The following is a 576,716-nucleotide window of genomic DNA, read 5'->3' as shown; positions in this document are numbered from 1 at the left end:
TCATAGCCAGTTGTGGATAGTAGAAAGGCTCTCTAGAGCTGTAGCAGCATAGAGCGATCTGCACCCCCATTGGTGTTGCTCAGGCAACAGAGGACATTCATCTCCTGACAGCACTTCTGCTTAAGGTGACGAAGATGAGGAAGCAAACTCAATCGTGTGGCGGAAACGAGTTCTACGGAAGTATATGTCTCCTTTACAGTGAGTGGATCCTCATGAAGGTAGTGTTTGGGTCTGAATGAACAGTACAACGCTGGCCGCGGTGGCCGTGCGGTTCTAGGCACTCCAGTCCGGAGCCGCGCTGCTGCTATGGTCGCAGGTTCGAATCCTGCCTCGGGCATGGATGTGTGTGATGTCCTTAGGTTAGTTAGGTTTAAGTAGTTCTAAGTTCTAGGGGACTGATGACCACAGCAGTTGAGTCCCATACTGCTCAGAGCCACTTGAACCATTTGAACAGTACAACCATGACAGAAGTGCATGACACGACTTTGTAGATGAAAACTGGAAGCTGTGGGCTATAGCCCTTGCCTGCACTTTGTGAATGGCTCGCTGTAGGCAACGCTCAGCAACACGAGTACTGGAGCGGCGGCACAAAGTGCAAAAGCTGTCTGCATACAGAGAGACGGTGTGACGCCAGGAAGGGGGGGGGGGGGGGGAGCGACAGCTGCTGCTAGACCATTAATGGCCACTAAAAATAGAAATGCACTCAATACAGAGCCATGTGGGACTGAATTCTCCTCGATATGGGTGAACTGTGGGAGACACCAACTTGGACACGGTACGTTCAGAGTTACAGGAAATTTAGGATTAAACTCAGAGGGGCCCCAGATGCCCCACTCATACAATGTGGCAAGGATATGGTGTCGCCAGGTCTTGTCGTATGCCTTATGTAGGTCAAAAAACATGGCGTCTCGAAAGGGCTGTTCGGTTAGCAGACTCCAGGGAACCAGTAGGCTACGCGACTTCAGGACCCAACCCAACTGCCGACACACCATACATTCCAGCAGCTTACAAAGAACGTTGGTGACGCTGACGGGCCGACAGCTACTCATATCTAGCTGGTTTTTACCAAGTTTAGCACCGGAATGATGGTGCTCTCCCGTCATATCGATGGAAAGACGCCATCGCACCCGATCTGGTGGGAGGTGAGATAGATTCATCAGGTTCAGGAGCAGTGTCAGGGCAATGTGCATGGGGGTTGAGGAGCTTCCACTCTGCAAATGGGGCGTTATAGGATTCACTGCGGTGTGTAGTGAATAAGAGGACGTTCCCTTCCAGACGCCGTTTGTGAGTGGAAAATGCTGGAGGAGCGGGGGAATTTCTCTGAAGCAGAGGCTTGAGTAAGGTGCTCAGCATCAATGGCGCGTTACCTATCGACACAAACGGGATTGCTAACACTGGGAACACCTGTTGGGGTCTGGTACCCATAAAGACATTCGATCATTTCCCAGACTTAGGAGAGATACGTCTTGACCACTGGGTGCCATAATCACATTCGCAACACTTCTGTTTTTGTCGTTTGATAAGTTGGCCTTTAAGTTGTTCCGTGCCTGTGTACTCCACCAGATGCTCTAGGGAAGGGTGTCACTTATGTCGCTATAGAGCTCGCGGATGCTCTAATTCCTCAGCGACTTCTGGCGCCCACCAAGGATCTGTCTTTCGCCGGGGTACCCTATAGAGCGGAGGCTTTCTGCCGCAGAAACGATTGTGATGGTAACATTGATGTGATGGTTGATCAGATGACTATGTGGGAGAGAGTCAACGGTGACATCAGCGGTAAAAGTTCCCCAGCCTGCCTTGTTTAAAGCCCATCTGGGCTGGCATCTGTGGGCCTGACGCTGGGGCCGTGACAGGAGGATGGGGAAGTGGTCACTACCATACAGGTATTCATGTGCGCTTCACTGGAAAAATGCCTGAAGGCCATTGATTTATCGGTTTGCAGTGCAGGAAAAGTGCCTACCATGAGCCCCACTGAAATGTGTGGCGGCCCCTGTAAGAGGCAGAGGTCGAATTGCGACAGTAGTTCCCACATCTCTGCCTTGGAAAGTATGCACATTGACACTCCACAGGGAGTTTTGGGCATTAAAATCTCCCAGAAGTACTAAAGGTGTATGGAGTTGATCAATCATTGCAGCTAACATTCAGGGGTACTGCACCATCTGGAGAAAGATATACATTGCAGATAGTTATTTCCTGCGTCATTCTTATTCTGACAGCCAGAGCTTCAGAGAGTTGAAGGGACATATGTTCACTGCACACTGAGTTTAGACATGAAAGCAAACTCCTAATTACATCGGTTTATAGTCGTTACGGTATCTGTAATATCCCTTATAGCCGCTGAAGTCAGGGGTCCATATTACACCTGCTATCTGCATTGCCCTCCAGGAAACCTGGTTCACGGCAAAGCTTAACAGTTGCCATAGCTCAGCAAGGTGGTGGAAGAAACCGCCGCAAATCCACTGGAGGATGTCATCGTGAGACCGGGAAGGCATGGAACATTCAGGTAGGCAGTTTACGCCTCAGGGTCACCTGCTGCCACCGATTTATTGCCTGAGCAGGCTATATCGATTGAGGGTCTAGCGAGACCTAGGTCTTCAGCGGACGCCAGAGTCTCCACCCAATTCTCGGACGCCGAGCTTGTAGGTAGCGGTTGTGTGGATGCCACACAAACTTCCTTGGTCTAAGGGGTTTTCTTTTTGGATTTGTCTCGCCGCTCCTTGGATTCCTTGCCCGAGGCAGGATTAGAACCTGCGACCGTAGCAGCAGCGCGGCTCCGGACTGGAGTGCCTAGAACCGCACAGCCACCGCGCCCGGTGTTGTACTGTTCATTCAGACCCAAACACTACCTTCATGAGGATCCACTCACTGTAAAGGAGACATACACTTCCGTAGAACTCGTTTCCGCCACACGATTGAGTTTGCTTCCTCATCTTCGTCACCTTAAGCAGAAGTGCTGTCAGGAGATGAATGTCCTCTGTTGCCTGAGCAACACCAATGGGGGTGCAGATCGCTCTATGCTGCTACAGCTCTAGAGAGCCTTTCTACTATCCACAACTGGCTATGAGAGTGTGGTTTATGGTTTGGCAGCGCCCCCAGCGCTGCATTTACTCGACCCTGTGCACTACTGTGCGTTTCGATTAGCGACAGGAGCTTTCAGGAACAGTCCGGTGACCAGTGTACGGGTGGAGGCTGGGGTCATTCCATTGCATATCAGGTGTGCACAACTACACGCTAGTTACGCAGCACACATTTGTAGTTCTCCTGAGCTTCCGAATTACCGTATCCTTTCCCGATCAATGGCAGTCCATCTCACCACCGTCGGCTCAGGTCGGGGCTTACGACTGCTGCTCACTTGCGGTCTGTTCTCTCCGAGCTGGAGACCTTCCCTTTACCACGTCTACTTGAAGTTCGTTCACATGGCCCTAAGGACTCCATTAACCCTGGGGCTCTCTGCTGTCGCTTCCTCGCAGTTCTCGACGGGTTCCATGGCTGTGAAGTGGTTTACACCTACGGCTCGATGGCTGGCCGTCGTGTACGTAGGCAAAACTAACGCGACTATCATACTGAACAGCATTCCTTACCCGATTGCTGCAGCTCATTCACTGCAGAACTGCTGCCCATTCCTCGTGCAGTTCAGTATATTCGTTCATCCCCTGGGGAGTCATTTCTCATATTTAACGACTCCTTGAGCAGCCTGAAAACTATCGACCAGTGCTACCCTCGTCATGCTTTTGTGCAAGGAGGAGACCCCCAGGAGGGATCATTGGAAAAATTATTTAATAAAATTTTATCGGCATTCATAATGTACGGCTGTAGCCAGCTTGGGCATACTGTGGTAGAAGGTGCGAGCCAGAAGACCATGGTCGGCATATTCCTGCCACGTGCTCCTTGGTCACTCTAGTCCCACGGGTTGGTTGCGCTGACGAGGGTGCGCAACTAGCAGTAACTCACTGTGCATATACTGCCCAAAACCGCCTTTCTTAGGCAAGCTTCACCGAACACATCAAATGCTAAATATACCGTACCTGACCGGAGTTGCTTACATGTAACAGGAACCATCTACGTGAATCCCTGCAAAATGAACAAACAGGTAATGCTGAACGGACCGGGTGGGCAATGACCCACTCAATGGGATAACCAAAAGATATTCCAGTTAAGCAAATAAATTAGTACCAACAAATATCGTAACGTGCCACACACACACACACACACACACACACACACACACACACACACACACACACACACACACACACACACACTCTCTCTCTCTCTCTCTCTCTCTCTCTCTCTCTCTCTCTCTCTCTCTGACAAACGCCCGTCACAATCGCTGTATTGCAAGGGCAGCAGTGGCAGATGGCGCAACTATCGTGTCGCAGATAAGTGGTCTTGTGAGCACAGACTTGTCAACACGAATTGTTGTGAAACGGTTATTAGGGAGAAACGGACACGAGAACCTGTAGCCCATGTTTCACTCACGCCATAGCATCGACGTGCACAGCTTTGCTGATACCGCCAGAGGAACACGTTGAAGATGGAATGACTTACAGTAATCTTCTGCGATGAAAGTAGATGCCAGCACGCAAGTGATGGACGAATGCACCAGGTTTACAATGTACGTGCAAAGGATCAAGACCGACTGGCCCCACTTAAAGCATTGTTGTCTGGGTTGCGATAAGCTACTACCCTTGTCCCCCTCCAGAAACACGGAAGGTGAAGATATCCAGTGCTCCGTGTGTGCAAAATATTTTTTTTCCCGTTGTTCTGTTATTGCAACAGGAAGGTGACGTGTTGTTCCAACAAGATGTATCTCGCCCACACACTGCTCGGAAACTGAACGTGCTCTTCGAGCCACGCATCAACATCCCTGGCCATCAGGATCTCTGGACTTTCATCCTATCTAGCACGAGTGGGAAATGATGCGACGAGAAGTGACTTGTGCGACTTGTCAACAAACAACTCTTACAGAACTATGGCGACAGTATCGCAGGACAGTAGTCACGATCTGTATGATCGACTGGATACCAGGTTCAGCGTCTGCATTGCCGCCCATGGAGGCTACACCATATACTAATTTGGATGATTCAGCATTCGTCGATACCAGGTACCTCGAAACACTCTTGTGCTACTGGTCTGTAAATGTAATCATTCCGAACACTCCATATACACTGCTAGTTCACTCAAGATTTATTGTTGCAGCTATCTGTAAAGGGGTGTCTTTTTGTTTTGTTTTTTTGGTGGTGTATTTATTTCACACAATGCAGCAGCACAAATTCACCACACACCGCCGATACAGTTTACGGTATTGGCTTCAATACCAGGACGTAATCTGTGTATATTATTGCCTGGAAATATTCAGTAAGCAATCGCCTATTACTTACGTCAATGGTTATCATATGCCACGCTTGTACTGGATCTGTATTACTCCGTTTCTATAGACGTTTTATACTGGAGCAAGGTCTCCGCGTGCACGCGAAATTGCCACCACACGACGTGCCATGGTCTCGAAAAAAGTCTGATGAAGTGCTGGAGGGAACTGACACCATGAGTGCTTCAAAATGGTTGGCTCTGAGCACTATGGGACTCAACTGCTGAGGTCATTAGTCCCCTAGAACTTTGTAATGTCCTTAGGTTAGTTAGGTTTAACTAGTTCTAACATCCATGCCCGAGGCAGGATTCGAACCTGCGACCGTAGTGGTCTTGCGGTTCCAGACTGCAGCGCCTTTAACCGCACGGCCACTTCGGCCGGCTATGAGTGCTTCAGAACTGTTCATAAATGCGTGAGAGTACGACGGGGTGCAGGTTCTCCTGAACAGCACGTTGCAAGGTATCCCAGATATGCCAAATGATCTTCATACCTGGGAATTTTGGTGGACAGCAGATGTGTTTAAACTCAGAACAGTGTTCCTGATCGTGTGGGGTATCGCATTGTCCTGCAATTGCCGATGTCCGTCGGAATGCACAATGGACATGAATGGAAGCAGGTGATCAGACAGGATGCTAACGTATTTGTCACCTATAAGAGTCGTACCTACACGTATCAGAGGTCCTTTATCACTCCAACTGCACACGCCTCACAACATTACAGAGCCTTCACCAGCCTGAGCAGTACCCTGCTCACATGCAGGGTCCATGGATTCATGAGGTTGTCTCCATACCCGTACATTTCCATCCGCCGGATACTATCTGAAACGAGACCCGTCCGACCAGGCAACATGTATCCAGTCATCAACAGCCCCATGTCGGTGATGACGGGCCCAAGTGAGGTGTAAAGCTCTTTCTCGTGCAGGAGCTATCCACCAAGCGCTGTGTGGCGGAGGGCACAATTCGCGCCAAGGTCATATTCCCCCCCCCCCCCCCCCCTTCCAGTCTCGGATAGCGCGAGGGGAAAACGACTGCGTGTGGGGCTTCGGCTCCGAAGGCCCAAATCGATGATGTTTCACTGACTGGTTCGCACACTGACGTTGATGGACAAGCATTGAAACCTGCAGCTGTGTGGGGAAGGGTTGCACTTCTGTCACGTTGAACGATTCCATTCAGTCATCGTTGGTCCCGTTCTTACAGGATCTTTCTCCGGTAGCAGATCCATTTCACCACTACCTCGGAGATGCTGTATCCCATCTCTCGTGCGCCGACTGTAACACCATGTTCAGACTCACTCAAATCTTGATAACCTGCCATTGAAGCAGCAGTAACCGATCTAACAACTGCGCCAGACACTTTTTGTCTTACATAGGCGTTGCCGACCGCAGCGCCGTATTCTGTCTGTATTGGAACACGCACACTTATACCAGACAGAGATTTGGAGTTTCCTTGGCGCTTCACTATAAATGCAACACTACTTTAGGAATCCATAAGGGGGTTGAGAGTACGTGTCTGGACTGATACACCTTTGTCTGCATAGGATGTAATTCCTGAGTTTACAAAATTTCGCAACTGACGTGCTATGTATATGGCAAGCTTCTAAAGCAAAAGTTTCCGTCTGCATACCTATGGTAACACCAATAATGTATTCTTTTGTAAATACTTCAGCAAAATTATCAAAGGGTATCAATGTTTCTCCGGAACAATGCATAGAAGGTAACATGTCTAAAAACTACTTCTAATATACCATTGCATAGTGTATGAATTGCAGTAATTTAATAGGAAAATGCATTTTGCATGCTGCACATGAAGCTTTCGTAATTCAGTTTGTGCTTCCAGACGCGTTTCGCGTTATTTAACAGGTATCTTCAGTGGGCGTCATGAAATATTATCATTGTTTTTTTTCTTTTCAACATAATGATTATCGATTGCACATGTAGGCTACAGAATAAAAGGGTTTGGTTAAAGTTTTTACAGTGAAATTGAACGCTACTTACTGATAACTGTGTAATTTATTATTTGTAAGTCGAACAGCATTCTCTCATGTGGAAAACCTATTGAAACCGTGCAGTTTCCCTTATGGTCGCCATTTTCGAAAGATAGCACTGTCATTGATATTTTCTGTGTGTAGAATGTCATTCGTATTTTACATGCTGCAAAATTTCCTAGGTTTTGCTTACTGAAGTGCGGAATCTTTCCGAATGACCTATTAATTTTGATATTGGGGCGCTTGAGTCTAGTTGTTTCTTGCACCCTAAAATTCGAATAGAACACAAAGGCACAGAGAGCAGTTACAAACGACCACACATCAGTCACAACCAACAGAAGAGAAAACAGCTAAAAACAGTGACGTGGAGAAAGGTGTTTAAGATACGGCATAGGGAAACGCAGATCATATAATTTTTAGTTTTGGAACTTCGCAATATTGCTACGCCCGAAAAAGTAAATAACGCCCGTTTTAGCGAACGACGTGCCCACTGTAGAGCGCTAACTCAGTCGGCAAGCCCAAACGGGAACGTTAGCGGTTAGAAACAGGGTATACCGCCAGAAAATGGCGGACGGTCGGACGTTGAGCGCAATGTGCACAAAGAGGCAACACCACTTTCCAAATAGCGATGGCTAAAAGGACAATGCCCAATCAGCAAATTAGTTAAAAATGGTCTGGCGGCGAAAGGACCGAGAGGAGGTCGTCCAAGCCCAGGAAGCGGCTTAGTAACCCGGAGCTTGTTCCAATGAAGGGAGGAGCAGTGATGATGCCGAAGTGACACCACCTGCTGACAGATGGCTGCTCTGAGATAACCGGAGGTAATGTAAGAGCTAGCGTGCTGAGGTACGATAACTGCAGCATTGGCAACAGCGTCAGCGGCCTCGTTTCCACTCCGACAGACTTGATCGCTGTTGTTGGAGTCATTGTGATGTTGCTGTGGGTTCCTGGTCACGTGAAAGCTATCGCGGACCCGTTGCACTAAGGCACGGACAGTGTACAGCCGACACCGACTTTGAAGGGTGCTGACAGGGTCTGAACAGATGACGCTATTAAAAAGCCTGTGCCGACGGATGTAATGCGTGGCCTGTTACACGGCGAAGAGCTCCGTTGTAAATACTGTACAATATTCCGGAAGCCAATACCGTAAACCAGCGGCGTCAATGACGAAGCCACTCCAAAGACAATCGTCAGTTCTGGAGCCGTCAGTGCAGACTAAGTTATTATCGCCAAATTCCATGCGAAGGTCGTGAAACTGAAGGCAACAGAACGAGGCTGGGGTAGCGTACTTATAAAGCAAATGAAGGCCAAGGTGAACTAGAGCCGCCGCACGAAGCCATGGTGGTGATTGGTTCACAGCCGCCTGGAAAGTTACAGGCAGCGAGAAGTTTATCTGCCGGACCAAAACCCGAAAGCGAATTTCAGGATGTAATAGGGAAGAGCGTTGCCCCCTAACCTGGCGATCAAAGGAGTCATTTAAGAAAGATGCATGGGGTAGATGTCTACGCATGGCAAACAAACGGCATGAGTACCTGCTGATGAGAAAATCACGGCGGTAGGACAGCGGTAGTTCGACAGCTTCTGAATACACGATCTCAACCGGGCTGGTGAAAAAGGCACCAGGGGCCTAACGGATGGCACGATGGTAGATTATGTTGAGACGGAGTGAGAGCGTTGGACGTGCAGACGCATAAACAAAGCACCCATAGGAGGGTTTCGAACGGACAAGCGACCGTTACAAATGGTGTAGGGTTGTTCGATCTGCACCCCATGAAGTTCCATTGAGGACACTTAGGGACCAAATACAGATGGCTGTCCAGTAAGATACGTGTGAGGACCAAGAAACTTTCCTATCGAGCATGAGCCCCAGGAATTTCGAAGTTTCGACGAATAACTCTCGGGCCTGTTGCACTTCTAAAGACAGTGCAAGAAAGTAAGTGCGCCGCCACAAACTCACACAAACGATTTCCCAGTAGAAAAACAAGAGCCATTGTCAATGCTCCAGGAGTAAATAAGATCAAAACATCTCTGAAGCCGCCGCTCAATGTGACAAGTCGCTGCAGAATTGCCATAGATGGCAAAATCGTTAACGAAAAGGGAAACGGAGATGCCCGGAGGGAGATAGGCCATTATAGGGTTAATGACGACAGCAGCGAGGACGACGCTCAGGACGGAACACTGACACCTTTATCCAGAAACACGGCGTGTCCCAAACAATGCAGAACCCACACGAACTTTTAAAGCTCGGTCGGTCCTCGAGGGAACTGGACACTGGGCACACCACCATGGAAGCCCTACGATAGAGAGTGCAGAGGATACCAATCCTCCAACAGATGTCATCGACCTTCTCTAAAATACGCCACAGTGTGGGATTAGCGCAGAAAACCCTTCATGACATGGGGGGGGTGGGGTGGGGGGGGGGAAGAAATTGACGAAATAGTTAATGCAGAACGGCGTGCTCGAAATGTACAATGTGCATTTGGTAGTAAACTGCGAGACTCGAGTCATCATACCAGCCGAGAATGAATCGTATGGTCCACCACTTTGCAAACACAGTTGGTGAGAGAAATGGGGTGGCAGCTAGAACAGAGGTGTTTTTCCTTCGCGAGCTTAGATATAGGTATGACACTGGCTTCACACCAGCATCAGGGAAGCGTTCTCTCTGTCCAGATGTGATTTTACGTATTAAGCAGAAAGTGCCTGACTTAATATTCAGATGTTGCAGCACCTTTCTTGCAGTGTTTTGGCCCTAAGGTGGAGGACCTGGATGAAGTGAGAGCGTAATGCAGCTCTCTCATAGCAAAGGCGACATTGTAGCAATGACCCTTGTGAGAAGTGAAGGGTTTGCCCAAGCCTACCCCGCTCGTTTCCGATGGTGGAAGGCAGGGTGATAGAGGGAAGAGCTCAGAATCTCCGCAAAATAGCGGCCCAAGGTATTTGTTATCGTGGACCCAATTGCTATCTCAGAGTCTGTTATTGCAAAGCTAGAACTGCAGAATGGATCTTGGTCCCAGTGAGCCGTTGGATTTAATTCAGTAGTCCTTTTAACAGTTCCAATCCCTCTTCTGGCGTGTAGGCTAACCTCCAACTAGCTTCATAGCGACATTGGAATTTTCCATCGTAGGATAACGGTTAAAAACGCATTCATTAAAAATAGCTGTGCGCACAGAGACCACGTCTCTGCCCGCGAATTGTGTCGCAGCACGCTTCAGTCCACCAAGGGGCCACGCACGGTTTAGTAGCGAGGAAGTGCGATGTATGGAAGGTTCTGCGGCGATAAGGATATCGTTTCCAAGTTATACATCCTGGTCATGACAGCTCTGTAAATGTTCTTCGTCGAAGGTCGCCAGGGAACAGTAAAGTCCCCAGCTGGCCTTAGTAACCTGTCGTTTGCGTGTGCACGGAGGTGGGGCAGGAGTCACCAAACGGTTAGCACAGGGAAAATGTTCTTTCTGACACCTACTCGCGTGACCAGACACTCGAGACGATGGGCAAGCTGGGCAGTGCAGAAGGGTAGATCCATATGGGAATAGGTGTGCATGGTGTCTGGGAGAAATGAGGGTGTTCCTGTGTTAAGGCACAAGAGGGTAAGTTTGCAGAGAGGTGCCCTCTCGGCTAATCTTATCCATGTGCATCAGCTCCATTTGGGGTTCTACCAGAACCTCTTAGTCACCGAGCAGCAGAAAGGCGTGAGGTAACTGACCAATAATCTGGAGGATATCTCCCCTGGTGGCATCGAGTGATGGAGGGATGTAGGGATGTAAACAGTACAAAAGGAAAAAGTCATGTGAGGAAGGAAAAAGTGAACTACAACAGGTTGAAGGCGGGTGATTAGGGAGATGGGTTGACTATGCACTTCATCCTATATGTGCAGCGTGAATGACCCATGAGACGGAATGCCGACCCTGGGAAGATGTCGAAGTGTTTGTGAGGGCTTCATTTTGTTTCCTGAAGGCTGAGAGTACATGGACCGTGCAATTGTAAGAGCAGACGTAGATCCTCTTCGGTGGATCGAAGGCCACAAATGTTCAATCAGAGGGGAATCATGACAAGGAGAAAATGAAGGGGTGACATCTTGGCTGCTGCTGAGTGCCAGGTTTCGAAGAATCTCTACTATAGTATACAGAGGCAGGGGGATTCTGCTCCAAGAGGTCTACAAAAGAGTCAGCATTACTATCGTCAGAGCCCTCAGATTCCAAGACAGAGAAATGGTTCGTTGTACACAGAGGCGACATGGACGTCGGCTGAGGGACACAAAGGAGGGGGATCTTCAAGTCGACGAAGGAAAAGACAAAGTGAAACTGTTTACTTCCGCTGACGGGAAAGGCTCGAATACGTCAAAACTCAGATATTGGTTGGCTGGAGGGACTTAGCACGCAGGAAATGGTAACTGGAATACTCCAGCAAAGACTTACTGATTCTGTAGTTGGTAACATTGCCCCATGACGCGAAATTCTGGGGGCGTGTTGCGAAACAGGAGGAGGCGACGACAGGAATGCTATCATCATGCTAGGCGATTTCACGACCGCGATGGTACATTTGAGGCCGCATGTCTACATGGCCCTGTCTTTCGTGGAACGAGGTGTAGCAAGGAAAGTACTGAAGGTGCTAGTTGGTCGAACGCAGGGCTTCCCACTAGCCAAAAACTTGCCAGCCAACGGGCGTCGCACTTTTTGTCTTACCTGTATCTCCTGGACAGCCCACTTACCTAGATACACGTGACAGTCATGGGAAGAGGCAGCATGGTCGTCCCCGCAGTTGTTGCAGCAAGGAGAAGGAGGCGGATAATAGGCCTCGTGAGCATCCCTCACAAAGGTTACACATTTGGCTGATTGTCGACAAGAGTCTCGAGTGTGCTTGTAATGATAACACTGGTAGCAGCGCGTCGGGTTCAGGATATACAGTCTGACTGTGGTACCTTCATAACCTACTTCGATCTTTGACAGAAAAAACGCTCTACCAAAAGTGAGGAAGAGCGTGGGTGTGCGCACTAAGGAGGTATATACTTTTTCATCACCCGATGGACGGCAATAACACCCTGGTCAGAGAGGTATGTTTGTATGTCTGCCTCGACCAGACCATGGAATGTAAGTAACCCCACAGGAAGAATTCAGCTTTCGATGGGTCTCGACACGAATGGGACAGCAATGGAGGAGCGAAGCTGCAAGCATTTGTTGTGCTTGAGAATCCAAAGTAGTCTCCAGAAGCTAAGTGTCATTGTGTAAATGTTGATGCAGTTGCGGCCTTGTGAAATCACATTCTCACTTTTTCGTATTAATGAACGGATTTACCATAGCAAATGACTAATCACTCCAGTATGTGAAAACATGAGGAACCTTGGTGCAGCTGGGAGGATCTTCGAAATGTCAGCCTCATTCAAATTACGTTTCGTAGTAGTCGATTGTGAAGATGATTGGCCCACTGCGAGAAAATCCCCACGATTGCCAGGGTCTCCAATGGGTGGTCCCTTCAACCCCCACAAACCAGCCATACTGCAAAGGCCATTGGTCCCTTTTTCCACGACCATGAAATACCCACAAGGAATATAAACAAGCAACAGATATGACAAGGGACGACACAGAACAATAAAGACACAGTCAACCACTGTAACACTGTGTGTACTTTTATTTCCTTTTTTCTTGTCATTGTCTGTTTTAGATTGTGAATTTTAGTCTCTTGGTAGTTGGCTTTTCCTTTTTTTGTTTCCATGAATGAAAAAACCACCAAGTAACACTAAAAATCCGAATCCAAAACAGTAGGCCAAGGGCCAGACGCAACGCACCAAAGAGATGAACCCTCAGAACGAGCGATAACAGTTTAGAGTTTCATTCGAGCTGGGGGCTAAGCCTGCCATTGCAGCATCATCCGTCAAAAAACCAGGGAGCGTATCAGACAACGTAAACATCTGCCTGATCACAGTTGAAAGCTGACAGTCCAACAAAATGTAGGCCATTTTCAATGCTGAACCACAGCAACAGGTTCGCAGTCACAGCTGAGGCTCAGGGTGAACAATGCGACACCGGAAGAAATGCACGACACAAGTCTTGGTGGCTGAAAACTGGAAGCCGCGTGTTATGGCATAAGACTACACCTTGCGGGTAGCGCCCTGCAGCTGCCATTCGGAAATTGCAATTCAAGTGCAGCTGTAGTCCTCAGCAAACAAAGAAGTTGATACAAACGTTCCCATAGCTGTAGCGAGCCCATTCATAGTAACTAAAAAGAGGCAGTCACTTGAGACGGAGCCTTGCGGGACCCCATTCTCCAGGACTCGGGAGGAGCTATGGGAGGGATCAACTTGCATGTGGAAGGAACGAAGCGACAGAAAATTTTGAATAAAAATCGGGAGTGGCCCCTAAGACACCACCCATGAAGTGTGGTGAGTATGTGATGTCACATATTGTATCATATGCCTTCCACATGTCAAAAGGAGGGCAAACAGATGACGGCGGGCAGTTGCCGTAATGATGGCAGACTAGGCAGAGCATATTATCGGTGGCAGAGCAGCCCTTAAGGAACCCATCCCGAGACAGAGCCTGACAGCCCCAAGACTCAGGTAGACAACTCGACCTCTGGCTCACCATGTGTTCGAGCAACTAGCACTAAATGATGGTAAGGCTAATGGGGTGGTATCTGTCCACCTCCAGTGAGTTATTGTCAGGTTTCAACACTGCGAACCATGGATGAAGGGTATGAGACGGATGCCATATTCCTAGACTTCCGGAAAGCTTTTTACTCGGTGCCCCACTGCAGACTCTTAACTAAGGTACGAGCATATGGCATTGGTTCCCAATTATGTGAGTGGCTCGAAGACTTCTTAAGTAATAGAAAACAACAGCGGACCTGCCACACATCCCTGGGGCACTCCAGATGATACGCTCACCTCCGATGAACACTCACCATCGAGGACAACGTACTGGGTTCTATCTACATAAATGATCGTTTGGATAGGGTGGATAGCAATGTGCGGCTGTTTGGTGATGATGCTGTCGTGTACGGGAATGTGTCTTCGTTGGGTGACTGTAGGAGGATACAAGATGACGTGGACAGGATTTATGATTTATGCAAAGAATGGCAGCTGACTCTAATGCAGATGAATGGGAAAAAGAATACCGTAATTTACATTTATCTATATTTAATGTTTGAATACTCAATTAGCAGTGCAGCACTTGACACAGTCACATCGATTAAATAAATGGGCGTAACATTGAAGGGCGATATGAAGTGGGACAAGCATGTAATGGCAGTTGTGGGGTAGGCGGATAGTCGTCTTTGGTTCATTGGCAGAATTTTAGGAAGATGTGGTTCATCTGTAAAGGAGACCGCTTATAGAACGTTTGTGGGACCTATTGTTGAGTACTGCTCGAGCGTTTGGGATCCCTATCAGGTCGGATTGAGGGAGGACATAGAAGCAATTCAGAGGCGGGCTGCTAGATTTGTTACTGGTAGCTCTGATCATCACGCAAGTGCTTCAGGAACTGGGGTGGGAATCTGGAGGAAAGAAGGCGACCTTTTCGTTAATCGCTACTGAGGACATTTAGAGAACCAGCATTTGAGGCTGACTGCAGTACAATTTTACTGCCGCCAACTCATCTTTGTGGTCTTTCCGCGAAATATAAGAGAGATTAGGGCTCATACAGAGGCATATAGGCAGTCACTTTTCCCTCGTTCTGTTTGGGAGTGGAACAGGGAGAGAAGATGCTAGTTGTGGTACAAGGTACCCTCCACCACGCACCTTATGGTGGATTGCGGAGTATGTATGTAGATCTAGATGGTGTGATGATACTTTCCTGCTATTGTGATAGGAACTCACCCTCAACCCAGGTACAGTTGCGAAGATCTAGGAGGTGTCACTGCCAGTCCACCAAGAGGTGTTTGAGCGTCTGATAGCCTGATAAGATTCCCAGGCTGGATCGCATCCACTAAGCAGCTAGGGCACTTTTGAATCCCCCCTCACTGAATGGAGCATTGTACGATTCGGGGGTGGCGCATATGGAATGAAAGGCCCTGACATTCCAACCGCACTTTCAGGGACCAGAAGGCCAGCAGGTAATTTGAGCAAAATGCTCTCCAAAGAGTTCCGCTTCTACAGAGTTTCTGCAATTGTGTCTGATTCAGTACAGAATGTTCCATGCAGTGAAAGCCCAGGTATGCTGACGGAGGTGTGATAACCGTAGTCACCGACTCTTGTGATGGTAAGGATGCCAATGGTGGAGACATACCTTTCCCACCACTCCTGCTGCCGTTGGCGAATAAGGTGTTGGACTGGGGTACAGAGCTGCGTAAAGCTAAGGAGGTGTTCGAGTGATAGGTGCCACTTATGAAGTTGGAGGGCCCACCTGCGATCTGTAATTGCCTCAGCGATCTCTGGTGACTACCTAGGCACAGTACACCGCTGAGGGGACCTAGAAGGAAAGATAATAGCGGATTCTGCTGCAAAAACAAAGCCGATGGTTATCGTGTGAACCGCCACATCAATGGCATCGTGAGGAGGAGGCTCAATACTGGCAATAGAGGTAAACGAGTCCCAATCAGCTTTATTCAGAGCCCACCTGTGGAGGCGCTTAGAGGAGTGACGCTGTGACAGTGACAGAAAGATCGGAAAGTTGTCACTACTGTGCAAGTCGTCATGCACAGTCTGCAGTCCTGGCCTTCTACAGTTTGTCCAATAAACTGATGGTGCCTCCACACATTTCAGTGTGGTGCAGAGCATGTACTCAGCCATTGACCCATTATTTAAGAGGGAAAGGTCGAGCTGAGGCAACACTTGCTCAACGACAGTGCCTTGGCCTGTTGCCTTCAATCCACCCCAGAAAGGGTTATGGGCGTTAAAGTCGCCTAGTGACCGAAAAGGTGGCGGCATTTGGGCAATCAGCGTTGCCAGTACATGCTGCGGGACATCAACATCCAGTGGAAGACAGGCTGTTACTGTCTGCAGTATCTGAGGCGTCCCCATCCCAACAGCTACAGCCTATAAAGGTATTTCAAGAGATACACACTCGCTGTAATGAAAGTTGAGAACATATGCGACGATATCTGGTGGAGTCTGCATCTAAGCTGCCCAATTCTTACAGTAACACCAATAGCCACGGAGGGCAGGGGTTCGCTTCGCACGAAACCAAGTTTCCTGGAGAGCAATGCAGAAGAAAGGGTGAAGGCTGATAAGCTGTCGGAGTTCAGCCATGAGGTGGAAAAAACCGCTGCAGTTCCACTGGAGAATGACCTTGTCAGTGGCCGAAAATGGTGTGTAGGGATTGGGTAGGCAAATTACGCCACTGGGTCATCTACCACCATCGAAGGCATGCCATTGAACCATTGTGTCTGAGGTAGGGGGTGAAATTGAGGTAGCCAGTGGACACTGAAATCTGGAGATCATCCTCAGATGCAGAGCTGGTAAGAACAGATGGCACAGAGGCAACCTGAACGACTACTACTTCATCTCCTCCCCCTTCTGCTCTTTAGGAACAACCTGGAATGGAGTCGCATGAGTGGGGTCAGGGACAGACAAATAGTGGTAAACTCTTCGGTCACTTGCTCAAGGAGCCACAAGCAGTGCCTTCTCAGGCACCCTCCAGCTCGACATCAAAGGACCCTTTCCACGTGAAAGAAAGCTGGCGGAGGTTGGTGTACCTCCATGGGGAGACAGGGGGAGCGTGTGATTCGATAGACCTGTCAATTTTGGGAGGTTAGTCTCCCAAGGGAGATACCATGGTAGTACCAGAAGAAACATCCATCATCACAGATCTAGGAGATGAGCCAGAACTGCCCTGAGGGCCACCAGAGGCTGAACAACTGCAGGGACAGCCGTCACCACCTGGGGAAACCAAGTCGAAGCCCAAGCATACGATGTAGTCATCTGCTCAGGGTGAAGCTTCTCATATTGCCTCTTTGCATCGTTGTAAGATAGAGTGCCCAGGGCAGGGTTTTTCATTCCATGATTCGTCGCACCTGATGGAGAACAGGGAAGTCAGGTGAGCAGCGGCAGTGGTGCTTCCCACAGCTGACCTAAGTAGGAGGAGGCACACATGGAGTGCCTGGGTGCAGAGGACAACCACAATCCCTGCAGGTGGTGATGGAGTTACAGTGAGACGATATGTGGCCCAACGTCTAGCACTTCAAGCACCACATACGAGGAGATCCATAAGGTTTCATGTCGCAATGGTAAACCATCAACTTAACCTTTCCAAGTAACATGTCGCCCTCAAAAGCAAAGATGAAGGCACCAGTAACAACACTGTTATCTGTGGGCCCCCTATGCATGCGCTGGCTGAAGTGGACACCCCATCGCTCCAAGTTGTGGCATAGCTCCTTCTCGAGGTCACGATGGAAAATAATACTGTGGACAATGTTAAGGCTTCTATGGGGCGTAATCGAGACAGAGATGTTACAAAGCTTGTCAAAGGCGAGAAGCACCTATGACAGGACTGGTGAGGGCACCTGGATAAAGAAATGAAATGAAATGTCGTGTGACGAGGGTCTCCCGTCGGGTAGACCGTTCGCCTGGTGCAAGTCTTTCGATTTGACGCCACTTCGGCGACTTGCGCGTCGATGGGGATGAAATAATGATGATTAGGACGACAACACCCAGTCCCTGAGCGGAGAAAATCTCCGACCAAGCCAGGATTCGAACCCACGCCCTTTGGATTGACAGTCTGTCGCGCTGACCACTCAACTACCGGGGGCGGACTACCTGGATAAAAACCGACCTGCTACATATTTTAGACAATGCTACCAGTTCCATAAACCTATCTTCAAGATGGTCAACAAAAACCTGGGGATTCCTTGCCTAAAACGTCTCTTCATCAGCCCTGCTGCAAAGGAGGTACTGAGGTGAATATGGGTCTCGAGACCTACTCGCTTGATGGTCCTCCCGATGTGTAGCCAGGGAGCGGAACAAGCAATAATCGTAGGTCCCAGCATCGATATCATTACTGACACACTTTGACGCTGCTGGGGCCGAGTGACCACCATCATGATTCGATTTAAGCCGTTTCATTGCAGGTCATCGACCCTGATGCCACCCCCTCTTGCCAGAGGCTCTCCCCACAGGAACCACCCAGTCTCAGGAGGGTCACCTGGAGGGATGGCCATTGCCTTGAGTCCTGGTGCCCCAGAAGGATGGGCACCTACTTCTTAGCATACAAGAGGTCTCAGATCTGGCATCAGCAGTGCGATCCCTGTGTTGTCAGGGGGCTACCATGAAGAGGGTACATGACAACCCCACCACAAGAGACTGGCCACTGCTCCGGATTTCAGGTGCCAAAATGGTCCAGAATTGTCTTGGGCGTTAAGGATGGTACGCAGGAGATGAGAAGCAGTCAACCTAGAAGACGTTGGGTTCAAAGCCTGCCACGCGACAATTAGTAGGATGCAAGATCTAGGTGCTCGATGGACAAGCAAACAACACCATGTAAGGCGTCTTTCCTCAAATGGGACGCACTAGCAACAGCAATTTGTATGTTGGACCCCTCTTCGGGTTTCACCTCCTTTTTATCCAAAGACCGAAACGTGTGAGACTCCTTTTAGTCGCCTCTTACTACATGCAAGAATACTGCAGTCGAATTGTAACCCCAGAAGCCACAGACGGGGGGGAGGAGCGGTCTTCTCTGATAGATTGGATTGCTCCTTTCAACTGATGGCCTCGTCAGCAGGGTGTGCACCCACCTTAAGTGATTGTTCACACCTGCCGGACACCTGACAGAGAGACCACTCACAATCTGCGAATGTAGCAGCTCAGGCAATCACCCTTCCTCCCATGGCCTAGCATGTACCAGGGGGTTCGTGTGAACCGTACATGTCTACCTGGGACTGGGAATTATGGATTAACCAGTGAACTGTTACCTGTCAGATGCATGGACCAGCTTTCAGGAGCTCACAGGGAGGAAGAAGAAAAAGAGGAATCTCGAACTCCAGAGTGAATGAAGGATAAGAGAAGGTGAATGAAGAAAGAACGAAACAGTGGAGAGTGCATTTTCGTTAGTATCGGAACAGACTGCTTTCCCAATGACAGCCCATACATGATCCCCAAAGGAGTTGAAAAAGAATGGCAAAATGATAGAGATGCAGCATGGAAGGGAAAAGATGGTGCAATGCCTTGGGCCCCATTGTAGCCAAGCATGAACCAGCCAGAGAGCGTCAGGCCCCTGGTGAATGGGGGGAAGGAGAATGGAACAGTAAGTGGTATATGGTTCTTTAAAGCATCGGGTAACTTGTATCTCTTGCTCATACACAGAATTTCCCGTGAGTATAATAATAAATAATTAAGTCTGCAGTTTATTTGCGGTTAAAATGCTGGTTATTTGGTAATTCTAGTGAAACACATATTTTACTTGCAGTTTATCAAAAAGCTGTATCAACGTCTTGCCTTCCTTTTTTCTGAAGTAAATTTTCCTAACTGCAAGCAAAGGCTCTGCGAACTATGGTGCATCTGAGGTCATCAATTCCCTAGAACTTAGGTTAGTTAGAATTACTTAAACCTAAGGACATCACACACATCCATGCGCGAGGCAAGATTCCAACCTGCGGCCATAGCAGTAGCGCCATTCCGGACTGAAGCGCCTAGCACCGCTCGGCCACCGCGGCCGGCCTACAAGCAAAGATGAAAAAGGACAAAAGCAAAGTGATAAGTTTAGTTTCTCATGTTTTGAATCTGCATACACTGTAGTGAAGGTTACATATTAACAGTGGTCGAAAAAGGGTATCTCTAATGTTTCGATTGCTCACTCACTCACACTTAATGACTGCAGACTCACTCTCTCCCTTCATGGTACGTCGTGTTGCGGTACTTCTGCGAGCTCGCAACAGTCCTACACGGTATTAGGCATGTGTACCATTTTTGGCTCGTCACTGTAAAATTACCTTTAATAACAGGTCACTTTTAATTCTCCAGCTGAGCTGAATGTTACAACGGTGCTCTCTTCTTAGACTAAAACGAAATTTACACAGGAAGTATGTCCTGCCAGGGGAGGAAAGGTGGTGGCGTTGACACCCTTGCTGTAGAACTTGTTACTTAGGGATATGTTGGAAGACTAGTGATTAATGATATGTGAGATCATAATTGCAATAGGAACTCACGTACAAAAACTAAGAGCCGAGTGCCACTGCACAGGCGTGGGTTAATGTTACTAATCACCCTGCTTTGCGCCAATTCTCTAGGCTCAGTTGCAAACCTTCCTACAGGGTCTCTTGCAGTGAGCGAATGTTATTCGCATCCTATACGTAGATCACCATAAAGAAGGTGTTTAATTGGCAGTGGCTACCCCATGCCTCCTCTGATGACCATCCTGTAACACAATCGTCGCTCCACATTATACATCCATCTATTACACTAGCCTAACACACACACACACACACACACACACACACACACACACACACACACCTACGACTGAACTCTCCCATATCCACAAGAAAAAGTGACTGTTGTGGAAGGAGGTTGTTTCCTACTGGGCTGGACACACAGTCACCCACTGATGTTGTATGACTTATTTCGTCCGACTACAACAGCGGCTATGAGAAATTATCACACTCAAAAGTAGGCATGGGGGGCAGGGGGGTGGGGTTGCCTGTCATGCTCCAAGAATGCACTACACTCTCGTCTTCGATGGCAACGACCTTTCCTACGTAGAAGGTGGAACTGACAACGAGTAGTGGAAACACTGACCTGCGTGGTCCATGGGAAACCATGACAGAGATCGTTGTCCGTGCTGGGTGCATACGGTGAACTGGGACATTTGAGAGTGATCCGATCTTCAATCATATTTTATATCCAAATGGTGTGTTTCTTGACAAGTTTTACGTTTTGGGTCATCAGCGTTCTCATTCGTTTCGTGGTGCCCGCCACGAACTCCTCCTGCGCCAGCAATTTCATGTCAGAGATTCCAATACATCCAGAAAATAATTGACGTAGGCTGCAATGGCTCCTACGTCTTTCTGTACAGCTCCCACTGATACCATGGAAATTATATTCTTTGATATCTTGAGGAATGTCCTATTCCTTGTGTGTTTTCCATATATTTCTTTCCACACCAATTCTGCGAAGGACCTCCTCATTCTTTACCTTATCAGTCCCCTAATTTGCAACATCCTTCTATGAAACTACGTCAATTCTCTTCTGTTACGGTTTTCCCAGTCTGTGTCTCACTACCATCCAATGCTGTGCCCAACACATTCATTCTCAAAAATTTCTTCCTCTAAGAACTGTTTTTCAGACAAGTAGATTCACCTTTGACTGAAGTGCCATTTTTACTAGTGCTAGTCTGCGTTCTATGTACTCCTCACTCCATCGGTTATTGGTTATTTTATTGCCAAGGTCGCAGAATTCCTTAATTTCATGGTTACCAATTATGATACGTTTCTCACTGGTCTCATTTCTGCAAATTATCAGTACTGTCGTGTCTCTACGATAAACTCTCAATCCATATTCGGTACTCATTACGTTGTTCGATCCAGTCAACCCATCCTGTAATTCCTAATCACTGAGAATAGTAATGTCGTGAGTGATTGTTATCACCAATATCTGTTCATCCTGAGTTTTAAACCCGCTCTAGAACCTGTAACTCCATTGTTCTCTCGTAGCTCCTGTACACCTGACACGAAAAGGCAAAAAAAGTAAAAAGGGGGCCACTGCTGTGTGCAATCACGGTAATGTAACTGTGTCGCACGTCCTCTAAACGCAGAAACCCCGTGATTTAGAATCGAATAACTATATACAATGGTTACCGCAAGAGACCACTAGAGAGCGGTGCTGATCATGACAGTCAGTCCAGATGTAAACCTTTACTGAGATGTCAAAAATATTAGGAAACGTTATTAGAGATGTGACGGTACCGAACTATGTAAATTAAATTCATTACAGGAGGTGACAGATTAGAAGTCCTATCCCACTCATTAAATGACGTAACAGTGGGTTCAAATTTTCTTAACGAGTTGTTGTTCGTGATGCAAACAAAGCTTGCGTGTCTGATCTACATTTTACGCCTCTTTATTCGTAGCCGAGTATCTAAGTATTCACCAGCGTAAATTTACGAGGCCAAATATCCAAGCCTGAAAGTAAATGACGATATGCTTAGCACTGCAATGGGAACGCAATGTTGTTCATATTTCCACTGACAAGTAACCACGAATGGTGAAAAGCTTTGAGGTAAAGTTCTTCTGATAGACGGGGAGCAGAACCCAGCACTTTTGTGAAATGTTCACTTCATTATCAAATGTCAGATATTAAATATGGTAACTAATAGCATGATACCGGAAGTGAAAGAATATAAAAAATCATTTTTGCCTCGCAGGGATTCGAATGGCCATCTTTTGCTATTGGGCTACAGCTGTGATCAGACATGAAATATTACTTGTTTCTTCGCAAGTGGCGAGATGTGCACCTTTTCAGCTAGAGGTAACGCAACAAATACATCTGTGCTGCCTGGGACCCTAATCCCACACGTATGGTCGTTATTATCCCAACACGAAGAGGTATCAGCTGCCAATTTCCCTTTCGCTAGTAGTTAGGTTCGTGCTGTTCGTAGAGAGCTGGGGGTGTCTGGTTTCGTGAGGTAACAGCGAAATGATGGGACAGTGCCATCTGCAGGCAAGGGCTCAATTCCAGAAAGAATTTGAAGGTTTGGTAAGCTTCCCCAAATAACCCGACAGCGAGGTCATCGGTCTCATTGAAAGGGCACGGCCAACTTCCTTCCCCGTCCTTCCATAATCCAAAGGAACCATCCTGGAATTTGCCTGAAGCGATTTAGGGAAATCACGGAAAACCTAGATCAGGATGGCCAGACGCGGGATTGAACTGTCGTCCTCCCGAATGCGAGTCCAGTGTGCTAGCAACTGCGCCATCTCGCTCGGTCAGAAAAAAAATTTGATTTCTAGTTCAGTGGCAATACTTTCAAAATCTCACGATCACTTGAACCAATCGTCATGTAAGGTCCATTTTTAATTTCGATAACTACTATATCACTACCAGTGTAAGACCGTTACAGAGGCGGAAGTCGCTGCTTGCGAAAACTGCCTCTAGTAAGCTGAGTTGCCCATCTGCTACTGTCTGACAGCAAAAACTGATCATCTTTAATGTTGATTCTAACCACAGTACAGTCCTGCGTTCTTTACTTGGAGTTACTGAATGTGGAGAGGGTATGTTTGTGGCTGTTCAAAATGGCACCCCGAGCGGGAATCGAACACATACCTTAAACGTGACAGACATTACCAATGACCGAATTTCCCATGTGTGTCATCATGTCTTAGCCTTGATGGGATACGCAGCACACGGTACGAGAAGTGTTGAGTTCCACTTGAGCTGCTTCTATGAGTACATTATTCGTGGTCTAGCAGTCAACATCACGCAGTCCAAACACAGAGCAGTGATATCAATTCCATCCTTTTCCTTCTTTTTTAAGCCGTATTCCATGTATCTGAACGAAAGTGTGTCTGATTTTGTCAGACAGACGTTCTAAGCACTTTCTAATAAACCAGTAACAGAAGAATCTTGAAGAAACGTGTTAGTGGAAGGCCTCATGGGTGGCTGTCATGATGAGACCACCTTCAGTGTTATCAGCCAGTGGCCGCTTTAGAGAGACCGGCCACCACCGAACTGGTCGCGACGCATCGGGCATAGAGCCTCTAATCTTCAGCGCACTTTTCCGCGCTCAAATCCAGTACAGCGTTATGTAGCGTTGGGTACGATGTGTTATGTTTCAGCACGATCTATGGCGATTTTATGTAGCGTATTGCTATAGGCGTATTTTACTATGGTCTTATTTTGTTCAAGTTTGTCAAGGTACGAACTATACTACAAATTTAATGTTTTTCATTTTTGACGCTGTGAGAAGCGTTGTTTATACATTAGAAAGCGGCGTCTAAAAAGGAGAGAAGTCTAACATCCATGAAACTGTGTTCTGTTTGTGTTTAATAAATGGCTGAAAGCAATGGAGGGAATGCGGAACATACGTGCCCTGTATGGAGGGAGTGTCGTACTGAATGTGGTGTATTTGAAAGCGCTTATACTTGAAACGACACAAACAGGTACTGTTGACAAGCGTTTTTGCGTCTTACCACTACGGTCAATGGCAGTGTATCAAGTAACTGACTAGCCATTAACCTTCGTGTGACGAACTTGCCAATGGCCTTTCGTGGTCATATTGAGTTTAAAAGAAAGGAAGGAGGATTACGGTAAAGTGTCTCGTCGAAAGAGAGATGAAACACACACAGCAGAGTCTCGAACTTGGCACGATGACTTTCTTCCCCATACTTCCATTCGCTGTAATAGACTAAAGGAGACAACCGTATTGCTACATCAATGCGGCCTGATGGCGATTTGTAACTTACCCACTATTTTCTTCTTCCGAAGTTATCATATTGTACTTCAAACAAACATTATCTGAAACGATGGCCTGTATACGGTCACAAAATTTACCATTATTGACGTACATCTGGTGTGACAAATTGTTCAAATGGCTCTAAGCACTATGGGACTTAATTAGAAGTTGAGAAATACTTAGTTCTAGAGGACTAACCTGATGACCTCAGGTTTAAGGACATCACACACATCCATGCCAGAGGCAGGATTCGAACCCGCGACCTTAGCGGTCGCGCGGTTCCAGACCGTAACGCCTAGAACCGCTCGGCCACCCGGCCGGCTTAAGCGGCCCCGCTCAAAGATAGATAGGCAGAGAGGAGAGGAGCATAGAGAGAGTCGCTCACTAACCCGCTTCCAAGTAATAACATGCTGTAGGTTTCCGCGAAAATAGTATGTAAAACGAATAACTAGGGAGTTCATTGTGTTCGGAACGTGTCGTGACTAAAACGGCTTAAGTTACGAACATTTTGCTGAAAGTGTAAACCTTCCACTAATTAAATCAGAAATATCACGAGTGTGTGAAATTTTTGGTCGTAGCGACAACTACGCTTGGCATATCCAGTGTTCTTTATGTTAGAAGTGCTCGCCAAATTATTCCATAGACGACCACTGAAACGACCGAGTGTTCAATTCGCTAGTAGTGGTGGATCAGTGATTGTAAGATCCGACCCGATTAATTTTGCGGTAACAGAGATTCTGGCTGCTTTTGCGTGTGAAGTATGTTGTATAGACGGCGAACTTGAAATGATACGGCATTTGCATTATTAAATACGGACTTGATAGCAAATTCATTTGCTTCCTTATGAAGAAAAAGATGTTGATAGGATAATACAGTTTAATTGCATTAAGTATTTGAAAATTCTACCTCCCGAAATTTGTGAAAATTATGGGAACTGATTTGCAACGTGAGTTATGCGGCCTGTGTGTGGTAGGTATTAGGTATTGGTTTCGTCAACGCTGCTTTACAATGCCTAGCTTGCATCTACTACTGCAGTGTGAAGGGAAGTCGAAAGGATGAAATGTAGATGAACTGTTTGCTCTCTGTTGCTTTCTTCAAAGGAGACGAAAGAGAGACAGAACGACTCCGCCCCGCCGCAGCTCCTCATAACGTCGAGGTCAGAAATATTCAAGTTGTAATGGCACGAGCTATGTTACATACTTGAACGAAACAGGACCACAGTTAATACTGTTATAGCAGCATGCCATACAAAATCGCCACGGACCATGTTGATACGTAATGCTGTTCTTGCTGATTCGAGTGCAGAAAAATCTGATGGAGGTCATAAACTCTATTCTCGATTTGTCGCTATCACTTGGGCGGATGCCGGTCTGTATAAAGCTGCCACACGCTGATAACGCTGAAATTGGTATCATCGTGACAGAGGACTCTCACAAACGTATTTTTGAGAAGTGCTCGTGGGTGTCTACTACTGGCTGTTTAGAAAATGAACGAGACAGTCTCTGCCTGTCAGGCAGACAGACGGAATATGACTTCAAAAAGAAAAGGATGGGTTTGTCAACACAGCGTTGCCTTTGCACTGCCTGACGTTGACGGCTAGACCACGAACAGCTTATCACGGCTGCAGCTCAAGTGGACGTCAACACTTGTCGTACCGTGTGCTGCATACCCCACTACGACAACAACATGGTGCGAATCGACCTTAGCAGTTAAGTCCCATAGGATTTCACACGCACTTCATCAGTCCCTAAGCTTACACACTACTTAACCTAAATTACCTTAAGGACACACACACACGCCCATGCCCAAGCCCAAGGGAGGACTCGAATATCCGCCGGGACCAGCCGCACAGTCCATGAGTGCAGCGAATTGACATTTGGTGGTTAGTTTTACAGAGACTAGCTTGTAATCGCCAAGGTGTGGGTTCGATTCCCACTGGGTGTACCAGATTTTAACAGCAACAAATATACCCCCTAACCTACAGTAACGCCAAGTAAAGAACTCGGGACTGAGGTACGGTATGTAATGTACATTAAACATGCCCATTCGCTACTGATTGGGATCAAGTTGGATCAGTTTTGGCTGTCAGCGGTGCAGAAACTGCCTCTAAGAAGCTTCCCTGAACTGCTAATTCTGTTTTAGATCATGAACCAATCGTCATGTAATGTCATAGGACCTATATTTCTGATTTTACGTAACCATGACATTTTGAAAATATGGGCAGTGGAGTAGAATTCGTGTTTGGGTTTCAATTTTTTCTAGATTTGAAGCCTTGCTTGGAGATGACACTGTCCCATTTTTTGTTTCCTCATAACATCAGACTCCTCCAGGTCTGTACGAACAGCGCGATTGTAGCAACTAGTTAAAAAGGATTTGATAGCTGACACCTCTTCGTGTAGGGTTAACAACGACGATGTGTGTGGGGTTTGAGTCCCAGGCAGTACGGAACTATTTACAGCGTTACCTCTAGCTCAACATGTACCCATCTACCTGCTGGTGAAGAAACAAACGGTTCACTCTTACTAGTACCTAGAAGACAATAGCGGAACGTGCCAGGTCAAACCCCTGCCAGGCAAAAATCTTTGATAGGCAGAATATTGAGAAAGTATGAAATGAGTCATCTTTTGCCCTCCTTCCAAAATTTTATCACTGGTGGGATCCGTTGAAGACGACATGGGCCTGCGTAAATAATATGTTTATATGATTTGCCGCATTCACACGGAACCTTGTATAGAGCAAACAACACCAACTGTGCAGAAACGCATTGTGGAACACCAACGGCATACTCGCCTTCTCCAGCCCACCAAGTCCGCAATCGCTGAACATTGTATTTCCTGCTGGCCCGAGTGGCCGAGCGGTTCTAGGCGCTACAGTCTGGAACCACGCGACCGCTAGGGTCGTAGGTTCGAATCCTCCCTCGGGCATGGTTGTGTGTGATGTCCTTAGGTTAATCAGGTTTAAGTAGTTTTAAGTCTAGGGGACTGATGACCTCAGATGTTAAGTCCCATAGTGCTCAGCCGTTTTTATTACTAACTCACATTGCTTCCAGAACTCAGTTAGCCTTTCTACGTTCTCGATCCTAGTACCAAGCCCATGTTCTGCCACAACCCTTTCTTCTAATCCCTTCCCTGCGACTCCATTCCAGTTCATTATTAGATTTTCATCTCCCTTTACATTCTGAATTAGTCGACGAGGCCACTTGACGTGTATCTCCACCTCTTCATCATGTGCTTGCGACGTCAGGATGTATACCTTAAACATTGTTCCCATCAGAACTGACAGCAAACAAACACTGACAATCAACTTATCAGTGGACTATTGAAAGTGTCATACTCACTGCCCTGCTTTCCTATTCGTAACTAATCCTACTGCTATTATACTGTTATTACCCTATACTCTACTTTGGAGTGAAATCGACGGACGACATTGTCCCCCTTTTTGTCTACAATAAAAGCGAAATCCTAAGGCTCAAATTTTCTAGCTTCCTTACCACGTTCCAGTTTCTGACATTCCACAGCCCAGTTTGCAGAACCTTATTCTTTTGTTGGCAATTCTAACATTTTCTTACAAGGATTCATGATCGGAGATTTATCTACTAAGTCCCCTCTACAACCCCCTGTAAGTCCGTAATAGGAAATGAAATGTTGACCAACATTACTTTTCTACTCGCAGTTTAGCAAGAAATTATTACAACTGCCCATTACAGCTCAGGATCGCCTGCCTTCGGATAGTACTACATATTCCTTATTGTCTGACTGTTATCATCTTCACCAAAGTATGGTAATGGTTGGGAAACACAAATTGCAGTGAGACCCTGTGACGTTGGTAGCGCCTACTTGGAACGGCCATCCGCAGCGAGGTAGTCCGTGCACTCTGTCTGCTGATATTACAAAGTTTAAGATAGCTACTTCGTGAAGATACAGCTACGGTGAAAATCAAACATCTTGGACGCTTCGTAAATCGCTGCTCGTTTCGAATTGTTTCTTCCTCTCAGCTGATCGGCAATCCACTTTCATCTCCACATGATGATACATTTCGCGCGGATGAATACTAAAAGAAACCTTTGGAATCGATGGGAACAGCAAAGCGTGGTTTCTCTTATTTTAAGGTAAACATGGTTTTCGACGCTGTGTCCAGCGATGGCATCTAACACCAGAGATGCGACGACACTGCACGATGTGGGTACAATTATTCACTTAGACCAGTATCACTAGCAGCCATCCCTCTGTCCACAGTCCGGTATTATGAAATCCTTGCAGTGAGTCTTACGAATTCAGTACAACTCGTAAAACCGTGATTAACTTTTGTTAATGCTTTCGACCCGGGCAGCCTCCAACATCGCTGCATTTCTGCCATTAAATTTCCTAGTTTTTAGAAGTATTTGCCCATCCATTTTGAAACAATTACCGTCAGAATTTGCTATTTGAACATATTACCAGTCAAGTACTTTTTATTTTTTACAGGAGTGAGGAGATAAACTGCGATGTGGACTAGTTCGCATTTTTTGTCCGAAATTGTGTTGTAATTACTACGCACAACTGGCGTACTCTTATTCGCTCTTGGTATAGGCCAAATTTTACTCATAATACAGTAGTTAATTTGATAATTGAGTAGGTGTCGATTAACCGTTGAGGAATCAAACGAAGGCTTAGACAGTAAGAGGCCCAACTGTCTGTTACATGGAAGTGTCTTCTCTGTGTAGCCACTGCAACATGCAGACTAGCATGATTGTCCGCTGTATCATAGTCCGTGGAGTGACGAGCCCTGCTACATGGTGTGCCATTTAGCCGTTGTTGTGCATCAATGTTCTGACTTCAACATGTGTCAAATTCAGGCATTTCACTAATCACGTTTTAATTGAAATGGACAGGACTCATCTCAAATTCAGTCTTCATATCTCACTGCGGCGCTGAGGTGAAAATGAAATGCAAATTTATTTCTATGCCTTGTCGATTATGTATACAGTAATAAATGAGAGTAACAAAATTCGTAGCTTTCTTACTTGGTGAATATTGCGTTAATCCAATAGAACCACCCTAAATGAAACAATTAAACGCAGTTGACATTTCAAATTCCTTGCATTCCAACGGAAAATTACTGCCTCAACAGTGAGGCCACAGGGACACGTTATTTGCGTACCTCTCAGTGAGGGACTGGTTTTTTGAGTTTTGGTTGACTTCCATAAATACGCTATCCCGCTGTTTCTTTTGCCAAAACGCCTCCAAATGCAATGAATTCTGTTTATTTTTCGAACGAGTAAATCTGTAGGTAAATCGAGGATACAATACTTCCGCATTTTTCGTGACCAGTTCATAGGAGTTTCGATGCAGTCTGTATCCAGGACGTCACAGTATTATGATAATTATAAAGCGTAATTTCTTGTAACATGGAATCTGAAGTGAAATTTATTTTTATATTTCGTCGAAGATGGTTATTTTTCTACATGTCTGAATCAAAAAGTTGTTGATGCCTAGAATGCGTGTAGGGTGATTTCAGTTATAATTAAACCGAAGTGCCTAATATGTAGTGGAAATAGCTATACCTGGAGATGAAGTACCTGGGATCGCACTATTCTTCCTTGTCGTTATTTGGAACTAGCACAATTCGGCGTAAAATAACCGTTTGGATTTCAGTTACATGATGATCAAAAATGTTCTGCACAACTGTTTTTATAGCAAATGTTTCTGAACAAAATTGCCCCTTTCAGCTATCAATTGCTAACTTCACAGTCTACAACAGAAGTAAAAGAAGAAAGTTTTACTGTGTGCTGCAAGAAGAGGTAAAAGAAGCCATATTGAGGGAAATTGTTATATAAACGCGACCTTCCTCCAGACCTGCAGCATGTCGTAACTTGTAGAATTACCAGAAATGAAAGTTTCAACCAGCATATATGGAACGCTTTCCATTTATTTGTTTTTCTTACCACAGTAATAATACGAATACGTGAAATACTCAAAGAACATGTGTGTATGTTCACTTCCATCTGATTTCCTCATATACAATAATTTAGGGAATCACGGCCTATTGATTACAGAAAATATGGTGACATCGAAATTTTATTTTCTGAACCTTCTGCCAAATTCTCACCAGTTGTTAATTGTCTGAAGGCTGTTTCTTATACGTTAGGAAACATATCAATTATTTTTATTACTTTCATACAACTGCGGATATGTTTTTGAACTGCGTCTCTAAATGAATCTTGCATAGTTATCCTGAAAATTCCCTGATTCATAAATTATTTTGTATAACATTTGTACCCTGTATATACTGGTTGATGCACGCATTGCGACTTGGCTCGTGTTTACACGGTTATGACTTACTGCAGTGGAGCTGAGTGACACGTACACCGTGTTATAAAATAATGTTTGTTAATTTCGTAAAGGAGTATACAGCAATGCTTCCTTCTTTCACCTCTTTTCTAAATACCGCACATGCTTATTGCAAAAATGGAAACGGCAATCCTGTTCAAAAAAGTCTTTGCGATAGACACAGCGAAATAAAAAAAATAGGCTTTAATCGGTAGACTGCTTATAGGGTGTCTTTAGTGCACAATACTTTGAATTTACAGTCATTTACTTTCCGAAATTTTCTACCCTTTTTGGTAGTGTGATACGAGTTTGTATTGCGTGCAGCGTTTTTAATTATTATGAGTTCCACATACATAAGTATTGCGTTGTAAGAGGTCCATGGTTAAGGAATTTGTCTTATAGCTTACATATCGCAGGCAGCGCATGAGTAATCCATCGAAATTACATCTGCTTAAATGCGCTAGCAACAATCTCAGACCAGAGAGCAGTGTTGTATGCAGTAAGAGCAGTGTATGTAGCAGTACGAGGTAGTAGTAGCAAGCTGTAGCGGGGCTTATACCGTCGCAGCTGTATGCCCCCTCGACGGCAAATTGATATCTGAGGGAACGAGTGTAGCGTGGCGAAATTCAGAGAAAATACTACAATTGGAGCTCTTGTTTTGTTTTCCTTCCGCCTTTTGTCTCTTGAGAGCGGAAACTTAATGCAGACGTAAAACACTTATTAGCTAGTCTTGGTCTGATTAAGACGAAAACAAAACGTATTAATGTGTAGACATATTGTGGAAGTTGTCATGAAATTCGGAGCATGGAAGTAGCAACGTAAAATAAATTGAATTCAGTATCAAGACGATTCTGATTTGTATAAATTAGTGATTCCTGGACGGTTGCAAGATTTCGGAGCAGCTACTACGTTTCACGCTGAAACGAAGTAGGATATTTTTGAAGACCTGGACGCAGCACGAAAGAAGACATGTTAACGTGGTAAAGGATGAACTCTGATCTACGCCATTTCCCCCTGTTAATCACGTTTTGTTATTCACTGTTTTTTCCAAATAATTTTGTAGTGGAAATTGGTTTGACGTTTTCTCAGAAACGCCACAAGGACCACCCCAACAATAGCTTTTCCGAATCACGAAGTCAGATAACGTTTCTGTAATACGAAGTCCGATTTGCATTTCATTCTTTCCGTTTTTCAAGGTCATTAACAATTTTAAAACCCCCTTTTTATTCACCATTTCTTCCCACATTTTCAACCTTTTCTTTTCTTCTTTTCTTTCTTTTTTGTTAACCTGTACAAAGCAGTAGAACTTATGAAGTTGGCTGTGTCGGTCGTTGGGAGCGATGGCGGAGCCTGAGCGTTGTAGTGTAAGATAAAAGCAGCCTCGCGTGTATGTAGTATTGTTATATCAAGTCCCATGTAAGTGTTTTTAAACAATCTCTTAATAATAATCTTACCTACAAAAATTAAATTGAAATGAATGATAGATTTTTTACCTTCTGCCAAATTTTTCCAATCCATGGTCATCCTGATTATTGTAAAGAAACATCCGTTGTTTCTTTTGTCATGTATAAATCTATCGGCCAGCATTGCACTGGGCTGTGCCAGGAAAATTTCATATAGGAGCAGATATATATGCGTTATCCGGCGACCTTACTGAGGTAAGAATTTTCAATTTATTCAGAATGATCATTCAGGGCCATGACGCAGCACTGCTGACGTCCAAAATTTACCGGTTTAAATTCTCAGTCAATTATTGAAAGGTTATAAGTAATCTCTCAATAAAATAATTGTGGCTCAGTCACATTGTATTATTGGTAGATTACGGAATTTTTCTGTAGGGGTGGTTACAGTGTAATATATTAAAGTTATTTGAACGATATTGTTAATTATACAGAATTTTTACTCACTATAAAATAATTCTTAATATTTTCAAAACTGGTTACATAACATGTGGACAGTAAAGCTAATACTTCGTCGGCCGTGTGTCATCGCGCATGGCATTGTTTGTAATTTAAGAAATTTAAAATTCTACAAGGAAGTGTATATTAATTTTGTGTTACGAGACTGGAAAACTTTCCAAACATTCGCCTATTGTCAAAGTGCAATACTATAACGTGCCTGTACTATTCTCTTCAGAACACAAACAGGTAAAACGTCTTGAAAAGAGACCCTATACGAAGACAGCGGATTTAATAAATCAAGATATTTCTTCTTACTGAGCCATTCAAGCACAATGGAAGAGAACTACTCGCTAATTATTGCGTAACGGTTTTACTACTCCTGGTAACTGCCACTTGCACTGCACAACATTCGGGGTTCAGGAGGCTCTCAAATACTCCACGATAGCTGTCGCTACACAAACGCAGTGCAGGATGGCAAGGAACCCTGGATGTCTTCCTAAATTTCTTGAGGGATGCCTAGGCCGCACTATCTATTTCAGGCGAAACTACAATTTCTCAGATTTCGAGGCGATTCATTTCGTGTGTAATTTCTTCTCGCTTCGCGCCAGTCAGCTAGAACTTTTACAATACGCCAGTACCTACACAGTCTGGGATAGAAGGAGCTGACGGCATTATAATCACAAATGAAAGATGAACTGGTTCTTCTTGATGTCCAATTAATCAACTTCCAGCCTTTTAGTTTTCAAACCTATTTCATTTGGCTACCAGTTTCTGCAATTTACTATGCCATCTTCACGCTGCCGACCGAGGTATAGAAAGCAATACTGGCCTCCGTTTTAATCAGAAACGTGGTGAAATCTTCCTACACGTCGGTCAGGGGCCTGCAGATGGCGTAGTAAATCGCCGAAACTGCTAGCCAAATCAAATACATTTGGAAACTAGACGGCTGGAAGGAGTTTCATTTGACATCCTGTACCTAACAACCGAGTCCCGTAACAATCTTTGGACATAGAGGTACTGCTAGATACCCATCTTTTCAACTACAAGATTTTCCGTCCTCCTTTAACGTACCTAACAAACCAAAGGAAAATATTCATCTTAATTAAAAAGTATTGGCGGGTAACATACTTCTTACATAATCTCCCTGATGGAAGATTTCTATAGGATACGACGCCGCACCAGATAGCGTGTTAACAGCCGTATTTGTGACTGGACTTTGGCGTTTCGAAGTAACGTGCCTTTGGAACGCAGTTTTAATGTCGTTTCGCGAACTGTCAACGGTTTGTGTGTTCACGTGGCGCGAAGGGCTACACTAGCGGTAGCATGGCCTATGGCCGTGAATCCCAAGCGGGACATATACTAGCAGATGAAATGGACACGGTATGCTGTGGAACACACTATCACTCACATTTTCAAACCTTTACACTCTGCCCTGACACCCGAGCCGACTTCTGTTTTGGTACAACACGCAGAAATATCTGTTTCCAATCCGTTTCGCTGACTGCAGTCGTCTACTATCCACACAATGTATCCGACAGACCAGATCATTTATTACTGTACAAATATAAGTGAATAACAACTGATGAACAATAACAGGTCACTCCTTTATTTACAAGCAACCAATTATCGTTTTGAACATGTGCTGGAAAAGATGGACATTTACACAATCGGAAATGGACTGGACATTATGTTGGCCCCGATCGGCCATGGTTTAGCTCAATCTCTGCTTTCCGTTATAGGTTAAAATAGGCTAGTAAGACAGAGGAAAATAAAATCAACTGTGACATACAGATGCAATCACAAGATGTATTTTGCTGTCGAGAGAAAAGTGGAGGAGGGCGCTCAGGAGTGAGTTCAATGATTGTCACAGCACTGTGTCTATGTTTAACAAGGGAATTAGAGTGTCTGGAAACATTAAAAATAACAGACTCCTTTAATATAAACCAGACAGAGACAGACATAGATACAGACACACGATGTGGTTTACATTCTACTGACCTTTTATCCGAATACGGAAGCGGAAGATATAAGATGATACATTAATAGGTAAACAAACGAAATTCATTCTATAGAATGATAATGACCAACTCTAATGCTAATTAAGGACAAAATTGTAAACTTTCATTATATTTGGGAATTCAGAATACGATATGAAGAATGACAGAAGAGACGTGGTACTGGAATCCCCTGAACAGAACGGAATGTACATCGCAACACTTTTTTACGAACACTCGGTAAGAAAATGGACACAAAGGACGAAACGGGATTAAAAAGATGAGACTGAAATCGAGTTACCCGAGACGATATGAATGTTCCCTGCAGCACATTGACAGACGTGTTCTTATTCGCACAAAACTTGCTACTGCGGCAGAAAATAGTAGCCTACTGCATACAAGTATAGAGGTTCACTGATTGGTCCCATAAGCACTTTCAAACGGCAGGGTCATCAGTCCCACGATTCCGAAGTTAATCACAGAATCAAAACGGTCAGCTGGAAGTGGACGAAGCCAAACATTGGTGTCAAATTGTGTGTTTTAACATAATTATGTTAATACAGTAACAGGCATAAAGGGGGTCCCAGACCGGGAAGACATAAGGACAGGTCCCAACCACAATCACCTTGCCACTGCTCCAGGAGTAAAGCAATACCTTATATCTCGAATAAAAGCCACTTTCTCGTGGGAAAATGAGGACTAGTTCAATTATCCGTGAATCGTCTGCTAATATTAAATTTAAGGAATCCGGAAGACAATAATTTGCACCAAGGGTCAAAAGAAGGGGAAATTCCCCCAATATGTAGGTACCGTCAGTGTGGCATCACAACCACACTGTGGAGGTGGCTCGCTATTCAGGAGGAAGCAGCGAGTAAGCCTGGTATGACCATTGCGTAGACGGCAAAAAAAACACTATTGCAGTTTGGTGCTTTTCCTTCCGATCATCTCTGAAGGAGTCCAGACGCCTTGATTGTCCGGAATTACTACTGTGACCAGCAACGCATTAGGTGTCATTCCACTTTTGGGCAAATAGAAATTTGATGTAGATCCGCATATCCGCAGCTGGAATCATGAACGGCTAGAAAAGCATATACTCACCCCATTCCCTAACGGTCAACCAGTTCATTTTCTTGGATACCCACGTGTCTTGGGACCCAGATAAAGGCAACTGAGCAGGCAGCTCTGCATTTTAGGACCTTCTCTCGTCTCTGCCAAGGTCAAAGAGTAGGTCAAAAAGTGCAGCCAGCAGGCTATATTCTGATGCTACTGAGTCTGAACAAATTAAAACACTGTGAAGGGAGGAATGAGAAAATAAATAAAATGGCTATATCGATTGTCTTACAAACATCACTGTAGAAGATGGTAGTACCCTGGAACACTGTCACCCCAATGGTTCTCTGACGTCTTGTACATGCCATCCTTCCAGAGAAGGAGACTGTGGAATAGGGCAGTCCTACTCCTAGGCCTAGGCGCCAACCAAGGCAAGATGTGAGAGAAAATATAAGGGGTGCATTGTCTTTATCTCCATCTCCACTCACTGCAGAGGCAATTTAAGCGCATGTCAACCGGTAATCCCACCCGTGAGCGGTTGTCAAGAGGGAGACATCCCTCGTCTGCAAATAGGGCAGGGTACACGTGATGTTTAGGGAACTGGCGAATGGCTATTGCTTCAGAAAACTGTACAAATACGACGGAACCAACTAGAGGGGAATATCCACTTCTGTTAGGGAGGGAGTAGTGCGAAAGGCACTAAGTAGATGCATTAGGTAGATGCACTCACAATGGTGAACTGGGCGAAGTAGTTGAAGAGTGGGAGGAACCGCTGAGACACAATCCTGAGCAGCATAATCTGGTCAGGATGAGAGCGTGGTAAAGAAAGATAATAGTGGTACGGTCTGCACGCCGAGATGTGTGGGCCAGGAGGCAGAGAGCATTAAGCCCCCTCAAGATTGTAGTCTTTAGGTGGCGAGTATATGGCAGCCATATCAGTTTCTTATCGAAAGTAAGACCCAAGAAACGGGACTGTGCTACAACTTTGAGGAGCTCGTCTCTGATTTAAGTTCTATATCGCGGTTTACTGTGGCCCTGGATGCAATGGGAGGTAGCCCACGCAGGGGAACGTGAGAAGGCGACATGGAGCCAGCGCTTAGCAGATGCAACAGAATCGGAGCTACTCCAATTGTAAAAGTCGTCGCCGTACAACGCCGGGGTAATCACAGGCCCAAAAGATGGTACAAGCCCATTGATGGCTATGAGCAAGGGAGTGACACTTAGCACGAAACCCTGTGGAATACCGCTCTCCTGAAGCCGAGTGTCGCTAAGTGAAGTGCCACCTCCAACCCGGAAAAGCCGGTGAGAGAAAAACTCGCGGATAGAAATCGGTGGGGCCATGGAAGCCGCAGTTATGGAGGGTAACTAAAATGTGATTGCGCCGAACCGTGTCGTATACCTTTTGTAGGTCGAAGAAGACTGCGACAAGGTGCTGGCGATTGGAAACGGCACTTAGACCGGCATTTACTAATCAGAGTGAAAGGTCAGTTCGAGCCTTGTGTCCCTGTATAAGTGTGGCTTACGGGCAGGACGATCTCCGAGATGCGAGCACTCAAAATAATATGACGCTGAAGATTTCGTGAATAATCTATGCATTGCATCTGAGGAAGCGAATCCTCAGGTAACAGACAGTGTGGGAAGTAAAACGTGGAATGACCACTTCACATACGAGTAAATACCAGAAATCCCTGTGTAAGATGGGGTAACACTTTATCAACTCTCCTCCTACTTCCATCGCTTCTAAACTAAACTTTTCAGTTATTCAGAGAATTTTAGCCCAACATGACGAGCAAAAGCTATAAATGTTGTGATCAACTACAACGTTACCCAGAAAGGTGTAAGAAATACAGGAACATTAGCTTTTTGCCACTGGTAAAAAACATTCCTCACAAAACCCCTTAAGCCTTTGACTACTCTGGACATGTTTACACATACTTTTGATCCTTCCATCAGCTGCTCTACACGTGTACATGTGCACCGCCTTCCATCGCCTTTGTGCTCGGAAGGCATTAATGTGGCCAGCCTCACAGCTGTTTAACGCATCCGGAGCGCACAAAGTAGGAGACACTTAGTTGCTAGAGAAAGTGGCTCAGTACCTGCGTTTGCGTCCAGAGCACTTAGCAGCTTCCCATCGCTCGGGGTGTGTGTGTGTGTGCTGCTTTGGTGAGCCATTTTCTCTGTCAAAAACGAAGATGAAAGCAGCAACCTCAAATAAGATCACTCTCTTTGTACAGAGAAAGAGCACTGCCTGTTAGCGTCTTCCTGGTTTGATGTGATTGTTTTCTCACAAAGTAATCAATTTATGAAACTTAAGAGTTTGTCTGTGAAGAATGGTGGTCAGTGGGATGTTATCAGGCGCATTCATTCATACAAGAGGGTAATTCTACACTGACAATCGTTCTCCATTGTCAACCATTACCCTATTGTACTAATTTTGTTTGTTTCAGATGGGTAGAAAATGGACTGCTGGTGATTGCAAATGGTGAACGAAAGTACTACTGTATGATAAAATATATTACAGTTTTCAGCACCCCTTCTAGTGGATGAAGAAACTAGATCAGATTACAGGCTGGATATACATTGGGTGTGAGCTTAGAAAGGAAACGTAAACATCATGTTAGAGCACCTGAATCTACAGTGTGTCTGAAGTGGCGATTCGAGATAGAAGCTATATAATATTCCACTGAACTCACTTCTCAGAAATTGGGGCAACTATTCCGAAAAACGAAAACAGACCAAGATGAAGACGTTACAGCCAACGTCTCTATGAAATATACACGTGCTGTCCATGCTTTCAGGCATGTCCGACGATAATTATTTATGGCTGTAGGATCAATAATAATGATACACAGAAACACATTAGCTGCCATAGGGCACTGAAATATATCAATGGGGAAAATGACAACTTGTGCTGGACCGGGGGTCGAACCCGCACATTTTCGTTTCTTATGAACAGTAACCTTTACCACCACAGCCATCTGTGCGCAGCCCCTTGTCGACCCAGATTTCAAATTTAACGGGCAGGGACATTACGCCAGTAGTCTGTGGGTACTCCCATTACTGCTGCGAGTGCCCGGATGGACGAGGCACTCAAGGCGAGCATTAGCGAGAAAAGGAAAAATCTTATTTCAAACTGGAAATCGAATTTAATCCGTGCGGAGTGTTGAAAATTTGTGCCAGTGTGTAGTGGTAGCTAGTGTCTATTTCCTTTGTATCATGGATTTATGAAAACAGAAGAGGATGATTATGATGAGAATAATGATAATGACTAAGAGGAGGTTGAAGAAGAGGAAGGAGAAGATGTCTTGCAGTCGTGAACGTATCGTAAACATGTTCTGGCATTGGAAGAGTAATTTGTAGGTTCAGAAAATTTAGTTGCATTTGAAGAGACAAAGTAAATATTAACCGGTTCGTTACATTACTACACTTCGTTAAGGTAAACGTAGCTTTTAAAACTGTTAGCTGTGCAGTAACTGACCTCATAATGAAGTAATATCTATTGGAAGCGAACTCTGAGAAGCATCAAATACTGCGTGAAGTTTGTAACAATGGCTGTCTGAAATACTGACGTGAAAGACGGTGTGTTCTCCTGATCAGTTCACACGATCATTTGAATGAGTTCCACAGACGTATTAGTTTCCAATTTCAAGAGATCTGGAAACTGTTTACGTACTCATTGAATGGAGGTTTTGCATGTTCAGTAGCACCCATTGGGCCTTGGGAACAGATGGCGAGTGTAACATAAAATATGTAACTGCTCTGTAACAACGATCGCAAACAGGTAGTAGCAACCATTTAGGCATCAGCAAGTTACAACTCAGACTACACAATTTTATTAAGACGTACCTTTTTCCCGAGAAAAGCATACATACTTTTTAATTGAGTCGTTGATCCATGGGAGACTGCGAAAGCACTGATCCGCTGCCTAAGTACTTTTGTTAGTCGAAAGTGGCCAGCAGTTTATGTCGCAGACGAAAATAGTCGGCTCATATTAATAAACAAACAGTAGAACTAAGTCATTGGTGTTGTTCCTGCTGATGCTGTCCTCTGTCTGGGTCATCAAAAGGTTTTTTGTCCAGACATCCGTAATTATTACATAATCGTCTTTATATTCAAAATGTAGCATACTACCAATAGTACTTTGTTTTATTTATTATTTCATACGTGAGTGTTCTGACGAACTACTACTACTACTCATTCAGTGTTGCAGGTAGTTTCGTCACGATCAGGCACTTTTTCCGTGAAATTCAATGCTGTCGTCAATCTGAAGGTGTAAAAGAGACTTCAGACTGACTCGAGTGATTTTGTCAATTCTCATGTTGCTTTCACAAAGAAGACCGACCGAGGCTCAACGCCAAAAGAAACACGTATCGAAGCAGAAAACAACCCATCTGTTATTTTTCACTGAGGAAGTATGGAAAAAATGTATATACAATACGTTTCCTTCGAGAGTTCAATCCCCATTACAATATTCACACAATAACTGTATAACTGTGTATTAGCTGTAAAGGTAATTTTTAATTTTCTTGCTGTCAACCACGTGAGTCAACACGTAGAAGAGCGTTAAGGCCAATACATACATTAATAACTCAAGTGAGTGAAATCAGAATATCGTTTAAAGTCAGAGCCTTATCCAGCTATGCCAAATTTCAGATAGAGGGTTTCGACACTTTGCGCTATTTGTCCTCTAACATGGAAGTACGTGAATTCATTTTTCTTGATCTGAACAAACTTGCTTAATCTGCTTCTCTTTGAAAAATCGGAGTGATAATTTAAGTGCATCAGGCACGGATAGATTGTCAGAATCCGGGATGGTACGTCTTGCACAAAAGATGGCACTGCTTGCCAACTCAAATTGTAAATAGCAGTGCTGATATGCCTGAAGGACTGCTCGATTTAATTTATGTATTATCAAGACTGTCAGCGATGGACGAAGATGAGTGTAACTTTCTGGACAACAGCACCATGCACATGATATATCGTGGAACAGTGAACAGCAGGAGCACAGTTGATTTCGACAATACTTATATGAACAAATGTTTGTGTGTAGCATAAAACGTCAAGTGTATATAAAAATGTTAATTCCTATTCATACAGTATACCCAGTGAGAGCATTTTTGTTGCGTGAAACAAATATAACATCTTAAAATCCAAATGGTCCTTGCATGTAGATGTGCACTTACATACAAGTGTGCACCTGACATTAATCCAGGTATCGAATTTACTACATCCGAAAGAATGTTGTGTTTGTGTGATATACTGCAGAGAACACGGGAAAAGGAAAAACATCAGAGGGAGATGAAACTTCCTAGTGACTAGACAATACAGTTTTTGACCTGAGTTTTACTAACGATTGTACTCAATATCCTGACATAAGCGTTCATGGAATATGGTGTGGGTGCGTGAGTGTGTATTTTTAAATTTTTACCACCCAATTTGTACGATTTCCATTTCCTGCTAATTTTCAAGGTACATTTTTGTCAGTGATGTCAATGATCTTAAGCTTCACCTTGATCACATGACACCTGTCACCTTTTGGAAAGCCAATTGTCAAGCGCCAAGTCTGATCCGGAATGCCTACAGCTTTCCCAGTAATGGATTCCATGTTGTAGTTTGTAACTTAATGATCTGTGTCTACACCACTCCTCATGCGATAATTCAATTTAAACCCCCACAAATTTCCACAATCAGAAAGCATTTGTCACTGTCCGTTATTTTAATAATCACAACAGTGATGTAGTTTCTCGCACAAGTACGGCGTCCCCTGTTGAATAGTCTTGAAGGTAGTCTCATACAAATATCTTTTGTTTATGGTAACGAAATTCGCCTTGTTTTAGTAGTGACAGATGGCAAATGGCTGTCTTACTTTCAGTTCCTACGATTAAGAACAAAGAGTGATACAAAGTATAAAATCAGTTTGCACATCGATACTCTAAGCACAACAACGTCGAACTGTGTGTGTGTGTGAGTGTGTGTGGATGGACTGCTGGTACTGTTTTTTCGCCTGAAGTTCACAATTTCAGAAAGCAAACCGGCAAAAATTCACAACGTTTCTCGATGACGGAATAATAGCAATACTGGAGTGACTGCACATTGTTAAGTATGAATCTGGTGAAGAATCGAAACTCTAAGGAAAAACCGAACCTAGAGGCTGTATTACCAGTTACAACCCATGTCTAATTCGTTCAGAAGAGTCGGTGTTTCAGAGATATCAACACCTACTGTACCTACGCAGTAAAGGACACTGCCCGTGACAGAACTGTTTCAACTGACCTGTGTGTCATACCCTCAAGTTCCGAATCCTAACGCAGATAACGGATTAAATTATTGGAAGTGCCGGGTGTGGGAAGAAACAGCCAAAACGCCTGGAAGTTACTTAGTTTTGGCATTGCTTTCGTTTAATTGGAACTCCTCTTGGTTTGCGGCTCACTACGAGCTGACTTTCAACTTAGTTTGTCGAAATATTGCTATGTACTGATGACTCAGACACTCTAGTAGACTTCAGAGAGAAAACAAATAGAGAGTTGCTTTCGTGATAAATCTGTCTTCAAGGTTTCCATAACAAAATGGAGCTGAATAATCAAAGACACAAATTATGAGGCGGTAGCTCCTGACAATATCTGCATCAGTCACATCCGAAGATATTGTCCTGTTACTACGTAATGGGTCTTGGATATTTCTCAGCTACTGACGCCATTGTCGAATAAGTCCAACATTCGGAGAAAGCTAAAGTCTTTGCAGTACTGACGACTGTAAAGTACCCAAGTGATCCCAAGAGTCAGAGATCGAACGCTTTGCTTGTGTCACTTAGTCGATCTCATTCAAAATCTTAGATTTATATGTCTGGTGGAAAGCCAGCTTATTCGGGTACAAGAAATGGGTGTACCACATCAGAGAGAGGTTGTACTTCCCAATTACCACGCCTCACGCACTGTGTAGAAGACGGCTATGAAATCTAAATACTCACTGGGGTAGCTTTTATTCGCCTGATACCAGCCTATGACACAATTAACTACCTTACACTGCTTATTAAAGTGTCTGAACACCCAAGGAGTACAAACGCACTCGAATAATCGCTTTCTGCAGAACAGACGGTTTTTAGAAGCTTTCAGAGCCAGCGGAACAGACTCAGATATCTAACAAACGGTTGATCACAACGAAATGTGTTAGCTCCTTCACTGTTTAGTATCTTCAGTAATGATCAGCCACACCTGTAATGATCAAGGGTTTTATTTATGGAGATGATATCTTTCTTGCAGCTTAAGACACAAGTTATGAAGTCGTTGAAGAGAGACTACCTAGAGTTCGTAGAGCATAAGTTAGAATACATTGACGCAAATTTCCGGTGCTTTTCGTTTCCTCCGGTTCTTTTGGTAACTATCTCAGAGAGACGAGCAGCAAAATTGTAGGTGATCTGGGAAGGTAAGCTACTACAACACTGTTCCACTACCAATTGTGCAATCTGTAGGTGATTTCTCGGTCAGTAATTACTTCTAGACATCTTTAACACAATAGGGGAGAATATTGTTCCTTGCCGATATCTTCCTTTTTATCTGTGACATCATCGGGGGACGTACACTATCCTCTTCACAATTTGAGCTATAGTCCTTTGTTATTCAGCTGCATACGCCTGCCCTTTCCGATGCAAATCTAGTCACTTGAAAGACCTAAACGAGACGTGCCGGCCCATTCCAGAATGTCTGATATCAGTACCACTTACTGGAGGCATCTAAGGCAATGAATTTAAGAACCAATGCCTTATATGAGTATCAACTGACACCACAAATGTTCAAATCAAGAATGAGCTTCCTTCATGCTACGGAAGTTGTACTGAACCATCTGCACACTTCACAATAAATTCTTGGCGTTCCAGGTCATGCTACCTTGTAGGAAGTATGATGCCCATTGGAAGTCTTTACCTGTAGGCAGAGGAACGTTGGTCGGTATGGAAGACAATGGACAGGCTGCACTCGGAAGCTGGCAAGATGTAGCTCAACATGGGGGACCTATTGATTGGTCTGCGTCTCTGCGTTGTAACTGGTTCATTGTCTGTTTTTCGCCACAATCACATGTTTCCAGGTTGTGCGTATTTATTTACAGGGCCTTCCCACGACGTGACTGGTGCTACCAAGCAAGCAAGCATGTCCATTAGCTGCTTGTTAGTCTCATAATAATTGTTTCTTACAGTAGAAGGCATCAGCTAAATGTATGCTACACAATTACAAATATTACACGCAGAATGAGATTTTCACTCTGCAGTGGAAGGCAAAGGTCACGAGTTCGAGTCTCGGTCCGGCACACAGTTGTAATCTGCCAGGAAGTTTCAATTATTACATGTTAGTTTTATTTTGTACGCAGCATAATCACTTGAAAAGCACCAAACGTCAACAGGCCAGCGACTAAATTCTTTAGTCCCACCTTTCAAAATATGCCTGGTGATTGATATTTTGCAAAGAAGTAACAGTATCTATGACCAATGACGAAAAGAATGCCAGTTAATTATCAGGCTGTGATATCAGTTTGTATAAAAAAATACTATGAATTGAAACTATTAGATATAAATTATTTGTCAAAATAGACTGAGTAAGCCTTCATACCAGAAAAAGCGAAAAAGTCGAAAAATATTGGATTTTACATTTTTTTGCGAAAAGTAAAAGATTCATTGAGGAACTAACTATGGACACAGATGTATCTTTGCTTCATCTACATGAAGTAACCTCATTTGGGGCACATCGGATGACACGAAATTGCTCTTGCCACGTATATTACAAGTTTAGTGGAGTGACCAGCACTCTGCGTTTCGCCGGACAATACGAGATACATATGTGTCAGTGTCTTACCGCTGTCGTCCTAAAGTGAACCTTTTAAGTTGCATAAGCTGTGTTTCCACGCAGTCTGCAGGTTGCTTTTGTGTCTCAACCTGGGTCCCGTCGCGTGTTGTATTGCACCACAGATTGTGTTGCACCAGTGTGAGCCACGCCAAAATCGTAAAGAATCAACGCAATATTACGTAGGTTGGAACTTAAACAGTGGCAACACTGCTCTGGAGACGCTGTGCAGTGGAATCTATTATTGTCACTGATAGCACACGTTGTTGAAATACCTACCTTATCTCCAAGCAAATGGTCTTGCCCGTCCCCCGTCACCGGCGTGCGCACAATTGAGGGAAACACGTTAGACCGCTCGCTCACAAGTAACTGTAGCGGTGTCACTATTTTTTGTAAACAGGAACAACTGAGTTGGATTAAGATTGAATGTGCCAGAGGTCGTACAGCACGACAGTGACATCATCAAGGTCTTCAAGAGACGCGAGTGGAATCGGCATTGCCGTACAGAACGGTGGTACGTTGGGTAAAAGCCTTTAGCAAATGTCGGCAAACTGTGGCACACATGCACCCGTTAGATCGTCGTAGCGTCTCTGAAGAAGTGCATGCTGTTGCCGCGTTAGTGGACAGTGACCGATGCTATACTATTCGTGAGCTCGCGCACGAAACCGGTTTAGCGCATACGACTGTGCTTCGCATCCTGAAGGAACGCCTGGGCATGCGAAAAACAGCATCACGATGGGTTCCGTATGACTTGGCGGAAATGCAGAAAGTGATGCGTTACGACGCTGCTCAGACGCACTTTGGAGCGCTATGTGCGCGAAGGAGAGACGGCGTAAGAAAGCATCTTTGGCCCGTACGATGTGTCCTATGTCTCATCCAGTGTTAACTGAAACGCCAATCCAACGAATGGCGTCATTATGGGCCGCCGCAAAAGTAGAAAGATCATCAAAGCCCCAGTATGGTGAAAGTTGTGGTGATTCTCGTGTACGACTGTGACGGCTTTATCCTAACGCATTACGTTCCTCCACGGCGATGCACAATATTACTGTTTGCTTTTGGAGCACCACCTGCGACCAGGTGTGCGAAAGAGCGGTGACACTTTCTGCCCAACCCACCCATCATTTTGTACGGCAATGCCCGGGCGCATACAGCGCAAGCTGTGGCTGCTCTGTTCGGTCGACGGGACTGGGAAGCACTGTACCATGCACCATACTCCCCGGACATACGCCCTTGTGACTTTGATTTGACTCTGAAGATGAAGTCATCACTTCAAGCCATTGGCTTCTGAACTGTTCCAAAGATTCGACCGGCAGTAGACCGCTCCATTCGCACCATCGAACGAACAGGCTCTGCCAACGATATGCTACTACGCCTTCCACATCGCTGGCAACTGGTTCAAATGGCTCTGAGCACTATGGGACTTAACCGCTGAGGTCATCAGTCCCCTAGAACTTAGAACTACTTAAACCTAACCAACCTAAGGACACCACACACATCCATGCCCGAGGCAGGATTCGAACCTGCGACCGTAGCGGTCGCGCGGTTCCAACTGGTTCAGCACAGCGCTGGTGTCTACTTTGAAGGACAGTAACAGGGGCCAACATTTAACTCTTTTGTATCGGTTGTGAATAAATAGTTGTCACTAAGTTCCAACCCCCCTCTTTGCAATAATGTCTTTAGTTTTGGTTTTATTTCTAATGTTATTTGCGGTTTTTCCCTGTTTTTGGTTTTATATACTACATCAAAAAGAGGAACTACAGAAGAACCAAACAACTAGTGTCAAACGCATACTACTTTGGTGAATCCTGACTGCATTGTCAAGTGTAGTGTCTCGTTTCCAGAATGATATAACTATTGAATCTTAATTCAAAATACTATTGTATTTCAGTACTCGTATTGCGATGAGAATGCCTATTCTACCGACTGCTTTTCTTTAATAGGCCGAACTTCAAGGAATACTTTTAACATTTCGTTCCGTAAGGGATACAGCTGAAGCAAGTTGATATTTTACAACATAGTTGCATTCAGGTACCTGTTGGGACGCTACATTAGGACCTGAATGGTTCCTCCCCCCTCCCCATTTCATTCCTGCTTCCTTTCCTTTCCTTTTACAATACAGTTTCATGATGATGTATCCCATACACTGAATACGTCACCCTCAAGCTATTTCTCTTTGTTGGTTTTCAACACCTAGCTGTGGTACTGACATTCGAAGTGGGGCAAAAACCAACGTTTTGGAACGAAAACAATTCACATCTTCAATGTTCAAATGACTACGGAGTACATGTGTTAACAGGTGGAGACAAGGGTAAACACCAGAACTGAAAATCCACTGTAAAATATTTCCAGTTGAGTTCATTTGTGCCCTAGCACCAACCACCTCACTCTTCCACAGGTCGTTACTCCAACTCTTTCTTTTCTTACCTTTTGTCACAACAATTGAAGGTAAAACACTAACACAGCTAGAATAATTGCCGGTATCGTCTGTTCACCCTAGATGACCGTGTATTTCCCATTTTCAGTTTCGAATCAAACAGTTCCACCAGCATGTGTTTCTCTCTTACGTTCGTCAAACCACTACTTCGTTTAAGGAAGTGCTCTGACGTGGAGTAGATCGACAAAGGATAGACGTAATTCCAGCTATACATTAAACATTTCGCTAATAGAAATGATTTAGAGCCGTTCTATTCATTTCTACTTCTACGATAGTAAGTTCTGTTGTATGGAATAGTAACTAATGTGCGAAGCATATATATAATGTACACACCTCTCAAATTATCTCATTTTTCCTAAGGTTCCGTGTAGCGAGCATTTCGAGATTAATATTAATCTCATTAAACGTGATTTTCTTTCGCTTTACTATTTCTACAACATGCACTTCCTTTCATCTCCCCATCAATAATATTTTAGGAAGGTCGGATAAGTGACAATACGTGACAACGCCAGATTACTTTGTGACGTACTTTCTTCGTCGTCGTAGTCGTCGCTTCCGCCGCCGCCGTGCCGCTGCCCTCCCTCCCTCCCGCCCTCCCTCCCACCCTCTCCCCACCAGCCTCCTCCTCATCGCTCCACCCCTTCCTTCACCATGACGCTTATTAGTTCCGATTTGCATGTCACTATGGGCTGATCTGTTATCTATATTAACGGCCACAGACTGTCTTTGATCTCTGTCAAGCACTTGAGCCTACCCTAAGCAGGATTGTGCTGCGGTAAGGGGCTTATTATACACGGGACTTAATGATGATTACATGCTCGGCAAAATTAGCTACACCAGCCAATGAGGGAAGCAGGGTTCATGTCCTGTTGTAAGGGTGCTGTTTAACTTGGATTGGCCATTTCTTGGTGCCAGTTAACTCGTCCACCAAGTACATGCTACACAGCTTTTCATATTTATGGTACAAAGAAAATGGTCTCCATCCTTGGCGCAGTAAGGTGGTTTGGTTGCCTGAACTATACAGATATCCGTGCTGTAGGAGCATCCACATCGATGGGTATCCCTGAATGCCTCGCGAAAGTATCGTTTCTGAGTAGAGGGGAATGCCGTTTCCAACAGCTGCAGAAGTTAAGTACACATTATTATCATATTTGCCATTCCTGCCTTCCTTTGGTACTATTGCAGACGGCTGAAACAAGTAGACGCTCCCGTCGTTATACAGGCGGAATCAGGAGCAAAGGTGCGTGCTATGAGGTGTCTGATACGATTAAGAAAAAGGCATATATTCATTACAAGTATTTTGATCATACAACTGTTTCCAAATCACGGACGTCAATCGCATGTCCTCCACCATTACTCAGATGAGAAACCAACCAAAATGCATTAAGCTTTATGGTGTTGCCTCTACTGAATACAGGTTATTCTTCTGAAACCATCTATTTTTCCCCAAACACCCACTGACTTCGATCGACATCCTCCTCCTGGAAGGAGGGGGTGCATTCTCTTCATGGCAATTGAGAAGTACACCAGTTTGGGCTGGTGCTACTCCAAATACGGATATTTTGACGGAAACAACACGCAAGAGATCCCTTACTACATGAACTTCTCGCCCGTAGTTCACATGTGTGTGACCAAGTGAAGTACCGTAGGAATGAGCTCAGATCAGTAACACAGCAGCAGTCCACAAGAGCAACACAATGAAAAAGACCGTCAACTGCAATTAACTATCTTTGTGAGGAATTTGCACAATTAATCAAAACAGTATGTCACAATGTTTCATTTAAAATAATCTACCTTTGTTCTGTTCCCCACTGTTTTCGTTAGTTCCCCAAAAACGTAATAAGACATATGTCCATGCGACATTTTGTTCCAGTCACCTCTCACATTGTGAGTCAGGAGTAAAGTCACATGTTCTATTGACGAATGCATCTCTACTGAAGGGGTTGTAGGCCCTCTGCGACCTCAACGACTTATCTTACAAAATAGGCCGAAGCGAAGAAACCCTCATTTTAAGATAGGTATTTTACGTGTGACATCTTAGGAATTTCAATCTATTTTTCAGCTTTTTGATGCATCTATACTATCACTTCTACAGAAGTCAAACACCAGTGATGGAGACAAACAACCATCAAATAACACTCATGTTGTTGGAGACAAGTGTGCTACTAATCAGTTCGGATATAGTGTAGGTAGTAACAAAGCAAGGAAAAATTATATAAAGGAATTGGAGTACAGGAGAAAAGAAAAATTCTGTTTCCACTTCTTCCAGGTCTTTTGCAGTCAGTGATAGGATAATTGAATGGAATAAGAAACGCCGTAAGGTGAATATAAATAAACGCGAACAAAGGTATCGCATTCTAACCGAATTAAATCAGGACACATTGAGGGAATTAGATAAAGAAAGTAGACTCTGAAAGTAGCAGGTTAGTTAAGGAGTTTAGTAGCTTCGGAGTTAAATTACTGACGTTGTTCTAGGTAGAGAGGACACAGAAGGAGATCGTCAATAGCAGAAGGAGCACTTCTAAAAAAAAAGTAGATATTTGTTACGTCAGAATAGCCACAGAAGCCTACATACGTGGTCTGTGGTCTTCTGCGTGGGTGACACGTGAATAATAAATAGAAAAGATAGGAGGAGAATAGAAGCTTCCGAGCAGTGACGTTACAGATAAATGCAGGAAAATAAATTGGTGGATTCAGTATTAAATGAAGTGGTAGTGCATCGAACTATCGAGAAAGGAGCTTCATGCAACAGCCTGACTCTGCAGCGAGACACCGTGTTCAAGCCTACCACTTGTCAAAGTATATTATAGTTGTACAGGGGATGATGAAAATTTCCGTGTTGGAGAAATGCGTCATATCAATCATTGGGCTGAAGAGAACAACAACAACAACAGAAGAGAACACTATTACAGCAATTCGCATTCTGGAGAAACTGATTGCTGAGATACTAGACGCCGATCACTTGGTCTGCGTGAAAGAGTAGTTGGCGAGTCATGACGACGGATGTGACTGTGCAGTGTACTTCCCCAGTTACCCGCAGGTATACTGCGGACTTAGTTTACACACAGGTTATTCAGCATTAGCCCGGCAAGGCTTAATTCTCGTACTGGGGCACAAATCAACTTTCTGTAGAGCTATTCCGCACCATTCGGTAGTGCCGTTGCATCATTTAACAAAGGAAATACGATACGAGCACAGTATGTAGCTGAAGACAAATTACGACGTGCCCTTTACATACACGTACATGTACACTTCGTGAGGGAAGTGTTATTGGATAGTATCGTAAGGTGAAATGTGGTCACCAACCCATGACAGCATTTCTAATTTATTATATTATAACGGTTACGAACGGTTGCCTGATGAGCTGTAGAAACGATACAGCATTATAAAAAATTATGTAGTTAATCTGGAAGTAACTGTAACGTGTAAGAAAATACGTTTCGCTCTCTCTATTAGAAACAGTTAAGCAGTTTCAGGTTTTCCTGACTGGAAACTCAACCAGGAAGTTGGTAGTCGGAAATATTTGAGATCAATTCAAAACAAAATGGTGGGTAGTCGGAATAAATCATTAGTGCTTTAATACCTTTGTAATTACGTTTTGCAAGCAAACGTTCATGGGATTCAGCCAGTTAGAAACACTTTTTACATTAACTTTTTTGTTGAACGAATATGTCGTCAAAAGTTAAAAATAACCAAGTGATGGGAATCCATACAATCAAGAATGTGGCAAGTTTCTCATTGTGTACTACAAAACATGTACAAAACAGCGATACTTAAACCTGCAATCTGTTTGAACTGTACCCGAGTTTTTCCATCAGTGATGTATTGTAACTCTAAATCGATATTCGTAATGCCATTGAATCGTCATCCAAGAACCGTAGCAGTACACGAAGAGTTGATGTGTACAGATTTTGTGCTGTTAACAGAATAATCAGACAAGTCCTTCACCAATGGACAATACGAAATAGTATGAAACGGACATTAGAACTCTGGTGTGAGAAACTCTGGGACGAAAGTAACGTTTGCATGATGTATGACTGACAAGTAACATAGTTCTTTACATGTGTGGCCCATTTTTCATTAGGCTGCTCTCAAGTATCACAAAAGGTAATTTCATGAAATACGCAGTCAAACGAACACAAGTGAGTGATTTATTCAAATACAATATCCATGATTGTGAAACAGCCCTCATTCAGCTCTTCTAACACCAGAAGATACGATTCGATATCTCGAAACCGGTCGTGCTCCTGTAAAAGGTCACAGACGTCATTAAAACATTTGACCCTCATAGAGGAAGTAGGGAAACTCAACCTACATCTACATGGATACTCTGCAAATCACATTGTAGTGCCTGGAAGAGGATTCATCTCACCACCATCACAATTCTCCATTATTCCAATCTCGTATAGCCCGGAAACAACGGAGACCTATATCTTTCCGTACAAGCTCTGATTTCCCTTATTTTATCATCGTGATTGTTTCTTCCTGTGCAGTTCGGTGTCAAAAAATATTTTGGCATTCGGAGGAGACAGTTGGTGATTGAAATTTCGTGAGAAAATTCCACCGGAACGGAAAACACAGGATTTGTGGTGGACATCATTAAAACAAAGGTATCATTTGAGTGGCACTCCCCAATTTCGGTATAATACAAAACGTGCTGCCCTTCTTTGACCTTTTTCGGTGTACTGCGTCAATCCTATCTAGTAAGGATCCCACACCGCGCAGCAGTATTCTGAAAGATGACGGACAAGCGTACTGTAGGCAGTCTCCTTAGCAGTCTTAGGTTAGTCTTCCCCCACAAAAGTTTCTGCGTGTTCCTTCCAATTTAAGTTGTTCGTAATCTTAATTCCTAGGTATTAAAATGAATCTACGGCCTTTTGATTTGACTGATGGAATCCGTTAAACGTCGGTTACACGATCTTTTTAGCACTCATGTGGATGACTTCACACTTTCGTTTTTTTAGGGGCAACTGCCAATTTCGTACCACACATTTATCTTTCCTAAATCATTTTGAAATTTGTTTTTATCTTCTGATGACTTTATTGGTCGATAAACGACAGCGTCATCTTCAAACAACCTAGGACGACTACTCGGATTGCTGTTCCTTACCTATATAAACGAATCAGGAGGCAAAGGTCCTGTAACACTACCTTTGGAAATCTCTTCTGTTTGACGGAACGTCATCGTAAGTTAGTACGAACTGCGAACTCTCTGGCTGGATTCGTGATTTCCAGTGACACAACTCAACAATATTCAACATAGGCACTCAATTTCACTACATGCCGCCCGTGTGGTACGGTGTTAAAAGCCTTTCGGGTATCCGGAAATACGGAATCATTCTGAAAACCCTGGTCAATAGCACTGAACGCTTTATGCGGGTAAAGACACAGTTAACATGGATTTAGAAAATGTCGTTCTTGTGAAACACAACTAGATGTCAATAGGCCGTTTTCTTCGCGGTAATTTGTAATGTTACAAAATCCTGCTGCATATCGACGTTAATAATATGGGTCTGTAATAATAGTGGATTACTTCTACTATCTTTCTTGAATATTGGTGTGACCTGTGCATCTTTCCAGTCTTTGGGTAGGGATCTTTCGTCGAGTGAACGGTTGTGTACGTTCCTTTTTGAGTATGCTCTTACAATAGCTCCATACTTAATTACTATACGGTCTGTACCCGAAGTCCTGCTTTTATTAAGTGATTTCAGATACTTCACTACTAAGAGAATATTTACTTTTACGTTACTCATGACGGCAGCTGTTCTTGATTCGAATTCTGAAATATTTACTTCTTCTTTTGTGAATGCCAACAAAGCAGACTTCCAAAATGCAGAGTTACTAATCGCACTGTCTTCGGTAGTATCTCCAATGCTATATCGTAGAGAAGGCATTGATTGGATTTTCTGCCACGGTTTGAGACGAAGACATTCTCGTTGCATGTGAAGTATGCTAGCGGCAGAACACAAATGTTCGTTGTGGAAACTATTATACACATCTCGCTTTGACGTCAACGCTAAATTTCGAGCTTCTGTAAAAAATTGCCAATGTTGGTGTTTTGCGTCTGTTTCGTTTTTCTGTAACAAACATGCCAAATTTAAACAGTGTTCTGGCACGTTTTGTGTATGGAGGAGGATCAGCTCCATCGTTAATTTATTTATTATAATCTCTCAATTGCTACAGATACCGTTTCTGTAACTGTTATTGTACACCAGATTTTGCTTGAATTTAATTTGGATGGGACGGCCATTGTCTTTCAGGAAAGTGTTAAACGAAAAATATACCTATTCAAAAAAGCAAGAAAAATTCACTTATTTTTGGAAGATTTGGTTGTTACAATATTTACTGAACACAGGGTTGTCGTAGCGAGACTAAACGCAGGATTGGGTCAAGAAGATCATCAAAACGCATACAGAGTTCATAATGAGCAACTGTGTTTTCACAACCGTGGGCTCATGACGTAACTGCTCGAAATAATTATCAGAGAACACGTGTAGCACAATTTTGGATGTTGGGATGATGTTTTATGCGTATCTCCGGAATTAAACGTTGATTTACATTCTGTGTTGGCGAAAATAAAATTCGCCACCAACTACAATCCAAACCAAACCAAACCAAATCTTTCTTTGAACTTTTCGGCAATTGTATCATCTGAATTGGGAGGCTGGTAAAAGGATTCATTTATTATTTTATTCCGGTTGCCAACGACGAAATCTACCTTGTCGCAAAATTGAAGTAGTGTGGGCAGATTGTTGCTGTTCAAATACTTCTAACTCACAGGAACTAACACGCCACCGCCATCCGTGTTTAGCCTATCCTTTCGGAACACCTTTAGGTTCTTCACAAAAATTTCGGCTGAGTTTATCTCCGGCTTCAGCCAGCTTTCAGTGCCTGTAACGATTAGAGCATCAGTGTTTCGTATCAGCACTTGGGGGCTGTGTCACTTCCCCAACACAGCGACGACAATTTTCAACTGTTATACGGATGGTTCCTATATTTACGTTCTTCCTGTGTTCGGCCTGCACTCTTTGTGACTGAAGCCCTTTGTGCTTTCCCAGGACCATCTAATCTAATGTAATCTAATCTAATCTAATAAACCGCCCAGTCCACGCCACACATCCCCTGCTACACGTGTACCCGCCTCCTGCATACAGTGGACTCCTGATCACCAGAATGAACGCTCTGCAGCCGAGTGTGTACCGATATGACACTTCCTGGCAGATTAGAACTGTGTGCCGGACCCATACTCGAAAACGGACATTTGCCTTTCGCGGGCAAGTGCTCTACCATCTGAGCTACGCAAGCACGACTCACCACCTGCCCTCACAGCTTCAATTCTGCCAGTACCTCGTCTCCTACCTTCCCAACTACACAATAGCTCTTCTGCAAATAAAATGGTTCAAATGGCTCTGAGCACTACGGGACTTGACCTCAGATGTTAACAGTCCCCAAGACTTAAACCTAACTAACCTAAGTATTTGTAAGGACATCACACACACATCCATGCCAGAGGCAGGATTCGAACCTGCGACCGTAGCAGTCGCGCGGTTCCGGACTACAGCGCCTAGAACCGCATGGCCACCACGGCCGGCATATTTTATCTTCGTACCGTCACTTCCCTTTGCTGATGATGCTGTCGTGTACGGTAAGGTGTCAAACAAGAGCAGATTACTGTCCATCTTGTCCTCCGGATCATTTATATGTGTAAAGAACAGCGGCGGTCCTATCACAGTTCAGTGGAGCACATTCTGACGACGCCATTGTCTGTGATGAACATTCGCTGTCGAAAGCAACAAATTGGATTGCATTACTTAAGAATTCTTCTGTCCACGCACACGTCTGTGACCTTATTCCATATGCTAGTACCTTCGATAACAGCCTGCAATGCGGTACCATGTTGAAGGCCTTCCGGAAACCTAGAAATATGGCATCTGCCTGTAGCACTTGATCCATATTTCGCAGTGTATCATGAGAGAAAGGTATGTACTTCGGAATGGCAGCCACAGCCCTCCTCATCGCAGTATGTTGAATGCTAGTGAATACGAGTGGAGAGGTGGGGGCTTGTACCAAATGTGTTATGAAATCTTGTTCGAGAACACATGTCTCTTCGAGAGAAATAGCGCAGTAATTTGAGTACTGTACATAAAAAGTCAGCGTCACGAGCACTGTTAAACAACAGTATTCTCGTATTTACATTCGCAGCTACATAAATGCCACAGAAGCAAAATAGGTCATCCTAAGCATCTGAATTATTATTATGTAATGAAGTTACTTGTTTTCGATTTACAATTTGATCATACCTATGAAGTTGATGAATAGTGCATATCCTAGATATATGTTTCACAATGTCAACTTTAAAATCGGAAGTAAATAACGCACAACTGTGGCGTTAACAATGAAATAGTGCTCCGCTACGTCTTTAATGACGCAATTCACAAATGCAATGTAAAAGAATGCTTTCAACATTTTTATGTTACATTCGTTTCAAAGAGAACACTGCTCGTAAGTGGTTTCTAATGTGTGGCTTATGATAAAGCATGTTACTGATGCCACAACAATATTGCAAATCCTCTTACTCGGTCCGCTCCTACACTAGGAGGCTGCAGTGGAGTCGCGTGAGTGGAAAGCAACCAGAGCGTGCAAAATGTAAAAGCTTTACATTCCGAAGGTCTTAAGTCTTATGACCGAAACTTTTGTGTGAGATCGATTGCTGAAGGTGGTACGTTGAAACTGTGCTTTATTTCCCTGACAATATGAGGTCGGGATGAGATGCGTGCTTGGATGTATTATGCGCTAAGCATAAAACAGAAAAGCATGTGAACTGGACGAAGCCGCGGACTATACTCGGTCTATAGTTAACCTGGACGAGCAGGTTTGGAGTGAAACGAAGAAGACGACGTTTATCTCTCTATTAAGAGCGGAATGCTGAGGCACAATGTGCCTGGATTGCGCTTATGGAAGTCTGTGATGAGGTCTTGTCCTCTTTCATAGTGCGTTGCTTGGCCGGGAGCCGAAATTGGTTTTAGGGGTGCGGATAGCGGTCGGAATGGCAGCGCGCGAAGCCATACATATGGTAATGCGGGCGCACTACCATCGCCCTGCCCTGAGTGATGCGGTATCCGTTCTGACCTGACCTGACCTCCACCCTGTCTGAATACCGCGTTTCCTGCACCACGAGACTCTGGAAAGAAAGGTGTGTGTACACATTATTCGTCAATCAGGCTCTCTACACAAGCACTCCTCGATAATCAGATAAAAATCGTGGGCAAACGCAATTACTTACTTTAGGGAAATGCGTACCAAGATACGAATTATCCATGGAAAGCGTCCTAGGTAGAGTCCATTTTCGTAAGAAATCTTGGTGTAGTACGTCTGAGTCTGCTTTTATGCAGTTCTGCGTGCTGTTACATTTGCTGTCTTGTGCAGTGTTCATGTCTCAGTAAGTATTTCAGTACACAACCATCCGAATTTGCAAACTGCACTGTAACTTTTTTTTTCTCCTACATTTTTCCCCTCGACACGGTGAAACATTAGGAAATTATCAAGTTTGTAGTGACGAAGGTGTGCTCATTCAACGTATCCCTTCTTCTGGTCAGACCTCAGTTGTATCTTCAGTTTCTTGTTACCTCAATGCCCCCAGTCCCTCTTCATTGTTTAATTCTACAGAAGGATGCTGAAGACTACGTGGGTGGTAGGGGTACACTTGAAAAGCTTCTCTTACGTTCTGAACTGTTTTATTTTCTACATTTGTTTACCGTTCGAGGCCAGGATTTTGACAAATACATTTAGAAAAGACTTTCAACATCACATTGTTTCTAGAGGAAAGAAAGTTGTTCACTATAACCACAAATTTCTCGTTACTTCACTTCTGCATTTTGTACCATTTACTCTTCGGCCATGGTCAATTCCTTTTCTATCCAAATAATAAACATGTTATGCTTTTACTGTACGACCAGTACACCCTCCCGCCCCGCCCCGCCCCGCCCAATGATTCATCACTTTTATGTACAGAACAGCTGCTTTCAACAAAGTGTAAACATAGTTCGAAGCTAAGTGCTCTCATTTTGAAAGTCGGTATCTTTATATTTCGGATAATTTGAGCCCTAATTAGAAAAACATTTATGTTGTCATACACACTGAATATGAGACAGTTACGCCGACTTCATTCGTTCAGTGTTTGCTAAGTCACGCCAGTGAGACCATTTAGCGAATTTTCACAATCTAGAGCGAAACACATTGATGTCTGACATACGGTGTCAAAGTTTAAAGTTTAACATTCAACATCAGCTTGTACTTCTTACCGAGGAAAATAAATACCATCATAATTTTTTAAAACATCGGTCAATAATTGTATGAAATGTGAAGTACCCAATTTTTATTGCCCTGAAACCCGTTAGAAAGGCAAACTGCAGTTGTGTATGGGTCACAGTAAACGATAATAAACGGTTACCCTATTTCAAATTTCCTAATTTACTTTGCTCTGCATGGTCCAGTTAGATTTCCACTCCATTCCGTTCCGTTCCCTCGTTTTACATTTCTTTTTAAGGGATTTGAGTGGCAAATTATGTGGTAACATAATCCTTGAAGCTGCGGGGAGAGGAACCCTAAAATCACCCTAGTTGCAGGTCTAAAAAATGCATCATACATCGAAATTTTCTCCAACATAGTGCACAAAAATGATATGGAATAGGAAGACGATATTTAGGATGCGCCGACGTACTTGCAACGTTAGTCATCCTTGTAGACTTCAGGCTGACATACTAATGTCTTCAAAGACGTTTTGTCACTCTGGAAGAGCTCAGAGGAGCAGAAACACCAGAAAACTAATGTGAAACGTCACTACAAATAAGATATCAAAAATAAAATATATAGGTCAAATCTCTCGGCCGTTTGAAAAACATAAAATGTATAACAAAGGAATCGACTACCTTCCTTGCTGTACAACTTGCACAAAAAATTACAAATTTCCAATTGCCATGCAGTTAATTTCTGAGCCTCACCTAACACATACAAGGTGTCAGTCAACAGGTGCAGTTCGTTGTAACTCGAAAACATTTTCCAGAAAGTCGAATTTGAAATTTTCCAGCGTTTTTATTACACTACAATAATTTAGATTTTTCGACGCTGTGGTAGAATGTTCTCTTGTCACGTGTGAGGCGTAGGTTCGATTCCCAGCTGATCGACAATTTTGTAATGCGGGTGCTTGTTCTAAGAGCATTTTCCTGAAGCGTTGAGTTGATAACGATGCAAAAATCAGACGCACTCGGTACTGCTAAATGTTGAATCAGTGCTTTCACTCCCCTCATTCATTATTTTTTCTCTTTCTTTTTTCGTTCAGTTATAATACCCAGACCATTAAAGTAAAAAATTGAACGAACATTTACTAGTTAATAGGTACCTAATTGTTAATTTTATTACAAGTGCCCGTGTTGTTTACTAATCATTACATATTGAACACGAAACTCCTGTTTTTATTGCTAACAAATTCTTAATTACCGATTGTGGTGTGGCGGTTGTGGGTGGATGAATATCCCTATGATGCACGGGACCAAGTTTCGGGGACCGACAGAGTGAGTAACACCACCAGAACATCATTCAAATTAATTGAAAACGTGGACACTATAGTTCATTGGAAATGTCTCATTTAAAGGAATATTTCTAGCGATGACCCAATCAACCTTGAAACCAGTAAGTATCCTACTACTCAGACATGTGTTAACGGGTGGAAGGGTCTTCTAACTATGAATGGGAACAAATAGTTACATTAACAATTGGATTTATTCTTTTCAAATATGATCATTACCCATTGATAAACGAAGAATGGACTACAGCTCTCAAGTCTATACTGAAAGAAACCACTGACAACTTGGTGTTTCATCCTCCCTCCACCTGTGCCAGTTACCCAGTCAATGGTGGTGTCCTCGAAGTACTAAGTTAAGGAATGGAAAGTCGAGGACGGAATGTAACTACATTATGAAAAGGGAAGTTCCTACTCACCATGTAACGGAGGTGCTCAGTAGCAGACAGGCACAATAAAATGACTGTCACACACAAAGCTTTCGGCCATGAAGACCGTCAAGTCAACAATAGACAAAATACACACACACACACACACACACACACACACACACACACACACACACACACACACACACACACAAAACTGCTGTGTGTGTGTGTGTGTGTGTGTGTGTGTGTGTGTGTGTGTGTGTTTGTGTGTGTTTGTGTGTGTGTGTGTGTGTTTGTGTGTGTTTGTGTGTGTTTGTGTGTGTTTGTGTGTGTTTGTGTGTGTTTGTGTGTGTGTGTGTGTGTGTGTGTGTGTGTGTGTGTGTGTGTGTTTGTGTTTTGATGAAGGCCTTAACGGCCGAAACCTTTGTGACAGTCTTTCTGTTGTGCTTATCTGCAGCTGAGCACCCCCAATATATGGTAAAGAGGAACGAGGAAGGCTCTTTTTCATAATATTAATAACTAAAGTTGTGCTTCGCGTATTTAACTAACAGTGTGCAAACTCATCTTCCCATAAGATTGCCAAAATGCGCACTCAGAGCAACAAGTTTGATTGACACGTGACTGTTCCCTTCAGTAGTCAAACAATTTCAAATTAACTTCGCCTCCAAACTACATAGGCAGGTGCTATGAAAGACCACCTATCCAAATACGTGGAAGGTGAATGTGGCAGCAGTGTCTGTAGAATGTGATTTCAGCCTTCTCTTTATGCTTAAGTGAGGACATTATCCTAGCGACAGCACGGCCGTTCCCTGACGTTCTCTCTCCCGTCCTAACGTTACGTCCTAACTCTGTAATAGCTTAATGTGACGTGCACGCTCACAAATCTTACAGTGGAGTCTTATAGAAATCTATGCCGCCAAGTGTCGTTCTTCTGGTCGCTCTGGAGCTTTGCTGCATTCATCAGAGCAGGAACTCGCTCGTCAGTGGTTATAAAGGTTGTGAGAGGAACCAGTAAAATTAAAACCTGCAGGAATACAAGGTATAAAATAACCTTGATTTGGTCTCTTCAACCAGTAGCCGTTTTAGGCGTGGAGAACGGCAGGATCTCTCTCCTATTCCATGACACAATTCTGAAAAGGGCCTATATCAAACTTTGAGTCTAACTGGAAACCCTTCGCTTTTGCACTGTGTGTACCTTCAATCAGAAAGCTGTATTCTAGAAGCTCTGACTGAATTTTTCTTATGATACCTCGGAATGAATTTCACACACCCTGAGAGAATCCACTAATAGCTATAGATATCGTATCTTTCCAAAAGCCTTCTGTGAACAATTCCGTGTTTCTTTCGTTATAAAATAAAAACGGGTGTCTCATGTCCGACCTGGAGAATGAGCAGGAATATTTGAATGCCGCGAATGCAGGTCTATCTGCCTAAGGCTGCTCAATCTGTTTTATGATTGCCAACATGTCTTTGAAGATCCCATCTCTGCAGGCGGCTTTTAAGCTTTGAAATGTTAGAAATTTCCATAGGTGTACTTAGGGATGGTACAGCAACAGACAGTGATCAGTAATTGGCGGTGCTCATTCAGATCGGCAATGTCCATTTTAATTTCAAAGTGATCGGCGTATCATTCCCTGAAATCTGTTAGTGGATAGTCTGAGAGAGAAACAGCCATATTACGGAAATGATTAAGGTGAAATATTTTAGTAAAAATAGGATATTACATTTTATCCTATTTTCGTATTTTGCACTACACGTAAATGCCCACTGATTACGCACCTTAGTTAAAAAATTTGTGTCGACGTGGAGTCGACTGTAGTAGGTCCCGAGCGTGTCAAACAACCTTCAACAGTATCTTACACCACGTCCAATACGTGATCTTTATTTCTACAGTAGTTTGTTCGACTTAAGTTTTACAAGCACCTTCAACATCCAGAAACAAACGTAGATTTTCACGAGAATTATTCAAACGAAGTTACATTTGTGCAACGTGAACTTCGGAAAGCCGGCCGGGGTCGCCGTGGGGTTCTAGGCGCTACAGTCTGGAACCACGCGACCGCTACGGTCGTAGGTTCGAATCCTGCCTCGGGCATGGATGTATGTGATGTCCTTAGGTTAGTTAGAAGTACTTACACCTAAGTTCTAGAGGACAGATGACCTCAGCAGCTAAGTCCCGTAGTGCTCAGAGCCATTTGAACCATTTGAACTTCAGAAATCATATATCAATTGCCACATGCCAATCCCACAGTCGTGTTTCCTTATAACAGAATGGGAAAAAAGACGATATTTTTAACAACGCCAATTCGTGCTGCAACATCAAACAGTGTCGATGTGTACATTTCATTGATCACTAGTACTGAAGAAGGAACCAAATACACTACAGGAAACAGAATGCACAATCTTTCATCCCAGGTATGTCTCTTGATACTTTATGAGAAAACCGATCAGACACAAAATGTGCATCTAAATGCAGCGCTGTAGTTACCACTAAACTCGTGCAATTCTGAAGTCAGTATTACCTTTCCAAGTTATCTGGGGGACGATACTCAGAAAGAGCAATTAAATTTCACAATGTATTCAAAGATGAATCTGTTGTCCTACATTCTGTTGTCAACTCCCATGGAACCTCTGTCGGATACTAAAGCTTCAGAAGGGGTGAAACAAAAAGCAACAGTACACGATACAGTCTTTCGCATTGCCGTCCCAGCTTGAGTATCACTAGTGAAGATGCGTCAGACTTACTTGGGCTTCATATCACGGTCGCAGCTTGCTCTCTCAAATGCGGCGCTGGCTGTGACAGCAAACATGTCACTTGGAGGGGGGGTACGTTTCAAGAGACAGCCATGGTCCATGCTTACCAGTCATTTCCAGGTAGTCACTGGCTAATCACTGAACGGTAATACAGCCAAGGTCAAAATTCTACTGGTCAATGCGGTTTAGATTTCAAATTCGGATTGCTCCCTGGACTGTCTGTAGCATAGTCGCCTTAGTAGTATACACTGTGGGCTTGTTTGATCGTGGTGGAGTACATGAAGTGAACGGCCAACCAAAATCTCAGGTACCGTTTGCATTTTCTGCAGTTACTTCCCTATCCTACTCTGTGTTCGTAGAGCACAACTGATTATAGCTCACACTGACTGTAATATTGTATGTGCCTGGATAGCAGAGCATGTTAAAACATCATTTACGAGATGGGGGAGTTCTGCAACCGCAGAATCATCCAGCATCAATCTGCCCGTCAAATTCACAGAACCTCGTCGTTAGTGTGTTTTATATGGTTTCCTACACCAGACTGCTGGTACCTAAGTCCCACCTCAGTTACTCATGCGAATGTGGGCGAATATTCTCTGTGTGTTGGCGTAAGCTGTCGCCAGCATGCCGATCGGCAAAGATGAAGCGCGAAGATAGGTAAGTACACACTGACCTCCCTCGTGATGATGGTTACGCTTGATCCAGAGACACAGCAACAAACAACACACCGTGAACACAGCTGACTTGAGGGCCTTACGGAACTCACTCATTCCAGTTTGCCCGCCTGCGGGTGAAAGACCGACGCCATATTTCATTATGGGCTATGACAGTGCTTAGCGAACAATAATATTAGTTGAAAACAGTCTTGGTTGCAATTTTAGTTGTTTTTACTTATCAACTGTATTGGCATAATGCCCTGTGCTGGTATTGACGCCTAACTACTTTGGCCCCATCTTATTCTATTATGTGCTAATGTGAATTTGAATGCGTCAAGCAGGTCTTGGTATCACTCACGTCCATCTATGAAGTATTTACCGAGGTTAACGATGGCCATGTTGGCCTGATGTACTCGGCGATGCCCTTTAGCCACACTGTCTAAACGATCGTCCCAAGAAAGACCATCCCAAGAAAGACCAAATTAAGATCAGCCTGAAGATGCTTAAATAAGGTGAAATGCCTAATTGATAAATAAAAACCTAAAATTGCTACCAAGAGTTTTCAGCTAATACTCTTATTACTGGTTTGCTGAGTCATGCCACAAATGGATTGGAAGAATTTCTTTGCGACCAAAGTAGTGACTATAGCGAGACTATAGTTTGTAATAGCAGTATTAAAGATGTGGTCTGTAAGAGGACTATTACTGATGAGCTTGTACTGCAACATGTAGTCTCTCTTAAAGTTAAGTAAAAGTTAATATATATAACTCTATTAATCCTATTGTGCATTTGTGATGTAGAATGGGTGACCAGTTTCCCCTTAACATTTGCTTCCTTGCTTTCCTTACAGTAAAGGACACTACAGAGGCGACGAAAGCACTACATTGCTAATCGTGTAACACACATGCAGACAAACATTTACAGTGTAATATCCTCGTAGCCAGAGTCCACACCTTCTACACCAATGCCGAACGGAGTAACGATAGGAACGCTCTTCGCTCATCCTCAGATTAAGCACGCCAAATCTGTTAATTACCATGGCGACCCTTCACAGACGAAGGCCCAAGAAGGCAGCAAGAGTGAGGTAGAGAAGTGTCGACGAGAAGTTTCTCACTGTGCAGATATTTCAGTGAAGCATGGATACCGAGTTTCAAAAGTTGTGTCAGCAACAGTTGGAATTTTAGATGCTTTTGAAACTGTAACGACAGGAACATCTGTTACAACTGCTGAAAAACGAACAAAAGTCGACAGATGCAGCTTTCTCGCCTTATCCACCACCACTGGTCCGATGAGGCACCCAGGAGTTGGGAAATCTGTTTATGTCGTTTTATGCTTCCTGTGAGTGAAGTCATGTAAGTGATACTGAACATGTGCGCTCTTATTATCTCCTAGCACTAAGTGGAGACGAAACTATGTACACGTTTGGACTCCAGTAGTTTGTGGTTTTGTCGACAGAGCTTTTTCCGATGTTTGTGATTATTACACAGTGGCAATTATGTTCGAGTATCATCACTGTACTACATATCTACATCTAATTCTCTTGACTGAATAATATTTCATTGAGGCAACAAGTAGTACAGTAATTCCGAATTAATGTGACATCTTGGGTTAACAAAATAAATGTTTTCATTCGAAGAATGCCCTTTCATGCATTGGCTACCCCTACTCGTCTTTCACGTTGCGAACTTAGTACCTCAGCTACACTATTTCAATGCCTGCACAGTTAGAAAGTATCCACTTTGATTTCGAAAGTAGCTACTGGTTTACAGTTACGATTTGGTACCAAAGCCGTAACGTGTCACTTCCTTTCGCTACTACCTTAAGAGTTAAGGTTCCTCAGGTACTTTTGACTGTCAGGAGGTCTATTGTTTTATGTCTCCTGGCACAATTGCAGAGGTAGCTATAGTCATCTGCTTTGCGAAGACGAAAATATATATGCAAAAAAAAAAAAAAAAAAAAAAAGTTATCAAACGAGATGGGAAAAATTGCAGAAGCAGTAAACAAGCTTTCACTTGCTATGGTTAATCTGGAAGTGAAACAAACAAAACAGAAGAAATACGGAAATGCACAACTGCACATTTGCCTCAGCTGTCATACGTTCAAATTTTTCATTAGAATTCACAACTTGAATTTTTTTACACCGTGGCATCGACGTATTGGTCTGTTACCCATAATATATTCAGATGTTTGTGGCATTCACGACATTCTTGTTGTGTATGACAATACCGAACAGAGACATAGGTAACAGTATGCGCTCTTGTCCTCAAAGTGGTTCCAAAATGTCAGTCAGTTTAAGTTTTGTTAAAACAAGCTTTCACCCTAAGCCGAATAGGATAATTTATATTACATCTTCCTGATAGTGATATCTTTTAAATGACACTGATCCTTAAAATGATGTTTTCTGTCTTAGGAAGTGATTTCATATTGTGAACTACCTACTACTCCGTGGAGCCGTACTGATCTCGAGATCTAAGTCAAGGGTAATTGATTTTCAGATCTTTGACAACCGATGTTTATCACATTGGCTTTCTTTTTAATTTTATTTATCTGTAATCGACAGCCTTCTTCCTTACTAACAATAATAATGATCATTGTATTAACTTGGTATCAAATAGTTACAGATAAGCTCTTACGAGTGAACTAATAACGATGGACGTGACCAGTAATCCTCAAAGAATGCTATGTTGGCCGTTCCACTGTCGAGAATACGCGCATTTACATAGACGTCTCATTTCTGGGGCAATAGGAAACAAAAGCCACCAGGAGAAAAACTCGATCGGATGCCGTTCACATGAGACAGACTCTGCAACATTTCTGTTGATTGAACAGCGTGACGAGAGAGAAACTGATGCCGCAGTATGTTACTTCGCGGTCGAGTATGTAGTATCCACTCTCGCCACTGCTACAGACGGCTGCGAATTTGTGACCACGGCCAAGGTTTACCATTGGCTCAGCTGCTGGTTACAGAGTAGCAACTGTAAATGGAGAACAATGTTTAATAATTTTGTTCTACTGCTGCTCGTATGACATATGTCAGTGTACAAGTTAGGGTTTCGTCGTGCTTTTATTTACACGGCTGCGTAAACTGATATGGAAATTCCTGGCATTCACCTGCGTGTTTCGCTCGTAATATTCGATATACAATACAATTCGGAAGTCTTAAAACAACTCTACATGTACAGGTACACCTGTACGCAGTAAGCCGCTTCATGTTGTGCGGCGAAAGGTACTCAGGAATAGTTCACTGTTCCGAACTGTGCACTTGAATCACTGTTATACTTTCCGCCATAGAGAGATTCAGTACCACAGAGAGGATAACTGGAAATCCTTGTAAGGAGAAAGCAAGATACTGGTTGACTCTTCTAGGAACGTAAGCTCTCGGAATTTTAATAGTAAACCACACCGTTATGCATAAAGCCTCTATTTCAGCATCCGCAAATGGAGTTTATCATGTCAGAGACGATGATGCTATCACTGGGGGGAGCTTTTGCAGACTAAAAATACTTCTGGTGTCGACTTTCTTAATAGTAACAGCAACCATTGTTGACTGGATATCATCAGTTGATCGTACAACACGTGATAATCCGATTGACCGATCACCCGTTCATCCGCTATCCCTATGACAACGGATTCAATAGTTAGCGTGATAGTGATCCACCGTCTTCATCATTGGTAGACGTGCAAATCCAAATGCGCTTTGTGCGCCATCGTGAGTCTCATAGGGAGCAGAACTTCGTAAACGAAGGGGAGGCTAACGTTATACAAAGGTTCGCTACAGTGTTGGTCCCATCAAATCGAGCTCAGACTGCGCTGCGGCCCACGGCATCGTTGACGTCACTGATCTTTCAGTGTCATCTGTTTTCATTGCTGCGGACCGGGACATCCAGTAAGAGCCATTGCTGAGTAAGTTTTAGACCGGCCGAAAGCAGTCAACCCACCGAATGTTACTTTCTGCATCCCGTATACTGCTGTTATGGGCACCGTCAACGTCTTCTAGGTGGACATACATACAGCAACGGCAGACCTCCAGTTGCACACAGGCGCCCCTCTGTCTGATTAATGCGGACGTGTAATGGCGCTCAGGGCCAAGTGATAACTTACACGGCAACAGGATGGACTGGCCACTGTCAGATCGTAGTCCAAGCGTAGCATAACAATGCTGCTTAGCTTCTAACACTGCTCGACGACAACAATTTGCGGTGTAAATGGTTTGGTGTTCCTGATTTCCAAATCGGAACAAAATTGTTTTTTCTTCAAACGTTATTCCACTCACTAAAAATGCTACATAACGCGTACAGTACATACTACTGTTTCAATGTACATTAGGTTTTCCAGACCACGTATCATTATAGCAATCAACAGTGGCTTATCTTTTATAGAGCATGCCCAGTCCTTTCGCCATCAATGAGCAACGTCAGGCAGAACTGGACAGATAGGGAAATCACTCATATTAATTCCAGTGTCTTTTAGCCAGTAGGTAACGACCATGGTCGTAGTTAAGGAGCCAAAAGGACCACATAGTATTTATCATCTTGTAGAAATAGTAAACTGATCGGTTGTTTACTATGTATACAATAAGTTTACAGTTAAGGCTCAAGAAACTGTATCTATCTGTAACCAATACTTCGGTAAGACAAAGTATTGGAAAAATTGTTGTATTAATTATTTGGACGGAGTGAGGCCACGCCGGTGCAACATCGAGTTCAGTCTACACATGATGCTTTAGCAGCTCCAAGCCCATAGTCTGGTTGTTGCCTCACGTACATAGTTTCTTCGAATGTAAGCATAAGGATGCTCTGCAGTATATTAAGTGAAGAGGGACTCATGCCCAGTCAGGATCCTGCTAACATAATCACAAACTTAGTGGCTCGTAAGTACCTGAATGAACTACAGTTGCTCCTTGGCGAAATTAATTATTATGCTAACTTTGTTCCCAATGGAGCGCAGTTTTCGCACCTAACCATGTATTGCGTGAAAAAGGTGTTAAATTTTTGTGGTTAGAGGCGTGCCAAAATTCTTGCATTAGGTCACCCCTCCTTTTTGTAACAATCCAACATGGAAAACGCTTAACACTTTCCACTGGTACATTATATTGCGGCATTACACCCATGCTTTCCCTACACGTATTCTGATGGTATGGGACAGCAGACTCCATTTGCAACTAAAGCGTTAAATGCAGCTCTGAGGATTTATTCGGAAATCAAGGCAATGTTACAACAAAAATAGAGAGTCATGAAGTTTCACATCTATGATATGGCCACGTTTCGCCTGTTCCCCCTTCACACGCCACTCTTATTGGGACGTTTGAATGGGGACTAAATAGTAATAACAGCCTGCAGTAGGGAGCATTGCTACTACTACTACTACTACTACTACTACTACTACTACGTGATCAGGCCCAGTGGACCGCACCCATCTACAAGTTTCCTCCTCCACTGTCTTCTGTCCGTTGCTGCTATCCGCCATTCGTCCACATCTATTGACATTTCTTTTAAATCTTTATAGAGTCCATCCCTCCAACGCATCTTGGGTCTCCCTGGCGGTCTCTTTCCTGTAGGTGTGAAATCCAGGAGCTTCCGAGGCCATCTGTGATCCTCCATCCGGGCCACATGGCCGGCCCACTGCATTCGTTTGGCTTTGACAGCTCCTACTATGTTGGGCTGCTGGTATAGTTCCTCAAGCTCTTGGTTGTATCTGATCCTCCATTCCCCTGTATCTGCATCCAGAACCGGACCGAAGATCTTCCGAAGCACTTTTCTCTCAAAGACAAGGAGCTTATGGAAGTCTTGTTTCCGGATACTCCGTGTCTCACAGCCATATAGAACAACAGGCTGGACCTGGGTTTTGTACAGTCGAATCTTGAACTGTCTGGAGAGAGATTTGGATCGAAGCAGTTGGGCTAGGCTGTGGTAAGATCGGTTTTCTGCTTGTATTCTGGCATTGATCTCTGCTTCACATGAGTTCTCAGTGGAAAGTGCCCCTAGGTATTTGAATTTTTGCACTCTCTTGTAGGAATGGTCCCCAACCTGCAGTGATTGTAGATGATCAGTAGTCTGACAATGACCACGCGTCGTAACGAGGTACTCTGGGCTAAACAAACGAAGCTAAGACAAATTTACTGCAGCTTCCTTTAGTGCTTTGGTCCTTTGCTCCAACTCCTCTTCCGACCTAGAGAGTAAACCGAAGTCGTCTGCATAGGCTAAGTATGCCAGTCTCTCTCCTTCGATTTCAATCCCTTCGTTCTCTTGGGAGGTCTCTCGTACGATCTTCTCGAGGGCAAAGTTGAACAGGATAGGGGACAACCCATCTCCTTGCCTGAGTCCTGTCACAATTTCAAATTCCTCAGTTACGCGATTTCCCATCTTCACCTTTGCATGTGTTTCGTTCAAACAGATCTTTATAAGATTGATGAGTTTCTCTGCTATGCCAAACTCCCTTACACAGTTGAGCAGGCTCTTGCGATGTATGCAATCATAGGCTTTCTTAAAATCAACGAATAAAATATGCAAATCTTTACCATATTCACCCAGTTTCTCAGTGAGCTGCCAGAGACGGAAGATATGATCTACTGTTGACCGTCCTGGCCGGAAACCTCCCTGTTACTCCCCAATCACCGATTCTGCCACTGGCTGAATTCTATGTATGAGGCAATTGGACAGGATCTTATAGCAGACTTTAAGCAAGGTGATTCCTTGATAGTTGTCACATTTCAGTTTGTCGCCCTTCTTATGTACTGGACAAATCAGAGCTGTTTTCCATTCTCCTGGTAGTTCTTCTTTAGTCCATATTTCCTATATCAGTCGGTGTATTTTCTCCGCAAGTCTCTTTCCTCCTGCCAGAATCATTTCAGCCTGTATTCCATCTTCACCTGGACTCTCATTCTGTTCAAGGTGTCTGATTCTGGTTTTTATTTCTTCCAGGGTAGGTGGGGGATAGTCTGCATCGGCTGTAATTGGGTACTGGAAATCAAACTGCAGTTCAGGTTCATCACAATTTAGCAGCTGTCGAAAGTACTCTTTCCATCTCTCAGCTATGTCCCTACCGTTCGTCAGGATCTTATCACGGGAATCTTTGCAAAGGTCACCAGGCCAAGCAGAAATTTGTCAGAGGTACTTCACCCTCAGAAACATTTCCCTCGTCTTTTATCCTCTTTTTTTTTGGTGGGGTTTAAGGGCGCTCAACTGCTGAGGTCATTAGCGCCCAGTCACTGTTGTTAGAGCACATGGAATCTAGTAAAACGCAAGGGGATGGGGGACCTGACAAAGATGCAGATAAAATAAGTGTAACTGGCTTGTCCAAAGACATCTAACCTTTTAAGTTATAAAACGCAGAATACGAGCAGCTGCTCGAGCGTCATCAGCTAAAACATCTGGTAAAGGAGATGGCAGGGACAGGACAACACAAAATTGACTAAAACGGGGACACGCCAATAAAACATGGCGCACTGTTAATGCCTGACCACAAGGGCACTGCGGGGCTGGGTCACCGGAGAGCAGGTAGCGGTGGCTAAACCGGCAATGCCCAATCCGCAACCTGGTCAGAAGGACCTCCTCTCGCCGAAATGGTCGGGAGGAGGTTGTCCAAGCAGTTGGGAGCGGTTTTACTGCCCAGAGCTTGTTTCCTTGGAGGGATGACCAAGCATCCCACCACAACGACACATGCCTCTTACATACATCCCCACGAACGTCAGATGACGGGACACAATTGGGAGGCTGGCCGAGGCAGGAGGACTGCAGCCTTGGCTGCAGCATCCGCAGCCTCATTCCCAGGCACTCCTACATGTCCGGGAACCCACAGAAAGCTGACAGAACCACCATTATCAGCGAAAGAATGGAGGGACTGCTGTATCCGTTGAATCAAGGGATGGACCGGATAGGGAGCTCCAAGGCTCTGAAGAGCACTGAGTGAGTCAGAGCAGAGTACATACGATCAATGGCGGTGGCGGCGGGCATACTGAACGGCCTGATGGGGAGCAAAAAGCTCGGCCGTAAAGCTCGAACATTGGTCGAGGAGCCGGTATTTAAAGGTGGCGGCTCCGACGACAAAGGCACAGCCGACACCATCGTCAGTTTTGGAGCCATCAGTGTAAATAAAGGTGTGACCGGCAAGTCGAGCACGAAGTTCGACAAAACGTGAGCAATACACTGCAGCCGGAGTACCCTCCTTGGGGAGTAACCTGAGGTCGAGATAAATATGAACCGGAGCCTGGAGCCAAGGTGGTGTCGGGCTCTCACCCTCTCTGACGGTGGTAGGGAGGGCAAAATCCAATTGTTGAAGCAGGCGACGGAAGCGGACTCCGGGGGGCAGCAGGGCAGACACATACAACCCATACTGACGGTCGAGATAATCGGCAAAGAAGGACTGGTAAGAGGGGTGGTCGGGCATAGACCACAGCCGGCAGGCATACCAACACAGCAGTACGTCGCGCCGGTAGGTCAATGGTAATTCGGCAGCTTCAGCATAAAGGCTCTCCACAGTACTAGTGTAGAAGGCTCCGGTCGCAAGACAGATCCCCCGATGGTGGATGGAGTTGAGACGGCGTAAGAGGGATGGCCGAGCGGACGAGTAGACGAAGCTCCCATAATCCAGCTTCAATCGGACAATGGACCGATACAAGCGAAGCAGGACAGTGCGATCCGCTCCCCAAGATGAACCGCTAAGAACTCTGAGGACATTAAGGGAACGTGTACAATGAGCCGCCAAATAAGAGACTTGTGGAGACCAACACAGTTTCCTGTCCAACGTGAGCCCTAGAAACTTAGTTGTTTCCACGAATGGGAGAACAACGGGACCGAGATGTAAGGATGGCGGAAGGAACGCTTTATATCCCCAAAAGTTGATACAAACCGTCTTCTCTTCAGAGAACCGGAAGCCATTTGCCACGCTCCATGAGTAGAGGCTGTCTAGAAAATGCTGAAGGCAGCGCTCCAGGAGGCATGTTCTCTGGGCACTCCAGTATATCGCGAAGTCATCGACAAAGAGAGAGCCTGAGACATTAGGTGGAATGCAATCCATAATTGGATTGATCGCGATGGCAAAAAGGGCTACGCTCAAGACGGAGCCCTGAGGTACTCCGTTCTCCTGGAGGAAGATGTCGGACAATACGGAACCCACACGTACCCTAAACTTTCGATCCGTTAAAAAGGAATCAATAAAAAGGGGCAGACGACCGCGTAGGCCCCACTTGTGCATAGTGCGGAGGATACCTCCTCTCCAACAGGTATCATAAGCCTTCTTCAAGTCGAAGAACACGGCTACCGTTTGGCGCCTTCGCAAAAAGTTGTTCATGATGAATGCCGACAAGGTCACAAGATTGTCAACAGCGGAGCGGCGGCGACGAAAGCCGCATTGGACATTGGATTCTTGAATCTCGACGGCTACTTACCAAACTAACCGATCATAACCATGCGCTTTATCACCTTACAGACACAGCTTCTAAGAGAAATGGGGCAGTAACTAGAAGGAAGGTGTCTATCCTTCCCGGGTTTGGGTATAGGAACAACGACAGCGTCACACCAACGCATGGGGACCTGACCTTCGGTCCAGACGCGGTTATAGGTACGAAGAAGGAAGCTTTTGCCCGCTGGAGAAAGGTGTGCCAGCATCTGAACGTGAATGGCATCTGGCCCCGGAGCAGAGGACCGGGACAGTGCAAGCACACGTTCGAGTTCCCACATAGTAAAGGGGGCATTATAAGTTTCCAGATTCAGCGAGTGGAAGGAAAGTCGTCGAGTCTCTTCTGCCTCTTTCCTGGGAAGGAAGGCAGGGTGGTAATGGGCGGAGCTTGAAACTTCCGCGAAAAAGCGGCCAAAGGCGTTGGAGACAGCCACAGGATCAACAAGGACCTCATTACCTGAGGTCAGGCCAGGTACCGAGGAGTGGGCCTTAATGCCCGATAACCGGCGCAGGCCACCCCAAACGACGGAAGAGGGAGTAACACTGTTAAAGGAGCTGGTGAAAGAGGCCCAACAAGCTTTTTTGCTGTCTTTGATGACTCTACGGCATTGTTCTCGGAGTCGTTTGTATTCAATACAATTCGCCAACGTGGGATGGTGGCGAAAGGTGCATAAAGCACGTCGTCGAGCACGGATAGCATCCCTACAAGCCTCATTCCAACAGGGGACGGAAACGCGACGTGAAGAAGAGGTAGTACGAGGAATGGAACGTTCGGCAGCATTGATGATAACAGCCATGAGGTATTCGACCTGACTGTCACAACTGAGAAAATCGTGGTCCGGAAAGGTCGCCAGGGAGGAGTAAAGTCCCCAGTCAGCTTTCAGTAGGTTCCAGCGCGAAGGACGTGGGGATGGGGTGTGGTGCAGGAGACGAACGACACAGGGGAAATGGTCGCTCGAATAGGTGTCAGAAAGGACATACCACTCGAACCGACGGGCAAGAGTGGTAGAACAGATCGAGAGGTCCAAGTGGGAGTAGGTATGAGTAGAGTCCGAGAGGAAAGTCGGGGCGCCGGTATTGAGGCAGGCAAGATTGAGATGGTTGAAGACATCCGCCAAGAGTGAGCCTCTTTGACAGGATGCAGGAGAGCCCCAAAGATGATGGGCATTGATGTCGCCAAACAATAAGAACGGCGGGGGGAGCTGAACGATCAGGTGCATCATGTCAGCCCGACTAACAGCAGATGACGGTGGAGTGTACATGGTACAAACTGAAAAAGTAAAAGCAGAAAGAGTAATACGGACTGCTATTGCTTGGAGTGGGGTGGTCAATGGGATGGGATGGTAATAGACATCATCCCGAATGAGCAACTTGACCCCACCATGAGCTGGGATACCGTCCATGGGGGTGAGGTCATACCGCTCCGAGGTATAGTGAGGAAAGGCAATACGGTCAGTCGGGCGCAACTTGGTTTTCTGGAGACCAAGGACAAGCGGACAGTGCAGGCGGATGAGCAGTTGTAATTCCTCCCGATTAGATCGAATACCTCTTATGTTCCAATGTAACAAGGCCATCGCTAGTCAAAAAGTTGGGGGAATGAGATGGGGGAAGAGCTGGTCACCTCGACGGCCGCGGAGGGCCAGGTTGCGAGGCAACAACGCCTCAACCGGCGGGAGGAGGATCCGGTTCCATCGAGTCGTCGCCAGCTGCGGCCGCTGTCTCTGGTTGTGTAGGAGGGGCAGCATCATTTGCCGACGAAAGGCCAGCGGAGCGCCTGGCAGCAGAGCGTCCCGGCGAAACTGAGAATGGCCGGGAGCAGCGACTCACGGATGGAGCGTCAGACAAAACGCGCCAGGGTGGAGAAGGGGAGAGAGACTTCTTCTTGGAGGCCTTCTTGGAAAGCCGAGGAGGCACAGGGATGGTTGGCAGGACCCGAAGAAGGTCCTCACGCGCGGGGTCCGTTTTGGAACGCCGGACCTCGGAAGCTGGGGTCCGGGACATTTCCCCGATGGACGCCTGAGAAGAGGATCGCTTCTGAGGTGGCGGGGGGACAGGAGGAGGAAGGGTGGGTCTGGGGCAGAGGGGGTGGGGGCCACAGGGGAGGAGGATTTGGAAGGGAGGGATTTGGGAGGCGGAGGCAGAGCCCCCTAATGGGCGGAGGAGGTGGAGGGGGGACAGGATAGGGGTGAGGATACCGCGGAAGGAGTGGACAGAACTGAGGCAAACGAAGTGGTCAACGGCACGGGATGGAGGTGGTCATATTTCTTCCTGGCCTCAGAATAAGAGAGCCGATCCAAAGTTTTGAGTTCTTGTATCTTCTTCTCCTTCTGATATGCGGGGCAATCTGAGGATCTAGGCGAGTGGACGCCAGGACAATTAATGCACCGAGGTGGTGGGGTGCATGTATGTTCCTCATGAAGAGGACGTCCACAATCGCCACAAAGGGATTCAGCCTCACACCGTGACGACATGTGCCCGAAGCGCAAACACCGAAAACAGCGCATAGGAGGCAGGATGTAAGGTCGCACGTCGCACCGGTAGCACATCACCTTTACCTTCTCCGGGAGAACGTCCCGCTCGAAGGCGAGGACAAAGGCCGCGGTGTCGATGCGACGATCTTTGGGGCCGCGCTGGACTCGCCGGACGAAATGCACGCCTCAGCGCTCCAGGTTGGCCCTGAGCTCCTTATCAGATTGTAGCAGGAGGTCACGATGAAAAATAACCCCCTGCGTCCTATTTAGTGCCAGATGCGGGACAATGGATACTGGGATGTCCATTAGGTGGTCGCACGCCTGGAACGCCGCCGACTGTGTGGCGGAGGTGGTCTTGATAAGAACGGACCCTGAACGCATCTTGCTGAGAGCCTCGATTTCCCCGAAGATGTCCTCAATGTGCTGAAGAAAGAACATGCGCTTGGAGGTGGCGAACGTCCCCCTATCGGTTCGAGAACAGACCAAATAGCGGGGGAAGTACTTCGCCCCAAGCCGGCGGGCCTGTCCCTCCTCCCAGGGAGTGGCCAAGGGGGAAAGGGCAAGAGAACCAGAACTAGAAACGGTGCCTTTTCTTTTGAAAGACTCGGCCGCAGAGCGACCTGATACGTGTTGACGTTTCATCTGCTGAACATCCGCCCTGATACCACCCACTCCGACCGGGGGCTCTCCCCACGGGCGCCACCCAGCCTCAGCAAGGGCCACCTGGCAGGATGACCGTTGCCGGGAGTTCTGATGCCCCAAGGAGACGAGCATCTACTCCTTGGCCGACGTGGGGAGGGTGCAGCTCAGGTATCGGCAGTACGATCCTTGTGTTGTCAGGGGGGCTACAACCTAGAGGGTACATGACGACCCCACCACAACGGGCTGGCTACCGTGCTGGATTTCTGGTGCAATGGAAAGTCCATCATGATCGCTGGTGCAGATGGGGACGCACTATGGGCGTAACTTGTACAACCCATCAGGCGTTTAGGCCCAATTTGAGGAACAGTGGGTATGGTTACAACGCCGGTACAATGCTGAGTGCCAAGGTCTTAGTGCACTTAGGACCAGTGGTACACCACGTAAGGTGTCCTTTCCCAAAAGGCTCGTACTTCTGTAGAATTTTGAAAAATGGAGGTCAAACCCCAATGGGGACCATCACATGGTAGGCCAAAACGGTTGAATCTCCTTTTAGTCGCCTCTTACGACAGGCAGGAATACCTCGGGCCTATTCTTACCCCGGACCCGCAGGGGTGGGTCTCTTATCCTCTGAAGTCTGTTTCTGCTTCAGTGATGATATTCCTTATCTATTTCCTCTTTACTCTTCTCAGAATTGCTTGTGTAGTCTTTCCGACCACCTCAAATTGTGCTTCGGCCTGTACCAGATTTGTCCACTTCAGCCATTTGTTCCTGGCTTCCTTTCTCCTGTCCAGGGCATCTGCACATTCCTTTCTAAACCACATCATCTTGCCCACTGGGTTTTCCATGAGTGTTTCCTTTGCTGTATCCCTAACTGAGCTCTGGATGTTTCCCCACATTTGTTCAAGGTCCTGATTTGCGTCCATTTCACTGAGTGCTTCTAAGCGGTTACTAAGTTGCAACTGGTGTCCGGTCTTCGTTGCCTCATCTTTCAGTTTCTCCACATGGTACCTTTCCACTCTTTTTAACTTAGGTCCCGTTCTTCCTTTACGCTGTATGTTTAAACGGCCTCTGACCAGGAAATGATCACTCCCATCTTCGGCACCTCGTGCTGTCGTAACATCTGACACCCATCTCTTGGCTCTGAGATCAACGGCAACATGGTCTATTTGATTTACGGTTCTCCCATCTGGTGATACCCAGGTACCTTTATGTATGTTTTTCCTCTGGAAGTTTGTGCTGGAGATGAGCAACCCTAATGATGTAGCGAAGCTGATGAACCTAACTCCATTGTCATTGCTTAGGTTGTGTAGACTGTGCCTACCTGTTGTGTCTTGGACTATGTTCTTTCCCCACCTTGTCATTCATATCACCAAGGAGGCTCCTCAGGTGTCCATTTGGTATAGCGTCCATCGCTGCCTCTAGCTGTGCATAGAACTCGTCTGTCACTTCACATTCGCTCTCCTCCGTGGGAGCATGACAGTTCACAAAAGTCGCCTTAATATGCTTTACATCCAGTGTTAGAACAGATATTCTTGGGTTGACTGAAACGAATTCTGAAACATTAGTGGCCAACGTCTTACTGACGCAGAAACCAGTGCCTAACAGATGACCTCGTTCACAGGCTCGATACAGAATTGTACAGTTTTCAACATCAATGCTCCCAGCATCGTCCCACCGGATTTGTTGCAGTGCAACTAGGTCTAGTTCGCACCTCTGAATTTCCTTGACCACACTGATTGCAGCTCCTGTCTTGTACAGACTCCTTACATTCCACGTTCCAAATCGTATACCGTTTTTTTGCCATTGACGTCGTCTATTTTTGCCAGTAATGTTCCGAGGCTTACTTGTAGTACTGCGTAACTGAACTAACTATATCCGTTATCAGACCACCACACATCATTCCAACGCTGATGCACATTCCCCCAAAGCCGTGCAGCTCAAATGCAGTCTTCAACAGGCTAGAAGTGCTGTGTTTTTCCTAACACGCTATCTAGCGACACACCTTCAACTCCTGCTTACGGTGCGTGACGTAGAGCGTGAAGAAGGCCATGATTCGCTTCTTGAAAAGATGTTTGCTGTACCGTGGGGTTGACTGGAGCACCAGCCTAGGGGCACTGACCTAGGATGGTGCAGACTTTGTTTGAAGTACAACCATAATGACACTGAGTCGTCGATAGCATATAAATTGATACAGTCAATGTCAGGTGGTAGTTTCATCACCTCCCACATACTGAAACCCCTCCACAATGTACATTGGGGAATGTACAAAATGAAGCAGATAGCTCAGAATCATATGTATTGGCCTGGCGTTGACGTCACCATAGAACACACATTCCGGAACTGTAGGGTCCATGCCCCCAGGCAACCAGCCCCAGCACAGCACAGCACCTCGACAACTGACCATGCCTTGAGTTTCTCTGGCAAGAGTGCATGCTAATTTCGTCGGTCCATTCAAAGGGTTGCTATTTGTCGATGACTTCTACAATTTTCCTTAAATTACAGAAGCGGCTACCACTACCATAGCAACTGCTGTCCATTCCCACTCCATATTAGCAATAAAAGCACACATTGCACCCCCGATTTTGCTGTGACATACACCTGCAAACTGGGACTGACCTACACAGCCACTCAAATGACAAGCATGTCAAATAGCCCGTCTCCTACCGCTACAGTCTCAGCCAGTGTTAGGCTGCGACAGGAAGTCGACGAGGACCAAGAATGGGAGCTGACAGCAAGTAGAAGTGCCTTCACCTCTACACTTCCACAACATTTGAGGCTTTCACCAACATTAGTGACACCTTGCCACACAATGGACAGTCGGTGAGCACTTCCGGACTGAATTTTATACTACACAAATGATCTCTGCATAACGATTTGTTAAAATACTTGAAGACGTATTTGACTATCCTATGGACTAAGCATCCTGATTCTGTCTCTCACGAAATAACTTTTTCACTCAGGATATTATATACACACGTTGGTTTGTGACTACCTTGCAGGTATTTCATTGTGAGCGAGAAATAAGTAAACATGCACGTAAGACCATTAGCAGTTTGATCTTCGGCAACCTTACGTGTCTAAACGTAGAGCGGAAATCCTAATGGCCAAATGAGCAATCCTGTCAGCTTTACGGGGCATCCCAATCCCCAGCTCAGCACATGGTTATCAGTTTCCTATTTGATTTGCTTGTGTTCGCGGTAGGTTGGAATCTTTTGCTGACCTGTTCGGCCTTGAGAAATTTAAATTCTAATATTCTGAATATTTATGTTCTGCTTATGGTAAGGCCCTTGATACATAGACATTTCATTTCAGGATGGTCACTTCCGAAGTATAATGGTGAACACTGTGGCTAAGGCCAGTTGCCTCAGTCTGAAGAACGAACTCACGCTGAAAATCAGGAACAACCATGACAAGAGCGCTACTTAAAGCCATTTTGAATGCACCGAAGGCAGCTACCTGGGTGGCAATCGACTGGAACTTTGCCCCTTTCCGACGTAATGGATTCATTTCTGGTGTTGCCCAGTTGGCGGCATTTTTACGTTTTCCCAAAAATTACCGAGCCCTTAAATCCATCCACACCATTCTTACCCTAGGATGGAAGAATCATCTTACTGACAGAACAGGGCATCATGATTGATCAGGCTGAGACAATATGTGCCATAAGGGATATTTTCCAACAAGCAAAATGCACCTTAAGTTGTACAGCTAACCCAGCTTCCCAAAAACAGCGGGAAGGTCATTCAAGGCAATGAGGACGTTCAGAATAGGTTCTCCTGTACACAAGAACGTCGTCTAAATAACTGTATTTTAGGTGAATTTAAAATTTGGTGCCTTTACAATCTAGTTAATGCGACGAAACGACCATCGTGGCCCACAAACCGAATCAGACATGCCTTTACTATAACAAATTGCCGTCTTTACAACCTTCGTAACGATTCTTAACCTTTTCGGCTAGCGGCAGCTGCTGATATGCCTCATTATGGCCAAGAACAGAAAATCAAAAGCAACGGTTACAGAGGTCGATCAAGGGCCTGATCCCTAACTTTTCATTCAGGATTCTGTAATGCACTAGAGAAATAGGTGACACGATGAAACGGGAAGCCGTATCACCCCATCAGCCAAAAGCAGACAGAATGTCTCACGTATTTCATTTAAGGAGGCGATAACCGATAGACAGCTAGACGGGCAGGAATGTAATCAGTAAGCTCTATTTATCTCACTCTGCGTCCTTACCACCTACAAATTAGGGGGTCACGAACGAAACTATCAGAAGCCTAGCAGTTTGTTGAGTTAGTTGTTCAAACATTACCAACACCCTGAATATAGATGTTCCAGTGCAACAAATGTATTTACTTGTGCAACCTAGAGAGTATCCTGTCTGTATTAAAGCACAGCCTAGCAGTTCATGAGTGGACAAAATCTTCGGTAAAACTTACTGGTTGCGACAAACTAGGACTGCACCTGGTACTGAAAGTCTGTCAGTTACTGTCAGATACAGATTCCAGTGAGTAACGAGAGGTATTTATGCCTACACTGTGCTAGACGTTCCCTCTGCGGTCCGCGCCGCGTCTGGCGCTCTGTCCTCTGTGTCCGACGGCCAGCATTCCGAGCTGAGATGCCAAATCGTGCGGACCGCAGTGACGAAGCGCAGGGTGTGGCGGATGGTTGTCCGGTCGAGTTCACTCGGTCGGTGGCTCCATCCGGGCCCCCACCAACGACGACCACACAGACGAACGCATTTCCGTAGCCTTCTCGGAGTCCATTGTCGAGACGCCATTATGCGACCGCGGCTTCGGCCGCGGGAGCGAGTAGTGCGGTGGATCGGCAATCAGCAGAGCTGCCTTTGCTGGAGGCTTCTTCTTACCCACTACTTACGACTGACCGGCACGTAGAATCGGAGAACGGTAAGTATGCCACTATTGGGTCTGAGCGGCGTTATGCGGACGCAGCCTCGGCTGTGGAAGCGAGTGGTCCGGCTTTTTGCCCGCCGCCTACGACGTTACGACCCAGGAAGAAGAGCACAACGCAGCAGAGATGGCGCGCGCACTCTGCGGAGGGGGGTTCTCCTTGAACATTGTTGCACGTGCACTTGGTGTAGGAGGACCTCTTACCTTAAGCGTACGAGCCGTGCAGCAGACAAAGTTCCGACTCCGCACGCCACAGCGCCGGCATGCCGGCCCGCGGCCACGAAGAGCAACACGACATCGCAGTGCACGCCTTCAAAGACGGCCGTTGACACAGCACCTGAGGCAGAGGAGGGCCTTGCCCTACTGCTGGGCCTCATACCAGGGGCAAAACCGACAGCTGAGGAAATGGAAGAGGAGCAAGCGTCGCGGAAGCACCCATCTGACGCAAACGCAACCACAACCGACAAGAAACGAACTGCCACAGGCGCCGTCAGTGGCGCTCCCACACTCCACACGCAGCAGAAGGCATCCAGGAAGGGGAACAGGGCCCCACAAACGGCAGATGAAGACGGCTTCGTGAAGCCGAAACGCGAGCACCACCGCACTGGCGGTGTGCTTGCAACAGACGACAGCATCGGCATCAATAACTGATTCTCCGACCTCACCGAGGATGGTGCGGCGACTACGGAGAATCAGCAACAGAAGACGACGCCGACGCCGCCCCCGCCCCCGCCCCCGCCCCCGCTCCCGCCTATCGTCATCCAATACATGGGCGCCTTCAAAACCTTCGAAGAGAAGATAAAATCGGTCGTGAGGGGCAACTTCACAACTCGCGTGACAGGACGCGAGTTTATAAAGTTGTCACACGACTGATGACTACAAAGGGCTCATGGGCTTCGTAAAGGAGGAGGGCCTGCACTGCTTCACCTACTCTTCGGAGCCGGAGAAAATGCGGAAGACCACCTCCAGCGAAGTCCCCTTCAGCATGGACCCAGCTTACCTAAAAGAGCTGCTGGAAGACATGGGCTACAACATTCGTGCTACGTCGCGAATGAAGTCGCCAAAAGACAACTCCGACACACCAATCTTCCTGGCCATCCTCGACGACAACGTGGAAAATATGGAAAATCTTCCTATCAAGACAGTTGGCAGTGCCAGAGTTACGGTTGAAAAACTTCGCTATGTGGTCAAGGCCGTGGCAGTTAAAGCACGGCACAGGCCCTCGTTTTCTGCGAAGTTCTGCCAGATGCCCCTACGATGCGTGAAGTGTGCGGGAGCGCATCTCAGTCGGGATTGTACAATCCCGAAGACCCACCCACCACGCTGCTGCAACTACCGAGGCTGTAGCGCCCTCAAGCGCGCAGCCGCAAACTAGAAGTGACGGATGGCCCCTTCCAGACCAGTCAAGCAGGGAACCAGTTACGCCACAGCAACGAGAGCAACACCAGCCGGGCCAAGGCAACGACGTCCAGACGCAGCCACAGAAGGCCATGGCAGCGGACGACAGAGGGAGCACGCTACTGCTGCGGCAGACGCGACTGGGAGCGGATCCAACACAGAGTAACAGCAACAGACACCTGCCAGGACGGGCCAGGGACGCGGTAGGAGAGGTCAACGGCCGCCACCGACCCACAAACCGCCGAACAAGCCCAACGGACGACATCGCGCCAGGAGGAACCAGCTGCAACAACCAAGCAGTGGAACTCAAGGCGATGCTAAACAAGTTTAAACAGCTCGTTATCCAGATTCTGCAGCTTATAGTGGCTGCAGTGCAAGCGGCCACCCAGGCCAACACCATAACAACAACTCCAACGCCCAGACATGGATAACACGCCAATACTGGGACTGTTAGCCTGCATCTGGAACGCTAACAGCATCCGCAACAAGAAGGCGTGTTCCGGCAACTTCTGCGCGGCGAGGGAGTGGACGTTTGCCTCGTCACGGAAACTCACCTGAAACCCGGTGTCAAAGTGCGGGCAGCAAATTACCGCTGCTACCGCACAGACAGAGAAACGTACAGGGTGGTGTCAACGATGTTTTCACGTACACCGCCGTTCTACCTCTCGCCAACTTCACGAGCTGAATCGGAGGAAGCGACTGCCGTCGCTGCCAGTATGTTGGCGGGGATGATTACGTTCGTCGCAGCATACCGGCCACCGAGAGGGACACTACAACCAGCAGACTTCGAAGCGCTGCTGGCATTGTGCGGCAACCTCTTCATTGGCGGCGACTTCAACGCCAAACACTCGGAATGGAACTCCCGAGGAACGAACAACAGCGGACGGCGGCTTCTCCGGTTAGCTAGGCACCACGATGCGATTGTGGTAGGGCCTTACGACCCTACCATATACCCACGACGCGGCCTCCCCGACGTCCTCTTCGTCGCCATCATCAAGGGGGCCGCCTAAAACACAGTCGCGTCTACCGACTATGCCCTGTCGACGTAGACACAGATAGGGTAGGGTAGCACCACCGGAGAGCCACATGCCGCTGCACAACACCCACTGGGAGAACTTCCGAGTGCACCTGGCACAATCAGTCACCGCCACGTCCAACCCGGACGTAATGGGAGCAAACGGGGCCATCGCAGCATTCACGAGTCTCACGCTGGATGCAGCAGCTGCAGCCACACCGCTAGGCCCGAGGAAACCACGGCACTACTCCCGCCAGCTGCCTCCTGACATCATAGACTCTATCAGGCAGAAGAATGGCTTCGCGGCGGGGCCTCTGGCACCTCACAAGTCACGAAAGAGCCTAGAGTAGAACCAACGCATGGAAAACAACGAAGAGGTTCCTGCAGCGCCGCCAACGCATTCCGCCGCTGCAGATGCGGCGAGACGTCTGCGCGGAACCAGACGCCAAAGCCAGCGTAGCATACTAGCCGACACGTTTGCGACAAAATTCACTTTGCCACCAAACGGACGTATTCTTCGTCGACGACGTCTTCAAGCGGAGCGACGGCCCGCCTACCTGGCCACCAGAGCGAACGATGACGTCATAGAAGAAATAGCCGAAGGAGAGGTGCAACAGCAGTTCGCCCTCCTGCCAACCAGGAAGACGGGTAGTTGCGACGACGTGACGAATGCGCTGCTGAAGAAGTTGCTGCCTGACGCAGTCAGCGTTAAAAATAGCCGTCAGGACGCGATCTTTTGGAATGGCCACCACCTCAGCGTGTTCCACGCCGATGGGTAGCTGCAACTCTGAAGTGGAAGGCAGGAGGCTGATTGGCCTGTAGTTCTGCGCCAGCCGGTTGTCTTTCCCTGCTTTAAAAGGTGTTTGAACGCCTGTAGGCGAGAAAGTTGCGCCGCTACGTTAGGGAAGAAGTCCTGCTTCCCGACGAGCAATTCGGGTTCCGCCGATAACATACGACACAACAGCAGCTGCTGCGTCTCGTGGAGCAGGCGATGGGACCTCTGGAGCGTCGTGAGTACTTAGGGGCGCTGCTACTGGACGTCGCTGGCTCCTTCGACTGCGTGTGGCACAACGGCTTCCTGTAGATGCTACTTGTGCAGGGAGTGCCAAGGTAGCACATCCACCTACTCCAATCATACTTTGAAGAACGCACCTTCCACGTGCGAGCCGACGATGGGAAGTCTACAGCATGCCCCATCAGAGCGGGAGTACCACAGGGGTCCGGGCTCGGACCCCTACTGTACCGCCTCTTCACTGCAGGCGTCCCAAAAACGCCGAGGGTACACCCGGCGCTCTACGCGGACGACACCGCGCTGTTCGCGAGGAGTATGAACGCGCAACTGCTGCGACGCCACCTGCAGCTCGCCTGCGACAAGCTCTGAGCATGGGCCACCAAATGGCGGCTCAAATTCAACGCACGCAAGTGCCAGGCGGTGCCAGCGGACGTCAGGCCGGTGCAGATCATGGGTGGCCCCGTACCATGGTCACACTCTGGTTGGTACCCCGGCGTTACCCTCGACAGCCGCCTGATGTGGAAGGCGCATATTCGGGAGGTGCGGGCAAAGGCACTGTCCAGCATGCGCCTGCTGTACCCTCTGCTGAGCCCAGAGTCGACACTGCCTCTACACTGCGACAGAACACACTATCCAACACTGGCCTGATTAGTGTTGTGTCGGTTGCAACAGCAGCGTACATCAGTGAAGATGCTCCAGACCTTGCAGAATAGAGCCCTCAGGCTCGCACTGCACCTGCCGCGCGATTTCTCAACGAGGGGATTATACGAACTTGCCGGCATACCGCCGCTCAAACAGCGCTTTCGGCAATCAGCGGCAAGTTTTTAGGCGGCAACGAGTGAAACCGACAACCAACTCGTCAGGGGACTTGGAAATCAAGTTCACTGGCGACCGACCACACGCTGGCCGGACCGTCTGCGCGAGTAGCGACCACGCACCAGCAGCAAAAGAAGTGGACTGTCACTAGTGACAACGAGACAATTTAAGGAAGAGATGGAAGAAGAACACACAGGAAGCTGTACGAACAGTTGTGTAGGCGGATACGGCCTGCCCGCTACCTATGACGTCTCACCCCGGAAAGACGAAGGATGAAGCACGAAACCACGCGCATTCATCAGGTAGCTGTTATACGACTTCGACCTCTGTCGAGGAAGCTAGTTGCGGGTTTAGTCGCCGGCCGGGGGGGGGGGGGGGGGGGTGGGCGGGGGTAATACACTGCCGGTGGCCACACCCTGTCCGCAACCTATAGCAACCTGTTAGTAACCGTTCTCTTCTGCTTCTTCTTGTTCCCTTTCTAACGCAGAAAGCATGCCATCCTACGCAGTAACCCGCTCAGTCTACGTGGGCGGACCAAAGAACTCCACGGTCAAGATCAAGACACCCGAAAGGATAACATTGCCCACTGAAGACCCAGTCTCGTGGCCTGAAGTCGGGTCACGAAAGCAGATAAAAGAAGTCTTCGCGGACACCGTTCAACGGCCGGCCAGTTCATGCTGGGGAGCGACGGAGAGGAGACTGAAGACGCGGAGGATATGAAGGGGGAGGAAAGGCGCACTAGGAAGCGCCAGGCAGAAACTAGTCCGGAAAGGTGCCACTATCACCGCTCCCACCACTGCTCCGACGCTGGAAACACGAAGAAAGGCGTCGTCGAGAGGGTGCAAAGCCCCTAAGACGACCGCTACGTGGAGGGGTTTCAAACACCCAAACGTATGAAGACTGGAAGAGCTGTAAAGATGGCCACTGCTGCAGACGTGGTCGTTAAAAACCAGTTTCGCTGAGCTCGAAGGGGAGGAGAGGGGGACAGCAGACCAGCAGCAGAGAAGCAAGGGAACCCCGCCACCACCAATCATGGTGAAATGGCCAGAGGCTTATTTAAAGAAGTAGAACAGGTGATCCTCGCTGTCGTCAAGAACAACTTTACTGCAAATTACCAAGTCACGATGTGCCATTTCTCTGGCGCGTTGCGTATCGGGCACTATCGATAGCGACTTGTATTTCTGTTTCCGTCTGGTTCGGCCTGCGCAGGCGCTGAGGCGGCTGTTGCCCTCTGGAGCGTTTTTCGCGAGGGGCCGCGCGCGCTCGGCTCGGCAGTTGGATTCGCACCGAGCTGGCGGTATTTTGCCTTCCACCCCGGCACGGAGGTGTGGTCTCGTTGTTGGCGGGCCTCGTTGATTTGGCCGTTGCAGTGTGGCGTGTTGGTGACGTGCTGTAGTGGACAACTAATGGATCAGCGCACGCGATCGCTCTAGGTTCTCCGCCTCTGAAAAGGGTGCCACGATATCGCTTGGGTTTCCGCTCCCAGCAGTTGTTAGGACTGCAGGGCAGGTTTTTTGTGTTTGAAACGAACCCCGCGACGCAGACGACGGAGCACCTTACGTCAGCTGTTGTTTGTATTTTTTGCGTGATTCCGTTTTGGCCGGAGTCTAGGCGTAGAGTTTTCTGCTGGTGTTCACCCGGTCGTCGCCCCCGTTTTCCCGCCCGGGGGGGGCAGCCGTATCTGTTGATGGGAATTATTTGGCAGTGTGTGTTTTGCGTGGACGCGCCCTGATTCTGAGTTGAAATTACTGTGGTCAGGCTGGCTCGGTTGCTGGAGTGTGTGTTATTGGTTTTCTGGCTTGCTGGGGACTGCGCTCGCGCGTCTGTTCCGTTCTGTGATGTGGCAGCAGTCTGATATTTTTGTGTGTGCTTGTTAAGTTGCTACCAACTGATTTTAGTCTCATGTGTACTTAATCCTATTTAAAAGAACAAGCAAATGGGAATGCCCAAGAAGTTACTCTTATTTATTTGTTGTGCCAGTTAGCCCTGAGATGATGTCAGACCTTGCTATCTGTCAACCTTATTTTGGCTACTAGCGCTCAGGTGCAATATTACCGCGCCTATCCCGGATTTTCTCATTGAGATCTTTTTATACTCTATTCATTATGCCCGCCCCCCCCCACCTCCTCTTTCGTGTAAACTGGTTGTGGTAAGATTGCTAGGTGGCCTGTGTTCCTCTATTACCTATGTAAGTTTGCCCGCTGCCGCAGTCGTAACATGTTTTGACTGGCAAGCGGCCCATGTTGGTTCAAATGGGTCTGAGCACTATGCGACTTAACTTCTGAAGTCATCAGTCGCCTAGAACTTAGATCTAATTAAACCTAACTAACCTAAGGACATCACACATCCAAGCTCGAGGCAGGATGCGAAGTGACCGTAGCGGTCGCTCGGTTCCAGACTGTAGCGCCGAGAACCGCACGGCCACTCCAGCCGGAGGCCCATGTTGGCTAGAGTTTGAATGTAGTCTCCGCTGTCGAAATCAGCGAACTTTCTGTGTTTATTATTTGAGCTAGTCATGTACGTGTTGTTGTCTTAAGGGTCTTAGGTCATTTTTAAGTGAGATATCCTTCCTATACCTTATTTAAAAGAGTGATACCTTTTGAAAATTTTAACTTCGACTAAAAAGTTTTAGAATGTGAAGCACAAATGTATAATTACAATTAAATTAACTGTGCCAGGTGAAAGTACGTACTTTACAATTTAATTAATAATCATTGTGCATTAATGTATTAAACATTTGGGTCGTTTGAATCACTGTCAAAACTAAGTTTCTGTTCACCTGTGGCATATAACATTTTTGTTACTTCATATTTTAAGCAGCTTGATTTGTTTGCGTCGATGCAATCAGTAAGCCACAGTGTAATTTATTACAATTAATTAATGGTTTTGGGGAAATACAATTCAAGGTTTATGTCCTTTGTTCATTAACCGAATCCCATCCAAATCGTCCGCTCACACGATATGTACAGAATCGTGGCGCCAACCGCCAAAGACTACAAAAGCGTTACTGACCTCATTGACAGCCGTGGTCTGAACTGGTTCACGCATTTGTCGGAACATACAGAGATGCTCGAAGACTTCTTCCGCCACCTGCCCTTCAGTATGAACTCCCTGTACCTCAAAGAACTTCGAGGCCAAGGGGTACGCCGTAAGGACAGTATCCCGGAAGAAGTCGCCGAAAGACAACGCAGACACCACTCTTCCAGGTCATTCTGGGTGACACAGCGGAGCATAGGAAGATGTTTCAAGAAACGTGTGGGAAAGTGTCAATGGGGTCACAGTTGAAAAACTGAGGAGGCGGAGAGGCCCGTTTCGATGCTTCAACTGCCAGGAAATTGACCACCTGTCAAAATACTGCAAAATGTCCCCAAGCAGCGTAAAGTGTGCTGGGGAGCAATCGAGCCGGGAATGTCCATTCCTGATCAAGAAGACACCCACGTGCTGCCACTGCAATAAATAACATTTCTCCAGCTTTCGCTACTGCAAAGCTTTCAAAAAAGCTGCTGCAAAAAAGCTGCTGCAAAAAGCTGCTGCAAATAGGCGGCAGGCAAGAGCGAGGAGAGTTCAACCGGTAAGAAACTACGCTACTGCAGCAGCAGCGGCAGTGGCCACATGGGAAACGCCTGCATGACCGGCACAGCAACACGCCTAGCAGGCGCGGCAGGCGGAGCGGCCTATCCGTGCAGAGGAAGGCGTTCCCTGCTGACCACCACGAGCGGAGCAGAGACGCCGGGCAGGGTCGGCCGGATACGTGGGCGCGGTGGAGGGAGGCCGCCACAGCGCGACTCCCTCCTCCCCCCCGCCCCCCACCACCTACGCCCGACCCAACACCCTCGGCCACTGCAACCACCGAGGTCGCAGAACTACGGGAGATGCTACGGGAGTTTAAACAGCTGCTACTCCAACTACCGCAGATGATCGTGTCTGCACCGATGGCGGCCAACGAGCCTATCACCACAAGAGAAGCCAACCACACACGTATACCTAATCACATCGTAGGTCACACCGCCTCCGTACGGAACGCAAACAGGATAAGGCAGCAGAAGGGAGAATCGAGGCAGTTTTTCGGCGACGAGACCATGTATGTGTGCCTCGTGTGTGAGACATGGCTAGAACCCGGCGTAAAAGCGAGGGCACCTAACAACACGTACTGTCGTGGCGACAGACGAACAGCTTCCGGCCGAACTGTGGTCTCCTTAAGAGGAACACTGCGACACCACCTAATCCAACTACCAGAGCTGACGCATCAAGAAGCAACAGGCGTCGCAGTCAGCACTTCATTGTGTCAAGTTACCATCACCGCGTACCGGAATCCTAGAGAACTCCGCCGATAAAAAAGCCAACAGCGTCTCGGAATCCTGTTGTTGTAGGAGACTACAATGTTGCCGCTCATTGACAAGCACCTGGAGTGGAACTCCAGGGTCACCATAACGAGCGGTACGAGGCTTCTTAAGGTGGCCACAGATAATGACGCCATAGTGCTAGGGCCATACGACCCTACACACTATCCCAAGAGCGGCCGCCCGGATGTCCTGAACATCATGATCTTCGAAGGGGTGATCAATGACGCAGTCTGATGTGGCCCTGTCCTCCGATTACCTGCCAGTGATCTTCGATCTGAGCACAGGCGGGCCTGCACCACCTGAAGGACGCAAGACCTACTTTAACACCGACTGGAAACACTTCCGGGTGCACCTGTCAGAGACGCTCGCCGCGGTGCCGGATCCTGATGTTGATAGGGTGGAGGCAACACACGCAGCGTTCACCCATATCGCGGTCAGCGCGGCTGATGCGGCAACGCAGAACAGACGTCAGAAGCAGCAGGACTTTTCCAGCCAGCTACCGCCGGACGTTCTGCATATGATCCGGGAGAAGACTCAGCTGGTTGGAGAGTGGTACTTCAACCGCCAGGCGGCGACGAAAAATCGGCTCAACCGAATGCCCCGCGCCATATACTACGCGGTCGCGGAACACAAGAACAGGGACTGGGCTGGGAGAAAAGCGACCCTGAACGTAGCAGAAGGCACTGCTTGGCAAGCAACCAATCAGTTCCTTTGCAGAAGGCTCGTCCCGCTTCTACATGGCGGACAGCATGCAGTGGCCGAGCCTGACGCCAAAGCGGCAGTACTGGCCGATACCGTCGCGGCCAGCTTCCCGCTAGTTGAAGAAGAAGTAGGTAACGGCCATATCCGGAAGGTGGAAGATAGGCTCCGTGTATACCTCGCGGCAGAAGACCGTGAGGACTTCACTGAACTCAAGAGGTTCAACGGCAGCTACTGCACGTCGACCCACGCAAAGCGGGAGGGTGCGATAACGTCGCCGGCGCAGTCCTGGAGGAGGTGTCTTCCCACCACGAACCGGTATGTCATAATGGCATCATCAGAGGATAAATCCGATGTCGAAACAGCCTTTACATTTTTAATGCATTTTGGTGGTACACTGACTTTTTCCGTGAGCTTTAGACGACGGCGTCAGCTCTTTTCCAATCTTCTTAGATAGAAATAACGACATCGGCTGTACTTAGTTCTTTGCATTTGAATCACTGCTTGTTTATTGATACTGGATCTTGTGAATTCTGAAGAAGCGGCTTACATACTTCAAGCATCCTGGAGGAGGTCGAAATTATGAAATCCTTTTGTCGTTTTTCACACAAAATCCTGGATGGAAAATCAGAGATGTGACACCGTAGCATTTTGCTAATTTCGGCTGCATAATTTAGGTGACGTGGACCTCTGCCCTCCCTCCTCCCTCCTATCCATCGTCTTATTATCGTAAGGTCTTTAAACTTCGACTGTTGAAGGGATCCGAGACTTGAAAGACGCGGAAAACATAAGTACATCAAAATACTAAACTGTTTCGTAAAAGTGTTCTTAAAAGTGGTAAGGTTTATTCAGTGGACTCTGCCATGAGATCCGTTTCGTTACCATAAGATACGCATATCATGATCCTCCTTTACTCTCTATTAACGAAAAATATAGTAAGCTACGCTAAAGAGAAACTCGTAACTGTATCCCATTGCTATCGTACAGATCGTTTTTATATAGTTTCTGTACATTCTACCCCAACACTCCTTATCATTCACCATTTGAGTGTCCTCAAAAGACCACTCATTGTTCGAGATAGGCACGCTATCAGCGTATGCGTCCATAGGCAAGCGGTTTAGTTTCCTGCCTTCTGTAAGACACAGCACGTGGCCGCCTCCCCCGGTGGCGATGCCGTATGGATCGGAGAAGCGGTAAGTGCTGTTTTTTAGGTTCTGCTTTGCCGTGAGTAGCTGTTTCCTTGACGATTTTGCCCATGCGGATCACCCCTCCATTTTGTGGTAACCACTACTTGGTTTTTCGCTCCAGCCCAAAATTAGGTCTTAATAATTTTCATTATTTTTATATTCTCCTTACGAATGGAGCTAGTTGGCACAATTTTTCTTAGGCCCCATCCACAATATCGGAATCCAGCTGTTTTATTCTTTGACATATAGCTTTTTAGCGATGTTTCGTACTGACGTACAACAAATGTTGGGTAAAAATGTTCCGAGCTTTTCCGCTTAAATGTTTGTCATGTGGCTAAAATTTTGTATTATTTGTAAACAAACTTTAAAATCTTAATTATTTACCATACTACCATAATTTTATACATACATTGTATACACACACACACACACACACACACACACACACACACACACACACACACACACACACACACACACACACACACACACACACACACACACAGTGTGGTGTCACCGCCAGACACCACACTTGCTAGGTGGTAGCTTAAATCGGCCGCGGTCCATTTAGGACATGTCGGACCCGCGTGTCGCCACTGTGTGATCGCAGACCTAGCGCCACCACAAGGCAGGTCTCGATATACGATAGAGCACTCGCCCCAGTTGTACGACGACATTGCTAGCGACAATACGGACGAAGCCTTCCTCTCATTTGCCGAGAGACAGTTAGAATAGCCTTCTGCTAAGTCCATGGCTACTACCTAGCAAGGCGCCATTAGCCTTACCTAGTTTGAGAGTTATCGTATAAATGTCTCAAGAAGAACGCTGTATTCATCAAAGCATAAAAGTTAAGTATAAAGCAGCTACGTACTTTTCTTGCTACCATTCAATAGTTATCCTGTTCCAGACTTGACGCCAGTCGGCGTGTGTGTACGCGTGCCTTTCTTTCGGCTCCCTTTCCACTGTGGCGTAGCAAGCTTGTTACGCCACAACACAAAGTACATGGATCTTGCAGACCTCACAACCGACTATTTTTTTATTTACGTGACAAACCCTAATTCTAGGGCTATATTTTAGTTTTGACAAATGGCTCTATGCAGACAATTATAGAAACGGCGGTGGTACGTTAGTCCTTACTAATGTAAAATTTCTACCTTCTGAAGAAGATAAATCTATATTTGTCGAAACCTAGGTGAAGAATTTCTTTATTCATTGCAACTGGTCGGCTGTTTATAGCTCTAACGAAAAGCTTCTATCAGAGAACAACGGTTTTCTTGATCACCATTGGCACTGTAGTCATGTTATTTCAGATTACTGGCTGCTACAGTCTCTGACTGAGTTGTAATACTAGTAGCTCAGCATCCTGAAAGGAAAGGATTATCAACAAGAAGCGTGCCGACTAGGAAGACTTAGTTTCCCTCAGACCAGCAACAACGAAGACTAAGTCCGCAAATACGGTAGGCGTACTTTCCACATCCATTCATAACATGATGAATCGGACCTCAGTCGTCAGTGATCAAGTTCGGTTACTATGCAGGACAGCAAGCAAACATTGACAGGAGAAAACACCACGCTTGATATTGATCTAGTTCTGCGAATGTCCACCCCACCTTCAGAGGGACGCCAGAGAACCTTTCCCTGTGACGCTAAGTACAAAGAGATTTATGAATTTATATGTACAGGGTGTTACAAAAAGTTACGGCCAAACTTTCAGCAAACATTCCTCACACACAAAGAAAGAAAATATGTTATGTGAATATGTGTCCGGAAACGCTTACTTTCCATGTTAGAGCTCATTTTATTGCTTCTATTCAAATCGCATTACTCATGAAATGGAAACAAACAGTAACAGAGCGTAACAGCGTGACTTCAAACACTTTTTTTTACAGGAAATGTTCAAATTGTCCTCCGTTAGAGAGGATCCATGCGACGGAGGGAGGATGCATGTAATCGCTGATGCAGCCCTTGAGAAGGGCGTATTGCATCACAGCCGTCCACAATACGAGCACGAAGAGTCTCTACATTTGGTACCAGGGTTGCGTAGACAAGAGCTTTCAAATGCCCCATAAATGAAAGTCAACAGGGTTGAGGTCAGGAGAGCGTGGAGGCCTGGAATAGGTCCGCCTCTACCAATCCATCGCTCACCGAATCTGTTGTTGAGAAAGGTACGAACACTTCGACTGAAATGTGCAGGAGCTCCATCGTGCGTACGTGCGTAAACCACATGTAGTATCGCACTTGTAAATCCAAGCAGCCCAGGTTGAGTATCCCGTATGAAGTCATGATAACGTGCTCCATTGAGCGTAGGTGGAAGAATACGGGGCCCAATCAAGACATCACCAACAATGCCTGCCCAAACGTTCACAGAAAATCTGTGTTGATGACGTGATTGCACAATTGCGTGCAGATTCTCGTCAGCCCACAAATTTTGATTGTGAGATTTTACAATTTGATCACGTTGGAATGACGCCTCATCCGTAAAGAGAACATTAGCACCGAAATGAGGATTGACATATTGATGGATGAACCATTCGCAGAAGTGTACCCGTGGATTGGTTTGGGTTTTTTTTTTTTTTGGGTTTTAGGGCGCAAAACTGCTATTGTCATTAGCGCCCGGTCCGTTACTTAGGAAACAGTAAAAAACCGAAAAGGGAAACCAGCAGCAATGGGAACGAAACAAAAAATTGGAGAAACTGAAAGCAGGAGGCGGGCTTAAAAATCCACTACAAAAAGGGGTTGGTTGTCCCAAAAAAAAAATTAAATAAAATAAAAAAGCTTCAAATGGCTGACGTCATTTCACTGGCACTAATGAACTCGAGAACGCGATCGGCCGAGCGCGCGTCATCTGCTAAAATTGACGATGTATCAGGCGACAGCTGTATACGGGCGCGTAACGGGGTAAAATAGGGGCAATCAATTAAGTGGTGTCTTACCGCCCACAGCTGAGAGCAGTGGGGACAGAGTGGGGACAGAGTGGGGACAGAGTGGGGACAGAGTGGGGACAGAGTGGGGACAGAGTGGGGACAGAGTGGGGACAGAGTGGGGACAGAGTGGGGACAGAGTGGGGACAGAGTGGGGACAGAGTGGGGACAGAGTGGGGACAGAGTGGGGACAGAGTGGGGACAGAGTGGGGACAGAGTGGGGGAGGATCGCCGCTTAAAAGATGTCGATGGCTGAAAAGACAGTGACCTATCCGGAGTCGAGTTAAAATTACCTCCTCCCGACGACGCGTTCGGGAGGAAGAGGTCCAAGCACAAGGAAGAGCTTTCACGTCCCGCAATTTATTATGGGGAAGTGTCGACCAATGGGCGTGCCATAAAAGAACAACTCGACGACATAAAACGCTCCGTAGATCGGTGAAGGGAATCGATTGAATTGCTGGCCGAAGAAGAGAGACTGCAGCCTGGGCCGCTATATCGGCCGCCTCATTTCCACAGATATCAGCGTGTCCTGGGAGCCAGAGGAACGCCACCGAGACACCCTCCAGGTGGAGCAAGCGCAGACAGTCCTCAATCCAGTGGACCAGAGGGTGCACAGGGTAAAGAGCTTGGAGACTCAGGAGACAGCTGAGAGAATCTGAGCAGATAACATACCGTATCCGCTGATGGCGGCGGATGTAGTGGACAGCCTGGAGAACAGCGTAAAGCTCCGCAGTATAAACCGAACACTGGTCGGGAAGCCTAAATTTATTTAGGGTGTCGCCAACAATATAGGCACTCCCTACACCTAACGATGTTTTCGAGCCATCAGTGTAAATAAATGTGGCTTCCTTCATTTGTGCACATAGAGCAGCAAATGCCCGACGATAAACAAGTGAAGGGGGTACCATCCTTGGCAATTGACAAAGGTCACGGAGCAGGCAGATCCGGGGACGGAGCCAAGGCGGTGCTGTACCCCAAGTTGTCATGAAGGTTTTAGGAAAGCGAAAGGAAAGGAAAGAGAATGGAGAAGTTGACGGAAGCGGACTTCCGGTGGTAGTAGGGAGGAGGGGCGGCCTGCATACCCTACATCAAAGGAGGCGTCGAAAAAAATGTCAGGGGCCGGATTTGCAGGCATGGAAGACAGATCGCTAGCGTAACGACTCAGAAGGACTGCTCGCCGATTCGACAGCGGAGGTTCAGCAGTCTCAGCATAAAGGCCTTCCACAGGGATGGTGTAAAAAGCTCCAGACACTAAACGTAATCCACGGTGGTAGATAGAGTCGAGACGCCGAAGAATAGACGGGCGAGCAGAGGAGTAAACTATGCTTCCATAGTCCAATTTCGAGCGCACTAAGGCGCGATAGAGGCGGAGAAGGACCACTCGGTCCGCTGCCCAGGGGGTACCATTCAGGACAACGAGGGTGTTGAGGGATCGCAGACAGCGAGCCGAAAGGTAGGAAACGTTGGAGGACCAGCACAGTTTTCTGTCAAACATAAGACTCAAGAAATTAGCGATGTCTGAAAACGGAAGGTTGACAGGTCCTAGATGTAAGGAGGGTGGAAGAAACTCCTGACGTCGCCAAAAATTAACACAAACGGTCTTACTGGGTGAGAAACGGAAGCCGGTTTCGATGCTCCACGAGTGGAGGCGATCGAGACATCCTTGAAGACGTCTTTCAAGAAGGCTGGTCCGTTGAGAGCTGTAGTAGATCGCAAAATCGTCCACAAAGAGGGAGCCCGAGACAGCAGGAAGGAGACAATCCATAATTGGATTAATGGCGATGGCAAACAGTACAACACTCAGCACGGAGCCCTGGGATACCCCGTTTTCTTGGGAGAAAGTACGGGAGAGAGTAGTGTTCACCCGCACCCTAAATGTGCGCTCTGCCATAAATTCGCGAAGAAAAAGGAGCATCCGGCCTCTAAAGCCCCAAGAGAACAGTGTGCGGAGGATGCCTGTCCTCCAACAGGTATCGTACGCTCTCTCCAGATCAAAAAATATTGCTACCGTTTGGCGTTTCCGGAGAAAATTGTTCATGATATAAGTGGAGAGAGCAACAAGATGGTCAACAGCAGAACGATGCTTTCGGAATCCGCATTGGGCTGGTGTTAAAAGACTGCGGGACTCCAGCCACCAAGCTAAACGGTAATTCACCATACGCTCCAAAACCTTACAGACACTACTCGTGAGAGAAATGGGGCGATAGCTAGAGGGGAGATGTTTGTCCTTTCCAGGTTTCGGAACGGGAACGACAATAGCTTCCCGCCATCGCCTGGGAAAGGTACTGTCGGTCCAAATTCGATTATAAAGGCGAAGGAGGTAACGCAGGCTATGAGTTGATAAATGCAGCAACATTTGGACATGGATACCATCCGGTCCTGGGGCGGAGGAGCGAGAAGAAGAGTGCATGCTGGAGTTCGCGCATGGAGAAAACAGTATTGTAGCTTTCGCGATTTTGAGAGGAGAAAGCAGGATGTCGCACTTCCGCTGCACGTTTCTTCGGGAGAAACGTTGGCGGGTAATTTGAAGAGCTCGAAATCTCACCAAAGTGCTGACCCAATGAGTTAGAAATTGCGACGGGGTCCACTAAGGTATCATGCGCGACAGTGAGCCCAGAGACCGGGGAGAAACTAGGGCGCGCCTGAGAACCGTCGAAGCCGACTCCAAACTTCCGAGGAGGGAGTGAAGGTGTTAAATGAGCTAATAAAGTATTTCCAGCTTGCCTTCTTGCTATCGCGGATGACGCGACGGCATCGCGCACGGAGCTGCTTATATCGGATACAGTTGGCCAAAGTTGGATGGTGACGGAAAATGCGAAGAGCACGTCGCCGCTCACGTATTGCGTCACGGCATGCCTCGTTCCACCAAGGAACTGGAGGGCGCCGGACCAATTCGGAGGTGCGTGGTATTGAACGTTCCGCAGCTGTGAGAATAACGTCGGTAAAATGTGTGACCTCATCGTCGACGCTGGGAAAGCGACGGTCATCGAATGTCGCTAGAGACGAAAAAAGTGTCCAATCGGCTTGGGCAAACTTCCAGCGTCGCGAGCGCATATATGGCAGTTGAGGCTGCAGTCGAAGAACACATGGAAAGTGGTCACTCGAGTGTGTATCATCAAGGGCGAACCATTCGAAGCGCCGAGCTAGCGGAACAGTACCGACCGCAAGGTCCAAATGGGATAAATTTGCCGTGGAGGCAGACAAAAATGTGGGGACCCCAGTGTTGAGGCAGACTAGATCCGCTTGGTGGAAGACGTCTAGCAATAGTGAGCCACGTGGACAAGGATGTGGAGATCCCCAAAGCGGGTGGTGGGCATTGAAGTCCCCAACCAGCAAATAGGGGGGTGGAAGCTGATCAAGAAGATGAAGGAGATCAGCTCGTGCCATTGGTGTAGACGATGGAATGTATACCGTACAAAGAGAGAACGTGTATCCAGAAAGGGAAAGACGGACGGCGACAGCTTGGAAGGAAGTGTTTAAGGGGATTGGGTGATAATGGAGAGTAGCATGGAGCAGAATCATGAGTCCTCCATGGGCTGGAGTGCCTTCAACAGAGGGGAGGTCATATCGGACGGACTGAAAATGAGGGAGAACAAAGCGGTCATGGGGACGCAGCTTTGTTTCCTGAAGACAGAAGATGACCGGCGAGTAGGATCGTAAGAGGATCGACAATTCCTCCCGATTGGCGCGAATGCCGCGGATATTCCAGTGGATAATGGACATAGGGTGAACAGAAAATGGAGGAACGTGACCAAGGGTGCTGTCAACTCAACGACTGCTCAGAGCTTGCGACCGACAGCATGGAATGGCATTCAGTCGAAGGCAGAAGATCCTGATCCATAGGTTGGTCAGGAGCAGCTCCTGCCACCAACGATCGGCCAGTTGACCGGCCACCAACAGTGCGCCTCGGCGACACAGAAGATGGCCGAGGGCGATTTCCGCCAGGTGGTGCTGTAGATGGGACACGCCTTGGCGGAGAAGGAGAGGAACTGTGTTTCTTCGTAGCCTTCTTGGAGGTATGTTTAGATGAAGGAGGAATCGATGGTTGTGAAGTTGCAGTACGTAAAAACTCTTCACGAGAATGCTCTTTTTTTGAAGACTTGGCGTCTGACTTTTGGGCTCGAGATTTAGCAGAACCCGACGAAGGGTGAGCCATAGAGTGGGCAGGCGAAAGAGGTGAGGTTGAACGGGCGATCTTTGCGCTGGCCGATCTGACGACCGTGGTACTAAATGTGAGGTCGCAAGTCTGCATGGCCGCCTCCTTTGTTGGCCGAGGAGAAGCAAGTACAGTGCTGTATTTTCCTTTCTGAGGCACGGTGGGCTGTCGACTGGCGAGTGACTTTCGAGCAGCAAAGGTCGACACCTTTTCCTTCACTCTTATTTCCTGGATCAGCTTTTCGTCCTTAAAAACAGGGCAATCTCGAGAGGAAGCAGCGTGGTCACCCATACAGTTGATGCAGCGAGGGGATGGAGGTGGACAAGCAACCTCATGGGCATCCCTGTCACACGTAACACATTTGGCCGGATTGGAACAGGACTGGCTGGTGTGATTGAACCGCTGACATCGATAGCAACGCGTAGGGTTTGGGACATAAGGGCGAACGGAAATTATCTCATAGCCTGCTTTGATTTTTGATGGGAGTTGAACTTTGTCAAATGTCAAGAAGACAGTGCGGGTTGGAATGATGTTCGAGTCAACCCTTTTCATAACCCGATGAACAGCCGTGACGCCTTGGTCAGACAGATAGGGCTGAATTTCTTCGTCAGACAATCCATCGAGGGAGCGTGTATAAACGACTCCACGCGAGGAATTTAAGGTACGGTGCGGTTCCACCCGGACAGGGAAGGTGTGGAGCAGAGAAGTACGCAGCAATTTTTGAGCCTGGAGGGCACTGTGTGTTTCTAACAACAGGGTGCCATTCCGTAATCTAGAACAAGACTTTACAGGACCCGCAATTGCGTCGACACCTTTCTGAATAATGAAAGGGTTGACCGTGGAAAAGTCGTGACCTTCGTCAGACCGAGAAACAACAAGGAACTGTGGCAACGATGGTAGAACCGTCTGTGGCTGAGACTCAGTGAACTTACGTTTGTGAGCAGACATAGTGGAAGGTGAGGAAACCATTGCGGAAGAATCCCCCATGATTACCGGCGTCTCCGATGGCGCGCTCCTCCCTTGTGGGGGCCCTCACCGAGGGCACACCCGCCTTAGGTGATTGTTCACACCTCAGGTCACACCCCGCGACAAACGGACGGAGGGACCAATCGGCACTTTCAGAAGGTATCAGCTCGGGTAATCACCCCTCCCTGGGCCTGGCCGTTACCAGGGGGTACGTACGTGTCCTATCTGTCTACCCGGGGCGGGGAATTACGCGTTACCCCGTCACAGGCTACGTATGGAAGGCCGTGGGTCGGCCTTCAGACACGCACAGGGAGGAAAAAAGAGAAAGGGAAAGGAAAGAAAAGGGGGTCTCAAACGCCGCAGCGGAGAAAAGGGCAAGGAGAAGAGGGAAGGAAAAGAGAAGGACAGAGGAAGGACGAGGACTTGCAAGTGTAAAAGCAAGGAATTTGGAACAGTTTCGAGCGTCCGTCTCCAGACGTAGGCACAAACCATACTCCCAGAGGGGGAGAAAGGGAAGGAAAGAGCCAGAGGTGGGAGTGGGGGGCGAAGATGGGTGACGGGCAAGGATGTGGAAAGGGAAGGTATGCAGCCCGGAAAGGAAGGAGGGCCACATTAGCTCTTGGTCCCGTGCTCGCTACGCACGTATCCACAGAAGAGTTGTGGATCCCCTGGGGGGTGTACCCGTGGAGGCCCATCAGCTGCTGATAGTGCCTGCAAACGCTGTACATGGTACGGAAACAACTGGTTCTCCCTTAGCACTCTCCATACAGTGACGTGGTCAACGTTACCTTCTGCAGCAGCAACTTCTCTGACGCTGACATTAGGATTATCGTCCACTGTACGAAGAATTGCCTCGTACATTGCTGTTGCCCTCGTCGTCCCCAGTCGCGAGTCGCGAGTCATAGGGAGCACGGAACATTCCAGCCTAAGACGCCGATCAATTGCTTCGAACGTCTTCCTGTCGGGAGACCTTCGTTCTGGAATTCTGTCTCGATACAAACGTACCACGCCACGGCTATTGCCCAGTGCTAACCGTACATCAAATAGACATCCGCCAACTCCGCATTTGTAAACATTGAACTGACTGCAAAACCGCGTTCGTGATAAACACTATCCTGTTGATGCTACGTACTGATGTTGTCTTGCTCTACAGTACAAGCATCAAGCACATTACCTTCCTTCAATTGGGCCAACTGACGGTGAATCGAGGAAGTACAGTACATACTGACGAAACTAAAATGAGCTATAACATGGAAATTAAGCGTTTCCAGACACATGTCCACATAACATCTTTTCTTTATTTTTGTGTGAGGAATGTTTCCTGAAAGTTTGGCCGTACCTTTTTGTAATACCCTGTATATCGGTTGTAGAGCACACAATTGCTTAAGGTCGCTGTAGTGACTAGTTGAGGATGGGAGTAGATGTAGATCCACTTTGATTGCCCCCCTATGTGGATAATCTTTCTTACATTTGAGAGTTATCCTTGTTTCTTATTGTTAATTGCAGAAGCCATATTTATGGTTTTTCTGTTCTGCTGTAAGAGCCAAATATTGCTATCTTGTTGTTACGTGATTCAGTGTACTTGAGCAAAGCTAAATGGATCTGTTTCATTGAACTCGCTTTTTTGTGCTGATGGTACTTTGTTACTCTATTCTTCTGAAGCTGTACTGGGCTGCAAATTAGCTTCTGTTGTATAGAAAATTGTAACAACAATAAAACTGAGTATGTTTTGTATAATTAACTCCATGCCATCCGACCCTTCCCCACAGCTGGTAGGTTGGAATGGTTGTGTGTATGTCAGCATGGAGCCGTAGCCACGTATTACTAAAAGAAGAGAGTGCCCTTTGTGTGTGCTGTTTTAGTTATCGATGTTAGGCAAGTGATGGGTGTGGCCTAGCCTTGCTAAGGAGAGTGCTCTTATCAGGTGGCGGTACTTAGCCAGATGCTGGCAAGGACGATGGATGTTCAGTTTTCACCCCTTTGGTAGGGTATGGGCAGACAGAGAGACCTTACACTGTACCCTCTGTCAAATGCACCTGTCTCTCCGTTATCTTTTCGAGGGGTGGAGACCTGTTTTGTAGGGTGAGTTTGTCCTCGAATTTTTAACACCATTTCTGTCTTTCTTTGCCAAGGGCCAAGATTATCATTGCTTCTATCACGCTAGAGCTTGTCTGGTTGTGGTGGTAGTGGTGATGGTGGTGGTGGTATGGGAAGGGGGGCATGGTCGGTGGTGTTTCTGGTGCAGCTAATGCAATTTGCACACTATATAGTCAGAAATGCAGGTAACTGACGTTTTTGTTTCACACTGTCAGTGTGGACACACATCTCTGCAGAGCACTGCTCCACTGTGACAACACTCACTTCAGACATGTGGCATGGCTGGCGGTTGGTGAGGAGGAAGGGTGGGGGGACGGGTGGCCAGTAGTGGAGCAGTCTTCGTTCCGCGCCCACTCTTTGCGATTTAGCCATCTCTATCGCTGCAATGATGTCATGGTGGGAAATTTAAAGTTTGACGGGAGGATAGGTTAGTGGAGGTAGCCCAATTATCGTAAGTCATCTGACCACCACCTCTTCCTAGTCTGTGCTGGATATGATGTATGTGTTTTTTAAACAGTCTTAATTTGTTTAAACCTCATGGTGAACACACTGGATTGAGGCACTGCCTTTATTTAGAGTCCAACTAACCTAGTACACGGTACTGCCGCCAGTAGGTGCTTTGCCCCTCCTGTGACGTAATTCAAGATGGCGGCCTGGAGCGGAAAAATGATGGGAACCAATAGGAACCTGTGGTGTCACCGCCAGACAACACACTTGCTAGGTGGTAGCTTTAAATCGGCCGCGGTCCATTAGTACATGTCGGACCCGCGTGTCGCCACTTCAGTGATCACAGACAGAGCGCCACCACACGGCAGGTCTAGAGAGACGTACTAGCACTCGCCCCAGTTGTACGGACGACGTAGTTAGCGATGCACACTGACGAAGCCTCGCTCATTTGCAGAGCAGATAGTTAGAATAGCCTTCAGCTACGTCAATGGCTACGACCTAGCAAGGCGCCATTAGCAGTATATTGTCTGAAACTATAGTCTCATTTGTATAGTCAATAGCGATGTACCAAGGATGTATTCAAGTTAAGTATTCCAGTAGCTACGTACTTTTCTTCATAGCATTCATTACGTATCCTGTTTCAGACCTCACGCCATCCTGCCTGAGTTTATAGCATGTATTTCGGTCTCCTCAAACCACACTGTGTCGGCACTTCTGTCGACACATCAGACATCCAGTGAAGTGTTAGACTTCAGCTGCAACTGTGTCCCAGGCACCTCCTCCCCCTCCCCTTTCACTACCAGCCTCACCTCTAACCTGCCCTATTGACGGGAATTTCGGTATTTGGCAAGAGTTTTTTCTTCCTAGGACTCTGCTGACATCCCACCGCACATCCACCTTGGAATTGATGGGAGCTTAAAATTGGCAGTACCGTTTCTGGGACACGAAACCTGGCCCCCCTGGGCAGAAAGCCCAAACGTACTCCCCTAACCATTGAACCAGCAGAGGTGCTTGGAATTGGCAGGAAATTAAAAATGGTGGTGCCGATTCCTGGTCTCTAACACTGATGCTATTGAATGGATAGCCCAAATACACCCCCAGCACATGGAAACTGTCCAGATGCGGGAGAGTAAGGTTAGGTTAGTGTACTTTATATATTTTGGTCGGGAAACTGACGCAAATATCGATCCTAATTACGTATTCAATCACAAAGATCGGACCTAATTACACTACTATATGAATATTGCAACCCAAGGATGGCATAAAACCGTAATACAGCTCAAAAACTGACGATACCATAGAATTGGTGTTATCGTGCCCCCAAAAAAACATTCGCAGGACTACTTGAAACTAGCGACAGACGCACTCTAACCTACACCCACAAGCTGGCGGGAAAAAGTTTAAGGCGGTGGTGTAAGGTACTATCTTTACCCGTTTTGGTGGGAAATTGTTCAAGTGACGAGATGCAGGTGTTGGATAAAAGTGTATGACGTCAAACAAACGATAGATACTGTATGGTTCCAGGTAAGAGTTCGCTACAGGAGCCTACTAAAACTCACCCAACAGCCCAGGTAATCGAATCCAATACACGCTAATACAGCTGATGGAGAAATACGTCACAGCTCTAATTACATTTCGAAATTGTCACGAAAAAACCCAGCACCCAAAATGAATGGCTGATAATGCAGCACATATACTGGAGAAAATGGTCGTCCTGAAAGGCTGTGAAAGGGGTGGTATTTGTACGAGAGTTCTCGTCGATGTAAAATCAAAACCCGCTGAAAAATCTTGGCCATTTCCCTCACTTCCTCCATCAACGTACAGAGTGGATGGAGGGAAGGAGGGAGCTCTTCTCCAGCCGCCTCGTGGCATGTGCTGGCTGTTACTTGCTTTTCGGCAGTGGAGACAGACCATAGACTCAAGGCATAGTTAACTAAACAATAGGAGATTAGGTGAACAAGATGCATTCAGGACCGATGTTCTTTTAAGTACAGTGACAAAGCCATCCCTAATGGGTAGGGGGCGCACCTGCGGCGACGAGCTGACACAGACTAGGCAGGTCCCCCTCCATAGGCCTCTCGTTCTGCGATGGAAAGCGCTTATGTTTAAAGTCGACTTCTCATTCTAGCATTCTGTTAAAAGTATTTCTTGGAATGACAAGAGTCATTTGGAACAACAGCGAAATTCAAGAGAACGGTCCAACTGGGACTGACGGAGAGATGTAGGAAATTGCCTGCCGTTCTAAGCTGGACTATTTACAATCAACACTTCTCCTGTAAAAAAAAAAACTATTAAAGGCAGTAAAATAAACACATTCGGGACGATAATGATGTCCTCTTTAAATGAAAAAAGGATTTGGTTTATTTTCAATTAGTTTTATGATTAAAATCGGTGTAGCTCTTTACTGATCATATGTGATGGGTGGGGATACACTTCGCTGGACATCACAAAATAATGATGCCAGTGCAGTCGAAAGCAGAGATATAAGGCCACGAAAAAAAATTCTACTATTTTGATGCGAAAACTGATGGTCAATTTAATTCGAAATAATGAGGACATTCTGCGGGGATTAGTAGAGTCACTTTGCATTGCGCGTACATTTTGTTACTCTTCTTTTCTGTAGCCGGATTACGCTAAATAGGTAGGTCAAATGAGAATCCGTGGAAGGAACACAATGTTGTTCTTGAGGAACACTATTGAGAAATGTCAGAATCTGACCGCAGAAGGATTCTACAGCCCACAGCATACATTTAGAATAAGGACCGTGCTATCTAAAACACGATCGTTTCGACTACATTACCGTCACCCTGTATAAAAAGCGGTCTTGGATCTTCAGGTACACACACGAGCCACTGATAGTGTTACGGTTTATGGTAGAAATGCTGTCCGCGATTTGGAAGCAAGTCTATTCATTCAACCACTTACTTTCGTCAGACCCTGTACAGATATCTTAATGATTACAGTCACTGCTGAATCATATTCGTGACTCTCTCATATTTCGAAATGAGTTACAATTTTCGAACGTATCTGCTAAGGATCCTGTACAGCAGAAATTCCAGTGCTGTTTTTTTTAGACAGGAGCAGTTAAAAGACACAGAGGGACTAAGTCCATGACCCCGCCATCCATGCGGCTTAGATACAGCGCTCTTCGATGTCCATACAGTCTGTGTGATCACCCCAAATTTAAGTCTGACCTAAGACCTTCAGCATCCTGCAGGGGAACAGGACGAGCTGCGCGTGTTGACCACTCTATAGAAATGGGAAAATGATGTCATACCTCCGCCAACCGTGCACAGTGTGTAAGACCGGAGCCAAACAATGCCTTCCCCTGCAACACGAGGTCGTAGGAGAGAGAGAGAGAGAGAGAGAGAGAGAGAGAGAGAGTACGAACAGTTACTGTGGTGTCTCTTGATGGGAAAATTACGTAGACTACACATCGTACACGGCATGGAGGAAGGACGAAGATTTTGCGGCACATCTACTTTGGACTACCCCATACACCCCAACATCAAATTCACTATGGAGAGTGAAACAGAGGGTAAATTACCTTTCTTTGACGTCTTGGTCAAGAGAAGGGCTGACGGCACCCTAGGTCATGGGGTGTATTTTTTTTTTTTTTTTTTTTTTGGTAGGGTTAAAGGGCGCTCAACTGCTGAGGTTATTAGCGCCCAGTCACTGGTGTTAGAGCACATGGAACCTGCTAAAACTCAAGAGGATGGGGGGGACATCAGAAGGACCTGACAAGGATGCGGATAAAATAAGTAAAACGGTTAAATGTCTTTGGACAAGCCAGTTAATGTTATAAAACGCAGAATACGAGCAGCCGCTCGAGCGTCATCAGCTAAAACATCCGGTAAAGTAGATGGCAGGGACAGGATAACACGAAATTGACTAAAACGGGGACACGACAATAAAACATGGCACACTGTTAATTCCTGACCACAAGGGCACTGCGGGGCTGGGTCACCGGAGAGCAGGTACCGGTGGCTAAACCGGCAATGCCCAATGTGCAACCTGGTCAGAAGGACCTCCTCGCGCCGAGATGATCGGGAGGATGTTGTCCAAGCAGTTGGGAGCGGTTTAACTGCCCGGAGCTTGTTTCCTTGGAGGAATGACCAAGCATCCCACCACAACGACACAAGCCTCTTACAGACATCCCCACGAACGTCAGATGACGGGACACAATGGGAGGCTGGCCGAGGCAGGACTGCAGCCTTGGCTGCAGCATCCGCAGCCTCATTCCCAGGCACCCCTACATGTCCGGGAACCCACAGAAAGCTGACAGAACCACCATTATCTGCGAAAGAATGGAGGGACTGCTGTATCCGTTGAATCAAGGGATGGACCGGATAGGGATCTACAAGGCTCTGAAGAGCACTGAGGGAGTCAGAGCAAAGTACATACAATGAATGGCGGCGGGCATACTGAACGGCCTGATGGAGAGCAAGAAGCTCGGCTGTAAAACTGGAACATTGGTCGAGGAGCCGGTATTTAAAGGTGGCGGCCCCGACGACAAAGGCACAGCCGACACCGTCGTCAGTTTTGGAGCCATCGGTGTAAATAAAGGTGTGACCGGCAAGTCGAGCACGAAGTTCGACAAACCGTGAGCAATACACTGCAGCCGGAGTACCCTCCTACGGGAGTGAGCTGAGGTCGAGATAAATAGGGACCGGAGCCTGGAGCCATGGTGGTGTCGGGCTGTCACCCTCTCTGAAGGTGGTAGGGAGGGCAAGATCCAATTGTCGAAGCAGGCGACGGAAGCGGACTCCGAGGGGCAGCAGGACAGACACATACAACCTGTACTGACGGTCGAGAGAATCGGCGAAGAAGGACTCGTAAGAGGGGTGGTCGGGCATAGACAACAGCCGGCAGGCATACCGACACAGCAGTACGTCGCGCCGGTAGGTCAATGGTAACTCGGCAGCTTCAGCATAAAGACTCTCGACAGGACTAGTGTAGAAGGCTCCGGTCGCAAGACGTATCCCCCGATGGTGGATGGAGTTGAGCCGGCGTAAGAGGGATGGCCGAGCGGACGAGTGGACGAAGCTCCCATAATCCAGCTTCGATCGGACTATGGACCAGTACAAGCGAACCAGGACAGTGCGATCCGCTCCCCAAGATGAACCGCTAAGAACTCTGAGGACATTAAGGGAACGTGTACAACGGGCCGCCAAATAAGAGACATGTGGAGACCAACACTGTTTCTTGTCCAACGTGAGCCCTAGAAACTTAGTTGTGTCCACGAATGGGAGAACAACGGGACCGAGATGTAAGGATGGCGGAAGGAACGCTTTATATCGCCAAAAGTTGATACAAACCGTCTTCTCTTCAGAGAACCGGAAGCCATTTGCCACGCTCCATGAGTAGAGGCTGTCTAGACAACGCTGAAGGCAGCGCTCCAGGAGGCATGTTCTCTGGGCACTGCAGTAGATCGCGAAGTCATCGACGAAGAGAGAGCCCGAGACATTAGGTGGGATGCAATCCATAATTGGATTGATCGCGATGGCAAAAAGGGCTACACTCAAGACGGAGCCCTGAGGCACTCCGTTCTCCTGGAGGAAGATGTCGGACAATACGGAACCCACACGTACCCTAAACTTTCGATCCGTTAAAAAGGAATCAATAAAAAGGGGCAGGCGACCGCGTAGGCCCCACCTGTGCATAGTGCGGAGGATACCTCCTCTCCAACAGGTATCATAAGCCTTCTCCAAGTCGAAGAACACGGCTACCGTTTGGCGCCTTCGCAAAAAGTTGTTCATGATGAATGTCGACAAGGTCACAAGGTGGTCAACAGCGGAGCGGCGGCGACGAAAGCCACATTGGACATTAGTAAGTAGTCGTCGAGATTCAAGAATCCAGACTAACCGAGCATTAACCATGCGCTCCATCACCTTACAGACACAGCTTGTAAGGGAAATGGGGCGGTAACTAGAAGGAAGGTGTCTATCCTTCCCGGGTTTGGGTATAGGAACAACAATGGCATCACGCCAACGCATGGGGACGTGACCTTCGGTCCAGACGCGGTTGTATTTACGAAGAAGGAAGCTTTTGCCCGCCGGAGAAAGGTGTGCCAGCATCTGAACGTGAATGGCATCTGGCCCCGGAGCAGAGGTCTGGGACAGTGCAAGAGCACGTTCGAGTTCCCGCATAGTAAAGGGGGCATTATAAGTTTCCAGATTCAGCGAGTGGAAGGAAGGTCGCCGAGCCTCTTCTGCCTCTTTCCTGGGAAGGAAGGCAGGATGGTAATGGGCGGAGCTTGAAACCTCCGCGAAAAAGCTGCCAAAGGCGTTGGAGACAGCCACAGGATCAACAAGGACCTCATTACCCGAGGTCAGGCCAGGTACAGAGGAGTGGGCCTTAATGCCCGACAGCCGGCGCAGGCTACCCCATACGACAGAAGAGGGAGTAAAACTGTTAAAGGAGCTGGTGAAAGAGGCCCAACAAGCTTTTTTGCTGTCTTTGATGACTCTACGGCATTGCGCTCGGAGCCGTTTGTATTCAATTCAATTCGCCAACGTAGGATGGCGGCGAAAGGTGCGTAAAGCACGTCGTCGAGCACGGATAGCGTCCCTACAAGCCTCGTTCCACCAGAGGACGGAAACACGACGTGAAGAAGAAGTAGTATGAGGTATGGAACGTTCGGCAGCATTGATAATAACTGCCGTGAGGTATTCGACATCACTGTCACAACTGGGAAAATCGTGGTCCGGAAAGGTCGCCAGGGAGGAGGAGTAAAGTCCTCAGTCAGCTTTCAGTATGTTCCAGCTCGAAGGACGTGGGGATGGGGTGTGGTGCAGGAGACGAACGACACAGGGGAAGTGGTCGCTCGAATAGGTGTCAGAAAGGACATACCACTCGAACCGACAGGCAAGAGTGGTAGAACAGATCGAGAGGTCCAAGTGGGAGTAGGTATGAGTAGAGTCCGAGAGGAAAATCGGGGCGCCGGTTTTGAGGCAGACAAGATTGAGATGGTTGAAGACATCCGCCAAGAGTGAGCCTCTTGGACAGGATGCAGGAGAGCCCCAAAGGGGATGATGGGCATTGAATTCGCCAAACAATAAGAACGGCGGGGGAAGCTGCACGATCAGGTGCATAATGTCAGCCCGACTAACAGCAGATGATGGTGGAGTATAGATGGTACAAACTGAAAAAGTAAAAGCAGAAAGAGTAATGCGGACAGCTATTGCTTGGAGGGGGGTGGTCAATGCGATGGGATGGTAATAGACATCGTCTCGAACGAGCAACATGACCCCACTATGAGCTGGGATACCGTCCACAGGGGTGAGGTCATACCGCTCCGAGGTTTAGTGGGTAAAGGCAATATGGTCAGTCGGGCGCAACTTGGTTTCCTGGAGACCAAGGACGAGCGGACAGTGCAGGCGGAGGAGCAGTTTTAATTCCTCCCAATTAGATCGAATACCTCTTATGTTCCAATGAAACAACGCCATCGCTAGTCAAAAGGTTGGGGTAACGAGACGAGGGAAGAGCCGGTCACCTCGACGGCCGCGGAGGGCCAGGTTGCAAGGGAACAACGCTACAACCGACGGGAGGCGGATCCGGTTCCATCGACTCGTCGCCACCCGCGGCCGCTGCCCCTGGTTGTGTAGGAGGGGCCGCATCATTTTCCGACGAAAGGCCGGGGGAGCGCCTGGCAGCAGAGCGTCCCGGCGGAACTGAGGACGGCTGGGAGCAGCGACTCACGGATGGAGCGTCAGACGAAACGCGCCGGGGTGGAGAGGGGGATAGAGACTACTTCTTAGAGGCCTTCTTTGAAAGCCGAGGAGGCACAGGGATGGTGGGCTGGACCCGAAGAAGGTCCTCACGCGCGGGGTCCGTTTTGGAACGCCGGACCTCGGAAGCTGAGGTCCGGAACGTTGCCCCGATGGACGCCTGAGAAGAGGATCGCTTCTCAGGTGGCGTTGGGGGAGGAGGAGGAGGAGGAGGAGGAGGAGGAGGAGGAGGAGGAAGAGGAAGGGTGGCCCCTAGGGCAGAGGGGATGGGGGCCACGGGGGAGGAGGATTTGGAAGGAGGGATTTGGGAGGCGGAGGCAGAGCCCCCTGATGGGCGGAGGAGGCAGAGGGGGGACAGGAGAGGGGTGAGGATACCGCGGAAGGAGTGGACACAACTGAGGCGAACGACGTGGTCGATGACACGGGATGGAGGCGGTCGTACTTCTTCCGGGCCTCAGAATAAGAGAGCCGATCCAAAGTTTTGATTTCTTGTATTTTCTTCTCCTTCTGATAGGCGGGGCAGTCTGAGGATCTAGGCGAGTGGATGCCAGGACAATTTACGCACCGAGGTGGTGGGGTGCATGTATGTTCCTCACGAAGAGGACGTCCACAATCGCCACAAAGGGGCTCAGCCTCACACCGGGAAGACGTGCCCAAAGCGCAAACACCTGAAACAGCGCACAGGAGGCGGGACGTAAGGTCGCACGTCGTACCTGTAGCACATCAGCTTTACCTTCTCCGGGAGAACGTCCCCCTCGAAGGCGAGGATAAAGGCCCCGGTGTCGATGCGACGGTCTTTGGGGCCGCGCTGGACTCGCCGGACGAAATGCACGCCGCGGCGCTCCAGGTTGGCCCTGAGCTCCTCATCAGATTGTAGCAGGAGGTCACGATGAAAAATAACACCCTGTGTCCTATTTAGTGCCAGATGTGGGACAATGGATACTGGGATGTCCCCTAGGCAGTCGCAAGCCTGGAGTGCCGCCGACTGTGTGGCAGAGGTGGTCTTGATAAGAACGGACCCTGATCGCATCTTGCTGAGAGCCTCGATTTCCCCGAAGACGTCCTCAATGTGCTGAACAAAGAACATGGGCTTGGAGGTGGCGAACGTTACCCCATCGGTTCGAGAACAGACCAAATAGCGGGGGAAGTACTTCGCCCCAAGCCGGCGGGCCTGTCCCTCCTCCCATGGAGAGGCCAAGGGGGAAAGGGGGGAAAGGGGGGAAAGGGGGGAAAGGGGGGAAAGGGGGGAAAGGGGGGAAAGGGGGGAAAGGGGGGAAAGGGGGGAAAGGGGGGAAAGGGGGGAAAGGGGGGAAAGGGGGGAAAGGGGGGAAAGGGGGGAAAGGGGGGAAAGGGGGGAAAGGGGGGAAAGGGGGGAAAGGGGGGAAAGGGGGGGAAAGGGGGGAAAGGGGGGAAAGGGGGGAAAGGGGGGAAAGGGGGGAAAGGGGGGAAAGGGGGGAAAGGGGGGGAAAGGGGGGGAAAGGGGGGAAAGGGGGGAAAGGGGGGAAAGGGGGGAAAGGGGGGAAAGGGGGGGAAAGGGGGGAAAGGGGGGAAAGGGGGGAAAGGGGGGAAAGGGGGGAAAGGGGGGAAAGGGGGGAAAGGGGGGAAAGGGGGGAAAGGGGGGAAAGGGGGGAAAGGGGGGGAAAGGGGGGAAAGGGGGGAAAGGGGGGAAGGGGGGAAAGGGGGGAAAGGGGGAAAGGGGGGAAAGGGGGGGAAAGGGGGGAAGGGGGGAAAGGGGGAAAGGGGGAAAGGGGGAAAGGGGGAAAGGGGGAAAGGGGGAAAGGGGGAAAGGGGGAAAGGGGGAAAGGGGGAAAGGGGGGAAAGGGGGAAAGGGGGAAAGGGGGAAAGGGGGAAAGGGGGAAAGGGGGGAAAGGGGGAAAGGGGGGAAAGGGGGAAAGGGGGAAAGGGGGAAAGGGGGAAAGGGGGAAAGGGGGAAAGGGGGAAAGGGGGAAAGGGGGAAAGGGGGAAAGGGGGAAAGGGGGAAAGGGGGAAAGGGGGAAAGGGGGGAAAGGGGGAAAGGGGGAAAGGGGGAAAGGGGGAAAGGGGGAAAGGGGGAAAGGGGGAAAGGGGGAAAGGGGGAAAGGGGGAAAGGGGGAAAGGGGGAAAGGGGGAAAGGGGGAAAGGGGGAAAGGGGGAAAGGGGGAAAGGGGGAAAGGGGGAAAGGGGGAAAGGGGGGAAAGGGGGAAAGGGGGAAAGGGGGGAAAGGGGGAAAGGGGGAAAGGGGGAAAGGGGGGAAAGGGGGAAAGGGGGGAAAGGGGGAAAGGGGGAAAGGGGGAAAGGGGGAAAGGGGGAAAGGGGGAAAGGGGGAAAGGGGGAAAGGGGGGAAAGGGGGAAAGGGGGAAAGGGGGAAAGGGGGAAAGGGGGAAAGGGGGGAAAGGGGGAAAGGGGGAAAGGGGGAAAGGGGGAAAGGGGGAAAGGGGGAAAGGGGGAAAGGGGGAAAGGGCAGGAGAACCAGAACTAGAAACGGTACCTTTTCTTTTGAAAGACTCGGCCGCAGAGCGACCTGATACGTGTTGACGTTTCATCTGCGAAACGTCCGCCCCGATACCACCCACTCTGACCAGGGGCTCTCCCCACGGGCGCCACCCAGCCGCAGCAAGGGCCACCTGGCAGGATGACCATTGCCGGGAGTCCTGATGCCCCAAGGAGACGGGCATCTACTCCTTGGCCAACGTGGGGAGGGTGCAGCTCAGGTATCGGCAGTACGATCCCTGTGTTGTCAGGGGGCTACAACCTAGAGGGTACATGACGACCCCACCACAACGGGCTGGCTACCGTGCTGGATTTCTGGTGCCATGGAAAGTCCATCATGATCGCTGGTGCAGATGGAGATGCACTATGGGCGTAACTTTGACAACCCATCAGGCGTTTAGGCCCAATTTGAGGAATAGTGGGTATGGTTACAACGCCGGTGCAATGCTGAGTGCCAAGGTCTTAGTGCACTTAGGACCAGTGGTACACCATGTAAGGTGTCCTTCCCCAAAAGGCTCAAACTTCTGTAGAATTTTGAAAAATGGAGGTCAAACCCCAAGGGGGACCATCACATAGAAGGCCTTAACGGTTGAAACTCCTTTTAGTCGCCTCTTACGACAGGCAGGAATACCTCAGGCCTATTCTTACCCCGGACCCGCAGGGGGTATGAGGTGTATCTGAAGACTACGAACACTGATCTGTATTTGCACGCAGACAGCTGCCACCATCCTTCATAGAGGAATGGGGTACTTAAAACTCTAGTGCATAGGGCGCGCACTATCTCTGACGCAGTGTGTACCCCAGGAATTGGAACATCTGATAACTGTATTTCGAAAAAATGGGTACTCAGAGTGGCAGATTCAACGTGCTCTCCGCCCAACCACTGCAGCACAACCTGTTGAGATGGATGAAGTCACGACGGAGGAGGTAGGCACTGCATTTATTCCATACACAGGCGCACTCTCGGGGAAAATCACCCGCATTCTGAAGAAACACCGGGTCGGAATTGTGTTTTGTCCTCCAAATAAAACTAGTGCACTGGTGGGGAGCGCCAAAGATGACCTCGGTTTGAGGAAGGCCGGCGTGTACCAGATTCCGTGTCAATGTGGCAAGTCATGTATTGGTCAGACTATGCGTACCGTCGAGGATCGATGCCGTGAACACCAGAGGCACACTCGACTGATGTATCCGAGCAAGTCGGCGATCGCTGAACATTGTTTGTCGGAAAATCACGCCATGGAGTATGACAGCACGAGGATTCTGATACAGACGTCGAGATACTGGGACAGCGTTGTTAGAGAGCCCATCGAAATTCGCACCAATGACGACCTCATAAACCGTGACTGTGGCTATAATCTTAGCAAGGCTTGGGAACCAGCGATCGGGTTAATCAAGAGTAAATCGAGCAAACGTATAGTTGTGACGACCGCGGCGGACAGAGCCATCACACCGACGTCATCTCAGACGCCGTCGCAATCTGTTCCACCGCGCGACCGTGGCGCGGGGTGCGGACGGCGGAGGGAGCGCGCCGCGGGCGGAAGGTATTTAAATCGGCCGCCGCCGTGACCGAACCCAGTTCCCTCTGAGCAGCAATAGCGTACGGATCTCCGTGCCGGCACGTTCACAGGAGCTCAGTCCGTCAGTTCACCTGATGATGCCGACATGTATGATCGCCGAAATATTGTGCCCGTTGGACACTATAGACCGGCAGCATACCCGTGAATATTTTTATTATCAAATACGCCGGGAGAAACTCAAGAATCATACCTATATCTAGTTTGGAGATCTGTGTCTCTCAGGGTGCATTCATGTCTATCACCCAACCATATGTGGCGATCCTATTACCACGATCCACCTGCTCCAATGAACCAATAACTGTATATTTAATAGTCTCTTCCACAAACCGGTGTAGTCACTTTTTTCTGTTGACGCAGCATTCTGCTCTATGTCCTTCGACCATAAATATAATAGACTGGCCCTGACGTGATTTTCGTGGCTCCAACAGCTCTGGGCTGAAGTCAAGTGAATGTTGGCAAAACATGGTTGTTTCGTGTTGCGCTTATGGCTGTACTCAGCGTTTTGTCGCGGGAAATGGCATTACATTTCACGTGTAAGTTTTTCTATGGTAGTTCAGCAGATTTCAATAAACGCATCTGCACTGACTTTTATATGTTTTTTACACTTGAAATAGAGTAAAGTGTTGAAAGTGATGCCCGTAATTTACGTGATAAAGTCAGACTCGTATTACATTTTGGAAAGGGTCTGTGATAAATCGGAACGAGGAGAACGAGGAACAGTTATACTTACTTCTGTACCCTACTCATAGGTTCCCTAAGGATGAAAAAAAACCCGAAGGCAGCTTTGAAGTTTTTCCATTTCAGGGCCTGTATCCAAAATCTCACCTCTCATCTAAAATTTGTTTTTTAAACTGATAGTTTAAACTTTTGTAACAACAGTGGGAACTGAACCTTTGAAGTGCACCTAAAATTGATACTCTAAAGTGGACCTGATCCTAAAGTCGACAATTTTGGCACCTATAGTTAATATAATTCCCGTATCCCATTTTCTTTTGTGACTAGAGCTCAAAACGCGAGGAATCCAATGTTTAAAGTTTTGACACGAGCCCGCTCTTACTGTTTAAAAGAATTTTAACGACATCTTACTTCAATTGATGGTTTATAGTAATTTCGTCCCACTGCTCACCAGCGTGGCGTTCGATGTATTTGTTGGATTTTATAAATGGTACTGTGCGAAAAATTATGCCAGAACTACATTTTGATCTGGATTTGTTCAAATAAAAGCCGGCCGGTGTGGCCGTGCTGTTCTAAGCGCGTCAGTTTGGAACCACGTGACCGCTACGGTCGCAGGTTCGAATCCTGCCTCGGGCATGGATGTGTGTGATGTCCTTAGGTTAGTTAGGTTTAAGTAGTTCTAAGTTCTAGGGGACTGATGACCTCATTAGGTAAGTCCCATAGTGCTCAGAGCCAGTTTTTCAAATAAAAAAGTAATATTTGTTGTAAGCGTTTGTATCGTGTTTTCTCCACATTTCTCAATTGACTGCCAAACATAGGATGGCAGACTGCTGATTTGAAATCCCGCCACGTTTTGCCAACAGTCACGTGGTTTATGTTGGAGCCAACCAGCCCTATAGCTTCTGCACAGCAAAGCCAGTCTACTAGTATCTATAGTCGAAGTCTATGTCTATTGAGGTAACAGTGACACACGCGAATTGACGTTTTCCAGGGAAACTGAGAACCTTCTGACTCTAAACATACTTACATCTGCGTTGAAGGATAACAGAGAGTGGACGGGTAATGGATTGAGATGGAGCTGTAATGAGGTACAATTTAATGGCAGACTGATGATGCATTCTAATTGGAGGAACAGGTTAGCGTTGGTCATTTGATCCTTTTTTCCTATATTCGGTTAGGATGCATAAGTCACGTGACAGTGCGTTCGACTCGCATACAACCACGTGTTCTGCAACTGACTTGTAGTACTGCCTACTTGCGATCGTTAACAGTAAACCTCTCCATCGTCAGGGGACTTCCATCTTATATGGGACGAAACGTGACCATCCTGTTCGCAACAGATATTCGTTCGTTTAGAGGAATGTGTCTAAGTACTTCATTCCGTTGCTCCATATTGGCTATAAAATCTAAATGTCAGTACCCTCTTAGTTATGAAACTACATTAACGATAGGTGTTTGAGAGACACTGTAAACAGGACATCCGTCAAGCAGAAGTATACATGGGGATTGCAGAGTTAGTGGCGGACGGCGATGCTACGCGTTTCTCTCTTTCCTTTTAAGTATCAGTATGATAAAAGAGTGGTTGAAGAGAATTAATATTCTTAAGGCACAGTATCATAAGGAATGTGGTATGAATTTTTTCTTTAGAAGAGAAGATTATTGTGTACGTTTCGGTACTGATATAACAATGAATGCAAGAAAAGGCAAGTAACAAATTTTTTGTTAGAGAACGCGAAACTTTTACATAAAAGCGTATTCATTATTTTTAATTTTGTGTTAGTCAATTCTTTATCTTTGTGTTTGTAAAGTCAATGGACAAGAATAATTCAGTCATAGAAAAGAGAAAACCAAGGCTTTCTGTTTCATCTCATAAACTTCTATAATGTTCTATAGTTAAAGACGTTTTAAAACATTTATTACAAATATTACATTGCTTCTCTCTCCCGTGGTTTATTATTTCTATCAACAAAAAATTTAAAATTTACGTTCATCCAACACAGTAATATATATATTTCAAAGTTATTAAACTTTAATCTTTTTCATCAATATAAATGGAGGTTCTACTAAGAAGCTAAGTAACGCAAGCAATTCTAATTTGGTTAAAAAGAGTAATGAGCTTTAAGTAAATGAGGTATTACGTTGCTAACTGTGAGCGTTTAAAGACTGGATGTGGGGAGAAAATGTATATCGAGCTCGATAATAAATTTGAAATTATTTTGCCTGAACGGTCCCGTAACTCTAAATTTGTTACAGGTGGCGATATTTAAAGTCAAATGGCTCTGATAAGATCTCAGGTCAAGTCCCGTAGTGCTCAGTCCCCTAGGACTTAGAACTACTTATATCTAACCAATCTAAAGACATCACACACATCCATCCATGCCCAAGGCAGGATGCGAACCTGAGGCGGTAGCAGTCACGCGGTTCCGGACTGAAGCGCCTAGAACCGTTCGGCCACCACGGCCGGCTGCTATATTTAACTACAATATAAAGTAATGAAATTCAGATCACGAATAAAACTAAAAATAGTGATAAAGGAGTTCGTTGTGTGCTTTTGAAGTAGCTATTCGGCGGGCCTTACGGGGCTCATCGTGAGTCTTTTTTGAATTTCCATTTTGTGGGTGCGTTGTTTACTCTCTGAATTACATAACGGAAGATTGCCCACTAGTACGATCAACCTACGCACTTACTATTAACATACCTATCATTTGTCAGCAAGGGACTTCTTGTAATTGCGGGGCCATAGTTTCTTAATCCACACAATGATTCGAAATCTAAGTTCACCACTTTCAGAGAGCGACCAAACGTTGTGGCCGTGCACTGACCGATGATAGAGTGGAGCAAATATCTATTACAAATACAAGCCGGTCAGGAGAGGAGAAGAAATCCAAAATTTCAACAGTTGAAAGCAATGGAAAATTTCTGGCGAAAGGAAATTGAAGACTGCGTCCCACCTAAGGGTTCTGGTTCGACGCTGTATCACCACACACACTGGTGCGTCTCAAGGCGTGCGTCCTCGGCGTTGGACAGAGCATCGCCACCGGAGCTGGCGTCGAAAATAGAATTAGCCTTCCTATAGCAGCCTGGGAAGGCAGGTGAAAACAGAAGCTTCCACCTCAATTTGTCATCTTGCAGGCATTTGTTTCTACATCAAAACTCGTCCAAAATGAGAGATTGTCAATGTTTGTGATAGATGTAAGTACATTATGTTGTGCTCACTACCAGTTTCAGTCAAGACGAGAATGAAGACGGACAAATTCATCTTCCCATGGAGGTCTGTATCCTCCCATGCGTGGAAAAAATGATCTTATGCATGCAGAGAAAAGCTGCACAGACGAACTTAATAGGAACACTAAAATTCCATGACAGAGAGAATGAGTGACTTGTTTCCGCTTCCCTTTCTGTTACTTTATTCCAGATATTCTTTTCTACATCATTTCACTTCAATGTACAAGGGGTGTTCAAAAATTAAGCTCCGATCGGCCGCGAAATGGAAACCAATGTGAAAATAAAAAAATGTGCTGTTTCCAACAGTTAGCTACAACTTCCACATACGTATCTACGTTTTCCCCCGCAACGACGTATGTCGAACTTTCCATTACCCTGGACCTGAAAGGCACCCGCCATCGTTTCCGCCAATTCTCGACGGTAGTCTACACCTCGTTGTCTCTTCCACAATGTTGTCTTCATAGCCAGCGGTTCAAGTGAGCAGAGATGAAACGCAGAGGGAGCTAATAATTGGCTGTACAGTGGTTGTCAAACACTTCCCATCGAAAAGGATGCAAGAGCATCTGTATTTCCTCTGCAGAATGCGGCTGAAAATTGTCTTGAAGAAGGAAACGCATGACTAACGTTACATGGCCTGCATATCTTTCGGCAAAATTTCTCTGTAGGTCCTTGTACTTGGTGGGAGACACTATTTTCTAGGCGTCTCTACGTGCTCACTCTGCGCTCAGAACTGTGGGGAGCGACGAGGCGCCATCGGCGGGCTTACTAGATCCACTGCCCAAACACATCTGCGCGAGCGATCGGAAGTTAATTTCCGAATAGCCCATCTATTTCTTACTGTCATTTCTGAGCGTCTTCACGTAGAGTGTATCACTGTATTAGTTTTCTTTTAGCTCGTTGTTGTGTTTTGTTGAAACATATATACCTTTTCGCCAGTAATGCCAGTCTCCATCTCGGAATACGTCGATTTCCTCATTATCAATAAGCACAACAGTAACAATGCAGAACGCTGAATCGCCTGAACTCTTGATATTCTTTTCAGGTATAAGTGGAAAAGACGTCTTTAGTATTCGCTTTCCACAGTACATTATATTACTGACACTATTTCACATATTATCTTTCATGAATTCATTGATTAATGTCTACTTTGATCAAGAATAATTAGGATACTCAAAATCTGTGTTTCAGAAACAAAAGCAGTTGTTGTTACTTGTCCCCTCAATAAATATAATCGCAGAGAATAGAATTTTAGGAAATTACCAGATTTACAGATGATTCTCTTTACACGAATTGGCATCTGTTATTCGAATTTTGTCACCGTAATTTCTGTAGTACTACGCTCTCAACAGAATTTATTATGTTACTGTCACAGCTTTTATGAATACTATTGGGTGGGAACACGTTTAGGGTTTTTAATTGTGTAGGTGAGTTTTTCCGAAGTTACACGACAAGTAAACATAATCTAGTCGATTGATTGCGTCCATTAAAATTTTACTGGCCATTCTAAAAATTATTATTGATTTGTTAGTTATCGCAATGTTAATAATGAAACAAAGTTGCATACTTTAAGTAAATATTAATTTAATTTATTTACTTATTTATTTATTTATTATTCCGTGGGACCAAATTAAGGAGAAGTCTCCATGGTCATGGAACGAGTCAATACATGAAATTATAACACGATATTAGAAACAGATAAATGATATAAAATGAAATATAAAAAAACATTCAGGTGACAAGTCGTAAATTTAAATAAAGAAAATCAACAATGTAACACAGAAATTTGCTTAATTTTTTAGCTCTTCCGGGAGCTCTTCGACAGAATACAAGGAGTGATCCATGAGGAAACTCTTCAGTTTAGACTTAAAAGAGTTTGGGGTACTGCTAAGACTTTTGAGTTCTTGTGGTAGCTTATTGAAAAGGGATGCAGCAGAATACTGCACTACTTTCTGCACGGGAGTCAAGGAAGTGTATTCCACATGCGGATTGGATTTCTGCCTAGTATCAACTGAGTGAAAGCTGCGAACTCTTGGGAATAGGCTAATATTGCTAACAATAAAAGACATTAAAGAAAATATTTACTGTGAGGGCAATGTCAGAATTCCCAGACTATTGAGTAGGGGTAGACAAGAGGTTCTCGAACTTACACAAAATATAGCTCGAACAGCCCATTTTTGAGCCAAAAATACCCTTTTTGAATCCGAAGAATTACCCGAAAAAATAATACTATACGACATAAGCGTATGAAAATATGCGAAGTAGACTACCTTTCGTGTTGAAGTGTCACTTATTTCAGATACTGTTCTAATGGTAAATAAAGCAGCATTTGGTTTCAGAACAAGATACTGAACATGGGCTTTCCACAACAGCTTACTATCTATCCAAACGCCTAGGAACTTAGAATGGGCATATTATAAGCGAGACGGAACAGTTCGTCTGATCAGAATATCGGTTCTTCTTCAATTGTCAGTTAGAAACTGTACAAACTGAGTCTTACTGTGATTTTGTATCAAATTATTTTCCACAAGCCACGAACGTATTTCATGAACTACATTATTTGACACTGTTTCAGTATTACACACAAGATCCTTCACTACCAAGCTGGTGTCATCAGCAAACAGAAATATTTTTGAATCACCTGTAATAATAGAAGGCATATCATTTGTATAAATAAGAAACAGCAGTGGCCCCAGCACTGACCCTTGGGGAACGAACCACTTAACAGTGCCCCATTTGGACGGAACATCTCTACCACTCCCAATATTGCGGAGAATTACATTCTGTTTTCTGTTCTTAAAGTAAAAGGCGAACCAATTGTAAACTACTCCCCTTACTCCATAATGGTCCAACTTCTGCAGTAATATTTTGTGGTCAACACAGTCAAAAGCATTCGTTATATCAAAAAAAACACCTAGCGTTCGCAACCTTTAATTTAATCCGTCCTAAACCTCACAGAGAAAAGAGAACATAGCATTTTCTGTTGTTAAACCATTTCTAAAACCCAACTGAACATTTGACAGCAAATTATGTGAATTTCGGTGCTCCAGTAACCTTATATGTACAACCTTATAAATACATCCTTCTCGATAACTTTAGCAAACACCAAAGGCATAGAAATAGGTCTAAAATTGTCAACATTTTCCCTGTGTCTCTTTTTATGAAGTGGCTTCACTACCGAGTGCTTTAATCGGTCAGGAAACCGACCAACCCTAAAGGAAAAGTTACAGATATGGATAAGTACTGAGCTAATATACATAGAACTATACTTCAGTGTTCTGCTAGATACTGCGTCAAATGCATGAGAGTTTTAGGTCTTTAATGACTTGATTATTAACTCATTCTCCATCTTGTCAGTATCATGGAGGAGCATTTCAGGTAACAGTCTCGGAATACTTTTTTCTGAGAGCGCTATATGATTCCCTGTTGGGACTAAATGTCTATTTTGTTCACCTGCTGTATTCAGAAAGTGATTATTAAATGCTGTACATATATGTGACTCATCAGTAACACGAACATTCCCACTATATACTGACTCTATAGCCTCGACCTGTCTGCAGACCGGCCACTTCCCTTACGGCTGACCATATGGTTTTAATTTATACTGAGACTTAGCTATTGTATCTGCATACCGCATACTTCTTGCTGTGCTAATAAGTTTTTTTAAGCACCTTACAATACCGTTTGTAATGAGCTACTGGATTTAGATTTTGACTGTTTCTAACGTTTTGATACAATTGCCCTTTTGTTCTACAAGATATTCTTATCCCTCGAATCAACCACCCAGGCTGCTTGCTTGTGCTAGTACCATGCTTTGAACGTTCTAACGGAAAGCAACTTTCAAAGAGCACGAGGAAAGTCATGAGAAAAGCATTATATTTATCGTCTACTGTATCAGCGCTATAAACATCTTGCCACTCTTGTTCCTTGATAAGGTGTACAAATATGTCTACAGCAACTGGGTCAGCTTTCCTAAACAGTTAACTATAGTTAACATGTGTTGCAGACCAAAAATCTGAGTTAAAATGTGTGCATTATGATCAGAAAAGCCATTCACCTTTTTGCTAACAGTATGCCCTTCTAGTAATGAGGAATGAACAAAAATGTTTTCTATGGTTGTTCTACTGTTCCCTTGCACTCTAGTTGGAAAGAATACGGTTTGCATAAGATTATATGAATTAAGAATGTCTACCAGCATCCTCTTCCTTACACAATTAATATTGAAGTCACTATACATAAAGAACTTTTTGTATTTCCTATAAGTGAACCAAGAACCTCCTCTAGCTTTGGCAAAAATGTTGTGCTGGGAATCTATAAATAATCACAGTTAGAAGTTAAGCTCCATTAAATTTAACCACACCTGCACAACATTGAAACAACTTTTTAGTGCAGTACTTTGAAACATCAATTGACTCAAATGGGATGCCCTTTTTCACATAGATGGCTACTCCCCCACACCGCATAGAGCTCCTCGAAAGCTTCCAGCCAACCAGTATCCTGGTAAAGGAAGCCTCTGAATTATCTCCTTATTTAAGAAGTGTTCAGATATACCAATAATTTCAGAGTCAACATCTGTAAGTAGTTCACTAACTTTATCTCTAATACCTTGTATACTTAGAGTAATGAGGGATATAGTACATTTCATCAGATACCTAAGCTTTGTCGAAAGTGGATCCTTGTTAGAGAGACTTCCCTGAAGCAGGAATACCTATCAGCTGACTTCTATCTAAATAAAAGGTGCAGCTCTAACACCCACTACTGCAGGAATTTTCCAATGAGTGATCCCACCAACCCCACCTATGCTGTCACCTGTAAGCTTTGCCAACCTCCCCTTCCCATACCTTTTGAGGTCCAGGCCATGTCTAGAGAAACCCGTCCAGCTGATAGAAGGCATGGGTCATATTTCAATGGTGTCGGTGGAGTCGGTCATCAGCGCACCCCCAAGTCTCATGTTATTACGCCTAACCGCTGTATTAAGATGAGTACGATCGTGACGCTGGAACAGTTTCACGAAATGCACATTCGTGTTGCCAATCTGAGTGGCTACCTTTTCCAGGTCACTATCGATGTCATACTCCCGATCCCTATCAATACTATTACCAGCCCCACTCACAATCACTACCTGATCCTCTTTGTTAACATAGAAGGGTTATGTAGGGATTTTACTAGTCACCTGAGCCAATCCTGCATTAGGTTTCACAATGCTGGTGACCTGGTACTCACTCCCCAGCACTTCCTGCAATTGCTGGCCAACACCTCTGCAATGAGAACTACGTAACTGGAGAACCACCTCCTTCCTCTTCGACTTTGCAACTGTTATAGCCACCGTAACTACTGAGGTCTGCTGCATACTTCCTGCATCTACAGCTACTACAGGTTCCTCTCCACTAGACCCTTACTATTGGTGATTGCGATAGATATGACCAACTTTCAAACTATCTGAAAATCTCCTTCTCCTATCAGATATCTTGCCAACAGCCAGCTCCCATTCCCCAACCCCCTTCTCCCTCTTCATCCTATCTAGCTCCTCGTGTGCGTTTTTCAACTGCACATGAAGGGCACAGATCTTACGCTCCTGCTCCTCTATCAACTTACTCTTGCTACATAACCTGCAGTTCCAGGAGAGGATCTCACCAGAATGCCCACTGGCTTCCCCACTGCATTCCCCGCAATGAAAATACTTCGAACAAGTCTCTCACCGCAATCCACTACTGACGAACTTACGGCAAAGCCCACACTTTTCACTCAGAGAAAGTAAAATTTTACCGTAAGTTCCGCTACTACAGTAAGATGATGTTAAAAACCTGACAACAATAATCACAAACTTACTTTACAAGGGGAGTAACTACTATTATTAACAGTATTAATCAACAACAAATGTGAATATAACGAAAGACTAATACAGAAAGAGAATCAAACGTCTAATGACACAGTAACGATGCTGAAAACCGTTCCCAAAAGGTTCTTCTGAAATTATTTCACCAGAAAAACACAAAAACCTCTGGTTGAAGACTACTATAGTTCCTAAATAAACCACTGTACACAAACAATTAATTAGTACTTTGCTTTCGATGGGCCGCTACTGCTGCAACTGGTCAGCGCGGAATGTAAACACATGCATGAGGTTACGTTGCTCAATACGAAACACACACGAATATCAGGTCACAACACAAGAAAGGCAGAGGTGAATGAAGAAACCACTAATAAGTCACTTATATAGTAAATATTATCACAAAAACCGTTAAAATATGTATCTGAAACCTAAAAATATATAAAAACTTGGAGAGCGATCCCACATGCAGTCACTCGCTTATGACGTCACACCAAAGAACTTCCAAATGTGATCTTTATGTACAGACATGCACAGAGTACAGTCATCTAAACTACATAGCTGTAAATACAAGTTCAATGCTTACATTAAATTAAATGCTTGTAAGGCGACAGAGCAAATGAAAGTCAATTTCGCACCTTACATGCGAGTTTTTATACAAAGAATGGGAAGGTAAAAGTGACACATATGGTATTTCAGTGAAAATGAGCAGATTTGCCTACAAGTATGTAATGCAAAGGGATGACAATTTACAGTATTAACACAACAATCCTATATACTGCATGTCAATGAGCAAGAGGTGAAACAGGCAGCTAGAGGAAACGTTTCGTTTGGAAGCAGGTGTGAAGGGCGCACCATATGCAATACAATGGAAAGGACTTAGGAGGCGTCCTACGGCGAGAGTGAAGTAACGGGCGGCGGGTGACTCGTGCAGGAGCAAGTAACAGGCCACTGGAATGGGATAAAAAGAAGCTTTAGGAAATTGCGTTTCGGAATTTCTAAATAAATACGAACAAACCAGTGACACATATGTACAGCATGAGCATACAACCCACTGTTCAACTGTAACATTTAGGCGTCTGGATTAGGCACCTAATGTCCAATTGGCGGAACGCACTAGGAAGGACTAAAGTGTCGAGATTTCAACTCAGTGTAATTGTAAAGCCTTTGAGGTTGGTAGGGAGTGTTTCCACAAAAAAAGAGGAATGCTGCTATTGATCGGAAAAAGCAGTGACGTGGACTCAGGTGGGGTAGTGTTTTGCTACGAGAAAGACAAGACCGAAATTTCGAGGACTCTCCTGTGCACTGGCGTCAAGTGCAGAATGGAGTGCATAACGCTCTGTACGACGCAGAGGAGAAATTTGTGTGGACACGGCACTCACTGCGGCTGACATGGAGGTAAACGACGCTACAGGTAATATCTAGCTCAAACTGCGGAGAAACGAACCAGCCAGTTAGCTATTTGTTCTTGCGAGAACTGAGAGATCATTGTAACATGCAGGCTGCTCCAGCCATGCGCGTGCTTATCGCCATATTCCAAGCCTAGGTATGAGTGGATGTTCTGTGGTCTCATGAGAAATACAATAGTTTTTGCTGATAAACTCAGCAAACTTTTTGATTAGCTTTTATAGGAATTTCAGAGGACGAGAACAACCATGCACGTGACAGCTCATCACAGCTAAGGTAAATACCACGAGCAGAGATGTAACTTGTTGGTTCACCAGCTTGCGACCACTGTAAATTCTTGCAACCTTGGGTAATATTTTGCTAAGCTTGTCACAAAACTACAGAGGATGGTTAGACTTGATTGTCATCCTAAATAGTCCCAAACTTAGAACCGAAATCGGATGAGTGGTCTTAATATTGGCCAATTTCTTGACATAGTAGTAAGAATAAAGTCGCAAGGAACCAGCTAGTTAAAATTGGATATTGCTGTGTTTAGAGTTATTTCAGTTTCACAGACGAGATGCGGTATCTTCACAACTGTGTAAACGTTGGCATGATGCGAACTGTGGAGACTCGGGTTTTTAATGCTGAACTATTTTCACAGAAATACACATTTGTTCACAGATTAAACACTGTTGGGCTCTGGGGTAAGGAGTGGACCCTTACTCTATCACAGTCACTTATTCTAAAGACGTTCACGCACTCAACGAGTGTTTATGCCGAACCCTGACGAAAGAGAAAAGGAGTGAAGTGTCAGATGCTGATTATCTTGTATATTTGGTTTTTAGGTGTGTGATTAACAATAGCGACTTGTTGCGTATGGGAATACTGTCGAGGATGACAACTTTACCTCTGAGTACTACGAACACCGACAACCAAATTTAGCCTCAGTGTATCCTTCCGTTGTTTTACTGTCAGAATTTGTAAACAAACATTTCTCAAACCCTTCGCTACGATAGATTCATAGAAATCGTTGAACATTTATTGATCACTCATTTCTGAGGACTTCAGTATTACGAAATACTTTTGGGCCAATATATTTTGTGGACATTTTAAGTTGAAGTCCAAAAATTAATTTCCCGTAAGTAGCAAAGTTCATTGTCTTCTCGAAACATACCAGCAAAGCTCCGTTTCGCTTGCCGTTTGTGGAGTTAAGATCTTTCTGGCTGAGCGTATCAATCTACAAATGAAGTCTTTCACATTTTTTTTGTGGTTTCCACTTTAATATCTTCGTTATGTTTGGGCTTTCAGTTTTCCCAAAGTACGTGTCACTGGGTTTCCTGCAGTTGTTTCAGATTCCACGTTACTCTAGGTAACCAAAACATTAAGACATTTGTTTCCTTATCAGAAAGACGATTGAGGTAGTATGTTTATTGAAGGAGTATGAAGATGATGAGTAGTTTCATTGTGTTATCTATAAAAGATCCGTAGAGATTATTTGATGCCAAATGTTACAACTGGCTCAGTAACATTGCGCGATGCTTCTGCGGCAGGAGGGGGCGAGATTTTTTTTTTCCTCCTTCCTCAGCAATAACAGGGGTCGACCGGGAGCTCCAGCGCTGTGACAGGTGTCAGACACACTGCCTGCTCGTGACACACGTTGAGTTTCCCGTCTCCGCGAACGAAGGGGAAAAGAGAAAGTCAGGAGATCTTCAGTTTTCTGTCGGAAAGGTCAGCTGTACTGTTCTAGGTACCGGCGGAGGTTCGAGTCCTCCCTCGGGTGTGTGTGTGTGTGTGTGTGTGTGTGTGTGTGTGTGTGTGTGTGTGTGTTTTGCCTAGGGTAATTTAAGTTAAGTAGTGTGTAAGCTTAGGGACTGATGACCTTAGCAGTCAAGTCCTGTAAGATTTCACACACATTTCATTACATTGTACTGTTCAACGAAAAGCTGCGTTACCTTGAGACGGTAATGAGCGATATTGTGGTCAGCATTTGTATTTCAATGTGCTTATTCCCCAGAATAACTTACAGAAAGTGCTCTTGCAATTATACATGTGTCATTCAGAGGCTATTTAAGAAAGCAAAATGTGTGGAATACCATTCCATATCATACAGGTATGTGTGTGAAAGCCCACAATAGCACCTCCAATATAACGCAGAATGTTGTTGTATTCTTCATTTCATTCAAGTATTTTCTTACCTTGGGCATTATCTCCTCGATGTGCTAAAATTAAGTAACTTATGTATTGCTGAAGTTTACGCTACCTGCTGCCTGCGCGTGCATGTGAAACATAACATTTTCCTCGAGTGCCGTTCCTCCCCCCCCCCCCCCCCCCCCGCCAACTTTCGTCACCGGACATAGTCATCTCCCTTCAATGGAATTCTGCACGACGTTACGACCTACTTGCAACTTCTTGTGTCTAGACAAGACAGCCTAGACAAAATGAGAGGAAGCCGAAAGCACGCGTTTAAACTCACGCAGGCTGGCGTGGGGTCTGAAACAGGATACGTAATGAATGCTATAAAGAAAAGTACGTAGCTTCTGGAATACTTAACTTGAATCCATAATTGTAGAACATCGCTCTTGATGATACATGCTTCATATAATAAATATCAATTGAATACGGAGCCTTGCTAGGTCGTAGCAAATTTAGCTGAAGGCTATGCTAACTATCGTCTCGGCAAATGAGAGCGTATTTGTCAGTGAACCTTTCCTTGCAAAGTCGGCTGTACAACTGGGGCGAGTGCCAGTAAGTCTCTCTAGACCTGCCGTATGGTGGCGCTCTGTCTGCTATCACTGACAGTGGCGACACGCGGGTCCGACGTATACTACCGGACCGCGGCCGATTTAAAAGTCTACCACCTAGCAAGTGTGGTGTCTGGCGGTGACACCACACAACTAAAGCTGTGAAAGTACCAACTGAATCTCTGCCTTCAGCCCTGGACGTGATGGATTCTGTAAAAAATGCTGTTCTACACAGGCGGTTGTCGCCTTAACGTAACTGATCGCGTTGGGCAACCTGCAGTTGTCGATGGCAGATTGCATCACTAGCGGTGGAGGATACATACAGCGTGTTGGGAGGGCGCGGATAACACACTGCATTCCTTGTTGGAGTGCGGGAAAATCCGGAAGGGCCTAATCATTGACTCTCAGGCCACGGGTGAAAGCACTTCTGGAGCACCTAAACTAGTAAACCGCTCGCGTGCCGCCATAGTTGAAGTGTACCATGCACGGCAAAATGGAGCCAAGCAACTAATGCACCAGGGGCCATAGGTGACAGGTGTGAGCAACGTCTGCGGACGAAGATACGTGCTACTATTGAGCAACACCGCCCAGATGAACCAAGGCGCTACGAACTGTCTGCTCAACGACCATTCGCCGAACGTTGCTGCGAATGCGCGTCATCAGCCGGCACCTGGTTCATGAAGCCATACTGACTGTACGTTAGATGTATTTGCAGTTGCGAATATGGACAACCATCGGACCCTGCCGTTGGTGGGGAGGCTTGCGTGCCTCAGCGATACAGATAGCCGTACCGTAGGTGCAACCACAACGGAGGGTTATCTGTTGAGAGGCCAGACAAACATGTGGTTCCTGAAGAGGGGCAGCAGCCTTTTCAGTAGTTGCAAGGGCAACAGTCTGGATGATTGACTGATCTGGCCTTTTAACAATAACCGAAACGGCCTTGCTGTGCTGGTACTGCGAACGGCTGAAAGCAAGGGGAAACTACAGCCGTAATTTATCCCGAGGACATGCAGCTTTACTGTATGATTAAATGATGATGGCGTCCTCTTGAGTAAAATATTCCGGAGGTAAAATAGTCCCCCATTCGGATCTCCGGGCGGGGACTACTCAAGAGGATGTCGTTATCAGGAGAATGAAAACTGGCGTTCTACGGATCGGAGCGTGGAATGTCAGATCCCTTAATCGGGCAGGTAGGTTAGAAAATTTAAAAAGGGAAATGGATAGGTTGAAGTTAGATATAGTGGGAATTAGTGAAGTTCGGTGGCAGGAGGAACAAGACTTCTGGTCAGGTGACTACAGGGTTATAAACACAAAATCAAATAGGGGTAATGCAGGAGTAGGTTTAATAATGAATAGGAAAATAGGAATGCGGGTAAGCTATTACAAACAGCATAGTGAACGCATTATTGTGGCCAAGATAGATACGAAGCCCACACCTACTACAGTAGTACAAGTTTATATGCCAACTAGCTCTGCAGATGAAGAAATTGAAGAAATGTATGATGAAATAAAAGAAATTATTCAGATTGTGAAGGGAGACGAAAATTTAATAGTCATGGGTGACTGGAATTCGAGTGTAGGAAAAGGGAGAGAAGGAAACATAGTAGGTGAATATGGATTGGGGGACAGAAATGAAAGAGGAAGCCGCCTGGTAGAATTTTGCACAGAGCACAACATAATCATAACTAACACTTGGTTTAAGAATCATGAAAGAAGGTTGTATACATGGAAGAACCCTGGAGATACTAAAAGGTATCAGATAGATTATATAATGGTAAGACAGAGATTTAGGAACCAGGTTTTAAATTGTAAGACATTTCCAGGGGCAGATGTGGACTCTGACCACAATCTATTGGTTATGACCTGCAGATTAAAACTGAAGAAACTGCAAAAAGGTGGGAATTTAAGGAGATGGGACCTGGATAAACTAAAAGAACCAGAGGTTGTACAGACATTCAGGGAGAGCATAAGGGAGCAATGGACAGGAATGGGGGAAATAAAGACAGTAGAAGAAGAATGGGTAGCTCTGAGAGATGAAATAGTGAAGGCAGCAGAGGATCAAGTAGGTAAAAAGACGAGGGCTAGTAGAAACCCTTGGGTAACAGAAGAAATATTGAATTTAATTGATGAAAGGAGAAAATATAAAAATGCAGTAAGTGAAACAGGCAAAAAGGAATACAAACGTCTCAAAAATGAGATCGACAGGAAGTGCAAAATGGCTAAGCAGGGATGGCTAGAGGACAAATGTAAGGATGTAGAGGCCTATCTCACTAGTGGTAAGATAGATACCGCCTACAGGAAAATTAAAGAGACCTTTGGCGATAAGAGAACGACTTTTATGAATATCAAGAGCTCAGATGGAAACCCAGTTCTAAGCAAAGAAGGGAAAGCAGAAAGGTGGAAGGAGTATATAGAGGGTCTATACAAGGGTGATGTACTTGAGGACAATATTATGGAAATGGAAGAGTATTTAGATGAAGATGAAATGGGAGATACGATACTGCGTTAAGAGTTTGACAGAGCACTGAAAGACCTGAGTCGAAACAAGGCCCCCGGAGTAGACAATATTCCATTGGAACTACTGACGGCCGTGGGAGAGCCAGTCCTGACAAAACTCTACCATCTGGTGAGCAAGATGTATGAAACAGGCGAAATACCCTCGAACTTTAAGAAGAATGTAATAATTCCAATCCCAAAGAAAGCAGGTGTTGACAGATGTGAAAATTACCGAACTATCAGCTTAATAAGTCACAGCTGCAAAATACTAACACGAATTCTTTACAGACGAATGGAAATGCTAGTAGAAGCCAACCTCGGGGAAGATCAGTTTGGATTCCGTAGAAACACTGGAACACGTGAGGCAATACTGACCTTACGACTTATCTTAGAAGAAAGATTAAGGAAAGGCAAACCTACGTTTCTAGCATTTGTAGACTTAGAGAAAGCTTTTGACAATGTTGACTGGAATACCCTCTTTCAAATTCTAAAGGTGGCAGGGGTAAAATACAGGGAGCGAAAGGCAATTTACAATTTATACAGAAACTAGATGGCAGTTATAAGAGTCGAGGGACATGAAAGGGAAGCAGTGGTTGGGAAGGGAGTAAGACAGGGTTGTAGCCTCTCCCCGATGTTGTTCAATCTGTATATTGAGCAAGCAGTAAAGGAAACAAAAGAAAAATTCGGAGTAGATATTAAAATTCATGGAGAAGAAATAAAAACTTTGAGGTTCGCCGATGACATTGTAATTCTGTCAGAGACAGCAGAGGACTTGGAAGAGCAGTTGAATGGAATGGACAGTGTCTTGAAAGGAGGATATAAGATGAACATCAACAAAAGCAAAACAAGGATAATGGAATGTAGTCTAATTAAGTCGGGTGATGCTGAGGGCATTAGATTAGGAAAAGAGGCACTTAAAGTAGTAAAGGAGTTTTGCTATTTGGGGAGCAAAATAACTGATGATGGTCGAAGTAGAGAGGATATAAAATGTAGGCTGGCAATGGCAAGGAAAGCGTTTCTGAAGAGAAATTTGTTAACATCCAGTATTGATTTAAGTGTCAGGAAGTCATTTCTGAAAGTATTCGTATGGAGTGTAGCCATGTATGGAAGTGAAACATGGATGATAAATAGTTTGGACAAGAAGAGAATAGAAGCTTTCGAAATGTGGTGCTACGGAAGAATGCTGAAGATTAGATGGGTAGATCACATAACTAATGAGGAAGTATTGAATAGGATTGGGGAGAAGAGAAGTTTGTGGCACAACTTGACCAGAAGAAGGGATCGGTTGGTAGGACATGTTCTGAGGCATCAAGGGATCACCAATTTAGCATTGGAGGACAGCGTGGAGGGTAAAAATCGTAGAGGGAGACCAAGAGATGAATACACTAAGCAGATTCAGAAGGATGTAGGTTGCAGTAAGTACTGGGAGATGAAAAAGCTTGCACAGGATAGAGTAGCATGGAGAGCTGCATCAAACCAGTCTCAGGACTGAAGACCACAACAACAACAACAATCGGATGTATAATGGAATGACAAGGATAATTTCCCAGAGATCGGGACTACAATCCAAATTTCCCGCTTATCGCGAGACGTCGCCTTACCGTCTGGCCACCCAAGTGCGATTGAAAGCCAGTCCCACAGACACCGGTCAAGGGACTCTTATAACAACGTATGTATTCCCTTCCAGGGAGACATTTTACTTTAGAGTACAGGGTGTATACACATGGTTAGACCATAAGTTTCATATGTCGTCAACAGTCAGTTGTGAGCGGTCCACTTATTTATTAATCAGAGCACGACAAGCGAGCAATCTGGGTTCGAGTCCCTGGTCGGCACGAATTTTCGTTGTCCTCGTTCCATTATAAAGCTGATGGTTGTTCATATTCCCAACTGCGAATACATTTCTTGTATTTCTGAACGGCTGTAGTCGCCACAGAGTCTGTTCCTTCGGACATGCATGCGTGCGAGAAGAAATTTGGCGTTCCATTTCTGAGTAACATGAGCAGTGCAATATCCTGTAGTATCGTATCATACTGATGGTTGCTCATCAGCGACGACAGTAATGGGACATCCTCTTAGTGGCAGCACTTCGCCTTTTGAGATGACTCACGTTTTATGCTCCAACTAATGGATGACAGTTTGTTTAGACGTTTCAAGCCAGCACGTAAACACCCTGCAAACAAACGTCGGAAGGGTTGGGCCACAGAAGGGAGAGAGATGTTCTGAGGACTGTCCCCGTAGCATTCCCTTGGGTGTTTTCGTCAATCTGAAAGACCCAATGGATCAACAATGACATGGTTCCTACTGGAGCCGGTCTAGGCACTGGAGTCTGTGTGGCTCTGCATCCATGTCGGTACCATCCAGAATCTCATTGACTCTTCACGTCAGAGTATGAATAAACGCCGTTTGCAGCGCAAAGCACCATGCTACTAGAGAGAACCGGCCGTCACATCTTGTGATACACTGTTCAGTGACTTTAATGTGAACGCTAGCCAGTGTTGCGATTAATCAGTTGGCCAAGGAACCACTGTCAAAGAAGTTGACTGGTCTGGAGAAAATTGCGCAACCTGTTACAGTCAATCCATAACAAACCTGTTTAGCATTTATTTAATCCGATCCAGACAAGAGAAACACACTCGACAATTTGCAATTATGTTTTATATTAAATTTATTTGTTTTATGGGGCATCTTCCAAAAAGGACGGCCCAATTACGCCCTCCATTCACGTTCAACACAGTAGTCACCCGTTGCAGATGTTGTGACTTCTGAATAATTACTGGGGGGGATTTCTTTGCCCCAAACCTTGCAATTTTTCTGGTTCACGAACACATTCAACGGAAAATGTAATCGTCATTTAACTCGGGGCGGACCGTCTCCATAAACAGCGTTAAACACAAATAAGTAGTGTTTCTTTTTACTGTGCAGACTTGTTTTGGCATCATCAGTAGGGTAGTTTTATAATCTTTCTATAAACCAGGAAAGACAAATGTGTGTGTTTACACGCATTAGAGAGAGAGAGAGAGAGAGAGAGAGAGAGAGAGAGAGAGAGAGAGAGAGAGAGTGTTTGTTAGTTTTGATACAGCAGTTTACATACATATATATACATTCATACTTTAAACAATGGCGTTTTGTATAATATATATATGTATGTATCTGTTACAACATGCTGAGGATTTACTGATTTTTTATGTTATTTAATGTACCTGTTTCGTTTCACTATGTCATCTGCAACCATATAGCACTCAATGTATGGTGTGTTTATGGGTTGGTGTTTGCATTGGAACCGTTCTGTGACCTGACAGAACTATCAGAAGAGGACTGTGTACTAAATTATTACTTGTCTATTATCGATTACGACTGTTCTTATTTGATGATTTACTTCAGTTACTAAATTTTGTGGGGGACTGTTCCTATATTTGAGACTTTTCCTGTCAGTGTTGTTTACTAGACTTTGCTTCATGTCAGTAAGGAGTTCATCAAATGAATGACTTGTTACTCTATAAGAATCTGGTATTAAAGTTACTGCTTTTCTGTCCTATATGAATTGTAGACAACCTTGCAGGTACGGCAACGTCGGCTATGGGCGTTCCTACCGCTTTAGCTATTTTTAGCTCTTTATTATTGGATAACTACCGGTTTCGTGGCACAAGAAGCCACACCTTCAGTTGAACATATGACTAGAATATCAGAGCGTACAAGTTCTGAAACTTTTTACCTAACATTCGTTGTTCGTCAGATTACCGCTAAAAGGCGGCAAGTCATAGAATGAAACAGCCGGATTCCAGTACAGTGGATGGAACCTAAACAAAACGTACCATAGTGATCCCTTGATATGGAGAAAATGAGAACTATTAAGACCTTATTTTGGGCCACAATAAAAAAAGAAACAAGTGGTTTGGTGTGGCGTGGCAACCACTATATGAATTCTTTCCCAGCCATCTCTGAAAAGATGGAAATACATTTTCGGCTGTTCGATACAGAAAGTTAAATGGTTCAAATAGCTCTGAGCACTATGGGACCTAATAAAAGGAGAATGATCGATAAAATGCACTGATGCATTTTTATACACAGTATTACAATGAATCTCATTTAATAAAACATTTCTACTTAACCAGACTAGGATTCCAATGAAATACTCCCTAAGAGTTGCAACTAAGCAGAAAGTATTGAAATGTTTTTTCCATATAAAACCGTTATCACGAAACTGGTAAGTCCACCGGAAGGCAGCAGTGTGGCTAGGTAATATGCCATATCATAAACCGTGAAATAAGCCTAAAAGGAAATTAGTGTAGTGCATACGCACAGTATTAGGAAGACACTCATGGAGGTAAGGACATTAGGTTGTTCTGATCGTAATATGTTATGTAACCCTGAAGCAAGGGAAGAGGAAACATAGTACGACCCACGATCGAAAAATCACCAGTACGCATGCGTCGGGGTATACCATACAATGTGTAATATGTGAGTTAGTGACTTTATGATTAGATGGTTATTGATAATATGAAGCTCAAGGAATATATCATAATAGTGTGCCGGTTAATATCAAGGCGTTGGAGGTTCAGGTGTGCTATCAGAATAAACACCAACCTCAAGTAGTATCATTAGTAATCGCGTGTAAACTAACACTCATCAGGTAACATCAGAACAATGTAAAGAGGGAAAGAAGTCTCTACACTAACTATTTAGTGTAGCAACCGTCGTGGTTACACCTCGAAGAATGTGTTAAGCAATAAGTAGGAGGCGGCAACGTTAATCTACGTCACCCGAGGCATGTGTAAAAGTAGGTTAAAAAAAAAAAAAAAAAAAGGGGGGGGGGGGCAAAAAAAAAGGAAAACGATATCAGAATTATTTGACGAATAGTAATTGCATGTTTGTAGTGCAACCTAGAAACGTGACGTTACAAACCAAGTAACGGAAATGTTCATAGTAATGTTCAACATATACAGGAATGTCTCTTACACAACATCGTGTGTCATTACCTTTTTTTGTACGAAATTGATTAGCAGTCCTGGCATGTGAGTTGGTTGCCCATAGCAGGACTTCACCAATTAAAGCACAGACGAACAACACATCTGGTCAAGCAACTTAAAACAGAGAAAACTGTCAACATCCTAGAACAGAAATGGCGGACATACCTGAAGCTGCGTTCTTTACAGCCATCTTTATCTATTTCAGTGCTGCTCATGGGCCAATGTTACTACTGGCTCGATTAAGTTAATTATATCCCATGTTTGTGCCGTCAGTTCTTCCAGGGGGGCCTTAGAGACGCTCTGCATAACATTGCTGCACTTTTCCAGATGCCTCGTAGCACTCCAGCCAGTTTCTCACACTTGCGATCACTAGCCGTGTCCTGCCGTCTCCCCCAAGCAAAGGTGCTTCTGATGATAATAACTTACAAGTTTATAATAGCATCTGTGTTCCGCGGAATACCGTAATAGCGGTAAGTGAATAAATGGTCCGCGAAAAATTATTAATTACGTGGTGGAATTTTCAGCCCCAGTTCTTTAAATATATTGCATATTCTAGCCTGCCTTGTGCAAGTGAGCGTGTACCATTTGTTTGACAGCAAAGACCCGTAACAACAAAGTGCGCTTGTGTGTGCACGGATCACAAAATAATAAAGAAAATTAAGGGCACAGCAAGCGCACAAAAAAACAACCTGTCACTATCTCTCCCTCCCCCTCCCCCCCCCCCCCCCCCCACACACACACACACACACACACACACACACACACACACACACACACACACACACACACACACACACACACACACACACTTCCACATAGTATCAGTTCACGATATACATAAGCGTAACGTGATGGTCACATAGAATTTGGAAGTAAATATTTGAGCCAGAGAGAACTTAATGTAAGACAGACGAGACATAGAAAAGCCTCAGCATGTGATTTCTTTTTAAAATATGAAAATACTATCACAAAAACTCAAATTTATATGTGTACAAGTAAGAATGAACATTTTTCCTGTTTTGCGATAGTGTAAAATCCACTGAAGCTGGAACATCATTGAAACATGTCTGCGAAATAAAAATTTCGTTTTTGGAGAGGATCCGCATTAAACAAATGTATTACAAGGAAAAACAGAAGAGCTGCAACACCGTGGAACTTATTTATTCGATGAAACTGTGGTCTTCTCCTTGTTTCTGAAGCACCTGGTGTGTGTACGTTCTATGGTATTCGTGATCGTCTGGCTTCGTATCGTGTGTCAGTTGGATTTTATGAGCCCAGAGGTGCGTATCTTGTTTCAGAATTCCTTGCATGCTGGTTCCGATAATACCCAGTTGCTGCGAACATCGACGACATTTTTTCATGGTAGATATCACTCACTATGGCGATGCTTTCCGCACAACGAGTAACAGGATAATGCCCAAGGTTTCAATGCCTATCGAAACGGTTCTTTGACATTCTTCCACCAGCCTCTCATCAGTCCACTTATTGGGTGCATTACGCTGACCAAATAATGCGAATGTGGCAGATGTCGTGCAGATACTTTTCGCAAACATTGAGCAATAAGTTGGCAGTTTAACGATACAATGTTCCATCGTCAAGCTCCCCTTAATAACAACAAAACAGAAAACAGGCGAAACTCTGAACAGAGATGGCGGGCGTTTCTGAAGTACGTTCTTCACTGGGCACCTCTTATCCGGTTGAGTATTGTTCGCCGGCGAACGTTAGTACTGCATCAATTAAGTGAAGTAAGTCCCATATGTATGCTGTCAATTCTGCAAGGGGTGCTTTAGAGGTATTCTGCTTAACGTCATTTTACCTGTCCAAATGGCTCTTAACAGAGTTTCTCACACGTGAGCATTGTTTAGGTGTCGCGGCAGTGCACGGCTAATAAGCGCGAGCGTCAACGCTATTATCATACATGCATCTACTGTGTTTGGAGGAACATTGGTTCTGTAGGAAGTCAACAAGTGGTCAGCGAAGAACTATTTATTATATGGCGCTGTTTTAGGATGTTTTGACGATACTAATTACCTGTATAAAATTTTATCAGGATTTCTGTGTCGTTAGTTCTGGTTACAAATTTAAGTAGTCACAGAATAAAAATTCTCTCTTTTTTAATTGTACTGCCCTTCATAATAAAAAACATGTCATCAAAGTACCAGGATTCTCAATGCGTATAGTGAGATGAAAATCTTGGAAATCCCTGCCTTAGAGGAGGGGAAGGTAAGTTGCAGGAAGCAAGATGTTCCTAATGCTTGGAAAATTAGGGGTAAGGCCCAGGGAAATATGGGTAATGCACAATATGCAGAACATCCAAGAGGGAACATAAAGAGTGCAACATCACAAGATATGCACGAATGAAAAACCATCAAGACAGCGATGTAGCTATTCGTCCATACTATCCAGTCCATATTCGAAGCAGCAATGATGGGAATGAAGTAAAGGAAGTAAAGGATCAAGAAAGGAAGTAAAATTCAAGGTGAAAGGCTATGAACGTTAAGATTTGCTGTTGACATTTGCTGACTATATCAAAGTGAAGAACAGCAGGGTCTGCTGAATGGAATTATTTACCGTATCTAACAAGCGAGCATAGCTACAGCCGAAAAGAAAATCACTCAGATGCAATAGTTGTGGGGTCCTACTCACACGTCTCTTATAGGATGCCTAAGGGATGATGCTTTCTCTGATAGCTGTACAATAATTCAAGCAAATCACATTTGTGGTTTTTATTACAATAACGTAGATTCACATTACTTAACTTTCTATGTAGCGGAGAACATTGGTTTGCAACGAGTTGTTGTCAGCGGTGGGCGACATGCAAATTACCTGTGTCCATTCCAGTTAACACACGTCCGTCCCGGTAGCTGAGTGGTCAGTTCGATAGGACGTCAGTCCTAAGGATCCGGGTTCGATTCCCGGGTGGGTCAGAGGTTTTCTCCGCTGAGGGACTGGGTGTTGTGTTGTCCCGAACGTCATCAATTCATCCTCATCGACGCGCAAGTCGCCGAATTGGCGTCAAATCGAAAGTCTTGCACCCGCCGACCGGTCTACCCGGCGGGAGTGCATAGTACACGACATTAACATTTAGTTAACACATACGGGCCTATGAGGCACTAAAAACGGCTCTGCTGGTGCTTTTTTTGTTTTGGTTTGGTTTTAGGGTGCAAAACTGCTATGGTCATTAGCGCCCGGTCCGTGACTTAGGAAACAGTAAAAAACGGAATAGGGAAACCAGCAGCAATGGGAACGAAACTCAATAAATTGGAGAAACTAAAAGCAGGAGGGGGGCTTAAAAATCCACTGCAGAAAGGGGTTGGTTGTCCCGAAAAAAAAGCTTCAAATGACTGACGTCATTTCACTGGCACTAATAAACTCGAGAACGCGATCGGCCGAGCGCGTGTCATCTGCTAAAATTGACGATATATCAGGCGACAGCTGTAGACGGGCGCGTAACGGAGTAAAATAGGGGCACTCAATTAAAACGTGTCTTACCGTCCACAGCTGAGAGCAGTGGGAACAGATTGGGGGAGGATCGCCGCTTAAAAGATGTCGATCGCTAAAAAGACAGTGCTCTATCCGTAGTCTAGTTAAAATTACCTCCTCCGGACGACGCGTTCGGGAGGAAGAGGTCCAAGCACAGGAAGAGCTTTCACGCCCCGCAATCTATTATTGGGAAGTGTAGACCATTGTGTGTGCCATACAAAAGCATGGAAGACAGGTGGCTAGCATAACGACTTAGAAGGACAGCTCGCCGATTGGACAGCGGAGATTCAGCAGTCTCAGCATAAAGGCTTTCCGCAGGGCTGGTGTAAAAAGCTCCAGACACTAAAAGTAATCCACAGTGGTGGATGGAGTCAAGACGCCGAGGAATAGACGGCCGAGCAGAGGAGTAAACTATGCTTCCATAGTCCAATTTCGAGCGCACTAAGGCGCGATAGAAGCGAAGGAGGACCACTTGGTCCGCTCTCCAGGAGGTACCATCAAGGACACGGAGGGTGTTGAGGGATCGCAGACAGCGAGCCGAAAGATAGGAAACGTTGGAGGACCAGCACAGTTTTCTGTCAAACATAAGACCCAAGAATTTAGCGACGTCCGAAAACGGAAGGTTGACAGGTCCTAGATGTAAGGAGGGTGGAAGAAACTCCGTACGACGCCAAAAATTAACACAAACTGTCTTACTGGGAGAAAAACATAAGCCGGTTTCGATGCTCCAAGAGTGGAGGCGATCAAGACAGCCCTGAAGACGTCGTTCAAGAAGGCTGGTCCGTTGAGAGCTGTAGTAGATCGCAAAATCGTCCACAAAGAGGAAACCCGAGACATCAGGAAGGAGACAATCCATAATTGGATTTATGGCAATGGCAAACAGTACAACACTCAGCACGGAGCCCTGGGGTACTTCGCTCTCTTGGGAGAAAGTACGGGAGAGAGTAGTGTTCACCCGCACTAAATGTGCGCTCTGCCATAAATTTGCGTAGAAAAAGGAGCCGATCTCTAAAGCCCCAAGAGGTGTGCGGAGGATGCATGTCCTCCAACAGGTATCGTATTCTCTCTCCAGATCAAAAAATATATCTACTGTTTGGCGTTTCCGGAGAAAATTGTTCGTAATATATGTGGAGAGAGCAACTAGATGGTCAACTGCAGAACGATGCTTTCGGAAAACACATTGGGCAGGTGTTAAAAGACTGCTGGACTCCCACCACCAAGCAAAACGGCAATTCACCATAAGCTCCAAAACCTTACATACACTACTCATGAGAGAAATGGGGCGATAGCTAGAGGGGGATGTTTGTCCTTTCCAGGTTTCGGAACAGGAACGACGACAGCTTCCCACCATCTTCTGGGATTTTTATTTTGTTGGGGTTTAGGGGCGCTCAACTACTGAGGTCATTAGCGCCCAGTCACAATTGTTAGAGCACAGAGAATCTAGTAAAACTCAAGGGGAAGGGGGGGTAGGTACACCAGAAAATCCTTACAAAGATACAGATAAAATAAGTAAAAGATTTAGATGTCTTTGATGACGCTTGAGCAGCTGCTCGTGTTCTTCGTTGTATAACTTTGACTGGCTTGTCCGGCTAAAATATCCGGTAAAGTAGATGGCAGGGACAGGACAACATGAGATTGACTAAAGCGGGTACACGACAATAAAACATGGCGCACTGTTAATGCTTGACCACAAGGGCACTGCGGGGCTGGGTCACCGGAGAGCAGGTAGCGGTGGCTAAACCGGCAATGCTCAATCTGCAACCTGGTCAGAAGGACCTCTTCTCGCCGAGATGGTCGGGAGGAGGTTGTCCAAGCAGTTGGGATAGGTTTTACTGCCAGGAGCTTGTTTCCTTGAAGGGATGACCAAGTATCCCACCACAACAACACAAGCCTCTCACAAACAACCCCACTAACGTCAGATGACGGACACAATGGGAGGCTGGCCGAGGCAGGAGGACTGCAGCCTTGGCTGCAGCATCAGCAGCCTCATTCCCAGGCACTCCTACATGGCCGGGAACCCACAGAAAGCTGACAGGAGAGCCATCATCAGCGAAAGAATGGATGGACTGCTGGATCCGTTGCACCAAGGGATGGACCGGATAGGGAGCTCCAAGGCTCTGAAGAGCACTTAGTGAGTCACAGCAGAGTGCATACGATGAATGGCGGTGGCGGCGGGCATACTGAACGGCCTGATGGAGAGCAAAAAGCTCGGCCGTAAAGCTGGAACATTGGTCGAGGAGCCGGTATTTAAAAGTGACGGCCCCGACAACAAAGGCACAGCTGACGCCATCGTCAGTTTTGGAGCCATCGGTGTAAATAAAGGTGTGACTGGCAAGTCGCGCACGAAGTTCGACAAACCATGAACAATACACTGCAGCCGGAGTACCCTCCTTTGGGAGCGAGCTGAGGTCGAGATAAATATGAACTGGAGCCTGGAGCCAAGGTGGTGTCAGGCTCTCACCCCCTCTGAAGGTTGTAGGGAGGGCAAAATCCAATTGTCCAAGCAGGCGACAGAAGCGGACTCCAGGGGGCAGCAGGGCAGACACATACAGCCTGTACTGGCGGTCGAGAGAATCAGCGAAGAAGGACTGATAAGAGGGGTGGTCGGGCATTGACAACAGCCGGCACGCATACCGACACAGCAGTACGTCGCGACGGTAGGTCAATGGTAATTCTGCAGCTTCAGCATAAAGCCTCTCGACGGGACTAGTGTAGAAGCCTCCGGTCGCAAGACGTAACCTCGATGGTGGATGGAGTTGAGATGGCGTAAGAGGAATGGCCGATCAGACGAGTAGACGAAGCTCCCATAATCCAGCTTCGATCGGACTATGGACCGATACAAGCGAAGCAGGACAGTGCGATCCGCTCCCCAAGATGAACCGCTAAGAACTCTGAGGACATTAAGGGAACATGTACAATGGGCCGCCAAATAAGAGACATGTGGAGACCAACACAGTTTCCTGTCCGATGTGAGCCCCAGAAACTTAGTTTGTATCAACTTTTGGCGATATAAAGCGTTCCTTCCGCCATCCTTACATCTCAGACCCATTGTTCCTTCATTCGTGGAAACAACTGTCTTCTCTTCAGAAAACCGGAAGCCATTTGCCATGCTCCATGAGTAGAGGCTGTCTAGACAACGCTGAAGGCAGCACTCCAGGAGGCATGTGCTCTGGGCACTGCAGTAGATCGCCAAGTCATCGACAAAGAGAGAGCCTGAGACATTAGGTGGAATACAATCCATAATTGGATTGATCGCGATGGCAAAAAGCGCTACACTCAAGACAGAGCCCTGAGGCACTCCGTTCTCCCTGAGGAAGATGTCAGACAAAGGGAATCCACACGTACCCTAAACTTTCGATCTCTTAAAAAGGAATCAATAAAAAGGGGCAGGCGACCGCATAGACCCCACCTGGGCATAGTGCGGAGGATGCCTCCTCTCCGACCGGTATCATAAGCCTTCTCCAAATCGAAGAACACTGCTACCGTTTGGTGCTTTCGCAAAAAGTTGTTCATGATGAATGTCGACAAAGTCACAAGGTGGTCAAAAGCGGAGCGGCGGCGACGAAAGCCGCATTGGACATTAGTAAGTAGCTGTCGAGATTCAAGAATCCAGACTAACTGAGCGTTAACCATGCGCTCCATCACCTTACAGACACAGCTTGTAAGTGAAATGGGGCGGTAAATGGAAGGAAGGTGTCTATACTTCCCGGGTTTGGGTATAGGAACAAAGATGGCGTCACGCCAACACATGGGGACCTGACCTTCGGTCCAGACACGATTGTAGGTACAAAGAAGAAAGCTTTTGCCCGCCGGAGAAAGGTGTGCCAGCATCTGAACGTGAATGGCATCTGGCCCCGGAGCAGAGAACCGGGACAGTGCAAGCGCACGTTCGAGTTCCCACATAGTAAAGGGGGCATTATAAGTTTCCAGATTCAGCGAGACAAAGGAAGGTCGCTGAGCCTCTTCTGCCTCTTTCCTGGGAAGGAAGGCAGGGCGGTAATGGGCGGAGCTTGAAACCTCTACGAAAAAGCGGCCGAAGGCGTTGGAGACAGCCACAGGATCAACAGGGACCTCATTACCTGAGGTTGGGCCAGGTACCGAGGAGTGGGCCTTAATGCCCGACAGCCGGCGCAGGCCACCCCAGACGACAGAAGAGGGAGTAAGACTGTTAAAGGAGCTGGTGAAAGAGACCCAACAAGCTTTTTTTGCTGTCTTTGATGACTCTACAGCATTGTGCTTGGAGTCGTTTGTATCCAATACAATTCGCCAACGTAGGATGGGGGCGAAAGGTGCATTAAGCACGTCGTCGAGCACGGACAGCGTCTCTACAAGCCTCATTCCACCAGGGGACGGAAACGCAACGTGAAGAAGAGGTAGTACGAGGAATGGAACGTTCGGCAGCATTGATGATAACAGCCGTGAGGTATTCGACCTGACTGTCACAACTGAGAAAATCGTGGTCCGGAAAGGTCGCCAGGGAGGAGTAAAGTCCCCAGTCAGCTTTCGGTATGTTCCAGCTCGAAGGACGTGGGGATGGGGAGTGGTGCAGGAGACGAACGACACAGGGGAAGTGGTCGCTCGAATAGGTGTCAGAAAGGACATACCACTCGAACCGACGGGCAGGAGTGGTAGAACAGATCGAAAGGTCCAAGTGGGAGTAGGTATGAGTAGAGTCCAAGAGGAGAGTCGGGGCGCCAGTATTGAGGCAGACAAGATTGAGATGGTTGAAGACATCCACCAAGAGTGAGCCTCTTTGACAGGATGCAGGAGGGCCCCAAAGGGAATGATGGGCATTGAAGTCGCCAAACAATAAAAACGGCGGAGGAAGCTGAATAATCAGGTACATCATGTCAGCCCGACTAACTGCGGATGACGATTGAGTGTAGATGGTACAAACTGAAAAAGTAAAGGCAGAAAGAGTAATACCGACACCTATTGCTTGGAGTGGGGTGGTCAATGGGATGGGATGGTAATGGACATCGTCCCGAACGAGCAACATGACCCCACCATGAGCTGGAATACCGTCCACAGGGGTGAGGTCATACCGCTCCGAGGTATAGTGGGTAAAGGCAATACTGTCAGTTGGGTGCAACTTGGTTTCCTGGAGACCAAGGATGAGCGGACTGTGCAGGTGGAGGAGCAGTTGTAATTCCTCTCGATTAGATCGAATACCTCTTATGTTACAATGTAACAAGGCCATCGCTAGTAAGAAAAAAGGGGGGAACGAGACGGGGGAAGATCTGGTGGTCTCGACGGCCGCAGAGGGCCAGGTTTAGAGGGAACAACGCTACAACCAGCGGGAGGCGGATCCTGTTCCATCGAGTCGTCGCCAGCTGCGGCCGCTGTCCCGGGTTGTGTAGGAGGGGCAGCATCATTTGCCGACGAGAGGCCAGCTGAGCGCCTGGCAGCAGAGCGTCCCAGCAAAACTGAGGACATCCGGGAGCAGCGACTCATGGATGGAGCGTCAGACGAAACGCGCTGGGGTGGAGAGGGTGATAAAGACTTCCAAGAAGGCCTCCAAGAAGAAGTCCGAGGAGGCAGAGGGATGGTTGGCTGGACCCAAGGAAGGTCCTCACGCGCGAGGTCCGTTTTGGAACGCCGGACCTCAGAAGCCGGGGTCCGGAACGTTTCCCTGATGGACGCCTGAGAAGAGGATCGCTTCTCAGGAGGAGGAGGAGCAGGAGGAGGAGGAGGAGGAGGAGGAGGAGGAGGAGGAGGAGGAGGAGGAAGGGTGGCCCCTGTGGCAGAGGGGGCAGGGGACATGGGGGAGGAGGATTTGGAAGGGAGGTATTTGGGAGGCGGAGGCATAGACCCCGGATGGGGTGAGGAGGTGGAGGGGGGACATGATAGGGGTGAGGATACTGTGGAAGGAGTGGACACGACTGAGGCAAATGAAGTTGTCAACGTCACGGGATGGAGGCGGTCATACTTCTTCCTGGTCTCAGAATAAGAGAGAGTATGCAAAGGTTTGAGTTCTGGCATCCACTTGCCTCGATCTTTAGACTTTCCCACGTATCAGAAGGAGAAGAAGATTCAAGGACAATTAACGCACTGAGGTGGTGGGGTGCATGTATGTTCCTCACGATGAGGACGTCCACAATCGCCACAAAGGGGCTCAGCCTCACACCATGACGACATGTGCCCAAAGCGCAAACACCGAAAGCAGCGCATAGGACTCGGGACATAAGGTCGCATGTCGCACCGGCAGCACATCACCTTTACCTTCTCCAGGATAATGTCCCCCTCAAAGGCGAGGATAAAGGCCCCAGTGTTGATGCGACGGTCTTCTGGGGCCGCGCTGGTCTCGCCGGACGAAATGCACGCCTCGGCGCTCCAGGTTGGCCCTGAGCTCGTTATCAGATTGCAGCAGGAGGTCCCGATGAAAAATAACCCCCTGCGTCCTATTCAGTGCCAGATGCGGGACAATGGACACTGGGATGTCCCCTAGTCGGTCGCACGCCTGGAGCGCCGCCGACTGTGTGGTGGAGGTGGTCTTGATAAGAACGGACCCCGAACGCATTTTACTGAGAGCCTCGGTTTCCCCGAAGATGTCCTCGATGTGCTGAACAAAAAACATGGGCTTGGACTGATGGGGGGACGTTCGCCACCTCCGAGAACAGACCAAATAGCGGGGGAAGTACTTCGCCCCAAGCCGGCGGGCCTGTCCTTCCTCCCAGGGAGTGGCCAAGGGGGAAAGGGCAGGAGAACCAGAGACAGAGACAGTAACTTTCTTTTTAAAAGACTCTGCCGCAGAGCGACCTGATACATGTTGACGTTTCATCTGCAAAACGTCCGCCCCGATACCACCCACTCCGACCAGGGGCTCTCGCCACAGGCGCCACCCAGCCTCAGCAAGGGCCACCTGGCAGGATGACCGTTGCCGGGAGTCCTGATGCCCCAAGGAGACAGGCATCTACTCCTTGGCCGACGTGGGGAGGGTGCAGCTCAGGTATCGGCAGTACGATCCCTGTGTTGTCGGGGGGCTACAACCTAGAGGATAGATGACGACCCCACCACAACGGGCTGGCTACCGTGCTGGATTTCGGGTGCCATGGAAAGTCCATCTTGATCGTAGGTGCAGATGGGGATGCACTATGTGCGTAACTTGTACAACCCATCAGGCGTTTAGGCCCATATTGAGGAATAGTGGGTATGGTTACAAAGCCTTTACAATGCTGAGTGCCGAGGTCTTAGTGCACGGAGGACCAGTGATAAACCAAGGAAGGCGTCCTTCCCCAAAAGCGCCCGCATTAGAGCGAGTGATAAAACCCAGCTGCACGGATAAAACGTAAAACTGAATCAGCTATAGAGACATCGTCATCTAGAATTAAAGGAAGTGCAGCTGGCAAATTAAAGGACTGCCACATGGGGACTAAAAGTGGGCAGTCCATCAGAAGACGGACCACTGTGGGTCAACCGCGTAGTCGAATTCGGAGACGGCAGAACAACTGAGTCCCTAGTGTGCCCCTCAAGGATGAGTTCCATTTGGCCGTGGACGACTTTACCAAGCGGAGCTTATTTGGTGTGTTCAAAACAGACCATTCAGAGCTCCAGACATCGTGAATATAGCGGTTTAGGGCTGCTGGAGGTCTCTTTCCACGAGACAAGGCTCCAGGGGCAGCGAAGTGGTGGCCTGCTTGGCCAACCGTTCATTTCCTGGAATGCCGGTCTGGCCCGGCGTCCATACAAACGTCGTTGAACGACGACACTCGGTGAGAGCAAAAACAGCATCTTCAATTACAAACACCAAAGGGTCCCAAAGAAAAACAAAAAAAACAAAAAAAAACAAAAAAACGCTCGTCCAGTGCTTGCAATCCACTCGGAGTCACTGCATATGACAAATATGACAAATGACTCCCCAGGGCAGGAGGAAAGGTGAGTGCACGATCACGGGCAACCAGCTCCGCAGTGAAAACACTGCCCCCAGAAGGCAGGGAGTGCTGCTCAACGTTGTCGCCGTGGATGAAAGCAAACCCAGAGCGTTCATCGACCACATAACCATCGGTCGAGACTACATATGCATCGCGAAACGAGGCAAGAGGAGCCATAAATTGTTGACCAAGACTGTCCTCCAAGTCCTCCGTTACGCCTGCCAAATCCAAGCAAAGCCGCAAGCAAAGCCGCAAGCGAAGGAGGAAGGAAGGGACCAATGATGGGTAGAAGAAGACGGCCGGAAGGATGGAGGAAGGGGAAAGAGAGTCGGGTGACGAGAGAAGGGAAGGAACGCAGACCGTGATCGGGAGACTCGAGCTACTCCGCCGTCGTGGGGAGGGGAGTGCAGAAGATGGAAAAAGGAGCCCGCAGTTTCGGTGGTTGGGCGAGGCATGGACGCGGGCGATGTATGACACAAGTAACTTTTGTCGGCGGAATCGTAGGGGTGGAATTCCAGCTTCTGCAAGAAGGTTAGTCACCGGACTAGTGTGGAAGGCACCTGTCGCCAGTCTGACGCCACAATGGAGAATCGGGTCGAGGATCTCCAACGTTGAAGGTGCTGCTGAGTCATACACCACGCTCCTGCAGTCGAAACGGGACTGGACTGAACTGAACTGAAGCCTTATAGAGCTGTTGGAGGGTTGTTCGTGCAGCCCCCAAAACGGTGTGGGTGAGGCAGCGAAGGATGTTCAGCTGCCGCCAGCACCGTTGTTTAAGCTCGTGAAGATGAGGTGTCCAAGTTAGCTGAGCATCAAACAGCATGCCAAGAAAGCGATGCATCTCCTCAATACGAAGGAGTTCATCGGCAAGGTAGAGCTCTGGATGGAGAGGAACAGACCGATGAGACCACCACAGCCGGAAGACCATTAATCACCTCCAAAAAGAGGGGAACACAGAGCTGAGCCCTGAGGGACATCTTTCTCCTGAATATGAGCAGAGCTAAAATAAGTGCCAACTCTAACCAGAAAGGAGCGATTGGAGAGAGAATTCCGTAGAAAAATCGCAAGTGGACCCCGTAAGCCCCATTCGTGCAGCGTAACAAGGATATGATGGCGCCAGGTGGTATCGAACACCTTCTGAAGATCAAAGAAAACAGCGACTAGATGATGTCTCCGAGTAAAAGCTGTACGAATAGACAACTCTAGCGAGACTAGATCATCGATCGCTGAGCGGCCCCCTGTTGCTGGGCCAGGAGGCCCCAAGCATCGAGGATCCACAAGAGCCGCCGACTGACCAAAGTTATATGATCGTATGGTAAGGCTGATAGGGCGATAACTATCAACCACCAGGGGATCTCCACCATGTTTCAGCACCGGGATGGTAATGCTATCCTGACAACGAGTTGGGAAAACGCCCTGCGTCCAGATGCGGTTAAACAGGGCGAGTAATTCACCCTGACAGTGCGCCGAGAGATGGCGAAGAGACTGGTTGTAAATTCGGTCTCAACCTTGAGAGGCTTCGGTGCAAGCGGTAAGGGCACTTTGAGCGTACGCAGTTGTATCGTTCCCAACGGTGCGTGCGAAACGACAACGCCCCGTTTAGTGAATGCGAGTTCCAGTCTGCTCTTTAATGATGCGGTATTCTGTGCTGTAGCCTGCTGCCGCGGAAATACGAAGTACTCTCTCTACTGACCCAATCGCCATCGCCGAACATCTGACAAAGTGTACCCCGAAGAGTAAAAGCAAGGGAGAGACGCATGAGGACGAAAGCCAAAAATGCGCCGAACTCGCGACGACACCTGAGATGGGGTGGGGAAAAGGAAGGAATGCAGCCTGAAAAGTAAAGGGATGTCCTAGCTCTGGGTCCCGTGCTCGCTATGCACGTATCCACAAAAGAGTCGCGGACCCCTGAGGGAGGAGCGGACGGAGGTGTATTGCTGTGGTGAAATTGCAATAACCACTCCTTCAAATACAGAGGCACATATCTGACACACACTGAGTAATTGATGTCAACAGTTTATCTGTTTCATAAGGATACAAAATCGTGTTATCATGGAAATGGTAACAACATTGGCAAAGGAAGTGAAGAACAGCAGAGTAATCAAAGTTGTTACTGTAATTGCAATAGCAATGTTAAAGTGGGTCATCACTACAACTATAGGCACCGTCATCCTTACGACTGTAACAATAGGTCACCGTTTAGCAAGACAAATATGTGACCTGTTATTGTTACTGTTTTACAACCTGTGTTAAACCAGATACTATAGTTTGACATGGCAATCTGTACAGTGACTGGCAACAAAATTCTACGCAGGCTAATAATCGACGGCAACTGACAAATCGACAAACTGGTGTCTGCCAGGTCATGCCCTCACACAGTGATTGGGAACTGTACCTGGGGGAATGCAAGTGAAAATATCGTTTTATTCACTAACGACTTACGCGTGATGTGTTTTTGGTCTGATCCTAACGCATGTAATGAACAAAATGGTACATTAGTTCAGGCTGCCACAGAAGGTCAATAACATTATTGTTCATAATTGATTATAATTATAATTATTAACTATAAATAATTATAATAAAGCAATTCATAGTACCTACTATGATTAGTCCTGAAAATATATAACTTCAGAAATTCAGTCGTGTACCATATTTATCTACGATGGATCTGGGATCTTCGTCTAGGAAGGAAGCAGCTCTGTACTTGCGGAACCGACAATCTCCACTGGTTGAAATTATCTCATCATACTATTCTTATTGAGCGTCAGTAACGATATATTTATGACAGCTTTAGGCAGTACTGGTCGTGATATTTTAGACATTGTTTATGCATATGTAGATGACCTACTGACAGCTTCATCCACATGGAAGGAAGACCTTGAGGTATGAGCATACTTCAGGTTTGTAACAACAGATGTCACTGATAACTTCCAGAAATCGAAATTTGTCGAAGAAAAAAGTAAAAAACCATGCCCCATCCATGCACAAAAACACCTAAAATCTTTCTAGGACTTTCTTCTCTTATCCAGCAATTTGTGCCCAATCAACTATATAGTGAGACACTAATAAATTTGTCAAGTATTCATCGTGGTGATGGTCAAATCATGTGAAACAGAATTTTATCACACTAAACGTGCCTCATGTATTGTACAAAGCTTACACCATTCAGTCGAGGACAAAGATTTCTATTTGGCTACAGACGCTTCATTTTCTTGTTTGGAATATTATCGTTTCCCATTAGAATGCACTGCTACCACCATTGGTATTCGAGTTACAGAATCTGCTAGCAGAACGTTGTCGGAATGCAGACGATGGTATTCAGCAGTGAAACCAGAATCATTAGTAGTGTTAGGAGTATTTAAGTTACTTATGGTACCCATGTTAAGTTGTTCTGTTACCATATGGGTTTACCTATCATCGTGATTTGTGAACCTTTGGGGGTACGAACTTATGTAGTTCATGAAAGCATCAAGGTGAACGTGATAAACGTATAATCGCTGTGGAAGGCAGGGTAGCTCTAGTTTGCACACACAGCTGCGTAGACAATGGAATTTGACGTACTGTTAATAAAGAAATCCACTTAAAGGAAATATTATCTCAGCATGTGTCGCATCATACATGTGTCATTGGCAGCAGATCATAGATGGGCAAAGTTTAAAGAACATTTAGGACAGGAATCTCCAATTAAAGCAAGTGTGCTCAGATACCGAAGGATGCATAGTATTTATAAAAAAATCTCTATTTTTTCACCATTAATGACTTGCTTAAGTTCTACAGTCGTTCCTGATTCATTTGAAACACTATAATGCATGTATCAATGTAAAAATAACCTATATCTACAAAATTTTATAGTTATGGCCATGTATGCCGTCATAACCCCTTTATTTCTGTTACATTTCTTTTCAAAACAATACTGCTTTGTGTAACTTTCCGTTTCCAGCGATTGTAAGAGTGAGACGTTATATATGTTGGTAACAGTGCAGGTTTCTAGTGTCTGTAAATGATTATCTTTGCTAGTTTTACGTTTGTTTTGCTGCACCAGTTTGTTTGTGAACTGGTTACCACGTAATTTCCTTTAATTGAATTTATTGATGCGTGGCATCGTTCGTACTTATTGCACACCACAGGAGATGTAATTCCGCACACACACACACACACACACACACACACAATATATATATATATATATATATATATATATATATAAAATCACTTCGGCAGCAAACATTCAGTAATACGCGAACAAAGCAAGCCACACAGTCGGAAGTGACCTACGTACCAGTTCTTCGGGGAAGGAACTCCTACATGGCCCGCCTATCGGTGATTAAAATTTTTGTGTTAAATATGATGCTGGATTTGTTGTTGCTGATTTGGACATCTTAGCTTCTTTGATAAAGGAAGTGGCGAAATGTGAACAATGTGATGGTGTACGCTGGAAATAACTGTACGACGAAGTAGCAGGAAGGGTTTACCGTCAAAATTAGTTCTGTGTAGATCCTGCAATAAATCTACCTCGAAAATGACTTCCAGCTTGAATTTGAAGTTAGTGTATGCGATGCGTGCAACAGGGAAAGAGAAAAGGCTCCTCAAACGCTTTGTGGTTTGATGGACCTTCTTCCTGAACCTGCTGGGAGGAGGAGAACACAAAAACACTTTTAGGTGGCTTGACAGTTGTGTCTAAAGCATCTATTAATGTGCAGTAGAAGAAATTAGATATTAGTGGAACCAGGGACAAGGCTATTGCACTTGATGGGACATGGCAACGTCGTGGACATCGTTCCTTGTATGCTGTGCTACTTATGTGGAGGACGGGAAAGTTGTTGATGTTGAGTGCTTATCTAAGTACTGCCACACCTGCCATGGTAACACTGGAGGACATATTGGGCATCAGTGTTCTAAGAATTATGATGGTTACAGTAGAGGTATTGAGTGTGATGGAGTTCTTAAAATATCTTAGAGCTCAGTGCCCGTTTACATCGTTAGACTTACGAAGTACCTACGCGATGGGGACTCTAACGCATACAATGGAAATTGTGAGTTCGATGTTTATGGATATACCTGGGCAACAGAACTGGAGTGTTGTGGACATGTGCAAAACATGATGGGTGGTAGATTGAGGAAGCTTCGAACGGACTGAAAAGAAAGTGGCTATCTGATGGGAAATCTCTATCTGGCCGGGGCAGATTGACAGAAACTGAAGGACGTCAAATTCAGAGTTATTGTGCAGTCACCTTTAGACCAACTGCACCTCTGAATGATCTTACAGCAATGTAAAAAGCTGTTTTTTTTTTTTTTGTTTGTGGTTTTTAGGGCGCAAAACTTCTATGGTCATTAGCGCCCAGCCCGTGACATAGAAAACAGGAAAAAAACGAAATTTAAAATCAGCAGCAATGGGAACAAAATCATAAAATTTGAGTAACTAAAGGCAGAAGGAATGCTTAAAAATCCACTATAGAAAGGGGTTGGTTGTCCCCCAAAAGAAAACTTCAAATGACTGACGTCATTTCACTGTCACTAATAAACTGTAGAACGAGGTCAGCTGAGCGCGTGTCATCTGCTAAAATCGACGATAGATCAGGCGATAGCTGTAGACGGGAGCGTAACGGATTAAAATAGGGGCATTCAATTAAAAGGTGTCTGACCGTCCACAGCTGAGAGCAGTGGGGACAGAGTGGGGGAGGATCACCGCTTAAAAGATGTCGATGACTAAAAAGACAGTGCCCTATCCGGAGTCGAGCTAAAATTACCTCCTCCCGACGACGCGTTCGGGAGGAAGAGGTCCAAGCGCAAGGAAGGGCTTTCACTTCCCGCAATTTATTGTGGGGAAGTGTTGACCAATGCGCATGCCATAAATGAGCAGCTTGGCGGCATAAAACGCTCCGTAGATCGGTAAACGGAAGAGACTGAATAGCTGGCCGAGGAAGAGAGACTGCAGCCTTGGCCGCTATATCGGCCGCCTCATTTCCACAGATACCAGCGTGTCCCGGGAGCCAGAGGAACGCCACTGAGACGCCCCCCAGGTGGAGCAAGCGCAGACAGTCCTGAATCCGGTGGACCAGAGGGTGCACAGGGTAAAGAGCTTGGAGACTTAGGAGAGAGCTGAGAGAATCTGAGCAGATTACGTACTGTATCCGCTGATGGCGGCGGATGTAGTGGACAGCCTGGAGAACAGCGTAAAGCTCCGCAGTATAAACCGAACACTGGTCGGGAAGCCGAAAGTTATTTGGGGTGTCGCCAGCAATATAGGCACTCCCTACACCTAACGATGTTTTCGAGCCATCGGTGTAAATAAATGTGGCATCCGTCATTTGTGCACATAGAGCAGCAAATGCCCGACGGTAAACAAGTGTAGGTGTACCATCCTTGGGAAATTGACATAGGTCTCTGAGCAAGTTGATCCGGGGACGAAGCCAAGGCGGTGCTGTACCCCAAGTTGTCAAGAAGGTTTTAGGAAAGCGGAAGGAAAGAGAATGGAGCAGTTGACGGAAGCGGACTCCTGGGGGTAGTAGGGAGGAGGAGCGGCCTGCATACCCGACATCAAAGGAGGCGTCGAAAAAAAGGTCATGCGCTGGATTAGCAGGCATGGAAGACAGATGGCTAGCATAACGACTCAGAAGGACTGCCCGCCGATTGGACAGCGGAGGTTCAGCAGTCTCAGCATAAAGGCTTTCCACAGGGCTGGTGTAAAAAGCTCCAGATACTAAACGTAATCCACGTTGGTGGATAGAGTCGAGACGCCGAAGAATAGACGGCCGAGCAGAGGAGTAGACTATGCTTCCATAATCCAATTTCGAGCGCACTAAGGCGCGATAGAGGCGGAGAAGGACCACTCGGTCCGCTCCCCAAGAGGTACCATTCAGGACACGGAGGGCGTTAAGCGAACGCAGACAGCGAGCCGAAAGATAGGAAACGTGGGAGGACCAGCACAGTTTTCTGTCAAACATAAGACCCAAGAATTTAGCGACGTCGGAAAACGGAAGGTTGACAGGACCTAGATGTAAGGAGGGCGGAAGAAACTCCTTACGTCGCCAAAAATTTACACAAACGGTCTTACTGGGTGAGAAACGGAAGCCGGTTTCGATGCTCCACGAGTGGAGGCGATCGAGACATCCTTGAAGACGTCTTTCAAGAAGGCTGGTCCGTTGAGAGCTGTAGTAGATCGCAAAATCGTCCACAAAGAGGGAGCCCGAGACATCAGGAAGGAGACAATCCATAATTGGATTAATGGCGATGGCAAACAGTACAACACTCAGAACGAAGCCCTGGGGTACCCCGTTTTCTTGGGAGAAAGTACGGGAGAGAGTAGTGTTCACCCGCACCCTAAATGTGCGCTCTGCCATAAATTCGCGAAGAAAAAGGGGCAGCCGGCCTCGAAAGCCCCAAGAGAACAGTGTTCGGAGAATGCCTGTCCTCCAACAGGTATCGTATGCTCTCTCCAGATCAAAAAATATTGCTACCGTTTGGCGTTTCCGGAGAAAATTGTTCATGATATAAGTGGAGAGAGCAACAAGATGGTCAACGTTAGAACGATGCTTTCGGAATCCGCATTGGGCTGGTGTTAAAAGACTGCGGGACTCCAGCCACCAAGCTAAACGGTAATTCACCATACGCTCCAAAACCTTACAGACACTACTCGTGAGAGAAATGGGGCGATAGCTAGAGGGGAGATGTTTGTCCTTTCCAGGTTTCGGAACGGGAACGACAATAGCTTCCCGCCATCGCCTGGGAAAGGTACTGTCGGTCCAAATTCGATTATAAAGGCGAAGGAGGTAACGCAGGCTATGGGTTGATAAATGCAGCAACATTTGGACATGGATACCATCCGGTCCTGGGGCGGAGGAGCGAGAAGAAGAGAGTGCATGTTGGAGTTCGCGCATGGAGAAAACAGTATTGTAGCTTTCGCGATTGTGAGAGGAGAAAGCAAGATGTCGCACTTCCGCTGCACGTTTCTTCGGGAGAAACGCTGGCGGGTAATTTGAAGAGCTCGAAATCTCAGCAAAGTGCTGACCCAATGAGTTAGAAATTGCGACGGGGTCCACTAAGGTATCATGCGCGACAGTGAGCCCAGAGACCGGGGAGAAACTAGGCGCGCCTGAGAACCGTCGAAGCCGACTCCAAACTTCCGAGGAGGGAGTGAAGGTGTTAAATGAGCTAATAAAGTATTTCCAGCTTGCCTTCTTGCTATCGCGGATGACGCGACGGCATCGCGCACGGAGCTGCTTATATCGGATACAGTTGGCCAAAGTTGGATGGTGACGGAAAATGCGAAGAGCACGTCGCCGCTCACGTATTGCGTCACGGCATGCCTCGTTCCACCAAGGAACTGGAGGGCGCCGGGGCAATTCGGAGGTGCGTGGTATTGAAAGTTCCGCAGCTGTGAGAATAACGTCGGTAAAATGTGTGACCTCATCGTCGACGCTGGGAAAGCGACGGTCATCGAATGTCGCTAGAGACGAAAAAAGTGTCCAATCGGCTTGGGCAAACTTCCAGCGACGCGAGCGCATATATGGCAGTTGAGGCTGCAGTCGAAGAACACATGGAAAGTGGTCACTCGAGTGTGTATCATCAAGGGCGAACCATTCGAAGCGCCGAGCTAGCGGAACAGTACCGACCGCAAGGTCCAAATGAGATAAATTTGCCGTGGAGGCAGACAAAAATGTGATGACCCCAGTGTTGAGGCAGACTAGATCCGCTTGGTGGAAGACGTCTAGCAATAGTGAGCCACGTGGACAAGGATGTGGAGATCCCCAAAGCGGGTGGTGGGCATTGAAGTCCCCAACCAGCAAATAGGGGGGTGGAAGCTGATCAAGAAGATGAAGGAGATCAGCTCGTGCCATTGGTGTAGACGATGGAATGTATACCGTACAAAGAGAGAACGTGTATCCAGAAAGGGAAAGACGGACGGCGACAGCTTGGAAGGAAGTGTTTAAGGGGATTGGGTGATAATGGAGAGTATCATGGAGCAGAATCATGAGTCCTCCATGGGCTGGAGTGCCTTCAACAGAGGGGAGGTCATATCGGACGGACTGAAAATGAGGGAGAACAAAGCGGTCATGGGGACGCAGCTTTGTTTCCTGAAGACAGAAGATGACCGGCGAGTAGGATCGTAAAAGGATCGACAATTCCTCCCGATTGGCGCGAATGCCGCGGATATTCCAGTGGATAATGGACATAGGGTGAACAGAAAATGGACGAACGTGACCAAGGGTGCTGTCAACTCAACGACTGCTCAGAGCTTGCGACCGACAGCATGGAATGGCATTCAGTCGAAGGCAGAAGATCCTGATCCATAGGTTGGTCAGGAGCAGCTCCTGCCACCAACGATCGGCCAGTTGACCGGCCATCAACAGTGCGCCTCGGCGACACAGAAGATGGCCGAGGGCGATTTCCGCCAGGTGGTGCTGTAGATGGGACACGCCTTGGCGGAGAAGGAGAGGAACTGTGTTTCTTCGTAGCCTTCTTAGAAGTATGATGTTTAGATGAAGGAGGAACCGATGGTTGTGAAGTTGCGGTACGTAAAAACTCTTCACGAGAATGCTCTTTTTTCGAAGACTTGGCGTCTGACTTTTGGGCTCGAGATTTAACAGAACCCGATGAAGGGTGAGCCATAGAGTGGGCAGGCGAAAGAGGTGAGGTTGAACGGGCGATCTTTGCGCTGGCCGATCTGACGACCGTGGTACTAAAGGTGAAGTCGCAAGTCTGCGTGGCCGCCTCCTTTGTTGGTCGAGGAGAAGCAAGGACAGCGCTGTATTTACCTTTCTGAGGCACGGTGGGCTGTCGACTGGCGAGTAACTTTCGAGCAGCCAAGGTCGACACCTTTTCCTTCACTCTTATTTCCTGGATGAGCTTTTCATCCTTAAAAACGGGGCAATCTCGAGAGGAGGCAGCGTGGTCACCCATACAGTTGATGCAGCGAGGGGATGGAGGTGGACAAGCACCCTCATGGGCATCCTTGCCACAAGTAACACATTTGGCCGGATTGGAACAGGACTGGCTGGTATGATTGAACCGCTGACATCGATAGCAACGCGTAGGGTTTGGGACATAAGGGCGAACGGAAATTATCTCATAGCCTGCTTTGATTTTTGATGGGAGTTGAACTTTGTCAAATGTCAAGAAGACAGTGCGGGTTGGAATGATGTTCGAATCAACCCTTTTCATAACCCGATGAACAGCTGTGACGCCCTGGTCAGACAGGTAATGCTGAATTTCTTCGTCAGACAATCCATCGAGGGAGCGCGGATAAACGACTCCACGCGAGGAATTTAAGGTACGGTGCGGTTCCACCCGGACAGGGAAGGTGTGGAGCAGAGAAGTACGCAGCAATTTTTGAGCCTGGAGGGCACTGTGTGTTTCTAACAACAGGGTGCCGTTCCGTAATCTGGAACAAGACTTTACAGGACCCGCAATTGCGTCGACACCTTTCTGTATAATGAAAGGATTGACCGTGGAAAAGTCGTGACCTTCGTCAGACCGAGAAACAACAAGGAACTGTGGCAACGATGGAAGAACCGTCTGTGGCTGAGACTCAGTGAACTTACGTTTGTGAGCAGACATAGTGGAAGGTGAGGAAACCATTGCGGAAGAATCCCCCATGATTACCGGCGTCTCCGATGGCGCGCTCCTCCCTTGTGGGGGCCCTCGCCGAGGGCACACCCGCCTTAGGTGATTGTTCACACCTCAGGTCACACCTCCCGACAAACGGACGGAGGGACCAATCGGCACTTTCGGAAGGTATCAGCTCGGGTAATCACCCCTCCCTGGGCCTGGCCGTTACCAGGGGGTACGTACGTGTCCTACCTGTCTACCCGGGGCGGGGAATTACGCGTTACCCCGTCACCGGCTACGCATGGAAGTGCGTGGGTCGGCCTTCAGACACGCACAGGGAGGAAAAAAGAGAAGGGGAAAGGAAAGAAGAGGGGGTCTCAAACGCCGTAGCGGAGAAAAGGGCAAGGAGAAGAGGGAAGGAAAAGAAGGACAGAGGAAGGACGAGGACTGGCAAGTGTAAGAGCAAGGAACTTGGAACAGTTTCGAGCGTCCGTCTCCGGACGTAGGCACAAACCATACTCCCAGAGGGGGAGAAAGGAAGGAAAGAGACAGAGGTGAGGGGGGGGGGGGGCGAAGATGGGGGACGGGGAGGGATGCGGAAAGGGAAGGGAAGGTATGCAGCCCGGAAAAGGAAGGAGGGCCACATTAGCTCGGGGTCCCGTGCTCGCTACGCACGTGTCCACAAAAGAGTTGTGGACCCCCTGGGGGGGTAAAAAGCTGTATGGGCCACTAACTTCCCTACGTTGTCCACAGATGACCACCCTGTTCACGGACTTTGCCCTAATGGATGAAGTTCTTGGCGTGGTTATCAAAAAGCAAAAGAGAGTGGTCAAATATACCAGAATATAAGCATTCGCTTCCTGAGCGTATTATGAATGAAATAAGACCATTGTTTAATGATCTGAGTGACCCTGTTTTGCTTAGTAAATGTCTCAGAATGCAAATGAAAGTTTCAACCATTACATACGGGAAATATTACCGAAGAATACGTTTGGAGGACTAAACACATTAAAAGTTGGTATACTAGATGCAGTGATAGTAAGGTGAAAGCCCTAAGAAATTTAGGCACAAAATGTGGCTCTAATATGGATGATCAATTGCTTGCGTGTGACACACGATGGGTGTATGAAGCTGAAAGATTCACTCTTGAAGCCTCCGCTTGACATTCCTTTTAGCACTTCTTGCTTCTTTGGGAACTTTAAGATGACGAAATGCTGCAGGATGAAGACATTGCTGAAGAATAGTTTTATTGGACTCGTTTCTTCATTGGCAATTTCTCCACAAGCTGTATTTTTCAGAATTCATGTACAAATATTTCCTAAGGTTTATAAAGCATTGCTCTGTTGTTTTCTGTAACTTGCAGTAATCCATACTTATGTACTAGACATATGTGTTATTGCTAAGGGAACTTTTTTGTATTTTTATTAGGAAAAAAATCATAAAAATTAAAATGGAGGATATGATATTTTTGTCTTGCAATATACATGATAGGTGGTATTAAATGGGTCCAGTGACTCGGCCATAATATACATTTGAAGGAGTTCAAGTTTCTACCAGATATACATGATAACATTGGATTACATAGTACCTCAATTTGCGGAAGCATTTTGGAAAAAATGGCATTTTGTTTGTAATTTTTTTAATATCTAAGTGGGTTCAAAATTATTCAAAATACTTCTAATTTGTTTAAAAGGTGCGCTGCGTTACCTGGTATCATTAAAAATTTTGTGAAACAAATATTATAAACAGTGCTTGAAAGAAGTGGGTGTTGAAACTTCCTGGGAAATTAAAACTGTGTGCTGGACCGAGACTCGAACTCTGAACTTTTGCCTTTCGCGGGCAAGTGCTCTACCAACAGAGCTACCGTCGCCTACCTTCCAAACGGAGGACGGGGCGTGGGTCGTGCTTGGGTAGCTCAGCTGGTAGAGCACTTTTACCTTTCGTGGGGAAGTCCCGAGTTCGAGTCCCGGTCCGGCACGCAGTTTCAATCTGCCAGTAAGTTTCATATCAGCGCACACTCCGCTGTGGAGTGAAAATTTCATTCTAGAAATGTGTGTTGATTTTTACGTAATATTGAGCCGGAAGAGGACCCTGTGTCCATAAACAATACTGCAGCTTTCCGAATACGAAACGATATACCAGTCAATTGTTGAGAACATTTCCAACCTGTCAAAAGAACTTAGCCCATAGGCGTATTAAGTTGTTCTTTTCTATATGTTAATCTACCTTCTAAACTACTGGAAACTGTAGCTGTCAACGCTCTAGGTTTCTTCCCAGGTCACGTGGGGAATAGAATTTGGTCGTATACAGTTGTAAAGGTTTAGTGAGTGTGTCCAGTAAGGCCACCACGTAGACCACAATGGCTGTTCCAATTTTCAAAATAATTGTAAATTCGGCATAGAAACCTAGGCGTCACTGACAATACTACACAGATTAACAACTAGAAGTTATACCACAAAGCTGGGAGAAAATGTGCACCAAACATCCGGATCCATATTCTCAACCCAATGTTCAGGTTATGTAAAAACAAAGCCAGAGTTGGGAATAAAGTAGATGTTTATTCAGTAGATAACCCATTTCGGTTTACTATCCTATTTCGATCAAAGTGAAGCTAGCGAAGTTGTCCTTTCAGTATGTGCGTGCAATTGAAACAAATGATAGTCAGGTGTTGGAACTCTGACTCTAAACCAGTTTCACCAAATTTGCGGCGTTAGCTGTTTCACTGTGAACAGCTAATACGGCAAATGTGGTCTCAGTTTTACCAGTATTTCAATACCTAAATGTATTTTAGTTTTACTACTCCGTTCAGTATGTATGATCATTTCAGATACGGCTGCCCTACTTTCATGATTGCTTGCAGGAAGCTGCCTGACACTGCGAACCGGGTTTTCATTTGTTTTAAAATTTAAGGATCTGAGCTCAAAATTAGAATGCAAATGAGATTTACTAAAAGTTCTCTCGCGCATTGTGTGTTCTCTAACTACATAAGAAACGCAGGTAATGTCCGAGCGCCCATATCTAGTATACCCATCATACGGATCATGACTTTTGTGTCTGATAGAGTCCATGATTTGTATGTTACGAAGGACATCAGTGATAGTAAACTTCAGTGGGCTGTCTAGAAGAGTATGACGTAAAAGTTTCTGTACTCAGACTTTTCGTAAGGTGCTGTTAAATGTTGCAGGGCTGAGTCAAAACAACAAATCTCCATCTCGGGACCAGCTGGGCTATTCCATAGCTCCCTGTATTTCTGTCTCCGATGCAGCATTACTCACTACAGCCCAACGAAAGGAAGCTGTCGTTAGTATCAACAAAACCAGTTTGGTGCAACAACAAATGTGGTCCGTAAGGGACTATGGCAAAGGAGCAAAAAGAGTGATACAACCGTACTTTGTAGTGTAGAATTTCCTATTTTTATTACAGTCTCAGCTTCATCTGACAGTCTTCCTTAAAGATGACCAGTAAACAGCTGAAGTATATGAAATTTACAAGAAAATGTCTCATAGATAAGTAAATACGTTGCTCTGTTAAAAGTATGTTTAGAAACCGCAACAGCTTTCCCAGATTTCTTCCGAATGTGGTTCGTAATACCCATGAAACCAGGAGCCCCACGATTAAGAGTCGCTTAAATTGTTTACGCATGGGATTTACCCTCGTGTCCGGTGGTTAGTGCGAGGAATAGCATAGTATATTGCTCGAAAATGTAATTCCATCCAACGTAAACGAAAATTATACCCATCCCTCGCCGATTAGACTACGTAACAGAAATCATTTTGCTCCCGTCCCAACTAACATAGTGGTGTCACGAAATGCCACACTTGGTTCTTTAGGTGTTAAGATCATGTACATCAGCATCCCAATCGACAAAGTAGTGTAAATTGTGAGGCACACTATACTTTATCATTGTAACCCTCCCACAGCACAGATCAATTAAGTACTGAAGTTACAGCAGCCGTTACTCCAATATAAATACATCAGTTTTGTGGATGGATTCTACATAAATCCAGTAACGAAGTCTAACTGTGGGATTCTAAAGGAGATGTTTTCTGCCTTCATCTACCCTGTTTGGCTTTGCTATGTTAACATACACCAACAACACTGTTATGCTTTGGATACCAAATTCCATTGCTTTTTGGTACGAAAAATGCCGGATTTTTTTTGGCCGTTCCTCATGTCTGTACCTATGTTTATACGAGTTTGTGTGTATGTGTAGGTGATTAAACAGCTGTCAAGTACATGTTGCAAACGGAACAGGGTCCTAGGGACGTTTCGGTGATCTTTAGTATCCTTAGGTGCATGTTCATGGCAGATCTACAGCGGTTCAAATTAGTCATTTAACTTACTCCGAGAAAGCAAACTTTAGAATATAAGGTTTGAAAATTAAAGGAACCGTGCTGAATATGTTGGAAGAGGTACACCCGGCCGCGGTGGCCCAGGTGTTCTAGGCGCTTCAGTCCGGAACCGCGCGACTGTGCCAGTAGGGTCAGTGTCGTGGTAACTCCCGTCTGCTTCACGTCTGCTGTGCAGCGAGCTACGTTAAGTAAAAAACAAAAATACAGTTAATACTTAAATTGTCACCTCTTCCGTGTGTTTTTGCTTTTAGGAAGCTTTAATTTTCGAGTGCTAGTAATGGTGTTCCATAGATTTCGTGTTTGGTTGACTAAAGGGACTCTCTCGGACTGTATTCAAAACATAGTGCCAGTAGTGCTCGTGTATTTTCAATATAGTCCAGAGACAGGTAGTGCTATTTTCATTTTTCTCTACAAGAAGTGTCTAGTAACCACAGTTTAGTCAGCTATCGGCCGCCTTTAGTGAATTAACAGTCTAGTTAGAAGTTGATTAACTCTCTACAGTAAATTCAGTTCTTAGGATGGGTAGGATGTGTGGCTCTGAGCACTATGGGACTTAACATCTATGGTCATCAGTCCCCTAGAACTTAGAACTACTTAAACCTAACTAACCTAAGGACAGCACACAACACCCAGCCATCACGAGGCAGAGAAAATCCCTGACCCCGCCGGGAATCGAACCCGGGAACCCGGGCGTGGGAAGCGAGAACGCTACCGCACGATGGGTAGGATGTGTGACCGCGAACAGTGGCCAGCTCCTCCTGCGTCCGTACACAGCACACAACTGAACGTGTTGATGGCCGCGGTTAGCCGTCTTCAGGCTGCTGCCTCTGAGTGTAGCAGCAGTGGGGAGTCTGGTGTGTCGCATGGTACACCCCAGGTGTTATATGCTTCACCCACTGTCCCTGCTGTCTAGACATCTTCGCGGGTACCGGGCGTGGTTGGGCCACCCTCTCCCCAAGGGGAATGGCGGGTTCAGCGGCGTTCGCGGCGCACGAGGCGGAGGATAAATGTGGAGGCTGTCCGTGTGGCATCGCCCGCTCTGCCTGTGAGTGGACATGTGGTCGCTCCTTCAGCAAGGTTCGAGCAGGCACACGGGGAGAGGGGTTTATTAGTTATTGGGAGCTCCAACGTTAGGCGGGTGATGGAGCCCCTTAGGGAAATAGCGGAAAGGTCGGGGAAGAAGGCCAGTGTTCACTCTGTCTGATTGCCGGCTGGGGTCTCATCCCAGATGTGGAGGCGGCTCTGCTGGGGGGCGATAGAGAGCACTGGGTGCACCCGACTGCAAATTGTTGCTCATGTCTGAACCCAGACGGCAGGAGTCATTGGTGCCGAGGTCATCCTCAGTTCGTACAGGCGGTTGGTGGATTTGGTGAAGGCGGAAAGCCTCACTCACGGGGTGGGATCTGAGCTAACTATTTGTAGTATCGTTCCCAGAACCGATCGCGGTCCTCTGGTTTGGAGCCGAGTAGGAGGCTTAAAGCAGAGGCTCAGACGATTCTGTGGAGATCTGTGGTGGAAATTTCTCGACCTCCGCTATCGGGTGGAGAAATGTAGGGTCCCTCTGAATAGGTCAGGCGTGCACTACACGCAGGAAGCGGCTATAAGGGTAGCGGAGTACGTGTGGAGCGCACATGTGGGTTTTTTAGGTTAGAGAATTCCCTCCCTAGGCCCGAGAAGACGCCTCCTGAGACGGGACAAGGTAGGAGCAGGCAAAATGCAACAGGGAATAACAATATTGATCTGCTAATAGTAAACTGCAGGAACGTCTATAGAAAGGTCCCAGAACTGCTCTCGTTAATAAGTGGTCACAATGCCCACATAGTACTAGGGACGGAGAGTTGGCTGAGACCAGATGCAAACAGTAATGAAATTCTGAACTCAGATTGGAATGTATACCGCAGAGACAGGCTGGACAGTGACGGGCGTGGCGTGTTTATAGCGATAAGAATTCCAATAGTATCGAAGGAAATTGACGGAGATCCGAAATGTGAAATAAGTTGGGTGAAGGTCACGGTTAAAGCAGGCTCAGACATGGTAATATCTGAGCCTGCTTTAACCCGACTCAGCAGCTGTTGTGGATGAGCACCTGAAGGATGATTTCGAAAATAACATGTTGGGGAAATCCACTCCAAATATGGTTCTGGGTGGAGATTATATCCGGCAAATTAAAGACTGGGAGACTCAGACGTTCATAACGGGTGGCAGGGACAAAGAATCCAGTGAAATTTTTTTAAGTGCTTTATCTGAAAACTACCTTGAGCAGTTAAACAGAGAACCGACGCGTGGCGATAACATATTAGTTCCAGAAGGTCTATGTGAAACAGTTAACGAAGAACATTGAATCAGCGATCATAAAGCTGTTACTGCATCGATGTTTTCAGCCGTAAATAGAAATATTAAAAACGTTGAAATCTGATTTTTGTCACTTTTGCTAAACAGAAAAATCTTCCACACTGCCTGACGGCTCAACACAAAAGTTTTGTTTCAAGTACAGATAGTGTTGAGGAACCGTGGACAAAGTTTAAAACCATCGTAAAATATACGTTAGATGAGTATGTGCCAAGAATGTTCGTAAGAGATGGAAAAGAGCCACCGTGGTACAACAACCGAGTTAGGAAACTGCTGCGGAAGCAAAGGGAACTTCACGTAATTTTTGTTTGTCAGTAAGGCGTTGGCTATGTTTATGTTTGCTGTGAAGCAAAATGTAGTGTGAGGAGGGCTATGCGAGAGGCGTTCAATGAATTCGAAAGTAAAGTCCTATGTACTGACTTAGGATTTTCTGCCAAGACATTTTGGTCTTATGTCAAAGCGGTAGGTGGATCAAAACAAAATGTCCAGACACTCTGACCAAAATGGTACTGAAACAGAGGATGACAGACTAAAGGCCGAAATACTAAATGTCTTTTCCTCTGTGAAACAGCTTTGGAAAGACTGCACTGTAGTTCCTTCCCTAGATTGTCGTCTATTTAGATATCTACCATTTTGTTATCTGTGCAACAGAGTCGCTGGAAGAAAGCTTTTTACGCTAATCAGCAAATTACAGGCTGTCCAGACTGATAACAGGAGAAGAAGGGGGGGGGGTGAATATAATTTAACAATAAGCTTTGGTGACATACGCCAAAGATTTCGTGGAACAAAATACTTCTGTCTTTGTAATTCATGATCTATTAGGCAGCTAAGACACAGTTGTGGTATTAAGATAGTTTCCTTTATTTCAGTTATTTGCAAGTTGTATAATCACAGCTCCGTCATCACAGAGCATGTGAGGAAGAGAGGTAATTTTAAACATGGCGTCGATGGCCTAAGTAGTACTTGCAGTTAGAAGTTGTGAGTAGGCGAACGCTGTGTGTTGAATCGGTTCTAGGCCTAGGGCGATGGATGCGTGGATGTGTGTTCATTAGTTTCCATAATTTGAGGACAATTCATCTTTCTTACTTTGTGGACGTGATGTAATAGTTCGTGTTTCGCCTTGTAATTATGGCCTCCTTTAAGCATGTGCCCTGAAAAAGTAGAGCCTCCTTTCTACGTTCCCAGGGTCTGTGGTGTTCCTCGAAGCACATAAATATTACCCTGAGTGGATGACCTAAATAGAGTTTGGAAAAGAGTGAAATATATATAATGATTTGCAACTGTGGCAACGCTGGAGTGCTGTGTTTCCCATTGGGCAAAAATTTCTAATAGTGTTGTGCACATATGATATTTTACATTCCTAAATTTAATCTCTCTGGCCACATCCCTTAAGACTTTTTAAGAAGTATGAAATTGTTAATCATTTATTGCATTCTTGAGGTGGCGGATTATTAGCATGGTGAATACGGGTACTGGCTAGTTTTCTCCACTTTTCGTTAATTATGGGGCCACTACGATAGGATAACCATTGTTTGAAGTAAACTTTCAAATGGAATTATATACCATCCGACAGATTGAATCAATCATGGGAATGGGTATTATGCGATCTATCCTAGAACAGCCGAAAACTGGTTCGTGTTACAAATAATGTGTACTGTAGTATGTTACACCATTGTTCTGTGTAGTTCATTCATAATGCAGAAGATACAGCTTTACTAATCGGTCAGATTTAAGTTACCAAGGTCCGAATACCCATATCCAGCCAACAGTACGGTACAGGCTTTATGAACAACATTCAGGACTTTGTTCAAATGGTTCAAAAGGCTCTGAGCACTATGGGACTTAATATCTGTGGTCTTCCGTCCCCTAGACTTAGGTTGATTAGGTTTAAGTAGTTCTAAGCATAGCACACACATCCATGCCCGAGGCAGGATTCGAACCTGCTATCGTAGCGGTCGCGCAGTTCCAGACTGTAGCGCCACTCCGGCTGGCGAATATGTTTTCACCAATAACACGTGCATCTGCTTTTGTTTGCAGTCCTACATCGTGAACAATTGGTTGGTTGAATATTTTTGGTTTGTATCAGTGCAATGTCAGGATTTTGTCCCCATGTCGCCTATATCGTAGCAAACAGGTATCGGTTGGTCGCAGTCAGTGTGCTCCCTGCCGCCGTTGGATAAGCAGCTGAGCAGCAAGTCGTATACTCCTAGCTCATTCATTTGTTACATAGTTTAATTCTTAATTTCTTGGCGTGTTTTTGGTACTTGCATTGTTTAATTCATAAATTTCGGGCGTATTATAGTATTTGAGAGTGTAACATCGTGTTTTAGTACCTGAATAGTGTAATTTCGCTTAGTCTCCTTCCGCCGCCGAGCAGTGTCAGCAGTGCACAAGTAGCAGCATTACTGCATTTACTAGGCAATCTTGTATTTTAATAACCGTTTAAATTTTGTCGATTTGTTTGCGCTCTCTGTAGATTAGTTCAGACGTTCTTTGCAAAACAGTTTTTAGCATGGATAGGGACTGCAACTGCTGTGTTCGGATGCAGGCTGAGTTGGCATCCCTTCGCTCCCAGCTTCAGGCAGTGTTGGCTTCGGTCACACAGCTTGAGGCTGTTGCCAATGGGCATCACTGTGGGGGTCCGGATGGGGGTTTGTCGGGGACGGCCAGCTCGTCCCACGCATCCCCTGATCGGACTACGACTGTGGTTGCCCGGGATACTGCCCGCATTGAGGCTGATCCCTCACCTGTGGTAGAATGGGAGGTCGTTTCAAGGTGTGGCAGGGGGCGAAAGACATTCCGGAGGGCTGAACGGAAAGCCTCTCCAGTTTGTCTGACGAACCGGTTTCAGGCTCTGTCTCAGGCTGATACTGATCTTCGGCTTGACATGGCTGCTTGTCCTGTTCCAGAGGTTGCCCCTCAGTCTGCAAGATCCGGGCAGTCGCAGAGGGTGGGCTTACTGATAGTTGGGAGCTCCAACGTCAGGCGCGTAATGGGGCCCCTTAGGGAAATGGCAGCAAAAGAGGGGAAGAAAACCAATGTGCACTCCGTGTGCATACCGGGGGGAGTCATTCCAGATGTGGAAAGGGTCCTTCCGGATGCCATGAAGGGTACAGGATGCACCCATCTGCAGGTGGTCGCTCATGTCGGCACCAATGATGTGTGTCGCTATGGATCGGAGGAAATCCTCTCTGGCTTCCGGCGGCTATCTGATTTGGTGAAGACTGCCAGTCTCGCTAGCGGGATGAAAGCAGAGCTCACCATCTGCAGCATCGTCGACAGGACTGACTGCGGACCTTTGGTACAGAGCCGAGTGGAGGGTCTGAATCAGAGGCTGAGACGGTTCTGCGACCGTGTGGGCTGCAGATTCCTCGACTTGCGCCATAGGGTGGTGGGGTTTCGGGTTCCGCTGGATAGGTCAGGAGTCCACTACACGCAACAAGCGGCTACACGGGTAGCAGGGGTTGTGTGGCGTGGGCTGGGCGGTTTTTTACGTTAGATGGCCTTGGGCAAGTACAGAAAGGGCAACAGCCTCAACGGGTGCGGGGCAAAGTCAGGACATGCGGGGACCAAGCAGCAATCGGTATTGTAATTGTCAACTGTCGAAGCTGCGTTGGTAAAGTACCGGAACTTCAAGCGCTGATAGAAAGCACCGAAGCTGAAATCGTTATAGGTATAGAAAGCTGGCTTAAGCCAGAGATAAATTCTGCCGAAATTTTTACAAAGGTACAGACGGTGTTTAGAAAGGATAGATTGCATGCAACCGGTGGTGGAGTGTTCATCGCTGTTAGTAGTAGTTTATCCTGTAGTGAAGTAGAAGTGGATAGTTCCTGTGAATTATTATGGGTGGAGGTTACACTCAACAACCGAACTAGTTTAATAATTGGCTCCTTTTACCGACCTCCCGACTCAGCAGCATTAGTGGCAGAACAACTGAGAGAAAATTTGGAATACATTTCACATAAATTTTCTCAGCATGTTATAGTCTTAGGTGGAGATTTCAATTTACCAGATATAGACTGGGACACTCAGATGTTTAGGACGGGTGGTAGGGACAGAGCATCGAGTGACATTATACTGAGTGCACTATCCGAAAATTACCTCGAGCAATTAAACAGAGAACCGACTCGTGGAGATAACATATTGGACCTACTGATAACAAACAGACCCGAACTTTTCGACTCTGTATGTATAGAACAGGGAATCAGTGATCATAAGGCCGTTGCAGCATCCCTGAATATGGAAGTTATTAGGAATATACAAAAAGGGAGGAAGGTTTATCTGTTTAGCAAGAGTAATAGAAGGCAGATTTCAGACTACCTAACAGATCAAAACGAAAATTTCTGTTCCGACACTGACAATGTTGAGTGTTTATGGAAAAAGTTCAAGGCAATCGTAAAATGCGTTTTAGACAGGTACGTGCCTAGTAAAACTGTGAGGGACGGGAAAAACCCACCGTGGTACAACAACAAAGTTAGGAAACTACTGCGAAAGCAAAGAGAGCTCCACTCCAAGTTTAAACGCAGCCAAAACCTCTCAGACAAACAGAAGCTAAACGATGTCAAAGTTAGCGTAAGGAGGGCTATGCGTTAAGCGTTCATTGAATTCGAAAGTAAAATTCTATGTACCGACTTGACAGAAAATCCTAGGAAGTTCTGGTCTTACGTTAAATCAGTAAGTGGCTCGAAACAGCATATCCAGACACTACGGGATGATGATGGCATTGAAACAGAGGATGACACGCGTAAAGCTGAAATACTAAACACCTTTTTCCAAAGCTGTTTCACAGAGGAAGACCGCACTGCAGTTCCTTCTCTAAATCCTCGCACAAACGAAAAAATGGCTGACATCGAAATAAGTGTCCAAGGAATAGAAAAGCAACTGGAATCACTCAATAGAGGAAAGTCCACTGGACCTGATGGGATACCAATTCGATTCTACACAGAGTACGCGAAAGAACTTGCCCCCCTTCTAACAGCCGTGTACCGCAAGTCTCTAGAGGAACGGAGGGTTCCAAATGATTGGAAAAGAGCACAGATAGTCCCAGTCTTCAAGAAGGGTCGTCGAGCAGATGCGCAAAACTATAGACCTATATCTCTTACGTCGATCTCTTGTAGAATTTTAGAACATGTTTTTTGCTCGCGTATCATGTCATTTCTGGAAACCCAGAATCTACTATGTAGGAATCAACATGGATTCGGGAAACAGCGATCGTGTGAGACCCAACTCGCCTTATTTGTTCATGAGACCCAGAAAATATTAGATACAGGCTCCCAGGTAGATGCTATTTTTCTTGACTTCCGGAAGGCGTTCGATACAGTTCCGCACTGTCGCCTGATAAACAAAGTAAGAGCCTACGGAATATCAGACCAGCTGTGTGGCTGGATTGAAGAGTTTTTAGCAAACAGAACACAGCATGTTGTTATCAATGGAGAGACGTCTACAGACGTTAAAGTAACCTCTGGCGTGCCACAGGGGAGTGTTATGGGACCATTGCTTTTCACAATATATATAAATGACTTAGTAGATAGTGTCGGAAGTTCCATGCGGCTTTTCGCGGATGATGCTGTAGTATACAGAGAAGTTGCTGCATTAGAAAATTGTAGCGAAATACAGGAAGATCTGCAGCGGATAGGCACTTGGTGCAGGGAGTGGCAACTGACCCTTAACATAGACAAATGTAATGTATTGCGAATACATAGAAAGAAGGATCCTTTATTGTATGATTATATGATAGCGGAACAAACACTGGTAGCAGTTACTTCTGTAAAATATCTGGGAGTATGCGTAGGGAACGATTTGAAGTGGAATGATCATATAAATATAATTGTTGGTAAGGCGGGTACCAGGTTGAGATTCATTGGGAGAGTGCTTAGAAAATGTAGTCCATCAACAAAGGAGGTGGCTTACAAAACACTCGTTCGACCTATACTTGAGTATTGCTCATTAGTGTGGGATCCGTACCAGGTCGGGTTGACGGAGGAGATAGAGAAGATCCAAAGAAGAGCGGCGCGTTTCGTCACCGGGTTATTTGGTAACCGTGATAGCGTTACGGAGATGTTTAATAAACTCAAGTGGCAGACTCTGCAAGAGAGGCGCTCTGCATCGCCGTGTAGCTTGCTCGCCAGGTTTCGAGAGGGTGCGTTTCTGGATGAGGTATCGAATATATTGCTTCCCCCTACTTATACATCCCGAGGAGATCACGAATGTAAAATTAGAGAGATTAGAGCGCGCACGGAGGCTTTCAGACAGTCGTTCTTCCCGCGAACCATACGCGACTGGAACAGGAAAGGGAGGTAATGACAGTGGCACGTAAAGTGCCCTCCGCCACACACCGTTGGGTGGCTTGCGGAGTATCAATGTAGATGTAGATGTAGATGAACAGTGGGGGAGAGAAATTGTGTAGAACAATATGAGTAAATTGCCTGGGACCACTGCCGGAAGACATTTACGGGGAATATTACCAAGACTCCCTTATGTTACGACTGATAACTTTGGCTGGTGCTTTCTACACAACTGATACCAACCAGGCATTGTCAGACGAACAGCAAGGCAGTCGATACCACCTTGCATGGAAGCGCTTCGGGTAATAGTCAATACAGTAAGGGTTATTCTGCCGTCAGAATCACCAAATTACTCTTGCACCATGTTGATGACCAAGGCTGATGATGGGTTAACACCAGTCTTCAATTACATGGTCATGAATAAAAACTAAATAAAAAAGAAAGAAAGAGCATTGCATCTGTGCCACTGCCCGATTTGCACTCATGGAACTATAAAAGCAATAATTCTAGGTATTAAATTTCTGTCACACATGTTACCACATACGGTTAGCTGAAGAATCAGAACCACTTAACCCAGTTTCTGTATTACATTTCCTGTTACACAAATTTCCAGGTTGTTGATCACTGTCTAGATGGTTCTTTTCAGCAAATCGTCTGATAAAAAATAACCTATCAATTAAGCCTAGCGAAGATTTGTAAGTCAGGTTTTCCTGTCCGTGCCGGCCGCGGTGGTCTAGCGGTTCTAGGCGCGCAGTCCGGAACCGCGCGACTGCTATGGTCGCAGGTTCGAATCCTGCCTCGGGCATGGATGTGTGTAATGTCCTTAGGTTAGTTAGCTTTATGCATTTGTAAGTTCTAGGGGACTGATGACCACAGATGTTAAGTCCCATAGTGCTCAGAGCCATTTCAACCATTTGAACCTGTCCGCCTCCCCCCCTTTATCCGTTACCTTTTCCCTCCGAGGGATGTCTTTAAGGACGCTTTGTCTACAGGGAGAGGATTTAGATAAATCAGTCATCCACTAATGCGGCACGCAGTAATACATACTGACAGTAGACAGCGTCATACAAATTTGATACTTATGGACCACTTCGCTGACTTCGCAGTCAGCATACATGGAACTGCAATATCGACGTATGACAAACAGACCCCGCAAAAGCACATCAGTTAGTTAAGCCGTCTCGTTACAGGTTAGTGTACACTGGAGGGAGTTCGCGGAAATGAAGTGGTTTGGTTCTAGTGAGATTTTTAAATGTATCACATCGCCCATACACCAGTGCTTTCTTTTAAATAAAGCCAACACGCAGCGTTCATTCTTTGTACAATGGCACGATTTCAAAATTTGACAACCTCATTAGAGTTCATGCTACTGACATTTGATCATCATTTACTTTTTTTTTTTGAAACAAACACACATTGCGACATTGCATTTCCACATCACTTACTGCTGGTAGTATTTTAGGAACTGTCCGTCATTTCCAGGCGCAAGACCCGGACACTTATTTTACACTTCTAGTTCCGTAGGACCAAACTGAGGAGCAAATCTTCACGGTCATGGAACGTGCCAGTACATGAAATTACAACATGGAAGACAAAACGGGTAAAATGTTAATGTAAACTTACCGCTTGCGTTTTTTTGGGTTTATAAACTGAAAAAATAATCCGATCCCTGTGTGAAATTAGTTTTCCAGGAACTCTTCGACAGAGTAAGGGTAGTGACCCATGAGGAAACACTCGTTTCGATTTGAAGGTTAATGGATAGCTGCTGAGATTTTTTCAATTCTTGAGGCATCTTAATGAAAATGGATGAAAACTAATGAATACGCACCACAAGAAGTTCATGAACTGACACCACTTCTTGCCCAAACCGCCCGTTTGGGAGCCGAAAATATTTTTGCGATTGGGAAGCGTTACCACAAAATAGAACCATACGTCATAAGTGAATGAAAGTCAGAAAAATAGACCACTTTTTAAGTCTAACTATCACTTCATATACCGTTCGAATAATAAAAACGGCAGTGTTAAGTCTATGAACAAGATCCTGGACGTAGGGTTTCCACAACACTTTACTACCAGAACACCTAGAAACATGAACTGTCCAGTTTCACTAATCGTATGTTTACTCTGTGAAATTTAAACGTGTGGTTATGTTGAATTGCCCGTTAGGAACTGTAAAAAAAAGTGGGTCTTCCTACAATTCAACGTTACTTTATTTTCTACAAGCCATGAACGTATGTCAGGAACCGTGCTATTTGCAATAGTACCAACGTGGCAAGCAACATCATTTACTACCGAACTAATGTCATGGGCCGACAAATATTTTACGATCACCTGCAATACTACAGGGCATATCATTTATATTGTCACGCAGAAGATTGTGTAATTAGATGAATGACGAATAAACCTTCGTTAATTGAAGTTAGTGTTCATAACTTGCACATACAAGAGTACGGAGCGAACTGTCTCCGGCCAGTACACGCACAGTGTAAATATACAGCTACAAAATATTCCAGTGCAATGATTCTAGACATTTGTGGATACTTGTAGAATGTACTAAAACTAGAGATTAAAACTGTACAGTTCAGTTCAGGTGAGTTTTGAACTCATGATACTAAACTGTTGCATGAAGTTTCGTAACCACTACATCACCTTTTTTTGTATATAAAACATGTATTAAAAAGAATGTTACACATTCCAAATACTATTCATGTACTAACCATGTACTCATGTTACACATGAAGTTAACTTAAATATTTCTGGTAATTTAGTCAGTAACACCATCTTCTGTTGTCTTTCTTTAAATCAGAGTAACTGAAATGATTAAACTGTTTTGTTTAAAAAACAACTTTTCTTGATGTTTAATTTAAAGACATTCAAACTTCAAGCTGAGGAAATAAAATCCGCACTTTGAATTACATGAGCTTCAATTTTTACAGAAGCATAATTAGTTCTCAGCAAAGTTGGTGGGATAATTTTAAATATAAAACAATTTAATAATCATATTAGATAATTTCTGAAATACTTGAGAATAGCGGAATTGACTAGTCTTCCATCTACACTTTCTGCACATTAATTGAATATTAAGTATCTGAAGTGATCAGACCTATATCAGTTCTTATAGAAATGTCCGTATCGATTGGGTAAAACTATAAGGTTCTGTCTATTTCCAGATATCTAATATAAGCCAATAATGCACCTCTAATGTTTTGTGTTTTGACACTATTAGACTCACACTCAATGTCACTTAAGTTCTGTACATTAGCTTATAAATTTCAAAAACTATTTATGATGTGTGCTTTTTCTACTTCAGAGATCATACTGTAAGATCTTTTATTGTAGTTACCTTAACGATATTATTCATCACTGTCAACACAGTCTTTTTTATATTAACCAATGCCCATTCTTTCGGATACACTTTTTAGCATATTACCGAGCTTTTTCTTGTGATCCGACTACCTTCTAATTTTGTGGAATTCACACGGCATTTGTACCTTTAACTCTATGATGCTATCGGATCATAATTTTTGAAAGACGTGATTAACAAAATTTCCCCGCAACCAGTACAAAGCGTTATTTTTTTGCTTCTGGGAAATAGTGTGCTTCAGGCCTGTTTATCAATGACATACTCAGGGGATGATCTTGCAATCAGAGCTATCTCGCTATTTGCACCCGCATCCAGTCCCAACTATTCATGTGACCGCTGCAAACACATCTATGAATTGTGTCAACTAGATGGCATTGTTGACATAAATTTGTTTCACAGAGTCCGATTGCCTGCAGTCTTTCATTGGTGCTAACTATGTTAACTGTCTTGTACCACGACGTTTTTATATTAGACGTGAGTACATTAGAACTAATGTTTTTCCTTATCTCAGAACTACAGTTTCCAAACATTGAGTGGACTATTTTGTTCCTACCCTTGCTTTTCTTTCGTTCGTGCATTATGGCTCTCGATGTTAAGTGTCGTGACTGCCTGACTTCGGCACTGACATAACTGAACTCAACACAGAAAATCCTCACATGTTGTAAGCGACTGTTAATATTCTGCACGTCAATCGGGGGAAGTAGGCTTCGAGGTTTAATGATCTCGAAAAGTTGGCTCGTTATGCTTTCTCATACTCTCTTATTAAATTAACTTGCCTTTTGATAAAAAGTGCAGAGGCTTTATCCGTTGTATCAGTTAATCCTAGTCTGCCATTTTTAGGATTTGAAGTGGCTACTCTGAACACATCTCCACAAAAGTTCGTGATTTTGGACATTCTCCTCGCTATCATTCTCGGTATTGGAAACAGCTGGGCAGTATAATAAGCTTTAGCAAGGACGCATGAGTTGACATATGAACCAAGTTCAAAGAACACAGTATATCGAGTTGAAGTGCAAGGAGCCATTGTCGAGAATTTATCTGCTGTAAGTTTCCAATTTAAAGCCGTCATTTTCGTAGGGCATGCTGTCAGGGTGATCCCAAGTGTTTTATGTTGTCTGATTTTGCCCAATCGACGTTGTTGAATCTGTCAGAGGTTTTGATAGTATCATCTTACATTTTTTTTGTTTGCATTGGCTCCAGATGCTCTACAGTACGAATCAGTCACTATTGCTAGCGTGGTTACCTCGTCATTATTCCTTGTAATTACCCGTATATCGTCAGCATAGGCTCTTTTAACTGTTTTATTTCCTGATAGTGTTAAGCGTTTTAATCTAGCGTGGACATGTTGGAGGAATGGTTCCAGCAAAATGGTGAAGAGCGACACGGACAGAGGACTTCCTTCAGGAACACCTCGCTGTATTTGCATCGGTCTGGATTGTTGACAATTCACCGCTATTTTAGCATTTATTCCAGTTGCTATGGTCTTGATCAACTGTATGACCCTATCGTTGAAACCTATTTTCTTCATATTCTTGATTTACTACATCGAACGCTTTATAAAAATCTAAAAACAGTAAGGCACACTTTATGTTTGTTACAGAAGTTATTGCAATGATATCCCCGAAAGTTGCTAGATTTAGAAGAATGGTTCTGCCTTGCGCACAGTTCTGATGTTGACTAATAATTTTATCTGTAAGGTATGAAATTCTCTTGATTATAAATTAATAGCTAGAATAGTAAACAATTTTCGTCCAGTTTCACTGCTGAATTCTATTTAAATCGTTGTTTCCATTATTCTGTGGCAACAGAACAATTTTACTCTCCTTAAACTCAGCCGGAATCTTTTTACCATGAATAACCTTATTGACAATGTCCGTGGTTTTCGCACTCACTATTGGCCAGTAACGGATGTAAGCCTCTGCTGGCAGACCATCCGGTCCTGCGGATTTTTTTGGTGGTGAGGCGCACAGACACTCAAGCACGTCTTTTTCACTGACAGCCTCGCGAAAATTTTCGTTATCTTCTGTCAGCTGTGGGGCTAGGTTGTCAAGGAATTCTTCGAAGGAAGAATCACTACTTTGATGTACAGAATATAGCTCGCAGTAACAGCGGTAAATCTCGTCCATGATACCCCGCTGGGTTCTGAAAATGGTACCGTGTTTTGTTCGAATGTCATCAGTAAGTCGTCCTCCCGTTTTTCGTATGCTTCACTAAATGATATAGGGAAGTAGTTTCACCTTGTGACACCGAATTTGCCTTCGATAATATTTTCAATCCGTCCATTTCATTTCTCTCGATATTAAGTAACTTGGCTTTGACTTTTTGATGTCTGCTATCCGAAGTGACTAACCTGCTGACTTGATAATATAGTTCTCTAAAAACGGATTAGTAATAATCTATAGTGCATTTCATTTCCCTTGCGCTCTGGGCACTGTATTGAATAAGAACCTTCCTCAACTTTAGCTTTGCCATTTTAATCCACCAGTCAAAAGCAGTGGCATATGTACTACGGGCACGCAGGCATATTGCCCATGTTTCTTAATTCATGTCTTCTAAATTATGTTTTCTAAATCATGTTTTACTAACAAGGAAATGTTAAATTTCCACTGATTCTTGAATCGGCGAACCGGCGAACCGGCGAACCGGCTGTCTTGTTAGATTTATGGAAGTTATGACACTTGAATGGTCGGGAAGTATGTAGGAATGGATTCCACTTTTGTCACGGAAGTTTCAAGATTTTTAGAAATATGGTCTATCAATCCTGCTACGTGATGTTGCCGTGATTTAAGTAACCTCAACAATGGAGGGGTATTTGATTTCCCATATATCGTTTAATTGTAACCAGTAACTAGTCGTTTTACTTCACTTGAGAAATTAAAATTAGGTACCTAATTGTGCTTTAAATCTAAAAAAATTAAAATAACCTCCGAGTAATAACTGTCTTGTTCTTGTTACGGAAAAATCCATCTGTTCATCTTTGAAGAAACGTGCCCTGTCAGCTCGATGAGAACTTCCTGAAGGGGCGTACAAGTTGATAACAGTCACATCGTAGATGTTTGGTCCTATTCCCCTTCCTGATTCCAGTAGTTCCACCTCGCTTACTGTAATCCCTTCACTCACCAAAACAGCTGTTCCATCACTTGTTTCGGGAGACACATTTATGTAACTGACAAAACCGGGATTTACTAAATTTCGAAATTAGAACTTATTGCCCTGTTGCAATATCAGTCGCGGATTCGTACAAAAATTCTTTAAGGGGCGATAATTTCAAACCGGTCGTAATTTTATTGATGTTTATACTGGTGACACTGACACCGCAAGGACGCAATCTTATTCTATGTAGTTGTTTTGATGAACTAATTTAGTTTCCTGTGGTTCAAGGTTCAGTTAAGCTGTAACAGTTTTTTCGGAAGGCTGAACATGGAATAACACTTCAGTCAGTTTATTAGTTACTGTCCCGTTTTTTTTTTTTTTCTACTTCTGATGTTTTCTCTTGTACCGCAATCAGACTGATTTCCTGGTAAACTTTCTCATTTATCCTCCAGTGATTCGTGTAGGACCGTTTCGGACCGAAAAGTCTTTGGCATTGAGTCGCCCCTACCGGATTTTCCCTTCCCTTCGTTACAAGGTACATTCTCATTTGGTTGCGTTGGTATTTTACTCCGCGGTTTATCCGGAGTAGCAGCAGACGCTTTCGCAATTTCGGTTGCCGGCGCCTGCCCTGAGGTGTTGACCGTGACTTCAGTTTGGCCACTACTTCCTCGTTCTTTATTAATTTCACTCCCTGATCGAGGGAAACTAATGGAGCCTGCAGTTTCGCAACCTCTCCTTGAATTTGTTTATTAACAGATAGCTGCAGAAGCCGATTGCAAAGATCAGCAGCTGTTGTTTCTTGCAAATTAATGCTGATTACACCAGCTTCATTTTCTGGAATCGTATGTATATTATCTTTCTGTTCATTAGTTTCGATTCACATTTTGCCTTATGGTTCCTCTGCCTCCTCATCGCACTGTTTTTGCTTGCGAAGTGAGGGAGTGAGGCAAAAAACCTCGTCCTCTGAAATGCAACCGAAAAAACGACCTCTGGAGATAACTGATAGTTGTTCAGTTTCACGAATAGTGGCAACAGAGTTTCCTTTTGTTGTTAACGGGGGAAATTTACTGTTATTGTGAAAGGAGACATCAGCTTGGCCCGCTGCGTTAACATCCTCAACCAGTTGATCTGGGCCATTCTTTGGTAACAGGTCATTTAAGGTAAGCTTCTGACGCTGTATCAAATTACTGTTAGGAACAACAGTTCGCCGCTGACATTCCTGTCTGTTTATACAGGTCAGGAAGCTACATGTCATATGTAACGAAACCGGCCACTCAATTTGTGGCTTATACCCACAAACATTTATGTGAGATGGAATATTCGTCTGAACGTCCATCTCTACACAGCGGACCCCGTTAAAACACTGCAGATTAAAGCGAGGCGACCATCTTTCATTTGCAATTGATTTAACGTCTCCGTAGTTTGAAAATGATAAGATTATGGAAGCTCTTTAAATTTCAATGGGAAGGTTCACGACAAAAACGATTTTGTAATGAACGTCCGCTCTATAGATGGAAACCTCGCTTTTATAACCATTTCTATGCACAAAATCATCTTCATAGCCGCACTGCCGTAACACTTTATCAACAATTGAAGCACTGATTAACTTGACAAAAACATAGTATTTTTCCTGATCCAGTTGCCAGGTATGGACGGTTTCAGAATTTAGACCAATTACCCGTGTAATTCAGTCGTCTATTTCCAGGGATGTCGTCTGGTATTTGCTTTTGACAACGAATCCCGTCCTATTCATAGTATCCTTCCTGCGGTCTGTACCCATGGTTAATCCAGCGAAGCAATTTCGGTTAAACAACCGAATTTCCTGTTAGCAGCAACAAGACCAGAAAGAACGATCAGATCACCAGGAATAGGAACGAACACGGAGATTAACGGACGGACGGCACTCGGCGAAGCACAAGTACAGCGATGTAAACACGAAAGTGCAGAGCAACAGTTAACAGCGGCCACTCGCGAGCGCGGCTGAAACAGAATTGTTTAGTATCACAACCACTACACCACGGTGCTACTCAGCTTCTTCTGCGACATTGTTCCCTCCTTAAGCGAGCAGCGTCTCGGTGTTACGTCCTCCTAGTCCAGGAAAAAGTCATCGGTCCTGCGTACTCCGACTCGTGACGACTGATTCTCGCCTTTGCGGTGATCTTAGAACTTCTTTCGCCGCTACGCTCTCCGTTACTTCTCCGCTTTTTGCCTGTCGCTGGAGCTAAGAATTTACTCTGGGCTGCAGAATCCTTGCAGGGATCCATTCGAAGGACGCGAACCGTATCTCTGACCTTTCGTCGTCTTGTCTGATGTTAATTATGAAGTTGAAGATTTTGACCCCGACGTAACTGTCTTACAACCTTGTAAGGTCCAAAGTAGCGCCTGAGGAGTTTCCCCAGATAGACCAAGCTTCCGAACAGGAGTGAAGATCCTGACAAGGTCACCAAGATGGTAGAAAACAGGGCGGTGGTTCAGGTCATACCTTCGGCGATCGTTTTCTTGAGCCTGCAGTGTGCGGAGTCGAGCTAACTGCCGAGCTTCCTCAGCTCTGGGTAACACCTGGCCGATGCAGTCGTCGTCCCCGTCACCAGGATGTAACGGAAACACAGTATCCATCGTCGTAGACGGTTCATGCCCATGCACCAGGAAAAATTGCTTCAATCCTGTGGTGTCTTGTTTGGCGGTGTTTTAGGCAACTTCACGACGGGTAACAGCTCATCCTAGTAGCTCTGCACAACATTGACGAACACTGATAGCATGTCAGCCTAGGTCTTATCAAGGCGCTCAGTAAGCTCGTTAGTTTTCGGATGGTAGGCAGTCATGTGATGAGTAATGTTGCACCGACGGTGTATCTCTGTCACAGAATTCCATTGAAAAACTTTCCTTCGATCCGTAATTAACGACATTGGGGCACCGTGTTTTAATACAATGTCTTCCACGATGAATTGGGCTACCTCGAATGCTTCAGCTGTTTTCACAGCTTTTGTAATGGAATAGGGTGTCAATTTTTTGCAGTGATTATCCTTGTATTGACACTAGCAGACGTTGGAAATCGTCGGAGGAGGGCAATCCCAACACGCTGGAAAGGCGTTTCGGTGGGTGGAATTGGTATGAGCCTGCCAGATGGTTTCTGAGGAACTGCCTCTCTCTCCTGTGGCACTCTTGACAGTGGCCCGGTTTATTTAGGAGTGTCCGTTACTATGTGTCGCAGACATATCTCTTGCGGATTCTATAGTATCTCTTAATTCCTAGTTGTCCGGCCTCAGATGTGTGATGGAATGTCTGTAGAACATCTAAGCAGACAGTTCTGCTCAGCAGAGAGATCCTCGAGTGCAGTGAGACCGTCACTAACTTCATCCAAGTCTTGATGGTCTTGCACAAGGTTTCTTGAGAGACAGACGGCATCATTGTGTTTTCTTCCATTTTTGTACACTATGGTAGTGTCATACTCTTGAAGACGCAGTGCCCACCTGGCGAGACGTCCTGTTGTATCATTAACACCTGTCAACCAACAAAGTGAATGATGCCTGTAACAACTGAATGGCCTTCCACGGAGATACTGTCGTCATTTGCCCAGATCAGAAAGAGAGTGTCTTGATGTGTAGTTAAGTAGTTTCTCTCGGCTTTTGTAAGCCTCCTAGAAGCATTGGCTATAACCTCTTTACCATCCGAAATTTACAGTTGCCAGCGGGTATGGGTGCAGTTCTGCAGCTGCTCTCTCATCATACACACCAAGTACAGGTCAGAGCTTTTCGCAGCACATCTAAATAATCTTATTGAGCACCACCCCAGATTAATATAGCATCAGCATTTAACAACTTTGATACAAAGCTAGGCCACTCAAATGTCTTTGATAAAACGACGGTAGTAAGGACGAAACCCGAGGAAGCTTCTCACATATTTATAATTTTTAGGAATAGGAAATTCCGTTAATGATATCACCGTTTCTGGGTCTGGTCCAACACCTTCGTTTGACACAAGGTGTAGAAGTACTAACATTTCCTTTGCTCCAAAGAGACACTTCCTTGGCTTAAGTGTCAGTCCGTCTTGTTGGAGACACTTAAGACCAGCCTTCAGTCTTTTTATACGTTCATCAAATATCTCTGGAACACTATGTCATCTAAAGAACGAAGACACATCGTCCACTTCAGTTGCCTTACAAGATTTCAACGGATGATGGGTAAAGTTGCTGGTGCATTACACAAACCAAACTTCATTACCTTAAACTCATACAGGCCCTCAGGGGTCATGAATGCAGTTTTCTAACCATCAGCCTTATCTACTTCGATTTTGCAGTGTATGGTTGAGAAAAACTTTGCCCCTTCAGACTATCTAGTGTACCGTCAATTCATGTAAGAGGTTAAACGTTCTTTTTACTTATCTTATTAAACTTCATGTAATCAACACAAAAGCGCCAGCTGCCATCCTCCTCTCTGACGAGGACCACTGGTGATAGCCATGGGCTCTGATGAAAATGACATAATTCAGCCTTCTCATTTTCTCTACGTCGTGGCGAATTATTCGATTTACCGTTGCTGACACACGGTATGCTCTTTGGCATACTGGCTGATGGTCTCCAGTGATAATCCGGTGCTTGAAAGTCGATTTATTTAATTTGCTCTTCACTTGCCATTCTTCAAGATTTCTCTGAATGCTTTAATCCACAAGCAGCTTCTTCCGTTTGTATTCAGTGAGATCTGGTGATAGTAGAACTAGACGAACTTGTCTCATAGTTGTAGCGCTAATTTCACCCACAGACTCGGCATTGGAGGTTTCTATGACGCTTTGCTGTTCTTCAGTAAAGTGCGTAGCAAACGCTGTGCCGCTAAGTCTTTGGATAGTTAAATGTCGCAGAGAACCGCAGGTTCTTCATAGTTCACCGAATCCGTTCTTAAACGAAACGGCAGAGACTGGGATGACCAAGTTATTCTTCAGTGGTATGCTTCTCTTACATTCCGCTTTAAGATCCATGGGTTGATGGTTGGATGACATGACGATTACCTTTCTATCGCTGACCGCAGGAATGAACACTTCATGCAACACACGGGCATCCCAGTGTGTGGAGACTACATCGTCCTGTTCACAGTATCTCATCTCATGTAGCATAATATTCTAACGACCACTATGAAAGATTCTCAGGTTGTTTAAGATAAAGTCCCATCCGAGAAGGACGTCATGACTACACTCTTGTAAGACGATGAATACTAAGCGTTGTGTATGGCCACTTACATCCACATGAGTAACACGTCTTCCTGTAGGTTTTACGTATTTGCCATTAGACACCTTCAGCAGAGATTTTTTGCAGTCGACGAATACGGTTTTCTGCAACCGGCGACAGTAGTTCTCCGAAATGACTGAATACGAAGCTCCCGATTCCACCAGAGCTTGGGCTGATCGGCCATCCATTATTATATCTGCGTAGTTTCATATTATTTTTGTAGTGATTGAGGTCGCCAAAGAGAAATATCCTCGCAGTCGCTTTCAAGGAAGGTGGCACCCTTTAGTTTTCCTTGTTGCGGCGGCTAAGAAATGGCCCGGAGCTTCTAAATGGCGATGGAGACCTTACTCGGCGTGTTGGGGAGCTTCCTCTCCAGCGGATAGCTGAAGGCGATGGTAACTTCCGTCGTCCTGCACCCTCATCTTCGTGTTTATCTTCGACGTCCCGGACTTTGCGTCGACGTCGGCTAAGATCGGTCTGCTGCCTTCTGCCACGGGCGACATCAAATTTCCGCCGCCTTTCTCGACAATAGCACACCACATGTCCCGATCGTCCAGTGGAAACATGCTGGTTGGTTATCCTGGGTCTTCCGGACGTAAGGCTTTCTTGCTGCCAAAATACGTTCCTCATGCGGCGTTGTAGGACCCTAACTCCACTTGGGTCTCGTCATTTTCACCGTTTTAAAGGGAAATGAAGAACGAGAGACTGGGTTCAATGTCTGTTGCACTTCCTCCCTTATGAATCTGGAAGCGCCTCGGGTTTTTGCTCGCCGTGCAATCCAACTGCCTCCTGAACTTCCTCAATATCTGACGAAGAACGCTTATGACATCAGCTGCTTCCTCCATCACAGCCATTGATACGTTTGGTAGCCGTTCGAACTTTTTACGTGTAATTCTTTTTCTGAGGCACTGCCTCAAAATACTGGCACCAGTTTATGAAGTCGTCTGCTGTAGAAATGTTGAATTTCCTCAGCAACCCACTTCTTGAGACGTGCAACCTTATTCTCCTCCTTTATACTAGAATCCACTATTTTACAGCGTTCCAAGACGTCTGGAATGTAGGCTGCTGTAGCTTCTCCTGGACGCTGTGCCCTGCACTTCAATTTATCTTCATCCTTTCACTTCTGTCGTCATGTGTCGATGAAATACTCGCGCAGTTCCGCGTGGAACACATCTTAGTTTGTGAACTTCTCGTTCTCATACCATTGTTTTGCGGTGCCTTGCAAGTAGAAAAATACGTTAGCGAAACACACGGTGTCATCCTTTCCTTAAATTTGGCTTTACACTCATACTTTCAGCGACTTGTTTGGATATTTGCCATTGTGCCACCACATGACATCCTTCCGGGTTCTCTGGTGACACAGTTGCTGTCATTGTTACGTCCTCTTCTGGTTCTGTATCTGATACAATGCGATCTGTTGAATAGGGCTCGAACTGAGGTTTCTCGACGCGTAAACGGCGGCTGTCGTGGCCTGATGGGAGCCACTGTGTCGTTGATAATGTGTGCTATAAGAAGTTCTAATACCCGGCGTCTCCACCAGAATAATGTAACGTAGAAGAAGGTTATTAGATGAATGACGGATAGTAAGTTCACTTAACGAAGGTTTATTCAGCTACAGATCCTTCTAGCACAATGGTTCTTGACATTTATGGATACTTCTAGATTGTACTCGAATCGAATACAGAAATTAAAACTGAACCGACCAGCTGAGTTTTGAACTCACGACTCTCCATGCAACATTTTAGTATCATAACCACTACACCACGGAGCTACTCAGTTTCTCCTGAGACAATATAAATGAGCAACAGGAATAGCTCCTGTACTGATTCTTGGGGCACACTACTTTTAAACATGCCCCACTCAGATCACACGTCATAGCCATTTTCATCAGTGGGTAATGACAGTCTGTTGTCTTTTCTTGACATAAGAGATGAACCAATTCTGAGCTACTCCGAGTATTCCATACTGCTCCAAATTCTGGAGCAGCATTTTGTGAACAACGCAATAAGACGCCTTAGTTAAAGAAGACGCACAGCATTCGAAATCATTTGTTTAATCCGTTCTGTACCTCACACAGAAGAGGATGTGTCGTGTTTAGAACTCGGTTAACAACTGAAAACAAAAGTACAGTTGATTGCAAAATATCCGATACAAAATTATCTATTATCCTTACATACACACCCTTTTCAACAACTTAACAAACACCGATGGCTTAGAAATAGGTCTCAAATTGTCCTCATTACCCTTTTTATTTAAAGCGGCTTTACTAGAGTACTTTAAGAATGATTCGTTTCCTCAATGATTAAAGGGAAAACTACAAATATGTCTAAGAACAGGGCTAACACGTGCAGCACAGTACTTCAGTATTCTGTTGCGTACCTCTGCACGTCCGCGGGAGTCCTTAGTCTTCAGTGCTTTCATTATTGACTCAGTATCAAAAAGGAGTATTTAAGACAAGGGGAGACTGAGATCAGTCTTGGTAAGACATTTTGCAGGTGAGTTGTAAGATTCCCTGTAAAATCAACGTCTCTAATTTACCAGCTATGCTCTGAAAGTGATAGTCACATATATGTACAGTATTTAACAATCTCCCCTCCATGAACCGTGGACCTTTTCCGTAGTTGCAGGGGATACAGTCTGGATGATTGATATGGCTTGTAACACTAACCAAAACGGCCTTGCTGTGCTGGTACTGCGAACGGCTGAAAGCAAGGGGAAGCTACAGCCGTAATTTTCCCCGAGGGCATGAAGCTTTACTGTATGGTTAAATGATGATGGGGTCCTCTTGCGTAAAATATTCCGGAGGTAAAATAGTCCCACATTCGGATCTCCTGGCGCTGTAAGGATTGGAGCGTGGAATGTCAGATCCCTTAATCGGGAAGGCAGGTTAGATAATTGAAAAATCGTAATGGATACGTTAGATATGGTGGGAATTAGAGAAGTTCGGTGGCAGGAAGAACAAGGCTTCTGGTTAGGTGAATACAGGGTTATAAATACAAAATCCAATAGGGGGTAATGGAGGAGTAGGTATAATAATGAATAAAAAAAAAAATAGGTGTGCGAGTAAGCTACGACAAACAGCATAGTGAACGCACTATTGTGGGCAAGATAGACAGTAAGCCCACGCTTACTACAGTAGTGCAACTGTATATGCCAACTAGCTCTGCAGATTAAGAAATTGATGAAATGTATGATGAAACGTATGATGAAATGAAAGAAATAATTCAGATAGTGAAGGGAGACGAAAATTTATTGGTCATGGGTGACTGGAATTCGGAAATAGGAAAAGGGAGAGAAGGAAACGTAGTAGGTGAATATGGACTGGGGTTAAGAAAGTAAAGAGGACGCCGCCTTGTAAAATTTTGCACAGAACATTATTTAATCATAGTTAACACTTCGTTGAAGGACCATGAAAGAAGGTTCTATACATGGAAGAAGCCTGGGGATACAAGAAGATATCAGATGGATTATACACTCCTAGAAATTGAAATAAGAACGCCGTGAATTCATTGTCCCAGGGAGGGGAAACTTTGACACATTCCTGGGGTCAGATACATCACATGATCACACTGACAGAACCACAGGCACATAGACACAGGCAACAGAGCATGCACAATATCGGCACTAGTACAGTGTATATCCACCTTTCGCAGCAATGCAGGCTGCTATTCTCCCATGGAGACGATCGTAGAAATGCTGGATGTAGTCCTGTGGAACGGCTTGCAATGCCATTTCCACCTGGCGCCTCAGTTGGACCAGCGTTCGTGCTGGACGTGCAGACCGCGTGAGACGACGCTTCATCCAGTCCCAAACATGCTCAATGGGGGACAGATCCGGAGATCTTGCTGGCCAGAGTAGTTGACTTACACCTTCTAGAGCACGTTGGGTGGCACGGGATACATGCGGACGTGCATTGTCCTGTTGGAACAGCAAGTTCCCTTGCCGGTCTAGGAATGGTAGAACGATGGGTTCGATGACGGTTTGGATGTACCATGCACTATTCAGTGTCCCCTCGACGATCACCAGTGGTGTACGGCCAGTGTAGGAGATCGCTCCCCACACCATGATGCCGGGTGTTAGCCCTGTGTGCCTCGGTCGTATGCAGTCCTGATTGTGGCGCTCACCTGCACGGCGCCAAACACGCATACGACCATCATTGGCACCAAGGCAGAAGCGACTCTCATCGCTGAAGACGACACGTCTCCATTCGTCCCTCCATTCACGCCTGTCGCGACACCACTGGAGGCGGGCTGCACGATGTTGGGGCGTGAGCGGAAGACGGCCTAACTGTGTGCGGGACCATAGCCCAGCTTCATGGAGACGGTTGCGAATGGTCCTCGCCGATACCCCAGGAGCAACAGTGTCCCTAATTTGCTGGGAAGTGGCGGTGCGGTCCCCTACGGCACTGCGTAGGATCCTGCGGTCTTGGCGTGCATCCGTGCGTCGCTGCGGTCCGGTCCCAGGTCGACGGGCACGTGCACCTTCCGCCGACCACTGGCGACAACATCGATGTACTGTGGAGACCTCACGCCCCACGTGTTGAGCAATTCGGCGGTACGTCCACCCGGCCTCCTGCATGCCCACTATACGCCCTCGCTCAAAGTCCGTCAACTGCACATACGGTTCACGTCCACGCTGTCGCGGCATGCTACCAGTGTTAAAGACTTTTTTTTTTTTTTTTTTTTTTTTTTTTTTTTTTTTTTTTTTTTTCACTTGCTGCTTCTTTATTTATTGACCCACCTTCTAATTGCTTATGGTGGGTCGTATTAAGCCTCTTAGCCACTGTGACTGGGCTCGGGCCCAGGAGTGGTTATGTGAGTTACCTCCCCTGTTCCCGATCCCACTCACACTGTTGCCCAAGTCTTGCCACGTGGAGGCGGGCTTTTACGTTATTTGTTCGTTTTTGTTCGTTGTGCAGCTTTTAGATACATTACAAATAATATAAATAATACGGAAATGGAAAACAATTTCATTTTGAATTTAAGAAGGAGTAAACAGAAAGATAGGAAAGAAAAGGATAGAGAAATTACCACCACCTATGTGTGGGTTGCGGTCAGGGTCTTGGAATGACCTTCAAGACGCTGGCCGCCACTCACAGTTCACATATGTACTTGTATACTGCATTAGCTTATTACTACTTACATAGTGCAAAATTAAATATTAACTAGTCTAGATGTGATGGAGTGATTTTATTGAATTTGTTTACGTCTGTGTTTGTGTCATTATGTGTGGTTGTGGGTGTGTGTGTGTGCTTGTCAGACAAGTTCTCGCTTGATGAATGATTGGCACCTCCCGGCTATATGGCAACTCAGCCTGGACGGTGGTTTTCCCCGATCTACATTGTGTATCTGTCGGGTTGGGCCCAGCTAAGGGGAACCACAATTAAGATCCTTCCATCCAGGCCCAGTGTTGCCTCTCGTCGGGAGGCGTAGGTTCGTATGGTAGGTGCCTATCTTGGAGTTAACCCTTGTTTACAGGTGTCATGTCACCTTTGACTGCATATCCTCTTGTGTGTGTTCTTATATATATGTGCTATGTGCGTGTGTGTGTATGTGTGTACATGTGCATGTAAGACCAGTTCCCGCCTCCTGGTTACGCGGCAACTCAGCCTGGACGGTGGTTTTCCCCGATCTACGTTAAGTATCCGTCGGGTTGGGCCCAGCTAAGGGGAACCACAGTTAAGATCCTTCCATCCAGGCTGGGTGTTGCTTCTCGCCAGGATGCGTAGGTCCCTGGGGTAAGTGCCTGGCTTTTGACTATTACTCATTTGTGATTTTGTGTGCATGTGTGTGTTCTTTAGTGTTGGATGTTGTTCAGGTACCTAGACTACTCATCCGCAGGTTGCCACAATGGGTCGTCGACATGGCTCATCTCAACATCTGTGTCTTCGCCCGAGGTGTTTGTACTGCTATCCATCTCATGGGCACTCTGTGGTCTGCGTCCCCGGCCTTGCCTTCTGAATGGTCTATTGTTTAGATATTCGGTATACAGAGACCTGGATATTTCGTCAGTTAGTGTATTAAGTTTGTCACATAGGTCTGGGTCTCGTAGAATGGTGTATATTTCATCTTGGGTATTCTGCCGGGTAATGTGTAGTGTGTGTCTAATGTTTGTGCGTTGCCCGCAGAATAGGACAGTGTGTTCTGGGGAGCCTTCTTCCCCACATGTGCATCTGGTAGTCTGCTGCAGACTCATGCGGCTCAGGTGCATGGGATAAGGGCCGTGGCCTGTCAGAAAATGTACCATACCGCGGCTAGGATCGATATGCTTCAGTCTTAATCGTTCTTTGATGTCAGGGAAAAAGCTATAGACTCGTCGGCCCTTATCGCTGTTAGCCCACTCGCTCTGCCAGGTATCCACACGCCATGCTTTGAGTTGACGTGATGTAGCATATGGTACACCAGTGATCTGCCGAACCTGGTCTAGTTTCCCCATCTTTAGCCAGTACCTTGCCGCACGGTATCTTATGGTTACGTCTATTGGGAAGATTCCCATCACGACGCAAAGTGCGTCGACTGAGGTTGTGTTGAAGGCCCCTGTTAGTCGAAGCAGAATGCTTCTTTGCCCCCGCCGTACGGCGGTTCTGTTAGTGGATAGGCTGAGTCTATGGGCCCACGTGCTGGCAGCAAAACATAGTACAGACTCGAAGAGAGCGCAATGATATGTTCGTATGGCTGACAGTGGTAGTCTGTATTGTTTCGAGTTTAGCCTTGCCAGTTTGTGCAGTATTTTTTCTGCTTTGTCCGTGGATATTCGTATGTGTTCGTGGAAGTTCAACCGTTCGTCTATGTAGACTCCAAGGTAGCGTGTTACTTTTGATCTTTTAATGTTTGTGTCCCCGATTTTGACTGCTGGGTTCCTATGCAGGATGCCCTTTAGTAGTGTGTAAGTTGTTTTATTTTCTGCTACCTTGAGCTTGTTGTCTGTGCACCATTGTGTAATTGTTTTGAGTGTATCATTGGCTCTGTCTTCTAGCTGGGCACGGTTGTTTGCTGACACTGCCACAAGCAGGTCGTCAGCGTAAGCGACAACTCCATCTGTCGCATTGTGCTCCTCAAGTAATTCTAGGAGCGGCTCTAACATTATGTCCCAGAAGATGGGGCCGCAGATCGATCCTTGTGGACAACCTTTGGTAATGCGTTTGATTACTTTCTTGTCATCCATGTGCCAAGCGACTGTTCTGTCCCTGCAGTAGTCTACAAGACTGTTGTACAGGGATTCCGGTACCTGCAGGTGTCTGAGCCTCTTGAAGAGGGCCGGCCACCATAGATTGTCAAATGCACCCGAGATGTCAATCATAATGGCTAGTGTGTACTTTGTAGGTGTGTTGTGTACAATTTGAAGTGCTTTGTTGATTGCATCGTCAATAGACTTTCCTTCCCGAAAGCCATATTGGTGTGGTGTCAGTCCCCGAAGTGTGCGATGTGTTTGTAATCTTTTGCAAAGGAGTTTTTCTTGTGTTTTAGCGAGTGTATTGATGAGGCATATGGGTCTGTATGATTTGGGTTCTGAGGGGTCTTTGTCTGGTGCTTTTTTGATGATGACCGCCCTAGAGGCTTTCCACACTGCAGGTACACGGCCTAGCCTTAATGCGTCGTTCAGCAGTGTTGTGAGGTAGGGGGTGATCTGCGGTGCTATCTGTTTTAGTACCTCAGAGTGGATACCATCTGGTCCAGGCGCTTTCTTATTTTTAAGTTCTGAGATCGCTATCGCCACCTCTTCCTGCGCAAACGGACAGGTGACGGTTGGTGTGGTGTAGGCTGTGGTAAGTTCTCGTCTCAATGCTGCTTGTTCAGGTGTGTCTGTGGTGGCGATGTCGTCAGGAAGGAGTTTGCCTAGCAGGTACTCCGCTGTGCCTCTCCATCCTTTAGTCATCACCCCGTCATCCTGTCGTAGCGTTCCCAGAACCAGTGGGCTCTTGATTTTTTCGGTCACGATCTTGTAAGGTTCCCCCCATATGTTAAGTTGTGTTTGTCTTGCTACGTAGTCATTCCATTGGTCTTTTCTAGTCTTATTTAGTTCTTGTTTGTATCTGTCCTTGGCAAGCCGGTATTCATGTAGTCTTACTTGTCTTTCTCTGTCTGAGATTGCCCTTTGGTAGAGTCTGCGTTTACGTCTGGTGTCCTGCTTGAGTTGTGTTAGGTGTGCTGTCCAAGGGCTGGTCTGCTGTTTTGTTTTGCGTGATGTGGGGATGCAGGTGTTTTGTATGTGTGTAATGATTTCTGTTAACTTGTGTGCTCTGTAGTCAACACTGCCTCTGATGTTCTGCAGTGATTGTTCCTGTATCTTGTGTCTTACTGTGTCCCAGTCTGTCCTATGAAAGAGCAGTCTTCTGGGTTGTGTTGCAGTGTTGTTGTTTGCTGTCTTCTGTAGAGTTAGTGTGATAACATTATGGTCACTCGTGGTAATGTGGTCATGTACCGTCCAGTCTAGTATGTAGGTAGTCGCGGCGTTATTTGCAAGGGTGATGTCTATGTTGGATGAGGAGCCGTCATGCCCTGTGAATGTAGGATGGTGTCCTTCCTCGTTGATGACGTTCAGTCCATTTTCATGTATTACGTCATTGATTATTCGTCCTCTGTCATCTGTTCTATTGGAGTGCCATAGAGTGGATTTTGCATTAATATCTGCACAGATTAATAATTTTTTATTGCCGGCGTATTGTGCAATTTTTCTGATAGCATTTGCATAGGGATTAATGCAATGGCTGTATTGAGCATAAATCGATGCAACGACCCATGTATCGCCCCTGTACGTAATCTCCACTGTAGCAACGTGTTCTGTGCATAATTCCGTTATTTTAACTGGGTGAATGTCTGTGTTGAGGATTATGACTGACGCCTTGCAGTCTGCCTTACCCGATATTGATATCGCGTGGGTGGGGATATTGGTGATATGGCCTTGTTTCGTATATGGCTCCTGTATGCACAGGATATCGCAGTTTAGCTCATTCAGGACCTGTGGAAGTTCCAGACTGACGTGTGTGCTTCTCATGGCGTTCAGTTGAGCAACCCTCAGATCGGATGCTTCACGTGAACGTAGCACTTACTTCCTGTTTGACTGAAATCGAAGTAGGTCCTTCCATAGGCCCTAACGTGATCTTTGTATAATTTTTCGAGATCGAATTTTTCTTCTCTGCGAGCGCAAACCTGCAGGAGTAGGTCTAGCAGACTATCTGAGTCCGTGGGGATGTTCTCTGTTTTCAGGATTATTCTGTCCGTCTGCTCCGTTGTACGAAAGCAGACTGAGTTGCCATGGGGGTGGTATAGCCTAATGATCATTCTTTGCGCTGTTTCGAAGAGCTCCCTTTTTTCTAATCTACTTAATTTTAAGTTTAAATCTATGTTGTTATAATTAAAATCGCTGGTGGTGGCAGCGGGTGTCGGCGTCTGCGCCGTCTTGGGGTGTCGTGGCTGAGTGGCAGCTACACGCTGCCCCTCTGCGATGGGTGCTTTGTTGATGCTGCTGTTGGTGTGCGCAGGGGGAGCAGCTGGTGGTGCTGGTGTTCCTCTTGCAGACACGGACTTGGGTGATGAGAGGGGGCCGGGGTCGCCTGTAGAAGGAACTTTTGTGGCACTGGGTGGAGGCGCCCGCGGTTGTCGGAAATTATCGTCACACGCAACTACTTTCCCCTCGCGTTTCGGTTGTTTAGACTCCTTGGATGTTTCTGTCACACGTGTGCTGTTGGCTCTTTCGGGTGTCGCTTCAGGTTGCCCAGGGGTGGTCTTGTTACTTTGATGATTGTGTACGCTGCACTCATTGGCGTAAGGGCAGCAGTATATGTCATCGTCGTCTTCTGTGGGTATGTCAGTGTGCCATATCTTTCGTTTGTTTTGCAGATGATGAGTGGTGTTGTCAGTGTGTTGGTCTTTCGTCAGTATGCCAGTCTTGTTGATTTGGATGTCTAGTACGTCTGTTTCTTTGGGGTTTAGGGTCTCACCTTGTACAAATCTGACAGGCTTTATGCGCCCCTCGCATTTTTTGGTGTCGTAGGTACGGGGGCGCACTGGAATAGAAGTGTAGTCTTGGTTCTTCGGCGTCGTGCTTTTGTGATGTTGCTGCGGTTGGTTATATGTGTCATGGTTGTCTTGGTTGTGTGAGGATGTAACGCTTGTTACTATTAATTCGTCTTCTAGTTCGTCAATTCTGTTCATTAGCGTCGTATGGAAAGTTATCCAATGCAGAATTTGTCTCTTGATTAGTTTGGCTGCGTCTGATGGTATCTGTCCAGTTAACGTGAGGTCGTCTATGAATTCGATGGTTGCATAGTGGCTGTCTTCCAAGTTCGTGTTGTGTGACAGTCCTGGGATGTAGCCGTCATTTGGGTAGTCGTCAGGGAGAAGTTTCTGCCTCTTACGCCAAGTTATGGCACGCTGATGATTGCGACTTATTGTCGAGGGTGCTTTGTATGGGTGCGTCTGTGCTTGGGTAGGTTTATGTCTCCCACCGGTTGGACTTGAGGGATTGCTAGTTTCCATAGTCTGTGCTGTCAATTAGGCGGTCTAGGAGTTGTTTGTACGTTTGACAAGCACCTCCCTTGCTTTTGTTGCACCTTCGATTCCTGTTGTGACAAGGGATGCAGTCGATGGCCTCCTTGGCTCGGCACTCGGCACGTTTATGGCCCTTCTTACCGCACCTTGAGCAGATAGCGGCTTGTTCGGTGCACCCTTTCGTTGTGTGCCCAATGTCACAGCAGTTGTAACACTGGCTAACGGCTGTGAAATCCCTGACAGTTAGTGATTGATAATCTATGTACACTTTGCCCTTTTTTGTTAGGTACCAGTATAATTTCGGTGGGACTTCAAGGACCTGATGGTTGTAACCCCTGCCCTTGGGTCCTGTTCGAAATCTTATTTTGACCTCGCTGTCAAAGTCGTCTTTCGAGAAGTCGTCACTTAGGTTTTGGTCATAGAGGCACTCTAAGAAGTCTTTGTCAGTAATTGTGTCGGACACCCGATAGATCGCGACTAGGGGTTTTCTCTTTCTGGGCCCTTCACAGGTAATGTTGTCGATGTCCTTTGCTTTTTCGATTATTTTTCGGCAATCTTCCTGTGTGGCTGCCTCGACTATGACCGCTGTTTTTGTATTCCTTATCGACTTGATGTGTAAATTGTCCTGCCTTGGATTAATGTGTTGGGTCAGTGTCTGTCTCACCGCTTTGGAGTCTTGGTTGGATGTTGACTTAATGAAGAGGGTGGTTGCCTGTTTCGCCTTGGCCGCCTCAATTCGTTTATGTTCTTTTGGGGCGGTGGACAGGGCTGCAGCGTACGTTAAAGTTTTGGCCTGCTGTTGAGCCTGTTCCGTGACTTTTTCTGTTAGCTCCCTGACCTGCCCTCTAAGTTCGTGATTAATCTCTGTGAGCCTGGAGTTTTCCTCCTCGAGTTTATTGACCTGCTCGCTAAGTGTCTCAATACGGAGCTCCTTGACTGGGTCTGCCGAACATTGTAGTTCACGTAGAAGGTCTTTGTTTTGCTCTTTTAAGAGATCTACCTTTGCTTCCGCGGATGTTAACTGGAATGCAAGGGGGAATATCTTGTTTCTGACTGTTTGTAGGACACTTGACGACACGTGTTTGGCTTTGAGTTCAGCTCCAATCTCGTTTAGTATATCGTCGATGGCGGCGATTTTTTGGCTTGGGGACATTACCACGTAGTCATGAACACCCGACGCCATGCCAACCGGCGACGCTTTACTGCCAGTATTGCCTCTTCCAGAAGGGCCTCTGGTTGACGTTGGTGTGGTGCACGCACCACCAAGTTGCCGCACACGATCCAGGGTTGTTAAGTTTTAGTGAGAGTTGTTCAGTTATCGTAGGGGCGATGCGCCATCACGTAGCCGGCATGGATAGAAATGCGTTCGAAGCGAAACGCCAGCGCGGTGCACAGAAGGCGACACGCTGCAGTAGCTCCCGGGCACTGCTGCCTCTGGTGGCAGGGCGCGAAATCACGTGTCGCGCTTAGCAACACCGTTGGGTGTCAGTTAACGCACTCCGGCCTACTTACGACACTTACACGCACTCCGACCAGCGCCTAGCAACCTACTTGAGGGACTTGCGTTCTGTCACCGTGTTTGACATGGCTGTTTGTAATTATCGTAATTTCCTAAAGTTGAATATATGTAGTTCACACGAATTTAATGCTGTTGGGGGATTGTATTGCTTACTGACAGGCACTATTCTGGTCTTTTACTATGGTAATTACTTCGATATGCGGAGAAGGCTTTGTAACTGTGTTGACTTTATCTCACAGTTAATTGTAAAGGAAAAAGTCATTTAGAAAACGAATTCGGTTTCAACTTTCAGTTGGTCACTTCCATTCATTGTAACGGTTATTTGAATGCTGGTTTTAGTCAGATCTATTTAGTCTATTTCGTGGGATGCACAAACATATGTTAGTGGTGTTAAAGACTGCGATGGAGCTCCATATGCCACGGCAAACTGGCTGACACTGACGGCGGCGGTGCACAAATGCTGCGCAGCTAGCGCCATTCGACGGCCAACACCGCGGTTCCTGGTGTGTCCGCTGTGCCGTGTGTGTGATCATTGCTTGTACAGCCCTCTCGCAGTGTCCGGAGCAAGTATGGTGGGTCTTGCACACCGGTGTCAATGTGTTCTTTTTTCCATTTCCAGGAGTGTATAATGGTAAGACAGAGATTTAGGAAGCGGGTTTTAAATCTTAAGACATTTCCAGGAGCAGATGTGGACTAAAGAAGATCTATTGGTTATGAATTGTAGATTGTACAACCTTTGGTTTAGTCAGTTTATCCAGGTCAAATCTCCTTAACTTCGCACCCTTTTGCTGTTGCTTCAGTTTCAGAGTTTTAGGGAGAGCATAAGGGAACAATTGACAGGAAAGGGGGAAAGAAATATAGTAGAAGAAGAATGGGTAGCTTTGAGGGATGTAGTGAAGGCAGCAGAGGATCAAGAAAGTAAAAAGACGAGGGCTAATAGAAATCCTTGGGCAACACAAAAAATATTGAATGTAATTGATGAAAGGAGAAAATATAAAAATGCAGTAAATGAAGCAGCCAAAAAGGAATAAAAAAGTCTCAAAAATGAGATGGACAGGGAGTGCAAAATGGCTAAGCAGGGATGGCTAGAGGGCAAATTTAAGGATGTAGAGGCTTATCTCACTAGGGGTAAGATAGATACTGCCTACAGGAAAATTGAAGAGACCTTTGGAGATAAGAGAGCCACTTGTATGAGGGAGTAGACAACATTCCATTAGAACTACTGACAGCCTTTGGTCACCCAGTCCTGACTAATCTCTACCATCTAGTGAGCAAGATGTACGAGACAGGCGAAATACCCTCAGACTCTAAGAAGAATACAGTAATTCCAATCCCAAAGAAAGCAGGAGTTGACATGTGTAAATTACCGAACCATCATTTTAATAAGTCACGGCTTCAAAATACTAACGTGAATTCCTTACAGATGAATGTAAAAACTGGTATAAGTCGACCTCGGGGAAGATCAGTTTGGATTCCGTAGAAATATTGGAACACGTGAGGCAATACTGACCCTACGGCTTGTCCTCGAGGCTATATTAAGAAAAGACAAACTTACGTTTCTAGCATTTGTAGACTTATAGAGTATTCCAGTCAACATTGTCAACAGCTTTCTCTTTCAAATTGTGAAGGTGGCAGGGGTAAAATACAGGCAGCGAAAGGCTATTTACAATTTGTACAGAAACCAGATGGCAGTTATAGGAGTCAAGGGCATGAAAGGGAAGCAGTGGTTGGGAAAGGAGTGAGACTGGGTTGTAGCCTCTCCCCGATGTTATTCAATCTGTATATTGAGCAAGCAGTAAAGGAAACAAAAAAATTCGGAGTAGGTATTAAAATCCATGGAGGAGAAATAAAAACTTCGACAGAATTACAATGTCATCGGTGAACCTCAGAGACAGAAAAGGACTGAGGAGCAGTTGAACGGAATGGAAAGTGTCTTGAAAGGAGGATTTAAGATGAACAACAACAGCAAAACGAGGATAATGGAATGTGGTCGAATTATGTCGGATGATGCGGAGAGAATTATATTAGGAAGTGAGACACTTAAAGTAGGATAGAAGTTTTTCTATTTGGGGAGCAAAATAACTGACGTGGTCGAAGTAAAGAGGATATAAAATTTAGATTGGCAATGGCAAGGAAAGCGTTTCTGAAGAAGAGAAATTTGCTAACATCGAGTATAGATTGAAATGTCAGGAAGTCGTTTCTGAAAGTATTTGTAAGGAGTGTAGCCATTTATGGAAGTGAAACATGGGCAATAGTTTGGACAAGAAGAGAATAGAAACTTTCGAAATATGGCGCTACAGAGGAATGCTGAAAATTAGATGGATAGATCACATAACTATTGAGGAAGTACTGAATAGGAGTGGGAGAAGAGGAGTTTGTGGCATGACTTGACTAGAGGAAGGAATCGGTTGGTAGGACATGTTCTGAGGATCAAGGGATCACCAATTTAGTATTGGAATTCAGCTTGGGGGAAAAATTGTTGATGGAGACCAAGAGATGAATACACTAAGTAGACTGAGAAGGATGTAGGTTGCATGAAGTATTGGGGGATGAAGAAGCTTGCACAGGATAGAGTAGCATGGAGAGCAGCATCAAACCAGGCTCAGGACTGATTACTACTACTACTACTACTACTACTACTACTACTACTACTACTACAACGGGAATCCCTAGTAGCTTATCTGTTTTTACAACGAACGGATTCTATATCGTCTACCTTCTGCTGCTTATGGGACACATCCTTCATATCGTTTCTATTTTATCCCGTGAATTAGCTACTCTATTTTCGTGCCACATACTCTTTGCCTTCCTAGTAACATTTTAAGCACTTTACAATACTGTTTGTAATGTGTTATTGTACCTCAATTGCAACTATTGCTAACGTTTTGTAATTCCCACACTGATATCTTTATCCCCCTAGGCAGACACCCATGTTGTCGTTCACTATCAGTACTCAGTTTAGAACGTTCTAATTGAAAGCAACATGCAAAGAGTATGAGTAATGTCTTCAGGAAAGCATTATATTTGTTATCTTTATAAAATAGAAGAAAGAGTAGTGGTACAATACCCAGTGGTCAGGAACTGTAAAAATCTGTTCATCTCCTTCCTCTTTGCTCACGACGTCGCTTCCAGTTAGTTGTTCTTGTGCCCTAATACAAAACACAAAGGTCTGCACCGTAGAACACGAAGACGGACAATGAGTTAAAAACGACTAACGTTAAAACCAACCAACGGAAGGTAACATCTAAAAACAAAGAGGTCTATGAAATACGCCACAGAGAAAGTAAGGTCCATAACTTAAGATTAAATGTCCTTCGACGTGTTGCTACGACGGATAAAAAGTAAAACACGGTCGACAGCTTTCGGCTAGTTCGCTAAAAACGTCAATAACAGACGGCAAACTTAAATGAGAACGTAAGTGGTTAAAGAAAAGAGCATTACCTCATAAAATGGCGAACCGTCGAAGCTTGACGTCTATGAGCCCAAGGCGGTGGGGATGGGGGGAGGGGGCACCACTTAACAAATGGCTATGGAGGAGGAGGATACAGTGGCCAAGACGCTACCTAGCTGAATGATTTGTCAGCGCTCTCGCCGCGAGGAGGCCGTCGAAGCACCTGGGAGAGGAGTCAGTTCATATAGTAACGCTTATGGTAAAACTAGACACGAAACAAATTCTGGCCTATTTTCTGCATCTACAGCTTGAGATTTTTTCCTTTGGTGGTACTTAGGTTGGAATCGCAGTTCGTAGATGAAGCCATTCTGATTTTTCTCCCTGGGGATAACCACCAGTATGAAAACGTTATTGGAAATCCATACAATCCGTCATATACACTACCCTCAATTTTAGTGCGCTCTTCTGAGCTTCTGGAACAAGGCTTAACCCGCGAGAAGTTCTGGACCTACTAAGGTAGTTTTACGACTAAGCGGTGTCTGCTCGTAGCAGAATGATAGAGAACCATTCTGGCCTAGTGCTTCCCTAAACTGAGTAAGCAATGTTGATTCAGAAATATTCACGTGTCAGGTCAGCATCGATTACTCACAACAACAGCCGTATGCGCCACACGTCACAGGATTACCCAACGTTTATTAGAGGGAACCACCACCTATGCTACTGGGAGAAAATGGAACAGTTCTGGGCAGTGTACCGGGAGCACCAGCAGACGTGGCTGCAGGGTGGCATCTGGTGGGTGGCAGTCGCTGTTTTCTACTCGACGCCAGAGGTGCCCCAATGACCGCTACCGTGGTTGTGGTTCTTGTTGGTTAACGAAGTTCAAGAATGTTTCGTTGAGACTGGAAATATACGTATCAGTAGGATGTAAAGCACATTTGTACGTCCTAAATAACAGTACAAGCTTTGGTTAGTTACAAAGTGGCTGGTAACCTGAAAACCGTCACCTACTCAATAAATGTCTGTATTATCGTTAACTCTTGCTTCCTTTCTGCATTGTAATTTTATATTAATTGGGTCAGATATAACAGAAATCAGTTGAAAGCAGTGAAAAATTCGACCCGGTCTCAAAGATCAGTCGCAACCTCACGCCATTATGTAGCAGCCACCTGCATAAGATCTAAACGAGTACCACTTTCGTAACACTATATTTAGATAACTTATTGCATTAGAACAACACAAAAACTCATGAGGGTAACTATTAGCAACAATGCGTAAAACTGTCTTTTTTCCAAAATAAGTGTTCAAAAGATCATGCTTTATCATATTGTTCTTATTTCTCGGTCACTAGTGCGACACATTGAAATGATGCTTACAGGCGCTACTAGCGCCAACAAAATGCATTTTATAAATAAAGTTCACATTATATCTTTTGTCAATTAACAACTAATTAAATTAAGGCAGGTCCCAACACGACAAAATATGCAATACTTCCTATAACGTACGTTACGTAGCCATATCAGTTTCTCATTAATTTTAGCCCATGAGGCTACGCGTTACGTGCTATGGTAAATTTAAACATCTAGCACATTACAGACATGAGAAAAGTAAGAATTTTAATTTTACATAATTTTACTCATAATAATTTCATACTACTACTTAATTACTATGGAACATAAATATTACAAAAAAATGTCGTCAAAACTGTAAACTTCAGGCGCAACTCAGAGGGCGCCATACGCAAAACCGATGTGTACTTACACAATTCAGCCATTACTGTCGTAAAATTATATGTTTGTTTCACAGTATTCACTTGAGCATGAACAACTGCTACAATTCCGCACTGGTATGTAATGTTAACATTACAAGACAACGATGTGATGGACCTATAACTTTTGTAAATCACATTGTAATATATACTCTTATATTTGTTTTAGCATTGATAATGACCTGACACAGGTCGAAATCTGATCTGCGTTGTGACTATAAATGTCATATTAAAGCAAATTAATTCTACGACTGATTGGTTATATTGGGTTAGACAGAACAGCACAGCCGTTGCGTGCACCCGCCCCATGGAGGGCAACCTGATCAATATTAATTGCTGCTACCTAACACCCGCCACGCTGCAAGTATGGACAGAACTTACTCAGGTCAAAAAATTAGCTATTTGCAACGTAGAAAGTTTTCAATTAGTAATACCAGAAGTAGAGGCTGCTGGGTTTCACCTGTGGCGGTGCTTGTAGCATTGGAGTGTAGAATCACAGCAACATTAAAAATTTGTTTCCCTTTTATCCAGTTAAATGTCTACATGCATCGTTCTGTAAGCATTATTGGTATGTATCATTTACTGATAATATGTCTTCCGTGAAATTCAATGAAGTGTGCCATCATTGACAGTACTGGTTGTAAAAGAGGAAGCTCAAAGACTTTAGCGTTAATTACGTAGACAACTCATGAATGCAAGAAGTCTACTTTATCGCTTGATCAATGATGATTGTCATTGGGATGTATTTCTGATGTGAGCTACTTTCGAGTGTAGGCCAAATATGCATTAAAACGTCTTGAAGTATTTCTCTCGTTAGGACTACGTTATTTGGAAGACCCGTTCACTGACAATTAGAATAAAAGGTAACTGTTGGCAGTTGAAGTGGAATAATTAAAGACGGAACCTTTTCGTATTGTTCATTACTTCAAACGCCATTTTCTGCGTCATCAATGCTATCGTTAGAAGCTGTAGTCATTTACTTTCGTCAAATCCTATAAAATATCTAAAAATTCTTTCGAAATCCAACTGCATTTCTTTTCACCGTCAAACGGAACACGGAAGAGATTGTTTCCAAACTATCTATGGGACAGAACTCTATCGAAGGTAATAAAACCATCATTCTTAATTTTATTAAGAACGCAATCATTTAATTTGGCCCCACTTTTCTTTTAACTTTACAGCCAAAGACTGGATTTAGATTAATAGTTTTATCGTTGTAGTGAATGTTTTTGATGACCTGATTATTTACAGTTAAATTTATCTCGATAAGAGGCGGAAATAATGGGAGACATCAGACGACTACTGCCACAATAGAAAAACGAATCCAGTGGTGACAAGGGAGATACGTGCGCTCCAAAATTAGGTAATCAAGGGTGTATAAACGTGGGCTTAGAATTAAGCAGCAAGAGGTGGAGCTATTTAAAGCTGACAATTTGTCACAATTAAAATTTCACACGCATACTGAAAATTACAGAAAGAAAACTAAGGCGTCAGGCTGAGTAGTTACAATTTTTTCTTTCTGTTAGAGTTAACAAAGAAAAAAGGGTTTTGTGGCGAGTTTAAGTCACTATTTTAAATTCAATTATTTAACCATGATTACTGGAAATTGGGGAGTACGAGAAAATGCTCACCAATTCCGAGGTGGAGGGCACATACGATCGGTAATTAAATGCTGATGAGCAACCAATGACGCATCAAGCCTAAGCAATCACGAGTTCTGCCTGGAGTGACGTAGAATTACTGGAGTAATTCTAAGAGTAAGTCTAATTACCGAGTAAGGGTCGACCGAAGCGTCCGACCCCACCCGTCGGCTTTGACGCGTGACGTAAGGCTGTTGTGTGTGACGTCACGACGGCACGGAATTTAGTTTGAGTGTGTGGCGTGTTTGTAGGTGTCGTTTTGATGCGATCGGTGGTGCTCTCTGGTGGTGTGTTAGGTGTTGTTTTTGGTTTAGTTTGCGAGTGTGGCGTCGTGTGTGAATTTTGGTAAATTGCTTTTTTTATGTCTTTGGTAGGTATGGATATGACTTACAGGGTCAACAGTTTAACTTGTCAGCTATGATGGGGGACAGTGCGTTGTTTCTAATAAAATTTCTTCAACTATTCGGATTTTTGGATGAAGTCATGAAGTGTTCAGTATGTCGTGAAGGAATGAGGCTTACTTAAAGTTCCGGCGTCTCGGACCAGGGACGGCTGTATGTGGAGACGTAAGGAAAGCAGGTCAAGGGAAGTGTTCGATCCCAATGTGTGGCTGTGAATGTTGGTATTGGTATCGGGAGATGTTTTTGAGCTATATAGGTGAAGGGAAGTGTTAGGTCCTAATTTATGGGACCGGGAGCTGCAGTTGAGCTATATAAGTCAAGGGAAGTTATAGATTTCAGATGATATCGTGTGTAGTGGTATTTGGGGAGTTTTGTAATGTCTGTTTTTTTCGTCGTTTTGCGTGGTTTTGTATGGGGGTGGGTGTCTAAATTTGTTTATATTTAGTTTGTCCCCACCCGAAAACCCCCTATTTCCCGCGCTTGTCCCGTTAGTGTTATTAGGCTTTTTGTGGAATGTGTGTGTTGGTTTTTCGATGTATTCTCGTCCTCATAATGTGTACGTAACGACTTTATATGCACCATAATGGAATCGTGGTTTATTGTCGTTTCCGCCATATTTGTGACGTCATGGGTCAAAGCAGACGGGCGGGATCGGACGCTTCCGTATTTCCCCGAGTAATCATCCGTTCCATTCGGATATCTGTAGAAAGACTTAGCCGCATTATTAAAATGAAGTTTTGCCCACCTCGCGGAAGAACAAAAAGCAAAAATTTACAAACGTGAACGTTTCGCAAATGAACTATCAGTGAATGTTAGTACCAGCATGTAACACCTAATGAATTAGGTTTTCGAGCGTTTGTCGAAGAAAAATCTGCGTAACACTCTACATTAAAGGCAAACTTAGCGCTTCCCGTGAATCTTATCGAACTCTGATTATTTTCAAATAATCTAATTCCATAATCTCAGTCTCTAACACAAGGATGATTTTAAGGTATATGAAGACAATCTGAAATACTGATTGCCGTGCAGCAGCTAACTTAACGTAGCAACCACGTGAATGATGGATTTGTCAGCTGGCTACTTAAAATAGACCAAAGATTACCGACGCGGACTGCTTAACTGCTCGAAGTAATAAGATTCGTAACGAATTCGTTTAGTGCTTACAAGGGGGTTTTCTTAGGTTAACACATCATATAAGAACGAACTACGTTCGGTAGGAGAGAAAGTAGCGCAAATGAGGTAATTGAGCCTCAGTGTGATCAGCTGACGTCTGTACTCACACATGAACTGTTGAAATTGGAAGACACCGTGGAAACTCACGTGAGGAAGCTTCAGGAGGAGTTGCTCACTGTACCTCATAATGGGGCTGAAACTTCTATACGTCACTGCAATCTGGACCATTTTACCCGGAACAATGCACTTAGAGTAATTCGCGTACTGTCTTATATTATTTCCGGTACGAAACTGGACGGTGAATGCTTTACCGCCGTGAAGGAAAGCCTTTTAAAGCACCATCAGTTCATACTCTACGTTCCCGAAAAGACATGACCACATTAGGTAGCTTTCATAAAGAGCTTTCGTGGTTTCCTCCCTATACAACGGAGAGACACCCAGAACGTACAATGCGTAGTGCCACGTATACAGGGCTCTGGACCCATTTCAGCATATGAGGTTACATACTGTTCGTAAGACCTGCCTCAATTTGAGAGAATTGCTATAGGGCTCCTTGTACCGAGGGAGAGGCGAACAGAAAACAGTTGAAACGAAGAGTTTAACCTGGGTTATTGGAACAATGATACCTCAGTTACTTGGCATGGCAATCCGCAAAATAACAGGCAACTAACTTCTATGCCCCAGAAGGCCAGGCAGCAAAAAGTAGAACGCAGGTCAAGACAACAGTACTAAAGGTAGTATTCCCAATTGGAGTCGACGGGAGCAAATGGGTGCGGTAACAGGAGTAACTGGAAATAATCGACGCATGACTAGTGTAGCCAATTTTGGTTTGTCGAGTTACCATTCCCACATATAATTCTCGGGAATTATTAACGGGGCAATGGAGCAACTCACTTTCATCAGATAACCCATATGATGGACAATATGGTACAGTAGTTATATAAAGGTGCTTTTGTTGCCACAGTAGGTGAGGCACCTGCTGTGGTTATGATAGACATGTGTCTATCAGCTGATGTCCTATCCCTCAGCCTACACAAACAAGTACTTGAGAAGGGTGCGCCTTCCCCCACTGCCAGTTCAGAGCCGTCTAGTAACAGGTACTACTAGCGCCATGTCAACGAATACTAGCTGGGAGATGCAGATGGGAGGTACAGGATAATGAACATCGAAGGGCACATTCCTACTACAGAATTATTTGTCGTCCATTTAGTTCCATATTGGGTGTAAGGTTTTCTTTAGAGAAGAATACTAGGCTCGACCACTCTGTGTTCATGTGTTTTTGAATGTTCTTAAGAAACTGATTCTGGGGTTCATTAAAACGAAAAATAAGCATGGTGTGTTTTGTGATAAAATGGAAGTCATGTTTTAGGTAGTGATGTACCATACGCCGAGTTAGCCGATTTACTTAAAGTTCTAGTATTAAACTGAGTGTATAAGATTTAGCCCTCTAATGGAAGTTCCTGACATTGAGCACCGATTTCTTTACTTGTACCAACCCAACGTCGTATTCCACCAATATGAAGTACGAAGGATAACTTGCTAGTTGATGCACTATCTAGCCTTCCGTAGTTTTTCCAGAAGGTTTCATTACTAGCTGAAAAACCAATTTAAAGCAGTATTAAGATAGGAGCCTACTTACAAGAAAACTGATGCGAACATGTCTTGCAATATTTAAGTGCCACAGGAAGCCCTTAAGTGGGGAATTCCGCCTTCAAATAGAAACGTAGGAACTATGTTCAGTTGGCATTAGACGATGGACAGGATGCTGCCGGGTATCACAGGTGGTGCTTTCAACATAGCGAGAGCAGCTTGTTTCCTTGTTTCCTGACAGCTATGAGGAAATGTGCATTAACCGTCAAGAAGTTGGTCAATTGAGTTAAAGGAGTTAAGCATATTTCTGGAACGAGCAATGCACAGACTGCATTCAATTAGTATTAGACAATGGAGAGAATACTGGCTGGTACCACTGTCGGGTTCTTGCAATATAGAAATGGAGGGTAGCTTTCCTATGAAAAGCCTGAAAGAATGTTCAAACGTAACTAGAGTGCAGTGATTGGGTCTCTCTTGATGGTTACCTTCGCTGTGTCAAATGAGAAGAGTAAATTGCTGACTATAGAGGGCTGGACGTGTGGATGGAAGTTCTTGCATTTCAACCCCACAGATAGGAAACCCCTGGGGATAAGGTACAGAGATGGCCCTAATGAAGATCTGTAAACGTCGGTGCAATATGTGGAAACATGGTGGCGATTGATATGGGACAATTGGGAAAGAAGCTTTTAGCAGCGCGCAGTTAATTGGGCAGAACAGTGTCAAAATAAAGTAAGGACGTAGTCACAGTTATATATATATATATATATATATATATATATATATATATATATATATATATATATATATATCCCCTATAGCCAACTGTTCGTTTCCCATGTAAGGGAGCATAAAACACGTAACTAGAAAAGACAGGGCAGAACGATAGAGAAAGTTGCGTGCTTGAAGAGCGGACGTATGGTAGTCCCAATTCCACTACCCTCGCCAATACTTAGGTCGCTGGTTCCCCGTTTTCGGTCAGTCTTTTAGACAGGGTTATATTCGTCTTTTAGTGTTGCAAAAGGAGCTTTTTCCCGATAGTGGTGCAATGCTTCAACATGCCCCCTGGAGAGGCATACCTGAATACCATACACCTGAGGGACAAAACTCTGTAGCTAGTATCTAGTGCAACAAAAATTGCAAGAAACATAAAAATACAGCGACACTACTAGCTCAAGGCTCGATATGTCACTACAAGGTCAGATAACCTCATTAACGTAACGTTACTTTGTTGTTAAGTTATTGTTTTGTCTATAATCATCGTTCATTGATGTAACTGTTCCTTTAAGTGCTGTTCAGTATGCCAGTGTATGACACCTTTAATATTTACATCAATAAGCGACTTTATCAGAGCTCTATACCAGCTGTAGCTTCCTAAATGGTGGCTAGGTTCCTAACCTATGGCTTGCAGAGAAGTGAATATAAAATTTTTTTGCCTCTTATTATTGAGCGCATTCAAAAATTAAAATGCCGTAAACTACTCATGAACAGGTTTATCGGCCCGTTATTCTTCCAGTAATCGAGAATGAGAGCCCCTAGCGTTTTCACGCTAATACGAAGCTGCTAAGCAAGACAAAATTTAAGAAAGTTTCGAAATTATCCTTGAATTGACATATTTAAGAAGAGTGTCTTTTACAAATTAGTATCAAGTTCTCAGTTCTTTTATACATGGTGGTTCGATTCTTAAAGCAATAGAGGTTTATTGGTGCATCTCTAAGACAGTGATAATGGAACAACCTCCTTTGTTGTAAATGCGAGAAAGGTAATTTGCGAACCAATATCCGCATAATACATTATTTATGGGCTTTATCAAAGTGATGATACTATTATGAAGAAAGCGAAGTGTTTTATGATGTAGACATCAAATCCATTGGTTGAATTCTTAATGGAAACATTACAGCAATATTCCTATAGTCTCTATAATTAACAGCCGTAATACCTAAAGTCAGGTGTGCGAGCGTCGGAGAATATTAACGTATTTTTATTAGTGCATATTTACAAATACATTGTGAAATACTGAAGGTGTGGTGTCACCGCCAGACACCACACTTGCTAGGTGGTAGCTTAAATCGGCCGCGGTCCATTTAGTACATGTCGGACCCGCGTGTCGCCACTGTGCGATCGCAGACCGAGCGCCACCACAAGGCAGGTCTTGAGATACGGACTAGCACTCGCCCCAGTTGTACGACGACTTTGCTAGCGACTACACTGACGAAGCCTTTCTCTCATTTGCCGAGAGACAGAATAGCCTTCAGCTAAGTCCATGGCTACGACCTAGCAAAGCGCCATTAGCCTTACATAGTTTGATAGCTATCGTATGAAATGTCTCATCAAGAATGGTGTATTCACATCAAAAAATAAAAGATAAGTATTCGAGGAGCTGCATACTTTTCTTATTAGAATTCACTACTTATCCTGTTCCAGAATTCACGCCCGTCTGCGTTAGATAGCGTGCATTTCGGCCTCCTATATCTACAAGGTGTTGGCACATTTACCAACACATCATTGGCGACGAGACAACGGAAAGGGTCTTGTTCTTTCTAATTGCTTCCATTTACTTGTGTCATGGCTTCGCCAGATGTACTGTCCAAATTTTATCGCTTGCAGAATCAGCAGTCGCAGGCATTATTGGATGCCCTTGGACAGCTCGTCCTGGGTCAACGTGCCATTCAAACCGATGCGGCAGCCGCCGCTTCGCCGCTACCGCAGCCACAACTCGCAGTTGCACCGCCTTTTAGGCCCTACGACCCAGACGTGGAATCTTGGACCGAATGGTCCTGCCAGTTTGGATATCATCTCGCCGCCTACAGAATTCAAGGTAACGAGCGGCAGCCTCACTTATTGTCTAGTGTCGGCGTGCAAACGTACCGTGTGATAGTGAAATTGTTTCCCCGACGCGACGTAGTAACTCTGTCCTACAAAGAAATTTTGTCGGCATTGGACGCCTATTTCAAAGAAACAGTTAATGTAGTTGCAAAAAGGTATACTTTCTTTTGTACAAAACGTACAGCCGGTCAAACTAACCGGGAGTGGGTTGCAACTTTGCAAGGCCTTACTAGGGATTGTGCGTTTGAATGTGACTGTGGCCTTTCTTATTCAGATACTATGGTACGTGATGCAACTGCACAGAACGTTTCTGATGTTCGCATACGGGAGCAGATTTTGAAACAAGTTAATCCCTCCCTTCAACAAGTGATAGACATATTGGATAGACAAGACACACTTGACTTTGCTCAGGAATCATTTGCAATTTCACCAGCCGTGTGTAACATTAACCGGCCCGCCGGGCGCGCTGCGTGGCCCGGTAACCAGCCCTCGCGCACTTCGATGCAGCTGGCGCCGCGCTCTAAACCAGGTGTGCCACGCCAGCACACAAATGCAGTGAAATCATACCGGCGGTGTGCTACTAGACATTTGCGTGAACATTGCCCGTCACGCCAAGCTATTTGCTTTTTCTGTAGTAAGAAAGGACATGTTCAAAGTGTTTGCCAGAAAAAGCTCAGATCAGACAATCACAACCATTCCAGGCCTTTTACTTCGCGCCGGAATCGAACCAAGGATACTCAGGCTCGTGGACCTTCGCCCATGGACATTCATGTAATTAATTCCGCTTCGTCCAGTGCCACTTTCTCAAACAGTGACTGTGTTCGTCCCACAACAAGTGTGCGTCGATGTCGCCGGAAATCACGTCAATTAGCAAGTGATTCTGTACCAGTGTCTGTTCTCATTGCACAAAACGGTCGCTCTTGTCGCCAGCAGGACAATAAACTTTTAGTAGATTTGGACTTTAATGGCAAGGTCCTACCATTCCAGCTCGATACCAGAGCTGCAGTTTCATTGCTCAATCACGACACGTACAAACAAATGGGCAAACCTCCGTTGCGTGCCGCAAATGTTCAGTTAAAAAGTTATTCAGGACAGCAGATCCCTGTGTTAGGACAGTGCACTCTTCTTGCAACATACAAGGGACAAACAAAACTTGTGTCATTTTACGTTCTTCGTTCTTCTTCTGCAGTGAACTTGTTTGGTTTAGATTTATTTCAATTGTTTAACATGTCCATAGTCAATCGGGTCCTATCAGTGAATCAGACTGTGACTTCAGACAGTGTTTCTCGTCTGTGTGAAGAATTTGCAGACATTTTTGCACCGGGCCTTGGTTGCGCTAAGAATTGTGAAGCACATTTGGAACTGAAAGTCAACGCGCAGCCGAAATTTTTCAGAGCGCGCAATGTTCCTCACGCATTGCGTGATGAGGTCGCAGGAACATTAAACGATTTAGCATCACAAGGTGTGAGTGAATGTGCGCAATGCCTCTTTTCTTTCAGCTCCGCTTCATCGCTTACGGCGTACAGGTGTTCCGTTTCTCTGGACGACGGAATGCGAACGCGCCTTTCGCCAGTTGAAATCGGCGTTGCTTTCACATACTTGTCTTACGCCATTTGATCCCCAGAAACCCCTTTTGTTGATGGTAGATGCATCGGATTTCGGGATCGGTCCTGTGCTTGCGCACAAAGTTGGCTCGCATGATCGCCCTATTGCCTTTGCGTCAAAATTGCTCTAGTCTGCGCAAAGAAATTATTCACAGATAGAGAAAGAAGCTTTGGCTCTCGTGTTTGGTGTTACTAAGTTCCATGATTTCTTGTATGGTCGTAACTTTACCATCATCACAGACCACAAACCTTTGACGTCGCTTTTTCATCCGACCAAGCCTGTACCTCCGCGTACAGCGCAGAAATTCATTCGCTGGTCTATTTTCCTCTCGCAGTACCGGTACGATATCTTGTATCGGTCCACTGCTAAGCACGGAAACGCCGATGCGTTGTCGCGTTTGCCTGTTGCTGAGGATAAAGCATTCGATTCTTCCGAACTTGCTTGCATGTTCATTGATTCGGAAACCGATGAAGTGGTCGAATCGTTTCCGATTGATTTTCGTCGTGTAGCTACAGCCACAGCTGCTGACCCTGTCCTTGCTACCGTTTTGCGTTTTGTTGCTACGCAATGGCCTTTGTCAAAGTCTCGGATCGAGGATCCGTTGGTTCGCCGATTTTTTGCTCACAAGGAGAGACTTTGTTCGACGTGGTGTTTTGTTGTTGCGTTCTGATAATGATCAGTACAGAGTCGTGGTCCCACGTTCGTTACAGTCCTCTGTTTTATGGCTTCTTCACCAAGGAGATTGGAGTATAGTGCGGACGAAACAACTTGCTCGTCAGCACTGTACTTGGTTCAGAATCGATGCTGCGATTACGAATATGTGTTGTTCTTGCATGGCGTGTGCCGAACAACAATCCGCACCGCCACGGAACGTCTTTGCATGGCCAAAAGCCACTTCCCCTTGGCAACGCTTGCACATCGATTTTGCTGGTCCATTCTGGAATGCTCGATGGTTGGTTCTGGTAGATGCCTTCAGTAATTTTCCTTTTGTATGTCTTCCACGACGTCCTCTGCCACCATCCAAGCGTTATCTGCTATCTTTTGCATTGAAGGTCTTCCGCAGACTATTGTTTCCGACAATGGCCCACAATTCATGTCCGCAAAATTTCAGTCTTTCTGCCAGGCCAATGGTATTCAACATCTGACATCCGCGCCGTTTTCGCCTCAGTCAAACGGTGCCGCTGAACGATTGGTCCGGACTTTCGAGTCACAGATGTTGAAGTTGAAAGCGTCGCATTCTCGGGAGGACGCGTTGTTGCTCTTTTTGTCTTCGTATCGCTCTCAGCCCCGAGATGGTCGCTCGCCGGCTGAGTTGCTCCACGGTCGTCCTCATCGAACCTTGATGTCTTTGCTGCATCCGCCGCATCAGGTTCCTGTGCAGCGGCAGACTCCTGCTTTTGCTCCAGGCGACGTTGTATTCTATCGCAACTTTCGCGGTTCACGGCGTTGCTCGCAGGGCGCATTCTTCGCTGCCTCGGCCGCGCGATGTATTTGGTTTTGGGGGCCTCTGGTGAGGTGCGTCCTCATCTCAATCAGCTGCGCCTCTGTCGTCGCACGGGTTCTGCCGCTCCCCGTCTGCTTTCAGCGTCGGTGCCGTCCGGTCAGCGCCCTGGGGACCCATCTACTGGCTCGCCTCATCCCCAGGTGTTACCGACGATGCCTTCCATTTTGCCCCATGGCGACGCGCCGCCGCAGCCGCCGCCGTCGCCGCCGCCGCCGCCGCCTGTTCTCCCGCCGGCGCCGCCCGCATTCGACGCTTCGCTGCAGCCGCCAAGCGCCTCCCTGGGTCACGCGCCGCCGATCGCTTCCCGTGACCAGCTGTCCTCCGCCATGGAACTCTCGCCCGGTCGAGGAGGTCGACCCTTCAACCACTCCTGTCTCTTTACGGGCGCATACACTGTATGTTGACGTGCACCCTGGACTAGGTTTTCAGGCGTTTCCTAGCTCCCCTCGGACCGAATGGCCGGGTGCGGGTGGCACAGCCTCGCCTGTTGTTGGGCTCCCCACCTCATCGCATACGTCAACATGGGGTCCTCCCCACGGCAGGCGGAAGCCTTATCACACGACCGTTCGGCGATTTGCGGGGGAGGAATGTGGTGTCACCGCCAGACACCACACTTGCTAGGTGGTAGCTTAAATCGGCCGCGGTCCATTTAGTACATGTCGGACCCGCGTGTCGCCACTGTGCGATCGCAGACCGATTTTGCTAGCGATGGATGACTGACAAAATACGCTCTCTTTTGCCGAGACGATAGTTAGCATAGCCTTCAGCTACCTCATTTGCTACGACCTAGCAAGGCGCCATTACCAGTTACTATTGATACTATGAATCATGTACAGTCAAGAGCGACGCTCATCATTAATGGATTAAAATTAAGTATTCCACCAGCTACGTCCGTTTTTCTAATTTCCTTGTACTGTTCCAGACCTCACGCCCGCCTGCGTGAGCTAAAACGCGTGCCTTTCGGCTTCCTGTAGTAGCCGGCGTTGGCTCTCCTGCCAACCCACAACAGCAATTTTTCGTGAAAATCTGAAGTGCAACAAGCGATAAAATTCTGTCCTTTTTGGTTGAAGGTAAGCGAGAGTAAGTTTAGTAATGATTGGCCATTGGGATTAGTTGGCGACTGCCTAAATGCTTGACACACATTCTTGTCTGTTGGATGTGTATGTCTTGAGGCAGCACAGCTCACGTTTTGAGAATTACTTTCTTTGTGGCTAATGCTTGTCTTACTGTGCCACATATATGACGACAGATGACATCTCTTGAAAAATGAAACCGCAGTCGTAAACTATTAAATTAAGTCAAAATTTACGTGAAAAATTAAAAATAAATTGTTTGTTGCCCCTGGAAGACATTCAATTGACAGCATAAAACTGGTACTGAGATAGTTAAAAGGAACAGAAGAACTAGCGTGTCGAGGCACGGAGACTGCAGCCTTGGCAGCAACGTCAGCGGCCTCGTTTCCCGTCAGACCCACGAACGTCACACTGGCTCCATGAGGAGCGAGCAAGTGAGAGCTTTCCTGGGTTCGTTGCACGAAGGGATGGACAGTGCACAGCACCGTAGCTCAGAATGGCACAGCGAGTGACAGCAGGGGACGACTGAAAAGTCTGTGTCGCCGAATGTAGTGCGCGAAGTGATACAGGACAGAGAGCCACTGTATATATTGAGCAGTGTTCTAAAGCTGATACCGAAAATCTTCGGCGTAATGACAAATTCACACCTGGACATGGTCAGTCTGAGTACCAGCAGTGCACAGAATTATATTATCGCGATGTCCCGTGTCTAAGCCGAGAAACGTTTGGCGATAGCGCGAGGATGATGTAGTGTTCTTAGGAAGCGAGTGAAGTCGAAGGTGAACAAGGACTGCCACATGAAGCCAAGGTGGTTACGGGGCCACACCCATTGGGGAAGTGGCAGGTAGCCTGAGGTTAGGCTGCTCGGCCAACAGCCAAAAGGAAACACCAGGAGGTAACATCAGAAGGTTAAACGAGACTGGTCACCAGTAAGGGCCGTATCAAAGGTTTCATCGAAGATGGTTTCATCGAGGAATGAGGCACAGAATGACATGGCAACCATGGCAGACAAACGTCATACATATCTGCTGAGGATAAAGTCAGGACGACGTGAGTGGGAGTTTGGCAGCTTCGGCCTAGATACGCTCAACTAGTCTAGTGTAAAAGCCACCATCTACTGGAATGAGATTTTCACTCTGCAGCGGAATGTGAGCAGATAAACTTTGTGACAGGTTTAATCTGTGTGTCTGAGCGAGAGTCAAACTCGGGACCTTTGGAATGTAGGAGAGAGGTAGAATTGAAGCTGTGAGGACGGGTCGTGGGTCGCGCTTGGCTAGCTCAGTTGGTAGAGCACTTGGCCGCGAAAGGCAAAGGTTCTGATTTTGAGTCTCGACCCAGCATACAGTTTTTATATGTCAGGAAGTTTCCACCATCTACTACTGTCAGGCCAGAATTTTGGGAATGGACCGTGGTCCCAGAGAGCGTCTGAGGTTGGCCCAAACCGTCAATGACTGAATGGAATAATTTAATGAACTAGTGAATTAAATGTACCTAGCTTTGTCTGTCCCAACGAATGCAACGACACTATGCACGCAACTGTTCGTCATTCTACGATAGCGGAGATCACGTCTTCTCGTACAAATTGCGTCACAGCACCTCTCAGCCCAACAACGGGCAGTGTGGAAGTAGTGCGAGGAATGGGTGGTTCTGTTGTTTAAGGATAAAGTTTTTAAGATATTATACGTAGTCATCACATCTGGGGAAACGATGTTCATCGAAGGTCACCAAGGAGGAATAAAATATCCAGCCAGTTATAGAAAGCTGCCATTTGGGTGTGCACACAGGAGTTAGCGAACTGATAGCACACATGAAATGGTGGCTCGATTATGTGTTACAGAGAACGGACCACTCGAGATGATGGAAAAGCTGGGCAGTGCAAAAGGAGAGGTCCAAATTGGGATAGGTGTGCATGCAGTCTCAAGGGAACATTGGTGCTCCAATAAGACAAATGGCGTTAAGTTGATTGTTCGATACGTGCCCTCTTGGCTGACCTCAGAGGGGAGGGACCAATACGCTGGACGAAATCTGCCCTGGTAACACCAAATGACGGAGGGATGTAAACGGTACACTAGGAAAATGGTGAAGCGAGGAAGGAGAATGCAGTTTGCAACAGCTTGATGACGGGTTGTCAGGGAGATGGTTTGTCTATGAAGATCACCGTGCATCAGCAGCACGACTCCCATGAGCTGGAATGCCTTCCGAAGGTGTAAGGTCAAACCGGACCAGGAATAAATCTGGGAGGTCAAAGCAGTTGTGGGGATGCAATTTTGTTTCATGGAGACAGAACAAGAGGGTGCCATGATTTCAAGAGAGATCTAAGGCCATGAGCGTTCTACTTCAGTTTGTAGCTGGATGTTCAGTGAAATAATTTGACTATGAACGTTATCCCGGATGAGCAGCGTGACTCCCCTGTAAGACAGCACGTCACACTCGGGGAAAACGGGGTGGGCGGTTATCGTCACAGGAGACCGGAAAGAATTGCGAAAGGCCAGTCGTGAGGACGTCGTTTTGTTCCTGGAGGCAGAGAACAAGTCAACACTGAGATTCTAGAAAAGGGAATTACGGATGCTCCTGGAATCAAAGGCTGCCCCTTTTCCATGTGAGTGAAGCTTCATTTTCTCTCTCCTCAACTCGTCAACATGCCAGAGTGGCTTCAGAGTGCTGGAGCTCGAAAGCTCACTGCTACATGGCACAGGATCCTGTTCCATGAGATTTTCATACGCGTTCTCCCTCTGCACATCAGGAGAGTCCAGGACAGACAAATGGTTCGGAATGCGCACCAACGACACAGATGTCAACTTGGTGAAAGTATCCTACGGCGACACAACTTAAGAAGATATCCGAGCCATCTTAGGAGAATACCGTTTGTCTTAGATTTCTTGGAGTCTTTCTGGTTGTCAGAGGAAGTCTGATATGTATGTAGCCTGGGGTACCGTTAGAAGTCTTCGCAGGAGTATTCCATCTGTCCTTTCTGGCCTGTCAGTTGTGTAGCAGTTGACTTCGCCCCATTAGGCCGAAGTTTGGTGGCTTTCTGCACAGCTGGAGAGGGCGCCAGTGATGCTACTGTGACACTGGCTGCTTTTACCATCATGGTGCTGAATCTGAGGTCACATGTGTGCATGGCCATGTTCTTTCAGGAATGCGATGAACCAGGAACAATAATTTGATAGCAGTATGGTGGAACACAGGGTTTTCGACTAACCAGTTGATAAATGATCTCTTTGCGGCTACGGATGCGTAGTCGCTGGTCAGCCTGTCAGCTGGCGCAATTTTATTATTTGTTAACTCATAACAATATACTGTACAGCTACAGTAGTTAGTAAAGGATATAGAAATGTTTAGAACGATCTGCCTTTCTCACAACAAGCATGAAGGGCCATTATACAGAACTTAAGATCATGCTGTCACTTCATCCTGTTCCTCCACCACAGGGCCTGACGCTGTTAACATTATATGTTGCAGCACCTTTCTCTTGCGGCAAGCCCTTTCTGCGTCCAACTGCATCTGGGCAGAGGGCAAGTTTCCTGATGTTGGACTGTAGCAACTGTCACACACATACCTCAACAACCTCCCTATTTCTCTCACCACTTGTGTTTGCAATGTGATGGAATGTGTAATTCTGTCTGGCTGGTATTGTGACACGAGTATCTCAGTTTACTAACCACCGCACCATGTGGGTTTCGAGCACGCTGTTCTGCAATTGACCGTCTCGTCACTTTGTCCACATAGTCTGGGATTTCCGCAGAAAATCCTTCATTATATGAGGCCGTGATTATCGATTTGGAGAAAGCCCATGATACCTGCTGAAGGACTAGTATCATCGGAACACACTGTGCTTCCGTGGTTGCCTGACCCGTTTCCTTGAGGAATTTTTAGAATACCGAGCTTTCTAGCTACGTGTGGGTTCTGCCTTCTAGAACACCTTTATCCCAGAATATGGTGTTTCTAAGAGTTCTGTTCTGAGCGTCGTCCTCTTTGCTGTCGCCATTAACCCCATAATGGCCTGTATCCCACTGGATAGCATCGCTCCCTTTTCGTACACGATTTTGCTATGTATTTTAGTTACCCACGGACTTGCCTCATTGAGCGGCGTCTTCAGCCATGTCTTGATGGCCTTTACTTATTGATCATCGACTACAGCTTTCGCTTCTCCACTGACAAAACCATTAGTATGAATTTCTGGCGACGCAATAGGTTTCTTCCACAATCTTTACATCTTGGGCCTGTTGCTTATCCTGTCGTTGAAACCACGAAATTCCTAGGGCTCATGCTCGATAGGCAACATTCTTGGTCCTCCCACATGTCTTACCTGCCAGCACAGTGTATGGGGTACTCCAATATCTTGTGTGTCCTCAGTGGTATTTCCTTCCTGGGGTGCAGATCGAACCACACTCCTCTGTTTGTACTGGTCTTGTGCATTCGAAACCAAACTATGGGTATTTTGCTTATGAATCTTCATGTTCATTCATCTTACGTTGTCTCAATACTATCCGCCATCGTGGAATCAGTTTGGCCACTGGTGCCTTTTACACTAACCAGTTTGAGAATGATAGCCAGATTCTGCATGCACACTGTCCTACTGCCGTTAACTTCGTTGTCAGCTGATTTGTATGTCATTTTTCTGCAACGGACGGCCACCCATCCCATGGCCCCTCCTTCAATGACGCCTTTGATAGCCAGTATGGAGTGCACGCCTCTTCTCTGTTACCTGCTGGAGTTCACTTTCAGCTCCTGCTCCAGTAGCTCAAGAATTTGTAGCATATTCCAGCCCCGTCAGCAACTGTGAGACTAATATTTTGAGGAATCAGCCTCAGTTGCACAAATTTTCTGGTCTTTACCAGGTTTCGGCTAAATTAATCTAGCTTTCTTCAGAAGCATAAAACTACTATAACATGCCTGAGTAAGACACAGTAAACATTAAAATTAAAACCTTTATTACCGTGGTACCATGTCAAATGAAAGCTACTTAAGTCCAGCCCCGGTATCTCTTCACCATGTGGTCGATTGGTAGCGGCAATGCACTCGAGAAGCGTCTCAAGGAGGACTTGTGTGCTGAGGAAAGATGCACTAGTAATAAGGACTCCAGAATGAATGCACCAAGGAAATCTAGTACTCGTCTGGTTGTGGTTGGCCTGATGATGGCGGTAGTATGCTGCTGAAACTAGTCGTGAGGGGTAATTAAGTTGTTCTTATTACACAGCTGTGTTTTACTTTTTCTGATGATTATATATATCATCAACCCTCGTCCATGCAGTAGGATGGGTTCCATAAAACTTACATGTGGCATTTGAAGGCATTGCGGATTTGCACAAAACGTAGTGGCGGAGGCAGCTGTATCACCCACTGTGTCTCTTCTTTACGAACACTACGCGTATAGTAATATATTTACGCCTTGATGGTATTTTACGATATATGATACATATTCAGTGTGAATGCACCCTAAGTCAGAATTTCTGGAGGAATGAAGCTTTGCTGCGAACCGCAACGATGGCGGACTGGTGGGCGCTACTAAAGTAGTGTGCGATAAGATGGGCATTTGGTTTTAGCGGGAAGCGTATTCTTCGGATGGCCGGGGCGATTAAGGCGACCACTCACGTAAAGGAGAAATCAGGCTGGATGGAGTAGTCGCATGTCCACCCCCCCCCCCCCCCCCCCGCCCACTACACAAGTTTCACTCGTCGCTACTGAATTATTTCATCATCTTCATACAGTTGAGGTCAATATTCCTCTTTCATCACCTATTTTTAGTATCCAGACGCTTCCTAAGTTATTTTGGTTTTATAGTCAAACAGTTCAACGTACGATATTTCATGAATATAGTAACATTTCTTCTCCATTTTGTAAAGAAAGGACGTGCATAAAGGACATGAACCGAGGACGCTTAGTAAAATTACATTGGTTTCCCTGTTATATCTGTAACTGACAATAACCCGTACTTCATTTCTTGACGCAGTTTCTGTTTTCATGTAATTCCTCGGATACTTTGTAATGTGAAGTGCCCTTCATCAAAATATCTTCAAATGGTTCAAATGGCTCTGAGCACTATGGGACATAAGTTCTAGGGGACTGATGACCTCAGATGTTAAGTTTAAGTAGTTCTAACCTAAGGACACCACACACATCCATGTCCAAGGGAGGATTCGAACCTGCGACCGTAGCGGTGGCGCAGTTCCAGACTGTAGCGCCTAGAACCGGCTGGCTCAAAATATGTAACGGATGTCAGTTATGATGCACCTGATGTACATTCATTAATTTTTGTTTTCGTAAATTCAGCAAACATGAACACTGACACAGTCAGGCTTTCAAACGTAATAAAGGAAACACAGCAAGAATGTCTTCTTGATAGAGACCGTCCTTCGAGGGATAAACACGACCTACAAAAAAAATTCGATTCCAGTGGCCAACACAGCAAAACTACACTCCAATTGCACCTGAGGGGGAGGCTGCCGTCCTTGCACTGCGATAGTACCTTTGCCTGTTGTAGTGCAAGCAGTACAAAACAGTCAGGTCAGTGTTCTGTAGTCTTGTACCGTATCTGACTGTGGAAACTAACTTTTTGATCATTTTAAACGTTTTAAATCTTGTCATCGTGGGATGAATCTAAAATGAAAAATAAACTGAGCCGTTCGTGGCTCGTGTTCGTGCCATTTCTTATTTTACATCTTGTTTTCATCGTGCTGCTACCTCACTATGTTAATTTTCAGTGACGTGTGTCCCTGAGTCGCTGCCTTTCCTGCCGTTCGTGGCTCGTGTTCGTGCCATTTCTTATTTTACATCTTGTTTTCATCGTGCTACTACCTCACTATGTTAATTTTCAGTGACATGTGTCCTTGAGTCGCGGCCTTTCCTGCCGTGAGCGGCAGCACCAGCTATTATCGGTATAAGCCCTGCCGTATTTGCTAGACTGCTATTACTTCCAGGTCGTCGTGTGTTTTGAGTTATTTCGGACCTGGCAGTGTTTGAGTTGGCACGCAGCACTAGTTCAGTTGGAGCGTCATGACTCACCCGACGGTTGCCGACACACATGATTGGAGTGGGGATGACTTTGGTTGGTCGCAGATCGTTCGTCTTGCCGGACGCCGTGTATTTGGCTGGCGATCGCTTACGTGTTGGCCGTGTGCGCCGACTCGTGATTCGACCCTTTTATTGCACAGGCACTCCAGTTAGCATTGTCTAGTTTTTCGTCGAAGTGTTTGTGAAACTGTGTGTAGTTTATGTGATTTCGAGGGTCAAGTTATTTTAAATGTTGTCGGTCGCCGTACGGCCTCTGAGGATTCGGTCGTTTGGCGTGTAGCAGTGTGGAATTCTCGGTGGGGGGGGGGGGGGGGGGGGGGAAGGGGAAGGGAGGCGTATTTCGACCGGAGCCCGCTAGCGGTCTCTACGCGTTGTCAGAGTGTGGTGCTGTTCCCATTGCTACGAGGTCCGTGGGTAACTCATCCTGGACACGAAAGTTCAGTTTTGATTTAACCTACCATCAAGTCAAGACTTCACTTTGTGGCGTGTGGAGTTCGTTGTTTGTTGTTGGGATATTCCCGCGAGCAACAACATGGTTTTCAAGTTGGAAAATTCTAGTCACCCTCCGGTGGAGTTTAACTCAACTTGAATTCAAATAAACCAGTGTACTAGCGGAATCTTCTGCCTTGTGGCCATAAACGTTCCGGTTACCTGCCCTGGCTGTTGTACATTTCAGGCAGTGTAGTTTCCTCATCGTGTTGTTGCTGCCCGGCACGGTGTGTGGTTTGACAGCTCCATGTACGATTGCTTGTGGACGCTAACTCCTTTTACATTGTTCCGTTGAACTCCCTGTTGTGCCCTAGTCAGGTGGAGTGGAAGTTATGTTGTCCGTGGATCCGCTGAGTGTCGGTCTGTTGGGTTGTCATCGGATCGTGAATGGTTGGCCCGACTGCCTGTCTCATTTAAGCGAGCATTAACGTTTGAATTATAGTCCGACCCTTGAACATCTGGGCGCTCTAGTGTGGACTGCCTTTTTTTAAAAAATTTTTTCTTGTTGTTGATATTTGTATGGCTGCTAGCCTGTTTTTTTTTAATTAGAGTTCTTTAATTTAGGCTGAAGGCCTTAAGAGTAAAACAAATGTTTCACGTAAGGACTTTAATTTTAAATACCAATGTTTTGGGATTTTAAGTGTTCGACCTTCAGACGATTTGAATTTAACTTGTTTGCTTCAACCTAACTAAAGGCCTGTTTAAAAGGAAAGCCTTATCTTAAAATTTTCGATTATGCTTGGGTTTTAAGTTATTGGCCTTCAGCTGTTTTAAAATTAAAGTGGCTTTCAGCCGGTAATTAGATCCCAAACCTTAAAGCTGTGTGTTTAAATAATTGGGTCAATTGTAATGTTTGATGAAATAATAAATTTGTTTTTTCGAGAACAACTGACAGCCCCTTATTTTAGCCCCTTTCCGAAATTTATTCCATCTGTCCTGTCCTGCGGGTTAAGCACGGGAATTCATTTCAAAAACCTACCTCACATTTTAGTCCTGGTCCATTCCCTCATGATTACTTCCCGTTTTAATTGTTTCTAACGAGTCCCGAGAAAAAGAACCGAAAGAGAAATTTTACAGACTCGGGTGATGAGTGATACAGTATGATACAGTATAATACAGTTGTCTTCTCCATAACGACCTTTGACATTCTACATAGAAAACTGCAACGTAATAGGGGAAGAACTTGTCTAGGTTTAAGCTATCAAACAAAAATGTTTTATTGCTTTTACAAAAAGTTCGCGAAACGAACTACAGTTATAGTAAAGTTAAGCGATGTCCTACCATGGTGGTCATGCGTAGTGAAACAGATGTAAGCTGTGTCTGAGGTACGAAATAGTGTTCATTTTTCAGAAATCTGGCTTGGTAACGATGTCACTGTCCAGAATTATTGTTCTACTTTTGTGTAGGAGTCTTAATGTACTACATAATACTGGCACATGCCAGCCATAATTTTCTCCAGTAATTTGTTTGTTTCCAACTACCACCACACACAGTAGCTTATTTACTTTTCTATAATACATAATACGCTGAAGCACCAAAGGCACTTCAGAACTACTCATCACCTGAAACGCTGAGTGACATCGCTATTACTCTTGGCAATCACGTGACACGCAACTCCTGGTACACAAACAAGAACGAACAATGGTAACTACGTATGTGTGATGATGTGACCACTCACAATTCATGATTTCTGTTGTAACCTCACTGGGGCAAAGTAGAGCGGTTCTTTCGAATGAGCGGTTCTTTCGAATGTGCAGTTTAGTTAAGCACTTGGTGCAGGTGACATGCGAAGAGTGTGCTGTCGTCTGTTACGGAATCATCCACGCGAACCATCTCCGATGTCCACGAAAATAACTCTTCCGGCGAAATGATGCCCGACCTGAGACTAGAAAAGATAGAGAAATGTGTTTTTCACTTTTTCTTATTTTGGACCAGATCTTTTGGACCAGCACTGTCTAAGAAGGACGTGTTTCTGTTGCTTATGTTTTGATTAATAAATTACACGATGCACGTATGAGCCCATAGGTCCATCTTCAGGTGCCAATCGCCTGATAGAAAATTTATGTTTGCTCTTGAGTGAGGTGAAATGAGTTTTCTTGTTATGAGAAAGATACGTATTAAGGTTTGTATATCGTGAATCGAAGGCAGTAAATAATGCGGACCAGTGAAAAACTGGTCTACAATAGGAAGGGCATTTTTAGCATTCGGAGGTCCCCATAGCTTGGTTTATTCATTCTGTCGTGAGTGTGACGTGATGAGACGACAGAATCATTCTGGATGTCATGAACTCTCAACCCCTTCCAAATAGCCCCAGTGTGCCAATACCGATCATTTTGGGGAGGTGAATAGTATGCCATTTTCGGGCATAATAAAGTACCCACAACCTGTAGCAAATATGAAGTAACTTCTTAATTTGCACAGCTGTTCGGCAAATTTCTCTATGAAAGATTTGACCAGCCGATGTCCACAATGTATCGGCAAAGAATGCGGTGCAACATTAAGCTCCCTTCATCAAAATGATTTCCGTGGTGACCTCAAAACATTAGAAATGTTCTTTCCCCTTTGTCAGGTAAGTTCTTCACAGCTTTTTCCGCCATTTCCTATTTTCCGCTCTCGATTCACGAAACGCAAAACCTGCTGTGGTGTCACCGCCAGACACCACACTTGCTAGGTGGTAGTCTTTAAATCGGCCGCGGTCCGTTAGTATACGTCGGACCCGCGTGTCACCACTATCAGTGATTGCAGACCGAGCGCCACCACACGGCAGGTCTAGACACACTTCCTAGCACTCGCCCCCGTTGTACAGCCGACTTTGCTAGCGATGGTTCACTGACAAATTACGCTCTCATTTGTCGAGACGATAGTTAGCATAGCCTTCAGCTACGTCATTTGCTACGACCTAGCAAGGCGCCATTACCAGTTACTATTGATGCTGTAAAACATGTACCGTCAAAAGCGACTTTCACCATTTATGGATTAGAGTTAAGTATTCCACCTGCTACGTCAGTTTTTTCTAAAGTCTAATTTCCTAGTCCCGTTCCAGACCTCACGCCAGCCTGCGTGAGCTAAGACGCGTGCCTTTCGGCTTCCTCTAGTATACCGGGTTGGCTCTCTTGCCAACCCATAACACTGTCAACACGGCGTTCGCAATGAAGACAGTTTGTCAATTGGTGTTTAACAGGTGCCTACACGCCATAGCTCACACAGTGCAGCAACAAATAGACCGGACCTTAGCGACAATGTCAGTTTAGCAATGGGGATTAGCTGGTAAAATGACACTATAGGTAGAGCGTTTCTGCTGGACAGAGTGGATATTAGCAAAGACAGTGAAATGATATCATTTAGTTCTAGTAAGATGAATGTGTAGCATGGAGAGCTGCATCAAACCAGTCTCAGGACTGAAAACAACAACAAGATGCATGTAGAGAAATTGTGAGAAAAGTTGAAGCATATTGCGAATCTGATGAGTGATATGCGTAGTAAGTTGGTAAATGATGGAAAAGACCCACCGTGGCTCAATAAATTCGGAAGAGGCTGCGGCTGAGGAAGCAGAGGCTGTTGCACTCTGTTCTGAAGAGAACGCACAAATGACTGTAGATCTTTTCACAGACGCACGAAACACTTCTGAACTTCCTCTTACAACGTATGTTCTGCAGGCTTTCAAATAAAACAAAATGAAATGGTACTGGTGGCCCTCAACTACGTACCCTCAGATTTAGAGTTGAAATATCAAAGGTCTAGGCTGGTTTCGTTGTCTAGGGGCTGGGATACGTAGTTTACGCATTAAAAGCCAAACACTGCTGGGTCTACAATGTACAATAAGACCATACACATGAATCGAATGGTCGAAGGTTCCTATCACTCAGCAATTGCGACTTTTGAATGTTACATGCAAATTTATAAATGAAAGATTCCAATTAAATATGACCTGCAAGTACTATTTTAACGACGTTAAATGACGAGTATGATGGCAGAAATACCTTTAAGAATGCCCTTTATTACTGTAAATGAATTAAATAAAATACGAGTTCATTAACAGGGAACAATAGATTCCTACTTCACGTAATTAGTTAAGAACAACAACATCGCTCGCGAGATATTCACTTCTAATAGCATGCTACTTCTTCACAGCAGTAGCCACGGATATCTCTCAAGCGTACAAGTGGGCACTTGAAATATTTTTATCTCCCGCGACCATGGGCAAACTGCCCCACTCTCAGACGTAGTTCCTGCGACTGCCCGTCGCGCCTCCTCGTCCGGAGCCTCCTGTGTCGTACTCCCCAGTACCCTCTCTTGTCCCACTTCACTACAGTCTCTCCATTAACGACCGCTGTGTAGGCTAGAGCGCTCCTGCCATGTCTTCAAGCCTACGCACATTCACAAACATATTAAAACACATACGAAATACTTTAACGTAAATCCAGTAACTTGGAATTAAATAAATATTCCTCTGGATGGATCATAAACACGCTCTAACACACATGATTAAATACATGAACAAACCAAATAAACATATCAAAGGAATGTAAACGAAAGGTAGGCGAGTAGCCTAATGTGTGTGTGTGCTTTCTAAAGCACAGTATATATTTAACGAATTCCTTTATGAATACTACTATATCTGATATAAACGAAGACGTAGACTAATACATGTATTTATTAGCATGCTGCTACCATTTTTTGGTCTGTCACTTATGGCCTGACGTGATTAATACTAATCTGACAGTATGATGTCCAATAACTCATGTACTATACAAGTGAAATACCTGTAATTTATACCACTTCAGGTTTACACTAATAGCTTTCTAAAGACAGGCCGATCGAGAAAATTGGAGTAACCGTTTAGATTTTGTAAATTCGTTGCTGGGTATTACTTCTATACTTTATCGTCAGATATTAAACTGAGTTAATGAAGATATTGATGATCTGATTAGAAGTATTTGCACGACGATTCTGATGATGTAATGTACATGTTTCTTTTTGCGGTATCATGATTTATCTGGCTACTATTAATTTCTATACGAACTGTAACGTCCCCCTAGAAAAATTTGTGAATTACTGTGCTGATAAACCTCTTACGTTATTTGATTTTCAAACAGCTGAGGAGAACTGAACGTAATCAGAAATTTATCTCTCCGATCCACTCTAAACTGACACACAATATTTTTCGCGCAACGCAATCTGTCTTTCAATAATCTGTACAAAAGAATCGCCCTGACTAACATTAACCTATACCTTTCACGAATCACTTACCTCACAAAAATCTTCGTTACTTTAACTACTGCAATACAGCCAGCGCCACTACTGCCAGCTAAATAAAAGATTCATTTGCTAACTATGCTTATCAGTAGTTAGTGCCTTAAATAGTTAGAAAGATTTTTATTGAGAATAAACGTATATATGACGTTTGAACACTATTAAGGTAAACATCAGTTCATGATATCCAGTGTTACACATTTACTCTTTCTGGCGGACACACGTCCAGATCATCCACTCTTAAAATTCTGTCATCTCTGTCCCCACATCCACCACTGCTGGCTGCTCACCTCCAACTGCGCAACGTTACACGCTGTTCACAGCCAACCGCCCAACACTACAATAGCGAATATTTGAACGAAAACGCCCACCAGCCACAGACTACAGACTGCACACTGCACAGTCAGTGATTTTCATACAGAGCGCTACGTGGTGTCCCAAACATAAAAACCAGAACAGCCTACTTATAGAACTGTGTCGATGAAAGAGACATGCTGTGAGTGCCAAAGATCGCAGACTTGTCTGCCATTAAGGTTTCACATTTCACAGTGTCACCACGGAATTGCCAGCCACGTGGTCCAGCCGTTGTGCGCCGTCATGCAGTTGCTAACGAGACACGTCTAGCCGAGCGGCGGCCGCCATCTCTGAACTTAGATTATTTTCAGGGCGCCACAACTTGCCGTTACTTCATAGTTCGAAGAATACAACAGCTACCACTGTGGCGCCTAAGCCGAAGGTAAGGCAGAGAAGCCTAGAAAGTTCTGGTCGTATGTAAAATCGCTAAGCGGATGGAAGGCCTCCATTCAGTCCCTTGTTGACCGGTCTGGTGCGGCAGTTGAAGTTAGCAAAACGAAAGCCGCAGTTTAAAATTTCACATTCAAGAAATCGTTAACAAAGGAGAATCGTGCGAACATACCGTCATTTGACAATCGGGCAGACGCCCGCATGGATGACATAGCAATGAACATCACTGGTGGAGAGAAACAACTGTAAGATCTGAAACTAAATTAATCACCACGTCCGGATGGAAGCCCTATTTGGGTTTACCAAGAGTACTCCCCGGCATTGGCCCCTTGCCTGGTCTGCATTTATTGTATCTCTCACCCAGCACCATGTGCTAAGTGAATGGAAAAAAGGCGCAGCTATCTTCAGTATATAAGGTGGATAAAAGAATGGACCCGCAGAATTACAGACAAATATCCCTATCTTTGGTTTCCTGCAGAATCCTTGATCATGTTCTCAGTTCGAATGTAATGAACTACTTAGAGAGAGAGAGAGAGAGAGAGAGAGAGAGAGAGAGAGAGAGAGAGAGAGAGAGAGAGAGAGATATTTGAGATTTTAGCGAAGGTACGAGAATATGGAGGAAGTTCACAGATATATGGGCGGCTCTAAGACTTCTTAAATAACAGAACCAAGTCGTCAACGGCGAGCGTTCTTCAGAGACATGGGTAGCGCCGAAGCTGTCGTGTACGGTGAGTTCTCGAAGTTGAGTGACTGTAGGAAGACTACTTACACAAAATTCTAGTTGGTGTGATGAATGACAGGTAGCTCCAAACGTCGAAGAACGTAAAGTAATGCGAATGAATTGGAAAAACAACCTGTTATGTTTAAATATGTGGGAGTGACGGTGCAAAGCGATATTAAATGGAGCGAGCATGGAGGATAGTCGTAGGGAAGACGAATGGTCGACTTCAGTTTCTTGAGAGAATTTTGGGAAAGAGTGGTTTACCTGTGAATGTGCGACCTATTTTTGAGTTGTTCGCGTGTTTTGCTTCCATACTACGTCGGATTGAAGGATACCATGGAAGCTATTCGGAGACGCATTGCTAGATCTGTTACCGGTAGGTTTGAACAACACGAGCTACGGAGATGCTTCGGGATCTACAACGGGAATCCCTGGAGAAAATTTGGTGAAAGGGTTTTTTAAGCTGACTGCGGCCAACATATCTTCGTGGTCCTTATGCGAAGGCATATAGACAGTCGTTTTTCCGTCGCTCTATTTGCGAGTGGAACAGGAGAGGATGTGACTAGTGGTGGTACAAGGTATCCGCAGTGCACCGTACTGTTCACTGCGGAGTATCTATGTAGATGTAACTTTCTCATCACAAGAAACTCCTTTCACCTGACTCAAGAGCAAATGCTAATTATGTATTAGTCGATTTACACCTGACGATGGACCCGAAGAGTTTGAAATGCGTAGTGTATTTTAATAAAACATGAGAAAATGAGAGACACTTTAAAATCTCGTGTGTACTGAATAGTCATGGTAACGGCTGCAAAATAAAGCAACATTTAAAAGCCTTTCACATGAACTGCCGACTTAATATAACGAAGATGAGTAGAAACTAATAGATCTCTGGCCTGGAAATGACCATATTGTGAGAGGGATGAGTCACTATTTTCGGTATTCTGGCACTCAGTCTTAACTGATATATATTTTTAGGGTACTGTATGATTTACTGTATTTTTCACTATCAAACAAGTTTAGAAGAAGAAAATCAGCAATGAGACTGCAGTTTATCCAGTCAATGAAAGTGTATGTGTTAGTTCATGCAAAACAGTGTCAGAATATGAAGAAATTACACGAACTGAAATACTGATCGTCTGAATTAAATTTTTGTAACTGTTGATAGAGATGAAGAGCTTAAACAATAATTCCGTCTAATAGTGAGGACATGATCCCGTTGGCCGTGGTATGACAGGTCACGTACTTGAAGAATTAAAAGAACTATAGAATCCTTAACTAAAAACTGGTACTCGTGCTAATTAACACCACACAGAAGGGAGAAATGTTTTTATTATTCAGAACAGACATATTTATTGCCAGGGAAAGAGAATTAACTTTCTAGTTAAGTGTACAGTTTGAGTGGCAAACACATTTGGAACTGCAGACCATGTCACTCGTTCAGCGCCCAAAACCGAGGTCATAGCTTCTCGCTCAGATGTTACCACGGCAGTCATTGCCTTGAAGAAGATGCCGACTCTTAACTGTCGTGGTACACAAAATATATAGTTGCTGTTTCTTTTGAAGCATGTACTGAACGTAGATTTTATTTTATTACTAGCAGGAAGAGAACGCAGAATTATGTTAATGGTGAGTGCTGAGGTAGAAATCGGCGTAATCAGTCACTGTTGGCACTTTGATAGCAGAATGATGCATTGTCGTGAGAAAAACTAATTTATTCGATGCCACAATTTACTTTGCGTTGCAACACATCTTTTAAGGATACAGGATTTTGGCTTGAAAGAAAGGGGGGGGGGGGTGTGGGAAGGAACCAAACTAAGAGGTCACCGGTCCCTTGTTCCTAATAAAACAATGCCACAAGTGTGAGAATAAAACAGACGAAACATAACAAAACGGAAAGGTAGGAAAAGCTACAAGAACGAAGGAAAAGCCACGAACACTAAAAGGAACGAAACAGGACAAGAAAACAACGGAGAAAGACGCTAGGAGCAAAGTAGAGTAAAACAAAAAAAGCGTATTGCAGTGGCTGACCGACCACGAGAGTAGAAAGGAAAAGCCAGCCACTCTGCAACACATTAAACCATATACCCTAAAAGCACTAGGGCGTTGGACACAGAGGGACATGCGCTGTATCTTAGCTCAAACGATAAAACCAACCCTCACCAGTTAAACGTAAAAGTTAGTCAGTCAATGAGGTGTTGTCAGATAAAATGAGCGGCAAAGAGTAGGGTACCCCAAGATTTCGTCGCTGGGCAGTCAAAGTGGGACAGTGCACCAGAGTGTGGGCCACTGTCAACCGGGCGCCACACCGACACTGAGGCGGGTCTTCACGGCGCAAGCTCAAGCGTGGCCAGTGCGGAACCGGCAGAGGGTAACTTATTCCCAGCAAGAGGCCTGCATGGAAGGCTTCTACACATTCGTAGTCTACTTAATGACACGCAGTTTGTTGTGCGTACTGTTATGAGATTCCATCTCCAAAAGCCGAAAACCCGTGCGGCGAAAGTGAACATAACCTGCGTTGTCAGAGATGCCCATCTCCAGAAACTGTTTCTGTATAGCCTGTTTGGCCAGCCTGTCGGCTAGTTCGTTGCCTGGGATGCCGACGTGTCCTGTGGTCCACAGAGATACAACTGAACAACGGGACCGTTCCAGAGCATTGATCGCCTCCTGGATGGAGGTAACCGAAGGATTGCGAGGGTAGCGCTGGTCGAATGCTTGTAAGCTCCTCAAGGTGTCAGTACACAGAAGCAACTATTCCTCAGGGCATGAACGGATATACTGAACTGCACGAGAGGTGGCCACCAGCTCTGCAGTGACTACACTGCAGCCATTGGGCAAGGAAGGCTGTTCAGTATTAGCTCTGTGGACAAAAACGAAGCCAACATTACCATCCGCCTTCACGTCGTCGGTGTAAATCACTTCCTCTCGATTCATGAAGTTTTCCCAGGGCTCGGAAGTGTCAGCGGAGAGCGGCGGGGTTAACAGAGTCCTTATGGCCACGCGAAAGGTCCAGGAGGAGCTCCGGCCTACAGCTGACTCCAGACAGAAGCGATCGTACGCGAACCGCAATCGTTAGCCCAGATCTGGGCCGCCTATGGAGGAGGTTGTGGTGATGTTGGGGTTGTGGGGCGCTCAACGGCGTGGTTATCAGCGCCCGTACAATTATCCAATCTTTGCTCAGTCCAATTTCGCCACTTTCCTGGATGATGATGAAATGATGAGGACAACACAAACACCCAGTCATCTCGAGGCAGGTGAAAATCCCTGACCCCGCCGGGAATCGAACCCGGGACCCCGTGCTCGGGAAGCGAGAACGCTACCGCGAGACCATGAGCGGCGGACATGGAGGAGGTTAACCGCCCTGGTTGGGAATAGCGGTAATTAGGAATTTCAGGAGAGCTAGGAATGTGTGCAACTTAACTGTCCAGCAGTTGTGCACGGCGTATCTTCAGTAGAGACTCCACCCTCCACCAGTACGCTCGTCATCAGACTAGCGACAGGAGCTTTTAGCACGTCTAACTCCACAATGGTGCAAAGTGTCGAGCAAACGCAATGCTGAGGGCGCCGCCGAACAATACATCGTACTCCCTTAGTCAAGGTGGGATAAAACAAGGGTTCTGTAGAAATACAGTAGCGTAGATTTATCTGCACCCCACGTGGTGTTGCTCTGGCAGCGGAGGGCATTGAAGTGCTGCCAACACTTCCGTTTAAGCTGATGAAGATGAGGAAGCCAAACCAAAGGAGCGTCGAAAACCAGACCTAAGAATCGAAATCTGTTCACTGCAATCAGTGGATCGTCGTTAAGGTGAAATGCTGAATCCGGGTGAACGGTGTGACGTCGACAGAAATGCATGACACGTCTTCATGGCGGGAAACTGAAAGCTCTGTGCTAGAGCCCATGACTGCGCCTTGTGGATGGCTCCCTGTAAGCCGTGCTCAGCAACACCAGTACTGGAGCAGCAAGAAGGCCATTGTCGATGTCCCAGGGGGGATAGGCATCCAGCCCATTGGCTTACGTGGAAAGTTAATTTCCCAAGCATCAGCACAGCGATCCCTGTGTGGTCAGGGGGCTACAACCAACAGGTCACTGGCAGCCCCAACACAACTGACTGGCTAACGTGCTAAGTTCCTGGTCATCGACGCAGAAAGCAACACTGCATAGTGCATGGTGGAAAAGTCACACAGGAAGTTGTCCTCGCCCAAGAGATGGTGAATGGGCAGGACGAGAAGAAAGTGGGCTAATAATCTCAATGCATGAGTGATACGATGCATCATATAAGGCGCCTTTTCCCAACGGACTCGCTCTTCGGCAAAATTTTGAAGAATGAAGGTCAAACCCTACAGGGACAATCAAATTAAGGTCTAAACGTGTGGAACACCGTTTAGTCGGTTCTTACGATAGGCAGGAATACCTCGGGCCTATTGTTACCCCGGAATCTCAGGGTAAAACACATGAGGCTCAAAGATATCTACGTAATCGTCAACAGGGAATGTACACTGAACAGGAGGGTGTCGAGGTCCATATACATTACACTGATTAGACCTCTGATGAAGTACGCAGCTCGTACACGTCAGCGACGCCTGCAGGTGAAACACATCAAAGTGGTACTCTATATTAGCAAAGCTTAGCGCTATATCCGCACCGTGATGGTTTCAAGCCGGTGTTCATTGTGAAGTATTGAAAAACCTCAGTACACGAATATACAGGAGAGAGTTTCCCAGAGTAAGGATGAAAGGATTGTTCGAATGTCTCTATGATCACAACCATAGGTGGAAGCACAAGCGACCAGACGCACCAGTACCTAATGCATAACCACCTACGGTGAGCTAACATACATCAACAAGTGACAATATCGGGAAGACCCAGAAAAATCAGTGACTGGATGTGGCAGCTGCTACTAGATCCGACCAACATGCTACAGCAAGTTAGCAGACTAATCCACAAACAAACCGTCGGCACTACCCTACTCTTAGAGTTAACAATATGCAAGTCATGGCATTACAGGGCAAAGGCCTACAACTTTGTAATAAGTTACTGAATATTTATTACGTCCTCTGTTAAATATTTTCATGTCTTCACCGAAAATCCACGTACTATCGAGGGTTACGTGTGTCAAACGCAAGTAAAACCTCCTCAGATGTATAGCCGTCATAAATGCTCAGTTCCTTGGAACCAGAGACAGACCTGGAATCGAGAAAGATGCTGCATTGAAGATTCATGACAACATCTCTTTGGCCTTATAGCAGGCCACTATTATCCAACAACACCTACCGGATGTTGGTGCTCCATACGAAAGCGATACTTAAAATTATAATACCCGTTAGGACACGTTCTCAAAGCCCTGAAGGATACATTCAATAATTCCCTAGTATATACTATTGATTCACTACCGATTCCTTATCATCATACTGGACGCTATTCATGTCTTTGCATGAAGACCGAGCATCCCTTTCGTTACTACTGCCGGAATTGACGATGAGATAGTACGAGTGGAAAGGACAGTGTGGTAACTGATGCGCTATCTGGCCTTCCGAAATCATTGCAAGAGATTTCATTATTAGCTGGAAAGACGATTTGAAACGTTGTTAATACAGCAGCCCACTCACAGGAAAACTGCTCTGAACATGTGTCGCAATATACGGAACTTCCCCACGCACTGTATAGTTTCTGTGAAACTTGTTTAAATCAGTTTCTACTGTGATATTTAAATACTACTACTGTACAGTGGACAGAATGTAGTCTTGTGTCATTTGTACTTGTTACATGGTGACAGAAGTTCATGACATTGTGTCCAGGTAGCTACAAAAAAATGTGCTTCAACCGTCCACAACCAGGCCAAGTGAATGTATTGAGTTAAGCAAATTCCTTCAACTAGCAACGTACGGACTGTATTCAACTAGTGTTAGAGAATAGACAGGATGCTAGCTACCACCTCTCCGCTGTTGTTGCAACATAGCAAGGGAAGGTAGCTGTCCTGTGAAGACCCTGAAGAAATATGGAGAGGCATTTGGAATGCCGTTACACACAGCGTAGGTAGGATCTGGTTTGGACGACACAGGCTGACACTTTGCAACGGAGACTTGAAACCAGGAGAACATGGAGGCGGGACGGATCTGGTGTAGGATGAACCACACTCATGAGAAGTTAGAGAACAAAAAAGAGAATGTGTCAAACACATCGTCATTTATGTGGAAGCAGACCTTAGAGCTAAGAAGACCACAGCCATATTCCGACACTGACGTTCTGTAGTACTACTCCGGACAGTAGCGTGTGGAGGACAGAAAATAAAATCCCGACTAACAGTGAACTCGCCGAAAGACGGAACGTGTACGTCAGCCGTCACGTGTACGTCAGCCGTCACCAGCTGTATTGAACTGAGTATGATTTTATTTCCAGACGAACAGCTGATTCAGGCTGCTCCCCACTCACATTCTATGAAGTCAAAACGCACGTCTAGTTGAGAGGTCAGATGAATGCGGGATGCAGGACTGGGTGAACTAGGAAGGAAGCGAGAAAATCCCAGGACACACCAGCTCATACAAATTATTTGGACCAATTAATTACGATGAGAATGTAAAATTTTCCTTACGTATTCAATCGTGAAGAGAGTGTGAGAAAAATTTTTGGCTATTGTTTTGGGATTCTGCGTAGTTTAAGCTTCTAGATCCTGTCCAACTGCATCGGCGATCTCTGTCTACAGTCCATTTCTTCGTGTTCTGACATCTTATTGAAAATGAGAGGACGCAGTGATGAAGTCTGCATCTGTTTTGTTCACTTCAAGGGGGCGTATTATTGTCTACACCTAAAGAGCCTGTTCAGTTGTGAAAGCGTTCAGGATGCCAAATACTTGCCAACGTAGTCATCAGAGGGAGTAAAACTCAGGGTGGCTAAAAAATGGGAAACCAAGATTCGTCATACAGTGCTTTGAGAGGAACTTATGCCCGATGGCATTGTGATAGTTCGACATGTACACTGGAAAAATGTATCTTAATACATACACCTGAGGGACAAAAATCAACATCTAGTAACTAGTGCAACAGAGACAAACAACGGGCAGTTGAAAATGCACTGACATAACTAACTCAATGTTCAATATGTTTAAAGACATATTGACAACATTCTCTGAGTATGTACGGAGTTACTTTCTTGTTTAGTTACTGCTTTGGATACAATTATCGTTCATTAAACCAACTGTTACAGTAACTGCTGTTCACTATCCCAGCGTATGACCACCACCTTCGAGGTCTCCATTAGTAAGATACTACCTGCTGGTTCCTGAGACAAATTTATGGCTTCTAGGGGCAACAACAATTTGCTTTTCCGTATTTTGCATAAGTAAGAGTGAATTTAGGAATTAAAATGGCATAAGCTACCGGTTAAGAGGTGTCATACTGTAGTAATAGCTTAATAGTATAAGAGAACTACTACCGTCAGAAATTACTTTCTTGTCGGTAGAGTAATTTGAAGTGTCCCAGTTCCTGGACTACATTCATCCAGTATATCAGAATGAGAGGATTTAGCTATTTCACGTTTACATGGAATGCGTAATGACGTTCCGGAATAGTTTGAAAAATCGAACTCCCATGTATAGGAGAGCTGCAAACGCAGTATTGCTTCGTAAATGAGTTCCTGTGTTAACTATGCGACTTCAAATTTCATTTCAAACAGCTGGCTGTTTACCTTATAATCAAGGTCTCACAAATTCACCAGTAGATACCTTTCACCGAGAAATTACGGAAACAAAGTAATATCACTGCAATATCACGTTTGTAATCGAATTATCAGTATAGTGACAGTAAGCACACGTACTAGTAAGCTGTAGCGAACTTATTTGCTGTTTAAGAAAATAAATTTATCTTGCTGACCAATATCTGCATAGTACGGTTTATTTATGAACAGTATCAATGTACTTGTACTACTATGGATAAAAATTTTCGTTTCAGATTCTACATCCATGCAATCTTTGGTTGAATTCTTAATGGAAACATGGCTGTAAATTTTACACACTGTGGTATTATACTTAGGAAAGAATCGAAAAAAAAGCAGGCTTGTGGCCGTCACAGCACATTAACGTATTTTTATTAGTGCTATTTGCGTCCATTATGAAAGATGAAAGGAAAACTTAGGACGTGCTGCGCATGTAACTATCTTCACCCAAAGTTTTATAGATACCAAACTCCCAATTTTGTTTATTACAGTACCATCAAAATAAACTTTTGAAAACAAGCTTCAAAAGAATTCAGTTAACAACTCGACAAGGAAAAGTAATCGTGTATCTGCACATAATTCAATTTCCTACACAGTGAAGCACCTTTCAAAGTTACATACAAATAGTTAATTACATAAGCTCAATAACATTTACCATCCATCTGGTAACCAATACAGGGCGTTCCACAATTCCCATCACAGTCATCTAAGATTTTTAGAGCAATCTTAGCAGACTAAATTTGTTAAGGAACTCATGTCCAGAAATGGAACAAGTGTGTCCTGCAAACCTGAAGCAGGGACTGAGGAACACCTTGTACACTGGAACAGCGAAAGAAACCTGTAAAGTTCATATTTTGATTCGGATGCAGAGGAGGGTAAATTCATTCATTCATTTTCCCTCCAGCGGTTCCAGACCGTGAAGACCAACAATAACTTAATGGCCATATAGATGTGTGGAATGGACTTTTCTTTAGGTATATGAGATACATTCTCAGTTGACTTCAATGTCATATACAATCATCGTATTACAGCTCTCTTCATACATTCTTGTGCAGCTGGCCAATCATACTGCAGTGCTAGAGCTAGTAAATACAGTGCAGTAGTTCACCTTTCTAAACCACTAAAATTCGGGAATCTAAGGTTGAGTTGAAAATTAGTTCTTACAATTTTTGTAATTGTCTCTCCATAATGCTCTGTTATTAGCAAGCATTATCAGAGCAGCTCTACATTTGTATGATAATTTATCACAAACCACAGTATTAAAGAAATTACATCATTCCAAGATTTATCATTGGTTAAATCAATGACTGGAATGACAAATGACAATGGAAAAAATGTTTATCAGAATGGATATATATTGCTGTAATCTGGTAATTGTATAGCACAGATTGCATTACACGTTTAGGCTAACAACAACCACACCACGCCAGTCGATGAGTAACAAAACTATGTTTAACAGTTTGATATTTTACAACAATACAATCTCACATTTATGTATCAGCACTGAAGAAGAGATTAAAGCAATAATCTGGTGTGGCGCAGTTTAATGTGTAAATAAATGTCCAGAAATTTGTTGCATTTGGCTCAATTCTGTAAACAGCGTATGCTGCCTACCCCCTATTAGCACATATTTGTCGTTTTATCATATCGTACAGTTGATCTACCACTGCACAATACGCACATCACACACCAAGTTTTTACTTGAGATGGTAACTATACTTCCTGCGTATTAGTATAAAATTCATCACATCACCTGTGTTCGGTGAGTCATCACCAGCTTCTCTACTCCATTATTGTTGCAGAACATAGAAACGGAGTAATGCTCACCTCTGAACTATTTATATACATTTTGTTCTTTCGTTAAACACGTTACAGTAAATGAGCCAATCGAAAATAGAGCTGCAGGGAACGACACCATTAGTATGTGACGTATATCCGAAGTGAAACTAGACGATTGTATTTCCCAATAACGCTGCCTGGGGTCGTTGAATGTTTTTATCCTCCTAATGAACAACTGATGTGAAAAAACACATGCATCACCTCAGTGACATCTTCTGCTAATATTCCACTGAAGATAAATTAACTAATTATCACGAGGAATAAACTGTCTCCTGATCATTTCAGTTTCATGGTATCTCATCCTTTTATCACACATTGTAGACAGTGTAGTCCAGTCTAAAACCACAAACAAGACTTTCAGACCAAGGCTCTTGTAACACAATACACTGCACTGTTGGTATTCACCCTGAAGAAGGATTTTGGCACAAATGGTGTCACGCCGAGTTAGAAACACCACACAGAAAACTGCAGTTGTTCTTCCGATCTTGTGCAACATATACACGGGGAGAACTAGACAACGTCTGGCTCGAAGGTCAATTGTACATTGGCAAGGAAGTTCTACATTTGGGGTTCTTTGCTACGGCTGGCTTCTTCCAGAGTATTCTAAGGTGGCTGCTTCCATGTTAAACGAGTGTCCTAGTCCACCGGTACTGTAATCAGCCGATTACTCGTTGGGATACCAGGATGTGCTGCAAGTAACTGCGATGTCCAAGTGTGCTGCAATATCCACACCATGTAGTCTAATGCATTCGAGAACCATTCTTCGTACCTTGAGACGCTCTCTCTTGTACTGCTGGTCATTTTAGGAATGGTGAAGAAGGTAAATGACTGGAAGACGCAAGGTGCCCGGCCGAAAGAGGGACTGACATGGCATCGTTTTACACTTTTGTCTAAAGATGTTGGGAAACTTATCAACTGCCCGTAGGACAAGTTCAAGACTGCAGGTGAAAATACTTCAGGCATCTGCTAAATTGGCAGAAACTCTTTTATACCTGTTAGCGGAATGCAGATCTACAATGAGGAAGCACCATGTTCTCCCAGTAGTATTAACAGTAGCACTAGTCGCATCATCATCATCATCATCATCATCATCATCATCATCATCATCATCATCATCATCATCATCATCCCCAGTATCTTCTGGGAGCCTGTGTACTGAACAGTGCTTTGGAATTACACAGTTACCTTTGGTATCTTCATCAACGCTCGGCCAGCGTGTTCTGTCCTGATTTTCACTTCCGTCTTCTCGCCACATCCGGCAAACAAATAATTACTTGGTTCAGTCCATCTAGAATGACCAGTCTGGTGCGTCGTGTCACTGGTATTTTGAAACAGCAACCTAATCCGTCTCACATTTATTCACTTGCGATGAGGGTCACTTCAGTGTTGTTCGGAAGTGCTGTGCTTTTCTGCAAGACTGTCCATGTAGTTGTGGAACCAACAATGGGTTTCCGGATCCCACGTAACTTAAATATTTCTTTTGATGATGACATCTGTGAGCAGTAACGGTTCCCGTTGAAGGTTGCTCACATCCTTCGATATAGTGAACTGTCTGCAACTGCGAGAAAGTGAAGCAGGTGGAATGGATAGAGATTTCCTCACAATGATCAGTCGTTGCATGTCACATTTTGTTCCTTTTTTGAGTTCACCTGAGTGTGTCACCGTACTCCCACTTATGTCTACACACAGATTATGGTCTGTACTGACTCCACAATATTTTCCTCAGACTTTATATTCGGAGACTTGTTTTCGGGCTTCAGTGCATGTATAGAGATTCTTGCATGGATACGTTACTGGTCATAGCATATAGACCCCAGCTTCCAAATCTAGGCTTCCTCTGATCAGCTTGCACCCCTTGCAGGGCTGGCTCCACCCTACCTGAAGAGTACTCCCAACGCTGCTTCCCCACCGAAGGTAAGGACACAGGACGAAAATTAATGACACCCTCAGGCCTCGCAACCTAATACCGTCGGGGTCGAAAAAGCAAGAGTTGGCCAAGGGAGGCCGACAGGAAAGACAACAGAAATCGGAAAGGTAAGCAAGAACAAAGTTTGACCACTTTCCGAAAGAGCTTCATATACTCGACTACAAGTAAGCTAATACATAAATCAAAGATTTGTAAAAGGAAAGAAATACTGGCGTATAACGGATTAGGCTACAATCGTCCACGACGTGTAGCATTGCTTCTGTAACTGACAGTGTTTTTATGATGGTGCATAGATAACGTGGTTTTATCACTATAACAGCACTTATGTTCCATAAACGTGATTTTTTAAAAAAATACACCGATATTACACAGTCGTTCTACATGGTTTTTGTATTTGGTTGTGTAAACATGAAGGACTTTAAACGTCGAAGCTACATGTAGTGTAAATCTTAACTAAAGAAAAAAGGTAATTCAGTTACAAACTTGCAGCTGAAGGAAATATACATTAAGTTTGATCTGGTCATAATACAAAAATAATATTCCTCACATAAATGTTAATTCTTTGAAAAGCTTAACAATCTTTGCTAGAATAGTAGATTAAATACATATCTCTTGAAAATGCGATGTGTGATTTCTTATGATGCTTCTCGACAGACATTAAAAGTTGGGAGATTGTACAAGTGAGTTGTCTTCAGTTGAAACACGTTTTGTGGAGAAATGTACCGTCACTGCGTTAGAATAATAAATATGTTAAGGTCAGTTGTTTCATTAAGAACGGAAAAATCTTAAACCATGTTCACAGGTTGTACTACAGAAAGTAGCCTTCTCCAAGTTCGTGCGTTTCGATAGTACTAAGATAAAAATTGCAGTTCCGCAACATTGACGAAGTTTAAAAGCTAACAGTCATATTTACAAGTTTAGTAACACATTCTCGAATGTACCTACACTATCTTGGCTAAGAATTTCATCAACAATTTACCAAGTTTCATGGTATTTTGTTATGCATCTACAGCATGCAAATATTTTTTTTAAAAAATAAACATAGTTTCAGACTTTGTATACCTTGTATTGATTGCACTATTGGGCAACTTTTACTACGACATAATCAAGCGCCTTAAAAAGCATTAACATACAATTCTAATGTGTGACATTTTGTCGCTGGAAACTCAGACGTAATGAAGATAGGCTCTTCTTCTCGCCTTAAATTCTCAATCGTTATTTAATTAACACTGGGCACCGTGTAGCACGAGATGTTGTCCATAAAACCAAATCAAATTCACATGTAAAGCCATAACTGCATAACAGTATGTTCTGTACGAAATACAGACGAAAGTGCATTACAATATGTGGAAGATCCATATGTAGTTGCATGAAGGACGTAGATTCTGTCCTTGCACTGTATGACTATCATGTGTGTTAACAATAAGTCGTCTACCCGTTACACCAAAATACAAAATTAATTCTTATTCAGCTACTGTAACTACAGCCAAAGGCACACTGTAATACAATATGCAAGTCTATCAATATATGCCCATGCAAATTACATAGTTTGTTGGTATGCCAATGATTAAGATTTGACTCAAACTCCAAAATACAATATTCGTAATATCTGTTGCATTAAAAACGTTTAAACACAATTACATGAATTTGTACAACATTTACGAATAAACTGAACCAATATGTGTACATTTCCATCAGAAGTATTTCTGAAGATTTCCAAGAAGCACGTAGTACATCAACATTATAAAATACACATTATAGTACTCTAAGGACGAGATGGAATTTAAGGACGACTGAATTTATCAAATTACTTGTCCCAGTTGTAATGCACATAACAGCAGACATGTCAGCTAGGTATGAATGATCTAAATTTTAGTATTATCTGCAACAAACCTATCTCCACCACTGATCCATAAGTACAATTATTGGTTAACTTAACGAGAAGTATGGTATAAATAAACATGCATCTTACATGCTAAAAGTGAACATGTATTTAAGGAATAGGGACGGTTTAGTGCATTTCAGGCACAAGTGACAAATAAGAATATCATAAAAATATTGTTTAATTTTGTGAAATGCAACAATGCCAACTGTGCATTACATGATCGGTAGAAAACAATTGTACGCTCTACATGAAATTTTAGAAGTTTGTCCACATCATTACATCAATACCAGAGACATAAATATCTCCACCAGTCAGTTTGTTACAGTTCAGTCAGATAATGCAATGTCATAGTTTATCTATAGAAGAATCGTTTACAATGCATGCAACATTTAACACTAGCTTAAAAATTTCAGTTGTGATAAATGGTTGTGGTACATTTCAACGACAGGATATTCAAATGACAACTGAAAGTAGCAGTAATCCGATAAATTTATTTAACAGTTGTTTTAAAGATTTCCTCTCGATGTGAAATAGGATTTTTGTTCCTTTGTTCAGTAATCCTCCAAGCAAATCACAAATTAACATTCCATCAACAACTCCAACAGACGGATGAATTTTGTATCAGGTTATAAAAGATAAAACAAAGTGAAAAAATCGTCCACTTTACAATATCCGTTCTATAGCTGTCTTTATCGATTGTAATTGTATTAAAGTATACAGAAATTCAGACTGACATTTACCTAAAAGTCTACATTAGAAGAAGTATCACAAGCTGTGAAAAGGTCATGAATTTATCCGTGTCCCCAAAACAGTTACAATTTCCTTTAGTTCCCATCTATGGTCACAAATGTTTGTCGTGAGACAACCTCTTTCGTTTTTTATGTTCTTCAGATCGGCAGCGAAGTATGGAAGAAACACTAATACACAAGCGGATTGTCAACATCTTAAAGCAATAAAATACTCCATAGTTCAAAGTATTACTCACGTACAAGTGGATTTGTGCGCTTTGAATATGAAGCGACATTCCTGTGGATCTGAAGACCGTCAATGTAGACCGAAACCAGTAGTGTTTGGACACCAATTTTTTGTCGTAAGACGAGAAGTGAAGGAAGTGAAGTAGTTACTATGTTAGCCCATTTTAACTAAAAAGGCGAACAGCCAGAGAAGAGCAACATGGCAGCAGGTATGTGCTATAATACCACATGAACTGATGTTTTACTAGGCAGAGATATGTTAGAGTGGAAGCTGATACTGAAAGTATTATCAAAGAAGGCCCAATATGGAATGTTTAGAAGAACTTCTGAATGAAACAGTAACCCATTAAAAAATAACAGATAAACCCCTGATTCTTTAAATAATCTAACTAATTTTTCGAACAGCTATCTTTCGAGTGCTTTGCAGGTAAGATTAATTACATTTGTGACCGTAAACATCTAAGCTAGAAATAAAAATTGTAAGCGTTTGAAATCATGATCCCAGTTTGCCGCCAGTAAGTTCTCTCAGTATGAAACAGTGGATGAACGGAGTCTGGGTAATTTGCACTCTGATACATATACATAGATCACAAACATGGATATGCTAAAACCCGAGCATTTGCGTGGAACTGAGTGCAAATTATCCTGATTATGTGTGTGTATATATGTGTCGTACATTGACCTATGTTTGTAGGCGTGTTCTGTGATATGTGCCGATAATGTCTGCGAAATGCTTGAATATATTAAGTAATAGTAGTAAGGAAGTAATAAATTAAAACGTCATGTTTGATGCTGAAAAGCGAATATGTAGGAAGGGATAAAATGTTTGTGTTTTCATTTTTGTTTTGATGTGAGGTAGCGAGATTAGGTTTCTTAGAGCTTCGCGACTGCCAACATACGTGGGAGTCTAAGTTCGCGAATATTGCGCGGATGTCTTGCGGCAGCACCGCTCGTGTTACACCAATTGCTTTGTTCCTTACTAATGTCTTTTTGTTAGGAATCTGTGACGTAATATTACATTTGTGAATAGTTTATGATTACCATTTCATTTTTAAATTAAGTCAATATTTATGTGGAATATTTAAAATTAAATGTGCGTTGGCCCTGGAAGCCGTTAAAATGGAAGCACAAAACTGATACTGGGTCTCACGAACCGGTGTAGCGAGTCAGTAATACCGATGATATAGTGGGGTGACAATACATGTCCTGGGTCCTCCATCTCCGATGTATGCTAATGATCCGAACCAACTTAACTATGCTGGGTAGAGATAATCATTAAAATGAAGAGTGAACATCACACTCAACCAGCAATTGAGAGAGTTGGCAATGCCACGTTCCAATGAATTCACGTATACTCCGCAATACGATGGGAACGTGAAATTCATCAAATTACGAACAGTGAGCTGCAGTACATGACCTCATTTCATTGGCTTGTAGAAAATTAACGTTAAATCACAGTAGCACTGAGTTTTTACAGTTTCTAACACAATTCAACAAAACCTGACGTTTTAATCTCACAGAATGGGCATAGGATTAGTGAAACTGAACAGTTCTAATTTCTAGGTGTTCAAATAATAATAAGCTATCGTGGAAACCCCACGTTCAGGATCTTGTTCAAAGACTTAATACTGCCATTTTTACTCTTCGAACGGTATCAAAAGTGAAACTTCGACACGTAAATAACTGTACTTCGCTTATTTTCATTCACTGATGTCGTATGGTATTATGTTTTGGGGTAATTTCCCATTCTAGAAAGATATTTTTGGCTCAGAAATGGGCGGTTTGGGCAAAAAGTGGTGAGAGTTCACGAACCTCTTGTCGACCTCTGTTCACGAGTCTGGGTATTATGACATTGGCATCTCAATATGTACACTCATTGTCTTTTCTTGTTACCAATATTAGTTTGTTCCCAGGAATAAGCAGGTTTCACTCTTAATACTCTGTAGAAACCAAACCTCCCTTTGGATCGGATTTCCTTAATTCTTGTGCAAAAAGTGTGCAGTATACTGCTACATCCATTTTCAATAAGCTGCCACTGGAATTCAAAAACCTTAGCAGTAATACACGCGCTTTCAAAGCTAATCTGAAGAGTTTCCTCATGGGTCACTCCTATTCTGTCGAGGAGTTCCTTGAAAATTTAAGCTGATTCTTATTGTACTGCTGATATCGTTTACTTAAACGTTCATGAACCTGAAAAGTCTGGCCATAAGTTTATTTTTATGTGTTAATACTATTATGTTGTAATTTCATGTACTGACACGTTCCATGACCTTTGAGATTTGCTCCTCCATTTGATCCTACGTTCGTTGACGTGTAAATAAATAAACAAACTTACGTCGAAAATACTCCGTATCAGAGTCTGAACTGTCACTACACAGAAGCAAAATAAGCTGTTTCTGTATCAAGTCATACAGAATTATGTTGCAAGGGAATCCTCCTCTTGCTCAAACTATTCATATTGCTTAATGGAGGCCTTACAGACTTGTGTAACGAAGTACAAGAATCTCATGTTGCGACCCTTTTGAGCTAACAAAATAATTTTTCACACCTTCAATTGACAATATTAAGTAATGTGTTATTAAGCAGTGTATTCTGTTTGCGTCTCCCTGCATCAGGGACATACTACGTAACTGTTATTCTTACGTTTGGTGTCAGACAAACCAACTGCTATGATGTGCTCAATGTATGCTGCTGCAAGAATTTTCATTCATCCTCCCACTGAGCTTAGAAACTTACTACGAGTTGGAGAGTGATTCACTGAAAAGCAGAGTGTTGGAGCAGATGACAATTACAAAGCCTATGACGCCTGACGTACTGCGTGGCCAAATATAAGGCAAGGTGCTCTGATCTTCATACTGAGGAGTGCGACGGAGGCCTATGTCGAAAAGACGTCTGTGCCAATGACGAAGGCGCTACCGACACCACGGTAAGCCAGAGAGCCACCCACCGAGAAACTTGCAGATACCTTCAAGCTAAGCCGTCGGAGCAATAGCAGAAAGCCAAACCGAGGAGGTATCGGAGTAGAGGGATGCACCCCATACTGGGGATAAAAGGAATCATCGAAGAAGGACGCAAACGATGGGTGGCAACGCATGGCAGAGAAATCGCAGCATGCATACCTGCTGAGGAGATCACCGTATTATGACAGTGCTAGTTCAGCAACTTCAGCTTACCGACTCTCAATTGTGCTAGCGTAGAAGGCGCCAGTGGCTGAACGGATGCCACGATAACAGAGTACTGAGATGGAGTAACAGCGACGACGTGCATATACACTACTGGCCATTAAAATTGCTACACCAAGAAGAAATGCAGATGATGTGTATTCATTGGACAAATATATGATTAGATTTGCACGCACGTTGGGTGTATAGATCCTGAGAAATCAGTACGGCCAGAGGTGGTGGTTCTGGGTACTAATAGCCTTGATACTTCTGGGTATTGAGTCATACAGAGCTTGGATGGCATGTACATGTACAGCTGCCCACGCAGCTTCAACACGATACCGCAGATCATTAGGAGTAGTGACTGGCGTATTGTGACGAATCAGTTGCTCTGCCACTATTAACCAGACGTTTTCAATGGTGAGAGATCTGGAGAACATGCTGGCCAGGGCAGCAGTCGAACATTTTCTGTATCCATAAAGGCCCGTACAGTACCTGCAACATGTAGTAGTGCATTATCCTGCTGAAATGGAGGGTTTTGCAGGGTCGTATGAAGGGTAGAGCCACGGGTCGTAACACAACTGAAATGTAGCGTCTGCTGTTCAAAGGGCCGCCAATGCAAACAAGAGGTGACCGAGACGGGTAACCAATGGCACCCTATTACATCACATCGTGTGATACGCTAGTATGGCGATGACGAATACACGCATCCAATGTGCGTTCACCGAGATGACGCCAAACACGGGTGCGACCATCATGATGCTGTAAATAGAACCACGATTCATCCGAAAAATGACGTTTTGCCATTCGTGCACCCAGGTTCGTCGTTCAGTACACCATCGCAGGCGCTCCTGGCTGTGATGCAGCGTCAAGCGTAACCGCAGCCATGGTCTCCAAGCTGATGGTCCATGCTGCTGCAAACGACGTCGAACTGTTCGTGCAGACTGTTGTTGTCTTGCAAACTTCACCATCTGTTTTGCGCCCTAAAAAAAACTGCTATGGTCATTAGCGCCCGGTCTGTGACTTAGGAAACAGTAAAAACCGACAATGGAAACCAAAGGCTTAAAACTTCACTACAGAAAGGGGTTGGTTGTCCCCAAAAAAAAAGCTTCAAATGACTGACGTCATTTCACTGGCACTAATAAACTCGAGAACGCGATCGGACGAGCGCGTGTCATCTGCTAAAATTGACGATATATCAGGCGACAGCTGTAGACGGGCGTGTAACGGAGTAAAATAGGGGCACTCAATTAAAAGGTGTCTTTCCGTCCACAGCTGAGAGCAGTGGCGACGGAGTGGGGGAGGATCGCCGCTTAAAGGATGTCGATGGCTAAAAAGACAGTGCCCTATCCGGAGTCTAGTTAAAATTACTTCCTCCCGACGACGCGTTCGGGAGGAAGAGGTCCAAGCACGAAGAATAGCTTTCACGTCCCTCAATTTATTATGGGGATGTGTCGACCAATGGCCGGCCGAAGTGGCCGTGCGGTTAAAGGCGCTGCAGTCTGGAACCGCAAGACCGCTACGGTCGCAGGTTCGAATCCTGCCTCGGGCGTAGATGTTTGTGATGTCCTTAGGTTAGTTAGGTTTAACTAGTTCTAAGTTCTAGGGGACTAATGACCTCCGCAGTTGAGTCCCATAGTGCTCAGAGCCATTTGAACCAATCGACCAATGTGCATGCCATAAAAGAACAACACGATGACGTAAGCTCCGTAGATCGGCGAAGGGAATCGTGCGAATTGCTGGCCGAAGAAGAGAGACTGCAGCCTTGGCCGCTATATCGGCCGTCTCATTTCCATCGATACCAACGTGTCCTAGGAGCCAGAGGAACGCCACCGAGACGCCCCCCAGGTGGAGCAAGCGCAGACAGTCCTGAATCCGGTGGACCAGAGGGTGCACAGGATAAAGAGCTTGGAGACTCAGGAGAGAGCTGAGAGAATCTGAACAGGTAACTTACTGTATCCGCTGATGACGGCGGATGTAGTGGACAGCCTGGAGAACAGCGCGGAGCTCCGCAGTATAAACCGAACACTGGTCGGGAAGCCGAAATCGATTTGAGGTGTCGCCAACAATATAGGCAATACCTACACCAAACGATGTTTTAGAGCCATCAGTGTAAATAAATGTGGCTTCCTTCATTTGTGCACATAGAGCAGCAAATGCCCGACGATAAACAAATGAAGGGGTACCATCCATGGGAAACTGACGAAGGTCACGGAGCAGGCAGTCCCAAGGACGGAGCCGAGGCGGTGCTGTACCCCAAGTTGTCAAGGTGGTTTTAAGAAAGCGGAAGGAAAAAGAATGGAGCAGTTGACGGAAGCGGACTCCTGGTGGTAGTGGGGAGGAGTGGCGGCCTGCATACCCTACATCTAAGGAGGCGTCGAAAAAAATGTCATGGGCTGGATTAGTAGACATGGAAGACAGATGGCCAGCATAACGACTCAGAAGGACAGCTCGCCGACTGGACAGCGGAGGTTCAGCAGTCTCAGCATGTAGGCTTTCCACAGGGCTGGTGTAAAAACACCAGACACTAAACGTAATCCACGGTGGTGGATAGAGTCGAGACGCCGAAGAATAGACGGCCGAGCAGAGGAGTAGACTATGCTTCCATAGTCCAATTTCGAGCGCACTAAGGCACGATAGAGGCGGAGAAGGACCACTCGGTCCGCTCCCCAGGAGGTACCATTCAGGACACGGAGGGTGTTAAGGGATTGCAGACAGCGAGCCGCAAGAGAGAAAACTGTGCTGGTCCTCCCACGTTTCCTGTCAAACATAAGACCCAAGAATTTAGTGACGTCCGAAAACGGAAGGTTGACAGGTCCTAGATGTAAGGAGGGTGGAAGAAACTCCTTACGTCGCCAAAAATTAACACAAACGGTCTTACTGGGAGAGAAACGGAAGCCGGTTTCGATGCTCCAAGAGTAGAGGCGATCGAGACATCACTGAAGACGTCGTTCAAGAAAGCTGGTCCGTTGAGAGCTGTACTAGATCGCAAAATCGTCCACAAAGAGGGAGCCCGAGACATCAGGAAGGAGACAATCCATAATTGGATTTACGGCAATGGCAAACAGTACAACACTCAGCACGGAGCCCTGGGGTACCCCGTTTTCTTGGGAGAAAGTGCGGGAGAGAGTAGTGTTCACCCGCACCCTAAATGTGCGCTCTGCCATTAATTCGCGAAGAAACAGGGGCAACCGACCGCGAAAGCCTCATGAGAACAGTGTGCGAGGGATGCCTCTCCTCCAACAGGTATCGTATGCTCTCTCCAGACCAAAAAATATTGCTACTGTTGGGCGTTTCGGGAGAAAATTGATCATGATACAAGTGGAGAGAGCAACAAAATGGTCAACTAAAGAACAATGCTATCGGAATCCGCATTGGGCAGGTGTTAAAAGACTGCGGGACTCTAGCCACCAAGCTAAACGGCAATTCACCATACGCTCCAAAACCTTACATACACTACTCGTGAGAGAAATGGGGCAGTAGCTAGGGGCGAGATGTTTGTCCTTTCCAGGTTTCGGAAGAGGAACGACGAAAGCTTCCCGCCATCGTCTGGGAAAAGTACTGTCGGTCCAAATTCGATTATAAAGGCGAAGGAGGTAACGCAGACTATGGGTTGATAAATGCAGCTACATTTGGACGTAGACACCATCCGGTCCTGGGGCGGAGGAGCGAGAAGAAGAGAGTGCATGTTGTAGTTCCAGCATGGAGAGAACAGTATTGCAGCTTTCTGCGATTTTGAGAGGAGAAAGCAAGAGGTCGCACTTCCGCTGGACGTTTCATCGGGAGAAACGCTGGCGGGTAATTTGAAGAGCTCGAAATCTCAGCAAAGTGCTGACCCAAGGACTTAGGAATTGCGATGGGGTCCACTAATGTATCATGCGCGACAGTGAGCCCAGAGACCGGGGAGAAAAAAGGCGCGCCAGATAACCCTCGAATTCGACTCCAAACTTGCGACGAGGGAGTGAAGGTGTTAAATGAGCTAGTAAAGAATTTCCAGCTCGCCTTTTTGCTATCGCGGATGACGCGACGGCAACGTGCACGGAACTGCTTTTAGCGGATACAGTTGGCTTAAGTAGGATGGTGGCGGAAAACGCGAAGAGCACGTCGCCGCTCACGTATTGCGTGACAGCACGCCTCGTTCCACCAACGAACTGGGGGGCACCGGGGCAATCCGGAGGTGCGTGGTATTGAACGTTCCGCAGCTGTAAGAATAACGTCGGTAATATGTGTGGCCTCATCGTCGACGCTGGAAATGTGACGGTCATCGAATGTCGCTGGAGACGAAGAAAGTGTCCAATCGACTTGGGCAATGTTCCAGCGTCGCGGGCGCATATATGGCAGTTGAGCCTGCAGTCTAATGACACATGCGACGTAGTCACTTGAGTGTGTATCATCAAGGGCGAACCATTCGAAGCGCCGAGCTAGCGCAAAAGTACCGACCGAAAGGTCCTAATGAGAGAAATTTGCCGTGGAGGCAGACAAAAATGTAGGGACCCCAGTGTTGAGAAATGAGATCCGCTTGGTGGAAGACGTCTAGCGATAATGAGCCACGTGGACAAGGATGTAGAGATCCCAAAAGCGGGTGGTGGGCATTCAAGTCCCCAGCCAGCAAATAGGGGGGTGGAAGCTGACCAAGAAGATGAAGGAGATCAGCTCGTGCCATTTGTGTGGACGATGGAATGTATCAGTACAAAGAGAAAAGGTATATCCAGAAAGGGAAAGACGGACAGCGACGGCTTGGAAGGAAGTGTTGAAGTGGATTGTGTGATAATGGAGAGTATCATGGAGAAGAATCATGAGTCCATGTGCTGGAGTGCCTTAAACAGAGGGGAGATCAAATCGGACCGACTGAAAATGGGAGAGAACAAAGCGTCATGGCGACCCAGCTTTGTTTCCTGAAGAGAAAGGATGACCGGCGAGTAGGATCGTAAGAGGATAGACAATTCAGCCCGATTGGCTCGAATGCCGCGGATATTCCAGTGGATAATGAACATAGGGTAAACAGGATATGGAGGAATGTGACCAAGGTTGCCGTCAACTGAACGACTGCTCAGAGCTTGCGACCGACAGCATGGAATGGCATTCTGCCGAAGACAGAAGATCCTGATCTATAGGTTGTTCAGGAGCAGCTCCTGTCACCAGTGATCGGCCGCCTGCAGTGCGCCTCGGCGACACAGAAGACGGCCGAGGGCGATTTCCGCCAGGTGGTGCTGTAGATGGGACACGCCTTGGCGGAGAAGGAGATGAACTGGGTTTCTTAGTAGCCTTCTGGGAAATATGTTTAGATGAACGAGGAACCGATGGTTGTGAAGTTGGGGTACGTAAAAAATCTTCACGAGTATGCTCTTTTTTCGAAGTCTAGGTGTCTGACTTTTGGGCTCGAGATTTAGCAGAACCCGATGAAGGGTGAGCCATAGAGTGGGCAGGCGAAAGTGGGGAGGTTGAACGGGCGATCTTTGCGCTGGCCGATCTGACGACCGTGGCACTAAAGGTGAGGTCGCAAGTCTGCGTGGCCGCCTCCTTTGTTGGCCGAGGAGAAGCAAGGACAGTGCTGTATTTTCCTGTCTGAGGCACGGTGGGCTGTCGACTGGCGAATAATTTTCGAGCAGCAAAGGTCAACACCTTTTCCTTCACTCTGATTTCCAGACTGCGCTTTTCGTCTTTAAAAACGGGGCAATCTCGAGAGGAAGCAGGGTGGTCACCCATACAGTTGATGCAGCGAGGGGATGGAGGTGGACAAGCACCCTCATGGGCATCCTTGCCACACGTAATATTTGGCCGGATTGGAACAGGACTGGCTGGTGTGATAGAACCGCTGACACCGATAGCAACGCGTAGGTTTTGGGACATAATTTTCGTTCGCCCTTATCTCATAGCCTGCTTTGATTTTCGATGGGAGTTGAACTTTGTCAAATGTCAAGAAGACAGTGCAGGTTGGAATGATGTTCGTGTCAACCCTTTTCATAACTATGTACAGCCGTTACGCCCTGGTCAGACAGATAGTGCTGAATTTCTTCGTCAGAGAATCCATCAAGGGAGCGTGTAGAAACGACTCCAGACGAGGAATTTAAGGTACGGTGCGGTTCCACCCGGACAGGGAAGGTGTGGAGCAGCGAAGTACGCAGCAATTTTTGTGCCTGGAAGGCACTGACTGTTTATAACAACAAGGTTCCATTCCGTAATCTGGAACAAGACTTTACAGGACCTGCAATTGCGTCGACACCTTTCTGAATAATGAAAGGGTTGACCGTGGAGAAGTCGTGACCTTCGTCAGACCGAGAAACAACAAGGAACTGTGGCAACGATGGAAGAACTGTCTGTGGCTGAGACTCATTGAACTTACTCTTTTGAGCAGACATAGTGGAAGAAGAGTAAACCATTGCCAAAGTATCCCCAATGATTACCGGCGCCTCCGATGGCGCGCTCCTCCCTTGTGGGGACCCTCACTGAGGGCACTCCTACCTTAGGTGATTGTTCACACCTCAGGTCACACCTCCCGACAAACGGACGGAGGGACCAATCGGCACTTTCGGAAGGTATCAGCTCGGGTAATCACCCCTCCCTGGGCCTGGCCGTTACCAGGGGGTACGTACATGTCCTACCTGTCTACCCGGGGCGGGGAATTACGCGTTACCCCGCCACCGGCTACGCATTGAAGTGCGTGGGTCGGCCTTCAGACACGCACAGGGAGGAAGAAAGACAGGGAAAGGAAAGAAGAGAGGTCTCAAACGCCGCAGCGGAGAAAAGGGTAAAGAGAAGAGGTAAGGGAAAGAGGTAAGGGAAAGAGGTAAGGGAAAGAGGTAAGGGAAAGAGGTAAGGGAAAGAGGTAAGGGAAAGAGGTAAGGGAAAGAGGTAAGGGAAAGAGGTAAGGGAAAGAGGTAAGGGAAAGAGGTAAGGGAAAGAGGTAAGGGAAAGAGGTAAGGGAAAGAGGTAAGGGAAAGAGGTAAGGGAAAGAGGTAAGGGAAAGAGGTAAGGGAAAGAGGTAAGGGAAAGAGGTAAGGGAAAGAGGTAAGGGAAAGAGGTAAGGGAAAGAGGTAAGGGAAAGAGGTAAGGGAAAGAGGTAAGGGAAAGAGGTAAGGGAAAGAGGTAAGGGAAAGAGGTAAGGGAAAGAGGTAAGGGAAAGAGGTAAGGGAAAGAGGTAAGGGAAAGAGGTAAGGGAAAGAGGTAAGGGAAAGAGGTAAGGGAAAGAGGTAAGGGAAAGAGGTAAGGGAAAGAGGTAAGGGAAAGAGGTAAGGGAAAGAGGTAAGGGAAAGAGGTAAGGGAAAGAGGTAAGGGAAAGAGGTAAGGGAAAGAGGTAAGGGAAAGAGGTAAGGGAAAGAGGTAAGGGAAAGAGGTAAGGGAAAGAGGTAAGGGAAAGAGGTAAGGGAAAGAGGTAAGGGAAAGAGGTAAGGGAAAGAGGTAAGGGAAAGAGGTAAGGGAAAGAGGTAAGGGAAAGAGGTAAGGGAAAGAGGTAAGGGAAAGAGGTAAGGGAAAGAGGTAAGGGAAAGAGGTAAGGGAAAGAGGTAAGGGAAAGAGGTAAGGGAAAGAGGTAAGGGAAAGAGGTAAGGGAAAGAGGTAAGGGAAAGAGGTAAGGGAAAGAGGTAAGGGAAAGAGGTAAGGGAAAGAGGTAAGGGAAAGAGGTAAGGGAAAGAGGTAAGGGAAAGAGGTAAGGGAAAGAGGTAAGGGAAAGAGGTAAGGGAAAGAGGTAAGGGAAAGAGGTAAGGGAAAGAGGTAAGGGAAAGAGGTAAGGGAAAGAGGTAAGGGAAAGAGGTAAGGGAAAGAGGTAAGGGAAAGAGGTAAGGGAAAGAGGTAAGGGAAAGAGGTAAGGGAAAGAGGTAAGGGAAAGAGGTAAGGGAAAGAGGTAAGGGAAAGAGGTAAGGGAAAGAGGTAAGGGAAAGAGGTAAGGGAAAGAGGTAAGGGAAAGAGGTAAGGGAAAGAGGTAAGGGAAAGAGGTAAGGGAAAGAGGTAAGGGAAAGAGGTAAGGGAAAGAGGTAAGGGAAAGAGGTAAGGGAAAGAGGTAAGGGAAAGAGGTAAGGGAAAGAGGTAAGGGAAAGAGGTAAGGGAAAGAGGTAAGGGAAAGAGGTAAGGGAAAGAGGTAAGGGAAAGAGGTAAGGGAAAGAGGTAAGGGAAAGAGGTAAGGGAAAGAGGTAAGGGAAAGAGGTAAGGGAAAGAGGTAAGGGAAAGAGGTAAGGGAAAGAGGTAAGGGAAAGAGGTAAGGGAAAGAGGTAAGGGAAAGAGGTAAGGGAAAGAGGTAAGGGAAAGAGGTAAGGGAAAGAGGTAAGGGAAAGAGGTAAGGGAAAGAGGTAAGGGAAAGAGGTAAGGGAAAGAGGTAAGGGAAAGAGGTAAGGGAAAGAGGTAAGGGAAAGAGGTAAGGGAAAGAGGTAAGGGAAAGAGGTAAGGGAAAGAGGTAAGGGAAAGAGGTAAGGGAAAGAGGTAAGGGAAAGAGGTAAGGGAAAGAGGTAAGGGAAAGAGGTAAGGGAAAGAGGTAAGGGAAAGAGGTAAGGGAAAGAGGTAAGGGAAAGAGGTAAGGGAAAGAGGTAAGGGAAAGAGGTAAGGGAAAGAGGTAAGGGAAAGAGGTAAGGGAAAGAGGTAAGGGAAAGAGGTAAGGGAAAGAGGTAAGGGAAAGAGGTAAGGGAAAGAGGTAAGGGAAAGAGGTAAGGGAAAGAGGTAAGGGAAAGAGGTAAGGGAAAGAGGTAAGGGAAAGAGGTAAGGGAAAGAGGTAAGGGAAAGAGGTAAGGGAAAGAGGTAAGGGAAAGAGGTAAGGGAAAGAGGTAAGGGAAAGAGGTAAGGGAAAGAGGTAAGGGAAAGAGGTAAGGGAAAGAGGTAAGGGAAAGAGGTAAGGGAAAGAGGTAAGGGAAAGAGGTAAGGGAAAGAGGTAAGGGAAAGAGGTAAGGGAAAGAGGTAAGGGAAAGAGGTAAGGGAAAGAGGTAAGGGAAAGAGGTAAGGGAAAGAGGTAAGGGAAAGAGGTAAGGGAAAGAGGTAAGGGAAAGAGAAGGACGAAGAAAGATGAAGACATACAAGCAAGGTAGGCGAAGAATACGGTACATTTACAAGCGTCCTTCCCCAGACGTAGGCACAAACCATACTCCCAGAGGGGGAGAAAGGAAGGAAAGAGCCAGAGGTGAGGTGGGGGGGGGGGTGATGATGAGGGATGGGGAAGGATGGGGAAAGGGAAGGTATGCAGCCCAGAAAGGAAGGAAGGCCACAATAGCTTGGGGTCCCGTGCTCGCTACACACGTATCTACAAAAGAGTTTTGGATCCCCTGGGGGGAGTGCAGATTTAAGTGTCAGGAAGTCGTTTCTGAAAGTATTTGTATGGAGTGTAGCCATGTATGGAAGTGAAACATGTACGATAAATAGTTTGGACAAGAAGAGAATAGAAGCTTTCGAAATGTGGTGCTACAGAAGAATGCTGAAGGTTAGATAGGTAGAGGTATTGAATAGAATTGGAGAGAAGAGGAGTTTGTGGCATAACTTGACTAGAAGAAGGGATCGGTTAGTAGGACATGTTCTGAGGAATCAAGGGATCACCAATTTAGTGATTGAGGGCAGCGTGGAGGGTAAAAATCGTAGAGGGAGAGCAAGATATGAATAAAATAAGCAGATTCAGAAGGATGTAAGCTGCACTACGTACTGGGAGATGGAGATCTCCATGCTACTCTATCCAGTGCAAGCTGCTTCATCAAACCAGTCTCAGGACTGAAGACAACAACAACAACATAGGCCCTCTTACGAACACCGCAGATTCCTGAAATAAAAAACCAAGACCATTGCCCGTAGAGAACACAGACGATCAAAGCCATCTATAGTAGGAGTAGTACATGCTATTCACAGAAGTGAGTCCATTGACCCTGACATGCGATTTTTAGATCCCAGAACGTATTCGGAGCTCAAAAGCAATGAGTTATCCGTGGTCTCCTTCCACCATGCCAATCACACGATTCAGCAGACACTAGACACGCATGCGACCTAGGTGTCAAATAAGTAACAACCTGAAAGCCTTGGGTCACGTCAGTCAGGTACGAGACGCGTTTCTTGGCTTCTTAAACTCATTCCACAACCTAAAACGCCAAAACTTAAGCAAAATGAAGAACCTTCAATATCGTTGGAAATATATGGGCTATTTAGTCCCGACCCATGTATAAACTTTCACGTATTCGTATGCACATGTGCACGCGCATTCAAGTAACTTTCCTTGTCTTGCGCATATGCATAGATAGCGGGTCAGGCTTGTATTTGAGCGACCGTTTGTAGCTGGATTTTTTGGCGCGTCATGGCCCATCGAACATAAGCCGGTGTGACGTGGAGCGTACACCATTAAATTTGACTTTGTACACATGTACTGTCCGTGTTTTCCTTTTCTTTTTCGTTTATAAATGTATAGCTATGGTGTCCTTTTAATCATTGACAAAGGTCTTATTAGGTACTTGTGGCTTTTATTCTTGTTCTGAAGAAGGTGTAGTTATATACGCCGAAACCTGGGTGAACACTTAACGCAAGGTGCTTTTTTCGCAATCGAGGCGGGTTTTTACTATTTCGATAACTTATGCGAAATACAATGGATCCTGTGTCAAACTAGGAAAGTACCACTGTACAGGGTATCACCACTTACTCATTGGTAGAGCAGACACTAGGTTGTTGTGAGTGGATGATCATCGGCAGATGAAGTAATTTGAGACATACCTTCACGGAAGTCTGATGGCTTGCCGTTAATGCTGCATATTAATAAGCTTGTCGACCATCTCCATAGTACGTCAGGACTTTCACACACTATGCATGTATCTACTATGAGGAAATATCTGAGGACGAGTATGCTCAAACATACAGTGGGATCGCGGTAATTTGTCGGAGAGGCGCTAAGATCAGCAACTCCAATCTTCAAAAATGTGAAACTATGTAGATGATTTTATAAACCCTTCGTAGGCAGGGTTTCTTATACATTAGGCCGAATGCTTTAAGGTAGCTTTTCCAACCAATAATAATCCGGTAAGAACTTTGGACCATACACTGCTGGCATCACATGACTATTTCGGTCTGGTGTTTTCTAAGATCACCTGTGGGGACTGCTCTAACTAATATAGAGGTCAAATAGGAAGAGCCATTGTTACTATATATAGGAGCACATTCCAACAAAAAGTGGTGACGGCACACGAGGTTCCACCTTTGCCAAACACCTGATCCAAATGGCACATGCGCCTAATCCCCTAAACAGCATGGAGCTACTTCATAATTAAAGTTACTAGATTACACATCCTGGAAGAAATGGTGGTTATTAAACATCTGCAACGTGGTAAGGATAACCTCCTTAATGATCAACTTCAGGTAACAAAAAACAATTTTGTTGAATGTTTTATGCCATTATTTAGAGTATCATCACCAGATAATGCTTGGTTGGCAGGAGCCAAGCAGTATTTCGGTGACGGTGTAACACAGATGGTCGGTGTTTGATGTACTTTATTTTAGACATCCCTTAAAGTAGTAGGTAGCATGCGTGCATTTGAGCACGTGACAGTTTGGTATACCATTCTCATCAGGTGGTCTTTCTACATACGGTGCTTATAAGGTGGCTCACATGGTTTTTGAATAATTAAGAGTCCTGCATCAATACCATAGACAATTGGCTAAATTCGGCGTCTTAGAATCGCAGCGTCTGTTCAGTCTCCGCCACCAGTATACGAAATTGTATCCCCACGACTGCTCTAAGTTCTCGCATTTCTTCCCAGTCCATTTTGACACCCCACCATTAAAGCATTCGGCCTAATGTATAAGAAACCCTGCCTACGAAGGGTTTATAAAATCATGTACACAGTTTCACATTTTTTAAGATTGGAGTTGCCAATCTTAGCGCCTGGTACAGGTGTTCTCAGAACATGCCCCATCCATCGACCGGCTCATAAAGGAGGGTGCCATCCTCTTCCACCAACAGTATAAGGTCGAACCCTCCCGTTCCCCTCCTCACTCCCTCTACTGCCAAAGGTGTCTGTGCTATAATGCACATCCTACATCTGAGTGCCACGAGGCCCCTGTCTGCCTGCACTGTAAACAGGCGCACCTCCTCCAGCAGTGCCACAACCTACACTCCCCTCCCTCCTGCAACACCTGTAACGTCCCACATCCCACTTACAGAGATTCAAGGCCTGACCCCCCCACCACTCCTGAACTCACCGTCCCCATCCACCATCCAGACGCCCCACCCTTACTAGCAATTCTCTCCATCTTCCCCCCCCCCCCCAAATGCTGAGGACATCAGATTCCTAACCATCTTCCTCCAAAATGTCCACCCATTCCATTGCTCCCACAGCCTCCAGCAGATATCCCTCGCTGCCCGATCCATCTTCCACCTCAACATGTATGCCACCTACTCCCACAATTAGGCCCATTTCACCTTCTCCCGTCTTGACACCCTTGTCTAAATCCCTGTCATGGTGCGACAGCACCATATCTTTTTCAATAACATCTGTTCCCTTCCCACCAGCAAGAACCTTTTCCTGCACACACTCAGAACCCACCACATGGATGTGTTCCTCCGCAATGAAACCTTTCTTCAGCCCTAACACACAATACACACCTCGCCCTACCTCCTTCACCACTCCGATAATCCTCTCCCGATGGCGCGTGGCGCAGTAGCCATTGGTCACCACCACCAGATCCCGGTTCGGCTCCAACCTCTCCTTCCCGACCCCACAGCAACACCTGATCCTTAGTCCCTTCTTTCCTGGCCTTACCATCACCTGCGCCACCATTTATGTCCGCCCTAACGCCCTATTCCTTTTGACTTCCTCTCCCATTTTGACCACATCTTCTCCTACGTGATCGCCGCCGACCTCAACATCCATAGTCGTTCCACCGCCCAGTTACGGCGGTGGCATCAGTTCCTCCGCCCAAGGTGACCTCATCCCCATTCCCCAGCACACCCACCCTGAATCCAACTCCGCTCCTGATGTCATACTCACCTCCCCAACCTCCTTGGCTGCATAGCAGTGGATGTCCTGGACCCCATTGGTAGTGACCATCTCCCTGTCCTCACAGTTTCTGATGGTCGTCACACCCATCCCAACCCTCATAATGACCCTCCACCGAAATACGTCCATGATTATTCCTGTGCCGACTGGTATGACCACCAGGATACCCTCTACCCAAGTCGATAGCCACCCCTTCACCTACCACGACTCTGATGTTATTACCCATGTGGCCTCCTTCCTCCAGCAGACCTTGTCTGAGGCCATGGAGGCCCACGTCTCTTCCATCACCATCCACCCCCACGGTCCTACTTAACCCCCACAGGCTGTCCTCCTCTGTGAATCCCGCCATCTTTACCATGCCTTCCTTCACACGCATGACCTGGACACACTACGACACCCCACTACAGCAACACATCATAAACTTGCTCGCGGCTAAGAAACGCCGCAACTGGTGACAGACATGCACCCGTCTTAAATCGACACTTCCTATCAACTCGTCCAAGTACTGGACAGCCTTCCGCCGCCTTACCGGATCTAAACGCCCACCCCCTACTACCCTCTTCACGATAATCAACCCTTTCCTGACAACCTTAGTAACGCGAATCACTTTGCCTCCTACCTTTCTGACGTCTTTACCATCCCAGACGATCCCTAGTTCGATTACTCTTTCTTCCTGGATGTCCGCGATCTAACTGGCACCACGTATCCCTCCCCCTGCTATTGGTTCCCAGTACTAGGACAACATCGCACATACACAATTCAATGCCCCCACCACTACACAGGGTTATTTTTTTTGTTTTGATTTTAGGGCGCAAAACTGCTATGGTCATTAGCGCCCGGTCCGTGACTTAGGAAACAATAAAAACCGAAAATGGAAACTAGCAGAAATGGGAACGATACATAAAAAATTGGAGAAACTAAAAGCAGAAGGCAGGCTTAAAAATCCACTACAGAAAGAGGTTGGTTGCCCCCAAAAAAAGCTTCATATGACGGACGTCATTTCACTGGCACTAATAAACTCGAGAACGCGGTCGGCCGAGCGCGTGTCATCTGCTAAAATTGACGATATATCAGACGACAACTGTAGACGGGTGCGTAACGGAGTAAAATAGGGGCACTCAATTAGAAGGTGTCTTACCGTCCACAGCTGAGAGCAGTGGGGACAGAGTGGGGGAGGATCGCCGCTTAAAAGATGTCGATGGCTATAAAGACAGTGCTCTATCCCAAGTCTAGTTAAAATTTCCCCTCGAACGCGTCATCGGGAGGAGGTAGAGGTCCAAGCACAAGGAAGAGCTTTCACGTCCCGCAATTTATTATGGGGAAGTGTCGGCCAATGTGCGTGCCATAAAAGACCAACTCGACGACATAAAACGCTCCGTAGATCGGTGAAGGGAATCGATTGAATAGCTGGCCGAAGAAGAGAGACTGCAGCCTTGTCCACTATATCGGCCGCCTCATTTCCACAGATACGAACGTGTCCTGGGAGCCACAGGAACGCCACCGAGACGCCCCCCAGGTGGAGCAAGCGCAGACATGCTTCAATCCGGTGGACCAGATTGTGGACAGGGTAAAGAGCTTGGAGACTGAGGAGAGAGCTGAGAGAATCTGAACAGATAACGAATAGTATCCGCTGATGGCGGCGGATGTAGTGGACAGCCTGGAGAACAGCGTGGAGCTCCGCAGTATAAACCGAACACTGGTCGGGAAGCCGAAAGTGATTTGGGGTATCGCCAACAATATAGGCACTCCCTACACCTAACGATGTTTTCGAGCCATCAGTGTAGATAAATGTGGCTTCCTTCTTTTGTGCACTTAGAGCATAAACAAGTGAAGGGGGTACCATCCTTGGGATATTGACAAAGGTCACGGAACAGGCAGATCCGGGGACGGAGCCAAGGCGGTGTTGTACCTTAGGTTGTCAAGAAGGTTTTAGGAAAGCGAAAGGAAAGAGAATGGAGCAGATGACGGACTTTTTTTGGTTGGGGTTTAAGGGCGCTACACTACTGAGGTCATTAGCGCCCAGCCACAATTGTTAGAGCACATGGAATCTAGTAAAACTCAAGGGGAGGGGGGGACACCAGAAAGTACTGACAAAGATGCATATAAAATAAGTAAAAAGGTTAGATGTCTTTGGACAAGCCAGTCAAAGTTATAAAACGCAGAACACGAGCAGCTGCTCGAGTGTCATCAGCTAAAATATCCGGTAAAGTAGATGGCAGGGACAGGACAACACGAGATTGACTAAAGCGAGGACATGACAATAAAACATGGCTCACTGTTAATGCTCGACCACAAGGGCACTGCGGGGCTGGGTCACCAGAGAGCAGGTAGCGGTGGCTAAACCGGTAATGCCCAATGCGCAACCTGGTCAGAAGGACCTCTTCTCGCCGAGATAGTCGGGAGGAAGTTGTCCAAGCAGTTGGGAACGGTTTTACTGCCCGGAGCTTGTTTGTAAGAGGTGGGATACTTGGTCATCACTTCATGGAAACAACACTACAACCGTCAGATGACGGGAGGCGGGGCGAGGAAGGAGGACTGCAGCCTTGGCTGCAGCATCAGCAGCCTCATTCCCAGGCACTCCAACATGTCTGGGAACCCACTGAAAGCTGACAGGAGAGCCATCATCAGCAAAAGAATGGAGGGACTGCTGAATCCGTTGTACCAAGGGATGGACCGGATAGGGACCTCCAAGGCTCTGAAGAGCACTGAGTGAATCAGAGCAGAGCACTGAGTGAATCAGAGCAGAGTACATACGATGAATGGCGGTGGCAGCGGGCATACTGAACGGCGTCATGGAGAGCAAAAAGCTCGGCTGTAAAGCTGGAACATTGGTTGTGGAGCCGGTATTTAAAGGTGATGGCCCCGACGACAGAGGCACAGCCGACACCATCGTCAGTTTTGGAGCCATCAGTGTAAATAAAGGTGTGACTGGCAAGTCGCGCACGAAGTTCGACAAACCGTGAGCAACACACTGCAGCCGGAGTACCCTCCTTCGGGAGCGAGCTGAGGTCGAGATAAATATGAACCGGAGCCTGGAGCCAAGGTGGTTTTAGGCTCTCGCCCTCTCTGAAGGTGGTAGGGAGAGCAAAATCCAATTGTCGAAGCAGGCGACGAAAGCGGACTCCAGGGGGCAGCAGGGCAGACACATACAACCCATACTGACGGTCGAGAGAATCGGCGAAGAAGGACTGATGAGAGAGGTGGTCGGGCATAGACAACAGCTGGCAGGCATACCGACACAGCAGTACGTCGCGCCGGTAGGTCAATGGTAATTCGGCAGCTTCAGCATAAAGACTCTCGACGGGGCTAGTGTAGAATGCTCCGGTCGCAAGTCGTAACCCCCTATGGTGGATGGAGTTGAGCCGGCGTAAGAGGGATGGCCGAGCAGACGAATAGACGAGGCTCCCATAATCCAGCTTTGATCGCACTATGGACCGCTACAAGCGAAGCAGGACAGTGCGATCCGCTCCCCAAGATGAACCACTAAGACCACTGAGGACATTAAGGGAACGTGTACAACGGGCTGCCAAATAAGAGACATGCGGTGACCAACAAAATTTCCTGTCCAATGTGAGCCCTAGAAAATTAGTTGTTTCCACGAATGGGAGAACAACGGGACCGAGATGTAAGGATGGCGGAAGGAACGCTTTAAATCGCCAAAAGTTCATACAAACTGTCTTCTATTCAGAGAACCGGAAGCCATTTGCCACGCTCCATGAGAATAGGCTGTCTAGACAACGCTGAAGGCAGCGCTCCAGGAGGCATGTTCTCTGGGCACTGCAGTAGATCGCGAAGTCATCGACAGAGAGAGAGCCTGAGACATTAGGTGGAATGCAATCCATAAGTGGATTGATCGCGATGTCAAAAAGGGCTACGCTCAAGACGGAGCCCTGAGACACTCCGTTCTCCTGGAGGAAGACGTCGGACAATACGGAACCCACACGTACCCTAAACTTTCGATCCGTTAAAAAGGAATCAATAAAAAGGGGCAGGCGACCGCGTAGGCCCCACCTGTGCATAGTGCGGAGGATACCTCCTCTCCAACAGGTATCATAAGCCTTCTCCAAGTCGAAGAACACGGCTACCGTTTGGCGCCTTCGCAAAAAGTTGTTCATGGTGAATGTCGACAAGGTCCCAAGGTGGTCAACAGCGGAGCGGCGGCGACGAAAGCCACATTGGACATTAGTAAGTAGCTGTCGAGATTCAAGAATCCAAACTAACCGAGCATTAACCATGCGCTCCATCACCTTACAGACACAGATTGTAAGAGAAATGGGGCGGTAACTAGAAGGAAGGTGTCTATCCTTCGCGGATTTGGGTATAGGAAGAACGACAGCGTCACGCCAACGCATGGGGACCTGACCTTCGGACCAGACGCGATTGTAGGTACGAAGAAGGAAGCTTTTGCCGCCGGAGAAAGGTGTGCCAGCATCTGAACGTGAATGGCATCTGGCCTCGGAGCAGAGGATCGGGACAGTGCAAGCGCACGTTCGAGTTCCCGCATAGTAAAGGGGGCATTATAAGTTTCCAGATTCACCGAGTGAAAGGAAGGTCGCCGAGCCTCTTCTGCCTCTTTCCTGGGAAGGAAGACAGGGTGGTAATGGGCGGAGCTTGAAACTTGTGCAAAAATCCAGACGAAGGCGTTGGAGACAGCCACAGGATCAACGAGGACCTCATTATTTGAGGTCAGGACAGGTACCGAGGAGTGGGCGTTAATGCCAGACAGCCGGCGCGGGCCACCCAAAACGACAGAAGAGGGAGTAAAACTGTTAAAGGAGCTGGTGAAAGAGGCCCAACAAGCTTTCTTGCTGTCTTTGAGCGCAATGCCGTAGAGTCATCAGAGTCTTTTGTATGCAACACAATTGGCCAACGTAGGATGGCGGCGAAAGGTGCGTAAAGCACGTCGTCAAGCACGGATAGAGTCTCTACAAGCCTCGTTCCAGCAGGGGACGGAAACGCGACGTGAAGAAGAGGTAGTACGAGGAATGGAACGTTCGGCAGCATTGAGGTATTCGACCTAACTGTCACAACTGTGAAAATCGTGGTCCGGAAAGGTCGCCAGGGAGGAGTGAAGTCCCCAGTCAGCTTTCGGTATGTTCCAGCTCGAAGGACGTGGGGATGGGATGGGATGCAGGAGACGAACGACATAGGGGAAGTGGTCGCTCGAATAGGTGTCAAAGGACATACCACTCGAACCGACGGGCAAGAAGAGATCGGAAGGTCCAAGTGGGAGTAGGTATGAGTTAAGTCCAAGAGGAAAGTCTTGGCGCCTGTTTTGAGGTAGACAAGATTGAGATGGTTGAAGACATCCACCAGGAGTGAGCCTCTTCGACAGGATGCAGGAGAGGCCCAAAGGGGATGATGGCCATTAAAGTCACCAAACAATAAAAACGGCGGAGGAAGCTGAACGATCAGGTGCATCATGTCAGCCCGACTAACAGCAGATGACGGTGGAGTGTAGATGGTACAAACTGAAAAGTAAAAGCAGAAAGAGTAATGCGGACAGCTATTGCTTGGAGTGGGGTGGTCAATGGGATGGGATGGTAATAGACATCGTCCCGAACAAGCAACATGACCCCACCATGAGCCGGGATACCGTCCACAGGGGTGAGGTCATACCGCTCCGAGGTATAGTGGGTAAAGGCATTACGGTCAGTCGGGCGCAACTTGGTTTCCTGGAGACCAAGGACGAGCGGACAGTGCAGGCGGAGGAGCAGTTGTAATTCCTCCCGATTAGATCGAATACCTCTTATGTTCCAGTTAAACAACGCTATCGCTAGTCAGAAAGTTGGGGGAACGAGACGGGGAAGAACTGGTCACCTCGACGGCCGCGGAGGGCCAGGTTGCAAGGGAACAACGCTACAACCGACGGGAGGCGGATCCGGTTCCATCGACTCGTCGCCAGCTGCGGCCGCTGTCCCTGGTTGTGTAGGAGGGGCAGCATCATTTGCGGACGAGAAGCCAGCTGAGCGGCTGGCAGCATAGTATCCCAGCGAAACTGAGGACGGCCGGAAGCAGCGACTCACGGATTGAGCGTCAGACGAAACGCGCGGGGGTGGAGAGGGGGGATAGAGACTTCTTCTTTGAGGCCGCCTTGGAAGCCCGAGGAGGCATAGGGATGGCGGGCTGGACCCGAAGAAGGTCCTCACGCGCGGGGTCCGTTTTGGAACGCCGGACCTCGGAAGCTGGGGTCCGGAACGTTTCCCCTATGGCCGCCTGAGAAGAGGATCGCTTCTCAGGTGGCGTGGGGGGGGGGAGGAGGAGGAGGAGGAGGAAGGGTGGCCCCTGGGGCAGAGGGGGCGGGGGCCACGGGGGAGGAGGATTTGGAACGGAGGGTTTGGGAGGCGGAGGCAGAGTCCCCTGATGGGCGGAGGAGGTGGAGGGGGGACAGGATAGGGGTGAGGATACCGCGGAAGGAGTGGACACAACTGAAACAAACGAAGTGGTCAACGGCATGGGATGGAGGCGGTCGTACTTACTTCTTCCTGGCCTCGGAATAAGAGAGCCGATCCAAAGTTTTGAGTTCCTGTATCTTCTTCTCCTTCTGATATGCGGGGCAGTCTGAGGATCTAGGCGAGTGGAGGCCAGGGCAATTAATGCACCGAGGTGGTGGGGTGCATGTATGTTCCTGACGAAGAGGATGTCCACAATCGCCACGAAGGGGCTCAGCCACACACCGTGACGACATGTGCCCAAAGCGCAGACACTGAAAACAGCGCATAGGAGGCGGGACGTAAGGTCGCACGTCGCACCGGTAGCAGATCACCTTTACCTTCTCTGGGAGAACGTCCCCCTCGAAGGCGAGGATAAAGGCACCGGTGTCGATGCGACGGTCTTTGGGGCCGCGCTGGACTCGCCGGACGAAATGCACGCCTCGGCGCTCTAGGTCGGCCCTGAGCTCATCAGATTGTAGCAGGAGGTCACGATGAAAAATAACCCCCTGCGTCCGATTTAGTGCCAGATGCGGGTCAATGGACACTGGGTTGTCCCCTAGGCGGTAGCACGCCTGGAGCGCTGCCGACTGTGTGGCAGAGGTGGTCTTGATAAGAATGGACCCTGAACGCATCTTGCTTAGAGCCTCAATTTCCCCGACGATTTCCTAAGGTGCTGAACAAAGAACATGGGCTTGGAGGTGGCGAACGTCCCCCCATCGGTTCGAGAACAGACCAAATAGCGGGGAAGTACCTCGCCCCAAGCTGGCGGGCCTGTCCCTCCTCCCACGGAGTGGCCAAGGGGGAAAGGGCAGGAGAACCAGAACTAGAACTAGAAACGGTACCTTTTCATTTGAAAGACTCGGCCGCAGAGCGACCTGATACGTGTTGACGTTTCATCTGCGAAACGTCCGCCCCGATACCACCCACTCCGACCAGGGGCTCTGTGCACGGGTGCCACCCAGCCTCAGCAAGGGCCACCTGGCAGGATGACCGTTGCCAGGAGTCCTGATGCCCCAAGGAGACGGGCATCTAGTCCTTGGCCGACGTGGGGAGGGTGCAGCTCAGGTATCAGCAGTACGATCCCTGTGTTGTCAGGGGGCTACAACCTAGAGGGTACATGGCGACCCCACCACAACGGGCTGGCTACCCGTGCTGGATTTCTGGTGCCATGGAAGGTCCATCATGATCGCTGGTGCAGATGGAGACGCACTATGGGCGTAACTTGTACAACCCATCAGGCGTTTAGGCCCAATTTGAGGAATAGCGGGCATGGTTACAACGCCGGTACAATGCTGAGTGCCAAGGTCTTAGTGCACTTAGGACCAGTGGTACACCATGTAAGGTGTCCTTCCCCAGAAGGCTGGTACTTCAGTAGAATTTTGAAAAATGGAGGTCAAACCCCAAGGGGGACCATCACATGGAAGGCCGAAACGGTTGAAACTCCTTTTAGTCGCCTCTTACGACAGGCAGGAATACCTCAGGCCTATTCTTACCCCGGACCCCCATGGGGGGCCCTTGCCCGTTGTAGTGCAAGCAGCACCCATCAGTCAGGTCAGTGTTCTGTAGTCTCGTACCACATCTGCCTGTGCAATCTAACTTTTCGATAATTCTAAACGTTTCAAATCTAATCAACATGAGGTGCAGCTAAGAGAAAATAAAACATACTTTACATTTCAGTCCTGGTCCATTCCCACTTCTTTACTTTCTGTTTAAATTGCTTCTAACGAGCCCTGAGGAAATCAGTCGTACCTGTAAAATTTATCCCTCAGAACCGAAAGAAAGAAATGTAATACAGTTGTCTTCTACACATCGCCCTTGGACATTCAACATGGTCAACTGAAACGTTACAGCGGAGGAACTGTTATCTAGATTTAAAGTATTAATTAAGAATTTTGTATTACTTTTACCAAAAGTTTGTGAAAAGAACTATGGTTATACTAAAGTGAGGCAATATCTGGCCGTGGTGGCCATGTGTATTGGAACAGGTATAAGCTGTGTCGGATACGAAAGTGACATTTTTTACACAAAATTTCTGAAAAATATAAAATATCTAGAATGGTTGTAGTACACTATGATTCCGACACAAATGTAGGACCTTGTACTGGCACATACCAACCATAATTTTCCCCAGTAATTTGTTTATTTCCAAGTAAAAGTAAATATGCCATGCTCTACCATCGTTAAGTGTCATGATATGACACAGCAACCACACGCAGTAGCTTTCCTAAAATACATACTGCAGTCAAGCAGCAATGGCACTAACGCACTTATCGGAGGTCATGAGAAAAAATCTCACTAATCGCCTCTACCTGAAACGCTGATTCACAACGCTATTACGCTTGGCCATCACTCAACACAAAACTCCTGATACAGCAGCAAATAACTACGTATGTGTGATGCAGCAATCGTAGACAATTCATTCCAGGTGTAACCTAACTGGCGCGAAGTAGAGCGTTTCTTTTTACGTGCCGTTTACTTATACCTTGGCGCATGTGGCATGCGTAGTGTGCCTTCGTTTGTTACAAAATTACCCGCGCGAGACATCTCAGATGTACACGAAAATAGAATACTGTTCCAGCGGGGTGATGCCCAACTTGAGACCAGGAAAAATGAACTGAAGCACACGTTTCTCATCCTTATTTTGGGTTCGATCTTTTGGACCAGCACTGGCTAAGTTAGAAAGGCGATTAATACCTAACGATGGACCTATTGGCACTGAAGAGCATCGTGTAATTTATTAAAGCACCGAAAAATTTTAACTAAATTTACATTTGCTCTTGAGTGTGGTGAAACGCATTTTCCTGTTATGAGAAAGTTAGATTTTAAGTTTTGTATTTCGTTACTCGTGGACGGTGCATAATTAGGACCAGTGGAAACAGTATCTACGATACGAAGCGCATTTTTAACAGTTCCGAGGTCACCTCACGTTGATTTATTCGTTCTGTGTTGAATGTGACCTGATGTGCAACTACAAAATGGAAGCACTTGAAAATTTAAGACATCCAGAAACAGATGGCTCCAGTGTGCCAATGTCCATAATTTTTGAGGGGGTATATGAAGCCTGAAGAGGGCATACTGAAGTGCCGAAACTGGTAGCGAAAACAAAATAACTTCTGAAAATGCACCTCTGTTTGGAGAATGTCTTTGTTAAACGTTTGACCAGCCTCTGTACACGTTCAAAATGGATAGACAGAGGATACTTTGTAATTTTAAGCTCCCTTCATCAAAATGTTTTTCTGTGGTGACCTCAAAACGTTAGAATATTCTTTCGTGTTTGGAAGGTAAGTGCTCCTCCTGTTTTTTTTTTTCGGTGTTTATCATTATTTTCCTCTCCCGATTTACGAAATGCGAAACCTGACATGAGGGCGTTATGCTTAAAGACACTTAAACTGTCGTAATTTTATCCGTACACAGTGTAAGTATTCGCAATAATGTTCCCCTATTTACTGTCCCCACTGAAGTCCTCGTGCTCTAATTTTTCTTGCGATCGAGAGGTTGCAATGGAAACTTCTCCTATGGCTAATAATATTGTTCTCGGGTGTGCAGCGGGATCATAACGTCTTCATGACAATATTTCCGCGGTCCAACTGGCAGCCATCTTCAGGTGAGAGTGCTGGTGAACGATCTCGGCGGAACTGACTTCCCCGCGCAAGCGGCGGCCCCTATATAAGCCGCAGAATGCCCAAAACGCGTGCGCGAGAAAGTGCCGTAAGTGCCCTCTAGCTCAAATAAACATTCAGAATTCTGTAAAGATATCCTATCAAAAGTATTTTTCGTCCGCTAGCCAAGATTAGAGCGCTTCTTGGCTCTGTTAAGGATTACTTGGGTTTGAGGAAGCCCGGTGTGTACAAGATCCCTTGCCAATGTGGGAAGGCTTATATTGGTCAGACAATCCGGACCTTTCAGGACCGATGTGTTTAGCACCAGCGGCACACACGGTTGCTTCAGCCTGAGAAATCTGCAGAGGCGGAGCACTATCTCACCGAGGGACACAGACTGCTATATGACCTATATGACGAGACCCAAATGGTTGCCCCAGCATCTCGCTATTGGGACTGTGTTTTAAAAGAATCCATAGAGATTCGTTTATGTCATAATCTTATTAAAAGAGACAAGGGATATCTTTTAAGTAAGATTTGGTACCCGGTCTTATCAGACCTTAAAAAACAACGGTTCGTTTCGAACGGAATAAATTTTTTTAACTTTTGTCAGGCGAAATCGAGATATCGCTGTTTCCACCACTGGCAACGCGGTATGTTTATTTGTGCTAGAGGGCAGTTACGGCACCTTCTCGCGCACGCGTTGTGGGCCTCCTGCGGCTTATATACGGGCCGCCGCTTGCGCGGGGAAGTCGGTTCCGGCGAGATCGTGCACCAACACTCTCACCTGAAGATGGCGGCCAGTTGGACCGCGGAAATATTGTGTCAAGATGACGTTATGATCCGGCTGCACACCCGAGAAGAATATTATCAATTATTACGCCGGGAAAGCCTTCGCAGTCACTTCTCCTATGGCCTCTAACCGGATATATGTTCTATCGCTTGATAAGTATCTCATAGCTATTAACCTTGGGGTTGAGTAGTTGACAAAAAAATTCTATTGACATCGAAGTTGAGTGAGACAGTGCAATTAGCTTTACGAGTTTAACAGGCGTATGCGAAACCAAGTTAATTGTTGAGTGTTTTTACCGGCTACCCGATTCCGCTGTGACAGTTCTTTAGTCATTGAAAGAAACTGTACCGTCAGTAGTGCGTAAACCTATCACTACTTGGAGGAGAGTATAGACTGGGATGTCTATGGCTTCAATGTGAGGGGTACAGATATGCAGGCAAGCGAAATGGCATTGAACACGTTTCCTGATAATGTGTCTTTAGCAGCCAGCTCTGCAGACCTCACGCTATGGAAATATCTTACACCTTGTAGCAACAAAAAGGCCGGACCTTATCGACAACGTCAGTACAGAAGCGGGAATTAGCTATCACGATGTCATCATAGCAACTATGATTACGAAAGTTAATAAACCAGTCAAGATGGCTAGGAGAGAGTTTCTACTAGACAGAGCAGTTCAGAAGTTATTAGCATCTCAGTGAAATGGCATTTGGTTCCAGTAAGGTGAATGTACAGGCATTATAAGCGAATTTTAAGCACATTGTAAATCTGGAGAGTTATACGCCTAGTAAGTTGGTGAAGGATGGAAAAGACCCACCGTGGCTCAGTAACTAAATTCGGAAGACGCCGAGGAAGCAGAGGCTGTTGCACTCTCGGTTCCGAAGAGAACGCACAAATGACGATAAACGAAATTCAATAGAGATTCGTGGTCCTGTGAGAAGATCTACAACGTATGTACGAAGCAGACAACAGCTACCACCGTCGCGCCTTATCTTCGGCTAAGGCAGTGAAGCCGAGAATATTTTGGTCCTATGTGAAATTACAAAGCGGGTCGAAGGCTTCCATTGAGTCAGTTGTTTACCAATCTGGTGTCGCAGTTGAAATTTAGTACTGCGGATTTCGTTTTATCATCTTCACGTTCAAGAAATCGTTGACAAAGGAGAATCGTGCAAACATACTGTCACTCGACCACAGGGCAGACGCCCGCGTGGACGACAAAGCAATAAGCATCACTGGCTTAGAGAAACAAGTGTAAGGTTTGAAACCAAACAGATTACCAGTTCCGGATGGAAGCCCAATCGGTTTTACACTGAGTACTCTGCGGCGTTGGCCCATTGCCTGGCCTACATTTATTGTGAATCTCTCGCCCAGAACAAAGTCCCAAGTGAATGAAGAAAAAAATTAAAATGAATGTCAGGTATCTTCAGTGTGTAAGTTGGCTGAAAGAATGGGCCCGCAAAATTACGGACAAATATCCGTATCTTTGGTTTGCTGCGGAATCCTTGAACATGTTCTCAGTTCGAATGTGATGAACTACTTTGAAAGAGACAGAGAGAAGCTTATGTCCATGAATTACCATGGTTTTAGAAAGCACTCTTAGTGCTAAACTGATCTGGCGAACTGTGGATGCAGGTCGACAGGTAGATTCCTTATTTCTCGATTTCAGGAAGCATCCGTCACTGTGCCCCATTGCAGACAGTTAGCGAAGGTACGAGCATGTGTGTGTTCACAGATACGAGAGGCTCGATAATTTCTTAAATAACAGAATCCAGCATATTGTCTTCGTCGGGCAATGTTCATTAGGGACGTGGGTGACGTCGAAGCTGTCGTGTACGGTGAGGTGTCGAAGTTGAGAGACTGTGGGAAGAGACGAGACTACAACGGGACCTTCTGGGAGATGCACCGAGTTATGAGTTCCCACTTCGGCTCTTTATAGTGTGGGTAGGTACCTACCACACCCTAAAATTGTAGGTGCCAATACTACCACGTTTATGAAATATTGCCTGTTAACGTTTGGGCAGCTCTTTATACACAAAAAAGGGTTAAGTGCTGCGGCAAATGAGCGAGTAGCCGAGTGGCAAGCGCGCTGGACTATCGTCCAGGCGACCTTGGTTCGAGACCCGTCTATCCTACCTTTGTTTCCTTTTCTTCAAATGCCTGTTTTAATTTACAACTAATCATGAAGATTCCGCAAGGAACTGATTAAAGAGAATTACAAGCCTCTATAAATCAAAATTCCTTGTTTTAACAGGAAATTAACAGTAATCTAATTTCTTGAAATATTTTATTATTGTTCAGTTTGTTTTTGCTGTATTTTTAATTTTGTTCCGTTGAGGCAGGGAATATTAAAAAAACAACGAATGTGGGATTAAAAAAAATGTTTCATTTAATGGAAAGTTAATCAATATTTCCTATATTTTGAAGAGTACATTCCGACGGATGACACTTGTTATAAAAAGAATCAAAGCATTTGTACTATGGACACCATGAACATAATTATCGTCGCAATGGCATCTGGATTTTCTCAAGCCCGCAGGAAACTCAACGGCATTGACGTTATGGTATACTTCTCTTTGCAATGGATCTAGCGTCGTGAAAACGAAAGTAGCATAGACGGGTCTAACCAGGGTCACCTGGACGGGAGTCTAGGTCGCTTACCACTCTGTTACTCGCTCACTTGCCACAATAGAGAACCTTTTCTGTATGTAAAGAGCTGCCCAACTTTTAACAGGCAATATTTGCATTATTTCACAAACGAGACTGCATTGGAACCTACAATTTTAGGGTGTGATATGTGCCTACTCTCACTATAAGCAGGCGAAGAGGGAGCTCTTAACACACTGCACCTCCCAGAAGGTCCCCTCGTTGTACAAAATTTCCAGTTGGTGTGATGAATAACCGCTAGCTCTAAATGTGGAAAAATGTATATTGCGCCAACTTTCTTTTTCGCTGTTTCTACCATAACGTGTTCCGTTGAAGTTTTCGTATCATGTGTCGCTCTCTGGGCCATAACCACATGTAGTTCTGTGAATGTAGAATGAGAGATGTTTCTTTTTAGTGTTTTTCCGTGTTCTGTTCTGTGTGCCTAATACGGAAGATGTGCTTAGGAAGGGAATCACTGGTCAGTGGACCCCTAGGCAACATGTTCCTCAGTAACATTCAGAAATTAATTTTCCATTGAAAGAAAACCCATCACTACTAGCAGAGCCATAAACAAAAAGTCACACACACTTGGGAGGCAAAAAAAAGCCAGTCTGCGATACATGCCTGAATGAAGCTAGACTCAGTGAAGGAACTACAAAACTAGGCTACAGATAATAAAACAAATTGGTGGTTGGTTGGTTTAAAGGGACCAGACTGCGACGGTTATCGGTCGGTTTTTCCAAAAAATTAAAACTACCCAAAGAAAATAAAAACGAACAGCAGGAAAGACGTCAGACGACACAGGACAAGAAATACTCCTACAGAGATCGGACAAAACAAATTAAAGCCACACAGTGTGACGGTGGTTGACCGACCATTGAGATAAAAATGAATAACCAACCACCGAGAACACATTAAAAATTCAGCGTAAAATCGTAGGCCAAAGGCCAGAATCAACACAAAACAATAAAAGAAAACAGCAACACTCAGAGTAAACGATGAAAACCCCCTGCCCGAATGAAACGTAAAACTAAGCCAGCCATAACAGGGTGATCAGATGGAAGGGCAGGGAGCGTATCAGGCAGCACAAATGTCTGCCTGACCACAGCTAAATGGGGGCAGGCCAACAAAATGTGGGCCACTGTCAAAGCCGCCCCACAGCGACATAGAGGAGGGTCCTCCTGGTGCAGTAAATAACTGTCAGCCGGGAGTGGCCAATGCGGAGCCGACAAAGGACGACTGAGTCCCTGCAGTTGGCTCGCAAGGATGACCGCAACACAGTCGTCGTCTCCTTAATGGCACGGAGTTTATTGGGCGTGATCCGATCGCACCATTCAGCATCCCAAAGCGCAAATCTTTTCGGCGGAGGACTGCCCGCAAATCAGTCTCTGGGAGGCCAACATCCAGAGATGGTTTACTCGTGGCATCTTTCGCCAGGCGGTCGACATGTTCATTGCCCGGGATACCGACATGACCGAGGGTCCACACAGAGACCACAGAGCGGCCGCAACGGGCAAGACTATCCAGGGACTCTTGGATAGCCATCACCAGACGAGAACGAGGGAAACGCTGGTCGAGAGCTCGTAAACCGCTCAGGGAATCGCTACAGATAACGAAGGACTCACGTGAGCAGGAGTGGATATACTCTAGGGCACGAAAGATTGCGACCAGCTCAGCAGTGTAAACGCTGCAGCCATCCTGCAAGCAATGTTGTTCGGAATGGTCCCCTAGAGTGAGCGCATACCCGACACGACCAGAAACCATCGAACCGTCAGTGTAAACAATGCCAGAGCCCTGATACGTGGCCAGGATGTAATAAAAGCGGCGGCGGAAGGCCTCTGGAGGGACTGAGTCCTTCGGGCCCTGTGCCAAGTCGAGCCGAAGGCAAGGGCGAGGAACACACCATGGGGGTGTATGCAAACTGGCCCGGAAAGGAGGTGGAACAGTGAAAACCCGGAGAGAAGCTCCTTGACGCGGACCGCGATTGTTCAACCAGACCGGGGCCGACGTTCTGGCAGATGGACGACCGATCGCGGGAACAGGAGACGATAGTTTGGATGCCCGGGCAAGCTTAAAACATGGGCAGCATAAGCGGCCAGCAAACGTTGGCGCCGTAACCGCAGGGGAGGGACACACGCCTCCACTAGTATGCTGTCCACAGGGCAGGTGCGGAAAGCGCCAGTGGCAAGCCTTATGCCGCTGTGTAGGATTGGGTCCAGTACCCGCAGCGCAGATGGGGATGCTGAGCCATAAGCCAGGCTCCCATAATCCAGACGAGACTGAATTAACGCCTGGTAGAGCCGTATCAGGGTAGATCGGTCGGCGCCCCAGCGGGTGTGGCTCAAGCATCTCAGAGCATTTAGATGTCGCCGACACGCCTGTTTAAGCTGCCGAATCTGAGGCAGCCAAGTCAGCAGGGCATCAAAAACTACACCCAAAAACCTGTGGGTCTCCACCACAGCAAGGAGTTCGTCGGCAAGATAAAGCCGCGGATCAGGATGGACTGTTCGGCGCCGGCAGAAATGCATAACGCGGGTCTTGGCAGCCGAAAACTTAAATCCATGCGCTACAGCCCAAGACTGCGCCCGGCGGATAGCGCCCTGTAACTGACGTTCAACAGCTGCAATGCCAGTAGAACTGTAGTAATGGCAGAAGTCGTCAGCATACAGGGAAGCAAAACAAATAGCTATTCACAATGGATATGACAAATAGTAGGCAAACTGAATCCCAAAATTAAAACAAAAATGCAAGGGATACCTTGTAAGGACAAAACGGATCGTGCCAACATACAAACACAGAAGAAGAACACAGTCATAGAACACAGTCACACGCGAACAAGAAACATCGACAACAACGGAAAAATAGTACCCCTTACTAAAAACATAGCAGCTCACAAGACAGATTACATATGAAGCAAATGTCAAAAATCGCGTACGAAACAGAAACCTCAATGGAGAGAAAGCTCAGAACAACCAGTACCATCACAAACACAATAAATCTAGTATTTATCGTCTGGCATGTCAAGGCTGCAATTCTATTAATACTCCAGGGTGTAATATGGGAGAAAGTACGAACATTTAGAAACGAGCAATGGGGAACAAACTCGCAGGGCAGGATACCACACGTCCTGGTGTGTGGAAGCTTGCCAGACACTGTCAGGGAAAAACATTACGTTCTTACTGTACAAGGATCGGACAGTCCAGTTTATTACGCGAAGGAGAAGGCAGAGTTTGTGGCCACAATACTTGCAGCGGTCTTCACGCCGAATCTGGCTCCTCCAGGTCCAGTATTCCCACTTTAAAGGGAACAGGAGATTGGAGGACTTTTAAATCAGCCCATGCGCGAGAAAATCAGACGTACTTGCACAAATATAATTACTTGAGCTATCAAGCAAGCCAGTGCTAGGAAAGGGCCTGGGCCCGATGGAATTCAAACAGTGTCCTCCTAGAGTTCTCAGACAGAGCTGTAGAATGAATTGCACACTTAACGAATGCCACTAAACATACCAACAATTCCCTCACTTTTGGAAGGCGGCCTAGTTGCTAATGTTCAGGAAGCCAGGGAAAGACCACTCCCTCCCACAAAATTACCGACCCATCAGTCAGCTGTGCTCGCTCAGCAACATTGTTGACAAGGTAATATTAAAAGGCAACACTACGCACTGCATCGCCAAAGGCAACCCAAGCCCGAAACAATTCTGTTTTATGAATTACCACTGAAGAACTTAACTCCAACACAATACACGACTACAACACGAACAAAGCAGCAGGGACCGTGTTCCTGGAATTCGGAAGACCTTCGACGGTCTCTGGAACAACAGCCTTACACGGAAACTAAGCGATGTTGGTTTCCCCCGACTGACTCTTACGTCTCGTACACTCATACATCATGAACTGATGTTTCAACACTAACATGCATGGAAAACAATCGACAACACGGTACAAAGACTGGAGCGAGGCAGAGAAGCATCTTGAGGCCCATCTCGTTCAACCTTTACATTAATGACTTCCCAGTATCTCAGAACAATAAGTTATCGATCTACGTGGATGACACTGCCATCCTTGCCCAAGACGGGAAACCGTGAATCTAATTCACAAATACAACACTTAGCACCCAGCTACAGAAATTCAAATGTATCCGCCTACATCATTAACACTACTAACCAACGACTGTTTTTTTTTTTTTTTGTTTTAGAGCGCAAAACTGCAATGGTCGTTAGCGCCCGGTCCGTGACTTAGGAAACAGTAAAAAACAGACATTGAAAACCAGCAGCAATGGGAACGAAAGTCATAAAATTCGAGAAACTAAAAGCAGAAAGAAAGCTTAAAAATCGACTACAGAAAGGGGTTGGTTGTCCCCAAAAAAAAGCTTCAAATGACTGACGTCATTTCACTGGCACTAATAAACTTGAGAACGTGGTCGGCTGAGCGCGTGTCGTCTGCTAAAATCGACGATATATCCGGCGATAGCTGGAGACGGGAGCGTAAATGATTAAAATAGGGACTCTCAATTAAAAGGTGTCTTACCGTCCACAGTTGAGAGCAGTGGGGACAGAGTGGGGGAGGATCGCCGCTTAAAAGATGTCGATAGCTAAAGAGAGAGTACCCTATCCGGAGTCTAGTTAAATTACCTCCTCCCGACGACGCGTTCGGGAGGAAAAGGTCCAAGCACAAGGATGAGCTTTTATGTCCCGCAATTTATTATGGCTAAGTGTCGACCAACGCGTGTGCCATAAATGAACAACAGGTCGACATAGAATGCTCCGTAGATCGGCGAAGGGAAGCGATTAAATAGCTGGCCGAGGATGAGAGACTGCAGCCTTGGCTGCAATATCGACCGCCTCATTTCCACAGATACCATCGTGTCCCGAGAGCCAGAGGAACGCCACCGAGACGCCCCCCAGGTGGAGCAAGCGCAGACAGTCCAGAATCCGGTGGACCAGAGGGTGCACAGGATAAAGCGCTTTGAGACTGAAGAGAGAGCTGAGAGAATCTGAGCAGATAACGAATTGTATCCGCTGATGGCGGCGGATGTAGTGGACAGCCTGGAGAACAGCGTAAAGCTCCGCAGTATAAACCGAACACTGGTCGGGAAGCAGAAAGTGATTTGGGGTGTCGCTAACAATACAGGCACTCCCTACACCTAACGATGTTTTCGAGCCGTCGGTGTAAATAAATGTGGCGTCCGTCATTTGTGCACATAGAGCAGCAAATGCCCGACGATAAACAAGTGAAGAGGTACCATCATTGGGAAATCGACAAAGGTCACGGAGCAGGCAGATCCTGGGACGGAGCCAAGGCGGTGCTGTATCCCAAGTTGTGAAGAAGGTTTTAGGAAAGCGGAAGGAAAGAGAATGGAGCAGTTGACGGAAGCGGACTCTCGGTGGTAGTAGGGAGGAGGGGCGGCCTGCGTACCCTACATCAAAGGAGGCGTCGAAAAAAATGTCATGGGCTGGATTAGCAGGCATGGAAGACAGATGGCTAGCATAACGACTCAGAAGGACTGTTCGCCGATTGGACAGCGGAGGGTCAGCAGTCTCAGCATAAAGGCTTTCCACAGGGCTGGTGTAAAAAGCTCCAGACACTAAACGTAATCCACGGTGGTGGAGAGTGTCGAGACGCCGAAGAATAGACGGCCGAGCTGAGGAGTAGACTATGCTTCCATAATCCAATTTCGAGCGCTCCAGAGCGCGATAGAGGTGGAGAAGGACCACTCGGTCCGCTCCCCAGGAGGTACCATTCAGGACACGGAGGGTGTTGAGGGATCGCAGACAGCGAGCCGAAAGATAGGAAACGTGGGAGGACCAGCACAGTTTTCTGTCAAACATAAGACCCAAGAATTTAGCGACGTTTGAAAACGGAAGGTTGACAGGACCTAGATGTAAGGAGGGCGGAAGAAACTCCTTACGTCGCCAAAAATTAACACAAACCGTCTTACTGGGAGAAAAACGGAAGCCGGTTTCGATGCTCCAAGAGTGGAGGCGATCGAGACATCCTTGAAGACGTCGTTCAAGAAGGCTGGTCCGTTGAGAGCTGTAGTAGATCGCAAAATCGACCACAAACAGGGATCCCGAGACATCAGGAAGGAGACAATCCATAATCGGATTAATGGCAATGGCTAACAGTACAACACTTAGCACAGAGCCCTGGGGTACCCCGTTTTCCTGGGAGAAAGTACGTGAGAGAGTAGTGATCACCCGCACCCTAAATGTGCGCTCTGCCATAAATTCGCGAAGAAAAAGGGGCAGCCGACCTCGAAAGCCCCAAGAGAACAGTGTGCGGAGGATGCCTGTCCTCAAACAGGTATCGTATGCTCTCTCCAGATCAAGAAATATTGCTACTGTTTGGCGTTTCCGGAGAAAATTGTTCATAATATAAGTGGAGAGAGAAACAAGATGGTCAACTACAGAACGATGCTTTCTGAAACCGCATTGGGCAGGTGTTAGACTGCGAGACTCCAGCTACCAAGCTAAACGGCAATTCACCATACGCTCCAAAACCTTACATGCACGACTCGTGAGAGAAATGAGGCGACAGCAAGAGGGGAGATGTTTTTCCTTTCCAGGTTTCGGAACAGGAACAACGATAGCTTCCCGCCATCGTCTGGGAAAAGTACTGTCGGTCCAAATTCGATTATAAAGGCGAAGGAGGTAACGCAGACTATGGGTTGATAAATGCAGCAACATTTGGACGTGGATACCATCCGGTCCTGGGGCGGAGGAGCGAGAAGAAGGGAGTGCATGTTTGAGTTCCCGCAAGGTGAAAACAGTATTGTAGCTTTCGCGATTTTGAGAGGAGAAAGCAAGAGGTCGCACTTCCGCTGGATGTTTCATCGGTAGAAACGCTGGCGCGTAATTTGAAGAGCTCGAAATCTCAGCAAAGTGCTGACCCAATGAGTTAGAAATTGCGACGGGGTCCACTAATGTATCATGCGCGACAGTGAGCCCAGAGACTGGGGAGAAACTAGGCGCGCCTGAGAACCGTCAAAGCCGACTCCAAACTTCAGAGGAGGGAGTGAAGTTGTTAAATGAGCTACTAAAGAATTTCCAGGTCGCTTTCTTGCTATCGCGGATGACGCGACGGCATCGCGCTCGGAACTGCTTATAGCGGATACAGTTGGCCAAAGTAAGATGGTGGCGGAAAACACGGAGAGCACGTCGCCGCTCACGTACTGCATCACGGCATGCCTCGTCCCACCAAGGAACTGGGGGGCGCCGGGGCAATTCGGAGGTGCGTGGTATTGAACGTTCCGCAGCTGTAAGAATAACGTCGGTAATATGTATGACCTCATCGTCGACGCTGGGAAAGTGACGGTCATCGAATGTCGCAAGAGACGAAAAAAGTGTCCATTCGGCTTGGGCAAACTTCCAGCTTCGCGGGCGCATGTAGATCGGTTGAGGCTGCAGTCTAGGGACAGATGGAAAGTGGTCACTCGAGTGTGTATCATCAAGGGCGAACCATTCGAAGCGCCGAGCTAGCGTAACAGTACCGACCGCAACGTCCAAATGACATAAATTTGTCGTGGAAACTGACAAAAATGTAGGGACCCCAGTGTTGAGGCACTAAGAGAAAAGGTATATCCAGGAAGGGAAATACGGACAGAGACAGCTCTGAAGGAGGTGGTTAAGGGGATTGGGTGATAATGGAGAGTATGATGGAGAAGAATCATGAGTCCATGGGCTGGAGTGCCTTCAACGGAGGGGAGATCAAATCGGACAGACTGAAAATGAGGGAGAACAAAGCGGTCATGGGGACGCAGCTTCGTTTCCTGAAAACTGAAGATGACCGGCGAGTAGGATCGTAAGAGGATCGATAATTCATGCCGATTGGCTCGAATGGCGCGGATATTCCAGAGGATAATGAACATAGGGTAAACAGGATATGGAGGAATGTGACCAAGGTTGCCGTCAAAACAACGACTGCTCAGAGCTTGCGACCGACAGCATGGAATGGCATTCAGCCGAAGGCAGAAGATCCTGATCCATAGGTTGTTCAGGATCAGCTCCTGCCACCAGCGACCGGCCGGTTGATCGGCCGCCAGCAGTGCGCCTCGGCGACACAGAAGACGACCGAGGGCGATTTCCGCCCGTTGGTGCTGAAGATGGGACACGCCTTGGCGGTGAAGGAGATGAACTGGGTTTCTTTGTAGCCTTCTTGGAATTATGATGTTTAGATGAAGGAGGAACCGATGGTTGTGAAGTTGGGGTACATAAATCTTCATGAGTATGCTCTTTTCTCCAAGTCTTGGTGACCGACTTTTGGGCTCGAGATTTAGCAGAACCCGATGAAGGGTGAGCCATAGAGTGGGCAGGCGGAAGTGGTGAGGTTGAACGGGCGATCTTTGCGCTGGCCGATCTGATGTTTGTGGTACTAAAGGTGACGCCGCAAGTCTGCATGGCCGCCTCCTTTGTTGGCCGAGGAGAAGCAAGGACAGTGCTGTATTTTCCTGTCTGCGGCATGGCGGGCTGTCGACTGGCGAATAATTTTCGAGCAGCAAAGGTCGACACCTTTCCCTTCACTCTGATTTCCTGGATGAGCTTTTCGTTTTTAAAAATGGGGCAATCTCGAGAGGAAGCAGCGTGGTCAGCCATACAGTTGATTCAGCGAGGGGATGGAGGTGGACAAGCACCCTCATGGGCATCCTTGCCACACGTAACACATTTGGCCGGATTGGAACAGGACTGGCTTGTGTGATTGACCCGCTGACACCGATAGCAACGCGTAGGGTTTGGGACGTAAGGGCGAACGGATATTATCTCATAGCCTGCTTTGATTTTCGATGGGAGTTGAACTTTGTCAAATGTCAAGAAGACTGTGTGGGTTGGAATGATGTTCGTGTCAACCCTTTTCATAACCCTATGAACAGCCGTTACGCCTTGGTCAGACAGGTAGTGCTGAATTTCTTCGTCAGACAATCCATCGAGGGAACGTGTATAAACGACTCCACACGATTAATTTGAAGTGCGGTGCACTCCCACCCAGAAAGGGAAGGTGTGGAGCAGTGAAGTACGCAGCAATTTTTGTGCCTGGATGGCACTGACTGTTTCTAACAACAAGGTACCATTCCATAATCTGGAACAGGACTTTACAGGATCCGTAATTGCGTCGACACCTTTCTGAATAATGAAAGGGTTGACCGTAGAGAAGTCGTGACCTTCGTCAGACTGAGAAACAACAAAGAACTGTGGCAACGATGGAAGAACTGTGTGGCTGAGACTCAGTGAACTTACGCTTGTGAGCGGACATAGTGGTAGGTGAGGAAACCATTGCGGAAGAATCGCCCATGATTACCGGCGCCTCCGATGGCGCGCTCCTCCCTTGTGGGGACCCTCACTGAGGGCACTCCTACCTTAGGTGATTGTTCACACCTCAGGTCACACCTCCCGACAAACGGACGGAGGGACCAATCGGCACTTTCGGAAGGTATCAGCTCGGGTAATCACCCCTCCCTGGGCTTGGCCGTTACCAGGGGATACGTACGTGTCCTACATGTCTACCCGGGGTGGGGAATTACGCGTTACCCCGTCATCGGTTACGCATAGACATGCGTGGGTCGGCCTTCAGACACGCACAGGGAGGAAAGAACAGAAAGGGAAAGGCACGAAGAGGGGTCTCATACGGCGCAGTGGAGAAAATGGCAAAGAGAAAAGGACAAGAGGACAAAGGAAGGATGAAAACATACAAGCAGAGAAGGCGAAGAATGCGGTACATTTTCGAGCGTCCGTCTCTGGACGTAGGCACAAACCATACTCCCAGGGGGGGAGAAAAGGAAGGAAAGAGCCAGAGGTGGGACGGGGGGGGGGGGCCAAGACGGGAGAAGGGGAAGGATGCGGAAAGGAAGGAAGGCCACATTATCTCGGGGTCCCGTGCTCGCTACGCATGTATCCACAAAGGAGTTGTGGACCCCTCGAGGATACATTCGAGAATTCCGTTAGCGTATACCACTGATACACAACAGACCCATTATCTTCATACTGTATGGTTTTTATGTCTTTACATGAACCCCGAGCACCCCCTTTCGTTACTACTGCCAGAATATGGTGGACGGTAGAGGTGAGTGCGAAGGGCAGTGGGGTATCTGATATGCTATCTGGCCTTCCGAATCTCTGACAAGAGGATTCATTACTAGCTGCAAAGACAATTTGAGGCATTGTTGAAACAACAGCCCAGTTACAGGAAAACTGATCTGAACCGGTGTCGCAACATACAAGTTCCACAGGAAGGATGCAGTAAGTGGGGAAATTCAGTATTCAAATACCAAAGTAGAAACTGTATTGAATTAGTATTAGACAGTCGACATAATGTTACCTTGTGGCATTGGTTGTACTTATAACATGGCGAGAGAAATTCGTATTATTGTGTCCTCACATCTATTGGAAAATGTGCATTAACCTTCTACAACTAGGCCAAGCAAGTGTACAGAGTTAAGCAAATTCCGTAAATGATAAACGTACGGACTGTATTCAACTAGTGTTACAGAGTTGGGTGGATGCTAGCTGGCACCTCTGTGCTGTTCTTTTAACATAGCAGGGGAAGTCTGCTTTACTGTGAAGATCCTGAACAAATATGGAGAGGCATCCGGAATACCAGGACACACAGAGAAGGTAGCCATCAAGAGAGCAAGTCAACGAGAGGATCTGGTTTGGCTGACGCTTTGCAACGGTGTCACGAAACCAGGGGTATGGTTGGTTTCTTATTTAAAGAAGGGGAAAGGGATCAAACTACGAGGTTATCTGTCCCTTGTTCCTAATAAAACAATGCCACAAGTTTGAGAATAAAAAGGACGAAACAAACACAACGGATAGAAAGGAAAAGCCACAAGAACGAAGGGAAAGAAATGAACACTGAAAGGAACAAAAGAGGATAAGGAAACAGAGAAACGCTAGAAGCAGAAGAGAGTAGAACATGAAAGCGTATTACAGTGGCTGACCAACCACGAGAATAAAATGGGGAAGCCAGCCACTTTGCAACACGTTGAAATCGCCACCCTGAAAGCAATATGGTACAGCCCTTCGAGAGGCCTGCATGAAAGGCTTCCACACATTCATACTCTCGTTAACGGCACGCAGTTTGTTGTATGTGCTGTTATGCCATTCCCTCTCCCGAAAGCGGAGAACCCTGCGGTGTACGACAAAACGGAAGTCAGCTTCGGAGATTCCTATTTCCAGAAAGTGTTTCCGCGTTGCCTGTTTGGCCAGCCTGTCGGCAAGTTCGTTGCCGTGGATTCCAACGTGGTCTGGGGTCCACACAAACATCATAGAAAGGCGCGATTCTTCCGGGGCACAGAGGGACTCCTGAATGGACAATACCAGAGGATGGCGGCGATACCTTGTAGGCTGCTCAATGAGTCAGTACACAGGAGAAATGACTGGCCATGGAATGAGCGAATGTATTCAAAAGCACGAGATATGGCCACCAGCTCTGCAGTCTGAACACTGCAGCCGACTGGCAAGGAGTGCTGCTCAGTATGTCCTTCACGAACAGATGCGAAGCCTACGTTACCATCAGACACTGAGCCGTCGGTGCAAACCGGTGCAGAGCCCGCAACACGTCAGAAATAGAGAGGAATTGACAGAGTCAGGGTTAACGGAGTCCTTAGGGCCACGGAAAAGGTCCAGACGAAGCTGCAGCAGAGGCGTACACTATGTACTCTTATGTGAACGGGCCGCAAGCAGCAGTGTTAAAGGGAAGGACTCCAGTTCGGAGAGAAGGGACCGCACGCGAACCGCAATCGTCAGGCCCGATCTTGGACGCCGAAGCGTGAGACGGACTGCCGCGGGCGGGAAAAGGAGACGGTAATTCGGATGCTTAGCGGAACTATGAATGTGTGCTGCGTAGCTGGTGAGCAATTGCTCACGACTCATATGTAGTGGAAGGATACCAGCCTCCACCAGTACACTTGTCACCGGACTCATCTTGAAAGTTCCCGTCAGTAATCGAACCCCACTGGTGCACAGCGTCCAGTAAAAGCAATGCTGAAGGCGCTGCCGAACCATAAACCACACTCCCGATGTCAATTCGGGATTGGACAAGGGCTCTGTAGAGCTGCAGCAGTGTACAGCGATCTGCACCCCAATTGGTGTTGCTCAGGCAACGGAGAGCTTTGAGGTGCTGCTAGCACTTCTGTTTAAACTAACGAAGATGAAGGAGCCAAGTCAATCTAGCGTCGAAAACCTGTCCTAGGAATTGATATGTCTCCACTACAGTGAGTTGATCGTCATTAAGGTAAAGTGCGGGTTCCGGATGAACGGCAAGACTCCGACAGATGTGCATGACGCGACTTTGCGGCTAAAAACTGGAATCCGTGGGCTAGAGCCCACAACTGCGCACTGTGGATGGCTTCCTCGAGGTGCCGCTCAGCAGTACTGGAGCAGCAGTACGAATTTTTTGTTGTTGTTGTGGTTTTAGGGCGCACAACTTCAATGGTCATTAGCGCCCTGACTACGTTAAGAATGCACCGCGAGGCACAAGTTTAAAACAACAACTAAAAGTGAAAACACGATAAAAGACAGACTGACAGGCATAGGATTAAAAAACAGCATCATCAAATGTCCTTAGAGAGGTTTGTCAAATTGGTAAAACGAAGAAAACGAGCATCTGCTCGTGGGTCATCCGCTAAAATGGCATCTAAAGTACATGGCAGGTTAAGATCTAGACGCAGTGTGTTAAAATCCGGACACGACATTAAAATGTGGCGTACCGTCAGCAATTGCCCACATGGGCAGAACGGCGCCGGCACAGCCGTCAGCAGATGGCGATGGCTGAACCGGTAGTGTCCAATGCGTAACCGGGCCAAAACGACCTCCTCCCGTCGAGAAGGGCGGGAGGAGGACGTCCAAGCCGCGGGAAGAGGTTTCAAGGCCCGAAGCTTGTTGTCTAAGTGCAGCCCAATCGGCATGCCACAGCGATAAAGTGCGCCGACAAATTTCCCTGCTACGATCTGACGAAGGGACACAACAAGAAGCTGTCCAAGGCTGGAGGACCGCAGCCTTGGCTGCGGCATCTCCAGCTTCGTTCCCAGGGATACCGACATGGCCAGGGACCCACATAAAGCTAACTGGAGAATCGACGTCCACCAGCTGCTGAAGAGAGCGTTGGATCCGGTGCACGAAAGGGTGAACCGGATATGGATCACTGAGGCTCTGGATGGCGCTCAGGGAATCGGAGCAGATGACATAAGCAGAATGTCAGTGGCGGCAGATGTAAAGAACAGCCTGGTAGAGGGCAAAGAGCTCAGCTGTGAAGACCGAACAATGGCCATGGAGCCGGTATTTGAAACTTTGTGCTCCGACAATGAAAGAACACCCAACCCCGTCATTGGTCTTTGAGCCATCTGTATAAATGAAGGTCATATTGATGAACTTCGAACGAAGTTCATCAAAACGGGAGTGGTAGACTGAACCGGGGGTAACCTCTGTTGGGAGCGAGCTTAGGTCAAGGTGAACGTGGACCTGAGCCTGGAGCCAGGGTGGCGTGTGGCTCTCGCCCACTCGAAAGGTTGCAGGGAGTGAAAAATTAAGGTGGTGAAGGAGGCGACGAAAGCGAACTCCAGGGGGTAGCAGGGCAGAGACATACAACCCGTATTGACGGTCGAGAGAGTCGTCAAAAAAGGAACGATAAGATGGGTGGTCGGGCATTGACAGTAGCCGACAGGCATACCGACAAAGCAGTATATCGCGCAGATAGGTGAGTGGCAATTCGCCAGCGTCAGCATGGAGACTCTCTATGGGACTAGTATAAAACGCTCCGATCGCAAGTCGTAAACCCCGATGTTGTATGGAGTTGAGGCGGCGTAAGATGGATGGCCGTGCAGATGAGTATACGAAGCTCCCATAATCCAGCTTGGAGCGGACGATCGACCGATATAGACGAAGCAGGACGGTTCGATCCGCTCCCCACGACATACCGCTGAGAACACGGCGGACATTTAAAGAACGGGTACAACGGGCAGCCAAATATGACACATGTGGAGACCAGCTAAGTTTCCTGTCAAATGTAAGACCTAAAAATTTTGTTGTCTCCACGATTGGGAGAGCAGCGGGACCGAGTCGTAAGGACGGTGGGAGAAACTCTTTGTAGCGCCAGAAGTTAATACAGACCGTCTTCTCGGCAGAAAAACGGAAGCCATTGGCGACACTCCAGGAGTAAAGACGGTCAAGAGAACGCTGAAGACAGCGCTCCAGGACACGTGTACACTGCACGCTGCAATAGATGGTAAAATCGTCCACGAAAAGGGAACCTGATACATCAGCTGGGAGGCAATCCATTATTGGATTGATCGCGATGGCGAAGAGAGCGACGCTCAAAACTGAGCCCTGTGGCACCCCATTCTCATGGCGAAAGGTGTCTGACAGGACCGAACCCACACGTATCCGGAACTGTCGATCCATTAAAAAGGAACGAATAAAAAGTGGGAGGCGACCGCGAAGGCCCCATGTATGTACGGTGCGGAGAATGCCCGCCCTCCAACAAGTGTCGTAAGCCTTCTCCAAATCAAAGAACACAGCCGCGGTCGGGCGCTTCCGCAAGAAGTTATTCATAATGAAAGTCAACAAGGTAACCAGATGGTCAACAGCAGAGCGGCGCCTACGAAATCCACATTGTACATTGTTAAGTAGGCGTCGAGACCCGAGCAGCCAAACCAATCGAGAGTTAACCATTCGCTCCATCACTTTACAGAGACAGCTGGTAAGCGAGATGGGTCGATAACTGGAAGGCAAGTGCTTGTCCTTCCCCGGTTTAGGAATCGGGACAACAATAGACTCGCACCAGCATGCGGGAACATGTCCCTCAATCCAGATGCGATTATAAGTACGAAGAAGAAAACCTTTACCCGCAGGAGAAAAGTTCTTCAGCATCTGAATATGAATAGAATCAGGCCCTGGAGCGGAGGACCGTGATCGGCCAAGTGCGTTTTCGAGTTCCCGCATGGTGAATGGGGCATTATAACTTTCACGATTCGAGGAGCGGAAGTTAGGTGGCCTAGCCTCCTCTGCCTGTTTGCGGGGGAGGAAGGCAGGGTGATAATGAGCGGAGCTCGAAACCTCGGCGAAAAAGCGGGCGAAGGCATTGGAGACATCCTCAGGGGCCACAAGGACGTCATTCGCGACCGTCAAGCCAGAAACTGGTGAGTGGACCTTGGTGCCAGATAGCCCGCGCAGGCTACCCCAGACAACAGAAGGAGTAAAACTGTTGAAGGTGCTTGTGAAAGCAGCCCAGCTGGCTTTCTTGCTTTCTTTAATAATACGACGACACTGAGCACGTAATCGTTTATAAGTGATACAATTCGCCACTGTAGGGTGGCGTTTAAAGGTGCGTAAAGCACGTCGACGAGCACGTAAAGAGTCTCTACATGCTGCGGTCCACCAGGGGACCGGTACGTGACGTGGAGAAGAAGTAGGGTGAGGGATGGAATATTCAGCAGCAGCGAGAATGACTTCCGTGAGGTGTGCGACCTGACGATCGCAGCTTGTTAAGGTTTGATCCTGGAAGGTCGCCCTGGAGGAGAAGAGCCCCCAGTCTGCCTTGGAGATGGTCCAACTAGAGGAGCACGGAGAGGGGGTATGCTGCAGGAGATGGATAAGACACGGGAAGTGGTCGCTCTAATATGTATCAGAAAGTGCATACCACTCAAACCGGCGTGCAAGTTGGGGAGTACATATAGAGAGGTCTAAATGGGAATAGGTGTGAGATGTGTCCGAAAGAAAAGTAGGGGTGCCAGTATTGAGGCAGACAAGATTGAGCTGGTTGAAAAGGTCTGCTAACAGGGAGCCCCTCGGGCAGGATGCTGGAGAGACCCAAAGGGGATGGTGGGCATTGAAGTCTCCAGTTAACAAAAATGGTGCAGGTAGGTGAGCAGTAAGTTGCATCATGTCTGCCCTGGTAACAGCAGATGACGATGGAGAGTAAATGGTAAAAATGGAAAATGAAAAAGTGGGGAGAGTAATGCGGATGGCAACTGCCTGCAGGCCGGTGGGCAACGTGATGGGATCGTAGTAAGTATCATCCCGGACCAGCAACATACCCCTCCATGAGCCGGGATACCTACCACAGGGGGTAGGTCAAAACGCACAGAGGTGTAGTGTGCCAAGGCAATTTGATCGCATGGGCGAAGCTTCGTTTCCTGGAGGGCTACGACGAGTGGATGGTGCAAGCGGAGCAGCAACTTCAAGTCCTCTCGGTTGGAGCGAATGCTGCGAATATTCCAGTGAATAAGTGCCATCGTAAGAAGAAAAGGAAGATGAAAGAAGGGGTCACCTCGAAGGCCGCGGAGGGCTTGTCTTCGAGCGAGCACTGCCGCCGCTATCAGTAGGCGGACAGTCATCGTCCATTGGTCTATAGGTTCATCGGCCATCTCGGTAAGATGGCCGGGAGGGGGAGCTTCCTCCACCGGTGAACGGCCAAATGTTCGGCTACCAGCGGTGCGGCCAGGCGAAACGGATGACGGCCTGGGGCGGCAATCGCTGGGTGGCGCAGGAGAAGAAATGCGCCGTGGCGGAGGAGGAGAACTGTGCTTCCTATGAGCCTTCTTGGAAGGACGTTTGGTCGAAGTACCGGTCGAAGGCTGGGAGGTCGAGGTACGTAGGAGGTCTGCACGGGACGGTTCCTTCTTGAAGGCCCATGCATCCGACTTCTGGGTCTTCGTCTTAGCAGAAGCTGATGAAGGGGCTGGTGTCTGTGGGGTGATGGGAGGAAGAGGAGACGTCGACCACGCCATCTTAGCACTGGCCGAACGGACGACCGTGGTGCTGAAGGTCAGATCGCATGTCTGGGTTGCCACCTCCCTGGTAGTCCGAGGAGAGGCGAGGACAGTACTGTATTTCCCCGCTGGGAGCAGCGTGGGCTTCCTACTAGCCAATAGCTTGCGAGCAGCCGAGGTGGACACTTTCTCTTTGACCCGAATTTCTTGGATACAGCGTTCTTCCTTATAGACAGGACAGTCGCGGGAGGATGCGGCATGGTCACCCTGACAGTTCACACAACGAGGAGACGGAGGTGGACGGTCACCCTCATGGGCATCCCTGCCACAAGTGACACATTTAGCCGCATTGGAACAAGACTGTCGAATGTGACAAACGCTGACACTGGTAGCAGCGCGTAGGTGTCGGGACATAGGGGCGAACAGATATAACCTCGCAGCCCGCCTTGATGCGCGATGGCAGCTTAACACTATCGAAGGTCAAGAAAAGTGTCCGGGTTGGTACAAGGTCATTGTTGACCTTTTTCATGACCCTATGGACAGCCGTCACGCCCTAATCAGCGAGGAAAGATTGAATCTCTTCGTCAGTCAATCCGTCGAGGGAGCTAGTATAGACTACACCACGAGACGAATTCAATGTTCGGTGATCCTCCACCCGGACAGGGAACGTGTACAGGAGTGTGGCCCGAAGCAGTTTTTGTGCCTGAAAGGTGCTCTCAGTTTCTAGTAATAAGGTACCGTTACGCAACCTGGTACAAGATTTGACAGATCCGGCTATGGCATCTACGCCCTTCTGGATAACGAAAGGGTTGACAGAGGAAAAATCCTTTCCGTCCTCAGATCGAGAAACGATGAGGAACTGTGGGGCAGGCGGTAGTACTTTCGTCACTGGTGGCTGGTCATGTTTCCGTTTTTGGGCAGAAGTCGAGAGAGATGGAGTGAAATCCATTGCGGAGGAATCCCCCATGATTGCCAGCGTCTCCGATGGCGCGCTCCTTCCTTGTGGGGACCCTCTCAGAGGGCACTCCCGCCTTAGGTGAATGTTTACACCTCAGGTCACATCTCCCGAGAAACAGACGGAGGGTCCAATCAGCATGGTCAGAAGGTATCAGCTCAAGCAATCACCCCTCCCCGGGCCTGGCGTTTACCAGGGGGTACGCGCGTGCCCTACATGTCAACCCAGGGCGGGGAATTACGCGTTACCCCGTCACCGGCTACGCATGCGAACGCGTGGGTCGGCCTTCAGGCGCGCACAGGGAGGAAGGAAGAAGAGGAAAAAGGGGAGAGGAGAGAGAGAGAGAGAGAGAGAGAGAGAGAGAGAGAGAGAGAGAGAGAGAGAGAGAGAGAGAGAGAGAGAGAGAGAGAGAGAGAGAGAGAGAGAGGGAGAGAGAGAGAGGACAGACTGTCTCAAACGCCGAGGCGGAGACCAGAGAAGGCAAGGAGAAGAAGGCAATGAGAAGGCAAGGAGAAGAAGGCAATGAGAAGGCAAGGAGAAGAAGGCAATGAGAAGGCAAGGAGAAGAAGGCAATGAGAAGGCAAGGAGAAGAAGGCAATGAGAAGGCAAGGAGAAGAAGGCAATGAGAAGGCAAGGAGATTTTGCAGGGGAAAGAGTAAGGAAGACAGTGAGGTGGAGAAGAGCAAAGAAAGGAACCAACCGAACGAAGGAAGAAACGAGAAGTGAAAAAGCAAAATGACCGCAAATAGAGGTCTTGGAACCGTCCGTCTCCGGACGCAGGCGCAACTACCCCCTTGAGGGGCAGCGACTCCTTTTAGTCGCCTCTTACGACAGGCAGGAATACCGCGGGCCTATTCTAATCCCCTGACCCGCAGGGGGGGGGGGGGGGGGCAGTACGAAATGCTGAAGTGGTCTGCATACAGAGGAGGTGGGACAGAGCGCCTGACAACTACTGCTAGACCGCTAATGACCACTAAAAATAGACAGTACAGAGCCCTGAAGGGACTCCATTCTCCTGGATTTGGATGGAACTATGGGAATCACCAACTTGGACGCAGAAGTTACAAAGCGTCATAAAGTTTTTGTTAAAAATCGGAGTGGGCCACAGAGACCCCACTCATACCAAGTTGCAAGGATATGATTTCGCCAGGTCGTGTTGTATACCTTACGTAAGACCAAAAAGACGGCAGTCAGGTGTTGGCGTCTGGAAAAGGCTATTCGGATGCCAGACTCTATGGACACAGGATCATCAGTGGTAGAGCGACCCTGGCGGAAGCCGACCTGATATGGAGCCAGCAAGCTACGTGACTCCACGACCCAACCAGATTGTCGACATACCATACATTCCAACAGTTTTCGAAGAACGTTGGTGAGGCTGATTGGCCGTTAGCTATCCACATCAAGCTGGTTTTTACCGGGTTTGAGCACCAGAATGATGGTGCTCTCACGCCATTGCGATGGTAAGACGCTTTCACACCAGATCCGATGGAGGATGACGAGAAGATGTCGCTTGTAGTCATATGAGAGATGTTATCACGTGGCTGCGGATGCGATGGGGCACAGGAGCTGTGTCGGGGCAGTGTGGAATGGCACTAAGCAGCTCCCACTCCATAGATCGGGCGTTATATAATTCGCTGCAGCATGTAGTGAATGAGCGGACGTTCCCTTACAGCATACGTTTGAGTGTGCGAAAGGCTGCGGGGTTATTCTCCGGTGCAAAGGCGCGAGTAAAGTGCTTGGAAACCGCAATTGTGTCAGTACGTAACTCGCCATTTATGGTAGCGGCAGGGACGGCTGTTGGGGCTAGTACCCGAAAAGCCTGTGACAACGGTGGAATCCTATCTCTCTCAACATTCATCCTCCCATTGTTTGTTAAGTTAGCAAACACGAGCACGGAGCTGTTCAAAGGCTTTGAGGTGGTCCAGGGTAGGGTGACGCTTAATCCACTTTACAGCTCGCCGACGCTCCTTGATTGCTTCAGCGACTTCCAGCTAACACTAAGGGACTACCTTACGCCTAGGGCACCCAAAAGAGCCAGTCATCGCGTTTTGTGCAGCAGAAACTATTGTTCTCAACAATCACATCGATGGTACCGTGTGGGGGATCTTCAGTGGTGGCAGCAGAGGTTAAAGTTCCCCAGTCCGCACTGTTCAAAGCTCATATGGGCAGGTGTCCGTGTGCCTGACGTTAGCGCAGTGGCAGGAGGATGGGAAAGTGGTCACTACCACACAGGTCGTCATGTGCTCTCTAGTGGATAGATGAGAGAAGCCCTGGGCTGCAAATTGATAAACCAGTGGCCGAATAACTACCATGAGCTACACTGACATGTTTGGCACTCTCAGTATTAAGAGGCAGAGGTCGAATTGGGACAGTAGAGTTTAGGCATCTCTGCCACTGCCAGTAAACATGGTACCACCACACAAGGGGTTATGGACATTAAAATCTCCCAGAAATAGGAGAGGTTTAGGGAGTTGAGCAATCAGTGCAGTTAGTACATTCAGGGGTACTGCACCATCTGGAGGAAGATATACACTGCAGACAGTTACTTCCTGCGTCATCCTTATTCTGACACAAACAGCTTCAAGTGGGCCTTGAAGGGGCATATGTTCACTACAGACTGCGCTTAGGACATAAACGCCAATTCCACCTGACACTCGATTATAGCCGCTACAGTTCCTGTAATATCCCTTACAGCTGCGGAGGGCAGGGGTCTACATTGCTCGGAACCAGGTTTCCTGTTGGGCAATTCAGATAGCAGGTGTAAGGCTTAACAGTTGCCATAGCTCAGATAGGTGGTGGAAAAAGGCGCCGCCAATCCACTGGAGCATGTCATCGTGAGACTGGGAAGGCATGGAGCATTCAATGAGACAATTTGCACCTCAATCACTTGCTGCCACCGATTTATTACCGAATCAGTCTACATCCATTGTGTCAGTGTGTTGAGAGATCTAGGTCCTCGGAGGACGCCAAAATCTCCATCCCATCCACACAGTCAGAGCTTGTAGGTAGCACTTATGTGGTTACCACCACAGTTTCCTTGGTCTTAGGAGTTTTCTTCTTTGGATTTCTCTAGCTGCTGCTTTGGTCTCCCTATCTCAGTCCGCAGGACTGAGGATCAGTGAGAAGCCCTACAACCAGCTGCTTTCGGGCTCTTCAGCCACTGGTGGGTGTCGCCTTTACCACTAGAAGAAACCTGTGAAAGGAGTGACCCAAGGGACCCTTTCCTAGAGAGAGAAGAAAAAGACATCAGCTTCCAGCTTAGAAGTGGTGGTGGCGGACGTAACCGATGGTTTGGGGGGGGGGGGGGCGCCTTTGAAGTAGGTGGTGCAAGAGCAACAGGGACGGTAATGCCCCCGCCATCCAGGGGGTGGGGTTGTCTTCCATCTCTCAATGACCTGAGATTGAGGAGCTGATGGTGCCCAAAGTGTTGTAGCGGAGGCGTAAGACAATGTCATATGCCAAGTATGCAGGTGATCAAATGCTCTTAGCCTCAGTGTAGGTCAGTCGGACCAGTGTCTTGTACTCCATTATTTCCTTTTCTTTCTGGAGAATCCTGCAGTCAGGTGAGCATGGCAGATGGTGCTCTCCACAATTGACACAAATGGGAGACGCAGCACATGGAGCATTGGGATATGATAGGCGTCCGCCATCTCAGCATGTGATGCTGAAAGTACAGTGGGAAGACACGTACAAGCTTCCGGCACTTAAAGAACTGCATGGGGGGAGGGACGTAGGGCTTTACATCACACAGGTAGACCATCACCTTGTCCTTCTCGGGCAATGTATCACCCTCAAAGACCAATATGAAGGCACCAGTGGCAACCTGATTATCCTTTGGACCCCAGTGGATACGCTCGACAAAATATGCACCTCGCCTCCCTAAATTGGCGCGCAGCTCATCGTCGGACTGCAAAAGAAGGTCTCTGAAATATTATACCCTGGAACATAATGAAGCTCTAATGGGGTGTGATGGTTACAGAAACATACCCCAGCTTGTCACAAGCGACTAACTCCCATGACTAGGCAGAGGATGATGTTTTGATCAAGACTGATCCAGATCTCACTTTGGACAAGCCCTTCACCTCCCCAAATTTGTCCTCTAAATGCTCAACGAAAAACTGAGGCTTCATCGTCATGAAAGATTCCCAATGAGCTCTCTGACTTTCAAGGCACCAGGGCGAGTAAGATCCATTGCCATCCTTAGCCTGACATTCCTCCCATGGTGTGGCCAGGAAGGGAAATGATTTGGGGTTCTTACTTCTGTGTGTTGAATTGAGCTCGTGGTCGCTTAGCGACTGCTGGTGTTTCACCACCAGCAAGTGGTCAGGGATTATGCTTCATTACATGTCATCCACCCTGACGCCACCCACTCCGCCAAGAGGCCCTCACCACAGGCGCCATTGCCCGGAATCCTGATGCCCCAGGGGGGGATGGGTACCTACCTCTTGGTATATGTGGGGAGCTAATGGCGCAGGCATCAGCAGAGCTATCACTGTGTGGTCAAGGGGCTATAACGAACCGGATACATGGTGGCCCAACCACAACACACTGGCTACCGTGATGGGTATCAGGTGCAAAGAAGTCCATGGTTATCATCGATGTAGAAGTCGATACTGCATAGTGCATTGTGAAAAACGCACCCAGGAAGGTGTCCTCGCCCAAGAGATGGAGAATGGGCAGGACTGCAGTGCGACAACATGAAAGTGGGCTGAAGATCTCAATGCACGATGCACACTATGCACATTGTAAGGCACCCTTCCCCAATTAGCTCGCTCTTCGTGGAAGTTTTGAAGAATTTATGTCAAACGCTACAGGGGACCATCGCATCAAGGCCTAAACGTGTTAAACTCCTTTTAGTCACCTCGTGTGACAGGTATTGATACCTTGGGACTATTCTAACCCCAGGACCCGCAGGGGGAAACCTGGTGGATATGGCAGCGGGACAGATATGCTGTACAGTAAACAACGTTTATGGGAAATTTTAAAAATAACAATGAGAAAGTGTGTCAAACACATCGTCCTTTATGTGGCAGCAGACTTTAGAGCTTAGAAGACCACTGACATATTCCAACAGTGACGTTCTGTGGTACTACTATGGGTAGTACTGTGTGGAGGACTGATTAAAACATCCTGAAACATCCCAAAAGACGGAAGGAGTACTTCAGCCATCGCCAGCTGTGATGAACTGATTTCAATTTCACTTCCAGACAAACAGCTGATTCAGGCTCCTCTGTACCTTTAATCGATGAGATCAAAAGGAAATCTAGTTATGGATAAGAGGGCAGATGAATGCTGAATATAGGAATAGTCGAGATAGGAAGGAGGCAAGTAACTCCCTGACTACACCGGCTGAACTACGAATAGAAAGTTAAATGTTTGTGAAGTATCCAATCGGCAAGATGTTTGACTAAACATGTCGACTTTTGTAGCGGCCCTGCTTGTTTTAATCGAGATCCTCCCTAGTTACCTCATATGTACAACTCAACTGTTTATGGCCAGTAACTGGTGGATATCGGACAGGTCTTCAGCTATCGCAGTCTACAGTCAATCGTAACTTCGTGTTGCGACAGCTCATTGCAAGTGAGAAAACACAGTGATTAAGTCTATATCTGGTTTATCGATATCAAGGGGGCCTAGTATTGCATACTCTAAGAGCGTATTCAGTTGCATAAGAGTTCAAAACGCCAAAAACCTGTCAACCTGGTAATCAGGTGAAGTAAAATTCATGGTGGCTAGAAAATGGGGTCCCAGCAAGAATGTTCTTTCTCACATACCCTATACAGCACAAATGTGTTTGCTCTTCTGAGGAAAGTGGAATTGTGACTGACGCCACTTGTTCCCTCCTTTCTGCCTGTCTCTTACACTTTAACATTCGTCATATATGTGCATTGAAAGAAACTTTTCTCCGATGGTGATGTAATACTTCAACGTGTGCACTGGAGAAACGTCTCAATACATACACCTCAAGGAGAAAAGTCTGTAGACACTAACTTGACCGGGTTCGATTCCCGGCGGGGTCTGGGATTTTTCTCTGCCTCGTGATGACTGGGTGTTGTGTGCTGTCTTTAGGTTAGTTATGTTTAAATAGTTCTATGTTCTAGGGGACTGATGACCATAGATGTTAAGTCCCATAGTGCTCAGAGCCATTTGAACCACTAACTAGAGAACAAGAAAAAAGCAACAGACAATTGAAAATGCAGTGACATCACTAACCCTTAGTTGAATATGTTGTATTCAGTATATACTCGCAGATTATCAATACACCGTTAATTTGTTTAGTTAGGGCTTTCTATACAATCATAGTTCATTGAACTGTTACAGTAACTGCTCTTCAGTATTCCAGCATATGACTACCTTTAAGGTCTGTATCAGTGAGCGACCGTCTCCGAGCCAGATACCAGCTTCAGGTTCCTAATTTATGGCTTCCAGGGGGCAACAAAGAATTGATTTTCCTTATTTTACGAAATTAAGAGTGAATTTTAGAATTAAAATGCCACGAACTACTTGTAAATATGTATGATATAGTTTTAATTGTTTAATGGAATAAGCAACTGCTACCATTAAAAATTACTTGATTGTTGGGGAGTAATTGTGAATGCCCAAGTTCTTACACTTTATTCATCCAATGTTTCAGCATTAGAGAATTTAGCGATTCCGGCTAATATCAAGTTGGTAAACAAAAGGAAGTTAAGAAGTAACTTTAAATTAACCTTGAAGTCACATAGTTAACGGAGCAACTCATTTACGAAGCAATGTTGAGTTTTCAGCTCTTTTATATATGGGAGTGCTGTTTTTTGAAAAACTGGTGGTTTACTAGTGGATTTGTGATACCTCTATGGTAAGGTAGAAAACTTTCACCGAGGAATTGCGGAAACATGGTAATATCACTTTTTTAACATGTTTGTATTCAATACATCAACTTCATGGCAGTAAGAACTCTAAACAGTAACTTTTAACAAACGTCTTTGCTGTTCAAGAGAATAAATTTGAGGGCAAATATCTGCATAGCACAGTTTGATCATGCACTTTATCAATGTGCTTATACTATCATACACAAAAACTTTCCATTCACATTGTACATCCACAACGTCATTGCTTGAATTCTCAATGGAAACAATGCTGTAAATTTTACACACTATGGTATGATTTAGAGTAAAAATATAAAGAGACAGGCATATGAGAGTCATGGAACATTTGCCATCAATCTGGTCGCAAATACAGGGTGTTCCATAATTCCCATCACAGGCATCTAGCAGTTTTAGAGTAGTCTTCCAATTTGTTAAGGATCTCATGCCCAGAAATGTAACTAGTGTTCCTGCAAAACTGTTGTAGGAATTGGGGAACACACTGTACAATGTGATAACAGCGAGAGCAGCCTGTGAATTTCACATTTTTCTTGCGGTGTTGGTGAGGTGAGATGAAATTCATTCACTTTCTGTCCTACAGTTCCAGACACTGAAGACCAACAAGACATTCATTCAAAGACATCCTTAATGACCAGACAATTTAGGAATGGGTTTTACTTTAGATTTGAAATATATTCCCAGTGGACTTGAATGTAACTTCTTACATACGATCATCATCTTACACCTCTCGTCATACATACTTATCATAGCTAATAATTTTACTGCCATGCTACAAATAGTAAATACAGTACAGAAGTTAACCTTCGGATTCTCGGATTTTAGTTATTTAAAAAGTATGGCGTTAAAAAGTAGTTTTTACAATTTTACTGTCCACATCTCCATAATTCTCTGTGTTATTAGCAAGCATTATCACAGCAGCTTTATATTCGTATGATTATGTTTCACGAACCACAATGTTAAAGAAATGACATTATCCAAAGTTTTATCTTAGGTTAAATCAATGACTCCAATCAGTTGACAGTGGCAAACTTCTTAAGAATGCATATATATTGATAGAATATAGTAAATGTGTAGCACAAAGCGCCCCTGCCGCCGAAGCGCCCCTGCCGCCGAAGCGCCTTTACAAACAAAGCGCCTTTACAAACAAAGCGCCTTTACAAACAAAGCGCCTTTACAAACAAAGCGCCTTTACAAACAAAGCGCCTTTACAAACAAAGCGCCTTTACAAACAAAGCGCCTTTACAAACAAAGCGCCTTTACAAACAAAGCGCCTTTACAAACAAAGCGCCTTTACAAACAAAGCGCCTTTACAAACAAAGCGCCTTTACAAACAAAGCGCCTTTACAAACAAAGCGCCTTTACAAACAAAGCGCCTTTACAAACAAAGCGCCTTTACAAACAAAGCGCCTTTACAAACAAAGCGCCTTTACAAACAAAGCGCCTTTACAAACAAAGCGCCTTTACAAACAAAGCGCCTTTACAAACAAAGCGCCTTTACAAACAAAGCGCCTTTACAAACAAAGCGCCTTTACAAACAAAGCGCCTTTACAAACAAAGCGCCTTTACAAACAAAGCGCCTTTACAAACAAAGCGCCTTTACAAACAAAGCGCCTTTACAAACAAAGCGCCTTTACAAACAAAGCGCCTTTACAAACAAAGCGCCTTTACAAACAAAGCGCCTTTACAAACAAAGCGCCTTTACAAACAAAGCGCCTTTACAAACAAAGCGCCTTTACAAACAAAGCGCCTTTACAAACAAAGCGCCTTTACAAACAAAGCGCCTTTACAAACAAAGCGCCTTTACAAACAAAGCGCCTTTACAAACAAAGCGCCTTTACAAACAAAGCGCCTTTACAAACAAAGCGCCTTTACAAACAAAGCGCCTTTACAAACAAAGCGCCTTTACAAACAAAGCGCCTTTACAAACAAAGCGCCTTTACAAACAAAGCGCCTTTACAAACAAAGCGCCTTTACAAACAAAGCGCCTTTACAAACAAAGCGCCTTTACAAACAAAGCGCCTTTACAAACAAAGCGCCTTTACAAACAAAGCGCCTTTACAAACAAAGCGCCTTTACAAACAAAGCGCCTTTACAAACAAAGCGCCTTTACAAACAAAGCGCCTTTACAAACAAAGCGCCTTTACAAACAAAGCGCCTTTACAAACAAAGCGCCTTTACAAACAAAGCGCCTTTACAAACAAAGCGCCTTTACAAACAAAGCGCCTTTACAAACAAAGCGCCTTTACAAACAAAGCGCCTTTACAAACAAAGCGCCTTTACAAACAAAGCGCCTTTACAAACAAAGCGCCTTTACAAACAAAGCGCCTTTACAAACAAAGCGCCTTTACAAACAAAGCGCCTTTACAAACAAAGCGCCTTTACAAACAAAGCGCCTTTACAAACAAAGCGCCTTTACAAACAAAGCGCCTTTACAAACAAAGCGCCTTTACAAACAAAGCGCCTTTACAAACAAAGCGCCTTTACAAACAAAGCGCCTTTACAAACAAAGCGCCTTTACAAACAAAGCGCCTTTACAAACAAAGCGCCTTTACAAACAAAGCGCCTTTACAAACAAAGCGCCTTTACAAACAAAGCGCCTTTACAAACAAAGCGCCTTTACAAACAAAGCGCCTTTACAAACAAAGCGCCTTTACAAACAAAGCGCCTTTACAAACAAAGCGCCTTTACAAACAAAGCGCCTTTACAAACAAAGCGCCTTTACAAACAAAGCGCCTTTACAAACAAAGCGCCTTTACAAACAAAGCGCCTTTACAAACAAAGCGCCTTTACAAACAAAGCGCCTTTACAAACAAAGCGCCTTTACAAACAAAGTGCCTTTACAAACGAAGTGCCTTTACAAACGAAGTGCCTTTACAAACGAAGTGCCTTTACAAACGAAGTGCCTTTACAAACGAAGTGCCTTTACAAACGAAGTGCCTACACATTGTAGATAGTCTTTTTTGTAAATATAATCTTGCGTGAAACATCAGACCTTGGAATGGACATTGTGGTGCCTATTTCACACAATACTCTGCACTGCTGATTGTCACCCTGAAGGACGTTTTTGGTACAAATGCTGTCAGTCCAAGTTACATTGCATACCAGATTATTACTGTTGTTCGTATTTTATGGAAAACCTAACAACTTCTTGCTGAATGGCCATGGAACATCAACAAAGTTATACATTTGATATGCTCGGCTACAGCTTACTCCTTGCAGTGTCTTCTGAGCTAGCGGCTTCCATATTAAATGCGTGTCTACTGGTACTGCCATCAGACGATTACAAGTGGGGGTTCCATGATGTGTTGCAGTACCCACAATATGTGGTCTTAGGCACTTGTGAACCATTCCTTGTATCTTGAGACTACCTCTCTTGTAATTATTGTCGTTTTAGGAATGGTGAGGAAGGTAAATGATTGGAAGAAGCTTGCTGCCCAGTAGGAAGTGCATCTGATATGCCATCACTTCACACTTTCGTCTAAAGATGTCTTACTGGTAGGTTATGTCTTTCTGTGGAAGACTGCATGTGAAAATACTTCAGGCATCTACTCAATTGGCTAAAATTCTTCTTCTCGTTAGTTGAGCTAAAGAGTAATTCTTTACAATGAGAAAGCATTATGTTCTCGCAGTAGTAGCGGCATCATCATCATCATCATCATCATCATCATCATCATCATCATCATCATCATCATCATCATCATCATCATCATCATCATCATCATCATCATCATCATCATCATAAACTTCAGTGAACTCTATAATAACTCTTGGTTCAGTATCTTCTGGGAGCCTGCGTACTGGACCACTTTGGAACGTGTATAGTTACCTTTGGTACCTTCAGAAACGCGCAGTCACTATGTTCCGTCCTTGTTTTCACTTCGTATTCTTTCCACATCGGGCACCCAAATAATTACTTGGCTCTGTCAATCTAGAATCGTCAGTCTGGTGCGTAGTGTCACTGGTATTTTGCAACAGCAGCCTCATCTTTCTCGCATATATTTACTTGGCATAAAGGTCACTTCAGTGATGTGCTTTAGTGCTGTGCGTTTCTCGAACACTGTCCATGTAGTTGTGGAAGGAACATGGGGTTACTGGTTCCCAGGTAACCTAATTACTCCCTTTGGTGATAACTGAGCTGTAGAAGTTCCCATTAAAGGTGATTCCCATCTTCCCTGCAGTTCCTATTGTTCACTATATCGAAAGTGAAGCAGGCGGAATGGAGAAAGCTTTTCTGGTGAGGATGAGTCTTTGCATGTAACATTTTGTACCATTTTTGATGTCACATGACTGTGTCCCCGTACTGTCACTCCTATCTACACACCGATTATGGCCTGCACTGACCTCACATTTTTGTCCTCATGCTTTATATTCGGAGACATGTTTTCGGTCTTCAGTGCATGTATAGAGACTCTTGCATTTATACGTTACTGGCTGTACGATAAAGACCCCAGCTTCCAGGACTAGGCTACGTCTTATGAGCTTGCACCCCTTGCAGGGCTGGCTTCACCCTACCTAAAGAGTCCCCCCAACGATGTTTCCCACATAAGGTAAGAATAGAGGATGGAAATGAATGACACCCTTGGGCCTCGCAACCTAATACCGTCGGGGTCGAAGAAACCAAGAGTTGGCCAAGGGAGGCCGACAGGAAAGACAACAGAAATCTGATAGGTAAGTGACAACTAAGTTTCACTGCAAGGAAGCAGGTACGTAAACATCTGAAGCTCATTTGGAAAGTGGTCTAAGACTAATTGACAGAGGAAAGAAATACTGGTGTGTTACAGATTTGGCTAGAAATGTCAATGACGTATTACATGGCTCATGGAACTGACTTTTTATATTAGTGCATAGTCAAGGTGATATTACAACAGCACTAATATACAATAAAGATTTTTTTCAAAATTCACCGATAATACACAGTCGTTTTACATGGTATTTGAATTCGGTTCTATAAGCATGAGTAAACTCAATCAAAGATGCATGTAGTTTACATCTTAGCTGAACATAAAGTAATTCAGTTACAGTGCTATGTCTCACGGCTAAAACAAGAGGTAGTTGATGTTTGGTGCTGTCATAATACAAAAGTAATATTCCTCCAACAAATTCGATTACTCGAGATGTGTAACAATCTTTGTCTAAAATAGTATATTAAATACGTATCTCTTGAAAATGCGATATGTTATTTCAGTATTATGCCTCTATACAGACATTGAAAGTAGAGACGATTTACTGATGAGTTGTCTTAATCAGTTGAAACAGGTTTTGCAGAGGAATGTACGATCATGGCAGTGCAACAATACACATGTTAAGGTAACTACTGAATTTAACAAAGGCAAAATATTTTAAAAACCCATATAAAGAAGTTATACTACAGAAAGAAATACTTTCTGCACATTCCTCTGTGTTTCTGTAACACTAATTTAAAAGTTGAAGTTTCTCAAGATTGACAAAGTTTAAAAGCTAACAATCATATTTGCAAGTTAATTAACACACTAATATACCTACACCACCTTGGTCAACGATTTCTTCATCAATCATTTACCAAGTTTGATGGTATTTTGTTATTCGCCAACAATATTGAAGTACTTCTTAAAAGAAAATTCTGTTGTGGACTGTATGTATATAATTTATTTATTGCACTATTGGACAATTTATACTGCGACATTATCAAGAACCTTTAAAAAATTATGAACATACAAAAGTGTGTCATTTTAGTCTCTAGAAACTCAAAAACGCAATGAAGACAGGCTCTTCTTTCTAACCAAAGTTATCGATCGTTATTTAAATACCAGTATGCATGGTGTAGCGCGACATGTGGTCCATAAAACCAAATCATAAATCCACATGCGACGCCACATGCGCGTAACACTATGTACTGTACGAAATACAGTCGAAGGAGCAGGACAATATGTAACAGATCCATATGCAGTATGCATGGAGGATGAAGATTCTGTCCTTGGACTGCATCACTGCATTATATCATGTGTTTACCGTACATCTACTTGTTACATTATAATTCAGAATTAATGCTCACATGTTGTAAATACAGCCAAAGGCACAGAATATACACCTATATCAATGTATGCCCATGCATTTTACATAGTTTGCTGGCACGCCGATTAGTGAGTTAAATCTTACATTCCGAAATACATTTTTCGTAACGTCTGTTGCTTTAAAAATGTTGAAACTCAAAGGCGTGAATGTGTACAATATATGCGAATAAACAGAACTAATCTATGTACATTTCGATTAAATTTACTCCTGAACATTTCTAAGAATTACATAGTGCATCAATATTATAAAATACCTATCCTACTAGCGGAGGACGAGATGGGAATCAGTGAGGACTGATTTTATCAAATTCCTTGTCCCAGTTGTAATGCACCTAACAGCAGCAGACGCATGTCAGCTAGGTATGAATGATCTAAATGTTACCATTCTCTGCAAAAACTAAACTAATCCACCAATCTACATATACAATTATTGGATTAACTTTCAATGAGAAGTATGGTATCACCAAAAATGCGTCCTATGGGCTACAAGTGAACATATATTTAACGAATAGGGATGTGTTAGTGCATTTCAGGAGAATTGACAAGTAAAATTATCATTAAAATAATGATTACATGATTGGTAGAAAGCAATTGTAAAATCTGCATGAAATCTTATAAGTTTGTACACATCATTACATCAATACCAGAGACATAAAATATGACATTGCATTGTCTGACTGAACTGTAACAAACTGCGGTCAGTGTAGATATTTATCTATAACAGATTCTCTTACAACGCTTGCAAATAACACCAGCTTAAGAATTTCAGTTATGACAAATGGTTGTGCTACATTTCAACGACAGGATATGCAAATGACAACTGAAAGTAGCAATAATCGGATAAATTTGTCTAACAATTTTTAAAAAATTTCCTCTCCATGTGAAATAGGATTGTTCCTTTATTCAGGAATCCTTCAAAACAAATCACAAAGATACCATTGACAACTCGAACAGATGGATGACTTCTGTATCAGGTTATGAAATATAAACCAACGTGAAAAATCATCCACTTTTACAATATCCGCTCTCTAGTTGTCTTTATATTTTAATACATATTACAACCGATACAGAAATTCAGACCGATATTTACCTAAAAGTCTACCTTGAAAGAAGTACCACAAGCTGTGAAATGGTCGCGAATTTATCCGTGACCCGAATACAGTTAAAATTTCCTTTACTTCAAATCTATGGTCACAAACCTCTTTCGTTTTGTGATGTTCTTCAGATCCACAGCGAAGTATGAATTATGGACTATTTTGATGTTTAGATCTGTAGACAATCTGCTTGCGTAATTGTGTGTTTTTTCAAAGTCTTACCGATGAAGTCCATTTGTGCTCTGAGTATGGAGAGGCATTCCTGCCTATCTGAGGATCGCCATTATAGGCCGAAATCAGTAATATGACAAAAAAAAACTCTGCCCAATGACGAGAAGTAAAGGAAGTGCAGTAACTTTTGTGCTACCCTATTTTAACTTCCAAGGCAAATGGCCAGAAAAGAGAAACACGTCTATAATCTCACGTGAACTGATGTTTCACTAGGCAAAAATATATTACAGCAGGAGCAGATACTGGAAGTATTATGAAATAACGTCGAACGTCAAACATTTAGAAAAAACTCTGGATGGAAACAGTAACAGCCATTAAAACGGAACCAATAAACCTCACATTATTGAAGGAATGTAACTAGTTTTTCAGACAGCTACCCTTCCATGGCTTTGCAAATGACTTGAGTTACGTTTGTGACCATCAGCTAGAAAATAAAATTAGTAGACGTTTGAAATTATGATCCAAGTTTGTCTGTAGCAAGTAAGTTCTCAGCATGAAACAATGGATGAACAGAGTTTGGGTAGTTTGCAATCCGTTTCAGGCAAAAGCTCTGTTTGTAACATGTTTATAATATATGTCTATGTGGCGTACATTGACCGAAGTTTGTAGGTATATTCAGTAATATGCGTCGATAGTGCGTACGAAATGTGGTTTTAATACATTTAGTAGCAAAGAAGTAATAAACTAAAACGTCATGTTTGATGCTGGAATTATTAATCATGAAATGCGAAAATACTGGAAGGGTTAAAATCTTGTCTATTCATTTTTGTTTTGGTTGTAGGTAAGCGAGAGTAACTTTCGTAGCGGTTCGACGTATAACATATGTTCGTGGTCGCTAAGTGCCCTCGTTCTTGAATACTGGATGAATATTGTTCTGATGTCTTGCGGCAGCACCACTCATGTTCTGCTAATTGCTTTCTATCTGAATAATGCTTGTCTTTTTGTTTGGATGTCTGACGTATGATAACATTTGTTAACGGTTTATGATTGTTAATTAATTTTTAGTGTCAAGATTTACGTGGAATATTTAAAATCAAATGTCTGTTGCGTCTGAATTTTATTTTATTTTTTTTGGTTGGGTTTAAGGGCGCTCAACTGCTGAGGTCATTAGCGCCCTGTCACTGTTGTTAAAGCACATAGAATCTTAAAACTCAAGGGGATGGGGGGACACCAGAAGGACCTGACAAAGATGCAGATAAAATAAGTAAAAAGGTTAAATGTCTTTGGACAAGCCAGTTAAAGTTATAAAACGCAGAATACGAGCAGCTGCTCGAGCGTCATCAGCTAAAACATCCGGTAAAGTAGATGGCAGGGACAGGACAACACGAAATTGACTAAAACGGGGACACGACAATAAAACATGGCGCACTGTTAATTCCTGACCACAAGGGCACTGCGGGGCTGGGTCACCGGAGAGCAGGTAGCGGTGGCTAAACCGGCAATGCCCAATCCGCAACCTGGTCAGAAGGACCTCCTCGCGCCGAGATGGTCGAGAGGATGTTGTCCAAGCAGTTGGGAGCGGTTTTACTGCCCGGAGCTTGTTTCCTTGGAGGGATGACCAAGCATCCCATCACAACGACACAAGCCTCTTACATACATCCCCACGAACGTCAGATGACGGGACACAGTGGGAGGCTGGCCGAGGCAGGAGGACTGCAGCCTTGGCTGCAGCATCCGCAGCCTCATTCCCAGGCACTCCTACATGTCCGGGAACCCACAGAAAGCTGACAGAACCACCATTATCAGCGAAAGAATGGAGGGACTGCTGTATCCGTTGAATCAAGGGATGGACCGGATAGGGAGCTCCAAGGGTCTGAAGAGCACTGAGTGAGTCAGAGCAGAGTACGTACGATGAATGGCGGTGGCGGCGGGCATACTGAACGGCCTGCTGGAGAGCAAAAAGCTCGGCCATAAAGCTCGAACATTGGTCGAGGAGCCGGTATTTAAAGGTGGCGGCCCCGACGACAAAGGCACAGCCGACACCATCGTCAGTTTTGGAGCCATCGGTGTAAATAAAGGTGTGACCGGCAAGGCGAGCACGAAGTTCGACAAACCGTGAGCAATACACTGCAGCCGGAGTACCTTCCTTCGGGAGTGAGCTGAGGTCGAGATAAATATGAACCGGAGCCTGGAGCCAAGGTGGAATCGGGCTCTCACCTTCTCTGAAGGTGGTAGGGAGGGCAAAATCCAATTGTCGAAGCAGGCGACGGAAGCGGACTCCGGGGGCGCAGCAGGGCAGACACATACAACCCATACTGACGGTCGAGAGAATCGGCGAAGAAGGACTGATGAGAGAGGTGGTCGGGCATAGACAACAGCTGGCAGGCATACCGACACAGCAGTACGTCGCGCCGGTAGGTCAATGGTAATTCGGCAGCTTCAGCATAAAGACTCTCGACAGGACTAGTGTAGAAGGCTCCGGTCGCAAGACGTATCCCCCGATGGTGGATGGAGTTGAGCCGGCGTAAGAGGGATGGCCGAGCGGACGAGTAGACGAAGCTCCCATAATCCAGCTTCGACCGGACTATGGACTGATACAAGCGAAGCAGGACAGTGCGATCCGCTCCCCAAGACTAACCGCTAAGAACTCTGAGGACATTAAGGGAACGTGTACAATGGGCCGCCAAATAAGTGACATGTGGAGACCAACACAGTTTCCTGTCCAACGTGAGCCCTAGAAACTTAGTTGTGTCCACGAATGGGAGAACAACGGGACCGAGATGTAAGGATGGCGGAAGGAACGCTTTATATCGCCTAAAGTTGATACAAACCGTCTTCTCTTCAGAGAACCGGAAGCCATTTGCCACGCTCCATGAGTAGAGGCTGTCTAGACAACGCTGAAGGCAGCGCTCCAGGAGGCATGTTCTCTGGGCACTGCAGTAGATCGCAAAGTCATCGACAAAGAGAGAGCCTGAGACATTAGGTGGAATGCAAGCCATAATTGGATTGATTGCGATGGCAAAAAGGGCTACGCTCAAGACGGAGCCCTGAGGCACTCCGTTCTCCTGGAGGAAGACGTCGGACAATACGGAACCCACACGTACCCTAAACTTTCGATCCGTTAAAAAGGAATCAATAAAAAGGGGCAGGCGACCGCGTAGGCCCCACCTGTGCATAGTGCGGAGGATACCTCCTCTCCAACAGGTATCATAAGCCTTCTCCAAGTCGAAGAACACGGCTACCGTTTGGCGCCTTCGCAAAAAGTTGTTCATGATGAATGTCGACAAGGTCACAAGGTGGTCAACAGCGGAGCGGCGGCGACGAAAGCCGCATTGGACATTAGTAAGTAGTCGTCGAGATTCAAGAATCCAGACTAACCGAGCATTAACCATGCGCCCCATCACCTTACAGACACAGCTTGTAAGAGAAATGGGGCGGTAACTAGAAGGAAGGTGTCTATCCTTCCCAGGTTTCGGTATAGGAACAACAACGGCGTCACGCCAACGCCCGGGGACTTGACCTTCGGTCCAGACGCGATTGTAGGTACGAAGAAGGAAGCTTTTGCCCGCCGGAGAAAGGTGTGCCAGCATCTGAACGTGAACGGCATCTGTCCCTGGAGCAGAGGATCGGGACAGTGCAAGCGCACGTTCGAGTTCCCGCATAGTAAAAGGGGCATTATAAGTTTCTAGATTCAGCGAGTGGAAGGAAGGTCGCCGAGCCTGTTCTGCCTCTTTCCTGGGAAGGAAGGCAGGGTGGTAATGGGTGGAGCTTGAAACCTCCGCGAAAAAGCGTCCAAAGGCGTTGGAGACAGCCACAGGATCAACAAGGACCTCATTACCTGAGGTCAGGCCAGGTACCGAGGAGTGGGCCTTAATGCCCGACATCCGGCGCAGGCTACCCCAAACGACGGAAGAGGGAGTAAAACTGTTAAAGGAGCTGGTGAAAGAGGCCCAACAAGCTTTTTTGCTGTCTTTGATGATTCTACAGCATTGCGCTCGGAGTCGTTTGTATTCAATACAATTCGCCAACGTAGGATGGCGGCGAAAGGTGCGTAAAGCACGTCGTCGAGCACGGATAGCGTCCCTACAAGCCTCGTTCCACCAGGGGACGGAAACGCGACGTGAAGAAGAAGTAGTAGTAGTAGTACGAGGACTGGAACGTTCGGCAGCATTGATAATAACAGCCGTGAGGTATTCGACCTGACTGTCACAACTGGGAAAATCGTGGTCCAGAAAGGTCGCCAGGGAGGAGTAAAGTCCCCAGTCAGCTTTCAGTATGTTCCACCTCGAAGAACATGGGGATGGGGTGTGGTGCAGGAGACGGACGACACAGGGGAAGTGGTCGCTCGAATAGGTGTCAGAAAGGACATACCACTCGAACCAACGGGCAAGAGTGGTAGAACAGATCGAGAGGTCCAAGTGGGAGTAGGTATGAGTAGAGTCCGAGAGGAAAGTCGGGGCGCCAGTATTGAGGCAGACAAGATTGAGATGGTTGAAGACATCCGCCAAGAGTGAGCCTCTTTGACAGGATGCAGGAGAGCCCTAAAGGGGATGATGGGCATTGAAGTCGCCAAACAATAAGAACGGCGGGGGAAGCTGAACGATCAGGCGCATCATGTCAGCCCGACTAACAGCAGATGACGGTGGAGTGTAGATGGTACAAACTGAAAAAGTAAAAGCAGAAAGAGTAATGCGGACAGCTATTGCTTGGAGTGGGGTGGTCAATGGGATGGGATGGTAATGGACATCGTCCCGAACGAGCAACATGACCCCACCAAGAGCTGGGATACCGTCCACAGGGGTGAGGTCATACCGCTCCGAGGTGTAGTGGGTAAAGGCAATACGGTCAGTAGGGCACAACTTGGTTTCGTGGAGACCAAGGACGAGCGGACAGTGCAGGCGGAGGAGCAGTTGTAATTCCTCCCGATTAGATCGAATACCTCTCATGTTCCAATGAAAAAACGCCATCGCTAGTCAAAACGTTGGGGGAACGAGACAGGGGAAGAGCTGGTCACTGCGACGGCCGCGGAGGGCCAGGTTGTGAGGGAACAACGCTACAACCGGCGGGAAGCCGATCCGGTTCCATCGACTCGTCGCCAGCTGCGGCCGCTGTCCCTGATTGTGTAGGAGGGGCCGCATCATTTGCCGACCAAAGACCGGCGGAGCGCCTGGCAGCAGAGCGTCCCAGCGAAACTGAGGACGGCCGGGAGCAGCAACTCACGGATGAAGCGTCAGACGAAACGCGCCGGGGTGGAGAGGGGGATAGAGACTTCTTCTTGGAGGCCTTCTTGGAAGGCCGAGGAGGCACAGGGATGGTGGGCTGGACCTGAAGAAGATCGTCACGCGCGGGGTCCGTTTTGGAATGCCGGACCTCGGAAGTTGGGGTCCGGAACGTTTCCCCGATGGACGCCTGAGAAGAGGATTGCTTCTCAGGTGGCGTGGGGGGAGGAGGAGGAGGAGGAGGAGGAGGAGGAGGAGGAAGGGTGGCCCCTGGGGCTGAGGGGGTGGGGGCCACGGGGGATGATGATTTGGAAGGAAGGGATTTAGGAGGCGGAGGCAGAGCCCCCTGATGGGCGGAGGAGGCGGAGGGGGGACAGGATAGGGGTGAGGATACCGCGGAAGGAGTGGAAACAACTGAGGCAAACGAAGTGGTCAACGGCACAGGATGGAGGCGGTCGTACTACTTCCTGGCCTCAGAATAAGAGAGCCGATCCAAAGTTTTGATTTCTTGTATTTTCTTCTCCTTCTGATATGTGGGGCAGTCTGAGGATCTAAGGGAGTGGACACCAGGACAATTAACGCACCGAGGTGGTGGGATGCATGTACAGTATGTTCCTCACGAAGAGGACGTCCACAATCGCCACAAAGGGGCTCAGCCTCACAGCGTCACGACATGTGCCCAAAGCGCGAACACCTAAAACAGCGCATAGGAGGCGGGACGTAAGGTCGCACGTCACACCCGTAGCACATCACCTTTACCTTCTCTGGGAGAACGTCCCCCTCGAAGGCGAGGATAAAGGCCCCGGTGTCGATGCGATGGTCTTTGGGGCCGCGCTGGAATCGCCGGACGAAATGCAGGCCTCGGCGCTCCAGGTTGGCCCTGAGCTCCTCATCAGATTGTAGCAGGAGGTCACAATGAAAAATAACCCCCTGTGTCCTATTTAGTGCCAGATGTGGGACAATAGATACTGGGATGTCCCCTAGGCGGTCGCACGCCTGGAGCGCCGCCAACTGTGTGGCGGAGGTGGTCTTGATGAGGACGGACCCCGAATGCATCTTGCTGAGAGCCTCGATTTCCCCGAAGACATCCTCAATGTGCTGAACAAAGAACATGGGCTTGGAGGTGGCGAACGTCCCCGCCATCAGTTCGAGAACAGACTAAATAGCGGGGGAAGTACTTCGCCCCAAGCCGGCGGGCCTGTCCCTCCTCCCATAGAGTGGCCAAGGGGGAAAGGGCAGGAGAACCAGAACTAGAAATTGTACCTTTTCTTTTGAAACACTCGGCCGTAGAGCGACCCGATACATGTTGACGTTTCATCTGCGAAACGTCCGCCCCGATACCACCCACTCCGACCAGGGGCTCTCCCCACGGGCGCCACCCAGCCGCAGCAAGGGCCACCTGGCAGGATGACCATTGCCGGGAGTCCTGATGCCCCAAGGAGACGGGCATCTACTCCTTGGCCGACGTGGGGAGGGTGCAGCTCAGGTATCGGCAGTACGATCCCTGTGTTGTCAGGGGGCTACTACCTAGAGGGTACATGACGACCCCACCACAACGGGCTGGCTACCGAGCTGGATTTCTGGTGCCATGGAAAGTCCATCATGATCGCTGGTGCAGATGGAGATGCACTATGGGCGTAACTTGCACAACCCATCAGGCGTTTAGGCCCAATTTGAGGAATAGTGGGTATGGTTACAACGCCAGTGCAATGCTGAGTGCCAAGGTCTGAGTGCACTGAGGACCAGTGGTACACCATGGAATGTGTCCTTCCCCAATAGGCTCGTACTTCCGTAGAATTTTGAAAAATGGAGGTCAAACCCCAAGGTGGACCATTGCATGGAAGGCCGAAACGGGTGGAACTCCTTTTAGTCGCCTCTTACGACAGGCAGGAATACCTCGGGCCTATTCTTACCCCGGACCCGCAGGGGGGTGTTGCGTCTGAAAGCCGACAAGTAAGAAGCACAAAACTGGTGCTGGGACTCACGAACCAGTGTAGCCTTTTAGTAATAGCCATTAAGTAGTGTGGTGGAAGACCTTTTGTCCTGTGTGCTCGATCTCCGATTTATGCTAATGGCTCGAAGCAACATCAACTATGCTGGTTAGAGTTAATACTAAAAATGTAGAGTTCGTCACATTCAACCAGAACTTGAGACAGTTGGTGATGCCATGTTCCAAGCAATTTTCGTGAGGAGTGAGCTGACTAACTTATGTCAAGAACACCCCCTCACATTTAAGCCACAACTGTCACAGAAACAGCTCATTTTATCCCATTGTGTACTATGAAGTCATTCATAATCATCTCTTAAGGGAAATAATCTCTTGCCCAAACTGTTTACATTGCTTCATCAAGTGCTTAGAGCCTTGTGTTACGAAGTCCAAGAATATCCTGTTGCGACTCTTTTCAGCTAACTAAATAATTTACCACTGCTTAAATAGATTTTATTGCTCTCATGTGTTTTGCTATCAAGCAGTGTATTCTGTTTAACCACAACGCAGCAGTTGGTAGGTCTGACTCTGAACATAAGAACGAGAGTTACATAGTATGTTCCTGATGCAGGGAGATGCTATGTATGTTGCTGTAAATTTTTTCGTCAACAGTTTACGAAAGATACAGCTAGATCGATTCACAATTGACAGCTGTTAAAGGTTATGTTTGAGGGGTCGATGTATTTTTAACGCCCTTAGATGTTGAATTTGAAGTGGCCTACATGTGACCCTGGGTGGTGCTACGGTAGCAACACAACTGGCTGTCTGAAAATAGTTTTGGATGTCTTGAATAAGCGATACGTGGATACCAAAGCGAAGGGATGACAACACTACAAAGAATGCTCTTTTTCCAGAACCGAACCTCTAGAATAATAGGGTTAAGAATTATAGCGTCATCTGAATATTGTGGGTATTAGCAGAAACAAGTACTCACCCTTATGAAAGAAGTTCTACAGTGAAGTCCTACACATAATCACCATCAACTACCCTCTACAGGAAAAATACAGAGATACATCATTGCCAATGAAACCCATTACTGTGTCTATGGACTAGCCACAAATGCCAGCAGTGTAACAGAATGCTCACCTGCTATCAGATTCCACAAACGACACTATCCTTTAAGTGAAGAAGCTGACCCACGAACTGTACGTTATCCCTATAAACCATTTTTGTCTGATCGACGCGCGTTCTTCGAGCATACTGACACCGTGTAGTATGTCGTAGGAGTCTTAACTGTCCCCATATGTACTGGCGTAATGGAGGACCTAGTACCAGTGTTGAAGTCTTAGTGAACTAGGCGATCGGAAACTTCCATTTTATCTTCTGATCTGAAGATGACAATATCTTCAGTTCGGAAGCAGGGAAACTTGAGTCCGACGCAGACTAATTTTTTTATTAGTGACAGAAACCATCGCTTGGTCAGGAGTCGAAATAATATCACATTTCCCCAACAGTCAGAACCATCTCGTTTCATTAGAAGTCGAGTGAAGTACCCCATTGATAACCACCATTTCCTGTGCCAAATGGAACCTCAATAAAACATAACATAACTTTATGTACAACTGCATCTGTGTTGTGGTAATCGTGCTGAATTTGGCCACCATAATGTTGGCCAAACTATATCAAAAACAGGATTCTATTAACATAGTTTGTTTCTGGATATAAGTAGAAGTGGCCAAGGTGAAGTAAAGATACTGGAGTAATAGCTGCAGTAGTTTTAATACTTCGTTGATTCCTTCTATGACACTGTAACAGCACGTACTCAAATTCATAGTACATACAACTTTTTCGGAATGCTGTTGTAGATATTCTTTGTATTGTATGTCAGCGGAAAAAGGAGTATAGGAAGACTACAATCAAATTTCGAAACATTTTAGCTGTAGAACAAACACAGGAATGAAGTATAAGGCATAATATGTGAAGTCTGGACATCAGCTGCCAGCCAGTAATCGGACTGAGCACCGAAGTCTGCTTGGACAGTCTTTAAACATTTACCTCTATCTTACGTAATATTAATGCGGTACTAAGAGGAAGAGTGTCGCTTCTCCCAAATAACGAGAATCGGTTAATAATCCCAAAAATTCGAAAGAGAATTAAAAGCATACGTTACTAGCCAGTCTCCCCTCTAAGCATCTGATTATCTACATTCATTCATGAACGTGTAGAAATTCTTACGTTGAACAGGGCTGCATCCTTGTAACATAGAACAATTTTAATGTGGTCAAACAAATATCACGCCAACAGTAATAGACTAAAAAGGACTTTTCAGTGCTTCTGGTGAAGAGAGGGAAGAGGTCGGGAGTCTGCAAGGAAATACGTACACGCCTTTGTCGCTGAAAAATAAACAGTTTCTCCTGCTGTTCGATGGGATTTCTTTAGTCCAGAGATGGTCGACATAGAATTTTCGTGTAGCGTAAATCTCTATGACTAGAAGCACTTGATGTACCTGTTCGGGAGCCGACTATTGAACGTGTTACGCTCAGATTCCAGACCCTGTTTCAGGACAGCCTCCAAATATAGAGAAATTTTTTCGTACCCTACAACATTATTTCAGAACACACTAACATCCAGTTTGCTGTAGAACATTGCTCTGGTACTGTCCTCCCCAGATCTTACGATTATTTTGAGAACCACTTTCGATACTGACTGTATACCACCTTCCACCCGCCACGTATCACTAATTGGTCTTTTAGATCCCTTCTACATAGCCTACAAAATGTCTCCCAAATCCTATAGGCCTTCGCTCGGAAATGGGGAAGAAATTGGTATAGCAAATAGATTCAGTGTCACCTTCGTCCAGAACATTAAACCATGATCATATTTTTCTCCCATTACGTGAACACCTACACAAGCCAATAATTGAATATTTAAATATCACTGTCTACCTTATTACGAGAAGGTTTCAGACCAATTAGGTTTTTCTTCTCTAACAGATACTGAATTCCAGTAATTCTCAAACGTAAAAGCGTTGGAAATGAATTCCTTATGTATGCATCCAGTATCAATATAAAGTTGTATGCAGAATTAAGTGCAAAAGTTTTCTAAGTGAGAATGGGTTTTCAGACATGGTTCGAAGTATATCTTAATTTGGACAGATCTAGGATCATTATGTTAGCGCACATATAGGACATGATATACAGGTTATGAAATTATGAACGGTACAATACAACAAGAAAGCTTATTGAGGGGAAGTAAAGGAACTATCTTCAGTATTTCATAACGGATACTGTTATGAGCCAGTAAGCAGACACACACCTGAAAATCTAGCAGTCTGTAACTTCACTGTCTAATTGAAATTTGATTACTTGGGACCTTTCGACTAAATTCCGTTGTGGCGTCGCTTTAGAGTTTTGATTACGGCTTTTTATACTATGTTATATTGTCTTAGTATCCACACATTCCCTCTTTGCAATACCAATCTCGCGTCTCCTCGTTATTTCCCGTTTCCCTTCCGAATTCCATCGCAAATGATCTCATCTCCAAAGCTTCACTCTCTTTTACCTCCCCCTACTTTCTCCCTATATACTAGTAATACACATCACCACATTTGTTCCTATAGTTCGTTTTTATGTATTTTATATAAAAATAAGTCCTATACAGTGCAGTATATGCCCATTATATATTTCTACTGTTATGTATTAATTCTGTCTCTTGTAACCGAGTTCCTAGGTCCAACCAGCGTAACGCTTTATAAGAAAGACAGGAAGGTAGATGCCGCACGTACGTCCCAGCCTTGTCATCCGCACACTACGTCAGTTTACAGGTGGACTGCTTCGTGTTCTGCTGTTATTTCCATTACGCATGTTACTCCGTTACTAGTACGCAGAATGAGTATTTATTCCACACACGAACATACCTGATCTAATGACAATTTCGTCTCACACACACCATTTTTGGACATACCTACCATGAATTTTACGTATAGTGGACACAGGTGTAATGTCCGCTGTCATCTCAAAATTCGAACGTTCAGCAGCCTGCACGGTTTCACATCGTGTGGTAGTCCGACATAGTTCGATCATCATTCAGTTGCGTCTATTTCCACACCATTAATTGTAAACAGTGAAGCGACGTCTGACGCTCGACGGACAGTATGAGTGACTGTTGGCTTTATTAAGTCTGACTACCATTGGTGGTTACGTCAGATATTGCTCTCTTCTCATTGCGTCCCTGACACGCATTAAGCCGTTAAGATAAATGGAATGTTAAAATATGTAATTTTGTAATAGCAGCACGCATTTATCCGCGTGCCATGAGTTGATTGTGTAGCAGAAACATCTCTGAACTTTGTAGTCTGGCTCTGATCAAGGGCTTGCACAATAATTTCTACGCAGTTTACCACTGAGGACATAGGCCTACCTCGATGGTGTGAAACTGGTTATACCCGTGAAATACAATAAAACAGCTAACGCACGAATTGGAGTGAACTGTACCAGCATTATTTGCTGTTGATGCTGATGTTTTAATTTGAGTGTTACTTTCGTAATGTGCAATTATTTTACCTGTCGATGTCTTACTTAAAATGTAGTTTTCATTGTTAAATGTACCGACGAAGTAACACTAAATACTGCCGATAACTATCTCTGATCCCAAAATCTCTCAAGTTCAACGTTTTATATTCACTGCGATCATTCCATACGTGAGTAAATCTGCAGACGTCTAATTTGGTGCCTCGTTATTACAGGACCGGTAATGGGTTTTTGATCGAATTATAGCGAACTGAGATCAGAGGAAGAATTTTACTTCCACTTCCTCGAGATTTTATTCCTTTAAACGCTGCTTTGCCTTTATCCACTCACTGGGACCATCACGCATCAGTTCATCCCGTTCGTTGTTATTGCCCCAATTCTGAAGAGCCAGATTCGACGTATACACAGTACATCGTACATAATGTAGAGCATTCCGACTCAATTCACACGTCTGGTGTATTTCTGGTACAAAACGTGTCACTCCCAAAATGTTCTGAACCTACTGATGTACTTCTACAAAATTTCTCCCTACATACGGAGAAGCACTTCGGCAAAGGCGTCCCTGAACTGGAGGACTCGGTAGGTGATCTTAATGGTAGCTGCCCATCATTTCAGTGCACATTGTCCACAAAATTAGCAGCCAACTGCAGTGCATATCACACGGCTGCACATCGTTTAAAAGAGGGAACTACCAGCTAATCTAATGGGAGAAAACTGAATATTTATCGGTAGTGATTGATGGCGTCGTTGAGGTGTAACAGTACACACACGAGCTGTAGTCCCAATCGCTCTATTTGTTTCTCACATTTTGGCTTTCTTGTATGAAGCGGATCGTGCCGTTCGGCACCATGCTGCGTAGCTAGTCAAGATTAGTAACAATATGTGTCTTTTAGAATCAGTGGAGCAGCCCGAAACCGTTGACCACTGCAGCAATTACATCTGCCTTCATGAAACACATGGAGACTGCGAAGAAAGAATGTATCAGTGTTTCTCAGTATTTCAAACTTCCGGCTCTGCCAACGCACTGCAGTATGCCTCCAATCGGCGCTTATGAATGACGCTATCAGCAGTTGGTGGTAGCCTAGGAAAAGCAGAAATGCATAACTTTTCATATGTTCCTTCAAGCCGATTGCAACGAATAGTCCAGTATTCTTATCAAACGCGTCTATAATAGGAATAGTAGAAGTGGTTCATGTAAATTAGTCCTATAACCCTGACATGCAATTGCTAGATGCGTCTATAATAGGAATAGTAGAAGTGGTTCATGTAAATTAGTCCTATAACCCTGACATGCAATTCCTAGATGCTAGAAGCTAAGAAGCTAAGAAGCTACGCTTTGTCCATGGTCCCAATCCACCATGCCAATGAAACGATTCGGAGAACATCATGTGACACCTAGGTCGCACGCGTCTCTAATGACACCACGAAAGCCGTGCATTGTGTCACGTAGGTACCGCATTTCTTGGCTTTTTAAACTCAATCCAATCCCTAACACACCATAACTTACGACATAAAATTTTATTTTGCGTCTAACTAGTAAGTACCAACGCACACGGTATCACCACTTATGCACTGCTAGAGAAGACACCGTGTAACCGGTGGACAATCATCAGCAAGTGGAATTATTTCAGGCATACCTCCAGCGAAGTCTTGGGGCTTCCTATGTATATGTAACGTCGTTGGCTATCTCCATGTTGAGCCGTGGCGCTCGTTACTGGCGCGCCAGTCTCTTGGATGTCCATTATCGATCCTTAGATGTTTCATATCTTTGCTTGCCTTGTTGCTTTCCACATTCGCGGAGCGAAGGGCAGTTGACGTTCGCTCGAGCTACCTGATGAGACGCCGTGAGGTACGAGGTGGGAAGCAACCACGTATATGTGGAATTTGTTGTACGCGGTCTGCTGGTTCAGGATGGACGATAGGTGTTGTCTGCCTTCCTGTCTGCTGTCCAGATTTTGCTCGCCGTGCCTTGCGACCGCCTAGCTTGTGTTGCTGCCTGGTGTATCCTACACGACCCATACCGGACGACCAACAGAAGTTAAGCAGCCTTGTGTTTCTTTTAACGTGAAGGAGCAAATGTATAAGACTTGTAACCAATTTTCGTGGTCTCTTAAGTGTGGCCTTAGCGTTTACACTGCCTTTGGGGAGAGCTAATTCATTTAAATTTAAATAGTTGGGGTTCCCTGTCCTTTACAATCTTTGGGGAGTTTTATTTAAATTTTCTCTATGGGGTTCCTTCCTTGTGCTTGGTTAAACGTTTACTTGTATAGCGGGAAGTGACTCCTGGTTAAAACTATGAGAAGGTGTTTTACGTTACTGCCGCCTCCGGCATTCGTCTTTTCAATTAAGTGTTGACACTCCTCGTTAATGCTGGTTTATGTGCACTGAATTTTGAACTGGCCATTTGAATTAATATTTTGGAGCGCAGTATAGCACTAAAGCAACCTCATTGTATACGACCTTGTGCCCCGATCTAGTACCTTGATTTTCAGTGGCACGAGATAGCTCCACTACCAGTTTTACTGATGTGCTCCCTTCAAAATCTTGTCTAAGTTTGCCCCATGTGTGTCTCGGAACACAGATGAGCTTTAGTATGACTTCAGTGCTAGTCAGTTAATGGAATCTTTATTTTGGCTTTGCTTCCACTGAAGAGTTTGAGTGGAGCGTAGTGTGTTGGATTTGTTATTCATTTAATTACTGTAAATTTGTTGATTTATGGGGAGCAAGACATTTAAAAATTGTTGGTAGTAACTCCCCAAGTTGCTGGGTGTTGCAAATTCGTTCCAAATGGCCTACTACTTGTTCAATAGCAACGCTGTTGATTAGTTGGTTACTGTGAGTACAAATTCACGCTATTTATTTGTTGCCAAAATTCTTAAAGTGTCTGTCATGATTCTATCACTAGCTACGTGTTTGAGTTAAATTGATAGAAGCCTTACATTGCCTCCTTAAAATGTTGCAGGCAGAAACTCTTAAGAGAACTAAGTTTTGTCATAGTTTATTTCTTAATTTCTTTACGTGTTTTTGGGTACATGCACTGTTTAATTCACAGGTTTCAGGTGTACTGTAGCATTTTAGTACCCGAACAGTGTAAATTCGCGTAGTCGTCAGTCATCTGTTTCGAACGGCTTATGAGATAAAAGAGGAAAAAAGTGGTATGGATGGATAGAGACTGCACCTGTAGTGTACGGATTCAGGGGGAATTGGCCACCGTCCGTTAACAGCTGGAAGCTGTGTTGGCTGTGGTCGATAGCCTCCAGCCTGTTCTGTGCCGCGGTGACAATAGGACACCCGAGGCAAGCTCTTTGGTGCCTCTGGAACCTGTAGCATCGCCTGGGATCTCTGATACGACTGCGTCCACTGATTTGGCCGTCTCTACCGGTCGACACTTGCCTGACCGATTGGCGAACCGTGGCGGTGTCGCGAATCCCTGGGCGGAAGTTTGTGCTGGCAGCAAGGCTGCACCCTTACGCGTCCGTAACTGGTTTGAGGTACTGTCCACGGCTGAAAGTACTTCGTAGTCTGCAAGGGCGACCTCCCCTGTTGCGACAGTGGCCGGTCTTCCTGAGAGGTCCGGACAAGCGCAGCGGGTGGGATTGATTGTCATCGAGAGCGTCAATGTTATGCGGATGATGGAGCCCCTTAGGTATATGGTAGCTAAGGACGGGAAGAAAGATTATTTGCACTCAATGTGCATACCGGGGGAGTCACCCAAGATGTGGAAAGGGTCCTTCCGGATGCCATGAAGGGTACTGGGTGCAGCCAGCTGCAGGTGGTGGTTGATGTCGGCATAATGATGTGTGTGTCTACAGATCGGAAGAGATTCTCCATGGATTCCGGCGGCTATTTGAGTTGGTGAAGACTGCCGGTCTTGCTAGCGGACCTTCGTTACAGAGCCGAGTGCAGGGTCTGAATCAGAGGCTCAGACGGTTCAGCGACCGTGTAGGCTGCTGATTCCTCAACTTGCGCCATAGGGTGGTGCGCTTTCGGATTCCGCTAAATAGGTCAGGTTTGCACAACACACTGCAGGCGGCTACACCGTTAGCAGGGGCTGTGTGGCTTGAACGGAGCTGTTTAGATTAGACAGTCTCGGGAGACATCAAAAAGGGCTCCAGTCTCCAAGGGTTCAGGGCAAAGAAACGACGACGACGATCGACCAAGCAATAGTCGGCATTGTAGTTGTAAATTGTTGTAGCTGTATTGGAGAAGTACCAGAGCTTCAAGCACTGATAGAACGCACTGAAGCTGAAATCAGAAAGCTGGCTAAATCCGGAGATGAATTCAGCCGAAATATTTACGGAGGAGCCAACAGTGCAGAAAAGGGGCGGTGTGTGTGTGTGTGTGTGTGTGTGTGTGTGTGTGTGTGTGTGTGTTGGTAGTATATCTTTTAGTGAAGCTGAAATAGTTCCGGCGAATTATTATGGGTAGAGACTACACTCAACAGACGTACCAAAATAATGGCTCCTTCCACCGACCGACCGACCCCCCCCCCCGGCTCCGATGATATAATAGCTGAACGGTTCAAAGAAAACTTGAATCTCATAATTAAGTACCCCACTCACGCAGTCATAATTGGTGGAGAGTTGAAGCTACCCTCGATTTGTTGGTGAAAATACATGTTCAAAGCCGGTGGTAGAAAACATCTTCCCGAAATTTTACTAAATAGTTTCTCTGAGAATTGCTTTGAACAATTAGTTCATGAGCCGACAGTAATTTTTAACGGTTGCGAAAATACACTTGACACCTTAGCCACAAATAATTCTGATCTAATAGAGCGCGTTATGAGTGATGCTGGGATTAGTGAGCAAAAGGTCATTGTAGCAAGGCTCAAAACCATATCAACCAAGATCACTAAAAATACACGCAAAATGAATATTTTAAACAGCACATGAAAATTTGGTTGATGCCTTCGTAAGAGAGAGTCTCCATTCCTACCAAGCTACTTGTGTAAGTGTAGACCAGGTATGGCTGAAATTCAAAGATACAGTATCGACAGCAATAGATAGAGTCATACTAAAGTTGTAAGAGACGGGACTGATCCTCCATGGTACACAAAGCACGTCAGAACACTGTAGCAGAAGCAACGAAAACAGCGTGCCAAATTCAGAAGACCGCAAAATCCCCACGTCTGGCTATATTTCACAGAAGCTCGAAATTTAGTGCTGACGTCAGTGCGAGGTACTTTTACTTCTTTCCACAATGAAACATTGTTTCAAAATATGGTAGAAAATCCAGAGATTCTGTTCATGTCCGAAGTACACCAGTGGCAAAAAACAAAAACCACAAAAACAAAAACTGTCAATACCGTCATTGGGCGATAGCGATGGAAATGTTACCGATGAAGGTGCCACTAAAGCGGAGTTACTAAATAGAGTTTTCCGTAATTCCTTCACGAAAGAACACGAAGTAAATATTCCAGAATTAGAAACCAGAACAGATGTTAGCATGAGTGACAAAAATTGGTATCTTAGATGTTGCGAAACAGATCACTTGAGAAATGCAAGTCTTCCAGTCCTGATGGTATACGGATCGGGTTTCTTTCAGAGTAGCCAGCCACAATAGCGCCTTTCGTAGGTCTGTTTCTATTCACTGGAAAGCATCACAGGTCACACCAATATTCAAGAAAGGAAATAGGAGTAACCCATTAAATTACAGGCCCATATCACTGACCATAATTTTCAGTAGGATTTTGGAGCATATACTGTACTCTAACATTATGAATCACCTTTAAGAAAATGAATTGTTGATGGATAACCAACACGGATTCAGAAAATAGCGTTCTTGTGCAAAGCAGCTAGCTTTTTATACCTATGAATTAATGAGTGCTGTTGACAAGGGATTTCAGATAGATTCCATATTCCTAAATTTCCAGAAGGCTTTTGATACCGTTCCTCAGAAGCGACTATTAATCTAATTGCCTGCATATGGAGTATAGTCTCAGTTGTGTACTGGACTCGCGATTTGCTCTAAAAGGGTTCACAGTTCGTAGTGATAGAAGGTAAATCATCGAGAACTGAAGCGATATCTAGCGTTCCGCAAGGCAGTGCCACACTCTCTCTGCTGTTGCTGATTTACATAAATGATCTAGGTGATAATCTGAGCAGCCCCTTAGATTGTTTACAGATGATGCTGTAATTTACCATTAAGCAAAAGTCATCAGACGATCAATTCCAAATACAAAAATGATCTTCAGAGGATTTCTGTATGGTGCGAAAAGTGATAATTGGCACTAAACAAAGAGAAGTGCGAGGTCATCCACATGGGTACTAAAAGACCACCACTGACACACAGGTGTCACTCTGCTCGCAATCAACGACAGGAAACTAAATGGTTGAAGAGTTTTGTTTTATATTCTATCAGCTGAGTGAAAGAATTTTGTGAACATGTCGCCTATATTGTGATAAGTAGTGCTGTTAAGGGTAATGTTGGAGAAAGTAAGAAAATTGCGTTGGACCCACTGCTGGTAAGGAGAAGGAACACGATGATAGGACATCTGTTAACACATGATGGAATGATGCCCATGGTACTAGAGAGAACTGTAGAGGACAGTAATTGTAGAGGAAGACAGAGATTGGAATACATCGACCACATAATTGAGGACGTAGGCTGAAAGTACAACGCTGATATGGAGACGTTAGCGTAAGGACATAAGATTCGTGGTGTACAGCATAAAACCAGTCAGAAGACGGATAAACAAAATAAAAAGCCCCTACTGTGTTTCAGGAAGTACAAATACAAGGCGGCGCAGTAAGAAGGGTGGCTTCTGTAACTGGGCAGCGTTCCAAGCAGTGTGTTTGGAATGAGTTTCTATTGCGGAAAACCAGAGCATCGCAGATATTCGTAAGCACTTGCATAACGTCTACGGAGACCTGGCAGTGAACAAAAGCATGGTGAATCATTGGGAGAGGTGCCTGTCAACACCGCAGCAAGATCTTGCAAACCTGTCCGATTTGCATCGTGTCGGGTGGACGGCACTGACCTGTCACTCTTGCTGTGTTGGAACATGCGGACACACTCATTCGAGGTAATTGGCAGATCACAAACACACCTTGCTTCTCAAATGATGTGTGTGTTGGTAGTACTGACGTCCACCAGCTGAGGTACTTCGAGGTGTGTGCCAGCATGGCTCTTCGCCGACTAATCGAAGATCATAAACATGTTTGGCACAATAAAGGATACACCCAGCGAGAGGAAGCTTATGGATGATCGTGAGGTGGTTGATCTAGCAGCGACATGGATCGGTAGAGTGCTTTCATACGGGCATACATGTCCCAGTAAGATAGCTTAATTCAGTCACATTGAAGGGATATTACGTTGAAAATTATGGTTTTCTTGCAAAAAAAAGCATAGGACGGTCTACTGAATTCCTGAATAACACCTACCAGCTTTCAGAAGGAGACGTTGCATTGCTCATTGAATGCACTTTAAATTCCTGAGATTCGAGCCATCGAATAGTCATGGAGATAATTGCTTTAGTATAAGAGCATGTTCAGGAACATTCGTTGACAGTCATATCAGCTATTAATCTGAAAGATTCTGGCCCTATGTCACCGACTTATGCGCGATGGATTACCAGCACGCCTGAACAACACGTTGCCCTTGCAGAAAAACCACTTTTCTATGCACTATGGGCCGCCACCCCGTTTTCACAGGTCGCACGAAAATACCTCACCACAATTTTTAGTGGACGATGGACTGATAAGATCTGGTAGCACCGCCTCCCCGTTCAACGCAACTGATTCCGTTGGATTCTTTGTGCCCATCAAATCGACAACGTGAAGACGTTATACAGCAGCACGCTATCAATGCATGTGACCCAGTCCGAATGAGAGCAGGTTGATTTGACAGAAGGTGTGATTCTTGTGAAGAACGGCTGAAGGGTGTCACGGTATGTGATGACCTCTTGCAGCACTGACTAACGCACTCACTCAAATGTGGGGCAGATTGGAAATTAGCGGATCGACTGGGCAATATTTCAAGTAGTAAACGTTCCTAAACTTAAGACTGTACAAATTCTTTTGCTGGTTTTGGAAAATACTACCTTCTATAGCAATATTGACGCTTTTTTATACCACTAGTATAATAAACTTGCAGTATCAGAAATGGAAATGTGCGCGTTCTTCGAATGATGAAAACTGGAGAACCTATCGAATTTCTAGTATTGCTATTATACACAGTGATTCAGTTGCCCCTACTGTTGGGTTTAATGCAGCCCGCAATGCACGGGAATACCACAAGAAACAGATTTTCTTATTCTGTTGATCACTGTACACAAACCCTTAGTCCTACAGAAGAACTGAACAGGACCTTTTTGTACTAAGTTCAATGTATTTTTTGTACTAGGATCCGATTTCGTTGAAGGCCACAGTTCTCAAGTTATCCAAGGATAAGGCGATTATACGTCACTTTTGTACGTTTTTCTTGAGTAATTCCGAAACTTCAGCTTCTAACGAAGACGCCTCAACGCGCAGATTTTATCTAAGTGAGATATCCCACGAAAAGTTACAGTCTATATTTGTGTAGGACTAAGTTTGCGTGTAGCGAGCGAGAGAACATGGAAATGTTACGTGTTGATCGTGACCGGGCCAAGTGTGTCACGAAATAAGCGTCAAACGAAATAACTACAAAGGACGAAACTTGTCTAGCTTGAAGAGGCAAGCCAGATGGTGCTATGGTTCCCCCGCTAGATGGCGCTGCCATAGGTCAAACGGATATCAACTGCGTTTTTTAAATAGGAACCCCACTTATTACATATTCGTGTAGTACGTGAAGAAATATGGATGTTTTAGTTGCACCACTTCTTTCGCTTTGTGATAGATGACACTGCAATAGTGAAAACTTTAGACTAACAGTTGGTAACAGGCAGGTTTTTTTTAAATTGAACTATAGAACGTAGGTACGTCTGAACATTTTATTTCGGTTGTTCCGATGTGATACATGTACCTTTGTGAACTTATTTCTGAGAACGCATGCTGTTACAGCGTGATTACCTGTAAATACCACATTAATGCAATAAATGCTGAAAACGATGTCCGTCAACCTCAATGCATTTGGCAATAAGTGTAACAAAATTCCTCTTAACAGCGAGTAATTCGCCTTCCGTAAAGTTCGCACATGCATTGACAATGAGCTGACATGTTGTCAGGCGTTTTCGGTGGATCACGATAGCAAATATCCTTCAACTACCACCACAGAAAGACATCCGGGGCTATCAGATCCGGTGAACGTGCTTCGACGAGCAATCCACCTGTCATGAAATATGCTATTCAATACCGCTCCAACCCCACGCGAGCAAAGTGCCGGACATCCATCATGTCGGAAGTATATCGCCATTCTGTCATGCAGAGGAACATCTTGTAATATGATCAGTAGAACATTACGTAGGGAATCAGCATACATTCCTCCATTTAGATTGCCATCTATAAAATGGGGGGCAATTATCCTTCCGCCCATAATGCCGCACCATACATTAACCCGCCAAGATCGCTGATATTCCACTTGTCGCAGCTATCGTGGATTTCCGTTGCCCAATAGTGCATATTATGCCGGTTTACGTTATCGCTGTTGGTGAATGACGCTTCGTCGCTAAATAGAACGCGTGCAAAAATCTGTCATCGTCCCGTATTTTCTCTTGCGCCGAGTGGCAGAACTATGCACTACCATCAAAGTCATCGCCATGCAATTCCTGCAAATATGGTACGGATGCAATTGAGGTTGAAGTAGCATTCTCAACACCGATCTTTGAGATTCCCGATTTTCGCGCAATTTGTCTGCTACTGATTTGCGGATTAGCAGGGACAGCTGCTAAAACACCTAGTTCAGCATTTGTTGCAGGTCGTGGTTGACGTTTCAGATGTGGCTGAACACTTCCTGTTTCCTTAAGTAACGTACACTTGGATGATGTCCAGGATACTGAGCAGCATACGTAAAACACGCCCGTTGGGCATTTTGATCACAATAGCCATACAGCAACACGAAATCGACTTTTTCCGCAATTGGTAGACGGTCCATTTTAACACGGGTAATGTATCACGAAGCAAATACCGTTCACATTGGTGGAATGTTACGTGATACCACGTACTTGTACGTTTGCGACTATTACAGCGCCATCTATCACAAAGCGAAAAACGTGGTGCAACTGAAACATCCATATTTCTTTACGTACTACACGAATACGTAATAAAAAGTGGGGTTCTCATTTTAAAAACGCAGTTGATATCTGACCTATGGCAGCGCCATCTAGCGGGCTAACCATAGCGCCATCTGGTTTCCCCCTTCAAGCTGGACGAGTTTCATTCTTTGTAATTTTCTCGTTTGATGCTTATTTCGTAAGATATCAGGCCCGGTCACTATCAGTGGACCACGCTGTATATAAGAAAAGTACCACCACAGCTGTATATCCCCTCTCCCCCCCTGCCTGTAAGGGGCTCCTCGCTCTTCGCGTGTTCGTGCTTAGTTACTACGGTACATCAGCCTTTGCATCATCTTTCCCGTTCCATGCTGCATATCTATCCCCTAATGGCTGTTTTTCCCTCCCTTGGGGAACATGTTTGGGCTGCTTTTCGGCAAGTATTCTGCTTTTTCGGTTGTTAGGATCAGTATAATCTCCACTGTTTCCTTATTCATTCTTCCTTCACTTTGTCCTATCGTTCCTCCGATTCGGCGTTTTAAATTCCTATTTTTCCTCCTTCCGCCCAATGTGCTCCTGAAGGCCGGACAACGCGTCTTACGTGTAACAGGTGATTGGGTAATAAGTGTTTCTAAGCCCCAGGTCGACAGGCAGGATTAGCACGTAACACCTGGTACTGGCCAGGCAAACGGATGGGTGATTGTCGAACTGTTATGTTCCTGAATTGCCGATTGGTCCTGTGTCTGGTTTTCGGGAAGTGTGACCTGAGGTGTGAACCATCACGTAAGGTCCCTTGTCAAGGTGGCCCCTAGTTTGAATGAGGGCTCTATCAGAGACGCAGGAAACTATGTCGATTTTCTCGCAATGAGCCCATCGTCTTCAGTCAACAGGTACGAATCGTAAGCTGTGTGAGGGTAATGTTTCGAAGATAATCCCATCTGCACCACGGTTCCTCGTGGTTTCACATACTGAACACTGTGCGTCTTTCGCTTCAGTAAATCGATTTCTTATTCAGAATGGTACTGATTCAATTGCTGGAGCTGTGAAATCCGGCTCTCTTTTGAAAATACCGCTTTGCTTTTGGAGATTACTTCTGATTACCAAGCACACCAACTGCTTGCAGCTTCGCTCTTCCATGGCAGTCCTGTTCGTGTTGAGGCCCATTGAATGCTCAATCCTTCCCGTGGTGTTATTCACACTAGGCTGGATTTCTGGCTTGGTCAGGCAATCGAGCAAAGGTACCTCTGTCATCAGGGTGACAGTGCTCTCCATCGAGATACGAAGGAAGCAGATGCCTCCTTACCGCCCACATGCAGTCTCTCTCACTTTTGATAGAGTGGTTCTTCTGTCAAATGTCAAACATGAAGCTATCACCGTCAGACCATACATCCCAAACCCGATGCGCTGTTACCAGTGGCATCGTTACAACACTCAGGAATCCTATTGACACGCAGACGAATGTGTAACGTGTGGCAGGTATTCTCAAGAGAGCAATTGTTTGCCGTCTCCTCCACGCTGCATTAAGTGCCATGATGATCATGCCAGCTCCTCCCGCGGTTGTTTCCTTTCTCTCGATGAGCAAGCTTTCCAGGAGGTCCAGATGAAAGAAGTGACGTAGCCAGTCACACATAAGTTGTTATCTAGTCGGAAACATTTCGCTCCATGAAGGGCATGGCCACACAGACGTCTGACCTCAATTTAGCACCACGATTGTCGAACGGCCCATTGTCATGGTTGCATCCCCTCTACTCCTCAACCTGTGCAACAAGCTACCTAACTTTCGCCTCAAGGATCGATGTCACGACCTACCCAACCAGTAAACCGTGAAGGACAGAAGGAGTACTCCTGTGAAGACTTCCACGTCAGTCCAGCCAACCACCAAGTGTGTCATCCTCTGCTAATAGAAAAGGCTCAAATAAATCTAAGGCAAATGGTCTTCACCAACTGCAAAATCCTCTTCGTTGGTAACGCCCGTGATATCCTCGCTCAGTCGACCTCTATGCCACCAGTGCAAACAACCAACAGTTTTTTCTGCCCTGGTTCCGCAAGCCAACGGAAGGTGAATGCAGACTCTTCTGTAGACCTCATGGAGCAGGGTCCTGTAACCTTTGTGTCCTGTAGCAGCTCGTCTTCGAATGCTGGCACAACAGCCACTGAGTTGACAATCCTTTAATTTTCTTCGTCATGGCTCTCCTCCAGTGGAACGTTTGTGGTCTTCGGTCAAACAAAGAGGATTTATGGCTACTCTTAGAATCGCCTTTAGGAAACAATATTTCATCCTCACGACCCTTTTGAGCTCTCGCACTTCTTACCCGTCCATTTTAACACCTCCCTCCCCAAGGCATCCCATCTCTTGTGGGTGTAATGCTACTATGGTCAAACCTTCTCCATGACTATCCACCTTCACGCTGTCGCAGTTTATTTTTTCCTTCCTTAGTTGTCCTTTTCCTTTTGTACCATTTACATTCACCTGTCATTAGTTGTCACCATGGTAGACGTCCTTCAGTTTATTAGATAGCTGCCTCACCCCTTTGTGCTGCTCGGTTACTGATGTTCACCGTCCACTTTGGGTTCACCCAAAACTTGTCTGAGAAGTGCCCTGTTGCTTGAATTTCCTAATCAACCTAACGTTTTCTGTCTAAACACAGGAGTACCCACCCCCTTTCACACTCCACATACACCTATTCCCATTTGGACCTATCCTGCACTGCCCAGCTTGCCCATCATCTCAAGTGGCCCCTTCTCTTCGACACATACTCGAGCGACCGTTCCCAGTGTGCTATCCGTTTATGGACTTCTACCCCACCTGCGTGCACACCCAAATGGTAGCTTACTAAGGCTGCCTTGAGGCTTTACTCCTTACTGGCGACCATTCCCAGTTGTTATGTCCAGGTGTAATATATTAAACATTACCCTTAGTGCCGCAAAACCTTTTATTCCCTGCTCTTCCTCTGTGCCATGCAATGTCACAGTCCCGTGGTGAACTGAGGCATATCGTGACGCAATTTGTGTGTGGATATGTGCTCTCCACGTTCCTCCACCGTTGTCTTATAATGGCATATTGCACAAGGTCGCCGTGTTCTTTGGGATAGCAAAGAGCTACTGGATTTTTTCACTAGTTTCGTTAACTGTTCTGCTCTTACATCCTGTAGACCAACCTGTGATGGCCTTATGGGACCATGATCAATTCTCCAGCTCCCGGCCTGACAGGAGTAGACCATGTCATCTGGGACACTATTGCCTTCTCCAAAACCTTAGGCCCCCATTTTGCGGATATTTCAGGCTCTTGCATTGTCACCCTGCCTTCCTCCATCGAAAACGAGCGGAGGAAGCTCGGCCGATACCCCTCTCTTCTCAAAATCGTGCTACAATGAGGGGTCTGTATCATACTCTTACTTCATCCTGATCCTCCACCCCAGGGCCAGAAACGTAACATTTAATTGTTACAGCAGCTTCTCTTTCTGCAAGCACTTACTGCTCAATACGTGCAACTGCATCTGGACAGAGGGCATGTTTTCTGGATGTTGGCATGTAGCCACTGTCACACACATACATAAGCCCAGTAAGGACAAACACCTCGCTTCCAGCAACCACCCAATTTCTCTCACCAGCTGTGTTTGCAAGGTGATCAAATGTATGATCCATGACCAGCTAGACATGTGGCTCTTGTCTTGCAGTTCACTAACCACTGCACAGTGTTGGTTTCAAGCACGCTGTATTTCAGCCCACTAATTCTTACACTACCACCAATGATTAGAGTTTTGCTGTCTGTCAGCAGGCCGGGTCGGTTTGGCATCACCGCTGATCCTCCCTTCAGAGGATCAAGTACCGTGTTATTCTTTTCCCAGAGGTTTGTACAACCTCCTCTCGGTCCTCTCGCCCCGCGAATGGCATTTTAACTAGGTGGCATATCGACATCTGTCCGTTTAGCTGTCGCGATTCGTCAATTGGAGCCCCTCCAACTCTTGGTGCACACTGCGTTGAACTTTTGAATGTATTTAATTTCCTGACGGAACGCCCTTTAACTGCCTACTTTACCGTTTTGTCTGCTGTCTGAGTTATCGGCCGTTTTAGCGACCGATATGTGGACTGTCGGAGTTTTACTTTTTTCTGTCGTAGCAATAAGGCGAAGGCCATTTATTTTTTATTTCTGGACTCAGGTTCTCTATGGCTTATTTTGTAGACCTTTCTCCTCGTCCGTATTTTCAGGGCTCTTCTCTTCCATCAATTAGGATTGGGGTGTAGTTTTTGACTCCTCTCTTTGACTTCATATTCTACAGTTCAGACATGGGCACATTTGACCCTAGTGGTTTTTGCGCCCTAAAACAGAACAAGCATTTGTGTATTGAGGATGACTTTAGTGCTGGGGAAAGCTAGCCCACGTGTACTAGTAGTAAGGACTGCACAATGAATGCGCCAAGGAAACCGAATACCTTTTTGTCAGTGGCGGGGCCCGAGGATGGTGGTAGTGTGTTGCTGAAGCTAGTCGTGTGAGCTAAGTCCATTCTCAGGATGCAGCTGCGGTGGTACATTTTCTGATGTGTATCATCAACCCTAGTCTATGCAGTAGGCTGGAGTCCATAAATCTTACATGTGGTATTTGAAGGCGTTGCGGGTTGCGTAAGACGTATTGGTAGGGGCAGTTGAATTACCCACTGTGTGGCGTCTGTTCTTTCTGATACGTCCGCAAAAACTAACACCACACACATGCTAATTTATTTACGTGTTGATAGTATTTTACGATGTATCTAATACATATTCAGTCGCATTCGGTGCTGATGTAACCTATGTCACTCTTTTTGCAGGAATTAAGCTAATACTGCGAGCCCTGACGATGGCGACGGGGTGGGGGGGGGGGGGGGGGGGAGAGAGAGAGAGAGAGAAGACGGGCATTTGGGTTGAACAAGAAGCGTACGCGGATGGCTGGGACGATTAAGGTGACCGCTGCCGTAAAGGAGAAATCCGGGTTCTAGTTTCCGCCTGGCCCAAGGTTTCACTCCTCACCACCGAATTATTTCAACGCCCTCATGTAGTTTGAAGCCGACATTTCTCTTCCATCACGTATTTTTCGTATTCAGACGCTACTAAAGTTATTTTAGTTTGACTATGAAATACAGTAGTCAAACTAAAATAACTTTAGTAGCATCTGGATACCAAAAATACGTCATGAAAGAAATGTCGGCTTCAAACTAAAATACAGTCCCCCATAAACCATGGACCTTGCCGTTGGTGGGGAGGCTTGCGTGCCTCAGCGATACAGATGACCGTATCGTAAGTGCAACCACAATGGAGAGGTATTTGTTGAGAGGCCAGACAAACGTGTGGTTCTTGAAGAGGGACAGCAGCCTTTTCAGTAGTTGCTGGGGCAACAGTCTGGATGATTGACTGATCTGGCCCTGTAACATTAACCAAAACGGCCTTGCTGTGCTGCTACTGCGAACGGCTGAAAGGAAGGGGAAACTACGGTCGTAATTAATCCCGAGGGCATGCAGCTTTACTGTAAATATAGACTGGCAATGGCAAGGAAATCGTTTCTGAAGAGAAATTTGTTAACATCTAGTATAGATTTTAGTGTTGTGAAGTAATTTCTGAAAGTATTTGTATGTAGTGTAGCCATGTATGGAAATTAAACATGGACGACAAATAGTTTGGACAAGAAGAGAATAGAAGCTTTCGAAATGTGGTGCTACATAAGAATGCTGAAGGTTAGATCACGTAACTAATGAGGTATTGAATACAATTGGGGAGAAAAGGCGTTATTGGCACAACTTGACAAGAAGGGACCAGTTGGTAGAACATGTTCTGAGGCATCAGGGGATCACAAATTTAACATTGGAGGGCAGCGTGGAGGGTAAAAATTGTAGACCGAGACCAAGAAATGAATACAGTATGCAGATTCAGAGGGATGTAATTTGCAGTAAGTTCTGGGAGACGAAGCTTGCACAGGATTTAGTAGCAGGCAGAGCTGCATCAAACCAGTCTCAGTACTGAAGACCACAACATAAAATACAGTACAACATATATAGATCAAGCTTTGTAGCATTTCTTCTTCATACTTTAACCCATGGTCATACACTACGGACGCATAGGAAATCTACACTGGTTTCCCTGACGCATCTTGAACTGCACCAAGAAATAAAGTAAGAATTAAAGTCTGCTACTGTTTCCATTTAGGATCTCCAGATACTTTGAATGTACATCAGGTGCATCATAATTGACATCCGTTACATATTTTGATGAATGGAAGCTAACGCTACAATATGATGCACCTGATTTACATTGAATGGTATTTATTTTTATAACTTCATGGAACACGCATTCAAAATTAGTAAGGGAAACGCAGCATCAACGCCTTCTAGATACAGACCTTCGTTCGAGGGAATAACTATTTAAAAAATATGGATGCCAGTGGCGGGTCCAGGTGAAAAGTGGTTCCTGTTGTACCGAAGTCAGATGTTTCCGGCATTGCACTGTGATGGTGTGTTTGCCCGTTGTAGTGCAAGCAGCGCACCGCAGTCAGGTCTGCGTTCTGCAGTCTAGTATCGCATCTGCCTGTGCAAACTAACTTCTCGATCATTTTAAACGTTTAAAATCTAATCAGCATGAGACGTAGCTAAAACGAAAAATAAAACCCTCCTTACATTTTTAGTCGTGGTCCATTCCCTCATGATTACTTCCTGTTTAAAATGTTTTTAATGAGCTCTAAGGAAATCTGTCATACCTGTAGAATTTGTCACTCAGAACCGGAAGAGAAAGTGTAACACAGACGCCCTCTGCAGAACGCCCTTTGACATTCTACATTGTCAACTGAAACGTTATAGTGGAAGTACTTATTTAGATGTGAGGTATTATACCTTTATTACTTTTACCAAAAGTTCGTGTAACGAACTACTGTTACTGTAATAAAGATAGGCAATGCCCTGCCATGGTTGTCGTTTGTAGTGGAACAGGGATAAGCGGTGTTACATACAAAATAGTGACATTGTTGACACGCAAAATTTCTGAGAAGTAGAAACTACCTAGAGTAGTTGTCCTACTTTTGTGTAGGATTCATAATGTAGTACTGAGTACTGGCACATGCCAGCCATAGTTTTCTACACTAATTTGTTTGTTTCCAAGTGAAAGTAGTTGTGACTTCTTGTGGAATGCACTACCTTCATTAGGTGTCGCGTAACGTGACACAGAAACCACACACTGTAGCTTCTCTACAATACATGATACGCTGAAGCACCAAAGGCACTATGGCACTTACGAGAAGTCATGAGAAAACAGAACTCACTAATCACCTCTACTGGAAACGCTGATTCACAACGCTATTACGCTTTGGCGTCACTCAACACAAAACTCCCAGTACAGCACGAAGAACAAACAATAGTAGCTACGTATGCGTGCTGCATGAATCCGAGACTGTTCATTTCAGTTGTAACTTAACTGGCGCAAAGTAGAGGGGCTCTTTAAATGTGCGGTTTAGTTAAGCCCTAGGCGCAGGTGACATGCTGACATTGTGCCGTTGTTTGTTACGGAATCATACGCGCGAGCCATCTCCGATGTACAAGAAAATGTAGTACTACTGTTCCACGGAGATGATACTCGACCTGAGACTAGAAAAAAATAAAATAAAGCACACTTTTCTCACCCTCTTTTCTTTGATCCGATGTTTTGAAACAGCACTTTTAACTTTTATGGTGATTATGTTTTTACTTATAATTTATAGAGGAACTTTGAACAATAAGGCCATCAGTCACAAATTTTTGGCGCTTTTTTTTTAATTGCACGATGAACTTTGGCAACTGAAGACGGACTCACTGGCTCTAATCACCTAATACAATCCAGATTGAGATTTTCACTCTGCAGCGGAGTGTGCGCTGATATGAAACTTCCTGGCAGATTAAAACTTCCTGGCAGATTAAAACTGTGTGCCCGACCGAGACTCGAACTCGGGATCTTTGCCTTTCGCGGGCAAGTGCTCTACCATCTGAGCTACCGAAGCACGACTCACGCCCGGCATTCACAGCTTTCCTTCTGCCAGTATCTCGTCTCCCGAGATCGAGACTCAGTCGGGCACACAGTTTTAATCTGCCAGGAAGTTACCTAATACAATATTTGTATTTGCTCTTGAGTGAAGTGAGATGCGTTTTCCCGTTATGAGAAACATACTAGGTTGTTTATTTCGTGAATCTAGCGTGGTAAACAATGAACACAAAACCAGTGAAAAACGTATCTATAATAGGAAGGGTATTTTTACCGTTCCGAAGTCACCGTAAGTTTGTTTATTGATGGTGTCGTTAATGCGACGTGATGCGCGACGACAGAATGGAAGCAGTTGACAGTTCACGACGTCCAGGAACAGATGGCCAGAGTGAGCCAAGCGAAAATTAAATAACTTCTTAATTTGCACGGCTGTTTGGCGATTTTCTTTCTTGAACATTTGACCAGCCGGTGTCACAATGGATGCACGGAGGAAGTGTTGTAATTTTAAGTCCTTTTAATCAAAATGTTTTCCATGGTGTCCTCGAAACTTTGGAAATGTTTCGTGTTTGTCACTAAAGTGCTCAGCGTTTTTTGCTGTTTCTCATTTTCAGCTCGCGATTCACGAAATGCGAAACCTGACATGACTTATTTGAGAATAAAAACAGATTGTCTTTTTTTTTCAGTAGACTGCCGAAGTATTCGTAATAGTTCCCCAATGTAGTGCACCCAGGAATGTGCTTGTGCTCAAATTATTCTTGCGACCGATAGACGGCTGAAACCAGAGCTCAAGAACTCTTGAGATATTTACCGAAACATGGATCATATATATCAGAAAAACGGGTTTAATGTTCATTGTAGTTCACAAAAATATTTCTCTATTGAGATCGAAGTTAAATTTGAAAGTTCAGGTAGGTGGTCGCGTATAAGACACACATGTGAAATCAAGCTTTTGTTGGATGTATTTACCTGTTACCCGATTCAGCTTTGACAGTTGTGGAGTCATTCAAAGAAACTCTGCGCTCAGTATCACGTAAATACCCTGATCGTGCATTGATAGTTGGAGGCGAGTATATACTGGGATGTCTGTGCATTCATTGGGGAGGCAACATATAAGTAGTCTAACGAAACGCTTTTGAACACGTTTCCTGAAAACGATCTTGAGCAGCTAGCTCGGCAGCCCACACGCGATGGAAATATCTTAGACCTTGTAGGAACGAACAGACCAGACCTTACCGACAACGTTAGTATAGAAACGGGGATTAGCTATCATGATTTCGTTATAGCAACTATGATAACAGAAGTTAATAAATCAGTCAAAAAGTCTAGGGGAGTCTGTTAGAACAGTCAAGCAGTTATTAGCATCTAACTTGGACAGTGATGTATTTAGATGAATGAAGAGAAATTATGAGTAAAGTTTAAGCACATTGTAAATCTAGAGACTTATAGGTCTAATAACGTGTTTAAGGAGGGAAAGGACCCCACCACGGCTCAATAACGAAATTCGGACGATGCTAGGGAAGTAGAGGCTGTAGCACTCACCGTTCTGAAGAGAACGCGCTAATAACGGTAAGCGAAGTTCAGTAGGGATTCTTGCTTCTGTGGAAGGATCTAAAGCGTGTGTTCGAAGCATGCAACAGCTACCACCGTCTTGCTTTATCTTTTGCTAAGGCAGAGAGGCCGAGAAAATACTGATCGTATGTGAAATCAGGAAGCGCGTCTAAGGCTTCCATTCTGTCCCTTGTGTGTGACAGTAGAAGATAGCAAATCGAAGACGCAGTTTTAAATTTCACGTTCAAGAAATCGTTCACACAGCAGAATCGTGCAAACATACCTTCATGTGACAATCTGGCAGACGCACGTATGGATCACATGGCAATAAGAGTCACTAGCGTAGAGAAACAACTGAAGGATTTGAAAGCAAATACATCATTAGGTCCGTATGGAAGCCCAGTTCGCTTTTGCGAAGAGTACTCTACGGCACTGGCCAATTGCCTGACCTGCATTTATCGTGAATCTCTCGCCCAGCACGATGTCCCAAGTGAATGAAAATAAGGATCATGTACATTGAGTGTACCAGATAGATAAAGGAATTGACCCGCAAAATTTCCAGATAAATGTTGCTATCTTTGGTTTGTTGTAGAGTCTTTGAGGATGTTCTCAGTTAGAAAGTAGTGAACTTCCTTAAGACTGAGAAGCTGATGTTCGCCAATCAGCATGGTTTTAGAGAGGACTGCTCGTGTGAAACTCAGCTTGCCCTTTTCTCACATGATATTCTGCGAACTATGAATGAAGGTCAACAGGTGGATACCTTATTTCTATATTTCCGGAAAACATCTGACACTGTGCCCCATTGCAGGCTGTAAACGAAGGTACGAGCAGATGTATTAAGTTCTCCGAAATATGAGAGGCTCGAAGACTTGTTAAATAACAGACCCCAGTATGTTGTTCTCACCGGCGAGAGTTAAAAGGCAAGGAGAACGTCGAAGCTGTTGTGTAGGGTGAGGTCTATTTTGAGTGACTGTAGGAAGAGGCAAGACGACTTTGACAAAATTTTTAGTTGGTGTGATGACAGATAGCTCTAAATGGGAAAAATATGAATTAACGCGGATGAATGGGAAAAACTAACCTGTAATGTTTAAATATCTGGGCGTGACGGTGCAAAGTGATATGAAATGGAGGGAGCACGTGAGGATAGTCGTAGGGAAGGCGAATGGTCTATTTCTGTTTCTTGAGAGAATTTTAGGAAAGTGTGGTTTACCTGTGAATGTGCGACCTATTCTTGAGTTGTTCGCGTGTTTTGGATCCGTACTACATCGGAGTAAAGGAAACAATTCAAGCTATTCGGAGACAGGTTGCTAGATTTGTCACCGGTAGGTTCGAGTAACATCTAAGTGTTATTGAGATGCTTCGGCATCTCGAACGGGAATTCCTGGACAAAATTTAGAGAACCACCATTTGAAGCTGATTTCCGCCAAAATATATTGCGCATAAAGACCACGAAGAGAAGATACGAGAAATTGCCGCTCATACGGAGGCATATAGACAGTCTTTCTCCCTCGCTCTGTTTGCGAGTGGAACTGGAAGGGATACGACTATGGGTGGTACTGGGTATCCGCAACGTGCCGTACTACTAACTTCGGAGTATCCATGTAGATGTAACTTCCTCATCGCAAGAAGCTCATTTCACCTGTGCAAATTCAAATTATGGTTTAGTCTGTTTACCCCTGACGATGGACCCACGGGTGTTGAAATATGTAGCGTAATTCAATAAAGCACAAGATGTGATGGATTAGTCACTATTTTTGTTTTATTACTGGTGTTCAGTTTTTATATAAATTTTTACGATACTGTATTATTTCATTATCAAACAAAAGTTTGCAATGAGAAGGAAACTAACAGCAAAATGACGAATTTATCACTTCCATGAAAGAGTGTATTCGTTAGTTTACGCGAAACAGTCAAAAAATGAAGAAATCACACAACCTGAAACACTGATCAGCTGAATTAAATTTTGCAACAGTATATTATGCTGAAGAGCTTGAAACAAAAATTCCGTCTAGTAGTGAGGACACGATCTCGTTGGCGGTGACGTGACAACTCTCATACGTAAATTATTGGGAGAGGTAACATGCGCACCAGATTTTAGTTACGGATACTAAATGAACGAATGTAAGTTGGAAGTATAATTATTATTGATAAATATTTATCGCCAGGAACCAGAAATTCACACTGAACTAAAAGCTTAATTCTGAGTGGGCAACAACTTTGGAGCTGCTGAGTGTTGAAGTTACTCTTTCCTCGCCCTAATTGAGTTTATGGAGTCTCGCCCTCCTGTTAAATGTGACGGTTGCCGTGGTAACGTGACACCAATTCTCTGAACTGTCGTGATTAACTGTACAATTTACCTTTCTTCTGGAGTATATATTAAATGTAGATTGTGTTTTACTACTAGTAAGGAGATAAAGGAGATTAACGTGTACGATGAGAGCTAACAATGATGCATGGCCGTGAGAATTTATCAGTAATTCGATGCCATAATTTACCTTGCGTTGCAATAGTCCTTTAAAAGATATCAGATTTTGTAACGTGACATTAGAGTAAACAGAAGTTCTTTTATGGACCACGCAATATGCATTCACGACTGCAGGAATGGCAGCTGGTCACTAGCATCACCATGGTAGTAGCGTCCACCTAACTCGACTATCATCATCATGAAGCAGGGAAAAGATTTGAAAATCAATGTTACGTCAAGGAGTAATTATGATACTGGTAACCAACCTTTTATCTTTCAAATGAATGGTGTCGGCTTAATACAAAGAAAAATACGGAGTAACTTGTGCCAACAATTGAGACTGAGAAGGAAGAAGAGGAAAAGTTTGAAGAGGAAGCTGCAAATATCCAGTGTATGCTTTTGAACAAATTCGGAACGTAATCAGATTGTATACGTTCTACAAATATTTTTAACATCCCCAATCTCATATGTAGAAGACCTATACAAGACAGAACTGCATAATGACAGGGCTACTACGGCTGATGTTAATGTTAATTTAGAACTAGAGCCAGATATTTTGGAGAGCTACATCCAGGGGCCCTTGAAAATATGGCTGATAACAAAACTAGTGGACATTATGAAATACCAGCAGAATTGTTTAAAGTCACGGTAAAGGATGCAGTGAAAGTGCTGCACTCAATATGTTAAAAAAATATGGATTACGCATCAGTGGTCAGAAGACTGGAAAAGATCAGTATTCATCCCTATTCCAAAGAAGAGAAGTTCTAAAGAATGCTCAGATTACCGAACAATTGCACTTATATCACATGCTAGCAAAGTCATGTTACAAAACAGACTTCGCCAATATCTAGATCGAGAGCTACCAGTTGAACAAGCTGGATTTAGGAAAGGAAGAGGAACTAGAGATCAAATTGCTAACATTCGGTGGATTATGGAAAAAGCAAGAGAATTCCAGAGAGATGTGTACCTCTGCTTTACTGACTACGCCAAAGCCTTTGACTGGATCGATCACAACAAATTATGGAACGTACTGAAAAACAGGGGTGTACCAGATCACCTCATTCATCTAATACGGAGCTTATACCTTGACCAAGAAGCAACGGTGATAACTACATATGGAACAACGAAATGGATAAAGATTCTTAAAAGGGTCCGGCAAGGCTGCATACTGTCACCGTACATGTTCAATCAGTATGCAGAACATGTTATGAGGAATGCTAGGCTAGATGAAGGAGAAACAGGAATTAAAATAGCTGGAATAAATTAAACAACGTCAGGGACGCGGATGATACGATCCTGTTGGCAATAAGTGAAGAAGAATTGAGAACGCTCTTGCTGAAGGAGAAAGACGAAAGAGGAAAGGCCGGTCTTAGAGTGAATCTGAAGAAAACTAAATTATGGCAACTACACCTACCAATTCGTGGGATATAGCAGGAGAAATCATGGAGGTAGTGACCACATTCTGTTATCTCGGTTCCCAGATATCTGCTGATGGTGACTGCAGCCATGAAATCCAGAGACGCCTGTTGCTCGGTAGACAGGCGATGTTAAACCTTGACAAGATTATAAGGTCCAGAGATATAACTCTAGCAAGATCCGTATTGTGAGGGCTACGGTCTTTCCAGTTGTGATGTATGGATGGGAGACCTGGACCATTAGAAAGGCTGAGCGGTGAAGAATTGACTCTTTCAAATTGTGGTGTTGGAGGAAACTTCTTATAGTTCCATGGACTGCAAAGAAAACCAGCAGATATATATTGGAGCAAATAAAACCAGATTTCTCCCTGGAAGGTCTAATGTTAAAACAAAAGCTGACCTACTTTGGACACACAATGCGAAGGCATGCCTGCTGGAAAAAACATTAATGCTGGGGAAGATTGAAGGAACTAGAAGAAGAGGACGTAAGAGGATGAGATGGATCGATGGCATCACAGAAGCATTGTGTTCCAACCTGAAAGGTCTACGGGAGAAAGTCGAAGATTGGAAAAAGCGGCGTGATTTGGTTCATGGGGTCACGAAGAGTCGGAACCGACTAAACGAAGAGAGGGAGAGGGGGGGGAGGGAGAGAGAGAGAGAGAGAGAGAGAGAGAGAGAGAGAGAGAGAGAGAGAGCTCTCATATCGACTGCTCGTTCTTGTATCGTGACATCAGACATGTTGGTGGCCATCTATTTTATGGAGGACTCCGAGGAGAAGGCGCTGGAATCTTTAAGCTTGAAGCCAACAGTGTCTTGCTGGTATGTTGACACGCTTGTAGTGTGGCCCCATGGTGAAGACAAGTTAGTATTTTTGATCGTCCGAACTCCATCCACTGTGATTCAGTTCAAGATGGAAATCGAAAAAGGTGAATGTTATCCATTTTTGGATGTGCTGTTACGGCGTCTAGATGATGGCACCTTTGGACACGCGGTTTATCGAAAACCGACACTTACGGATTTACATTTACGCCGAAATAGCTGCCACCATCCTTCACAGATGATGAGTGTACTTAGAACTCTAGTAGACCGAGAACATGTCACTGCTGGTGAACGAGCTTTAACACCTGTGAATAGTTTTTGAAGCCAACGGGTAATCACAACAGCGTAATGCGCTACAAATGAAACCAACTGTGGGTACAAGAAAATCAAAAGAAAAGGAAAGCTTTAAATAGATGGCTTTTCTGCCATATGTGGGAAGCCTATCGTCAAAAATAGGACGGATCCTCAGCAAACAAAGTAAATGATTTTTCGCCCTCCACTAAAGACTCCCGGGTTCCGTTGAGGATGATTTGGTGCTTCGGAAATCTGGGGTTTAGAAGATCCCCTGTGAGTGCAGCCATTCATTCATACATCGGACAGACGACACGTACTACCCAGGAGAGAGGGAGAGATGGAGAGATGCACAGAGCACCGCAGTACACCCGACTCTTAGAACCTTTTAAATCTGCGGTGGCCGAGGACTGAATTGGCTCTGGGTGACGACCAGTGTGGCCGAGTCGCTCTAGTCGCTTCAATCTGGAACCGCGCGACCGCTATGGTTTCCAGGTTCGAATCCTGCCTCGGGCATGGACGTGTGTGATGTCCTTGGGTTAGGTTGAACTAGTTCTAAGACTAGGCGACTGATGACTTCAGAAGCTAAGTCCGTAGTGCTCAGATCCATTTTTGACATGGGGCACTGGTGTACGTTAACGTCGGAATTTTAGCCTCGACTTCATCCTTCTGGGACTCAGTATTGAAGGAAGCAATTGAAATTTGCATGGCGACAAACTTAATTAATAGAGATAGCGGCTTCAGCTTTGACGAATCCTGGAATCTGGAAATTTCTGTAATAAAAAATCACTAACACGTCTCGACGGTGTACCTCGCATTGAGACATTGATATCACTGTGTGGATCGACGGCGCAGCCCTGTATCTATTTCCATGCATACGTCTTTGCCACCGATTAACGTCTCTAGCACCTTGTGTATCTGTGGCCGCATTCGCAGTGGTGCGGTCCGCGGCTTTAAAAGGACGGAGCAAGTGCTGGATCGTCAGTCACCTCGGCTCACTGAAGATTTCTGGACGGTATTTAACCGATAAATTGGAACAAAAAGTAGGACGTATGCGGCTACACGCTCGAAATTATGGATTTGTATTTGCGCCGTGAAAGTATAAAGATACACGATGTTCACAACTGTACACCACTGTTCTAATTTTAAGTATTAGTTGCAGTCCCTTTTGAAAAGTATTATTTAGTTTTTCAGTACAAATGAAGGTTCTTACAAATACCTTGGCTACTGAGAGTTTCTTCCAGTAATTGATCATGTTTTTCCGTGATGTCTATTTGACAATAGATGTGACACCCAGTATTCTATGACAAATGTCAGGTGTTTGTACCATTTAAGTGGAAAATTACGACATTGTTCAGTTTCGAAGGAATATGGTATGCTTGTAAGTAATCCACTATAACCTGTAAGTACACGAACGGAATTTTGCACACATACTCAATTACATAAAGTATCCGGACACCTGGCTGAAAATGACAAGTTGGTGGCGCCATCCATCGCTAATGCTGGAACTGAGCATGGTGTTGGGCCACCCTTTGCCTTTACGACAGCTTCCACTCTCGCAGGCATACGATCAGGTGCTGGTAGGTTCCTTGTGAAACGGCAGCCCCTTCATTACGGAGTGCAGCACTGAGGAGAGGTATCGATGGTGGTCGGTGACGCCTGTCACGAAGTCTGCGTCCCCAAACACTCCAAAGGTGTTCTATACAATTTAGGTCAGGACTCTCAACAGACCAGTCCATTACAGGGATGTTATTGTCGTGCCACGCAAAGCAACAAGGGGTGCAGGCCTCCTGCGTGATGAACACGACCACACCATGAAACCACAGCCTCAGAATTTTACAATCGGCACTAGACACGCTGGCAGATGAGTTTCGCCGCGCATTCGCCATACCCTCACCCTGTCATCGCATTGCCCCATTGTGTACCACGATTCGTCACTCAACACAACGTACTTCCACTGTTCAGTCGTCCAGTGCTTACGCTCGTTACACCAAGCGGTGTGTCGTTTGGCGTTTATCGGCGTGTTGTGTGGCTTATGAGCAGCTGCTCGACCATGACATCCAAATTTTCTCACCTCCCGCCTGTCATAGTAGTTGCAGTGGATCCTGATGCTGTTTGGAATTCCTGTGTGATGATCTGGAGAGATGTCTGCCTATTACACTTTATGAACCTCTTCAACTGTCGGCGGGCTCTGTCAGTCAATCGACCAAGTCGGCCTGTATGCTTTGTTGCTATACGTGTCCCTCCACGTTTCCGCTTCGCTGTCATATCGGAAAAAGTAGACCTAGGGACGTTTATGGGTGCTCAAATCTCGCGTACAGATGTGTGATAGAAGTGCCACCCAATCACCTGACCACGTTATAAGTCTGAGTTCCACGGACCACCCCATTCCGATCCCTCACGATGTCTAATACTACCGAGGTCGCTGATCTGGATTACCTGACAGGAGGAGGCAGCACAATGCACCTAATATGAGATACGTTTGTGTTTGGGGATATCACTGTGTATATCTGTTGAGTCTTGCCATTGTTTATTGCATTGTATTTCCACATTTTTAATAGTGATGTAGATAGACGTCCTGGATGACTTAATAACCGAAACATGTAGGTGACTAATTAGATAAATGTAACCAATGACAGCTGATGATTAATATACTTTTGTAAAATATTTCACAGCTATTGAATCTCATCTGGTAGTTGTACCGTTGTGGATCCACTACAATAAATCAACTAACGTGACATATTGGGATCTCAACCCATTTTGCAAGTATTTCAACAACTCAATACATTTTCATTTCTTGAAGTGTTTCTATCTGTATAAGTTATACTTTTAGGTGTCGATGCCCGTCTTATCAGTTCATATTGTTAAATGTACCTCCACACCAATAGCAAATAATGCCGATAAATCTGTCTGGTCGTAAGTAAACTTCTCTGAAGATTGTTAACGTTTGATATGCATTGCTGTCAGAGACAGCAAATGACTTTGAAGAGCAGTTGAACGGAATGGACATTGCCTTGTAACGAGGGTATAAGCTGAACAACAAAAACGAAACGAGGATAATGGAATGTAGTCGAATTAAGTCGGGTGATGCTGAGGGAATTAGATTAGGAAATGAGACACTTGAAGCAGTAAAGGAGATTTGTTATTTGGGAAGCATAATAACTGATGATGGTCGAAGTAGAGAGGATATAAAATGTAGATTGGCAATGGCAAGGAAAGCGTTTCTGAAGAAGAGAAATTTGCTAACATCGGGTATAGATTTAAATGTCAGGAAGTCGTTTCTGAAAGTATTTGTATGGAGTGTAGCTATGTATGGAAGTGAAACATGGACGATAAATAGTTCAGGCAAGAAGAGAATAGAAGCATTCGAAATGTGGTGCTACAGAAGAATGCTGAAGACTGGATGGGTAAATCACGTAACTAATGAGGAGGTATTGAATAGATTTGGGGAGAAGAGGAGTTTGTGGCACAACTTGACTAGAAGAAGGGACCGGTTGGTAGGACATGTTGAGGCATCAAGGGATCACCAATTTAGTACTGGAGGGTAGCGTGGAGGGTAACAATCTAAGAGGGAGACCAAGAGATGAATACACTAAGCAGATTCAGGATGTAGGCTGCAGTAGGTACTGGGAGATGAGGAAGCTTGCACAGGATAGAGTAGCATGGAGAGCTGCATCAAATCAGTCTTAGGACTGAAGACAACAACAACAACAACAACAACAACAACAACAACGCTGACTATCCCTAAACGAGCAGATCTGCTGATGCTGGGTTCATTTTAGACCTTGTAGTGGCACGATGGAAAGTTCATTTGGATTGAATTATTGCCAATTTAGATAGGATAAAAAATAGATTATATTCTCCAGATGTTTCAACTGCCTGATTGCAGATGCCTACCATCCGTCGTAAATACTCTACGAATTCACTGTACACATCGGATGTGAGCTGCTGCGACGTTACACAGAACACAAGATTGTTGTAAAACTACCATAGTAGGTTCAGACAAAGGGCTGCCAGCTCTTAAAACACTGACAGAAGCATTTCGGTAAAGTCATCACTGAACTGTAAGAGTTGATGAATATTATAGTACTAATTGCCGCCAATCATTTCAGAATCTGTTATACACAATTACAGGAGCAGAAGTGGTACTGATCACAGGACTGCACACCAATAAGGGAAGGAAACCAGTTCCTACAGTACCCAGGACAAGATGAAACTTCTCGATGCTCTACCAGGAGCACCAATACATGTTGCTGCAGAGCCCTGTCTACTGAGATTTTGTAAGTACATTAACTTTACTAGCATTGTTTTGTTGGGTAATGGCTATTAACCTGAAACCAGTCACCTATCGAAGGTACATTTATTTCATTCGTTGTCACTTTACACGATAACTCAGCAACAGTTCGTATCCTGTAAGATCCAACATGGTAGAAGTATGATAATTTCCACAAGCAACAAAAATCGACCTTCAGTAGCTATTTAGATACTATATTGATCTAGTACTAAGAAACTGGGAGTCTGCTAGCTCGCGGTGCTTGTAACAGTGGGAAAAGCTGGTTTTCCTCTGGCCATTCAAGTGGAAGAAAATGTACAGAAGACATCAATATCCGTATGTTCAACCAAATTTTCAGAAGTAAGAAAGCTAGAGTTAGAGGTCACGTACTGAAGAAACATGCATTATATTCTTAAGTATAATACCCCATTTCGAATAAACTAATTCTATTTACATGTGGATAATGAAAGTAGTACTCTGAGGTTATTGAATTGTCATAATGCTTATAAAATTTATTGTCAGTCAGATTTTAACATTAGTTGTTTCACGGTAGTCGCTGAATGACTGGTGCAACGGCATTATTACCATCTGAGTACATCCCCAGATTTACGTCTGCGTTTAAGTGTTCTGTAGAAATATTGTAACAGACGTACAAATATGTTCAGAAATCTGCATACTGCAAAATATCATGGCATGAATTAAGACATGAGCCGTTCGGAAACTGAGAAGGTCTAATATGCCAATTATGTGAATAGCTTAATGTGTGTTACGAGGTAGATTCAGGAGTTCCAATCGAACTACCTATGCCACTCGAATTTGGAGAGCCAGTTTCCACCGACTTTCAAATAGCGCCTGACGCCCTTAAAATTAAAGTTACGCCAGAAAAGTGCACCAAAGTGCAACAGAGGTTGCGGGAACGATTCAAACAACATTGTTCGCTTCAAGTAGTAATATGGAACCATCTAGACTGATGAACATCTGACTTCTGGAACGACAGAGGAGAATATATGTATGCCCGTCGCTTCTATTTTGTTGATGCATTATCAGAAATTGTGTGATCCTAAAATCAGTATCTACGTAGATGTTTCCTGAGGTGTAGGGAAACTTCCGTTTCTCCAATGTATACTATGTTCTGATAACTTACACGTCAAAAAACAGGATAATTTATGCTCCCGCACCCGTTGATTATTAATTTCATTCTGTGTAACTTCTGACATGTGCGGTTTGAGATGGCGTTAGAGTTTATGTAATGTGAGTTGCCTTTCCAGAGTTATCTGAAAAGTGATATTTCAATATGGGTTCCACAGCGCTTACTTGCTGCATTTATACCCAGAACGGCAGGATTTACACCTGTCGTAATGTCGGCGGTTGTCGAAGTCAGCCATCTCCATTCCCGCAATTATCCGAATCAGAGAGATTACACGTAATCTACTCTAAAAAAACTACACCCTTTGTTACCCGCTCTTCGTTCTCCTAGTACGTTCATCTCCAGCGATCTTTCCAGTTTCCTCCCAGTACGTGTAATTTAACCGATATTACATTAACATAGCTGCAAATTCGGAAAGGTCTGACGTAAAACATAATACAAATTCTTTCCCAGAACCGAGTACACTACTCTGTAGCGCTCTGCCTCCGGCTTCGATGCAACATTACTCACTACAACACAACGGAATGAGCTGTCACCGTTATTAACAGAACCTTCGAAAGTACAAAAACGGGACAGGTCACATAAGTGATTAATGAAAAGTGATTGCACAATACTTCGTACTATCAACAGTAAACTACTTTATCAAGTCGGATAATGGTGATACTGTAGTCATTAAGAGTACCAGTGCGCAGCTGAAGTACTCATTATTTTCAGTGAAAATGTGAATGGTGTAGATAAGACCCTACGACCAAATATGTGGATGAGTTAAATATTTAATAACCGCAACTGCTCTCCCACATTCCTTCCGCTGGGGGTCTTTAATACCCTTGATACCGACAAAAGCAATTGCATCCTACAAGAAAAGAGTAGTGTCTTCCACCCACAATTTTACAGTACGTGAGACTGTATTTCGTTTCTATGCTAACTTACCTGACGGTCCCACCAAATTCCGAACTTTTGATATCCTGACGATGTACAGCAACATCCGAACGGATTCAGTAGTAGAGTATCCCTCACAATTCGCAGACTCATTGTACCCATTCCACAGCATAGCATTGTAGTATTAAACCATTACAACTATACTCCAATACCATTACTTCAACTCTGGTAGTTCAACACACATCCAGAAACGAAGAATGAAAATGGCGATCCCCCTTCCACGGTTTGGCCAGTATTTGTGTGCCGAAATTCGAATATGATTATGTACAACGGCATCAGTCGTATGGTGCAGATATTGTCTGATGGTTTCATTATATTTGCGATGTTTTATTGGTATGTAACGATCGTACAACAACCGGCGGTCCTTCCGCACGTACGTAACTTCTCAACACGTTAACTCCTAGTTTACGTGTTCAACATAGCACTGATTACACACTGCTACCGTCATTTCCCCCCCATGAACCATGGACCTTGCCGTTGGTGGGGAGGCTTGTGTGCCTCAGCGATACAGATAGCCGTACCGTAGGTGCAACCACAACGGAGGGGTATCTGTTGAGAGGCCAGACAAACGTGTGGTTCCTGAAGAGGGGCAGCAGCCTTTTCAGTAGTTGCAAGGGCAACAGTCTGGATGATTGACTGATCTGGCCTTGTAACAATAACCAAAACGGCCTTGCTGTGCTGGTACTGCGAACGGCTGAAAGCAAGGGGAAACTACAGCCGTAATTTTTCCCGAGGGCATGCAGCTTTACTGTATGATTACATGATGATGGCGTCCTCTTGGGTAAAATATTCCGGAGGTAAAATAGTCCCCCATTCGGATCTCCAGGCGGGGACTACTCAAGAGGATGTCGTTATCAGGAGAAAGAAAACTGGCGTTCTACGGATCGGAGCGTGGAATGTCAGATCCCTTGATCGGGCAGGTAGGTTAGAAAATTTAAAAAGGGAAATGGATAGGTTGAAGTTAGATATAGTGGGAATTAGTGAAGTTCGGTGGCAGGAGGAACAAGACTTCTGGTCAGGTGACTACAGGGTTATAAACACAAAATCAAATAGGGGTAATGCAGGAGTAGGTTTAATAATGAATAGGAAAATAGGAATGCGGGTAAGCTACTACAAACCGCATAGTGAACGCATTATTGTGGCCAAGATAGATACGAAGCCCACACCTACTACAGTAGTACAAGTGTATATGCCAACTAGCTCTGCAGATGACGAAGAATTTGAAGAAATGTATGATGAAATAAAAGAAATTATTCAGATTGTGAAGGGAGACGAAAATTTAATAGTCATGGGTGACTGGAATTCGAGTGTAGGAAAAGGGAGAGAAGGAAACATAGTAGGTGAATATGGATTGGGGGACAGAAATGAAAGAGGAAGCCGCCTGGTAGAATTTTGCACAGAGCACAACATAATCATAACTAACACTTGCTTTAAGAATCATGAAAGAAGGTTGTATACATGGAAGAACTCTGGAGATACTAAAAGGTATCAGATAGATTATATAATGGTAAGACAGAGATTTAGGAACCTGGTTTTAAATTGTAAGACATTTCCAGGGGCAGATGTGGACTCTGACCACAATCTATTGGTTATGACCTGTAGATTAAAACTGAAGAAACTGCAAAAAGGTGGGAATTTAAGGAGATGGGACCTGGATAAACTAAAAGAACCAGAGGTTGTACAGAGATTCAGGGAGAGCATAAGGGAGCAATTGACAGGAATGGGGGAAAGAAATACAGTAGAAGAAGAATGGGTAGCTTTGAGGGATGAAGTAGAGAAGGCAGCAGAGGATCAAGTAGGTAAAAAGACGAGGGCTAGTAGAAATCCTTGGGTAACAGAAGAAATACTGAATTTAATTGATGAAAGGAGAAAATATAAAAATGCAGTAAGTGAAACAGGCAAAAAGGAATACAAACGTCTCAAAAATGAGATCGAAAGGAAGTGCAAAATGGCTAAGCAGGGATGGCTAGAGGACAAATGTAAGGATGTAGAGGCCTATCTCACTAGGGTTAAGATAGATACCGCCTACAGGAAAATTAAAGAGACCTTTGGAGATAAGAGAACGACTTGTATGAATATCAAGAGCTCAGATGGAAACCCAGTTCTAAGCAAAGAAGGGAAAGCAGAAAGGTGGAAGGAGTATATAGAGGGTCTATACAAGGGCGATGTACTTGAGGACAATATTATGGAAATGGAAGAGGATGTAGATGAAGATGAAATGGGAGATATGATACTGCGTGAAGAGTTTGACAGAGCACTGAAAGACCTGAGTCGAAACAAGGCCCCCGGAGTAGACAATATTCCATTGGAACTACTGACGGCCGTGGGAGAGCCAGTCCTGACAAAACTCTACCATCTGGTGAGCAAGATGTATGAAACAGGCGAAATACCCTCAGACTTCAAGAAGAATATAATAATTACAATCCCAAAGAAAGCAAGTGTTGACAGATGTGAAAATTACCGAACTATCAGCTTAATAAGTCACAGCTGCAAAATACTAACACGAATTCTTTACAGACGAATGGAAAAACTAGTAGAAGCCAACCTCGGGGAAGATCAGTTTGGATTCCGCAGAAACACTGGAACACGTGAGGCAATACTGACCTTACGACTTATCTTAGAAGAAAGATTAAGGAAAGGCAAACCTACGTTTCTAGCATTTGTAGACTTAGAGAAAGCTTTTGACAATGTTGACTGGAATACTCTTTCAAATTCTAAAGGTGGCAGGGGTAAAATACAGAGAGCGAAAGGCTATTTACAATTTGTACAGAAACCAAATGGCAGTTATAAGAGTCGAGGGACATGAAAGGGAAGCAGTGGTTGGGAAGGGAGTAAGACAGGTTTGTAGCCTCTCCCCGATGTTGTTCAATCTGTATATTGAGCAAGCAGTAAAGGAAACAAAAGAAAAATTAGGAGTAGGTATTAAAATTCATGGAGAAGAAATAAAAACTTTGAGGTTCGCCGATGACATTGTAATTCTGTCAGAGACAGCAAAGGACTTGGAAAAGCAGTTGAATGGAATGGACAGTGTCTTGAAAGGAGGATATAAGATGAACATCAACAAAAGCAAAACAAGGATAATGGAATGTAGTTTAATTAAGTCGGGTGATGCTGAGGGAATTAGATTAGGAAATGAGGCACTTAAAGTAGTAAAGGAGTTTTGCTATTTGGGGAGCAAAATAACTGATGATGGTCGAAGTAGAGAGGATATAAAATGTAGGCTGGCAATGGCAAGGAAAGCGTTTCTGAAGAAGAGAAATTTGTTAACATCCAGTTTTGATTTAAGTGTCAGGAAGTCATTTCTGAAAGTATTCGTATGGAGTGTAGCCATGTATGGATGTGAAACATGGACGATAAATAGTTTGGACAAGAAGAGAATAGAAGCTTTCGAAATGTGGTGCTACAGAAGAATGCTGAAGATTAGATGGGTAGATCACATAACTAATGAGGAGGTATTGAATAGGATTGGGGAGAAGAGAAGTTTGTGGCACAACTTGACCAGAAGAAGGGATCGGTTGGTAGGACATGTTCTGAGGCATCAAGTGATCACCAATTTAGTACGGGAGGGTAGCGTGGAGGGTAACAATCTAAGAGGGAGACCAAGAGATGAATACACTAAGCAGATTCAGGATGTAGGCTGCAGTAGGTACTGGGAGATGAAAAAGCTTGCACAGGATAGAGTAGCATGGAGAGCTGCATCAAACCAGTCTCAGGACTGAAGACCACAACAACAACAACAAACCGTCATTTATCGATTACTTTGAGAAACAGTATTTTTTTTTGACACTTATGTCAATTGTGTATCAAACTAGGGACGGAGAGGCTTCGTCCTTGCTTAGCCCTCAGTGGTTCACAACCCCACAACAGGCCACAGCCCCACACCCATCTCAGTGTTACTGTGCGGTTTGTCTGGCATTCGCCGAGGCAGGTGAAAAACCGCCTTAAAAACCATACAAAGGCTGGCCAGCACAGCGGACCTCGACACTAATCCACCCGGTGGATTTACGCCGTTGACTGGCACGTCTTCCCGCTCGGGAAGCAACGCGTCAGGCCTCGTGGGCCTATTGACACTTAGTGTAAAACTTCTTTCACTTATGTCAGTGTTCGGTCTTGCAGTCATCCTCCAAATTATAAAAAGAGTTTTCGCACTCCTTCCACATCGCCTTATCCTGAGGGACCTTCGCCCAGGAATATAGTTTTGTAACACAGATTGCTATAGGGAAAGCATACAGTGTTGACAGTTCAGAGCATTTATAAGCAAATACTGATTAGGGTGTTATTTCCTTCATTCGTCCACCGTACCTTGTTTGATATATTAAGTCCTATACAAACCAATAATCACAAAGTTGTAACAGTTTACGTTGTTATGCAAAGAATTCAGGGCGGAGGCATTTATTTGAACAATGTTCTAGACTTTTTCTTACCTAGAAGCGATGGAGATTGTTACTAGTTATTTATTTATTTAATTTATTTATTTGTTTATATGTAGAAGGGTACAAGTGTGTATGCAGTTAATTCTGAGAACCGTGAACGTCATTATATAGGGCAGACAGGACGAGGTTACAGAGTCGATTGCAAGATTGTCTTAATTGGAACAGTTGCACACCCGCCATGAAATGCACTTTCGTGATGCTCTTCATTCAATTACAAACATAGAATATAATTTGCTGATCATATCCAGAGAAAGCAAAGGAATAGTGTCGAATATTTTGGGAGAGGTGCAGATTACAAGAGCTAATAAACTGACGTCTTCTGAAGTACTTAACCAATACACACACTTCAACGTGTTTTATTGATTTTTATTTGGAGTCTTCAGTAAATTATTATGAAGTCGACTTATAACTTTACTTGTGGTTTCTTGAAATTCGTTATATTCTGTTTTCGCATCCACTCATCCCCCCTCCACGTTATTACCTTCTCCCTCCCAGTTTCCTCGTGATCAGTGACCTCCCACCTTTAAACACCTTCACCAATCTCGCCCTACCAGTAGTACTTACTTTTCACTTATTACTAGTTTACTCCAATACTGTGTCCTGATATTCTTTATTTTTTTACTTTATGCTAACACTGCTTTACATAGGATTATTATGTCCACTTATTTGTCATGTTACGGCAACGAAGTGTGTAAGCGAGTCCCAAGAACGGATGAGCGTGCTGCCTTTTCCGAACACAGTGGTATGTAACGCACATACTTCGCACTTTTTGTCTTTTGGGCATCACGCCGGTTTACCGTGTCCCGAGCTCTCCTGCTACCTGGGCTTATGTTTGTCACTGAGGACAAAGCGTGCTTCAACCCAGGACGCCCAATGTGGCAGTATTACCACAACACGCAATGTTCATTTCACAAAGAAACAAACGCACACAACCAACTTCCAGTGAGACAGTTCACTTGACATCCACCATTTGAGGGACACACTAGCCATTTCTGATTATGTTTCGTGACAAAGGAAGCAGAGTACACACATGTATTCTCAGCTGTCATCTCAAAACTGAAATGTTCAACATTCTAGACGACCTCACCTTACTACACCTGAATCAGCCATTGTCTAGAGTATGGTTTCATTTGGGTCTACTCTTAATAACTGTTGGACCCACCTCACTCTTACTTTCCCATCACATTTCGTTTTAGGCGCGTCTCGTCCACTACGAACATTATCAGTGACAACTGGCTTTATTGAAACTCAGCACCATCGGGGGTTGCCTCAGCTAATGCTGCTCACTGTACCTCGGAACGCTTATTATGCCACTTAGGTAATATGGGACGTATGACCCTGAAAGTACTTTCATGATCGTGGATGATGTACCAATTCGGTAACCGTATTTTTTGTAGGGTTCAGAATTGCCAACTTCTTAAGTCACAAAGTAATTGTAAATAAAACGCACAGATGTGTGCCATGAGAACTTCTGACACTCTGATTTTGCTAAGGTGTATCTATAATGAGGAGCTGCCCGCTCATAGCAGACTAACACTTCGGTAAATGCGTCCCTGAACTGGAAGACATGGTACGCGACATTTGTTTGGTGATAGGGGCCAACCGTTCCAGCATCTATTACGCTTGTCACTAGCAACTTCATGTGGTACACGTCACAGGAGTTAATGAACATGTTAGAGAGGATACCGCAGCCCAATCAGACGTGGGGTAACGCAACAGTTCCCGGAGGTATACTGGGAGCACCAGTATACCTCATCACATCCGTAATTCCGTGGATTTTGTTAAACGCCTCGATAGCTTCAGGTTGGATGAGTCAGATGATACGGTGAGTTTTGACGTCGTTTCCTTGTTAACGCGGGTACCCCTGCGCGAGTCTCTAGAATTTGTTAGTCAGAAGTTCGACGAGAAGACCACTGAACTTTTTAGACATGTCTTGACTTCCACGTATTTTCTTTTTAATGGAGAATACTACGAACAAACGGAGGCAGTCGCCTTAGGCAGCCCACTGTCACAAGTGGTAGCGAATTTGTACATGGAGAACTTCGAAGAGGAAGCCCTGTCGTCATCCGAATGGAAACCTACTTGCTTTTTCCGTTACGTGGACGATACGTTCGTCATCTGGCCACATGGTATGGCTAAACTCCTTGACTTCCTTACACATCTAAACTCCATACACCCCAACATCAAATTCACTATGGAGACTGAAACGGAGGGTAAATTACCTTTCTTTGACGTGTTGGTCAAGAGAAGGGCTGACGGCACCCTAGGTCGTGGGGTGTATCGGAAGATAACGCACACTGATCTGTATTTGCACGCAGACAGCTGCCACCACCCTTCACAGAGGAATGGGGGGTACTTAAAACTCTAGTATATGGGGCACGCACTATCTCTGACGCAGAGTGTCTACCCCAGGAATTGGAACATCTGAGAACCGTATTTCGAAAAAAATGGGTACTCAGAGTGGCAGATTCAACGTGCTCTCCGCCCAACCACTACAGCACAACCTGTGGAGATGGATGAAATCACGAGGGAGGAGGTAGGCACTGCGTTTATTACATATACAGGCGCACTCTCGGGGAAGATCGGCCGCATTTTGAAGAATAACCGGGTCGGAACTGTTTTGTCCTCCGAATAGAAGTCGTGCATTGGTGGGGAGCGCCAAAGATGATCTCTGTTTGAGGAAGGCCGGCGTGTACCAGATTCCGTGTCAATGTGGCAAGTCGTATATTGGTCAGACGATGCGTACCGTCGAGGACCGATGCCGTGAACACCAGAGGCACACTCGACTGATGTATCCGAGCCAGTCGGCGGTCGCTGAACATTGTTTGTCGGAAAATCACGCTATGGAGTATGAACGCACGAGGATTCTGGTACAGAAGTCGTGATACTGGGACAGCGTTGTTAGAGAGGCCATCGAAATTCGCACCAATGACGACCTCACAAACCGTGACTGTGGCTATGATCTTACCAAGGCTTGGGAACCAGCGATTGGGTTAATCAAGAGTAAATCGAGCAAACGTATAGTTGTGACGACTACGATGGACAGAGCCATCAGTCCGACGTCATCACAGACGCCGTCGCAATCTGTTCCACCGCGCGGCCGTGGCGCGGGGCCTGGACGGCGGAGGGAGCGCGCCGCGGCGGAGGGTATTTAAATCGGCCGCCACCGCGACCGAACCCAGTTCCCTCTGAGCAGCCATAGCGTACGGATCTCCGTGCCGGCATGTATGATCGCCGAAATATTGTGCCCGTTGGACACTATAGACCGGCAGTACACCCGTGGATATTATGATTATCAAACACGCCGGGAGAAACTCGAGAATCACTTTTTACATTGTAATGTAAGAAGGGCTTATGTCCCATAACATCCAGCACGCTCAAAGTATAGGCATTTTGAGAGTTAAGCAATATCTTCCTCCATATAGGAATGAGGACTAACCATTTATTGCACAATGTTGATTTAGTTCTTTTGTTCAGCGATGCTTCTAGCGTAGTGAGTCAATGAAGTTTTCCCACGATCTCACAGCTGGCAGAAAATGTGCACCAGCCATCCAGACCCCAGAAGCCCTACTCAGGTCTCATAGTTGTGTGGTATTCATTATTGGTTAGTGACCTGAATACAGTATGTAATTGGTAGTGAAATACGATGGAACTTCAGTTTATTAATCAAGCCAGATTTACGAACAAATTTTACTAGGAATACACTACTCACCATCTGTAGCAGCGTTAACCAGGCTTTCGTAGACATTGGCGGGGCACTAATCGTTGCTTTTAACCCGATGTTTACGATTTAATGCGCAATTCAGAATAACTAGGTAATTATGTCGCTTTTAGGCTAAACATTTAAGGGCTCATCTGCACGCGAAATGTGTAGCGTAATTTTTTTAACGCTGTCAGAGACTTGATATGAAGCGATATTGAAAAACAAAATGTAGTTGCTGTGAAAAAAGTCAATGTTTTAATATAGTACTTCTTTTATGACCCCTATCGCGCTGCTTAGACTGGTGAAAATCTCTGTACGGGTGCATTTTGTCATTGCTCCCTAATTCCTGACGTTTTGTTACATACTGAACATGGACAGATTTGAAGAGGCGCATCGACTAAGTCATTTATATTAATAAAATACTGACAAGCAATTATTACTTGTATGTGTCTCTTCATAATTTACGGACATTTGTGATTTCAGGGATATGTATTTTATTGATCTCTATGTCTTTTTCATTTTAGGTGTTTTAACAATTATTTAAGTGGCTGTGACATGGCAGGAATGTGTGTACAGTCTGACAGAAAATTATGAACTCCTAGAACAAAAGAACTTCACATAGCTCCGAGCACAATGAGACTTAACATCTGAGGTCATCAGTCCCCTAGTCTTAGAACTACTGAAACCTAACTAATCTAAGGACATCACACACATTCATGACCGAGGTAGGATTCGAACCTGCGACCTATCGGTCGCGCGGTTCCAGACTGAAGCGCCTAGAACCGCCCGGCCACAGCGGCCAGCAATAAAAGAACTAAGTCAATCTTCACGGCAATTTTACTGCAGGAAAACCAATATTTTTCTATGGAATCTTTCAAGGCACGCGGTAATGCCATAATACTTAGTAAACCCACGACCTCTGCACTAATGCCATTTTTAGCACGCCATACAATGTGTGAGGCAACTGTGTGTATTGTTAATGCTTTGAAATAATGTTGATTATCTGATCCGCATTCTCATCCTCCAAACGCTGAAGCGTATTATTCATATTATTTGTACATATGATCATTTATTCCAAAGGCACGAGCCCATCCCCCCTCTCCCACCCCTCCCCCCCAACGTCCTTTTTTCATCGAAATTATATACGTTACACCGCTCAGATTTTGCACTATCAATAAAATGTGATTCCACGCTAAAGACAGCACCTGTTGCCGCCACGCACGTGTTAGATGCATTCCGGACCGACTATTTTAATGTGCTGGAAGCCTGTCTATGGAACTGGATGATTCAATCGGTCGAAAAAGCAATGTGACCTATGAGGACAACCTATCAACATGGGAAGTAAGTCTAAAATTAACTTTAGTACTGCTGCGGTAAAGAGGAACCACTCAGACCCTTACGTACCTCGGAACATGCTTGGCAGCATCTTGCCATAAATGCCCGTAGTCATAGAACTAATAACGATGTGTGAACGGACTAACTCGTAAAACGTTTTAAAGGGGAAGTGAATGAGTTAACTGCCACGACAGTTTCGGAGTATGTAGCGCCAGTTTGGGTAACACGTAAGGTACGTATACACTCCATAGTTTTAGTTCCGAAACAAGAAGGCTACGGCAAGTATCTTAAATGAGCCGGGTCAGTATTACGTATGAAGTATACCACTTAGTTTACATCAGAGTCGCTGGATGATGCTTTCAAAGCTATCACCTAATTATGTGGTGACCAGACTAACAACAGAACCGAGAACAACACTGACTGTTCTGTCTGTTGGTTGTCTAATATTCTCTAAATTATTAATGACACACTTGTCTAATATTCTGCAGTATTCTGCAGTGCAATATTCTGCAACAGTGTCACACCAGCAAATGCTACAAAGTTAAATATGTGGTGGAGTGAAATTTCGTTTTCAATCCAGTGCATATACAGACTAACTCCATTTACAGAGATGAAAATGTTAGAATAGCATTATATCAATCTAGGTTATATCAGTGTAAATGCGATGTAAGATTATTTAAGCAAGATAAAATATGACAACTAATGAACAATATGCACAGAACTACAGTTGCTCATAGAAGAACGTAACTGAGCAGCAAGCCATGATATATTCGTAACATGTGCCTGAACAAAAGAATCTTGTCTTTAAAAGATCCTAAGTTAGAAACACATCAGATCTAATAGTGATATCAAGCGATCCAGCTGTAAGCGATCCAGCTGTAAGCGACCCAGCTGTAAGCGATCCAGCTGTGATTATACGAATTACAAATTATGTAACATGAGAGACATTATCGTAACTAAAATAAAGGAAACGGACCAAGCGAGTAAGAGGGGTAAGCCGTATGTGGCTCGCGTTCCCACCATCATCCTTTTTACACCCTATTTTTAATGTTTGTTGTCACTACTTTAAGTTACTACTGTCACTGAGTTGCTGCTTTCCCTGACTGACCAGCACCAGCAGCGCGTATCGCGAAACATCCCCTCTGGTAGTATGTTTGCTCTACTGCTTTTACTTCCCAGTCATTGTCTGTCGTCAATGAGTTCGGGTCAGCCAGCCACTTGGAGTGCATCTGGAGTGCAGTCTGGACCTGCCAGTGAGGGAGGTGCAATGCAGCAATAGTGCAGTCGGGTTGGAGCTGCAGTGAGGTCTGTGTCGACATGGCTCGCCTTAGCATTGCCGCCAATCACTACTTGACCTGGGCCCCAGTCTCTGAGGATAGTCAGTCGACAGACGCGTTTTGGCTCGCTGATCAATCGTGAGTCGGCTGTGTATGCATCGACTCCCGATTGCCTTCGTGCATGCTTAGTTACTGTTGGGTATCGTTCAGGTCTCCGTTCAAGTGTGTGTCAGGTTGTGTGTGTAGTTTGTGTTAGTTCCACTGACGACTATTTGAGATGATGTCGGCATTGCCAGAGAAGTTGGTCATTTGTGGTGGACCAAGGAAGTTATCTCCATGCGGTGCAGTCGGCTGGGTCCACTGGCGGTCTCTGCACAGTGTAAGAGCGTGTGTGGATCTGTCCGATCGCTACGAGCTTCTTTGTTCGCCGACCCAGGACATCTAAGTTGATTAGTGGTTAGTGACAGTAGTCGACGAACTTTATTGCTAGACGTTCTTGAGCTTTTATCTCTTAGAGAAAATTGGATTTCGGTGAGTCGAGTTGGCAGGAATCGCGTGTGTTGGCACTAGAAGACCTCAATGGAAGTGATGTAACAATTTGCGCGGGTTGCACAACTGTGAGAGTAGCGGGGGAGGCGAGAATATAAGGGTTTGCACCTCTGCAATCTGGTGATGCCACCTTTGTTCCCTAGCAGTATCAGCGAAGCAGACGTTAACAGGATGTAAGCCGTGAGGCATTAGGTCGTGAAAGGAATAGCCCACCATCGTGTCTGGAGGATTAAGATACAGGGAGACAGGCCATTTGTGTTTATATTCCACGCAGACCAGTTGCAGATGTAGCGGTGCATCGAAAGTTAAGTACTCATCAATTGTGGATAGTGGTTCATTTATGAACTTTCTTAGTCTTCAACCAGTGTTCTTTGTGTTTTCTGGTAAAGTAACTTCAGAATAACTTTCTGGGAACTGTTTTGTCTTTCGTTACTGTGTCTGATTTTCTTTCTGTGGTAGTCTTGTTATATTCTAATTTGTGGTTGATTAATACTGTTAATAATAGTAGTTACTTTCCTTGATGAGTAAGTTTGATTATTGTAGCCAGTTTTTTATCATCATCGTATTGTAGTACTGGAACTTAGATTAAGTAGTTTTCTTGTTTCAATAACTGTAAAATTGTACCATGAGTGAGAAGTGTGGGCTTTGGCGTAGGTTCGTGAGTAGTGGATTGCGGTTTGGAACTTGTTCGAAGTATTTTCACGGGGGAGGGGGGAGGAATTGCAGTGGGGGAGTCAGTGGGCATTCTGGTGAGATCCTCTCCTGGACTGCAGGTTATGTAGCAAGAGCAAGTTGACAGAGGAGCAGGAGCATAAGATCTATGCCCTTCAGGTGCAGTTCAAAAACGCTGAGGAGGACCTAGATAGGATGAGGAGGGAGAAGGGGATTGGGGAATGGGAGCTGGCTGTTGGCAAGAGATCTGATAGGAGAAGTAGATTTTCAGATAGATTTACTATAGGTGATTGCAATAGATATGACCAACTTTCAGAGTCTAGTGGAGAGGAATCTGGTAGCTGTAGATGTAGGAAGTATGCAGCAGACCTCAGCAGTTACAGCGGCTAGGACAATTGCAAAGTCTAGGAGAAAGAAGAATGTTTGCTGTAAGGTAGTTCTCATGGCACAGGTGTGGGCTAGCAGTTGCAGGAAGTGTTGGCGAATGAGTACCAGGTCACCAGCATTGTGAAGCCTTAATGCAAGACTGGCTCAGGTGACTTAACATAGGGTTATGTAGGGATTTTTAATAAAGAGGATTAGGTAATGATTATGGGTGGGGCTGGTAATAGTATTGATAGAGATGGGGAGTACGACATAGATGGTGTCCTAGGAAAGATATCCACTCAGACTGGCGACACGAATGTGCATTTCGTGGAACTGTTTCAGCGTCACGATTGGCCTCATCATAATACAGCCGTCAGGCGTAATAACATGAGACTTGGGGGTGCGCTGATGACAGAAGGCATGCGTCACATTTTAGTGGTGTTGGTGGAGTCCATCAGCAGGACGGGTTTCACTAGACATGGCCTGCACCTCAAGGGGTATGGAAAGGGGAGGTTGGCAAAGCTTAAAGGTGACAACACAGGTGGGGGTGATGGGATCATTCATGGGAAAATTCCTGCAGTAGTGGGTGTTAGAGCTGCACCTTTTTTAGATTGACTTCAGCTGATAGGTATTCCTGCTTAAGGGGAAGTGTCTCTAACAATGAAACCACTTTCGACATAGCTTAGGTATCCGAGTAATGAGGGAATTAGTATATTGCATCAATATATACACGGTATTAGAGATTAAGTTAGTGAACTGCTTATGAATCTTGACTGAAATTATTGGTATATCTGAACACTTCATAAATAAGGAGATAATTTAGAGGCTTCCTTTACCAGGATACAGGTTTGCTGGCAGCTGTTCTAGGAGCTGTTTGCGGTGTGGGGGAGTAGCCATGTATGTGAAAAACGGCATCCCATTTGAGTCAGTTGATGTTTCAAAGTACTGCACTGAAAATGTGTTTGAATGTTGTGCATGTGTGGTTAAATTTAGTGGAGCTAAACATCTGTTATTTATAGATCCCCAGACTCCTATTTCGCAACATTTTTGCTAAAGCTAGAGGAGTTTCTTGGTTCACTTTATAGAAAATACAAAAAGGTATATGTGGTGACTTCATTATTAATTGTATAAGTGATTGTGCAAGGAAAACGATGCTGGTAGACCTTAATTCATATAATCTTATGCAAACCGTATTCTTTCAACGAGAGTGCAAGGGAACATTTGAACAACCATAGACAACGTTTTTGTTCATTCCTCATTACTAGAAGGGCATTGTTAGCAGAAAGGTGAATGGCCTCTCAGATCATGATGCACAAGTTTTAACTCTAAAAGATTTTTGTGCTGCAACACTTGTTAAATATAGTCATCAGCTGTTTAGGAAAGCTGATCCAGTTGCTGTAGAGAGCTTTGTACACCTTATCAAGGAACAAGAGTGGCAAGATGTTTATAGCACTGATACAGTAGACGATAAATATGCTTTTCTCAAAACTTTTCTCGTGCTCTTTGAAAGTTGCTTTCCGTTAGGACTTTCAAAACAGGGTACTAGAGCAAACAAGCAGCCTGGGTGGCTGACTAGAGTGATAAGAATATCTTTTAGAACAAAGTGGCAATTTAATCAAAACGTTAGAAACAGTCAAAACCTAAATGCAGCAGCCCATTACAAACAGTATTGAAAGGTGTTTAAAAATGTTATTAGGAAGGCAAAAAGTATGTGGTATGCAGAAATAATAGCAAAGTCTAAGGATAAAATTAAAACCATATGGTCAGTCGTAAACGAAGTTGCTGGTCTGCAGAGACAGGTCGAGGCTTTAGAATCAGTGCGTAGTGGGAATGTCTGTTACTGATGAGTCGCATATACACTCCTGGAAATTGAAATAAGAACACCGTGAATTCATTGTCCCAGGAAGGGAAAACTTTATAGACACATTCCTGGAGTCAGATACATCACATGATCACACTGAGAGAACCACAGGCACATGGACACGGGCAACAGAGCATGCACAATGTCGGCACTAGTACAGTGTATATCCACCTTTCGCAGCAATGCAGGCTGCTATTCTCCCATGGAGACGATCGTAGAGATGCTGGATGTAGTCCTGTGGAACGGCTTGCCATGCCATTTCCACCTGGCGCCTCAGTTGGACGAGCGTTCGTGCTGGACGTGCAGACCGCGTGAGACGACGCTTCATCCAGTCCCAAACATGCTCAATGGGGGACAGATCCGGAGATCTTGCTGGCCAGGGTAGTTGACTTACACCTTCTAGAGCACGTTGGGTGGCACGGGATACATGCGGACGTGCATTGTCCTGTTGGAACAGCAAGTTCCCTTGCCGGTCTAGGAATGGTAGAACGATGGGTTCGATGACGGTTTGGATGTACCGTGCACTATTCAGTGTCCCCTCGACGATCACCAGTGGTGTACGGCCAGTGTAGGAGATCGCTCCCCACACCATGATGCCGGGTGTTGGCCCTGTGTGCCTCGGTCGTATGCAGTCCTGATTGTGGCGCTCACCTGCACGGCGCCAAACACGCATACGACCATCATTGGCACCAAGGCAGAAGCGACTCTCATCGCTGAAGACGACACGTCTCCATTCGTCCCTCCATTCACGCCTGTCGCGACACCACTGGAGGCGGGCTGCACGATGTTGGGGCGTGAGCGAAAGACGGCCTAACGGTGTGCGGGACCGTAGCCCAGCTTCATGGAGACGGTTGCGAATGGTCCCCGCCGATACCCCAGGAGCAACAGTGTCCCTAATTTGCTGGGAAGTGGCGGTGCGGTCCCCTACGGCACTGCGTAGGATCCTACAGTCTTGGCGTGCATCCGTGCGTCGCTGCGGTCCGGTCCCAGGTCGACGGGCACGTGCATCTTCCGCCGACCACTGGCGACAACATCGATGTACTGTGGAGACCTCACGCCCCACGTGTTGAGCAATTCGGCGGTACGTCCACCCGGCCTCCCGCATGCCCGCTATACGCCCTCGCTCAAAGTCCGTCAACTGCACATATGGTTCACGTCCACGCTGTCGCGGCATGCTACCAGTGTTAAAGACTGCGATGGAGCTCCGTATGCCACGGCAAACTGGCTGACACTGACGGCGGCGGTGCACAAATGCTGCGCAGCTAGCGCCATTCGACGGCCAACACCGCGGTTCCTGGTGTGTCCGCTGTGCCGTGCGTGTGATCATTGCTTGTACAGCCCTCTCGCAGTGTCGGGAGCAAGTATGGTGTGTCTGACACACCGGTGTCAATGTGTTCTTTTTTCCATTTCCAGGAGTGTATGTACAGTACTTAATAATCACTTTCTGAATATAGCAGGTGATCTAAATAGAAACCTCATCCCGACAGGGATGCTCCTCCATCGTACTGACAAGAGGGAGATTGAGTGAACAATCAAACCACTGTAGACAAAGAACTCATGGATATTACCGGATATCTAGCAAAATACTGATATATTGTTCTATGTATATTAGACCAGTACTTAGCCATATGTGTAACTTTTCCTTTAGGAGCAGTCGGTTTCCTGACTGATTGAAGTACTCGATAGTGAAGCCACTTTATAAAAAGAGAGACAGGGATAATGTTGACAATTTTAGGCTTATTTCCATGCCATCGGTGTTTGCTAAAGTTATCGAGAAGGTTGTATATATAAGGTTACTGGAGCACTTAAATTCACATTATTTGCTGTAAAATGTTCAGTTTGGTTTTAGAAATGGTTTAACTGAAATTGCTATATTCTCTGTTCTCTGTGAGGTTTTGGACGGATTAAATTAAAGGTTGCGAACGCTAGGTGTTTTCTTTGATTTAACTAAGGCTTTTGACTGTGGTTACCACAAAATATTACTGCAGAAGTTTCACCATTATGGAGTAAGGGGAGTATCTTACAATTGGTTCGTCTCTTACTTTAAGAACAGAAAGCAGAAGGTAATTCTCCAAAATATTGAGAGTGGTAGTGATGTTCAGTCCCAATGGGGCACTGTTAAGTAGAGCATTCCTCAAGGGTCGGTGCTGGGGCCACTGCTGTTTCTTACTTATATAAATGATACGCCTTATAGTGTTACAGGGGATTCAAATATATTTGTTTGCTGATGACACCAGCTTGCTAGTCAAGAATCTTGTGTGTAATATTGAAACATATCAAATGTTGTAGTTAGTGAAGTAAGTTCGTGGTTTGTGGAAAATAATTTAATGCTGAATCATAGTAAGACTCAGTTTTTTCTGTTTCTAACTCAATTCAACAAAAACCGATATTCTGATGAGACAGAATGGGCATCATATAAGCGAGACGGAACAATTCTAGTTCCTGGGAGTTCAGATATTAAGTTGTTGTGGAAAGCCCATGTTCAGTATCTTGGTCAGAAACTAAACGCTGCTTTACCATTAGAACAGTATCTGAAATAAGTGATAGTTCAACATGATAAGTAGTCTACTTCGCATATTTTCATACGCTTATGTCGTATGGTATTTTTTGGGGTAATTCTTCTGATTCAAAAAGTGTCTTTTTGGATCAAAAACGGGTTTGTTCGAGTAATTGTTTTTTTTTAATTTGGTTTTAGGGCGCAAAACTTCTATGGTCATTAGCGCCCGGTCCGTGACTTAGGAAACAGTAAAAAACCGAAATTGAAAACCAGCAACAATGGGAACGAAAGCCATAAAATTGGAGAAACTAAATGCAGAAGGAAAGCTTAAAAATCCACTACAGAAAGGGGTTGGTTGTCCCCAAAAAAAGCTTCAAATGACTGACGTCATTTCACTGGCACTAATAAACTTGAGAACGCGGTCGGCTGAGCGCGTGTCATCTGCTAGAATTGACGATATATCAGGCGACAGCTGTAGACGGGAGCGTAACGGATTAAAATAGGGGCACTCAATTAGAAGGTGTCTTACAGTCCACAGCTGAGAGCAGTGGGGACAGAGTGGGGGAGAATCGCCGCTTAAAAGATGTCGATGGCTAAAAAGAGTGCCCTATCCGGAGTCTAGTTAAAATTACCTCCTCCCGACGACGCGTTCAGGAGGAAGAGGTCCAAGCACAAGGAAGAGCCTTCACGTCCCGCAATTTATTATGGCTACGTGTCGACCAATGCGTGTGCCATAAATGAACAACACGTCGACATAAAACGCTCCGTAGATCGGCGAAGGGAATCGATTGAATAGCTGGCCGAGGATGAGAGACTGCAGCCTTGGCTGCAATATCGGCCGCCTCATTTCCACAGATACCAACGTGTCCCGGGAGCCAGAGGAATGCCACCGAGACGCCCCCCAGGTGGAGCAAGCGCAGACAGTCCTGAATCCGGTGGACCAGAGGGTGCACAGGATAAAGAGCTTGGAGACTGAGGAGAGAGCTGAGAGAATCGGAGCAGATAACGGAGTGTATCCGCTGATAGCTGCGGATGTAGTGTACAGCCTGGAGAAAAGCGTAAAGCTCCGCAGTATAAACCGAACACTGGTCGGGAAGTCTAAAGTTATTTGGGGTGTCGCCAACAATATAGGCACTCCCTACACCGAACGATGTTTTCGAGCCGTCGGTGTAAATAAATGTGGCGTCCGTCATTTGTGCACATAGAGCAGCAAATGCCCGACGATAAACGAGTGAAGGGGTACCATCCTTGGGAAATCGACAAAGGTCACGGAGCAAGCAGATCCGGGGACGGAGCCAAGGCGGTGCTGTACCCCAAGTTGTGAAGGTTTTAGGAATGCGGAAGGAAAGAGAATGGAGCAGTTGACGGAAGCGGACTCCCGATGGTAGTAGGGAGGAGGGGTGGCCTGCATACCCTACATCCAAGGAGGCGTCGAAAAAAAGGTCATGGGCTGGATTAGCAGGCATGGAAGACAGATGGCTAGCATAACGACTCAGAAGGACTGCCCGCCTATTGGACAGCGGAGGTTCAGCAGTCTCAGCATAAAGGCTTTCCACAGGGCTTGTGTAAAAAGCACCAGACACTAAACGTAATCCACGGTGGTGGATAGAGTCGAGACGCCGAAGAATAGACGGCCGAGCAGAGGAGTAAACTATGCTTCCATAGTCCAATTTCGAGCGCACTAAGGCGCGATAGTGGTGGAGACGGACCACTCTGTCCGCTTCCCAGGAGGTACCATTCAGGACACGGAGGGTGTTAAGGGATCGCAGACAGCGAGCGAAAGATAGGAAACGTGGGAGGACCAACACAGTTTTCTGTCAAACATAAGACCCAAGAATTTAGCGACGTTTGAAAACGGAAGGTTGACAGGACCTAGATGTAAGGAGGGTGGAAGAAACTCCTTACGTCGCCAAAAATTAACAAACGGTCTTACTGGGAGAAAAATGGAAGCCGGTTTCGATGCTCCAAGAGTGGAGGCGATCGAGACATCCTCTAAGACGTCGTTCAAGAAGGCTGGTCCGTTGAGAGCTGTAGTAGATCGCAAAATCGTCCACAAAGAGGGAGCCCAAGACATCAGGAAGGAGACAATCCATAATTGGATTTATGGCAATGGCAAACAGTACAACACTCAGCACGGAGCCCTGGGGTACCCCATTTTCTTGGGAGAAAGTACAGGAGAGAGTAGTGTTCACCCGCACCCTAAATGTGCGCTCTCCCATAAATTCGTGAAGAAAAAGGGGCAGCCGACATCGAAAGCCCCAAGAGAACAGTGTGAGGAGGATGCCTGTCCTCCAACAGGTATCGTATGCTCTCTCCAGATCAAAAAATATTGCTACTGTTTGGCGTTTCCGGCGAAAATTGTTCATAATATAAGTGGAGAGAGCAACAAGATGGTCAACGGCAGAACGATGCTTTAGGAATCCGCATTGGGCTGGTGTTAAACGACTGCGGGATTCCAGCCACCAAGCTAAACGGTAATTCACCATACGCTCCAAAACCTTACATACACTACTCGTGAGAGAAAAGGGGCGATAGCTAGAGGGGAGATGGTTGTCCTTTCCAGGTTTTGGAACAGGAACGACGATAGCTTCCCGCCATCGTCTGGGAAAAGTACTGTAGGTCCAAATTCGATTACAAAGGCGAAGGAGGTAACGCAGACTATGGGTGGATAAATGCAGCAACATCTGGACATGGATACCATCCGGTCCTGGGGCGGAGGAGCGAGAAGAAGAGAGTGCATGTTGGAGTTCCCGCAAGGAGAAAACAGTATTGTAGCTTTCGCGATTTTGAGAGGAGAAAGCAAGAAGTCGCACTTCCGCTGCACGTTTCTTCGGGAGAAACGCTGGCGGGTAATTTGAAGTGCTCGAAATCTCAGCAAAGTGCTGACCCAACGAGTTAGAAATTGCGACGGGGTCCACTAATGTGTCATGCGCGATAGTGAGCCCAGAGACCGGGGAGAAACTAGGCGCGCCTGAGAACCGTCGAAGCAGACTCCAAACTTCCGAGGAGGGAGTGAAGGTGTTAACTGAGCTAATAAAGAATTACCAGCTTGCCTTCTTGCTATCGCGGATGACACGATGGCATCGCGCTCGGAACTGCTTATAGCGGATACAGTTGGCCAAAGTAGAATGGTGGCGGATAACGCGGAGAGCATGTCGCCGCTCACGTATTGCATCAGGGCATGCCTCGTTCCACCAAGGAACTGGGGGGCCCCGGGGCAATTCGGAGGTGCGTGGTATTGAACGTTCCCCCGCTGTAAGAATAACGTCGGTAATATGTGAGACCTCATCGTCGACGCTGGGAAAGTTACGGTCATCGAATGTCGCTAGAGACGAAAGAAGTGTCCAAACGGCTTGGACAAACTTCCAGCGTCGCGGGCGCATGTAGGGCAGTTGAGGCTGCAGTCTAAGGACACATGGAAAGTGGTCACTCGAGTGTGTATCATCAAGGGCGAACCATTCGAAGCGCCGAGCCAGCGGAACAGTACCGACCGCAAGGTCCAAATGAGATGAATTTGTCGTGGAGGCAGACAAAAATGTAGGGACCCCAGTGTTGAGGCAAACTAAATCTGCTTGGTGGAAAACGTCTAGCAATAGTGAGCCATATGGACAAGGATGTGGAGATCCCAAAGCGGGTGATGGGCATTTAAGTCCCCAACCAGCAAATATTGGGGTGGAAGCTGAACAAGAAGATAAAGGAGATCAGCTCGTGCCATTGGTGTGGACGATGGAATGTATATAGTACAAAGAGAGAACGTGCATCCGGAAAGGGAAAGACGGACGGCGACAGCTTGGAAGGAACTGCTTAAATGGATTGGGTGATAATGGAGAGTTTCATGGAGAAGAATTATGAGTCCTCCATGTGCTGGAGTGCCTTCAACAGAGGGGAGATCATATCGGACGGACTGAAAATGAGGGAGAACAAAGCGGTCATGGGGACGCAGCTTTGTTTCATGAAGACAGAAGATGACCGGCTAGTAGGATCGTAAGAGGATCGACAATTCATCCCGATTGGCTCTAATACCGCGGATATTCCAGTGGATAATGGACATACTCGTAGGGTGAACAGAAAATGGAGGATTTTGACCAAGGTCGCTGTCAACTCAACGACTACTCTGAGATTGCGACCGACAGCATGGAATGGCATTCAGCCGAAGGCAGAAGATCCTGATCCATAGGTTGGTCAGGAGCAGCTCCTGCCACCAGCGATCGGCCGGTTGATCGGCCGCCAGCAATGTGCCTGGGCGACACAGAAGAAGGCCGAGGGCGATTTCCGCCAGGTGGTGTTGCCGATGGGACACGCCTTGGCGGAGAAGGAGAGGAAGTGGGTTTCTTTGTAGCCTTCTTGGAAGTATGATGTTTAGAGGACGGAGGAACCGACGGTTGGGAAGTTGCCGTACGTAAAAACTTTTAACGAGTATGCTCTTTTTTCGAAGTCTTGGTGTGACTTGTGGGCTCGAGATTTAGCAGAACTCGACGAAGGGTGAGCCAGAGAGTGGGCAGGCGAAAGTGGTGAGGTTGAACGGGCGATCTTGGCGCTGGCCGATCTGACGACCGTGGCACTAAAGGTGAGGCCGCAAGTCTGCGTGGCCGCCTCCTTTGTTGGCCGAGGAGAAGCAAGGACAGTGCTGTACTTTCCTCTGAGGCATGGTGGGCTGTCGACTGGCGAATAATGTTCGAGCAGCGAAGGTCGACACCTTTTCCTTTACTCTAATTTTCTGGATGAGCTTTTCGTCCTTAAAAACGGGACAATCTCGAGAGGAAGCAGCGTGGTCACCCATACAGTTGATGCAGCGAGGGGATGGAGGTGGGCAAGCTCCCTCATGGGCATCCTTGCCACACGTAACACATTTGGCCGGATTGCAACAGGACTGGCTCGTGTGATTTAACCGCTGACACCGATAGGAACGCGTAGGGTTTGGGACGTAAGGGCGAACGGATATTATCTCATAGCCTGCTTTGATTTTCGATGGGAGTTGAACTTTGTCAAATGTCAAGAAGACAGTGTGGGTTGGAATGATGTTAGTGTCAACCCTTTTCATAACTATGTACAGCCGTTAGACCCTGGTCAGACAGGTAGTGCTAAATTTCTTCGTCAGACAATCCATCGAGGGAGCGTGTATAAACGACTCCACGCGAGGCATTTAAGGTACGGTGCGGTTCCACCCAGACAGGGAAGGTGTGTAGTAGTGAGGTACGCAGCAATTTTTGTGCCTTTAGGGCACTGTTTCTAACAACAGGGGTGCCATTCCGTAATCTGGAACAAGACTTTACAGGACCTGCAATTGCGTCGACACCTTTCTGAATAATGAAAGGATTGACCGTGGAGAAGTCGTGACCTTCGTCAGACCGAGAAACAACAAGGAACTGTGGCAACGATGGAAGAACTGTCTGTGGCTGAGACTCATTGAACTTACGCTTGTGAGCAGACATAGTGGAAGGTAAGGAAACCATTGTGGAAGAATCCCCCATCATTACCGGCGTCTCCGATGGCGCGCTCCTCCCTTGTGGGGGCCCTCTCTGAGGGCACTCCCTCCTTAGGTGATGGTTCACACCTCAGGTCACACCTCCCGACAAACGGACGGAGGGACCAATCGGCACTTTCGGAAGGTATCAGCTCGGGTAATCACCCCTCCCCTGGGCCTGGCCGTTACCAGGGGGTACGTACGTGTCCTACCTGTCTACCCGGGGCGGGGAATTACGCGTTACCCCGTCACCGGCTACGCATGGAAGTGCGTGGGTCGGCCTTCAGACACGCACAGGGAGCAAGAAAGAGACAGGGAAAGGAAAGAAGTGAGGTCTCAAATGCCGCAGCGGAGAAAAGGGTAAAGAGATGAGGTAACGAAAAAAAAGGACAAAGGAAGGATGAAGACATACAAGCAAGGAAGGCGAAGGATGCGGTACATTTACAAGCGTCCGTCTCCGGACGTAGGCACAAACCATACTCCCAGAGGGGGCGAAAGGGAAGGAAAGAGCCAGAGGGGAGGAGGGGGGCGAAGATGGGGGATGGAGAAGGATGCGGAAAGGAAAGGTATGCAGCCTGGAAAGGAAGGAAGGCCACATTAGTTTGGGGTCCCGTGCTCACTACGCACATATCCACAAAAGATGTTTTTTTTTTTTTTTTTTTTGTGGTTTTAGGGCGCAAAACTTCTATGGTCATTAGCGCCCAGCCCGTGACATAGAAAACAGGAAAAAAACGAAATTTAAAATCAGCAGCAATGGGAACAAAATCATAAAATTTGAGTAACTAAAGGCAGAAGGAATGCTTAAAAATCCACTATAGAAAGGGGTTGGTTGTCCCCCAAAAAAAAGCTTCAAATGACTGACGTCATTTCACTGTCACTAATAAACTGTAGAACGCGGTCAGCTGAGCGCGTGGCATCTGCTAAAATCGACGATAGATCAGGCGATAGCTGTAGACGGGAGCGTAACGGATTAAAATAGGGGCATTCAATTAAAAGGTGTCTGACCGTCCACAGCTGAGAGCAGTGGGGACAGAGTGGGGGAGGATCACCGCTTAAAAGATGTCGATGACTAAAAAGACAGTGCCCTATCCGGAGTCGAGCTAAAATTACCTCCTCCCGACGACGCGTTCGGGAGGAAGAGGTCCAAGCGCAAGGAAGGGCTTTCACTTCCCGCAGTTTGTGGGGAAGTGTTGACCAATGCGCATGCCATAAATGAGCAGCTTGGCGGCATAAAACGCTCCGTAGATCGGTAAACGGAAGAGACTGAATAGCTGGCCGAGGAAGAGAGACTGCAGCCTTGGCCGCTATATCGGCCGCCTCATTTCCACAGATACCAGCGTGTCCCGGGAGCCAGAGGAACGCCACTGAGACGCCCCCCAGGTGGAGCAAGCGCAGACAGTCCTGAATCCGGTGGACCAGAGGGTGCACAGGGTAAAGAGCTTGGAGACTTAGGAGAGAGCTGAGAGAATCTGAGCAGATTACGTACTGTATCCGCTGATGGCGGCGGATGTAGTGGACAGCCTGGAGAACAGCGTAAAGCTCCGCAGTATAAACCGAACACTGGTCGGGAAGCCGAAAGTTATTTGGGGTGTCGCCAACAATATAGGCACTCCCTACACCTAACGATGTTTTCGAGCCATCGGTGTAAATAAATGTGGCATCCGTCATTTGTGCACATAGAGCAGCAAATGCCCGACGGTAAACAAGTGTAGGGGTACCATCCTTGGGAAATTGACATAGGTCTCTGAGCAAATTGATCCGGGGACGGAGCCAAGGCGGTGCTGTACCCCAAGTTGTCAAGAAGGTTTTAGGAAAGCGGAAGGAAAGAGAATGGAGCAGTTGACGGAAGCGGACTCCCGGGGGTAGTAGGGAGGAGGAGCGGCCTGCATACCCGACATCAAAGGAGGCGTCGAAAAAAAGGTCATGGGCTGGATTAGCAGGCATGGAAGACAGATGGCTAGCATAACGACTCAGAAGGACTGCCCTCCGATTGGACAGCGGAGGTTCAGCAGTCTCAGCATAAAGGCTTTCCACAGGGCTGGTGTAAAAAGCTCCAGACACTAAACGTAATCCACGGTGGTGGAGAGTGTCGAGACGCCGAAGAATAGACGGCCGAGCTGAGGAGTAGACTATGCTTCCATAATCCAATTTCGAGCGCTCCAGAGCGCGATAGAGGTGGAGAAGGACCACTCGGTCCGCTCCCCAAGAGGTACCATTCAGGACACGGAGGGCGTTAAGCGAACGCAGACAGCGAGCCGAAAGATAGGAAACGTGGGAGGACCAGCACAGTTTTCTGTCAAACATAAGACCCAAGAATTTAGCGACGTCGGAAAACGGAAGGTTGACAGGACCTAGATGTAAGGAGGGCGGAAGGAACTCCTTACGTCGCCAAAAATTTACACAAACGGTCTTACTGGGTGAGAAACGGAAGCCGGTTTCGATGCTCCACGAGTGGAGGCGATCGAGACAGCCTTCAAGACGTCTTTCAAGCAGGCTGGTCCGTTGAGAGCTGTAGAAGATCCCAAAATCGTCCACAAAGAGGGAGCCCGAGACATCAGGAGGGAGACAATCCATAATTGGATTAATGGCGATGGCAAACAGTACAACACTCAGCACGGAGCCCTGGGGTACCCCGTTTTCTTGGGAGAAAGTACGGGAGAGAGTAGTGTTCACCCGCACCCTAAATGTGCGCTCTGCCATAAATTCGCGAAGAAAATGGGGCAGCCGGTCTCGAAAGCCCCAAGAGAACAGTGTGCGGAGAATGCCTGTCCTCCAACAGGTATCGTATGCTCTCTCCAGATCAAAAAATATTGTTACCGTTTGGCGTTTCCGGAGAAAATTGTTCATGATATAAGTGGAGAGAGCAACAAGATGGTCAACGGCAGAACGATGCTTTCGGAATCCGCATTGGGCTGGTGTTAAAAGACTGCGGGACTCCAGCCACCAAGCTAAACGGTAATTCACCATACGCTCCAAAACCTTACAGACACTACTCGTGAGAGAAATGGGGCGATAGCTAGAGGGGAGATGTTTGTCCTTTCCAGGTTTCGGAACGGGAACGACAATAGCTTCCCGCCATCGCCTGGGAAAGGTACTGTCGGTCCAAATTCGATTATAAAGGCGAAGGAGGTAACGCAGGCTATGGGTTGATAAATGCAGCAACATTTGGACATGGATACCATCCGGTCCTGGGGCGGAGGAGCGAGAAGAAGAGAGGGCATGTTGGAGTTCCCACATGGAGAAAACAGTATTGTAGCTTTCGCTATTTTGAGAGGAGAAAGCAAGATGTCGCACTTCCGCTGCACGTTTCTTCGGGAGAAACGCTGGCGGGTAATTTGAAGAGCTCGAAATCTCAGCAAAGTGCTGACCCAATGAGTTAGAAATTGCGACGGGGTCCACTAAGGTATCATGCGCGACACTGAGCCCCGAGACCGGGGAGAAACTAGGCGCGCCTGAGAACCGTCGAAGCCGACTCCAAACTTCCGAGGAGGGAGTGAAGGTGTTAACTGAGCTAATAAAGTATTTCCAGCTTGCCTTCTTGCTATCGCGGATGACGCGACGGCATCGCGCACGGAGCTGCTTATATCGGATACAGTTGGCCAAAGTTGGATGGTGACGGAAAATGCCAAGAGCACGTCGCCGCTCACGTATTGCGTCACGGCATGCCTCGTTCCACCAAGGAACTGGAGGGCGCCGGGGCAATTCGGAGGTGCGTGGTATTGAACGTTCCGCAGCTGTGAGAATAACGTCGGTAAAATGTGTGACCTCATCGTCGACGCTGGGAAAGCGACGGTCATCGAATGTCGCTAGAGATGAAAAAAGTGTCCAATCGGCTTGGGCAAACTTCCAGCGTCGCGAGCGCATATATGGCAGTTGAGGCTGCAGTCTAAGAACACATGGAAAGTGGTCACTCCAGTGTGTATCATCAAGGGCGAACCATTCGAAGCGCCGAGCTAGCGGAATAGTACCGACCGGAAGGTCCAAATGAGATAAATTTGCCGTGGAGGCAGACAAAAATGTGGGGACCCCAGTGTTGAGGCCGACTAGATCCGCCTGGTGGAAGACGTCTAGCAATAGTGAGCCACGTGGACAAGGATGTGGAGATCCCCAAAGCGGGTGGTGGGCATTGAAGTCCCCAACCAGCAAATAGGGGGGTGGAAGCTGATCAAGAAGATGAAGGAGATCAGCTCGTGCCATTGGTGTAGACGATGGAATGTATACCGTACAAAGAGAGAACGTGTATCCAGAAAGGGAAAGACGGACGGCGACAGCTTGGAAGGAAGTGTTTAAGGGGATTGGGTGATAATGGAGAGTATCATGGAGCAGAATCATGAGTCCTCCATGGGCTGGAGTGCCTTCAACAGAGGGGAGGTCATATCGGACGGACTGAAAATGAGGGAGAACAAAGCGGTCATGCGGACGCAGCTTTGTTTCCTGAAGACAGAAGATGACCGGCGAGTAGGATCGTAAAAGGATCGACAATTCCTCCCGATTGGCGCGAATGCCGCGGATATTCCAGTGGATAATGGACATAGGGTGAACAGAAAATGGAGGAACGTGACCAAGGGTGCTGTCAACTCAACGACTGCTCAGAGCTTGCGACCGACAGCATGGAATGGCATTCAGTCGAAGGCAGAAGATCCTGATCCATAGGTTGGTCAGGAGCAGCTCCTGCCACCAACGATCGGCCAGTTGACCGGCCACCAGCAGTGCGCCTCGGCGACACAGAAGATGGCCGAGGGCGATTTCCGCCAGGTGGTGCTGTAGATGGGACACGCCTTGGCGGAGAAGGAGAGGAACTGTGTTTCTTCGTAGCCTTCTTAGAAGTATGATGTTTTGATGAAGGAGGAACCGATGGTTGTGAAGTTGCGGTACGTAAAAACTGTTCACGAGAATGCTCTTTTTTCGAGGACTTGGCGTCTGACTTTTGGGCTCGAGATTTAACAGAACCCGATGAAGGGTGAGCCATAGAGTGGGCAGGCGAAAGGGGTGAGGTTGAACGGGCGATCTTTGCGCTGGCCGATCTGACGACCGTGGTACTGAAGTTGAAGTCGCAAGTCTGCGTGGCCGCCTCCTTTGTTGGTCGAGGAGAAGCAAGGACAGCGCTGTATTTACCTTTCTGAGGCACGGTGGGCTGTCGACTGGCGAGTAACTTTCGAGCAGCAAAGGTCGACACCTTTTCCTTCACTCTTATTTCCTGGATGAGCTTTTCATCCTTAAAAACGGGGCAATCTCGAGAGGAGGCTGCGTGGTCACCCATACAGTTGATGCAGCGAGGGGATGGAGGTGGACAAGCACCCTCATGGGCATCCTTGCCACAAGTAACACATTTGGCCGGATTGGAACAGGACTGGCTGGTATGATTGAACCGCTGACATCGATAGCAACGCGTAGGGTTTGGGACATAAGGGCGAACGGAAATTATCTCATAGCCTGCTTTGATTTTTGATGGGAGTTGAACTTTGTCAAATGTCAAGAAGACAGTGCGGGTTGGAATGATGTTTGAATCAACCCTTTTCATAACCCGATGAACAGCTGTGACGCCCTGGTCAGACAGGTAATGCTGAATTTCTTCGTCAGACAATCCATCGAGGGAGCGCGTATAAACGACTCCACGCGAGGAATTTAAGGTACGGTGCGGTTCCACCCGGACAGGGAAGGTGTGGAGCAGAGAAGTACGCAGCAATTTTTGAGCCTGGAGGGCACTGTGTGTTTCTAACAACAGGGTGCCATTCCGTAATCTGGAACAAGACTTTACAGGACCCGCAATTGCGTCGACACCTTTCTGTATAATGAAAGGGTTGACCGTGGAAAAGTCGTGACCTTCGTCAGACCGAGAAACAACAAGGAACTGTGGCAACGATGGAAGAACAGTCTGTGGCTGAGACTCAGTGAACTTACGTTTGTGAGCAGACATAGTGGAAGGTGAGGAAACCATTGCGGAAGAATCCCCCATGATTACCGGCGTCTCCGATGGCGCGCTCCTCCCTTGTGGGGGCCCTCGCCGAGGGCACACCCGCCTTAGGTGATTGTTCACACCTCAGGTCACACCTCCCGACAAACGGACGGAGGGACCAATCGGCACTTTCGGAAGGTATCAGCTCGGGTAATCACCCCTCCCTGCGCCTGGCCGTTACCAGGGGGTACGTACGTGTCCTACCTGTCTACCCGGGGCGGGCAATTACGCGTTACCCCGTCACTGGCTACGCATGGAAGTGCGTGGGTCGGCCTTCAGACACGCACAGGGAGGAAAGAAGAGAAAGGGAAAGGAAAGAAGAGGGGGTCTCAAACGCCGTAGCGGAGAAAAGGGCAAGGAGAAGAGGGAAGGAAAAGAGAAGGACAGAGGAAGGACGAGGACTGGCAAGTGTAAGAGCAAGGAATTTGGAACAGTTTCGAGCGTCCGTCTCCAGACGTAGGCACAAACCATACTCCCAGAGGGGGAGAAAGGAAGGAAAGAGACAGAGGTGAGGGGGGGGGGGGCGAAGATGGGGGACGGGGAGGGATGCGGAAAGGGAAGGGAAGGTATGCAGCCCGGAAAAGGAAGGAGGGCCACATTAGCTCGGGGTCCCGTGCTCGCTACGCACGTGTCCACAAAAGATTTGTGGACCCCCTGGTGGGGGGGGGTTGTTCGAACTGTGTGTTGTTTGAGTTTGAGAACCTCTTGTCGACCCCTATTCAATAGTCTGGGAATTCTGACATTGCCCTCACAGTATGTATTTTCTTTAATGTCGTTTGTTGTTAGCAATATTAGCTTATTCCCAAGAGTCAGCAGCTTTTACTCAGTTAATACTAGGCAGAAATAAAATCCTGCATGCGGAATGCACTTCTTTGACTCTTGTGCAGAAAGGAGTACAGTATTCTGCTGCATTCCTTTTCAATAAGCTACCACAAGTACTAAACAATCTTAGCAATGGCCCAAACACTTAAGTCTAAACTGTAGAGTTTCCTCATTGCTCACTACTCCTACGCTGTCGAAGAGCTCCAGGAAGAGCTGAAAAATTAAGCAAATTCCAGTGTTACATTGTTGATTTTCTTTATTTAATCTTACGACTTGTCTCCTGAATATGTTCTTATATTTCATTTTGTCTGTTTCTACTATCGTGTTGTAATTTCAAGTATTGAATCGTTCCATGACCATGGAGACTTCTTAATTTGGTCCCACAGAACAATAAATAAAAAAAATACCCCAGCCCAGGTCCATTCATGTTGCGTGGTTCGTTTCGGTGGTTTGCCGTTGGGGAAGTTTCCCTGTGAGCAGCACCGAGTGTTTCTATTGCTGAAATTTAGCCGCCATGGGGTGCAATTAAGTGTATTGGTTGACTACACTTCTAGTGCACCAGCGGAATTTTCTGCCTTGTGGCCATTAGTGTTCCAGTTACCTGCCCTGGCCACTAACGTAATTCAGGCAGCGTCCTTTCATCACCTGTAGTCGCTGTCTAACATGGTGTGTAGTTTTGACAGCTAATACATATTACTTTGTGGATGATCACGTTCGTAACCATTGGTTTTTGATTTCTCAGGTACTGATTTGTGGCAAGCAAGTCAGTGTGTCGGTTGGTCCGTGGCTGTCCCCTGGTTGGGTTCCGACACATCAAGTGCAGCTGGCCTCACCACCTGTCTCACCGAAGTGAACAAGGGCAAACCGACCTACCTGGAGGCTTCCGAGTGCCGTTGTCTTTTCTTTCCCACTGGTGTTTAACAATCTTTTCTCACCTGTTTAAAATTTTACGCTTATGGTTAAAATTTATTTTTCTATCTTTGAAAATTGTGGGCTTTCTGCCTTTCAACTTTACTCTTAAAATTGTCTTTCAAGTTTAACATTTGGTCCTTCTGCCTTTAAAAGGTTATGGTAATGTGTTTTGAAGTTTTGAAATTTAATTGTGGCTTTCAGCTATTTGTATTGCACCTTGCATGTGTGTTCTACCTACTTTGCCTTGAGGCTTTCCACCTAGCTGTGAAATGTTTTTTCATTATTTTATTTGCTATTGTGACTGCATTTTTATCTTGTTGATTTTTAAGATTTCTTGTTTGGAGGCCTTCAGCCGTGAGATAGAGTTTCATTTGGTAAAGCTTCGGCTATGTGCCACTTTGGTTATCAATGTGTTATTAAATTACAGCTAGGTGAAACTGACCCCAGCCTTATTTGGCCCTTTTCACAATAATAATTACCTGTTCTTCCCAGGGGGTTTACCAGGTGTTTCAAGGGGTAATTTACAACATGCCTCAATGGCATTGGAAGTAGTATTTGCAGCAGGAAGTGGTGAGTAAGGGAACTACGCCTTAATTCATCACAATGCCGGGGAGGGGGGTGGTGTTGTTGGATTTACTGATTGACGTAATTTCAGCACAATACATATTCGTTCATTCGCGGATATGTTTCATATGCTAGCCTTTTAACAACAGCCTCCTTTAAGAAGGTGGTCTGCAGAAGAAGAGCCTCCTTTCCAACTTCCGTGATGTTCCTTCTAGCGCGTATATATTGCCCTGACAGCCTGACTTGTACCTAAGTTACCCAAATTGTAAGTGATTTCATACGTCCCCTCCTTCCTTAAGCTGGAGTTCTGCCTCTACCACTGGCTAAAACATGTCCAATGATGTTTTACATTTCTGGACTTAAGCTTTCTGGCTACATGTTGTGTGACAATCCACATATGGAACTGTCCATCATTTATTGCAGTCTTGACATGGTGGGTTTACCTCAGAGTGAAGAATAGAGTAGATCCCTTTCCGGATTTTGTGAATTATGGATTCCTCTGAGATAGGACAGCCATTGTTCGCTGGCATTTAATTCCATTTCGAAGTTGCCTTCCCTCATGCGGATGGATACTAAGCGAGGTATTATGGAACAGCTGGAATCTGGTTCGCGCAACAAGTAATCAACAGTATTTTAAACATAGCTGCGCAACAGCAACGGTTCCACGTAATAAGATTAAAAACAGCCGACCAGTTGCAATGGATAAAGTAATCTTTACCTAGGTTTCGACAGATTTAAATCTATCTTCTTCAGAAGGCGGCCTGAGGACAATGAACATCGTAATTTATATTAAAAGGTATGAAACGTAAGTCAAGAATAGAGTTTAACACATATTAGAAAGCTCTTGTATTACAAAATATGAGAAGGACTCCTGGTATTTACAGTATTACATTAATATGGCATGTATGTCATTGTTTTTACAAATGTCTGCATAGATCCATTAGTCCAAAATGAAATATAGCCCTGAAAATAGGGTTTGTCATATAAATAAAAATTAGTTCATGGAAGTTGCATAGCTCACAAGCGACTGAGGATAATCGGCCAGCGTAGTTACACTGCGGCCAGGGCAGGTGGCGCTCATGTCGCGAACTATGTGCCGATTGGCGTACTGAAGCAACATGTAAAATATCAATATTAATTGCGTCCTTAGATAAAGTGACAATAAATAGAAGGAACGCATTTAACACTCCCGTTATAACAGTATGGGAGCCTTGGGAACATTAACGTAGATATATACATCAAAAAGGCAGGTGGCGCTTACGCCGTGAGTTACATGCCGTGGCATATACAGCCAGAATATAAAAGTTACATTACAATATTAGTGAAGCACACACACCGTATATAAGTCAAAACTTTAAAAATAATCTGTAATGGCTCTTAAGACAAAAATTACGAGCCCTGGTCCACAATCCAGTTAATACACATTCTCAGGGAGCCAAGGTTTTAAAATAAGAGAAAATCACATGAGGGCCGATGTAGTGGCAGCCATACATCGTGAGAAGACCACATTACATAAAAGGTAGTGAGCTTAAAGGTTCGAAAGTGCATTATAGTTTCCTGAGGAAATAGACTACTGAGGTTACCAGCATTAATGTTATACAATAAACAATGCGGGTTTAAAGCCTTCGAAAAATTGTCTACAGGCAAGGTTCAACTGGTCGTTCAGTATATTACCGTCTTTGAGCTCCACATGGACATCAAATTAATAATTGTGAAAGCAGGTATGGCTATTGACTTTAATCAACAGTGCCTAGATAAAGACTTTACTCCTGATTATGTGAAGGCGTACGTAAACTTTAAACAGTGTAACAAAGTGCCTTCTGTTAAAAAGAAATTAGTGCATTTAGTCATTTCGGATAGCACAGTAAATTTGTACAAGAAAAAAGATGTTCTTAATAGTGAAGCCTACTGTATACACCTATTTTTAACTAAAGCCCTTAAAGATCTTTGTAATTTTCAAATTGACCACCTGTGGAATAGTATTTATGAATGGCTCTTTAATCGTAAAGAAGAAATCAAGGCTAGACATGAAAGAAAGTTGTTGAAGTTTAGTAATAGGACCCCAAGTAAAAGTGTTAATACAGCAGACAATAGTGTCAAACACCTATTTTACGAAAGAGTACTAAATAAAACCAATATTACTTTTACGCATTCTGAGAAAGACTTGTTATGTAAAGGCCTTAAATATAACTTGCCTGCTCAACTCGATAAATATCCAGTTATCTGTAATCTTATTGTAGATCTTAAAATCGGTTTAGAATCTCTGAAATTAGAGAAAACAGAGCAAGTCGAATGTGCCTACGAATGTAATTACATAATAGAAAAAGAAATTATTTCCTAATGGGCAGTCGGACGAATATAGTATAGTAAAAAGCATTAATCTTAAGCTTAGAGAACACGACGCCTTAGTCACTAAGAGTGACAAAGGGAACACCGCTGTCGTGGCTTATAAAAATGAATATATAGAAACGTCTGTAAATTTTTTTGAGGAAAATGACATCACTGAGGTTACCGTAGATCCTACCGCTGAACTGCAAAATGAAATCCGGCGTACTTTAGCTAGTTCCTTCAGCCTGTTCAATAACTTTCAAAAGAAAGGGCTTATAAATATGAACCCGAAACCACCCGTGCTCAGAAGTCAGTTTAAACTGCACAAACAAAATCACCCGATTCGCCCTGTAGTGAATGGTATAGGCAGTCCACATCACACACTTGCTAGTCGCCTCCATTTTAAAATTAAAGATGCTTTCACATTTGAAAATAATTTTTCTGTAAAAAAAGTAAGGAATTAATTAACAATATTCAATTTGTAAGATGTACACCTGACACTAGACTGGTGTCCTTTGACATCGTCAGCCTTTATACAAATGTCCCGGTTGATGAAACCGTAGACCTTGTAAAAAAGAATCTTCTTAAGCATAAAAAACTAAGTGAAACTCAGATTTCGGAACTCATTGGTTTGCTTAAGGTCGTTTTAAAATACGATTATTTCACATTTAATGGGAAAAAGGATGTACAGCCAGATGGTCTAGCAATGGGTAGCCCCCTCGCCGGTATTTTAGCAGAGGTTTTCATCAACGCCCTGGAAATAACATTCTTCGATTCAAGTTCAGAATTACGCCACAAAATCCGCTATTATGCACGTTATGTTGACGACATTATCATTGCTTTTGATGGCACTGATCATGAGTTAGAGCATCTCTTCAATACTTTCAATGGTTTACATGAAAAAATTTCCTTCACAAAAGAACTTCAGAATGAAAAACGTGAACTTAACTTCCTCGATTTAACAATTTCTATACAAGATAATACCTTCCATTTCAATATCTTCCGCAAGGAAACATATTCAGATAATGTCATTCCTGCTGACTCAAATCATCTAAAAGCTCATAAACTGGCGTTTTTTCATTCCGCCATTCACCGAATGGTAACTACTCCTTGATCACCTGGGGATCAACAAAAGGAATTGAATGTCATCAAAGCGATTGCTGCTAATAATGGGTACGATCAGAATATGATCGATTACTTGCTCAATAAGAAAATTTCCCAAAATTGTTCGACTTTGAGCAACAACCTCCCCACGGATACCAAAGAAACTAAAAAATTTATTTCCATCCCTTTCTTGGGTAATATATCGTATAGGATTAAACGTCTTCTAAATAAAAAATATAACTGTAACGTCTCCTCTACAGATAACAGTTTAAAAAGAAATCTTGTACATTCAGTAGATATTGCCAGCGATTGGTTTTCCAATTCAGGTGTTTACAAACTAACCTGTAATAACTGCCCCTCATATTATATTGGTCAAACAGGCAGAGCTGTGAAAACACGATAAAAAGAACATCTATTAGGTAAAAAAGGAGCGAATATTCACAACTCTACTTTTGCTCAACACCTCTTGATAGCCGGCCATACGCCTAAACAGTTAGAAGTCACGGTTATCCTACACAGACAAGTCAAAGGGCGTAGACTAGATCTGTGGGAAGAGTTACAAATTTTTAAACATCTAGAGCTCAAAGACGGTAATATACTGAACGACCAGTTGAAACTTGCCTGTAGACAATTTTTCGAAGGCTTTAAACCCGTACTGTTTATCGTATAACATTAATGCTGGTAACTTCAGTAGTCTATTTTCTCAGGAAACTATAATGCACTTTCGAACCTTTAAGCTCACTACCTTTTATGTAATGTGGTCTTCTCACGATGTATGGCTGCCACTACATCGGCCCTCATGTGATTTTCTCTTATTTTAAAACCTTGGCTCCCTGAGAATATGTATTAACTGGATTGTGGACCAGGGTTCGAAATTTTTGTCTTAAGAGCCATTACTGATTATTTTTAAAGTTTTGACTTATATACGGTGTGTGTGCTTCACTAATATTGTAATGTAACTTTTATATTCTGGCTGTATATGCCACTGCATGTAACTCACGGCGTAAGCGCCACCTGCCTTTTTGATGTATATATCTACGTTAATGTTCCCAAGGCTCCCATACTGTTATAACGGGAGTGTTAAATGCTTTCCTTCTATTTATTGTCACTTTATTTAAGGACGCAATTAATATTGATATTTTACATGTTGCTTCAGTACGCCAATCGGCACATAGTTCGCGACTTGAGCGCCACCTGCCCTGGCCGCAGTGTAACTACGCTGGCCGATTATACTCTGTCGCTTGCGAGCTCTGCAACTTCCATGCACTAATTTTTATTTACTTGACAAACCCTATTTTCAGGGCTATATTTTATTTGGACTAATGGATCTATGCAGATATTTGTAAAAACGACAACGACATATCAGTCCATACTAATTTAATACTGTAAGTACCGGGAGTCCTCATATTTTGTAATACAAAAGCTTTCTAAAATGTGTTGAACTCTGACTTTTGTTTCATACCTTTTAATATAAATTACGATGTTCATTGTCCTCAGGCCGCCTTCTGAAGAAGATAGATTTAAATCTGTCGAAACCTAGGTAAAGATTACTTTATCCATTGGAAATGGTCAGCTGTTTTTAGTCTTATTAAGTAATTAACAATCTAGGCTACTACATCAGTGTACTCTATTTCACTCGTAATGGGAGACCAACAGATTTACTCGCCGATCAAACTCCATTTCTCAAGGTTCGAATATCCATATCCACTCGATATCACTGCGGAGACAATAGAAATCATTCAGTACTTTGTAACAGAGTCATAGAGAACATAGTTGAACACCTAAGAAACCGCTATGATCGATGCCAGCCCATACGCATGAATTTTTGGAGACTTTTCCTGAAGGAAGGATATGTGGGCGTTGCCCCTCACAATCCAAAACATTCGATTGGCAGTGGAAGACAGTAAGTTAATCCAAACGTTTACGTAGTTACAGCCATTATATGAGTACAGACGATCCTTGGTCCAGACGAATCCCTCGACTGTTGTCCAAGGGGCCTGTCTTCCTATCGGGGATGGAATGGGAGCACGTGTACGATGTATGAACCAACTGCAAACCCATCCAGCCTTCCATTACGTGGGGAAACCACAAGCAAATTTCGATTCGTATTACTGAATTATGTAAATATAATGGTACTTCGACCTACGCAGAAATGAGGATTTGGTGCGGCCAGTGAAATACAACGTGGATTTTAAAGTACCTGGTGTCTAACGTCACATGTAAAGAATGAGGAAAGTGCTTTAGGTTGACAATTTGTTACAGCTTTGCTCTATGGCACAAACCCGAGTACATGAAGGCCCTCTTCTGTCCATCTGCGTACTGGACATAAGTTCTTGTGGTGTCACCGCCAGACACCACACTTGCTAGGTGGTAGCTTAAATCGGCCGCGGTCCAATTAGTACATGTCGGACCCGCGTGTCGCCACTGTGTGATCGCAGACCTAGCGCCACCACAAGGCAGGTCTCGATATACGAACAAGCACTCGTCCCAGTTGTACGGACGACCTAGCTAGCGACTAGATGTACGAAGCCTTTCTCTCTCATTAGCCGAGAGACAGAATAGCCTTCAGCTAAGTTAATGGCTACGAACTAGCAAGGCGCCATTAGCCTTACAGTGATTGTAATTAAAGTCTCCTGTGTATAGTCAAGAGCGATGTACCACAATGATTGATTAAAGGTAAGTATTAATCCAGCTACTTACTTTTCTTCATAGCATTAATTACGTAGCCTGTTCCAGTACTTCACGCCCGTCTGCGTTAGTCTAGCGTGCATTTTCAGCCAGCTCGAACTACAAGGTGTCGGCCCAGCTGCCGACACATCAGTTCTTATGAACAGTGTCACTTTGAAGAGAGACGAGGGCTATAATCTGAGCAACGCCTGGAATACAGTATTTTAGACGGGAGTCTGAAGGGCACTGGTGATAATAGATATGGTCTGCTTCCTCTTCCGCCCCTCTCTTGCGGCATATTGGCGGAGATGGGGCCATATCAACCCATTACCCATTTCGTGCCTTTGGACACGTGAATTCCTCTCACTGATGACGTCACAGCTAATGAAATTCTAAGCGATGTCACCCGACCTACGAGATGCAACTCTAGAAGAAGCGGACTTCCCTCTTGGAATATGGTCTACTACTGACGAACATCGCGGTCACCTTCGAAAGCTGGAGTTCCAACGCTTATGTGACGTAGTCTGAGCTCAACGAAGGCATTATACTCATACCAATTCTTTTAATTATTACCAGCATTGGATAACTGGGCAAAATATCCAGTATGTTATTTTTACATTCAAGGGATGCCAACCTCCTGATTCCCATCCTTGCCAAGATCAACTATTCCTCTTACCGAGATTTGTTGGTGACACTGGTAGCACATACCAACTATCCAGATTATGAGTTGCAACTGAATATTCTGCTTTTTATATAGCTTCGTTAGCACCCTATGACCTTCCGTCTTCCGATCCCTGTAGGCCAGGTGTATCAGATTTTACTGTAACGACCATAAGAAGTAGAATCATGTTAGTAAGTTGTTGCGTATAGCTTCCATAAGTCTATTATTTGAAGGTTGTAGCAAGGTCATTATGAATAGTAACGGGACATGTTCCAGAGTGGAAGATTAAGTGATGCTGCACCAACCATTCAGAAATGCTACAGTTAATATACATTCATCTGTAAGTGTGAACATGATTGAGATGTGTGTTATGGTTGCTGCAATTTACGTGGACCATGTGGCTCGGACTGTTCACCAGTAACACATAGGTGTGATTTTGTTCGGAATGTAGGACAGACAACAAAAGGGATCGTTAAATCTTTTCTTTTCACTACATCAATACAATGTAAGAATTTTGTCTGCATTTCGCCTGTATTGTGGTAAATAGTGCAGTGAAGCGTGATGTGGGAGAAAAGAGAAATTTGCGTTGGACTCACTGCCGCAATAATAACAGGATTCCCTTATGTTACCACCGATATCATAGCCGATACGAACCTAGCAGTGTAGAAATCACAAGCCACTGATGGCCAGACAGTAGGGCAGGTTCCTTATCTGTCGTCACTATATCGCATGAATAAGTTTCAGGTAATATTTATTCTAGAAATGGGTTATTCGGTCGTGAATCACTTAACTACCCTCGCACCATCTTGGTGCCGAAAGTACGTGATGGGATTCTGCCTATCTTTCACTCCATGGTCTTGTATCAGAGACCAGTGCATCTGTGCCACTGATTTGCACACATTTCTTTCCTTGTTCGGTAATGCTAAGTATTGAGTTTCTGTCAAACGTGTTACAAGATACAGTTAGCTGAATAATCAGAACCAGTTAACTCTTTGTACTACATTTTCAGTTATACACAATTTCAGGTTACTTACCACTCTCTAGCTACTTGTTTTTAGCAAATCGTATAATAGAAATTAGAAGTCAATCATTAATTGTCTCAAAATTTAAGGATTGCCGGTCTTACTGTCCGCTCTCTCTTCCCCCTCTCTTATTATCTTTGCAGGAATGACCTAGGACGCACTGTCTCCGGCTATTGGGTTCGGGTGATTAAGTCGCGCGCTGACTGAAGTGTTGAAGTGATGTTATTGTGATTTTTATGTAGTATTGGAGTTCTACGTGCGGTAACTGAAACGTTAGTGTATTTTGCATATAGGAAACAGGCCCCGCAAGATGTATCAGTTACTTGGCCGCTGGAGGGAGTTCGCAGAAAATATTCCAGCCAGATTTCTTATCACATAGCCCATAGACCAGTCCATTCTCTTGGAGGAACGAATGGTGGAGTTTTCATCCTTTATTGAGTGTAAATTTTGGAAGCACGCCACATCATGTAGTTCACTGGACTCTATAATATCATTGCCACAGATACTACTACAACGCCGCGCCAACACAAGGTTGGCAGCCCATCGTCTGCCAAGCACAGCGCACTCTAGGGGGCTGTGCAGCTCGACGGAACTGGAGTGTGCCTCGTTCACTTCTTACCTAGATTTCAACCTAGGCAGAGGCACTTTCATAATCGGACCTCAGCCAGTTCTGTGATGTTTGCATTGATTCTCTCAGGAGAGCCCATCAGGCTTAGTCCCTGAATACATGTAGTATTAGTTCATGGTATTCCATGTTACGAGATTGTCAGTTCATAGCCGCAGCTGCAGTCCTAAAAACTGTGGTGTCACCGCCAGACACCACACTTGCTAGGTGGTAGCCTTTAAATCGGCCGCGGTCCATTAGTATAAGTCGGACCCGCGTGTCGCCACTGTCAGTAATTGCAGACCGAGCGCCACCACACGGCAGGTCTAGAGAGACTTACTAGCACTCGCCCCAGTTGTACAGGCGACTTTGCTAGCGATGGTTCACAGACAAATACGCTCTCATCTGCCGAGACGATAGTTAGCATAGCCTTCAGCTACGTCATTTGCTACGACCTAGCCAGGCGCCATAGCAATTGATAGTTATCTTATGAAGCATGTATCAAGAAGAGCGATGTTATCAATTATGGATTAAAGTTAAGTATTACAGCAGCTACGTACTTTTCTTTATAGCATTCATTACGTATCCTGTTTCAGATCTCACGCCAGCCTGCGTGAGTTTAAACGCGTGCATTTCGGCTTCCTCTCATTGTGACTTGGCTGTCTTGCCAAGTCACAACACAAACTACTGAAGGTAAGTAATTTCATTGTACTATGTGTTCGTTAAATAATAATCCTTCTCTAACAGTGTGCCGTACCGCATATTATTGCAACCTGGACTCCTTCAGCTCCTATCATCTCTGTCTCCTACTTATTTGAATTTACTAACGAGCTGGAAACACCCACGCGTTCTGTGCCTCTAAACAGTGAGACACAATAGACTCACAAATGATGTGTGTTCTAAGAACTAGAGCAATACATACGACGCTAATATTTGGAAACAATGTGACCAACTGAAAAATAACCTAATGTACTTGTACAGAAGTTCTCCCTACACACAGAAATTCTTCAGTAAAGGCGTCCCTGAACTGGAGAATATAAGCAACGTTAATAATAGCTGCCCATCGTTTCAGTATAGATTACCGAGAACCATGACAGCCACCTGTAGTACGTATCACATGACTGTACATCGTTGAGAGGGAACCACCATCTGAATAACTTATTAACAAAAAGGTGTGTGGTTTTAGAATGATTGAGGCAGTGAAAAACTTAACCACTGCAGAAATTTAATCCACAAACACAAGGAGAAAGCGAAAATGAAATTTATTAATATTTCTCAGATTTTTACACTTGCGGCTATCAACGCATAGCAGTACGCCTCGAATCGGCAGTTACGAATGGTGCTATTAGAAATTGGTGGCAGCATAGGGGTACCGTAACAAAAATGCCAAACTTTTCAAATGTTCGTTCAAATCGTTTGCAGTGAATAGTGGAGGATTACTTCAACGGTGCGGGTCAATTGAGATTTTTAAAACTGAATGAAGACCCAGGTTCTGATTGGACAGTTCAGTACAGAATGTGATACATTCAGAGTTGACAATAACTCTGCAGATCCCTAAAACAAAAAAACCGTGAAAGTGTTGCTGGAGAGAACACAGACGATCAAATATGTCTATAGTAGGAGTAGTACAAGTTATTGACAGAAGTGAGTCCTATAACCCTGACATACGACTGTTAGTTGCTTGGAAAAATGGACCAAACTACGCTGCCATCGGTCCCTCCGACCTTAGATTAACTAAAACCATTAAAATCCTTCATTAAAAGAGGGAACTACAATATCCGGAAAATGATTAAATATTGACAGGGAAGGAAGGAAAAGGGCGGAAGATGAGGTGCGGGAAAGCAAGTGACTAATGACAGGGGTGTGAAGGAAGAAGCACGGGAGACATGAGAGATGTTTAATGTATAACAGACCCCATAAAGAAGGGAGTGGGAAGGCAGAGGGCCAGGGTGAACCACCAAGCCCAGTTGAAGCCAATCCTATCTGTGTAAAGGGAGGAGCAAGAATGCCTGCCATCCCCTCCACTCACCGATAAGGTAGAAGGTCCCTCCCTTAAATAAAGCGATAAAAATCCATCACGAATAAAACGTAAAACGGGATCCGCCACGGAGGCACTGTCAGCCAATATCAGCCATTGCGAGTCCGGAAAGCTAAAAGTTCGTCGCTAGGTTGCTACGTTTGGGCAGTCCAATAAGATGTGAGCCACAGTCAACATCGATCCACAACGACAGAGTTGGGGGGGGGGGAGGGTCCTCACGACGGAGGAGATAAGTCAATGAAGCGTGGCCGATGCGGAGCCAGCATTTGACGACAGAGGCCTTAGTAGAGGCCCGTAGCGAGGACCTCCACGGAGTTGTAGAATCCTTAATCGCCCTGAGCTTGCTCGGTGAAGGAAGAGTGCGCCATTCAGCATCCCAGAGGACCAAAACCTGACGACGTAATGCGGCGCAAATGTCTATTTCCGGAATACAAATAGCAAGAGATGACCTGGCAGTAGCTAACTTAACCAGACGATCGGCAAGTTAATTTCCAGGAATCCTAACATGGTCTGGGGTCCGAATGAAAAGCACCGAACATCCACGTTGAGCAAGGAAAAGCGAGTATTGGATAGCGATGACCAATGGGTGGCGAGGGAAGCACTGGCCGATAGCGTGCAAACCGCTCAATGACTCACTACAGATAGTAAAGGATAGTCCTGAGCAGGATCGAATATGGTCCAGTGCATGCATGATTACTACGAATTACTATCCAAAATTAAGGCAACCAACAACAATTTTCCCAGGCTGCGTTTATTATCCCATGCAAAACTATAAATGGTAGTGCAGCAGAAACAATCTAAAGAATACAAAACAAAATTAGCTTAACGTGCAGAACCGCAGACAAAAATTTTACCGGACTTTTCTCCCACATAACGGATTCTGACATTGACAACTGGTTACCATGCTCCGTAAGGGACGTGACCATCTCTCTCACCAAACAGAACGTATTCTGAATTATGTCATCGATGTCATGTGGAGCCAATAACGCCAGATCCTTCCGCAGAGGTGCTCACGTGTCTGATATTGGTCGGTGCATGGAGACGTGATTTAATCCCTCTCCCTACTGCATTCCAGTCATGCTCTACGTGATTCATATCGGTAGAGGAGCAGGCCACGTCATGTATGCAGTAACTTCCGTTCCCAGGAAAACATCGACCACCCATGCTCTATGAGGAAGAGCAGTATCGATCATGAGTACTGAGTCCTGGCCCACAGCACCTCCCAACAACTGCGCTTGAGATTCGAAGATTCCTTCATGGTACCTGAAAGGAGTTAAAGTTTGCTTATTCACCCATGTGACTTATGTCCGAATGGTCATATAATCCGTCCGCACAGCTCTTAGAGTACTTCTCGGGAAGTATATCTTTCCACAATGTTTGGAGTCCAAAATCGTATTCCATATCCCCTCACATGCAAATCTGCCGAGACTCACTGCAGACCAAACCTGGATTATCTGTGTGAGTAACATTTGCCCACCATTCGACTGTCTAGATGGCGTGTTGACACTCCATTCCAGACGTGCCCTTCTGTGAAGACATGCCAGAGGTAATGAGCCACTTTCCTGAAGCTTTCTGTATACCGTTTGCCACGGTCCTACACGTTAATGGGACACTGCGAGGTCGGATACCAGTTGCAATGCAGTATTAAAGCGGTGCCGTCACGCCCTTACAGCCAATAACGGCCCAGTCTTTCTTATGGCTTTCAGCCATGTCCTGGTCTCCGGGACACAGTTTCAGTTTCAAACTATTGTCTCATCTGAGAAACATCGGAACTATTCACATTAAGTCATCGCCTCCCATCAGATTGGCACCCCTACTTCCATTCTTCCCATGATCCTCCAGAGCAGGAAGACTAGGCGTCTCCTCTGTGTCATACTGCACCGTCTGTGACTATACAGCGACTGTGGATGTGTGACTGCCCTGCTAACACTACCCCGCTTGATAGGTGCAATGACAATAGTTGGTGTGGTTGTCTGTTGATTGGAATGCTATCTTCTGTCCAGAACACGATCGTAACGAGATCTGTTGACAGTCTGTACGACTGTATCGTGAATTAGACATGTCGGGGAAATAGCAGTTTGTTGCTTTAATATTAGACAAAAGCGTAGTTACGGTTAGTAAGGAGACGGGTGGTGTGTTATCAAAGGTGCCCTAGACCATGAACACTGCACCAAGGAATCCGATATTCATGATTCAGTCGGCGGAAACAAAAATTTAGTGATGTTTCTCAGAGCCGCAAATGTATAATACTATCATCCCGAAGCAGCATTCGTAGAGTCAGCACTTACACATTACGCTAGCAGGAATTGGTGGTTGCCTAGCAAGTGTAGAAACGCCGAACTCTTCACATGTTCTTCAAACCTAAAATCGGAGAGTATTGCCCCTAGTTTTGCTTCAATTGCAACGAATGTTTCAAGGTTACTGTCAATGTCTCCCGTCAACTGAAATCTTTAAAACCGAACGAAGATGTCCACGACACCCTAAAAGCCATGGATCGGAACATTCTAGCAGAAACAGTATTTGTTGGCTCGTCAAACTTAGTCCACTCCCCGACACACCAACAGTTAAGGGAAGTACGATCGTATGTGGTGTCGACCTCAGGAAGTACCACAGCACAGGGAGTCAGAATACGTGACTTTCTTATTGATAGAGCTGACACTATGTTACTATAGCTCGATAGTTATCGGCAGAAAAACGAATTTCATGCATACCCCACGGAAATGTCGGGGGACTTTCTTTTCGTACGGTATACTAATAACCTTGTCGACCATCTTCATAGGAACCTCAAGATTTTCACGCATGATCCATTTATCTATTATGAACTACCGAGGAAAAATGTGCACAATGGGGGCATGTGTGCTATGGTATTTTCTTGAAGTGGCACGAAGATTGGCACATTTTATGATGTGAAATGTGGAACAGCATGCTTCACAGAACGAATGAACGTAGCTTCATGTGATTGAAGTAGGAGTCACAATTGGAATCTCAAGTCTAATACCTGATTGTAGCAACTTGAAGCGTTATGAAATCTTACAACCACGTAAGCACAGATTTAGTTAAGGAAGGTTTCTTCTTTCGGTTTATTGCGAAAATATTAGGGGGAAAGCTGTGTCTGCGAACGAGGCTGGTTGAAGAAACACGTGCGACCCATCTTAGATTATTGCGTAAGGGTGTGGGGCCAGTAAAAATGTACCAAGGGATATTTGATGTATACGAAGCAGCGCAACTACAGTGGTCTCATGCATATACGTGAGACACTCGTATGATGAAAATTTAATGGGAGACGAAGATTCAGACTTCAGAGGAAGACAACGTTTCACAAAACAACATTAAGTGGTAATTTTAACAACGTGCGTATAGCCCGCCTATGGGTCCCGAAACTGAATTCAGTTTGCTTCTTACAAAATGCACAGAAACGCTAAGGCATTAATTTTAACCATGAGCCACACAACGGAACGTGAAAAGCCATGTTAATGTGGTACAATTTGATGTACCTTTTGCCATGCACTTCACTGTTTGGGATTGACACGTGGATGGTTAACATCTAACTGGTATCCTAAGAATGATGTTCCTTTTTATCATTGACACAATCTGCTGAACATCATTCAAACAGAACGTGTTTCTGTATCAGTGTTCTGACGTTATGTAGGGTGAGCATGAATTCGTGCTTTTCTGCACGTACTGCAGTGGAAAATCTAGCAATGGTTAGTAGACACATTGGTTACATTCTTCCGACTTGATAACAGACTTGTCTAGGTATTCTACATACGATCGTTATCCAACTGGTAAATATGCTAAATTATAGACGTGCTTAAGAAAATAGACTTCCTGCTTCGCTTATGGCCCCCTAACTGTTAATGGAAATATTCTGGTAGCGTTCTTTGATTCATTGGAAATGCAGTCCCAACCGACACTTTTTTTTCGAACTTTTGTAGATGGAAAAAGCAGGGACTGGCACAATACAAATTGTCTCTCAAACGTGTACTCCACTTTTCCAAACCTGAGATTTATTTTGGCAGGTAAGTTAGAAGTTTTAAGAAATATATAGAAAACCCAACTTATTTGCTGAAGTAGTAATGGAGAAATTTCTTGGAGGGAAGATTCTATAAAAATAGGTTCTTCAACTATGCATCTGTTTAGTGAACCTGGTGTCGCAGTCATTAAGTGTGTGGTTTATCTGAGTTCCTCGCAGTATTAATTTTTGGAATTTAAAGGAACTATTTCCTGGTGTCACTTCCAAAAAATGCATGCGCCTGAAAGGCGGTAGTTTTCATTAAATGCGCCTGATACTGAAGGGCTGTGTGTTTCACTTGCCTCTACGACAGATACCATCCGTAGTTCTGTTCTAGTACAGCAAGCAATAGTAAGACGATTCTGTGATCTTTTCCTCAATAAACTGACTACACATTTGAAAAGAGTTTGCTGTAATAATTGTTTAATGTAACTGCTACGTACAATGTGGCTATTTTTAATAGTCTTGCAGGACACGCCATTTAATGATACCGTATGATGAAATTATTAAGTACACGGGCAGGATTTACTCCGGTAACTTCCAGGTAAGAAGTCGTTGGAGGCAACACCGCTAGGGAGACATTCAGGACGGGTCCCTCCACAATATACCAGTGACTCCTCAGAATCCGTGATTAACGGCTCAGATGGAATCTGTCAATTCGATACCACATCATTTCTCCTGATACATCCGGTCCATCTGTCTTTCAGGCGACAAATCTCTTAAGAGAGACGTTAAAATACGTTCGTAATGGGGATGTTTAACTTGCAGGAGGCATCTCAACTGCAATGGGACCAAAATTTTTTGACACTACAGAGAACATTAATACAATATTTACAGTACAAATATTATCTTAAAATACGAACAGAAGTAGATATTGATTTACAGGACCACAGACAATCATTAAAGCAGAGCCGTTCAGGTTTGGTTGGAGGGCCAAGGTAGAATGAAACTAATGGCATTCTTTCCACGGTCACTCCACCTCAACCATACTGAGAAGGAGGTGGAGGTATGGAGATCATTGCAAGCGATCTTTGGGAGAATATAGGAAACATGCGGCATAAAAAACCATCAGAAACACTGTTGAGGCAGTTAGCTTAAACAGTTGCAAGACGAATTGGCTATTACAAGTTCGCTCTTCCTTAAAGGCTGTGCAGCCGCTGCTCTCAATAAGTCAAGTGGTGCTTTATAGCTGCCGTTCATCATCATTGAAGTCTCATCTACACAACTCCTTTACACAGTTCACGGATTGCCAGGAAGTAGACAGTGCGCTCTGTATACTATGACCTGCGATAAGTTCAGCGATGAACAGTGCCTAAGATTTTCATAGTAATCGCCGGAGACTCCAGCACACGCTGAGATCGGAACCGAAGGTAATGTTTTGTCTCTGTACAGAGTGTGCCGGCATCACTGTTTGCAAATTCTTCGCGTAGCCAAAGCGAGACTCTGCTGGAAGATCCGATGGACCATGTGGAACAAGTACAACGTCGTTAGTCATCAGAATATTAAGCAATGATTGATTGTTTCCCTCAATATGTAGAGAATATACTAGTAAAGTAAGATGTGATAAATACTCAACGCACAAAAAGCAACTAACGAGCTTTCCGCCACTGGATAGTACAGGTAGTACGCAAGGACAACTTTTCTGAGGAACATACATGATTTCCTTGTCTCTTATCAAAGCACTTGTTTCAGTATCAAGTCAGAAAACATTTTAGGGTTGTGAGACGTAGTAAGGTACAGATTCTAATTGCAGTGCGAATCGGAATGTCTCCAGTCAACATAATCACAGTTGCCACAACACTGTGGAATTCACGCATGAGTCAATACAATTGTCAGATCATTCAGACAGCATTCGCTAAGTCGACCACCGATGGATTTTTTTAATCATTAACGTCCCTTTCCGCGTTATATTAATCCCAGAATGGAGTATTACAGCAGTCGAGTGATATAGCAATTGCGCTTAGGTAATTCCCGCTTGAGTAATCTGACAGCCGAAATGGCCCGCTAGTGTAAAACTGTCTGGAAGTTAGATCAAACTCTAGACTCGAGGCCTACTCAGTATGTAGATTCGCGTTTATAAGGAACCCTTCACATTTATTTACAAGGCGGTGGCAGCTATTATACCTCAGACATCTATAACAGATTGTGGTGTCACCGCCAGACACCACACTTGCTTGGTGGTAGCTTAAATCGGCCGCTGTCCAATTAGTACATGTCGGACCCACGTGTCGCCACTTTGTGATCGCAGACCTAGCGCCACCACAAGGCAGGTCTCGATATACGACAGAGAACTCGCCCCAGTTGTACGACGACATTGCTAGCGACAATACGGACGAGACCTTCCTCTCATTTGCCGAGAGACAGTTAGAATAGCCTTCTGCTAAGTCCATGGCTACGACCTAGCAAGGCGCCAATTGTAACAGTGCATGTATCGTACAGGTCTCATTTGTATAGCCAAGAGAGATGTATCACAAGGAATAATGAAGTTAAGTATATACCACAGATACGTATTTTCTTGATAGCAGTCATAACGTATCTTGTTCCAGACTTGATGCCAGTTGGCGTGTGTGTACGCGTGCCTTTCTTTCGGCTACTTCAGTGTGGCGTAACAGTCTTGTTACGTCACAACAGATTGGCGACGAGTAAAGAGTTCTTTCTAATTGCTTACATTTACTTGTGTCATGGCTTCGCCACAATCTCCAGATGTACTGTCCGAATTTTATCGCTTGCAGAATCAGCAGACGCAGGCGTTATTGGATGCCCTTGGACAGCTCGTCCAGGGTCAACGTGCCATTCAAACCGATGCGGCAGCCGCCGCTTCACCGCTACCGCAGCCACAACTCGCAGTTGCACCGCCATTTAGGAACTACGACCCGGCGCACGAGTCGTGGACCGAATGGTCCCGACAGTTCGCCTTCCATCTAGCTGCCTACAGAATTCAAGGTAATGAGCGGCAGCCGTTTTTGCTTTCTTGTGTCGGTGTGTCCACCTACCGTGTGATAGTGAAATTGTTTCCCCGACGCGACGTAGCAACTCTGTCCTATGATGAGATTTTGTCTGCTTTAGATGCCTATTCCAAAGAAACAGTTAATGTGGTTGCAAAAAGGTATACGTTCTTTCGTACAAAACGTACGGCCGGTCAAACTAATAGGGAGTGGGTAGCAACATTGCAAGGACTTACTAGGGACTGTGCCTTTGAATGTGACTGTGGCCTTTCTTATTCAGATACAATGGTACGTGATGCAATTGCACAGAACGTTTCTGATGTTCGTATACGGGAGCAAATTTTGAATCTAGTAAATCCCTCCCTTCAACAAGTGATAGACATATTAGATAGACAAGACACACTTGACTGTGCTCAGGAATCTTTTGAAACTTCGCCAGCCATGTGTAACATTAACCGGCCCGCTGGATGCGCTGCGCGGCCCGGTAACCAGGTCTCGCGCCCTTCGACGCAGCTGCCGCCGCGCTCTAAGAAAGGTGTGCCGCGCCAGCACACAAATGCAGTGAAATCATGCCCGCGGTGTGCTACTAGCCATTCGCGTGAACATTGCCCGTCACGCCAAGCTATTTGCTTTTTCTGCAATAAGGAAGGACATGTTCAAAGTGTTTGCCAGAAAAAGCTCAGATCAGACAATCACAATCATTCCAGGCCCTTTGCTTCGCGCCGGACTCGAACCAAGGACACTCAGGCTCGTGGACCTTCGCCCATGGACATTCACGTCGTTAATTCCACTTCGTCCAGTGACACTTTCTCTAACAGTGCCTATGTTCGTCCCACAAAAACTGTGCGTCGACGTCGCCGGAAATCACGTCAATTAGCAAGTGATTCTGTACCAGTGTGTTCAAATTGCACGAGACAGTCGCTCTTGTCGTCAGCAGGACAATAAACTTTTTGTAGATTTGGACTTTAATGGCAAGGTCATACCAATCCAGCTCGATACCGGAGCTGCAGTTTCATTGCTCAATCACGACACGTACAAACAACTGGGCGCACCTCCGTTGCGCGCCACAAATGTTACGCTAAAAAGTTATTCAGGACAGAAAATTCCTGTGTTAGGACAGTGCAGCCTTCTTGCAAAATACAAGGGACGAACAAAACTTGTGTCATTTTACGTTCTTCGTTCTTCTTCTGCAGTGAACTTGTTTGATTTAGATTTATTTCAGTTGTTTAACATGTCTATTGTAAATCAGGTCCTATCAGTGAATCAAACTGTGCCTTCAGACAGTGTTTCTAGCGTTTGTGAAGAATTTGCAGACACTTTTGCACCGGGCCTTGGTTGCGCAACGAACTATGAAGCACAACTGGAACTGAAAGTAAACGCGCAACCGAAATTTTTCCGAGCGCGCAATGTTCCTCACGTCTTGCGTGATGAGGTCGCAAGAACATTAAACGATTTAGCATATCAAGGTGTGAGTGAATGTGCGCACTGCCTCTTCCATTTCAGCTCCGCTTCATCTCTTACGCCGTACAGGTGTTCCGTTTCTCTCGACGACGGAATGCGAACGCGCCTTTCGCCAGTTGAAATCGGCGTTGCTTTCTAATACTTGCCTCACGCCTTTCGATCCCCGGAAACCCCTTTTGTTGATGGTCGATGCATCGGATTTCGGGATCGGTGCTGTGCTTACGCACAAAGTTGGCTCGTATGATTGCCCTATTGCCTTTGCGTCAAAATTGCTCTGGTCTGCGAAAAGAAATTACTCACAGATAGAGGAAGAAGCTTTGGCTCTCGTGTTTGGTGTTACTAAGTTCCATGATTTCTTGTATGGTCGTCACTTCACCATCATCACAGACCACAAACCTTTGACATCGCTTTTTCCTCCGACCAAGCCTGTACCTCCGCGTACAGCGCAGAAATTCATTCGCTGGTCTATTTTCCTCTCGCAGTACCGCTACGATATCTTGTATCGGTCCACTGCTAAGCACGGAAACGCCAATGCGTTGTCCCGTTTGCCTGTTGCTGAGGATAAAGCATTCCATTCTTCCAAACTTGCTTGCCTGTCCATTGATTCGGAAACCGATGAAGTGGTCGAATCGTTTCCGATTGATTTTCGTCGTGTAGCTACAGCCACCGCTGCTGACCCTGTCCTTGCTACCGTTTTGCGTTTTGTTGCTACGCAATGGCCTTTGTCAAAGTCTCGGATTGAGGAGCCGTTAGTTCGCCGATTTTTTGCTCACAAGGAGAGACTTTTTGTTCGACGTGGTGTTTTGTTGTTGCGTTCTGATAATGATCAGTCCCGAGCCGTGGTCCCACGTTCGTTACAGTCCTCTGTCTTACGGCTTCTTCACCAAGGACATTGGGGTATAGTGCGAACGAAACAACTTGCTCGTCAGCACTGTACTTGATCGGAATCGATGCTGCGATTACGAATATGTGCTCTTCTTGCATGGCATGTGCTGAACAACAATCCGCACCACCGCGGAAATTCTTTGCATGGCCAAAAGCCACTTCCCCTTGGCAACGCTTACACATCGATTTTGCTGGTCCATTCTGGAATGCTCGATGGTTGGTTCTGGTAGATGCCTTCAGTAATTTTCCTTTTGTTGTCCGGATGTCTTCCACGACGTCCTCCGCCACCATCCAAGCGTTGTCTGCTATCTTTTGCATTGAAGGTCTTCCGCAGACTATTGTTTCCGACAATGGCCCACAATTCATGTCCGCAGAATTTCAGTCATTCTGCCAGGCCAATGGTATTCAACATCTGACATCCGCGCCGTTTTCGCCTCAGTCAAACGGTGCCGCTGAACGATTGGTCCGGACTTTCAAGTCACAGATGTTGAAGTTGAAAGAGTCGCATTCTCGGGAGGACGCATTGTTGCTCTTTTTGTCCTCGTATCGCTCTCAGCCGCGAGATGGTCGCTTGCCGGCTGAGTTGCTCCACGGTCGTCCTCATTGCACCTTGATGTCTTTGCTGCATCCGCTTCATCAGGTTCCTGTGCAGCGGCAGACTCCTGCTTTTGCTCCAGGCGACGTTGTATTTTATCGCAACTATCGAGGTTCACGGCGTTGGCTCGCAGGGCGCATTCTTCGCTGCCTCGGCCGCGCGATGTATTTGGTTTTGGGGGCCTCTGGTGAGGTGCGTCGGCATCTCAATCAGCTGCGCCTCTGTCGTCGCTCGGGTTCTGCCGCTCCCCGTCTGCTTTCAGCGATGGTGCCGTCCGGTCAGCGCCCTGGGGACCCATCTACTGGCTCGCCTCATCCCTAGGTGTTACCGACGATGCCTTCCATTTTGCCCCATGGCGACGCGCCGCCGCAGCAGCCGCAGCAGCCGCCGCCGCCGCCGCCGCCGCCGCCGCCGCCTGTTCTCCCGCCGGCGCCGCCCGTATTCGACGCTTCGCTGCAGCCGCCAAGCGCCTCCCAGGGTCACGCGCTGCCGATCGCTTCCCGTGACCAGCCGTCCTCCGCCATGGACCTCTGGCCCGCTCCGGACCGCATGACGTCATCGCGCATCGGGTACCCCGACACAATGGAGGTCGACCCTTCGGCCCCTCCTGTCTCATTACGGGCGCATACACCGCATGTTGACGTGCACCCTGGACTAGGTTTTCAGGCGTTTCCTAGATCCCCTCGGACCGAATGGCTGGGTGCGGGTGGCACAGCCTCGCCTGTTGTTAGGCTCCCCACCTCATCGCATACATCAACATAGGGTCCTCCCCACGGCGGGCGGAAGCCTTATCACACGACCGTTCGCCGATTTGCGGCGGAGGAATGTGGTGTCACCGCCAGACACCACACTTGCTAGGTGGTAGCTTAAATCGGCCGCGGTCCATTTAGTACATGTCGGACCCACGTGTCGCCACTGTGTGATCGCAGACGTAGCGCCACCACAAGGCAGGTCTCGATATACGACAGAGCACTCGCCCCAGTTGTACGACGACATTGCTAGCGACAATACGGACGAAGCCTTCCTCTTATTTGCCGAGAGACAGAATAGCCTTCTGCTAAGTCCATGGCTACGACCTAGCAAGGCGCCAATTGTAACAGTGCATTTATCTTACGAGTCGCATTTGTATAGTCAAGAGAGATGTATCACAAGGAATAATAAAGTTAAGTATATTCCACAGCTACGTATTTTCTTGATAGCAGTCATAACGTATCTTGTTCCAGACTTGACGCCAGTCGGCGTGTGTGTACGCGTGCCTTTCTTTCGGCTACTTCAGTGTGGCGTAACAGTCTTGTTACGTCACAACAGATGAGTAAGGCAACTGTATTATCTGAATGGTACAGGCGCTGAGCTTACGGTAAGGTGTCACACTGACCACAGGCTTTTCGTAAGTGTTGGTGTACTTAATCCAGCGCTGACTACAATGAAGACCGTGTGGTGGTATCTCGTTATTATCAGCACCTCCCAGAAGGCTCTGATGTATCACCCTGCTCCAAAAGCTACGCAGTACCGTCTGACTACCGACACCTTCCCTACTGTATCGGCTCTCTTTCCCATTGAGAATGAGCAGATAATGGAACCAGGAACACCGATGTGTTTAAGGGAAACACCTCAACTGTTTAATCCAACATGCAAAGCCCATGGATCATTGGCACTAAGCAGACACAGAATTATTTCTTTAGGTAAATACGGAATTCTGCAGATAACGTCCGCGGCAAATTACCCTTTCCTATTCAACTGAGATGGCAGTCCTTAAACAGTGTGTTTATGTTACAGTTGAGTGCTAAGTTTGCTGCAATATTGCTTTCACTGTTACGAAATACACTGCCCGTTGAACATTTTAATCATTAGACATTTCACTTCCAGTTCGAAGTATTCGGCATGTTTTAGCCGCATCTCAAGTCAGTGACTAGGGAAAGGATGTCATTTACGTCTCATTACGTATATTCTGTGATAAACACATACAGTGTCACCTGAGAAGTGTTTGACAATCGAATGCCACTCCACGGAGTTCCGGACTTAGGGTGAACTGCTGGAATTCAGTTGATACTACTATGGAATTTTGATGACTGAAGAACCCGTGCAGAGCAAGCAACAGAGCGTTGGAGATTTATCGTTTACGCCTGCTCTACAAGGTGGCCCTTTTACGAGTAAATTTCAGTGTCTCGTAATTTGCAGTATGGGAAACTGCATTTATTCTTAATTGACAAATTTAAGAACGGCCATTCTGTGGGATCATTACGTCCAAATCCGTGTCAGATTAAACAGTGGAGTGGTGTGATGTCATACAGCACTAATCCATTATGGAAGAGGAGTCAAGCTTTTTACTGCTGCAACTCTAGCCACGAATTCAGAACCCACTACAAACTTGTTTGAAGGCAGGTATTTTTTCCTCTGCCTCTGTCGTAACTTGCAACGACCACACCGAAACCAACTGAAGCAATCCCATAAAATACCGAACACTTGAGTTCGTAATCAGGTGACTGCTGGAGTTCGCCGTACTTTGCCAATTACTACTATAGTAAGTGCATGTATGTCGCTCATTTTCACAGTATTTTAATGGTACAGCTGGAAGACGAAGGCGCTGAATGTTCACCACAATGGAGTATTACTATTCACGTTACGTATTAGTCTTCAGAGTGACAGGAAAGTAACTACGAAAAAAAGCTGACTGGAAGCCGATACGGTAGGTATGAAATTGCTGACGTGCATTATCGGCTTCAATTGTCCTATTTTAAGAAAAATCCACCGTTGTCGCCGTTGGAAGGGGGGGGGGTGAGAATTATAGTGTGGTGGACTGTGACAACCTTTTATAGCTTCCAAATCAAAAGGACGGTGTACTGCCAAAGAAAAAAGGTACACACTGTCACAAAGACTCAATCACATGGGATGTCACTGATTAACTGGCATATTATTGGCCTGTATTGGGTGAGGGTGTGGATGTGGATGCTGTTAAAACACTGGTAAGCAACTCATGAGCAACAATTAAGAACTAAAATTTGACGTAGTGGGAGTCTATCGTCATGAATCAACAGCTTGTAGTTAATATCTGCAAGTACGAGAACTGTCAGCCAATCTGTGCCACCGTATTACACCATGACAATTCTAATCTGACATTTGTGGCACGATACAGGCTTCGTTCATAAACGATACCAGAAAGGAGTTAGTATTCTTGGCGAAGGCCATTTATATTTCAGTTCCGGACCTCCATTTCTCTATGGCGTACACTTTTCTCCACGTACTTTTGTTAGCTGTCTTCTCTTCCGACGATTGGGATTCGGGTCTCGACTTTAACTACTCTGTGTCTTTGTATTGGATAGTTTTGTTAAGGTCGCGAATGACCCTAGTTGTTTCTGCGCCCTAAAACAAAACAAAAAAGCAGTTGTGACTTGACAGTAACTTGGGTGCTGAGGAACGGTAGCCCACACGTAGTATCAGTAAGGACTACACAATGAATGCGCCAAGGAAATCTAATACTCGTTTGGCAGTGGTGGGGCCCAAGGATAGCGGTGGTGTGCTGCTGAAGCTAGTTATGTGGGATAATAAAGTCATTCTCCAGATACAGCTGTGGTGGTACTTTTTCTGACCTATATCATCACCCCTCGTCCATGTGGTAGGATGGAGTCCACATACCTTACACGTGCCATTTGAAGGCGTTGAGGGTTGCACAAAACTTGGAGGGCAGATGTATCACGCACTGTGTGTGATGTCTGTTCCCTCTGACATGTTAACGAACACTGCACATATTTACGCATTGATGGTATTTTACAATATATCTGATACATATTCAGTGTGGACGCACCTTGGTCAGACTTTCTGCTGGAATTAAGCTATGCTGCGAGCCGCAACAATGGCTGACAGTGGATACTACAAAAGTGGTCTGTGACAAGGTGGGCATTTGGGTTGAACGAGAAGCGTGTTCGGATGGCCGGGGGCGATTAAGGCGACCGCTGGAGTGAAGGAGGGATCCAGGTTCGCGTCCCCGGCCAGCCCATGTTTTCACTCGTCGCTACTGAATGATTTCAACGCCCTCATGCAGGTAAGGTCGCTATTTCTCTTTCACCTCGTATTTTTTGTATCCAGACGCTTCTGAAGTTATTTTAGTTTGACTATGAAATGCAGTGCAACATATTGTATTCATGAACTTCTGTAACAATTCTTCCTCCTCTTGTAAATCACGGACATTCACCAAGGACCCTTAGGAAATCAATATAGATTTCCTCGCTACATCTTAAAGTGCGTCAAGAAAGAAAGTAAGAATTATTGTCTGTAATATCTTCGGATAATTTGTAACGTTATGTTCTCTTCATCAAAGGTGTAACGTATGTTAATTATGATGCACCAGATATGCATTAAATGAGTTATTTTCGGAACTTATGCGAATATGAACACCGACAGTCATGCGTTCAAAATTAATAAGGGAAACGCAGCATGAGTGATTTCTTCATACAGACCTTTGCTCGAGGAACTAACAACGCCTATTAAAAAAATATGAATCCAAGTGGCCGACCCATGTGAGAAGTCGCTCCTGTTGAATCAGGGTGGGAGGTTGCCGGTCTCGTACCACGTCCGACTGAGCAAACTAACTTTTCAATCATTTTAAACGTTTAAAATCTGATCAGCATGTGATGTAGATAAAATGGAAAGTGAAAGCAAACTTACATTTTAGTCCTGGTCCTTTCCCTCATGATTACTTTCCCTTTAAAATCTATCGAACGAGCCCTGAGGTAATAGGTCATGTGTAAAATTTATCACCCAGAACCGAAAGGGAAGTATAATACTGATGTCCTCTCCACAACGCCCTTTGACATTCTACATAGTCAACAGAAACGTTGTAGTAGAACTTATCTAGATTTAAGGCATTAAAAATTTTCCATTACTTTCACCTAAAGTTCGTTAAACGAAATATATTAATCATACTAATGTGAGGCTATGTCGTACCATAGTGGTCATGCGCAGTGGAACATGTATAAGCCATGCCAGATACATCGTTTCATCGCCAAATTTCTTAAAAATACGAAATGTCTAGAGTTGTACTTTCGTTTGTGAATATTAATGCACCACAGTGTAGTGGCACATCCTAGCCGTAATTTTCTCCAGTAATTTTTTTCCAACTGAAAGTAGCTGCGACTGGTTGTGGCATGCACTAACTTTTGCGACACATGACACAGCAAGCACACACAGTAGCGTCTTTACAATAGATAATACGCTGTAGCACCAAAGGCACTATAGCATTTATCAGATGTCCTGGAAAAATGAACTCACTAATCATCTCTACTTGAAACGCTGATTCATAGCGCTATTTCGCTTGGCCACCACCCAACTTACAACTCCTGGTACAGCAACAACAACAAACAACATTAACTATGTATGTGTGATGCAGTCATCCGAGACAATTCACCATTTCGGTTGTAACCTAACTGCCGCGAAGTAGAGCGGTTCTTTAAATGTGCCGTTTAGTTAAACCCTTGGCGCAGGTGACTTACGAACAGTGCGCCGTCGTTTGTTACAGAATCATCCGCACGATCCATCTCCGATACACACGAAAATAAAATACTGTTTTAGAGAGATGATGCCCGACCTGAGACTAGAAAAGATTTAATTAAAACTCACGTTTCTCATCCTTATTTTGGATCCGATCTTTTGGACCAGCACTGGCTAAGTGACAAGTAAGTGTTTTTCTGTTTCTTATGTTTCACTTACAAAACACGCAGAATTTTCCACAATTACGCCTTCAGTCAATTTTTTCGTGTTTTAATAAATTACACGATGCACTTCTGAGCCCACAGGTCCATCATCAGGTGCCAATCCAATAACACAAAAATTATATTTCCTCTTGATTGAGGTGAAATGCCTTTTCCTGTTATGAGAAGTTAGATATTGGGTCTTGTGTTTCGTAAATTGAGGGCGGTAAGTGATGATGAAAGCGAAAACCAGTGAAAACTTATCTGAAATAGGAAGGGCATTTTTAACGTTCCGACGTCACCATACGTTGGTTTATTCATTCTGTTGTGAATGACGTGATGCGCGACTACAGAATGGAAGCACTTGGGAATTCACGACGTCCAGGAACAGATGGCTCTAGTGTGCCAATATCTATAGTTTTGGATGGGTGCATATGAAGCTTGAAGAAGGGGCATACTGAAGTGCCGAAACTGGCAGCGGAAATAATACTACTTAATTTGCACGGCTGTTTGGAGAATTTCGTTAAAATTTGACCATCCACTGACCCCGGTCACAACGGATCAACACAGGATTCGTTATGTTTCCTTCAGCAAAATGTTTTCCATATTTACCTCAAAATGTTATAGATATTCTTTCCTGTTTATCAAGTAAGATCACAGTTTCTCCGCCGTTTCTCAGAATTTTCCGCTCTCGATTCAAGGAATGTAAGACCTGACATGACCGCGACCAGAACGACATTTTGACTGTCAGTTTTACCATTACACTGTCGAAGCATACGTAATAAAGTTCCCGAATGTACTGCACCTAGGAATGTTCTCGTGCTCAAATTATTCTTGTGACCGATAGATGGCTGAAACACGTGCGGAAGAGCAATGGGGTGTTCATCGAGTCATAGAACATGTGTCAGAAAGACGGGTTAGAGACTGTAGGAGGTGAAGTGTTTACTGCAGTTGACAAAAATATTTCTCTCTGTTGACGCCGAAGGTGAGTGTGACATTGAAGTTAGCTGGTCGCTTATGACAGGTGTATGTGAAACCAAGTTAATCGTTGGATGTTTTTAGCGGCTACCTGATCCCACTACCAGTTCTGGAGTCATTCAAATGATCTCTGCCGTCAGTAGCGCGTAAATACTCAGATCAATTACTAGTTGCAGGGGAGTATGGGATGTCTATGGATTCATTACGGGTGGAAGGGGGGGCATTTAAGCCAAATGCTTTTGAACACGTTTCCTGACAACTGTCTAGGTCGGCAGCACACACGCAATGGAAATATCTTGAACCTTGTAGCAACGAACAGACCAGACCTTATCGACGATGTCAGTATAGAAACGGGGATTAACTACCAAAATGTCATTATAGCAACTATGATTAACAAAGTTAATAAACCAGTCAAGAAGGCTAGGACATTGTTTGTGCTAGACAGAGCAGGTAAGCTGTTGTTAGCGTCTCACACAGTGAAATGACATCGTTTAGTTCCAGTAAGATGAATGTGGAGAACTGGTTGGTTGGAGAATGGACCGAACTACGTGGTCATAAGACCCTCGACCATAGATTAACTAAAACCGATAAAATCCCACATTAGTAGAACTTTTATGTCTGTAAAATAATAAACTAATGACAGAGAAGGAAGGAAAAGGGCGGAAGAAGGGGTGAGGGAAAGGAAGTGACTAATGACAGGGGCGGGAAGGAAGAAGCAAAGGAGACAAGTGATGTTCAAGACATAACAGACCCCGTAAGTGATGGAGTGGGAAGGCAGAGAGCTGGCGTGAACCACCAAGCCCAGTTGAAGCCTATCCAGTCAGGGTGAATTGGGGAGCGATAGGGCCTGCAATCCCCTCCACTCGTCGATAAGGTTTAATGCCCCTCCCTTAAATAAAGCGATAAAAACCCCAATCACGAATGAAACGTAAAACGGGATCTGCCATTGAGGCATTGTCAGCGAACACCAGGGGTAGAATTTGTTTTTTTTTTTTTGTTTTAGGACGCAAAACTGCCATGGTCATTAGCGCCCTGTGACTTAGGAAAAGGAAAAGAACGTAAATGGAAACCAGCAGCAATGCGAACGAAACTCAAAAAGTTGGAGAAACAAAGCAGAAGGAAAGCTTAAAAAACCACTACAGAAAGGGGTTGGTTGTCCCCAAAAAGAGCTTCAAAAGACTGACATCTCACTGGCACTAATAAACTCCAGAACGCGATCGGCTGAGTGCGTGTCATCTGCTAAAATATTTCAGGCGACAGCTGTAGACGGGCGCGTAACGGAGTAAAATAGTGGCACTCAATTAAAAGGTGTCTTACCGTCCACAGCTGAGAGCAGTGGGGACAGAGTGGGGGAGAAGATCGCCGCTTAAAAGATGTGGATGGCTAAAAAGACAGTGCCCTATCCGGAGTCTAGTTAAAATTACCTCCTCCCGACGACACGTTCGGGAGGAAGAGGTCCAAGACAGGGAAGAGCTGTCACGTCCCACAATTTATTATGGGGAAGTGTCGACCAACGTGCGTGCCATAAAAGAACACGACGACATAAAACGGTCCGTAGATCGACGAAGGGAATCGTGCGAATAGCTGGCCGAAGAAGAGAGACTGCAGCCTTGGCCGCTATATCGGCCGCCTCATTTTCAACAGATACCAACGTGTCCTGGGATCCAGAGAAACGCCACAGAGACGCCCCCCCTAGTGGAGCAAGCGTAGGCAGTCCTGAATCCGGTGGACCAGAGGGTGGATAGGGTAGAGAGCTTGGAGACTGAGGAGAGAGCTGAGAGAATCTGAACAGATAACATACTGTATCCGCTGATGGCGACGGATGTATTGGACAGCCTGGAGAACAGTGTAAAGCTCGGCAGTATAAACCAAACACTGGTCGGGAATCCGAAATGGATTTGGAGTGTCGCCAACAATATAGGCACTCCCTACACCTAACGATGTTTTCGAGCCATCAGTGTAAATAAATGTGGCTTCCTTCATTTGTGCACAGAGCAGTAAATGCCCGATGACAAACAAGTAAAGAGGTACCATCCGAAATTGACAAAGGTCACGGAGCAGGCAGGTCTGGGGACAGAGCCAAGGCGGTGTTGTACCCCAAGTTGTCAAGAATATTTTAGGAAAGCGGAAGGAAAGAGAATGGATCAGTTGAAGGAAGCGGACCCGGTGGTAGTAGGGAGGAAGGGCGGCCTGCATACCCTACATCCAAGGAGGCGTCGAAAAAAATGTCATGGGCCGGATTAGCAGACATGGAAGACAGATGGCTAGCATAACGACTCAGAAGGACTGCTCGCCGATTGGACAGCGGAGGTTCAGCAGTCTCAGCATAAAGGCTTTCCACAGGGCTGGTGTAAAAAGCTTCAGGCACTAAACCTAATCCACGGTGGTGGATAGAGTCGAGACTTCGAAGAATAGACGGCCGAGCAGAGGAGTAAACTATCCTTCCATAGTCCAATTTCGAGCGCACTAAGGCGCGATAGAGGCGGAGAAGGACCACTCGGTCCACTTCCTAGGAGGTACCATTAAGGACACGAAGGGTGTTGAGGGATCGCAGACAGCGGACCGAAAGGTAAGAAGCGTGGGAGGACCAGCACAGTTTTCTGTCAAACATAAGACCTAAGAATATAGCGACGTCCGAAAACGGAAAGTTGACAGGTCCTAGATGTAAGGAAGGTGGAATAAACTCCGTACGACACCAAAAAAACACAAACGGCCTTACTGGGGGAAAAGCGGAAGCCTGTTTCGATGCGCCAAGAGTGGAGGCGATCGAGACAGCCTTGACGACGTCGTTCAAGAGGGCTGGTCCCTTGAGAGCTGTAGTAGATCGCAAAATCGTCCAGAAAGAGGGAGCAGGGACATCATCAGGAAGTAGACAATCCGTAACTGGATTAATGGCTATGGCTAACAGTACAACACTTAGCACGGAGCCCTGGGGTACCCCGTTTTTTTGGGAGAAAGTACAGGAGAGAATAGCGTTTACCCGCAGATTAAATGTGCGCTCTGCCATAAATTCGCGGAGAAAAAGGGGCAACCGATCGCGAAAGCCCCAAAAGAACTGTGTGGAGGATGCCTCTCCTCCAACAGGTATCGCATGCTCTCTCCAGATCAAAAAATATTGCTACTGTTTGGCGTTTGTTTATGATATATGTGGAGAGAGCAACAACATAGTCAACTGCAGAACGATGCTTTCGGAAACCACATTGGGCAGGTGTTAAAAGACTGCGGGACTCCAGCCACCATGACAAACGGCAATTCACTATACGCTCCAAAACATTACATACACTACTCGTGAGAGAAATGGGGCGATAGCTGGAGGGGAGATGTTTGTTCTTCCCAAGTTTCGGAACAGGAACGACGATAGCTTCCCGCCATCGTCTGGGAAAAGTACTGTCGGTCCAAATTCGATTATAAAGGCGAAGGAGGTAACGCAGACTATGGTATGATAAATGCAGCAACATTTGGGTGTGGATACCATCCGGTCCTGGGGCGGAGGAGCGAGAAGGAAAGGGTGCATGTTGGAGTTCCCACATGGAGAAAACAGTATTATAGCTTTCGCGATTTTGAGAGGAGACAGCAAAAGGTTGCACTTCCGCTGCCCGTTTCTTCGGGAGAAGCACTGGCGGGTAATTTGAGGAGCTCGAAATCTCAGCAAAGTGTTGACATAATGAGTTAGAAATTGCGATGGGGTCCACTAACGTATCATGCGCGACAGTGAGCCCAGAGGCCAGGGAGGAACTAGGCGCGCCTGAGAACCGTCGAAGCCGACTCCAAACTTCCGAGGAGGGAGTGAAGGTGTTAAATGAGCTACTAAAGAAGTCCCAGCTTGCCTTCTTGCTATCGCGGATGACGCGACGGCATCGCGCACGTAACTGCTTATAGCGGATACAGTTGGCCAACGTAGGATGTTGTCTGAAAACGAGAAGAGCACGTCGCCGCTCACGTATTGCTTCACGGCATGCCTCGTTCCACCAAGGGAAAGGGGGAAGCCGGGGCAATTCGGAGATGCGAGGTATTGAACGTTCCGCAGCTGTAAGAATAACGTCGGTAAGATGTGTGACCTCATCGTCGACGCTAGGAAAGTGACGGTCATCGAATGTCGCTAGAGACGAATGAAGTATCCAATTGGCTTTGGCAAACTTCCAGCGTCTTGGGCGCATATATGGCAGTTGTGGCTGTAATCTAAGGACACATGGAAAGTGGTCACTCGAATGTGTATCAGCAAGGGCGAACCATTCGAAGCGACGCGCTAGCGGAACAGTACCGACCGAAAGGTCCAAATGAGAGAAATTTGTCGTGGAGGCAGACAAAAACGTAGGGTCCCCAGTGTTGAGGCTAACAAGATCCGTTTGGTGGAAGACTTCTAGCAATAGTGAGCCATATGGACAAGGATGTGGAGACCCCAAAGCGGGTGATGGGCATTGAAGTCCCCAACCAGCAAATATAGGGGTGGAAGCTGACCAAAAAGATGAAGGAGATCAGCTCGTACCATTGGTGTGGACGATGGAATGTATACAGTACGAAGAGAGAACGTGTATCCGGAAAGGGAAAGACGGACGGCGACAGCTTGGAAGGAACTGCTTAAATGGATTGGGTGATAATTGAGAGTATTATGGAGAAGGATCATGAGACCTCCATGTGCTGGAGTGCCTTCAACAGACGGGAGATCAAATCGGACTGACTGAAAAGGAGGGAAAACAAAGCGGTCGTGGGGACGCAGCTTTGTTTCCTGAAGACAAAAGATAACCTGCGAGTAGGATCGTAAGAGGATCGTCAATTCATCCCGATCGGCTCGAAGGCCGCGGATATTCCAATGGATAATGGACGTAGGGTGGACAGAAAATGGAAGAATGTGACCAAGGTTGCCGTCTACTAAACGACTGTTCAGAGCTTGCGACCGACAGCGTGGAACGGCACTCGTCCGAAGGCAGAAGATCCTGATCCATAGGTTGTTCAGGAGCAGCTCCTGCCACTAGCGATCGGCTGGTTGATCGGCCGCCTGCAGTGCGCCTCGGCATCACAGAAGACTGCCGAGGGCGGTTTCTGCCAGGTTGTGCTGTAGATGAGACACGCCGTGGCGGAGAAGCAGAGGAACTGGGTTTCTTATTGGCCTTCTTGGAAACATGATGTTTTGATGAAGGAGGAACCGATGGTTGTGAATTTGGGACGCGCATAAAATCTTCACGACTATGCTCGTTTTTGGAAGTCCAGGTGTCTGACTTTTAGGCTCGAGATTTAGCAAAACCCTATGATGGGTGAGCCATGGAGTGAGAAGGCGAAAGTGTGGAGGTTGAACGGGCGATCTTTGCCCTGGCTGATCTGACGACCGTGGCACTAAAGGTGAGATCACAAGTCTGCGTGGTCACCTCCTTTGTTGGTCGAGGAGAGGCAAGGACAGTGCTGGATTTTCCTGTCTGAGGCACAGTGAGCTTTCGACGGGCGAATAATTTTCGAGCAGCAAAGGTCGACACCTTTTCCTTCACTCTGATTTCTAGACTGAGCTTTTCGTCTTTAAAAATGGGGCATCTCTAGAGGAAGCAGCGTGGTCACCCATACAGTTGATGCAATGAGGGGATGGAGGTGGACAAGCACCCTCATGGGCATCCTTGCCACACGTAACACATTTGGCCGTATTGGAACAGGACTGGCTGGTCTGATTGAACTGCTGACCCCGACAGCAAAGCGTAGGGTTTAGGACGTAAGGGCGAACGGAAATTATCTCTTAGCCAACTGTGATTTTCGATGGGAGTTTAACTTTGCCAAATGTCAGGAAGACAGTGCGGGTTGGAATGATGTTCATGTCAACCCTTTTCATAACTCTATGAACAGCCGTTATGCCCTGGTCAGACGGGTAGTGCTGAATTTCCTCGTCGGACAATCCGTCGAGGGAGCGTGTATAAACGACCCCACGTGAGGAATTTCAAATGCGGTGTGCTTCCACCCAGAAAGGGAAGGTGTGTAGCAGTGAAGTATGCAGCAATTTTTGTGCCTGGAGGGCACTGACTGTTTCTAACAAGGTGCCATTTCGTAATCGGGAACAAGACTTTACAGGACCTGCAATTGCGTCGACACCCTTCTGAATAATGAAAGGGTTGACCGTGGAGAAGTAGTGACCATCAGACCGAGAAACAACAAGGAACTTTGGCAACAATGGAAGTACTGTCCGTGGCTGAGACTCATTGAACTTACGCTTGTGAGCAGACATAGTAGAAGATGAGGAAACCATTACGGAAGAATCCCCAATGATTATCGGCGTCTCCGATGGCGATCTCCTTCCTTGTGGGGGCCCTCTCTGAGGGCACTCCCGCCTTAGGTGATTGTTCACACCTCAGGTCACACCTTCCGATAAACAGACGGAGGGACCAATCGGCACTTTCGGAAGCTATCAGCTCGTGTAATCACCCCTCCCTGGGCCTGGCCGTTACCAGGGGGTACGTACATGTCCTACCTGTCTACCCAGGGCAGGGAATTACACGCTACCCCGTCACTGGGTACGCATGAAAATGCATGGGTTGACCTTCAGACACGCACAGGGGAAAAAAAAAAGGGAAGAACCAAGAAAGGGAAAGGAGAGAAGAGGCGTCTCAAATGCCACAGTGGGGGAAAAAGGTAAAGAGACGAGGTAAGGAAAAGAGAAGAACAAAGGAAGGACAAAGACTTGCCAGCAGAGAAAGCAAACAAGAGAGGCTGACATTTTAGAGCGTCCGTCTCCGCACGTAGGCACAAAATATACTCCCAGAGGGGAAGAAAGTGAAGAAAATAGGGAGGTGAGGGGGGGATGATGGGGAAGGATGCAGAAAAGGAAGGTTTGCACCCCAGAAAGGAAGGAGGGCCACATTAGCTCGGAGTCCTGTGCTCGCTACGCACATATCCACATAAGAGTTGTGGGCCCCCTGCGGGGTTGGTGGTCGTTGTAGTTGTGGTGTCACCGACAGACACCACTCTTGCTAGGTGGTAGCTTTAAATCGGCCGCGGTCCACTAGTACATGTCGGAACCGCGTGTCGCCACTGTGTGATCGCAGACCGAGCGCCACCACAAGGCAGGTCTCGAGATACGGAATAGCACTCGCCCCAGTTGTACGACGACTTTGCTAGCGACTACACTGACGAAGCCTTTCTCTCATTTGCCGAAAGACAGAATAGCCTTCAGCTAAGTCAATGGCTATGACCTAGCAAGGCGCCATTAACCATTTTAAGATAGTGTCACTTGTATCATCAAGGAATGCTGTATACAAATCCTGGATTAAAAGTTAAGTATTATAGCAGCTACATACTTTTCTTGTTACCATTTATTACTTATTCTGTTTCAGACCTTTCTCTAGCCTAAGTGAGATTACACGTGCCTTTCGGCTACTTCAGTGTGGCGTAGCTGTCTTGTTACGCCACAACAGTAGTATGACCAAAGCTTATGATGGCAGGACTGGTGGCACTAACCAGCCCCGAGCTCAGGACCCCCTAGGGTCGCCAAGCTCATACTCAGTAAATGGAGGGGGGCTATCACAAGGGCCGAAAAATGTGGGAATCCTTTTAGTCGCCTCTTAAGCAGGAATACCTCTGGCCAATTCTAACCCCCAGGCCCTCAGGATGGGGAATGAAACGTGGTAAAGGCTAACATTTTTGATATATTCCACCTGATTATCGCAACTGGGGAAACCACCTTCGCCGAAGATCGCAGAGGGGGGCTAAAGCAACCAGTCGGCCTTAGTTAACAGCCATTTGGGCGTGCGGTAAAGAGGGATTGGAGTCAGAAAAAGGATAACATACAGAAAATGGTCGCTCGAGTAGGTGTCAGAAGTAACAGACCATTTGAGATAATGGGAAAGCTGAGCAGTCCTGAAGGATATGTCGAAATGGGAATAGGCGTGTGCATGTGCAGTCAAAGAAACTTTGGTGCTCCGTTGTTAATGCAGATGAGGTTAAGTTCGCTGAGGTCAGCGAAGAGGGCACCTCTAGAATAGGTTCTGGGAGAACCCCCAAGTGGATGGTGCACATTGAAGTCACTGAGCAGCCTAAGTGCGTGAGGTATATGCTCAATGAACTGTACTAAGTCTGCCCTGGTGACATTGACAGAGGCCTATTACTGTACAAACAGAAAACTTAAGTCGGAGAAGGAAAAGGCGAACTGCAACAGCTTGACAATAGGTCGTCAGAGAGATGGGTTGACTTAACTATATGAGCAGCATGATTTGCCCGTGAGATTGAATACCGATCTCAGGTGGAAAGTCAAAATGGACATGGAAAATATACTGAAGCGGTCTCCAGGATGCGATTTTGTTTCCTGAAGACAGAAGGTGACACTTCAAACCAACAGAAGATTTAAGGTTGCATTTAGAATCAAAGGACACGAACATTCCGTTGGAAGAGCGTCGTGATGACGTAAAAATGAAGGGGGTGCCATCACAGCGGCTGCCGAGTGCCAGCCTGCGAAGAGTCGCTGCAATGTATCAGAGGCAGGAGGATGCTGCTCTAAAAGGTCCACAGAAGCATTGGCCTGCTTGTGAGGTTGGTCTGGATTCCAACGCAGTTAAACGGTGGTGCACAGTGGCGACACACTGGCCCACCTGGCGAAGGTATCACGTGGCGACATTGTCGAAGATGATCTTCGCCTCAGCGAAGCAGGGGACCATTCGCCTCTGAGTACTTCGAGCCTTTTGAGTTGGCAGAGGAAGAATCAGGCGTTCGTTGGCTGGAGGAACATGGTCTTCAATGGAGAACTACTACAGTTCTTTCTAGCATGCTGGTCGTGTAACTCGTCATTTCGCCCCTTGAGGCGAGTCTGGTGGCTTGTGCGCAGTTGGTCGAGGGGCCTTCAATGCTACCTTAGCACTGAGCGATTTCAAACCCTCAGAGCTGAATTTAAGCTCGCATGTTCTCATTGCCATGTCCTCCATGGGGAGACATGTAGCAAGCAGAGTTCTGGGATTGCCAGACAGTGAAACTCAGGTTTTGCGACCAACAAATAACTTGCGAGTGACTGGGTAAGTAACGTTTTCGTTTATCCAGATCTCCTGCTCAGCTCGTTCATCGAGATACGTGGGACCATCTCGAGAGGAGGCAACATGGTGGCCATTGCAGTTGCTGCAGCAGGGAAGAGGCGGCAGACAATCGCCCTCATGCAGATCCCTATCACAAATGTTGTACCATTTGTCAAGAAGACATTTCTGTGTGGTTGAAGCTGTAACACTGGTAACAGCGCATCAGGTTTGGAATGTATGGTCGGACAGTGATTTCATAGCATGCTTTTATTTGGACGGAAGTAACACACTATTGAACATGAAGAAAGGAGTTCGTGGAGTCACGAACGATTTATCTACATTTTTCATCACTTGATGGGCGGCAATGAAACGCTGATAAGACATCTATGTTTGGATTTCAGCCTCAGTGAGACCGTCGAGCAGCATAGCGTAAGCAAAAGCTTGGGAAGAATTCAGAGTTCTACGGGCCCCGAATGAACAGAATAGCCGTGGAGAAGTAAACCGTCAAACAGAAGTAGTCTCCATAATTAGAGTGCCATTCCGTAAAGGAAAGGACGATTTCAGAGGGCCAGCAATTGCATCAACACCTCTCTGATTAATAAACCTATTTGCCATTTTGAAGGACTGTCTTCAGTGCGTGAAACCACGAGGAACCATGGTGGAGGCGGGGGTCTGAATTATTATCGTCACTCCGTTTACGTTTGGTAGATGTTGATTGTGAATATGATTGGCTCATTGAGAGATAATTCTCCATGACTGCTAGGGTCTGCGATGACGCGATACTCCAAACTGGGGGCTCCTTCACAATGGGGCACACATGCCTTAGGTGACTGTCCACACCTCAGGTTCGATCTAGATGTGGCTCAAATTCGAAGATATAGCAGCAACAGCAATTGAGACATTCATACCTCATACCTCAAATTGGTAAGAGATGGAACTGATCTCCCATGGTACACAAAACAGGTCCAAACGCTGTTGCAGAGGAAACGGAGAAAGCATGCGAAGTTCAGAAGAACGCAAAATCCCGTAGATTGGCTAAAATTTACAGACGCGCGAAATGTCTTTAATACGTTCCACAACGAAACATTGTCTCGATATTTGGTAGAAAATCCGAAGAAATTGTGGTCGTATGTAAAATACACAAGCGGCAAGACGCAGCCAATACCTTTGCTGCGCAGTGCCGATGGTACTGTTGACGACGACTGTGCCGCTAAAGTGGAGTTATTGAACGCAGTTTTCCGAAACTCCTTCACCAGGGAAGACGAATGGAATATTCCAGAATTTGAAACACGAACAGCTGCTAGCATGAGTTTCTTAGAAGTAGATACCTTAGGTGTTGCGAAGCAACTCAAATCGCTTGATACGGGCAGGTCTTCACGTCCAGATTGTATACAGATTAGGTTCCTTTCAGATTACGCTGAAACAATAGCTCCCTACTAAGCAATCATATACAACCGCTCGCTCACCGATGGATCTGTACCTGCAGATTGGAAAATTGCGCAGGTCGCACCAGTGTTTAAGAAGGGTAGTAGGAGTAATCCATCTAACTACAGACCTGTATCAATGACGTCGGTTTGCAGTAGGGTTTTGGAGCATATACTGTATTCAAACATTATGAGTCACCTCGAAGGGAACTATCTATTGATACGTAATCAGCATGGTTTCAGAAAACATCGTCCTTGTGCAACGCAGCTAGCTCTTTATTCGCAAGAAGTAATGGCCGCTATCAACAGGGGATCTCAAGTTGAGTCCGTATTTCTAGATTTCCGGTAAGCTTTTGACACCGTTCCTCACATGCGACTTCTAATCAAGTTGCGGGCCTATGGGGTATCGTCTCAGTTGTGCGACTGGATTCGTGATTTCCTGTCAGGAAGGTCGCAGTCCGTAGTAATAGACGGCAAATCGTCGAGTAAAACTGAAGTGATATCAGGTGTTCCCAGGGAAGCGTCCTGGGACCTCTGCTGTTCCTGATCTATATAAATGACCTGGGTGACAATCTGAGCAGTTCTCTTAGGTTGTTCGCAGATGATGCTCATTACCGTCTAGTAAGGTCATCCGAAGACCACTATCAGTTAGCAAAGCGATTTAGAAAAGATTGTTGTATGGTGTGGCAGGTGGCAGTTGACGCTAAATAACGGAACGTGTGAGGTGATCCACCTGAGTTCCAAAAGAAATCCGTTGGAATTCGATTACTCGATAAATATTACAATTCTCAAGGCTGTCAATTCAACTAAGTACCTGGGTGTAAAAATTACGAACAACTTCAGTTGAAAGACCACATAGATAATATTGTGGGGAAGGCGAACCGAAGGCGGCGTTTCATTGGCAGGACACTTAGAAGATGCAACAAGTCCACTAAAGAGACAGCTTGCACTACACTCGTTCGTCCTCTGTTAGAATATTGCTGAGCGGTGTGGGATCCTTATCAGGTAGGATTGGCGGAGGACATCGAAAGGGTGCAAAAAAAAGGGCTGCTCGTTTTCTATTATCACGTAATAGGGGAGAGAGTGTGGCAGATATGATACGCGAGTTGGGATGGAGGTCATTAAAGCGAAGACGTGTTTCGTCGCGGCGAGATTTATTTACGGAATTTCAGTCACCAACTTTCTCTTCCGAATGCGAAAATATTTTGTTGATCCCAACCTACATAGGTAGGAATGATCATCAAAATAAAATAATAGAGATCAGAGTTCTAACAGAAAGGTTTAGGTGTTCATTTTTCCCGAGCGCTGTTCGGGAGTGGAATGGTAGAGAGATAGTATGATTGTGGTTCGACGAACCCTCTGCCAAGCACTTAAATGTGAATTGGAGAGTAATCATGTAGATGTACCCAACACCCGACACAGGGACCAATCGGCAGTTCTGGAAGGTAGCTGTTCTAGCAGTCACTTATACCTGTGCCTGGCCTGTTCCAGGGCATATATGCGAACCCTACCTGTTGACCCAGAGTTGGGAATTGCTCCTTACACAGTCACCTGTTATACATCAGACTCGAGGGCCAACCTTCATGAGCGCATAGGGGTAGCCGTGGGGGGTGGAGGGTGGGGGGGAAGAAGAGGAACCTCAGACGCTGAAGCAGGGGGGGGGGGATAGGAGAAGGTGAAGAAAGAAAGGAATATGGGAACGATAAACAGTGGTGAGACTCGTCTACGGACAATGCGGAATCCCAGTAACAACCCAGTTGTGATCCCCATGGGAGGGTAAAAAGCACAGCAAGAGCTTAGACGTGCAGCACGGTAAAGGAAGGATACTCCAAAGGGTGGGGCCCCATGGTAGCCAAACACGAACATACCGAAAGGCGGCGAGACCCTGGAGAGGTGACGGTGTCAACGAAAGTTTAAAGAGTAACATTTACTAAGCCAAATGATGAGAAGACGTGTTATTTGATTTTTGTGTTTCATCTGTAGTTGTAGCATGTAAGTATTGTTAGTAACTACGCTGTAGTTCAGAAACGCGATTAAATCCATTAACATACGTTTGGTAAAAGGCCCTCATTCGCTATGTCTTTCAGACAAAAGGTGCTCACTTCCATGCCAAGCTTCATTTCGTCTCGTGATACGAGTTCTTGCTGCTCGTGGTATAACATCATTGGGAACAACGTTAAATAGATTTGTCATCGGTGTAACAGCCCAGTTACTTCCTGGATGACATACAGGGTGACAAGTATTTTACTATTTAAAATAAAATCGTCGTCACTCATTAACAGTTAGCGTTAGGGCGCTCTAACTGCACCGTTGGCTGCGGGACACGATGGGAATCAGTAAGGTTTGGTTTAGCGACGAATACCACTTTCGTTTGGATAGGTTCGAGAATAAGCAAAATTTGCTCATTTGGGTGACTGAGAAACCGCATTTCGCGATCGGAAAGTCTTCACCCTCAACAGATGACTGTGTGGTGAGGAACGTCCCGTCACCGATTAACCTGTGCGATATTCCTCCTTGTTGGCATGGGCACTGCCGAACGGTACGTGGAAGTTTTCAGAGATGATTGCATTCCCATTACCCAAAGTGACCCTGATTTCAACAATTCGACAAAACGCGGGTCATACAGGACGGAGTTCAAGCCATCTAAGCAAGAGCACTTTGGGACTGCGTTCTGGCTCTGGGGTACCCAGAGGCCAGTAGCATTGGCCTCGATTTGCAGCCATAACCTCCGCATCTGAACTCTTGCTACTATTTTTTTGTGGGGCTATATTAAAGTCAAGGTCCACAGCAATAACCACAAAACCACTGGTGAGCTGGTAACAGGTGTTCAGTTTATCGACATCGTCCATGTTCCGATACGTCAGTGGGTGATGCAAAATTTCTCTATCCGTCTGCGCCACATCGCCAATGATGGCAGGCATACCGTCCATGTCATAACCTAAATCCGATTATCTGTCGTGACACTCATGTTGAATGAAGTGCGTGCGCGACGTAGTTTGTAATTAATTTCCTTTCTTTTTCATGTATTTCGATGATTGCCATTATATAAATATGCTGACAAATTCGGTTGATATTTGTCAGTTTGAATAAGGCGAGCACTTTTCTTTTAAGGGGTGACACCAGCCTATCACCTTATGCATTTGAATCCAGGGAGGACATTCTACGCGGAAATAGCAACCAATCTTTTACGTTTCTAAATTCCATTACGACAGCAAAGAACAAAGAAGAGAGAATCGCAACAGCACTTCAGTGGCATTGAGGTAACGTGTTTGCTTCTTTTGGGTCATGGTTTCAGTCTCGCTGAAGGTAACGTTACATAGCCGTTTGGTGACAGCTTCAAGCAGTGAGATCTAAAATGAAATGTTTTTACTATGAAACGACCAATTTACATATCGTTTCAGTTTTACATAGGAAAGCACGTGAACAGAGACCCTTTCCAAGTCCAGAATAGGGAATGTCATTCTTTCTTACTGTTATAGGCACGCTCGTGTTACAATAGTTTTATTGAAATAGACTTCCGTCTTAACGTTACAATGGTAGAGTAATTACAGTTCCTAGTTGTTGGCAGCGAACATCAACTGTGACAGACTCGAGCCTAGGGAGGATTTCGTAGTCCGCAACACCGTTTTTGGGTAACCAGAATCGAAATATGTTCACATTGCCCTTTGATCGAAGAGATGTCTCCTTACAGCTCAGCTATCTACTTTCTCTAAGTAAAGTAACAACGAAGTCTTAACTAGACACCAGTAACAGTACTGCATAGGAATTCTCAATGAGGGGAAAGAGGTTCAACGTAAAATGGACTAATAGTTACCCCTTTGATTTTATTGCTTACAGTTAGAGCCTCTTGTAATCCTGCAACCGACCTCTGATGCTTGTCACTTGAATGCAGAATGTACTATACGCTTACATGTTAGCGGTGAATCTGATGTCCGTTGTCGAGACTTCATCAATGTCGAAAATGTGTCATTACAGAACGAAATTTCTTGGAACAGTAAAATCGGCTCTCTCCACACACAGTGGAAGTGTTCTGAGCTGCCTGCCTGCCTTCAGATCCGTTAAATAACGAACCTGTTACAAATTTTATTTTTTACACTTTTGACGATTGGGAACATTTTAGTTTCTCCGAAACTTCTGAGCCTGAGAACTAGTATGTAACTGCCAGATTAAACAACAAATCAGAAAATGAAAGTTGATAATCCTAGTGCTGCGTTCACCTGATCGTACGACGCTTGACGGAGTTTGCGCGTGGCGTGCGGATAGTATACGGCTGCCGGCTCACAGCGGCCGCTGTACGGAGAGGCATCTTCAGAGCATAAACTATCTTGACAACGGCGACAAGTGTGGTGGAATTATGGTAATTTACGTTATTTTAAGTCGGTTACAACGGAAAGCGCGTTATAGAGCATCAGACTGATTACTTTCGGAGACAACCGTTATGAGATTAAAAAAGGAATGGAGCGTATTTCATGTCAACTTCGTGGCGACATGACATTTTCACCACTAGACTACAAGAGCTTTCAGTCTTGCAGCCTCTCGACAACAGGCCAACAACTCCTCCAGACACATCCGCAGTCTACAGTTTTGTCAGATCGTGCAGAGGCGATAGACTTTATTGCAGCCTTAAGTGAACGACTGACAGCATCTGCGGCAACTAACCAGCCATTAACTTCTTGTCTAAGACTATACATGCAGAATAAATTTCCAGTCCCTAGTGAGCATAAATGATGTGAGTAGTGAGCATTTCGTAAGTGATTGTATCTGCAAGCTTCAGTTCAATGTTGTCTTGTACTGGCAGGACAGGTAATGGTTTTTGACCCTATTATTGCCAATTGCAATCTGAGGGAGATCATCGGGGGCTGCTTTGGCTTTACTGAAGGACTGGGACCACCACGTACCGTCACACTGCTACGTAGTGATTCCCCTACTGTCCACAGCCAGATTCGAAACTCATTCAGTCCGTCATATGTACGCAAGTTCATCTCCAACAGTGCACACGTCTCTCGTATTTCTTTGACAGAAAGCATCACACCTACGATGTTCGCCAACTACTTATGTTGTTCTACCAAGAAGTTCTTCGGTATTTCCCTGAACTGGAAGATACGATTAGCACGTTAGTAAAAGCTGCCAATCATTTCAGTATAGATTACCCACAACCATAGCAGCCAGTTTTACAAGTCACAGAACTGGACACAAAGAGAGGGAACCATCATCCAAGCTAATGGGAGAAAATAGTTCCCAGAATTGTTTGATGGTGTCGTTCAGGTGAACCAGTACACTGACAGGCTGTCATCTTACGAGCGTATTTGCTTCTCATATTCTAACTTCCTCGTATGAAGCAGTTCGTGTCTGCGTAACTGCAGTGTGGTGCAAAATTAAGGCAAAGCGACAATTTTCCTAGGTTGAATTTGTTGTCACGGAACAGTATACGTTGTTTCAACTTTACTACCATATATTTAAGGAACACAACCTAATCGGCTGAACCTGCAGAACGGTTGACAAAAACGTTCTGATTTTTTCCAACTTTATGAATTCGCGCCCAAATTGTGACATCTGGTTATTGTGCTCAGTATGTGATATGACCACCTCTTGCAGCAATATAGTCCTGACAACGACAGGACATATTCTGAATGTCATCGATCTAATGTGGAGTCAATAACGCCAGTTCTTTCCGCAGATCTGCTCACATCTCTTTGACAATGGTTGGTGGACGCCGACGTGATTTAATTCATCTCCCTAGTGCATCCGAGACATGGCCAATGGGATTCAGGACGGTAGAGGAACAGGCCACGATGTGCATGCAGTATCCTCCGTTCCAAAAAACAGCCCCCATGCTCTATGATGTACAGCGTTATCAATAACTATGAAGCCTGGGCCAACAACACCTCCCAACAATCGCGCACGAGATTCCACGATTTCTTCACGATACCTTATAGGCGTTAAATGTTTTTGATTCACACATGATTTCGTGAGAGGAGTTCGAGTGGTCAACAAACCCTCCCACAGCTTTAAGGATCCTTCTCGGTTTATGTCGCTTCACACTGTTTGGATCCAAAAATCGTGTTCCACACGCTCTTCACATGCAAATCCACGGGCAATAGCTCCGTGGACCAAATGGGGACTGATCTATGTAAAGAACATTGGCCCACCGTTCGACTGTCGAGGTGGCGTGTTTTCAGCTCCATTCTAGACTTTCCCTTCTTGAAGACACGACAGAGGTAATGAGACACCACGTCTCCAACCCCAGTAAATCCCACTCGGCTGAAGCCTTTGTACAGTAGTGCCACCTAATGGTCTAATGTTTCTGAAGCCTTTCAGCCCGGTCCTGGTCTCTGGGTCACAGCTTCGGTCTCAAACTACCTTCTCATCCGATGAACATCAGAATGAGTCACATTAAGCCGCCAGGCCCCATCAGATTGGCACTCCGCTCCTTCCATACCCTCCACAGCAGAAAGACTATGCGTCTCCTCAGTGCCATACTGCACCGTCTGTGAATGTATACAGTAACTGTGGGTGTGGGACTACCCTGATAACACTACCCCTCTTGACAGGTGCCCTGACGTCATTGTTGACGTGGTTGTCCTTTCATCGGAATGCCATCTTCCTTATAGAACATTATCATAACGATGTCTGTTGACAGTTTGTATGATTAGATCGCGAATTCGACACATGCCGGAGAACTGGCGGTTGTATAAGACAACAGCGTAGTTACCGTTAGTAAGAAGGAGTGGCGTATGTGCGGAATTGCCCGAAACCATTAACCACTACAGCAAGGAATCCTTTATTCATGGTACAGACTGTGAAGTTAGAAATTTAGTTGTGTTTCTCTGATTATTTGCGGCTATACTACTCCGAAGCAGTATCCCTGGAGTCTGCACTTATGCATGACGATAACAAAAATTGATGGTTGCCTAGGAAAAGCATGGAGGTCTAACTCTCTCCCAATTTTCCTTCAGACCGAAAATCGGTGAGTATTGCCCCAGTTTTCTTGCAAGCAATGTTTGAAGATTACTGTCAGTGGTGCCAGTCAGTTAAAAACTTTAAAACCAAAAGATCCTGGGTCACTAAGAATCTAGCACATTCTGTACCCAATTTGCGACAGTTATGCCCCCTTAACTAAACACCACATATTCTTTAAGTAAGAAACTTACCAGTGGCTGGAGAGAACATCGGAGACAAACCGATCTACAATGCGAGCAATAAACGTTTCTTGTATCACTGAACATCTTGAGCCTGAGACCAATGCGTTATCCGTTGTCACCCTGCATCACGTCGTTGCGAATGATGCCCATAAAATTAGTCATATGAAACCAGAGCGCACGTGTCTCATGACACTAAAAGCCATGAAGCAAGACAGTCAGGTAGAAACAGTATTTCTTAGCTTCGTATATACACACCAACACGAAGTACCATCGTGTGTGCGGTATCAAACTAACGAAGTACCATCGCACAAGGTGTAAAAACACTGGACGCTATGTCGTAAAGCGCGGACAATCATCGCAGATGAAGTGATTTCAACAACAGTCTAAGTGTATGGTGGCTAGCTGATCCTGCTTTCTATTAATAACTTTGCCGACCATCTTCGTAATAACCTCAGGGTTTCCACACACGACGCAGTTGTGTATTATGAACTACTGTCTCAGGAAAAATATCCAGAAACATTCAGTAGTGTTGTAATTGCTCGAAGTGGAGCAGAGATTCTCAAATTGAATGTTCACAAATGTGGAACTACGTACTTCACAAAACGAATAAAGTACTATAATGTGATTGAGGTATGACTCACAGTTGGGATCTTACGTGTAATGCCAGGCTGTAACAATTAGTAACGTTATGAAATAGAGAGACCATATACGCTTAGTTGTAGATGAGGCAGGTGGTCAGTTTATTGCTAGAATATTAGGGAAATGCTTTGCCTTTAAACTAGATTCCTCACACGACACTCTTATGACCCATCGTGTATTGTTGGTCAAGTTTATGGAGCCTGCAGCAAATTTAACAGGGAATATTTGATGTACTCAAGTAAGGGCAGCCCCAACGGTGTCTTGCTTGATCCGTGAGCTACTGATATGAAGATACTGTACTGGCAGACGAAGACAAATTGTTCCGGGAAAGAAGTTTCACGAACCAGCTTTAAGCTGTAATTTGAGCATTACACATCTATCTCCCTTATGAGCCTCGAAAATAGTATTATGCATATTTATTACAGAACGCACAGGAACGTTTATGCTTTCGTTGTACCCATGCGCCACGCAACAACAACGTTAATACCTCCAGTACCTGCAGCGTTTGGAAGTCAAGAGTTTAGGTGGTGGGTTAACAACTAACAGGTCTCCCTAGGAAGGATGTGGTGTTCCAATTTTTCACTGACACCATCTCCTGAACAACACAAACCGGATGTGTTTATTCCTGTAACCCAGTTAGTTTTCCGACGTTTTGCAGCGTAAGCATGAATTCGTGCCTACCTGCACATACTGCAATGACGAATCGAACAATTAGTAGAAATATCGATTAAATTCTTCCGACTTGGGTAACACTTTCGTGTAGTCTGTCAACGTACGAACATTTTCAAACTAATAAATATGCTGAAATTCCACACCTGTAAGAAAAGAAATAATTTTCTCTTTCGCTTATGCCACCGTTATCTTTCTTAACATACGTGCTTAATTAAGCATGCGTATATTGCAAAAATCATATGATTTACAAATGTTTCCACTACTGAAAATGTTCATGCACATAGCTTTAATTCATTACACATTACATTATCGTCGACATGTATATTGTTATGTCATAGCGCTTGACCGTGAATCACAGTCTCGTTTTTAATGTGATAGTAAGGAACCAAAGGGAAGAAAAAATGGTTCAAATCTTGTTTCTGAAACGGGATAATTTCTGCAGCTGAGCCAGTCCTGTGTTAAACATTCGGTCACCAGCCGCCTGTGGATTACGTGTGTACCCCAGGTACCGTCTCATAACCCTTGTTCTTGCGGATATCCTCAAACATTGCCAGAGGCTGTGTTTTGCTTAATGGACGTCATATTCCACTTACTGATTAAGTGAACTTGCTCCTGTAGGTATCTCAGATTTTACGCTATTAATGTAGCAGAAATAAATTGTGCCAACCCACGGCATAAATGCAAGTCGTCAGTGATGGTAACATTGTTGCTTTATGTTTCGTTTCGCTAGTGGTGAAAGAGCAACCGTCACTAGCAATTACTTCACTCTTCCTGGATGTAATGCCATCTGAAAACGTTTGCGTTTCAACTTGCACGTGGCAACTAGCACGATTAAATAATCTTGTCAGCAGTCACAGCTGTAATTACTTTTGTGAAGTGGGACGTAACCCAGAAGGCTTTTCTGTTATTTGCAAGCTTCAACTGTGGAATGTGATGCTATGTCACTCGTGGATGGTAACGGTGTACAGGTCGAAATTGCACTATCAAAAACTCAACTTCACAGCTGTACGCAGTATGTGATCCCATTATAAAAGGAACAAATTTGTGTAAAGAAATTCTGTTCATTGCTTACATCCAGTACTAACGTTGTGATAAATAGCACATCCAGCTTACTACTTTAACTGTAAACGAATCTCTAATTTACATAAATTATTCATTGTCACTTCCTGGTACCCTGACTTCAACAGTGTACTAAATGTGCAGTTTAGGCCTTTTTGTTTCCAGCCAACATATGAAAATGTGGCACCTGGGGGAGGGGGTGCGAGAATTACATTGAGGGCACAGGTCTACGAATTCATTCCCGTCTGCTTACAAAAATGGTGAAACGCCTAAACTTGTCTGTCTGCAGTGCGCATTTCAGATGTAGATAGAAGAATAAAGCTGTAATTCTTCGTTTACTTTGACTCCATAATATCATACAGGATCAGATTACGAGTTTATTCGTCAGCCCATGCCGAAGTTTTCCCGAACGAGAAGTGTAAATAGGTAAATGTCCAGCTGAGACCTCTCGAAGCAACTGGGATACGAACTACCGGTTCCCAGCGTATTCCGTAATGAGTATTTTTGTTTCATAGAGATAGCACAGTTCTTCCCATTAACAGTAAGTATTATACCCGATATGGTATCAAAAAAGGTATGTGATAGCTGATCTGCACTTATTCAGTGCAGTAATCCGATCCTTAAGCACTTTCTCATGGTGCGTGGAAAAAATCTACGAATTTTTCCATACACCTTAACATATATACACAGTTCATGTATACGTATACGGGAAATTAAATGTTTTTACTTATTCCACACTGGGAACTTCTTCAAATATGCTCTGTAATAAACATTATCTTACCTTGTAAATCCGAGTAACATTTCTTTTTACAGTATGTGTGTAGCGTATATCTCTAGCATTATGGTGGCTCCGAACGCTTTAACTGGCGGTGTTTTAACGCAACGATTAGTATTACATGGGAGGTGACACTATTGTGTACAGCAAAGTGAAGGAAAATTTAACTATTCACGTTCTACCACATGTCAGTGTAAGGAGAACACCTTGTCACAGCCGGAAATTGACATCGGATTATTCTATTTATCTTCAAAAAAATTGTAGCTAACACTCTAGCCACTTTCTGAGATCTGCAGTTGAAGTTTACTGACTCTGCAAAGAAAATTATGAAAATGATAACGATGCTTGGACGATATGAGAAAATTTCTGAAGCACGTATTATTACGCAGGAACGTTCAATCAAAAGAGGTTCAAAATTTTTAAATTCCACACGGTTTTCACAAAGAGCAGGTTCTGACGGTATTTGAAGCCTTTTGAATTTCTACTTAAGCAGGCAGGATGTAATACCGACTTTAATATTTACGAAATGTTTCTGAATTACGGGTGTACCTACTATTATTCGGAGCTATAGGATTTCTTATGATTTAACAACTGACATGTGTACGTTGGACATGTTTAGGTGGTATCCTTCTAATCCCTGGTATTTGAATGATTTTCGTGCGCAGTTTCAGTCGAATCGAATGTTATGTTTCAGTTTCAGGGAGAGCTTATTACGGAACAATCACCATGCAGTGCATAAATAATTAGGTTTGACAAAAACGATGTAAACCGAAAGAATGTTTTTGAGGTTCACTTGTCGCTAAAGTCACGTGAAACAAATACTGTTATGTTTCTCTATACATTTTGAAGCACTGAATGGGTAATTATATCCTTACTGAGATGGAGTGATTTGTAAATTACTCAAAGTAAGCATGTGATCCATCATCACTTCTACATTTCACTATTAAGCACGAGCCCTTTTAGTTTTGTCTCGTGTCACTGCTGGCCTACTTTGTATCTGAGGAATGTGCGAACGTACGTTGTCGCGGATAAAACGCCAACATTTTTATTTTGAACAGTATAGACACGTATCCCTGTTGAGAGTTAAACGCATCTAGTTTAAGGGTGCCTGTGTCAGTCACGCGTGATTACATCCAATTGGTGATTGGCTTAATTCTTATCCAATGCGTACAAATGGACATTTTTCACAACGACACTGCCATTTTTGTTGCTGTTACTGCTGGAAGGAATAAGATTTTTCGGAATAAAACTTCCCGTTACGAGCTTAAAAAATTAAATATACGCCCTATGTGGCCTGGTGGATTGATTTATGTAACATGTTGCATTTGCGGCTATACTACTCCGGAGCATTATCCCTGGAGTCTGCACTTATGCATGACGCTAACAAAAATTGGTGGTAGCCTAGGAAAAGCATGGAGGTCTATCCTCTGACTGCCATAGTGCACAACTAACTTTCTGAGCACGGTGCCGTAACTTACGCAGAGCAATGCGTGGACATTTTACAGAAACAGAAGTGCGCCCAACAGTGTTCGACAGCTTTCTGTTCCAAGATAACGACCACTTACGTGTTGCGAAGCGTTTCGACTACGCCGAAGAAGTTTCACTTCGAAGTTCCTATACATGCTCCATACACTCCCCACCACCGCATCAGATATCGATACTTTTGTATCCCTGAACAAAGGCATTCGTGAATATTTTGTTCGGATTAAGTGGTAAAGGAAATTTACGCTACCTGTTTTATATCTGGTATCATAATACATATTCGATCCACTAACCTTAATTATGGAACTACGTTACATACGATTTCAGTCTATGCTCGCTTTTGATTTCAGTATCTTTCATGTTTTAATGTAGGTCTCAGATTGCATTGCGAAACCATGCTACAAGAAAAATACCTATAAAAACATTTCAGACAAAGCATCAGGTCGGTATCTGTAAGACTGCTATATGGATCAAGTAGGTCTACTCCATAGAGGTATATGAAGGTATTCTGAGTACATCGTAGGTTAGTCTTGGTAATAGTTGTCAGTGAAGAAGATAATAGTGAGCCAATTGTCCGTTCGGTCCTATAAGTCACTGAAGTTATTTCCCCTTCCTCGGAGTTGTCACTTTTTCCGCGACTAGAAAAGTAGACCTCACCTACTTGTTTGGTTACTGAGTAGGCCTTTTCTCTATCATACGTATCATTTTCTACCTGTTGTCTGCTTTGGACCACCACAATTGCTATTAGCCGTCAGTTCAATATTCTTCCTACCTCTGAGGAACCTGTTCTCAATTTACCATTTTATTTTCCAAGCGCTTTCAGGAAATTTTTAATGGTAAGATTGTGGAAAAAGCAGCTTCAGAAATGTTGTAGTGTGCGGGATATGTAACTTAAGCAATAGGATGGTCTTAATACGTAAAAAGACGACATCTAACTCTGAACTATGTTCAAATCAGTGCGCAGTAAACATTATCACTGAAAATAAGTACTGCAGTATTCATGAGTGACAGGAATGACTTGTGCATTCGAATACTTGCGTTGACCATTTGTTTTCGTTTTGAATTGCACGAGGGAATTCGTGTCGAAGTAGTATACGAAAGACTTTGTGAGAACACAAATTTCCTCTCTCGAAAGTAACTGGCGAGATGATAATTTCATATAAGTCACGGTAAGCTAACGAAACACAGCTCACCCGTATGTAATGACAGAACTAGAATTTTCTAAAAACATTAGCTCTTTTTAGGTGACTCATGAAATTACGTTCACGGATTTTACATGAATGAGAAGCTATGATCGAACGTAGCGTTTTTGTAAATTTTACGTATAGGACCCCACTTTCATTTCCCTTCTTTTATATACGACATATGCATAACACGATTCAGTATTTGCCTGACTTGTTCACGTAACATACGTCTTCAGAAATTATCCTGCTGATTTAGTTATGATTCAAGGTGCGTTAAATATGGGAATTCGCTATGACGAGGCATGAACGTAAGAATTTGGCTACATTACAAGTCATGCTGTGACCACTATACGTGGAATTAATATTCGTTGGTTTCAACTCTACCAAATTACTTTTCAGCCATACCTAGACAGTAAGGAAATACGGTGTAATCTTAAAAATTCTTAGTTCTCCATACCGATGAGAAATTAAACTTGAAAAAGTGCAGTTTGGAACTCCAACAGATTGGTTCACCCACATTTGCTCTTTGAATCATTCCAATTCTTGGGGAGGAATCGCTAAGTTGTCATTTTGTATAGTTTCACTCAATGTGAAACGCAATAACCTTCTGGAACAACTCATCAAATTAAGACATCATTGCAAAAAGCGTGCTATGGGAATATGTAATGCTCACCTATTATCTTGACATATGTATAAGGAGACGGTCATTGTCACGACTGCTTCACAGCTTATTTATAAGCTCATTAAATTTATTGTAAATAATGTGACAGTTCGAAAGGAACAATGATTTACATAATTACAATACAGCAAGGATAAGTGACATTCATGACTCCACTTTAAGGTTTTCTTTAGCACAAAAGAGCCAAACAGCACAGTATCAAAAATATGTCGCTCACCTAGTGATATAAAAGATCTGACAGCAAAGTAAAATGTGGAAACAAAAGTTTTTGTTGACAGAGCCTATTCTGTTTAATTGTTGTGGTATGTAAAAAGGCAGGAATTGCCGAGTTGCATTCCTATTTTTAAAATATCATAACTTTTCAGTAGTTATGTTTACCAACTAATCTGCTAAGGGAATCTAAACTGACTAGTTGCTCGCCAATACTATTCGTCGTAGGAAATCATCCGTGGACACTGAACTAGCTCCAGCTACGTTACGGATCAGTCCGTCACCGCAACCAACAATTTATGAGCGGTACAGTGTCACGGTCTAATCAACATTTGTGCCCTTAACTTCTAAGAAAACATGTTACCTAAACCACAAATTTGACCTACAGCGCGGTCACAACCTTCTGCCGCCAGCGAGAACGAAAATTCAGACCTGCCAAGGAGTGAGCGATCAAACGGACGTGCCATACCGTAGAAAAGAACACTTAAACCCATGTGTGCTGCTGCAGAAGTACGGCCAGTGATCGCCAATGCCTCCTTATGTGGGACTTAGTTGAACCAGTACGTCTCTCCACTCATTTCAAGATTACTGAAGGCCGGTGCACACGGACTTCTTTATCGGTCGGCCGACCAACCGATCGATCACTCGTCAGCCTACACGGTCCCGACAGAATGCCGTCAGCGTTTACAGCGTCGCCCAGCTCTTTTTGTAGTTTATTCATTATGTTTCACTGCACAAGGTTTGGCTCTACACAAACGAAACCGGGCATTTGCCTTGTATTTTACAGGTAACAAGGCCCAGAGAAAGCTGTTTGCAGGGAAGTCGCTAGTTCATGGGAAGGAATTAAGTCACCTTGTCAAGCAGCTGACAGCCCATCATTATCGCAATTATCTAATAAGGAATGAGTTTTGCATTTCGGAGCTGAACATCAAACCATTCTTAACGAAAACAGTTATGAGAGGCTGTGAGCTGCAAGGAGTGACTATTAGCTGCATTACAGTTTCCAGCCATTGCTAGAAGTTAACAAGACGTCAAGCTCAGTGCTGTCGTATCGCCACAAATATATAGAACGAATCCTAAAACCCGTAACGTGGTTCACAGTTAACTAAGGAAATATATCATGGTACAGCAAAATGGATTAAACGGGAGCCTCATGCAAAACTATTATTCATGTAACAATTATTCATGTATGTAACATGAAAGATGACCTATGATTGAACAACTCATTTTAATTCTAAGAAGACTACGTTATTTTGTCACCCATCATCTAAGAAACAAATATAAAAATGCAGCATTTAGCAACTATTAGAATTAAACTATGTTTACATATAAATAACATTACCTGTTCATAGCAGAGGCCTTGTATATGGGCAGGACTAAAAACGATTTAGATGTATTTTATTAATTTTTGTCCATCAAATACTCATATTTCGTGTTTCAAATTTCCTATAGGTATCTGAAACAAAACGGAACGAAAGGGAGTGCAGAAAGACAGGAGGTCGAAGAACATTTTCCCTCTGTACGTACCACACGATACCATAAAGGATTAGTACAAATGAAGTTTTTCATTTCTTGGATCTATATTGCTGTGTTCCTCCAAAGAGGAATCCCCCAAAGTATCTACAATCTTTAAATTTCTCCGGAAACTTTCATTTTAGTTTCAAACAGCTCGGGCCCTATCATGAATATTAGAACAGCATTTAACCACACGCGCTTCGACGAAAGACGGACTTTTGTAGAACGGTTGGAACGCACAATTTATTGGGTGGAGATTGGCTAGTTCTACTCGCCAGACAAACCCATCAAAAGTCGTCAGTCGGTCGGTCGTAACACTTCCACACTACCAATCTGTAGGCAGGGAACTGCGCCTAGGGCCCCTTAAACTGTCGCGTTGAAGTCTTCACACAATAGCTGATCGACCAAGTCCGAACAGTCAACGCATATGTCGTCCATTTGTTACTGGAAAACACAAGATATCCATCGCCTTTACTTACAATACCGATGTCAACTGTAGTTAATCTTTCAAGCAAATACTCAATGTATGGGAGTTACGCCACATTTGACTCCACGGTGTCAGTAAGATGTCACGATTCCCTTAGCAATTAATACGCAAACGAATAAGTAGGTACAATTCAGAACGCACTTCCGAAATTGTTTTCAGCAAAATTATTAGATTTAGCAAATACCGGAACACTGAAGCAGCTCCCGGTTCACCTTTTTCGAAGACATAGGAATAACTCCTCTTACGAAATAAAGAAAGTGATCCAACGTTCGCTATACAAAGCAAATATCGGCAGTACGACTTAATTATTCGTGGCCTATCATAAACTGAATTAATTATTACGTTATCAGTTGTACGGGTGAACGTGTCAGGGCGCTGCGCAGGAAATCATCAAAATGTGTTCAGTACTTACCAAGGAGCACAGCGTCAAACAGTAAACAGCAATGAAACACAGATCCAGAACACTCCGCTCGCAGAACGTAGCCAAGTCCGTCACCAGCATACCGCTGCTATTCCACTAAAACCCGCACAGGAAACCCAAACGACGCACGCGAACTTCTGCAGTGAACACTAGTAGAACTAACAATAAACCAAGGTGATATGATATGCTACACGTACCGACACTTCCGCCCTCTGTGACAGGTCCTCGCAGTCTACAAATCAGAAGCGAACTCTGGCGGCAGACTTCCCAACTATCGTCGATATCCGATGTTTATTTTGATACTAAGAGTCTTCGTTTCTGGTACTTTACTGCGTATTGATTTAAGGGTAAGGTGTTCGGCATGTCTTAATCCGTTTGACAGCGGGAAATAGTTTTATTTAACCTACAAAGGAAATGTTATCAACTTAATATTGTATTAAAGCAGGGAAGAAGACAAAAGAAACATCCACTTATCCTCTTTCGGAGCAACATTTGGCATACCTCTCTTCGTTTTCGTAAATATTTTTACGTATTCGTATTGTACGTCCTAGGGCCTCAGTATGAATCTAACTAGAAACTGGTAAGTAAAATAATAATAAGATCGGCAAGTAGATGACACACTTTATTCAACGTGTAGCACTAAATGAGAAATAAAATCATCAATAAAGAAGAAAGACGTAAACACATTATATTAACAAAGAGTTCTTACATACTAGTACACAGACATCTTATCTAGTGAACGATTGATAGTGTGGGTACGGAAAGGTCATGTGGACTGCTCAGCTGACTTGCAATCTACCCTGCTCGATCATGTGCCGTATGGCCTGGTTCGGTGTTTCACTACCACAGCTTGAAATATTGCACTGCAAACGACCAGCAGTACCAACACAGCTTCATTTCTCTACCGGTTTCGGTTCAAGAAAGCATCATTACCGAAGGGAAAGGTAGACACTGGTGATTTATAAATTTACATTGGTACGAAGGCCCTTCACTGTGAATTCGCCTCTCTCTTGACTCACATTAACATTTACTAATCATTACAACAACTGATGTCAGAAGATCACCAATATGAATTGAGTATGAAACGAGTATGATTACCACATCTCAAGTTGTGATCATCTGACGTAAGTTGTAATGATTAGAAAATACCCTGTGAAACAAGACAGAAGCAAATTCATAGTGAAAAGCCATTATATCGATACGCATGTGCAAATCACCAACGTCCAGCTTTCCGTCCAGTAATGATGATTTTATGAACAGAAACTGGTAACGGAAGGATGTCGTGTTTGATACAGCTGGTGACTTGCAATGCATTACTTAAAGTACTTGACCAGGGTGTCTACGTGGACAAGAAAAAAAAATTCCCGGATTTTTCCTGAATTTCCCGGTTAAAAAAACAATTTCTCCTGGGTGAAATTATGTATAAGGCGGGTGAAAATACATCCGTGTTAAGCAACAGTATACTTTCCCTCGGAGCTGTAAAACCTATCAGTCCTTTAAGTCGTAAAGGTCTTATACCGGTAGAGGACATCTCAGCACTTTAGGAAACGAAATCCAGGAAAAACAATGCGTTTGGAAAGATGTTTGATGCGAGACAATATGCACAGAGTTTATTTTCATATTGTGAAAGTATATACACAAATTCCATAAATTACAGCACGGTAGCTTCCGAAGCTCTGAAATAGAGATTGCGTTGAGCGATGCAGTTTCGTGAGGCAGTCATAGCTCATGTCACGTGATCGCGCTAGCGAATGACGGCAGTTATTCAGAGCACGAGGCCTACGAGAAAGACAGGCCGCGGCGCGTACGTTACGAAGGTAGGCCGAGCTCGCTCACCTCAGCAAAGTGCGTTTCTACACCGGTTAACTCGTAACTAGATGTGTATGTTCGAACGAGAATTGCATCGTCTATTGGAATCCACTATTATTAGTCCTACAATGATAAGAAGTCCGTAGGTCCACTAACATGCTCTAATTTGGCATCATGCCAAAATGATTGTCAGTTGCGTAAGGCACCACATCTTCTATGAATGAGAACTGTTACGAAGAAGAGACTAAATGCTATAAACGAGCAGTTATACCATTTCTATAGAGAATTGATTTTAAATTTTCTTGTACGAATAGTAATCAGTAAAACTTCATAATAACGGATTCCAGTACAAGATGCAATTCACGTTAGTATGCACGCGCCCAGTTTCGAGTTAACAGATTTAGAAACGCGTTTTGCCCGCTGAGTTAAGGGAACGAGCGAGCTCAGGCCGTTCTCCGTGAGGTACGCGCCGCGGCCTGTCTTTCTCGTGGCCCTCGTTCAGAGCATAAGACATGTTATGAAATCAACCACTAGCAGAATCATTGTTATGTAGCACGACCATACAAAGTCTAAAGGTTAATGGGTTAAAGTAATGTAAGTACACCATATCTTCACGAAAAACTGAACTTTCACATATAACATTGGGCATTATGGGGAGCCGGAGGTGGTCAAATCCAAAATATTACGATTTTTTTTTGCTACCGAAAATTAATTGTATCATTCCGCTTTAATGTAAATTTTGAATTATTGTTCTACACGCCCTAGAAATAGAGTTATTACCATTTTCCCCCACGACTGCAGAGGAAATGGGCGGCCGCTGAACCCATCTAACACTCTCTCGTGACTTCCTGGCGAACTGCTTGGGATTTTCTCGGCCTTTTACGCATACAGCGCCTTATGTTACGCATACAGCGAGTGTGCAAGGGTTGGCTACATCGTTTTCTGTGACAAATGAAGCGCTAAGAGCGCGGAACATCGTCTCTTGGCTGTTTACCGTTTCGGCTTCAAAGGCTCAAATAAACTTTGGGTTCAAGTAAGCTCAGTGATGGAAAGACAATAGGAGGGAGAGGCAGACTCAATGATGAGGTCGTTGAACGTCTACAGAGATACTATGGGTATGCCATAAGGCAAAATACTAGTAATGTTAGTGTCATGCGAAAAGCAGTGTGGGCACTGTTCCTTCATACTGCCTTTTCCAATGAATACCCTCAGCGCAGCCTGTGCCCAAAAGATTCCTGGTGCAAATATAATTCAAAAAAGGACTATGATCACAAACATGGTTTGCCAGCAGCTGTGATAAATGCAATAAAACCAATTTTTCATGACTTAGCACAGCCAGAATTGTTACACAAATGTCTACACGGAAAGACGCAGAATCCTAATGTGAGCGAAAACAATTTGATTTGGAAAGTGATTCCTAAAAGGGTGTTTGTAAGCATAAAAACACTGCACTTTGGCATTTATGATGCAATAGCAACCTACAACCAAGGAAACAGTGTGAAGTGTGAAGGCATTAGGATTTACAGCTGGGGTGAACACTGTACAAGCACTAAGAAATATTGACAGAGAAAGGATAAGAGGAGCAGAAAGAAGAGAAAGGCATATGAAGTATGATGGAACAACAGGCCAGAAAAGAAGACAGAAGAGGAAGCTTTTGGAGGATGAAGAAGAAGACCCTGATAATCCATCCTATAGTGCAGGAATATATTGAGAAACTTTGATAGCCATTTCCCGTAAATTACAATTTTTCGAATACAAGGAACATTTTCTCAGAATCCACTCAAGCTAGAGAGATGAAATTCTTATACAGCACTCCTAGTGGTCAAACTTACATTGTAACACAGCCACTTGGCAATATGTTCAGTAGTTTCATTTCAGTTTAATTATAAAGCAATTATTTGTAAAAAAATTGGGGTCATTAATAAAAAAAATAATTGGAAGGAAACTAGAAGAGATACTCCAAAATACCTCTGTCATAACTGCAATACTAAACCACTCTATATGTAAAAAAAAATTCAAATTTTTCTATTTGGTAGTTTATTCATAAATGTTCCTCAAAGTTAGTGATTTTAACATGGGCAGCATAGGCACCTCCGGCTCCCCTTAACAATGTTTTGCTGTTTTTTCTCGGAAGTCATGGTTAGGCAGGAACCTAAGAATGCTTCGGAAACTAAACTGCCGTATTTGATGTATTTCATACATATACTTTCATATTACGCAAACATGCAGTTCAAATGCCGATGCGAATCAAAGATCTTTCCAAAACGCGTTGTTTTTTTATGTATCACGTTTCCTAAAGTGCTCGGAAGTATAAAACCCCTAACCTTTCCACAAGCCGTTTCCCAATAACACAATTTATTTACTTTTTATTTCGTGATCATGGCTGCAGCGATTTAGGAGAACCTTTACAAAGTGAAGTTTATACTTAGCTGTAGTGGGTGTCACGTTTTCTCGAAGAGTGATGCAACAAGTTTTACATAGTTTTTATTCGAAACTCCGAATATACTGTACAACATTTAAACACCCACTGACGTAAGGCTGGGAGCACTGACAGCAAGGATCTTTGCGAGCATTCTGCGTTCTGCCTGACTGGGACTGGAGTTGCAATGAAGGATGGGACACAACAGGAGCAGTGACTACGGTGTCAACTGATCAATGCAAAGCGATCCAGTGACTGGATGAAGTGGGAAGAGACATCGCTGCGAGCTGAGATGACGAGGTGAGGTGAACAAGACAGCAATCTATCACACGAAAGACGAGCCATCGCTTTCAGCAACTAACATCGTTACATGCCTGCTCAAAATACCAATACCGTGAAAAGCCATAATAATACAGCCGCTGTTACCGTGATTAAATACAAATAAAACAATTGCCGTTTACACATCCAATGCCAAAAAATGTAACTTGGCGTATGTAAAGAGAAAAAAAACGTCGAGACAGTATTACTGGAAAATACTAGCTGGCAGATAAGTGTTAAACAAAAACATTACGTAAGTTGATCAATAATTAAAGAAGTGAAGTCTAAAGCAAGAGTCTTGAAATACGAGTTTATTGAGGCGAGCAGCATGTTCTTCAGGTGATCATAGACTACCGTGTAGCTAGCACATTTCGGGTTGTTTTTGTGCTCTATCCTTGCAACAAACGTTCACAGATACTAGAGCGCACTCCGCAACATCCAAGTTCTCCAGCCATCGGATTACGCAAAACTTCAAGAGCAAACGTTTCGATTTCGTGGCTCAAATATACACAGCTACTCTGGAATAGAAATCCTTGAATAGGTTTTACAAGGCATGTACAAACTGAATTTTCATCCAGAGTGTTTCCTTTGCTGCGGACTTGATTAGCAGAAAAATATGGAGAGGGGGCTAGCAAGTACGTCAAAAACAGCAAGAAAACATAACGTGAAAACAACACTAACAGCTGAACAGCGTTTATTACATTTCTAGGTACGGAGGGATACATAAAAAGCGACATTATCAATATACTGGATGTCAAGTAAAATCATATTTTAAAATTAAGCGTGGGTAAATCATACCTATACAAGTAAATCAACATGTACGCTGGTACAGAATCTAGGCTTTAAATTAAAATCGGAATATTTACAACAGAAGATCTACCAAGCCCTAAAGTACTTCGGAAATTTTACATACTGTAGAGCGCCTCAGCTGTAAAGTAACTGGAAGTCGTTCGTAACCGGCAGACTTCATGACTTAGAAATCGTGGATGGGAGACGAGAGCAAGTAACCACTAGCAGCCGATAGACAGAGACAGACAAACAGACAGACAGAGAGAGAGAGAGAGAGAGAGAGAGAGAGAGGAGAAGCAGCCTCATGGTAAGGAATAAGCTAAAACGGAAAGGTGGCGAAGCCTTCAGAACTTTGGTTGATGAGCGCGGTGGCCTTAATATCTTTCGTCTTGATAATTGAGGTGCTGTACTGTACGTGTAAAATTAGCCAGAAACTTGCAACATATTATTGGAGTAAGACTGGTTGATAAGTCTTGTCGTTCATAGTTTCTTAAAGGGTCAACAAACGCATCGCTACTAATAATATCATAATTAACGCTGATTGTTGCTTGGCAGAGACAGTGTTGTCAAACGTGCCTCGCTCGCTTTTCAAATCACGCAGTCTGTCAGTAGTCAGTGTGCTCGGCTCACCTGTTTAATTCAGTTCAGCGCACGTGTGGGGCAAAGTTTGACAAACTGACAAGGTAGGTAACACTCATTGTGCCATATTTCATTATGTGTAATAACGAGACGCATCCTTATTTACATACATCGTTCCTGTTTCTCCAATAAGGGTTGCCCACCAATAATCACTGCGATCAAGATAGCTAGCTTTCAGATCCAGCAATCAAGGACTGATTGGTGAAAGTACCCACAGACCTTTATAGTGCTAAATGTGGATTATGTCCAGGGACCCTCATTAACATCCGTACTATGGGAAGATCGGCTCTTACCAGTCACAAGACAAAATCCAAGAAGCACGTCGTGAAAGCAGCTGCCATGAGAAGTACAGCAAGTTTGTAGGTCTCTACACCCGAACGACGGCGACCACTTCAACCAAGCAGACCACTACCACATCTGCGGATTCAGCTGGGTCAACAGCGTTGGCCGCTGGAATTGCTGCGCCTTCGCAGGAGGAGGATGTCACTGCAGTGTCAAAACCCGGGGATAAACTGAGAGGAATTGGTCAGATGAAGAAAAAAGACGAAGTAACAAAGGCGGAAATATTGTGATGTTTAGAGTGCATCGTTTCAGACAAGTCATTGCGTAGTTCTGCGAACGACATGTTACTTTTCCCCGCAATGTTCCCCAACAGTGAAGTGGCCAAGAGCATGCGTTTACAAAAGGATAAATTAGGTTATATCGTGCAATATGGACTAGCTCCCTCCTTTGAGTCTGAAATTAAATCTGACCTCGTAAACTCATGACGGATTGTTGTTTGTTTTGACGAATCCTTGAACAAGGTGTGCAAAAGTGCGTTATTGGGACATTAAAAAAATCTTGTGTGCACCCGTTACTACGCATCGGCTCTTCTAGGCAGTTCGACGGCAGCTAAGCTACTCGAGTCCTTCAAGAAAAAAAATTCCCGGCGAAGCAATGAAAAAACTTTTACATGTATCGATGGACAGCCCTTAAGTCAACCTCACGTTGTTAAGGGAACTTCAAAATTTTTTGAAAGAAATTGAAAGAGTAGACACCGTTTTATTGGAAACCGGAACGTGCGGGCTTCACGTTGTTGACGGTGACTTCAAGTGAGCAATTCAGGAAAAACAGTGGATGATAATTCAGTTTTTACGTGCCTTGTACAAACTTTTTAAGGATGTCCCTGCCAGAAGAGCTCTGTATATTTCGACAACGGAATCGGAAGTGTTTCCCTTAATATTTTGCGCGATCCGATGGCTGGAAAATGTGGATGTCGCTGAGCGAGCTCTAGTAATGCTTCCGTTTCTGCGAATATTTGTTGCAAAGCTGGGAGAAAAAAACAAACCAAAATGTGCTAGCGACGGAGTAGTGGAGAATCACGTCAAGGACAAGCTACTCGGTCCGAAAATTGCCTTTTTCAAGACTCTTGCTGCAGACTTGACACCTTTCTTAAAGGATTTACAATCGATTGGCCGCTAGCACTGTTCCTCCACTCTGCTTTGACATAGATAATGGAGACAACGAAGACACGATTTGTCCAGCCGCCGAAGATCTCACCGTCAGTTAATTTGGACAAAGAATCCAATCTTTTGAGTGTGAACCACGTAAAGATTGGCTTCACCGTCAAGAATGAGTTGAGAAAGTGCAGGTCTTTCACAGTCCTAGAAATCGCTAAGTTCCGGAACGAATGCAGAAGAGGAATGATCAAGCTCGTGTCAAAGTTAATTTGGACCAAGAATCCAATCTTTTGGGTGTGAACCACGTAAAGATTGCCTTCACCGTCAAGAATGAGTTGAGAAAGTGCAGGTCTTTCACAGTCCTAGAAATCGCTAAGTTCCGGAACGAATGCAGAAGGGGAATGATCAAGCTCGTGTCGAAGTTGATGGAGAAATGTCCCCTACACCTTAGGTTGCGAAAAGCTGTAAGCTGCTCTGATCCCACAATAGCGTGCAGGTAGGCTGGTCCCAAACGATTTCATTCCTTTCTACAGATCTTGGTGGAGAGCAACTGGATGGACGGTGGATGTGCCGATAAAGCAGAAGCGCAATACGCTTCTGTTGTAAAGAAGAACTGCAAAACAAAATTCCAAACATTCAACAAAAAGGAGCAACGGCTGGATGAGTTCTGGATGAAATGTCTCAAGAACTTGAATTCAACGTGCCACGAGCTGAAGAAGGCAATGGAATTCGCGCTCACTTTGTCGCAAGGTCAAGCAGCTGCCGAGCGAGGATTCTCGGTGAACAAAGAGTGCCTCTTCGAAAATATGAGGGAACAATCTATAGTGAGCAGAAGACTGCTGTACGACGCAGTCAAGACACAAGGCGGAGTCCAAGGAGTGACTGTAACAAAGTCCCTTGTACACTCTGTAAGAAACTCGCGAGATCGATATGCTGAAGACCTCAAAAATCGAAACGACGGGTCATCCAGGAAAAAGGATCATCTGACTAAAAGGAAGATTGTTGACGCAGAAATAAGACAGCTTAAAGAGAAGAAGGCAAAACTTTAGGGGGCCATTCAAATCGCTCAGATAGAGCGAGTATCTATTACAGAACGAATCAATGCTCTCGCACACAGCTCCAAGTGAGTTATTTTCCAAAGCCAATTCCTAAATTAGAGTATTTTTTGTTGAACATGGTACTTCGTTCTAAATTATTTGTTGTATTGTCTAATAATAATTAAAATGTTTCTTTAATAAAATGTATTTAAAACAAATGAATATGATAGCATTATTTATTTTAAACTGCTAACTCCCATAGATGTTTAAATATACATTTCAAACAATATCTTTCGTGATTCAGAAATATTTGAAAAATAAACCTAATTTAAGAAATTAAGTATTAAAACACAGATCAGAGGTAAAATATAGCAACACGTAAATCCGAAAAGAAGAGACTGTAAAAGTGCACAAAATATTTTACGGAAATAACCTCTTATTATTCTAAAACGAAAGAAAGTAATTAAAGGTCTCTAACGACGATTAAACCGCAAGCTTTTGTATTTAAATAAAACAATAATAAAATCAGAAAAAATGAGGAATGGAAGGGGTAAAAGACATACTTGTCCTTATTGAAAGCATACTTTAGAGCGGGGAATATAGTAACTGCGCCTGATACAGGTTTCGCTCTAAAACTGGACTACTTTCGTAGGAGAGCAAGGTACGGCTGTCGCGCGCTACCCGTCACTTGACTAGTGCTGCCTTCTATTGTCCATTTGTAGGATTAGTTAGAAAGAAGTCGTAGCGAACGTTAGAGCTGTTCGGAGACGAAGAGACAATTCACCGGCAAACAAAGTAGAAAAGAAGCGAACTGGTATTGCTCTGCATGCCAGAACACTTGGTATTTTCTATACTATAGAAAAGTCGAAGTGTTCTGGCATGAAGAGACTTGTGACATTACTCAGTAACACATTACGCACCTTTTTTGAAGGTCAATTATACTTTTTGCCATCGATTGCGTAATTTTTTATCTATGAAAGAACAACATTAAGTATGAAAACTAACTTGAAACTCGGTCTTTTTTTAGCGTGTGTTTTACGTTAAGTCGTATCAAATACAAATGTGCCGGTAAAATTTTAAATAGTGGCATAGATGACATCATCTGGGCCCGAAATTTTTCAAATGGCTGATCCTCAAAGTGTTACGTTTTGAATGAGAGTTATAACGCCCTGTGATTTAAGAAATTCACAGCACATTCTCACACCTAACATAAATCATCTGGCGTGGAAATTTACTTTTGAAAGTAGCGTTTCTCAAGCCACCATCCGTAATATTTTCCAGTGATCCGTTAGAAATGCAAACAATTGTGACGTCAAGCACATCGAACGCACGTTAGTTGTTACGGAAGTACTGCATAATCTTCGACCTAAAGCCTTCGACACTTTTCGGTGTCGGCAAACTGGTCTGTTCATTGTGCAAATTACCCATTTTCTATGCAACTAAACTTTTATTTTGGTGTTATTTTCTGATTTATGTTTCATTGCTGCATTATTATTCAGCGGTAGTGGGCTGAAGTTCTTTGTCAGCGTATCATATCTTACACAAAAATTTAACTTAAATCTAAAACAATGAAAAATCTCGGAATTCTAAAAAATTCCCGGGTTTTTCCAGGATTTGCCCCGGATGAAAAAATTGCAGGGTTTCTCCCGAAACTCCCGAATGTCCCGGGCCGTATACACCCTGTTGACAGATGTAAACTGTCGCTTCGAGAAAATTGATATCACAGCTTGGCACGCACTGCTTACCTAATTTGCGTAGTTTGTACGCACACGATGTATCCTGTATCAATGCGATTTCTATTCTTCCGCTCAAGACGCCAGATTTCAGAGCCCTTTTAGCTCTATACAGGGTCAACAGGATGCTGTACTTGAGATGCAGCATTCATAATCCAGGTTCCACGCCATTTTCTGTCAACGGTGAAGCTGCTATCAGCAAGGTGTTGAGCCAGTTGCAGGGGGTTGATCTCAGTAACCATATCGATTTATTGTTAGCCCGGGTATATCTTTATGGATGGAAAGTTGAATTTATTGGTTTTTTGGGATAATATTTCAACAGGATTCCTTGTCATGACCACAGAGGTGGTGCTTTGTGGCCGAGTTCGAAGCTACACATTATTCTCATGATTGTATTGAGCTGAGTGTCAAACTTTGGTCTAGCGGTTCTGGCGCTGCAGTCCGGAACCGTGGGACTGCTACGGTCGCAGGTTCGAATCCTGCCTCGGGCATGGGTGTGTGTGATGTCCTTAGGTTAGTTAGGTTTAAGTAGTTCTAAGTTCTAGGGGACTTACCTAAGATGTTGAGTCCCATAGTGCTCAGAGCCATTTGAACCATTTTTGTGTCAAACTTATTTAGCTGAGGAGTCTTCAGCTGCGACGGAGCATACTGTACAACCGTAGTAGACACTAAATTGGTCTCAGAAGCTCGAATCGTATCTGCTGATGAACCCCAGTAACTACGGCAGAATTTATAGATAAAGTTGTTCCATGTGATTAATTCCCAAGAAGATGTTTGCAAACGTTTCCTGACAGTGACTTCTTATAAGACGTCATTCTAAGATAATTTGGGTGCTAAGCAGAGAAGTGCGCCGTTCGCTACTGTAAGAAAATGTTGTCACTTATTGTGTAGCTACCAGTTTCGCCGCTTCAGTGCACCATATTCAGGCTTTAGTTGATGCTGAAGGGGTCATTGCGAGTCATGTATACTATGCATAAGTGGCCAACAATCGGTTTGCGCAGAGTATCTGTAGTTGCGATGTCTTCAACTGTTTGTTGACAGTTGATGGTTGGAGAGGCGACACCACAGTTACAGTTAGTCTGCATAAACCAGTTGTTGGCCACTGATGCATCTTATATATGAATCGCGATAACCCCTTCAGCATCAACTGCAGACTGAAGATGGTGCACTGAAGTCCCGAAACTGGTAGCTACGAAATAAATTACAACATAAGAACGGCTGTAGGTGTTTCATTTTCTTACAGTACTCTGTTCTTTAAGAAATAATTAGTGAAATGGAAGGAGCTTACGGTCTAACAAAACATCTAAAACTAGATATGCATATTTAGAAATACAAAATAAAAGTACTGCACGACAGTTGTAAGACCAGAATGTTCACACGCATTTTTTTTGACGATGAACTATAAGCGGAACAGCACAGAGATGTTATAAAGAAGTATTCTTAGAAAATAGTTATGGGCACAAATACGAACTACAGAGTTTGAAAAATGACGAGGAGGTGGACAATTAAGATGTTTGAAGTAACTGCAAAAGTTACGGTGAATCTTCCTTGAACACATAATCCTGCTTTTCTCGAAAATGAAATCAACGGTAGCAAGGATTACGGAAATAAAATAACTAGAAAGAAATAACATCAATTAATCGTATGTAACGGACAAAACATTTTTAAGCATACATTAAGAAATACAGAAGGCATTCAATGAGTAAGAAATGAGAAATCGATAACAATACAGATAGAAGAAAGAATGAAATGGAAATAAGCGTTTGGCTCCCCGCGGGATTAGCCGAGCGGTCTCGGGCGCTGCAGTCTTGGACTGTACGGCTGGTCCCGGCGGAGGTTCGAATCCTCCCTCGGGGATGGGTGTGTGAGTTTGTCCTTAGGATAATTTAGGTTACGTAGTGTGTAAGCTTAGGATCTGATGACCTTAGCAGTTACGTCCCATAAGATTTCATCACAAAAAAAGTGTTTGGCGTCATTGGCTGGGAGGCCCCTTGCAGGGCAGCTCCGACCACCTTGGTGCAGGTCTTATTACATTGCACGCCACATTGGGCTACCTGCGCGCCTGATGAGGATGAAATGACGATAATGAAAGCACCAAACCCAGTCCCTCAGCGGAGAAAATTCCCGACCCAGCCGAGAATCGAACCCAGGTCCATAGGACGGCAATCTGTCACGTTGACCACTCAGTTATCGAGGCGGACAAAAGAAAGAATAAAACAACGTAAGGAGAAGATGATGGAGTGATAGTGAAATAGGAAACAATAAGGAAAGAACAGAAATTGAATGTTCATATGTCATCCTAGTCGTTCAAAGCGAAGTTTAAAACAAAAGTACTGCATGCAGCCAGCGACGGATAACAAGTCACGAAACAGACAAGAGATCAGCAGAAAACTGGCATGTCATATCTACTGAACTCTGCCGGCAATGTCTTAACAAATCCAGGGAAGCTCTGGACTTCGTAATTTGATATAATGTCACGTGGACCCTACTCAAGCTTCGACGAAGATCGAGTCTGCTGCCTGACATATGTCCTCTCATATCAGTTATTGAAAATCTAGCAGTTCAAAACGTTGTCAATTAAAGTTTCAGTATGAAAACGATGTAAAACATGAGCTACTACTCAGAATGTCGTCAAATTTGAACGGAATACTACCGAAGAACCCCATGAACTATGGACCTTGCCGTTGGTGGTGAGGCTTGCGTTCCTCAACGATACAGATAGCCGTACAGTAGGTGCAACCACAACGGAGGGGTATCTGTTGAGAGGCCAGACAAACGTGTGGTTCCTGAAGAGGGGCAGCAGCCTTTTCAGTAGTTGCAGGGGCAACGGTCTGGATGATTGACTGATCTGGCATTGTAACACTAACCAAAATGGCCTTGCTGTTCTGGTACTGCGAACGGCTGAAAGCAAGTGGAAACTACAGCCGTAATTTTTCCCGAGGGCCTGCAGCTTTAATGTATGATTCAATGATGATGGCGTCCTCTTGCGTAAAATATTCCGGAGTTAAAATAGTCCCCCATTCGGATCTCTGGGCGGGCACTACTCAAGAGGACGTCGTTATCAGGAGAAAGAAAACTGGCATTCTACGGATCGGAGCGTGGAATGTCAGATCCCTTAATCGGGCAGGTAGGTTAGAAAATTTAAAAAAGGAAATGGATAGGTTAAAGTTAGATATAGTGGGAATTAGTGAATATCGGTGGCAGGAGGAACAAGACTTTTGGACAGGTGAATACAGGGCTATAAATACAAAATCAAATAGGGGTAATGCAGGAGTAGATTTAATAATGATTAAAAAAGTAGGAGTACGGGTAAGCTACTACAAACAGCATAGTGAACGCATTATTGTGGCCAAGATAGACACGAAGCCCACGCCTACCACAGTAGTACAAGTTTATATGCCAACTAGCTCTGCAGATGACGAAGAGATTGATGAAATGTATGGTGAGATAAAAGAAATTATTCAGATAGTGAAGGGAGACGAAAATTTAATAGTCATGGGTGACTGGAATTCGAGACTAGGAAAAGGGAGAGAAGGGAACATAGTAGGTGAATATGGATTGGGGCTAAGAAATGAAAGAGGAAGCCGCCTGGTAGAATTTTGCGCAGAGCATAACTTAATCATAGCTAACACTTGGTTCAAGAATCATGAAAGAAGGTTGTATACATGGAAGAACCCTGGAGATACTAGAAGATATCAGATAGATTATATAATGGTAAGACAGAGATTTAGGAACCAGGTTTTAAACTGTAAGACATTTCCAGGGGCAGATGTGGACTCCGACCACAAACTGTAGGTTATGAACTGTGGATTAAAACTGAAGAAATTGCAAAAAGGTGGGAATTTAAGGAGATGAGACCCGGATAAACTGAAAGAACTAGAGGTTGCACAGGGTTTCGGGGAGATCATAAGGGAACAATTGACAGGAATGGGGGAAAGAAATACAGTAGAACAAGAATGGGTAGCTCTGAGAGATGAAATAGTGAAGGTAGCAGAGGATCAAGTAGATAAGAGATGAGGGCTGGTAGAAATCCTTTGGTAACCGAAGATATATTGAATTTAAAAAAATAAGAATACAGTAATTGAAGCAGGCAGAAATTAATAGAAACGTCTCAAAAATGAAATCAACAGGAAGTGCAAAGTGGCTAAGCAGGGATGGCTAGATGACAAATGTTAGGCTATAGAGGCATATATCACTAGGTGTAAGATAGATATTGCCTACAGGAAAATTAAAGAGACCTTTGGAGAAAGAGAGCCACCTTTATGAATAACAAGAGCTCAGATGGAAACCCAGTTCTAAGCAAAGAAGGTAAAGCAGAAAGGTGGAAGGAGTATATAGAGGGTCTATACTAGGGGGATGTACTTGAAGTCAATATTATGGAAATGGAAGAGGATGTTGATGAAGAGGAAATGGGAGATATGATACTGCGTGGAAAGTTTGACAGAGCACTGAAAGACCTTCGTCGAAACAAGGCCCCCGGAGTAGACAACATTCCATTAGAACTACTGACAGCCTTGGGAGAGCCACTCCTGAGATAGGCGAAATATCCTCATACTTCAAGACAAATATAATAATTCCAATCCCAAAGAAATCAGGCGTTGACAGATGTGAAAATTACCGAACTATCAGTTTAATAAGTCACGGCTGCACAATACTAACACGAATTCTTTACAGACGAATGGAAAAACTGATAGAAGCCGACGTCGGGGAAGATCAGTTTGGATTCCGTAGAAATGTTGGAACACGTCAGGCAATACTGACCCTACGACTTATCTTAGAAGAAAGATTAAGGAAAGGCAAACTTACGTTTCTAGCATTTGTAGACTTAGAGAAAGCTTTTGACAATGTTGATTGGAATACTCCCTTTCAAATTCTGAGGGTGGCAGGGGTAAAATAGAGGGAGCGAAAGGTTATTTACAATTTGTACAGAAATCAGGTTGCAGTTATAAGAGTCGAGAGGTATGATAGGGAACCATTGGTTCGGAAGGGAGTGAGACAGGGTTGTAGCCTATCCCCGATGTTATACAATCTGTATATTGAGCAAGCAGTAAAGGAAACAAAAGAAAAGTTCGGAGCAGGTATTAAAATCCATGGAGAAGAAATAAAAACTTTGAGGTTCGCTGATGACATTGTAATTCTGTCAGAGACAGCAAAGGACTTCGAAGAGTAGGAACGGAATGGAATGTGTCTTGAAAGGAGGGTATAAGATGAACGTCAACAAAAGCAAAACGAGGAGAATGGAATGTAGTCGAACTAAGTAGGGTGATGCTGAGGGAATCAGATTGGGAAATGGGACGCTTAAAGTAGTAAAGGAGTTTTGCCATTTGGGGAGCAAAATAACTGATGATGGTCGAAGTAGAGGGAATATAAATTGTAGACTGGCAATGGCAAGGAAAGCGTTTCTGAAGAAGAAAAATTTGTTAACATCAAGTATAGATTTAATGTCAAGAAGTCGTTTCTAAAGGTATTTGTATGAAGTGTAGCCATGTACGGAAGTGAAACGTGGATGATAAATAGTTTAACCAAGAAGAGAATAGAAGCTTTTGAAATGTGGTGCTACAGAAGAATCCTGAAGATTAGATGGGTTGATCACATAACTAATGAGGAGGTATTGAATAGAATCGGGGAGAAGAGGAGCTTGTGGCTCAACTTGACTAGAAGAAGGGATCGGTTGGTAGGACATGTTCTGAGACATCGAGGGATCACCATTTTAGTATTGGAGGGCAGCGTGGAGGGTAAAAATCGAAGAGGGAGACCAAGAGATGAATACACTAAGCAGATTCAGAAGGATGTAGTTTGCTGTAGGTACTGGGAGATGAAGAAACTTGCACAGGATAGAGTAGCATGGAGAGGTGCATCGAACCAGTCTCTGGACTGAAGAGCACAACAACAACAACAACAACTATCGAAGAAGGAGGAAACGTTACGGTAACAAAAAAGAACCAACGAAAGTTTACTCACTAGGTGGTACTGCAAGCGTCATTACGTAAATGGGTCCGGTTACAAGTCTTACATTGTGGCCTGCGTGTATTGTACTGACCCACGAAATGTCTAAATCTACCACGTTTGACAGTGCTCGTGTGATGTACGAAATGCCATGCGACACCCTTGCTCTATGATTTTGTACTCAATGACAATTTTCGCTGTGGAAGGGCATTATTTTGGTTTGATAAGTGGATAATATCAGATTATATTTTCGACAGCATGTTTTACCTTGCATAGTGCCTACCGCTTAAACTAACTAACTGATCGCTAGAAATTGTACTTCGGTAAGTATTTTCCCATGTGTTGTAAGAGAATTCATTAGTTCTATGTTGAAATCGGCCTATCTATACAAGGAGCGATCAAAAAGTTTACGTTAGAAGAGCGTTTAATCCAGAATTGATAGGCCAATCATGCAAAATCGCTGTGAGGAATCATGTTACTGACGCATAAGGTTGAAGGTACCCGTTTGGTAAAACGTGTCGTGCTGCGCGAAGAAGTACATAACTGTCTGCTGGACTGCCTCTTCCTACAGACCTTGCCGGCCGCGGTGGTCTAGCGGTTCTAGGCGCTCAGTCCGGAACCGCGCGACTGCTACGGTCGCAGGTTCGAATCCTGCCTCGGGCATGGATGCGTGTGATGTCCTTAGGTTAGTTAGGTTTAAGTAGTTCTAAGTTCTAGGGGACTGATGACCACAGATGTTAAGTCCCATAGTGCTCAGAGCCATTTGAACCATTTGAACCTACAGACCTTTCCTAAGGGACTGAACAGGAACAGGTCAGGACTATGGTGTGGGTGCTCCAGTGCCACCCACTTGACTTGGCGTAACTTCTCTTTTTCAACATTTACGATATAGGGGCGTGTATTACCGTGAAGCAGCAACACCCCTTGTCGCAGTTTTTGATAGACATGCTGCGCCATACAGACTCATCATTCTCCGAAGGAAGTCTGCCGGTGGTTGTCCTTCGGCTTGCCAGAAAAGAATAACAGGACACTGTTCCTGTTTTCTCGCATTTGGTAGTAACGTCACCACAGTTTAAGTTCGCTCATTTACTGCACGCACATCGGAGAGACACGAATGCTACACTGACCCCTCGCCTACATGTCTGTATGTACGTATATACTCCATCGGAGTCACGTTATTTTGCATTTTCGCTGTGGCAACGTCTTCTAACGGAAGTTTTGTAATCGTCCCGTACACGTTCAATACTCGGTGACGGGGGGTAGCCGTGTCTGATTCAATGATAATACGAGGATTCTAACATATGAAATAGGCATAGAGGCAGGATGAGAAAGAATTAAGAGAGAGGGAGTAAGTAGGAGACAGATTTTCGAGAGGGGGGTTCTACACAATTTCATTTGTTCTTATTCTTACAGAATAGTTTCTGTACAATGATTTTATTCGTCTTGCTGAAATATACCACAATAGCCTCTTTATTTTATCAGCAACCTTTTCATAGGGAATAAAAACTGATGGCAGGATGAATTCTCTTCTGTTTTCACACTTCTGGGTAACTGGTTTGGGTAACTGGTAGGGGTAACCCGTATAACAATCGCATTATCTTTCTACTTGTTTTGTTTCAGTATAACGAACTTAGTACATAATTCAGAAATATCAACACCTGCTGCTCTCAGTGCAGTCATACAAAGACCATTTCGGTAACATTCGTTAGAAGAGCTATAGCAAATAAAAAACCTATTTTGTGCATGAAAGCGTGCATTACATACAGTTCGTAATCAAATGGAAATCTGCCCCACTGAATCGTGATCATATAGACCACCCTGCCATAACATATACTGCCTGATCCAGAAATATCATAAGACCCCACGGTTCAGCACACACAAACTAATGCAACGACGTTACCTTATAATCCACAAAATCTTCGAGAGGAGTTTTATACTTATCTCAAACACTTCACACATACGAACCCAATTGCTCCTCTCACATTACTCTCTCTCTCTCTCACGAATCCAACTGCTGCTCTCTTATCATACCGTGAGAGAGTTCGCCTTCTCATCTCGTCAAAGCATGCCTAACGTCTACTCGCCATTACACCATCACGCCTGTAAGTAGTTCAACAGGAACTACAGTAGCAGACGTCACAGTGAAAGTCAATCAGTGAGTTCACAGATAAAAGCAAAGGTTGCCCATACATTATAGATACGGAACAAACTGAATGTATGGGAGTTGACAAATATGTAAATACAGCGGACACCTTTCAAAACCAATAGCACGACTCATCTACTTCTCAAATCTTCCTGCGAATTCTTTCCGAACGCTCTATTTATCACTAAGGAAATTTCCTTGAAATTATATAAAACAATGTAATAAACGCTGATATAAATACTTTAATGGAATAATGATATCAAAACATTTTATGTACTTTACCCATGGTCTGCTCTAATTTCGCACTTGTAGTGCTGAGTACACTGAAGAGCCATGGAATCTGGTACACCTGCCTTATATCGTGTAGGGCCACGACCAGCACGCTGAAGTGACGCAACACGACGTGGCATGGACGCGACTAATGTCTGGAGTAGTGCTGGAGGGAACAGATGCCATGAATCCTGCACAGCTATCCATAAATCCGTAAGAGTTGCTCTTCTGTCACGCTCAAGGATTATCTCTTCTGAGCAGCAATTTGCAAGGCATCCCAGATATGCTCAATAATGTTCATGTCTGTGTATTTTGGTGGCCAGCGGAAGTGTTTAAACACAGAACAGTATTCCTGGAGTCACTCTGTAGCAATTCTGGACGTGTGGGGTGTCGCAGTGTCCTGCTAGAATTGCCAAGTCCGTCGGAATGCAAAACGGACATGAATTGATGCAGGTGATCAGACAGGATGCTTACGTGAGAATCAGATGTCAGGGTCGTATTTAGATCTATCAGTGGTCCCATATCAATCCAACTCCACACGCCCCTCACCTTTTCAGACCCTCCACCAGCTTAAACAGCCCCTGATGACATGCAGTGTCCATGGATTCATGATGTCTTCACCATACTGGTACACGTCCAATCGCTCGATCAAATTTGAAACTTGTCTCGTCCGACCAGGCAACATCTTTCCAGTCACCAACAGTCCAATGTCGGTGTTGACGGTCCCAGGCGAGGAGTAAAGCTTTCTGCCGTGCAGTCATCAAGGGTACGCGAGTGGGTATTCGGATCCGAAAGCCCATTCGATGACGTTTCGTTGAATGGTTCGCACGCTGCCACTTGTTGATGACCCAGCATTGAAGTCTGCAGCAATTTGATTAACTGTTGCCCTTCTGTCATGTTCAAGGATTATCTTCAGTCGTCGTTGGTCCAGTTCTTTCAGGATCTTTTTCCGGCAGCAGCGATGTCGGGGATTTGATGTTTTACCGGATTCCTTATATTCACGGTATACATGTGAAACGGTCGTACGGGGAAATCACCACTTTACTGCTACCATGGAGATGCAGTGTCCCATAGCACATGCAGCGACTATAACTCACTAAAATCTTTAAAATTTGTCACTGTGGCAGCAGTGACCGATGTAACAACTGTGTCAGACGTTTGTTGTCTTATACAGGAGTTGCCGATAGCAGCACCGTATTCTGCCTGTTTTCTGTATTTGAATACGCATGCCTATACAATTTTCTTTGGCGCTTTAGTGTATCTAAAATTGGACGACTTGTCCGGCACGTTAAATTATACACATACACATTCCTTATGCCTGTGTTAGTGAAAACCGTATCATAATACCTGCAGTTGTTCCTGAGATTAGAATTCACACACAAACAGGAAAACGCAGCTGGTGTCTTTAATTCATCATAATTCCTAAGTTTGCATGAAATATTTATAAGTTATAAACACAAACCGTTATCCTGAATAAGTCAATGTATCATAATCCCTGCGGTAGTTCCGTAGGTTAGCCTTCACTTACAGACAGAAAAAACTGGCGAAGACTTGAATTTGTAATTCGAGTAGACGAACTGGATATATATTGGAGTAGAGAGTCAGATAGTAATATTTTAATTTGGCTCAGAGACGAATTGCATCTGGACGCCAGTTGGGTGACTTGTATAATCCTAACTTCCACAGTTATCCAAGTGGGGAATGGGGACATACAGATTAACGTGGAATCCGAACAGCATGTTGTTTCTGGAGAATCTTCACATCACTGCCAGGTGACTGCTACTGTAAAATGCAGACTGCCCGTTGTCCTACCAGGATCCGACCCTGTGACCCGTTTCGGTAGGAACGCATGCATTTTACTGTTAGACCGCCTGTCCTGACATCGATTCTCGTCAAGCCTGGCTGCTTTCTGGAGTTTCAGCTTCTGTTTAGCGCTTTCCCGCCAGACGCCGCCTTCTCTGTAGCTGGCCAGCTGGTATCTCTTATCACTGCCACGAGATGTCACACCAAATGCAAATTAAATATGGAACAGATAAGCAATGCATGTATTTCACACACTCATCGTTACAAGGAGACGATGAAGTATGTAAATAGGCCTTCTCGTGAGTCTGTCTGTCTATCACTTCAAATCATGTCGAAATGCCTACAGCAATTTCTGAGATTAACCCGAACATACAGACAGAAACCACGGCGGGAGACTTTAATCTGTAGTGTGTACAAGGACATGGTATTTGATACACCTACGTGACGACTGCGTGCCAGGTGATGGCTTGAGGATCGTACTGTGTACCGAATCCGGCAGCCAGAAGGCAAAATAAATGAATTGATATTGTAGACTGAAACATATCTTTTTCAGATGGATGACGATTGTAACTAACCAGTTTGTTACTGTTATTATATTAGAACGTTTTACAGTTAATATAGGTTATCTACCAACTTCTGCGATGGTAATAAAAGTCTTATTTACAATCTAGACCACAAACATTTACCTTTACTTTAAGGTGTATTCAGTGGTCAGCTTTTATCCCTACCTCACTCCTAACGCTCTCCTACACACAGATGTTGGAACCATGTAAACGTCCGCAGCTCGTGGTCGTGCGGTAGCGTTCTCGCTTCCCACGCCCGGGTTCCCGGGTTCGATTCCCGGCGAGGTCAGGGATTTTCTCTGCCTCGTGATGACTGGGTGTTGTGTGATGTCCTTAGGTTAGTTAGGTTTAAGTAGTTCTAAGTTCTAGGGGACTGATGACCATAGATGTTAAGTTCCATAGTGCTCAGAGCCATTTGAACCATTTGAACCAAGTAAACTGCAATTCAATGACATGGAATATATTTTAGTTTTCATGTTGGTTACACGTGATATGTGACTGTATCCACCAAACGTTTAAAATGAAACGCCGGCCGCGGTGGTCTAGCGGTTCTAGGCGCTCAGTCCGGAACCGCGCGACTGCTACGGTCGCAGGTTCGAATCCTGCCTCGGGCATGGTTGTATGTGATGTCCTTAGGTTAGTTAGGTTTAAGTAGTTCTAAGTTCTAGGGGGCTGATGACCACAGATGTTGAGTCCCATAGTGCTCAGAGCCATTTGAACCATTTAAAATGAAAATATATTGCCGGAAAAAATTCTTACATCTAGAAAACGAGGTCGATTTTGATCTTAATTACGGCATATGTATGCTACGTGGGGGTTAGTAGATGTACTGATAACGGTTTCAAAGTCGTCCCCCAGCAGGTGGCGTAGTGGCATAGCTACCAGAGCGCTATCTGTGTCTACTCTTTAATAGGGAACGCTCACAGCGACGAAGTTCAAGGTGGTGCAAATCGTGTGAGGGAACAGGCGGTTCCGGGCTCTTACATACCCATCTCAGACGTTATACTGAAAATAAAGGAGAGACCGGAGATAATAATAGTTTTACACGCAGTAGTACACGTAGAAAAAGAAAGTTCCATGTAGCATTCTAGGAAACAGTGGTCGGGCTAGGTGCTGAACAACAAAGTCAATGGCAAAGTGACACGACATATTACTACGAACGACTACCAGGGAAAAGAAATACCCAGCGAACACCAGGACACTTACACCGAACGCAGCGATTGACGAGTATAAGACGCGGTGCACCACCAGCGAGTGCAGAGCGCGGAGTAGCGTACACAAAGGAGAGGAAGCAGACTGGTAAACTACAGAGTCCACCAGAAAAATGTATACACACTCTAAGGAACGAAAAGTATTACATATGTGTTTATTTTACACTTAATAATTGGTCACACATGTTGTAAAACCTTCAGTTTAGCACCTGGTTACATTACATGTTCAAAATGTTCACCGTTGGCGACTGAACACGTAACAGAAGTGTAGATCGTTGCATATGCATCTTTACTCTCCTGCGAAGTTTGACCAGAATGCATGGTTTCCGTCGACAGACGTTATCTTTCACAATTACCCACAAGTAAAAGTCCATAGGTGTTAGATCTGGCGACCGTCGAGGGAACTCCAAGGGTCCTCTGTGTCCAATCCAATTCTAACGCCGGAAATGCATATTCTCCTATTTCCATCTAATGTACTATGAATTTTTTCCTTATTTTGTTACCTGAAGATATGACATTTCTATGTCTTTATATATTGTAATTGTTTTACTATTTGTATATATATATTTATGCATTTATGTCAATGTATAATTGGTTTGTTTTGTAATACTATTTGTATTTTTACGCTGGGCCTTGCCTAGGGAAAACTATGCTATCGAACGATTACATCAATAGGTCGTGTGAAGAACCAAAGTGTTTAGGATGTTTGGTAGTGTTAACTCTGCCGCGTGGATCGCGGGCAGGGGGAGTCTGGCTGGAGTATGGCGGTGGAGCAGGTGTATTGTGTGACGCTCCCGCAAGTTGTTGCGGACGGGAAGCATTAGCTGGCGCACATCAAGAGCCCGTTTCGCCTGGTGACCGTGTCGAGAAGAAGGCGCGCCAAAATCCAGCTTCTGCAACAGCGACGGGCGACAATGAATGACTGTCGCCACCTCCTGGATCGACGACTTCAAACCTTCAATCGACCAACAAGGAAGACTGAAAGCACGTAAAGTTTTAGAACTGTATGACACACCTCAGCTTTTCAAACTATTCAATTAGCAACACTAAAATACAGCAACTTAACATAAACCTTTGTTGCTCTTTGTCCCAATTGCATTACCAAACAGGGTCCCTTCCTTTTCGGAAATGAACTCGAGTGTCGTTGAGATTCAAACGCCAGCATTAAAGTAATATCATTCGGTTTCACTGTTTTAATTTCAAAGTTCAGTTAAGGTATTCATAGCTGGCTACGATATTTAGATTACACAAGCACTAATTAAGAGTGCAAGTTTTGTTACCATATTTTAGCTTACCTGTGACTGCAGCTCAGCTTGGTACGTATTAAATTTCACTATTGTTAATTTTTCATAATCATTTAATTCAAGTTCAAAGTTAAATCTCTTATTTCTAAATTGCGTAGATTCAAGTATCTTTTGAAATGATTGTTGAGGTAGCCCAAGACTAACCTTATTTTATTGAATTTCGTAGTGCTTCAGATACAAAGTTCATTATTAATCTCAGTCACTAATTTAACTTTCAATTTTCCGGTAATATTAATTCTTTTGCTAAATTAAGTCAGAGTGTAGCGAAATTTATTACTTCTGACAAACATTCAGTTTTTCACACTACACGTGTCAACCTTCAGTTGCCACACTTTTAGTGCTAATTATATGTGCATTAATCTTTCATTTTCAGTTATTATAGTAGTTGTCCATAGGACTGGCGACCGTAATTTTCGCCAAATCTCAAATATCTAATTAACGCCTATTAATTGTTAACGTAACGATCGCACATTTACTTTCTTTATTAACTTTACCCCTTTTCAAAATTAATTTCCATAGTTTAATTTGCATTTTTCCTTTCATTTAGATGTAACCCTTTCCTCCCTCTTTACCGACAGATTAACTTCGGTGACGATTGCTTCTCCCAAATTTGCATTAGGTACACGCGGTTTAATTTTTCACTGTCATTAAGGTCGATAAGTGAGGTGGAGGTTCACAACACCCCGGAGAATTGTCATCCAGGAAAGCTCGTACGCTACGTGGTAATGTGTTGGTACCCCGCCCTGTTGGTAGAAGACCGCTTCATCATCTCCATAAAGCGCACATACGCCTGGCAAAATTTATGTACCTTACATTTTCAGGTACACTTTCCCAGTGACAGTAGTGTCAAAGAAAAAGGGTCCTACTAAGCCCCTAGATGATAGTCCACACTGCACATGAACTTTTGGTATATTGACCGCTTTATCCACATAAACATGCGGATTTTCCGTTGCCCAGTACAGTCTGTTAAGCCAGTTGACGGTTTCATTAAGATTAAATTGTACCTCGTCAATCCACACTACCTTCGTCACAACTTGTTCGTCATCATTTACCATTTGCTGATACGATTCGCAAGGTCGCATTGGGCGGTCAGGATTGTCATCATCAATCGCGTGCAGTGATCGTGGAATGTAAACTTTCCACTTTGCAGCTTTCAGAATTCTTCGTACACTTGTACTGCTAACCCCCACTTCGCGTGCACATTGCGTAGCAGACTACTGTGGAGAATTAACAAACATTTCCAACACAGGAGCAGACGAAACAGGGCTTAAAGCTGTACGCTGTCTTCCTGATCTTTCTTTGTGAATATCGCAAATCCTTCCATGCAATTCAAACTTGTCTAGTGGTGTGTTTAATTGTTACGCGGCTTGGCCGTTATGTTTCAAACTCCCGCCTCCACGGACGCTGCACTTCAACGGCATTATCAAACTTGAAAAACCACTTCACAATACATTTTGGTTGCTCCAATGTCAAGCGTGCTCCAGGAATCTTGTTTTCTCAATACCGAGATGAAAGTTCTAAGATCCGTTGAGCTAAAGAACACCCTACAATACACCCGTAATCCAAATTGAACGACAATATCGATATCTCGATAGAGCCCGACAAATAGTGTATACATTTTTCTGGCGGTCTCTGAATGGCAAATGGCCACAGTCATGAGTTAAAAGAACATATACAAGTACCCCTCCTATTACAAAGCAACTCGTTACTGAACAAAACAGATGGTCCCAGAACCTCATAGTCTGCACTGTCAAAAACAGATACAGTAATTAATAGCTATCGGCAATAGCACTAAAGGTACAAATTAACACATTAAAAGTAGAATCAATTTAAAACCTGCTAACTAAAATCCGACGACTCAACGAGACTTACAAAAGATAAGACCTGAAACAAATTAGATCCGGTCTCTTGTTTATTTTCATTGTAACATCTGCTGATGGGCACGTAAGAGCCCGAAACCCGTTGTGTTTTAACTATTGAAAAACAAAAAGGAACATTATAACTAAAGTGATATTTTCAACCTCTGCTATAATGCTCAGTTTCCGATTTTCCTTGGGCAGGATTGTTTATCCGTTTTATTGCTTGGAACAAATTGCCATCTTTCACACCACACAGATACCTTGTCTAAATCATTTTACAATTGGTTTTGATCTATCGATGACTTTACTAGACAATAAACGAAAGCACGGTCTGCAGAGACTCCAAGAGGGTTATTTAGGTAGTCTCCATTGTCGCTTACATAGATTAAATACAGCAGAGGGTCGTTAACACTTCTTTGGGAAAACTCAGATATCATTTCTGTTCATCAAATTGCGTCCTGTCAGTTACCATGAACAGTGACATCTCTGACAGGAAATCAGGAATTCAGTCGTACAACTGATAAAATAGATGCGCCATAGGCATGCATTTTGATCAGAAGGTAGTGTCAAAAGCCCTTTTGAAATCTAGAAATATGCAACCAATTTGAGATCTCCTGGCGAAAGTACGCATTTCTCGCGTGAATACTTTGTAAATAGCCATTTGAGTTTCACAAGAACTATGTGTCCTGCATCCGTGCTGGGTGTGTGCATTATGTCGTTTTCATCGATGTACTTCATAGTGCTGGAAGCCAGATATGTTAAAAAACACAGCTATGAATCAATATCAGTGATACCGCGCTTGTCATTCAGCGGTTTACTCGTATTTCCATTCTTTTGTATTTATGTGTGACCTGTGCAGCTTTCCTGTCCTTAGGGAGGGACATTTATGTCGGTCGAGCAGTCTTATTTGGTTGCTAAAAATGGAGCTATTTTTTGGTTGCTAAAAATGGAGCTATTTTATCATCATAACGCAAAAGAAAAATAATTAATATAATATCTGGACTGGAAGACTTATCTTTATTTAGGGACTTAAATAGCTCTTCTACAACGAGAATATCTACGGGGTGATTATAACTAAGGTTCCGGTTTCAAGGTGCTGTAAAAAGAAAAAGAACCACTGCTCAGAAAGGTGTAAAATTTGATCGGAACGCTTTCGAAAACCCGGAAACGCTACGGGAAAAAAAATTAACGAAGATTATACCACTGGATGGCGCTATGTGCAGTAGAATGTGCAAAATAGAAGACCCGGAATACACGGTTGATTCTTATTTTCTTTCTGAAGTGCTCGGAGAGATTGTCTTAATGGAGGACAGCGCGCTGCTGGTACAGTTACTGTACAAGAAAGAATCTGGAAAAAATTATAACGAAATTCGAAGAGACAGGTTCACTTGAAGTGAAATGAGACAGAAGGAGGGAAACAACTGATCCGACGCTAGCAGAAGATGCGGCCATAGCATGGCAGGAGGTATCGTAGTAGTAGTAGTAGAGGGGTTTTGGGGGCGCACGACAGCAAGGTCTTCAGCGCCCGAACAGTAACATAGTGAGACGGGTGTCAAGAAAAACACTCAGAACAGTTACAGAAAACGGAACATAAAACACGGGGAAAAACCATTGAAAAATATGTGCTCACCCACACCGAAGGCAGGAGGTATCGACCTGTGGTGTGCAAACATGGAGGGTCCAGGTAATTGTCCGAAGTTTGGACTTGCCTGTGAACATGATACGTAGAACTCTATGAAAAGTCTTGCATCGCTGTCGATACAAAATTACTCGTGTTCAAAAGTTGCTTCATGCTGACCTGCCAATAAGGCAAACGCTTGCTCTAGAATTGCTCGCTCACATGCAAGGGCACAATAATGGCGACAGAACATTCGGTCGACAGACAAAGCGCATTTCCATATCCAAAGCATCTAAATTCGGAGAAATTCAAAATATCGGCAACGGAAAAATCGCTCGCATATCAACCAGCACCGCTTCACTCTGCAGAGTTAGCTGTGTGGTGCGAGTTGACCGGATCGTTTATCGTAGTGCCACATTTTTTCGAGGAGCTGGGTCCTGCGGTCCTGTTAGCAATACCATCACTGGTAAATGCTGACAAAATTTTTTGTGCACCAATGCCATTCCTATTCCTTAACAGCGTTTTTATTCATGTAGGGGTACGTGTGCACATTACATAGCCAGGGAAATAGCTACTGCAGAGGCATTTTGGAAATGCTAGAATTATCAGCAGTCAATTCCATATAGCCTGGCCGTCGAGATCACCCGATCTCATTCCGTGTGACCTCTGTCTGTCGGTTATCTGAAAGATGCTGTGTTCAGCTCTCCGACTACAAACGTAGCTGATCGGAATGCACGCGTTGAGCAACGCATTCTGAAGGTGACCCTGAAAGACTCCGATCTATCGCGGAACATGCTCTTTCTCGATTTCGGCTTGTGACAGAAAACGGTGGACAGCTTGTTGAACATGTTTTGTTTCAGTCTCATGACAGTTAGAAACCAATATCTATTAGTTTTTTGTACGGTTTTTTGCCCCAAGACAATTCAAAACCCATGTCATTTTGCTTTTATACTGTTTTTTACCTGAGGACGATTAAACACCGATTTTCCCCATCCGATTTGGTACGACCTTCCCGTGGTGGATGGGCTTCCTAAGTGTTCAGCCACAACTGATCAGTGCCAAATCTGTACGGTCATTCACTCTGTAGAAGATTGGTTTAATGTGCTGTTCACACTATAGCCGTCGCTTTGCGATTCATGTCGTTCGTTGTTAAACCACATACGTTATGCCGCTTACTGCGGCATCTAGTGGGAAAACTTTAGTGGGTAAGTATTTTTTATTTTGATGATATTTCCTTCTTCGTCTATATGAATCTGCTAAGATTTGATGTTTTCTTAGCAACAGTCTATTTTACAGCATTTTGAAACTGAAACTTTAATTATAATTACCCTATACTTCCAAGTTACTCATTTAAGCACCTGTTCTCGCTTCAAATTCCGGAATATTTACTGCGACTTCCTTGTGAGGAAATTTCTGAAAATCTTGTTTAATTACTCTTTGTTTGGTTGTCACTGGTAAGATGAACAGTGCTATCAAGCAGTGAAAGTGTCGATTTTGTACTAATGCTGGTATACTTTATTCATTGGCGACTCCGTAGAGTGCTGTGTGCACAATGACCACATGATGAATAAAATTAGAAGGAAGGTCAGCATTGGCCGTAATTGTGATGAATTGTTAAGAGCAAAATCGATTTTCTATCACATGATGATCATCTTCAGTGCTTTAACGTACAAATTAAAGCTCATAGGTACTGGTGTCTAGTTATTAGCAGTAACAGAGCCTATGAAACGATCATGATAACTTTACTTTGCATTTGATCATAACGTCTTTCGACCTTCTGTCAGATTTAGAGGCAGAGTTTCGTTGTGGAAGGTGTTAAAGGCATCTTTTCTTTACAGTCTGGATTGACTTCAAGCATATGAAAATCTTGGAGATTTCCGGTGTTCTAAATTTACCATGCTTATTTATTACTTTTGGAACAGTGCCCTGACGGCTTATGTGCTGTGGTGTCACCGCCAGACACCACACTTGCTAGGTGGTAGCCTTTAAATCGGCCGCGGTCCATTAGTATACGTCGGACCCGCGTGTCGCCACTGTCAGTGATCGCAGACCGAGCGCCACCACACGGCAGGTCTAGAGAGACGTACTAGCACTCGCCCCAGTTGTACAGCCGACGTTCATAGCAATGGTTCACTGACAAATACGCTCTCATTTGCCGAGACGATAGTTAGCATAGCCTTCAGCTACATTTGCTACGACCTAGCAAGGCGCCGTATTCAATTGATAATTAATATTATGAAGCATGTACCGTAACGAGAGATGTTCTACAATTGTGGATTAAAGTTAAGTATTCTACCAGTTACCTCCTGTTTTGCTAGTCTTATTTCTCTGACCTGTTCCAGACCTAACGCCAGTCAGCGTGTAATTAAACGCGTGCATTTCGGCCTCCTCTAGAAAAACAGTGTTGGCTCTTCTGCAAACACTACATGTGCAATGTGGCAGATGCGACCTCTATCTTATTAAATTACTTGGTATAAAACTCTAATTTCATCAACATAACTTGTATGAATTGAAGTTAAATTTTATCGATGCCTACATACACTGACGAAAGGAATATTGCAATATCAAACAATAATTAATTCAGAGCAATGATATTTCTGGAATATACAGGGTGTTACAAAAGGGTACGGCCAAACTTTCAGGAAACATTCCTCACACACAAAGAAAGAAAATATGTTATGTGGACATGTGTCCGGAAACGCTTACTTTCCATGTTCGAGATCATTTTATTACTTCTCTTCACATCACATTAATCATGGAATGGAAACACACAGCAACAGAACATATCAGCGTGACTTCAAACAATTTGTTACAGGAAATGTGGAAAATGTCCTCCATCAGCGAGGATACATGCATCCACCCTCCGTCGCATGGACTTCCTGATGCGCTGATGCAGCCCTGGAGAATGGCGTATTGTATCTCAGCCGTCCACCATACGAGCACGAAGAGTCTCTACATTTGGTACCGGGGTTGCGTAGAGAAGAGTTTTCATATGCCCCCATAAATGAAAGTCAAGAGGGTTGAGGTCAGGAGAGCGTGGAGGCCATGGAATTGGTCCGCCTCTACCAATCCATCGGTCACCGAATCTGTTGTTGAGAAGCGTACGAACACTTCCACTGAAATGTGCAGGAGCTCCATCGTGCATGAACCACATGTTTTGTCGTACTTGTAAAGGCACATGTTCTAGCAGCACAGGTAGAGTATCCCGTATGAAATCATGATAACGTGCTCCATTGAGCGTAGGTGGAAGAGCATGGGGCCCAATCAAGACATCACCAACAATGCCTGCCCAAACGTTCACAGAGCAATGAGTCGCATGTCAACACAAGCACCGAAGTCAGCATTACCTTCCTTCAACTGGGCCAACTGGCGGTGAATCGAGGAAGTACAGTACATACTGATGAAATTAAAAGGAGCTTTAACATGGAAATTAAGCGTTTCCGGACACATGTCCACATAACATCTTTTCTTTATTTGTGTTTGAGGAATGTTTCCTGAAAGTTTGGCCGTACCTTTTTGTAACAAGCTGTATATACGTAAGTGATTAACATTGCAAGACAAGAGGTTAATGTAAGTGCGAGACGGCCAATGAAAAAGTGAAATGCTCGTACATTATAACCGGTGTAACTGTCAGAATGTTGAATGCGAGAAAGGTAACGTGAATGTATTTTGCTGTACAGGTGACGGATGTTAGTTTGTTAGACGGAGTTCCATGTCTCTTGCACTTCGTCGGTTAGTATGGGTTATGTTGATGCTGTTTGTGGACGACGCTGGGGATATTGTCTGAAAACGTCCCGCATGTCCTCGACTGGAGACAAATCTGGTGATCGAGCAGGCCGAGGTAACATGTCGACAGTCTGTAGATCACGCTGGATTGCAACAGCTGTATGCGGGAGAGCATTGTGCTGTTGGGAAACACCCCCTGGATCCTGTTAATGATTGGCAGCACAACAAATGGTTCAAATAGCTCTGAGCACTATGGTACTTAACATATGAGGTGCTCAGTCCCCTAGAACGTAGAACTATTTAAACATAACTAACCTAAGGACATCACACACATCCATGCCCGAGGCAGGATTCGAACCCGCGACCGTAGCAGTCGCTCGGTTCCAGACTGAAGCGCCTAGAACCACTCGGCCACAACGGCCGGCGCAGCACAACAAGTCTAATCACCAGACAGATGTATAAATTTATAGTCCAGGGGCGTGGGATATCCACCAGAGTGCTCCTGCTGCCGCACGAACTCGCACCTTCGACCATAACTGCTGGTGTAGGTCCAGTCTGTGTAGTACGTAGACAAATTCGTTGTAGGCCGTCAGCTGGCGTCCTTCTAACAAACGGTCATCACTGATAGCGAGACAGAACCAGCTTTCATCAGAAAACACAACAGACCTCCGCCCTGCCATCCAATGAGCTCTCGCTTGACGCCTTAAAGTCGCACATGGCTGCGTTTTGGGATCAGTGGAATGCACGCTACAGCGTTTCTGGCTCCAAACTGTCTTTGAAGTAACCTATTTGTAACAGTTAGTTGTATCACTGTGGTGCCAAATGCAGTGCGATGCGCCAGAGCCATACCCCGAACACGATGGTCTTCCGTCTGGGTAGTGTAACGTGACCCACTAGAGCCCGGTCTTCTTGCGACCTTACATTCTCGTAACCACTGCTGCTAGCAGATATGCACAGAGTCTACATTCCTGCCAAGTCTTTCTGCAATATAACAGAAGTAACATTCAGCTTCTCGTAGCTCTATTATACGACCTAGCTCAATTTCAGTGAAGTGACGATAATGGCGACTTTGTCGTCTTAAAGATATTTATTTATTTATTTATTTACATGTCAAGTTCCGTAGGACCAAATTGAGGAGCAAATCTCCAAGGTCATGGAACGTGTCAGTACATGAACTTACAACATAAAAGTAATAACAGATAAAATAAATGTTCATGAACTTGAAAGAAAATCAGTCCATAAGTTTAAGCAAACGCTATCAGCAATGCAATGAGAATCAGCTTAATTTTTCAAGGAACTCCTCGACAGAATAGAAGGAGTGACCCATGAGGAAACCCTTCAGTTTCGATTTGAAAGCGCGTCGATTACTGCTAAGATTTTTGAATTCGAGTGGCAGCTTATTGAAAATGGATGTAGCAGTATACTGCACACCTTTTTGCACAAGAGTTAAGGGGGTCCGATCCAAATGGAGGTTTGATTTCTGCCGAGTATTAACCGACTGAAAGCTGCTTTTTGTTGGAAATAAACTAATATTGGTAACATGAAACGACAATAGGGAATATACATATTGAGAGGCCAATGTCAAAATACCCAGACTCGTGAACAGGGGTCGACAAGAGGTTCGTGATCTCACACCACTTATTGCCCGAACCGCCTGTTTCTGAGCCAAAATTATCCTTCTAGAATGGGAAGAGTTACCCCAAAACATAATACCATACGACATAAGTGCATGAAAGTAAGCAAAGTAGACTAACGTACATGCCGAAGTATCACTCACTTTCGATACCGTTCGAATAGTGAAAATTGCAGTATTAAGTCTTTGAACAAGATCCTGAACGTGGGCTTTCCACGACAGCTTACTATCTATCTGAACACCTAGGAATTTGAACTGTTCAGTTTCACGAATCGTATGCCCGTTCTGTGAGATTAAAGCGTCAGGTTTTGTTGAATTGTGTGTTAGAAACTGTAAAAACTGAGTCTTACTGTGATTTAACGTTAGTTTATTTTCTACAAACCATGAACTGATGTCATGTACTACACTACTTGAAACGGAATCAATGTTGCACACAACATCCTTTACTACCAAGCTAGTGTCATCAGCAAACGGAAATATTTTACAGTTACCCATAATACTAGAGGGCCTATCATTTATATAAATAAGGAACAGGAGTGGCCCCAACACTGATCCCTGGGGCATCCCCCACTTGACAGTACCCCACTCATATCCCACATCACAGCCGTTATCAATATTGTGAATAATGACCTTTTGCTGCCTGTTGCAAAAGTAAGAGGTGAACCAATTGTGAGCTACTCCCCTTATTCCGTAATGGTCCAACTTCCGGAGCAATATTGTGAGATCAACACAGTCAAATGCCTTTGTTAAGTCAAAAAATACGCCAAGCGTTAGAAACTTTTTGTTTAGTCCATCCAGCACCTCACAGAGAAAAGAGAATATAGCATTTTCAGTTGTCAAACGACTTCTAAAGCCACACTGTACATTTGATAGCAAATCGTGTGATATAAAATGATCAATTAAGCTTACATACACAGCCTTTTCGATAACTTTTGCAAACACTGATGGCATAGAAATAGGTCTAAAATTATCTACATTATCCCTTTCTCCATTTTTGAAAAGCGGCTTTACTACTGAGTTCTTTAATCGCTCAGGAAACTGACCATTCCTAAAGGAAAAATTACAAATATGAATAAATACAGGGCTAACATGTGCCGCACAGTACTTTAATATTCTACTAGACACTCCATCATAACCATGAGAGTCCTTAGTCTTCAGTGATTTAATTATTGACTAAATCTCCCTCTTGTCTGTATTACAGAGGAATATATCAGACGTCAATCTCGGAAAGGCATTTGCTAAGAAATTTATTTGATTTCCTGTAGAAACTAAATTTTTATTTAATTCACCAGCAATGCTCAGAAAATGGTTGTTAAATACTGTACACATATCTGATTTATCAGTAACGGAAATATTATTACTGCGAACTGACTGTATATCATCAAACTTGTGCTGCTAACCAGACACTTCCTTCACAACTGACCATATGGCTTTAATTTTATCCTGTGAATTAGCTATTCTATTTGCATACCACATACTTATTGCCTTGCTAATAACGTTTTTAAGCACCTTACAATACTGTTTGTAATGGGCTACTATAGCTTGATTGTGACTGCTTCTAACATTTTGATATAATTCCCACATTGTTCTACATGATATCCTTATCCCACTAGTCAGCCAACCAGGCTGTCCATTACTGCTAGTACCCCGTTTCGAATGTTCTAATGGAAAGCAACTCTCAATGAGCATAAGAAATGTGTTAGGGAAAGCATTGCAATTATCGTCTAAATTATCGACACTATAAACATCTTGCCACTCTTGTTCCTTGACAAGTTTTGAAAAACTCTCTATTGCTGTTGGATTAACTTTCCTACGTAGTTTGTAATTAAATACGACATTGATTTGAGTACAAAAACCTTTTGGTGTTAAAATTTGTTCATCATGGTCTGAAAGGCCATTCACCCTTTTACTAACAGAATGCCCGCCTAGTAATGAAGAACGAATAAAAATACTGTCTATGACTGTGCTACTGTTCCCCTACACCCTAGTTGGAAAAAACACAGTTTGCATCAGATCATATGAATTTAGGACATCTACCAACATCCTTTTTCTTGCACAATCATGTACAAAATTAATATTGATGTCACCACATATAACAACTTTCTAGTACTTCCTACAAAGTGAATCAAGAACCCTCTCTAGCTTAAGCAAAAATGCTTTGAAGTTGGAGTTAGGGGACCTATAAACAACAGCTATTAGAAGTTTAGTTTCACTAAATTCAACTAATGCTGCACAACTTTCAAATATTTGTTTAGTGCAGTGTCGTGATACGTCTATGGACGTACAGAGCCACTCCCCCACCCCGCAAGGAACTCCTTGAGAAACAGCCAGCTAATCTGTAGCCTGGTAAAGGAAGCCTCTGAATTATCAAATTATTTAAGTGGTGCTCAGATATACCAATAATTTCAGAGTTAACATCTATTAGCAGTTCACTAACTTTATCTCTAATACCTCTTATATTTTGATGAAATGTGCTAATTCCTTCTCTACTTGGAAACATTACATCCTCTGTAGGTGAGCCCTTAGTTAGAGGCACTTCCTTTAAGCAGGTATACCTATCAGCTGACTTCAGTCTAAAAAAGGTGCAGCTCTAACACCAACTGCTACAGGAATTTTTCCATGAGTGATACCACTACCACCACCACCATCCACTACACTGTCACCTATAAGCTTAGACAGCCTCCCCTTCCCATACCTATTGAGGTGCAGTCCATGCCTAGTGAAACCCCATCTACTGATAGATACTCTTCTACATCTACATCTACATTTATACTCCGCAAGCCCCCCAACGGTGTGTGGCGGAGGGCACTTTAGCTGCCACTGTCATTACCTCCCTTTCCTGTTCCAGTCGCGTATGGTTCGCGGGAAGAACGACTGTCTGAAAGCCTCCGTGCACGCTCTAATCTCTCTAATTTTACATTCGTGATCTCCTCGGGAGGTATAAGTAGGGGTAAGCAATATAATCGATACCTCATCCAGAAACGCACCCTCTCGAAACCTGGCGAGCAAGCTACACCGCGATGCAGAGCGCCTCTCTTGCAGAGTCTGCCACTTGAGTTTGTTAAACATCTCCGTAACGCTATCACGGTTACCAATTAACCCTGTGACGAAACGCGCCGCTCTTCTTTGGATCTTCTCTATCTCCTCCGTCAACCCGATCTGGTACGGATCCTACACTGGTGAGCAATACTCAAGTGTAGGTCGAACGAGTGTTTTGTAAGCCACCTCCTTTGTTGATGGACTACATTTTCTAAGGACTCTCCCAATGAATCTCAACCTGGTACTCGCCTTACCAACAATTAATTTTATATGATCATTCCACTTCAAATCGTTCCGCACGCATACTCCCAGATATTTTACAGAAGTAACTGCTACCAGTGCTTGTTCCGCTATCATATAATCATACAATAAAGGATCCTTCTTTCTATGTATTCGCAGTACATTACATTTGTCTATGTTAAGGGTCAAATGCCACTCCCTACACCAAGTGCCTATCCGCTGCAGATCTTCCTGCATTTCGCTACAATTTTCTAATGCCGCAACTTCTCTGTATACTACAGCATCATCCGCGAAAAGCCGCATGGAACTTCCGACACTATCTACTAGGTCATTTATATATATTGTGAAAAGCAATGGTCCCATAACACTCCCCTGTGGCACGCCAGAGTTTACTTTAACGTCTGTAGACGTCTCTCCATTGATAACAACATGCTGTGTTCTGTTTGCAAAAAACTCTTCAATCCAGCCACACAGCTGGTCTGATAGTCCGTAGGCTCTTACTTCGTTCATCAGGCGACAGTGCGGAACTGTATCGAACGCCTTCCGGAAGTCAAGAAAAATAGCATCTACCTGGGAGCCTGTATCTAATATTTTCTGGGTCTCATGAACAAATAAAGCGAGTTGGGTCTCACACGATCGCTGTTTCCGGAATCCACGTTGATTCCTACATAGTAGATTCTGGGTTTCCAAAAACGACATGATACTCGAGCAAAAAAGATATTCTAAAATTCTACAACAGATTGACGTCAGAGATATAGGTCTATAGTTTTGCGCATCTGCTGGACGACCCTTCTTGAAGACTCGGTCTACCTGTCCTCTTTTCCAATCATTTGGAACCTTCTGTTCCTCTAGAGACTTGCGGTACACGGCTGTTAGAAGGGGGGCAAGTTCTTCCGCGTACTCTGTGTACAATCGAATTGGTACCCCATCAGGTCCAGTGGACTTTCCTCTGTTGAGTGATTCCAGTTGCTTTTCTATTCCTTGGACACTTATTTCGATGTTAGCCATTTTTTCGTTTGTGCGAGGATTTAGAGAAGGAACTGCAGTGCGGTCTTCCTCTGTGAAACAGTTTTGGAAAAAGGTGTTTAGTATTTCAGCTTTACGCGTGTCATCCTCTGTTTCAATGCCATCATCATCCTGGAGTGTCTGGATATGCTGTTTCGAGCCACTTGCTGATTTAACGTAAAACCGGAACTTCCTAGGATTTTCTGTCAAGTCGGTACATAGAATTTTACTTTCGAATTCACTGAACGCTTCACGCATTGTCCTCCTCACGCTAACTTTGACATCGTTTAGCTTCTGATACCCTTGCCTAACATAAACTCACCACGTCAAGTGCCAGAGGTACCGAACGCTCACGACCGTAACAGACTGTATTGAAAGCAAATATGATTTGCATCTTCACAGCGGCACCCTTACGCGACTACCGCGAAATTTCAATAGACATCATCTTTCCGATCTAGAAACACGGTCTCTTAGGAAGTCATTAAAGGAATTTTTTCTGCTTCTTTAGAGAGATACATTTTGCATTTATGTCTGCTGGACTGCATGTTACAGTATTCCGTCTGACTACAAGGGCCCTGTGGTCGTGAATTCCTGTACCCGTCATGGGGCTCAATTTTCTACGGACTGTTTGTCGCTAAGAGGTCTACCTTTTTTTGGGCTCCTGAACCACGCACTCAGTGAGGGCAGAGCTGTGCTGACGCGAGTGTTTGCCCAGAGAGTGAGCCCGGCGGTGTTTGTGCGACAGCTAGTGACGCTCTCACATCACCCGGTTCATCGCGAGTCGGAGGAAGGCAGCCTCCAGCTCTGCTTTGGTAGACTGCGTGTTGCAGTATTCGTTCTGACTACAAGGTCCCTGTAGACGCTAATTCATGTACCTGTCAAGAGTCTCTGTTTCCATGTTTCAGAAATAAGCCGCGTTCAGCTGTATATGACTTTTACTGGTTCATGACCATTTCCGAGAAGTCAGATCACATTTTTAATTATGCATCTAGAAGACTCGAAACGTAAAATTGACATTGTGATGAGAAAAGCAGATAAGCACTCCGTCTTCAGGCCACAAGTGGCCCATCGGGACCATCCGAACGCCGTGTCATCCTCAGTTTAGGATGCGGATAGGAGGGGCATGTAGTCAGCACACCGCTCTCCCGATCGTTATGATGGTTTTCTTTGACCAGAGCCGCTACTATTCGGTCGAGTAGCTCCTCAATTGGCATCATGAGGCTGAGTGCACCCCGAAAAATGGCAACAGCACATGGCGGCAGGATGGTTACCCATCCAAGTGCCGGCCACGCCCGACAGCGCTTAACTTCAGTGATCTCACGGGAACCGGTGTATCCACTACGGCAAGGCCGTTGCCAAGAAAAGCAGATACCTGTCCTAATTATCTGTGCTCTGTGACAAACAGTTGAAATACTCATACGTCAGCAGAGCATTTAAGACGAGATAGGGGATGGAGCGGGGTGCAATCCTCTCAAAACAAAATACTGTTACCCACGTAAGGGTTTTCCTTTACACAGAAAATTGTAATTTTGTTAATATGTTGGATGTCACGCGGATAAGTAATGCTTCGACAGCTTCTTAGTATTAACGGGCAACATTTCTGCCAAAGAGGTTACGCTGCGAGCGACTCTCAGTAGGACTTTTGCCTGTGAGTGGAGTGCAGTCTTGAAGACAGAGCGGAAGGGAGAGAAAGGAAGAGTCGATTTGTATCTTGTCATTGAGTAAGATGTATTTGGGCAATACTGTGTGCCGAAAATAATTTTCTTGTATAATTTTTCATATATGGACAGGTACTTTGTAAATTCATTCAGAAGACCTCAAACGGTACTATAATAGCGTATTTTTCGAGATGCCCAAGCACAGAAATTAATTTAGTCAGAGATTCAGAATTTTTATGATACTGTTGCTATGTGTGAATTACTGATTTTTCTTCAAAGATGGATAGCATATGGGTTTGTAAAAAAGTAATCAATGATAGTAATCAATGTAAAGTGAATTTTTAATATTTTAAGTGTTAAAATATTTTGTCTTAGTGATGTAAAGTTTTGTTAATAAAGTTATCTTATTGTTTCTCCCTCAATCAGCATTCGCCCCTGTATTTCAAGTTTCATGTATATGATTTGCCTTTTCCGAGGTTCTCAGTAACAGAGCTGTTATTTAGAACGATCACTGCAGTAAGTGAGATTTGTTAACACAGACGTTTTACGGATGTCTCAATAGTTTAAAGCGCGCATTGCGAATCATATTGGTAGTAGTTTGAATTATTATTTCTTAACTAGTGAAGCAGCAGTAGCTGCAGTAGTCTGGAGATAGCAGTAGCACAACATTTATTCACTCTGCATACTGGTAGCCTATTTATAATTTGTGTATGATACAATTAACATACTTTACAGACAGGGTGTTTTTGATAGTTATTTATATTTCATATTGTTCTCACAGTTGGATTTGCTTGTTTTATCGCTAACAGTTTTCCTAAATTTAACAGAACAGACAGTTTAATGTTACATTTCTGATTAAATTTTGCTTTTCTGATTACTTTCCAAGAATTAGAAGATTAATGACTAACTGAAGTTCGAGCTTAACTGTTTCTCTAATCACGAGTCTAACTTCACTTCACCACATAGACAAAATACCACTAAACATAACCATCTGTTGTGGCGTAACAAGCCTGCTACGCCACACTGGGAAGGGAGCCGAAAGAAAGGCACGCGTACACACACGCCGACTGGCGTCAATTCTGGAACAGGATACGTTATGACTGCTATAAAGAAAATACGTAGCTTTGGAATATACTTAACTTTTAATCATTCCTTGTGATACATCTCTCTTGACTATACAAATGAGACTCGTAAGATACATGCACTGTTACAATTGGCGCCTTGCTAGGTCGTAGCCATGGACTCAGCAGAAGGCTATTCTAACTGTCTCTCGGCAAATGAGAGGAAAGCTTCGTCCGTATTGTCGCTAGCAATGTCGTCCGTACAACTGGGACGAGTGCTATATCCGTATCTCGAGACCTGCCTTGTGGTGGCGCTCGGTCTGCGATCACACAGTGGCGACACGCGGGTCCGACATGTACTAAATGGACCGCGGCCGATTTAAGCTACCACCTAGCAAGTGTGGTGTCTGGCGGTGACACCACACCATCCATTATCATACAACTAAAACCAATTAGCCACCTTCACCGGCAACAAGCGGGGTGCCATAGTTATACTTACCAGCTAAAAACTGACATGTTAAAAGCGCGTTTACCGACAATGGAAAGAGGAAAATAAGGAAACAAGGAAAGGTGAAAGGCGCAGCTAGTAACATTGAAAGCCCACGATTAAAAAAACTCACTTCATACCAAGAAGTAGGGCACAGCGACCCTCCAACCCCCTCGCCCTGCAGAGCCATACTGCTAGTCAATGTGTTCATATGCATATGTGTCACAGACGGCACTAGCGCTATGGTACTCAAGGCGGGGAAGGCTACATTGCGGGCATGACTGAGGCCCCCGTCCCACAGAATAATCATATAAACTAATATACTTTAGTTTAAAAATGGTGAATACCAAATAGGCTATTTGCAAGAGCATTTAACAACAAGCCCAGAATTAGTAACCATGCAGTCAAACAACTATGTTATTATGTTTCTCAAGTTTCGACATGGTTGTGAATGGAACAGTGACCCAAGACGTAGAATAAATTTCCTGTATTTCACGTCTATGGTCACAAACTTACAGGTCCTCAGAGTATAGGTTTCGGTCACCAATGACCATCTTCAGATCTGTTCTATAAACGCATGCCCTAATATACGGGGGCTACAGTGTTTAGCTTCTGACGATGTCACTGTGGCTATGGTATTAATATACAACAGATCTGAAGATGACCATTGTTGACCGAATCCGGTAGCCTGAGGACCTACAAGTTTGTGACCATAGACGTGAAATGCAAGAAAGTTATATCAATATGTCCTTGAAGGGTAGTCAAAGTTCGACAGTCAATTAAAATGTCTGAAGTCCACCTGAATGTTAAGGTTGTGTTCAGGGTGTGGGTTTAGACTCTGCGTAATTTCAGTCTCTTCCAGAATGAGCACAAAGACAAGGAGTGGAGCCTGCACAAAGTGCGCTTTTTGAGGGTTATTGACAATCAACTTCCGGGTATGAAGTGAGTTTTCTTGACCATAGGCTTTCTGATTTTGCTCTTTTCATTGTATGTAAGCACTCTTCTAAGATGTCAGTTTTTCACCTGATCAGTTTGAAATATAATGCCCTACTTGTTGCGGGCAACTTATTTTGAGCAGGTTGACTCCCCCTTCTTCCTGTACAAGAGCTTAAATGTTTTACTGAAGTGTGAGCATTTCATATTTGTTATCATAGAGCGTGGATTATTAGGATAGATATCTGTTTTCTTATCACAATGTAGATTGCAAGTTTCCTACCTTGTAGATTTACACCTGAGTAGGTAGTTTGACATCACGAAATTGGTCGTTCTCCTGTAAAAGTTCATATTCTCTTCAAAGCGGTTTATTTCTGTTTTGTATGCGATTTTGGGAAGAAAAACTTGTTTCTGTCGTGAAATCGGTATGCAGCGATATCTCTGAAGTACAATTCTGTTACGGCAGCCAGCGGCATATTAAGGATTTGTTGCAACTCGACACCGCTTCATATCTCTACTGAAGACAGAAGTATAATCTTCTATCCCACATAAAAAAGGTGCGCCATGGCACTGTTCTGTATGCATTTTATTATTGACAATTGCAAATAATCCGATGGACATCTTCTGAAGAAGGGTAGTAAGTGGCCAAGGCCGGCCAAGAAATAGTTCTTATATGCAACTGTTGTTTTTATTTGATTATATTGAAATAAAGCATGGACTCCAGCTATCATAATCGCTTTTTGATCATAAATACAATGGTAAAAACCATGCATCTATAGCTTTAATTAGCGTGAAAAGTATAGAAAGAGTGGCAATTTATGGTCAACTTAAACATTTGATTAAATAAAAACAAAACAAAAAGTCTCTACAGACCGTACAGTCTCCGTGGGCAAAGCAGAAGGCAGTAAGCTAGTACGAAATAGTTTCTCAGACACGTTACTTCCCTTAAGGTCAGCCTCGTGCGTATGAGAACTGATTCCCTCACAAAGAACCGCAAGCGAACAAGCGGCGTGGCGGTGACACTAAGAGCGCTGACCCACCACGACTGCAGTGACATCGCGCTGCTGCTCGGCCGTAGCGCAGACTTCCTGGAGGAGAAGCGCGAGCAGGCAGCACTCCGAGAGGTGGTGAAGTGTTGCTTCATTAAGGCAGCGCGTCCGCTGGCTGTTTAGAGAAGAACTTCCTCAAGGGCTGCCGTTTACTTTGCAGCGCTGTACACACAGAAGTTTAAACTTGTTTCTGTAAAGCACCGGTCGCTAACGAGATTTGGGGAAGCGAAGGTTTGTCGATAATTTGGCGTTGACTGTTGTAAGCGCTGCATACGATAATAGGCTTCCTACTGGGGGAATAGCATGCGTTAAGTCGTGAAAGCACGAATCTGGTAAGGTAGGTCAAGAAACTGTAGTTTCTTTGTAATGGTTCGCACTGCGATATAGGGTGGAAATTCATGGACGCTTGCACACTAAACTCGTGTTCGGAAGGGAGATAGTAAAATTGCTATATGCTTTACGTATCTGTATAATCCTTAAGTTGGTGATGGTAGGTAATCTAAGATAATTCACTCTGGTGTGACGTACTACATTTGTCCATCTATGCAAGTTCTACATCTGATTCAGGCTGGGGAAAATGTAACTGCCCGTGAAATATTTATTCACTATACGATGAACCATCCCAATTCCGTAATCTGTAGTCGGGGCCTCTGAGGTAAGTTAGGTTGCCACTATGTTAGGGTGGATGAAATACACTGGTGGGCAAAACATAGGGACGAAAGGATCTTTCACACGATGTGTCACTGTCAATTAACACAACTTGATGAAACTTTGAGCATTCATAGACAAACCAGATACAGTATAGTACAAGAGGTGACTGAAACAAATACGCAATGAGACGAATAGAAATGACATTTTTACTCGAAACAATAATTACACTGAAGACAGTGCGATTTATGGTGGTACCTCTGACACTACTACAAGGTGTGTGATCAACGCGGACAGCAGTGGTAAGAATTCTTTGCGGTAGGGCGTTCCATTCTCGACCACCGCAGTTGATAACTGCTTATGGTCGCTGTTTCATGTGATGATGATGTTTGGTTTGTAGGCCGGTCAACTCCGCTGTCATCAGCACCCGTACGAAATCCAGATTTTGACACATTCCAATTTTTACACACTCCAATCTAGCCACTGTCACGAATGGTGATGATGATGATGAAATGATCAGGACAACACAAAAACCCAGTTCCCAGGCAGATGAAATCTCCAATCCGGCCGGGAATTGAACCCGTCATTCAGAAGCAGCCACGCCGCTAGCTACTAGAGACGAGCTGTTGTATGTGGGCTTGCCGTAATGCCTCTTGTTAACACATCTCACACGTTTGCGATGTGTTTAAACCAGAGGAACCGGCAGGTCAATCTATTTGCGGAAGTTACTCTCCTTCCACGAACTTCTCATCACGCGTTGTTCGATGCGGTCGCGCATTGTCATCCGTAAAAATGAAGTCAGAGCCGACAGCATCACAGAAAAGACGCACATGCGAAAGCAGCTTAGTACCACAGTAACGTTGAGCTGTGAGTGTACCGTGTTCACAGATGAGGAGGTCAGTACGCCTGTGTAACACCATGCTACCCCACACAGTAACACCTGGACCTCCGAAACTATCATGTAGGATAATGTTCTTGGGTGCAATACATGTCTCCATCTCTCTCCCTTTGAGCGTACGTCCAGAATCACGAGTCGTAAGGAAACATCACCAGTCTGACCTCATATCTTATGGAGAAAAAAACCACACCTGCAAGATACCAGTCCGAGCAATCGATCGCTCCAGTAAATTTGGGCCACACTTCCTACAGTAAGAAGTTACAACCTTCTGAAAGTACAGCTTTTTAGCCTTCGCTCGCACCGGTTGTTTGTCACTCACTACGCCTCACTGCCGCCGGAGCGCGAAGTACTTTACAGTGAAGTAACAACTACAGTCGTCGTATTCACAGGATGTTAAAGGAAAAGGAAGAGAAAGCGGAACGTGGTCACATTTGACCTACGTGTTTTGACATCTAGTTCCAAGTCACATGTTATTCTACACGCAAAACGGTAAGTAAATAGGAATACCTTATATGTCAGCCCGACACAACCATACGATCAATATTAATTTAACAGTGGTATTGATATTCTGCAGCTATATTCACCCGTCAAAATAAAAATGTATAAACCTAAGCATGTGAAAAATAGTTACGAAATAAAGCGAATGTTTTTCGATTTACAAATTAACCATGTCAAGGACGTTTGAAGAATACCGACTTTATAGCAAATATGCTTCGTTTTCACTATGCCGGCTTTAAAAGCTAAAGAAAGTAACGTACAACACCGATGTTTATAATTTAATGGCGCCACGATTCTACATCTACATGACTACACTCTAATTCGCACACAAATAATTGCCAAAGGATTCATCGAAACACTTTCACATTGTTTCTCAACCACTCCACTCTCGAAAAACACGTAGGGAAAAACGAATAATTAAATCCCTCCGTGCGAGCTCTGATTTCTGTTTCTTTATTATGATGATAGCTGACTCATCTGGGACTTGAAAAACTTCCGCAAGAAACACACGAGACTGAACTCCGTCTTCTATATTTAAGAACACAATGAATTAAACACAAATGTTCTTCGTTGACCATCCCAAACAAGTAACAAACTTCGTCGCTAGTTCCTAACAGGAAAATAAGTTCACAACTAAACGCAGGTACTTGAAATTCAAGTCGTGGTTTAGGATACAACACGCTGGAAACTCCTTCAGTCAAACTTCGTTCTCTATTCATTTATCAACCAAATGGTACGTCTTCGCTCTCCTTGAGCGGAGCACATTGCAACTGCCAACACTTACGTTACGATCGGCACGAGTTCACAGTTTCTCCATTCTTGCCAGATACCAACAGGTCCTCGAGCACGTTGCCGAGGTCCCTTGGCGCCGTGTGGCCGTTGTGGTACTGGATCTGGAGCAGGCTACTTCTTTTGGCTTCTAGCATTCTGCGTGATTTCTGTTTGTTCTAAGTCGTGTGTCCCTACCACATTCGCGCAACGACGCTCTGAGCGTGTTTTTTAGGGAATTGACTAGTTTGAACCTGGGACCTGTTGCTGGTAAGGAGACGCCAGACCACACATGGCATGTAGAGGTCAGAAGAGTTCAGTGAGACTAGCGATGATATAACCAAATAAATAATTATTTCAACGTCAGCTCCACTGCACTCCCTGTAAAAGAATCTTAATACTAACTAAATTTAGTGGAAGGGATTCAAGGTTCAAATGGCTCTGAGCACTATGGGACTTAACATCTATGGTCATCAGTCCCCTAGAACTTAGAACTACTTAAACCTAACTAACCTAAGGACATCACACAACACCCAGTCATCAATAGGCAGAGAAAATCCCTGACCCCACCGAGAATCGAACCCGGGAACCCGGGCGTGGGAAGCGAGAACGCTACCGCACGACCACGAGATGCGGGCGGGATTCAAGGCTTTCCTATTTTTAGTTAGATGGTAAAATAACATCGAAAGAGCAGTTAAGTTTACCATTGGAAATTTTATTCTATTCACAAAACATTGTTTATAAATTGCACTATTGATAAGAGGAAATGTTTTAATACATGATGATAAAAACCAACTGCGTTCAACAAAAATGTGAACGAATATTCCCTGAATGGGTTTCCAAGTTCTACAATGGATCGAAGGATGACCTATGCCATATCACCACTATAATCTAGTTTTAAATTAAGTTTCACTAAAGAGAAAACTATCAAAATGGACTACAGTGACCCTCAATTATCTTTAATTACTTATCTAACTTGTCGTAAATTACAGTGGCTGATGTGGCTTCTCAATAATTATATAACAGAAAAATCATCGCATTTCAGATTTTAACTTACGTAGCAAATGTGAGTACCATGAGTTTCAATTGACGATCGACACTAGTATTATGTAAAAAGGGGATGTAACAGATGAGACTTATGCGCTCAAAAATGCGGCATCGCGTGCGTTCATTACCTTGTCGTTGGTTAGGCAGCTTCAGGGGCGCAGCGAGCGGCGCAGCTCCACCTTCGCCGTCTCGGAAGCAACTCCTTCCTAACTTCTAGTTACTACAATTTACCGAAGTTGGTTTAAAAAAAAAAACTATCTGGCTGTGTTTTCATCTGACCAATCAGGGTCTCAATGTTAACCTTAAGCTCCGCCTACAAAAATTCTGTCTATCCAATGAGAAACGTTATACTTTTCGTGGTGCGGCACTGTTTTTAAAGTTTGCAACGTAACAGAGACGCGAAAAAGTCTCACGCTAGAACTTGCAGCTGGTGCGTCCCTTTTAGTGTTATCATAAGATCTATACTGTTCTTCTGGAGGGCTCTATCTTTTAACATGTGCTGGGGGGTGGTCCTGTCGGTTACTTTTCATGGTGGGGCAATGTTTTTAACGTTTGCAACGTAACAGAGACGCGAAAAAGTCTGACGCTAAAACTTGCGGCTGGTGTGACCCTTTTAGTGATATCGTAAGATCTATACTGTTGTTCTGAAGGGATCTAGCTTTTAACATGGGCTGGGGGTGGTCCTGTCGGTTAGCTGGCGACGTGGGTGTCCGTCCCTTCTAGTTTAACACCGTTCTGCTCTCGGCTTCTGTTCTCGTTTCTCCCCTCGGAACTGCGTCTGTCTCATGGTGGGAAGGTATGACATGCATTTAGGCATTCTTGTGGTAGTCTGTGGTATTCCATTTGCTCACTCGTTACTCGTATTACTTTGGTTAATTTAATGTAACGATGTATTCGGAGCTATGTGACATACTACTGGATTTGCTTATCATGTCAGCGTTTTCATGGAAGGTGTTGGATTTGCCTGACACCTTACAGGCTGGCTGCGTCCTAACTGTTGTGTTTGGCGCGGGCGCGGTATGAAATAATAGCACCCGAGATGCACACTTCAACCCGATTGGCTGTACGTGACACTGGTGGATGCAGCGGAAGGTACGTGACCGGAGCGGCCTCTCTTGCTGATATACACACCCTCTGTGCTTTATTTAGTCCGGTGCACACAAAAGCACTCGCACTGCAAACGGCGAAGCCGGAACATCGTGTAGTCACAGGGACTGAGCTGGTAACCAACTCGACGGCGGTGTGTTGCAGTGTGGTACGCGCTCCTGACGGCTTTTGCGACATTCCAGTAGTCCTCTTTAACGACACACTCATTGATTTCATTCATTCACACTGCACTTGTGAATCACAAAATAAAAGTGTTCAAAGTAAAGAAATCTATTGCACCAGCTACGGTTAGGAACCGCGCAGTTTAACACACAGAACAAAGCATGTTACCGTTGACTCAACAGCAGTTTACGAACCTCTTACTCACTCCACTGTTCAGTACTTCGCGCTCAGGCATCAAGCGGCTGCAGTGGGGCAGAGTGAGTGACAGTCGCGCAGGTGTAAAAGCTGTCCATTGAAAAAAACACAACAGTTTACAATCAAAATTAGGGTCCAGATTTTCGCTCGTGATCGATGCTGGGGTGATATCCTGTAAGCGTTATTTTTACCTCTTTAGGTCTATTTCATATTGTGTCCTTGCCAGACTGAATTTGCTCTCCTCTGAAAAGAACACGCGACTCCACTCTTCGATGGTCTAGTCCCTATGCTCCTGGCCCACCACATCGTTTAAATTTGGCGTTACTCACAAGTGCTAATTATTTCAATAGTCTGCCGAAAATATGTTAGAGCACATGCTCACTTTCACGTCCCCTCTCCTCAGTCCCTTAATAGATCGCACAGTCTCTCTCGTAAACTCATGCGTCCTCAGACTGCTCTGATGCTGCTCGCCACAAATTCAAATGATTCAAATGGCCCTGAGCACCATGGGACTTAACTGCTGAGGTCATCAGTTCTCTAGAACTTAGAACTACTTAAACCTAACGAACCTAAGAACATCAAACACATCCATGCCCCATGCAGGATTCGAACCTGCGACCGTAGCGGGCGCGCGGTTCCAGACTGTAGCGCCTGGAACCGCTCCGCCACTCCGGCCGGAGCCACAAATTCCTCTTGCCTCAAACTCATCATTTCAGAACAGCACTTGCAAGCAACATCCTCATAACATGGAAGGTATTCCCTGATCTCTTAACAAAAGTCATTTCTTTTCTTCTTCTTCTTCTTCTTCTTCTTCCTCTTCTTCTCCACAGTGTTTTCCATATGTTTCTTTTTTCTCCGATTCTGCGGAGACCCTCCTTGTTTACCGTCTTTATCAGTCGACCTAATTTTCTACATTTCCTGTAGCACCATGTCTCAAAAGCTTCAGATACCCTTATTTTCGATTTTACCACAGTCTGTGATTCACTGCCTTTCAATGCTGGGCTCCAAACGTACAGTCTGAGAAATTTCTTCCTGAAACTGAGGCGTACGTTTGATGCTAGTTGCCTTATTTTGGCTATGAATTCCCCCTTTGCCTGTGTTAGTCTGCTTTTTATGTTCTCTCACCTTCAATCGACATGCAACATTTTGGTGTGAAGTTGGTGGAAGTCCTTAACTGCTTCGTTGTCAATAGTTTTCATTTTAAGTTTACCGATAATCCCATTTCTGCATCATCTCTCATTACTGTTGAGTCTTTTGTGGAACTTTTAATCTGGTATTGTCATGTGTCAATGTTGAGCTAACTGTGAGCATGTTACTACAAATATCACAGTGAAATATTTTCTTCCTTTATGTGTACAGCGTATTGTATATGTTGTGTTTTACTGATTTGTTGTTTAATCATGCCAAGTGTGTAAATCATGCAGATAACTTCTGCTATATTTGTGGTGAGCTGACTGTCATGTCTCAAAGGCGACGTTTCACGCGACTTGTGAAACAGTGTTAAGAACTTTACTTTGGCTGCACGTAGGTGATTTGTATAAGAGCTGGGCCTCAAATATACGCTGTGTTTCGGGTGTTGGACTGTTGACTGGGTGAAAAATTGTTCATAACGTACGCCACTTGCACTTCCCGTTGTTTGGAGGGTACTGACGGATAACCAACGGATTGTTATTTTTGTTAAACAAATATTAAAGGAATCACATATAAATCAAACCATACAGTTACGTATCCGAATTTTCCATTTGCAGTGAAACCTAGTCTTACACAATGAAGACTTCCTTGAACCAGTTCATGCAGATACAACCTTAATCGATAACTCTGATTCTAACCTACCTCAAACTGATAATGTTTCAGATGAAAATATAAATTATCTGACATATGAAGTCAGTAACTGTTCATCATAACTACACTTCCCCACTCAATAAGACCTTAATATCCTTATTTGGAATTTAAACCTGTCTAAACAGCAAGCTGAAGTATTATCCTCCAGACTCAACGGCTGGATTCTCTTTCAACAAGGTTTACGAATATATAATTACCCCACCACTAAAGTTATTTCAGAGACTGTTTCTCTGACGAAAATGATATTGGGTTTTACAATGATATTTGTTCTTTTATGGAAACACTTGGGCATCAACAACGGCCAGATGAGTGGCGATTCTTCTCTGACGCTAACTGGAGGGCTGTGCTGCTATATATTGGGATGAGTATCCATCAATATCTATAGCAAGTGCAACTGATAAGGATATGACAGCATTTTAGAGAGAATCCATTACGAAAAATATAACTGGACTGTCTGTGGTGACTTAAAAATCATTGCCTTATTGCCTGTCGCTTGTTTGGTTCACCAAATATAGCTATTCTTTGTGCGAATTGGACAGTAGAAATAATGTGTCACTACGTCAGAAATTCGTGACCTTGATGTGACTTCTGTACAAAAATGTGTCACATCTTCCTTTAGTGAGTCCTGCAAAAATTGGTATCTATTTTTCACTATAACATTGTAGAAAGTTGCTGATGAAAAGATTCATCGTGCACATCGCCGACAGTTCCGAGATTTTTCGGGAAGAAGTCTATGCGAGAGATCAAAAATGGAATGTTTAAGGCCATGTTGAATCCCATAGCTGTCCGCCCCCGGTAGCTTAGTGGTCAGCGCTACAGAATGACAATCCTAAGGGCCCGAGTTCGATTCCCCGATTCCCGGGTGGGTCGGAGATTTTCTTCACTCAGGGATTGGGTGTTGTGTTGTCCTAATCATCATCATTTCATTCCCATCGAGGCGCAGATCGCCGACGTGGCGTCAAATTGAAAGACTTGCACCCAGCGAACGGTCTACCCGACGGGAGGCCCTAGTCACACGACATAAAAAAAAACCCTTAGCTTTATAAGGATGCTGAAGATCAGTCATTCTTTCACGATAGTTTCCCGCTATACCTCCACTGCATATTAAATTATGGGTACTGAAAAATTTGGACACAGCTGTCTGAGCCAAAGTCAATGTTATTAAACTGAAAGATATGATTTTTATAGGACCACAAATACGGTTATTAATGGCTGAAAAATATTTTAAGGACTGTTAAATCCACTGGAGAAGCAGCTTGGTAGTTTTTCAGAAATGAAATTGCAGTGTTATTGGACACCATGAGGCGGGAAACTATCGTGACACAGCATCCTTACAAAGTTATGGGATTAACTATCTGCTTAAATATTCAATTCTGGGTCTCTCGTTTACACTTCACAACGAAAGTCTTGGGACTGTCAGCAATGAGCATGGCGAATGTTTTCATCAGCAAATTTCTACAATGCTACGAAGAAAAATAGATACCAAATATAGTGGAGTTCTAATAAACTGGCTGACTACTGCTGGACCAAGAAGTTCCACATGCAAAGTATGCCCGCATCTCACAATCCGTCACTTCCTATGTGGTTCAGAATGAGTAGCATATTATTTACAGTTAAAAATTCAAATGAATGTCTCACAAAACGGAAATGATATTTAAATTCAGCACAAAAATTTCTTCTAGACTCTCATATTTTTTCTTGCGAAAAAAAAGTCCACTTTTGTCGACCAGCGTTGTCTATTCCATTCAGCAGGTCACGTATTTCTCTTTACTTTCACCGAGGATAGCAATATTATGGAATCTTAACGTTGCAATTAATTTAACCTGAATTTCAATCCCATTCTTGAACCATACTATTTTTATCACTGTTTATTCGATATTCATGCTATAGAATTGTGATCATAACTCAGGGGTGGATTGGAGCAGAGTAGCAAAATATTGCATTGCTTCACTAACGGTTCAAAACACACTTTAAATGTGCCTTTGTTTTAATCAATTAATGGATTAACGCGAGTTGTATGAAGAAGTATAGGATCTACATCACCATATTTATCTTCTTTCTCCAGCACTTTTTCCATTCGTCATAATCATATCCTATTTGACATCCAGTTCTGTGCACAGGTGTCGAAGTAATGTGTGTGAATGCACATAAGAAGCACCTGAGGGAGGAAGGCGTAGGGTTATCATTTTTTTAAAAATAGGTTCAGTAAGTACTGCGATCTCTGATAAAGTTCACTATTCTATTAGTGTATGCTATGTATCGTACTCTCTTGAACTCGTCGTTGTTGGGGTGTAATATAATATGTTATCTTACGCGTGTTATTTGCGTTCACTCTGTTTTCATGTCCGTAGGCTTCCCTGCCCTCTAACTATTGCCTTCGTTTCATCTTTCCTGTATGGAGACCGATGTTAGGTATATTATACACATGCGTCGACGGTTTGGTACTACTTTGAAAGGAAACATAAGCACACTTCTTTTTTATGTTCAGGAGAGACCAGTCTGTCGGGTTAGTTTTTCACAGGGAAAAAAAAAATTGCTGCTTAAAATTCGAAAAGTGTGCCACAATATGCAACTGATTTATGATTACATTTTAAAAATGTTTCTTGTGCATTCATTAGAAGTATCACAGGTATTTACGCACAGCAAAGGCGATGGATCATTCTTACGTTGAATAGTTTTCTTTTTCCACTTTTTCTGTTGTGTGAAACTTATCACTTACACCCTGAACTGTTGTATACGTACAAGAATAGGAGACAGAAACAAGAGCTTATGAAATTTTTACTTAAGGAGGCGTATCCTAGGACAGGAATCATGATATGCCGTTAGGGAAGCAGTTTCATATGGTAAAATAGTCTCAGGTATGTATATTCTTATTATGTCAGATAGGAAGAGTACACTTCAATTTCGCAGTCGTCCAGTATGATGCAGACACCAAGTAAACTAACTATAGATATCAGGAAAGGAGTGGAAAATGAACAATACAGATGGCCGGCATTTACCATTTATGTGTATAGGGGGCCACATAGAAATAACAGTCGACGAACATGTGGACAACCTAGACAAAGAGGGAATTGCACATAACAGACACATGATTTCGAACAATGAAATGAAATGAGCGCATGGCATCGTGGACCGGGAGGCCCCATCCAGTGAAGTTCGGCCGCCAAGTGCAAGTCTTTATTTCATTCGACGCCACATTGGGCGAGTTGCGCGCCGGTGATGAGGATGAAATGATGATGAGGACAACACAACAAGTAGTTCCCGAGCGGAGAAAGTCCCCAACCCGGCCGGGAAACGAGCCCAGGCATGCTTGCATGGAAGGCGAGCACGTTACCACCCAGCTAAGCAGGTGGACATTTCGAACAATCATGCACTGATATTAACAGTATCACTAAAACACTACCATATTTTGTACGAATTGGAAAACAAGTTTAAAATTGTCATAGGCAAAAGATACACAAAAGTATCGACGGATATTCGTCGAAAACGCTGCTTTACTTTGTTTGAAGGTAACAGAAGAAAATTAACGTGGCTGGTCATATTAATCGCATAATGATAATTGAGTCCCGTGTTGCGAGTGCACTTACCTGCTACCCACTAAACATTTGTGTCGATGTAATGCATTTATGTAAATAGCTGTGGTACAATCATGAAAGGAAATCATGAAATTTAATTTTTGTAATAAATTGATGACTGTATGGTCAGTATGATAAAATGCTGAAATAAATAAGTAAATAAAATTAGAAGAAGAATAGGACATGAGGGATGCAGTTCAGCAAGGAGTTCTGTACACATATTCAGAGAAATGGCCATTCAATTTAGGAGGAGGAATAACTGAAAACAATGTAACTGTGTCAATTATAGATTTTCCCGATGTCACATATAATGCAATTAAGTTAGTGTTAATGTAGAAGTTCGTATTATTCAGCACAAGGGAACTTTTTATGAATCACAGAGTGTGTCCTCGAAGTTTACACGGTAATCGATGGAGGGAAAGGCTACGGGAGATAAATGACTCGAAAGTTTTCCTTTTAACGAGAGGTCGTTTGGAGAGAACTATTAATTTTAACGCCGATGGAACGCGACGCTGCGATTTTCTCCGAAGCATCAGTAAATGAAGCCTCCCAGTTGCAAACAGTGTACATTACATGTAAACTTTTCCAGGTAAATAGGTGACTGAAGATAAGGTTGAGATGATTTTCCTTCATTAATTGGGTGTTTGCAAATAAAACGTAAAGCAATTAGCGGTAGTACTACTTCTGAAGCTCACTTATTTAAACGATTCTTCAGTCAATCTCAGCTGCGAATTTGAGCACTGATAAACAATTGAAAAAATAGCAAAACTGAATACTGTGTGCGTCACTTTCGGCAAAAGGTGAACCGTACACCTCTAAAGAAATTAAGCTTTGTACATAAAAATTCCTTCCATGTGACTATTTTCATTCTGTACAAATGTTGTACGATATAACTGAAGGAACAACAAATGAAAACTGTACATATATGCCACAGTAGGTTATCAGCGATCCTTATTCATAAGAAAGTCACATTTTCCGTCTTTCAATCGCTGGATTTATTTTAGAATGATCTGTTTAGGCTAATGTCGCTCATCTTCAGATCGTATTACCTAGTCACAGAGTAACGAGTTTTAAAGGAACCAGCAGTTCACTGTCCTGTATCCTTCGTTCCGTTAAGGCTGGTAATTTTGCATCTACGAGATATGGTCTGAAGATGGGCTACATTGGCCGAAACCGATCATTGTGAAGTAAAAGATTAAATTTAAGCCTACCTTGTAGAAAGAGTAACTTTATGTCGGATATATGTCCCCCCCAATGATTCGATTTCAAAATTGCTCTCCGATGTTGAGCATTTATTTCATCTAATGTAGTGATCTACAGAAACACATTACTCACAGTATGTGTGCTCAATATCATGTTAATCGTTATTAAAAAGGGCACACATTACTAAGGAAGCTTCGTTCGCAACTTTTAAATCTTCCTTTCCTTCATGCTGTTGACTGTCATTTTATTCACTGAAGCTAGTTTTAATCATGAATAAGAATTAATTCGGTTTTTAATAAACGTAATTTTAATTGATTCTATTGCGAATTAAGTAACTGGTGTCACTAGCATAGATCTGTGTGAATGTGACAGCTTCTGACAGCAGAAGACATACATGCAGGTTTTCTATCTCGTGTGTGTAAATATTTGCTATCCAAGTAAGGAATGGTTGCTAAGCAGCAATTTCGGTTAATATAACATTCTCAGTCACAGTATTAGCTGTCACAGACTAGAGTTTTAGTCGACCACAGTATTACCACACCTCAGAGAGAAAGAGAGCGCATTGTTAGGCTTATCTATAGTTTTTATCATGATATTTCACGAGGACACAGTGAAACACTTGTTAGTAAGTGCCCAACTGTATTGAAATCATTCACAGTGCCAGGCGTTGTCCTTATTCATCCACTGTACTTGTTTACTTTGTCACTGTGAGCTTTTTACGACGGCAACAGGAGGCCAAGTGCAATAATATCATGGTCAGGTAGCATTTTGGTACGCTAACATTCGTACTGTCAATCGACACTTTAGTGTACAGTATTACTTCCGAGCAATATTTTCCAGTGGTCATTGTACGAACATTAATAGTTAATACAACGCTCTTCAAATGACAGTGCTGCCCAGACATGCACCGGTTACGAACAACTAGCAGCGCTTTATCTTTGCATCTGGGTCGCTCGCGAGGAAAAAAAAATTCACGACGGACATGTGTGCTCGCTTTCATAAAACATATACAGGTACGTTTATATTGATGCCTATAAAATTAAAGTAGTATTTCACTAAATTACTTAGTTCCTCCCTTAGCGAAATCGAGCAGCACCCTATATTTTATTCCAAACAAATATATCGATCCCGTTGAAAGGGGAGTTCCACGGGGTTTTTGTCGTGAAAAAATCAGAGACATTTTCGAAAGAGAAGTAAAGTTAAACGAAAAGAAAAACTTTTAGGTACGCATCTTACGCCGTAGTTACGTAAAGAGATGGAAAAGGACGTGGAATGGATAATGTCTAGGAGAGAGGTTATAGTATGAATATCAACAAAAATAAAGCAAAGTTTCCGAAACGTAGTCGAATTGCATCAGGATGTGGTGGGGAAATTTTGTTAGGAAATGAGTTACTAGAAACAGTAGATGAGTTTTGCTATTTGTGCAGGCTGAAACATTTTCTTTCCTTTGGTATGTCCCAAATACTCCGTCAGTACGTGCCACCCACGGCATCTTGAGGTAAAGACTAAATATGTCAGAGCGGCCCGACGGTATGGACAAGTAATTGAGACAGTCCAGAGTATACAGAAGAAACGACGTACACCCTAATTTACGTAACCCGTAACTATTAAAGAGATTGCCGGCCGCGGTGGTCTAGCGGTTCCAGGCGCGCAGTCCGGAACCGCGCGACTGCTACGGTCGCAGGTTCGAATCCTGCCTCGGGTATGGATGTGTGAGATGTAGTTAGGTTAGTTAGGTTTAAGTAGTTCTAAGTTCTAGGGGACTGATGACCTCAGATGTTAAGTCCCATAGTGCTCAGAGCCATCTGAAACATTTTTGTAAAGTGCAGTGTTGAATCTGTTCCATGTTCACGCAGTCGCTATCGGTGAACTTCAGCATTAATTATGGATCTGATTTCTTACCCATATACCACTTAAATGAGAACGCTGTCATACCGTATTTGCTTCATATGTAATAGGATATTCAGATTGACATACTTCACAGCAGTTTCCGTGGAAGTAACGTAAGTAATACTTATTAAGGTAAACTCATTTCCTGGCAGGTGGTCATGAAGAAAATACAAGGTTTTGTGCGCAGATACTTCAGCCAGTCCTCTGTTTACTGCATTCTGATTAAGTAGTGTCATCTGGGTTTTGACATTACAACATTGGGAAAGGTATAAGCGCTTCAGACACGGTGATTACGCACATCAACCGATGTCGCTTTACGCAACCCGCGATGTCATATCAGGCCTCAAAAACTACGTCTACATCTACACTCCGCAAGCCACCCAACGGTGTGTGGCGGAGGGCACTTTTCGTGCCACTGTCATTACCTCCCTTTCATGTTCCAGTAGCGCACGATTCGCGGGAAGAACGACTGCCGGAAAGCCTCCGTGCGCGCTCGAATCCCTCTAATTTTACATTCGTGATCTCCTCGGGAGGTATAAGTAGGGGGAAGCAATATATCTGATACCTCATCTAGAAACGCACCGTCTCGAAACCTGGGCAGCAAGCAACACCGCGATGCAGAGCGCTTCTCTTGCAGAGTCTGCCACTTGGGTTTGATAAACATCACCGTAACACTACCACGCTTACCAAATAATCCTGTAACGAAACTCACCGCCCTTCTTTGGATCTTCTCCACCTTCTATGTCAACCCGACCCGTCACGGATCCCACACTGATGAGCAATACTCAATCATAGGTCGAACGAGTGTTTTGTAAGCTACCTCCTTTGTTGATGGATTACATTTTCTAAAGACTCTCCCAATGAATCTCAATCTGGCACCCGCCTTACCAACAATAAATTTTGTATGATCATTCCACTTCAAATCGTTCCGTACGCACACTCCCAGATATTTTACAGAAGTAACTACTACCAGTGTTTGTTCAGCTATCATATAATCATACAATAAAGGATCCAACTTTCTATGTATTCGCAGTACATTACATTTGTCTATGTTAAGGGTCAGTTAGCACTCCCTACACCGAAGGCCTGTCCGCTGCAGATCTTCCTGCATTTCTCTGCAATTTTCTAATGCTGCAACTTCTCTGTATACTACAGCATCATCCGCGAAAAGCCGCATGGAACTTCCAACACTATCTACTAGGTCATTTATATACATATTGTGAAAAGCAATGGTCCAATAACACTCCCGTGGCACGCCAGAGGTTACTTTAACGTCTGTAGACATCTCTCCATTGAGAACAACATGCTGTGTTCTGTTTGCTAAAAACTCTTCATTCCAGCCACACAGCTGGTCTGATACTCCGTAGGCTCTTACTTTGTTTATCAGGCGACAGTGCGGAACTGTGTCGAACGCCTTCCGGATGTCAAGGAAAATGGAATCTACCAGGGAGCCTGTATCTGATATTTTCTGGGTCTCATGAACAAATAAAGCGAGTTGGGTCACACACGATCGCTGTCTCCGGAACCGGAATCCATGCTGATTCCTACAGAGTAGATTCTGGGTTTCCAGAAATGACATGGTAATCGAGTAAAAAACATGTTCTAAGATTTTACAAAAAATCGATGTAAGAGATATTGGCCTATAGTTTTGCGCATCTGCTCGACGACCACTCTTGAAAAATGGAACCACCTGTGCTCTTTTCCAATCATTTGGAACCTTTCGTTCCTCTAGAGCCTTGCGGTACACGGCTGTTAGAAGGGGGGGGCAAGTTCTTTCGCGTACTCTGTGTAGAATCGAATTGGTATCTGGTCAGGCTTAGTGGACTTTCCTCTGTTGAGGGAATTCAGTTGCTTTTCTATTCCTTGGACACTTATTTCGATGTCAGCTATTTTTTCGTTCGTGCAAGGATTTAGAGAAAGAAATGCAGTGCGGTCTTTCTCTGAGAAACAGCTTTGGAAAAAGGTGTTTAGTATTTCATCTTTACGCGTGTCATCCTCTGTTTGAATGCCATTATCATCCCAGAGTGTCTGGATACATTGTTTCAATCCACTTACTGATTTAAAGTAAGACCAGAACTTCCTAGGATTTTCTGTCAAGTCGGTACATAGAATTTTACTTTCCAATTCACTGAACGCCTCACGCATTGTGCTCCTTACGCTAAATTTGACAGCGTTTAACTTCTGTTTGTCTGAGAGGTTTTGGCTGCGTTTAAACTTGGAGTGAAGCTCTCTTTGCTTTCGCAGTAGTTTCCTAACTTTGTTGTTGAAGCACGGTGAGTTTTTCCAGTCCCTCACTGTTTTACTCGGCACGTACCTGTCTAAAACGCATTTTACGATTGCCTTGAACTTTTTCCATAAACACTCAACATTGGCAGTGTCTGAACAGAAATTTCCGTTTTTATCTGTTAGGTAGTCAAAATTCTGACTCCTATTACTCTTGCTAAACAAATAAACAATCGTCCCTTTTTTTATATTCCTATTTACTTCCATATTCAGAGTTGCTGCAACGGCATTATGGTCACTGATTCCCTGTTCTGGGCTTACAGAGTCGAGAAGTTCGGATCTGTTTGTTATCTGTAGGTCCAAGATGTTATCTCCAAGAGTCGGTTCTCCGTTTAATTGCTCGAGGTAATTTTCGGAAGTGCACTCAGTATAATGTCACTCGATACTCTGTCCCTACCACCCGTCCTAAACATCTGAGTGTCCCAGTCTACATCTGGTAAATTGAAATCTCCACCTAAGACTATAACATGCTGAGGAAATTTATGTGAAATGTATTCCAGATTTTCTCTCAGTTGTTCTGCCACTAATGCAGCTGAGTCAGGAGGTCGGTAAAAGGAGCCAATTATTAACCTAGCTCGGTTGTTGAGTGTAACCTCCACCCATAATAATTCACAGGAACTATCCACTTCTGTTTCACTACAGGATAAACTAATACTAACAGCGACAAACACACCACCACAGGTGGAATGCAATCTATCCTTACTAAACATCGTCTGTGTCTTTGTAAAAATTTCGGGAGAATTTTTCTCTGGCTTCAGCCTGCTTTCTGTAACTATAACGATTTCAGCTTCGGTGCTTTCTACCAGCGCTTGAAGTTCCGACAGTTTACAATTACAATACCGATTGGTGCTTGGTCCCAGCATGAGATGTGAGAGATTTTATTTCTCTCGCTCTCTACGTGCAAGCTATTAGTCCAGCAGAAAAAAGTAAAAAGGGCCTTTCTGTAAGAAAGGCCACGGTTATCGAGTTACTCAAGAGAAACGTACAAAAATTACATTCAAATTCACCTCCACCACCCCTCACCAGTCAGGCTTTCATGTAAGTTGTCTATGTCACCCCCTCCTGCCACTGTACAGAAATTTCGGAGTGTTGCAACTATTCCCGATATTCCACCTTTTTTTGTCTCTATTTACCGGAAAGTTACGCCACCAGCACAGTCGGCTATTTCGTTAATATTGTTAATATAAATGTGCTGATGAGTGTATTGAAAGAAAAGCGATATTTGTAAACGTTACATTTACAATTCGATCCTAACTTAACCCGTACAATCACAGTAGATATGTAGACAGAAGGCCTGACGAATGCAAAGATGTAACAGTTTATGGTACTCTGTTAAAAATTCAAAAAAACTGTTACGTAAAATCGGTGCTTACATCTGTTTCACAATTTGTAAGTGCTCAACTAAGCCGGTGGCGTAGTAAGGGTAGTCAATAAGATAATAAAGGGCCGGATGTGGGAAATAATTCGTGCAGTCGCAAAAGTTTGTACAGTACAATGAGCAACATACTAGAAATCCTGACCGTTTGCGTTGAGTGAAGGAGTGGGAGTGCGTCTGTACATTTCTCTTGAATAACTCGAAAATTATGGCGTCTAGTGAGAAACAATCCCAGTACAAAATTAAAAACAAACTAAATTTCCCACTGGAAGGCCATGTTGTTATTTTTCTATGTGACTAATTGTTTGCGCGTAGCGAGCAAGAGAATATGAAAATCCGCGCTTATGCGCTTATTTTTTGAAGGCAACAGCGAATTGCATAAGTCGACGTATTTAGGGGCGGCTGACTCAGCCTGTATAAACACACAGCACGGAAATCAACTTGCGATATTTACTTAGCAATATACGTACCAGAGTACTGAGTCCTCATTATGTGGACGTGTGGAATCGATAGTATTGGGATATCTAACGAAAATGAAGATGCAACTGATACCTTTAAACTAACACTTTCGCGCAATAATTAGGTCTGAAATTCATACCCTGAATGGCAAGATGGAGCTGTCCATGCTACTCTATCCTGTGCAAGCCTCTATTGAAATTTACATCTTTCTCAAGCTGTTTACTGTATTTATCTCTTGGTCTCCCTGTACAATTTTTATGCCACCGTTTCCCTCCAGTATCAAATACGTCATCCCTTGATGTCCCAGAATGTGTACTGTAGACCGATCCCGTTATCCTGTCAGGCTGTGCCTCTTTTCTCGTCGGTTCTATTCGCTAACTTCTCATTAGTTACGCGATCTATCCATCTGATCTCCAGCATTCTCCTGCAGCACCACATTTAAAAATCTTCTTTTCTCTCCTTGTCCAAACTGTTAATCATCCACGTCTCATTTCCATACATGGCTACACTCCATACAAATACTTCCACAAAGGACTTCCTGACACTTAAATCTATATTCGATATCCGAAAATTCCTCTTCTTGCCATTGCCAGTCCACATTTTATATCCTCTCTACTTCGACCATCATCAGTTATTTTGCTGCTCAAATAACAAAACTCATCTCCGTAAACAAATTTCGGCTGCCATCATTTTTAGAGGAAAATTCAAGTTTAAAAGAAACATATTCTTCCTCCTGAGGTGCACGCGAACACAAAACATTCAGCCGCCCCAACGGCCAAGTCAGCGCTACTTTGGGAAACTTCTGGGAAGAAAAGACAACATCTAACGATGATGCTCGGATTCGATCAGCGTTTCGGTCGTCTGGCGATAGCTATTATTTCACATTACTACTGGAAAGTAGCAGCGCCAGCCATGTAGTGAGGTTCACCGAAATCCACCGCACCCCAATTTAGGCTGAAACCTAGATCGCATGATTCAGGGTTCTCACTCCGGAGTGTTCTCAGTTCAACTTCTACATCCACATCAAAATAGGTGCTCTACAAATCACACTTAAGTGCCTGGCAGAGGGTCCATCGAACCATCTTCACAATAATTCTCTGTTACTCCACTCTCGAACAGCGCACGGAAAATACGAACACCTATATCTTTCCGTGCGAGTTCGGATTTCCCTTACTTCAGTATGATGATCTCTTCTCCCTATATAGGTCGGCGTCAGCAAATTATCTTTCCATTCAGAGGAGAAAGTTGGTGATTGAAATTTCGTGGCCGGACAATGTGTCCGAGCGGTTCTGGGCGCTTCAATCTGGAATCGAACGACCGCTACGGTCGCAGGTTCGAATCCTGCCTCGGGCATGGATGTGTGTGATGTTCTTATGTTAGTTAGGTTTAAGTAGTTCTAAGTTCTAGGGGACTGATGACCTCAGATGTTAAGTCCCATAGCGCTCAAAGCCATTTGAACCATTTTTGAAATTTCGTGAGAAGACTCTGCAGCAACGAATAACATTTTTGTTTTAATGATGTCCACCCCAAACCCTGCGTCATGTCTGCGACACTCTCTCCCTATTTCGAGTTAATACAAAACGTGCTGCCCTTCTTTGAACTTTCTCGATTTACTCCCTTAATCCTTTCTGGTAAGGATCTCAGACTGCGCAGCACTACTGCAAAAGAGGATGGACAAGCTTAATGTGGGCAGCACTTTAGTTAGTGTTCCACCAATAAAATTCAGTCTTTGGTTTTCCTTCCCCAACACATTTTCTATGTGTTCTTTCCCGTTTAAATTGTTCGTAACTGTAATCGCAACGTATTTAGCCTAATTTACGGCATTTAGATGAAACTGATTTATCGTACAACCGAAGTTTAACGTATTCCATTCAGCACTCATGTGGATGACCTCGCATTTTTCATTATTAAGAATCAATTGGCAATTTTCCCACCATTCAGATATCTTTTATAAATCGTTTTGTTATAAGTGAATGCTATCTCTGTGTGTCATTCTGTGGATGGGTCCGCCTCAGTGGAGGTTGCCCTCGGTTGAGAATACGTTGTTCTGCGCTGATTTCAGAATATATCTCTTTGTACAAACTTGTAAATTCTTTATTTGTGTTATGATTTCTACCACCATCCCCCAGTACCCATTCAAATCAGTGGCTCCCTGCACACAGGGTCTGATACCGGGTAGGATAATAACATGAGACTCCGATGGCCTATCAAGAGTACCCTTTTCGCTCAGGCCGCCTGGGATACAAAATCTGTGGCAAGTCAGTTTAGGTGCAGTGGTGCACAGTGTTCGAGAGCACGTGCGCACTTGTCAGTAAAAATGGATAACGAGAACCGCCGTCGAAACGGGGCCGGGCACGTACGAATAATTTCCTTTAATGTGCTTATAGTGTGCGGAACTTGTTAGTTATTGCGGACAACTGGGTGATTTGATGTTCACAACGTCCGTGCCTAACACCTTTACTCGGTTTTGCTCAGCGCGGCGCTGCCGGTGTGGATTGGGGATAAGATGATTTACGGAAACAACAGAAAAACTAATTTCGGAGTGCTACACGGTGACTGTTACGCGACAGACAGACAGACACAGAGACAGACAGACAACGAGAGAAAGTGAGACAGACTGACAGACAGCCAGTGAGAGAGGGGGGGGGGGGCAGGGCGAGGGGTACGGAAATTTACAGTGAAAGAGAGAGAGAGACAGAGAGAGAGAGAGAGAGAGAGAGTAACAGAGATGTGGCAGGTTGGTGGCGAGATTGATACGTGGGACAAAAGGAGGAACTTCAAATGACTCTGGCTATCGACCGAAATTTAAGCCCAGATTTTATTGTCTGCTGCGCGACACGGACCGATCCTGAAATACGCTCTAAGCTGCTTAGCGGCAAATCCTCTCCATTGAGCTGTTAATTTCGGCACGTGCTGCGGCGCTCTATGTACGGTCTCCGAACTGAAATATCTAGCATAACCCACCTACGCCAATTTAACGTATTTCAACGCGATATGGAAGTCTCGGTGTATGCTCTTCGTGATTAAAACATTTGAATTTCTATTGACTGCTTGTGCAAACATCGCTTTTCACCCTAGCGAATATTCGGAAGACTAAAAACAAACAAAAATATTTATAGATCTTCGGTCAGAAGCTCCTCTCACTTTAAAAGCCTGGAGTGTGTGTGTGTGTGTGTGTGTGTGTGTGTGTGTGTGCGCGCGCGCGCGCGCAGGCGCGCGCGCAAGTTTTCCATCAAATAAAAAGGAACCACAGAAATAATGCATAAAATGTAAAATGAATATTTCACTCTCTAGCAAACTGTGCACTGTTTTGAAACTTCTGGTGGATTACGACCACGTGTCGGGTTGGACTTAAACCAAAATACTTGCTATTCGCAGGTAGTGCTTTTCGTGATTGATCAACCCAACTAGCAGTCACGTACAACAGGCTATCACAGCTTCACATCTACTGTTAATTGTCCTCTACTTTTCCGTATACAGAGAAGTTTCCTTGTATTTAGGAGGAATGGATATCATTTAGCACTGGCTTAGCCACGTCACAGGAGTGAGTTTCGTTCGAGCTTCAGCTTTAGACACCTCATCCAAAACCTTATTTTAATCTTCGATAAAGCTTTAGTACAAAACATACTGTTACTTCGAGGTGTGGATAGTAATCTCCTTCTCAGACAGAACGTATTAAAAATACTTGACAGTTGACGTCGCTCACTTGTCACTACAGTGTTGGCACATCACTGCCGGCTATCGCTCGGTTATAGGCGACACAGAAACACGGCTGTTCGGTTCACAAGATGATGTTCACGTGTTACAAGCTGCCGCCACGAGGTGTAGTCTGCGCAGAATGCCATTGTCGGTAAATGCTTGGGGAGAGCATTAGCGGTGGAATTTACAGGCAGGCGGTGTTGGGGACATACCGGGCAATTGAGAAGATGTGCCGTTCTAGACTAAAGCCAACGCTCAAATTTTTTGTAACTATTAATTGGAGCGCCTCCATAGCCGCACTTGCATGGTGACCATTCAAAAAGACCTACTGTATCTTCTGCTTTTGGGTAGTATCTAAAAATAATTCCACAGAGAATGCAGCGATTTATTTTCGCCCATGTTGTTAACCATTTGAAACTTTCAAAGAAGCGTGAAGAGTGGCGAATTTGGAGTAAAACCTACACATTTCTCTGGTTGCCATGTTAAAATTTTCTTCTGTTACCAAAACACAGTTTCACCTCACTAGTCTGCTGTGCTGACACATTTGCGAGAGATTTCTCAAACAGTCTTTTATCGAGTTTATTAAGTGAGAAACTGAGGAAAAGTAAGGTCAGCACATCCTTGGTACAAAGGGAAAGCCCGCATCTCGTGGTCGTGCGGTAGCGTTCTCGCTTCCCACGCCCGGGTCCCGGGTTCGATTCCTGGCGGGGTCAGGGATTTTCTCTGCCTCGTGATGGCTGGGTGTTGGGTGCTGTCCTTAGGTTAGTTAGGTTTAAGTAGTTCTAAGTTCTAGGGGACTGATGACCATAGATGTTAAGTCCCATAGTGCTCAGAGCCATTTGAACCATTTTTTTACAAAGGAAAAATAAGTATAATGACTTCACTTATAGCCGGTTGAAGTGACCGAGCGGTTTTAGGCGCTACAGTCTGGAACCGCGCGACCGCTACGGTCGCAGGTTCGACTCCTGCCTCGGGCATGGATGTGATGATGTATTCAGGTAAGTTAGGTTCAAGTAGTTATAAGTTCTAGGGGACTGATGACCTCAGTCCCATAGTACTCAGAGCCATTTGAACCATTTCTCTTCACTTATATTGTTCCAAACCCATAGCATTTCAAGTTTCATCAACTGTCGATGGTCCTTAGATATTACATTCTTTCATCGAAAAAGTCTGTGTCTAATGGAATAACATGATAGGTAATGATGTTACACATAATAACGATACGGTAAAACACTCTCCTCTTTGCGTGCTACCATTTGCCAAAATCTTATTTCCATGTCTGGAGGAGGAGGAGGATATTAGTGTTTAACGTCCCGTCGACAACGAGGTCATTAGAGACGGAGCGCAAGCTCGGGTGAGGGAAGTATGGGGAAGGAAATCGGCCGTGCCCTTTCAAAGGAACCATCCCGGCATTTGCCTGAAGCGATTTTCCATGTCTGAAACCCTTTATTAAATTGGACGAATGTTGTGTATATTTCGCTCTGGCTTTTTTGCTGGCTCGGCGTGATCGCAAATGAGTGAAATACATCAGTTCAGTTTGCTCGAGATTGGTTACAGGCAGATACCTCTACTCAACTCTAAAGAGAAATTCAATACATTTGCTAAATGTCATAAGCAATAACATATTATGTAATACGCATCAAACACATAATCAGAGCGACCATTGTTTTTCATTGCAAACCTTTCCGAATTTCGCACAGTGTCTCATTTTCATGTAAGTAATACAATAAATACGACCATCCACGAAATGATGGGTACATCATCATGAACCTGACATATGAAGACTTACGTAAAGCAAAAATGAAATTTCTATCGAATGGTGTCTGCAAAATCGTTTGGGAAAATTGCGGGGCGTGGGTCAAGTCTGTTAACGCTGACTGGCCGAAAGGTGGAACACTAGCCTGCCTCCCCTTCCGAAGAAACGAATGAACTTGCCCACCATCTTGGACGAAAACAGATCACTGTGCATCGGCCACCGTATTGTGCGCGGATTCTGACACAGAAATGCAAGATGCTCTGTCGTCAGCTGATTATAAAGGACCAGTGACCGAGCTGCAGCAGACGACCCCTTTATGTAGCGCTAAATTAAACTCATGCCCTAACCTAAACACAATCTCGTGATGCACAGAGTAACAGAGAAAACGGCGGTCAACAATCTGCGGCAGAAATAAAATCACGATGGCTTTGTTCACAGTGACTAAAACTAACCTCTACGAGCAAACTCAAAACAGAAAAATTTCAGTTCCTGCACTAAAAGTAAACTATAATTTCTCGCTACAGCTGGTTAGCTTTAACTATTCTTACAATCGTTACACAAGCCGCCTCGTTACAAACGTGAGCAGTTCTTTTGGTACTACGTTGCAGATTACAGGCGACATAGACAGACTCCAAATGAAAAAAGAATGATACGTAGAAAAGCACAGGCGTGGCGTTGAGCGCTTTTATTGGAGGAAACAAGCTCAAATACGTGTGGTGATAACTGTTCAGTAATTTTCATCAGACGATATGTAATATACAGGTTGTTTCCGTAAGCACGTGCAAAAATGTAACAGGAGTATTTTAGGTAGGGAACCTGGGCCGTAGAAGTCAGCTTAAGGAAACAGAGAAGTAAACCTGTCTAGCATTACTATTTTCCAGCTTATCTATAACTAACATGCGTACAGGTTTACACACAGTGTGCTGTTTATTTACATATACATTATTTATTTCCTGTAAGGGAACAAGGTGTACGAGTCTCATTACCATGAAGTAATGTTGCATGTTCTTTTTTTAACTGTCCATAACTGTTGTATGGTATTTATACTGCCCCATGAAAGAACGTGCTATCAATCAACGACAGACCCATTCATTACTCAGTGCTATTCAGAGGAGTGCAGTACAATACGATGGATAATCATTGTTACAGTATTCCTGGTCGCTAGTTTGGTTCAAATGGTTCAAATGGCTCTGAGCACTATGGGACTTAACATCTGAGGTCATCAGTCCCCTAGAACTTAGAACTACTTAAACCTGTCTAACCTAAGGACATCACACACGTCGACTCCTGAGGCAGGATTCGGACCTGCGACCGCAGCGGTCTCGCGGTTCCAGCCTGAAGCGCCAAGAACCGCTCGACCACAACGGCGGGCAGCTAGTTTGGAAGGGGAGGTTTTATTCCATGGACTTAGAGGTCACCTGACCTGAATTCCCTTGAATATTTCCCCCGGAGATATCTAAAGTCACTTGTGTGTGAGACCCCGGTGGATACGGAGATGGGATTAGTTGCCAGAATTGTAGCTGCCTGTGATGTGATGTGATGTGATTTGAAACAGAACGGGTATATATGTCAGTGTGCGGCGGAATCTTGCTCGCTGATGTCATGCTTGACTGAGTTTGATGACCGTCAGTTTCAGCAATGGGACGTTTATCGTGTCAATGATAGTATTTGCAGTTAACAAATGTAAATAAAAAAGTAAACTGTAATGTGATTTTGTACCTATTACCTCATTAAGTTGGCTTCTCCGACTCCAGATTCCCTTCGTAAAATCGTTTAGTGAAGCATCCTCTACGACCTGTTGCACTTTTGAACGGTCTTACGGAAACACCCTGTATACCCGTAGGTCACCAAAAATCTCCTATATATTTGTAATGGACCACAATTGTGACCAGCATTTGACAGAAACTGGGAGTGACTCTAGAGGCTGGCAAACTCGTCTGCGGCTGTCAGCGGCGTAACACTGAGTACGTACAGAATACAACAAGGCGTATCTACCGCTGAAAGCAGGGACCTGCGTGGTGGAACTCACAGTACTGTCATGGGCGGTAATTATCAGCGAGGCCCAAGCTGAGACAAGGTGTTGTGCGCTCTCGTAGATATAACAAATGTTCCTAGTGACCAAATCCATGCTTTCCGGTGGGTTGTCAAAGTCCGAGTGCTTCCCACTCTCCACCCCCCCCCCCCCCCCCCACCCACCTTTCAAATGGTCACGTATGGCGAGAACTTGTGGTGAGGTTTGTGTCTCACCGCTCAAGCTCACTGGCAGGTGTGTGGACCCACGAGTGTCTGGCATCACGCTGGGGTTCTACGACGTGTTTGCGGAGGCTGCGTGGAGACCTCCACCTCCATGCCCATCTCCACATAAAGCGCCACCGACGTTCTGGAGCGCAGTCTATACCTGTGAAACTGTGGAAATGGCACAGGCTGTCTTTCTAGGGCAGTGTGTTAGCCTGGCGGCGGTATATTCGGCAGAGAGAGAACTGGCTCGTATGACGTCGCTTCAATACCCTGGAGTGTCAACTGCCGCAAGTCGCCATCCATGGGAGGTAACAAGGCCAGCGTATCGGGTCCATTCCACCCGGGGCGATATGGACAGCTGATGGAAGAGGGCTAATGGTTGTCTTCCATAGAGACGCTACACCAGGATGTGGTCGTCTACTGGACTAGTCCAGTATGTGGTCTGGAATATCATGAGTGTTGCTGTGGTGGTGGTTCCTATTGCCTTTAAAATCTGCTGACACTCTGTTTTGTCACTGAACGACGGGAGAAATTGTGGACTAAAATGATGTTGTTTTATACCATTTGAGGCACGAATTTGTTCGGCAGCCATCGCCGTAAATTGTAACCTATTGCCCAACCTTATGGCTGGGATAGCCCTTTGACTGCAAGAATCAGGACGAGCACATTAATTGTTGCGTCTGTTATTGCGGACGTCTTGCTGGTCACATAAGTGTAATCAGAGTGAGTGTTTATGATTATGAGCCACATTTTGAGCAGAAAGTGGTTTTCCAAGTCCTAATGAATGTGGTTGCAGGGGTAATAAGGGGTGGAGGTGTTGGTAGGGCACAAGTGGAACAGCTGTGCATCATGATTTTCAAGTCCCTGTTTAACCCTGGACATTAAGTGTGTGGCTGTACTGCAGCTCTCATTAGTGATATCCCCCAAGATTCCATGATGGAGTAATAGAAAAACATGAGGCCGCAGATTGGTTAGTATGAAGACATGGTGAGTATCTGGCTCAGCGTCAGTCAGAAGGACATTATTGATCGACAAACACTGGGAAAAGTTCCACTGAAATGTATGAGGGCCACCCATGGAGCACACACTGCATGAATTGCTTTAAGACTGTGACAGCGCTTGTTCGTGCAGCCATGATGGGGAACCCCCGCGAGGTTTGTCACCGTCCTGCGCCCGTGTGGAAAATATGGAAATTCTTGCCGATCAAAGCCCTGGTATGGTCCCACATGTAAGCATCTGTATCGGGGTGGTGCGCTGTGGGCTTTTATTTAATGATACAATTGGATGAACAGAGGAAAATCCCTCAACACAGAAAACTGTCAGTTGTGGAGAACTGGAGTGTGGCCCGAAAAGTACCACCAGCAGTTTCTGGTCCATAATTAATGCACTATAATGTACCAGCACTGCACCAGTGCCATATGAAGAAGCATCTGCAGTCACAGCAAGTGAATGTAATGTGAAAAGTGTGTAAGTCAGGGTACTGATCCCTGTACAACCCTCAGCTACTTTAAATCATGTCACAGACAGCCATCCACCATACCGAAAACCTTTTTTCACAACTGGTGTAGCAGATGCATGATGTGGACTGATTGTTGAAGGAATGTGGAACATTCACTCACCTTTACCTATTAAGCTTGCAACTACCGTAATTTCAAGGGGGGGGGGGGGGTCGAGCTTGGGTATCAAGAGCTACCATATTGCATTCATTGGGCTGGATCTCTTCATTTGGTATTTGTCTGTGCAGCATTTTCGCCCAGGTACTTGACTTAGTATATGTGGTGCTAATGTTTTGCAGGTAGTAATGATACTTGGCGCACCTGAGAGTTAAGTTGTCTAAGTTGTCAAGATAGTTAGCGCAAGCAGGTATGTGCGAGGGCTATCCACAAAGTACATTACGTTTTGAATTAAAAATAAATAAAGCTTTGGAAATTTTTTTATTATATACAGATGAAAGCCACACTTAAATACTACTTTTCTACATATTTGCCATTTAAATTAAGGCACTTATCGTGGCGATGGACGAGCTTGGAAATTCCTTCGTCGTAAAATTCGGCCGCCTGCGCCTTCAACCACGTGGCGACTGTCTTTTGGGACAGTAAAGGTGTGATTTTTGTGGATTTCCTGGAAAGAGGCACTACAATAAACTCTCAAAGGTATTTCCAAACTCTGCATAACCTCAGAAGAGCAATACAAAACAATCGCAGGGGAATGTTGGGCTCAAAGATCTTGCTGATTCACGACAACGCCCGGGCCCACACGGCAAATGCCACTCATGAAGTTCTCGAATCTTTTAAGTGGGAGTTGTTTCCTCATCCGCCGTACAGTCCCGACCTGGCACCGAGCGACTTCCACTTATTCTCAGCAATGAAGAAGTGGTTGGCTATGCAGCGTTTTGATGACGACGTACAGCTTCAAGAAGAGGTAACTACGTGGCTGAAGGCGCAGGCGGCCGAATTTTACGACGAAGGAATTTCCAAGCTCGTCCATCGCTACGATAAATTCCTTAATTTAAATGGCAACTATGTATAAAAGTAGTATTTAAGTGTGGCTTTCATCTGTATATAATAAAAAAAATTTCCAATACTTTATTTATTTTTAATTCCAAAACGTAATGTATTTTGTGGATAGCCCTAGTACATGGTTAAGGGTTCCAGATATCTCTGGAAGATTGTTGGACTGGAAGACATTCCTTATATTCCTATAAACCAAAGGGAATAACGATAACCACGATTTTTGCGGATCTTCATCCAGTGGTATCTGAAAATGTGTCACTAAGGTCTACCTTAAAAAAAATTCCCTTCTGCAAAGTTTTGTAAGGAGGTCTTTTGAGCGTGGTGCATGGTAGGTTTCTACTTGTTCACTTATGCCTAGGCAATTACTGTCTGGTTAAGGTCCTTGCAGAGCCGGAAGGAGACACTAGATTTCGTTAACACTGCTGCGAGCGTGACTCCAGCGCTTGTTGTAACTGGTTCTGACTTTCCAGCCTCCTGGAGTCCTTCGAGTTCCTGTATAGTGGCCGTCCGTCAGGAGACTAGGTGGGTAGTGCTAGGTACATATAGGGCAGTGTGTCTTAATACAGACAGATATGAGACTTAAAATCTGTGGTGCTTCCCAGACCAGACTCGAAAATACGTGCAGAAGTGACACGAAGGTCGCCATGCACCTCCACTGAAGAGCCAAAGAAATTGGTACATGATCTTAATGTTATGCTGGGCTCCAGCGAACACGCAGAAGTGACGTAACACGACGTGGAATTGACTAATGTATGAAGTAGTGCTGGAGGGAACTGACGACATGAATCCTGCAGGCTGTGTCCTTAAATCCTTAAGAGCAGGAGGAACTAGAGATCGCTTCTGAAAAGCACGTTGTAAGGCATCCCAGATATGCTCAATAATGTTCATGTCTTGGGAGTTTTAGGGTCAGCGGAAGTGTTTAAATTCAGAAGAGTGTTCCTGGAGCCACTCTGTAGCAATTCCGGACGTGTGAGGCGTCGCATTGCCCTGCTGGAATTGCCCAACTCTGTCGGAAAGCTCAAGAATGGATGCAAGTGATCAGACAGGATGGTTACGTGTACGCTGCACCTGTCAGAGTCGTATCTAGACGTAACAGGGGACCCATATCACGCCAACTGCACCTGCCCCACACCACTACAGAGCCTCCATCAGCTTGAACAGTCTCCTACTGACATGCAGGGTCCCTGGATTCATGAAGTTGTCCGCATACCTGTACACGCCCAGCTGCAGGCAGCTTGTCATCAACAGTCCAATGTCGGTATTGACAGGCCCTGGTGAGGCGTAAACTTTTGTTTTGTGCAGTCATGAAGGGTACACGGGTGGGCCTTCGGCTCCGAAAGCCCATATCAATGATATTTCGTGGAATGGTTAGCACGCTGACGCTTGTCGATGGCCCAGCATTTCATTTGCAGCAATTTGCTGAGGGGATGCACTTCTATCATGCTGAATGATTCTCTTCAGTCGTCTTTTCCCACCAGCAGCGATGTGGGAGATTTGATGTTTTCCCGGGATCATGATATTCACAGTGCACTCGTGAAAAGGTTGTGCGGGAAAATCCCCACTTCATCCTTACTTAGAAGATTTTGTATCCTGCCGCCCGTGCGCCGAACATAACATCACGTTCGAACTCACTTAAATCTTGATAACCTGCCATTATGGCAGCAGTAACCGATGTAACAAATACTCCCGACACTTGTCGCTTTATACAGGCGTTGCCGACCGCAGCGCCGTATTCTACCCGTTTGCATATCTCTGTATTTTAATACGAATGCCTATAAGTTTCTTTGGTGCTTCGGTGTAGAAGGGAACGATGTCATAGATGATCTGAACCTAATAATTGATGGAGAACGCAAACAAGAAAACGTAATCAGACCGAAAATGTTTCCAGGTGAATATCGGCAACAAGCAGCGTTATCAGCCTTGTAACCTTCTTGTCGGCTATGGGAGAGTGGAGCTACGTCGGGGGAACCCAGATAACCATATGTTTTGCAGAGTCGCCACTCGGATTTTAGTCGAACTTGCAGGAAATAACAAGGAAGCAGCAGCGGAGTGTTGCTGTAGCAACTGCGGGCTGGTAAGTGCATTGTGGCAACGTGTAGGTTACAATCACACACAGGCAAAAGTGCTGCAAGATGGGCCAGCATATATGGTGAAACGAGCGCTGCTCGTCGGTAATAACTGAAGCATGAAGTCAAACGTCACCATACCAAGTCTAGACCAAAATTGTGAGGTACATGGCACGGGGTTCGGAAATACACTCCTGGAAATGGAAAAAAGAACACATTGACACCGGTGTGTCAGACCCACCATACTTGCTCCGGACACTGCGAGAGGGCTGTACAATCAATGATCACACGCACGGCACAGCGGACACACCAGGAACCGCGGTGTTGGCCGTCGAATGGCGCTAGCTGCGCAGCATTTCTGCACCGCCGCCGTCAGTGTCAGCCAGTTTGCCGTGGCATACGGAGCTCCATCGCAGTCTTTAACACTGGTAGCATGCCGCGACAGCGTGGACGTGAACCGTATGTGCAGTTGACGGACTTTGAGCGAGGGCGTATAGTGGGCATGCGGGAGGCCGGGTGGACGTACCGCCGAATTGCTCAACACGTGGGGCGTGAGGTCTCCACAGTACATCGATGTTGTCGCCAGTGGTCGGCGGAAGGTGCACGTGCCCGTCGACCTGGGACCGGACCGCAGCGACGCACGGATGCACGCCAAGACCGTAGGATCCTACGCAGTGCCGTAGGGGACCGCACCGCCACTTCCCAGCAAATTAGGGACACTGTTGCTCCTGGGGTATCGGCGAGGACCATTCGCAACCGTCTCCATGAAGCTGGGCTACGGTCCCGCACACCGTTAGTCCGTCTTCCACTCACGCCCCAACATCGTGCAGCCCGCCTCCAGTGGTGTCGCGACAGGCGTGAATGGAGGGACGAATGGAGACGTGTCGTCTTCAGCGATGAGAGTCGCTTCTGCGTTGGTGCCAATGATGGTCGTATGCGTGTTTGGTGCCGTGCAGGTGAGCGCCACAATCAGGACTGCATACGACCGAGGCACACAGGGCCAACACCAGGCATCATGGTGTGGGGAGCGATCTCCTACACTGGCCGTACACCACTGGTGATCGTCGAGGGGACACTGAATAGTGCACGGTACATCCAAACCGTCATCGAACCCATCGTTCTACCATTCCTAGACCGGCAAGGGAACTTGCTGTTCCAACAGGACAATGCACGTCCGCATGTATCCCGTGCCACCCAACGTGCTCTAGAAGGTGTAAGTCAACTACCCTGGCCAGCAAGATCTCCGGATCTGTCCCCCATTGGGCATGTTTGGGACTGGATGAAGCGTCGTCTCACGCGGTCTGCACGTCCAGCACGAACGCTGGTCCAACTGAGGCGCCAGGTGGAAATGGCATGGCAAGCCGTTCCACAGGACTACATCCAGCATCTCTACGATCGTCTGCAAGGGAGAATAGCAGCCTGCATTGCTGCGAAAGGTGGATATACACTGTACTAGTGCCGACATTGTGCATGCTCTGTTGCCTGTGTCTATGTGCCTGTGGTTCTGTCAGTGTGATCATGTGATGTATCTGACCCCAGGAATGTGTCAATAAAGTTTCCCCTTCCTGGGACAATGAATTCACGGTGTTCTTATTTCAATTTCCAGGATTGTAGTTCATCTAATGCTCGTCAGAGACATATAAATAGGTGTGATATTTGAAGTGAAGTCAGCAGCATCATCACGATGCCAATCCATACTAGACGATAAGAAAGTAGGCATCGAGAGCTGGACCCACTGGTTTGAGACCAGGCCGGACGATCCGCCTGCTGTACTGATTCACTTTGTGGAAAAGTACTCTACAGCACTGGACTCTCACTTAGCCTTCATTTATCACGAATCTCTCGCCTAGCGCAAAGTCCCAAGCGGCTGGAAAAAAGCGCAGGTAACTCCTGTGTATAGAAAGGCGAAATAACGGGGTCAAGAAATTACAGAGAAATATCCTTAATATCAGTTTGCTGCAGAATCTTGAACATATTCTCAGTTCAAATACAGTGAATTTCTTTGTGGCTGAAAAGTTTACGTCCACAAACAAGCACGGATTTAGCAAGATTCGCCCGTGCGTATCTTAATCTGCCCTTTTCTTTTATGATATCTTGCGAACCATGGGTGAAGAGCGACATGTAAATTGCATACTCCTAGATTTCCGAAAAGCGTTTGACATGGTACCCAACTGCAGACTGTTAGCAAAGACAAGAGCATACGGATTAGGTTTGCAGGTAACGTATTTTTCGAAAAAAATTTAAATAACAGAAACCAGTACGTTGTCCTTGAAAGTGAGAGTTCGTCAGAGACAAGAGTATCGTCAGTAGTGCCACAGGGAAGTGTGACAGGACCTCTGTTATTCTCTATATACATAAATCATAGGGCGGAGAGGGTGAGACAGCTAGCTATCTGCTGCTGTTTGCTGATGAAGCTGTGGTGTATTGTAACGTGTCGTCGTTGAGTCACTGTAGGAGAATACGAGGTGACTTAGATGCAATTTAGGTTAACCGAGAGAGATACAATGAAAACAGTATTCAGTTAATTCAGTACTATTTATTTCGGGTTCGAGCCTAGTTGATACCTTGGCATTAATATATTCCCTGCTGATGTTTCTCCTTTGCAGGCTTCATCTGGAGCTGTTGTTGGGTCCGTAGTGTGAAGCGGTGTAGATGTAAAAGCTTAGGTGAGTGTCGAATGTGTCTGCCTGTTTTCGCAGGTAACAGAAAGAACTCGTCCAACGGTGGTACGATAAGCCACACACACCATCGCACATCATTTAAGTTCAAATATCTAGGAATGTACATCAATTACCAATGAACAAAAGCTCACAATACAGCTATTCGTACTCTGAAGAGTAATCAAAACAAAAGGTCATAGTAGCTTCTTGCATTAAATAGCTATATTTTATTAACGAATGGAGTCAAGTTACGCGTTTAAGTCCGTAGAGCATTTCGTCGTCTGTACCATCATATGGCTAAATAAGAGCTTGCTTCGATTGCAGGATTCCTGCAACTTCCAGGTGCAACAAAAATTAATGCAATTTTGTCATATGATGACATGATGGAGACCGTGGCTGTTGCTTGTAGACAGATTCTGATGGTGTTGGGATCAGCTTTTACACAAATAATAAATTACAACAAAACGTAATACATGATGTAAATACCTCCAAGAGCCCCTACCGTAAATCAGGAATATACAAACTCAAATGCGATAGATGCCCAAAATTCTACATTAGACAGACAGGCAGAAGTTTTGAAATTAGATATAAAGAACATACTGAGGCTTTAAGACTTAGTAACTTGAACAAATCCGCATTTGTAGCCCATATTACTGAAGAAACCTTTCAGTGGTAAACATTGAGGACAACTTAAAAATTTTACATCTAGCAGAAAAAGGAACCAATATGAATATATTAAAAGAAATAGAAATACACACACACACACAAACAGCACCCCAGACTATATCCTTAATGAACAAACGGAGTTAGCTAACACCCCTTTCCTGAAAAATTTCCAAAAATTATTTTCCAACTCCAAAGCAAATAATATTAGTACGCCTATCTGCAGATCAAGTAGCAAATTTATATGTTATTATAATTCTCATCATGCTAAATGTAATTAAATATGCAAAATTTTATTATTAATGTAACAATATCAGCTCAAAAAATCAATGTCTCTGTACTAGTGTAAAAGGCATTACAGTTGCGTAAATGAATATATGATCCTTTCCAAACATAGGACATCATCGTCAAATGTTAGGATATATCATAGCATCTTTGATACTCATATGTTTGTAAGCTCTTTGTATGTATCAAAACACGTGGTGCGTGACAGAAATCTTCTCAGTGACAAATCTAAAGTGTTCAGTGAGAAAAATTTACGTGTGCAACAATAAGAATGCAGTAGCAATGTATTCACATCTGTTGGACAAATTTTATGAAAACAAACACTCCAAACCGACATTTCACGTAAGTCACATGCAACGAAAATCTGTAACGCAACCATCTGTGTGTGGCATGTTTATAATTATGTATTATTTATATTTTAGGACAATTAATCTGTAAAAAACACACCACATGTTATAAAGAAATCGTGTAAACCGTCTGAGGATGAATCACAACGATTCGAAACCGGTAACGGTACCCTTTGAATAAAGGAACTGAAACTAAATTTGTGGCTGGTTGCTGTTCCAACACCATCAACAACAAAAATTAGTTTTTGAATACTTCAAATAATCAATTACAGAATTTACAAATTTGAATTGCTTTGATACTTTATTTGGTAAGAGCTATAATCTTACATTAAATGTTTATTACAGTAAGTCAAGTATTATAGTTAGATACTGCGTGCGTATCTTTAATCAGATATTACCCAGGTCATATTCATCCAGTGTTTGAGAATGAGAGCATTTAGAGTCCGCCAAAACACGTTGACATAATTTCACACCATTATGAATCTTTTTCTCCCTTACGTCCCCCACAAAGCGATGAAAGGATGAAAGTTTATCGCCTACATTTTCTCTGTTCATGCAGTAAAGCTGCTGAATCATGCACGGTGTCTTAACTCATATATTACTTTTCTACTCGTAACTGTATTCTCAACACATTTTGCAACCATATCCACAAATACAGCAGGACATATCGGCGAAATTAAATCATTGGACGGCACAATGTTCGGGAATTATAACCTAACGTACGCGGGACTTCATCGAGGTAGATGGTGCAGTGGTTAGCACATTGGACTCGCGACCTACCATCCTGCCTTACGATTTCCATGATTTCCCTAAATCGCTTCAGGCAAATATCGGGATGGTTCCTTTGAAAGGGCACGGCCGACCTCCTTCCGCATACTTCCCTTATCCCATGAGATCGATGACCTCGGTGTTTGGCCTCCTCCCCGCAAATCAACTGATCAAACAACCGGACATGGGAGTTCGGTTTCTTAAACAACTGGAGGTGTGGGCTTACGGGTTTCTTTCTAAATCAAAGGAAACTTCTTCTTATCATGCAACTTGGATTAAAAATAAAGAAAAATTAAGCAAAAATGACATAGAGCTGTATTAATGTGATTAACAAGCAGCTAAATGTCGGAACTAAACCGCATAAAGTGCAATAAATGATGGGATTACTTGAATGAAAGCCATACGGCAAGCAGAATTAAATACGGACAACCATAAATTTCAACGGGACAGCAGCAGAATCTATCGTCAAAAAGAAATAACTTCATAGTGTAAATGAAGATCATGAAGCACAACACCAAGAGAGAGCGAGGGCAGTGTTAAAGTCGAAAAAAAAAAGTTTTCAATCAAGGCACAGTAAAGCATTAAATTAAAGGAAGACAGAGGCAGCAAATCTTTAACAAATATGTTGGACTTTCAGTAAGTGAGGTGTCAATAGAATTAAACAACAAAGCAGACAACAATGTTTGGAGTAATACCATATTTCATTCTTTCTCATTAAATTCTGATAAGTACAAATACTATAGTGCTACAAAAATTATTTTAAGCTTTTTAGCTAACATAACTCCTGAAATACTGTTACTTTCTCTCCTGCAAAAGACTATAAACACTTTTAGCGTTGTTGTTTATTCGCTGAAAGCTTCAGCTCTAAGGGATTTCTTCGTAAAAGTCACATTTAGATTTTCATTACTACTACTCTTGTCTGCCTCTGTTACTGGGACACCTCTAACAACTTCAACCGGTTAAGAAGTGTTATTTCTTATTTTGATTCCGATCTGTTGTGGATAACATGGCTGAATGCATTAATTTTCACCAAAGTTTTACAACCTAATTATATACGGACAAATGTACATCCTTATGTATATAGCAGTACCATGGTAAAGGGTCATGGATGATTAGGATTCTTCATGGAAAACACACTGACAAAATGATTCACAGCAGTATGAAACTGGTGAACAAGTATCTGATGGGAAAAGTAATAAAAGCAAAGCTGGTTGTAAAGTCGTATGCTAATAACACCACACGCACAGACGTAAATTTAGAGTAACAGCACAGGTGTACTTCAAGAACTATAGAAACTGAATAGTAAAATTGACGAATTTCTCCGATATTACAGATAAATTGTAACTGAAATTCCGGGATGAGGAATAAAAAACACCACTTTCCGTGAAAAACTGTTTGGCAAGAATTACGCTGTTGTAAATCACCAAGAAGTGTGAAGTTAGTCTTAGATGAAGTAGAAGTATGTGTACTGGATGAACACACAGAAACCATACCAACTCTCTTAACTTACATGATACTTATGTCTTTCAGCTAAGGTATATGTAAAAAACAGGCAATATTTTTGTGTCATCTCAAAATAGGGAATCTACGTGATGCAGAAAGTTATGAGTCTTTCTCCTTGCTATCTTTATTCAAAGGAATAATTATACCTGCTCCAAAACAGCGGCAAATTAATTACTGCAGACTAAATAATTTTCTGAGTGTAGTATAGATAAATTTACTAGGCCGTTGCATTATAGAACCGGCGATATTAGGGTGACAAAAGGGGTAACTGGTGAGCTCAAAAGTGATAAAGTCACAGAGTCACAAAAAGCTGTGTACATCAATGCTAGGTCTCCACTAAATAAACTAGGATCGTTTGCATTTGTTTCTTAATGAAAAACATGACACAATGAACAGAGGGGAGTTCAATAAGTAATTCAACATAATTTTTTTTGTCTCCCAATTTCGGTTGTGAAAAATGTAAAATTTTTGGTGGGACATCGTGGAATATTCCCGTTTTAGCCTCCATGGTTTTTGTAGCTCCAATGGGTGGTGGCGCTACAGGTAGCCTTCAGAATGGCTTCTGTAACGGAGGTACGTTCCAAGCAGAGAGCTGTCACTGAGCTTCTTTTGGAGGAAAACTAGGTTCGTAGATATTCAGGGGTGCTTACAGAGTGTCTGCAGAGACATGGTGAACAAAAGCACGGTGAGTCGTTGGGCGAGGCCTCTCTCATCACCGCAACATGGTCGCACAAACCTGTCCGATCTCCCGCGTGATAGTCGGCAGCACACAGTTCTGACAGCTGAAGTGCTGGAAGGCGCAGACGCTTTCATTGGAGGTGATCATAATGAAACACCTCGCTGTTCAACTGGATGTCTCTGAATCTCACATTTCCGGAAGTGCAACAGCTGTCACCTTACAGAAGAAACTTAAAAGAAGAACAATTAAGAGATAAGACAAAACAATTAGGACATAAGACTATAACGATTGGACAGAAATGTCAGAAAAATGAAAGAACTGATAAAATTGGGGCAACCACCGAGAAACAAAATTACAGATGATGGAACATGACAAGCAACAGAGCCATAGGAGACAGAATACGAGCCTGTAAACAATGTAACAATCATAAAACGTCCGTATAGTGAGGAGAATTCAACAGGATCAGAAGACCACAAGGCACGTCATGAAAACAGCAGGCTGAAAGAGATAGAAGAGGACTTCAAGAAAACAACACCGAAACTTTTCCATGACATCCAGAGGAAATATGATAGGATATCAACCAACCGAGTTTATGTTTAAAAAGACAGGACGGAATATGGAAGATATATCCGAGAAAGAACAGTGAATTATTAGAGCATTCCTTCCACAAATTACTATATTCTGAACAACTGACAGAGTCTACGGTTCTAGATGTTATAACTTTACCTACATTCCAACCCCCCGGAAAAAACGAGGTCATAAAAGTAGTGAAATCATTGAAAACGATCACAGCATCTGGGGAAAAGGGACTGATATCGGAAGTCTGGAAATTTGACCACAAAGACATCACACTCCAAATGTCCAGCATCTTCAAAAACATTTCGGAAGCAAAAAAGGTATTAGAAGAATGGAAGTGAGCTCTAACACATACCTTCCACAAGAACGGAGCAAAGCAGACCCTAATAATTATAGAGGAATTTCACTACAGTCTGTGAAATATTGGAAACAGTCGAAATAAAGACAGGAGTGAGATAGGTATTTGGCCTGTCACCAGTTCTATTTAGAGGTAACTCAGTTTTGGAGCAAATAATCAGTACATGGGGCAAAGGAGTCAGTGGCGTAAAGATGGAGAGACACGAGAATAGAATGGACATAAAATGCTTGGTCACTGCTGATGATGTAGCCATCACAACAAATGACAGGAAAGAAGCCAAAGAAGGTCTAGAGCAATTACAACAAAAACAGGACTATAAATCACGTATAAAGAAACACAGTACACGGACACAAAATCCGAAGTCAGACATTCACTGGTGTCGGCCGGAGGGGCCGAGCAGTTCTAGGCGCTACAGTTTGGAACCGTGCGACCGCTACGGTCGCAGGTTCGAATCCTGCCTCGGGCATGGATGTGTGTGATGTCCTTAGGTTAGTTAGGTTTAAGTAGTTCTAAGTTCTAGGGAACTGATGACCACAGCAGTTGAGTCCCATAGTGCTCAGAGCCATTTGAACATCCACAGGTAATAAAGTTTGAAGAGATAACACAAGTCGAAAGTTTCAAGTACATGGTAAAGATTGTAGAGAATATATAACTGCACTCGATATCCGTTGTGGAAAGAACCACAAAACTTGATCTTTTCATTTAGTGTTCAGCCCTGAGTTTGGTTTGCAGCAGAGCGCCATTCCTCTCTCCTGTCTGCCTTCCTTTTCATTTCCACGTATGTGTTACATTCAACGTCATTCATGATCTGTTGCATGAATGATATCCTTGGTCGCCCCCGCCGATTTCTTCCCTCAACAGCTCCTTCTGCTATTGTTCCAATGATGTTGTTGTGTCAGATGTTGTGCCCTACAAGTTTCTCTCTTCTTGTTTGGATGTGCCTCCACAGAGATCTGGTTTCCTGTTCTCTTCTAAGCACCTCTTCATTGTTTACTCTGTCATTCTTCTATAGCACCACATCTCCAAGACCTCTAGCCGTCTTCTCTCTTCTCTTCCAATTGTCCAAGTTTCACATCCGTATAGGGCCACACTCCAAACTAAACCTTTCATCATACGTTTCCTTATTTTCAGAGTGATGTTGTTGTTAGGTGAGTAAGTTACTTCTCCGATTAAATGCAATTTTGGCCTTTTGTATTCTCCTCGCAATTTCTTTCCGGCTTCTACAACCCCTTGGTAAGTAAATTCCTCTATCACTTACAGCTTCTATCTTCCAATTCTCATTCTCAGAAGTTCATACTCTGCTCCTGTACTTCATACCACCACTTCAGTCTTTTTCTTGTTTATTCTCATTCCATACTGATTTCATAGCATCACAAAACTATAAAAAGCATTTAGACCCACATGGAACCATTACAACAAAAGAAGTGTTTCCTACAATGCAAAAGTAAGGCAATACCGTACATAAGTCTTACCACACGACTTGAATTCCTCAGAAACAGCTGTAAATAAGGGAAGAACGAAAATCAAGGAAATGGAAAACAAGAGAGAAAAATACTGAGAAAAATCTACAAGCCGGTTCAGAAAGAGACGACCTGCATAAAGAGACCGACAAATCAATTGTACAAGGCGACAAAGACGAGTACGTAAAACATCACAAATAAAAGGGCTAAGTTCTACGGACACATACATAGGCAGCGAGACGCCTCTGGGCAGCACGTGTGTTTACCATTGCTGACGCGATACCTATTGATACTGACGTCACAGAATAGCACAAGGTGCATTGTTGCTAACAATCCTAACGGAACATTCAAATCGCGTCGAGCCGTGCACGTGTACCCAGCGTGGCTGACGCATCACGCGAAATATTCGTCGTGCTATCAATTTACAACTCAGAGACATTAAACGTTCTCACTGCTAAAAGCCTGTGCACGCTCGCGAAAGCACCGTTAATCAGAAAAGCATTCTTGTTGTTTGGAAAAAGATTACTCTCTATGCACCGGCGGGGGGAAATCAGAACAATTACGCAAACAGAATTTGAAGCACTGTCTTACAGAGGAGAATAAATGCCTGGAATTTTCGGTATCCTACAGCTACAGGTCTGGAAATGTCCTAATGCCACAGCGGCGGATGAATGATGGCGTCCCCGCCAGAGATGGATGGTCTGCTTCAACTTGTCTTTGAACACTTGCTTTCTAGGAATTTTCCCTAGATACCTCTATTCTGTTCAAATCGGTTTGTAGATGCTCCTGCGTCCCAGCGCAAAGGATGTCTTGTTAGTGAATAGAGCATTATGATTGTATTTTGTAGTGATCACCATATTGTACTGACAATGAAACCCTGCAAAGTGGCCTACAGATCGTCAAATATGGAAATGCTCTTACTCAATCACACTGCTCTCCCACTGAGGACAGGTGCTTGAATATTATAGCTCGAAATAGATCTCCGACCTAGATATATATCAGCGTGTACTGTGTCGATGTAGTAAACATACAATTCGTATCCTATGACATACGAAATCAGCCCTTTTGAATCATTTGTACATTTACCGCGAAGACAGACAGCACCGTATACACTCCTCACAGCACTAGATATTTCCCTGCGAGGTTGACAGTCATTCACCCCCGATGGGCGACCAGAGCACCCTCAGTGGACCGAAGTCACTGTCAGAACTGTTCTACAAATTCGAGCTCGTTCCCCCTCGGCCCAAACACGTTACTGTCTCTAGTCCGGACATGCTTGTTTGCTTGCTTTTCTGCACCCATCTCCACACTCTGGGAGTACACGAAAACATGTATTTTCGCATGGTTTGCCATACTATTATACCATTCTCGCAGTACTTCTCGATATCAAGCTCACACCAGTATCCTACCGATCGCTCGCTCAACAAAATTCCGACGATATAGACTGGAAATTATTTCTCTACAAACCCAAAACTTTAGCTAGCTGGGGGGAGGGGGTGCTGTAAACCACTAATTATAAAACTGTTACACCTGCGAAAACTTTTATATGGAAACCCTCCAAAAATAGATAAAACTGGTATTTCCCCTTGCGAATACCGATGTGCACAGGTGCACCTGAACTTGTATGTGTGATTGATTATTAGAACTATGGCAACATCGACAATTCAGTATATAATTAACAACATATTGCGATGTAATAAGTGTCGTACTCATCCGACCTTGTGGGACTCTCACATTGAAAAGGCTGCATTTTGACGACGACATGTACTCATGTCAGATAGTTTTATATTCTGACAGAATGTAACTTTTGCAGTTTACTTGAAAATGGCCATGAGGCCGATATTTCAATGGTAACAATAAATATTTTATACAGTCAACGGCGACTATGATGTCTTTTAAGAAATATTATATGACTCTGAATCCCAACCATGAGAAGTTAATCAGAAAACTGGATGTTGCACGGTGTAAATCATGTTGTTACTGCCCCTACCATAACATGCTGCACACACTTGATTATTTTAAATAAAAGACATTATAACATAAGGAAACTGGAAGAGTTTGGCGGCGTCTGTGGAGAGATTCCAAACTGCTGCCCGAACGTGATTGACGACCTCGACATTTAAACTAATCCGTCATAGTGACGGAATAGCTGATGGCTCTGCATTCTGTTTCTACTGATTCCTCATTTGCAGTCATGTACACAATCACTGTTTTGGCGCTATTCGCCCCAGAAGGTGTGTCCCTCCATCAAAACTTTTTCTCCAACTCAAACAGGCGATGCCAGTCAATCATAATGTGGTAACCAACAGCGCACCATTGGACTGATGGGATTGAAAAGACACCCCCAAGGTACCAAAATAATAAGCATTAAAGTTGATTGTGTGAACAATTTTACCAATTTCTCTGCAATTTCAACACTGACCAATCATGAGACAGCATGTCCAATTTCAGTACCATAGCTAAACCACCCCCTACCCAGTTTGCAAGTATCATTTCGAATTTCGATAGATGACTGTACAGTCCGTTCATGCATTGATAGTTCTCGAACACATCCATCACCAAAGCATATGAGACAGCGATGTACATATTTCTAACACTTAGAGCATGGTGCTTAATTTACAAATATCTCTATGCTGATAGCAGTCACAGAGCATTCTCGCAGTCTTAGGGTGAATTAGAGACCGAAAGACCACCTCACACTCTCATTGACCAAATCGCCCTGCAGCACCGTTACCGATTTATTCTGCAATCGACCAGAAGTAGACCGCTACATTCCACGTCTCGTGAATGAATGGAGCTTGCGACTCATCGTCAACGAAAGTGTGCTAGATTCCTGGAGATGCGCCCATGACGAGGTGGTTAGCACTCCTCATCGATGTATAGTAACAGATTTGAAAGTGTTGTAATGTGATAGTAGACGGTGAAGAAGAACACGAAACGAGTGATTTTTATGCACGATGGAGTTCGAAGCATTGTTACGTAAATCACCCAAGCTATCAGTTTTAAATTATTATTCCCAAGTCTAGGATCAACACCTGGAAGGTACTGGCAAGAGATAAAATAAACACATGCACTCCTAAGGCTACAAATTCCCGCACTTAAAACGGGCTATAATGTTAGATCGCTTGCATTTCCGACCTATCAGTCGTATGGAATGTGGTGTTGTTAATATTCCCATGTAAGAAATATATTTCAAGTGCATGATACACATCCTCCTCCCTGCTTTCTCTACGATAACCTATGTTACCGAACCGTAACGCGAGAAAACTACATGCTTAAAACATTGCCTCTATGTGATACGAGCACAATATAGCTTTCCAGAGACGTATAGCATCCACTGTTCAGATCCGATCACGCTTCAGAAATTATATTGTGCTTGCATCAGCCCTATATAAAATTGTAGTGAGTAACGGGGACTACCTCTTACAAGGAAACAGGTAAACGTATAGCATCAGCATCCGACATGTCAAAATTGCATGTCATCGCGCCACTAATTCTGTAAACAGCACATCTGTCAAGCAGATGTACACACAGGGCATTGCAGTATCTCACAAACTCCTATCGCTAACTTAGTTATGAAACTGAAGTATCGACTTTACACTAAACATGCAACAGGGGGATGGAGTACATCGCATAAATCATAGTTCGTTTAAAGGAATGTGTCACGTTTCATCATACATGAGATGGAAGTCCTCTGATGACCGATAGGTTTACGTTAACGATCGAAAGTAGACAGTGTTTTAAGTCACATACAGAACACATGGCTGTATACGAGTCGAAAGCAAGCTGTGTCACGCGACTGATGCATCCTGACAGAACAGTGGAAAAATTGACCTATAGCAACTTCCCCTTCTCCAGAATGCATAATCATTTTGTCATTAAATTGTACCTCGTTACAGCTCCATCTCAATCCGTGGTTCTCTGTCTTCCTGAAAAGCGTCAAATACAGTAGTCAACTCGCGTGTATCATTGGTACCTCAATAGACATACAGCATAATGCTACCTCGATGGAAAAAAAAGACTGCTTCCCTGATTCCCTTCGCTTCCATGAGGACGTTTTCTCGGATTCCTCTTGGTGCCGCATTCTTGTTCCCATCTGCAAATTGCTCTGCGCCAACCAGAAGAAGACGCCAGTACTTCTCCAATGTCCGCAGCTCGTGGTCGTGCGGTAGCGTTCTCGCTTCCCACGCCCGGGTTCCCTGGTTCGATTCCCGAAGGGGTCAGGTATTTTCTCTGCCTCGTGATGACTGGGTGTTGTGTGATGTCCTTGGGTTAGTTAGGTTTAAGTAGTTCTAAGTTCTAGGGGACTGATGACCATAGATGTTACGTCCCATAGTGCTCAGAGCCATTTGAACCATTTCTGAACTTCTCCAATTATCCAGCATGTCGGTGTATGTTCGGTCAATTTATATCTATCCCCCAGTCATTTTTCGCAGTTCTATCGATTTTTAATGTCAGTTCCATCCATGCGATCATGACTTAACCTCTCGTTCTGTGTTCTAGAATTGCTTGTAAATGTAGTACATCCGCCAACACCTAGCCCAAATGTACTGATCGGGAGGTGTAGTAAGAAACTGCACTCGATTGCATCCAGTTACTGACATATTTGGAGAGCGTTTACTGACATAATGCCTTTCAGATGGTTAGCCACCTGCTGGCCTACCATAGCAATTATCAGGTGTCTATCCTGGTGGTATACAGTTAGAGCCCAAAACTGTGCAGTTGCTCAGCTGCAGTCCACCTTGCGGGAAAACTCCTTGCTGCCTTCCTCTGACAATGTTGGCAAACGCTGCAGCTGATACGAAATTTTTCATCCACTCTGGATTCACAGCATAATCCTGTGCACCTCTGAGAGCCCCCTTCAGTGCCGCGAAGATGCCTCTAGTTTGCATTTAGGGCCGCTACCCGCTGCTGTGGTCTAAGGTGGTCGTAATTTGTGCTCCAAAAATGAACAGTATAGAGACAGAAGTGATGACACTTTCTGCAGGGCCTGACCATCATTACGCAGGACAATGCTCAAGCATGTACAGTGCAAGCTGTTACGGATTTGTTTGACTGATGGGGATGCTAAGTGCTATACCACCTGCTGCATTCTCCTGACTTAAGCCCTCGTGGGTTCAACTCCATTTCTAAACTGAAGGAAAAACTTCACAGCATTCGCTTCAGAACTGCCACAAATTCGTCGAGCAGTAGACCGTGCTCCTTGAACTGTCAACACAAGTGACACTGTTAAGAGAATCCTACAACTTCTACATCGCTGGAAATGGGTTGTACACAATGCTGGTGACTACTTTGGAGGTCAGTGAAACTTTGAAACACGTATCTATTTTGTACGAGCTTTAAATAAATAGTTGCCACTATTAAAGTTCCAACCCTTGTATTAAGAGAAACGAATATGGCTGAAACGTTGGCACACTGCCTCACTCATTTACTCATTCATTCACTCACTCAGTCGTACCTCACTCGCGTCGACCCACACAATCACTGCACATCAAGGCCGTAAATACAAAGGAGAAATGGTGAAAGCTTTTACACATGGGAAGAAAACTGAAGGGAAACGACAGAGTAGCTAAAACAACGGTGCAGGGATAGTCGACAAGCTGACCATTTACAGTCGGCCGCTGTGGCCGAGCGGTTCTAGGCACTTCTGTCCGGAACCGCGCTGCTGCTACGGTCGAAGGTTCGAATCCCGCCTCGGGCATCGATGTGCGTGATATCCTTAGGTTAGTTAGTTTGAAGTAGTTCTAAGTCTAGGGGACTGATGACCTCAGATGCTAAGTCCCATAGTGTTTAGAGCCCTTTGAACCATTTTGAACCATTTACAAAAAACATGGGTGAGCCAGTCAACCATTTGACACATAAAGAACATTTCCCCCGAAATTTAGAGAAACGAGTTGGAGAAATCAGAGAACTTTAAAATTCTGACCACATTCGTTTGATCGTCACTTAAAACAGAGGGCAGACTTGGCGGCTAATCTGTCGGTGTCCTCTGCCCCTAAAATAAAACACAATCCAGTAAAATGATGTGCACAGTGATTTTTACACCACTAGTACCACACATTGGAGGATCCTCTCGCTGGAGCAAGACGTTATGCTTCAGAGGACTGTGGCCTATGCGTAGACGGCCAAAGAGGTACGCCGCACCCGCTTAGTGGGCTTTACTAGACGCAGCTTATTATTTGTCACTTTCAGGCGCCCGTCTTCCTACTGTCGCATTAGTCTGTACCTCATCAGCGAGACTATATCATGGAGTTGGATAGCACACTGAAATAACTGTGGATCACGACACACCTACTTTTGCCCTCTCGTTCCTCACAATACTCCTATATCTTGGTTTTCAGCAGGAAGACACCTTCTTCCACAGCTGTTGTAGTTGGAGAAGCGTATTCTGAGTAATCGTGACTACTTTATGTGCCGTGTACAAACGTCGTAGATAGTGAAGACCACTCAGAGAATGAGAACAGACAAGGAATTTAGCATTTGAAGCATATCTCGTCTGGCCCAGTACCCACAAGATCGTAGAAGACAGAAAAGGCTTCAGGCTGTTGGACCTCAATTACGCGATCAGGGATCAGAGAAAACAACATAACAACTAGCGGAGTCCGCTTGTTTAGATCCATTCGTAAAGACAGCTATATAGTAGTGGTGCTCAGATAAAATGTCATAAAGTAATGTATTAAAAACGTACGGAAGATTGCAATCTCTCCTGTGCTGCACCAAATCTAAAATTACTCTGGACATGGTAACCATGGTGACAGGTGGTTTAGACCGTTGATTTGGCGTTGTACGTGCTCCACAATAAGTGACTCCAAGGCACACTGCACGTGGATCCCAAGAGACATTGTTGCTTGTGGACGATTGGGAAAAGGCGTTCCAGAGGTGGACTAACTACAGTATGATACGCAGGTGAAGTCAAAGCTGTGAGGAACTTACGTGCCACACCCATAATTAGAAGTTGCGACCGCTACCTGAGCCTCAGCACAGAGACTGGGTACAAGGCTGGTCCTGTAACTGCATGTGGTCAGCCTATTCCCCTTATAGTAGATAGCGTCAATAATCTGCAGGTAATAAGGCCTTACTGATCATTACACTCTGCATCGATAGTCTAGCCGTGTACCCACAAAAACGCTATACGACTGGAACAGATGCGCCATGTGGTTAAGGTACTGTTTACTATTGAGTGTTTTCTGGTTTCTGGCTTTCTGGTCTCTCAGTGTGGTAACCACGAAAGTTTGGAACCAAAAATGAGGACCTGTAACATAACTAACTCTTTCAAATGTGGATTGGTGTCCCTCATATGCCAGTCAGGTAAATTAAAAATACAATGACAATGATTAAAATGAAGATACACTTACTTATCTGCAGAAAACTGAAAACTCGTCTTGGTACTCCACTGCTCTAGGTTCTGCACTGTAGGCTGCAATTGACGGGTCGCTTTTGCGGAATTAGAGGAGAAACAGAAAACAGAAAAATCGTCCACAAATAGATAGCACTCTACAAGGCTCCTTACGATAGACGTGATACTGTTTATGGCTAAGGCAAAGAGGGTAGCATTTAAAACAGTGGCCTAAGGAGCACAATTCTCCTGCTGAAAACGATCCGACAGCAGGTCACCAACTCAGGACCTAAATAAGCGCTTAGACAGGAAGGACCTATGAAAGTGGGGAGGTGGCCACGAAGGCCCCATTGATGGAACTGCACCACAATACGTATCTCCAAGTAGTGTCATATGCCTTACTGATATCAAAGAATATTTAGTAGGAAATCCTATTAAATAGCCACCTATCGTAGAAACAGAATGTCGACTATAATTCGAAATGTCCGAAATGCACATTGAGAGTGGCTAAGGAATTGCCTGGTCTCTAACAACCAGACCAGACGACAGTTAACTATTCTCTCCAGGGATTTTCCTATACAACTCGTTGAGATGACGTTCAGGTAACTACATCACATGTTTTGATATACCTATTGCATTTCTTGCTTTTATGTTTTCATTTTCTTTAAAGGCCAATAGAAAAAGTGAAGCGGTAGGCCAGCGTAGAGCCTGCGCCTACCGTCATGTATTTTTTATTTTCAAATCTTAAAAAACATAAGATGTGTTTCCTGTTCCTCGGTAAGAGAAAGAACTCTCTCTGGTAATGAACGAGGGGAGACGCACGTTATTTTAGAGCGCAATCGGCGATAGCCATTTTGGTTATAACAATAAATGAAAATTCTGTATTTTTGATGGGTGTAAAAGAAATAATACATTCGTATTTCGTTAGTGAAAAATTAGTTTATTATTCCAATAGTACTGTAATTAGAAGAAGTGAAGCCCATCTGTGTACTTCGGAGTTATTACGAAGATCCGATTATCATATCATGGACACGGTCAAGATTTTGTAGGAGGATACGGCGATCGGACGTAGCATTATTAATTGGTAAACATAAATATACGGAAACAGAAAGACTGTTTCATCCGTGCAGAACCCTAATATTAACTAATATAAACTCATTTACAGGCTTAGCCCAGCTTATTGTGCTTGTCCGAGCGCCATTTGTTAAACTCATTAATTCCGTATATCTAAAGATATACTTTTCATAAATATATATTTTTATTATATTGTAATGTGCGGTCCTTTCCTGGTTTAAGGAGAATATCATAACTGCATCTCTCCACAAATTGGGAACGTTGTCTGTCTGCCGTATAAAATTGAGTCAGTTTCCTTCGATGCTGCTGGCTATTGCAGTAACGGATTTGGTCGTGACATGGTACAGTATCGCAAGTCTCAGAAAGTAGCGATTCCAACTCCTACATGGAGAAATAGTGCTAGTAAGACTCAAAATTGTAGGAAACTGAAGTTCAGCTTGCCCTCTCGGCAGGCACGCGGTAGTAACGAAACGCCAGATCCTGTCTGTCCCCAGCAGTAGTCACTGCTAAATGCTGTGCCACCGTCTGTGTGATCTCTCCGTCTGTTGCTTAGAGACAACCCTGTTTTAGGACTGCTGCTATTGGTAAACGACTGTGTTCACCGAAAACGATTCTGATGGCTTCCCATACCCTTCTGGAACAAGTGGAATGATTTATGGAGTCCAGATACGATTGCCATGATTTTTTATTGTCATCCTTAAGTATGCGTCGACCCTTGCCTGTCACGATCCAAAAGGCTGTGAGGTTGTCTGCTATTGGGTGGTATATAAAACGTCAAAGAGCCACACACCTGTCCCAAATTACTGAGCGACTCTCTCCAATCCACCAAGAAACGGGTTGCCTCCTAAGATGTGCATGACACATCACAACCAGATAAGAGAGGCATTTATAAAGTAACATGTAGTTATTGTAACAAATTCTACGTCGGACAAATAAGCAGAAATTTTAAGCCCCTTTTTAAAGTATGCATTGATAGACTGAGACTCAATAAAGTTAGTAATTTAGCTATAAAGAGACATTTACACAAAAACAGAGCCAGTATTGCAATAAACCATGAGTATAAAGTAGTGCACACTTTACAGATTAGCTGGGAAATTGAAATCATGGAGGAAATTAAATTATCATTCAGGATCAGAAGTAGAGAAGTGAGATCCTGACCGAAACTACTTATTTCAAAAATACTCATTTCTTCAACTACAGTTGAATACCGTTACAAAAGAAAATGCTTAAAAATTAAGAATATTTGTGAATCTTTGTACCAGCAAAATATTGTAACTTTTCAAAATAACTTTTCTGTTGTCATTTTTTACAACAAAATGTCAAAGTCTACTTCATTGTAATACATTTTATCGATCAACATCAGAGATACGAAAGTAAGATGAGCAGAAGGAATTGTGACCAACAACAACAGGATCGACATACCGACAGTAACATCCAAAAAGGCTTGTTTTAGTGTCATCTTGCTTGTGCCGCATACTGTAATGCGACAACATTCAAGCAACAAGATCCAAGGAGCCAGAGCAAATGGAGGTAACTGAACACACCAGAACGAGACAGCCATTTCCTTAAGAAAGTTGGTGGTAATTTAAAATTATGTGAACAACAGACGAATGTATGAAGTGGATATTCCCCCGTATTAGGTTATTCTCCTCTTTCTACCCATGATGACTGCGCTACATGCCAGCACTGAACGCCGGCCGGTGTGGCCGTGCGGTTCTAGGCGCTACAGTCTGGAACCGCGCGACCGCTGCTGTCACAGGTTCGAATCCTGCCTCTGGCATGGATGTGTGTGATGTCTTTAGGTTAGTTAAGTTTAAGTAGTTCTAAGTTCTAGGGGACTGATGACCTCCGATGTTAAGTCCCATAGTGCTCAGAGCCAGCACTGAACAAAGATACTTTAATATCTATGTGTTCTTTCGTTGAATGTCTTTGAATTAACATTGCAGACTCATGACTAGGTTTACAGCTCAAAACATGTCGCTTCTTTAAATAAATAGTTTAAGTAGTCAATAAATTTTGTGAATGCTAGTTGTCTCTGAAAAACTTCCCCATATTTCTTATATAAAGCACCCCCTGCCATATACGAGAAAGGGTCTGTCCGAGGGTCTAGTTGTAGGTATAGGTAACTACATTTTCTTTTTCAGGTCACATTTCTCTCTTATTCGCCTCGTGCCTCGGTGAGCTGCACACGAGAATTTTTGAGCCCCTGCGCTGTCGAGTGAAATATTAATGGAGATCTGAATATCGTGCCGTAACAAGGAGCAACAAAAGCGTTTGATGAGAAAATGCTTATCGCCGTGTTTGGTGTCACGTACTGTAGGTACTCTGTGCGGTCCGCTGCGTTTGCCCTGTCACACGAGTGGCTGCCTCGCCTGCCCTTGCGAAAACAGCCAGCGCCGCTACTTTCGTCGCTGAGCAGCACCGCTGAAAGTAAACGTGTGGCATCGTACGAGCGCTTCGTGCTGTATCACAGCATGCTATTTTCTGGATGTAAAAGGTAAAATAACGTAATAGAAGTGGTCCCCTACTTCTATTATTAACACACTTTGTCACCATAGACACTTAAATCACTTTAATAGTAACTATCCTATTAAAATTATTATTTCTTAGATCATTGCGATATAATAAAAGATAATGTACGACGTCTGCTCAAAAAATTCGAGACCACTCGTAATTTTGCGCCTATCGTGCGTTGGAGCGAAATGCGGTTAGCATCCCTGCCCACGCCTGTGTTTAATGTGTAGCTGCCAGAAGTTTCATTATTGTTCATTATTGTATGTCTGTTAATTATTGTTCAGTGGTGTATTGAGTAAGACATTGTGTCTAACAGTTTGCGAAATTCTTGATGGCAGAGTTAGAGGACCAACGCGACTGCATTAAATTATGCGTCAAACTCAAGAAAACCAGTACAGATATACAACAAATGATGCCTACGCTGACATACTCAGCCCTATTGGTTCGTGACTATTGCACAAAAAACGAAATCACTGTGCTGCCTCAACCTCCATACTCTCCAGACCTGACACCGGCGAACTTTCTTTCATTTCCCAAATTGAAACCCCGTTGAAAGGACGAAGATTTGTAACAATAGACGAGATAACAGAAAATTCGCAGACGGCACTTCGTGCGGTCCACTAACAGGCGTATCGAGACTGCTTCTGGAACTGGAAACGGCGTTGGAAGCGGTGTATCAATTGTGGAGGAAGTGTTTCGAAGGGGACTATGTACAAAAAGTAGAAGGTAAGCGTAGAAAAATATGGTGGGTGAAGTTCCGGAATTTTTTGAATAGACGCCTTGCTTGTGAAGCCATGGGCCGAAGTGAGAGAAGGTCTGATTGTTCTGTGTGTGTGTGTGTGTGTGTGTGTGTGTGTGTGTGTGTGTGTGTGTTGGGGTTTATGGGCGCTCAACATCGAGGTCATCAGCGCCCTGACACACATTAAAAGGAACGAATGTGGACAGACCTAAGAAAACTGAAGCACACACGCAAAGAAAGCAGGAAAAGAAAGAAAATGCTGTATAAGAAAGTAAAACCGAAGGAAAGGGAAAACATAGCAACAAGAATGCCACTGAAATTGTCACTGGCTGGCTACTTTGGCTACTTATATAAAATATGGGCGAGCTTGTCACACAGTGAGCAAATTAAAATCCTCTCCCTAAAATCTTTGTAAAAACATTTGACATGGCACAGAACCTTAAAACTTTAACCACATTCGTCCGAGTGTTGCCTAAAAGAGTTGGCAGGTCCGCTGCAAGTCAGCCGCGGCCCGCTGGTCAGAAAATAAAACGCAATCCAATAAAACGTGGCGCACAGTGACCTGGACGCCGCAAGCACCACACATTGGAGGGTCTTCTCGCCGGAGCAGGAAGCCATGCGTCATAACGCTGTGGCCTATTCGACATGGAAATTTTAATTGCTGTGTTTCGCAGACCAACGGTATAATATACGTGTATACGATGAGTAGCGAAAAGGGATGGGAAGGCATTAGATGTAATGTTAATAACAAAACATTTGTTCGCGAGCCCTAGAGACTGTTAACTCTCCGTGGCATGTACTGTGCTCTATAAGCCGTGATGATCCACATATCTTTCAGTGATAGCCAGTGGTTTGTGCTGGGTTCATAGACCGCTCATTGATACCCACAGTGTCCCATTAATTCTCGACTGGGTTAAGGTTATAGAGAGCCGTAGTCTTGAATTCATCTAACAGCGTTCAGCAAGACTACTGCTTGCTACCATGGAGAGAAAAAATGTCGCATTGTCCTATGTAAAGATGGATTCTTCTTGAAAGTAATGCCACAAAGGTAAAGAATAAATTTTTAACACATCATGCACATTATAACCTGTATACGAGGCCTGCACGTCATTATCACTGGTGTTTCGATCATTTACGTGATCTGACAATTCTTTCTATCTATGTTTCATCAACGGATAACGCAGTCCTGATGCACTCTGATGTTTTAACTAGGGCTGTCTATAAAATTTCGATATGATGACAATACCACACTTTTTCAAAACGTTGTCGATACTCATCGACGATGTGTAGTAATCCGATGTATCGATAAATCGATGTAGATGTTGGAATATCGAGCGCCAAAATTTTTACTTTCTGTTATATTTCTTTCGAAATTTTTGATAGATATTTAAAGTTGTTCTTTTGAAATTGTAACAGAACATAATTTTACTTTCACTGTGTGAAGGAGTCTTACAACTGTTTCAGCTTTTATCACGTTCAGTCTTTCTCTTTGACTGTGTGGAGCACGTATAGATGACAGAAAGAAAAAGTTCGATGGCGTTAGTCGGTGGCGGTGTGAATGGAATAACAAGATATTCGAGTGGAAGGAATAGCACATCACTTGCGTTAAAAATCAGTTTTTAACATAAATAGCGTCCTACTTCTTCACATAGGCAGTCTCAAAAAAAGTAACTATAACTGACGAACGAAAATTTAAATAACAGAATTGGTCCTTTCGGTGGGCGGAGACGTCTGAGAGAAAATGCTGACGTAATCGGCGATCGCCGCTACCAGCAGAAACTCGAACGTTTATCTTCACAACGCAATTTTGACACTACAACTGCTAGGTCGCTGAGGTTTGCAGAAATGCCACAAAGTTAAAGGAAAACCTTTAACACATCATGCACATTATAACCTTTGTACGAGGCCCGTACGTTATTATTACTGGTGTCTCAATCAATTGCGTCACATATGAAGTGTTCCATACAAATATGATATATCATGAAACCCAACGACGCACCTATCAGACACCTTTTATTGTGTTACTTACTTGCAGTTTCGATAGTTAGCAAACTGGACATTGGCAAGTCCGAACGTGTGTCATTTTTTTTTCAATTCTTGCTTTAAGGGGGTAAGAAGACTGCTAGCTTGTTTTTGCGCAGATATCTAACAAAACATCAGCACCTAAATATACAGCTCTAAAGCTGGCAGTATATTTACAATGCACAACCAGTAGTTTTTCTTTGCCGATAAGTCGATATTTTATACGTCGACATATCCATACTTTTCAGATACCATGAAGGACTACAGTGATAGTTTTCAAATATCGAAGAAAGAAATTTTCGCTCTGCAGTGGAGTGTGCGCTGATATGAAAGTTCCTAGCAGGTTAAAACTGTGAACCGGACCTAGACTGCTGAAAGCCTGTAGTAATGCGATGGCATAGTAATTGCTGTGTACCAGCTTCAATATAAGGGTGTGACGGTTGCAGTAAACCGGCAGATGTGCATCGGTTACAAGCTACCGGACATCCAGAATAGATTCAATGATGAGACCGTAGCAGAATGCCAGCGGCAGTATCATATATATACACTAGCAGAATTGTCTCAACAGTGTCACTGGGACATACGCAATAGGGCAGCAAACGTCTGGTGGAAAGGAAATGCCTCAGGGGGAGCACTAGTGTAGTGGTGAGGTGTCTGCAGAATGCCTATAGTAGTGCAAGGCGAAGCAATTTTAGTGTCCCATCAAAAATAAGATGGCACAGGAGTTATAGTAACTGAGAAACTGTGCCTCAGAGCCAGATTATTGGAAACCCAGAAAAGGTTCCATGGCGAGACCACTGCTAAATTCCAGCAGCATTCCCATAGGAAGGCACTCTTACAAATACTCCAGCAATATGTGCAACACACTTGCAGTAGGCCACTAGCCATGTTATGAAGATGCATAACTGAGCGCCATGTCTATTGTACCATAATGACGAAGTGATTTTTTTGCCTCAGGAACAATGTGATTGGCTGATAGAATAGAAAGGCATCAGCCTTGTGTCGTAGATAGAATACTGTACACCCAGAGGAAGTTCCATAGTGTGACCCTATCCTAATTCACGCAGTAGTATAATAGGAATACACATGTACAGTGATTCCGCTAAGGTTATAGAGAATATTGCAGTAGCTAAGCATCCGTGTGGTGGAGAGGCAATTCCTGAGGGCAGCATTAGTGTCATGGTGATGAGTAGCAGTGGGATGGCGAATGAACTTCAGTGTCGCAGCATGAATTAGAGGGTGTTGGAGTTACAGTAGTGTGGCGGCTATGCCTCAGTTACAAACTACTGGACACCTAGATGGGGTTTGATGGTTAGAACGTTTCAGACTGATAGCAGACATCGCAGACTTCAGATATGTGATGGATTGAAATTTGCAGTCGCCCACAAGCGGTGAGATGGACAAGCTAGGTTAGCTACTAGGCCTTGGATTATTGGACACCCAGTAGAGGTTCCATGGTAAGACGATTTCTAAATTCCAACAACATTCTCGTAGAAAGCGACAAGCAGAAATACTCCAACAATTTCGACAAGACACTTCCACAAGCCGAGTAATAGAGGGCAATGACATTACGGTAGCGGGGGTGTAGTATTGAGGCGTCTGCAAAAAGACTATTCTTTCGCAATGGCGAAGCAATTATCCTGTCACAGAACCGAGCTTTTGGAGAAAGAGTTACACAAAGCCATCAGTTTTGCCTCGCAGAAAGACTGCTGGACAGACAGAAGACGTTCCATGGTTAGACACTAGCAGGATATCAGCAACAGTCTAGGAGAAACGCACATTAGAATGTTACCAGCAGTGTCACACAGGCATTTGGTGTAGGCGAGTACACTTGAGATTGAGAGGCGATGCTTGAAGAGCAGCCTCATTGTCATGGTAAAGCGTCTGCAGAAAGGCTGTAGCAATCTGATGGCGAAGCAGCTACTGTCTCAGTGCATCAGCGTTACAGTATGTCGTCAGCTGTGTCTCGTTACATACTAATGGAGACCCAGACGTCGTTTGATGGTGATAATGCAGAATGACTGGAGCCGTCTGAGACCTCAGTCGTGTGACGGATGGAGTATCAGATTAAGCAGTGTGCAGAATGCCTATTGTAAAAAAAAAAAAAACGGCGGAATGATTATTGTGTCTCGGGAACAATGCAGTGGGCAGATAGTATCACAAAGCCGTCAGATTTGTGTCGTTGAAAGAGTACTGGATACCCACAGCAGGTTCCATGGTGTGACGCTAGCATAATAACAGCAGCAGTAAAATAGAAATACAGATGCAGAACGACTCCAGGAGTGTTATAGACAGTTACGTAGTCGCCCATTGTCCGGTGTTGGAGAGGCAATGCCTGAGGGGCATTATTAGTATGATGGTGAGGCGTCTGCAGAAAGCCTGTAGTAGTGCGAGTACGAAGAAATTTCTGTGTCCCAGAGTCAATATGAGGGAGCGAGGATTACCATAACACGGGCTTCGTTACAAACTACTGGACACCCAGATGTGTTTTGATGGTGAGAGCTGCAGAATGATGGTAGGCGTCACAAACTTCAACAGTGTGATGGATTGGCGTTTGCAGTTAACAGATACGGTGAGATGGAGAAGCATCTCTAGAACTGGCTAGGGAATATCATTGAGAGACATATGCTAATTGTCTATAATAGTGCAAAAAAAATGTGTGTGTGAATTCCTAAGGGACCAAACTGCTGACATCATCGGTCCCTAGACTTACACACTAGTTAAACTAACTTAAACTAACCTATGCTAAGAACAACACACATATACCCATGCCCGAGGGAGGACTCGAAATTCCGGCGCGAGGGGCCGCGCAATCCATGACATGGCCCCTCAAACCATGCGGCCATTCCGTGTGGCTATAGAAGTGCAAAGGCAAAGCAATTTTAGCGTCCTAGCAACAATAAAATGGCACGGGGGTTACAGTAAGTGACCAACTGTACCGCAGAGACAGATTATTATACTCCAAAAAGAGGTTCCATAGCGAGACAAGTGCTAAATTCCAGGGGAGTAGTCTTAGAGAAGCACTCGCAGAGACACTCCTACAATGTCGACGACAGACTTGCAGCAGGCCAAAACCCGTTGTATAGAGAGACAAAACTGAGCGCCAGCACGAGTGTCTTATTAACTCGTTCGCAGAATCCCAATTTATTGCAATGGCGATGCTATTACTGTCTCACAGGAGCAATACGATGGGGACAGAATTACAGAAAGCCTGTAGTCCTGCAATGGCGAGGAAATTTCTATGCCGCTGCGGAAATGTGATGGAGATAGTGTTACAGTAAGCTATATCCTTTGTCACGGGTTATCTGAAACACAGAAGAGGTTCCATGGTGAGATTCTTCCTAATTGCAGACATCATTAGCATAGAAGGGAACTTGCAGAACAGTTCCAACAGTGCCGTGGAGACCCTTGTAGTAGGACAGGAGCCGTGCCAAGGAATGGTAATAACATAACGGTAGCGGGAGTGTCATACTAAAAATTCTCCAGAATGACTATCCAATTGCAATGTCGAAGCAATTACTGTGTCTCAGTAGCAAGGTGATGTAAAGGGAGTTCGTCAGCTTTGTCTCCCAGAAACACTGATGGACACCCAGAAGGGAGTTACAACAAGCCATCAGCTTTGACTCGCAGAAAGACTGCTGGACACCCAAAGACGTACCATGGTTAGATCCTAGCGGAACGCCAGCAGCAGCCTTGGCGAAACGCACTAGCAGAATGTCTCCAATAGCGTCTAGGAGACACTCCGTGTAAGCCAGCCCACGTGAGATTGAGAGACGAGTCCCGAAGGGCAGCCATAGTGTCATAGTGAGGACTCTCCAGACTGCCCATTGTAACGCAGTGGCGAGGTAGTATCTATCTGCCTGCAGCAATGTGATGGAGAGAGTATTACAGTATGCTATATGCTTTTTTTCGGAGAATGATTATTGGACACGCGGAAGCTGTTCCGTAGTGAGACCTGTGCCAAATACCAGCAGGATGCTCATTGCAAGGGAGTCGCAGATGTAATCCACCAATGTAGACGAAACAACTGCAGTAGGCCAGTAGCCCTGTTATGGAGAGCCATAACTGAGCGCGAGCACGAGTGTCATTTTAACGCGTCTGCAGAATGCCTATTGTACAGCAATGGCAAAGCAATTACTGTATCCCAGGAGCAATGTGATGGGGAGGCAATTAAAAAAGCTGCGAGCACTGTGTTGCAGAAAGAGTACTGGACACCCAGAATAGGTTCCGTAATCTGACCCTAGGCTAATGGCAGCAAGCGTATTAAAGAAATACAAATGCAGAATGACTCCAGGAGTGAGAGAGAGACTTGCAGTAGCCCAGCATCCCTGTGATGGAGAGGCAATTTCTGAGCGTCAGCATTACTATCATGGTGATGCGTCTGCAACAAGCTTTTAGCAGTGCGATGGCGAACCAATTTCTGTGTCACATCGTCAATCTGAGGACTCAGGGGTTAAAGCAGGCCTGTTGTTGAGTCTTGGTTACAAGCTAGTGGACAGCCAGATGAGGTCCCATGGTGACCATTACCGAATTCCAGCGACACTATGATACAAATACACAATCAGTATGACTCCAACGGTCTCACCGAGTCATATGCGATAGGGCAGCATCAGTCTGATGGAGAGGCAATTCCAGAGAGGCAGCATTAGTGCCACGGTGAGGCGTCGGCAGGATGCCTATTCTAGTACAAAGGCGAAGCAATTTTAATGTCCCAGCAAGAATAAAACGGCACGAGATTTACAGCAAATTATCAACTGTGCCTCAGAGACAGATTATTGAACACCCAGAACAAAATCCATGGTGAGATAAGTGCTACATTCGAGCTACATTCGAGCATTCTCATAGAAAACCACTTTCAGAAATATTCCACCAATTTTGACAACACAACTGCAGTAGGCCAGCAGCTGTGTTATGGAGAGGCATAACGGATCTGCAATGGTGCCTCAGAGACATATTATTGTACATCCAGATGAAGTTCCATGGTGCGACCAGTGCTAAATTTTAGCAGCATTCTCACAGTAAGGCACTCTCAGAAATACTGCAACAGTGTCAACAAGACGCTTCCACTAGAGCAACAGCCCTGTTATGGAGAGCCATAACTGAGCGCCAGCACGCATGTCATATTAATGCGTTTGCAGAATGCCTGTCCTATTGGAATGGCGAAGTAATTACTGTGTTCCAGAAGCAATGCGATGGGGAGAGAATTACAGAAAACCGTCAGATTTATGTCGCAGAAAGAGCACTGGACACAAAGAGGAAGATCCATAGTGTGACCTTAGCATAAATCCAGGAGCAGTATAATAGAAATATACATTCTGAATGACTATTGCATTTCGATAGAGAATTTTGCAGTAGACCAGCAACCTTGTGATAGGGAGGCAGTTGCTGAGGGCAGCATTAGTGTCTTGGTGAGAAATCTGCAGAAGGCCGATAGTCATCCAATGGCGAGGCAATTTCTGTGTCTTAGCAGGAATGTGAGGGGGAGAGCGTTACAGTAAGCTAGATCCTTTGAATCAGAGACAGGTTATTGAAAACCCAGAAGAGGTTCCATTGTGACTTCTGCCCTAATTTCCAGTAGCATTACCGTAGATGGAGACTAGCAGAAATTCTGGAAATGTGGAGACACGTGTAGTAAAACAAGTGCCGTGTCAAGGAGAGATAATAATATAGTGGTTGTGGGAGTGTCATATTGAGCCATCTGCAGAATGACTATTCTATTGCAGCGGCGAAGCAATTGCTGTATCCAGGTAGCAAGGTGACGGGTAAAGAGTCACAACAAGCCATCAGCTTTGTGTCACAGGAAGAGTACTCGACACCCAGAAAGGTTCCATGGTGTGACCCAAGCCAGCAGCAAGATAATAGAAATACACATGCAGTGTGATAGATTCCCTTGCAGCTGCTCAGTGTCCGTCTGATGGACAGGCAATGTCTGAGGGGTAGCATTAGTGTCATGGTGAGGCGTCTTCAGAAAGCTTGCAGTAGTGCGATGGCAAACCAATTTTCCTGTTCCACCATCAATCTGAGGGTGCGAGGGTTACAGTAAGCCAGTATCTGTGCCTTGTCTACAAGTTACTGGACATCTTGAGGGGGTTCCACGGTGAGACCATGGCAGAATGCCAGTTGCAGTGTCATAGGTTTACACCAGCAGAATGATTCCAACAGTGTCATCGAGACATCCACAATAGAGTAACACACCTCTGACAGAGTGGCAGTACACAAGGGACAGAATTAGTGTAATGGTGAGGCTTCTGCAGAATCCCTATAGTAGTTCAATGGCGGGACAGTATCTACTCGTATGTCCCTGCAGCAATGTGATGGAGGGAATGTTATAATACAGTAGATGCTTTGCCTCGGAGACAGAATATTCGACACCAGAAGAGGTTCCAAGCTATCGCCCTTCCTCACTGCCAGCAGCATTAGCATAGAAGGGCACTTGAAAAAATAGTCCAAAGACGTCGTGGGGACTCTTGTAGAACGCCAGCAGAAGTGTCAATGAGAGGCAATAATGTAGCGATAGCGGAAGCATCAAAATGAGCCGTCTGCTGAATGTCCATTCTGTTGCAATGGCGAAGTAGTTACTGTGTCCCAGTGGCAAGGTGTTGCTGATACAGTTACAGCAAGACATCAAGTTTGCCTCCCAGAAAGACTCCTAGAAGACGTTCAACCGTTAGACCGTAGCAGGATGCCAGCAGCAGCCTCGGGGAAACGCAAATGCTGAACGACTCCAGCAGTGTCATAAAGACACTTGCTGTAGGGCAGCAGTTGTGAGAAGGAGAGCCGATTAGTGAAGGACAGCCATAGTGCCATGGTGAGGCGTCCGCAGAATGTCTGTAGTACTCTGATGACAACCTCCGTGCCTCAGCATCAATGTGAGGGGGACGGGGTTACAGTAAGCCTCAGTACAAAGTACTGGACACGCAGATGCCGTTTGATGGTGATAACGTTGCAGACTGATAGCAGCTGTTTCATACTTCAGCACAGTGATGGATTGACATTTGTAGTTGCCCAGACACGGTGGGACTGAGAAGCATTTTTAGAACAGCGTCAACGTGTCGCTTTGAGCGATCTGCAGCATGCCTAGAATAGTGCAAATGCGAAGTAATTTTGTTAGCAACTGTGCCTGTCATGGTGAGGGGTTCGCAGAAAGCCTACAGTAGTGCGACAGCGAAGTAATTTCTATGCCCTAGCGTAATCTGAGGTTGTGAAGGTTATAGCCGGTTGGTTGCTAGATACGGGACACACAGAAAAGGTTTGATGGTGTCATCATAGCCGCATGCGAGCGGTAGTATCATAGAAATACTCTAGTAGAATGACCGTAACGGAGTCAACGAGTTATATGCAATAAGGCAGCGTCAGTTTGATGGAAAGGCAACACTTGTGCTTCACCATTACAGTCATGGTGAGGCGTCTTGAGGATGCCTATAGTAGTGCAAAGGCAAAGTAATTTTTGAGTCGCGCAAGAACAGAATGGCACGAGAGTTAATTTGGCAACTGTGCCTCGGAGAAAGATTATTGGTCACCGAGAAGAAATTCCATAGTGAGACCAGTGCTAAGTTCCAGCAGCATTGCAGAAATACTCCAACAGTGCCGACGTGACACTCGCAGTTGAAATCCATAACTGAGCACCAGTACGAGTGTCATTAAGGCCTAATGTATTGCAATGGCGAAGCGATTACTGTGTCCCAGGAGCAATGCGATGAGGAGAGAATTACATAAAGCTGTCAGCTTTTTGTCGCAGAAAGAGTAGTGCTCACCCAGAAGAGTTTTTCTATGGTGTGTCCCTAACCTGATGCCAGCAGCAGTATAATAGAAACGCAGTGTGATAGGTAGATAGATAGATAGATAGATAGATAGATAGATGCAGTGTGATACATACCCTTGCAGTTTCCCAGCATCCGTGTGATGGAAAGGCAATTCCTGAGGGGCAGCATTACTGTCATGGTGAGATGTTTGCAGAAAACCTACAGTAGTACGATAGCGAAGGAATTTCTAAGCCCTAGCGTCAATCTGAGGGTGCGAAGGACACAGAAAACCGGCAGCTGTGCCTCGGTTACAAGCTACTGGACACTCATAAGACGTTTCGTGGTGAGGCCGTAGCCGTAATGCCAACGGCAGTATCATAGAAATACTCCAGCGGAACGATTTCCATAGTGTCATAGAGACATAACCAAAAGGATAGCATCCGTATAATACAGAGGCAGACCTGACGGGCACCAATAGTGTCATGCCGAGGCGTCTGAAGGTTGCCTATAGGCAAGCAGTGGTAATGCAATTAGTATGTAAAAGCAGCACGATGATTGCGACAGTGTTGCAGTAAGGTAGTTGCTTTTACTCGGAAACAAATTATTGGATACCCAGAAGAGGTCCCATGGTTAGGCCCTAGCAGGATGCCAGCAGCAGTGAAGGAAAAACCCACTTGAAGAACGACTACAGCAGTGTCATAGAGACACTTTCTGTAGGCCAGCACATGTGAAATAGAGAGCCGAGTAGTGAAAGGCAGCCAGAGTGCCATGGTGAGGCGTATAAAGAATCTGTGTAGTACTCTGATGGCCATACAACTTCTGTGTCCCAGCCTCAACGCGAGGGATCGGGAATTACAGTAAGCCAGCAGCTGTCCATCGGTTACAGGTTACTGGATACACTATAATGTTTAATGGTGAGAACCAGAAAATTGGTAGCAGCCATCCCATACTTCAGCATTTGATGGATTGACATTTGCTATTGTCTAGAAACAATGAGATGGAGACGCATTTCTAGAAGGGTGTCAAGAGAGTCATTTAGAATCATCTGCTAAATACCTGTATTAGCGCAAAGGCAAAGAGCATTTAGTGTACCAGGAACAGTCAGATGGCTCGAGAGTTACCCTAAGGTAGCAACCGTGCATCGGAGACAGATTATTGAACACCCAGAAGATGTTTCATGGTGAGACAATTGCTAAATTCCATTAGCGTTCTCATGAAAAGCCACTTTTCGACGAGACAATTGCAGTACGACAGCAGCCCTGTTACGGAGAGGAATAACGGAGTGCCAGCACGAGTTTGATAATATGGCGTCTGCTGAATGCCTGTTGTATTGCAGTGGCGTAGCGATTACTGTGTCCTAGGAGCAATTCGACGGGGAGAGAATTACAGAAAGTCGCAGTATAATAGAAATACACACGCAGAATGACTCCAACAGTGTTATATAGATTCTTAATGTAGACTAGCACCCGTATGATTGGGATTCAATTCCTGAGGGGCACCATTAGTGTCACGGTGAGGCGTCTACAGAAAGCTTGTAGTAGTGCGATGGCGAAGCAATTTGTGTGCCACAGCGACGATCTGTGGGTGCGAGAGTTACAGTAAGCCGGCAGCTTAACCTCGATTACAAGGTATCGGACACCCAGAAGAGGTTCAATGGTGAGACTATAGCCGAATGCAGCGGCATTTTCATAGATATGCACCAGTGGAATGACTGCAACTGTGTCATTCAGACAACAGGGCAGCACCTGTCTGATGGAAGGGCAATTCCTGAGGGCAGCGTTAGAGTCTTTATGAGGCGTCTGCAGAATGCCAGTAGTAGTGCAAAGGCGAAGCAAATTTAGTGTCCCCACAACAATAAGATGGCACAATTGTTACAGTAAGTTAGCAACTGTGCCTCGGAGAAAAATTATTGGACACCTAGAAGAGGTTCCGTAGCGAGTCCTGTACTGAATTACAGGGGAATTTTCACAGAAAGGCACTCCCAGAAATAATTCAACAATGGCGGCGAGACCCTTCTAGCAGGCCAGCAGCCGTGTTATGGAGAAGCACAACTGAGGGTCAGCACGCGTGTGTTACTAAGGCGTCAGGGGAATGCCTATTGTACTGCAATGGCGAAGCGATTACTGTGTACCTGGCTCGCAGTTTTAATCTTCCAGGAAGTTTCATATCAACAGGTGTAGTCTGACAACATGAGTGATTATCATATCATGAAACAGTTTCTAGTATTATTGCAGTAGATTTATTGAGGCCTACAGTGTCTAGTTACAAGACCAAAAAACATACCTCCTCCTATCTTATGTGCACATATCAAGGAGTTTTCATCTTTACAGAGCGAAAGGTTCATTTTTTATATGTTAAGCAGAAGGTGCAATTAGTGCTCTATGGCCGGCCGGTGTAGCCGAGCGGTTCTAGGCCCTTCAGTCCGGAACCGCGCGACCGCTACGGTCCCAGGTTCGACTCCTGCCGCGGGAACGGATGTGTGTGATGTCCTTAGGTTAGTTAGGTTTAAGTAGTTCTAAGTCGTTGGGGACTGATGACGTCAGATGTTAAGTCCCATAGTGCTCAGAGCCATTTGAACCTTTTTTTTTTAGTGCTTCGCATGTCTAAATTTATTTACTCTAGCCACTTGGACTATATACTCATCGCTCGAATTCCTCAAAAAAGTCACATATTTCCAGATTCTCCCCATAATGACAAATACACCAGATGCTAGTTAACATGGTCAAGGATTAAGAGAATCGCCTGATGGCATGCTAGGGGGAAAAACTGAATAACGACCTCATAGGATCTTAAATGACACATGGGAGATAACGCAAAGTCAATTTAGAAAATGCATAACATTAATATAAATAAAGATAAGTTGGCTATAGCTATAACTGATGGCTCATTACATAGTGAGAGCTGGTATCTTTTGGTCATAGGACAGGCGGTACCACACGCCTTCAAATTCTGATAATAACTCCTGAATATACTCAAGAAAGCACCTCTTGACATAAGCAGTAATGAAACGTAAGGTGTGTGGAAGCGAAACAAGCAGTTTCCATGGTAATGCAGTGTTGTTACATACCCCTGAAACAGCCTGTAACTAAGGAAGTAGATTACAGTACACTTGTTCGCCTAGTGCTTGAATACCGCTCACTGGTGTGGGATCCGTACCAGATAGGGTTGATAGAAGAGATAGAGAAGGTCCAACGGAGAGCAGCGCGCTTCGTTACAGGATCATTTAGTAATCGCGAAAGCATGACGGAGATGACAGATAAACTCCAGTGGAAGACTCTGCAAGAGAGACGCTCAGAAGCTCGGTACGGGCTTTTGTTGAAGTTTCGTGAACATGCCTTCACCGAGGAGTCAAGCAGTATATTGCTCCCTCCTACGTATATCTCGCGAAGAGACCATGAGGATAAAGTCAGAGAGATTAGAGCCCACACACAAGCATACCGACAATCTTTCTTTCCACGAACAATACGAGACTGGAATTGAAGGGAGCACTGATAGAGGTACTCAAGGTACCCTCCGCCATACATCGTCAGGTGGCTTGCGGGGTATGGATGTAGATGTAGATGTAGATGACCGATAGGGAGTATTTGTTCAGTGTAATTAATGATGTGAATTGTAAAGTGTTTTCTCTTTAATGATTAATATCATTTATTCACTGTAAGGAAATAGATTCTTACGAAATATGTTTTGTCGAACTGTAACTGTGTATTTAAATAATGAGACTTTTAAAAATATGTTTGTTTATGTAAAGGAAATAATAATGTAAAAAACTGGCTTCTGCTTAGGAACTTGCATTGCGTAACGAAAAAGACATAGTACTTCCCCTCCACAATGAAACTTATGTGACGTGAACAAAATGGTGGTTTTGGCGCTCAGTCAGTAGCCAGCAGCCGACGAGACAACAGCGCAGGTGCCGAGCGAGGCATCCAGTATCTAATTTGAGATAGAATAGCCTCAGGTGTGATTGTGGCTGTAAAATGGTGATCTAGCATTGGGAATAGCTTTAAAATTAATACTTACGTCGCCAAAAAGAAACGAAATAGAACAATAATCCGCCAGATGAGAGACAACGTAGCCGCCACGTGCTCACCACCGCTATTGCGCCACTGCTCTAAAAACTTCAGGCGGTTAGAACTATATATCAGTATGAACCGCTGTGTTTTTGTGATTTGATTTGTGATAATAATTCAGATATTGCTGAACTTTGTGTTTGAACCATGAATTTACTCCCTTCATGGTAGCTAACAGGGTCATTTCCTCAAAAATATGACTCTGAGTATCATGTTTGTGAAAGACTGATATTGATCTATTTTATTTTACACTGAATTTATGAAAAGCTCCAACCTAATTTGAATAGCTTTTAATTTATAAGGGTCATTGTTTAATATGTAGGAGCATAAAGCTCGTCATTGAAAACCGCTTGCTTCACAGGTGATGTTAGGAGGCACTTAAATTTTAATCCGATTTGAAACTAAACTTGAACTCGAAATTATTTCCGAAGTTTAATAAGAATACTGCCAGTGTAAGCTTTTTTAAAGTTCTGTGGGCTAAAAAAACCCTAAGAGGGGTTCTAGTTCAGCATTTATTATAACGCAAGGATTTTCTGTAAGTGTGCTTATTTGTGGATAAAAGAATGGTCAGTTTTTAGGCTTCCACTATAATATTTAATAACAGAAAAAGTTAAACTGAAAGTAGGTTTCCGTTAATGAACCTGAAACGTTAACAAAGCGTAAGGCACATGGAATGTGAATATTGTGAAATTTATTGCATTTAAGATATGTATAAGCGTGTTAACCAAAACTGAACTCTGGTCAGATGCTATTTAGTCTTTGAGAACATTGGTTGTGCTGAATTATTTACGTGGACAATGCACTAGCGTTGCCTGTGTTTCTTGGACGGACAACGTAGAGTGGAACCGGAATGGTGTATGAATACCGTCTGTGTGCGCGTTCCGCCCCCCACTGCCTCATCACAGGCACTGCCGTAGCTTCGACCACCCTGTGCGGTCTGCCATGGCTGGAGGACACTGGTAGACCCCATGTCTCGACAGAAGGAGTGGCAGAACAGATACATCATCTAGCTGCAATGAATTTCAACACTATTCATGCCCCACACAAAGTGGCAATGCTTGTTTAGTGGACTTAGATGTGACCCTCTTATTTGAAGGGCATTTTTATGGTTTTCGTAACCCATTTGGTTACAGCCCTCTCATCTACAAAACATCAGATACCAGTAGTGGTGTGGCGATCGTCATCCGTAGAAGGTTACCCATTGATGACGTCCAATAACTTCTGGATGTGAGGGACATAGCTTTCAAACTGTTTACCACCCGAGTATCTACGCTTGTTCAGAGTCGGGCATTGGTTGTGGAGGGGGGGGGGGGGGGGGAGGGGGGAGGGGGGAAGCTCTGCCGTATTCGCAGAGGCGGTTTTACCTCTTTTGGTGGGTGGCAAGATGCATTGGAGCTGGGTGGCGATTTTAATTCCACCCTTTACCACAAATATCTGCTGCCGCATGATTCGCATTGCACAGAGCTTGCCACAATCGTCGACTGTCTCCAACTTGTGGACAAATGGGAGCACGTTAATGGCGAATGCCCTAGTTTCACAAACTGCAGCGTACATTCTTCCAGTCCCCTTGAACCCTTTCACATCTCGCACTCGCTGGTGGAGGAACCCGACTCGCTGAGATTTGGCCCATCACTTTTTTCGACCATGTGGTGTACATCTGCACTGTCACGCTTGACATCCAGAGTGTGGTCCTACATGCGTCACCCAATTGTCGGCAGCTTATCAAGGGGACTCGGGATTCACATCACTGCCGCCATAGCACTTACCCATCTACGTTCACTTGGTGGATGTCATGTGCAAAATCAGCGCTCCACCAAGCCGTGACGGTTTATGGCAAAACCTCGGCAGCACGGAGGAGGTAATCTCTGAAATTTTATTACCAAGTGTTGAAAGATTGTTCTTCGATGTTTTTCCACCTGAACTATGTAAAATAGTGAACTGTGCCAAGGCACTGATCATAGTTCTCACGCGCCGTCGCCTTGAAGGAACGGCGGTGCGAGTCTGCAGTTCTGACCATATGACTTTGGAAACTCCATTGGCGTACCAACGTCTAGGACGCAGGCGACGACGGTGTTGGACACTGATTCGAACTATTGCTGATGAAGAAGGCAGGCAACGTCACACCCAAAGTGCCGTGGACGCGCCCTCCACACCTATTGTGCTACGTTGTACCCTAACGCTCCCAATTCACTGGCTGTCACTGAAGAAGTTTCTCAGCTTGCGTTTGGCATGACAGTAAATGATGCGGCATTGACATTGGAGACACGAGTAACAGAAGACCAAGTCTCGGTGCTAAGAAGTCACCTGGCTCAGATGGTATCAACCTCAAATTTTATCATGGTTTTCGTCGTCTGTTAGCGCCGACTTGGACTGTTTTCTGTGGAGAACTGATGTAGCCCAACATGAGGGTCGCCGATGTCTTTCTAGAGGGCCTCGTCGGCCCTATTCGCAAACCCCGCAGAGTCCACACATTAGGGACTGTTGCCCCTTGGCCCTGCTAAATAGTGTCAGGGACGCATTTACATGCCTACTTGCAGCGCTACTTAAGCGGACGCCATATCATGGTGTGCCTTATGATCTGGCGTTACTAAGTGGAGGGTACAACATCCGGACTGTACTCTGCCGCTACAGTGATCTAATTACACTAGCACGGGCTCGAGATTTGCCCATAGTTTTAGCATCCTCAGACTCCAGCCAGCCATCCTCCGCATTATGGACACCCAGAAACAATTTCTGGGTCATACGTCTCCTGCGCGGCGCGACAGACATAGTGCTCTATAATGATACGCTTACACAACCAAACAAGATCCGGCACTCGGTGCGTCATGGGTGCCCCCTGTCGGCGCTGTCAGGACTTTCGCCCTGGAACCATTGCTATGTGAACTACGACAACGACTGATGGGGATGACGCTAGATAGGCATCGATTTTGCTGCGCCACCTATTTGGACGATATAGTCCTCTGCCTTCGAAGTGCCAACGATGCCTGGGCGGCGCTTGTTGGGTGGCTGTCTATGGCAAAGTGTCGCGCAACTCCAGAATTGCGAGCCATGTATCACCCAGAAGATTTTTCCTATCATGTGTCCCTAACCCGATGACAGCAGCAGTATAATAGAAACGCAGTATGATAGACAAATAAACAGACAGACAGATAGATAGATGTAGCGTGATACTTACCCTTGCAGTTGCCCAGTACCCTTGTGATGGAGAGGCAATTTCTGAGGGGCAGCATTACTGTCATGGTCAGGCGTTTGCAGAAAACCTACAGCAGTGGGATAGCGAAGGACTTTCTAAGCCCTGGCTTCAATCGGAGTGTGCTAAGGACACAGAAGACAAGAACCTTTGTCTCGATTACAAGCTACTGGACAGCCATAAGAGGTTTCGTGGTGAGACTGTATCCGAATGCCAATGGCCATACGATTGAAATACTCTAGAGGAAAGATTTCCATAGTGTCATAGAGACTTAACCAAATGGACAGCATCCCTCTGTTACGGGAGCAACCCTGACGGGCAACAATATTGAAATGCCGAGGCGTCTGGAGGTTGCCTATAGGCAAGCAGTGGTAATGCAATTACTATGCGCCAGCAGCACTGTGATTGAGAGAGTGTTACAGTAAGGTAGTTGCTTTTACTCGCAGAGAGATTATTGAACACGCAGAAGAGATTCGATGGCGAGACAAGTGCTAAATTGCAGCAATGTTGTGATAAAAAGCCACTTCCAGAAAAATTCCAACACTGTCGACGAGAAAATTTCAGTAGGCAAGCAGCCCTGTTATGGAGAGTAATAACGGAGTGCCAGCACAAGTGTCATATTAAGGCGCCTGCAGAATGACTATTGTATTGCAGTGGCGCAGCGATTACTGTGTCCTAGGAGGAATTCGAAGGGGAGAGAATTACAGAAAGCAATGAGTTTTGTGTTGCTGACAGAGGACTGGACACCCAGAAGAGGTTCCATTGTGTGACCCTAGCCTAGTGCCAGCTGCAGTTTAATAGAAATACACACGCAGAATGACTCCAACCATGTGATAGAGACTCTTAATGTAACCTAGCACCCGTATGATTGGGATTCAATTCCTGAGGGGCACCATTAGTGTCACGGTGAGGTGTCTACAGAAAGCTTGTAGTAGTGCGATGGCGAAGCAATTTGTGTGCCACAGCGACGATCTGTGGGTGCGAGAGTTACAGTAAGCCGGCAGCTTAGCCTCATTACAAGGTATCGGACACCCAGAAGAGGTTCAATGGTGAGACTATAGCCGAATGCAGCGGCATTTTCATAGATATGCACCAGTGGAATGACTGCAACCGTGTCATTGAGACAACAAGGCAGCACCTGTCTGATGGAAGGGCTATTCCTGAGGGCAGCGTTAGAGTCTTTATGAGGCGTCTGCAGAATGCCAGTAGTAGTGCAAAGGCGAAGCAAATTTAGTGTCCCCACAACAATAAGATGGCACAATTGTTACAGTAAGTTAGCAACTGTGCCTCGGAGAAAAATTATTGGACACCTAGAAGAGGTTCCATAACGAGTCCTGTACTAAATTACAGGGGAATTTTCACAGTAAGGCACTCCCAGAAATAATCCAACAATGGCGGCGAGACCCTTCTAGCAGGCCAGCAGCCGTGTTATGGAGAAGCACAACTAGGTGTCGGTAGGAGTGTGTTACTAAGCCATCAGGAGAATGCCTATTGTATTGCAATACTGTGTCCCTAAGTCACAGTTTTTATCTGCCAGGAAGTTTCATATCAACAGTCCTAGTTTGAATAACATGAGTGCTTATCATAACATGAAACAGTTTCTAGTATTATTGCAATAGATTTATTCATGCCAACATTGTCTGGTTTCAAGACCAAAAAAAAACATACCTCCTCCTAACTTATGTGCACATATCAATGAGTTTTCATCCCTACAGAGGGAAAAGGTCATTACTTATCTGTTAAGCAGAAGGTGCAAATTAGTGTTTTGCATTTCTACATTTATTTACTTTAGCCATAGACTATATACTCATCGCACTAATTCCTTAAAAATGTCTCATTTATTTCTAGATTCTCCCTATAGTGACAAATACATCAGATGATAGTTAACATGGGCAAGGTTTAGGAAGTCGCCTGATCGGATGCTCTGGGGAAAAACTAAATAACGGCATCATAGGATCTTAAATGACACATGGGAGATAACGCAAAGTCAATTTAGAAAATGCATAAGATTAATATAAATCCAGACAAGTTGGCTATAGCTATAACTGATGGATCATTACAAAGTGAGGGCTGGCATCTTTTGGCCATACCCAACGCATTCAAAATCTCATGATAACTCCAGATTATACTCAAGAAATCAGCTCGCTACATAAGCAGTACTGAAACGTAAGGTGTATAGAAACGAAACAAGCAGTTTCCATGGTAATGCAGTGTTGTTACATACCCCTGAAACAGCCTGTAACAAAGGAAGTAGATTACAGTACACTTGTTCGCCTAGTGCTTGAATACTGCTCACCCATGTGTGATTCGTACCAGGTATGGTTGATAGAAGAAATAGAGAAGATTCAACGGAGAGCAGCGCGCTACGTTTCAGGATCGTTTAGTAATCGCGAAAGCGTCATGGAGATGACAGAGAAAATCCAGTGGAAGACTCTGCAAGAGAGACGCTCAGAAGCTCGGTACGGGGTTTTGTGGAAGTTTCGCGAGCATACCTTCACAGAGGAGTCAAGCAATATACTGCTCCCTCCCACGTATATCTCGCGAAGAGACCATGAGATTTAAAATCAGATAGTTTAAAGCCCACACTGAGGGATACCGACAACGTTTCTTTTCACGAGCAATACGAGACTGAAACAGAAGGGAGAACCGATAGAGCTACTCAATGTACCCTCCTCCACACACCGTGAGGTGGCTTTCGGAGTATGGATGTAAACGGAGGTGATCGATAGGGAGTAGTTGTTCAGTTTAATTAATGATGGGAATTGGAAAGTGTTTTCTCTTTACAGATTAATATCATTGATTTACTGTAAGGAAATAGAATTTTACGAAATATGTTTTGCAGAATTGTAACTGTGTGTTTAAATAATGAGACATTCTAAAATAGGTTTGTTTATGTAAAGGAAATAATAATGTAAAAAACTGGCTCATACTTAGGAACTTACATTGTATGATGAAAAAGACATAGTACTTCCCCTCCGCAACGGAATTGGTGTGGCGCGAACAAAAATGTGGAATTGGCGCTCAGTCTGGGTGGCAAGCGGGAGAGCACAGTAAGGAGACAGTAGCCAGCAGCCGACGAGACAACAGCGCAGGTGCTGAGCGAGGCATCCAGTATATAATTTGAGATGGAATGGTCTGGGGTGTAATAGTGGCTGTAGAATGGTGATCTAGCATTGGGAATAGCTTTAAAATTAATACTTACGTCGCCAAAAAGATATGAAATAGAGCAATAATCCGCCAGATGAGAGACCAGGTAGCCGCCACCTTCTCGCCACCGCTATTGCACCACTGCTTTAACAACTTCAGGTGGTTAGAACTCTATATCAGTATGAACCACTGTGTTTTTGTGAGTTGATTTGCCATAATAATTCAGATATTGCTTTACTATGTGTTTCAACTATGAATTTACTCCTTTTATGGTACCTAACAGGGTCCTTGTAAAAGACTGATATTGATCTATTTTATTTTACACTGAATTTATGAAAAGCTCCAACCTACTTTGAATAGCTTTTAATTTATAAGGTCATTGTTTAATATGTAGGAGCATAAAGCTTGTCAGTGAAAACCGCTTGCTTCACAGGTGATGTTAGGGGGCACTTAAATTTTAATCCGATTTGAAACTAAACTTGAACTTGAAATTATTTCCAAAGTTTAATAAGAATACTGCTAGTGTAAACTTTTTTAAAGGTTTGTGGGCTAAGAGATCTTAAGAGGGGTTCTAGTTCGGCATTTATTATAACGCAAGGATTTTCTGTAAGTGTACTTATTAGTGGATAAAGGAATGGTCGGTTTTTAGGCTTCCACTATAATATTTAATGACAGAAAAAGTTAAACTGAAAGTAGGTTTCTGTTAATGAACCTGAAACATTAACAAAGCGTAAGGCATATGGAATATGAATTTTCTGAAATTTATTTCATTTAGGATATGTATAAGCGTGTTAACCAAAACTGAACTCTGGTCAGATGCTATTTAGTCTTCGAGATCATTTGTTGTGCTGAATTATTTAAAGACTGAAGTAGTGATTGTAGTCAGTAGGGATAAAGTCTTTAATCTGTTTCTGTGAATGCTAGTCTTTGCAGCTGAGTGCTACTGCTACCAATGTGTAGTTTCGTCTGGTTATTGTAGGTGTTCATTGTACTTTTCAGACAAAGAATCTATGAAAGACCCTTTTTCAAACGTAAAGACAAATCTATCTATTGGGAATAATGTTTTCACATTATTATGCCTAATTAGAGTGGCGGCCGTTTATTATTTCATTTACTTTAAATCTGTTTCTATAATTTTTTTCAAAAATTCAATTCTTTTCAATTTCTACCAACAGCCATTGCGAAATTCGGTTTCGATTCCCTGTGTCTGTTAGGGATCACAGGGTAAAAATTATAAAATCCTTCCAGAGGATAATACATACTGTGCATCTAAGTCATATTTAGGTAAATTGCAGTGGTAGTGTTATAGTTGGCTTCCTCGTGACAAGGTTTAAGTTCCGATATTAGGAAACAGTGTAGCACACACGCACGCGAACGCCAGTAGTAGTGTTATAAGCCATCTCCGATTTTCGTATCTGGTCTTCTCGGCAACAGCAGTAACTATGCGTTTGAGCGCTACCGTTGGAAGAAGGAGACGGTTCCCTCCAATTCTTCCTAATGCGACCTCCCAAAAGGCTGTCTAGCCGAAGGTGGTTACTAAGGAATTGGCTATGTCGTTGGCCACAGCTCCCCGGAGGACAGACTACTCAAACTTCGAGAAATATACCTAGTCGGAGTACGTAATTGCAATGCTTAGTTGTCAGAGCAAATATGTCTCTGGAAATACCCGTGATGTGACCTCCCTCATGAAAATGTCTCAACCTGTTATTATACTCTAGAAGCAGACGATGGAGCCAAAATGCGATCACGTTAACACAGACGCCTCCTACAAGGACACAGCTGATTATCACACCGAATTTGTAGTTTTATGGTGGATACGCCGTACTCTCACGCACGCTCCGTTCGAGCCAGTACTCATCGCGAGGCGCTACATTTGGGCACTGTTCCATGGTCCAGAGATCTCATTAATTTCAGTGAGATCTGCAAGATAAGGCCAATCGACCCTCCTAATATCCGCCTCAGTAGGCGACCCTTCTATTGTCTGCCTCAGTAAGATTTTACACAGTTTGCTGCCTGTTCCGTGTTGCAGTTCATCTGATTATCTGATTGTGCTCACCGTTTCCGGCAGCGCTACCGTAATTTAAAATGGCTCTGAGCACTATGGGACATAATATCTGAGGTCATCAGTCCCCTAGAACTTAGAACTACTTAAACCTAACTAACCTAAGGACATCACGCACATCCATGCCCGAGGCTGGATTCGAACCTGCGACCGGTCGCGCGTTTCCAGACTGTAGCGCCTAGAACCGCTCGGCGACCACGGCCGACGCTCTGACTATGGCCAGTGGCATACTTCAACTGAAATATTCTATATCAAAAATTAGTTGGAGCAATGTAGTAGAAATTTTAGTAGTAATTTGGTGCTCAATTTGTGGGTCATCTTCGTTCTCTGTCACTCAGCAAGCCTTAGCGTGACCCTCCTCATGCCACCGAGCTACTATCTTTCCTTTTTATTCTTTTGAATGGTTTGACGCTGTCTGCAGCGACTTCCTCTCCTTTGCAAACGTCTTTCTCTCACAGTATCACTTGCACTAAACATCCTCAACGACTTGTTGAAAATACTCCTAACTGTCTCTACCCCTACAGTTCTAACCCTTTCCAGCTCAATATACGAGTAGTATCACGGAAATTATTCTCTGATGTCTTATCACACCGTCAGTTCTTTTTATCAGTGTGCTTCATATGTTACTGTCCGCAACGACTCGGCGAAGTACCAGCTCATTTCTTATCAATGTACCTAATTTTCAACACACTTCTGTAGCATTGTATCTCAGACGTTTAGTTTCTATTCTTTTCGAGTTTTCCTACCGCCCATGCGCTCCAAACACACGTTTTTCAGGAATTTCTTCCTCGGTTTAACCGATATTAGACATTAGCAGAGTTGCTTTCGCCAGGAATATCCTACTTCTACGTACTCGTCTGCATTTGATCACTTCCTTGCTTCGTCCGACGAGTGTTATTTCGCTTACAATGTACCAGAATTCCTTCGCTTCAAGTACTTCGTGGTCAACTGTTGCGATGTCTTGTTCATTGCTTAAGTCACTTCTGTTATTCCTTCACTTTACCCTTAGTCAATATTCAGTAGTCATTACACGGTTCGTGACATTCAACGTATCTTCTAATTTTTCTTGATTTTCACTGAGGATGCCAATGTCATCAGCGAATATTATCGTTCATGTCCCTTCACCTTCAATTAATCCCTCTCTGAACCTTCCTGTAATTTCTGTCATTACTTATTCGATGTATAGGCTGAATCTTAGCGTCCTGTCTAACAACTTTTTTAATTTGAACACTTCGTTCTTAGCCTTCCATTCTTATTTTTCCCCCCTGGTTTTTATAAATTTTGTATATTAACGACCTGTCCCTACACCTTACTTCTTTTTTTCTGTGAATTTTAAACATCTTGCACCATTTTACATTCTGGAGAACTTCTTCTGTTTCGACAAATCCTGTGAACTTGACTTGATTCTTATTAAGTCATCTGCCGTTATCTGACTATCAAGCGCAACATCAGAAGACCTCCTCTGGTGCCTTTACCTTTTCTGAACCGAAACTGATCGACATCTAACATATCCTCAATTCTTCACGTTCTTCAGTATATTATTTTTGTCTACATTTTTGACGCACGAGACATTCATCTGATAGTTCTCATACATACCTGCCTATGCTCTTTTTTGCAGTAACTGTATGGATATAAATCTGATAATATGAAGATTGAATTTAAGAAATATCGACGCAAATTACTGCTGCTGTACTGTTTTATTGCAATCCTTCAGAGCTCTGTTAAACTCTGACTGTAATACTGGAAGAGCTATCCTTCCATACAAACTCACTTTCCTTCTTGTGTCACATCAGGGAATTTCCACCTGTCAGTTCTACTGTCAGTGATTAGCACTGGAATTTCTTTTGCACTCATGATGATAATTCCTTTGCTCATAATTTCGTCGATGATTATATTTACTTCTCTATATGCTGAATGCCTCTAACATTTCTTTTCCGATTTCTTCACGTTCCTCCTGGGCCATATCGCAATAGCTTTCTCGCATTTCTTGTTAACTTTATACCTAAGTGATTTATTCTGCTTTTTTAAAGTTTCTTCGTAGTCATTTTTGAACTTCCTTCGATCATAGATGAACTCAACTATTTGTTCGCTTCCTCAAGGATTTTTCACTGATACCTTCGTTGTTCGTATATTCGTCAGTACAGCTTAGGTGACTCTCCTCTTCAGGGATGTCCATCATTCTTCAACTGAAACGCCTGCAGTGGTATTCATTTCCTTATTAACTACAGATTTCGAGAACATTAACATTTCGCAGCATTTCCGTATCCATTACTTTCCACACTGATCTTCCTGGGTAATTATCTTAAAATTCTTCTTCATTAAAATCAAACAGTGGTCTTATCAGTTACTGCTCTTGGATATGCCCTACAATCCCTTACCAGTTTCTGATATACTTATCTTACATCGTAAAACTGATTGACTCATACCTCGGCTCCTTGCCGTTTCCATCTACCTACTCCTCTTGTGGCTTTTAACTGTGTATTAGCTATCAAATTTGCTGCAGAACTCTGTTAAACTTTCTCCTTCTGCATACCTCCCCCTACCTCTTTCCCATTAAAACGGCGCTCCAATCCAACATGACTATCAGATTTGGAACTCGGTTTACACGCTGATTTACACGTTCAGTGTCCTCATATGGTTTCTGCATCATTTCATCTTCTGCTTTTAACGACGGCATTTATGCCTGATACAAACAAAGTGAAGAAAATAATGCCGAACTTGGAGGTCGGCAGGATTCATTGAACTGCGTGCATGTGCCTCTTAACTGCGCAGTGCAGAACCATAAATCGGCATATCAAGTTCATATGGGGCGGCTTCCCAATGGCATACACAAACGATTAATACGTCGATATGTTTTTGCTGCTGTTTGCATCCGATAACCAAGCTCAGCTGCTGCTGCTGCTCGTGCGTGTCCGGCAGGGCATCCCCAAATACGCATTCCGGTAAGAATGTTTTTCCGTTCCGGAAACAACACCTTCCGGAAAAAGGTGATCTTCATCTATAACTAATGGACAGAGGTCGTTTAAGGACTATACGTATTCCAGAAGCAGAGGACGCTATCCCTGAAAACCGTTTATTATTCACCTCAGCGATGTACCCGTGATATTACAAGACAGTTCCGGATATCTCAAAGACTAACTACTGAGGTGTTGCACGATGAAGAAGTCCATCCGATCACTAAAGTTTAACTCAGCTCCAGTGGCCAGAAGACCGCATTTGTCTAGTACAGATTTGTGAATGACTTTCGGGCTGCGTGGAAGATAACGAACATTTTATGAATAACGTGATATGGACTGTAAAATTTAGCTTCACTAGTAAAGATATTTTCAAACTTTACAACAGTCATTATTGCCCGGAAAACGATGTACATGTGACGCATGAAAAATGCTTTCAGGCGCGCTTTGGTATAAACCTGTGGCTTGAAAACGTGGGAGGAGGGCTTTGGGCTCTTACCCATCGCCGGACAAAGTGACTACGCCTCTGTATAGTACGTTTATTTGCAGTACTTCGCCCGATACATTAGAAAACATTCCACTTGGTGTCTGGCGACTGCTATGATTTCAGCGTGGTGGAGCACCACCACACTTTGGAATGAATGAGCGTAACAATTTAAACGATGCCTTTCCAGAGCAATTGGTTGGTCGTAGAAGTCCTATGTCCAGGAAACCACGTTCTCCGGGTCTTAATCGAAAAGATTTCTGTTTTCAGGGGCACTTAAAGGACAAGTTCACAGTACTCCGCTCAAGGACGTACGCGACCTAATAGCCCGCGTGCATGTAGCCTCGGCAAACTTGGAAACTTGAATGCAGGTGTATTGCTTAGGGTCCATCAACTCATCACCTGGACGCCAGACGTATACAATTGAATTATTGCTTGAAGCATACTGTGCAATCTCGTGCAGTCTATATGCTGTTTCTTTTTTTTTTTTTTACCTCATTGGATAGAGATAATGTTAGTGTATCCACTGTTGCATTCCGTAGGCTGTATTTGTATCATGGACAATGCAAAGTGGACGTTTACGTCTGTAAGTAGTTCACGATACATATTAATGTTGAAATGAAGCTAACAGTAAGAGAAGAAAATACACAAGATACCACATTTTGATAACATCGGCTAGCCTACGGCATTGTCATGTCCGACTGAGCCGATGGGCAGTGTCAGCACAGGACAGAATTGGTGCTACCTGTTCTTGGCCTCGCTGCGTTAAGGTACAGCATTCCCAGAGCCTTGTTTTTTACAGTCAAACTTCTGTATCAACCTAATGGTGGGACTAGGTTTTTCTAGATACTCTTTTGTCATGAACTGGACAGACGAATCACATGTTGGCCGCCACTTGCGGCATTCTTTGTTCACCCTGTAGATGCACTGCCACTGGCAGATACTTCCTATAGCAGATGCATCCCACTCTCTAGAGGCACAGAAATCTGTGTCTATTACTCCTTACACTGCTCATCATACTTGTAAGAGTGCGGAATTGGGGAAAACATGGCTCTTCAGGGGAAAAGCAGGCTCCCCACTTGTTTTGGTATTTAGCGCCCGCCCCTGGAACAGTTACACCCACAGAAGTTTTATCCGCTCAGGAAAACCTTTTTTAACTGTTATATGTATGCTCTTTAGAATATGATATATATTGTTTACTATGCTTGGTGAATCTTCTGGATTTTGGACCGAGGAAGAGGGACTTCAGGTTATAAATTGCAAGATGCAGGCGTCCCTACACCTTGCAGCACTGGGGAACTAGGATTAAAAATTTACCTCGTAAAAAGGTGCGAACACGTCCAGATGTTTTGATATAAATGTCTTTGAAGCTGATGTGTAAGTCGAAAAGGTATCCCCCACCGATTACATTCCACCTCCGCCCAGGATATATTCGACTTCTTTGCGCTATGATAGGCGCCTTTTTCACTTGGTTGCGAACATCCAGTCTACCATAATTTTGACATTTGACCACCGTAGGTTGGCAACCAATGTAGATTTTTGTGTAGTAGGGCGGTAACGGAATTTTTATTGTCTTCAGAATCATGTCGCTTATAGCGTGACAACAGATTTAGCATTCACAAAACAACAGGACGACCATTAATTAGATGTATTTGTCTGTCATCGTATAAAATTTGAACCGATTCGCATTAGTCTGAAACACAGAAGTGACGAGCAAAAGAGACGTTACAAAGACGCGTGTTTTACTCGTCAAAGCGAAATGAAACTATTTTTTTCAAAGTGAGTTTTCAGTTTTATCATGATAATACATCTTTTCTTTATTTGATTCAGTAAGGACGAATTTTATGTGCCACAAGTGGCTCTACATTAAACCATCTTATCTCGGTAAAGGATAAAGTTTATTGCATATAATTTCTTTTCACCTCATCCGTTTATCTACCTTCGTGCAGTGTTTGCACCAGTTCGTGCAAATTTAAAGCATACAAGTGGCGCGCTTCAAAAAGTTTCCAGAAAAACGTGTTTATTGAATTTTTTGCACGTTCAGTGCAAACGGTGCACATACAAATGATGGATTTTCCTGAGCGTTAGTCTTAGCCCAATTTAAATCTGCTGTAAAGGAATTAAGGAATTAATTGGTTGGCACAATTTGCCTGGGCGCCAAACCCGGCTCGTCATTCAATCACTGCTTACCCGAAGTTCCTAGCTCAAGCAAGAACCAAGCACGGAATCCCTCCCCCCAAAACCGTGATTCTGAGCGCGTGGCCTTTTCAGACGATTCATATAGTATTTGGAACTCCCGGAGGTACATATTCAGTATGGAATCTAATATGCATTATATACTGAAGTACTTCTGGAGTGAACTGACACCATGAATCCTGCAGGGCTGTCCTCAAATCCGAAAGAGTACGAGGTGCTGGAGAACTCTCCTGAGCAGCACGTTGCAAGCCAGCCCATATTTGCTCACTAATGTTCATGTCTGGGGGGTTTGGTGCGCCAGCGGAAGTGTTAAAACTCAGAAGAGTGTTCCTGGAGCCACTCTGGTAGAAACTATGGCAGCGAGGAATGCCGTCGAATTGTATTGCTGGAATTGCCAAAGACCGTCGGAATGCACAATGGAAATAAATGCATCCAGGTGATTACAAAGGATGCTTACGTACGTGTCACCTAGCAGAGTCGTATCTAGACGTATCAGGAGTCCCATGTCACTCCAACTGCACACGCTCCACACCATTACAGACCCTCCAACAGCTTGAACAGCCCCTTCAGGCATGCAGGGTCCATGGATTCATGAGTTTAACTCCATACCCATACACGTCCATCTGCTCAATACAATTTGAAACTAGACTCGTCCGACCAGGCAACATGTTTCCAGTCATCAGCAGTCCAATATCGATATTGACGATCAAGGCAAGACGTAAAACGTTGTGCCGTGCAGTAATCAAGGGTACACGAGTGGGCATTCATCTCAGAAAGTCCATATTGATAATGTTCGTTCAATTGTTCGCACGCTGACACTCGTTGATGGCCCAGCATTGAAATCTGCAGAAATCTGCGCAACGGTTGCCCTACTCTCACGCTGAATGATTCTCTTCAGTCGTCCGTTGGTGCCGTTCTTGCAGTATATTTTTCCGGCCCGCAGCGATATCGGAGATTTGATGTTTTACCGGATTCCTGATATTCACGGTACACTCGAGAAATGGTCTTACGGGAAAGTCCCAATACATCGCTACCTTGGAGATGCTGTGTCCCATCGATCATGCTCCGACTGTAACACCACGTTCAAACTCACTTAAATCTTGATAACCCGCCGTTGTAGCAGCAGTAACTGATCTAACAAATGCGGCAGACACTTGGTGTTTTATATTTATTTATTTTTTTAATCCTATGCCTAGGGACGCCCGTAGGGTAGACCGTTCGCCGGGTTGCGGGCTTTCAATTTGACGCCACTTTGCCGACCTGCAGTCTATGAGGATGACAGGTTGATGCTGAGGACAGCACAACACCCAGTCCCTGGGCGGAGAAAATTCCCTGACCCAGCCGGTAATCGAACCCGGGCCCAGAGGATTGACAATCTGTCACGCTGACCATTCAGCTACCGGCTGGGGGACACTGTGTTATATATGCATTACCGATCGCAGCGCCTTATTCTTCCTGTTTATGTATCTTTGTATTTGAATACGCATGCTTATATCGGTTTCTTCGGCGCTTCAGTGTAGTATTGGCACTCCCATAGGTATATAAAAATACGCACGGATTGGAGTGCAACATTGCGTCAGAATTTCAACGCTATCCGTGAAGAACTTTCAGGGTTAACATTTTTTTGAAATTAACTTTTACATTTTGTATGCATAGTAATTTAAGCGGTGGTTGCGATCGGACTCGGGACCCATTGAATTTTAGTATTAGACAATGTTGTTGTTTCTGGACTACAGTGTTCACCATGGTGTTGTATCAATATAAAAGTCATGTAGAGCTGCTCAATCTTTCTAGGCCATGAGAACAGCATTCCGCTATGGTTCTGTAGCTGTATAAGCTACTAACACGGAAAACGTTGCAATGTATGGCTCTTATCAATGACGACAATATCTGATTAGGGCAAATGTGAAGGTCCCAGTTTCGACAAGGTATGTCAAACTGGGGGACAACGTAGAAGTTTTGAAAAATTCTCTCAATGGTTTAGAAATTTCTCCACGACGCTATTGACCTCCACACCACAGAAACCTTAATATGCTAGGAACCATGCGTCTTCGATCACCCACGTTCAACGACGGTTAACTCGTGACGTGGTGCCATGTATACCACACTCTTATACTCTACACACCTACACACTACGCCCCCGACTGTATGCCAAGTTTTCGTGTGTACCCTGTCGCCTTGCGTTTCATCTAACAATATAACTTGTCCTTCACACATAGCACTTTTATAAGTCGAACAAAGCTTCCAGAAGCTTATGGCCACTCAGTTTAAACTGAGCAGCCAGAATATTACGACCACGGACCACTATGTATACAAACTCGTCCAGGCGATAGCAGCGTCACCTCGCATGGAATGACAGCTAGCCAGACACACGCACGGTGCATGCAGTGTCAGTGAACGTACTGTTAGTGTGTAGAATGGGGAAGGCACGCCATCTATCTGAGTTTGACCGAGGGCAGATTGTGATGGCCCGGAGGCTTGGAATGAGCGTTAAGGAAACTGCACTACTTGTCGGGCGTTCGAGGAGTGTTGTAGCTGAGCGTCTTGAACACTTGGTCAAACCAAGATGCAATCACGTCCAAAGGTCGTGGGAGAGGGCGGCCACATCTCATTACAAATGTTGGTCGTCGTTGCTAGGCATACTGGTTAAACAGGACAGGTGGCTGACCGTGGCGCAATTAACATCAGACTTCATTACTGGACAGAGTACAACTGTGTGTGAGAACACCGTGCACCGAACAGTTCCAACGATAGGCGTCTGCAGTCGACAATCCGAGCATGTGGCAATGATGACACCACGACATCGGCAACTACGACTGAAATGGGCACGTGAGCATCGGCACTGGATGTTGACGCAGTGGCAGAACGTTGCATAGTCTGATGGATCCCCATACCTTCTTCACCATACAGATGCGAGAGAGCGAACAGCTCCTTAACACCTGTACTGCGGAATGGAGAGAAGATGGCGGCGGCTCCATTATGTCCTTTGAAACATTCACGCGCGCATCCAAGGGTCCGGTGGTGCTCGTGCAACGCACCATGACGGCCGAGGACTATCGTACACTAGTTTCAGACCAAGAACACCCCTTCATGACGATCGTGTTTCGCGACGGAAGTGACACTTTTCAACAAGATAATGCCCAATGACTCAAGGACAGGAACGTGTTGGAGGGGTTCGAGGAACACATAGACAAGTGCCAATTCATGTGATGGTCCTCCAGCTTGCCAGATCTGAACCCGATCAAACACATCTACGATGTTAGAGCTCATCGGGCCCCGCCCCGGAATTTACGGGAATTACGTGACTTGCGTGTGCAGATGTGGTTCCTCCAGCGACCTACCAACGCCTCAATTCTTCCATGCAACGACGCTTTACCGCCGATATCAGTACCATACGTGGACATACCGGCTATTAGGCAAGAGATCATAATGTTCTGGCTGCTCAGTGTATATTGATATGCTGACAAATATAATGTAACGACATTCACTGATTTGTACCTACGGGGAAACTGCCAGCTGAAGTATGCTGTCGTTCCGATAACTCCACAGTGAAATTACCATAGCTGGAATCAGGTGGGGCACATCTACCACAACAGACACCTATGTAGTGGCTTTGGACGTTGCGAAAACTTGTCGTCGCGGCAGCTGCCGAAATGACTAAATGGACTTACAAGTGGTATAACGAACTAGTCCGTTTATCTGGAGGCTGGGTATCCCCAGAGAGTGATAGTTAAATGGATGGATGGTAGAGGGAGACAGGTTACCTGCGCTCTACAACTCTTAAACATTGGCAACCTAAGAGATGGAAACCAATTTCGGCTATAAACGCGTGAAAGAAAGGGGAACGTCAGCTAGAAGCGACGCCTATTGGTGGACTGGCTGAGAATTTACAAGAGATATTGCAAATAAGATCAGCGCTGGTAGAGCTACCAAAATTCACAGAATTGGAAGATGCTTTAAAATGATGTAAAGCGGAAAGGCAGCTAACATAAGTTGCATTAGCAGCAAGTTATTAAAATACGGCAGAATTTCTGTCAAACAAAGATCCTTACGTACCCTAAGTTTATGCTGGGAGAAACAAACGTACCAGAAATATGATCAACAGCTGTCGTGGACTCATTTTTTGAGAAAGGAGATCGAAGAGACTGCTATCATTATAGGGGAAAAAGTTTTTTAACAGCTTGGTATAAAGTAAATGCTAATTAACGATCAGGTTAAGATATATAGTCGAAGCAATTTAAACTGAAAACCGTAGTCTTTTAGGTTAGGGAGAGGACTAATGAGCAATATATTCACTTTGGTCACATTCATAAACGGAAGAAGGGAATTTAATAATGAGACACACAGCTTTCATCGACTCAAGACGTTTGTTAGATTTAACAGAACAAAACTCTGGCAAATATTATAAGAAAATGGAATTCCACGACATTTGATTTGGGCCCTGAAAAGCTTGTAATGTGAATCCCAAATTTTCGTAGTTTAATACAAACAGGAGACAAAATAATAAGAATTACCCAATAATATTTAAAAACTGGAAGGAAGAAACAAAAAGAATAAAGTAATGAAGCTATGCGAGGAACATTATATATAACGTTAATGCATGTTGACGACCAGACCATAATAGCTACTTCAGAAGAAGAATTAAAAAGAAATACTTTTAAATTGAACCAATTTGGTCATAATTACAATTATAAAACATCTACCGTAAAGAGAAAAGTAATTACTTTCCGAGGAATAAAACATATGCGATTAAAGATTGCGATGGAAATGAAAGTAATCGAACAAGTAAGAGATTTCAGCTACCCGGACAGCGAGATTTCTTTTGACTGTAACAAGATAGCAAAATTTCACAGTGTCTGTGGAACAATAAAAAGAACATTAAACAAGGAGACTGCTAAGGAAATGCAAGAGAAGTTCTATAGAACACTGGCTGTTCCAATACTAATTTGCGGATCTGAAGCGCGGATAGCGGACAACGAACACATAAATCGAATAATGTTCAGATCAGTTGAAGAATGTACATTAGAATATAGTTTAAGAAACGTAGCTGTTAGAAATAAACTTAGAATATTTGCAATAACAGAAAAAATCGACACCCGTAACCACAAATGGAAGGAACATGTAAACAGAACGCAACAAGGAAGATATCCTTAAAAGTGTGGCAGTATATTCTCAATTGGATAAGGGACATACGTCGGCCAAGGGAAAGATGGGCAATGACGCTGCAGCCAGCCACATCAGATTCCTAGAACGAAACCAATGAACATACATGAGAGGCGCGGTCAAAAGTTTGATAACTGGCACACGGATCAGAAAGCTCGGAATCCCTGGTTGGTCGACTCATTATTATTTGCCGATCGTTGGACATCGAGAACGGTGTCGCCTGTGTTCATCAACTTCCGACGTCTGCAAATAGTTGATGATACGACACAAAGAGACAAGGATTTTCGGTAATATTCTCCCACCCACATGAATTTTGACGTGCTTGAGCGGGATTGCTGTAAACTTTAGTCCAGAAACGTTTGTGACAGTACATTTCTGCGTCATCAGTGTTTTCATGGAGCACAGTACTAACGCTACACTGGCGAACTTTAGTTACTGGATGTGAGTGCGACTTACCAGCTTTTGTACGCCATAAGGAAGAAAAATTAGCAAGAGAAAAAAAACGAATTCGGGCTATGTGGAAGCGTTCTTTTTTAAATAAGCGGACTGCTATCGGAACTCTCGCGACCTGCTGCTCGATACACATCGTTTCCTGAATTTTATTCCGTCAATGCAATGTGAGAGAAAGAATATCACTTCCATTCAGATTTAAGATTGCCCTTCTGTTCGTGACCACTGATTTAATGAGCCTGAGCCTCGCCGCCGTGATGCCTCTTGGTATTAACTGACATTTGCAGCACTTTGGTAGTAAGACTCAAAGAATTCATTGAGGTAACTGTATGTGTTAATAGTCCACTGTATTTCGCTAATACAGTGAAATTCATTTGTTCGACATATCTACGATCAGAGTTATCAGCTGTACAAAGACCATTGTACAGATAGTGGCAGTAGGAAGGACGTTGCTCGTCAGTACGAGTACACAAGTGACTATACTTACAAAGGACTTCGAAGTCTTCGAACCTGTGTAAATCTCTTATACGACTCACTGTGGTGGACAGATGTAACGTCTATATTCACACTACGATCTTTGTATACAGTACTTTCTATGCCCCATAGCTCATATCGCAAATGTATTTGCGTAGTGTGTGGACATATAGCAGTCGACCTCCACATTCCGAGCGCTTCTGTATACGACCGCAAACTGTCAAATTCCACCGAAATAACACAGTTTCACAGTTCAGTTCACGAATTTCGTGAGATGAAATCATTCCCAACCACAGAATAAACTTTGCTCGCACTGCTAGATCACAACAGTAACACCTCCGGCTCACATCATCAACAACTGCCACAGTCGGCTCCGTCAGCAAGGTTGCCCGGATATACGACAGTATTGCTGTGTACAGCATCTTAATCCAGCGATTTTGTCGGCAACACTATTACCGTCAAGTGGTGCTGTAAAATACGGTCCACGTAGATGCTCGTTTTCAGTAGCAACGTTGAGTTTAGTGACGTTGGTGCAACACGTGCACTTGAACACGCTGTCTAAAGCCGCAGAGCTAAAACAATTAAAGAAAAGCATCGCTCCGGTCTATATCATATAGACAACACGCCACCAGACGTGTCTACTGGCACCGAGAGACGTGGCGCAGTCTTTAGCACAATGGGCTCGAATTCAGAAGGACGACGGTTCACATCTACGTCTGTTCATCCAGTAATCGGTTTGCGAGATTTCCCTTCCCCACTCCAGGCAAATGCTGGGATGGTTCCTTCACTAGTGCAAGGAGGATTTTATTCCACATCCTTCCTTAAGGCGAGCATGTGCTCAGTCTCTATACCTCTTTGTCGACGGGACGTTAAACTGAAATCTCCAACCTTGGTGCCTAGAGGCCTATTCACACCAGGCGACGTCAGATTCAAAAAGTAGTGCGTTCGCAATGTACGATATGTCAATAGAGCATCACTTCGCATACTCCAGTACCTAACAATGGAACTTCCACTATGAGATTCCAACAATGGTACAAAGTGCCCACAAAAAATATGTGACCACCCAAAACGGGGGAAGAAATGAAATGAAACTTCAAGGTTTGAGAGGCTATGTGATGTTATTTCGGTGCTTACAAAATCCAGCCAAATTTAGAAGGAAATTGACAAGGCAAGCTAAGTTTCAGTATGACGTAGCACTTGGCGAGGCCAGATACATGCACTGATTCCACTGGGTAGAGTGTCACAAAGATATTGCACCCTCTCGTGAGGTAAGCCAGCCAACAAGTCCTGTAAATAGTCCTCGACATACCGAACGGAATTAACGTGCGACGTATGTTCTATCGTCCACAGATATGGTGACCTTGCTAGCCACGGTTGTGACCGAACAACCTACAGACCGTAAACAGAGACAGGTGCCACGAGTGGATGGGCGCTGTCCTGTTGAAAAACGGCACGACGATGGAGTCGCGTGAGAGATGCTATACACTGCAGTTCTAAAGAAACTCCTATAGGCATGTATATTCAAATGCAGAAGTATGTAAACAGGCAGAATACGGAGCTGCAGTCGACAATGTCTATATAAGACGAAAAGTGTCTGGTGCAGTTGTTGGATCGGTTGCTGCTGCTACAGTGGCAGGTTGTCAAGATTTAAGTGAATTTAAACGTGGTGTTACAATCGGTACCTGCCAGCGATGGCAGACTGCGTCTCCGAGGTATCTATAGAGTGAGGATTTTCCCGTACAACCATTTTACGAGTGTACTGTTAATATCAGGAATCCGGTAAAACATCAAATCTCCGTCATCGCTGCAGCCGGAAAAGATCCTGAAGGATCGGGACCAACGACGACAGAAGAGAACCGTTCAACGTTTCGGAAGTGCTACCTGTTGTGGATTGGCAGGAGAGCCTACCCACGGAGTTTGGAGGAAGCCGAAAGGCACGCATTTAAGCTCACGCAGGCTGGCGTGAGGTCCGGAACAGGACAAGGAAATTAGAACTTAGAAAAACGGACGCAGATGATGGAATACTTAACTTTACTCCATTAATGTTGAACGTAGCTCTTGTCTGTACATTATTTACAATATCAATAGCAACTGATAATGGTGCCTTGCTAGGTCGTTTCAAATGACGTAGCTGAAGGCTATGCTAACTATCGTCTCGGCAAATGAGAGCGTATTTTGTCAGTGAACCATCGCTAGCAAAGTCGGTTGTACAACTGGGGCGAGTGCTAGTAAGTCTCTCTAGACCTAGCGTGTGGCGGCGCTCGGTCTGCAATCACTGATAGTGGCGACACGCGGGTCCGACGTATACTAACGGACCGCAACCGATTTAAAAGCTACCACCTAGCAAGTGTGGTGATGGCGGTGACACCACATTCCTCCCACGCAAATCGGCTCACGGTTGTGGCATAAGGTTTCCGCCCGTCGTGGGGAGGACCCCATGTTGACGTATGCGACGAAGTGGGGAGCCTAACAACAGGCGAGGCTGTGCCACCCGCACCCTTCCATTCGGTCCGAAGGGAGCTAGGAAACGCCTGAAAATCTACTCCAGGGTGCACGCCAACATGCGGCGTATGCGCCCGCAGAGAGACAGGAGGGGCCGAAGTGTCGACCTCCATCGGGTCGAGGCAGCCGACGGGTGAAGACGACGTATGGTCCGTAGCGGGCAACAGGTCCATGTCGGAGGACAACTGGTCACGGGAAGCGATCGGCGGCGCGTGACCTAGGGAGGCGCCCGACGGTTGCAGCGACGCGTCCACTGCGGGCGTCATCCGGCGGGAGAACAGGCGGCGGCGGCGGAGGCGGCGCGTCGCCATGGGGAAAAATGGAAGGCAGCGTCGGTAACACCTGGGGCTGAGGCGAGCCAGTAGATGGGTCCACAGGGCGCTGACCGGACGTTCCCCTCGCTGAAAGCAGACGGGGAGCGGCAGATCCCATGCGACGACAGAGGCGCAGCTGGTTGAGATGCCGGCTCACCTCTCCAGAGGCCCCCAAAACCAGATACACAGCGCGGCCGAGGCAGCGAAGAATGCGCCCTCCGAGCCAACGCCGTGAACCTCGGTAGTGACGATAGTAGACAACGTCGCCTGGAGCAAAAGCAGGCGTCTGCCGCTGCACAGGAACCTGTTGCGGCGGATGTAGCAAAGACATCAAGGTTTGATGATGACGACCATGAAACAACTCAGCCGGCGAGCGACCATCTCGGGGCTGAGAGCGATCCGAGGACAAAAAGAGCAATAACGCGTCCTCCAGAGAATGCGACTCTTTTAACTTCAACATCTGTGACTTGCAAGTCCTGACTAATCGTTCAGCGGCACCGTTTGACTGTGGCGATGTCAAAGGTTTGTGGTCTGTGATGATGGTAAGGTGACGACCATACAAGAAATCATGGAACTTAGTAACACCAAATACGAGAGCCAAAGCTTCTTTCTCTATCTATGAATAATTTCTTTGCGCAGATGAGAGCAATTTGGACGCAAAGGCAATAGGGCGATCATGCGATTCATCTTTGTGCGCAAGCACAGCACCGATCCCGAAATCCGATGCATCTACCATCAACACAAGGGGTTTCTGGGGATCGAATGGCGTAAGGCAAGTATTAGAAAGCAACGCCGATTTCAACTGGCAAAAGGCGCGTTCGTATTCCGTCCTCCAGACAAACGGAACACATTTACGGCGTAAGCGATGAAGCGGAGCTGAAATGGAAGAGGCATGGGGAATATACCGGGTGTAATAGTTAATTTTTCCCAACACACTCTGTAACTGCTTCAAATTCTGCGGCGAAGGCAAGTCGTGTATGGCACGGAGGTGCTCTGGACTCGGATGTATGCCTTGGGCATTGATTACATGTCCCAAATATGGTAAGTCACAAGCAAAAAACATACATTTGTCCTTCCGCAAACGAAGACCTTTTTGTCGCAATACCTGAGATAATGTTCTGAGATTGGCTAAATGTTCTTCTTCCGTCTTTCCGGAGATCACAATATCGTCCAGATATTTCGCTGCAGTAGGGACCGACGCACAAACTGTTTGTAAATCTTGCTAATCCAATGTGCTTTGCACGCGTGGGTTCGAATGCCATCCTCGTCGCCACTCGTTGTATTGCTAGAGAAGGTCGAAATGCACGCGTTAAACTCACGCAGGCTGGCGTGAGGTCTGAAACAGGATACGGAATGAATGCTATAAAGAAAAGTACGTAGCTGCTGGAATACTTATCTTTAATCCATCATTTGTATACATCGTTCTTGACGGTACGTTATCAAGAATACCCATTGTTAATGGCGCCTTGCTATGTCATAGCCATTGACTTAGCTGAAGGCTATTCTAACTATCTTCTCTGCAAAAGAGCGAGGCTTCGTCAGTGTAGTCGCTAGCAAAGTCGTCCGTACAACTGGGGCGACTGCTAGTAAGTCTCTCGAGACCTGCCGTGTGGTGGCGCTCGGTCTGCGATCACTGACAGTGGCGACACACGGGTCCGACATGTACTAATGGACCGCGGCCGATTTAAAGCTACCACCTAGCAAGTGTGGTGTCTGGCGGTGACACCACAAAGATGTTGAGTCCCATAGTGCTCAGAGCCATTTTTTTAGTTAAGTCCCGTAAGATTTCACACACATTTGAACACATTCCTCGGAAGAATCGTCAGGAAGTGATGTCCTCCCGCGACTGAGTGTAAAGTTACAGACATGGTATCGACAGATTCATTACAGATTCCTATTCCAACATTACGACTTCGAGTGGATGTCGATCTTGCCACTCAGTCTGTTCAGACAAAATTTCAGTAGATAAATTGTAGGTACGCCGTAAGAAGTACGTTCAAGAAATAATGTATTTGAATGTATGGAGACTAAAGCGAATAATGAAAACCTGTACCGAGACTGAAATTCGAAACAGGGTCTCCTGCTACTAGGTAGTTGTACTAATGACTACACAAACCTGGCGCAGTGTCTTTGCAAAACTGTACGGACTGCCCCAGGGCACCTCTCTCCTCCTTCCAAATTCCCATTCACGCCTCATTCCAGCCTTGATACAAACTTTCATTCGTCGCTTCAGTCTCCGTAAATACATCACAGATGTTTGAGACTTGAAAAGGTCGGTGGCATCAAACAGTTTCACTTAATTAAATCATCTATGCTTGGTTTTCAGGTAAGATCCTCCATTTCGTTTGATGCTGAGATGCTGTTTCAATACAGTTGGAAAGCTACTGCAAGGCTGTTCATGTTTAAGGAAAATATAAATTGGGCAGAGGTGTGGATGGGAATCTGGGGAGAGGAGAGAGGCACACTAGGGTAGTCCATGCAGCGGTGCAAACCCGCTGTGTCAGGGTGGCGTAGTGGTTGGCGCGTCTGCCTAATGAGCAGCAGCCCTGGGTTCCAATCCCTGCCTCGGCGCGTATTTTCATTCTTCCCTTCATTATCCTTATATACCTCACAGACGTTTGAGACTTGAAAATGTGTCTGGGATCATACAGTTCCATTTGATTAAGTACAATATTTTTTTAAAAATAATATTTGTCCATTACACAAAAATTTCATTAATATGAGCTTACCACCAAATTTCCAAATACATGATTAACGAGAAGACATAAATTATGGAACAGGCAAAGAAGATGTTACATGTAACCAAATCTTTGAATCTTAAAAATATGGGAATATCCATTTTACTTTCAATAACAAACGAAAGGACGAAAGTTATGAACGGTACAATTATGTTAAAGTATAAATTTAATTACTTCTTGGAACTTAGTATTACAACTGAAATCTTAGGAAACGGGGACACTAAAGCACGTTATAGTTTTCGTCAGTTCTACTCCAAACAGATAACTTCCATATTTGAAATCTGGAAACTTCTTTATAATTTTTGATTCAATAACTTATTTAATTCACAACAATATTCACACCAAAAATCTTTTTCTTAATGTTTGATTCCATTACACTGAGCACAAAACGGGGTGGCGGTCACACAAGGAATATTTTACGGAATTGGTTTAAAAAATTTTATTTCAGAGTCTCCAGTCAGACCCTTACATGTTTTCTTCCAGAGCAACCTCATCTGTTCCTACGTGACACAAGTTGCCTGCCTTTCAGAATGGAAGCAGTTCTGTCCAGTTAAAGCTGCTGACAATAGATGCCTTGAGCCCTACGCTGAAACTGCTAGCAAATTCCGGCCATCGGTTTTAGCCAAAAGCGTGCGTGGGATACAGGTCACGTGTGTGGACGCTGGAGGACTCTGCCGGACCTCGAGCAGAACAGACGTCATCTGGGGAGGCAGAGCCCCTGGCTCTGCGTTCCATGACCGGCCACAGACATCAGTTAACATGTACAGCCTCCTCTTCCGTAGTCCATTTCAGTAGTTGTACGACCTCCTAGATTGTCCTTCACCTTATAACTTCCGACCTTCCGACCCTAAGCGCGTCCTTTGTATTCCGTATATTGAAATATATTATCTTTATTTTATCTAATTTCCTGCTCTGTCCTTTTACGAGAGTCCTGGATGCCCACTTACAAGTCCTGACCGCTCGACCTCCTGTACACTGTCGTCATAAGCCGGATCCAACAACCTTTTCCCCCCCTCCCAGCCCATGTACATCCCTAGAAAAACACAAAACTGCAAAACAGTTGAGTTAAGCATGCCATTGTCACCACAGTACAGAAATTCATATTCTCATAAATAAGAACCAGCAACGACAGTAAAAAAAAACATAGATTAGAATAATAACTACAGCATAAACCTGGAGGTTTCGAAAGGTCTCTGACTGCTCGTAGCAGACGCTTCACTTCGTTGTCGTGTATTCTAGGAAGCAGACGTGTTTCAAATGGCTCTCTGAACTTTTACATGACCTTAAATATATGTGAACAATTTTTTTTTCAAATGTGAAAGCGTATCGAAATCTGAAATTAAATCATCTGGTAAAAATGACAATATGGCCAAGCTTCTTTATGTAAAGAGAACATCAAATATAAGCCTGCTACCAGCACCTATTTTTACAAGCTTGCACAAGAAGAGACAACCTGGGAAATTATCATCAAGACTTTGACTTCATGATGTACAATTAATCGAATTACGACTTCTTTCCTGTGCTCGTATTTAGATACTTACACGTAGAAGACAAGTTCCAGTTCCTTTGTCACGCACGAAAGTGTTAAGTGAAGTCTAAGAAGAGAGATTAGATGAGAGAGCTTACAGTCTCACATTGGACTGACACTTGAGTGTTGATTGGCAGTGTTGACCTTCTAACACATAGGACTGATAGAGCAAATAGAGAAGATACAAAGAAGAGCATTGTGCTCGACGAGATGGTTTACTGTTGCGAGAGCATAAATTTCTAGAAGAGTCAACACATATACTGCTCGCTACTACGTACATTTCGCGAGAAGAACATGAAAGCAAAAGGAGACAGATTTGAGATCACGCGGAGGTTTACGAACAATTGCCACTGGGACAAGCAAGAATATAAGGGATACTGGTACATATACTACCCTCCGCCATACACCATGAGATGGCTAGTGAAGTGCAGCATTAGATATGGCTATAGATTTGGTTTTGGTTTTGTTTTGCTTTAGGGCGCAAAAACATCTGGGGTCATACGCGCCCAAGTCAAAACTATAGAACGCGAAGACGGAGACGAGTTAAAAAACGACTATACATCAGTCCCAGTTGACACAATAAAAGACAGTTTATCGCAAATACTCATCTTCATTAGACGTGTGACCCTGGCCACTGCAGTGTAAGGGAAAAGTGGAGCGAATCACTGGAACCCGTCCATCTCTAATGACCTGGATATCGACAGTACATCAAACACTAACCTCCTCCTCCTCCTCCTCCACTGGAGACCGCACCCGCTCTGTCCTCGAATGGGCGCTACTCTGAGCGGCTTCGCTCTCCAGCCACTCTGCTAATTCTGGTTCATTTTCCTCCCGCTCGCCCCGCCGTATTTCCACCTCACAGCTAACACGTATCGATGAATTTCCCTGTCGGATGTTCGCGCAGCTGGAAGTGAGTATTTTATTTCTACATACATCGCTCCGGTTCCAGCGTGAATACTTCACGAACAGTGACTCAGGTCCAGTGTACGTAATAATGTACGTCTCGAGATATCTGTATCTTCATTGTATTTCACCGACGTCATAATGATATCTCGTTTATAATGTGTGCCTCCACTGTGCGCACGAAGTAGGTAATCGCGTAATATGTAGCTATTTTTATATGGGGTTCGATAGTGAGATATGCCTAGATAAGATGTTTTTTTATGTATTTGGATACCAACATCCAATTTAATAGCGTTTTAGCCAGAGAAACGCTACACTAAACCTCATGTGCTGGAAGAACAAATGCCTCTTCACTAATTTTATACTTAAAGTAGCTCGTTTAAATCTTGACGTTTGATACGGGTTAAAAATGTGACTAAAGCTTTCTAGCAGAGACATGTTAATGCAAAGGGAAACATGAGCGCAGACTGAATTGGTTATCTGCTTAATAGGCCGGTATTTCATTCATCATAAAGTCTTTTTTCCTTATACCTTTTTTTCAGGTCTACATTCACGCAGTAGTGATGACTGTGCCAAGGGCACCATGTGGATCATTTAAGATTAAGCTTACTATTCTGTGTAAAACATGTTATTTCTTGAATGTGATAATAATAATGTTAAAGATAGTATCTTACCTTTATTTCTCTTTCTTTCCTTTCACCGATTTATAGCCAATTTATTGCAATTTTTCGAGATGACAGGACTAAATAACCATGGGACCTTACACTAATACCTCTCATAGCAATAACAGAAGGTATGGCTTTACGCCTTCGGCTCACTCATTAGTTCGACGAAAATGGTTTTTCATGTTGGACGCATTGTTCACAGAAGACAAATTTGCCTCCAGCGCTACACCTCATCCTAATTCTTTTGCGATAACTTTACGTAACAAGCTCACAGCAATGAAATATTATAGATTTGATTCTAGATTCACAATTTTGTATGTTACTGATAAGGTGAAATCTAGAGGTTCAGTAATGCGGACGTTAATGCATGGTCCATTATAGATCATTTCGGATGCTGAATAATACCTGTTGTGCAAAGTGCGTGTCTCTGTGACGAATGATGCACACATCATAAAAAGTTTTGCGTCACCTCGGTTCCGAGAGTACCGGAAACTTTACAGAAAATAGGAAAAGACATCAACGTATTCATCATTTCCGCCCTTTTTGTTTCTCATAATAACGACACATTGCCTGTTGTACCACCATACAGCGAGACATTCAGGGGTGTGGTCCAGATTGCTGTACATACCAGTACCCCTGAAGCACGTCCTCTTGCATTGATGCATGCCTGTATTATTCGTGGCATACTATCCACAAGCTCAACGCGGTACTGTTGGTCCAGATTGTCCCACTCCTCAACGGCGATTCGGCGCAGATCACTCAGAGTGGTTGGTGGGTCACGTCATTCATAAACAATATATTCCAGGCATGTTCGATACGGTTCACGTCTGAAGAAAGGGCTAGCCACTCTAGTAAAGCGATGTCGTTATCCTGAATGAAGTCATTCATAAGATGTGCACGATGGGGGCGCGAATTGAGGTCCATGAAGACGAATGCCTCGACAGTACGCTGCCAATATGGTTGCTCTATCGGTCGGAGGATGGCAATCATGTATCGTACAGCCTGGCGCCTTTCATGACCACCAGCGGCGTACGTCGGCCCCACGTAATGCCACGCCAAAACTGCAGTGTATCTCCACCTTGCTGCTCTCGCTGGACAGTGTGTCTAAGGCGTGTGGCCTGACCGAGTTGCCTCCAAATACGTCTCCGACGATTGCCTGGTTGAAGGCATATACGACACTCATCGGTGAAGAGAACGTGATGCCAATCTTCAGTGGTCCATACGGCATGTTGTTAGGCCCATCTGTACCCCTCTGCATGGCGTCGCGGTTGCAAAGATGGATCTCGCGATTGACGTAGGGAGTGAAGTTGCGCATCATACAGCTCGTTGCACACAGTTTGAGTCGTAACACGACGTCCAGTGGCTGCCAAAAAGCACTATTCAACTTGGTGGCGTTGCTGTCAGGGTTCCTCCGAGTCGTAATCCGTAGGTAGCGGTCATCACTGTCCTAGTAGCTCTTGGGCGGCCTGAGCGAGGCATGTCATCGACAGTTCTCGTCTCTCTGTATCTCCTCCCTGTCCGAACAGCATGGCTTTGGTTCACTCCGAGACGCCTGGACACTTCCCTTGTTGAGAGCCCTTCCTGGCACAAAGAAACAATGCCGACTTGATCGAACCGCGGTATTGACCGTTTAGGCATATTTGAACTACAGACAACATAAGCCGTGTACCTCCTTCCTGGAGGAATGACTGGGACTGATCGGCTGTCGGACCCCCTACGTCTAATAGGCACTGGTCATGCATGGTCGTTTACATCTTTTGGCGGTTTTAGTGAAATCGCTGAACAGTCAAAAGTACTGTGTCTGTGATAATACATCCACAGTCAACGTCTGTGTTCAGGGGTTCTGGGAACCGGGTTGAAGCAAAACTTTTTTGACGTGTGTAAATGAGAGCAATCAGATCACGTAATGCAATTTTTCTTTCGAGCTTTATGTAATTTATAAAAAGAGGGTTTTTAATCAGGGCAGTTTGAAGTGGAAATTAAAAATCCACTGCTATAAGAACTACTTTTAAATTATTCGCAGACACCATTCATGTTGTAAACGTTTTTCATGTAATGTATCAGTGCGTGATTTGTGATGGTCTTGCATGGCTCAAAGACGCCATGGTCCATGTTTCGTCTCGTAGGGACGTCTTATCTTTGAATGTATCCAAGCTGTCAGTATCTTGCAGGCAGCTTGCTTGGCGCAGAGTCTCAAGTTCGACAGCGAAATGTGGACAAGGGCTTCCATCTCTTTGTAACCGCCTGCAGCTGTTAACACCGAGCTGACGATTTGTAAAGTTGAGACATAGAAATGGGCATTTCTAACCTGCCGTTGCCTGCTTGTGTTGCTTCGGCGTAATTCAGTATTACATGATTTTTCCGGTGCTCCTCCGGGACTTGCTTCTGTATTGTGTATCCAAGTGAGTAAAGTTAGGTCTTTGTTTGGATCACGCCTATGTTGGAATACGCGAGGATCAATACGTGTTTTGCAATGATTCATCTTATGATATAGATCGTCTTTTGTTTTACTTTCCCATTCTCCAAAAAGTATTACCTAAAATGTAAGGCCTGTGGAGTAAGTTCATCCCATTTTGTGAATCTATGGTGTTGTACAGCCACGTGGTACTTTAGCGGACGTTTCTACACTGAAGAGTCAAAGAAACTGGTACACCTGCCTAATAGAGGGCTATTACAAATGATTGAAGCGATTTCATAAATTCACTGTAGCTCCATTCATTGACATATGGTCACGACACACTACAGATACGTAGAAAAACTCATAAAGTTGTGTTCGACTGAAGCCGCACTTCAGGTTTCTGCCACGCGCTCGAGAGCGCAGTGAGACAAAATGGCGACAGGAGCCGAGAAAGCGTACGTCGTGCTTGAAATGCACTCACATCAGTCAGTCATAACAGTGCAACGACACTTCAGGACGAAGTTCAACAAAGATCCACCAACTGCTAACTCCATTCGGCGATGGTATGCGCAGTTTAAAGGTTCTGGATGCCTCTGTAAGGGGAAATCAACGGGTCGACCTGCAGGGAGCGAAGAAACGGTTGAACGCGTGCGGGCAAGTTTCACGCGTAGCCCGCTGAAGTCGACGAATAAAGCAAGCAGGGAGCTAAATGTACCACAGCCGACGGTTTGGAAAATCTTACGGAAAAGGCTAAAGCAGAAGCCTTACCGTTTACAATTGCTACAAGCCCTGACACCCGATGAAAAAGTCAAACGCTTTGAATTTTCGGCGCGGTTGCAACAGCTCATGGAAGAGGATGCGTTCAGTGCGAAACTCGTTTTCAGTGATGAAGCAACATTTTTTCTTAATGGTGAAGTGAACAGACACAATGTGCGAATCTGGGTGGTAGAGAAGCCTCACGCATTCGTGCAGCAAATTCGCAATTCACCAAAAGTTAACGTGTTTTGTGCAATCTCACGGTTTAAAGTTTACGGCCCCTTTTTCTTCTGCGAAAAAAACGTTACAGGACACGTGTATCTGGACATGCTGGAAAACTGGCTCATGCCACAACTGGAGACCGACACCGCCGACTTCATCTTTCAACAGGATGGCGCTCCACCGCACTTCTATCATGATGTTCGGCATTTCTTAAACAGGAGATTGGAAAACCGATGGATCGGTCGTGGTGGAGATCATGATCAGCAATTCATGTCATGGCCTCCACGCTCTCCCGACTTAACCCCATGCGATTTCTTTCTGTGGGGTTATGTGAAAGATTCAGTGTTTAAACCTCCTCTACCAAGAAACGTGCCAGAACTGCGAGCTTGCATCAACGATGCTTTCGAATTCATTGATGGGGACATGCTGCGCAGAGTGTGGGAGGAACTTGATTATCGGCTTGATGTCTGCCAAATCACTAAAGGGGCACATATCGAACATTTGTGAATGCCTAAAAAAACTTTTTGAGTTTTTGTATGTGTGTGCAAAGCATTGTGAAAATATCTCAAATAATAAAGTTATTGTAGAGCTGTGAAATCGCTTCAGTCATTTGTAATAACCCTGTATCATGCAGGGCCCCGGGAGCATATGGAAGCACGAAAACGGGACTAATGTCTGAAGTAGTGCTGAAGGCGACTGACACCATGAATCCTGCAGGGCTGTCCATAAATCCATACGAAGGGGTGGAAATCTCTTCCAAATAGTGCGTTACAAGGCATCCCAGATATGCTCAATAATGCTCATATCTGTGGAGTTTAATGGCAAGCAGAAGTGTTTAAACTCATAAGAGCGTTCCTGGAGCCACTCTGTATCAATTTCGAATGTGTGGGGCGTCGTAGTGACCTGCTGCAATTGCCCAAGTCCGTCGAAGTGCACAATGGACATGGACGGATGCAGGTGATCAGACAGGATGCTTACGTTCGTGTCACCTGTCAGAGTCGTATCTAGATGTATCAGTGGTCACACATCACTCTAACTGCACACGCCCCATACCATTACAGAGTCTGTACCAGCTTTAACGTTCCCCATGATGATATTGCAGGCTCCATGGATTCATGAGGTTGTCTCCATACCTGTACACGTCCATCCGGTCGATACCATTTGCAACGAGACTCGTCCGACCAGGCAACTTGTAGCCAGTCATCAACACAGTAATGTCGGTGTTGACCGGCCCAGGCGAGGCGTAAAGCTTTGTACCCTGGAGTCATCAAGGGTACACTAGTGACGCCTGTGCTCCGGAAACCCGCATCGATGATGTTTCGTTGAACGGTTCGCACACTGTCTCTCGTTGATGGCCCAGCACTGAAATTTGTAGCATTTTGCGGAAGTGTTGCACTTCTGTCACGGTGAAAGATTCTCTTCAGTCGTCGTATGACCCGTTCTTGCAAGACCTTTTTTCGTCCTCAGCAGCGTTAGAGATTGGATGTCTTACCGGATTCGTGATATTCACGTTGCGCTCGTGAAATGGTCGTACGGGGAAATCCCCACTTCATCCTTACTTCGAAGATGCTATATCATGTCGCTCGTGCACCGACCATAACATCACGTTCCAACTCACTTAAATGTTGATAACCTTCCATTGTAGCAGGAGTAACAGATCTCAGAACTGCGCCAGACACTTGATGTTCTACACAGGCTTTTCCGACCGCAGCGCCGTAATCTGCCTGTTTAAATATCTCTGTATTTGAATACGTATGCCTATATCAATTTATTAAGCCCTTTAGTGTATAAGTCGTCTATGAGTTTTCGGGTCTATTATCTCCATAATCACTGAAGTTAATTTAAAATCTCTGCCGAATTATTTTCCATTTTAAGTCATATTTCAGTTATACCAACTTTCATGTTTGTTAACACATAACAGGTAGGAGCCCAAAATAGGCCTACTGAAAAATCAACTACCTTGAACAGAATGAATATTTCGATAACCTGCTTTAAGCAAACGCAGCTGTTTTCAGCTAAAGAAGTTTCCAGCTAAAGAAGTTATGTGAGTTACAGAGAGCTTCAAGATACGTGCTGCAGCAACGAGTGTTTCGAGACGTAGCACACAAGTGACTCGTTTTAGGTATTGAGACACACAGTGTGCAGTTACAACTGCACAGCATGCATATTTTCGACAAGTAAAGATTCATATAGACTGATAGATTGTGGAAGGACGGTTGAAGACTTAGGCTGCTGTTGTGCATGACTTCGTATACAACAGTAACGAAAGGTAGGTTAAAGAGTGGTGCGACAGCTGTCGTCTTAGGAAAGCTGTACAGGAACAGAAGTGATTAGTGAACAAGATACCACAACCAACAGAAGATTTGCTTAACTTATATATCATCGTGTGTACGCAGAATCATTGCAAATAATGCAGCAAGAATCACAGTTGTGCTGTCACAGTGTCAGCCAGGGATGTGGCTCCCTAGTAAGTACGGACGACGGTATTGTAGCTAAAATGATCCAAATGCGACTGGAGCGCCTCTCTGCGGCCAGCCATCCTGTATCACGGCAGCAGAAAACACTTGTAATACAGATCCGCTGGAGGCATGGATCAACGTGCGCGCACAATTGGGTCCGCAGGGCCCCCTGCGACTCCTTTTGGCGTTGGGTTGAAACTTGAATTTCCATTATCCAAATACTCGAAGCAGTGGAATGGTATCGACAAGTGATACCAAAGTTGCTGCTTGTCTTCCTTTACGTTAAAGCCCCTTTATATCTTTGTTTGCGCTATGAAAGTTTGCTTACTACTTCATATTTCATCAACAGTAGTCAGACTATGTTGTTAATCATTGTTAGATCAAATTTTATACTAGGAGGAATATTTTCGAGTTCTTAATATTGGAGTAATAACCTGCTGTGCACTCACAGGTAAAAGAAACTAGATAGTGGGCAGCTTTAAATATTTTTTCCGACGACGGATGACGGAGTCCTTATTGCGGAGATCTGTAGTTCAGGAAACGTTCCAACTTCTAAATTAGATCGTCGTCGTTACGCAACGGCTTCTTCACTCGCATAAAATGGGAAGGAGTCACTATGCTATGGCAGGAAGGTACAGGTGGCAAGGCAAATTTTGACAGCACAAAGAAGCATCATGTGTGACTGCTCATCTCCAACGGCCCACCTCATTCTGCACAAGGCACAAGAACCCACTTGTACGGTTATCCGCGACCCTTCTGTCTCTGCAGGATGTTGTAATCTCGTCAAGAGAATAACAAAGGTGCGAAAGCAGTGAAAACTTCGGTACTTAGGAAACAACGCTAGCTGCATAACGTACCGGTCTGTGCACGACAGAGCACGGTACCAGTGTGTTACAAAATGCTGTGCTTGAAAATGTGATTTTTCGGGAGATCATTTATCAGATTCTATTAATCACAGAGATAAGGGGCCAACGTTTTTGGACAGCCCCTAGCCGTTCAACAATTTGTGTACCTGTCGGACGAACGGGTGTACGGTAGCTATCCTACAGTACAGCGTCAAACTTTAAAAGTTACGCACTTCCTGCAGACCAACAAAATCGTGCGAATCGGTTGGTTCTTTTCCATTAGGTATGATCTACGCGGAATATAAAAGCGTCATTTGCTCATAGGCAGTTCGTAATAAAATCCAGAAAATCCGTGATTCTTGAGTACAGACAGTACTACTTGTGGGGATAGCTACATTTATAATTTTTATTCGTGGCAGATTGTCGAAATTTTTACCATCACGAGGAACTTCGAAACTTTTTCCAATATCATTATTCGTTATCCAGATCGATATGTTCAAAAGTGCAGGTGCTGCTCCATGTAAAACATGGATTTAATATCAGAACTGAAGCGTAAATGTTGTTTTAACTGACGTAGTGAGTACATGGAATGGTTCTAGTGACATTACAAGGACTCTGATGACACAATAAATCTTAAAAACGCGCTGTCTCTGTATAATAAGCGCTTCATGTCTATACAATCGATGCGCCAAAAGTGGTAATGCAGTGACTATAAATGGGCTAAAGAGGGTGTTAACATCCCTGAAAAGAATTTGAAATGCCTGCCAAAACTTATGTAAAACTCGAAAAACTGTATATACAGTAGCACATTACTAATAACCGCATTGCGTTTTTAAGATACAAATCGTAAGTCAGGCGTTTTGGATGAATTTGGATCGATGAGTAGAAAAACATTTAAAGCAAACAATTTTGTGTGAACCTGTTGTTACGCGTACTAATTTCTTGTTTATATGTGTCAAGTAATATAACTGTGTCAAAGTATGTGAAAAAACTGTTAAAACTTTATTAACCTATAGAACTCGTTTTATACAAGCAGTACACCATGCGGTAGCATGGTAAATGAGGGAACTAGCGGCAAAATGCTCCTGCCCGAGAACTAAAAGGTGAATATCTTCCTCTTTAAAAGACTCTGGCAGAAAAGTGGGGAGCCAGCTTCCTTAATTCTCATTCTACTTCACTCAACAATAATTCTGGCATCCGAAAATATTTGCACATATTTGTAATGAAAGGCAGTAGCAGAGAAACAATTATGGTGGAAGAAAGAGGAAACAGTGCTAGTGGCAGAGAGAGAGAGAGAGAGAGAGAGAGAGAGAGAGAGAGAGAGAGAGAGGAGACAGAGATTGTGAGAGAGAAAATGTGGCAGTGAAAGATTAAGAGAAAGAGAGAGATGAAGACAATAGTCGTGGTTGTCAAAGAGAGGGAAATATTGGTGGTGAGTGAGATACAATAAAAGAGAGACAGAGATAGATAGAAGTAGAAGCATTCGGAGCAAAAATAGAGAGGAGGCACTGAAAATGAAAAATCGACATGAGTGAAGATCATATGTAGGCTTCGGGGCCTTGGACTGCCCAAGACCGGAGAATTTTAATAAGTAGGTTTACGAGGGGGCGCACTTTGGACCGAAATTTTGAACGGATGGGTGCAGGGGAAAAATGAATTTGGACCTCCACCCCAAGCAATTCTGAGCTGCCGAGATATGATGTGAACGGTAACAGTGGGAAAGACAGATAAAAAGAAACACTGAAGGTGTGAAAGACGACATTGGCCGTGGGATACACCGTAAATCAATGAGAGAGAAAGGAGCCAGTGGAAGAGACACATATACAGACAGTGGAAGTGAGAGGGCGATTCTGAGTATGAAGGCTTAGCTACAAAGAGAATCTTCTGTATTAAAACAGTGCGAAAATGTTCATATTCTAAAATTTTTTCGTAAGAAACACGGAATGAGGACTGAGCCAGCTCGTTTCCCACTTCTCTGTCAGTGCCATTTAGTAACACTGATAGGTACCCACGTCCCTTGCTCATACTGTGGCATCAAGCAGTCAGTACTGCAAGATGAGTGGTCTGCCAAGCGAGTGGATTCATTCTTATTTATCTAGTAACATGAACTCTCGTACTCACAATTAAGTCACAAACTAACCTCCTGTATGAATAATACGCAAAGGAAACGCACATCTGACTATCAGTAATTTACAGAACTCTGACTGTTCACTACGCACTGGCAATACCACATTTTCTTTTCTATTTTATTTAACGACTTTTATCAACACGTGGCACGTGGCCACCGCACTGAATATGAATGGCGCACACATTATAAATTCGGGACATCATGACAACATACAATTCGAAGGAAAAGTCCACTAATCTTTTTCTTTTCACTATCTTACTTATTCCGATAAATTCTATAACCTAAACACCCAAATTCTATAACCTACAACAATAACACATGAGAAATTCCGCCCAGTGGGCATGGCTTTACATTGGTGATTCTCTACCTTATGTTCTTGTAATTATTTAACGCTACAGTGCACTTTCTGGATAGGATGGTGGATCTTTTTTGCTATATCTCACACTTCGACTCTCACAACCATCATCACGAAACTTTCCTCCAGACCGAGCGGTACAAAAGGAACACGCATAACCCACTACCTCTGCAACTACCTAGCTACTCTCCCATGCAAACCACACATACTTAAATTACATGACATACACCACACTACAACATGGAATACAACACAGGGAATAGTCACAACATTATCACTTTCAGCTTTCCCACTTCAATTAGTATTTATCCCAGTTTCACACGACACTGACCCACTTTGTAATTCTACTTTCCTACTATGAACTCTGGAGATATATACACGCCTTCCTGTGCAATGCAAGCCAAGTGGCGTTTGCTGGATAGACGGCTGACTCACCTTGCTACTCTCTCAGAGTATTATAGTGTGAATCAAGCGTCACACGGAAACATAACATGCAAAGTAATATTAAGAGCATATTCATCACACACGCGAGTCCTCAACTGATACCATGGATGAGTACTTCTCTCTATCCTTTGTCTCATACACAGATTGAGACTCACACAGTACTCACCACGTGGAAGTAGTCGTCTCTAATTTCAAGTCCTGCACACGCCATTTCTTAAATATTTCAACTTATGGTACACACGCTATTTCTTAAATATTTCAACTTATTGTAGACACGCTAGTAATTCAGCTTAACTTAAGCACACGGAAGTATTTCAACTTATTGCTGCACGTGGTTTCATTGTTACCGTTGGTCACTTCTGAAGATTACTATGATCCCATTAATATTACCTGCCTGACATTTAATTCTCCCCACAAAAGTTCCTGAAATAGAGAAATGATTATTTCAAACTACTCTTAAATATTCCACATACATACCATGTCTCCACTCTTTTGTCTTTACGGAGCACACCTAAGACAGGTCTTAACAACACAAGATCTAGCGGCAGAGTGCTGAAACATGGCCGTTCTTCAGGTCCTCTCGCACCTCTGCTGAAGTGGGGGAGCACCTTGCTACCGTATTGGTCACCACATTTCAGGCGCTCAAAGCTCAGGTAAATTTTATCTCTTTGGTCCCACCAAAGGTGGCCAAGGGATCGTCTCAAAGATGAACATATATTCACATTCACTATCTGCAGTTAGCGGACGACCATACATTCATTCATTTCACAGATCTCGCCAAACTGGATGTAGGGATTTATTTTGTGGGAGTGCACATGTGATCAATTAAATAAATAAATTGTCATTCTTTCCCACACTGGTATCCGGCTTCGCTGTATTAATTGAAATTGAGTTATTTTACAAAAAATGTGTTGTTCTGACAAAAATAATGAAGTGTGTTGTACCTATTTTCCATGTCAGGCGGTATTGTACCCTTTCACCACCGGCTACCCATGCAGAAAAAAATGGCACGGTACTATCCTTGCAATGCGAGGGTAGTTCCGAACATTTTTTTAAGAAAACTGTATTAGAACAAACGTAGCAAGTCATCAAAATAACTGGGAGGAGACCTTAGCCACTGGTGACCTCAAATAGACGACCAAATGCTGTTACTTTACCAAATTATTGACACAGTTGTTGCATTATTGTATTCTCCACAATCTGGAGTAACGTACACATACAAATTTACATCAATCCGAATGACAAATAAAACACTACATCATACAAATAAAGAATAATGGTGAGATAAAAATTTTCTTAGTTACCGGGATCTCCGTTATTTTTATGAGTAATCCAAACTTCATTAATTCTATGACAAATAAAAAAAATACAAATTGTACTCATGAAATTTTAAATAGCTCACCGTCCAAACACAGAACAAGTAATCTGACATTAATAAATTGCGTTGTAATACTCTTTACATGGCAATGTCTAAATACAAAACAAAATCAACAAAAGAAAAAAAATACGTACTCTAGTTACATGTAGAATGTCAGGCTCCATACCATTACTCTAAAATATACATCAAACCTACAGAGAAATAAAACTGAGAAGAAAAACAATGATATACACCACAAGTTACATACTGGTTACGTAATATAGTTCATCTAAGACATCATGTCATACCTCATCAACTATCATCACTTAAGCAATTGCCACCACTACTCGACTGTGAGTTTAACCTTATCCTTGTCCACCAGTACAAATACCTGCTGCTGAGCCAGTCAGTCCATCAACTTTGATCAATACACGCAGTAAATAGTTTAGCAATAAGTGCTTGAATCCACCAGTAGCTCTCGTATCTTACTCTACTGCTCATTTCTCTGTTGTTACGCATTTAAACGACAAGAAATTGCATTTCGACTAGCCTTCATTACACTTTAATACGAAATATCACCACTGTGATAATGTAAATAAGTGGCTTCAGTCAACACACCACCAAGATCATTACTGTCCACGACATCAAAATGCATCAGTTAATTCCGATATTTGTTGTGCAATGCAAACTCTTGTCCCCTGTGACAACCTTACTGACCACTGCAACAAGAGTCGCTACGTTAGTATTACGCCACTGGCTAATAATTAAAGCATCATTGTACCGCATATTCTAATAAACATGCTACGTGAACTGGTAACCCAGAACAAACAAAAACAAAACAAAAAAGAGATTAACTCTGCTAAACACAAACGTTAATGAAATACAATTACCATTGCTGTCCCCTCAGGAATGAAACATATAAAAAAAAATTACACAATTACAAATACAAATACATTATTCCCTATCTTGCGAGTCACATGGAATCATTTCATTCTGTGATTTTCTTGGGGTCAAAAAAGTTGCTGGCAGGTTCCCTAGAAACACTGTCTCGGTGTCAAAGCTCTCCCATGGTTACACGGACGAAAGTCTTTAGGTCACTCAATTCGGCATTTTGAACACATTAAACACAAATGTCATAGTCACTCTCAGAGTACCATCCACACGAATCTGGTCGTCCAGAAATGGCCCTACAACTACTATTACCCACGGTTCTGTCCTTTCAGTTCATGGTGTAATTAAAAGTCGTAAGTTCCAACAAACAGCACTTATTCCCACACCAATTAAAGAAATGTCTCCTACTACAAATGCAAATGTCAATGTCCCACTTTAGTTTCTTGCGTTCATACAATAATTAGTCACCAAACGACAACTGTCCTCTTTAAGTATACCAAGCGTCCCACATGAATTCACAAAGCACATTTAACAAGTCACTGCCAAAAGTTTATGGATCCCACCATTCAGTGGTAAAGACAAAACAAACCAATCGTCCAGTCTGCTAAAGACAAAATCTTTTCCACCACTCACAACGTGGGAACACCAGTCCTTCACTTCCTTATGGAGACATCTTGTTTCACAGCTCCACAGTCTAGTACTAGTTAATAGTGGCTGGTAAAAAATGCCCGCCGAACTCTGCCGTGCGTCGTTCATTCTGCCGTGGCGCCGCCGCAAGAGGCATTGAGCAGAAGAAACCACCCGCTGTTCCCTCTGCGGGATACTTTCCCCAGTCGTAAGGGTGGCGGAACTTATGAATGGCCAGTGGTACGTGCATGTCGCCCCAGGCCGTTGACCTGCTGTAGTGGGCGCGTGGAGTGTACCCCGACTGGCAGTGGAGTGGGGAGTGCCGCGGTTCTGTCGCCTCTCCCATGGCGACGTCAGCTCGGACTCCTGCCTTCTTATGCAGGTACGGGCGCATTCTGCGTAGCACCTCAGCGCTACAACACCCAATCAGTCAGACCCTTCCATGCATCTCACAACATTACAGACAAAAGGATATTCTTACAGTATTTAAATACTCATTGATTACGTGCATGGTCTATTAGAAACATTGGTAATAAAAGAATCTTTGTTCTAAAAAACGTAGAATCATACACCCTAGTTTTCTACACATACAACATCAACATTTATCCCTTTTCTATATACAGCCCACACTTGTGCTATTGATTGCACCTGTCGTCCCTCATACAAAACATGAAAGTGTAAAAAAAGAAAGTAATAAGAAACAATCTATAAAGCTCATAATTACAATATCAAATAGTAGACTACTCAAACATCCTATCACAGTGAAAAATATTAGAAACTGTTGATTTTGAAACTACAATATACAATGCACCTTTGTGCTTGTTACAGACTGAAATTAGTATCTTTTTATGTATTCTACCTTTTTATTATATATGACATTTCTAGGACATGTATGTACCATCCACATGATGTCAGATCCTGACATGCCATCGAGGTTCATCCAAATCAAACAATAACACAATAATGTTTTAGTAATGGATCGGTAGCATCCCCTTTATAGGAGTGTGCGCATTGATCGCACTACTCTACAACTCTCACTCACCAGACATCTCATTTTCCATCTCATTCAATCCATTAATACACTAACAGAATAGGTCTAGAAGTCAGCTAACCTTAACACCACCACACTCACGACAACATACCATATCTTTGCTCCCTTATACTCAACCACATAACAATGAAGCTGTTTCGGAGATAGCTTTCCAGTCTCCGAATTCGTCCTTTCACTCTGGCACCTCTCTCCATCGGCTTACCTCTGCATTGACTTTACCGATTATTCATCCTGCTAAATATCAACTTAGAATTGCGACATTTCATCTAAGAACAAAAAATACACAAATTATTCATCCTGCAAAATAACTGTACACATTCTTGGTACCGTTTTGATTAGTTATACTGGTACCAGGCTTCAACAACAACAACAACAACAAAAATTATTTTTTTCATATAGGAAATGTTATGGTAAGAATGAGATTTACACTTATATTACATCTTACGTCAGTATTCTACAACGTTCACCATCTGGATCTCATAGTCCCTTTATGTCCCTTCACGTTGTATAGTTGTCCTTATCTCTTCAACGTATTTCGGCTCTCCGTCCGTCGATTACTCCATCATTTCCTGGTCTTCCTTCGCCATTCGCATCAATCTCGATTGCAGCATACACAGGCCTCTCTGTATCATACCTCTAAGACATCTCCACATTATTAGTTCTACTCACCTTTATTTACCACTGTTTCATCACGTCGAATCTCTCTTTATTGATCACACTGCTTCATGTCGCTTCTTTCCTTAAATATCACCTTTATCCACTACTATTTATCACGTCGCTTCTCCATCTAGCATCTTTATCCACTCATTAATCATCACGTCGTTTCTGCTTGATCCTTATTCATATGACAAAAAATACGTACATACACCACTCTGTCGACTCCTGTTCATGACTCATTCGACCAGACTATTCCGTCATACTTCCTGACATCCCACCTGAAAATTGTTATGATCGATTTGACCCCGCACAACGTTATACACCAGAAATAAATACGCTGACTATCTACCATAAATTGCCTACTTTCGATCTATCCTTAATTTTTCCATAATTTGATGATAGAAATGTGATGAAGCCCACGAGATTGTTTTCCCTTGATCGTCTCAATCAGAACAGCATTTTTATGGACAATCCGCCTCACTCTGAATGGTCCACTATACACAGCAAAGAATTTACTAGTTAAGAATCTGTGCTTACATGAAAATAAAATGTGTGCAGAGAGTATACAAACTGGGAGAAATGGGCAGCCTTAGTGTTAGAAACTTAGGTGCTAGTGGACTCTTTCCTTAACACCAGATTTCGAACAACCATACGCAGCACTTTATTATAACTGTCACCACGACAATGACAAACT

This window comes from Schistocerca serialis, chromosome 1 (assembly GCF_023864345.2).
Source record: "Schistocerca serialis cubense isolate TAMUIC-IGC-003099 chromosome 1, iqSchSeri2.2, whole genome shotgun sequence".
Classification (NCBI taxonomy): Eukaryota; Metazoa; Arthropoda; class Insecta; order Orthoptera; family Acrididae; genus Schistocerca; species Schistocerca serialis.
The sequence above is the reverse complement of the archived record's forward strand: the minus strand, read 5'-3'. Positions refer to the sequence as shown.